Below are 576716 nucleotides of genomic sequence, written 5' to 3' on the forward strand. Positions count from 1 at the left end.
AACAACTTCATAATCACAACAGATCCGTGTTAAGTAGGCCTATATAAATTGGGGATAAATGACCACAATTTATTACTGTTTAGAATACAATACACAAAATTCCAATAAAATCCTCCAGTTATTGTGTATTGCGGCCCCAGTACAGACAGACATTTCTAAATGTCATGTGGAGTTTTTAGTGCATTGTGAAATCAAGTGACACTCGTTGAAAGTAACTTTAAAGAGTAAAGAATAAATCATTATCAATCTTAAGGTTTTCAATTCAATATATCAAATGTGCAAGCAATTAGCAGAAAATGAGGCAGGTCAGAACACAAGCCGTGTTCCGAAGGCCGTTTTCGTTTGCCTGTACTGTGCTCCATCCTTAGTGCCTCGTGTTTCCCTTAATGGGAGCCCTGAATACCAGTCGCCATATGCCCACGTTCGATGTGGCCTGCATTACCATACGGATGCAGGCCTCTTCGCTGTCTTCTTGACTATAAAGCGGTCCCCGAGAGGTGAGATTAAATTTAAATTACCACACCAATAATAATTTTATGCGCTCGCTTCCCCAAACAAAAGAGATTTGCCAATATGGCCCCCAATCCCCAGCCCCCCCCCCTCCCCCGACCCCCACAGAGGCTGGCCTCAGCTATACAAAACTCATTAATCCTGACCTATTTTAAATGAAGGTATGGGGTTCTGGCTTGTAGCCGCTGTTGAAACACTGTCAATTGTTCGACAGGGAAGGGAAATTTTGGACCCTAGGTGCCGTGGGGGTGATAACGGCAGGACTTTGTGGTTAAATGAGCAGCACACATTTTCTTAATTAACCTTGATGGATGGTCCCATGTTAAATATGTAAATCTGAAAGCTCAGTTTTACACTGTGTTGTAACACCTACCTTCTTGTCCTGCTTACCCCTCAGCAGTGTCCTGTGTCTGATCTGAAAGCCTCATAGCAGTAGGCTTTAATGTTCATTAAAGCCTCGTTCATCAAAACAGCGCAGAAAATAGCCTCAAAGTACATCACCTTAAAATGGCACTTGAAAGAATTGGTTTTGTGTTTCATAAAATGCCTAAAGTCTGAAGGACTGATCCCATAAAAGCGACACACTACCCATGAATACAATTTCAATTATTACTTCTCATAAACCTGCATGCAAATACAAGGTTTTTGATTTAAATGAATTACGCTGAAGACCTTTGGTCTGTACTGCAGTTCAGCACTAACTGCCTGTCAGTCCCTATCATTCCGTGGACTTGGTGCATTACTGTGAATAACATGCCGTTTATTCTGATGCACAGAGCAGGATTTCCTGGGCAAACGGAACTGAAATCTCTGATGCTTTAGTCACAACATTACAGAATATCCTCTGCATGCAGACCTTCAAGATGCGAATGTGCATGTCCAACAAATTAAAAACTGTTTAAATAATTGCAAAATTAAAAATTGTGCCAGGATTTCAAATTTTGCAGCAGTACATAGGTTAGTTCCTATCTTCAATCTGACTTTTAGCCAATTTACAAAAAAATGACAAAAAATGTGCATAAAAGGTGAGGTAACATAGCATAGCATAAAATGTTCATTATTTGGAGGGTCCTTTGTGGTTTGTCTAGGGTCCAGGCCCATTCCAGCCCCCCCACTGCAAAATGAACATGGGCACAATCTGGCAGTGTAACTAAAGTAGTGGGATCTATTACAAATATATCAGTGTATCATAGAGGTTAATATACTGTAATCATCATCTTATACATACTGTGCACAGTCTCAATAGACTAAAGTACATGATTTATTAATACGCAAGTTTGAAAATGTGTGAAAGTCAGACCAAACAGTGTGGAAGGCTACTGACCTGGACATTTTAAAGATTAATGAATATGAAATGGATACTTATTTTTACTGCAGAAAATGTAACAAAAGCTCTTGCCTGAGAATTACAGGGCAAAAAAGTACAATGTCAGTGATTTGTTTCATACAATTCTGTGTGTTTCATATTTCATAACATAGTCACATACTGTATAATAGGAACCATTGTTTTAAAGGGTTATTGGTGCTATGGAACAGAAAAGGTATCCAAAGCAGGCCTCAAAAGAACGGGAAATGAGTCAGGCAGTGATAACAGAAAGAACAGACTTAGGGGAGCAGTTTTCTCAATCTGTGCTCTATCCATCTTACTGTCACTTATCCTGAGCAACGTCCCAGACAGCATGGAGCACAAGGCAGGGGCCTACAGCCTGTGACAGGGCACACACACGCACACACACACACACACACGCACACACACACACACACACGCACACAGACACACACACACCCGCTCGCACACACACACACACGCACACACACACACACCCGCTCGCACACACACACACACGCACACAGACACACACACACCCGCTCGCACACACACGCGCACACAGACACAGACACACACAGACATGCACACACACATAGACACACACAGACAGAGACACACACACACAGGATTTTAATTATATCTTTGTGGGGACTCTCCATTCATTTCTATGGGGTAAACTCTAATCCCAACACGACCTTAACCCCTACCCAGCCCTAACCTTAACTATAAGTAACCAAGCAAAATAGAAAACGTGAACTTAGAAAATAATGATAAACGAGGTCAAATAATAATAATAATAATAATAATAATAATAATAATAATAATAATGATAATGGATGCATGAATAAATGAAGTGACCCAAGCCTAAACTGCGATCTGGTCGGAAGAACCAGAGATCAGGATAGCATGAAAAGAAAGAAAGTATTTTGTATAATGTAATAGGACAGCACGGTATTGGAAAATTTCTAAGTATTGCAATGTGATTTAAACAGGAGTGATTTCAACAGCAAGGATGAAAATGATCCTATTACTGGAAAATGATACTATTTTATGTGAAACACTGTTAACTTTTAGTTACAACAAGTAATGCTTTTCACGGCTACGGGAAACTCGCAGACGAAAGGGCAAATTACAGAACTTAATTCTGGAAGCCAAATCGCTAATCCGGTCTCAGACTCGAAAGCCAGGCAAAGAATGGCCAGAGTCATAAAGAGGGAAAACATGCGAAGGGTCGTATGCGAGAGGATCGGGGATCGAAATTAACACCCACGCTACCTTACGAAGGCGAGGTGAAACTTTGCCTTCAGGAGATTCAGCATGGGTGAAACTGAGGTCTGTGAGGGCATGAAAGAACCCGCCCTGCCTTCCCACCCCTACCAGAGGATGCTGCTGACAGTGAGGAAAGGACCAATGAGCCGGGGGCACGGCTTAGACGGAAGCCAGAGACGTATGTCGCAGTGAAGAGCCAAAGCTCTGTGACTGCGGAGCGCCCCATTAGCGTCGCCCCCCGGGACGCTTTTGCTGATGGATGGCATGCATAGGTGTCACCTCACTCACCTGGCACACGTACTAACCTTTCACTAGACCAATACAACTGGGTCTGCTAGCATGCAGTGCCTTGGCTGGCACACTTACTAACCTTTCACTAGACCAATACAACTGGGTCTGCTAGCATGCACTGCGTTGGAGGGGGGAATGCTTAGCTGATTCACTGGTAAGGGAATTTCGCACATACTCAGCTCACAAAAGAATCCTACACCAATCATACTGAAGTGTGATGGAACAGTTTTTTGTTCGAGATGCTCCATAGCCTTTGGGCTAAGAGTAAGAAGCAGGTGACAAGCTGAATTACACTGGAAAGTTCTTGAAAAAGGCAGATCCCACCCAAGAAAGTAAAATGAGGGCCCGGTAGCCCATAATTCCGAAAAACATGGTGTAGTTAACTTTACGTAGCTTCTAGCGTAGAAGGAAGCCCCTTTAGTGACACCAGCTGTCAGGCTTTAGAAAATCTACCCACAGTGACCAAAATGGCAGCCAAGCTCTGCGAGTTGGGGAGATAAGAAACAAAATCAATTGTGATATTTACCAAGGCCAGTCAGGCAGGGATTCCAGGAGACCCATGGGTAGCTGGCAAGGTAATTCTGCGTAAATGTAATCAGAACAGGTTTTAACAAATTAGGCTATATCTTGGTTCAGGGATGAGCCATAAAACAGTATAATTTATGAGTGCTAGCATAGATTGACTGCCTCCATAGACTACCTTGAATACTGGAGGTATTGATCTCATGCTAAGATGAACTTAACGAGAAGATTTTTAGTTAGTAGCTGCTGCAATATGAGGTGAATGTGCATTGATTATCCAAGGATATTCCATATTTAAACAATGAAAAAACAAGGTACTCATTAGTGAAGGTCTGAAAAAAATGGTGCGTCAATCAAACTGTAGGGAATTAGCCAATATTCAGTGTCCAAGTACGGAATGCCTTCTTACATCATACATCCTTCCATTCCATTCATCTCCTGGGCATAACCTGACCATTATATGAGCTATGCAGGTCCAGCTTAGTAAAGTACTTGGTTTCTCTTAATTGCTCCAGGGCTGCAGAGACCAGAGTAGCAATACTTCAATGTCATTTCATTTAAACTACAGTAATCAATGCATGTTGAAGACCCCCATCACTCTTCTCAATGAAGAGGACCCTATCTGCCATGGGCAAGGCCCGGATACCTGATCCAAGGCTTCCTGGACGTCCTGTTCCATGGCCTTAAGGGGGATGGATAATGGGTAGATACAGCCCCAATGGGGAGTTGCTCTAGGGAGAAGGTTGACTGCACAATCCCAGAGTTGATGAGGTAGTAATCAAGCAGCTTGCTTTTTATCGAATAGCCAAATCTTGATATTCAGGAGGTGCAATGAGGTCCCTAGAAACCATACACAGTTGTTGTTATGCAAGTAGGGTGAGATGCTGTGAAAAAAAAAACAATTCTCTGTAATTACTGTAGCTCCTTCGTTAAGTATCAGACATCAGGGTGCTGATAAATCAAACAAGGAAGGCTTAGCATGACCTGAGATCTAGGAGATGAAAGATGAAATAGGTGAGTACCCCCACCTGTAAGGTAATGGGACTGGGATCTGAGTTTTGCGGCCAGTTCTTAATGGTTGAACATTTATGGCCTTCATTGTCATGGGTGATGGACCAGGGGTGACCAGAATATTTAAACGTTTAACTAAGGCTTCACTAATAAAATTAGCAGCTCAGCCAGAGTCGACTGTGGCTCTAATGGAGACAGAATGATTACTCCATGACGGATGGAGCCCGAATTGCAGCAAACTGATTCCTGGTTTATGGCGATGCCGACAGTGATGCCGACAGCGAGTTGGACGAGAGGGATAGCTGGCGATACAGCGCCCAGGAACCCTCTCTGGAGATTATGTCGCTGAGTAGCAGTGCAAATAAGTTCATACATTATAAATTGTCATCCTGACATGCGAGTTTGGATCGGGGGCTGTAATTAAGCCAGTGGCGGCAACAGATTATTTTCATGAGAGGGGCACAAGAGGGGCATGAGGGGGCACAGGGGGCATGAGAGGGGCACAAGAGGGCATGAGAGGGGCACAGGGAAGCTTGAGGGGGCACAGGGAGGCATGAGGGGGCACAGGGAGGCATGAGGGGCCACAGGGGGTATGAGGGGGCACAGGGAGGCATGAGGGGCCACAGGGGGTATGAGAGGAACACGGAGGGACAATTCAGACACTTTTTAGAACATGTCTGCAGTCTTTCGTTAATATGTATACATCACAATGGTAAAAGCAAACATATTCTGTGGTTTCCAAGTCTGTTACTAGACAGCCTGCATATGGAAGGCATGATGTCCGGCGTCCGTCATCATTACTGTCATTAAGTCGTATTAAGTGATGGTAAGACAGCAATCTCTCTGGATTAAGTCCAGGCCGAAATGCCGTTATCAGGGCCTGATCGTTCCGGCCGCTGGCTTTAAGGCCCATTCAGTCACAGCTCCATTTAGCCTGATGATGAAACACCTTGGAAAAATGCTTAATAAAGATGGACAGAGATCTGGTGATCGGACCTTGTTGAGACCGAAGCTTTACCTTTGAGGAGGGAAACCAGCAGCACTGTTCTGGCTGAGTGGTCATGAGAAGCTGCCGGTTGACTGGCAAAATAACGTGAGCATTGAAGTAGGACACCCATGCATACACTGTATATATCCGACTGGGCCAGCCTGGCTCGTAACAAAGCACGCAGTGCAGTAGGACACCCATGCATACACTGTATATATCCGACTGGGCCAGCCTGCCTCGTAACAAAGCACGCAGTGCAGTAGGACACCCATGCATACACTGTATATATCCGACTGGGCCAGCCTGCCTCGTAACAAAGCACGCAGTGCAGTAGGACACCCATGCATACACTGTATATATCCGACTGGGCCAGCCTGCCTCGTAACAAAGCACGCAGTGCAGTAGGACACCCATGCATACACTGTATATATCCTACTGGGCCAGCCTGGCTCGTAACAAAGCACGCAGTGCAGTAGGACACCCATGCATACACTGAATATATCCTACTGGTCCAGCCTGGCTCGTAACGAAGCACGCAGTGCAATAGGACACCCATGCATACACTGTATATATCCTACTGGGCCAGCCTGGCTCGTAACGAAGCACACAGTGCAGTAGGACACCCATGCATACACTGTATATATCCTACTGGTCCAGCCTGGCTCGTAACGAAGCACGCAGTGCAATAGGACACCCATGCATACACTGTATATATCCTACTGGTCCAGCCTGGCTCGTAACAAAGCACGCAGTGCAATAGGATGCCCAGGGCTGCCGGCTCAGCTGGTGACACTCTCGTCTGGATCTTGCACACAGCAATTTCGATATTTCATCTGAGGCAGGACTGGGCAGTCTTATCCACAAAGGGCCAGTGTGTGTGCAGGTTTTGGGGATGACCTTTAGATCAGCTGTTCAAACCCAGGTGTGAGGACTCTTCAGCCAATCAGTCTTATAATTAGCAATCTAATTAGGCAGTTGCAGCGCAAACCCAGACAAACACAGCGGCCCTTTCTGGGTAAGATTGGACAGCCCTGCTCTAAGGGCCGAGAAATTCTCTGAAGCTGGGTTTGTGCTGTTCCCACAGCCCACTTCTGCAGCCAATGGCTGCCAGCCGAGAAGTCAGTTCCACTGGGACTTTTCCCATGGTGAAGTGTTCTATCATGGGAACGGGGAACTCGCAAGTGAAGACCTGGAGTTTAATTGCAAATTCCAAATGGCTGATCAAATCTCAGAGTGCAAAGCAGGTGCAGAATGATGAAGTGCTGACTGGGTGATGGAGAAAATCCAGTCATAAATCGAGAATATCAGCAAAGGGACTCATACAGGAGAATCCCAAATCAAAACACCTCTGGGACCAGGGTTCGAGTCTCCCCCATGGTTCTGTAGGTGGAGTTGCATGTTCTCCTTGGGGGGCCCTTCCAGGTGCTCTGGTTTCCCCCCACAGTCTAAAAACATGCTGAAGTTAATAGGAGTTACTAAATTGTTAGTAGGTGTGCATGTATATAATATATAATATATATATAATATCTCAATATGAGCCTCTTTCAGTTCCCGCCCTATTTAGTTATGCTGTGGTCGACCAACCCAGAGTAGCCTATTTGCCTAAAGTACATTCCTAATATTAGGTTAATTGTGTATGTCCTTGGGCATTGAGTCATTTTTTCATGTCCTTAGCAAAACAGATAGTTACCTTGTTTTCCTTGGAGTGACTAATGTTGCATTTATTAAAAACAATATAATTGTATTCTGACATATGCCATATGCTAGGCTACATTTTTAACATCGGCCATTCTAAAAGTGTGCATTTAATACTGTACAATTAAATTAAAACAATTAAAACAGGTATGTTTTCTCTGGGACAAGAACAATCTCATCGGTTTCTGTCTTGCTGATGTGACTATTGTTGCCTGCTGTAAGCATTCCGCTTCTTCTGTGTTTTTATAGGAAATGTATCAGGTTAAAAAGCACATTTTAATATCTGCTTTGACAAGCCCCAATACCAACATCTTACTTTGTACAACCTTAGAATATTGTTTCCTGTGCTTAAAAGAGCATCAGTTTTAACACAGTAGGACCTTTGTGTTACTAATAGTATTTTGAGACCATAGCTAACAATTAGCGTCTATCATTGTATCATTGTGATATTCTGTAACAATCTATTATCAGAAAATGAAAGAGCCCTTCTGATTGCCCACCTATTTCATTGCAGTGCTACAGAAAGATTCAGAACTAAACTGAAGCCTTGCAGTCTTGTCACAGGGATTCTATTTCATATTTTATATTTAGAAAGAACAGAATTACAGAGTAATAGGAGATAACAGTGCAGAACTGTTCCATTTTTCCATTCTGTTCATTTAAGTGTAAGGTTAAGGTTCAGGTTTGGTTTAGGGTCGAATTTAAGCACGACCTCGGGAGACAGAGCTCAGGCAGAATAGCCCAGTGGAGGTATTAAGCTCTTTTTAAAAACCGCCAATTAAACGCTGGATGCAAATGCATCCACTGGCATCTTCCCCTAGAGTAATTAACAATAATTTCAAACTTAATATAATTTTGGAGGGAAATTTGCAGCTGGTGCGAGAGGTTCAATTACCCAGTAAGTTCTGTGTCTTTTATTTTTTTTTTTTCTGGGGGGGTGGTGTGTGTGTGAAAGATTTCAAAGGCGGGATGAATCACCACTGGCCAGAAGTGCTTCAATCACATTAGCCGACCTGCGGGGGGGTCTGAGATGCGGGGAATCACTAGGTTTCACTAAGTGCTCTTGGGTTTCCTCCAGCCCGTGAGTGTCAGCCCAATCGTCAGGGCAGCTCCCCCTGCAGGAAGAATGGCTAACGGCGGCAATGCAGCACCGCCCCGCCTTCTGAATAAAACGAGACAATGGGCCAGCCTGTGCTGCCCCAGCTTCCAGATGGCGCCCTAACAGGTGCCGATGGGCAGCTGTTACAGCACAGCAAGAACTCGTCACTGATTGGCCGGCCAAAGCCCGAGCTCCCCTCTTCACCATTGACGGGGCCCTGCACATATACTACAGACTTAGAGGAAGTGATCATTCCAGACCTGCTTCACTAGACACATGAAAGACCAGCAGTGTTTCTCAGTATGCATACTTGACTGTACTTACTGCTTGGCGATTCAGTCACATGTTCTCGCATACCTGATTTACGCCATGTTCCATTGCCAAAGACCAGTTTCAGTACTAAGAACAGAAGTACAGAGGACAGTACAAAATCCCAGGATGTTGGTCTTGCCCCGTCCCAAATATCAAGGATACATCGGTTGCATCCTTGCCAAATGGGACCAATCCCATGATTCATTGCGCCCCAAGTTCGTTCTTGGGAGGCAATCTTTGAGCTCTTGGTACTGAGAACAGCCAGGTTAGCCTTAATCCTGATTTACCTGCTGAGACAGAGGAATGCTTAGACCAACGTTTCCCAACCCAGTCCTCAGGAATCACCAGACAGTCCACATGTTTCATCCCACCAAGATCCCAGCCACCCTGATCACAAACGACTAGCTAAGGCAGAGAGAACCATGTTCCTCGGCATCATGAGAGATCATTTTTGGCTTCTTTGACTGTGATGATTCCACAATCAAATATGCTTAATATGTTTCAAAAGCAGTGAATAATTTCCAAAGTGCTATACGTGCTGTGCTGCTTTACCCTGTGGATACTCGTAAAACTTTTGCACAGAGGATGATCTGTCATCTTTATATGTGTTACTTTGTATATAAGAATGATTATACTTCTCCATTTGTCCATATAGGAGTCCAGGAGGATTTTATCACACATATTACCACAGGAACACTGGAGGTGCAGTGAATTTGAGCAATGAAAAAAATAATTGGTCAAAAGACTTGGAAGTCACAGGAGCGAGGGATTAATAATTAATGAAACTGCCAAATCAATACGTTAGAAAAAAATGACAGTGCAGAAAAGAGGTATTAGTGGGGTCAGAAAATGTTACAGCGGCAAATCTGATGATGTCCTGCAAATAGCCATCTTTCAGCAACCTGTATGACAGAGGGGAATAACTGTCCCGGGGTACTGGAAGCAGATGATGAAATGCTACAGAGTTCTCATCATTCCTTCTTACCCACAGTTCTGTGCTCCTCTGTGTTTCATTGCCAAGGTTAATAATGACCACAGCATCTATGCAGCCAGTTACTGTGACCTCAGTGCAGATAATGTGGCAGCAAGCAGACAGAGCTGCAGCAGCAGTGTAAACACTCACCGTCATCCAGTGCCTTATGTACTAACCCACTTACATTTTATTTATTTAGCAGATACATTTATACAAAGCAACGTAAATATTTTTTGAGCACAGTCAGCCAGTCGCAGGAGCCGCTGAGGGTTAAGGGCTTTGCTCAGGACATCACTGCTGACCACAGGGGTTTAAACCAGCAACCTTCCGAGCACAGACACTTCCAGCACTCACCTAGCCCACTACCTGCTACTTCCATCCATTTTCTGCAACCGCTGATCCTGCTTAGGGTCTATCCCGGAAGCTGTGTACTGAACCTGCACACCCATCTATCCATCTTCTGTAACCACTTGTCCTATTGAGGGTCGCTGGGGGTCCGGAGCTTATCGTGGAGGCTAACCAGCAACCCAGGATGGGGCACCAACCCCATCGCAGGGAACGCTCACATGTCAGTCACTCACATATGCACACCTACGGGCAATTTGGTAACTCCAATCAGCCTCAGCATGTTTTTAGACTGTGGGGGGAAACTGGAGCCCCCAGAGGAAACCCCATGATGACACGGGGAAAAAAAGTAAACTCCACTCACTTGGAAGCCAGGCAGAGACTTGAACTCAGATCCTATAGGAGTGAGGTCACAGTGCTATCCACTGTCTCACTGTGCCACCCCAGGTCCCAGATGTGTGAGGTCACAGTGCTATCCACTGTCTCACTGTGCCACCCCAGGTCCCAGATGTGTGAGGTAACAGTGCTATCCACTGTCTCACTGTGCCACCCCAGGTCCCAGATGTGTGAGGTAACAGTGCTATCCACTGCACCACAGTGCCGCCCCAGGTCCCAGATGTGTGAGGTAACAGTGCTATCCACTGCACCACAGTGCCGCCCCAGGTCCCAGATGTGTGAGGTAACAGTGCTATCCACTGCACCACAGTGCCGCCCCAGGTCCCAGATGTGTGAGGTAACAGTGCTATCCACTGTCTCACTGTGCCACCCCAGGTCCCAGATGTGTGAGGTCACAGTGCTATCCACTGTCTCACTGTGCCACCCCAGGTCCCAGATGTGTGAGGTAACAGTGCTATCCACTGCACCACAGTGCCGCCCCAGGTCCCAGATGTGTGAGGTCACAGTGCTAACCACTGCACCACAGTGCCGCCCCCTACCATCTAGTTGTACTGTTATTTTCATTCTCTAAAGAATAATTCTCGATTCACCTAGTTCCCCTACACGTAAAGCTCACTTTAATGCTACGGTTGATTGGAGCTGCCAAAATCCCTTGTGTGTGTGAATGTGTGAGTGACTGGTGTGAGTGAATGATGTGTGAATAGGACAAGTGGGTATAGAAAATGGATGGATGGATGGATGGATGGATGAAACGATCATTTAACTTTTAGAGATATTGGTACACTATAAGCTAAAACTGATAAACTATACAAATGCATTTACGTGTCTATAGTAAATGCCTTTATGTACCTGGATATATAATTATGTTTTTATATTTTGCGAATACTGAAATTAGTCTAAAAAACTGCATCACAAGTGACAAGTTTTATATTCTAACGATTCTGCGATTATGTAACTCCGAGATGCAGGCAGAGAGCAGACAGGCTTTTACGCTTCGCAACGAGGACCGACAAGCGCCAAACAGCGTCCGAGGGGCGTGGTCTAATCGCACGGCAAGTCCGGGAACAATGCAGAGCAGGACGAGGCGGCAGTCCAGGAACCAAGTCAGATCAGTCACACAGCAAGGCAAAGCTTCAGCGAAGCACAGACTTAATACCTCACATATAACTTTAGGCTCATTATGGGATGTGGCTCATATTCAGGCAAGCAAGGGCTGGGTGTGGGTCCAGGGAGGTGGGTCGGATATTACGTCAGCCATCCATCCATCCTTTTTCTGTAACCCCTTGTCCTGTGCAGGGCCGAGAGGGTCTGGGGCCCTATTGTCTATGTAAAAATGTGCTTTTCTACCTTTTTCCATGCATAGTGAAATACTCTGCAGCCAACGGTAACCATCAAAAGAGATTATCAAGCATTAGCTTAAACACACTAGCTTATTCTGTCCAAACCGCATTATGATTTAGGTTAAATGAACATAATGACGTTAAAACACTCTGTCTGGGATATTAAGGAACCTTCCAGGGATCCACAATCAAGCCTCATCTTGCTAGAGAAAGACGCGAAATGGGGGTAATATGATCTACCTACCAGGTAGGCTCAGTAAGTCTGCTGTGAGGAATTAACGGTCAGCCTGCAGGCAGCCATGCTATCGATGGCCTTATCTACATATCCCCCTAGTGTACATATGTGGTATTGCACGTTATTATGAGCACAAGGTACAAAAATAAATTTAATTAAAGCAGCGTTCAGATAAATCACAATAAAAAATATAACCATTTAATATGCTATTTGTTAGTTTGGATATATTACCATATATTATCGTAATGGCGGCCAGCTCCTTTTTAATTACGTGGTCAGCTGCTTGATAAGAGCACATTTGCCCTGGATGTGTTGGCACCAAACCTGCTTGGAAGGTGGTCGCCTGTCTTATGATTTTGCGATGAACGCCTGCTGGACTTCCAGCTGGAGCCTGGCTCCCCCTGAAAAGGCACCGCGCAGCCGCGCCCGGCATCCGGGATTAAGCCTCGACGCCAAAGCCTCACAATACCGGCTGGGGGCCGATAAGGGATTTTTCATTTCGGCTGGCCATTGTCAAGCGGGGGAGATTGGGCACCTGCAGCAGGACCCGTCTCGCTCTTGTTTGCTGTGTTACTGTGGCGCGGCACCAAGCTTCGCCGCCACACCAAGCTTCACCGGCCGCACCGAGCTCCGCCCGCACCAAGCTTCGCCACTGCACCGAGCTCCGCCCACACCGAGCTTCGCCGCACCGAGCTTCACCGCCGCACCGAGCTCCGCCCGCACCAAGCTTCGCCACTGCACCGAGCTCCGCCCACACCGAGCTTCGCCGCACCGAGCTTCACCGGCCGCACCGAGCTCCGCCCACACCAAGCTTCGCCACTGCACCGTGCTTCGCCCACATCGAGCTCCGCCCACACCGAGCTTCGCCACACCGAGCTTCACCGCTGCACAGCAAACACGCACAGAAATAACAGGCCGGTTTCTAATCGCTGAGAGAGCACACACACGTCATTTTACAGCCGTCACGTCACACCATGCTGATCCTGCCCTGGGAAAGTGGGATGGATGGATAGATGGATGGATGGATTTTGTTTAGTGCTTTTTTTGTGATCCTACAAACTAAATTAAAGTGTCTTTGCACCAGCTATAATAAATAGTCTTAAGGCTGCTGTTACTCCATATTCAGATAAATATTACATTATCCATTGAATTTAATATCGTATTTCTTTTGTTGCTATTAGGCTGCTGGCTCTGACAGGAAGCTGAGATCCTGGTGCCCTTCGGACTCCTCTCACGCAGAGCTGTCAGCTTGGCCCGGGGCTCACGGACCCTCCGGATCCTCATGACCTCTCTCCCGGACTCAGGTAACGCAGAATCCGCCGATGGATGCTTCAGCACACAGTATGTTTATTTCCCATCTGTAATCAGACCTCCCTCAGTCTTATGGTGTTTACCTTACACTGGGTATTTATAAGTCCGACTCTTTGTACTATTTTACAGGCTTAATATAGCTACACTACGCAGTCAGGTGTCCACTAGAAATAGACCGTTGTACTTTGAATTTAATCGACGCCAGCAAATAAATTGCTTTGATTAATCCTTGTTTACTTCGATTCCTGGCCAGGATTAGAACACACTGGCGCACTAACCTCAGAGTGTGGCCATAACGATCTGGTGACTACCTTACTAGCTAATCGCTCGGGTCAGTTAAACTGGAAGTGAGCGGCTATAATGTATTATACAGTATGGTAATAATATCTACTGCATGGGTGTCAGTCCTTGAACTGAACTGATCAAACATACAGACTTTTTTTCAGCTGTCCAGTGGTGCCTGAACTGCGATCGAGGTAACCTAGGCAACTCAGAGACCCTTCTTAGTCTGTCCATGGGAGGGAACCCGCATGGTATGGGGAGAACAGGCGAGGCGAACTCCACCAAAGGTGGACAAAGTACACAACTCCATTAAAAGTATGGATACTCCTGGTGAAGTACTACTCCAGTACAAGTGAAAGCTGTTCAGTCAATTGTTCTACTTTTAGTTAAAGTACTGGAGAACTTGATTCTGAAAATAAAAAACAAACGTCTTGTATTTCATATGATGACTGATGGTTAAGGTTAGGGCTGGGTAGGGGTTGCGGTCGTGTGCATCAGGCAGACAGTGGAATTGCTGTTGATGCAATTTCCTCAGAACAAAAACAAACAAACAAACAAAGCAACCAGCCCAGATACACACCTCTAGCTTAATAACTGCCCAACAGCAGCCTCTCTGACAGCGTACGAGTCGCTTACTGTGGTCGGGTTTCTCCAGTGAGGATCACAGTATGGCCAGAGGTTTGGGGTAGCACTGCACCCCCGCTGTGCATCACCACTTGGATATAGTTCTGATGCATTTTTTTATTCCGGCAGTGCACGGAACATTTTTGGTTCAGGTAGAACTACACAGCAAGCTTTGAACGACAAGGCGCACGCTGAAATAAAACAGCAGAGGAATAAGTTTTGTCCCACCCCACTGTGGACGGGCTGCACCTCAGCGCCAAAGACAGGTTTGACTTTATGTAAAAATCCATGTCAGCTCGACAAACGCATAGAGCTCTCAAACAAAGGATGTGTTCTGCTGTACGGTGGCTCTGCGGGGAGCGAAACTCTCGGATTGCGGATGTAAATCCCTCCCTGTTCAGGTTCTCTCAGGGCTTCGTGGTTTTCCTTCTGTAGTCCAAAGTCATGCCGTTAAATACGTGCATTTAATTACTTTCTCTTGTATAATCTCAGCTGAAGCAGAGAAACAAAGTGAATTGCTGCGAAAGTTAATGTTAGCTAACTGATCACTGAGCAAATCCTTTATTAAAACTGGAGTTACTCTGTGAAACATCCTTTGCTTTGAATCACCTCTATAGAGCAGCATGAATGAAGCAGGTAAGAACTATAAATGAATCAGAAGCAGGAAGAAATGCCAAAAGCGGCCCCAGCTCCAAGCTACATAAGATATTTCGTTTTTCTTCTTCTTCATACTGCAAGTTTTCACTGATACTTTGAAATATTGATGTTGGAGATGATGTTTACACCCGAAACGTCATTCATTCTTACCTAAAGTATACAAAGTTGGAACTTTTTCCTGTAAATTAAGCCACTTCATAATCACAATTTAACTTTTTTGCTTTATTTCATCAAATAAAAATAGGTCTTTGTGCACAGTGATGACATTTAATAACTCAGGTATGTTTTTAAAGCAAATTCAGTCCGTGGTTCAGCAGATGCCCGTTACTGTCTTCAGCACTCAGTACTGATGGTTCTGCCCAGAAGGGCTCAGACAGCTCCATACACCCAGAGAGTCTGCAGCTTCCAATTTCTGCAACAACATGACTGAGGTGTTGGGAGAAATGGTCAAAATCGTGACAAAGCAATAGCGTGGAGCTGTTATCTGGCAGGGGTGAAGTGAGTGTGCACTCTTAGAGAAGAGTGCGAAGGCAGCTGTTATCTGGCGGGGGTGAAGTGAGTGTGAGCTCTCAGACAGGAGTGCAAAGGCAGCTGTTATCTGGCGGGGGTGAAGTGAGTGTGCACTCTCAGGGAAGAGTGCGAAGGCAGCTGTTATCTGGCGGGGGTGAAGTGAGTGTGCGCTCTCAGGGAAGAGTGCGAAGGCAGCTGTTATCTGGCGGGGGTGAAGTGAGTGTGCACTCTCAGGGAAGAGTGCGAAGACAGGCTCAGCACCAGCAGGCGTCTAACGTAGTAAAGGGCTTTACACTGCCATACACACTCGTGTTTAGACTAAAGAATTATAATCTGAGCATGATTCCTGTCCCAAGATGCTGTTGTTCTCTCTAAGGACACAGCTTTTATACACTTAGAAGAAAGGGCTGGTGTTTATGCAGGTTTTTGCTGCTTCTCCCTAATTTGATTACTAATTATATGGCTGACTGGCTGAAAAGTCCTGACATCTGGGTCTGAACAGCTGATCTAAAGGTTATCGCAAAAACCTGCACACACACCGGCCCTCTGCGGGTAAGACTGCATACCCCTGATTTACGTTATCAACCTGTGTAAATTAATAAATAAAAAGTCACTTTTGAAGAATAGTTTAACTCAGAAATAAAAAAAAAACTGTAAATTGACTTGACAAAAATAAGCTAACAACATTTTTCTCTTTGGTCATTCAAGCATGATTAAAAGATTGCGACTCCAAGTCAGCATACAGCATGACGGTGACGCTACTCGCCCAGGAAACTCTCTCCTTTATCCTCGGGGGTGATGACTCTCGTCTTTAGAGCAGAATGATGACTTTAACCTCAGGTATTTCAGATGAATGAGGTGGCATGTGGGCAAAGTGAAGGGGGAAGCAGTATTTCTTTATGCCAAACTCCACATCCTCCATCGTGCGGCAGATGTCCAGCCGACGGAAAGGAAGCAGAACATCCGGCGTGACAGAACATTGGTTTTACAAATGCGATTTCCTTAACATGCGGCTGTGATAGTCAGACCTCCCCGAGGCAGTAAAGGAGGGCGTCCTCAGCTGCAGGAAGAGCAGGAGGTCAGGTGAGGAGAGCTCCATCCCGGAGTGACGTCTCCTAATTAACGTCCAGAGGCTCTTTATATGAAGCCTCATTTTGTGTCGGGGCGCAGACGGGCATCTTCTGTGCAAAATGAATCGTTTAACCTTCAAAATATCCCGCATGCTCACATAGATTGCGACTCTTACTGACTTTTTTTTTTTGGCAAATGTCATGATATTCAAGTGAGAGTATTTAAAATAAAAAAAATGGCTTTTTGAACCCTTTTATTTTTGGCCTGTGCTGCCTCAGATGTCCTCCAGGAGTTTCCAAAACACTGTCCCATAAATTAGACGCCACCAAATCAAATTGCCACTGAATTATTATTTGAGATATAGAGAGGTGTGTTTTAATTAAAGTAATTATCATAATATATTAAGATTAATAAGAGCACACATAGGACATAGTCAGCAGTCTTAGCTCTCCTGCTAATTAAAACTGTCCTGGGTTTGCTCCTCTTAAAGCATGTCTGGCTCGGGATGGAGTGAGCTGAGAAAAAAGTGTGTCAACACACACGGCACAAAAGTTAATTATATAATCCATTTATTAAGCTTATATTTGCATATTGAAATGGAAAGTGGAATATCTTCATAATGGTGACGTGTGTGGAGGACGCTCTATCCCCTACTGCTCCAAACTCAGCACCATTACCGTGGCAGATAAATGTAATCCTCTCACTGTGCAGCACAGCCCGGGACACTGCAGTCACGGGAGGGCACTGGCCAGTTCTGAAGCATTTCCAGCCATCCATTCCCCATTTTCCAGTACAGTGTACTGGGAGTCTGAAGCCTGTTCCAGGAAGCATAAGGAACAAGGGTGGGGACACCTTATATCTCTCCCAGCTCCTTACTAGGAGGAGCAAAAATGTGGACTGTCTGGCAGGAAGCTCAGAGGGAGCGAAAATGTGGACTGTCTGGCAGGAAGCTCGGAGGGAGCGAAAATGTGGACTGTCTGGCAGGAAGCTCGGAGGGAGCGAAAATGTGGACTGTCTGGCAGGAAGCTCGGAGGGAGCGAAAATGTGCCTAAGAACTGGGTTGGGAAGCACTGATGTATGCAACCTAACCTAACTGCATGCCTGTGTACTGCGGGAGGAGAACAGAAATACATGAACAACTGGGTGGAGACACAACGGCCACACACAGAGGGGAAGGGCTTTGAAGGTTTGAGGTGATGGGGCTGTTTCTGGAAATGATAACACAAACTCTCCTTTCTTCCAGTTACACAAGTGAGAAGGTAACTGTGGGTGTTTGTATCAAAATGTTGGACAAATTGGAAGATCTCTATGAAGTATGTCATCTATGGAAACATATGGGTGCATTATGCATTGTTTCACTGCTGGACTCTTTTTGCCCATTCAGATAGAATAGAATCAGCTCTCTTGCACTAAAAGAACTATGTGTTACCATTGCAGTGACATATCGGATTGCTTTGTTAATCTGAATGCACCAAAGTGTTTTCACAGTTGTTGTGGCAAAACCTTCTGGGTGCAGTGCTCTTTGAAGTTCCAATTTTAAATGTTCCTCTGATCATATGACTATTATTTTATATACCAAAAATGAGTGGAGGTAATATACTTTTACATGTGTTTGTTTAGAATATACTTTTCTCCAAAGAAATGTATAGCTGAGACAGATAATAGATCACAAAAATATACATGTCAAGAAACCAACTTGTATGCAAGTGCTGACTATGCTAAGGTCCAGTAACAAGTGCATAACGGATTTGGGAATAAGAGCTACAGAGAAACACTGTTGGAACTTAATATAAAAAAAGCAATAGAAGAGAACAAAGCAGGAACTAAATCTAAGTGTGCAGTACAAGAAACGCGGTGGTCTTCAATACTAAGAAGGCAAAGACCATACTTGTGGTCTTGGGGAAAGCAGTCTTGCTGATTTGCCTCCCAAGAATGAACTTGGAGCGCAGTGCAATGAATCATGGGATTGGTCTTGTTTGGCGAGGATGCAACTGTGTCCTTGACATTTGGGGCGGGGCAAGAATGACACCAGGGGATTATTACTGTCCTCCGTACTTCTGTTCTTAGTATTGGATCTAGTCCTCAGCGGTGGGTACACAAGAACACAAGTACGGTCAAGTACGCACAGTGAGAAACACACCAGATCATCCAGTAGTGCCCAGTGAAATTAACAACGGAGCTGGGGAGGGTCAGTGGTAGGATGAGGTTAGCTGAGGCATTCTTGGAAGAGATCGTTCGATGTTTCTTTAGGGTTATGAGGGACTCTGCTAGTAATAGCCAAAGCAACACTTCACGGACCATTCGCTGTATTTTCCGACCCCAATCTCTTGGTTTGCTTTGAGCCGTTTTTTTGGACAGAGAGCGCCATCTTGTGGAGCCAGAAAATACAGCAAATGGCTCATGAAGCCTCATTTCGGCTATCACTAAACACTGGCTACTGAATTCAGCTAGGTAGCTCATTCCTCCACCAAGGAATCCTACGTGGACAGATGCCTAGCATGAGACCTGTTTCCACGCAGTGGCGGAATCTTCAGCTGAGAGGGAATATGGGTCCCAGTGAGTGACTCGTTGTAGGTAGGTGCTGTTCCTTTAACAGCACTGGAAGTAAGCACTGGAACATGGTAAGAGCACACCAAGGCTGGTGACAGATATACAGGCACATGCAAAACTATGGATATTTATGTCCTATTGTAATAATTAATGTTCTGTTGTAAAAAGGATGTTAGGGGGTTGCACAATGAAATAAGTCTGGAAATGTCGGGGAAAAGGATGCATTCGAATTGATTATTGAAAGTCAAAGCACTGCTGTAGTCTTGTTTCCTCAGAATAAGTCAGTGAACATGGTATTTCCTTAGGCTGTCTTTTTAGATCCCCCCGAAACCTTCTGTGCAAAAACACTCGCCGTGATTAACGGCCCAGGAACTGGGACTTACGCGCATGTATCCACACAAGATCATTTTAAAATATGTTCTTAACAGTCACAAGATATAAATAGACATGTGGGCAACATGGTATATTGCAAGCATATTAAAATTCAGATACACTGGCATTTCATCTCGCACCAGCCAGGGCACACAGTGGCAGGTTATGAGCGGTGGACAGGGTGCTGGAAATAACTCCCCCTCATCTCTGCTGTGACTCATTTCACGAGGAAAAAGAAACCCTGTTTCTAAGAATAACTTTCTTTGTTTACAAAAGGACTTTAGCCAGAGTTTACAAGGACGCGGGCAGTCTGCGGCTGCTTCATCTTTTCCGAATGTGTCCCGGCAGGTAGCGGTATCCTTCATTTGCATAAATGATTTCTCTGCATATTTTAAAGTAGCGTGTAAAACTGTTTTTATGTCTCATTTTACTGTTAGTAAAGGCATCAAAATGATTTTTGATCAATCACTTTGACCTCCTTCCCTAGCTGCACACTATTGCTGAGCTGCTTATTGGTTAATGGTTCCATATTTAATGTGACAATCCCCCACACCGGGCTATAGAAATTAATCTACGAAATAAAGAGAATGCACCAAGCAGCCTTATGCATTGCTGAGCTTTATTATTGAACTAGAAGTGTTTGGGCAGCTCTCACACGCACGGCATGTCTTCCCAAGGAAAGTCACGAACTGTTCAGGAAGAGAAAGTAGCAAATTTAGTAGCAAACTGCTTGTCAAGGTGGACAGGCACATGTTTTGCTGAATGCATTCTCTATAAAATGTGGACAGACTGAATGGAGAGGTGATTAAGTCAAGGTAGGATCCAGCTGGAGCTGACTCATCTACTGACAAGCCAGCTGTTAAAGAGCAAGACATTATTTTCATCTGTCAATCATAATGCACCAACTACTAAATTAGTCTCCCTGGCTGGTAATGCTGTCCTCCAAATCAGTGACCCTCACTCTGACGGCGCTGAGGTTTTATTAGAGGACTCGCCAGATACAGGCCGACCTCTGCTTTTGGATTTGGTTAATGATGCTGCAGGGATCCTGGTGTTAAAGCAGGTATGATGAGGGATTACTGCGGAGTCACAGAGATCGTAATGTGGGATTGGGAACCAAACACTCCACGGTGCCAGAGATATACTGACAGGTAGAAGGCAGGGATTGTATGATGAAACATGGAGAAGTATGATGACATCTTCAGGTTCCGCTTTGGGCTCAGGGGAACCGTGCGAGAGTGTTAATCCAGAACTGACACAGTATGGGAACATATTGTCAGTTAGGCGGGATTCGTGGGATCACATTTAATACATCTTGTTATCACACTTAATATTAATTTTCGCAAAACTTTGCATTAGTATTTAAACGAGAGTATAGACAGTAAAAAGTAACTGATAAAGTCTGTTAGGGGAACATGTGGATGATAAACATCATCATCACTTCTGAAAAAATATTAACTTCAAAACAGTGACAAACGCACACTAAGATTCCTTGTGACAGGCTATGGTGAAGGAGTGGTTCACTGTTTTCACTTTTAAAGTTAGCATTAAACTACGGCATTTGTCAGAACATTCTAAATAACAAGAATATAAGAAGAATTCTTACAATATTCTCACAAACCCTTAATCTCAAACAAACAACTAAAAGGGATTTGTTTCAATGTTGGGCAAAAAAATTTTTCACGCTAAATTTAATTTTGTCATGCACAATTGCATAAGTGTTTATTTTGCCATTTACAGGCCAAAACAAATCCAGACAGATTTTACTATGACAGAGGTCTCATCAGATAAAAACCACACTGTCTAGACAGAAAGTGTTTTTGTGACTTTGCGTGGATGAAATGCCAAAATTGCAGAAACAATAAGACGGTAAGATTAGCGCCTTCTGCTGCGTAAATTTTTTAGATGTCAAATCGTAAAAGACATGAAACTCCAGTTGGAGGATCTCAAGATTAACAGACTCCTATTGTCTGATCCTGAAAAGGAAATCCAAACCCAAAGTCTGACTTTTCCTCAGAAGACATCCAGAAGGTTTATGTTTTGATCATGTTGTTCAGGAATCTGCCTAAAGTATCAAGCATCTTCTCCTAATAAACAGAAACCAAAACATTAACAAAGTTTGAGTGTAAAATACATCTTAATAACAAAAACAGTCAGTTACTGTCACACAATATCAGTCTCCCTGCTCAGGCATAAACAAGTAATTTGCAGCAATCAGCTTTATCTAGCTGTTTAAACAACTAGCCCTTTCAATTATTTGCTCATAATTTCAGCACAGGTGAAGATATCACGCGCTTGTCTTGGTTCATTCGGCCGCCCTGTTTTTATCTCGTGTTCCTACTCCAGCAAGTGGTTTCACCTTACGCTTCGTAATTGAATTTGTTATGAACATTATATTCTACTCTGAGACTTCTCTGTTATTTCTAGGTCTGGAAAATAAACTCTGCTGTTCTCCGTACTTGGATCCTGTGTGACAGACTACTAAGCCAATTATGGGTCCGCCAAAGTAGGAACAACAGAACAATGCCATCAGAAAACAATAACTGATAGAGCATCCAGTGGAAGCCGTGGCAGATTGGTCTCTCTCCAGGTGCAGCCCCTTACCGAATACAGGAAGGTGATGAGTGGAAGTCAGTCTTCAGCTCATATCTGGGCACGGAAAGTACCTAGTTATGCCTTTTGGATCAGCTCATGCACCTACTGTTTTCCAGGCATTTGTGAATGGCAAGCTGTAATATGCTCAGCAGTGTGCTGCTTCGGTGTCCTCAGGCACCTTTCTACAAAGCTAGAGACATGTGGGTTTCATGTTTGTACAGTAACCTTCCTTAGATACATTCCACCCCTGAAGGAATTCAAGTAGATCCCTGGAAAATTGAAGCTGTCACCTCTTACTCTAGCCTGACGACGATGAAGCGGGTACGGTGGCTTCTGGGGGCTGCGGACTTCTCCTGTCTCTTCATCTGTAATTTCAGCAAGGTAGCTGTTACCATCACTGTGGTTATGCATGAGACAGACTGCAAGGTAACTCTCCCACTGCCCTTATGCATGAGACAGACTGCAAGGTAACTCTCCCACTGCCCTTATGCATGAGACAGACTGCAAGGTAACTCTCCCACTGCCCTTATGCATGAGGCAGACTGCAAGGTAACTCTCCCACTGCCCTTATGCATGAGACAGACTGCAAGGTAACTCTCCCACTGCCCTTATGCATGAGACAGACTGCAAGGTAACTCTCCCATTGCCATGCTAACAAACCTGGACCCACAAGCTACTTTTCATTCAGGTTGATGCCTCAGATCATTGTGCTCCTGTCCCAACTCCACACATGAGTCATTTATTCAGACACCTGCAGAAGCATATTATAATACCGGAAATCAAAAGCTACTTGCTAAAAGGTAAATGGGATCAAGGGATTGGTCGAGGCTCACTGACACCAACCTCAGACTTTCAGATGGAAATGTAATGTGTCTGCATGGGAATGATGCCACTCCACCCCTTTTTTGGGACAATCAGGAGAGAAACGAATCCAAGATTTGCTAAAACCCAGGTTTTCTGGCCCCATCGGTGATGAGACACCAGGTGTTTCTCAATATGAAGAATGCAAAGATCATACTTGTAGTTTTGGCAAGACCGGCCTTACTAACCTGTATCCCAAGAACGAACTTGGGGCTATTTATGTGATTTAAAAAATGGTTTTTAAAAATGGGAAGTACCATACAAGTTTCGCTATTGTCAACAAAAAGATTTTTCCAGATGCTCGTTTGAAAGCTCGCCGTTGTTCAGGGCCGTGCACCAGAGTAATGCCTGTAAACTCGTAATACGTCATGGTCTCTACGCTGGCGAGGTCAGTGGCAAACGCCGTGCGGTTAAATGCCCGTACATCACTGGAGGCCGGGGCAGCCTCCCCCTGCTTATGGCTCCTCTGGGCAGTGTCTGCTGTTATGAAGCACTGCTCACCCTTGCACAGTACCTGAGCTCACTGGTTTTCAATCATTTTTAACCTTTTCCCTGGAATTGCTCTTTAGAGAAGCCTCACTCTGGGGAGGACAAAAGATACGGGGATTGAACAGCTCCCTGTCTCAGCTAAATGGTAACGCGTAGCTGCTGAGGACAGTGTGTGGTCCAGTTGGTTAGCAGGTTACCGATGCTCGGAAGGTCACTGGTTTGAATCCCCGGAGTCAGCTGAGTGATTTTACTTAACCGCTCCAGGGACAGGCTGACCCTGCTTTCTCTTGATCGTCGCTTTGGATAAGAGTGTCTTCTAATTAAATTAATTGTGAGCTTGCACACTTTGATGCAGATTCAAACCCATTTTTTGGCATGACAATGTCAGGCCGCTTTAGGACTGAGCAGCGGGGTGTTTGACTCACACCTCTCAGCCTCAGCAATTTGCATGATGGACCAATCAGATCGTGACAAATGTCTTGGTCCTGGCTGAATCAGGCCCTCGTCCACTGAGATCAGGTTCAGAGCAGGGCAGTGATGGCCCCTTAATTAGGCTGAGAAAATAAAACATGCATTTGCAGAGCCATGCTTTTCAAAGGGCAACTATGTAGACCAAACAAGATCAGGCGGATGATGACACTTAAGCTACAATGATGCTCCAAATTTGCCTTGTTACTGTACTCAGAAGTGGATTACATTTCATTATACAAATCACTGCATTTCCCACCGACAGTCCAAAGACATGCAGTTAGATGAAATGGTATAAGGAAATTGTCTATAGTGTGTGACTCTCTGTAGGAGTGTGTGCCCTGCGATGGACGGGCGTCCCGTCCGGGGTGTCCCCTGCCCTACGTCCTGCGATGGACGGGCATCCCGTCCGGTGTGTCCCCTGCCCTACGTCCTGCGATGGACGGGCGTCCCGTCCGGGGTGTCCCCTGCCCTACGCCCTGCGATGGATGGGCGTCCCGTCCGGGGTGTCCCCTGCCCTACACCCTGCGATGGATGGGCGTCCCGTCCGGGGTGTCCCATGCCCTACGTCCTGCGATAGACGGGCATCCTGTCCAGGGTCTTCTCAACATTATGTCCTGTTGTCCTTTGACAGACTCCAGGGTCAATGTTCATTAGATAATTGGTTATGGAAAATGAAAATTTCTAACAAAAATGGGGCTTATTTTATGGAGTGCTATATTACGGACCGCATTCATACCTTATTCATATAAGGGGCAGCGTGTGGCTCAGTAGGCTAAGCTGTGTGCCTGTAATCACAAGGTCGCTGGTTCAAGCCCAGCCTCAGCACGTCTGCAGGTCCTTGAGCAAGACCCTCAATCCCCAGCTCCCTGGGCACCGCTACAGGTGGACAACTACAATCTACAAGAGCAAGTTGAGGGAGGCATAAAAAGAATTTCCCCACAGGGATTAAAAAAAAGTGTCAATTATTATTATTTATTAATAGCATGTGATGCTGACAATCACTAAGGCAACTCATCCATAGGCAGAACGTGTGACAGTCCAGCCGTATGTCATATGAAGAAGCCATGTTTTGCATTTAGATTACTGATGATGCATAGAAGTCTTCCTCGTCACCAAGCCCGAAACATCGACGGTACTGATTCAGAAGAAGACTTAGTCCAAAGATGGTATAAGATTTCTGCCAAAAAGTGATTCTGAGACATTCTGTCGCATCATTATTGCTTTGAACACATTGCTTAATATCATTTGTGTGTTCAGTTTAAGTGTGTGGATTCTGTCTTCTGTGAGTTCTATGTCTTCATTTTCATTTAAATTAACATTCTTGACAACCTTAATTATATTGCCTTATAAATTAATTTTTATATATTTCAATTGTGTCTAGTTTTTTTATTTCTTATTCTCTCCAGTTATAAGTAATTTCCTGAGGATGATTAGCACTGTATAATGCCAGTTCATGTCAGCTGGAGCAGCTGAGGTAGCATAGCTACAGTAAACCATTTGAAAAGTCCTGTACCTGCCCTGGAGATTTCTCCAAGACATAGCAAAGACCTATTAGAAAACTGGAGATCTTACTACAGTTTTTCATTTTTATTCATGCTAGTGTAGACTGACAAGCATGAGTTTCTTATTGAATGAAAAACTGTAAATCGACGGCACAGTGACATATGGGGGTAGATGTTTTGGAAAGTCTTCATAATTCCGGAAAAGCCTGAGACAGCCTTCAGCCTGGAAGCTTGCCAAAATTCGCAGCATGCTAAATGAAAGACAGCACCAATTCAAAGACTGTAGCACAGCTCAAGAGCCAACAGGTTTTATCCAACGTGTGAGAGAGCTCCTAGGCTCGCAGTTTGATGTGATGATTTGCAGCTTAGGGATGTTGTGACATTGGTGACTATGAGAAATGTACGACACCTGAGGGAAGATCTACAGGAGGCGTTAATCACATCTTGCACCAGTGCCATCACCGGCCAAAGAACACTGTCTGAATTTAGTGGTCGGTAACGCAGTCCTTGCTGGGAAAACTGGTCTGTCTTGTACTGTAAACAAACTCTTTTTATGTGATCTATTTGAGCAGGGATTCTCAAATTCCGGACTGCGGTCCGGACGTGGACTGAACCGCAAGTTCATCTGAAATGCTGTTTTGTTATTGAAAATTGAACTTCGAACAAAAATCTGCTGCGGACTTTTGATCAAAAAGTTTGTGAACCCTTCTATCTGAGTCTCTGTTTGCGTTGTTCCGATTGCAGCACAACGAATAGGACATAGGACGAATAGTCTTGCTCACCTCACTCGTGCAACCTGTTCACCCCTGACCAAGACCTGAAGATTGTAACAATGTAATAGGGTTCTTATTAATTATAAATTATGCGATAACCCTGTGACATACATTTTGCAAAATATGAACTTCCATATGATGAATTTTGAATTGGCATTAAATATGGATGATTTTACTCAGAAACAGAAATGCATTTTGGATGTTGTTAGGCCAGGAGAGAGACATCGAGTGTGTATGTGATGATTGGAGACTGGATCTAAGACCGCAGCAGCCTCTCTTTAATGATGCAGTTCACACCTGTAGCCCAGAATCCTCAAGGTGGGGAACAAGACCTGTCCGGCCAACAGAGTCTGAGTCAAAGTCCAAGCTCAGATTTGATACCAGCAAACAGGACAGGTGAGACAATTTATTAAATGGAATCCAAACTCGGAATCACCGGAATAGAACCAGGTCAGAGAACAGGCCACCGAGCGAACCAGTGAAAGCTCAGTGACAACAACAAACGACAAAAGGCTGAAGTATGTGTCACTTAATTAGGAACAGGCGATCTCAGTGTTCAGGTGAGGCAGGGAGTGTGCGGCTTAATTAGGAACAGGCGATCTCAGTGTTCAGGTGAGGCAGGGAGTGTGTGCGGCTTAATTAGGAACAGGCGATCTCAGTGTTCAGGTGAGGCAGGGAGTGTGTGCGGCTTAATTAGGAACAGGCGATCTCAGTGTTCAGGTGAGGCAGGGAGTGTGTGCGGCTTAATTAGGAACAGGCGATCTCAGTGTTCAGGTGAGGCAGGGAGTGTGTGCGGCTTAATTAGGAACAGGCGATCTCAGTGTTCAGGTGAGGCAGGGAGTGTGTGCGGCTTAATTAGGAACAGGCGATCTCAGTGTTCAGGTGAGGCAGGGAGTGTGTGCGTCTTAATTAGGAACAGGCGATCTCAGTGTTCAGGTGAGGCAGGGAGTGTGTGCGTCTTAATTAGGAACAGGCGATCTCAGTGTTCAGGTGAGGCAGGGAGTGTGTGCGTCTTAATTAGGAACAGGCGATCTCAGTGTTCAGGTGAGGCAGGGAGTGTGTGCGGCTTAATTAGGAACAGGCGATCTCAGTGTTCAGGTGAGGCAGGGAGTGTGTGCGGCTTAATTAGGAACAGGCGATCTCAGTGTTCAGGTGAGGCAGGGAGGGTTTGTGTCTTTTTTCGAAACGACCGTGTTTGCCTGATCTTCTCCGGGGCGACTTTCCACCTCAGGCAGCCACCTGGTGCGCCGATAGCCATCTGCTACATTAGCATCCTGCTCTGCGCCTCACATGAAGGTCAAAATCCATACTAGACCTCGCACGATCCCAGTCACTATTCAATCAATGGCGAATCAGAGCCTCGAATCATTCTCGACCGCACAATTGCGCCCCCTACCTTGGCTAACAATAATAACGTGGATTTGTAAGACACACGTCGCATCAGATACCACATGCTGCTCTGCACACGAGCAGAATGGCAGATTTTCATTCGTGACTTTCTTCCTTTCTTTCTTCTCTCGATTTAATAATTCATAAGGGAGTTGGACCACAGACTGTGAGAGCAAATTGTTCCGGCGTGGGGAGGCTGGCAAGCGTGAGGTTACCGCTATTGATTATTCCATCGATTAGCATTGTTGGTGATTAAATTGTTCATTCTGAGCCACATTATTTGTGCTTGGAAAATTTACCAAAGTTTGATATATAAGTCTTTATCCAAAATGTTGCCCGTATGCTATAAATATTGATGTTTTAACCCCTCATCTCAGTAGGAAAATTCCCATTCCTCACCGAGGTGCTCGATTCTCCGCGTGCACACCTCTGTTTATTCGCCGTTCGATCTCGCTTACAGACGTGTGTGGACACTCACCTCCCTGGCGGCTGCTGTGTGATTTATGATGGTCAGGAGCGAGCGTCACGAAGACCTGCTAAAAGGAAAAGAAAGGAAAAGAGACACCAAGCAGAGGAGGGTCGTCAGAGGGCCACGTGACCCTTTTTGGAGAGGCGTGCAAAAGCAGGTAAGCACTGCATCCCGCAAGCAGGAGGAGAGAGGCTCAATGGGGCCCCAGGTTCGACGGGGCCCCAAGGGGCCCGGGGCCCTCTGCCCCTATCAGAGCCCAGCAATCCTCCCAGCGAGGGCTTAAGAGGAGACAGAGAGCCATACCAGTGTTTTATCACATTCAGGGGAAGGGAAATGCAGACTCAGGTCGAACACACACGCGCATCACCCATTTAAGGCATTATCTCTGCCTACAGCGCAGGGCTGTTGGGTGCTGAGGGGGCACAGGGAAAATTGAATGGGGGCAGTTAAGATTACATCAGCTTACACAAAGCCTGATGTAATCGCAGGCAGCCAGGGAGGTATTTCCTGTAGTGGACTCAACAAGGACTTTAGCCGGTGCTCCAGCTTACTGCGGACAAACTGTGTTTATCATACGACTGCGTCCTCAGTTTTAACCAAAACACCAACTTGAAAAATGGGCAGATTAGCAGAACTGTGATGCACTGACATGCCAGCCAAAGTGACCACTCTGTTTGCTGGGATGGGCTCTGGGCGCAGCACAGTCCTGTAGCAGATAAGTGCCTATGGAAGATGGCTGTATCTAAGACTAATAGATGGATGAACATACAAGTGATTCCCTGAATCCCTTAAGTGATACTTTTGTGCCAATCAGCCTCCATTTTCCTAGGGTGTATCGTTTATGAAGCAATTCAGGACAGTAACTTGCTGATGGATGCTGCAGTAATAAAAGTCTTTAGTGTAAAAGCAACACCTTTCACAGCGCATGTCCCCGTCCTTAATGCTTAATGCTGGCCAGGAGAAAGAAGATTATGATGGGTTGGTATGCAAGTGTGAGATGTTCACTCTCGCGGAGGTTCTGTAAGCAGAGAGACCCACGACGTCACAGCGTTATCAAGGAGATGTTTTACTACTGAAGTGTAAGTGGAGCCAGAAGGAGGTGAATGAAAGCAGCCATCACCATTTAGCGCACGGGAAGGTGGTGACACCTCCGTAGAGGATTCCATTCCTGACCAAGAAAACCGGCCAGCTATCAGGACACCTGCCCATCCAGGACCAATCAAGCTTTACACCAGCATCTGAACGTGATTTTTTTTTCTCCCTGTTCTCCACATGCTCTCATGGTCTCCTGCCCACCAAGCTTCTGACAGCTGGGAGGTGGCTGGATTTGCAATAACTGAGCATGACTGCGAGGGCAGTACCCTGACTTCACCAGCAGGGGGATGCGGTGGAGTCCGTGTCACAGAGGTGCACCTTTGCATATACAGTATGTATAAGGAACCCCTGACTGCCCCCAGCTCTTTGTCTGGCTGGCTGCTGGGCAGGTCCTCCGGTTTCTTCTAAGGCAAATGGCTGTCAGGTGCGGCAAGAGAAAATGGAAGCACTTTGAAGACAGTTAAGACTCTTCAGTCAAAGATAGATAGATAGATAGATAGATAGATAGATGATAGATAGATAGATAGATAGATAGATAGATAGATAGATAGATAGATAGATAGATAGATAGATATACTGACAACGGGAAACTCAAACACAAAAATATCAGCAAATATAGTTTTTCCCATTCTATGGCAAAAATGTCTGGCAGCTACAGTTATTTTCTGTCAATTTTTGAAAAACCAGAAGTGCCTAATATTTGGTGCCAAGGTGGAACATTACCTTTTGGTCCAATAAAGGCTTTGGCTGATGTCTAATTATAAAAATCAAAATCTTTATGTAAAATGAGACCATTGGGTCACAAACCGGAGTTATAGCCAGCTGTGCCAAAGCACAAGATGGCTGTGAAGGGGCTGTGTCGAAAAAACAATATGAAGCGTCCCAAGACCAAGTGGGCAGGTGGTAACCAAGCGGGAACGGAGAGCGGAGTGGAGGGGAGGTCCTTCCCTCCCACTCAACGAGTGTGGAAGGTTCCACTTCACCGAGGATGAACAAAGAGGAGGGAGAGAGGGAACGAGAGAAGAAGGCTGAGATGGGCGAGGAGATGGAGCAGGAAAGAGGGGAGGGCTTGAGGTACAGGGAGGAGGAGCAGGTGACAGGGAAGGAGAAGGAGGCGGTTAGTAGACAGGAAGAGGGAAAGGCCAATGACCCGGGGAACAGGGGGCTCAGAGGACAGGGGCTGGTGGAGAAGAAAATCACTGTCATTAGAGTCTCAGGGCTGTAAACAAACAGAAATGTTCAAAGTAGGGGCATGTCCTGCTCCGGAAGAAAAGTTTTCATGCAACTGCTTGAGTAATTTTGTGTTTGCGTGTGCACTTTCAGTTGTTTCTGTGAAAAACATCCCCTTTATCTGAAATCAGAAGCAGGGGTTCCCTGAAATACAGGAGTGAGGTAAAAAAAAAGGTTTCAGGTCAGTAAATTGCTAAGGACTATCGACTTTAAATTGTGGTGTAGGGCCATGCGTGAGATCACGCACCCTTACACAATGGGGCGAGAAGGAGACACGCTGGACAGCAGAGCAGGGCGGTTCTGATAACTGCTATCAGAGAACGGAGCGATCAGCAGAATCTCAAAACAATGAACAGCGTATCGCTACACAGATCCCCCCCTCCCCCCCCAAAAATTTTTTTTTTAATGGTGTAACCCTTTGTCCTTCAGCTAGAATAGAGAAAGAACCGTGTAAATGAAATTAGAGAAACCCAGCAAATTACCCCCAATGTCTTTAAATGAATATTTTGTTTCTGTTTCACACATACACAAGCAAAGAACATTTGCTAAAGAGGGGGCTTTAATCAGGTATCAGGTGTATTGTGTGTGTGTGTGTGTGGATTATGTTTATATTACATAGTGGGGACCACATGTAACCTGTTTTTTTTCAGGTCCCCACAATCAATACAATCAAAAAAGTCTAATATTTTGTTTGGTTACTTGTGGTTACGGTTAGGGCTGGGTAGGGGTTAAGGCTGTCGTGTTCGGATTAGAGTTTTCTCCATAGAAATGAATGTAGAGTCCCCACAAAGATATAGTTACAAACCCGTAGTGTTTCTGCACACGGTGTGCAGTAATGTAAATGTAAATTAGCCTTAACACTACAGTTATTAAATGAGGCATTACGCCTGCTTGTGCCTCCGACGAACACAGGGGGCGCTGTGTGGACGCCGGCAGCGCACGTACGGGACGCACACGTCGTGAGCGTCATCGCAGCGCTCACAGCGTCGGCCCAGGAAGCGGCGGAGCGGCGGGTGAGTACCGGCGACTGGCCGCGTGATTTCGGGCATGCGCGCGGCGGAAACACCGTGCCCGGTGCTAAGTGGTTGCGGTCTATCGCTCGGGTTTGTGATCGCTGGTGTTCCCGGTTGTTAGTGCATCGTGGCGCCGGTCTCGTTAATTTAACTGGCATAACAGTGCCGTCTTTTACCTGTCGCTCTCTTTAAGGCGAGAGGTTACCGTGAATGTTTTGTTTGTTGCTGTTCTTCTGCTTTTCGTACACATATCTGCACCTTGTAAACGGTCCCGCGTACCGAATTTATTTTAAGCGGCGATGCGCTTCATCTCCTCCTCCAATAATGTTTGCAGTAATCACCGGGTACAGACCAGTGCGTAAGGCGTCGACCTTATTCAGAAATGGTAATACCTGCAACCTGGCCAAAAGGCTCAAAAATGGAAAGTAAATAATACACTTCTGATGTTTAAATGGAATGACGTTTGTACGGATTAACAAATGGCCGAAACATTTCTAGTTAATATTACAGCCACTGTAGTGTAACGGTACTGATGTTTGATCACTTATTCTGGGCACGGTGTGGGCGAACTGCTAACTAAACTAAGTTTTATTATATGATTTAATCCAATAACCGCATGCTTATCCAGGAATTAAGAAAGTTTCTCAGTAAACTTTTCCGCGTTGTTTTATGAAGAGTCTACGTACTGTATTATATGATTGACTGGAGAAGGTGAAATTTACCGACCTTTGAACGAAGCACAGCCGAGATCTGGCTGCTTAGCGGCGGGGCTTCAAATGAAGATGGGAAGCTGCAAAGAGTGAAGGCTGATGTGAATAAATAACTATGCTGGCAACATGAATAAAGCGATTTCCCATAGCAACTGAAATGACCTGAGAAAGATATATCCACACTCACTCACATATATTTTATGTCTTTCTGTGTGGTACATAAGGGGTTTATTTACAGTCAGAGAAAAGCAGAATGTCCTGCCCTAGGTCTCTGTTTGGGGTGTGGATGCTCTCACACACCCACCTTGTTCGCTTCCCCACCCTGCATCTACTCTAGGTGCATTTGTCCAGGTCGGGTCCGCGGTTAAAAGCGTGTCCAGCTAAACGTGCACCCCCACGCTGGACACAGAATGTAGCCCCCCTGACCGTGTGTCCGTTGGCGGGGGGGGATACGGGCGTTCATCATCTCCATCTTCCTGTCTGTTATGTGTCGTATTTCGGGGCTGCTCTTTCCCATATTGATCTACCTCCTCCTCCTTAAAAACTTGTATTTTTTTAACTTTGCGAACAGAAGTGTGTATGTTGGGACGGGGCTTCGTAACTATTTTGCCCATTTTTTATTCTTAAAATCTGTTGTGGCTTGTGAGGCTCTTTTCTGAAGTAAAAGCCGGCATCCCGGAACTCTAACTGACAGCCTCTTTGGGTATAAATTCTCCTTCTTACATAGTGAACATCCTGACTGCCATCAACATTAAGCAGCCCTTATCGATCCAGGACATTTCTGCTGTATTCTGAGTGTTTCTGGCTTGCTTTAAAGGCTTTGTTGTCAGCTTAGAGATGGTGGAGAGAGAGAGACACGGACGGGATGACTGGCTGGGATGGATCTGGTCGATTTTCCCGAGAACCGGGGTGAATGTTAGTGCTGGGAGAGCTGGACTTGTTCAGAGCTGTTTCCCAGCACTCAGCGGGGGGGGGGGGGGGTGTCTGCCACCTGATTGGCGGGTTTCAGTGCAGGCCAGCACTGTGAGAACCTGTCCTGATGTTTCTGCAGCTGGAGCCCTGCTCTCCCGCTGCTTCATGGGAGCGTGTTTCCCGGAGACAACGCCATGACCAGCCTTAGTTTTGGCAGGTGCAGTGCATGTATGTGGGACCAGACCACACACGGGTATATATGCTTTCTTTGGCTCCCCGTGGCATGTTCCAGCCGTGTTACAGCCCTACGCACTGTGCCAGCTTGACGTGTTACGGCCTCCCCGTGGCATGTTCCCGGCGTGTTACAGCCCTACGCACTGTGCCAGCTTGACGTGTTACGGCCTCCCCATGTCATGTTCCTGCCGTGTTACAGCCCTACGCACTGTGCCAGCTTGACGTGTTACGGCCTCCCCGTGGCATGTTCCTGCCGTGTTACAGCCCTACGCACTGTGCCAGCTTGACGTGTTACGGCCTCCCCGTGGCATGTCTCTTGCGTGTTACGGCTACCGGCGCTGCATGTGCCAGGCATTTATGGAGGTCACGCAGGATCTCTTGACCGTTGTCTTCCTGATGGGGCGGCCGGCTGGCTTCATCCCGCCGATCAGTCAGCATATCCAGCCGTGCAGATTGCCTGCCTGTCCCCTCCCTGCTCTCTTCCCATGATGCATGACAGTAGAGTAGATGGATAATGGCACCGTCTGTTACCACCTGAAACCTGCAGTCTTTGTATAACCTCCAGGCCCCTGTGATGCTGGTCTGCTGTTTCAGCTAGGAGCCTAGAACCTGTATTTTGGTGTGAATTTGGGTTTATATGCGCCCAGTTTTTTGGGAAGTGCCCATTCGCTCATCCTTGGGAAGCTGTCTGCAGGTTATTTCGGGACACTAGTTCTGGAGTTGAGCTCTCCAGACGGCCTGGCAGCGCGCATCCGGCAGCGCAGACGGTGTGGTGGGGCGAGGGGCCACTTTCTGCCCTGGGAAGAGTGTTCCTGTTGCCGTAGATGCAGAAAGAGGTGGACCTGGTGTGTTATGGAATCTTTCTGCATCCAGATGTTCCAGATGCAGCGCAGCAGCTTGTGGTTGCTGATGGTGTAGCTGTACTCGGCACCATCGCGACCTGGTGGTAGGGAACTGGAGGGGCCACCCAGAGCCTTCCTGAAGGCACTGGGAGCAGAGGGAGATCTCGGGGGTGCAGCTGGGGGGTGTTATGCAGGAATCTGTCTCTTGTGCTGACATGGCTTAAATTCTGCCTCCATTGATGGATGCCTGGCAGTGATGTATCTCTGCAGGATGCGTTCAGCTGCTGTACTGAATGCATGGAATTATTTTATATTCAAAGTTTGTTTCTGATTTATTCTCTCCAGAAGTTATCTGGAAAGAATGGAGGACACCTTCACTCCTCTGGACTGCTTGCTGCCAGCAGGTAACTTTCCTGATTTATTTTCAGCCTAAAAATGAATTCTCTATATTTTGTCAGAGTAAATTTTTCCTGCGGTTGACTTTGGGTTTTTGGAGACGTGTCACATTTGACAGAAAAGGTTGTCAGATTTTTTTTTTTTGTCCTCCTGGAATATAAAATCTCTGGTTGTACCTGGTCTGAATATGACCTTTGAAGTGTCACTTTGTAATGTAGATGATAATTAGGGGCCGGATCCCGGGGACTGTCGCCGTGTGGTGGCCCCAGACCCGACTGGACCGGGGCTATAGGTGACGGACGGGACATTGGCCCGGATGCCAGCTTTTCGGTACCATAAGGGTGTTTACTTGCGCCCACAGTTTGGTAAGCAGATTAGTAGTACAGTATGCCTAAAATATCAATGAGAGCTGCATCGTGACGCCCAAAAGTTAGTAACTTGTATAAATTCCGCGGATTTTTCTGCGTAATTAACCACCAACATCTTTTTACCTTGTTCATCCGCAGTATCTCCTCCTTTAGAAGATGTTGTTGCTGATCTCTCCCTTTCTTCGCCGCCGCTTCAGTGTTTATCGCTTCCATGGTAACCAGAACTGTAGCATGTGGCGCTCCGCTAATCATGATAAACATAAGGATACAACGAAATTATACAGACTACTGACTTTTGGGCGCTACAGTACGCTTCTCGTTAATATTTAATGCGTACTATTACTCTGCTTACTAAATTGTGGGCCTAAGTAAACGCCTGTTTAGTACTGAAAAGCCGGCGTCCAGATAAATGTCATCTAAAGCCCTGGTGATTATTTTGCATGCACCATACAATCGCGATTGTATCACGATGTGGTATCTTGCAGCCCTAATTGTAATTTTTAAAAATAAAATGTGCTATTTAACTTAGGTGTAGGTCGCTTTGGACAAATGTGTCTGTTAAATGTAAAAAAAATGTACATTTTCAGTTGTCTTTATGTAAGAACTTTGCAGTATAATGATCGCCTCCCCATGCAGAGGTCAAATGCCCTCCGTGGTGTGTTACGCTTTAATGTTTCCCCCCTCATTACGCGAGCACTGGAAGCTCTGTGAGAAGATACCTGTGAATGTCAAGGTCAGGGCTCCTGTGCAGCAGCGCATGCTTTGTGCGCAGTAATGAACGCGCTGTGAGGCTGGGGAACTGCATCAGGCAGCCACGCACTTATAATATTATCAGGGCTCCTGTGCAGCAGCGCATGCTTTGTGCGCAGTAATGAACGCGCTGTGAGGCTGGGGAACTGCATCAGGCAGCCACGCACTTATAATATTATCAGGGCTCCTGTGCAGCAGCGCATGCTTTGTGCGCAGTAATGAACGCGCTGTGAGGCTGGGGAACTGCATCAGGCAGCCACGCACTTATAATATTATCAGGGCTGGACTGGGATTAAATTTCGCCCCGGATTTTGGGGTCTCGGTATCGGGCTTCATTTAAACCGCAGGTATTGGTCCCGCAATATTTCTTAATCATGCACTTTAATTGGCATCAGATGAGTGATATTTGAACGTGACTTTCACACGTTTGTTTAAAGAAGAAATGTTTCACTAGCAGTTTCTGGTACATTGATGGAGTGGAGGGAAGTGTCACTTGGAAGAGAGAAGGAAGGAGGGATTGAGAAAGAAAGGAGGGAGGGAAGTGTCGCTTAGGTGGAGGAGAGGGGGAAGGAGGGAGGGATGGAGAAAGAAGTGAGGCAGGGAAGTGTCGCTTAGATGGAGGAGAGGGGGAAGGAGGGAGAGATGGAGAAAGAAGGGATGGAATTGTCATCTAGATGGAGAAGAGAGGAATGGAGGGAGAGATGGAGAAAGAAGGGAGGGAGGGAAGTGTCGCTTGGGTTGGGGGGGGGGGTGTTGCCTGCTCTCCTTTCTTATCCCTTGATTTTTTTTTTTAAATCCTTTGATTTTCCTCATTATGTTTCATCAAAGCAAACAAACCCTGTCAAGTCACGATTACTCTGACCTTCCGGCTAATTAGCCCCAATTCCCAAACTGCTATTGTGTTTATTTAGTTTTGTTAGTTAATCTTCATTTTATTATTACAGGTGGCAGCAATTATCAGCAAATTTTAATCAGACAGCCCTCGTGTGAGTTTGCATGATGCAAACAGCCGTGAAAGTTACCACTGGAGCCAGACTGACTGTTTGAACATCGCAGTGGGGTTGATTTATTATTTTATGTCTCGATTAAGATAAATTATAAGGCAGTCAGTCTGGATCGGCATCTCTCGGGAATGCCGGCTACGTGCGGACGCATTGCAGCAGGTTTTTGGCGGGAATTTTATTGGCCCCCTGGTGATGCGACCTGCGACCCCATTCAGAGCCTGTCAGCGGCTGGGAGGGGGGGGGGGGGTTCCTGGTGCTTGTCTGATTTCAAACAGCAATGTGGATTATTCCTTTGAAATTGTTATATAAGATGGGTTTTTTTTGTCTCTGGCAATAACCTAGATGTGTGTTTGCGGTAAAAGCATTAAATTGCCCTGTCAGGAGAGGTACTGTGATTCCTGTCAGGGCTGCAGCGTCTCCAGGCCCTTCATTGTGCAATTGATTTAGTGTCAGTTCAGGGAAAACTCATCCGTTTTGGGGCATTGCATGCCTCTTAAAAAAAACATAATTCCCTTAATTTGTGCAGAAATATCTCTGCAGAATTAACTCTGGTGAATTAAGACAGCACATTCTCAGAGGAGCCTCTGTGAGGGATAGTAATACTGGTGTTTAAATGTTTAATGATGGACAATTTATAACAGTCGTGTGCTTAATTTCCTGTATTTGTATGTTGTTTGAAACCGAATGCAGTTATAAAATCTCTACCATCCGCTTTCCTCCCATCAGGAAAACAGAAGATCTGCTTATTGATCCTTAACCAGCCACTGGATGCAGACTATCTACACGTACTTTGGAGGAAAGGTATAACACGGACCCTTTACAGCATTAATAATGAGGTCTTCGATGGCTAAAGATCACCAGTCAACCAAGCCTAAATTCTCTCAGCAAAGGACAGCAGATTGGCGATTTACGGCGATTAGTGTGGTTAAGTTCGCAGTCAAACGTCCAGAGCCATGAGGCAGAAATAACAGCATCACCGTTTTAGAGATCAAGACTGGGAATGACGGCATGGAGCCTTAAGCCATAAATTGCCCTGTGACACAATTTTGCTTAGGTTGCAGTGCACAAAGGAGCCCGAATTTAATTATCACGGATGGGATGTTGGGAACGCAATTCAGGCAGATCGCGATATTAAGCCATATTAATCCTCTGGTTCTCTCTACACTTGGTAGGAGTAGATAATGCAGCAGCACGTGGAGTTTTTTTTAAGGAGAGTAGCTGGAATGGTTATCTGCGTGGCCAGATGATTCGAACTGGGGGACACTGGGCGTTTGTCAGAAATCCCAGTTTGCGGATTCAATTATGGCGTCTGTGTCGATTTTGTGGTGTTTATCAGTTTCGACTGCAGCGGAAAACTTGCAGGTCTTGCAAAGTTCTGTATGGAGACTGGATTCCTGCTCAGCCCCCATAAGGGGCTGGAGTTTCAGGACTGACCAGGAGACGTCTGATGTGGGCTGGGTGACGGGCAGCCTGGGCTGGGCGCAGCGTGGCTACAGGGGAAGGCGCGGCCTGGCCGGCTTTGATGTCCTCGTCTTGGGCCGCGATCTGTGCCGGTGACCTTGCAGAATGGAGACCTGCTGCCGTGACCCCCCCCCCCCCCCCAACGGCACTTCTGAAGCTCCTGGGTCCCTTTCAGTGCTGGTCAGACGCACGCTACCATCCTGCCCCCCAATCACTGACTGGTAAACCAGGGTTACTTTCCAGCTTCAGCGTCCTTGACGAGCTGTGGCTGAATCGCAGGCCACGTGCTGATGTCACCGCGGGGCCCCCAATATGGGTTTATGAAATGGGCCCCCAGACCTTTACCCATTAAGGACCCTCTTGTGGGAGAGCGGGGCCCGTCTCTGGCCGGCGTGTCCCTCTCAGTGCTCGAGGACCCGGGAGAGTGTAGCATGTGTGATACCGATCACGCTGAACGCTGCCGGAACACGAGCATGCGGTGCTCAGCGGGGCCCGTGCAGCGTTCAGCGGGGCCCCTGCGGTGCTCAGAGGGGCCCCTGCAGCGCTCAGAGGGGCCCCTGAAGCTTCGACAGGACCTGAGCCAAATGTTTAAAGCGTGGAGGGTGGTGTCCAGATCAAGGCTGAATCAAGAAGTCATAATAGTATCATGATCTGCCTGAAATCTGCTCGAAACATCCCAGCTGTGAAGCTTAATTCCAGGACATTCTGTCCATTGCAACCGAAGCGAAATTGCCTTACTGGGCAGTTTATTGCTTAAGGCTCAATCTTGATCTCCAGCAGGCTGCAAGTTAGACACATTGTCTGATTTTAAAGGAATCATTCAGACTGTTTAAGCTATAAACGTATACTCTCCTCAAGAGAGAGAGTCTCGTCATGATGTCACCCCCTTCAGGTCTGCACTAAGGGCCGTAATGCTGTCATTGCAAACCGCCTTTCCCTGACGCCCTTCCCTCGAACCCTCTGTGCGCCCTTTGCCCCCTTTCAGCCGTGATAAGGGCGTGTGCAGACGGCGCGGCCAACCACCTGTACCACGCCACCGACGGCCACAGGGACAGGTGAGTGACACTCCGTTATCTCCGCCCCCTGCTCCTGTGCGCAGGGGAGTGTCCTGTAGTCACTGCAAGTGTAATCATCCAGGGTTTGTAATCGTCTTAGGGTCCTGTCTCTCGCTGCAGGTTCAAGTGAGAATAGGGATTAGATTTAACGCCAGCCTTTTCATTTGCATTGAGCGTAATTAGAATTTTTAATTTCTTTCTATTTTCCCGGATTAAATAGTAAGATCAGCCAGTGGCAGCATCCCATCCGGGAACCTTAAGCTGTAATGTCCTTTTACCTAGAATAAGCTCTGACAGGTCTGCCTGGCGCCCCAAGCGAATGGACATGTGCCTCTTGGGGGGGGCGGGGGTCCCCTCCATAGATTTCGCTGGCCAAGGTGCGGAAGCCGATTTTGAGGAGAGCTATGTCCCCTATCAGTAAAAAAAAAATAAAAATTCAGGGGGGGGTTCAAATCATTTTTAACTGCGCGGCGACGTCCCTGTCCTCTCGTGGTGTTACCGCCAAAATAAGCAGTTATTGAGCGAGTTTAAAGTTAGCAAGCACTTAGGAGGACGAAAATATCCTTTGGAAACACTCATTCAACGAATCATTAAATTTACCCTATGATTTTGCGCTATTAATTTCTGAAGTGATTGACTGAGGGAACAGAGGAAAGTTTAAATTTGGCTACTTTATTTAGATGATTATATGGTCGCTAAATTGTCTTATGTAAGTAACTTACGTAAGTAAGATTGCCTACCCTAAGTGAAAGCCTACGCACAGTTCCAGGCAGGTCAAAAGCGTGTAATTACTACCAAAGCCGTTCTGAGGTATACGGTGTTTAATTTTTCAAGGTTCGAATAGTCAGTTTATCATATTATGGGCCATAATTGATTTCAATCAAATGCAAATGTTGATTTCTGGCTTGTTCTCTCAATAATGTACTAAAATGTGTGTACATGTTTAGCACATTCTGCACTTTGTAGCTGTGTGTCTTTAAATGCACACAATGTTTGACTTGGTTTTGACTTGCCTCCTTTTTAAGTTTTGCAGAATATAGTGTAGAATCATAAACTTGATATTCTAACCGCCTGTCCTGCCTGTTTGGTTTGCGCGTGCGTGTCCAATCTGCTGGAGAGCCAAGCCCTGTGACCACTGGGTTTCTCCCTGGCTATTCAGGCCCTGTGGACACTGGGTTTCTCCCCGAATTTATCCCTGTGACCACGGGGTTTCTCCTGGGGTAACTGGGCCCTGTGACCACTTGGTTTCTCACTGGGTATTTAGGCCCTGTGGCGCTGAGTTTCTCCCCGAATTTATCCCTGTGACCACTGGGTTTCTCCCAGGGTAACCATGCCCTGTGGACCAGGGTTGGGGCCATTCCAGAATACATTGATCAATTCCAGTCCAAATCAGGAAATGGAACTGGAGTTGGAACTTAAATCTCCCTATAATTCAAATTCAACTCCAATTCTGTTCCCAGTAGTTTTTTTTTCCAATGCCAGCTCCAGTTCCATTTCCTGATTTGGACTGGAATTGATCACTGCATTCCGGAATAGCCCCAACCCTGCTGTGGACACTGGGTCTCTCCCAGGGTAACCAGGCCCTGTGGCTGCCGGGTTTCTCCTGGGGTAAAGCCGGGTGATCAGGCTGCTGGACCTTACGATGTCATCGGAAAGGTGCCGCTGTCTTTCATTACTTTGCCTTCCAACTATGTAATGAGTGTCAAGCAAGTGACCATCAAGTTAGTCTCTGCTGGACGTTTGGCATTTCTGAAATGAGGGACGGACTCAAGGTTACTCACAAGCTACTCACAGGCTACTAACGGGTATACCTGTTGTATTTATCTATTAATTTTTTTTATTTTAGCTTTCTCTCCCCCCTCCCCCCGTAAATTTTATAAAGGAGACCATGGAAGCAGTGCTTAATAAATATAATTAAAAATTGCATAATTAAAAATACATAACAATGAGCTTATTCAGCCTTCATCTGATAAACCCTCCCCCCGATAATAAACCCCCCCCCTCTCCCATAGTGTCTCCGGTGGGGGGGCCTCACTGAGTGGACAGTGCTGCCCGCTGCAGGTATAATCAGCTGCGTGATAAATGACAGAGGATTGTAGCGCAGCCTGGAAGCCTGTGTTTACTGCTCACCCCGTTATGGAGGCCCCGGGCATGGATGAGTTGTTGGCGCTGCCCGTGGTCTCCGAGACGCTCCAGGCGACGGGCTGGCCAGGTTGGCGCAGGCCTTGAAGCCCCTGAAAACGTCAGACGTGGCTCTTATTTAGACCTTTCGGAGCTGGTGCCTTGCTAATGCTCTTTAGCGCAGAGGAGGTAGGGGACCCTCTGAAGGAATCGCTTGTGCTTTTCTTTTCTTTTCTTTTTCTTGTTCCTTCCCTCTTTTCAAGGCTGAATTGTGAACTTGGCTGTTTTTCTTGAGCAGTGAGAAGTCTTGCATTACATAGTGACTTTGAAATGCTTGGTTAAGGGATAAGCATTCTTCCCTTAGTCTCCTTTTATTTCCCGTTCCCCAGTGAATAGTCGCACTTATATTTCTCAGGATTGATGGTATCAGTGTATTTTCCTTACTCCTACCATGCGGTATTGGGTAGTGTATGTTACGGATCTTCTTTCTTATATGTTGAACGGTGATGTAGTCTGTGGAGAAGCTTACAGAAAAACCGAGGGGGAGGGTTTGCATTCAAAAGGAAGAATCTGTGAACTGTTTGCCTCAAAAGCAAATGGTCAACATGTAACATGTTTCAGTGAAATCCTGCAGCTCAGGAAGAAACACTGTGCAGGCCAGCTCAAAAGCAGGCCTCATCTGTGCAGCTCAGGGAGAAACACTGTGCAGGCCAGCTCCACAGCAGGCCTCATCTGTGCAGCTCAGGGAGAAACACTGCAGGCCAGCTCCACAGCAGGCCTCATCTGTGCAGCTCAGGGAGAAACACTGTGCAGGCCAGCTTGTTACTAACATTTTTTAATTAAAATAGGTTTTTTTACCCTTGATGATATAAGGTGATACTTTATTAACCTCTGACTGTTGATTGTTGGAAGGTGATATGACTCGTGAGTGACTCAGAAGGTTTGACTACCATTGCTTCCTGTGTAAACGCTCAAGCTAACATTGAAATAAACATACTCCTAATAAGAATATAAATATATTCGGTTAATATTTGGACTGTGTGCCCTCTTCTTCATTGTGTCACCGTTATGGTCCTTTGATCAAAACAGGGACATTGGATTATCTCTAAAGAAGTAAAAGCCTTATAAAATATTGTATCAGCCGCATAAAGGCACTGTTAAATTTGCTCTGTTGGATGAATGCTGCAGAAGATTGATGGATTACATGAGTAAAACTTCAGTACAGAATAGAATAGAATGTCTTTATTGTCATAGTCCAGGTAGTAAGTACAATGGAATTCATTATGCAACTCCCTGTTCAATATGCTTAAAGGAGCAAAGAGCAGCCAGAAAAATATAAAATATGCATGTCTAAGTATGTAATTAAATATATTTATAATATTTCATAATTTATGTATATTTATTAATTATACATAAATAATCCATACTTTTTCCATCCTTCTATCCTAGCCAGGGTCACAGGTAATACAAGAAATCGTATTTAAAGAAATACATTGTAGGTGGTACGAGGGTGCAGTGGTTAGCACCTCTGGGACTGGGATGCACTGTCAATACACTGTCAATGAGAGGTCCTCTGATCATCCCGAGATGTACTATGTCAGTACACTGTCAATGAGAGGTCCTCTGATCATCCCGAGATGTACTATGTCAGTACACTGTCAATGAGAGGTCCTCTGATCATCCCGAGATGTACTATGTCAGTACACTGTCAATGAGAGGTCCTCTGATCATCCCGAGATGTACTATGTCAGTACACTGTCAATGAGAGGTCCTCTGATCATCCCGAGATGTACTATGTCAGTACACTGTCAATGAGAGGTCCTCTGATCATCCCGAGATGTACTATGTCAGTACACTGTCAATGAGAGGTCCTCTGATCATCCCGAGATGTACTATGTCAGTACACTGTCAATGAGAGGTCCTCTGATCATCCCGAGATGTACTATGTCAGTACACTGTCAATGAGAGGTCCTCTGATCATCCCGAGATGTACTATGTCAGTACACTGTCGATGAGAGGTCCTCTGATCATCCCGAGATGTACTATGTCAGTACACTGTCGATGAGAGGTCCTCTGATCATCCCGAGATGTACTATGTCAGTACACTGTCAATGAGAGGTCCTCTGATCATCCCGAGATGTACTATGTCAGTACACTGTCAATGAGAGGTCCTCTGATCATCCCGAGATGTACTATGTCAGTACACTGTCAATGAGAGGTCCTCTGATCATCCCGAGATGTACTATGTCAGTACACTGTCAATGAGAGGTCCTCTGATCATCCCGAGATGTACTATGTCAGTACACTGTCAATGAGAGGTCCTCTGATCATCCCGAGATGTACTATGTCAGTACACTGTCAATGAGAGGTCCTCTGACAAGTGAATGCCCATAATATTTTCTTTGTAAATGTAGAATGGAAGTAGTTACCTGAAGTCAGTGATGAGCTCTTTTGTCTTAATGGTGTTCAGTGCCAGATTTTTCACCAAGCACCTCAGTAGGTTCTGGAAATTCTTGCAGAAAACTGTTGTTCCTAATCCCATCTTTATTTAGAGGGAAAAAAACAGCACAGTTTATATAACTCCATTTTTACATTCCATTTTTTACATTTCCATTTTACATTCAAAGTTTCATTAACACAATTCAAACAATCAAGATTTGACTGTGCAAAAAATGCAGAACATTTTATGCAATTATCTTTTGCATTATTGAATTATACTAGATCTTACATGAATGAAACAATACAAAAACAACAAAATAAAAAATAGTTGAAATTGGCCTGGTTAAATCGGATTTAATAGGCTACACTTTTTGAGCACGTAAGTGCATTCAGTCGCATACGCAAAAAGTGTAAGTACTGAATTACTCGATTTGAGACTGACGCCAGACTATACAGAGGAGAGAGCGGGCAAGTAGGTGGGCTGTGAATTGGCTTAAATGTGCAAAAAACAGAAATAGTAATAAATTATTAGTAAAGTATTTAATGAATTTATGAATAATAATTTAAAAATATGTAGCAGCAAACAATGTAATAAGTACTCCTTCTCTTTTCCTTCCAGCTTCCTGCCTGACTACATCAGCGGGGATTTCGATTCCATTACGCCTGAAGTCAGATCTTTCTATGAGGGAAAGGTATCGTACAGCCCGGCCTCCCCCAACCTCACTACCACCGAGGCCTTTTTCAGATTTACTGCTATTGTTTTTTTTGCCAACTGTGCCAATACAAGCAAATGCTTTTAGGGAAATACTGTTTTGATGCATCAGTATAAGTACCATGACATTGAAGGTTCCAGGGGTTGACAGCCACAGGCTGCGTGTAATTCACTTGTTGAAAGATTGTGGAGGTGGAGGACACTTGGGAAATGCCCCTGGGTATGATGCAGACGACTCGGGACGTTTCCAGCAGGTCACAGTCCGAGTCGTGTGATGTTCTGCGTTAACAGCTGTCTGCCTGCGACTGGTGGGGGAGAGCAGGTGTAAACATTTATAGTTTCATTATTTTTGAACAAGCAGGTATCAGAAATAAGCCAAGATGATAGGTTGTTACTCTTGTACATGCAGTGCAATGTTCACTGTGCGTTGTAATGCGATAAGGTGATAGCTGCCCGCAATATAAAACAATGGAATTGAATTATATTTATTCTAATCAAGGAATTTATATATAACGAGCTTCCTAGCTTCCTCTTGACAGCCACAAAAGTGCATTACACTATACCTGTGTAAGACCGTGTAGCGGAAATGAACTCTGGTGTGTGTCACGGGAATGTCTGCGGGTTCCCCCCTGATGTGGGTCATCCTTCTGTTCCGAAACAGAAGTGCAGACTGATCGAAACGGCAGATCAGGACCTGACCGACTTCACTAAGTGCCTGGCCATCCTCCTGGAGGAGATTAAACAGCGCAGTTTGCAGGTTTGCCCTGGGGGGGGGGGTCGTCCGCCTCACTTCACTGCCCCCGAGATGCCCGTCCGCAGGGAAATCAATCCTTTGTCAGGGTAGGCCTGGCCCCCCACCCCCCGCCGCCGTCCTTGGACAATGTCCCACTCTGAAAACATTAGCATGTCAAAACACCCAGGGATGGTGCAGCTGGCGTTCCATCGCGGTTTGTGGTGGATACCGCACCCGGGAATGATGGGGCCTACATGGGATGGGCGGGGGGTGCAGGAGATGAGTTTTGAGGAAAGAGGGCTGTTTATCCTGGAGCCGCTGTTTATCTTCCCCCTGCAAAACTTCTCTCATGAAAACACGGGATTTCGAGCTGTCATCAGCCACAACGAATTTCATTTACAAGATGATAAAGTTATTGAACTTGAACCAGGCTTTTCTTCAAATGTAACCATTGTGAACGTAGCCACTGCATTCTAACGCCACGGCAACACGCAAACACGGCCGCTGCACGCTAAGGAATACCTGCATGTCGAAATTACATCGCTTTATCGTTGGTAACAGTACTGACTGATTTGGGGTATCGATTTCTGAATATTCTTTCCCTGCCAAGAGAGCGAGCTTGTGAGGTTTCGGTGAGTGGCTGAGGGACACGCGCATTCTGAAGTGGCTTCTCTGATGTCGGGTTTCAGAGCAAACAAGGAGCTTCTGGGCTCTGCTTTAAAGTCACACACGCCAGAGTGGCGTCTGCCCTCGACACTCTAAATGTGTGACACCAAGGTCCTTTGCTCTGTGTCTCCCCACACATCTGCAAATGGGGAGCCTCATTAAAGCTTCTGTATCTGCAAAAGGTGGCATTTTGCCAAGTTACAAGGTTTTGATCTGCTCAAAGGTTGTTTGAAAGGGTTCTGTTCCAGACTCAGTTGTCACTCTGACCCCCTTAAGATATTTCCTACATTTTTATTGTATGAATTAATGGTAACACACAGGGGACAGACTGTGACCGTTTGTCATATATTACCATCTGCTTAGTTACTAAAAGTGAGGAATGCCAAATCTGACATCGCCAGGTCTGCATCTGCTCATTCATTAACCTGAATGCTGACTTTGTCCCTGTTAATGTCACTCTCAGGTTGTCTCGGTAAATAGCAAATGCCCTCTTGTGTCCTTCTGAAGCACTTTTGAAGCTTTCATTAGTACTTTAATTGAAAGCTAGTGCATATCGCTCCTGCGTGCTTTAATAATGGCTCTGTTCTGAACACGGCAGCTAGTAATTTAATTCACAGTTAACCAGCAAAAATACAAAAAGAAAATACATGTATATAGTTCTCACTGAAAGTCCTGTGGTTCTTGCTTAATTTTGTAAAAATGTTGCACATTTATTGGTCTCATAGCAAAACACTGCTGAACATATCTGTCCATGTACTAACACAAAGACATTTTCTTTTTAAGTGTCATACTTTTTTGACTGACTCATTCAGTTAGTTTGAGTCCCAGATTGTGGTAAATGGGGAGGAATGAGAAAATGACCCCAATTCCAGCCCCGAGGACTGACCTGTGGCGTGGTTCAGAGCTGACAGTGTGGGCCAGTATGATGTCATCATGTCAGCCCAGGGATGCTAAGGGGGCAGGAAGGACGCTGGGGGGTGGGCTTCGCAGGGGGGGTTGTGTTTGGCTGAGACAGAGAAGAGAGTCCCCTGAAGTACGGTAGCCAATGTTACATTAGTGAGATTCTAACAATATTTAATAGTAGGACATGCTGATACACTACACTGTACGTTAAAATGTGATGATATTTACATACCATTAATGCAGAAGGAAGTGTAGAAATACAGCAAGTTAAAGATGATAATTCTTTCAAAGGGAAATTACTCACCTTCTTCCCCTAGAACCTCCCCCCCCTCTCGCCCCGGCACTTTTAAGCAGGCTGATCCTTCCCTGGTTGGGGGAGCACTTCTCTGCTCCTAAAGGGTGGGGGGTGTTTGCATTAAGCTTTGCAGTGCAGTGCAGACAGACCTGTACCAAATTCTACTAACAGACTACATATAAACATAGACTAATGAGTCAAAACACTATGACCGCTTCCATTTGAAGAGCATAATGGTGCAAGTCAAGGTCTGGGATACATTAAGCGGTAAACCAAGACTGCACATATTTTACATGCTGAATGCATGACTTCTCCTAGTCACACAGCCTCTGCCATGTTTACAGAATGCTGTCATGTTGCTATAGCTGAGTTAATGGTCTGTGTGATGTGACCCTCTGCAGGTGGACACAGTGGTGACCCTTGGCGGCCTGGCTGGACGCCTGGACCAGACCATGGCCTCCATCGAGACCCTCTTCCACGCCCAGAACATGACGGAGCTGCCTGTCATTATCCTCCAGGGGTGTTCCCTGGCTTACCTCCTCCGGGCAGTAAGGGGGCGCCGCTTATCTCCCATTCATCCCTTCATTATGGGTGCTCCTGCAAAGTGATTCAAAGCGATGAGTCCAGATATATATTTTCATATATGCATCCATGACTTGTTTACATTAGCAAACAGGAAAACATGAAATTTAAGCGATTTTCAAAGTGTTGTGCGATATAAATGAGCATTGAATTGGCTGGTTTCTTTAGCAGTGTGCTAATGAGCATTGAATTGGCTGGGTTTTGTTAGCAGTGTGCTAATGAGCGTTGAATTAGCTGGTTTCTTTAGCAGTGTGCTAATGAGCGTTGAATTAGCTGGTTTCTTTAGCAGTGTGCTAATGAGCGTTGAATTAGCTGGTTTCTTTAGCAGTGTGCTAATGAGCATTGAATTAGCTGGTTTCTTTAGCAGTGTGCTAATGAGCATTGAATTGGCTGGTTTCTTTAGCAGTGTGCTAATGAGCATTGAATTGGCTGGTTTTTTTAGCAGTGTGCTAATGAGCGTTGAATTAGCTGGTTTCTTTAGCAGTGTGCTAATGAGCATTGAATTGGCTAAATCTGTTGGCACCGCCATGTGACCGTGGACGTCACTAATCGTATTGCGTTTATCATAGGTCTGAAGCATAATAAGCTAAAGGAGGCCACCATCGATTTCATAATAAGAATCCTTTTATTCGCCAAGTGCAAAAAGTACAAAGTGTTTGTTTTGGTGCAGGTGGCGTCATGGAGACAAACATACAAAAGTACAAAAAACAATGAATAGAATTAAAATAAAATATAGACAGAAGTAGAAATAAAAACATGCAATTCATAAATAAGCATGTAAAGGAAGGTTAGACTGCCAGATGTAGGGTACAGACCAATTTGTGGTCTGTCCAAATAACCTTGAAAAGTCAATAAGAGTATGCAATTCATGCAGTATATACAATTAAAAAAAAGTAATACTAAATATTTTCATTTACTTTTTATCCCTTAAAAATGGAGAGTAGAGGAATGGATTCCCCTGCTGATAATGCAATATACACCTCAGACAGAGAATTGAGTAATTCTGCGGGGTACGATGACTTACTTTAAGCGAATTCAGGGGGAATCCAGCAAGACCCAGACCTGCAAATGATGTGTTTGTGCTGTTTCTGTTCAATTAACAGTGAATTATAAATATGATGGAAAATACCCATCGCCTGTACACTGCGTTAAAGGCAAATTACCAAGGCAAAGCTTCTAATGCAGTGCTTCCGTGTTGGGATTAAACCGTGTTTATACAATCAAAATAATTAGCCAGCCACCAGTGGTGTGAGGGTTAGCGCAAGACACCTATGGGTACGGAATGAATACGCGTTTGTTCACTGTTACAGCAAGGCAGCAGGATTCGCACACAGTCGGTCACCCTAATTGGCATCACCTCGTTCATCGTGCCACCCCGTGCTTTGAAGACAGATTGCACCATCCCTTCCTTTGAAGTATGTGGGGCCCGAATCAACCGAGCCGGGCGTCAGGGGTTCTGAAATTATCACCCCCGCTGCCGTGAATCGGCTGTTCTGTGCTCCAAGGCGTCCTCCTACCAGCAGGCCTGTTACCCAGCTTGTGCTGTGGGCCTCTTGACAGACCCGGCGAAAGGCCCTGCCGCTTTTAATGTCACCCCCCCCTGCCGCTTTTAATGTCACCTCGTGCATGAAAATGTTACTTCTCCAGCTTATCTAGCACCCAGGGAAGGAAAGAGGACTTCCACTGTATACATAATATCCTCAGACCAAATTAATCTTCATGCATTCATAAATATGTACGTTAATGTGGTCTTTTACTTAGGACAACAATCCAGTCCCTTAGTAATTGTTTTGGGCAATAGTTTCTTTATAAGTGTATGTTTTGTTTTACCGTCTTGGGGAAAGGCTAGTTAATTTTAGCCACGGTCACTATTTCTTCAGAGGGAGCTGTTATTAAAGGGCGTCTTCATTGTTAAAGCAAACAAACCCTATAACACAGTGTGTTTTGCTCCCCAGTTTCCTCTAGCATGGATGAGGGGGGGGGGTCTGGCTCCCCCGGCCCCCTCCCGGCCTGACGCCGTCTTCGTCTTCGCAGGGCGTGCGGCACCGGCTGGACGTCAACACGGGCCTGGAGGGGGATTGGTGCAGCCTGATTCCTGTGGGGGGGCCCTGTGTGACCAGAACCACGGGACTCAAGTGGAACCTCGGTGAGCAAGTGGCCGGTTAACGGAACCGTCGCTCCGCATGACGACTCTCATGATAAGGAACCTGCCGTGGGGAGCGGTGACGGTTTATTATGGACCAGATGGGATTCATATACTTAACAGGGATGATTATAATGCATCCATAAGAAATTCAAGCCAAAGGGGGGGAAATAAGTGGCCGTTTGCCAGAACTCCACGGAAACAAGGCAGCAGCGAAGCTAAAGGCTGTGTGGTGTGAGAGAGGATGCCGCCGAATGACATGCCTCTGGAACTCGGGCTGTAGTCAGATGGTGTTACAAACAGACACATTTAAAAGCTGTAGGTGCTGCTTATGAATGGGTCTGAACATGTACATTGTATGTCCCGTCCCCCCCCCCAGTATTTTACTGCCCTAATCTGACCAGATGTCTCAGAACATTGTTGGTTCACTCTGTATTGGAAGGTTTCCCCCATTAACACTCGGAGGAAGAAGCGGAGATTTAAAAAGCATTAGTTTCCTTTGATTCTGTAGCACATGACAGCCAATGCATGATCTCCAGCCAATCACAGAAGTCCCCTCATGACTTGGAGCATCATGGTTGGTCAGTCTCTGTCCTCCGTTATCCAAAGAGTGCCTTATTGCCTCGAGTTTGCACACATAACCTCTTCTACAGCTGGAGCCCCTGGGCGGTGATTGTGTGATGGCGGTGATTGTGTGATGCCGGTGATTGTCCGATTGTCCATGTTTCTGTTGTAGCAGACCGACATTGAAGCAAGATTTGTTTTCACCTGCCTTGACAAGCATTACTCTATGAGCGTGTGCAGGGAGGGAAATAACTTTAATGGGAGACTTATGTTGATTTTTGTCTGTGGTAATAATGTGACTGAAAGCTAAGATGAACTTTATTGATCTCAGAGGGAGAGAGACATTCTGTGAGGCGGTTTAAAAGTATTTAAAAGGTACCTAGAGATGATTTCTTTAAATTAAAAAAAAAAACAGTAGTATTGTGATTGATCAGACACAGTGGGGTGGTGGGGGGGGGGCAGGTGTGACTGGAGAAGCTTCCCCTTGGTGACATGGCTTTTCCAGTCTGACACGCTGTGATATCGCGTCTGTCCTACCTGAGTCCAGCTGAAAGGCCGTCACGGGAATAACGGGCCGGCGCTGCTGCGGACTGCCAATCTCCCGTCAGCGTGGGCAGCATGAAATCCCTCAGACATGGGGGAGGCGTCCCCAGTGCGTCAGTAAACGGGGGCTTAGCCTCAAAGGAAAGCTGGGACGATCTCTGCAGGGATTCCAAGCTATGCAGTAACTATTAAAACTGCATGCATTTAATAATCACTTTTGATTGTACTTTGCATATTTTAGTTGTTAATGCACTTAACCAGTGCTCACCTACAGACACTGACACATGATGAACTTTAACAACGTCTTACTAATTGAGGCAAAAATATAAATAATACATAAGCAACTTCATATTTTCCTGAATTAAAAAACTCCAGAATCTTAAAATAATTTCTCAAATAAGAAAATAAGTCCAGTCTAATAAATAATATTACACTGATGACTAGTTAATGGGTTGGTTAAGATGGAAGTAAAATACATTCAGGGTCCTTCTAGGATTCAGACTCTCAGAGGCGCACATTTCAGGATTCATACCCAAACATCACGTCCCTCTGCTCCTGTTTTTAGACTAAGAGCTGCTTTCTGGGCTCCAGTGATTCGAGGTTCTGCAGTCAAAATGAGAACCAGCAGCTGCATAATCTGCGGGTTCGGGAAGCCCTCTGACTGCCAGTGGCCGGGCGGAGCGGAGACTGAGGCGGAGATGTAACGTCTCGATTAGCCGCTCGGCCGAGGAGCCGCGTCAGGTGGGGGCGTGGCTGGCAGCCCCGGTCAGGGTGCGATGCTTCCAGGTGTTTCCATCTTCTCTTCGCAAGCAGTTCACCGGAATCTAAGGAATCCTGGAATGCTGCATTTTAGCCTGCAAGCCCAAAAAGGAAAAGCTTTTTAAGTTGTAAATTTGTTTGCAATGTGGGTGTTTTTCGAATTGCTATTGAAGTCTGCAGCCCCCAGCGATCCCGCTGTTTAGCATAACGTGCAAGATGTTTATTTCGGCTCAGTGCTCAGCTCCCCTCCCGAGACACCGGCTCTTCCCTGCGAAACTCTCCCCCGCCGTCGGAACGGGGCAGGAGACGGGCCTGGGAGCACGGTGGCGCGCCAGCGGAGAGCGGGGGGCGGGGGCGGGGACACGCCTCTGCACGGCGCCCCATTGCATATTCATACATCATCAGCACCGGCACCCGCGAGCATCCAGTGCGCGGAAGCCTCAGGCCTGCGTGACAATGTCTGCGTGAGACACGCATGTAGGTCCCGCGTTACACAGGAGAAACGAGGAAGGCAGGCGGGTGATGACTGTGCTAAGAAAATACATTAACACTTTTTTGTAAATTAGGAAATTATTTAAAATTTATTTTCATGGCAGTCTATACGCTGAAACTATATGTGAGGTGGTTATTTTTTAAAATGCGATGTCGTGGGACAGACATTCTCCTCAGCCTCATGCCCTGTGGTTCCTGGGACCTTGTGATGGATGGATGGATGGATGGATGGAGGAGTTAAACAAGCAAACTGTCAGATGCAATTGTAAGATTCCTGTGGGTATCGCTTGGGGCAGCTGCCATTTGTTGGGAATATGTACGAAGTTGCCGGCGTCGTGTGTTATAATGATGACATTCTGTCAGCCTTATTATCACAGGTGTGAGCGAAAAGTGAAGCTGCACAGAGCAAAAATAAACGGCAAATTAAAAGTCAGTCTGAACTGGTCCAAAGGAAGAAATTCAGCATTTGATTGTTTCATGAGCAGCTGCCTTTTCATTGACCTACAGTTACCAGCCTAGATCAGCTATGAAACGGTGAACAATAGGACGTCATTTTCTTAAAGGTGCAGACAGACTTTTATCGTGAAAGCTGTGCTGGATTGACGCAGAGTACACGTGATATCGGATGCAGATCGTCCTTTTGCTATCTGGACGGTTTAGCTGCTTTTATCTGGCTGCTGGTATTTTGGCATAGCGCTTAAAAGCCCATTGTGCACAATCGATTTGATGGGTATATACTTTATGGGCTGTAGTGAGTTTGTTCCTTTGAGACTGTGAAGGGGACGATACCAGAGCACGCTGCTGTCAGACGGTGTTTGGGAGGATGTATACCCACATCTGACATGGAAGATTAAAGCCTCGCAGGGTATTTGAAGGGTACAAAACTAGGTTAAGGAACTTTTTCCATCTGCACAGTGACAGGGGACTTTGGCGTAACTTGTAACATGTGAAGAGGCACAAACACTCACACGTTTCCCTGAAAACAGAGAACAGGAAAAATGCCCCAGTGAGGTAAAGTGGGAAGGCAGTGTTACAGCATCACGTAAAATGCCCCAGTGAGGTAAAGCGGGAAGGCAGTGCTACAAGATCACGGAAAAAATGCCCCAGTGAGGTAAAGCAGGAAGGCAGTGCTACAAGAAAACGTAAAATGCCCCAGTGAGGTAAAGCGGGAAGGCAGTGCTACAAGATCACGTAAAATGCCCCAGTGAGGTAAAGCGGGAAGGCAGTGCTACAGGATCACGTAAAATGCCCCAGTGAAGTAAAGCGGGAAGGCAGTGCTACAAGATCACGGAAAAAATGCCCCAGTGAGGTAAAGCGGGAAGGCAGTGCTACAAGATCACGTAAAATGCCCCAGTGAGGTAAAGCGGGAAGGCAGTGCTACAAGATCACATAAAATGCCCCAGTGAGGTAAAGCGGGAAGGCAGTGCTACAAGATCACGTAAAATGCTCAGTGGATGTTACAATTACTGTTAGCTGTCGTCGAGCCGGTGCCAACACCAGGCAGCCATACAGGGGGCGTGTTTCTAGAATTTTCTGTCTTCAGGTATCCCAGTGTCAGGCTTGTTGATTTGTTTTTATACCAATCGAGATGTAACCTTGATTTGAGTTGCTGAAGTTCCACATAAAATGTTCTCAGTTGCATATATGGTTGTCCTACAGAAAGCTTCATTCCAGAGGACCTTCTGTGGCTTTATGTGCAGGTTAGAGGTTGTGCTGATAGAGCAGGGGTGCAGTGAGGGGGTGTCATCTTTCACCTATAAACTATTAAGAATATTACACATCATTTTTGTAAGAGAGGTGCGGATTTCAGCTTCAACTTCTCTACATATGAGTGCCAGAAATTGCTGAAATACGTGCAGCTCTTGCCTTGAGCAAAATTTACCCACATAGGTCGTCTAAAATACATTGGTGAGGTTCAGGGGGGTTTGAAATTCTCTTTTGATTAAAGTTTCAAATGTACAAATAAAAAGACATTGTCCTAAATCACAACTCTCTCCTCGCTGATCACTCCTTTTTTGCAAATATTTCAGCAGCTAGACCTGCCTATAAAATATTTACGCTGCCCTGGCCGCTGTTGACGACTCTTCCCAGTATCGCAGCTGGAAAGGCTGAGCCCAGATTTCCCTTCTAGAGCAGCATTTCCCAGTCTGGTCCTGAGAGATCCATACACCACCTTTTTGCTCCCTCCCAGTTCTCCACCAGACAGTCCACATTTTTGCTCCCTCCCAGTTCTCCACCAGACAGTCCACATTTTTGCTCCCTCCCGAAACGTGGGCTGTCAGCGTCATCCTGCCTTATAGAAACACTACATGCTTAAGCTTCTTAATCTGATGCTCGTATCACTAGAGTGATGGAGTCACCAAGCACCATGATCCCTGTGTGTGATTCTCTTTATGCTGACGTCCTTCTGACCCGAAATGTCTAACGTGTAGATCGAAAATGTAACTGATTTCTCCTTTTAAAATGTATCTTTATATAAATATCTTCATCTTATAATCCTGATGTTGCGGTTAAGAGTGCAGAGTCCTAATCTGCTGAGCCACACGCCATCCTCCCGATAGCCAGCCCTATATCCGGGGGGGGGGGGGGGGAGCTGGAACCTATCCCAGGCTGCGTCAGCCTGGGGTACGACCTGGACGGGACGCCAGTCCATCGCCGCAGAGTCCTGCATGCAGCCAGTTTATTCATAATCATTAATGGCTAGAGACCCTATGGGATATGCAGGGGGATTAAAATGTCTGTCCTGCTTTGTTCTGTGAGGGATCCTGTGTTGGACCTTTGGTCCTCGGTCTTCTCAGAAGAAGGTCTGTCTGCCTTCCCGTGGTTTGTTAGTTTGGGGTTTTTTCATATACCCATTTTGGGAAGTTAACATGAGAAAGCCGTCAGTCTTACACTGCAGGTTAAATGTTTACATGACACAGAGTTAAGTTACCCCAGTACTGGATATAATACCATGGCTGTCTAGGCAGATCATCAAGATCAGTGATCACTAAGGTGTGATTTCTGCGTTACTGCGCTGTCCGGCTCCCTGTATACTCATACAGTATACTCATACAGTATACTCATACAGTATACTCATTATACTCAGTATACTCTACATATTCATTTTATTTTCTGCATGGATGTCAGCCCATGCCGTTTTTGTTTCTTTTGTGACTTTTGCATGCATGTGGAATCCATTTTAATTTGGGTTTCGGAGCAGCATGCCCTGCTGTCAAACTGAGATGGTCTCTTTCCTCTCATACTGTTTACTCTGATACTGACCCTCAAAGATCAAAGATTTGCTGTTATTTGGTTCATTTTAATCCAAAACAGACACTCATCTCCATCTATCCTTAATGATGGGATGCCGGGCTTCCACATCTCACCATCTCAGGGCTTCCTGGCAGATGGAAACAAGATATGAGTTGGAGGCAGAAGTGAGGGAGGCTGGAGATCTCGTAAAGAGATGCAGCTCTTTGGCTGATGAATAATTTAACAGGGCATGGTTTTATCGCGGAACTTCCCAGACATAAAGTATCTCACACGACCTAGAGAGACACGGGGATCGGCGAGTCGCAGCTGGTATCTGTACAGAGACAAGGCCGCTAAATCCGGCTCTGCTGGCCCAGTAATACTCAGTCTGCCATGAGTCCCGTGAAGGTGGAGGAACATCTCATTTGCCTGTTGATGAGGAGCATGGATGCTCCAGACTCAGCTTGGACCTGAACTTCTGAGAGAGGCCCTCAGTCCTCAGAGGGGCAGCATAGAGAAGGGTCCCTGTAAGCCACTGAGCCTCGGGCCTCAGGGAGGCAGCATAGAGCAGGGTCCCCGTAAGCCACTGAGCCTCGGGTCTCAGGGAGGCAGCATAGAGCAGGGTCCCCGTAAGCCACTGAGCCTCGGGCCTCGGAGGGGCAGCATAGAGCAGGGTTCCCGTAAGCCACTGAGCCTCGGGCCTCAGGGAGGCAGCATAGAGCAGGGTCCCCGTAAGCCACTGAGCCTCGGGCCTCGGAGGGGCAGCGTAGAGCAGGGTTCCCGTAAGCCACTGAGCCTCGGGCCTCGGAGGGGCAGCATAGAGCAGGGTTCCCGTAAGCCACTGAGCCTCAGGCCTCAGGGAGGCAGCATAGAGCAGGGTCCCCGTAAGCCACTGAGCCTCGGGCCTCGGAGGGGCAGCGTAGAGCAGGGTTCCCGTAAGTCACTGAGCCTCAGGCCTCAGGGAGGTAGCATAGAGCAGGGTCCCCATAAGCCTCTGAGCCTCGGGCCTCGGAGGGGCAGCATAGAGCAGGGTCCCCGTAAGCCACTGAGCCTCGGGCCTCGGAGGGGCAGCATAGAGCAGGGTCCCCGTAAGCCACTGAGCCTCGGACCTCGGAGGGGCAGCATAGAGCAGGGTCCCCGTAAGCCACTGAGCCTCGGGCCTCGGAGGGGCAGCGTAGAGCAGGTTCCCCGTAAGCCACTGAGCCTGGGGCCTCGGAGGGGCAGCATAGAGCAGGGTCCCCGTAAGCCACTGAGCCTCGGGCCTCACAGGGGCAGCATACAGCAGGGTCCCCGTAAGCCACTGAGCCTCAGGCCTCGGAGGGGCAGCATAGAGCAGGGTCCCTGTAAGCCACTGAGCCTCAGGCCTTGGCAGACAGGCTTAGGTGACTGTGGGGCAGACGGTGATCAGGAGCACCATGTGGCTTCCTGTCCTCTTCGGCCTCCAGCCAGCAGCAGAGGAGCCGCATCTAGCGGTGCTGTCACAAGCTGCGACTGCCGCATATCTCCCAGCATGCCTCAGGGGTAGCATTGAGGATCTCCATAGAGACCCAGAGCCGGCTAGCAGCCATCAATCCGTCGCATCCACCAGCCACGAGCCCTAAAGTAAGCAAAATACATAGATATAATGGCAGGTAGACAGAGAGTATATGAAGAATACAGTATGATGTATATATAATGTGTATATATCTGTGTGTATGTTTCCAGATCTTTTGGTGTAATGTTAGCTAATGTAGTGGATGTGGATACTTGATACCACTAGAGGGCGCACAGCAATCCAGGCCTCCACAGTGTTTACCACGGCGTGGAGCTAATGGGAGTCGCAGGCGGCCGTGCTCTCGCTTTAACCGGCCGCTGCCGGTCGGCCCTGTCATCACCCGCTCAAGTCCGGCTCTCAGCTTCAGTCCGAGAGTGAGAGGAAATAGCATGAAAACCTGTGTTACCTTTTCAATGTACTTGCATCTGGCTGCTGATTCAGTCTCTCAGCTGCTCCTTTGAAGTGGCAGGATTCTACAAGTGTCTCAACATTAAACAAATTACTGTTAACGGAAAGTACAGACGATGTGTTTTAGAAAAAGCGTCCATGTGAGGACATGGCTTCTCGCTCTGACCTGGGGCTCATCACAGGCACAGTGACATCCAGACGTACGCTTTCAGGAAAGCTGCACGGTCACCGTGGCAATGGGAAGATCAATGGCTCCCTCTCAGCCGTACTTCATTTGTCTCCCAGCTCTCGTGAATTAAATGGCCACGCACCCATAGCAAAGGGTTGACACTGTATACAGCATGAACAAAATCCCAGTGTATCAAGGGTAAGAGGACAGCAGGCCGTGATGTTCCAGTTGCCACTTTTTTCCGGTACTTTCAGCTAAACGCCTCACACATCCGTACCTTAGTAGCTGAAGCTGCTGTTGGCTGTTCAGACCACCGACTGTCTACTCCTGCGAAACAGGATATTTTGAAATGTGGGGGGGATTTTTGTGGCCACCTGAATGGGGGTGAATGGAGGAGCCTCTTTGACTATAAGCGGTACACAGTACGGCTGCGGGTGTAACGCTCAGAAAAGAAGGGATCTTCTGTCGTCCTCAGACATGGACGCGGCGGCCGTCACGTGCTCCCGGAACAAGCCGCTCAGTGACACAGAAGGTCAAACAGCACGACCCTCAGAAGGTCAAAGAGCACGACCCTCACAAGGAGGAGTGTCCTCATCATAGAGAAATCCGTGTGCATGCAGCCAGTCACTGGGGCAGATCACAGTGATCAGTGGAGGTAGTTTTTGTTCTGATCATAGACCCCACATTTATAGAACTTCACCTGTGGTGGAATTTATCACTTTGCACTTTCATCCTCTCAATCGTTATTATTTAAAAATGTTTCCCCCCATCATTCCTCTTTTATTCTTTACTTTGAGTGCAGCAGGCAATGATTGGGGTGGGTAGGGCATCCTCATGGGGGTCCCTGACACGCTGGCATTTTCGGCACTTGGTGGAGGAATCCTGCTTTTTCCCCCATTTTTAATCGTCACACTGGCCGCCCCGGGTTTCCTCAGCTTGTCTTTTCCCGGCTCTTCCCGCATTGTGAGCTCAGCGCCGAGCACCTTGCTGTATCTCTGTATCGCTGTTACGTATTATCTTCTGTTCAATGTCTCTGACGGTGCTTCACTGTCTCTTCTGGACGAAGGATGCGCCTGGAATATCGTGAGCACTGGAACATTACAGGAAAGGGAAGTCCGTCCCGATTGTGGGCACAAAACGGGATCTAGGGATCCTCTGTTTGATTTTTGACATTTTTGACATTTGGTTCTGCGTGGAATTAATTTAAGTTTCTGTTTTTCAGTAAACTCCCACTGCAGGTGGTAATCAGTAGCTTAATGAAATTTCCCTAAAACTCGAGGCTTCTTCATAAAATTGGCCCAGCTAAACCAAAACAGTCATTAGTAGCGGCAGCCGCATGTAACTGGTTTGGTTTGTGACTCTTTTGGGTGCCTTTGACTTACCTGTATTTTGTTCTTTTGCGGATTCCACTTTCTTTTCTTTGAATTACACTTTCTTGAGAGGAAATCCCTTGATCCCTTGAGCCAGAAGGTCAGTGATGTAGCACCATCTAATGGTGTGTTATGGTATCACAGACTTTGTGAAATTCCTCTGACATAAGCTTGTCTTATTCCTACCTATGACGCCTGACTGTAATATCCAGAGCTACGTCTCATACATTAATGATGAGGAAGGTCATGCATTTCAGCGCTTGTGCTCCTGCCTTCAGTCTGCATGCCTGCATACGGAGCGTCACACTGAGCGTCAGGCTAACCTGGCCGTCGTGAGGCGCCTGCACACGCTGTCACTCACGGCTGAAGTCGTACTGTGATGTCAGTCATCAGAATCACGCCTCTGGGTGCCCACAAGCCTCCATGTCCTCTGCATGTGTTTGGGGTATCGGGTGACCCGGAAATGACCCGAGTGCCCTGTGGTGCATCTCACCCACGGTTTGTCCCGCCGTACGGCCACCATACCGCGGTTTGATTAAAATATTAATGCCTTCCTTCATTAAGCCGTGAGCCCTAAAGTGCTGGTCTGATGTCTTTGTTTATAAATTGCTAACTGAACATTAAAGTCCAGGATTTTTGTCTGTAATCCCACTGCTGTGTGAGTGTAACCCACAGAATAGCTTCCACAAAGAACAGTAATTAGTGTGTTAATGGAGCATCGGGGTGGTAATATTTACTAGAGTGGCCTCAGCTCGCGCCTGACGTGAGACCTGACAGAACGTGCACCTGCTTATGCTGCCATTCATTGGCTGAATCCAGGCGTCTGCAGTCGTGTTGTAAAACACAGGGGTTCCCAGCAGATGGCGCTATAAACAACATAGCCCTCTATTGATTTGGATTTTATCAGGACTGTCATTACTATTCCTTGCTCCTGGTGCTGCATCCGTCTCTCTGGCTGCCTACAGACTCTTCAGGCACGGAAGATATTGCAGGGAAATTGTGCCATTTGACCGCAGGAATCTTAAAGCCATAATAATAACAGTAATGAACCAGCCGCGATGGTGCCTCCTCTCTGTGACAGCAGCACAGTTTTAGTGCACATTCCACCAGGGCCTGTAAGCCGTATTTATATGAGTACATAACCCCACAAGAGACAAGTCTGACAATAAATTAGAGTCTTATGAAGTTACATGGTTGGTTTTATATTTAAATTCAAAGCACATTAACTTTAGTCCTGATAGAAAGGATCTTGAAAGCATCCATCCATTTTCTGTAACTGCAGCTTACTCGTCCTCATAATGTCGGCGTTGGTAATTGTGAAAATACTGTTGAGGTCTGTTTAAGAATAGAACTTCGATATAGCAGATCATTTGACTAAATGATAGCGTTGTTTGTCCAGTAGAGGCCGCTATACCTCCATGGTATATGGATGTTGAACGATTCAGGAGTGGATAGATTATGCCTGTATTACTAGCAGGAGTGAAGTTAAGATGGTGCCTGTTGCTGCACGGAATAAACGTTTGTTCACGCCGCCATCCGTGTGATCCTTGACTCACAAATCTATGCAACCCGACAAAATGTACAGATAAGATGAGGCTAACCGTATTAGCTCGTCTATGGGATTTCTATGTTATGTTAGCATTTACGCTAATCGTTTATTTCTAAGTCTGTATGTGTGGTTTCTGATTGTATTTATCGTGTTGTTTCAGTTTCACGAGTATCACCAAACATTGATAAACGTCTTAAGAACAACGAAGTTGTCTGTTTGGAATCTATTTAGCGATCTGCCAAATTAGTCAGCTCAATTATCTAGTGAGGGCAGAATGATCTGTAATTAAGTGCATTTTCAATACATAATTTGTCCATTATGCTTTAAACGGTTGTTTTTAGATTTTACATAGCGATATAAACAGTTTCATTAGAAAATGTTTGCCATTTTCTCTGATTAGGATTAAGATCTGGGCTCATGGAGGGCCATTTAAGAACAGTCCAATGTATTTTCTCAGCCATTCTTGGGAGCTTTTAGTTGTGTGTTTTGGGTCATTATCCTGTTGGAGGACCCATGACCTGCGATTGAGACAGAGCTTTGTGACACTGGGCAGTATGTTTCACTCCAGAATGTCTTGATAGTCTTGAGACTTCATTGTGCCCTGCAGAGACTGAAGGCTCCCTGTGCCAGACGCAGCAAATCAGCCCCAAACCATAACTGAGCCCCCTCCCTGTTTCACACTAGATATGGTGTTTTTCCTTGTAAAGCTTGATTTTTTCATCTGTAGACATAGAGCTGATGTGACTGGCCAAAACGCTCCAGTTTTGTCTCATCTCTCCAAAGGACATTCTCCCAAAAGTGTTGTGGTTTGTCAGTATGCATTTTAGCAAATTCCACTCTGGTTTTTCTTTCACTGGTGGAGTCCTACTGGATCTTCTTCCATTCTCACTCCAGCGGTGACAGATGGTGCCATCAGACAATGATGGACTTTGACCTGGGAGTTCAGCTTGTGTCTCTTTAGAAGGTCTCCTTGGCTTTTTGTCTACCTTTCTCACTCTCCATCTGCCCAGTCTGGGGTCAGTTTTCCTCTTGTGGCTGCATCCAGGGAGGTTGGCTACAGTCCCATGAACCGTCATCGTCTGCTTGGAGATGGTCTTACAGCAGTGATCGCCAAAACGACGCCTCATGGGCCATTTGTGGTATTTTTTGACGCCACTAGATGGTGCTCTTGGTTTGCGTTTTTGCATACTTTGCTTTACTCGATGACATATCAAAGGGATGGATTTATACATAAGGGTGCCAACAAATTTCCCAGCGTCTGCAAGATTGCACAGTAAGTGAGCATGTGATTGGTTGGAAACTAAACCTGGGACTGAACATATACACCTACAGAGAAGGAATAACCTTCACTCTTTCGTTCACTTGACCTTCAGTCTTTCGTTCACTCATCACCAGTTTTGTCACTCCTTTGGCTCTCTTGTTCTCATTCTGAATGAGAGACCCGAAGGAGTCTGGGATGAGAGAGTCGTACCTCGTTTGTGACTGAAATACAGCATCTACTAGTGTAATATATGGCCTACATGTGCTGCATCTTCCTGTGTGCTGCAATTGGATTTTCGAGATGCAACATTTTCATGATTGAAAATAATTTTAACCAAGGTTTGTCAGCGCTTATGAGTCTCACACAGCACAGTTCTTTTTTAAATCACACAAAAGTGATGTTTATAGAATTCAAGGTTACATTTTAATTATGTTATATCTGTGCATAACCTCCTAAAATCATATTTGAGAATCTGAAATTAACTATACATTCCATGTTCACAGCTGCAACCTGATTACAGTGGCTTGTTAAAAACTCTTGCTGCCAGTCTAACCATGGGCTGGAGATAGACACATATGCAGGCTTCGTGGGCCGGGGACAGACACGTACGAACGCTTCGTAGGCCGGGGACAGACACGTACGCACGTTTCATGGGCCGGGGACAGACACACACGCAGGCTTCATGGGCCGGAGATAGACACGTACGCAGGCTTAGTGGGCCGGGGACAGACACGTACGAACGCTTCGTAGGCCGGGGACAGACACACACGCAGGCTTCATGGGCCGGAGATAGACACGTACGCAGGCTTAGTGGGCCGGGGACAGACACGTACGAACGCTTCGTAGGCCGGGGACAGACACGTACGAACGCTTCGTAGGCCGGGGACAGACACATGTGCAGGCTCTATGGGCCGGGGACAGACACAAACCTTAGTTTTCTTAGTCTTAATTGTATGACATGATCACATTGGTCCAATTTTTTTTCTTATTTTCAAACTTCCAGACATCAAGCCAGGGCAAGTGTGTGGCTCAGCAGCCCGAGCCTTTGAGTCTGTGATCAGAAGGTCACTGGTTTGTGCCTCATTATTATTACTATGAAATAAAGCCATGTCCTTACATTGCACTGTATGGCCTTTGCAGGTAAACATGTTCCTATGTTTGTATCTATGACGTGTCCCTTAAAACAGCAGTGTGCCATTAGAACTGACCAGGTGTGCCATGTGATGTCTGTATGTATTTACATAGATACATAAATACATACATACATACCCATCCAGTACTGTGCAACATGTGAATCACTTATGTCACCGTTTTTTCATAAAAAATTTCTGATTAGGATGGCATGTCCAATGTTATTTTCCCCAAGGTTATATTCATTTTTATGTCTATTTTTGAGTTTTATTGCAAAATAGATTTTTTTGCCCAGATGATTATTTTGCCTCACGTAAATTCATCTACTGTTTTTTCCTTTGTGCATAACCTCCTAAAATCATATTTGAGAATCTGAAATAAGAATAATATACATTCTATGTTTGCAGCTGCAGCTTGATTAAAGAAAATAGCGGCTCATTAAAAACTCTCTCTGCCAATCTAACATGGACGGCTCTCCATCCGGCAGATGGTCAGGTGCTGCAGTTTGGAAAGCTGGTCAGCACATCCAACACTTATGAGGCCCATGACACAGAGGAGGACAGGAAGCCTGTGCTGGTGCAGAGCGACCGGCCGCTGCTGTGGAGCATGGGAATTCACAGGAAGTAGCCTGCGGAGCGTGGGAATTCACAGGAAGTAGGCTGCGGAGCGTGGGAATTCACAGGAAGTAGGCTGCGGAGCATGGGAATTCACAGGAAGTAGCCTGCGGAGTGTGGGAATTCACAGGAAGTAGCCTGCGGAGCGTGGGAATTCACAGGAAGTAGGCTGTAAAGTGGATGCAGGGAGCAAGAACGAGTTCAGTACCATGTGCCTTCAGTCATAATTCACACGTGCGTGTTTTATTAACATGACTATATATAAATGCAAATTTTATATTTAAAAATTGCAAAAGATATATTTAAAAAAATTGTCCTCCATATAGCCAGTCATCCAGGCACCAAACCACCTCTGAAAGACAAAACCAAGATGAGTTAACATCCAGGGCAAAGTGATTCAATGAGACATGCACACTACATTAACTACAGCTGGTTCCTCCATAATTTTAAATACACTTTTTCCCCACGTGTAATTTTAACTGGATCAAAGATTCTGGTTATCACTCTTATGCAGGAGATATCAGCAGTAATGCAGTGGATAAGCATCCAAGTCAGAAAGTGCACTGCACTGTTCACTGCATCACTGCAGCATGTGTGTGATTAAAGAAAAAAAGCAAATTCTCTGTTAAAACCATGCAAGGTTTTAAGGCCACAGCACCAAACCTGAAATGTAAAACTTCAACTCTACCAGTGAGAAAGTAAGAGTGAAAAGAAGGTGTAACACTGCAGCCACACTGTTTAATAAAAAATTACATTTGTTAAACTAAACGTGTCCTTGTAATGTTACTTACACAACGATGATGTTGATAGGGATGTGGATGAGTTTGACGAAGAAGCAAATCTCATAACTGCAAAAACGATCTTTTTTTAATTCTACAGGGGAAAAGGCAAATTAAGCTCAAAAGAGGGAATAAAAGCTTAGTACATAGAGACATGGAAGCAGGCTTTTTACAGTAGTCACTTTGTAATGAATTACAAAAAAACGCCCCTGTATTTTAAGAAATGGATTTTAAAAATCCAATATGTACGAAACTGGATGATAAACTTTTTTTTACGTAACAGAGCATAACATTATAAATTAAAATTACACGGTGTATTTTCCTATTGACGAACTTATAATAATCATAATAATAATCAATCCTTTATTGTCCCTCATGGGGAAATTCTTTTTACGCCTCCCTCAACTTGCTCTTTGTGGAGCATGCTGTCCGCGAACAGCACAACTAGACAAGCAGCTGTAATTTCATTGTCAGATCACGTTTTGATTTCGTCTGACACTCAAAAAGCAAGTCTCACCTTTTCAGTCTGGCTTTGTACAGCTTTTTACGAGACTTAGGTCCAATCCCAATACGCTTCGGTAAACTCACCCCTGATCATTTCCTGTCTGTAAACGAAAGTGGAAGTGGCGCCATTTTAAAGGCAGAGTCGCCATTTTATCAAGAAGATGAGACGTGAACACGATTCTCGAATAACATAAAGATATTCTGCGTTTCAAGGTAAGATTATGCCCGATAGATAAAACTAATAATAAAATAAGCATGTTTAACACAGCCTACTTATATAGTGGGATTTATTATTTTAAACATAATTAGAGGTTAAATATACGTCCGTACAGTACAGTAAGTTACTGCGTCACAGAAGAGTTTTCGAATTAACATCAATAATATTTAATTTCTTACGCTCAGCCATGAGTTCGCCTGATATACGGAGCTGCGTAAACGTGGACCGGGGGGCTAGGCTATAATATTTTGAAGCTATATTAAATCTTTCTTTTTTTTAAGTATTGGGGATAACTGCTATCGTGCCGTAACATCCGGGTTAAACTCAAGGCTTAACATTTTATTAAATTTACCACGGATCTGTTCAGTGTTCTCCAATCTGAAATGTATTGATTTATTGTAGCCATATCTTGCAGTCTTATTTAAACTGTTTATAGCAAATAGTACGCAAGTCTGATTTTAATAATCGGTAAACAAATAACTCAAATTCTGCCCACAGCGCAGCTGAATAACAGGAAACACATACATATATATACGAAAAACATCCATGTAAAGGGCCTAGGGACGACTCTGTTGTGAATGGCGCTATATAAAAAAAAATTGAATATATATATATATATATATATATATATATATATATATATATATATATGTGTGTGTGTGTGTGTGTGTATAGGCGTTCCAGCGTTGAGTTAAGCGAAAGCTCTTCAGTATCAGTCCTGAAAAGGGCGCAACAGAGCCAGCGAGTAGGAATGAATCTCACCTCGCGGACACCGACCGGGGCAAATGGTGGGGGTGGGGGTGGGGGGGCAGTCACACGTCTTATTGGAATATAAACACACGGTGAGATTTTTACAGACACAAACGTCGCTTTTACACAGACGGGGGATTTGAGTCGCGCATGTGCTGCCGATCTCAGTCAACCGTGTCAAACTTAAAGCATTAAACTGTTAAAGCAGAGGTCACTAACAGGCGGTCGGGGTCCAAACGGAAAGTTATGATCTAAAACTTTAGCGACTTTTTCTGGTGTTATTGGAGACTCTGACGTTAAAGCCCGCATCGCTCTTACTCTTCTCACCGAGCAGCGGGCGCTGCCGTGGGCTCCTCTCCCGTCCCAAAGCGCTTACAGGCGGACAGTCCTCGCGCAGCAGCCCCGCCCAGCTGCAGTCAGAGCCGGAGATGTTCGCCCCTCCGCGTCCAAACTGCAAATGAACCGCGCATGTGCGAAGCCGCTGCTGGCTGATCCTGCCCTAGTCAGAAATGTAACTCCGCCAGTGTGTCTCTTTGGGGTCACACTTGCCGGTCCCAAGTCCGGATAAAGGAGAGTTGAAATTGTGAGATATATATAAATAAAAAAAAAACAAGAGTCGACAGTAGAAAGTTCATTTGTAGTTCTAAACGTATTTAGGTCTCCAACAGCGTCCTTTACATGCACCATTGCACATTATGCAAATGAGGCGATGGCGTCATTTAGCGACTTTTGGGACAGTCAATAGCTATTTTCCTGGCTGAGGAGTTGGCAACAGTGCACTAAACTGCCATTAGTGTTAATAACAGCAGCGAAGCTAACACCCACATCCAAAAAGCCGTAATGTTCCTAACAGAGTGGCTGATCTGTCCTGAAATCCTGCAGCTGAAGTTTTCAAACACTGTATATAACATGTTGGATAAATAGACGTAGTTTATTGGTGATTTCGTGTTCGTTGAAGTTTCCTATTTTTAACAACTGTATAAAATAATGTTATTTGTTATATAAATGAAGTCAGGTGAAACAAAAAATATACGTTTTCAGGGTTGCCAGATCTCAAGCATCTGGTATGATACGCTGTCAGACTCAAGCAGAAAATCTTATGGCAAATCTATATTATTCCATTATAAATCTAAAATTAGCTACGTCAAAAGTGTATTTACACGCTTAAATACAAAAGCAGAGTATTTGCAAGGTAAGAACTGTTACATATGTGTGCAGACATCTCGAATTTTAAATCTCACTCCAGCCAGCTGGCCGAAGTTGGCAAACCCCGCGTTTTATTTAAAATGAAAAGTAAAAATGCGCTGTTTTCGCCTGAAACGGCTCGTCATTCCGTTTGCATTGTTACTCCGACAAATATAAAACGAATATGAGAAAAGGGGAAATTCAAGCTTTCCTCCCTTTATTTTATTTTTCTGAAATTAAGCACTTTATTTAAACATGCACAATTTTCACATTTTATTTTATTTTGAAATGCATCCCTACTTTTATTGAATAAATGAGAGAATATTATACATATCGGCAGTCATACATATGTTCAGTTCTATGTCACGTGACAATAAATATTGTCAAGTTTTTGAATTGTACTAAATTAGATTTGACGGTCAGGTATTAATTACATGCAGTGTGTCATGGTTCTGGGTGGCTCGAACACGAGAGCGAGGCATGGTGCACAGAAAGGGTGGACGACCCACTGGCGGCTCCAAGAGCAAAAAGGGGTTTATTAAATAAAACAGAAAACACTACAAACACAGCAAAAATCAAAGGACCACGAGGGGTCAAAAACTAAAGGGGATTAACTAAGACTAAATCACAAAAACCAAATACACATCTAACACTGAAAATAACAAAACCATCTAACATCGCAACCATCGAAGAACAACAACTACAATGAACCACTAGTGAACTGAACAGAAGCAGGAACTAAAATACTAAGGGGTAACGAGACTAACACAGGACAGGTGAGACTAATTAACAAAGACCAGGTAAACAGGGCACAGGTGAAACTAATAAACTCAAAGGAACTAAAAACAGGGAAACTAAGAACTAACCAAGGACACAGGGAAATAGAAACCAACACTAGGGAATTAAACAGGTAAAGACACAAGCAGGGGCACAAGGAACAAAACCAAAAACCATATACAAAATCACCAAATACAATAACTAGACAAACTCAACTGAAACACTAGGGAGCAAAATACAAAAACAGAGGGGGCAGGATTCAATCACAGGACAGATGGGTACATAGACAACCACATGCTCAACACATTGAGCCACATGACCAGACAGGCAACAGGGGAGAACAAAGACTAACACAAAGAATGGGATGACCAGCAATGCCTGCTGGTCAAACGGGGAAGGGACACGGAAGGACCACAGGGGCTGACCCTGACACAATGTTGATACAACTAATAGGCTACTTATATATCACACTAAATATTTAGATATTAAGATCTTATGGAACTTTGCTTCAAGAATTTTTCTCTAACTGGACCTCTTTAAATTTTAGTTGAATACCCCTGTATTAAACAATCACACTATTCAAGTAATTATGGGCTGTTAGGATGTCTTCTGAAGCCAGAAAGTGCCCTAGAAATAGGGTTTTGTTCCATCAACTTGGACACTGCTTTTTTCTTGATTAATAAGATCATTAGTATGTAAAGTTTTTAGGGAAAAAAGTTCTCTGTGCACAAACCTGCAGTTTTAAAGAAAACGGGGGCTAAAGTTGATTTTAAAAAATTTGTGGTCTACGGCATCTGTCTGTGGATCCGCAGAGTGTTAGCTGTCTGGATGGCTAGACATGAATTAAGGTTATTTCGAAATTATACCTTTGTCAAATGGAGTGTGACAATAAGTGATTAGTCAAATCTTTTGTTTCCATTAAAATGTTATGCAGTCCGTACAGCGGGGGTCTCCAACTCCGGTCCTCTAGAGATGCTGTCCAGTAGGTTTCTGTCCTGCCTGCCTTGTGATGAGTCACACCTGTTCCTGGTATTTACCTGAGAATAGGTGTGACTGGACAGTATCTCTCAGGACCGGAGATGGAGACCCCTGGTGTACAGTGTTTGATATGGATTTCAAATTAAATTAAATTACAATCAAATTTTTATAAAAATACTTTGTGACGTTATGAACATACACAACCTACTAGAAATAGAGTATTAAATTCGATCCCTGAACATGTCACTACTTTTAGGTCCTTTGTTTAATGATAACATATAACTAATGTGTTTGTTGGCTAACTGCTTATAGATAAACGGCTAATTTTTGGTGTGTTTAATAGTTCAGTGTTGCTGGAACGTGAGCTTTACTGACCTCGCGAAATTTCTCAAAGACCAGGATGTCGGTCTTTAAGATGCTTTGCAAAGTTTGACGTGCTACTTGACTTCGTCACCACAACTTTGTAGCACTGTTTGCATAGAGGCTTATCGACATCCTTAGCCTTTCCATGCTCATCTGCAAAATACGGCACTTTTGCGTGTGTCTCTGCATGCGTGCACACGCACCTGCGCTGTAGTGGTGCCGAGTGAAGTTTGGCGAATGAGACGAAAACCGCACTGTTGGCATCGATGATGGTGAAAATGAATATCTAATCAGATACTAATTTTTAATATCGATTAGTATCTGAGAATCGATTTTTTGACAACCCAAGTGTCTCATTATTTTCAACTCCAGCGTCAGCTATATCTTCCGTTTCTGATCTTTCGCGGTACATTTTTTGCGGTGCAGCAGTGAAGAAGGTCCCCCCCTAAACAGTTTCCTGCTGCCACTTTCCAAAAGTTGTGTGGGCTATTTAAACCGGTATTGCGGTATAAGAAAAAAATCATATCATAACAATAATAAAAAACAGTTTTCGGTATGAACCGGTATACCGCCCAGCACTACCTTGGAGCTCAGCTTGAATGGCTTTGGATGGTCTCCTTGACTCTTTTTCTACCATCCACACCATCCTTCTCACCAACCTGGGGTTGCATTTCCTCTTGTGTCTACGTCCTGGGAGGTTGGCTGCAGTCCCATGAACCTTATACTTTTTACTAATTTTGGTAACTGGACACAGGAACATGAAGCTGCTTGGAGATGGTCTTATAGCCTTTACCTTTGATCTATAATCTTCTCTCAGCTCCTCAGACAGATCTCTCCTTTGCTTTCTCTGGTCCATGTTCATTGTGATAAACACAGTGATACCAACCAACACAGCAACATGTTCTTCCCCTTTAAATAGACTGAATGGCTGATGAAAAGTTTGAAGGCACCTGTGATACTAATTAAGGTTAAACACTGAGTTTGAAACATGACTATAATGCAGGGATAAATAGCCTCAACAAATTTGTCCATTTAATTTTAGCATATCTTGGTAAAATAAACAACAAATCATATCTTTTCACAATTTTATTAGTTTACTTTATCACATACTAAAGGCATGCAGGTATACATTAGACAATTGCTTTTAATTGAATTACTTTTCAGGAGAAATGAAGCATTGCTTCAATGAGCTGTAAGGGTACCAACACATTTCTCCACGTTTGTATCTGTTTACTATGTGTAATACTACATATAGAACATAACAGAATGGAGACCCAGTGTGTCAGTTTGATGTAAAAGTGCTGAGTACTTGGTATTCTGTATTTATCTATGTATCTACTTACCCTTCATGTTCACAGAGGCCACAGCAGGAATCATCTGGTCTGGATCTGCACTAAAATGGGAAAGAAGAGAGGAAAAAGAAGAGCTGCTTCTGAAATGCGCCCCCTTGTGGAGTGTAACAGAAAGAGCACTGAGAGGTAACAGTGTTACAGCCACTAGCATGCATGTCTCTCTGGGTCTATAGTCAGGCCATAACATAAAGTAAACTGGGCTCCTAGCTAGGGCTGGCTGAGTGGGCCGCACTGTAATATGTGTAGCTTAATAAAAAGACCTCGACATCTTCGTTCTTCTCTTTTTTCTTACACAATCAGGCAGTTATTTTATACTAGAGGCAAGTAACAAATCATCCCTCCTATACAAAATGGCCACATAGCAAGACTAAACAAACAAACAAATAATTAAATATATAAATGGATAAAAAGTATTGTCAGTCAAGTCTAGTTATGGAAGTTTTTAACAATGTTACTAAACCTTTCTTACGATAATGTAAATTATAGGTGAGACAGTTTAGTGTGAAATAAATTAACTGTAAATAAGTCTGTTTACATCAAGAGCTTCCCAGCATATCAAAGTACATGAAGGCAGAGCAGAAGCTAAACAGCAGTGTGATGCCGTCCCCATTGTATGAATTATATTTATACCATGAGGGTTTGTTTCCTCTCGCTGCCCACAGTGTCCTGATGAAGAGAGCAGACTCCCCTGTACCCAGCCGTGTTTCCCTGAAGAGTGACAGGTCATGGCCACATCCAGTCACCTTCAGAGTGGGACCTTTTCCTACAGATCAAAGGTAAATGTGCATTTAAACAAACACTGTTTAAAACACTCAGACTCTCAGTCAAATGGCACAGACAAGCTATGAAGAAAAAACATGTTTATAATGAATGCACCAATTTTTACTTATAACGAATTCCACCACCTTTGAGAATTTAAACAAAGGTTTTGCCTGTATTCTATATAAATAACATCTGAGGTAAATGGATGAGGATTACTGTAAAACCTGACTTCCTGTGAGCTGGAATTAGAAGTTATTTAATTGCAAAGTGGATTTAAAATTTCAGTCATCAGTCATTCAGTCAAAGGCCTGCCAGTTCCCTCCTGCATATCCATTGAAGAATGACTCGACAATAGATTGTCAACTTGCGAGACGGATGCTTCTGTTTTGATAAATAATTGCACTCTCATGAATTCATTAGATTATGCTGAGACTGTTGCTTTAGTTTAACAAGTTTAATTGAACTATGTGGCTTAATAATGAACTAGAATCATCAGACAAAAAAAAAGAGGAAGACTATTAGTATTAGTAAAATAAGTAAACATTTTTAGAAGTAAACAAAATTTCTATAGGTAAACAAGTTTAAGAAGTACCCAATATACAAAGAAAAAAATCCTGAAAATACAATATTGTTCAATAAATAAATTTGAATAAAAATGTAAAAATCCTTACAAATGGGACGTTGCGGCTGGCTGTGGGGGCTGCACATGGACAGCAGGCATTGTGGTGTCTAACGGCAGCAGGCAGGAAAGATCCCCAGTAGAGCTTCTTAGCTCACGGTGGGGGAATGAGCCGGTGGCTGAAGGTGCTCCAAGACAGCACCCCCTAGAGCCTTGGCTGGGTTATGGACCGGGGCAGTGGGGCCAGTGCCTGGGGGCCTCAGGACATTAGTGGCTGTGAGTCCCAATATTTATAGTGACCGCTATGAAATGCGCCCCCTTGTGGTGTGTAAGAGGAAGAGCAGTGAGAGGTAACAGTGTTACAGCCACTAGCATGCATGTCTCTCTGGGTCTATAGTCAGGCCATAACATAAAGTAAACTGGGCTCCTAGCTGGGGCTGGCTGAGTGGGCAGCACTGTAATATGTGTAGCTTAATAAAAAGACCTCGACATCTTCTTTCTGCGCCTTTATCTTACACAATCAGCCAGTTATTTTATATTACTTTATACTCTTGTCCAATATGGCCACAAAAAATCAATGATACGAAACCTTTCCTACAATAATGTAAATTATAGGTGAGACAATTTATTTCACATTGAAGTTAACTGTAAACTACCCTGTTTACATCAAGAGCTTCACGTGAAGGCAGAGCAGAAGCTAAACAGCAGTGTGATGCCGTCCCCATTGTATGAATTATATTTATACCATGAGGGTTTGTTTCCTCTCGCTGCCCACAGTGTCCTGATGAAGAGAGCAGACTCCCCTGTACCCAGCTGTGCTTCCCTGAAGAGTGACGCGTCAATGGGACAACCACTCACCTTCAGAGAGGGACCTTTTCCTACAGGTCAAAGGTAAATGTGCATTTAAACAAACACTGGTTAAAACACTCAGACTCTCAGTCAAATGGCACAGAGACACAGACAAGATATGAGGAAAAAAACACTTATAATAAATACATCAATTTTTACCTTTAACAAATTACATCACTTTTGAGAATTTAAACAAAAGTTTTGTCTGAATTCTATATAAATAACATCTGAGGTAAATGGATGAGGATTACTGTAAAACCTGAATTCCTGTGAGGTCGAATTGAAAGTTATTTAATTGCAAGTGGATTTAAAGTTTCAATCATCAGTCATTCAGTCAAAGGCCTGCCAGTTCCTTCCTGCATATCCATTGAAGAATGACTCAACAATAGATTGTCATCTTCTGACACGGACGCTTCTATTTTGATGATAAACAAATGCATTCTCATGGACTCATTACATCATGCTCAGACTGAGGCTTCAGTTTTATCATGTTTAATGGACCCGTTCTGCTTAATAATGAACTAGAATCATCAGACAATAAAAGAGGAAGACTATTAGTATTAGTAAAATAAGTAAACATTTTTAGAAGTAAACAAAATTTCTATAGGTAAACAAGTTTAAGAAGTACCCAATACACAAAGAAAAAAAATCCTGAAAATACAATATTGTTCAATAAATAAATTTGAATAAAAATGTAAAAATCCTTACAAATGGGACGTTGTGGCTGGCTGTGGGGGCTGCACATGGACAGCAGCCATTGTGGTGTCTAACGGCAGCAGGCATTGTGGTGTCTAACGGCAGCAGGCATTGTGGTGTCTAACGGCAGCAGGCAGGAAAGATCCCCAGTAGAGTTTCTTAGCTCACGGTGGGGGAATGAGCCGGTGGCTGAAGGTGCTCCAAGACAGCGCCCCCTAGAGCCTTGGCTGGGTTATGGACCGGGGCAGTGGGGCCAGTGCCTGGGGGCCTCAGGACATTAGTGGCTGTGAGTCCCAATATTTATAGTGACCGCTATGAAATGCGCCCCCTTGTGGTGTGTAAGAGGAAGAGCACTGAGAGGTAACAGTGTTACAGCCACTAGCATGCATGTCTCTCTGGGTCTATAGTCAGGCCATAACATAAAGTAAACTGGGCTCCTAGCTAGGGCTGGCTGAGTGGGCAGCACTGTAATATGTGTAGCTTAATAAAAAGACCTCGACATCTTCTTTCTGCGCCTTTATCTTACACAATCAGCCAGTTATTTTATATTACTTTATACTCTTGTCCAATATGGCCACAAAAAATCAATGATACGAAACCTTTCCTACAATAATGTAAATTATAGGTGAGACAATTTATTTCACATTGAAGTTAACTGTAAACTACCCTGTTTACATCAAGAGCTTCACGTGAAGGCAGAGCAGAAGCTAAACAGCAGTGTGATGCCGTCCCCATTGTATGAATTATATTTATACCATGAGGGTTTGTTTCCTCTCGCTGCCCACAGGGTCCTGATGGAGAGAGCAGACTCCCCTGTACCCAGCTGTGCTTCCCTGAAGAGTGACGCGTCAATGGGACAACCACTCACCTTCAGAGAGGGACCTTTTCCTACAGATCAAAGGTAAATGTGCATTTAAACAAACACTGTTTAAAACACTCAGACTCTCAGTCAAATGGCACAGAGACACAGACAAGATATGAGGAAAAAAACACTTATAATAAATACATCAATTTTTACCTTTAACAAATTACATCACTTTTGAGAATTTAAACAAAAGTTTTGTCTGAATTCTATATAAATAACATCTGAGGTAAATGGATGAGGATTACTGTAAAACCTGAATTCCTGTGAGGTCGAATTGAAAGTTATTTAATTGCAAGTGGATTTAAAGTTTCAATCATCAGTCATTCAGTCAAAGGCCTGCCAGTTCCTTCCTGCATATCCATTGAAGAATGACTCAACAATAGATTGTCATCTTCTGACACGGACGCTTCTATTTTGATGATAAACAAATGCATTCTCATGGACTCATTACATCATGCTCAGACTGAGGCTTCAGTTTTATCATGTTTAATGGACCCGTTCTGCTTAATAATGAACTAGAATCATCAGACAATAAAAGAGGAAGACTATTAGTATTAGTAAAATAAGTAAACATTTTTAGAAGTAAACAAAATTTCTATAGGTAAACAAGTTTAAGAAGTACCCAATACACAAAGAAAAAAAATCCTGAAAATACAATATTGTTCAATAAATAAATTTGAATAAAAATGTAAAAATCCTTACAAATGGGACGTTGTGGCTGGCTGTGGGGGCTGCACATGGACAGCAGCCATTGTGGTGTCTAACGGCAGCAGCCATTGTGGTGTCTAACGGCAGCAGGCATTGTGGTGTCTAACGGCAGCAGGCAGGAAAGATCCCCAGTAGAGCTTCTTAGCTCACGGTGGGGGAATGAGCCGGTGGCTGAAGGTGCTCCAAGACAGCGCCCCCTAGAGCCTTGGCTGGGTTATGGACCGGGGCAGTGGGGCCAGTGCCTGGGGGCCTCAGGACATTAGTGGCTGTGAGTCCCAATATTTATAGTGACCGCTATGAAATGCGCCCCCTTGTGGTGTGTAAGAGGAAGAGCACTGAGAGGTAACAGTGTTACAGCCACTAGCATGCATGTCTCTCTGGGTCTATAGTCAGGCCATAACATAAAGTAAACTGGGCTCCTAGCTAGGGCTGGCTGAGTGGGCAGCACTGTAATATGTGTAGCTTAATAAAAAGACCTCGACATCTTCTTTCTGCGCCTTTATCTTACACAATCAGCCAGTTATTTTATATTACTTTATACTCTTGTCCAATATGGCCACAAAAAATCAATGATACGAAACCTTTCCTACAATAATGTAAATTATAGGTGAGACAATTTATTTCACATTGAAGTTAACTGTAAACTACCCTGTTTACATCAAGAGCTTCACGTGAAGGCAGAGCAGAAGCTAAACAGCAGTGTGATGCCGTCCCCATTGTATGAATTATATTTATACCATGAGGGTTTGTTTCCTCTCGCTGCCCACAGTGTCCTGATGAAGAGAGCAGACTCCCCTGTACCCAGCTGTGCTTCCCTGAAGAGTGACGCGTCAATGGGACAACCACTCACCTTCAGAGAGGGACCTTTTCCTACAGGTCAAAGGTAAATGTGCATTTAAACAAACACTGGTTAAAACACTCAGACTCTCAGTCAAATGGCACAGAGACACAGACAAGATATGAGGAAAAAAACACTTATAATAAATACATCAATTTTTACCTTTAACAAATTACATCACTTTTGAGAATTTAAACAAAAGTTTTGTCTGAATTCTATATAAATAACATCTGAGGTAAATGGATGAGGATTACTGTAAAACCTGAATTCCTGTGAGGTCGAATTGAAAGTTATTTAATTGCAAGTGGATTTAAAGTTTCAATCATCAGTCATTCAGTCAAAGGCCTGCCAGTTCCTTCCTGCATATCCATTGAAGAATGACTCAACAATAGATTGTCATCTTCTGACACGGACGCTTCTATTTTGATGATAAACAAATGCATTCTCATGGACTCATTACATCATGCTCAGACTGAGGCTTCAGTTTTATCATGTTTAATGGACCCGTTCTGCTTAATAATGAACTAGAATCATCAGACAATAAAAGAGGAAGACTATTAGTATTAGTAAAATAAGTAAACATTTTTAGAAGTAAACAAAATTTCTATAGGTAAACAAGTTTAAGAAGTACCCAATACACAAAGAAAAAAAATCCTGAAAATACAATATTGTTCAATAAATAAATTTGAATAAAAATGTAAAAATCCTTACAAATGGGACGTTGTGGCTGGCTGTGGGGGCTGCACATGGACAGCAGCCATTGTGGTGTCTAACGGCAGCAGGCATTGTGGTGTCTAACGGCAGCAGGCAGGAAAGATCCCCAGTAGAGTTTCTTAGCTCACGGTGGGGGAATGAGCCGGTGGCTGAAGGTGCTCCAAGACAGCGCCCCCTAGAGCCTTGGCTGGGTTATGGACCGGGGCAGTGGGGCCAGTGCCTGGGGGCCTCAGGACATTAGTGGCTGTGAGTCCCAATATTTATAGTGACCGCTATGAAATGCGCCCCCTTGTGGTGTGTAAGAGGAAGAGCACTGAGAGGTAACAGTGTTACAGCCACTAGCATGCATGTCTCTCTGGGTCTATAGTCAGGCCATAACATAAAGTAAACTGGGCTCCTAGCTAGGGCTGGCTGAGTGGGCAGCACTGTAATATGTGTAGCTTAATAAAAAGACCTCGACATCTTCTTTCTGCGCCTTTATCTTACCCAGCCAGTTATTTTATATTACTTTATACTCTTGTCCAATATGGCCACAAAAAATCAATGATACGAAACATTTCCTACAATAATGTAAATTATAGGTGAGACAATTTATTTCACATTGAAGTTAACTGTAAACTACCCTGTTTACATCAAGAGCTTCACATGAAGGCAGAGCAGAAGCTAAACAGCAGTGTGATGCCGTCCCCATTGTATGAATTATATTTATACCATGAGGGTTTGTTTCCTCTCACTGCCCACAGTGTCCTGATGGAGAGAGCAGACTCCCCTGTACCCAGCTGTGTTTCCCTGAAGAGTGACGCGTCAATGGGACAACCACTCACCTTCAGAGAGGGACCTTTTCTTACAGGTCAAAGGTAAATGTGCATTTAAACAAACACTGTTTAAAACACTCAGACTCTCAGTCAAATGGCACAGAGACACAGACAAGATATGAGGAAAAAAACACTTATAATAAATACATCAATTTTTACCTTTAACAAATTACATCACTTTTGAGAATTTAAACAAAAGTTTTGTCTGAATTCTATATAAATAACATCTGAGGTAAATGGATGAGGATTACTGTAAAACCTGAATTCCTGTGAGGTCGAATTGAAAGTTATTTAATTGCAAGTGGATTTAAAGTTTCAATCATCAGTCATTCAGTCAAAGGCCTGCCAGTTCCTTCCTGCATATCCATTGAAGAATGACTCAACAATAGATTGTCATCTTCTGACACGGACGCTTCTATTTTGATGATAAACAAATGCATTCTCATGGACTCATTACATCATGCTCAGACTGAGGCTTCAGTTTTATCATGTTTAATGGACCCGTTCTGCTTAATAATGAACTAGAATCATCAGACAATAAAAGAGGAAGACTATTAGTGTTAGTAAAATAAGTAAACATTTTTAGAAGTAAACAAAATTTCTATAGGTAAACAAGTTTAAGAAGTACCCAATACACAAAGAAAAAAAATCCTGAAAATACAATATTGTTCAATAAATAAATTTGAATAAAAATGTAAAAATCCTTACAAATGGGACGTTGTGGCTGGCTGTGGGGGCTGCACATGGACAGCAGCCATTGTGGTGTCTAACGGCAGCAGGCAGGAAAGATCCCCAGTAGAGCTTCTTAGCTCACGGTGGGGGAATGAGCCGGTGGCTGAAGGTGCTCCAAGACAGTGCCCCCTAGAGCCTCGGCTGGGTTATGGACCGGGGCAGTGGGGCCAGTGCCTGGGGGCCTCAGGACATTAGTGGCTGTGAGTCCCAATATTTATAGTGACCGCTATGAAATGCGCCCCCTTGTGGTGTGTAAGAGGAAGAGCACTGAGAGGTAACAGTGTTACAGCCACTAGCATGCATGTCTCTCTGGGTCTATAGTCAGGCCATAACATAAAGTAAACTGGGCTCCTAGCTAGGGCTGGCTGAGTGGGCAGCACTGTAATATGTGTAGCTTAATAAAAAGACCTCGCCATCTTCTTTCTGCGCCTTTTTCTTACACAATCAGCCAGTTATTTTATATTACTTTATACTCTTGTCCAATATGGCCACAAAAAATCAATGATACGAAACCTTTCCTACAATAATGTAAATTATAGGTGAGACAATTTATTTCACATTGAAGTTAACTGTAAACTACCCTGTTTACATCAAGAGCTTCACGTGAAGGCAGAGCAGAAGCTAAACAGCAGTGTGATGCCGTCCCCATTGTATGAATTATATTTATACCATGAGGGTTTGTTTCCTCTCGCTGCCCACAGAGTCCTGATGGAGAGAGCAGACTCCCCTGTACCCAGCTGTGTTTCCCTGAAGAGTGACGCGTCAATGGGACAACCACTCACCTTCAGAGTGGGACCTTTCCCTACAGGTCAAAGGTAAATGTGCATTTAAACAAACACTGTTTAAAACACTCAGACTCTCAGTCAAATGGCACAGAGACACAGACAAGATATGAAGAAAGAACATATTTATAATGAATCCACCAATTTTTACCTTTAACAAATTACATCACTTTTGAGAATTTAACCCTCTGGAGTCGACGACATCATCGGCGATGCCGCAGCTCCCTGGGCGCCCCAACAGGTGGCTGCCCTTTGTGGACAACTTACTCTTCAAAGAGCAAGTTGAGGGAGGCGTAAAAACAATTTCCCCATGGGGGATCAATAAAGTATCAATTATATCTTTCTCATGTATTTCAGTTCATAACTCGCTGAAAACTTAATATAGAAACATGAAAAAAACACTGACTGAATCCATAATCTGTCTTTTTTTTAAAACTTTCCTTTTCGGAAGTATTAAAGTTTTAAAAATTAGGTTAAATCGGCAAAAAAGTAAACCATGTCACCTTACTTTGTTTTACCTGCATCGGGGGCGTGTAGTACCGCTCTCACCCGAAGATCACTATTCACATTCTAAATAGCCGCATTAGCGCGTATTTAAATGGCATTCACAATGTAATTTTATTAACAGCGCAACGGTGAAACGCGATCCAGATACATCCCCATCAGCGCCATAAAAGGGGGGGGGGGGATGTGGCCAGGTGACAATGGCTCATTCATACACATGAAAGTTGCTACATATTCAATGAAAGGAGCCAGAAATAGTTACATGAGTTAGGTTTTTCTTATTTATTTATCCAAATTAATGTTGCATCTACACCATTTAGTCATCTTCATGTAGCCAAGACTTTGGTGATCAGATATCTGGGATCAAAACAAACTGCCAGCATTGCTTACTATGTACTTTTATAATGTTTCTGCAAGTGTTCCAAACTGCATTTTGCCATGTCTATACTTTGATGTCAAATTACAAGTTTCACATATATCTGACATATTTACAAAGTACACTAAGATTAAGATGAGTTTTATGCCAAAACAAATATATAAGAAATAATTTATTTGCCATGAATTAATTTTATGATATTGAATGAAATATGTGACCATGCCCCAGTCAGTGAAAGTGTGTTTCCTACCCCCTAGACTCCAGAGGGTTAAACAAAAGTTTTGTCTATTCTATATAAACAACATTTGATGTTATTTACATAAAATACAGACAAAACTAAGGATAGCGCCCCCTGAAACCTTGGCTGGGTTATGGACCGGGCTAATGGGGCAAAATAACCATGAGGGCCGCTGCATATACAGCTCATGCTGACCACCTGGGCCCCTGGGGCCCTTTTCACATACAGCGAGCATTAACACTCTGGGCCCTCAGGCCCCCCGGCATATAGAGTGCAAGCCGGCCGCCTGGGGCACTTGGTAAATGCCGGCTGCCTGGGGCACTTGGTACACGCCGGCCGCCTGGGGCACTTGGTGTCTGCTGGCTGACAGATAAAAGTGGGGCCCTGGAGACCGGCGGGTACAGAAGCGGGGGGGCAGGGATGCAGGCATCAAGCTGATAGACGCCACCCTGTCTGACGCCCCCTGCTCATCCGCGAGTCCCAGGCAGGCGTGGCCGTGGGCCTGTCGCTCGCAGAGCAGGCTGCTCCATTGATAAGCAAAGCGGAGCCTTATCGGGGGGGGGGGGGGGGGTGGTTCACTGTTGGCCAGCTGCATGGGAAGCTGTGTGCTCGCTCTGAGACAGCATGCTGGAAGTGGGATTTTTATTATTGTACCAGGTTTTTTTTAAAAAAAAAAACTCTTTTTATCCATTAATAGTCAGGCAGATTTTGGCACGAAAAGTGAGAACAGGAGGTCAAGTTGCATTTTTGCCCCCTTTTCTGAGAGTGTGCCCACGCCTGCCCTCTTCCTGTCCCCGCACTGGGCTTGGCACTGCCCCCAGAACTCCACACGATATGGGGTGCCGAAGGACAGATTCGGCCCATTAGCCTGTAGGTGCCGAAGGACAGATTCGGCCCGTTAGCCTGTAGGTGCCGAAGGACAGATTCGGCCCATTAGCCTGTATGTGACCACAAGCCATCATTTGACCACAGACAGAAAATCCACACTATTTTACATCTCGCTTACGTCTGTTATCACTTCTCTTATACCCAAGGCTGGATACCTCAATGTCAAATATGTTTGTCAAAATACTAATATTCAGCTTCCTATAAAAGACCATCATGAATTCACAAGCTATTTAACCAGTTTATTGACTGAATCAAATGCTGGTATTTAGCTCTGCTACTCAAGTTAATCACTGTAAATGTCACTGGGTACAAAGGGCTGCATAGAAAACTGTCCTTCCTGCCTGCTGTGTCTCTCTGTGCTGGAGCCTGATGTCACTGGTTCTCTTCTGCTGTCATGAGAAAATTACGAAGCCGCCCCAGTGAATAAAGCTTAACATGACAGTTATATCTCTCCAAACTAATATACCACAAGGTTATTCTGTATCTGCAGAAACAACAATTTTAGTGGGCAGCTTTTCAGTCTTTGTTACATTTGTATGGATCAGGGGTCACCAACATGGGCACCAGGACGCCCCCAAGGACCACGAGTCGCCCGCGGACCTGTTCTAAAAATAGCACAACTCACCAGTGAGCAGCGTCTAAAATTTAATTTTATCCTGTTGCTATTCTTCTTTAATTACATTTGCATTTATAAAGATTTGAAAATGACAACATCTAAAAAAAGCACAAAAACATGTTTATTATGCATGAAGTTTAGATAAGTGTAGGTAAAGTCTGTTCTGTTAGACCTTCATATGACTCAGTACCTGTGAAGTAGCTCAGTTTCCAAAAGGTTGGTGACCCCTGGTGTAGATGAATTGAGGTTTTTATGTTTCTGCCTTATTCACAGAGACCAGATGGAAGAATGCAGTTCAGCTCTACATGATAAATCGGGTTTATCATCCATATTGAAGGTTTGTATTTATTGCTGAAATGTTTTCTTAGCTGTTATGTGAATTAGCTTATATTTTATACAGCTGTATAATAAGAAATTCATCCTGTTAAAGGAAATATATTTAAAACTATGATTCATAACTGAAACTTTGAAAAGCTTTGGTGCAAGTAGCAATAATTAACTGTGACTGTTTATTTTAGTCACTAGAGGAAAAAGCCGGAAAGTTCCTAAAGGATGAGCTGAAGAAGTTTGTGAGGTGCCTAGATCAGAATTACCCAGAATGCTCTGAGCCTCAGCTGGAGGAGGACAATGACCAGGACAGTGAAGGTCAGATGCAGAAGACCTGTGGTAGAGAGGGAGCTCTGAAGATCACACTGTACATCCTGAGGACCATGAAGCAAAATGATCTCGCTGACATGCTGGAGAAGAGTAAGAGCCTCATGACATTCTGTACATGTACAGTACTGTGCTAAAGTCTTAGGCAGCCAGAGAGAAGGATCTTCATGTTGGTGTGTGAGCCAATCCAAAAACTTTACTAAAGTCACCCCAGGATTTGCAGAAATCGTGCAGTACACCCATGTATGATTTGACTTGACCACTATCACACCTCATGTGGCTAATCAATATCTCATTAGTTTTTAAATTAATTTTAATTAATTAATGAAGTGAGCTGGTGGTGAAATTTAAAACACATGGACTGGCTGTGGTGCCCAGAGGGGGTTTGGGGGCTGAAATGGGGTTTTGTGTTTTTTTTTTTTTTTAATCTGAGCAAATATACACTTACTGCCCAGATAAATGTCTTTAAACATTTCCTTTGGCTGCCTCAGGCTTATGCATGGTCCTGTATGTGGTGTTCCAGTAAAATATGTATGATAAAACTTTACATTTCACATTTGTCACGGTGAAATATCTGGATTTGTATGTGTAAAAAAACGTGTGTTTTTGGAAAATATTCTTCCTCTCATACCAGTCAGGATCAGAGTGAGAATTAGTGCATTTTCCTCTCATTTCTTTTCAGGACAGCTCATCCTGCAGTATCTGCACAGAATCAAAAGTGACCTGAAGCAGAAATGTGAGCGTGTATTTGAAGGGAAAGCTAAGGAAGGACAGCCAACACTTCTCAGTGAGATTTACACAGAACTCTACATAACTGAAGGTGGGACTGGAGGAGTCAATGATGAACATGAAGTGAGACAGATTGAAACAGCATCCAAGAAAAGGCGAACAGAAGATACTACAGTCATGTGCAATTATATATTTAACCCCTTATGGGGGCGTAAGACACCTATCAGAACTGTACTCACTAAAGGGGTGGCAGGTGTCGGGAAAACAGTCTCTGTGCAGAAATTTATTCTCGACTGGGCAGAAGGAAAAGCAAACCAGGATGTTCACTTCATATTTGCTCTTCCTTTCCGGGACCTGAATTTGATTAAGGATGAACACAGTCTGATTGAACTGCTTCACCGCTTTGTCCCAGAACTGAAATCACATGAATCCTCTGAGCTGTTTAGGCACAAAGTCTTGTTCATCCTTGATGGTCTGGATGAGTGTCGCCTTCCTCTAGATTTTCAGAACAATGAGAGCTGGTTTGATGTAACAAAGAAAACGTCACTGGATGTGCTGTTGACTAACCTCATTAAGGGGAATCTGCTCCCATCCGCTCTCCTCTGGATAACCTCCCGACCAGCAGCAGCCAATCAGATACCTGCTGAGTGTGTCCACCAGGTGACCGAGATACGAGGGTTCAGTGATGCCCAGAAGGAGGAGTATTTCAGGAGGAGATTCAGTGATCAGAGTCTGGCCAGCAGGATTATCACACATGTGAAATCATCAAGGAGCCTCTTCATCATGTGCCACATACCTGTGTTCTGCTGGATTTCAGCCACTGTGCTTGAGAGGCTTTTTAGTGAAACTGACAGGAGAGAAATTCCAAGGACTCTGACTGAAATGTACACACACTTCCTGATCTTTCAGACAGGTTTAAAAAATGACAAGTATATGAAAAACTATGAAACCAAACTTAATGAATACAGCAAGGAATTCCTTTTGAAACTTGGTAAACTGGCTTTTGACAACCTTGAGAAAGGGAATCTCATATTTTATGAGCAAGATCTGACAGAGAATGACATTGATGTCGCTGAAGCTTCAGTTCACTCTGGAGTGTGTACAGAAGTCTTTAAAGAGGAATATGGGTTGTATCAGGAGAAGGTGTACTGCTTTGTGCATCTGAGCATCCAGGAGTATCTCGCTGCTTTATATGTGTTTCTGACAAACTCATCAGCTGACCTGCTGAAGACTGCAGTGGATCAGGCATTAAAGAGCAAGAATGGACACTTGGACCTCTGCCTCCGCTTCCTCCTGGGCCTCTCAACAGACTCCAGTAAGACTCTGTTACAAAGGCTACTGGGAGAGACCAGAACCAGCTCACATAACATTAAGGAAACAGCCCAATACATCAGGGAGAAAATACGGGAGAATTTATCTCCAGAAAGGACCATCAACCTGTTCCACTGTCTGACTGAACTGGGTGACAATTCTCTAGTTGAGGAAGTACAAAGATACCTGAATTCAGGACGTCTTTCAGCAGAAGACCTCTCACCTGCACAGTACTCAGCTCTGGCCTTTGTGATGCTGATGTCAGATGAGGAGCTGGATGTGTTTGATCTGAAGAAATTCATCAGATCAGATAAAGAGCACTGGAGGCTGCTGCCTGTGGTCAAGAACTCCAGGACGGCTCTGTAAGTGACGTGGGGATGGAAATCGTGTCTGGTCTGGCAGTAATACATGAATATTGTTTGAAATGTCTGATGAATATTATTATTTTGATAATCTCGACTACAGCTGTTTCTATAGCAGTAGCTAATCTGGACCACAGACTTTATAATGACTGAAAGTAGTGATGTAGTAACAGACAAAAAAGTGATGTTTCCGTTCCCATCCAGTCTGCCTTCTGATCACAGGCACAGCATCCTAACCTGCTATAGAAACAGTGAGGGCTCTTTATCCACAGGGTGTATAAGTGGTATGTGAGTGTTATTGTCAGCAGTCGTGTTCATGTGATGGAGCCCAGAGCTGGGAGCGTCTGTATGGCTGCTGTCTCTGGCTGCTCACTGGCGCCCTCTGCTGGCCGCAGCTGCTCCTGGCTGAGGAGAGAACAGAACAGCATATCTTTCTTGTCACAGTACATGTACAAAGAAACTCTATGTGCTTTCCCACCAATACCAAGACCTCCCGTCTGGCAGTTATATACACTGCTCAAAAAAATTAAAGGAACGCTTATTAATCAGAGTATAGCATCAAGTAAACTAAACTTCTTGGATATTCATCTGGTCAGTTAAGTAGCAGAGGGGGTTGTTAATCAGTTTCAGCTGCTTTGGTGTTAATGAAATTAACAACGGGTGCACTAGAGTGGCAACAATGAGACGACCCCCAAAACAGGAATGGTTTAACAGGTGGGGGCCACTGACATTTTTCCGTCCTAATCTCTTCTGACTGTTTTTTCACTAGTATTGCATTTGGCTACGGTCAGTGTCACTACTGGTAGCATGAGGTGATACCTGGACCCTACAGAGGTTGCACAGGTAGTCCGACTCCTCCAGGATGGTGCATATTGATGTGTCATTGGCAGAAGTTTTGCTGTGTCTGCCAGCACAGTCTCAAGGGCATGGAGGAGATTCCCTGAGACAGGCAGTTACTCTAGGAGAGATGGACAGGGCCATAGAAGGTTCTTAACCCATCAGCAGGACTGGTATCTGCTCCTTTGAGCAAGGAGAAACAGGATGAGCACTGCCAGAGCCCTACAGAATGACCTCCAGCAGGCCGCTGGTGTGCATGTCTCTGACAAAACAATCAGAAACAGACTTCATGAGGGTGGCCTGAGGGCCCGACATCCTCTAGTGGGCCCTGTGTTCACTGCCCGGCACCGTGGAGCTCGATTGGCCATTGCCATAGAATACCAAAATTGGCAGGTCCACCACTGATGCCCTGTGCTTTTCACAGATGAGAGCAGGTTCACCCTGAGCACATGTGACAGAAGTGAAAGGGTCTGGAGAAGCTGTGGAGAACATTATGCTGCCTGTAACATTGTTCAGCATGACCGGTTTGGTGGGGGGTCAGTGGTGGTCTGGGGAGGCATATCCATGGAGGGACACACAGACCCCTACAGGCTAGACAGCAGCACCTTGACTGCCATTGGGTATCGGGATGAAATCCTTGGACCCATTGTCAGACCCTACTCTGGAGCACTGGGTCCTGGGTTCCTCCTGGTGCACGACAATGCCCGGCCTCATGTGGCGAGAGTATGCAGGCAGTTCCTGGAGGATGAAGTAATTGATACCATTGACTGGCCTCCACGTTTGCATGACCTAAATCCAACATAACACCTCTGGGACATTATGTTTCGGTCCATCCCACGGCACCAGGTTGCACCTCAGACTGTCCAGGAGCTCAGTGATGCCCTGGTCCAGATCTGGGAGGAGATCCCCCAGGACACCATCCGGCGTCTCATTAGGAGCAGCCCCGACGTTGTCAGACATGCATACAAGCATGTGGGGGCCATACAAACTACTGAGTATGATTTTGAGTTGCTGCAATGAATTTTCAGCAAAAAGGACTAGCCTGCCGCGTCATTTTTTCACTTAGATTTTTGGGGTGTCTTTGAACTCAGCTCTTTGTAGGTTGATAATTTTCATTTCCATCAAACGATGTGGCATCTCTGTTCCTAACACATTACCCAGTCCATATCAGTATAGATATCTAGCATGACTTTTTTTCCCCATTGAGATCTGATGTGTTTCCAAAGTGTTCCTTTAATTTTTTTGAGCAGTGTATTAACATTATTTACAGTATTTAATGATAATATATCATTTATTTCCCCTGTGGATTAATATCTAGCCTGGATTTTTTTCTCCATGACAATCTGGAAGCCAGATTCTATATTTAAAAAGTATATAGTAAAAAAGTGACAGGTTTTCATCACTGTCATCACTGGGTCCTTGAGCAACAGTTTAAATAAAACTATAGAATTTTAACCTATGATAGACTTGCCCACTGTTAATGATCATAGACAAAATACACAGTAACCTCACAGGAGATCCTGTATTTTACCAACAGCTGCTCATTTTAGTAGATTGATCCAGTTCCTGAATATTCTGCACACAACACATTTCAGGATATTTGTTTTGAAATGAAAATGCTCACTGTATTCATCATGACAGGGAACATGATGACCATCAGAGGATTGGCCAACATTAAAAATGTACCATTTTTAATCATTTTTCTAACTGTAGTGGTTTAAAGTGCTGATGTGTTTAGTCTCCAGTTCCATTTGAACTGTAGTCTGTCCCTCTTATTATTTTGAAATAAGTCTGGATATTTTGTACCACTATGATCACTGATGTGTAGGATATATACTGGTCTGTGTGTATAATAACACGGCTCCGTTTGCAGGCTGAAGAGCTGTAATCTCACAGAGAAATGCTGTGAGGCGCTGGCTTCAGCTCTCAGATCAAACTCCTCACCCCTGAGAGAGCTGGACCTGAGTGACAATGACCTGCAGGATTCAGGAGTGAAGCTGCTCTCTGTTGGACTGGGGGATTCACACTGTAAACTGGAGATACTGAGGTTAGTATTACTACGAGTAGGTATTCCACACTGTAAACTGGAGAAACTGAGGTCAGTGTTACTGGGTACTCCACACTGTAAACTGGGGATTCTGATGTCAGCATTACTGGGTATTCCACACTGTAAACTGGGGATTGTGAGGTCAGTATTACTGGGAATTCCACACTGTAAACCCAGGTGTGAGGACAATTCAGTCAATCGGTTCTCTAATCAATAATCTAATTAGAGAGTTGCAGCCTAAACCCGCATACACTGTGGCCCTTTCTGGATAGGACTGGCCACCCCTGCCCTAGATGGTTGGCTGTAGCGCTGATCATTGAGCCACAGCGCTGCTCAGAGCTTTATAGAAATACTTATGCAGATATGAAAGAGTCTCAGGGTAACTGGCTCTTTAAGGAATCGAACCCGAAACCCTAGATGGTCGGCTGTAGTGCTGATCACTGAGCCACAGCGCTGCTCAGAGCTTTATGGAAATTCTTATGCAGATATTAAAAAGTCTCAGGGTAACTGGCCCTTTAAGGTCATTAAAAAGCAGTGCATTAAAAAGTGGTTTTGCACTTGGCTACAGAATTTCAACGACAATGAAACAACAAAATAACTGATATATTTAAATTAACTTGTGGATGAATGGATTTTAGAGCATATTCACCCTCATGTCCTCTTCTGGAAGATTATGAAATAGAATAGATACAGATCATTATTGGTAATATGGTCTGTATGACTTATGCAAATGTACAGTATGAATCAGACTATTGGCTTTTAACCTATGATAGACTTGCCCACTGTTAATGATCATGGACAAAATACACAGTAACCTCACAGGAGATCCTGTATTGCGCCAACAGCTGCTCATTTGAGTAGATTGATCCAGTTCCTGAATATTCTGCACACAACACATTTCAGGATATTTGTGCTTTGAAATGAAAATGCTCACTGTATTCATCATGACAGGGAACATGGTGACCATCTGAGGATTGGCCAACATTAATAATGTACCATGTTTAATAATTTTTCTAACTGTAGTGGTTTAAAGTGCTGATGTCTTTAGTCTCCAGCTCCATTTGAACTGTAGTCTGTCCCTCTTATTATGCTGAAATAAGTCTGGATATTTTGTACTACTACGATCACTGATGTGTAGGATATATACCGGTCTGTGTGTATAATAACACGGCTCCTTTTGCAGGCTGAACAGCTGTAATCTCACAGAGAAATGCTGTGAGGCGCTGGCTTCAGCTCTCAGATCAAACTCCTCACACCTGAGAGAGCTGGACCTGAGTGACAATGACCTGCAGGATTCAGGAGTGAAGCTGCTCTCTGCTGGACTGGGGTATTCACACTGTAAACTGGAGATACTGAGGTCAGTATTACTGGGAATCCTACACTGTAAACTGGGATACTGAGGTCAGTATTACTACGAGTAGGTATTCCACACTGTAAACTGGGGATCCTGAGGTCAGTATTACTGGGTATTCCACACTGTAAACTGGGGATTCTGATGTCAGTATTACTGGGAATTCCACACTGTAAACCCAGGTGTGAGGATTCTTCAGCCAATCAGTTCTCTAATCAATAATCTAATTAGGGAGTTGCAGCAAAAACCCGCATACACTGTGGCCCTTTCTGGATAGGATTGGCCACCCCTGCCCTAGATGGTTGGCTGTAGCGCTGATCACTGAGCCACAGCACTGCTCAGAGCTTTATGGAAATACTTATGCAGATATTAAAGAGTCTCAGGGTAACTGGCCCTTTAAGGAATCGAACCCGAAACCCTAGATGGTCGGCTGTAGTGCTGATCACTGAGCCACAGCGCTGCTCAGAGCTTTATGGAAATTCTTATGCAGATATTAAAAAGTCTCAGGGTAACTGGCCCTTTAAGGTCATTAAAAAGCAGTGCATTAAAAAGTGGTTTTGCACTTGGCTACAGAATTTCAACGACAATGAAACAACAAAATAACTGATATATTTAAATTAACTTGTGGATGAATGGATTTTAGAGCATATTCACCCTCATGTCCTCTTCTGGAAGATTATGAAATAGAATAGATACAGATCATTATTGGTAATATGGTCTGTATGACTTATGCAAATGTACAGTATGAATCAGACTATTGGCTTTTAACCTATGATAGACTTGCCCTCTGTTAATGATCATGGACAAAATACACCGTAACCTCACAGGAGATCCTGTATTTTGCCAAAAGCAGCTCATTTGAGTAGATTGATCCAGTTCCTGAATATTCTGCACACAACACATTTCAGGATATTTGTGCTTTGAAATGAAAATGCTCACTGTATTCATCATGACAGGGAACATGGTGACCATCTGAGGATTGGCCAACATTAATAATGTACCATGTTTAATAATTTTTCTAACTGTAGTGGTTTAAAGTGCTGATGTCTTTAGTCTCCAGTTCCATTTGAACTGTAGTCTGTCCCTCTAATTATGCTGAAATAAGTCTGGATATTTTGTACCACTATGATCACTAATGCGTAGTATATATACCGGTCTGTGTGAATAATAACACGGCTCCGTTTGCAGGCTGAACAGCTGTAATCTCACAGAGAAACTGGGGATACGGAGGTCAGTATTACTGGGTATTCCACATTGTAAACTGGGGATACTTAAGTCAGTATTACTGGGTATTCCATACTGATGACTGTAATTATTGAAAGTAATCACATTTACTTAAAAGTAATACTTGTAATGGTGAGGTGATCTTATTTATTGGAGAGTTTTGTCTGTCTCTCTGCAGGCTGTCAGGCTGTAGAGTCACAGAAGGAGGCTGTTCTTCCCTGGCTTCAGCTCTCAGATCAAACTCCTCACACCTGAGAGAGCTGGACCTGAGTGACAATGACCTGCAGGATTCAGGAGTGAAGCTGCTCTCTGCTGGACTGGGGTATTCACACTGTAAACTGGAGATACTGAGGTCAGTATTACTGGGAATCCTACACTGTAAACTGGGATACTGAGGTCAGTGTTACTGGGTACTCCACACTGTAAACTGGGGGTTCTGTCGTCAGTATTACTGGGAATTCCACACTGTAAACCCAGGTGTGAGGACTCTTCAGCCAATCAGTTCTCTAATCAATAATCTTATTAGGGAGTTGCAGCAAAAACCCGCATACACTGTGGCCCTTTCTGGATAAGATTGGCCACCCCTGCCCTAGATGGTCGGCTGTAGTGCTGATCACTGAGCCACAGCGCTGCTCAGAGCTTTATGGAAATACTTATGCAGATATTAAAGAGCCTCAGGGTAACTGGCCCTTTAAGGAATCGAACCCGAAACCCTAGATGGTCGGCTGTAGCGCTGATCACTGAGCCACAGCGCTGTTCAGAGCTTTATGGAAATTCTTATGCAGATATTAAAGAGTCTCAGGGTAACTGGCCCTTTAAGGTCATTAAACAGCAGTGCATTAAAAACTGGTTTTGCACTTGGCTACAGAATTTCAACGACAATGAAACAACAAAATAACTGATATATTTAAATTAACTTGTGGATGAATGGATTTTAGAGCATATTCACCCTCATGTCCTCTTCTGGAAGATTACGAAATATAACACATACAGAACATTATTGGTAATATGGTCTGTATGACTTATGCAAATGTTCAGTATGAATCAGACTATTGGCTTTTAACCCATGATAGACTTGCCCACTGTCAAAGATCATATGACTGCAAAAAATGGCCAAAATACACAGTAAATATACAAGAAATTCTGTGTTGGGGGCAGCATGTGGCTCAGTGGGCAAAGCCTGTGTGTTTGTGATCAGAAGGTTGTTAGTTCAAGCCCCTTCTCAGCACATCTGTGGGTCCTTAAGCAAAGCCCTTAACCCCCAGCTCCCTGGGGGCTGCTATGGGGGGCTGCCCTTCACAGCCAGCTTACTCTCACCTACACAGAGCAAGTAGGGGGAGGCCTAAAGGGAAATGCCCCCCCAGGGATAAAGTGTCTGTTAGTGTATCATGCCAACAGCTGCCCATTTCAGGGTGTTTGTGTGTTGATCACTTCTGGGGAAGATGGTGGCACAGGAGGTAGTGCTATCGTTCGGCAACTGGAAGGTTGCAGGTTCGAGTCCTGGTTCTTCCTGACCCCATCAAAGTGTCCTTGAGCAAGACACTGAACCCCAAATTGCTCCCAGTGTGCAGGTTGGCACCTTGCATGGCAGCCTCCGCCACCAGTGTGTGAATGTGAGTGTGGATGGTGAATGTGAGGCATGTATTGTAAAGCGCTTTGAGTACTCGTAGGAGTAGAAAAGCACTATATAAATGCAGTCCATTTGAAATGAAAATGCTCCTTGTATTCATGACATGGAACATGATGACCATCAGAGGAAGGTCCAAATTTTACCATGTTTAATCAGTTTTCTAACTGTAGTGATTTAATGTGCTGCTGTGCTGAGCCTCTAATTCCCTTTGAACCTATAGTCTGTGCCTCTTATTATACGGAAAAAGTTTGTTTGGATATTCTTAATAGTCTTAATGATGTTGTAATGTTTCACAACACATCTATATAAAGCACTGTTTGGTGACTTTGTTGTGAAAGGCGCTATATAAAAATGAATTGAATTTTTGGATATTTTGTACCACTATGATCAATGATGTGTAGGAGATATACCGGTCTGTGTGTATAATAACACGGCTCCTTTTGCAGGCTGTCAGGCTGTAGAGTCACAGAAGAAGGCTGTTCTTCCCTGGCTTCAGCTCTGAGCTCAAACCCCTCACACCTGAGAGAGCTGGATCTGAGCTACAATCACCCAGGAGACTCAGGAGTGAAGCTGCTCTCTGCTGTACTGGAGGATCCCAGCTGTAAGCTGGAGAAGCCGAAGTGAGTACAGAGTGTGAGTCTGACTCGCTACAGATACTTATGCATGTATGTGAAGAAGAGGCACCAATAAATAAATGGTTACAGCAGCACTATGTCATTCTGCTTCTCCTATAGTGTGGACCACAGTGGAGAGTGCAGGACCAGACCAGACTTACAGAAATGTAAGTGTGTTTGCAGGTTTTTATTAATAATACCATTAATACTATGTTATGGTTGTATTCACACGATTGTTGTGATGAGTGTGGCTTTCTGCACTGTGTGTAGATGGATTTCCATGTTTGTGTTTAGGTGAGTTTCTGTTTGTGTCATTTTAGACAACATCCAAATGAGAAAAACAAAACATCAAAATCATCACCTAAAACACTATCAATTCATTTAATCGTTTTTAAAAATATTTTTTACAAATACTTTATAGCTGCTCATATTGTCTTTGTGTTTGTGTGGGAGTGTAAGATGGTTAAAATATATTCTGATATAGTTGTACATGTTTAATTTCACAAAAACAGAATCCTTTGCATTTGTTCTTTTTGCACATGCCGTGAGTGTATGTGTTTTCTGTGTGAGATTCGTTAGTATTGTCCTAAGACGGCACCCGTAGGCAGTGACACCGGACTCTCTCCTCCAGTGTGAGATTCGTTAGTATTGTCCTAAGACGGCACCCGTAGGCAGTGACACCGGACTCTCTCCTCCAGTGTGAGATTCGTTAGTATTGTCCTAAGACGGCACCCGTAGGCAGTGACACCGGACTCTCTCCTCCAGTGTGAGATTCGTTAGTATTGTCCTAAGACGGCACCCGTAGGCAGTGACACCGGACTCTCTCCTCCAGTGTGAGATTCGTTAGTATTGTCCTAAAGACGGCACCCGTAGGCAGTGACACCGGACTCTCTCCTCCAGTGTGAGATTCGTTAGTATTGTCCTAAAGACGGCACCCGTAGGCAGTGACACCGGACTCTCTCTTCCAGTGTGAGATTCGTTAGTATTGTCCTAAGACGGCACCCGTAGGCAGTGACACCGGACTCTCTCCTCCAGTGCGAAATGTGAATTTGCATTTTTACAGGATTAAATAATCATGAGAATATTCCTGATTGGCCACTGAATGCCTTAGACCAGTGGTGCCCAAATCCAGTCCTGGAGGGCCAGAGCCCTGCACATTTTTGTGTTTCCCCTCATTTAACACACCTGATTCAACTCCAAGTACTAATTACCACAGAGTTCTTGAGCTGAATCCTTTATGGTGGAACAGGGAAAGAACTAAGCTACACTGGGCTTCGGCCCCCCAGGACTGGATTTGGGCAGCCCTGCCTTAGGCAGACAAAACAGGCAGCGCGTGTCAATGGTCACTGGCCAATCAAGTAGCGCTCCACATAAAGGAAAGACACTGACTTTTGTCATTACTCTCTGGTGTCGTTTTGTGGTGAATATGCTTGTGGTGAATATGTCTGATGAATGTCGCTGCTTTGTAATTTTATTTACCCATAATTAAGCTGATAGTTTAGCTCGTGCAGCATTTTGGCGGTTCTTCCCATCCGTGTTGCGCGGCGTCCGATATGGAGGTATTATTGGTGCAAAACACCTGAACATCTGTAACAGTGCAATCTGTAGCTGTAGAAAAGAGTCACACATGTATCAGTAAATTTAAAGTCACTGGATTTCCACAAACACAACACAGCGGTTACGCCTTCACAAATTCTTCATTACAAGTGCACAAATCCTATTCTATGCATCACAAACTAAGAAACTCAAACGCTCACAGTTTTGCTACACTTGCTGCAGTAAATATGGTGCAAAACACATTTGCACACCCGTAATACAAAAATGTGAACTTATGGACAAAAGTGACACATTGGCATATTAGTTCGTGAATTCGTACAGTGAGAGCTGCATACACGTAGAACATTTTCTTGCAACTATATTTCTTTCTTGGACATTTTTCTAGCAGAAACACAAGTCAGTAATCGCAACTGCTTGGATCTGCCGCTACGAGTCTCAAGGACTGTTCTCTCGCATGCTCTCACTTCTGCACCACATTTCGCTGAGAGATTTGGTGCAAAAGTAATTCGTACCTGTAGGGCAAGGGGCGGGCGCTGTTGAGAGGGGCGTGCATTATCATAGGGGCGGGCAATACTCGGAGATCAGATCGAGTACCCTTTTGCCAATCAAAGGAACTCATTTGGACACCTGTTTGGGCACCGTGTCACGAGATCTCGCAATATTACAACATGAGACTTCTCATTCGGAGTGAAAAGCGGTTTCGCGAATGCGCTGCAAATCAGCTGCTGTAAGCATGTCGGAATCTGATTAAATTACCATAGTAGATGCCCCAGACACTTTAAAATCTTTTGTGTGGCAGCATTTTGGGAACCCGGCGGAAAATATAAACGGCGAAAGGGTGACAGACAAAACACGAACCATCTGTAAGCATTGTAGGAAAATAATGTCGTACACAGCGGCTAACACTACTGCTACGCAAAGGCATTTGCAGCACGTACCATCAAAGCTCTTTACTTAAATCCACTACACCATTGAAGAAAACATAAAAAAATAAAGTCTTATGTTTGCTATTGGGTGCATTCGACTTCATGCAGCCGCTTACAGCGCTGGCTTAAAGCAATGCATTCTGGTCCTGATGCATTGCATCATGGTTAGATTTTTATTGTCCGCTGCAAAACGTCACCACGCGTCACCATGTCACATGGTACAAAAACCTCACGAGAGCAAGACGACTTAAGACAGATCGTGCAGCGCCTCTCAACCAGCTGCACAAACTGGAACCGCCTCCATGACGACACACCTTTGCCCTTATTGGCTGAAAAGTATAGTCACACGCATGACGTTTGTATCCCAGGCAGTTCAGATGCCTAATCTGCTATTTCTCCCGAAAAGCACATAAAGCAGTGAGAACTGGTTTTCAGTTAATTTACCTGGTAAAATAAAGTTTAAATAAATGACATAAATGCTCTAATAGTACATGTAAGTTAGTGGTTTATTTATTGTTAGTTACTGTAATGTTGCGCTGCTTTATCTGTTTAATCGTTATCCTTCTGGTAGTGCTGCCATTGCAGTCAGTATGAGGAGTAGAAGTTGTCCGACTTGGCTGCAGTCACTTTATACTCCACCCCTGCAGCCGCCGGCAGATCTTGCCCCACATCACATCAGCTGCAGACTAAGTCAAACGCACCCATTTATATTATTTTATTTATATTTTATTTTATGTTCAATTGTGTAGTTAAATTTGAGAGAAGCCTGTCATTTGAGTATGTGGTGAATTATTTTATGGTGCTAGATATTTTTGTTCTTTAATGCATATGATGATGGTGATTATTTAAAACATTTCACCACACATCTGCATTATTTAGCAGGTTTTGTCTTTCAGATTAATCAAATAAAAGGCTTCCAGTAATATATTTCCTCTGAAGTTTTCCTTAAAATATTGTTAAAATATCATCCTCGTGAACCCAATATCGTGTCTCGGCTCGTCTCGTGTGCTGAGTATATCATTACACCCCTAGTAATTATCTGATCATTTATGTACCAATGTGTTCAAACTAAATCATCACTAATCAATAGTATAATGGTGGATGATACCAAAAAGCACACCTAATATATCAGGTGTCAGCTCCTCTACTGAGTCAGTTCTTCTTCCCTTTTTTACCCTGGTTTGCGTGCCAAGGAACAGGTGTATAAATGAGTTCCTTTGATTGGCCAAAAAGGTACTTGATCATCTGATCTCCGAATAGTGCCCGCCCCTCTGAACAGTGCCCGCCCCTCTGAACAGTGCCCGCCCCTTGCCCTACAGGTTTGAATTGCTTTTGCACCACATTTCGCTGAGATATTTGGTGCGAACGTGAGAGCATGCGAGAGAACAGTCCTTGAGACTCGTAGCGGCAGATTCAAGCAGTTGCAATTACTGACTTGTGTTTCTGCTAGAAAAATGTCCAAGAAAGAAATATAGTTGCGAGAAAATGTTCTACCTGTATGCAGCTCTCACTGTACGAATTCACAAACTAATATGCCAATGTGTCACTTTTGTCCATAAGTTCACATTTTTGTATTACGGGTGTGCAAATGTGTTATGCACCATATTTACTGCAGCAAGTGTAGCAAAACTGTGAGCGTTTGAGTTTCTTAGTTTGTGATGCGTGGAATAGGATGTGTACACTTGTAATGAAGAATTTGTGAAGGCGTAACCGCTGTGTTGTGTTTGTGGAAATCCAGTGACTGTAAATTTACTGATACATGTGTGACTCTTTTCTACAGCTACAGATTGCACTGTTACAGATGTTCAGGTGTGTTGCACCAATAATACCTCCATAGTCCAACATTTCCTGAGCTATTTCACATACTTCAGATCCTGTTTCGTTAGGGCAGTGGTTCTCAACCTTTTTCAGTGACGACCCCCAAGATAACATTGGTTGGTGTTCGCGACCCCCACCACACTCCCCCCCCTTCCATATCTAGGTATAGATGGACACAGTGCTGTCCATGGTGGAAAAAAAAACAACTAAATCTACTTAAAAATCTATTTAATCAAAATCCAAATTTTATTTAGTAAGTGTTTTTCACAATGATCTGGCGACCCCCAGAAATTATCTTGTGACCCCCAGGTTGAGAAAGGCTGCGTTAGGGGAAGCTGTGCTGTTTTTATATATTCAGTAAGTGATAAAATTGCGGAGATGCTGGTCTGCCTGATGGTAATAATTCTCCCTCCTGCCTACAGACTCCTGCCAGCTGACGCTGGACCCCAACACAGCAAACAGACTCCTGTCTCTGTCAGGGGGGAACAGGAAGGCGACACGGGGGGCAGAGCAGCCATATCCTGATCATCCAGAGAGATTTACCAACTGCCCCCAAGTTCTGTGCAGAGAGAGTCTGACTGATCACTGTTACTGGGAGGCTGAGTGGGATGGATATGATGCCCGGATAGGAGTGACTTATAAAGGGATCGAGAGGAAAGGATGGTATGACTGGCTGCTTGGAAACAATGACAAGTCATGGAGTCTGTGGTGTCGTCCTGACAGTTACTCTGTCTGCCACAATAGTAGACAGACTCTCATACCCATAGAGCCCTCAGGCTCCCGCAGAGTAGGAGTGTATCTGGACTGGGGGGCTGGTGCTCTGTCCTTCTACAGAGTCTCCTCTGATGGACTGACCCTCCTGCACAGACTCACCTCCTCATTCACTGAGCCCCTCTGTCCGGGGTTTGGGGTTTATGGAGACTCAGGAGTGAAGCTGCTCTCTGCTGTACTGGAGGATCCCAGCTGTAAACTGGAGAAGCTGAAGTGAGTACAGAGTGTGTGTCTGACTCGCTACAGATACTTACAGATACTTAAGAGGCACCAATAAATAAATGGATACAGCAGCACTAAGTCATTCTGCTTCTCCTATAGTGTGGACCACAGTGGAGAGTGCAGGACCAGACCAGGCTTACAGAAATGTAAGTGTGTTTGCAGGTTTTTAATTAATAATACCATTAATACTATGTTATGGTTGTATTCACACAGTTGTTGTGTTGAGTGTGTTTTCTGCACTGTGTGTAGATGGATTTCCATGTTTGTGTTTAGGTGAGTTTCTTTGTGTCATTTTAGACAACATCCAAATGAGAAAAATAAAACATCAAAATCATCACCAAAAACACTATCAATTCATTTATTTATTTTTTAAAATATTATTTACAAATACTTTATAGCTGCTCATATTCTGTTTGTGTGGGAGTGTAAGATGGTTAAAATATATTCTGATATAGTTGTACATGTTTAATTTCACAAAAAAAATAATCCTTTGCATTTGTTCTTTTTGCACATGTCGTGAGTGTATGTGTTTTCTGTGTGAGATTCGTTAGTATTGTCCTAAGACGGCACCCGTAGGCAGTGATACCGGACTCTCTCCTCCAGTGCGAAATGTAAATTTGCATTTTTACAGGGTTAAATAATCATGAGAGAATATTCCTGATTGGCCACTGAATGCCTTAGACCAGTGGTGCCCAAATCCAGTCCTGTAGGGCCAAAGCTCTGCACATTTTGGGTTCACCCTCATTTAACACCTGATTCAACTCTTGTGCTAATTACCACACAGCTCTTGAGCTGAACAATGTTTTTCGAAATTAACGTAATAACCATCCTGTTTTTCTGAACTAATGAGATAACCTTTCTGTTTTTCATGATGCACGGTCTGTGTAGTTTAATCCGCTTTTATTGATGGTTTGTAGACGGTATTATCATTAGTTTGCCGACTTTGCGCGGCACCTATTCCGCCCCGCTTGACACCGCAGTGTTTCTCCCGGATCAGTAGCTACAGTATGACACGCTTCACGGAAATAAGCCGATGCATGTGAAATGCATTCAGAGCGGCTTTGCTGTGACTAAAGACCATGTCAGACAATCGCTGCAAATACTGGATCCTCATGGAGCGCAAGTCCGGCGCCGGAATCGTCTTCGGAGGCGTTTGTATCAGGATCCAGCTCCAAACCTTTATTAAATATCACTTTAAATATGTAATAATTAGAGATGGGCGATCCACGTTTTTTCAGTTCCGATCCGATTTCGATACACAACTGCCGATACCGATACAGATTCCGATACAAGAGCTCTTTTTACTTTGTTATACTTTACATATTATTTTTTTTAAGCTAGTAAATACAGATGGAAAAAATGTATGACAAAAAATATTTAATTAGGCTACTACAAACATACATAACGTACTGTTCCACTTCATTTGTTTTAAGCGTTTTTGAGGCATTTGCAGTTCAATATGAATATCTTCAAAGCAAATATACACAAGTGGCGAATGCTTAAAATTTTAACAGTTTTTCTCCCATTGGCATCAGCGCAGTTACACTTTTGTTGCGATGGCAGCCCCTCTTGTATCTCAAGCAACGAGTTCGCAAAACAGTCCAATTAAGTTAGCGACTCCCAAATCATCCATTGCTTTGTTTTGTCTCGCAGTTGCGTGCGCTTTGTTAAATGGGATTTTCCATTAAACGCTATTCCCACCTCAAAACCTTATTTTACATAGATTGCAAAACGCTGTGCGTCCGGTTTCTGTTAAAAGCCTAAAATACTCCCAGATCGTCACGTCTTATCTTACGCTCCTCGTACTGCGAAGGGTATGCGCATGACCTCACAGCAGGCGGAAGTCACTGTACTCACACCCACTGAGTAGCAAAAAAGACTTAGGGGCAGTGATAGCGTTCGATTCGAATTCCGCAAAAACACACATGTAAAATGGGAAAGAGCTGTTGTGCGATTGATTGCCAAAAACTAAATAAGTAAGTATAGGACGTGGATCGGTCACGCATGGCCGATTCCCGATCCGTCAAATAGGTCTGGATCGGCGCCGATACCGATCCGAATATCGGTATCGGTGCATCTCTAGTAATAATATAATTTAAATATTCTGTTATTGATGGTCATTTTCAAAGGTAAACTCCGTGTGGAAAGACGGAGAGCAGCAAGGCGCCGGATTTAGCGGTTAGAAGGAAAGACACTGACTTTTAGTATTAATATCCGGTGCCGTTTTCTGGTAAATATGCTTGTGGTGAATGTGTCTGATGAATGTCGCTGCTGTGTAATTTTATTTACCCGTAATTAAGCTGTTAGTTTAGCTCGCGCCGCATTTTGGCGGCTCTTCCTGCTCGCGTCGCGCGCCATCCGACATTTCTTGAGCTATTTCGTAAACTTCAGTTCCCGCTTCGTTCGGGGAAGCTGTGCTGTTTTTATATCGTACAGAAACATAAAGTACAGGCTGCCTGATGGTATTAATAATTCTCCCTCCTGCCTACAGACTCCTGCCAGCTGACGCTGGACCCCAACACAGCAAACAGACTCCTGTCTCTGTCAGGGGGGAACAGGAAGGCGACACGGGGGGCAGAGCAGCCATATCCTGATCATCCAGAGAGATTTACCAACTGCCCCCAAGTTCTGTGCAGAGAGAGTCTGACTGATCACTGTTACTGGGAGGCTGAGTGGGATGGATATGATGCCCGGATAGGAGTGACTTATAAAGGGATCGAGAGGAAAGGATGGTATGACTGGCTGCTTGGAAACAATGACAAGTCATGGAGTCTGTGGTGTCGTCCTGACAGTTACTCTGTCTGCCACAATAGTAGACAGACTCTCATACCCATAGAGCCCTCAGGCTCCCGCAGAGTAGGAGTGTATCTGGACTGGGGGGCTGGTGCTCTGTCCTTCTACAGAGTCTCCTCTGATGGACTGACCCTCCTGCACAGACTCACCTCCTCATTCACTGAGCCCCTCTGTCCGGGGTTTGGGGTTTATGGAGACTCAGGAGTGAAGCTGCTCTCTGCTGTACTGGAGGATCCCAGCTGTAAACTGGAGAAGCTGAAGTGAGTACAGAGTGTGTGTCTGACTCGCTACAGATACTTACAGATACTTAAGAGGCACCAATAAATAAATGGATACAGCAGCACTAAGTCATTCTGCTTCTCCTATAGTGTGGACCACAGTGGAGAGTGCAGGACCAGACCAGGCTTACAGAAATGTAAGTATATTTGCATGTTTTTATTAATAATACCATCAATACTATGTTATGGTTGTATTCACACGATTGTTGTGATGAGTGTGTTTTCTGCACTGTGTGTAGATGGATTTCCATGTTTGTGTTTAGGTGAGTTTCTGTGTGTCATTTTAGACAACATCCAAATGAGAAAAACAAAACATCAAAATCATCACCTAAAACACTATCAATTCATTTAATCGTTTTTAAAAATATTTTTTACAAATACTTTATAGCTGCTCATATTGTCTTTGTGTTTGTGTGGGAGTGTAAGATGGTTAAAATATATTCTGATGTAGTTGTACATGTTTAATTTCACAAAAACAGAATCCTTTGCATTTTTTCATTTTGCACATGTGGTGAGTGTATGTGTTTTCTGTGTGAGATTCGTTAGTATTGTCCTAAGACGGCACCCGTAGGCAGTGACACCGGACTCTCTCCTCCAGTGTGAGATGTAAATTTGTATTTTTACAGGGTTAAATAATCATGAGAGAATATTCCTGATTGGCCACTGAATGCCTTAGACCATTGGTGCCCAAATCCAGTCCTGTAGGGCCAAAGCTCTGCACACTTTGGGTTCACCCTCATTTAACACCTGATTCAACTCCTTGTGCTAATTACCACACAGCTCTTGAGCTGAACAATGTTTTTCGAAATTAACGTAATAACCATCCTGTTTTTCTGAACTAATTAGATAACCTTTCTGTTTTTCAAGATGCACGATCTGTGTAGTTTAATCCGCTTTTATTGATGGTTTGTTGACGGTATTATCATTAGTTTGCCGACTTTGCGCGGCACCTATTCCGCCCCGCTTGACACCGCAGTGTTTCTCCCGGATCAGTAGCTACAGTATGACACGCTTCACGGAAATAAGCCGATGCATGTGAAATGCATTCAGAGCGGCTTTGCTGTAACTAAAGACCATATCAGACAATCGCTGCAAATACTGGATCCTGATGGAGCGCAACTCCGGCGCCAGAATCGTCTTCGGAGGCGTTTGTATCAGAATCCAGCTCAAAACCTTTATTAAATATCACTTTAAATATGTAATAATATTACTTAAATATTCTGTTATTGATGGTCATTTTCAAAGGTAAACTCCGTGTGGAAAGACGGAGAGCAGCAAGGCGCCGGATTTAGCGGTTAGAAGGAAAGACACTGACTTTTAGTATTAATATCCGGTGCCGTTTTGTGGTAAATATGCTTGTGGTGAATGTGTCTGATGAATGTCGCTGCTGTGTAATTTTATTTACCCGTAATTAAGCTGTTAGTTTAGCTCGCGCCGCATTTTGGCGGCTCTTCCCGCCGCGTCGCGCGCCGTCCGACATTTCCTGAGCTATTTCATAAACTTCAGTTCCCGCTTCGTTCGGGGAAGCTGTGCTGTTTTTATATTGTACAGAAACATAAAGTACAGGCTGCCTGATGGTATTAATAATTCTCCCTCCTGCCTACAGACTCCTGCCAGCTGACGCTGGACCCCAACACAGCACACAGACTCCTGTCTCTGTCAGGGGGGAACAGGAAGGCGACACGGGGGGCAGAGCAGCCATATCCTGATCATCCAGAGAGATTTGACAACTGCCCCCAAGTTCTGTGCAGAGAGAGTCTGACTGGCCGCTGTTACTGGGAGGCTGAGTGGGATGGATATGATGCCCGGATAGGGGTGACTTATAAAGGGATCGAGAGGAAAGGATGGTATGACTGGCTGCTTGGAAACAATGACAAGTCATGGAGTCTGTGGTGTCGTCCTGACAGTTACTCTGTCTGCCACAATAGTAGACAGACTCTCATACCCATAGAGCCCTCAGGCTCCCGCAGAGTAGGAGTGTATCTGGACTGGGGGGCTGGTGCTCTGTCCTTCTACAGAGTCTCCTCTGATGGACTGACCCTCCTGCACAGACTCACCTCCTCATTCACTGAGCCCCTCTGTCCGGGGTTTGGGGTTTATGGAGACTCAGGAGTGAAGCTGCTCTCTGCTGTACTGGAGGATCCCAGCTGTAAACTGGAGAAGCTGAAGTGAGTACAGAATGTGTGTCTGACACGCTACAGATACTTATGCATGTATGTGAAGAAGAGGCACCAATAAATAAATGGATACAGCAGCACTATGTCATTCTGCTTCTCCTATAGTGTGGACCACAGTGGAGAGTGCAGGACCAGACCAGGCTTACAGAAATGTAAGTGTGTTTGCAGGTTTTTAATTAATAATACCATTAATACTATGTTATGGTTGTATTCACACAGTTGTTGTGTTGAGTGTGTTTTCTGCACTGTGTGTAGATGGATTTCCATGTTTGTGTTTAGGTGAGTTTCTGTGTGTCATTTTAGACAACATCCAAATGAGAAAAATAAAACATCAAAATCATCACCAAAAACACTATCAATTCATTTAATCGTTTTTAAAAATATTATTTACAAATACTTTATAGCTGCTCATATTCTGTTTGTGTGGGAGTGTAAGATGGTTAAAATATATTCTGATATAGTTGTACATGTTTAATTTCACAAAAACAGAATCCTTTGCATTTGTTCTTTTTGCACATGTCGTTAGTGTATGTGTTTTCTGTGTGAGATTCGTTAGTATTGTCCTAAGACGGCACCCGTAGGCAGTGATACCGGACTCTCTCCTCCAGTGCGAAATGTAAATTTGCATTTTTACAGGGTTAAATAATCATGAGAGAATATTCCTGATTGGCCACTGAATGCCTTAGACCAGTGGTGCCCAAATCCAGTCCTGTAGGGCCAAAGCTCTGCACACTTTGGGTTCACCCTCATTTAACACCTGATTCAACTCTTGTGCTAATTACCACACAGCTCTTGAGCTGAACAATGTTTTTCCAAATTAACGTAATAACCATCCTGTTTTTCTGAACTAATGAGATAACCTTTCTGTTTTTCATGATGCACGGTCTGTGTAGTTTAATCCGCTTTTATTGATGGTTTGTTGATGGTATTATCATTAGTTTGCCGACTTTGCGCGGCACCTATTCCGCCCCGATTGACACCGCAGTGTTTCTCCCGGATCAGTAGATACAGTCTGACACGCTTCACGGAAATAAGCCGATGCATGTGAAATGCATTCAGAGCGGCTTTGCTGTAACTAAAGACCATATCAGACAATCGCTGCAAATACTGGATCCTCATGGAGCGCAACTCCGGCGCCAGAATCGTCTTCGGAGGCGTTTGTATCAGGATCCAGGTCCAAACTTTTATTAAATATCACTTTAAATATGTAATAATATTATTTAAATATTCTGTTATTGATGGTCATTTTCAAAGGTAAACTCCGTGTGGAAAGACGGAGAGCAGCAAGGCGCCGGATTTAGCGGTTAGAAGGAAAGACACTGACTTTTAGTATTAATATCCGGTGCCGTTTTGTGGTAAATATGCTTGTGGTGAATGTGTCTGATGAATGTCGCTGCTTGTAATTTTATTTACCCGTAATTAAGCTGTTAGTTTAGCTCGCGCCGCATTTTGGCGGCTCTTCCCGCCCGCGTCGCGCGCCGTCCGACATTTCCTGAGCTATTTCATAAACTTCAGTTCCCGCTTCGTTCGGGGAAGCTGTGCTGTTTTTATATTGTACAGAAACATAAAGTACAGGCTGCCTGATGGTATTAATAATTCTCCCTCCTGCCTACAGACTCCTGCCAGCTGACGCTGGACCCCAACACAGCACACAGACGCCTGTCTCTGTCAGGGGGGAACAGGAAGGCGACACAGGGGGCAAATCAGCCATATCCTGATCATCCAGAGAGATTTACCAATTGCCCCCAAGTTCTGTGCAGAGAGAGTCTGACTGATCACTGTTACTGGGAGGCTGAGTGGGATGGATATGATGCCCGGATAGGAGTGACTTATAAAGGGATCGGGAGGAAAGGAAGGGATGACTGTCTGCTTGGAAACAATGACAAGTCATGGAGTCTGTGGTGTCGTCCTGACAGTTACTCTGTCTGCCACAATTGGAAGCAGTCTCCCATACCCATACGGCCCTCAGGCTCCCGCAGAGTAGGAGTGTATCTGGACTGGGGGGCTGGTGCTCTGTCCTTCTACAGAGTCTCCTCTGATGGACTGACCCTCCTGCACAGATTCACCTCCTCATTCACTGAGCCCCTCTATCCAGGGTTTGGGGTTTATGGAGACTCAGGAGTGAAGCTGCTCTCTGCTGTACTGGAGGATCCCAGCTGTAAACTGGAGAAGCTGAAGTGAGTACAGAGTGTGTGTCTGACACGCTACAGATACTTATGCATGTATGTGAAGAAGAGGCACCAATAAATAAATGGATAAAGCAGCACTATGTCATTCTGCTTCTCCTATAGTGTGGACCACTGTGGAGAGTGCAGGACCAGACCAGGCTTACAGAAATGTAAGTGTGTTTGCAGGTTTTTATTAATAATACCATTAATACTATGTTATGGTTGTATTCAAATGATTGTTGTGATGAGTGTGGCTTTTTGCACTGTGTGTAGATGGATTTCCATGTTTGTATTTAGGTGAGTTTCTGTTTGTGTCATTTTAGACAACATGCAAATGAGAGAAATAAAACATCAAAATCATCACCAAAAACACTATCGATTAATTTAATCGTTTTTAAAAATATTTTTTACCAATACTTTATAGCTGCTTATATTGTCTTTGTGTGGGAGTGTAAGATGGTTAAAATATATTCTGATATAGTTGTACATGTTTAATTTCACAAAAAAAGAATCCTTTGCATTTGTTCTTTTTGCACATGTCGTGAGTGTATGTGTTTCCTGTGTGAGATTCGTTAGTATTGTCCTAAGACGGCACCCGTAGGCAGTGATACCGGACTCTCTCCTCCAGTGTGAGATTCGTTAGTATTGTCCTAAGACGGCACCCGTAGGCAGTGATACCGGACTCTCTCCTCAACTGCGAAATGTGAATTTGCATTTTTACAGGGTTAAATAATCATGAGAGAATATTCCTGATTGGCCACTGAATGCCTTAGACCAGGGGTGCCCAAATCAAGGCCTGTAGGGCCGGAGCCCTGCACATTTTGGGTTCACCCTCATTTAACACCTGATTCAACTCCTTGTGCTAATTACCACACAGCTCTTGAGCTGAACAATGTTTTTCCAAATTAACGTAATAATCATCCTATTTTTCTGAACTAATGAGATAACCTTTCTGTTTTTCAAGATGCACGATCTGTGTAGTTTAATCCGCTTTTATTGATGGTTTGTTGATGGTATTATAATCAGTTTGCCGACTTTGCGCGGCACCTATTCCGCCCCGCTTGACACCGCAGTGTTTCTCCCGGATCAGTAGATACAGTCTGACACGCTTCACGGAAATAAGCCGATGCATGTGAAATGCATTCAGAGCGGCTTTGCTGTGACTAAAGACCATGTCAGACAATCGCTGCAAATACTGGATCCTCATGGAGCGTAACTCCGGCGCCAGAATCGTCTTCGGAGGCGTTTGTATCAGAATCCGGGTCCAAACCTTTATTAAATATCACTTTAAATTAGGACTGGACGATATGGCAAAAATTTATATCACGATATATTTCTTGATTTTGGTCGAAACTATATAATTCCGATATCGATATGGACAATATTAAAAAGCCTCAGGAAAAAACTGCAGAGGACACACACAATGGATGTCTGCAAACTGAATTTGCAAAGTCTATAATACCTCCAGGCTCCTCCTATTAAAATTATATATATATTTTTTTTTAAATAAAAACAGTACAAAAAAAAAATAAGGTTCACTTTTTATTTGTATTTAGCCTTTACAAACAAGAAATGTGAAATAAACTATCAAATAAATAAAACTCAGCTTTTGGTACTTCCAGCTTATTAACAATAATATATTTCCATTTAAACTAGAACAGGCTGATTATTCATATACAGTCGAACCCGGTTATGTCGCCGGCCTAGGGGGTTGCCAAAAAGCGTCGAGATAACCGATGATCGAGATAACCGAAAACCAATATGGCAGCAATATATTAACATGTGCTTGAAATTTATTTATGTGCGTTAATAACTGAGAATGTACATGCACGGGTTTTTAGTGTTTTTGGCATTGCCGTGATTTGTTTGACGCGATCGGCATGCTATAAATATGTACATACATCAGGGCCGGTTCTAGACATGCATATATGAGGGGGCAGACAGAAATGTGAAGGGGGCACATGGTGGCGACAAAGGCGGGAAAGGGGTGGGGTGGTGCTCTGGATAACTGTTTTTGTCATGTAATTGGATTGCACTTTGTCAGGCCTCTGCCCTAAGACCTGTCCAACTTGGGTGTCCCACCTGAAGGCTAAGCTTCTGCTGGTGTAGCTCTTAGGGTCACTGATGCACACAAAGCCCCTGACCACAGTAAGGTGGCAATCCCTCAGGGGGAAAACTGAAAAGTAAAACAACAAAAAATAAAATAAAATATTCCTCATCAGATTAAAACAAGTAAAAACATGACATTTACCTTAATTGGATGGCCTATATCAAACAAGCTTGAACCCAACAAAACACTTTTCACTATTGCCGATATTACCAAAACTAAAAAGGGTAGGCTAAGTTATGAAAAAGAAAAAATGAATTCACCGAGTCTTGAAATATAAAACTGAAAAATAGGATTGGTCAGGGTTCATTTCACTACATGTTGTGCTTGTTATAACTAGAGTTGAGCCGGATACTCGGCTGAAACGAGTATCCGGTACGGATAAAGCACTTTTGACGAGTACGAGTATCATACGAGTAATACAAGTCAATATCTGTGCTCGGATTGAATAAAAATTCTCATTGGGTAGCTGACTGTGTCTGCGTTCTGTGATCAACTAGTCACAGCGCCCCTCCCCTACACACATACAGATTTATTGTGTTGCTGTGTCCCGCTCTGCTCACTCACACACAGAACACTGAGAAGAGAAGAGAACAGCGCTCTCTCTCTCTCTGTCTCTCCCTCAGTCACTCAGGATCGCGGGTTTTTTCCGTTAACGTTTAGGGTTTCTTCAGCTTCAGGTTTGTTTGTAGAATGCGACTCGCGTCTCTGCCTGTCGGAGTTTTTTTTTTCTTTTTTAAACTGTCAGCTGGCTCTAACCAGTTTTTTTTACTTCACGCACTGAGTGTCTGACACTTTCTTGCTGTATTTTATAAAAAAAAATAAAGGTAGTTGTGGTATAATTAATATTACAAATTAAGCTACACACACAAACTCCCCCCCCTCTCTTTCTCTCTCTCTCTGTCTCTCTCTTACTCACTCACTCACTCACACACACTCACACATACCTGGTGTAGAAATAAAAAAAATAAAAAAGAACCAAAAAAAAAGAAATCACACTGATCATAAAAAAATTAAAAGTTAAAAAAAGAAAGTTATGTTGAGATGAAAACTCTTGTTCATTACATTTTACTTCATAATTGCAACCGCATGTGTTGTATTCATTGTTGCAAAACTTCTGTATATAGTTCGTTTGTTATCGTGATCAAAACCACTGATCTGAAGCTCAATGCTGATGCTGTCATGTAAATAGTTTTCTAAGCAGTAATAAATATAACAACTTCTGATCAACCCATATCAATTGCATGCTTAAAATAACATACCGGTTAAAGCCCCGCCCATTTAAAGACAACCCGACCCACTTCCAGGTCAAACCCCGCCCACTTCCGGGTTAGGCCCCGCCCATTCCGAGTACAGATACAGATAATTCATATGGTTAACAGATACGGATACAGATAATGCTGTACTCGCTCATCCCTAGTTATAACTATGTATGTGACGAATAAAGAATCTTGAAATCTTGAAATCACAACGAACAAGTCGCTCAATGAGAATGAATGACGTAACCGACTGGCTAACCTGCTTCTAGCGCTGAGGTGGTTAAAATGGTACAGTCCACACTAGGGGTGTCTGAAATCGTTTTATATGACACAAACAGAAACTCACCTAAACCTTGTAGGAAGATTTTATCTTCAGGGATGCACCGAATATTCGGCCACCGAAAATTTTCGGCCGAAAATGGCCCAAAAGTGCATTTTCGGTTTCCGGCCGAAAGATTTTTATCACCGAAAAACACGGCCGAAACAGTATGTTGTGATGACGCAAACAGAAACCGGGGCCTGCACGTGCTTGTCTGAAGCAGCATGTCTGCGGTGTGGACGTATTTCAATATATCTGAGAAAGACCCACGGATAGCGATTTGCAAAACATGTAATGCCGAAATTTCAAGAGGGGGTGCGTCTGCAAAGACTTTCTCCACGTCGGGTTTAATTTATCACCTGAAATCCAAACATCCCGATCGCCATGCTGGATATGAGAGTGCGGTTAAGTTAAACATTTAAGTTTGAATTTTATTTTATTTTATACTGTGCATTGTTGCAATGTGCTAAATAAATATTTTCATAATTTGTAACTGATTTATTCTTTGAAACTTTAATATTAATTTATGCAATCGCAATGCCTTGATTTTACACAGTCATAGCCATAAATGCAATGGTACTAATTACTGGCATAATTTCTTTCGGTGTTTCGGTTTTTGGCCTTCGTTTCCTCTTTTTTGGTTTTCGGTTTCGGCCAAGAATTTTAATTTCGGTGCATCCCTAGTTATCTTTCTTTAAAAAAAAAAAGAAAAGAAAAATGTTAAGACCCCCCAACTGCTATTTTTGTCTATTTGGGGGGGTCTTGATCGGGGGGTACTGGGGGGTACAGTACCCCCCGATCAAGACCCCCCCCAAATATACAAAAATAATTCGAACCATGATCTCACGAGTCTCTATGATTTTGACGAGAGAGAGTGCTGCTTCCTCTAAACCTCCCGCAATCGCGCAGCTCATTTCGCTCTGCCCTGCCTACTGAGAAACTGGCTCATTTGCATGCTAACAGTGATTGGATGTTTAGCTGGGGGGAGGGTGAGTGGGGGATCTCTGCCGAGTGCCGTGTGAGCCCGCGCACAAACAGAACGCGGAGGGAAAGAGCGAACAAGAAGTGAAACTTATCATCTCGTTTGTGCCTTTTTCAGTGGATTTTTCAGCTCTTATAGTAAATCTTGTCCATATTCAGTTTGTGGTTAATTATTATTTTCTTCCTCAACTTCTAAAAGTTTGATTTAAGGGGGCAGGACGTTTGCTTAAGGGGGCGTTGCCCCCTCTTGCCCCAGCGTAGAGCCGGCCCCGACATACATATTGGCTAACAAAAGGCATATGTGCACCAACTAACAGCAGAGATTTACCAGTATACAATAAAAACCACCGTCGTTTCTCGATACAAACCTTTAATTATGTTCTCCAACATTGAAAACACAGATCGCTCACAAAATCACAAAAAACCTGCGGGGTGTACTGTAGTTCGTTTTTACAAAAAGCTAACCAGTGTCAAAATTAAATTCACGAGTCATTTCGCTCTGACACAGCTCTGAAAAGTATCATACACGCGGTTACTATGGTTTCTTTACAAAGTCTAAAATGCTTTGTTGCTTTTGCCTTTAACAGTCTGCATGAAAACAAATGCTTCAATATTATTTATGCTGTCTAAAAAAGTTTTACCTGGATCGCGTTTCACAGCTGCGTTGTTCAGCAAATTACCATGCGAATGCGATTTGAATACACCCTGTTTAGCGAATACACCTTGTGATACATTTTTAAAAGCCGGCGAATCGTCACGGGGATCGAGATAACCGATGTTAAGTGGTGATTTTGGCCCTCTTTTGTGCTCGAGATATTAGGGTTCGGCGACATAAAAGAATCGACATAACCGATGAGAAAATGCTAAGACAAAGAGGGAATTTGGCGGTTCCACTTCAAAAACGTCGACTTAATAGGGTTGGCGAGTTAACCGAAGACGAGATAAGTGGGTTCAAATGTATATCGAAATATCGGAAATGTGTTTGAAAATCGTATCACCGTTATTGAAAAAATTCTATCGCGATATATATTGATATCGAATTATTGTCCAGCCCTACTTTAAATATGTAATAATATTATTTAAATATTCTGTTATTGATGGTCATTTTCAAAGGTAAACTCCCTGTAGAAAGACGGAGAGCAGCAAGGCGCCGCACGCGCCGGATTTAGCGGTTAGAAGGAAAGACACTGACTTTTAGTATTAATATCTGGTGCCGTCTTGTGGTAAATATGCTTGTGGTGAATGTGTCTGATGAATGTCGCTGCTTGTAATTTTATTTACCCGTAATTAAGCTGTTAGTTTAGCTCGCGCAGCATTTTGGCGGCTCTTCCCGCCGGCGTTGCGCAGCATCCGATATGGAGGTATTATTGGTGCAAAACACCTGAGCATCTGTAACAGTGCAATCTGTAGCTGTAGAAAAGAGTCACGTGTATCAGTAAATTTGAAGTCGCGCGCCGTCCGACGTTTCCTGAGCTATTTCATAAACTTCAGTTCCCGCTTCGTTCGGGGAAGCTGTGCTGTTTTTATATTGTACAGAAACATAAAGTACAGGCTGCCTGATGGTATTAATAATTCTCCCTCCTGCCTACAGACTCCTGCCAGCTGACGCTGGACCCCAACACAGCACACAGACGCCTGTCTCTGTCAGGGGGGAACAGGAAGGTGACACGGGGGGCAGAGAAGCAGCCATATCCTGATCATCCAGAGAGATTTGACTTCCGCCCCCAAGTTCTGTGCAGAGAGAGTCTGACTGGCCGCTGTTACTGGGAGGCTGAGTGGGATGGAGATGCAGCCCTGATAGGAGTGACTTATAAAGGGATCGGGAGGAAAGGAGGGAGTGACTGTGAGCTTGGATTCAATGACAAGTCATGGAGTCTGTGCTGTAATCCTGACAGTTACTCTGTCTGGCACAATAATAAAGAGACTCTCATACCCATAAAGCCCTCAGGCTCCCGCAGAGTAGGAGTGTATCTGGACTGGGGGGCTGGTGCTCTGTCCTTCTACAGAGTCTCCTCTGATGGACTGACCCCCCTGTACAGACTCACCTCCTCATTCACTGAGCCCCTCTATCCAGGGTTTGGGGTTTATACTATAAACTCCTCAGTGTCACTGTGACGTGTTGCTGGTTCTCCTGGCAAAAAGGTAAAATCTCTGCTTTTTAACCTTTATAATCCTTTTTACTCTGAAATGTATGTTTGAGGGGGTTCCGGTGACGTCACCACCTAGAATGGCAGCCTAGAGGAATAGCTCCTCCGGTAATAATATATTTTTCGCCTCATAATATAGTCAAATATAAAATTACTCGATAACAGTTGATTTGATAAGTGAGGCCAGAATGGGGAAAAGGGATGCAAATAAAAAAGACACAACTGATGAGTCGTTAGGTGCAGAAAATACGGCGAGCGGTGATGGGGCTAATGCTAACTCCCCTCAGGACATAGCAAGCTTAGCGAAAGTGTTGGAAGGGATATGGGACTTTCGGAAGGACACAAAACAACAACTAAATGATATTAAAACTGAGCTCGCTACTGTTAATCATAAGATAGGGGAGGTGGAGACGCGAATAGAAAAAGTGGAAGACCGTGTTGAAAATATAATAATAATAGATACTTTATTGATCCCCGTGGGGAAATTGTTTTTACGCCTCCCTCAACTTGCTCTTTGTAGAGTAAGCTGTCTGTGAAGGGCAGCCATCTGTTGGGGCGCCCAGGGAGCTGGGGGTTAAGGGTCTTGCTCAAGGACCCACAGACGTGCTGAGGCTGGGCTTGAACCAATGACCTTGTGATTACAGGCACACAGGCTTAGCCCACTGAGCCACACGCTGCAAGTGGAGCAAGTGCTAAGCAAGATGATAAAAGTGATGAAACAGCAAGAAAGCAAACTACTTGATCAGGAAGGGAGATCTCGACGGAAGAATATGAGGGTATACAATATTCCAGAAGGAACGGAGGGGTCGTCTACGGAAGAATTTGTGAAAAAGCTATTACGGGACACGCTGGAAATTCCCCCAACCACTGATCTCGGCATTGAGAGTGCGCACCGGGTGCTCGGCCCGAGGACTTCCGAGGACAGAAACGATAAGCCGCGGTCCATTGTGATTAGATTTCTCCGCTACAAAATCAAAGACGAGATTTTACGCAAAGCTTGGGGAAAGAAGAGGGTGTTGATGAATGAGAGACTAATATATTTTGATCACGACTATCAAGTCTTACGAAAACGTAGGGACTACTTTGAAGCAAAGCGCCTGTTAAAGGAGAGGAATATTCGATTCCAAACTCCGTTCCCTGCTAAACTACGAGTCTTCTACAAAGAAGGGATAAAGCTGTACCACACAGCGGATGAGGCGACAACAGATATGAAAGATAGAGGTCTGCCCGTCAGCGTAATTGCACCGAGAGAGAGTCTGGCTGAACAGTTGTCCCGCACAGCCTGGAACATAGTGGACAGAGCAGGTAAACGGGGAAGGAGAGAGGAGCGAGAGCGAGGCATCAGAGAGAGACTGCGAGGTTTCAGAAGACATACCTCACCTCACCCAGAGGAGTCATGATTTACTAATCTCGAAGAGCTGGTGGGCTAAATAGAACTTTACATACAACGAGCAATTTTCGTCCGAATATATAATTGAAATGTGTTTAAACTAGCTTCTTTTTTTTTTTCTCTTTGCGTTTGTCCTCTTTTTCCCAACTGAAACAAGAAAATATATAAAGGAGGAATAGGGACTTTTTTCATGTTCGCTTCAAATTGTTTTAGTTACTATTTCATGGGCTGTAGTGGGGGCCCCTTGCCGAAAGGTGGGATAGATTTCCCCCCACTGCTAGACTTTATTTCTAGCTTTGTTCAGGGTTAGTTGTTTGATAATGTCACTGAGGCAGGTACACATCTAGTGGAATTGTTTAAAAAAGCTTATAAATCAGGTATGAGCAAGGGTATAATTTCAGGCTTTTATACAGGGCTGTGGAGTCGGTAGATAAATGCTCCGACTCCGACTCCTCAGTTTCTAAATCTTCCGACTCCGACTCCCCGACTCCTCTGTATGTATATACTATGCTAATGTATTTTCTACATCCATTGAAGGAAAGGAAGGCAACATACATGTCATTTCACCACAGAACTACTGGCTAGGAAGCCAACACTCTACTATAATGCCAGATTAAAGACAAACACAATGAAAACAAGGATTTTGCCACCGACCGATGTGCGTGTACAATCGCGGCAATTGATTGGCGGCCGCAGATTGCGGGTGTCCACATGGACGGGCAGATCCAGCTTGCCGAAAATCTCGACCACCGCCCCCATCCAAAGTAATGTGATGCCTCTGTCTGCTGCAGTGGCTGTCTCCTCTGTCAGCCAGCCGGAAGTTTAGTGCATTGTGTCACTCACCGGCCAGCTGAACAGCAGAACGAGCCTCTGCTGGAGACAGGTAGGGAGATCTGTGTTCTCGGCTCCTTCGGCCCCCTTCACTAGCGCATAGCGAAGGGGAGCTGACGGAGCTGAGAACACACCAGATGATTTTTCAGGCGTTTGACGCGTGATGACTCGTTGAACGGCCGAAAAATCGGCAGTGCATCTGTAAATGTATGGGGGGCTTTAGGCTAGGTTCACAGTTCCCTGTAACAGTGGAACACGACACAATGGAAAGCGGTGCCGCACCTTACCTGTGCATTACATCCCATATAGTGACGCATACAGTCAATGAAAAGCATGCTTCATGGTTACTTGACATGTTCGTTTTGTGGTAACATTATGCACTGCATGCATTGGGCTTTATTCTTACAGCAGAGAAGTAGTTCATTATGATTGTTTGTGAATTGGGACATTTCAACTTACTTTTTTAATTCCCATTTAAATTTAGTAGGAGTCGGAGTCGGTTAACTTTTTGCCGACTCCGACTCCGACTCCAGGTACCCAAAATTGTCTCCGACTCCGACTCCTCGACTCCGACTCCACAGCCCTGCTTTTATAAGGGGTTATTAACTCTTAAAACACACTCAACTTCATATATTAAAGAAAAATGGGAAAAAGAAGGAAGGATTACTATATCTGAGGAAGAATGGACAACAGTATGGAAATCTCAGTGGAAATGCACTAGGTCACAAAATTGGAAAGAGTTTGGATGGAAGACTATTATAAGATATTTTATTTCACCAATTCAGACGTCTCACTATAGTATACTTCATTCTGTTGGAGAAATTGTGGGTATCAAAAAGCTCACCATTACCATATTTTTTTGGGACTGCCCTCTCATAAAAGAATATTGGAAAGTAATCCACAGTACTCTACAAAACATTTTTATGTGTGATATACTGCTAGAAAGCAAAACAATATATTTTGGATGTATTGATCGAGTGGTTGAAACGAGATAAATATTTAATGAATATATTGTTGGCAGCTCCTAAGAAATCTATTACCAAGAAATGGTTATCACAGGAAAGCCCAACATTAAACATGTGGACGGACATTATAATAGACATTTATAAAATGGAAAAGATAACAGCATTGGTTAATCAGACATTGGAACAATTTACCTTAAATTGGGATAAATGGGTTAAATATGTAAAATCTAACAGGCCTGACCTTATTTTTATTTTTTATTAGGTTGTATCCAGAGCATGTGAGCGGAGCGGAATTTCTAATTAAGGCTGGAGCGGTCGCTTTGTCTCGCTCCAATTTCGCTCCGATACCGCTCACACTACAATTCTGAGGCGTGCCCGAATCTACCCAGAATTCATCTGTACAATTATCAAGACTGTTACACAAATTGGCCGAGATGGAATTCGCAAAGTATTTCACAAAGGAAACGGATAAATCATACAAGTGTACTATTCTTATCAAACGTATAGATGACAAGAATGTACAGCAAGAACAACAATGTGGTGAAACTGTTTCAGTGAGTAAAGATTCACTTTGGAATCACTTTTCTCAGAAACATGAGTGTGCTACGCGAACAAGCGGAAGCCAGAGCAAAACGCGTGCAAGTTTTATATGGTTGTAGCATATCAAGTCTATAAAGTAAATTAAAGTATAAAAGCCTATAAAGTAAATATTGGTAATCAAATAAATTCGTTTTGTCATTCAAAGTAGGTCTAATAAGATTTTTTTTAATTTCACGTAACGTAAAATTTTATTTTAGAGACGTGCTGCATCAACAGAAAAAAATTGAGGAATTTAAAACGTGTCTATATTCTTTAGGCTATTAAACCCACTGATTCCTTTATTTTTAAGCCTATTTTTGTGTGGAATGCCATTTCCAAACCTGTCCGTTGTTGCCGATAGGTTGCTTAAAAATAAATATTTTCTGTTATGACTGGCAATGTTGCCGTTGCTCATATTTCTTTATGACATAAGGCTTCGGTTTAAGGTGACATTTGTTAGGCATGCAGATTATTTGTTCCTCTTTTAAATTGGAGCGAGCGTGGAGCGATTTGACTGGAGCGGGAGGACATTTTAGTGGAGCGAGGAGCGGTGTTGAGCGGAGCAGCTTAGTGCGAATTAGAGCGGAGGAGCGGGCGTGGCCAACAGCCTCGTGAGCGAGGAGCGGAAATTCTCACCGCTCCGCTCACATGCTCTGGTTGTATCTTATTGATCACTCCCTTTTTGTATATAGTTTTATGTATGTATTTTTTTTTCTTATGTTATGTGTCTTATATTGATATGCATAATTTGAAGTGTATTTGGGTATATATCAATAAAAAGTGAATAATAAAAAAAAAAGAAATGTATGTTTGACAAAAATAACAGTTTTTCTCTCTGACTAAAATGTAACTAAATGTAATCCTGATGAGTGGGGGGGGGGGGCTTTCCCCCTCCCCTGTATATGTACATTTTATATATTTATGCCTATTTACTGTATTTCCTCCCTGTATAATGACAATAAAGGCTTTCTGTTCTGTCCTATTAATGTCCTGCTTCAGCGTCACCCAAAGCATGACTGAGTAACATAATGAAACCACAGTCTGGTGGATTAAATTAAATAAATTCACTTCACTACTAACACAATTAGAGTAAATCAGTGTAAATAGTAACCATTTAACTGAAGACATAACAGAAACAAAAATCACTGGAAAATATAATTATATCCTGTTGCTGCCCTGGTTCAGTGGAATGAAGTAAATAAAATTATTTATTTGATTAAATAATGAAATTTGTTTTATCAAATAATAACCCCACCCCCACCCCACTGCAAATTCTTGTTACGCCCCCGTCGGACAGAAGGGGCAGGTGCCCACCCACTCTCGCCACCCGCACTGGTCGATCGCAGAGGTAGTCTGGGTAGATCGTATGGCATAAAAAATAGCGGATGGACGACGCGTTCAACCGCACCAGCTGCTGCCAAACTCCAGCAAGCGGCCGAGTCGCCTAGTTAGCCTCCAATTTATTTCTATTAAACTTAAGAAAGGGTATAAAAATGAATGGGGGAGCTGGACCAAGTAAGAAGCCAAAAACCTGCCACTTCCATACGGAATGCGGGGGGGGACTGTTTTTTTCCCCACCATGTCATATTCGAAGTGCATTTGCCTCATCTGTCAGGCCCAATCCCAAACCGGTCCCTACACACTCCGCCTCACCACTCCGCCTTCGTTTGCGCGTTCCCGAGACCCGTCGCCATGTTGAAGTGTGCCTCAAAGCCCCAAGAGTGTCCAGCTGCAGTCAAGAGTGCCCAGCTGCAGACGCCTGCCCCTCCTTTAGCGAGTCAGCAACGATGGTGGCTCGCGCGATTTCACTACCACTTCCATATCCCATAATTCCTAGCGCACAGGAAACAGAACAGCGCGATAATTTAATAATTGGATTCTAACAGCACTGTGAAATACACATAGAAAGTCTATGTTATATGTTATAATTCATTGCTGCCGAAAAAAAATTAGGAAAGCAGTTATTTATAGCTGGTCAGTACAGATCGATTTTATCGTGATCCGATTACGAGAGATTTTGTGTACTTTTCAAACTAGAAACCACGCGAAGAAACATTCGTACGCAAACTCTATCAACATCACACCAGCAATAATAACAGCATATTTGCCTGTTTTTTCCTCTACATATCTGGATCTGGTATTTGGTACAGAAGTAATGCGTAATGTTTTATGCGTGTAAACTAAGTTAGCTATGGTAGAAATTGTACAATCGTCAATATGACACATGTACATACTTAAAACCGACGTAGCCGTCGTCTTCTCGCATTAGATAAACTTTGTGCTTTTTAAAAATAACTGATATGTCATTAAAGAAAATACAATACAGCTTCTTGATGGATCCATTTCGTCAAATCACTACGTAATGCATTTCCTCTTTCCGGTAAAGAAGACTGTAAAAAGGCGCTACGAGGGCAAGTCTGTCTCAAATCTTTCTTGTGACAATTTCCTTCAGTTTAAGTGTATAGGGCGTGTTGTGAGGGTGACTCGGCGGGAGTGTGACTCGAAATGAAGGCAGAGTGTCGAGGGTATAGTTTGGGATTGGGCCTCAGTCTGCCGTTGCTATTCCGAAGAAGGGAAATGTGGAGCGGCATTTTCGGACTGTTCATAAAAACTACGACATTAACTTCCCTCCGAAAAGCGAGCTTAGAAAGAGAAAGGTGAAGGAACTAAAATCCCAGTTCAATTAAAAAATACTTTATTTGTCCCAAAGGGAAATTATTATTATTAATAATAATAATAATAATAATAACAACAGATAATAATAATATTAAAGAATACTCAATATTTGTATACATATGTTTTGCATTGTTATAGTAGGTAGATCATTTTCATTTGGTCATTTATAAATAGCTCGCAAGCTGAAAAAGTGTGGGCACCCCTGCTGTAGTCAGTTATAATGTCTGTATATCAAGCTGCTGCCATATTTCTTATATCCACTGGACACGTCAATTCACAGAACAAGCGACCCTTCCAGAAACAATGTGTACTTTTCAGGGAGGCCACTAGGTGGAGACAAAACATAGATTACTAAATATAAGAGGTTCGGAATTAAATTATAAGAAAGCGGATCTATGCGCGATGACTCCATTTTAACGGGACACTTCTTTTTATGCCACTGTCCTGCACCTTTATCCTGCTGCCCTGGGGTTGTGCTGCACCCAACCATGTCTTTATGGACCTTGCTTTGTGCACTGGGGCACAGTAATGCTGTAACAGAAAGGACCTTCCCCAAACTGTTCCCACAAAGTTGGAAGCATAGAATTGTCCAAAATGTCTTGGTATGCTGAAGCACTAAGAATTCCCTTCAACAGAACTAAGGGGTCAATCCATGAAAACCAACCCCATACCATTACCCCTCCTCCACCGAACTTTACAGCTGGCACAATGCAGTCAGGCAGGTAACGTTCTCCTGGCATCTGCGAAACCCAGACTCATCCATCAAACTGCCAGACAGAGAAGTGATTCATCACTCCACAGAACACATTTCCACTGCTCCAGAGTCCAGTGGCAGTGTGCTTTACACCACTGCATCCGACACTTTGCATTATGCTTGGTGATGTGAGGATTGCATGCAGCTGCTCAGCCATGGAAGCCCATTCCACGAAGCTCCTGCTGCACAGTCTTTGTGCTGCATGGGGTTAATGCCAGAGGAAGTACATTTGTAACACTGCAGTTGAGTCAACACAGTGTTGGTGACTTTTATGCACTATGCACCTCAGCCCTCAGTGACTTTATGAGGTCTGCCACTTTGTGGCTGAGTTTCTTTTGTTCCTAAACACTTCCACTTTGCAATAATGCCACTTACAGTTAACTGTGGAATATCTAGCAGGGAAGATATTTCACAAACTGATTTATAACAAAGGTGGCATGCTATGACAGCACCACGGCTAAATTCAGTGAGCTGAGCTCTTCAGAAGGACCCATTCTTTCACACTCTTCTGTAAACCTGACTGCCTATCTAAGTACTTGATTTTATATGTTGCGTTGCTTCCGTAGTAAGGAAGACGAAAGTAATTATGGAATGTGCGCATGCGCTGTTGTGGTGTGCTACCAGACTGCAATTTAAAGTCTCCGCAAATCTCCCATTGAAAGTTGTGTAGCGTTCGGTCGTAGTCGGAGCTGTACTCGCTATCCAACATGGCCACGGATATAACATTATACACCTGTGGCAATGGGTCTGAATGAAACAGCTGGATTCAGTGATTCAGAGGAGTGTCCCAAGATTTTTGTCCATATAGTGTAGGTTGCAGAAAGATCCGAGTTAAACACAGTGTTTCTGGTTCTTGTTTAGCCATTTGCTTCGATAAGTGTAATTCAACGTGTTTTTTTCATCAACGACTTTTGTCATTAATTGAGAAGGGTCCAGCTGCAGACGCCTGTAGAGTGGAGCTCCACCGGAAATATGTCACCTCCACAGGAAATACGTGATTTTAAGGGGCGTAAAGTGGAGCTCCACAGGAAACACGTGACCAAACTGTGTGTTACAGCGGAATTTCAGTTGTAAAATGTAAACAAAGTATGTTTTTGTTCATTTATACGCTAGAGAAATTATTATATATATATATATATATATATACACATATATATATATATATCTGGTCTGATCTAGTTTGTGGAATATATATATTGGTCATAAGATGAGCAGTTATAAACATGCCATACATACGCAATTGCTATTATGTTACTTTCCATACACATTACTAATATATATATTGGTCTTGCCTTAACTGTTATAAACATATACTATATACGATTGCTGGAACAGCGCAAATGCGTACGTATTTTATGTGCATTTGCGCTGATATGACAAGAAATTATTGTGCATTTTAACCTGTATATGCTAATTCGTACTTCATTTGCGGTATATAGGTTGAAATGCACGGTATTTTCTTGTCATATCAGCGCAAATGCACATAAAATACGTACGCATTTACACTGTCACAGCAATCGATTGCCGCACGTATCGCTTTTAAAGGTGAATGCGTACTTGCGTACCAGTTATATGCAGCACTGTATGTGTTGTATAAATGATGATCAACATGTAACAATTATATTCAATCAACTGCTAAATTCATTTAGACAGCAACAACAAACAGAATTAAATTTAAAAAAAAAATCAATCAACACACTCATGTGCCAGTAATTTAATCTTTCTCATAACAGACAGCATTAACCCGGAGGCCCCGCTGGTCAACACAGGCATGTAAAAAACAATTCCATGTCACGTGTTTCCTGTGGAGCTCCACTTTACGCCCCTTAAAATCACGTATTTCCTGTGGAGGTGACGTATTTCCGGTGGAGCTCCACTCGACAGGCGTCTGCAGCTGGACACTCTTGCATTAATTTACTTCCATACACCCCTCTTGGTCGTCTACTGCGAGTGACGTCACTCCCCATACAATCACGCCCCACAGTACAGACCCACGGTCCGGCGGCAAGATGGCGGACGAATTGGTCGCACTGTTTTGTTAAGGAAAGTTAAAAAGTGTGTCACAGTCAGCGATGTTGAATAATATAGTTGCATAATTCTGTTATCAGGTGTATATAGTTATTTATACGATATTTTACAATTCTTTTGGTTATACTGACAATTATATCTCGGAACCTGTGAGAATTTAATATGGATGGAAACGCGACGGTTGAATCGTGTGTGGCGGAAAAAATGGAGATAGTTACCATCAAAGATAAGAGAGTGATTCAAGACACACACTCTTATTCCTGCGGGGCTTACAAGGAAAGTAATGGAGCCTGTGACTCAAGTCCCAATACACCGGATAAAAAACTCTCTAAGAAAGCGCGCAAAGAACAGATGCAAGTACGTTCTGAACCATCTTTGGCCGACTTACAAGACAATATCATTCGCGTCATCACTGCCAAAATCAACGAAAGAGCGGACCAAACTGATGAAGCTGTTAAACACAACACACTGCAAATTGAGGGTCTTAAAAAATCCTTGGACTTTTGTCATCAAGAAGTGGTAGACCTAAAAAAAGAAAATGCTACGATGAAACTGAGAGTTGAACAAATGCAAAAGAAACTTTTTGAAGTGGAGCAAAAGGCGAATGATACTGATCGATATAGTCGGCGGTACAATCTTCGTCTATATGGAGTAGTTGAAGAACGCGATGAAAACATCAAGTCTAAGGTTAAAGAGTTTTGCAGCGCAGCAGTTCCTGGAAGTGAGGGTGAAGCAATCGTGGCAGCAGTGGATGTGGTTCATCGCATCGGCAGAATAGACGGCAGTGGGAAAAAGCAGTTTCCAAGGCAAGTGATCGTCAGATTTGCGTCTAGATCGGCTAGAGATGCTTTTTGGAAAGGCTCCAAGAACAACGAGTTACTCAAAAACAAAGGTGTTCAAGTGAAAGAAGACCTAACAGCTGATGACAGGGCAGCGCGCGCTCGTCTGTGGCCGTTTGTAGAAAAGGCTAGGAAAAATGGAGAAAGAGCTTACCTGGTAGGGAACAAAGCATTTGTGAATGGAAAAGAAATTAAAGGATGAACACCCTTTACGAATATTTAAAGACTCCAGCCAGTAACTGGTAAAGCTGTTGGTCACTGTTTCTATATTTACGGCTGAAGTCAAAAAAAAAAAAAAAAAAAAGAGTTCAACGTTATAGTTGATAATTGCAACGAGTATAATATGTGACATACTATGTTTGTACTAAGTGCACTTGGAATACGTTAAACTTTTACTTTGTTATTGTTCATGTCAATTTCAATTTTTTCTATTAATGCCAGAGGTATAAGAAACCAACTGAAAAGGAAATCTTTATTTTTGTATTGTCAAAGCAAAGGTGCAGACTTTTATTTTATTCAAGAGGCTCATGCTTGTGAAGCAGATGTAACGTTCTGGAGAAGTCAGTGGGGAAGTGAAGTTTGGTTCTCATTTGGTTCTAACAAATCCGCAGGGGTGGTTATATTAAAAGGTAAATTCAAAGGACACATTCACAGTAAGCAATCAGATACTGAAGGAAGATGGATAATTCTACATGTTAGTATTGATTTCTCACAATTCATTATAGTAAATGTTTATGCCACAAATAATAAGCAGAAAAATAATAATCTATTCTTAACAATTGAGGGTAAAATTGAGCAACTGTGTTCTAAATTTCCCTGTGCAGTGATTATTTGGGGTGGAGACTTTAATACAGTTATGGATGAAGAAATAGACCGATGGCCCCCAAAAAGAAAGGAAAAAACGTGTGTACTAAAAAATATATGTACAAGATTAGATCTTTTAGATATCTGGAGATATATTTACCCACAGCAAAGAATGTATACCTGGGCTAATAATGATTTGACTAAACAATCTCGTATTGATTTTTGGTTAATCTCTGCAAATAGTGCTAATGATGTTAAACTAGTGGGAATTGAAGTTTCAGTGTTAACAGATCATAAAGCTATAGTGATTAATATCAATAAAGATGCTGCAAGTCTGACTGGTCCCAAAACGAATTATTGGAAATTAAACAAATCCCTATTAAAGAATGAATTATTTAAAAATAATATTGCTAAAATTATAGAGAAATATTGGAAAAGGGCATGTGCACTTAATGAATTTGGTCACAACTGGGAACTAATGAAATTTGAAATAAGAAGCACAGCTATAGTTATAGGTAAAACAATTGCTAAGGTTAATAAAGAGAAAGAATACAAATTAATTGAAGAAATAATGAAATTATGTAGTAAACAAAATATAATGAATGAAGAGCTTAAGCAGTTGGCTTACTTGCAGTCACAATTAGACAACATTTATGAAAAAAAGGCTAGAGGTGCCTTTATAAGGAGTAGACAGAAGTGGCTTGAACACGGTGAGAAAAATACGAAATATTTTTTTAATTTAGAAAAACGTAATAATGAATTATCATCTGTGCGTAAACTTATGATTAATAGTAAAATATGTGAAAATAATAAAGAAATTGCTAAATATGTCACCCAGTTTTATAGGAATTTATACACTCCAGAACCCTATGATGACAGAAAAACAGATTTGTTTTTGAATAAAATTACTGATACAACAACAAAAAAGATAAATGATGATTTTAAACTATTTTGTGACAAGGATATTAGTTGTGAAGAGATTAGAAATTGTATAGTAGGCTTGAAGGATAATAAGTCTCCAGGGAATGACGGGCTTACATGCGAATTCTATAAGATGTTCAATGTTCAATTAACTCCTTTTTTAGCAGCTATGTTTAAAGAATCAGTTGCATGTGGGGAATTACCTGTAACTCTAAGACAAGGTCTTATCACATTGATCCCGAAGCCTAATAAGGATAAACTTTACATCGATAACTGGAGACCAATTACCCTTCTGAATAATGATGCTAAACTTCTTGCTTTAGTTTTTGCTAGAAGATTAAAAAACGGTCTGAATGAGATTATTGACGAAGAACAATCGGGGTTCATGACTGGGAGGCATATAAGCAATAACATTAGGTTAATTTTAGATATGATTGATTACAATTGTTATATACCAACTGATTCATATATCTTATTCATAGATTTTTACAAAGCATTTGATACTGTTGGTCATGAGTTTATGTTCAGATGTGTTAAATATTTTGGTTTTGGGGAATATTTTCAGAAAGCTGTTAGAACTATTTACAATGGATGTAATAGTTCAGTCAAATTATCAGTAGGTACTAGTGGTAGATTTGAGATCAATCGAGGTATACAGCAGGGTAGCCCTTTGTCTCCATTTTTGTTTTTATTAGTTACACAAATTATGGCCCTACATATAAAAAAAGCTGAATTTGAAGGTATAAACATATTTGGAAGAATATTCAAATTATCCCAATTAGCTGATGACACTACTATTTTTCTGAAAAATGATTTAGAAATATCAAAAGCAATTAATTGTATCACAGAATTTTCCTCAGTGTCAGGGCTTAAAATGAATGTAAACAAATCGGTGCTGTTTCCAATTAAAACATGTAGTTTAACAGAATTACATGGTATTCCTGTTAAACAAATAGTTACATACTTGGGTGTTATCATAAATAAAGATGAAAATGAACGCAGTGGGCTCAATTTCCAGCCCATAATAAACAAAACTAAGACAAGATTTAATATCTGGCTTCAAAGAGATTTATCTTTGAATGGGAGGGTTTTACTATCCAAAGCAGAAGGGATATCAAGATCTGTCTATGTGTCTTTAGCTTTGGATATGCCATCTAAGGTGTACAAAGAATTAGACAAATTGTTGTTTAATTTTTTATGGAGGAATAAGCATCATTATTTGAGAAAAGAAATAATATGTAAACAAAAGAGCCAAGGTGGATTATCTGTGCTTAGATTTGAAACTTTAAATAATACATTCAAGGTTAATTGGTTAATTAAATTTATGAAAGAAAAGGATAGCATGTGGTATACATTTCCAAAACATGTGTTCGACATGATGGGTGGCATAGATCTATTATTGAGATGTGATTTTAAAATTGATAAACTACCTGTAAAGTTAGCCAACTTTCACAAGCAGGCTTTATTGGCCTGGATGCTGGTATATAAACACAATTTCTCCCCGAATAAATATATTATTTGGAATAATAGATGTATTAAATATAAAAATGAATCTCTTTTCTATAAAAATTGGTATGAAAATGATATTGTGTTTGTTAAACAACTTTTGAATTCAAATGGTAATTTATTAGCATATAACGAATTTTTGGAAAAATTTGGTTTTCCTGTTACTCCAAAAGAGTATGCAATTGTGTTTGATGCCATACCTCACCCAGTTATACAGTTTGTAAGATCTTGTGGAAGTAATTCTTTTGAGGTAATGTATGTTAAAGAAAGTTTTTTTTTAGGAGGCATAGATATTCTTAAACAAAGTTATACGAATAAATTTCTAAGAAATATTATAGCAGGAGATACAATTACTCATAAGTGTGTAAAGTGGACCAGTGTCTTTGGAGAGATAGATTGGAATAAAGCCTGGCGTGTCTGTGATATGTTCTGGCTAAACAATAAAGTAAAAGAGGTTACATTTAAAATTTTACATGGTATATATCCAGCTAAAAGTGTATTAGAGAGATTTAATTTGGAAATTGATTACTCTTGTGATTTTTGTTCGGGGGAAAAAGAATCTATTATCCATCTGTTCTGTAATTGTGCATTCACGAGGATTTTCTGGGTGGATATGGAAAATTTTATTAGAAGGAAAACAAATATTATTTTCATGTTAAATAATTTTGATATATGCATGTATTATTCTAATGAAATTAATGATAATAACTTCATTTTACTTGTACAACTCCTTATTATTCTGGGAAAAGTTCACATTCATAAGAAGAAATGGTCAGGATCCAAGCCTAACTTTAGTCACTTCCTTCAAGAAATTAAGGACTACTGCACCAGTTTGGAAAACATTATCAACAAGAAAGCAATAAAGACCTATGGACTTTTTCAGAAATTCACAATTTTTTGATTAAGAAGAAATTATTTTTCTGGCATATGTTATGTAATTGGTTGTATAATGTTGTTTATAATGGTTTGTACAAATAAAAAAAAAAAAAAAAAAAAAAAGTACAGACCCACCCCTGACGCTGATTGACAGGTTTCCGTGTAAGGCGTCGGAAATTCAAATGCAAAAGGAATTGCGATTGCGTTTGAGTTTTGGCAGGCTACGTACGCGACGCAGAGAAAGTGAAAAAGCAGACGTGGTAATTGATTTTGCTATTTAAATATGACAGGCTCATGACTTGTAAGACATGGGAAATGCAACTGCAAATGGACTTTGAAATTTGGCAGTCAGTGTTCGTTCGCGAAAGCGAAAAAGCAAACGGTAATGCAAAATTTGCAATTGCATTTGAATTATGTCGCACTTTATGCGTCTACATATGGAAAACGCAATTGCAAATGCAATTTGCAATTCCTTTTGAAAAATATCCGGGATTTCCCTCCATACATTTGGCTGAACAGCATCCAGACCTGTTAATTAGTATCTTATATACCTGGATCATGTCCCCCCCTTAATCTCCTTTGCGCGAGGCTGAACAGATTCAGCTCAGCTAACGTACCTCTCTTCATAAGACATTCCTCTAAGACCAGGAATCATTCTTGTAGCCCTACGTTGCTCCCTATTATTTAAGCCTAGTAATTCCGAAGTTGCGGTTGATTTCTGTATTTGCGGCGCGTTTGTAAAATGTAGTTCGCCTGTGTTGTCATTTTGATTGTAGCCTGTGGGGCTGTGTAAGGGTTTAGTTGATTATGCTAATGAGGGGAGGCGTGCAGGTATAAAAGGGCCAGGAACCAATTGTTTGGGGCAAGTTTCGGGGGGGGAACAGTGACGGCCGACTGGTTCCTGTTTGTGAGAGCACGCCTCAGCCTTGGTAAGCAGTAGTTTATATATATATATATATATATATATATATATATATATATATATATAAAAAAAAAAAATAAGGGAATATTTTTAATAGTCTATTTTATTAAAGTGGTCTTTTTTGTGTGTTAGTATGAACTGCCATGTGTGCCTGTTGGATGAAATAAAGGTTTATGGTAAAAGGTATGTGGTCAGTTAATTGAAATGTTTGTAATGCATCCATCTGCATATGCTAAGTGTGGTTTTTGTTTGGTTATAGTTTGCCGCTGCTCTTTATGATTTAGTTTGTATGGTTTCCTTAGTCCGCCGCGTGAGTAGTCGAAGGTCCGGGCGGACTAACTTTTATTTCTTTTTCTGTTGTCTTTTGGTTTAGTGTGTTCGCACTGCTAACGGGCCAGCTGGGTTTTTGCAAGGTCATACTGGCATACGTTTGAAGTGTGCACGGTTTATTGGTGCATTTGCAGTGTCACAGTGTATGAATTAATGTGCATGTCACTCTGAGTGGAACATGTGTATTTGTGAGAGACATGTTAAGTGTGTTATGTGTGACCGCGCGGAAGTTAACCCGATGACTTATGGCTAGTATTAAATGTGGAGCAGTGCTGTTTGTTTTCCATGTGGTGCAAATATTACTCTTTTTGTAATAAAGAATCAATCTGTGTTTGTATTTGTGATTTGGATATTGTCAATGCCCATTAGTTCACATAATGAAAGTATTTTCTGAATTTGTGTAGCGTCTATGAATTTGCAGTGTGTTTGCAAATGCGTTATGAACTTGAATAATATGCTTTTTTACTTTGCAATGTGTTTTTCTATTAGACGTGTTTCTTATGTTGAATTTCACTGGGCTCTCGGCCACCGTACAAACCTGACTGCAAAGCTGACATTTATTCATAAGAAGAAATCAGATAGGCTGTAAATACACAAGGGTTCATCAGTTTTATTACTTGGACATGTTTAAAATGGTCTTGTAATTCGGTAAATTGTACAGTTATTTACTTGTGTAATATCAAAAAACATATAGATAAATGAAAACATACACACAACACAAAGATAAGACTGGAAATCACGGAATTCACAGAAAATGTGTACAATACAGTTACATAATGCATATAACGATAAAAACCCAAAATGAAGAGGAATTAGACACAGTGCAAATATCTTTGGAGCTTCAGATGACAATGTGGTAATAAAAGGACACAGAGAAAAGGCAGAGTATCGGGTTCAAGTAGGAGGGGCCGGGCAGCTTGGGATCGGCGACGGCACATTCCGGTCACTTCTTCCTCTGGAACACGTTGGCCAGCATGGCGCCCGAAGTGGTCAGCTGTCCCACCTTGCTGAGGAACTTGGTCTTCGCGTCTTCGCTCACGAGGCTGGCAGCTATAGACATGGACCTGGATACAGCAGCCAAGGGGGACGGTTTGGTGGGGGCAGAGCGAGTGCTGACCAAAGTGACCAGATAATAATCAAGCGGGGGGCCGCCCAGGCCGCAGCGTGAGGGGATCTACAGTGGTAAGTGGGGGGCTGGTTGGCGCCGCCCACGCCGGTTTGGTGGGGGCAGAGCAAGTGCTGACCAAAGTGAGCAGATAATAATGAAGCGGGGGGCCGGTCGGCACCACCCACGCCGTGGCGTGAGGGGAGCTACAGCGGTAAGCGGGGGGCCGGTCGGCTCTTACCCCTGGGGCTCCTGAGAGTTCCTGTTCTCCACTTTCTGCTCACATTCCTTAATCATGGAGCTCAGGATATCCTGCGGAAAAACGACACAGAAAAGCGAGATCCCGCCTGCTCTGTTTGTGTTGGGTATTGTGAGGTTTCCCAGTCTGAGAGCTGACACAAGTGCGCTGGTTTTTCAGCAAAGACAGAAAACAAACCTCATATTCAGGAGAGAACTGCTCCATGTCGACCCTTAAGCACCTCAGCCCCGGGAGGAAGTGATTCACCAGCACGTCTTCGGAGATGACTGTGCGTCTGCAGTTATGGTGTCCTCCAGCCAGACCTGCTGCCCACCCACTGCTGTCTGTCAGCCCCCCCCCGCCGGCATTTCCCAGTCACAGGGGGGCCTCTGACAAAGGGTGGCGGGCTGCCTTTTTAAACACCCATCAAAGTAGCTATTAGAAAAGCTTCAGGCACTAACCTGGCCCAGCTGCATGAAGCTCGGAGCTGGCGGGTGTATAGGGATTGGGGGGTCTGGGGGGGGTCTCGTCACAGCTTTGCTGTGCAGTCAGCCCTCCCCAGCCCCAGCGGTCAGGCTCTGACTTCTCTCCGTTTTCAGGGCACGTTCACACGCTTCAAAGCTGTACGCGACGAGAGGAAATACAGGCCTGTTTCCTGCCGTTCGGTTATGGCGACTTGGACGGAGTTAAAGCCTGCAGCTTTCGTCTCCTCGGTAACAGGCAGCTTAGCATAATGGGCAACGGCAGCTAGAATATCCCACATTAGCATTAAACAGATGGAGAGGCGCTGTAACAGCTGAGCTATTCTGTACTGGGCCGAGCGACCTTTGACCTCCGGGGTTCTGAAGGATACAGCAGCAGGAGAGGGCGCTGTAGGCCTCGAACAGCTGCGTGGCGATGCCCACCCGCTTGGCCTCGGCCGTCTGCCTGTTGTTGCCCAGTGCCAGCTTGTGCAGGTGAGGGAGCACGACTGAAACACAGAGCTGGGTTTCACTGAGGCCCAGTGACCACAGACTCACAAGACGCTCGAGGAACACAAGGCCTCCAGTTTGGTACCACAAAACAGCAAAGCCATAATCCCCGATAAACCATGACACACTGAACGGCTCCCTGAAGAGAAGCTGTTGTGTCACATCTCTGCCATAACAGACGCACGGCAGAGACTCACACTCGTCTCTGAAGCGCGGCTCGGCGTTGGGCCCGACCCTCCCGAACGTCCGGATGATCTCCATGTGCAGGGAATGCTGGTCCTGGTACTGCGGGTCCTCCAGGAAGGACGCCAGCTGCATCTTCACTCTCTCCAGAAGCTTAAACCGCAAGCACACGCTGGCCTTAGCTTCTCCAGAGTGCGTTACACACACTGGGAGATATCCACTGGTGTGCACTGGTCTTCATGCAGTTTGATATGCAATTAAATCTCCAAATTAAAGGTCCGGACGACTGAAGTGACACGGTACCTCTTTCTGGGTCACGGTCTCCATTATGGTACCAAATGCCGGTATCGTTGATATCCTAACCGAGCTGGAACACAAGCAGAAACGGGCCCACTGACCATCTGAGGCTGAGAGTCTTTACTAATTCAACATGTAGACAGACAGAGAAGGTCGATGGTGACTCTGTGTGCGGCGGTAAGTAGTGGCAGGCATGAGTGGGACACACATCCGCGCGGATGGCGGCAGAGGGACGGCACAGACATGGAGGACACGGACACGGACATGGACACGGACACGGACAGAGCTGAAGTCTCACGTCTGCATCGACTCACAATTCCGGGTCACTGCACAAGGTAATTAGCGCTGGAGCTACCCGCTTGTCAATTAAGGCCTCGCTCATGCCCCTGAGAATCACCTGCAACCAGTCAGAATGCAAAAGAGAGACGATTGGGTGAGCACGGGTGGGACGGGACGGGGATCCGGGGGGGGGGGGGTGGTGGAGGGGGGAGGGTGCCAGAGGGTGAGCCTGGAGCCTAATCATGCGATGAATCGAGCACGTGGGGGCAGCGAGGATCTCAGCCTGAGCTCGATGTTAGCATGTCTTCGCTTAGCATAGCCTCCTCCCTGCCTCGGCTTCCCAGGAATAGCGCCACCTGCAGGCGGCGGCGGATCCTTCGTCCACCAGTACTCTGTCTGTCGGAGTGCCCCGATAGAGCAATGTGGCGATGTGATACGAGGGGGCAAATACTCTCGCATTTCCAGGTAAACATGACCACCCTGAATAGATGTGAAAATTACCCAAAAGCAGCCTCTGAATATGGGGCCGTGTTTCCCTTTTGCTCAGCAAGTGTCCATCCCGGATTAAGTTACAGCTGTCATGTTAGCACGTTAGCATTAGCCGCTTCTCACTGCCACGAGCTCCTTGCACGGACAGTGAGGTACTTCCTGGAAAGTCATGGACCAAGGTGGGGAGGGCAGGCTGGGAGGAACGAGGCAGCAGTGGACTTACATTTCAGGGTCATCGGAGAGCGCGATAAGGGCTGGGACAACCCTCTGAGCTATTAGACTCTCACTGACCCCCTTCACCAACAGCTGATTGGTCAGATCAGGATGATGTCACACGGTGTGCATGGAAAGAACAAGCACGGCACCATGGCGATGCGGAGAGAGAGGGACAAAAAATAATAACGATAAAATAAACAACCATCCAAACAGGAAACAATAGAGGAATAAACAAATTATATCAATAATGAGGTGAAAATGGACACGTTTCACAGGCAAAAGTAAGGAACAAAGCAAAATCTGAGAGATCAAGCAAGAACAAATGACCACCGATGTGGGGGTGCAGATTCCATATGTGGCACTTTTGGACATCGATTTGATGATATGTTTTGGGGGGGGAGGGGTGCTTTCAGATTCAATAAGGTAGGCAGGCAGGCAAGCAAATCCAATACAGTAACATAGTATTACAGTGTTATCACGAAGTACAGTAACAGTAAAGGTTATGCTTTTCTCTGCAGTTCCTCCTGAAGAAAGGACAGCTCTCCTTTGGCCTTAATCTCTGCTACCTCTCATAATTCTGACCACTGGTACTGCCACACCTGACACCTCATCTGGTAGCATCCGCCCACTTACCTCGAACATGCGGGCTGCAGTGCAGCGCACGAGGGCGGAGGTGTGCACCACGCCGTACCAAAGCACCGTCAGCAACAGCTCGTGATACGCTGGGTTGGCGCTTTGGGGGGGACAGGCATATTCTGTTATACGTTAGGGTCCGAGCGGCACTGGAATCGGCCCCGGCCCCGCCACACCCCCAGCCCTGCCCCCCGCTTCACCAAATGCCCTGACACACCCACTACCTCGGCCCCGCCCGCTCACCCCAGCTCCATGAAGGCGGCTTTCAGGCTGTCCAGAGGAGCATGGGACAGAGACAGGCTCATCATGACGTCCTCCAGGAAGGCCACCAGCAGCTTGCGGTCCTCCTCCTGGGGGGGGAGGTGATTCGGGTGAGGGGCCACACGCACTCTCAGCCGCCACTGCCCCACTAGCCGCTCCTTACCTGGTTGTAGCACGTCAGCACCCCGGTGGCGTAGATGGGCACGGTGCCCTTCGTCAGAACATCATTCCCATCCGAGGCGTCTGCCGTTACCACGGAGACATGACAAAAAGTAAGATGAGAGCATACATCATCGCACACCATCCACACACATGCCTATTTACCCAAACATGGTTTGGATGACCTGAAGGAGACCAGCGCACACATGGGAAGCAATAGAGTGGGGGGCCAATGAGACTAAAGGGTTTATGAGCCCCCAGGAAGGAGGGCCGCACACTGCGGTGCAGCGAAGGCCCCGTGACGGCTCCCCAGACGCTCTGACGGCGTGACTAGCCCAGGTGTCGGGGACACGACTAAGCGCTTAATGCCTGACAGCAGCCACGTCCTGCCAGCTCTTCCTGATAAAAGCAGGCAGGAGCATCTGCAGCACATAAGCGGTCATGCAGATTCACGCACCCACGCTCTCCTCAGACAGCCGCAGGATTTCCTGGAACTGCGGCTTCACCTGGAAGAAAAATAAAACAGGACTTAACAAGGTGATCATACCCAGAGAGCAGACTGCAGCAGAGGTCAAACAGCTGGGGCCAAATCCCCAAACGGACACTGGCCTTAACACCTTGAACCGGACACTTGATACCACTCACCTTCGTGTTTGTGAAGATCTTTCCAAACGTCCGGCACAGCCTCCAGAAAAGCCTGGAGAACTCGTGCACGCAGGCTGCGGAGTTGACGTTGATCTGGCCCACAATTCCGATGAGATGGGGTAACCTGGGGGAGCAGTAGCACCATCTCACTGAGGGTAACGCTCTGCATGTGGAGGCTGGATTTACTCACCTGTAAACCTACAAAGGCTAACCTTTAACGTCCTTCTGGATCTTAAAAGGACTCTATTTGAAATCGAGTACTGGACAAATACTTGGGGATTTATAAAGAAATGCATTTAAGGACCACTACAAAATACAATTGAAAGTTACAATTACAAATTACAATTACAAATTGCTAAATTCCATAAAAACCCATACAACCAACAGGCTTAGATGAATTCAGAAGCCCAGTGTAGATGCTTCTTCACGGCTAATTTTGGGGGGGGGGGACACTTACAGCTGGTTGACCACCCAGAGCAGGCTGCCCCAGCCCATGGTCCCCTCATGCTCCAGCTGCCGGTCATACAGCTGCAGCAGCACCGCCAGGCGCTCGCGGCTACCAACGATCGTGGCCACGTCCTGGAGCATGGACGCCGGACGCGGGAACCGTGTCACTGGAGGCGAGGGAGGTGGGTGGGGACAGAGTGTGACAGTGTGTGTGTGTTAGGGTCCGGCGTCGTCCCCGGAGACGACACAATGACCCTGAACTGTCTCCAGCCCTTTGTAATCTGACCATCCTTGTAAAAACAGGGTCCTCACCCTCGATGGGCGGGGTGCTGTCCTGCAGCTCCACCTGGCCGCTGAAGGGGGCGCTCTGGAGCACCAAGGCAAACATTGGGGAGATAAGGGACTGCAGGCCCGACAGGAGCAGGTGGAGCTTGTGTTCGTCAGGGCCACGGTCGCTCTCCTGTATGGTGGGGGGGGGGGGTGCGATGAGTTACCATGGCGACAGTGACCACGGTGACCGTGCCCACCACACGGCTTACCTTCAGCAGGCCCTCGACGCGCAGCAGCAGGCTGGACAGGAGCTGGCTCTGCAGGACACCCAGTTCTGTGGTCCAGGCTGCAAAGGCCGGAATGAAGACCTGGTGGGTGGCGCTGACCACCCGCTCGGATGGGTCGCCCAGCGACAGCAGCATCAGCTCGAAGCCCTGCAGTGACATCATCAACAGGAGCCTCAGGATCAGAGCAAAAGGGGGCAAAGAGGGTGGGGGGGCGGTTGCCATATACCTGTGAGTACTTGTCGGCATCGTCGATGTAGCCCATAATGACGCCCAGGCTCTTGACCACGGCTTCCCGCACCAGGTGGGCCTTGTCCTCTGTCAGCATCTGCTTCAGCATGGAGAGCACCAGCGAACTACGGATTTCCTTCTGCGAGGGAGGGAGGCGCGGGGGGAGAGTTACAGAGGTGACGGCATTGACTGTGAGGTCACAAACACAGAGAGGTAACAGGGTCTTCTGAGGCACCACTGACCAGGACAGGAAGGGCTTCCAAAGGCCACACAACTACCAGAGCGATTAAGGCAAACCTAACGTCTCCCCTTCTGGGGTTACAGCAAGGTGGCGCCAGAGAGCAGGCGGGGGCATGTCTTACGGGCAGATAGGGGGCCAGGGCTCCGCAGGACTCGGCGACCAGCAGGCGGCGCTCCAGATACTTGTGGTTGATCTGGGGGGGTGAAGGGGCAGCGGGAGGTCAATTCCGGGATGGACTGACGCAGTCAGCAGTTTGGCAATCGAGCACGGCATAACCAAACACATAGTAACTGAACACAGCACAACACGGCATAACCAAACACATAGTAACTGAACACAGCACAACACGGCATAACCAAACACATAGTAACTGAACACAGCACAACACGGCATAACCAAACACATAGTAAAAGAACACAGAACACGGCATAAACAAATATGGCGTTACGGTATGATCAGGTTTTCACTGACCGGGGTAGGGGACACGCTTTCACTGACTGGGGTAGGGTAATGTGGCTATTTAGAATGTGAATAGTGATCTTCGGGTGAGAGCGGTACTACACGCCCCCGATGCAGGTAAAACAAAGTAAGGTGACATGGTTAAATTTTTTCCCGATTTAACCTAATTTAAAAAACTTTAATACTTCCGACAATGGACATTTTGAAAAGAAGACAGATTACAGATTTAGTCGGCATTTTTTTCATGATTCTACAAAAAGATTTCAGCGAGATATAAACTGAAATTGACGCGAAAGATACGCTGCATCGCCGACGTTGCACTCGACCCCAGAGGGCTAAAGAGGCTGAAGGTTAATATCAAGGAAGGATGCTTAACGTGCTGCATACATCAAACATCACATCAGACACATGGAGGGGGGGGGGGGGTGTACCTGTTCCCAGCACTGTGGCAGCAGCTCCGCCTCCACCCGCGTGGGGCCCACGTGCCGGGCAAAGGCCACACAGCCCGTCAGGATCATCTGCCTGGGGGGAGGTCAGGATTGGTGCACCGTCAGCTTACCGTCAGCAGGGGGCAGTGCAGGCTAGGCTGCCAAACCCGAGGAGGGTCAGGGTTTGCACGGCTAACTTACCATCACCAGGGGGCAATATAGGCTAAGCTACCAAACCCAGGGGGGGAGGTCAGGGTTAGCGCATTGTTAGCTTACTGTCACTAGGGGGCAGTGCAGGCTAAGCCGTCAAATCAGGGGTCTTTCCACTACCATGCGAGGGTAGCTCCCTTTAACTGTCTTATAAGAATAAGCACACAGCCAAAATTAGGAGGACGGACTGTGGATGTACGAGTTCAGTGGTGACTGACATTTCAGCAAATATTGGCAGACAGATTCTGAGAGAGAAAAGCTAATGTGTATAATTTACTTTCTTTAATTTGGAGAGTCACATATACGTTTGTATACATAGTATACATACACAGCACTGTAGAAAGGCCTCAGGCAGTCAAAGAGAATGACGTTTAAATGATGTTCATGCTGAACCAAGGTCTTCTACCCAACTCATAAAATACCAGCAATGTTTTCGGAGAACAGAAGAAATTCTTGTTAGTTTTCATTGTGCCGCTGTTCATTCGGACATCTTCTCGAGCCTATTCTCAAACGCCTACCTTTTAAAAAACATTCTAAAAAATAGGACCTTCTTGAAATAAAACGCTTATTACTTGTGAACCACTTGTACTGCATTTAAAACCGAGGGCTGGCTTTATTCCTGACGGTCACAAAATATTAAAAACTGATTTCTAAAGGTATTACTTACATGGATAAATATACTTTTACTGTAAGGTTTTTGCACTGCCATAAATGATTTTATGGTTCGTTTCTTTACTAAAAAGAGATTTTGTTTAGCTTGGTAACCCTCTTGATGACATTTTAAGTTACTGACCTACATTACATTTGTTTTTTAACTATTTTTTTATTTTGTGAGCAAATATATACTTAATACCCTGATAAAATGCTGTAAACATTTGCTTTCACTGCACAGTACTATGTGTGCCTATCCACAGTGAATGCAGCGTGTGCTCAATGTCGCCCCCTGTGGGTGAGACTCACCTCTGCTCGTCGTCAGGTCTCTTGATGAGGTTGAAGAGGATGTGCAGCAGCTGGTCACGTTCCTTAGGCTCGGGGTGAAGGCAGGCGGTGCAGAGAATGAGGGGGATCAGCTCCTAGGGCAGGGAGAGCGCTGTCAAGCACAACAGCCAATCAGAGCGCTGTCAAGCACAGCAGCCAATCAGAGCACTGTCAAGCACAGCAGCCAATCAGAGTACTAGATCAAACGGGGTCTAACACTACTTAGAGGTAATGCTGACAGAGCGCCTCCTGTCTGCAGCTTCTTGTACTGCCCCTTCCAACGTCTGCTCGGGTGGGGTAAGAAAATGTGGCAGAAATTATGAAGAGTGGAAAAAAAACCATGAGAAACGATGAGACTGCGATACGGCCATTTTGCGTTTGCATATTTGGAGGGACCACAACGACGGAGATGTCCCAGCTTCCCCCGGAACCTGAGGCTCACACCAAAATCGCCGGAGAGCCTGACGGGGAACGGGTGTCAGCCATGGTAGACGGCGCCGAGGCCACACGCGGCCTTTCAGACAGATCCCCAGCCTACCGAACTAACCGAGAACACGGCGGCCTTTCAGACAGATCCCCAGCCTACCGAACTAACCGAGAACACGGCGGCCTTTCAGACAGATCCCCGGCCTACCGAACTAACCGAGAACACGGCGGCCTTTCAGACAGATCCTCAGCCTACCGAACTAACCGAGAACACGGCGGCCTTATCCTGACAACCTCGACTTCCAGAGGCGGCGAAAAGCATCGCGAGCAAAGCAGCCTTCTGGAGGCAAGTTTTAAAGGAAGCCTTTGATCAAACACTTCACACTCCATTCAATCACTTTCCTTTTGCATAACTTTTCTAGTCGCAAAACAATTTCTGCACTGCCGTCTATAAATGGACAAAAAATTAACAGTTGTGCTTTTACAATACCTATGCAGCATCAGTGTCTTTGGACAACTCTTTGAGAGCTTAGTTAAGTTACATTTAATCTCAAAACTTTTGTAAATGAAATATAAGTAGGATTTGTGTAGCCTAACCATCCTGGATTCACCAACATTTCATGAATGGATCCACAGGCAGTTGTTCATCACTGGTTTGGCCTCCAGACCCTCATTTTTATAGGATCACAATCCAAATTTTTTAAGCTGCGTACCACATATGTATATATAGAATGCAAGGGGGCAGAGGGCGGGCACAGCGGATAAATTTTACCAACGGGGGTGAGGAGGTGGAGACAGTTAAAAACAAAAAAAAAAGTCAGACATTTTTGAGCACACACTCCACAACCCCCCAGCAGAGATTGTGCTCATCCTATCAGCAAGGTTACCCAGGGTCAGCACATGCACAGACGGTACGGCGCTGGTCAAACCACGCAAATAAAATTACGCTTTTGCTGTACGTATCTAATTTCACTATATAGAAGAAAAACACCAAACACACCCTTAATTTGTGCCATCTGAGAGCACTGTTTCTATAAGGCTCTCATCACATCTCAAAACAAACCCTAGCTATGAAAATAACCAGAGCTGGGGAGGGGGGGGGGAGAGGGGCTATGAACCATGTGACTCCAAGCACTAACACATTCATTTCTGTGTCTGCCTTCAGCGTGATGTACGTGTCACGGAGAGCCGACTTGTGACTCGCCGACGACTGAAAATAAAATAGCATGGGCCATTAATCTACACACTGCAAGGCAGCAAAATTGACAGCAGAATGTAAACACCAGCCCGGAAGGGAGTGGGACCTCTGCTGATTCACCGCACGACAGGCACGAAGGGGACACCCAGGGCAGGATTCACACGCGCCTGAGAAATGGCTCACTCTCACCATCGGATTCCGCAAGCCGAGTCTAACTGCCGCAGCCAGATTAGCCCCTGAATAAAGACCAGTTATGCTCCACACACAGTCAGCCTCTCCTGCAGCCCAGGGAGAGACGACCATTTGTTACAGAAAACTAGTGATGGGGAAAATAATGCTTCATGAAAGATTTGCTATATTTTGTGACCCCACTAGATGGTGCTGTTGGCTTGCTTTGGGACATGCTTTGTGCCCTTTTCTGAAGAGAGAGCGCCATCTAGTGGGGTCAGATTATACAGCTAATGTTTCATAAAGCATCATTTTGCCCATCACTAGAGAAAACCAATCTTTGGCTATTAATAGCAGGTTTAGTCTGGTATTTAGTTCAAAGCTGGGGGGGGATTTACATTTTTCATGTTAGATCTAGATATTTTCAGCACATTGAACAAAATCTGGCAAAAGCCGACATGTAGGCTAGCGGCGGTACGGAAGACGAGCCGGACTTGGCAGCTAGGGGGCAGTAAAGCAGCCAGCTGAGAGGAGCGGAGGGGGAGGGGCGGTGGTGTTTGCGGACGTTTTCGCACTCACCTGGCACAGGTGCACAACCATTCTCTAGGAGCAGAGACGCATGCACAAAAGTGGGAAAATGGCGGAAAGTAAAAGACACAAAATGGAGTCAAAATGAGTACAGGCGAGAATCAGCGTCAAACGCAATGCAGATTCCAAATGGCAGACAGTAATGCAATGACATACGAGGGCACGCCCCCCCACGTACCCCCGAGCACACTCCGTACCTCTCTCTTGGCGAGCAGCACGTTGGGCACGATGTGGGGCAGGCAACGACCCAACATGAGCAAGAGACTCTCCTCGCTGTCTGCGATGCGGGACACCTGTCAGAGGCATCATTGGCGCAGAATTCGATTAACAGCCAGATCAAGTCAAGGAACATCATCACAATCAGAATCTTTGGTGAGCTTCAGGGGGCATAAATAGTGTATTAGTTTGCACTTAATTAATCATGAACTAACTCTTAGTTAATGTATTAATTACCCACAAACTAAGTCTTAGAAGCAAATTACCTATTATTTATTTAACAGCAAGTCATCAAGCTCAGTGTTGACATAAAATGTAGTTAACCATCATTTTATAGCGTACATAATCATTATCTACCCACTAGACACTGGTAATTATGATAACCAATACGCAGGTTCACTCATCTAAAAAAGACACATCGGAACTCACCACTAATTATATATTAATTCTGTCAATTAATGTACTTATATATTGATCTTATGTTAGTTCATCATTAACGAATCACAGTCGAAGCTATCTATTCTGAAGAAGCATCATCGTAACTCAAATGGTCTAAGTGAAACGGTCCAAGTCAAATGGTCTAAGTGAAACGGTCCGAGCCAAACGGTCTAAGGAAAATGGCCTGACCCCTGGACCATTTGAGCCGTGGTCTTTTGTGTTGTACCATGGATGACAAAGATCTGCCAGTAAGAGGACCTGAAAATTCATTATTTGCTGTCATTTTTGACCATCCTCAGCTGTGCTTTGGCAGGCTTACAAGAAACGAGGAAGAAGATTTCAAGGGAATACACCAGAACACTCTATTTTGTCGTTTTGCGTTAGAGAAACAGCATTAAAGGTCAAGGGGTGAAGCACTTCTTCCGTGGCGATACACTTTGTGGGGCTTTTAACATTCAGCACCATCTTCAGGACCGTGACTCTCACCTCAGAACCAAGGCGGCTATCGGCAGACAGTTGACAGAAAGACAAAAGTGCTTGAAGAAATGCAGGAGACAGATTCCTAAACACAAAAAACACAAACACCCAATAAGCAGTAGCTTGCAAAAGTACTTTGTTACAGACAGACATCATTGACTGGGGATGTAAAATTAATTTTGTTATTGGAGTATTTTCCATTTTCATACTTGTGGCTCCCTCTAGTGGCAAAGTAGTGAATGGTAAATAACGAATGCTCATGCTGCATGGCCATGGGACAGACAGAAAAGGTTTAGGTGTACCCTGAACAGGATAATAGGCCACTGTAGGGCACACTTACTTGGGGACAATTTAGAGGAAACCCACATGACACACGATCCACACGCACACTGCGAAGACTGGAACCCCAGAGGAAACCCACATGACACACGATCCACACGCACACTGCGAAGACTGGAACCCCAGAGGAAACCCACATGACACACGATCCACACGCACACTGCGAAGACTGGAACCCCAGAGGAAACCCACATGACACACGATCCACACGCACACTGCGAAGACTGGAACCCCAGAGGAAACCCACATGACACACGATCCACACGCACACTGCGAAGACTGGAACCCCAGAGGAAACCCACATGACACACGATCCACACGCACACTGCGAAGACTGGAACCCCAGAGGAAACCCACATGACACACGATCCACACGCACACTGCGAAGACTGGAACCCCAGAGGAAACCCACATGACACACGATCCACACGCACACTGGGAAGACTGGAACCCCAGAGGAAACCCACATGACACACGATCCACACGCACACTGCGAAGACTGGAACCCCAGAGGAAACCCACATGACACACGATCCACACGCACACTGTGAAGACTGGAACCCCAGAGGAAACCCACATGACACACAATCCACACGCACACTGTGAAGACTGGAACCCCAGAGGAAACCCACATGACACACGATCCACACGCACACTGTGAGGACTGGAACCCCAGAGGAAACCCACATGACACAGGATCCACACGCACACTGTGAAGACTGGAACCCCAGAGGAAACCCACATGACACACGATCCACACGCACACTGTGAAGACTGGAACCCCAGAGGAAACCCACATGACACACGATCCACACGCACACTGTGAAGACTGGAACCCCAGCACTGGAGGTGTGAGCTGCCATGCCCTACCCACACTGAGTTACTCTTCCAGCAGTGACATGTATAATGTTGTTCATGCTTGTGCTCACCTTTTAGGCTGCTCAAACTGTGCAGACCCTTGACTTGGTGCTTTCTGGGTTTTTAACTTGCTGTGGGGCTGTATGGGCTGGCAGAGCGAGGGGGCGGGTGCCGTGGTAAGCGGGTCCCTGTCCAGCCTGCCCTTTGTCCTGAAGGGGGCACCCGCGGGCATCAGCTCCTCCGGGGGCCCTCTGCTGTCAGCGCAGCACCAGTTCTCTAGGGGGGCCACCATGGAACTCTGATCCGATCTGAGATTGCCCCCCTCCACCTCCTCCATGGAGATGCTCTTCTTCAGGCTCTGGATATCACTGGAGATTTCGGGAGATTTCAGTCAGAGCCCGTTCTTCGATGTTCTCCAAGTTCCCTCAACACAACGGGAGGTTGAACCACTGCACACGTCACCCCCCACCCCCCGCGTCTTCCCTACCTCTGGAGAAGTTTAATCTGCTCCACCAGACTGTGCTTCTCGCCGATCAGCAGGCCTATCTGATACTCCAGCTCCTGAACAATCTCTTCTTGCTGGAAGATGAGAAATACCAAAGCTTCAGCTTCCACAGAAGATTTGAAAGAGTTAAAATAGCATTTCAAGGTCGCCGTCACAGTCAGGAATGAACTAATCAACATCCTACTGCTGCAGCCATGGTTGCTCCATGCGAAGCATGGTTGCTCAATGAGCTGAGTCACATGACCAGGGTCACATGCCTGCGTGCGCTCCATCTTGTGCAGGGACTCTTGGGTAATGGAGTTCAGCGGCAGCTCACTGGCCTCCACCCCGACGGCCACATCGGCGGTGTCCCTCGGGGAGGGGGGGCAGCTTCCCCCAGTCCGGTACTGGTGCAGAAGGCTGGGGGGCTTTGGCGTATTCAGCCCCACATCGTCCCACAACTCAAAATCCTACGACGAGGACAGGTTACAGTTTCTATGACAACACGTGACCATTAACCCTTTGCTGCCCATTATAAGGCATAATGTGTCAGTGGGACAAACCCATTCTGATGAAAACTATTTGAAACTATATGTACTATATTTAAAATGCTGTAAGGTTAACTGTGTACAGGTCTTATTCCTTAAAGAATAAATATTTCATACATTAACTACAGATACTGTAAAAACACATAAACTATTTGAAATTCTGCTGAACTACCTGGTCATCGTTTTCATCGGAGAATGTGATCGAGGTCAGTTTGTAATTATTCCTCAGCAAATACTCATTAACGAGAAAATTCAAGGCTCTTTTTTCAAGTGGACGGACGGGCTCCTGCAAAGAGGAATGAAACGCTGATTAGACGCTTTTCCATACAGTACAAGTCAGCATTTATGCCTTTGGTTGAACTACAATGCAAACAGACCCATATGCAAGGTCAGGGCATTGATAAGCTGGAGTCAGAGAACCAGAGAGACAGACAGAGAGACAGAGAGAAACAGAGACAGACATAGAGCGACAGACACACAGAGACAAAGAAACAGACAGAGACAGAGGCAGACAGACAGCTTCGTCCTCTCTGCTCTCCCACCTCCATTTCCGGGCTGAACCGGAAGCTCCGCCTCTCCCGCGACGGCCCTTCGCTCTCTGCAAGGCAAAGGTAGACCTGTTGGATGGTCTCCCCGGCAACCGCCGCAGCCGCAGGACCCCCAGCAGCTCTCAAAGCAGAAAGTACATAGGAAAAATAGAAAGTACGCCACCTGCTGCCTGAGTCAAGTTGGCGCGCAGTGCCTGAATGGTCTCCTTGGCTTTCCGAAGTTCAAACTCCAGGACTGGACAGGGAGTGGATTAAACACACAGGCATCAAACCAAGAAAAGGGGGCAACGAAACGAAACTGGAAATGGATGGTGTGAAAGAACAGAAGTGGTGAGGAGAGCATGCCAACGGTGGGGGCCGTCAAGGCGTGTGGCCGGCGAGCGGCGCCCAGGACGGGTCTCATTCTGGCAGCCGGGGGCCCCGGGGGCCCCGGCGCCGACCCAGGGCAGCCACATCCTTTGGCTTGTGCTTCATACAAACCAAACGATCCCTACAGATTTTCTTCACGCATCAGTTTGAAAATCTCGTGTTTGTAGGGTGTTGTATGCTTTTGATATACAAGCGAATTGCATGCATTCATGGAGATCGGCAGCACGGCATGGTCTCGAGGGCCGGGCAATCGGCTAAGAGCCCAGTTTCGGCTCTCTGGGGCACAAGGACCAGCTGACTTTCGATCCAGCTCTCCTGCTTATCCTCGCTGATTTCTGGAGGGAAGATCTGCTCATCTTGTGTATTATTAACAATCTGCCGTTCAACAGCAGGACTAAACACGACTGTGGACCCCCAGGCCGGCGGTCGTGCTCCCCCTGCTGGCTATCCACAGGTATAATCACTGTCAGAAAAAAGTAGACTTCTTAAAGGTACAAGAGCGCCATCCATGGCCTAAAGGGGCAGATCGACCGACATGAGAGTGCAAGAGAGTGCCGGCTGAGACACCAATGGACACATCCACTGGCCCAGTCGAACTATTATAGCTCATGGCACCGTTGGCGGGTTCTGTCCATTTATGGGGCTCTTGTTGTTGCAGGAATGGTAACGCTGCACATGGATGGTGATGCCCCTCGCATGGAGACTCTGACAGTCAGGAGAATGGGCTGAACATGGCAGAAAAGCCACCAAGAGCTTCATCGTTGCAGATCTAGCACCAGCTGAAGACCAGCTTGCTGTGAAAATGCATCTAACTTCCACTCCAAGATTTCCCAGTAAGACTGTGATCCCTTTCTTTTTATTTATTATATGGTTCTAAAGTTACGCTGAGCTCCCCTCCAGCCAGAACTCACGGGAAAGCCGCTGGAGCACCGGGGATGTAGCTGAAAGCCGAGCGAGGAGGTGAGGTCCACGTGAGTGGGCGTGGTCAGAGCAGGGTTGGGGGCGTGGCCATGACAGGGTTGGGGGAGTGGTCAGGGTAGGGTTGGGGGCATGGCTGGGGTATGGTTGGGGGTGTGGTCATGGCAGGGTTGGGGGCGTGGTCATGACAGGGTTGGGGGAGTGGTCAGGGCAGGGTTGGGGGCATGGCTGGGGTATGGTTGGGGGTGTGGTCATGGCAGGGTTGGGGGCGTGGCTGGGGTATGGTTGGGGGCGTGGTTATGACAGGGTTGGGGGTGTGGCCATGACAGGGTTGGGGGAGTGGCTGGGGTGGGGGTGGGGTGGAGTTAGGGGTCTGAAGTGGGGATGGCGGGGACCAGGGAAGACTGCTGGAGGAGGCAGAGCCGACCCATGCAGCATGTGGCCAACTTTTAACAAGCTGTTTTTGGACACTGCATGGTGGTATCAGAAAGCCATTTAAGAAGGAGTGAGACCCTGAGTCAGACAGCTGTGGCCGCGGGTTCGAGAGCTGCTGAAGCTCCTAACCTGCTGCAGTCACATGGCCCCACAGAAAGAGGAACACCCCACAGCACTGCAGTCACACCCCCAGCCTCCCACCAACCAATCACATCTCCGCTCTTCAGGCCACTCCCACTGACCTATTCATACCCTCGTCCAATCACATTACGGCTCAGCATCTTATTCTCCATGTATAAACATCTTGGGTGCGTAAAAATGCAGAGACACAAAATGGATGTAAAACGTACAGTTATTCACGAGGGGGGGGGAGGGGGGACATACTGGAATTTCAAGATGAACAACAAACACAAACTGGAGTCAGAAGGCCAGACCCTACAGCGCTCAACCAGAGAGGGAGCTGGTGTTACTGAACGTGGTGCATTAATAACAATGTGGAAGTGGGGATTAAAATAACGTTTTATTGAGTGAAATTTAAACACGAAGGAAAAAGCAGAAGTCAGCTTTCGACTAAGCGGAGGAGGATATCTTCAGCGTACTGTGCTGGGAAACACACAGAACAATAATAAACTATTGGGACTGTTTATTATTCATGACCTTTGGGTGTGCAAAACCATCACTTACATGGAGCCCAGGTCCGTGTTTTACTGTAATTAAATGACAAATCACACAAATTAAAAACAACAAAAAATAATCCCCTCTTTGCTCCACTACTTCAGTGTAGATGTTCCTAAAAACACGAATCTAAAATGTCACACGTCAAAAGCGTATAGCGCCCTGCCACTCTTCCTGCTACATACATTGCTAAACTGGCTCAAAGGCCAGGATCTAAATCCTACAACAGACACATCCAACTACTGAGCCACAAGGTCAGTGTGACTGCGTGACTGGCCTGGAGCGTTTGCCAAACCACAATCGAGGCTTTGTACCCAGTGACTGCCATCAGCTGAAATGCGCTGATGAGGGCTCGGTGTGCCCAGTGCCAGGGGGATCCCGGTGCCAGGGGGATCCCGGTGCCAGGGGGATCCCGGTGCCAGGGGGATCCCGGTGCCTGGGGGATCCCGGTGCCTGGGGGATCCCGGTGCCTGGGGGATCCCGGCCACTGACTGCCAGAGATCTGGAATCACGGGATTATGGCCAAACCAAACACTCACAGCGCAAAATGTTCTTAGAGATCACAATCACACCACTAACTCCCCTAACCCTGCCCTTACGATGATCATGATGCCGACGACTGGGACGTCACCGTCACTCCAGACGTGCACCCAGAACCTCGTGCGCAGTGCCATCTGGTTGGATGGTACAGACTACGAATTTGACTCAGTTTGGCTCCGCAAAGGAACCGATCCGTCACTTAACATGTTTCTAATGGCTGTCAGGTCAATGTACATAATAGCACGCGTGCACGCTCACACGTGCACACACACACGCACACACACACACACACACACACACACACTCACACGCGCACACACACACACACGCTCACACGCACGCACACACACAGGTTTATAATTATATCTTTGTGGGGATTCTAATCCCAACAAGGCGACCATAACCCCTACCCAGCCTTAATCATAACCATAAGTAACTTATAAAGACTTTTAAAGGCATTTTTACTGTTTTGATTTCATTCACAGATCTTTCTGGGGACCCAAAAATGGTTCCCACAATTTCAAAATGCAGGTTTTTATTACATTGTGGGGGACATTTGGTCCCCACAAAGTAATATAAACCTAATCCACTCACACACACACACACACACAGATACAGTTAGACCCTGTAACTGAATTAGGCTGTACTAAAATAGAGCATGTTAGTCTCACCTTTGCCTACTAAAGACACGTTTCCTGTCTTGCATCAGTATGTAAAATCTTTACGGTTCACATGGATCCCATACATTGCTTACCTAATACTTACCTAATACATATACATAAATTAGGAAACTATATAATCTGCTTATATAAATATAAACGTGTCTATGTGAGACAGCCTCCGCTTACCTGCCACCCGCTCATCCGCCTCCCGGTGGCCATCATCAGAATAGCGGGCAAAGTCCAGTGAATCCAGAGTGCTGATGCTTCCGGCCCTGTCTGGAACACAGAGAGACACATCGGCGCCGGTCATTAAGGCCGGGTTTGAAGTGCCTTCTTTATGATCGCTTACCGTCTGCTGGCAAACTTCTCAGCTCTGTGACCAGCACAAGAGCCATACAGCAAAACTGTAGCATTCGTTTGGGTGGGACTAAGAAATGCACATCCAGTTAGTTTGAGGCTGATAACCTTGACACTGCCTGTCTTATCATTCTAGAAGGACCTCATCCTTACCACTAACTTTCTCCAGCAGCTCAAGAAGGACCTCATCCTTACCGCTACCCTTCTCCAGCAGCTCGAGAAGAACCTCATCCTTACCGCTAACCTTCTCCAGCAGCTCGACAAGGACCTCATCCTTACCGCTAACCTTCTCCAGCAGCAGCTCGAGAAGGACCTCATCCTTACCGCTAACCTTCTCCAGCGGCTCGAGAAGGACCTCATCCTTACCGCTAACCTTCTCCAGCGGCTCGAGAAGGACCTCATCCTTACCGCTACCCTTCTCCAGCAGCTCGAGAAGAACCTCATCCTTACCGCTAACCTTCTCCAGCAGCTCGAGAAGGACCTCATCCTTACCGCTAACCTTCTCCAGCGGCTCGAGAAGGACCTCATCCTTACCGCTAACTTTCTCCAGCGGCTCGAGAAGGACCTCATCCTTACCGCTAACCTTCTCCAGCGGCTAGAGAAGCTTCATACACGGGACAGCAGAGCGTAAAAGTCACAAGCTCAAACTGCAAAACTCCCAAAGCCTTGGAGACCATGAGGACCACCTGCATTCCCCAATACTTCCAGAAGGAGTGATCCCCACCCAACAACATGAATCACATCCCACTCCTGATGCAGTTACCATAGCAACCCCATCCGGCTCCTTGGAGGGCTTATGATCTCAACCTGAGACAGGGGAGGAGTCTCCATGAAGACATTGCCAAAAGTTGTAGGAAAACATCAGTGGTGTCCTGCTCTGTTTCTGTATGCTAGGAAATCGACTGGGATGGCAGCAGAACCAGGCGAACGGGAGATTATAATCAGATCAGAGATCAGACCACAATTCTGTCCTCCCCTACTAATGGACCAGCATCCATTGTTTTCTCTTCGATGATGTAGGAAAAAGGAGAATGAGAGATGCATGCTGGGAAGCAGGCCTATGAAGGACGCTGACGTTGTTTAGCGATGGAACAGGCTGCAAAGGGCCAAAGCATTAACGATCCGATATTGGCAAAAAAGGCCGACATGTTGCTGCTTGATATTTTGTCTTCATGTTTTTATGAAGGGCATTGAACAGGGTTTCAAATCAGTAGAAGGCCATAAGAATGTGAGACATTTCCCTCCCCAGCAGCCAATGATGTTCCTCGATTTCAAAACGGCAAATATCGTCCTCGTGGTCTTACATCGCCCTCGTGGTCTTGGCAAGACCAGTGTTGCCATCTTGCCTCCCAACTTGGGACACAATGAATCATGGGTTGGTCTCGTTTGGTGAGGATGTAATGAAAGATGATGTGAAAGTATGGTCACACAGGCATCTCACGGAACACCCCAGGTGTTTAAAGGGCCTTTATAAGGACCCGGGTAAGGAGATGCCTAAGTTCAGTCAGACATTATCACCGGTGTATGAAGACAACAGGAAGCTGGACAGATAAGGCACTCTACATATCACATGACACCCAGCAATTCCATCGATTCAGCTTGACGCCTGCCAAGCGGCAGCTCTGTGCTGAGATGTTCTGAGATGTTCTTACGCCACACTGAGCTGGAAATCTGGAACACAAAGGGTGAGTATATCTGTGTAGAAGCTCAAAGGGAAAGGCGTTCTGCTTGAGGCGTTATACGACTCTGGGGGTTAGGATTCTGTGTCTGTGATTGGAAGGTCGTTGGGTCTAATCCCTTAGCTGTCAGAGTTGTTACATCTCTACTGGGCCATTGAGCAAGACCCCTAACCATGAGAAATGCCCCAGAGGTGTCAGACAAAGGACTCGACCTTGTGCTCAAACCTCTCACTTCTACGTGTGTGTGTGTCTCCGACAAGAGCGAGATGGAACATGCCAAACCTAAAAAATGCCTATGAATCCGCTATTTAAAGCCACGCCGATTGTTTGTTGAGTCAGCTTCTTTGGTCTCACCACCACGCTAGTTGAAGCGGACGCCTCTTCACGTGCTTTAACGGCTTTGTTGTACTCCAACAAGTGCTTCTGCTTTAAATGATGAAATAAGTTTGTGGTGTTTTCTCCCTTCGCCACGACGACCCGCTTGCATGTTCTACAAAAAATTGTGCTTTGTTGGGTATCTGACGGGCGAAAACCAAACCAGTTCCACACCACTGAAGTTGCACCATTTTTACAAACCAATTCTGGTTCATCTGTTTCATTCAACGATCCGCTTTCGCCCTTCTCATTCTCCGCCGCCGCCATGCTTTTTCCGCCATGTGCGTATGAGCGTATGAAACCAAAGGCACTGCGCATGCGCGTTTTACCAATATTCTATCGCGATTTTCTTATCATTGCCTAACATTGTACCGGTATTACCGTGAAAGGTATAATATGGCCCAGCCCTATATCTGTCCATGTCTTACACAAAGACATTTTCTTTTTAAGTGTCATACTTTTTTGACTGACTCATTCGGTTAGTTTGAGTCCCAGATTATGGTAAATGGGGAGGAATGAGAATATGACCCCATTTCCAGCCCCGAGGACTGACCTGTGGCGTGGTTCAGAGCTGACAGTGTGGGCCAGTATGATGTCATCATGTCAGCCCAGGGATGCTAAGGGGGCAGGAAGGACGCTGGGGGGTGGGCTTCGCAGGGGGGGTTGTGTTTGGCTGAGACAGAGAAGAGAGTCCCCTGAAGTACGGTAGCTAATGTTACATTAGTGAGATTCTAACAATATTTAACAGTAGGACATGCTGATACACTACACTGTACGTTAAAATGTGATGATATTTACATACCATTAATGCAGAAGGAAGTGTAGAAATACAGCAAGTTAAAGATGATAATTCTTTCAAAGGGAAATTACTCACCTTCTTCCCCTAGAACCCCCCCCCCCCTCTCGCCCCGGCACTTTTAAGCAGGCTGATCCTTCCCTGGTTGGGGGAGCACTTCTCTGCTCCTAAAGGGTGGGGGGTGTTTGCATTAAGCTTTGCAGTGCAGTGCAGACAGACCTGTACCAAATTCTACTAACAGACTACATATAAACATAGACTAATGAGTCAAAACACTATGACCGCTTCCATTTGAAGAGCATAATGGTGCAAGTCAAGGTCTGGGATACATTAAGCGGTAAACCAAGACTGCACATATTTTACATGCTGAATGCATGACTTCTCCTAGTCACACAGCCTCTGCCATGTTTACAGAATGCTGTCATGTTAATGGTCTGTGTGATGTGACCTCCTGCAGGTGGATACAGTGGTGACCCTTGGTGGCCTGGCTGGACGCCTGGACCAGACCATGGCCTCCATCGAGACCCTCTTCCATGCCCAGAACATGACGGAGCTGCCTATCATTATCATCCAGGGGTGTTCCCTGGCTTACCTCCTCCGGGCAGTAAGGGGGCGCCGCTTATCTCCCATTCATCCCTTCATTATGGGTGCTCCTGCAAAGTGATTCAAAGCGATGAGTCCAGATATATATTTTCATATATGCATCCATGACTTTTTTACATTAGCAAACAGGAAAACATGAAATTTAAGCGATTTTCAAAGTGTTGTGCGATATAAATGAGCATTGAATTGGCTGGTTTCTTTAGCAGTGTGCTAATGAGCATTGAATTGGCTGGTTTCTTTAGCAATGTGCTAATGAGCATTGAATTGGCTAAATCTGTTGGCACCACCATGTGACCGTGGACGTCACTAATCGTATTGCGTTTATCATAGGTCTGAAGCATAATAAGCTAAAGGAGGCCACCATTGATTTCATAATAAGAATCCTTTTATTCACCAAGTTCAAAAAGTACAAAGTGTTTGTTTTGGTGCAGGTGGCGTCATGGAGACAAACATACAAAAGTACAAAAAACAATGAATAGAATTAAAATAAAATATAGACAGAAGTAGAAATAAAAACATGCAATTCATAAATAAGCATGTAAAGGAAGGTTAGACTGCCAGATGTAGGGTACAGACCAATTTGTGGTCTGTGCAAATAACCTTGAAAAGTCAATAAGAGTATGCAATTCATGCAGTATATACAATAAAAAAAAGTAATACTAAATATTTTCATTTACTTTTTATCCATTAAAAATGGAGTGTAGAGGAATGGATTCCCCTGCTGATAATCCAATATACACCTCAGACAGAGAATTGAGTAATTCTGCGGGGTACGATGACTTACTTTAAGCGAATTCAGGGGGAATCCAGCAAGACCCAGACCTGCAAATGATGTGTTTGTGCTGTTTCTGTTCAATTAACAGTGAATTATAAATATGATGGAAAATACCCGTCGCCTGTACACTGCGTTAAAGGCAAATTACCAAGGCAAAGCTTCTAATGCAGTGCTTCCGTGTTGGGATTAAACCGTGTTTATACAATCAAAATAATTAGCCAGCCACCAGTGGTGTGAGGGTTAGCGCAAGACACCTATGGGTACGGAATGAGTACGCGTTTGTTCACTGTTACAGCAAGGCAGCAGGATTCGCACGCAGTCGGTCACCCTAATTGGCATCACCTCGTTCATCGTGCCACCCTGTGCTTTGAAGACAGATTGCACCATCCCTTCCTTTGAAGTATGTGGGGCCCGAATCAACCGAGCCGGGCGTCAGGGGTTCTGAAATTATCACCCCCGCTGCTGTGAATCGGCTGTTCTGTGCTCCAAGGCGTCCTCCTACCAGCAGGCCTGTTACCCAGCTTGTGCTGTGGGCCTCCTGACAGACCCGGTGAAAGGGCCTGCCACTTTTAATGTCACCCCCTCCCTGCCGCTTTTAATGTCACCTCGTGCAAGAAAATGTTACTTCTCCAGCTTTTCTAGCACCCAGGGAAGGAAAGAGGACTTCCACTGTATACATAATATCCTCAGACCAAATTAATCTTCATGCATTCATAAATATGTACGTTAATGTGGTCTTTTACTTAGGACAACAATCCAGTCCCTTAGTAATTATTTTGGGCAGTAGTTTCTTTATAAGTGTATGTTTTGTTTTACCGTCTTGGGGAAAGGCTAGTTAATTTTAGCCACGGTCACTATTTCTTCAGAGGGAGCTGTTATTAAAGGGCGTCTTCATTGTTAAAGCAAACAAACCCTATAACACAGTGTGTTTTGCTCCCCAGTTTCCTGTAGCATGGATGGGGGGGGGTTCTGGATCCCCCGGCCCCCTACCGGCCTGACGCCGTCTTCGTCTTCGCAGGGCGTGCGGCACCGGCTGGACGTCAACACGGGCCTGGAGGGGGATTGGTGCAGCCTGATTCCTGTGGGGGGGCCCTGTGCGACCAGAACCACGGGACTCAAGTGGAACCTCGGTGAGCCAGTGGCCGGTTAACGGAACCGTCGCTCCGCATGACGACTCTCATGATAAGGAACCGTCGCTCCGCATGACGACTCTCATGATAAGGAGCCTGCTGTGGGGGGCGGTGACGGTTTATTATGGACCAGATGGGATTCATATACTTAACGGGGATGATTATAATGCATCCATAAGAAATTCAAGCCAAAGGGGGGGGGGAAATAAGTGGCCGTTTGTCAGAACTCCACAGAAACAAGGCAGCAGCGAAGCTAAAGGCTGTGTGGTGAGAGAGGATGCCGCCGAATGACACGCCTCTGGAACTCGGGCTGTAGTCAGATGGTGTTACAAACAGACACATTTAAAAGCTGTAGGTGCTGCTTATGAATGGGTCTGAACATGTACATTGTATGTCCCTCCCCCCCCCCCCAGTATTTTACTGCCCTAATCTGACCAGATGTCTCAGAACATTGTTGGTTCACTCTGTATTGGAAGGTTTCCCCCATTAACACTCGGAGGAAGAAGCGGAGATTTAAAAAGCATTAGTTTCATTTGATTCTGTAGCACATGACAGCCAATGCATGATCTCTAGCCAATCACAGAAGTCCCCTCATGACTTGGAGCATCATGGTTGGTCAGTCTCTGTCCCCCGTTATCCAAAGAGTGCCTTATTGCCTCGAGTTTGCACATATCACCTCCTCTACAGCTGGAGCCCCTGGGCGGTGATTGTCTGATGCCGGTGATTGTCCGATTGTCCATGTTTCTGTTGTAGCAGACCGACATTGAAGCAAGATTTGTTTTCACCTGCCTTGACAAGCATTAGTCTATGAGCGTGTGCAGGGAGGGAAATAACTTTAATGGGAGACTTATGTTGATTTTTGTCTGTGGTAATAATGTGACTGAAAGCTAAGATGAACTTTATTGATCTCAGAGGGAGAGAGACGTTCTGAGAGGCGGTTTAAAAGTATTTAAAAGGTACCTAGAGATTCTTTCTTTAAATTAAAATAAAAAACAGTAGTATTGTGATTGATCAGACACAGTGGGGTGGTGGGGGGGGGCAGGTGTGACTGGAGAAGCTTCCCCTTGGTGACACGGCTTTTCCAGTCTGACACGCTGTGATATCGCCTCTGTCCTACCTGAGTCCAGCTGAAAGGCCGTCACGGGAATAACGGGCCGGCGCTGCTGCGGACTGCCAATCTCCCGTCAGCGTGGGCAGCGTGAAATCCCTCAGACATGGGGGAGGCGTCCCCAGTGCGTCAGTAAACGGGGGCTTAGCCTCAAAGGAAAGCTGGGACCATCTCTGCAGGGATTCCAAGCTATGCAGTAACTATTAAAACTGCATGCATTTAATAATCACTTTTGATTGTACTTTGCATATTTTAGTTGTTAATGCACTTAACCAGTGCTCACCTACAGACACGGACACATGATGAACTTTAACAACGTCTTACTGGCAAAAATATAAATAATACATAAGCAACTTCATATTTTCCTGAATTAAAAAGCTCCAGAATCTCAAAATAATTTCTCAAATAGGAAAATAAGTCCAATCTAATAAATAATATTACACTGATGACTAGTAATATTACACTGATGACTAGTAATATTACACTGATGACTAGTTAATGGGTTGGTTAAGATGGAAGTAAAATACATTCAGGGTCCTTCTAGGACTCAGACTCTCAGAGGCGCACATTTCAGGATTCATACCCAAACATCACGTCCCTCTGCTCCTGTTTTTAGACTAAGAGCTGCTTTCTGGGCTCCAGTGATTCGAGGTTCTGCAGTCAAAATGAGAACCAGCAGCTGCATAATCTGCGGGTTCGGGAAGCCCCCTGACTGCCAGTGGCCGGGCGGAGCGGAGACTGAGGCGGAGATGTAACGTCTCGATTAGCCGCTCGGCCGAGGAGCCGCGTCAGGTGGGGGCGTGGCTGGCAGCCCCGGTCAGGGTGCGATGCTTCCAGGTGTTTCCATCTTCTCTTCGCAAGCAGTTCACCGGAATCTAAGGAATCCTGGAATGCTGCATTTTAGCCTGCAAGCCCAAAAAGGAAAAGCTTTTTAAGTTGTAAATTTGTTTGCAGTGTGGGTGTTTTTCGAATTGCTATTGAAGTCTGCAGCCCCCAGCCATCCCGCTGTTTAGCATAACGTGCAAGATGTTTATTTCAGCTCAGTGCTCAGCTCCCCTCCCGAGACACCGGCTCTTCCCTGAGAAACTCTCCCCCGCCGTCGGAACGGGGCAGGAGACGGGACTGGGTGCGCGGTGGCGCGCCAGCGGAGAGCGGGGGGCCGGGGCGGGGGCGGGGACACGCCTCTGCACGGCGCCCCATTGCATATTCATACATCATCAGCACCGGCACCCGCGAGCATCCAGCGCGCGGAAGCCGCAGGCCTGCGTGACAATGTCTGCGTGAGACACACATGTAGGTCCCGCGTTACACAGGAGAAACAAGGAAGGCAGGCGGGTGATGACTGTGCTAAGAAAATACATTAACACTTTTTGGTAAATTAGGAAATTATTTAAAATTTATTTTCATGGCAGTCTATACGCTGAAACTATATGTGAGGTGGTTATTTTTTAAAATGCGATGTCGTGGGACAGACATTCTCCTCAGCCTCATGCCCTGTGGTTCCTGGGACCTTGTGATGGATGGATGGATGGATGGATGGATGGAGGAGTTAAAAAAGCAAACTGTCAGATGCAATTGTAAGATTCCTGTGGGTTTCGCTTGGGGCAGCTGCCATTTGTTGGGAACATGTACGAAGTTGCCGGCGTCGTGTGTTATAATGATGACATTCTGTCAGCCTTATTATCACAGGTTTGAGCGAATAGTGAAGCTGCACAGAGCAAAAATAAGCGGCAAATTAAAAGTCAGTCTGAACTGGTCCAAAGGAAGAAATTCACCATTTGATTGTTTCATGAGCAGCTGCCTTTTCATTGACCTACTGTTACCAGCCTAGATCAGCCATGAAACGGTGAACAATAGGACGTCATTTTCTTAAAGGTGCAGACAGACTTTTATCGTGAAAGCTGTGCTGGATTGACGCGGAGTACACGTGATATCGGATGCAGATCGTCCTTTTGCTATCTGGACGGTTTAGCTGCTTTTATCTGGCTGCCGGTATTTTGGCATAGCGCTTAAAAGCCCATTGTGCACAATCGATTTGATGGGTATATACTTTATGGGCTGTAGTGAGTTTGTTCCTTTGAGACTGTGAAGGGGACGATACCAGTGCACGCTGCTGTCAGACGGAGTTTGGGAGGATGTGTACCCACATCTGACATGGAAGATTAAAGCCTCGCAGGGTATTTGAAGGGTACAAAACTAGGTTAAGGAACTTTTTCCATCTGCACAGTGACAGGGGATTTTGGCGTAACTTGTAACATGTGAAGAGGCACAAACACTCACACGTTTCCCTGAAAACAGAGAACAGGAAAAATGCCCCAGTGAGGTAAAGCGGGAAGGCAGTGCTACAGGATCACGTAAAATGCCCCAGTGAGGTAAAGCGGGAAGGCAGTGCTACAGGATCACGTAAAATGCCCCAGTGAGGTAAAGCGGGAAGGCAGTGCTACAAGATCACGTAAAATGCCCCAGTGAGGTAAAGCGGGAAGGCAGTGCTACAGGATCACGTAAAATGCCCCAGTGAGGTAAAGCAGGAAGGCAGTGCTACAGGATCACGTAAAATGCCCCAGTGAGGTAAAGCGGGAAGGCAGTGCTACAGGATCACGTAAAATGCCCCAGTGAGGTAAAGCGGGAAGGCAGTGCTACAGGATCACGTAAAATGCCCCAGTGAGGTAAAGCGGGAAGGCAGTGCTACAGGATCACGTAAAATGCCCCAGTGAGGTAAAGCGGGAAGGCAGTGCTACAGGATCACGTAAAATGCCCCAGTGAGGTAAAGCGGGAAGGCAGTGCTACAGGATCACGTAAAATGCCCCAGTGAGGTAAAGCGGGAAGGCAGTGCTACAAGATCACGTAAAATGCCCCAGTGAGGTAAAGCGGGAAGGCAGTGCTACAAGATCACGTAAAATGCTCCGTGGATGTTACAATTACTGTTAGCTGTCGTCGAGCCGGTGCCAACACCAGGCAGCCATACAGGGGGCGTGTTTCTAGAATTTTCTGTCTTCAGGTTTCCCAGTGTCAGGCTTGTTGATTTGTTTTTATACCAATCGAGATGTAACCTCGATTTGAGTTGCTGAAGTTCCACATAAAATGTTCTCAGTTGCATATATGGTTGTCCTACAGAAAGATTCATTCCAGAGGACCTTCTGTGGCTTGATGTGCAGGTTAGAGGTTGTGCTGATAGAGCAGGGGGGCAGTGAGGGGGCGTCGGCTTTCACCTATAAACTATTAAGAATATTACACATCATTTTTATAAGAGAGGTGCGGATTTCAGCTTCAACTTCTCTACATATGAGTGCCAGAAATTGCTGAAATACGTGCAGCTCTTGCCTTGAGCAAAATTTACCCACATAGGTCGTCTAAAATACATTGGTGAGGTTCAGGGGGGTTTGAAATTCTCTTTTGATTAAAGTTTCAAATGTACAAATAAAAAGACATTGTCCTAAATCACAACTCTCTCCTCGCTGATCACTCCTTTTTTGCAAATATTTCAGCAGCTAGACCTGCCTATAAAATATTTACGCTGCCCTGGACGCTGTTGACAACTCTTCCCAGTATCGCAGCTGGAAAGGCTGAGCCCAGATTTCCCTTCTAGAGCAGCCTTTCCCAGTCCGGTCCTGAGAGATCCATACACCACCTTTTTGCTCCCTCCCAGTTCTCCACCAGACAGTCCACATTTTTGCTCCCTCCCAGTTCTCCACCAGACAGTCCACATTTTTGCTCCCTCCCGAAACGTGGGCTGTCAGCGTCATCCTGCCTTATAGAAACACTACATGCTTAAGCTTCTTAATCTGATGCTCGTATCACTAGAGTGATGGAGTCACCAAGCACCATGATCCCTGTGTGTGATTCTCTTTATGCTGACGTCCTTCTGACCCGAAATGTCTAACGTGTAGATCGAAAATGTAACTGATTTCTCCTTTTAAAATGTATCTGTATATAAATATTATCTTCATCTTATAATCCTGATGTTGCGGTTAAGAGTGCAGAGTCCTAATCTGCTGAGCCACATGCCATCCTCCCGATAGCCAGCCCTAAATCTGGGGGGGGGGGGGGGGGGGCTGGAGCCTATCCCAGGCGGCGTCAGCCTGGGGTACGACCTGGATGGGATGCCAGTCCATCGCCACAAAGTCCTGCATGCAGCCAGTTTATTCATAATCATTAATGGCTGGAGACCCTATGGGATATGCAGGGGGATTAAAATGTCTGTCCTGCTTTGTTCTGTGAGGGATCCTGTGTTGGACCTTTGGTCCTCGGTCTTCTCAGAGGAAGGCCTGTCTGCCTTCCCGTGGTTTGTTAGTTTGGGGTTTTTTCATATACCCATTTTGGGAAGTTAACATGAAAAAGCCGTCAGTCTTACACTGCAAGTTAAATGTTTACATAACACAGAATTAAGTTACCCCAGTACTGGATATAATACCATGGCTGTCTAGGCAGATCATCAAGATCAGTGATCACTAAGGTGTGATTTCTGCATTACTGTGCTGTCCGGCTCCCTGTATACTCATACAGTATACTCATACAGTATACTCATACAGTATACTCATACAGTATACTCATTATACTCAGTATACTCTACATATTCATTTTATTTTCTGCATGGATGTCAGCCCATGCTGTTTTTGTTTCTTTTGTGACTTTTGCATGCATGTGGAATCCATTTTAATTTGGGTTTCGGAGCAGCATGCCCTGCTGTCAAACTGAGATGGTCTCTTTCCTCTGATACTGTTTACTCTGATACTGACCCTCTTACATCAAAGATTTGCTGTTATTTGGTTCATTTTAATCCAAAACAGACACTCATCTCCATCTATCCTTAATGATGGGATGCCGGGCTTCCACATCCCACCGTCTCAGGGCTTCCTGGCAGATGGAAACAAGATATGAGTTGGAGGCAGAAGTGAGGGAAGCTGGAGATCTCGTAAAGAGATGCAGCTCTTTGGCTGATGAATAATTTAACAGGGCATGGTTTTATCGCGGAACTTCCCAGACATAAAGTATCTCACACGCCCTAGAGAGACACGGGGATCGGCGAGTCGCAGCTGGTATCTGTACAGAGACAAGGCCGCTAAATCCGGCTCTGCTGGCCCAGTAATACTCAGTCTGCCATGAGTCCCGTGAAGGTGGAGGAACATCTCATTTGCCTGTTGATGAGGAGCATGGCTGCTCCAGACTCAGCTTGGACCTGAACTTCTGAGAGAGGCCCTCAGTCCTCAGAGGGGCAGCATAGAGCAGGGTCCCCGTAAGCCACTGAGCCTCGGGCCTCGGAGAGGCAGCATAGAGCAGGGTCCCCGTAAGCCACTGAGCCTCGGGCCTCGGAGGGGCAGCATACAGCAGGGTCCCCGTAAGCCACTGAGCCTCAGGCCTCAGGGAGGCAGCATAGAGCAGGGTCCCCGTAAGCCACTGAGCCTCAGGCCTCGGAGGGGCAGCATAGAGCAGGGTCCCCGTAAGCCACTGAGCCTCAGGCCTCGGAGGGGCAGCATAGAGCAGGGTCCCCGTAAGCCACTGAGCCTCGGGCCTCGGAGGGGCAGCATAGAGCAGGGTCCCCGTAAGCCACTGTGCCTCAGGCCTTGGCAGACAGGCTTAGGTGACTGCGGTGCAGACGGTGATCAGGAGCACCATGTGGCTTCCTGTCCTCCTCGGCCTCCAGCCAGCAGCAGAGGAGCCGCATCTAGCGGTGCTGTCACAAGCTGCGACTGCCGCATATCTCCCAGCATGCCTCAGGGGTAGCATTGAGGATCTCCATAGAGACCCAGAGCCGGCTAGCAGCCATCAATCCGTCGCATCCACCAGCCACGAGCCCTAAAGTAAGCAAAATACATAGATATAATGGCAGGTAGACAGAGAGTATATGAAGAATACAGTATGATGTATATATAATGTGTATATATCTGTGTGTATGTTTCCAGATCTTTTGGTGTAATGTTAGCTAATGTAGTGGATGTGGATACTTGATACCACTAGAGGGCGCACAGCAATCCAGGCCTCCACAGTGTTTACCACGGCGTGGAGCTAATGGGGGTCGCAGGCGGCCGTGCTCTCGCTTTAACCGGCTGCTGCCGGTCGCCCTGTCATCACCCGCTCAAGTCCGGCTCTCAGCTTCAGTCCGAGAGTGAGAGGAAATAGCATGAATACCTGCGTTACCTTTTCAATGTACCTGCATCTGGCTGCTGATTCAGTCTCTCAGCCGCTCCTTTGAAGTGGCAGGATTCTACAAGTGTCTCAACATTAAACAAATTACTGTTAACGGAAAGTACAGACGGTGTGTTTTAGAAAAAGCGTCCATGTGAGGACATGGCTTCTCGCTCTGACCTGGGGCTCATCGCAGGCACAGTGACATCCAGCCGCATGCTTTCAGGAAAGCTGCACGGTCACCGTGGCAATGGGAAGATCAATGGCTCCCTCTCAGCCGTACTTCATTTGTCTCCCAGCTCTCGTGAATTAACATGCCGTTAAATGGCCACGCACCCATAGCAAAGGGTCGACACTGTACAGTATACAGCATGAACAAAATCCCAGTGTTTCAAAGGTAAGAGGACAGCAGGCCGTGATGTTCCAGTTGCCACTATTTTCCGGTACTTTCAGCTAAACGCCTCACACATCCGTACCTTAGTAGCTGAAACTGCTGTTGGCTGTTCAGACCACAGACTGTCTACTCCTGCGTAACAGGATATTTTGAAATGTGGGGGGGATTTTTGTGGCCACCTGAATGGGGGTGAATGGGGGTGAATGGAGGAGCCTCTTTGACTATAAGCGGTACACAGAGACGGCTGCGGGTGTAACGCTCAGAAAAGAAGGGATCTTCTGTCGTCCTCAGACACGGACGCGGCGGCCGTCACGTGCTCCCGGAACAAGCCGCTCAGTGACACAGAAGGTCAAACAGCACGACCCTCACAAGGAGGAGTGGCCTCATCATAGAGAAATCCGGGTGCATGCAGCCAGTCGCTGGGGCAGATCACAGTGATCAGTGGAGGTAGTTTTTGTTCTGATCATATGCCCCACATTTATAGAACTTCACCTGTGGTGGAATTTATCACCTTGCACTTTCGTCCTCTCAATCGTTATTATTTAAAAATGTTTCCCCCCATCATCCCTCTTTTATTCTTTACTCGGAGTGCAGCAGGCAGTGATTGGGGTGGGTAGGGCATCCTCGTGGGGGTCCCTGACACGCTGGCATTTTCGGCACTTGGTGGAGGAATCCTGCTTTTTCCCCCATTTTTAATCGTCACACTGGCCGCCCCGGGTTTCCTCAGCTTGTCTTTTCCCGGCTTTTCCCGCATTGTGAGCTCAGCGCCGAGCGCCTTGCTGTATCTCTGTATCGCTGTTACGTATTATCTTCTGTTCAATGTCTCTGACGGTGCTTCACTGTCTCTTCTGGACGAAGGATGAGCACTGGAACATTACAGGAAAGGGAAGTCCGTCCCGATTGTGGGCACAAAACAGGATCTAGGGATCCTCTGTTTGATTTTTGACATTTTTGACATTTGGTTCTGCGTGGAATTAATTTGAGTTTCTGTTTTTCAGTAAACTCCCACTGCAGGTGGTAATCAGTAGCTTAATGAAATTTCCCTAAAACTCGAGGCTCTGTTGCTCTTCTTCATAAAATTGGCCCAGTTAAACCAAAACAGTCATTAGTAGCGGCAGCCGCATCTTACTGGCTTGGTTTGTGACTCTTTTGGGTGCCTCTGACTTACCTGTATTTTGTTCTTTTGCGGATTCTTTTCTTTGAATTACACTTTCTTGAGAGGAGATCCCTTGATCCCTTGAGCCAGAAAGTCAGTGACGTAGCACCATCTAATGGTGTGTTATGGTATCACAGACTTTGAGAAATTCCTCTGACATAAACTTGTCTTATTCTGACCTATGACGCCTGACTGTAATATCCAGAGCTACGTCTCATACATTAATGATGAGGAAGGTCATGCATTTCAGCGCTTGGGCTCCTGCCTTCAGTCTGCATGCCTGCATACGGAGGGTCACACTGAGCGTCAGGCTAACCTGGCCGTCGTGAGGCGCCTGCACACGCTGTCACTCACGGCTGAAGTCGTACTGTGATATCAGTCATCAGAATCACGCCTCTGGGTGCCCACAAGCCTCCATGTCCTCTGCATGTGTTTGGGGTATCGGGTGACCCGGAAATGACCCGAGTGCCCTGTGGTGCATAACCGTCTCACGGTGCGTCCCGCCGTACGGCCACCATACCGCGGTTTGATTAAAATATTAATGCCTTCCTTCATTAAGCCGTGAGCCCGAAAGTGCTGGTCTGATGTCTTTGTTTATAAATTGCTAACTGAACATTAAAGTCCAGGATTTTTGTCTGTAATCCCACTGCTGTGTGAGTGTAACCTGCAGAATAGTTTCCACAAAGAACAGTAATTAGTGTGTTAATGGAGCATCGGGGTGGTAATATTTACTAGAGTGGCCTCAGCTCGCGCCTGAAGTGAGACCTGACAGAACGTGCACCTGCTTATGCTGCCATTCATTGGCTGAATCCAGGCGTCTGCAGTCGTGTTGTAAAACACAGGGGTTCCCAGCAGATGGCGCTATAAACAACATAGCCCTCTATTGATTTGGATTTTATCAGGACTGTCATTACTATTCCTTGCTCCTGGTGCTGCTTCCGTCTCTCTGGCTGCCTGCAGACTCTTCAGGCACGGAAGATACTGCAGGGAAATTGTGCCATTTGACCGCAGGAATCTTAAAGCCATAATAATAACAGTAATGAACCAGCCGTGATCGTGCCTCCTCTCCGTGACAGCAGCACCGTTTCAGTTCACATTCCACCAGGGCCTGTAAGCCGTATTTATATGAGTACATAACCCCACAAGAGACAAGTCTGACAATAAATTAGAGTCTTATGAAGTTACATGGTTGGTTTTATATTTAAATTCAAAGCACATTAACTTTAGTCCTGATAGAAAGGATCTTGAAAGCATCCATCCATTTTCTGTAACTGCAGCTTACTCGTCCTCATAATGTCGGCGTTGGTAATTGTGAAAATACTGTTGAGGTCTGTTTAAGAATAGAACTTCGATATAGCAGATCATTTGACTAAATGATAGCGTTGTTTGTCCAGTAGAGGCCGCTATACCTCCATGGTATATGGATGTTGAACGATTCAGGAGTGGATAGATTATGCCTGTAAGTAGTGAAGTTAAGATGGTGCGTGTTGCTGCACGGAATAAACGTTTGTTCACGCCCCCATCCGTGTGATCCTTGACTCACAAATCTATGCAACCCGACAAAATGTACAGATATGATGAGGCTAACCGTATTAGCTCGTCTATGGGATTTCTTTGTTATGTTAGCATTTACGCTAATCGTTTATTTCTAAGTCTGTATGTGTGGTTTCTGATTGTATTTATCGTGTTGTTTCAGTTTCACAAGTATCACCAAACATTGATAAACGTCTTAAGAACAACGAAGTTGTCTGTTTGGAATCTATTTAGCGATCTGCCAAATTAGTCAGCTCAATTATCTAATGAGGGCAGAATGATCTGTAATTAAGTGCATTTTCAATACATAATTTGTCCATTATGCTTTAAACGGTTGTTTTTAGATTTTACATAGCGATATAAACAGTTTAATTAGAAAATGTTTGCCATTTTCTCTGATTAGGATTAAGATCTGGGCTCATGGAGGGCCATTTAAGAACAGTCCAATGTCTTTTTCTCAACCATTCTTGGGAGCTTTTAGTTGTGTGTTTTGGGTCATTATCCTGTTGGAGGACCCATGACCTGCGATTGAGACAGAGCTTTGTGACACTAGGCAGTATGTTTCGCTCCAGAATGCCTTGATAGTCTTGAGACTTCATTGTGCCCTGCAGAAACTGAAGGCTCCCTGTGCCAGACGCAGCAAATCAGCCCCAAACCATAACGGAGCCCCCTCCCTGTTTCACACTAGATATGGTGTTTTTCCTTGTAAAGCTTCATTTTTTCATCTGTAGACATAGAGCTGATGTGACTGGCCAAAAAGCTCCAGTTTTGTCTCATCTCTCCAAAGGACATTCTCCCAAAAGTGTTGTGGTTTGTCAGTATGCATTTTAGCAAATTCCACTCTGGTGGAGTCCTACTGGATCTTCTTCCATTCTCACTCCAGCGGTGACAGATGGTGCCATCAGACAATGATGGACTTTGACCTGGGAGTTCAGCTTGTGTCTCTTTAGAAGGTCTCCTTGGCTTTTTGTCTACCTTTCTCACTCTCCATCTGCCCAGTCTGGGGTCAGTTTTCCTCTTGTGGCTGCGTCCAGGGAGGTTGGCTACAGTCCCATGACCCGTCATCTTCTGCTTGGAGATGGTCTTACAGCAGTGATCGCCAAAACGACGCCTCATGGGCCATTTGTGGTATTTTTTGTTGCCACTAGATGGTGCTCTTGGTTTGCGTTTTAGCATATTTTGCTTTACTCGATGACATATCAAAGGGATGGATTTATACATAAGGGTGCCAACAAATTTCCCAGCGTCTGCAAGATTGCACAGTAAGTGAGCATATGATTGGTTGGAAACTAAACCTGGGACTGAACATATACACCTACAGTGAAGGAATAACCTTCACTCTTTCGTTCACTTGACCTTCACTCTTTCGTTCACTCAACACCAGTTTTGTCACTCCTTTGGCTCTCTTGTTCTCATTCTGAATGAGAGACCCAAAGGAGTCTGGGATGAGAGAGTCGTACCTCGTTTGTGACTGAAATACAGCATCTACTAGTGTAATATATGGCCTACATGTGCTGCATCTTCCTGTGTGCTGCAATTGGATTTTCGAGATGCAACATTTTCATGATTGAAAATAATTTTAACCAAGGTTTGTCAGCGCTTATGAGTCTCACACAGCACAGTTCTTTTTTAAATCACACAAAAGTGATGTTTATAGAATACAAGGTTACATTTTAATTATATCTGTGCATAACCTCCTAAAATCATATTTGAGAATCTGAAATTAACTATACATTCCATGTTCACAGTTGCAACCTGATTACAGTGGCTTGTTAAAAACTCTTGCTGCCAATCTAACCATGGGCTGGAGATAGACACATATGCAGGCTTCGTGGGCCGGGGACAGACACGTACGCACGCTTCATGGGCCGGGGACAGACACGTACGCACGCTTCTTCATGGGCCGGGGACATACACGTACGCACGCTTCATGGGCCGGGGACAGACACGTACGCACGCTTCTTCATGGGCCGGGGACATACACGTACGCACGCTTCATGGGCCGGGGACAGACACGTACGCACGCTTCTTCATGGGCCGGGGACAGACACGTACGCACGCTTCGTGGGCCGGGGACATTATTATTTTCAAACTTCCAGACATCAAGCCAGGGCAAGTGTGTGGCTCAGCAGCCCGAGCCTTTGAGTCTGTGATCAGAAGGTCACTGGTTTGTGCCTCATTATTATTACTATGAAATAAAGCCATGTCCTTACATTGCACTGTATGGCCTTTGCAGGTAAACATGTTCCTATGTTTGTATCTATGACGTGTCCCTTAAAACAGCAGTGTGCCATTAGAACTGACCAGGTGTGTCGTGTGATGTCTGTATGTATTTACATAGATAGATAAATACATACATACATACCCATCCAGTACTGTGCAACATGTGAATCACTTATGTCACCGTTTTTTCATAAAATATTTCTGATTAGGATGGCATGACCAATGTTATTTTCCCCAAGGTTATATTCATTTTTATGTCTATTTTTGAGTTTTATTGCAAAATAGATTTTTTTTGCCCAGATGATTATTTTGCCTCATGTAAAACATTCATCTGCTGTTTTTTCCTTTGTGCATAACCTCCTAAAATCATATTTGAGAATCTGAAATAAGAATAATATACATTCTATGTTTGCAGCTGCAGCTTGATTAAAGAAAATAGCGGCTCATTAAAAACTCTCTCTGCCAATCTAACATGGACGGCTCTCCATCCGGCAGATGGTCAGGTGCTGCAGTTCGGAAAGCTGGTCAGCACATCCAACACTTATGAGGCCCACGACGCAGAGGAGGACAGGAAGCCTGTGCTGGTGCAGAGCGACCGGCCGCTGCTGTGGAGCATGGGAATTCACAGGAAGTAGGCTGCGGAGCGTGGGAATTCACAGGAAGTAGCCTGCGGAGCGTGGGAATTCACAGGAAGTAGGCTGTAAAGTGGATGCAGGGAGCAGGAACGAGTTCAGTGCCATGTGCCTTCAGTCATAATTCACACGTGCGTGTTTTACTAACATGACTATATTATATTTATATATAATATATATATATATATATATATATATATATATATATATATATATATATATATATATATATATATATATATATATATATATATATATATATATATATATATATATATATATATATATATATATATATATATATATAAATATAAATAAATGCAAATTTTATATTTAAAAATTGCAAAAGTTATATAAAAAAAATCCTCCATGTAGCCAGAAATCCAGGCACCAAACCACCTCTGAAAGACAAAACCAAGAGGAGTTAACATCCAGGCCAAAGTGATTCAATGAGACATGCACACTACATTAACTACAGCTGGTTCCTCCATAATTTAAATAAAATTACATCTGGGGAAAAAGTGTAACTGGACCAAAGATTCTGGTTATCACTCTTATGCAGGAGATATCAGCAGTAATGCAGTGGATAAGCATCCAAGTCAGAAAGTGCACTGCACTGTTCACTGCATCACTGCAGCATGTGTGATTAAAGAAAAAAGCAAAATTCTCTGTTAAAACCATGCAAGGTTTTAAGGCCACAACACTAAACCTGAAATGTAAAATTTCAACTCTTCCAGCGAGAACGGGAGAGTGAAAACAACGTGCAACACTGTAGCCACACTTTAATAAAAAATTACATTTGTTAAACTAAACATGCCTTTGTAATGCTACTTACACAATGATGATGATGTTGATGTGGACGAACTTGACAAAGAAGCAAATCCCATAACTGCAAAACCAATTGGTGTAGCCATGACGATCTTTTGGAATTATACAGGGGGAAAAGCAAATTAAGCTCAAAAGAACATGAAGGCTACTTCAAAAGAGGAAATAAAAGCTTAGTACATGGAAGCAGTCTTTTTACAGTAGTCACTTTGTAATGCATTACAAAAACACGACCCCTGTATTTTAGAAATGGATTTAATTAAAAATCCAATATGTACGAAACTGGATGATACTTATTTTTAAGTAACAGAGCAGAACATTGTAAATTAAAAGTACACTTTGTACGTTGTAGACTATTTCCTATTTGCAAACTTATATAACAGCACAACTAGGCAAGCAGCTTTCATTTCACTGTCGGATCACGTTTTGATTTCGTCTTACACTCAACAAGCAAGTCTCACCTTTTCAGTCTGGCTTTGTGCAGCTTTTTTGCAGCTTACTGCGGCCTTCATTACCTGGTCCATTTCGACTCACGCTATTAAGCTGCATGAAAAACTCACAGCACTCATTTGTTAAAATGCCCCCCCCCAAACCAAGCAGTTTTATAATAAAATAATGTTAAAATAAATAGCTTTGTAAAAAAAAAAATTAAAAACGAAAACGCTGCTTTTTTTTTTTTTTTAAACACGAAAACGCTGCTAGTTTCTCACCTTTGCAAACCGACGCTGACGTCATCTTAAAAGTGCGCATGCCTGAAGCATTCTTTGCATTCTTTAGTCTTATTTAATGTCCTTAGTTTGATACGTATACTTTTAACTATATAAATTCGTTGATTTTATTTTTTTTTTTTTTATCTTTCCTGCATATTATTTACAATTAAATGCATTAATCGCGTATGAAAATCGAACTTTTATTTCGACACAATAAGCGGAAAAAAACTCCTTATTCTTGCCAGGTTTGTGTTAACCGTAGCCTCGGTTTTCATTATTAATGTATTTTTCACTCAAACCATTTAAATCGCATAATGACAAGTGAGTAAACGCTGCTTTGTTATTAAAAAGGCGTTTACCCTCCACCACATCCAAAAAAAATCCTACGGCGCGCCATTGAATCCACGTCCATTTCCGCTTTGACAGCTTCCACGTTTGATACGAATCTGATATACACTCACCTAAAGGATTATTAGGAACACCTGTTCAATTTCTCATTAATGCAATTATCTAATCAACCAATCACATGGCAGTTGCTTCAATGCATTTAGGGGTGTGGTCCTGGTCAAGACAATCTCCTGAACTCCAAACTGAATGTCAGAATGGGAAAGAAAGGTGATTTAAGCAATTTTGAGCGTGGCATGGTTTTTGGTGCCAGACGGGCCGGTCTGAGGATTTCACAATCTGCTTAGTTACTGGGATTTTCATGCACAACCATTTCAAGGGTTTACAAAGAATGGTGTGAAAAGGGAAAAACATCCAGTATGCGGCAGTCCTGTGGGCAAAAATGCCTTGTTGATGCTAGAGGTCAGAGGAGAATGGGCCGACTGATTCAAGCTGATAGAAGAGCAACTTTGACTGAAATAACCACTCGTTACAACCGAGGTATGCAGCAAAGCATTTGTGAAGCCACAACACGCACAACCTTGAGGCGGATGGATTACAACAGCAGAAGACCCCACCGGGTACCACTCATCTCCACTACAAATAGGAAAAAGAGGCTACAATTTGCACGAGCTCACCAAAATTGGACAGTTGAAGACTGGAAAAATGTTGCCTGGTCTGATGAGTCTTGATTTCTGTTGAGACATTCAAATGGTAGAGTCAGAATTTGGCGTAAACAGAATGAGAACATGGATCCATCATGCCTTGTTACCACTGTGCAGTCTGGTGGTGGTGGTGTAATGGTGTGGGGGATGTTTTCTTGGCACACCTTAGGCCCCTTAGTGCCAATTGGGCATCATTTAAATGCCACGGCCTACCTGAGCATTGTTTCTGACCATGTCCATCCCTTTATGACCACCATGTACCCATCCTCTGATGGCTACTTCCAGCAGGATAATGCACCATGTCACAAAGCTCGAATCATTTCAAATTGGTTTCTTGAACATGACAATGAGTTCACTGTACTAAAATGGCCCCCACAGTCACCAGATCTCAACCCAATAGAGCATCTTTGGGATGTGGTGGAACGGGAGCTTCGTGCCCTGGATGTGCATCCCACAAATCTCCATCAACTGCAAGATGCTATCCTATCCATATGGGCCAACATTTCTAAAGAATGCTTTCAGCACCTTGTTGAATCAATGCCACGTAGAATTAATGCAGTTCTGAAGGCGAAAGGGGGTCAAACACCGTATTAGTATGGTGTTCCTAATAATCCTTTAGGTGAGTGTAAGTTTCCTCCTGTCTGTAAATTAGATTAGATTAGATTAGATTAGATTAGACTTTATTAATCCCACAATGGGGAAATTCTTTGAGAAAACAGCAGCAATAATGAAAAAGACAGTACAAAAAAAGGACAGGATCCATAGGATCAGTGAAGGCGATTTAAGACTGGACTCGCTATTTTGTCAATAAACACGAATATGATTCTGGAAAAATAAAGATATTTTATTGCCGGGTAAGATTATACTCAACTGATTAAACCAATAATAAAACACATGTTTAACTTAAATATTGGGATTTAATAGTTCTCAACGTAATTAGTCGTTAAATATACTGCAGTGCATTACAGTAACTACGTAATATTTTGAGCTTTCGATTGTAAAGCGAATTGGCAATAATAATATTTAATTACTTAGGCGTAATCATGGTCGAGTTCGTTTAATGTACAGTGTTGTTTAAACATGGACCGGGGGCTTTGTTGTAATGCTTTGAAAGTATATTAAGCTTGTTTTACGATGTTGGGCAGTAAGACTTTACAGTCCTGTTTAATTCTGGTTTTAATAATCCGCAAACACTATATTCGGGTTTGACTGTGCAGGGCAGATAGGCAAACAAAGCTAAATGAAGCTGAAACGTGTATATATACATATACAAATATAGACTATATATATTTTTTCTTTGCTTTTTTTTCTTAGTTCATAAGCAGTTTGATTATTTTACGTAAAGACAGGCTTAGCGCCGGACGGATTAGGACGATGCGTCGTTTTAGATAATGCAGTCTGCTAAATAAATTATTAAAAATCATGTGAAATTATGTAGATAAATGTATTTACAGGGTGTCTACGCAATACGGGAAAGTATGGAATTTGATTTTGGTGTTTTCCAGGTGTTGATAAGTATGTTTTATATGTTTTTAATTGGAACATATTGGCCTACAATATGAATATGAATCTGAATTTCCTTAGTGTTTTTGTTTAAATCACCGACGTGACGCCAAGGGCCCCCCAAGTATGGAATTTTAAAATGTAAAGGGATTATATATAATCCAGTTCCTCTGACATTTATTGGTCACTTACGGTTAGCAGGGCTCTCAGGTCTCACGCATTGATCATGAGACACACGCATTTCAACCGGCTCACACGCCACATCTTGTGTTTCTCAGACTGAGAATTCAGGAATAACCCCTACCAAGGTGTCCCGTTATATACGATTAATGGGCGAGGCGCAGGCATACGGAGCGGAGTTTTCCGCCGGGTTTATATCAGTTCCAAGTTATAGACTTAATAGCCACCTACCAGCCAATCAGAAAATAGCATTTGTTGTTTCCGGGTAAATTCCATAATAAGTTAAACATTATTACATGGATGCGCAGACGGTGTGCAGACACGGTGGGAGTGGCAGAGCAGGATCCGATGAACGCGGTAGGCGGGGCCCTCAGGTCTCAGGCTCCGCCGTTAACGGATGTGTTGTTGCTGCGCGTTCGTGTGTTTGCAGCGCGTTTCCGTATTTGCAGCGCCTGTGTTGTCAAACTGATGGAGACGTTTTCTTAATTTGTTGTGGGTTTTTTTATGTTTGCATGTGTTTTCTGAAGTTGCGGCATGGTTTTTTTCTGTTTGCATGTGTTTTCTGAAGTTGCAGCGCGTTGAGCTCTCTCGGCCACCGTACTATTCAGAGTTTATATGTCAGTGTAAAGGCCGCGTGTCGGGCAAGCGAGCAGGAAATCCAAGAAACGGGGTTTATGGCAGAAACACATGCAAATGGTAAACTACGTCAATGACAGAACTGGGGAAACATACTTGAACGCAGAGTAACGAGGGGGGCGTGGCACAAGGAAGGATCGTACGAGCAGGTCATGGTAGTTAGTTTTTGAAATCCCAGTAAGCGCTAAGGAATTTTCCATTGTTTTTGATGGAATCCCTGATGGAGTAGCTATGTTGTTGAAGAATTTTTACTCTAATAATCCGGCTATTCCATCTGTGGATCCTGTTGAATCTGCTGTTGGTAAGGTGTGTTTTTCTATATGCTTCTCAAGAAATAATTAAAAAATTCGGACACTCTACCCAAAACTATACCTCCGTTCATTATGTTGTTTCATACTGGAATGGGATAGTGGATAATATACCTTGGAAAAAGGTGTGGACTTTACCTTCTAAGTTTTTATTAACAAATAAAGTTAAATAAGTCCCCTTTAAATTGACACATAAAGTTTATCTGTCCAAATATTTTCTATCTAAAAGGATCGGGGATATTGACACCAGCTGATCTTTCTGTGAATGTGACTGTAAGACTAATGTTCATTTATTTTGGTCTTGCTCTTCTGCTGAAAAATTCTGGTCTAATATGCGTAACATGATCCAAACTAATGTATGTCATAATTTTCAGTTTTCTTGTAAAGATGTTTTTGGGGTTTTGTGACTGGAAGAATACAGATAAATTTAATACTATTAATTTGATGTTTCTCTTAGCAAAATTTTATATTCATAAATATAAATACAATAAATATAAGCAATTTTCCCTGTTTACAAATTAGACCTAATAAACTATATAAATCTAATCATAAAGTCTAAAAATAAAAAAAATCAATCGGAACCGTATCCTCATTTGATGCGTTTTTGTATATATACATTTAATGTATAGACCGTGCTGAAATGTTCTCTCATTGAGATGGTAATCTTTGACTTTGTAATAACTCTCTGGCTGTATGTTGTGTTTTTTGTTCTTGTTTTGTTTAATGTTCTGTCTGTGAAATATTACCTGTACTTGTTGAGCACTGGAAATAAAAAAAGTATGATTCAAGTATTTAGTCTGACTTTAACTTTGCTTCACCAATTAATAAATTTTGAAAAAAATTACATAGTTTTGTCTTTGATTCCTCCCCCCCCCCAATAGCTTTGGCCCCCGCCATTTATAAATTTCTCAAGTCGTCGCTGTTCATGATTTACATATCCCCACCCCCCAAAAAAAACCCTACACTGCCGCTGTAAATGAAAGTGAAAGTGAATGGCGCCATTTTAAGGGTAGAGTCGCCATTTTATCAGGAAGAAGAGACGTGAATACGATTCTGGAATAATATAAAGATATTCTGCGTTTCAAGGTAAGATTACATTCAACAGACAAATAATAATAAAATAAGCATGTTTAACACAGCCTACTTGTTTAGTGGGATTTAATATTTTTAACAGTTAGAAGTTAAATATACGTCCGTACAGTACAATAAGTTACTGCGTCACAGAAGTGTTTTCGAATTAACATCAATAGTATTTAATTACTAACACTCAGCCATGAGTTCGCCTAATATACGGTGCCGCGTAAACATGGACCGGGGGGCTAGGCTGTAATACTTTGAATCTATATTGAGTTTTTTTAAGTGTTGGGGAGCGTGCCGTAATATCCGGGTTAAACTCAAGGCTTAACATTTTATGAAATTAAAGGTTTTAACACAGATCTGTTCTGTGTTCTCCAATCTGAAAGGTGTTGATTAATTGTAGTCATACTTTGGAGTCGTATTTAAACTGTTTATAGCAAATAGTACGCAAGTCTGATTTTAATAATCTTTAAACAAGTCAAATTCTGCCCACAGCGCAGCTGAATAATAGGAAACACACACACATATATATGAAAAGGGCGCAGCAGAGCCAGCGAGCAGGAATTAATCTCACCTCGCGGACACCGACCGTGGAAAATGGGGGGTGGGGTGGGTCACATGTTTTACTGGAATATAAACACACGGTGGGATTTTACAGACACAAACTTCGTTTTTACAAAGACGGGGGGGGGTCGCCCGTGGATTTGAGTCGCGCATGCGCTGCCAATCTCAGTCAACCGTGTCAAACTGTTAAAGCATTAAACTATTAAAGCAGAGGTCACTAAAAGGCGGACCGCGGTCCGGGTCCGTATGGGACAGCTTCTGGGTTCGGACCCGGACCGATAGCCAAAACGGAAAGTTATGATCTAAAACCTGAAGGGGCGCTTGTATTTAACCGGCGCAGCGTTTGTAGTCTTTTCGGTAGTGATTTAGCGCTAGAACCGCCGTCTCCCACGCCAATTAACGTCAAACGCCTTTAACTGCCAAGCAAGACGTAGTAGTAGCGGGGCCGGTTTTAGACATGCATATATGAGGGGGCAGACAGAGATGTGAAGGGGGCACATGGTGGCGACGGAGGCGGGAAAGGGGTGGGGTGGTGGTGGTGGTGCTCTGGATAACTGTTTTTGTCATGTAATTGGATTGCACTTTGTCAGGCCTCTACCCTAAGACCTGTCAAACTTGGGGGTACAACCTGAAGGCTAAGCTTCTGCTGGTGTAGCTCTTAGGGTCACTGAGGCACGCAAAGCCCCTGACCACAGTAAGGTGGCAATCCCTCAGGGGGAAAACTGAAAAGTAAAACAAAAAATAAAATAAAATATTCCTCATCAGATTAAAAACAAGACATTTACCTTAATTGGATGGCCTATATCAAACATATTTGAACCCAACAAAACACTTTTCACTATTGCCGATATTAATAAAACTAAAAAGGGTAGGCTAAGTTATGAAAAAGAAAAAATCAATTCACCAAGTCTTGAAATATAAAACTGATAAATAGGATCGGTCAGGGTTCATTTCACTACATGTTGTACTTGTTATAACTATGTATGTGACGAATAAAGAATCTTGAAATCACAACGAACAAATCGATCAATGAGAATGAATGACGCAACCGAATGGCTAAGCTGCTTCTAGCGCCGAGGTGGTTAAAATGGTACGGTCCACACTACGGGTATCTGAAATCGTTTTACATAAAAATTTCCCAAAAGGTGAGGTTATCTTTCTTTAAAAAAAAAAAAAAAAGAAAAGAAACATGTTAAGACACCCCCCCCCCCCCCAAACTGCTAGTTTTGGTACTGTACCCCCCGTAATTCGAACCATGATCTCACGAGTCGCTATGATTTTGACGAGAGAGATTGCTGCTTTCTCTAAACCTTCCGCAATCACGCAGCTCATTTCGCTCTGCCCTGCCTACTGAGAAACTGGCTCATTTGCATACTAACAGTCATTGGTTGTTTAGCTGGGGGGAGGGTGAGTGGGGGATCTCTGCCGAGTGCTGCGTGAGCCCGTGCACAAACAGAACGCGGAGGGAAAGAGCGAACAAGAAGTGAAACTTATCATCTCGTTTGTGCCTTTTTCAGTGGATTTTTCAGCTACTGTAGTAAATCTTGTCTATATTCAGTTTGTGGGTAATCTATTATTTTCTTCCTCAACTTCTAAAAGTTTGATTTAAGGGGGCAGGACGTTTGTTTAAGGGGACGTTGCCCCCTCTTGCCCCAGCGTAGAGCCGGCCCCGAGTAGCAGTGTTGCCAACTTTAGCGACTTTTTCTGGTGTTATTGGAGACTCTGACGTTAAAGCCCGCATCGTTCTCTCCTCACCGACTTGCGGGCGCTGCCGTGGGCTCCTCTCCTGTCCCAAAGCGCTCACAGGCAGACAGTCCTCGCGCAGCAGCCCCGCCCAGCTGCAGTCAGAGCAGGAGATGTTCACCCCTCCGCGTCCAGACTGCAAATGAACCGCACATGTGCGAAGCCGCTGCTGGCTGATCCTGCCCTAGTCAGAAATGTAACTCCGCCAGTGTGTCTCTTTGGGGTCACTTTTGCCAGTCCCAAGCCTGGATAAAGGAGAGTTGAAATTGTGATGTGAGATATATATATATATATATATATATATATATATATATATATATATATATATATATATATATATATTAAAAAAACAAGAATCGACAGAAGAAAGTTCATTTGTAGTTCTAAACGCATTTAGGGTGTTTCCCCCAGATCTGTCATTGTGGTGTTATGTTCCTTGCCGTGTGCCTTTCTCTCCCTACCAATAAACCCCGTTTGTCCATATTTACAGCTCCGTTCGCCTGCTTCTCCGTTCGCCCGCTTGCCTACGTAACAATTATATATCACACTAAATATTTCGACATTAAGATCTTCTGGACCTTTGCTTCAAGAATTTTTCTCTAACTGGACCTCTTTAAATTTTAGTTGGAATACCCCTGTATTAAAGAATCACACTATTCAAGTAATTAAGGACTGTTAGGACGTCTTCTGAAGCCAAAAAGTGCCCTAGAAATAGGGTTTTGTTCCATCAGATTGGACACTGCTTTTTTCTTGATTAAGAAAAAAAGTTCTCTGCACAAACCTGCAGTTTTGGAGAAAACAGGTGCTAAAGTTGATTTTTTAAAAATGCAAATTTGATTTGTCAAACTCCTTTCTATTAGAACGGGGCACAAGACAGGGTTGCCCTACCTCTCCTCTCCTTTTTGCTTTATTTATTGAGCCACTAAGCCAATGCATTAGACAAAACAGTAAGATTAAGGGGATAGACATAGCGGATGATGAGCATAAACTCGCTTTATTTGCTGATGATATACTGATATTTCTAAAACAGCCCACTCATACATTTTCAGAACTGATGGATACTTTAGAAAATTATGGGACTCTATCAGGTTAAATATTCAAAAAACTCAAGTAATCACATTTAATTACAACCCATCCAATCATATTATTGGCAAATATAACTTAAAATGGGATGCTGAATCAATTAAATATCTTGGGGTTTACTTGCCTAAAGACGTCTCAAAATTATTCGATCTTAACTATGGTCCGCTGCATGCAAAAATTAATTCAGACATACAACGATGGAATCTAATACCTTTCCTTAGCTTAAGTTCCAGATCAGAATTGGTTAAAATGAACATCTTACCAAGACTACTGTATCTTTTCCAGACTCTTCCCATAGAGATACCTTCTGAACAGTTGAGGGAATGGGACAAACTAATATCCCGTATTAGATATAAAACGCTGCAATTACAAAATAAATGTGGAGGTTTGGGCCTTCCTTGCCTGCATGATTACTATTCTGCAGCCCAACTGAGGCCTTTAGTATGCTGGTGTATACCAACATACTCGGCAAGATGGAAGGACATAAAGTGCAGGAATTAATGGGGCTCCTTTAGTGGCTATTTTGGCAGATAATAAATTGGTGGGTGAATTGAAAGATAAAAACAATCCCTGTATTAATATATCTCTGAAGGTCTTACAAGAGATTGTGAAAAAATATACCCTAGAAGACTCACTAAAATTGTTAAGATGTTGTGCTTATGATTCTGACTTCCCCCCCAACAAAACCGATGATAGATTTAGGAAGTGGACTGAAAGTGGCCTTACAAATTATTTCACGTTCCTGCACAATGGGGCATTTAAGAGCTTTGAATCTCTTCAGAAAAAACATGGCTTACAACAAAATGACTTTTATAGGTATCTCCAGGTTCGCCACTATTATAACCAACACCTTAGAGGAGCATTGGAAGAGAAAACAAAAGAAATTACAGAAGTGTTTCGGCTTGCCTGTAACTCCTGCATACAGAATAAGATTATTTCTAGATTGTATAATGGTTTCCATCAGGCCAGATCAGACAATACCATGTATATAAAAGAAAAGTGGGAGAAGGAAGGGAACATGGTTATTTCTGAGGAGGTTTGGGGAAGGTTGTGTGAACTACAATGGGTCTCAACCTGTTCAGCTTCATGGCGAGAATTTCGTTGGAAAAATCTTATAAGGTTTTTTATTACGCCCCAACAAAAATGGCACCAGGAGAAGCGGGTGGGGTGTTGGAGACTATGTGGGATAGATGAAGCCAATCATTTCCACATTTTTTGGGACTGCCCGGTCTTAACGGCATATTGGAGGGAGATTCACAGAAACTTAGAGAATATGTTTAAAATTAACATTCCGTTTAAATGCGACATCCTGTATTTGGGAACTATTTTTTTTGAGAAGTGGAGTGATCACGACAGGTCGTTGATTTTGATTCTTTTATTAGCAAGCAAAAAGGCTATAACAAGAAAGTGGTTGAGACAAGACCCACCAACAGTGGAGGACTGGATAGAAATAACCCAAGAAATATATGCTATGGAAAAACTTTCTTTCTCTCTTAAATTTCAGAAAGGGAAATTCCTTAAGATATGGAAGAAATGGACTGATTATGTTTCGTCTATGTAGTCTAATTTGTCTGCCTGAGATTGTGATAAAATTCCCCTTTTACACATATAGATATATTGTAATTTTATCTTATTTTTTTTTTTGGTTCATTCTTAAAAAGGAAAAACTGGTCTTGGTAAAGTTTAATTAAGGTCATTAGCGATTCTAATAGTTACAGTGTGTGGGTAAAAACATGTGCCTGCAATGTTTCTAAGATTGAACCTCTGTAAAACCAAATGACCAAAATAAAAATGTAAATGACCAAAAAAAATAAAAAATGCAAATTTGGGGTCTACAGGATCTATCTGTGGATCCCCAAAGTTAGGTTATTTTGAAAATGATACCTTTGTCAAATGGATTGTGACAATAAGTGATTCTTCAAATATTTTGTTTCCATTAATATGTCATGCACTGTGTATAAAAATACTTTGTGACGTTATGAACATACACGACCTACTGGAAATAAAGTATTAAATTCTATCCCTGAACATGTCACTACTTTTAGGTCCCTTGGAAATCAGCCTTTGTTTAATGATAAAATATGACTAATGTTTGTTGGCTAACTGCTTATAGATAAATGGCTCATTTTTGATGTGTTTAATAGTTCAGTGTTGCTTGAACGTGAGCTTTATGGACCTCGTGAAATTTCTCATGAAGACCAGGACGTCGGTTTGTAAGATGCTTCAACAAGTTTGACGTGCTACTTGACTTTGTCGCCACATCTTTGTAGCACTGTTTGCATAGAGGCTTATCGACATCCTTAGCCTTTCCATGCTCGTCTGCAAAATACTTCCAAATGGCACTTTTGCGTGTGTGTGTGTGTGCATGCGGGCACGTGCACCTGCACTGTAGTTGTGCTGTGTGAAGTGTGGCGAATGAGGGGAAAACCGCACTGTTAGTATCAATAATGATGAAAATGAATATCTAATCAGATACTAATTTATAATAACCATTAGTATCTGAGAATCGATTTTTTTGATGACCCCAGTGTGTCATTATTTTCAACTCCAGCATCAGTTTCTGATCTTTCGGTACATTTTTAGCGGTGCAGCAGTGAAAAAGGTCCCCCCTCAAACAGTTTCCTGCTGCGCCACTTTCCGAACGTTGTGTAGGCTATTTAAACCGGTATTGCGATATAAGAAAAATTCATATCATAACAATAATAAAAAACGGTTTTCGGTATGAACCGGTATACCGCCCAGCACTACCTTGGAGCTCAGCTTGAATGGCTTTGGATGGTCTCCTTGGCTCTTTTTCTACCATCCACACTGTCCTTCTCACCAACCTGGGCTTGCATTTCCTCTTACGTCCAAGTCCTGGCTACAGTCCCATGAACCTTATACTTTTTAATAATATTGGTAACTGTGGTCGCAGGAACACGAAGCTGCTTGGAGATGGTCTTATAGCTTTTACCTTTGACCTAGTTATCTATAATCTTCTTTCTGAGCTCCTCAGACAGATCTCTCCTATGCTTTCTCAGTTCCATGTTCAGTGTAATAAACACAGTGATACCAAACAACACGGTAGCATGTTCTTCCCCTTTAAATAGGCTGAATAGCTGATGAAAAGCTTGAAGGCACCTGTGATACTAATTAAGGTTAAACACTTAGTTTGAAACATGACTATAATGCAAGGATAAATAGCCTCAACAAATTTGTCCATATTATTTTAGCATACCTTGGTAAAATAAACAACAAAACATATATTTTCACAATTTTATTAGTTTACTTTATCACATACTAAAGGCATGCAGGTACATTAGACAATTGCTTTTAATTGAATTACTTTAAGCATTGTTTCAATGAGCTGTAAGGGTACCAACAAATTTCTCCACGTTTGTATCTGTTTACTATGTGTAATACTACATATAGAACATAACAGAATAGAGACCCAGTGTGTCAGTTTGATGTAAAAGTGCTGAGTACTCAATATTGTGTATTTATCTATGTATCTATTTACCCTTCATGTTCACAGAGACCCCAGCAGGAATCATTTGGTCTCGATCGGCACTAAAATGGAAAAGGAGAGAAGAAAAAGAAGAGCTGCTTCTGAAATGCGCCCCCCTGTGGAGTGTAAGAGAAAGAGCACTGAGAGGTAACAGTGTTACAGCCACTAGCATGCATGTCTCTCTGGGTCTATAGTCAGGCCACAACATAAAGTAAACTGGGCTCCTAGCTAGGGCTGGCTGAGTGGGCAGCACTGTAATATGTGTAACTTAATAAAAAGACCTCGCCATCTCAGGGCTAGACATAAGGATTTAGGAGGGCACAGCCACTTTGGCCTTGGCTATTCATATTTTTTCTAGGGCACAAGGCCATTAAGCCTGGGCACAAGGCCAAAATCTGGAGTAAATTAGCTAGTGTGCAGTGGTATTGTTTTTTGAGAAGTCATTGACAAATTAAAAATTTGAAAAAATGTTTTTTTCATTTATTTAAATTTCATAGGACACCTCGGGCCTTGTGGAGGAATTTTATTTCCATAAAGGATGCATTTTTTTATTTTCAAAAAAGCAGAAACTTTCCAAAAAGGCATTGGGCCAATACTGAGTCACTAATTACCAATTACTGTAATTACCAAGTTTAGACAACCTACGCAATACGACCTTCGATTTGAGACAGAATGAATATATATATATATATATTTATAGATATATTTATAGATATATATATAGCTTTATTTCAAAAAACAAAATCCAACAATAAAGGAGCCGTCAATATTTTTGTATTTGTTTGCTCAGAACACCCGTATTCTTTTAGTGTACATGACAATTGACTTGACGTTCGTTTTTTGCACACTGCATGCTACCAGTCCTATATCCTCCCAGCAGAGCTTGGTACTTCTCTGAGTCAAATCTGCTCTGCCTCGGCAAATGTTTTTTTACAACACCATCTGACACTTACCTGAACAAAGTAGATAATTTGCGGCAGTAGCCGCGAGTTCAGCTTGCTTTCTTTTACGTTCTCGATCTTTGCGAGGCATGGTGACAGCATAAGCAGCAGACGACAACTACACGATGATTACCGAAGAGGACACCTATCTGTTATTCGGAAACCGTCGGATGGCTTTTCCAATCAAAAACGTAACCCCCGATGATGCACCATTGTCATTGCTGTGGCTCCATAGTAAGCTGGACGATACATACCGTACCAGCCAATCATGCGACGAACACATGATCGTATTAGTCCAGAATTCATTGCGGTTCATTCAGTAGTTGGGAATTACGAGATGTGCGGGTCGACCTCGTTTCTCGTATCTTAGGTTGGGTTCGGGTTCAGTACAGATGCATCGATTGTTGACGAGGTAAAGTGGACCGTGTCGTGCGCAAGTCTTTTGTGTAATGAACGTTACTTTCGGTAAAAAGGGGGCATACGGCCAGACAAACATTAAAGGCAGGCCAATCTTGGCCGTAAGGTACTTCAATTTTGAGGAGGCGTGCGGCCAATTTTGAAAGGCACGACGGCCATTGGCCGCGGTGCCGCGGCTTATGTCTAGCCCTGCCATCTTCTTCCTGCGCCTTTTTCTTACACAATCAGCCAGTTATTTTATACTAGAGGCGAGCAAGAGATCATCCCTCCTATCCAAAATGGCCACATAACAAAAATAAACAAACAAATAAATATATAAACAGGTAAAAAGTAACATCAATCAATCAAGTTTATTATAACGGACTCTAAATAAGTCTGTTTACATCAAGAGCTTCCTAGCATATCAAAGTACATAAAGGCAGAGCAGAAGCTAAACAGCAGTGTGATGCCGTCCCCATTGTATGAATTATATTTATACCATGAGGGTTTGTTTCCTCTCGCTGCCCACAGTGTCCTGATGGAGAGAGCAGACTCCCCTGTACCCAGCTGTGTTTCCCTGAAGAGTGACAAGTCAATCCCACTTCCACTCAACTTCAGAGAGGGACCTTTTCCTACAGATCAAAGGTAAATGTGCATTTGAATAAACACTGTTTAAGACACTCAGACTCTAAGTCAAATGGCACAGACAAGCTATGAAGAAAAAACATGTTTGTAATGAATGCACCAATTTTTACTTTTAACGAATTCCACCACTTTTGAGAATTTAAACAAAAGTTTTGTCTGTATTCTATATAAATAACATCTGCGGTACATGGATGAGGATTACTGTAAAAACTGAATTCTTGTGAACTGGAATTGAAAGTTATTTAATTGCAAAGTGGATTTAAAATTTCAGTCATCAGTCATTCAGTCAAAGACCTGCCAGTTCCCTCCTGCATATCCATTAAAGAATGACTCGACAATAGATTGTCAACTTGCGAGACGGATGCTTCTGTTTTGATAAATAATTGCGCTCTCATGAATTCATTAGATTATGCTCAGACTGTTGCTTTAGTTTATCAAGTTTAATTGAACTATGTGGCTTAATAATAAACTAGAATCATCAGACAAAAAAAGAGGAAAACTATTAGTATTAGTAAAATAAGTAAACATTTTTAGAAGTAAACAAAATTTCTATAGGTAATCAAGTTTAAGAAGTACCCAATACACAAAGAAAAAAATCCTGAAAATACAATATTGTTCAATAAATACATTTGAATAAAAATGTAAAAATCCTTACAAATGGGACGTTGCGGCTGGCTGTGGGGGCTGCACATGGACAGCAGGCATTGTGGTGTCTAACGGCAGCAGGCAGGAAAGATCCCCAGTAGAGCTTCTTAGCTCACGGTGGGGGAATGAGCCGGTGGCTGAAGGTGCTCCAAGACAGCGCCCCCTAGAGCCTCGGCTGGGTTAGGGACCGGGGCAGAGGGGCCAGTGCCTGTGGGTCTTGGGCTGCAGGGGGCCTCACTGCACAAGTGACTGTGAGTCCCAATATTTATACTGCAAGCTATGAAATGCGCCCCCCTGTGGAGTGTAAGAGGAAGAGCACTGAGAGGTAACAGTGTTACAGCCACTAGCATGCATGTCTCTCTGGGTCTATAGTCAGGCCATAACATAAAGTAAACTGGGCTCCTAGCTAGGGCTGGCTGAGTGGGCAGCACTGTAATATGTGTAGCTTAATAAAAAGACCTCGACATCTTCTTTCTGCGCCTTTATCTTACACAATCAGCCAGTTATTTTATACTAGAGGCGAGCAAGAGATCATCCCTCCTATACAAAATGGCCACATAACAAAAATAAACAAACAAATAAATATATAAACAGGTAAAAAGTAACATCAATCAAGTTCATTTCACATTATAACTGACTGTAAACTAGCCTGTTTACATCAAGAGCTTCACAGCATATCAAAGTACATGAAGGCAGAGCAGAAGCTAAACAGCAGTGTGATGCCGTCCCCATTGTATGAATTATATTTATACCATGAGGGTTTGTTTCCTCTCGCTGCCCACAGTGTCCTGAGGGAGAGAGCAGACTCCCCTGTACCCAGCTGTGTTTCCCTGAAGAGTGACAAGTCAATCCCACTTCCACTCAACTTCAGAGAGGGACCTTTTCCTACAGATCAAAGGTAAATGTGCATTTGAATAAACACTGTTTAAGACACTCAGACTCTAAGTCAAATGGCACAGACAAGCTATGAAGAAAAAACATGTTTGTAATGAATGCACCAATTTTTACTTTTAACGAATTCCACCACTTTTGAGAATTTAAACAAAAGTTTTGTCTGTATTCTATATAAATAACATCTGCGGTACATGGATGAGGATTACTGTAAAAACTGAATTCTTGTGAACTGGAATTGAAAGTTATTTAATTGCAAAGTGGATTTAAAATTTCAGTCATCAGTCATTCAGTCAAAGACCTGCCAGTTCCCTCCTGCATATCCATTAAAGAATGACTCGACAATAGATTGTCAACTTGCGAGACGGATGCTTCTGTTTTGATAAATAATTGCGCTCTCATGAATTCATTAGATTATGCTCAGACTGTTGCTTTAGTTTATCAAGTTTAATTGAACTATGTGGCTTAATAATAAACTAGAATCATCAGACAAAAAAAGAGGAAAACTATTAGTATTAGTAAAATAAGTAAACATTTTTAGAAGTAAACAAAATTTCTATAGGTAATCAAGTTTAAGAAGTACCCAATACACAAAGAAAAAAATCCTGAAAATACAATATTGTTCAATAAATACATTTGAATAAAAATGTAAAAATCCTTACAAATGGGACGTTGCGGCTGGCTGTGGGGGCTGCACATGGACAGCAGGCATTGTGGTGTCTAACGGCAGCAGGCAGGAAAGATCCCCAGTAGAGCTTCTTAGCTCACGGTGGGGGAATGAGCCGGTGGCTGAAGGTGCTCCAAGACAGCGCCCCCTAGAGCCTCGGCTGGGTTAGGGACCGGGGCAGAGGGGCCAGTGCCTGTGGGTCTTGGGCTGCAGGGGGCCTCACTGCACAAGTGACTGTGAGTCCCAATATTTATACTGCAAGCCATGAAATGCGCCCCCCTGTGGAGTGTAAGAGGAAGAGCACTGAGAGGTAACAGTGTTACAGCCACTAGCATGCATGTCTCTCTGGGTCTATAGTCAGGCCATAACATAAAGTAAACTGGGCTCCTAGCTAGGGCTGGCTGAGTGGGCAGCACTGTAATATGTGTAGCTTAATAAAAAGACCTCGACATCTTCTTTCTGCGCCTTTTTCTTACACAATCAGCCAGTTATTTTATACTAGAGGTGAGTAACAGATCATCCCTCCTGTACAAAATGGCCACATAACAAAAATAAACAAACAAATAAATATATAAACAGGTAAAAAGTAACATCAATCAAGTTCATTTCACATTATAACTGACTGTAAACTAGCCTGTTTACATCAAGAGCTTCCCAGCATATCAAAGTACATGAAGGCAGAGCAGAAGCTAAACAGCAGTGTGATGCCGTCCCCATTGTATGAATTATATTTATACCATGAGGGTTTGTTTCCTCTCGCTGCCCACAGTGTCCTGAGGGAGAGAGCAGACTCCCCTGTACCCAGCTGTGTTTCCCTGAAGAGTGACAAGTCAATCCCACTTCCACTCAACTTCAGAGAGGGACCTTTTCCTACAGATCAAAGGTAAATGTGCATTTGAATAAACACTGTTTAAGACACTCAGACTCTAAGTCAAATGGCACAGACAAGCTATGAAGAAAAAACATGTTTGTAATGAATGCACCAATTTTTACTTTTAACGAATTCCACCACTTTTGAGAATTTAAACAAAAGTTTTGTCTGTATTCTATATAAATAACATCTGCGGTACATGGATGAGGATAAATGTAAAAACTGAATTCCTGTGAACTGGAATTGAAAGTTATTTAATTGCAAGTGGATTTAAAGTTTCAATCATCAGTCATTCAGTCAAAGGCCTGCCAGTTCCCTCCTGCATATCCATTGAAGAATGACTCGACAATAGATTGTCATCTTCTGACACGGACGCTTCTATTTTGATGATAAACAAATGCATTCTCATGGACTCATTACATCATGCTCAGACTGAGGCTTCAGTTTTATCATGTTTAATGGACCCGTGCTGCTTAATAATGAACTAGAATCATCAGACAAAAAAAGAGGAAAACTATTAGTATAAGTAAAATAAGTAAACATTTTTAGAAGTAAACAAAATTTCTATAGGTAATCAAGTTTAAGAAGTACCCAATACACAAAGAAAAAAATCCTGAAAATACAATATTGTTCAATAAATACATTTGAATAAAAATGTAAAAATCCTTACAAATGGGACGTTGCGGCTGGCTGTGGGGGCTGCACATGGACAGCAGGCATTGTGGTGTCTAACGGCAGCAGGCAGGAAAGATCCCCAGTAGAGCTTCTTAGCTCACGGTGGGGGAATGAGCCGGTGGCTGAAGGTGCTCCAAGACAGCGCCCCCTAGAGCCTCGGCTGGGTTAGGGACCGGGGCAGAGGGGCCAGTGCCTGTGGGTCTTGGGCTGCAGGGGGCCTCACTGCACAAGTGACTGTGAGTCCCAATATTTATACTGCAAGCTATGAAATGCGCCCCCCTGTGGAGTGTAAGAGGAAGAGCACTGAGAGGTAACAGTGTTACAGCCACTAGCATGCATGTCTCTCTGGGTCTATAGTCAGGCCATAACATAAAGTAAACTGGGCTCCTAGCTAGGGCTGGCTGAGTGGGCAGCACTGTAATATGTGTAGCTTAATAAAAAGACCTCGACATCTTCTTTCTGCGCCTTTTTCTTACACAATCAGCCAGTTATTTTATACTAGAGGCGAGCAAGAGATCATCCCTCCTATACAAAATGGCCACATAACAAAAATAAACAAACAAATAAATATATAAACAGGTAAAAAGTAACATCAATCAAGTTCATTTCACATTATAACTGACTGTAAACTAGCCTGTTTACATCAAGAGCTTCACAGCATATCAAAGTACATGAAGGCAGAGCAGAAGCTAAACAGCAGTGTGATGCCGTCCCCATTGTATGAATTATATTTATACCATGAGGGTTTGTTTCCTCTCGCTGCCCACAGTGTCCTGAGGGAGAGAGCAGACTCCCCTGTACCCAGCTGTGTTTCCCTGAAGAGTGACAAGTCAATCCCACTTCCACTCAACTTCAGAGAGGGACCTTTTCCTACAGATCAAAGGTAAATGTGCATTTGAATAAACACTGTTTAAGACACTCAGACTCTAAGTCAAATGGCACAGACAAGCTATGAAGAAAAAACATGTTTGTAATGAATGCACCAATTTTTACTTTTAACGAATTCCACCACTTTTGAGAATTTAAACAAAAGTTTTGTCTGTATACTATATAAATAACATCTGCGGTACATGGATGAGGATTACTGTAAAAACTGAATTCTTGTGAACTGGAATTGAAAGTTATTTAATTGCAAAGTGGATTTAAAATTTCAGTCATCAGTCATTCAGTCAAAGACCTGCCAGTTCCCTCCTGCATATCCATTAAAGAATGACTCGACAATAGATTGTCAACTTGCGAGACGGATGCTTCTGTTTTGATAAATAATTGCGCTCTCATGAATTCATTAGATTATGCTCAGACTGTTGCTTTAGTTTATCAAGTTTAATTGAACTATGTGGCTTAATAATAAACTAGAATCATCAGACAAAAAAAGAGGAAAACTATTAGTATTAGTAAAATAAGTAAACATTTTTAGAAGTAAACAAAATTTCTATAGGTAATCAAGTTTAAGAAGTACCCAATACACAAAGAAAAAAATCCTGAAAATACAATATTGTTCAATAAATACATTTGAATAAAAATGTAAAAATCCTTACAAATGGGACGTTGCGGCTGGCTGTGGGGGCTGCACATGGACAGCAGGCATTGTGGTGTCTAACGGCAGCAGGCAGGAAAGATCCCCAGTAGAGCTTCTTAGCTCACGGTGGGGGAATGAGCCGGTGGCTGAAGGTGCTCCAAGACAGCGCCCCCTAGAGCCTCGGCTGGGTTAGGGACCGGGGCAGAGGGGCCAGTGCCTGTGGGTCTTGGGCTGCAGGGGGCCTCACTGCACAAGTGACTGTGAGTCCCAATATTTATACTGCAAGCCATGAAATGCGCCCCCCTGTGGAGTGTAAGAGGAAGAGCACTGAGAGGTAACAGTGTTACAGCCACTAGCATGCATGTCTCTCTGGGTCTATAGTCAGGCCATAACATAAAGTAAACTGGGCTCCTAGCTAGGGCTGGCTGAGTGGGCAGCACTGTAATATGTGTAGCTTAATAAAAAAGACCTCGACATCTTCTTTCTGCGCCTTTTTCTTACACAATCAGCCAGTTATTTTATACTAGAGGTGAGTAACAGATCATCCCTCCTGTACAAAATGGCCACATAACAAAAATAAACAAACAAATAAATATATAAACAGGTAAAAAGTAACATCAATCAAGTTCATTTCACATTATAACTGACTGTAAACTAGCCTGTTTACATCAAGAGCTTCCCAGCATATCAAAGTACATGAAGGCAGAGCAGAAGCTAAACAGCAGTGTGATGCCGTCCCCATTGTATGAATTATATTTATACCATGAGGGTTTGTTTCCTCTCGCTGCCCACAGTGTCCTGAGGGAGAGAGCAGACTCCCCTGTACCCAGCTGTGTTTCCCTGAAGAGTGACAAGTCAATCCCACTTCCACTCAACTTCAGAGAGGGACCTTTTCCTACAGATCAAAGGTAAATGTGCATTTGAATAAACACTGTTTAAGACACTCAGACTCTAAGTCAAATGGCACAGACAAGCTATGAAGAAAAAACATGTTTGTAATGAATGCACCAATTTTTACTTTTAACGAATTCCACCACTTTTGAGAATTTAAACAAAAGTTTTGTCTGTATTCTATATAAATAACATCTGCGGTACATGGATGAGGATAAATGTAAAAACTGAATTCCTGTGAACTGGAATTGAAAGTTATTTAATTGCAAGTGGATTTAAAGTTTCAATCATCAGTCATTCAGTCAAAGGCCTGCCAGTTCCCTCCTGCATATCCATTGAAGAATGACTCAACAATAGATTGTCATCTTCTGACACGGACGCTTCTATTTTGATGATAAACAAATGCATTCTCATGGACTCATTACATCATGCTCAGACTGAGGCTTCAGTTTTATCATGTTTAATGGACCCGTGCTGCTTAATAATGAACTAGAATCATCAGACAAAAAAAGAGGAAAACTATTAGTATAAGTAAAATAAGTAAACATTTTTAGAAGTAAACAAAATTTCTATAGGTAATCAAGTTTAAGAAGTACCCAATACACAAAGAAAAAAATCCTGAAAATACAATATTGTTCAATAAATACATTTGAATAAAAATGTAAAAATCCTTACAAATGGGACGTTGCGGCTGGCTGTGGGGGCTGCACATGGACAGCAGGCATTGTGGTGTCTAACGGCAGCAGGCAGGAAAGATCCCCAGTAGAGCTTCTTAGCTCACGGTGGGGGAATGAGCCGGTGGCTGAAGGTGCTCCAAGACAGCGCCCCCTAGAGCCTCGGCTGGGTTAGGGACCGGGGCAGAGGGGCCAGTGCCTGTGGGTCTTGGGCTGCAGGGGGCCTCACTGCACAAGTGACTGTGAGTCCCAATATTTATACTGCAAGCTATGAAATGCGCCCCCCTGTGGAGTGTAAGAGGAAGAGCACTGAGAGGTAACAGTGTTACAGCCACTAGCATTCATGTCTCTCTGGGTCTATAGTCAGGCCATAACATAAAGTAAACTGGGCTCCTAGCTAGGGCTGGCTGAGTGGGCAGCACTGTAATATGTGTAGCTTAATAAAAAGACCTCGACATCTTCTTTCTGCGCCTTTATCTTACACAATCAGCCAGTTATTTTATACTAGAGGCGAGCAAGAGATCATCCCTCCTATACAAAATGGCCACATAACAAAAATAAACAAACAAATAAATATATAAACAGGTAAAAAGTAACATCAATCAAGTTCATTTCACATTATAACTGACTGTAAACTAGCCTGTTTACATCAAGAGCTTCACAGCATATCAAAGTACATGAAGGCAGAGCAGAAGCTAAACAGCAGTGTGATGCCGTCCCCATTGTATGAATTATATTTATACCATGAGGGTTTGTTTCCTCTCGCTGCCCACAGTGTCCTGAGGGAGAGAGCAGACTCCCCTGTACCCAGCTGTGTTTCCCTGAAGAGTGACAAGTCAATCCCACTTCCACTCAACTTCAGAGAGGGACCTTTTCCTACAGATCAAAGGTAAATGTGCATTTGAATAAACACTGTTTAAGACACTCAGACTCTAAGTCAAATGGCACAGACAAGCTATGAAGAAAAAACATGTTTGTAATGAATGCACCAATTTTTACTTTTAACGAATTCCACCACTTTTGAGAATTTAAACAAAAGTTTTGTCTGTATTCTATATAAATAACATCTGCGGTACATGGATGAGGATTACTGTAAAAACTGAATTCTTGTGAACTGGAATTGAAAGTTATTTAATTGCAAAGTGGATTTAAAATTTCAGTCATCAGTCATTCAGTCAAAGACCTGCCAGTTCCCTCCTGCATATCCATTAAAGAATGACTCGACAATAGATTGTCAACTTGCGAGACGGATGCTTCTGTTTTGATAAATAATTGCGCTCTCATGAATTCATTAGATTATGCTCAGACTGTTGCTTTAGTTTATCAAGTTTAATTGAACTATGTGGCTTAATAATAAACTAGAATCATCAGACAAAAAAAGAGGAAAACTATTAGTATTAGTAAAATAAGTAAACATTTTTAGAAGTAAACAAAATTTCTATAGGTAATCAAGTTTAAGAAGTACCCAATACACAAAGAAAAAAATCCTGAAAATACAATATTGTTCAATAAATACATTTGAATAAAAATGTAAAAATCCTTACAAATGGGACGTTGCGGCTGGCTGTGGGGGCTGCACATGGACAGCAGGCATTGTGGTGTCTAACGGCAGCAGGCAGGAAAGATCCCCAGTAGAGCTTCTTAGCTCACGGTGGGGGAATGAGCTTTTTTTTATAAAGGGACCATTTTCATCGGGTACAGAAATCTGGGGAGCACATTCATCTTTATAAGACTCATCCTTCCCATCCACTAAAGTGAGAGCTTATGCCATCTTTCCAGATTCTGATGTTAACTTTTTCTTTCTGTAGAAAAGAGAGTACTGACACTCCAACAACTTAACATTACTCATGATAATAATGGGGGGACATAACCTGGGGTATGTATGCACTGAGTATGATAGAGTACGACATACTCTATGGGAATTGTGCTCAGCAAGCTAGAATACAGAAGATGGCCAGAAAGCAGTGTTACCAGTGAAACGAAAAACAAAAAATAAGTACCCAAGCAAAAATAATCTACTTCTAATTAACAATCCGGAACTCTCTCTCGCAGGGTGAGTGATAGGAAGAAGGGAACTCCTGAAAAAGGAGAGAACAAACCAAGCGAACAATCTGATCATCTTCAGTTGAGCTCAACCAACCCCCTTAAAGATACATCCCATACATGAAAAATATAAAAAAGATAGCAGTGAAAAGCTGGTGGGGATTTTAAAGTGACCAAACCTCATCAAGCTCACAATTACAGGCTAAATCAAATTATTATTAGTCTGACCTTGAACGTTGCACATCATTACACTACAGTTTGCGATCCAGGAAGTTGCACCAAGCCATGTGTTATATATGGGCAGTCGTGGACAGCGGGTCTCAATCAAGACAACAAACCCGGTTCAGGCCCTTGTTTGGTCTGAAAGGCTTTCAGTGAAGGCCGTCCAAAAAGACCTGCGCCTCTGGCGGAGTCTGAAAGATGTGCTTCACTTTGTTGCGAGTCACGCAGAGAGTAGCGGGAAAACACATGGTGATGGAGACATCGTGTTGAATCAGCTAGTGGCAGACCTGGTAAAACTGCGACGTCGCTCTGTCACACTTCCAGAAAAATCCTGTTCAATAACCACTTTCTGGTTTCCATACTTCAGCTAGCATTTAGCCCTCACAGCTGCCATTATCCGCGGTTTGTCCTTAGAATTGTCCAGCTTAATGAGGACTACTGAAGAGCGACCCGATACCGGCTGGCCCGGGGTTCTGTGCACTCGATCAGTTTTAATTCGTCCCTTTTCTGTGTCCAGCCCGAGAATCTCGGGAAGCCGTGTTTTGAAAAAGCGGATAGGTTGCTGCCCTTCACTTCCTTTCTTCAGCCCCACGATTTTGATATTATCCCGTCTAGATCTGTTTTCAGTATCGTCCACTTTTTCTAAGAGCATTTGTATTTTTTTCTCTGCCGCTTCCAACTTCTTTTCCATTGTGACCAGCAGGTTCTCCTCTGCCGACACCAGGTGCTCCGTTTCCTCGATGTGTTTTTGATGATCCTCCCTGCGGGATGTAAAAGCTTCCAACGTATTCCATAACTTAGTTTTTCATCCACAATTTTACCAACACATTTGGTAATTTCACGTGTTAGTTGCACAGAGCACCGGCATTCACCTGGGCCGCCATCTTGAGTCTCGCTAGCTCCATGCCGCCCCTTCCTGCTTCTCTGTGTGTCCCTGAAGCAGCCCAATCTTTAGCAGACATAGTCACTGCATGCTACTATACACTTTTAAACAAACGTACTGAGGTATGGTCAGATAAATAAGTAGGAAAGTCGGTAAGGTGGGAAGCTCGGAGTAATGAACCTTCCCGGTCGGCTGACATCATCACCCCCATAGTTTTGTTGTTAATCTAAAACATGCCTTTAGTAAAACTACTTCCTTGTTTCACTAAGAAATAATGACCGGTAATGCTAGCTTGAGCGTGATCCCCAGGTGGAGAGAGTAGGCGCTCATAAAAGAACATGATCCTGACTGTGGTGCCGGCTTTGTCTGGGTAGGAGTGAGCTCTGTGGGGCATGTGGATCAGAACGTTATCCACACCTTTGTCTGCCTGGTAGGCAAACTGCAGGGGACCCAGCTGGTCTGTTACCGGGTCGACGCTGTTTCAGTGGGGAGCTGCAGCTCCCTTTCTTTGGAACACGGACCATTCAGGGTGTCTTCCAGAGCTGGGGCACCGTCTGCGGACTCAGGGAGCGGGAGGACTGGTACTGTGGGACCCACTGAGCTGGCTGGGCTTCAGCACCCTGGGTCTGATTCCATAAGTCGCAGTCCTGGATGGTTTTACTAAACGGGAAAGCGGGCGTGTCGTGATGCGGACGCCGCAGTGCCAGGCCATCCGCAGTCCTGGATGGTTTTACTAAACGGGAAAGCGGGCGTGCCGTGATGCGTACGCCACAGTGCCGGGCCGTCCACGGTCCCTGGATGGTTTTACTTCTAAGCACCGATGCGCCTGGCAGCCTCGTGCTTTGACATCAGGCCTCGGGTGGCACTGGAGAGGAAAGCCGCTCTTAAAAGTTACATTTATGATGTGTGGAATGAGTAAATGAGAATTTTAATAGAATTAACTTTGTACAGTACGTGAGACAGGGATTTTATTGTTAATAAATACTTTTCTATAAATTGAAATGAAATAAGATACGAAAATAAGAACTTAGTTTTACAACTTTCCATCTATCCCTAGAAATAGAATTACTGGAACCTAAAGTGAAATATACAACTAAATTGATTTGCGTTTCATAAAAACTAATGAAACCACAACGCAAACTAAAACTAAATTAGATTTCAATTGAAAATAAACAATAATATTAAAACTAACTTTAAAAATAAAAATAATGATACCACTAGTGCAAAAACATACACAGGGCATTGCAGCACAAACATATTTTAGTTCGTAGCCATCTGGGAATCTTTATAATCCTTTAGCATGAAATCATATAAATGCTGGTATTTCTCAGCCAGCCAGTATTCAAATCCTCTGGCCATTTTCTATTCATAATGGTGTTTATATACAATCTTTGATCCGACTGCTTTCTGACTTCCTGGTACTTTTCCTCTGGCTAATGAATGATGGAGGTTCAGCTGCATCACTGAGCAGAGCCTCCGCGCTGTAATAATTTCCGGATGTTGCGCTGCCTGCGTGCGGCTCGCTTACCCAGCGCCCAAGGCCGGCCCCTACAGTGGATATCAAAAATGTTCACACCCCTGTTAAAATGCCAGGTTTCTGTGATGTAAACAATAAGACCGTTATAAATGCTATGTGTTAAAGCTAAAGGCCAGCCGGCGGATGTACGGCCACCATTAAAGATGTTACGGGGGCAGATAGCGCCGCTTAACGACCGCCGTAGCCAAGGCCGACCCCTACTCACCCTGGGCATGAGTCCAAGCTGACCCCGCATGGACTCCCCTGCCCGCTCCCACGCGGGGTGGCCATTCCTCAGATATAGTGCTGATAGAGGCGAGTGGCTTTAATGGGGAGATGGATGGGGGGGATGTGCCCAAGTGGGGACAAGAAATCTCTCTGCTGAAGGACAGATTCGGCCCATTAGCCTGTAGGTGCCGAAGGACGGATTCGGCCCATTAGCCTGTCGGTGCCGAAGGACGGATTCGGCCCATTAGCCTGTCGGTGCCGAAGGACGGATTCGGCCCATTAGCCTGTCGGTGCCGAAGTACAGATTCGGCCCATTAGCCCTGTACCGGCTCCCTTCCACTGCAGTGTTTTCAGGCTGCTTGTACCCGGTGATGCTCCTCATCTCACTGCACAGTCCCCATTCCAGCAAAGCTCTTAATTAGATTTTACACACCCATCAGTAATGTACCCAACAGAGAATCCACACTATTTTATCTGTTTTACGTCTGTTATCACTTCTCTTATACCCATGGCTGGATACCTCAATGTCAAATATGTTTGTCACAATACTAATATTCAGCTTCCTATAAAAGACCATCATGAATTCACAAGCTATTTAACCCCCTGGGGCCTGAGGCCTCTTTTCCACTTTCGGGGTAGTCTGACTTGCCTTGACATTTTAAAATATTTCACCTATCTAAAAAACATTTATCCCAAAGTGTTACATGTGCTTTTATTCTCGTGTATTTCAGTTTAAATCTCGCTGAAATCATTATGTGGAATCATGAAAAAAAACACTGACTAAATCCGTTATCTGTCTTCTTTTCAAAACTTCCATTGTCGGAAGGATTAAAGTTTTTAAAATTAGGTTAAATAGGCAAAAAAGCAAACCGTGTCACCTTTCTTTGTTTTACTTGCATCGGGAGCATGTAGGACCGCTCTCAGCTGAAGATCGCTATTCACGTTCTAAATAGACTGGGTTTGAAACGGCGATCGTGTGATTACAGGCACACAGGCTTAACACACTGAGCCAGGTATGAGCTTCGCTGCTGAAAGTGGCAACACTGGCGCAAAGCTTCAGCAGCAGAGACGTATCCATGTGCTATATTGTAGCCGATCAGTGTAAACACTACCCAGACATGTGTTCTTGTTTATTTCGGTCACAATGGGCGTATTCACATATTTCTTTACCCAATACTAACTGTCGGATTATCATATTATTATCATGCGAATAGCGCGATTTGCAAGTGGGAAGGCGATCAGAGCTGCTTCGAGACGCAGACACTTAAGTCAGTCACTCTTGTTCTTTCTATTCGTATCACGAAGCTGTAAAAATATATTTAGTGTCTACCTATATATATTTGAAAAGTAGACCGTCCAAGGTTTCTGAGGGTGTTTTTTAAATATGTATATGACAAAAACTCGCAGAGTTATTTAAACGGTTTGGCGAAATTTCTGTCAGATCCCGCCGGCAGGACCGCCGACCCCAGGGGGTTAACCAGTTTATTGACTGAATCAAATGCTGGTATTTAGCTCTGCTAATTAAGTTAATCACTGTAAATGTCACTGGGTACAAAGGGCTGCATAGAAAACTGTCTGTCCTGCCTGCTGTGTCTCTCTGTGCTGGAGCCTGATGTCACTGGCTCTCTTCTGCTGTTATGAGAAAATTACGAAGCCGCCCTAGTGAATAAAGCTTAACATGGCAGTTATATCTTTCCAAACTAACATACCACAAGGTTATTCTGTATCTGCAGCAACAGCAATTTTAATGGGGAGCTTTTCAGTCTGTGTTACATTTGTGTAGATGTATTGAGGTCTTTATGTTTCTGTCTTATTCACAGAGACCAAGTGGAAAAATGCAGTTCAGATCTACATGATAAATCGGGTTTATCATCCATATTGAAGGTCTGTATTTATTACTGATATATGTTTTCTTAGCTGTTATGTGAATTAGCTTATAATTTATACAGCATTATAATAAGAAATGTTAAAGGAAATATATTTAAAACTATGATTCACAAGTGAAACTTTGAAGGTTTGGTGCAGGTAGCAATAATTAACTGTGACTTTATTTTAGTTCCCCAAGGATGAGCTGAAGAATTGTGTGAGTTACCTAGATCAGAATTACCCAGAATGCTCTGAGCCTCAGCTGGAGGAGGACAATGACCTGGACATCCTGAGGACCGTGAGACAAAATTATCTCACTGATGTGCTGGAGAAGAGTAAGAGCCTTATAACATTCTGTACATGTACAGTACTGTGCTAAAGTCCTGGGCAGAGAAAAGGATGTTTAAATAGTTTTACACCATCATGAAGACCATTATAATATGTATGTCAAAGTGTGTTAGCCATTTGAAAACTTTCCTAAAGTCACCCCTGTATTTGCAGAAATCGTGCAGTACACCCATGTATGATTTGACTTGACCACTAACACACCTCATGTGGCTAATCAATATCTCATTAGTTTTTAAACTAATTTAATTAATTAATGAAGTGAGCTGGTGGTGAAATGTAAGGATCACATGGACTGGCTGTGGTGCCCTGAGGAGGTTTGGGAGCTGAAAAGGGCTTTTGTGTTTTTTTTTTCGTTCTGAGCAAATATACACTTACTGCCCAGATAAATGGCTTTAAACATTTCCTTTGGCTGCCTCAGGCTTATGCACGGTCCTGTATGTGGGGTTCCAGTAAAATATTTATGATAAAACTTTACATTTCACATTTGTCACAGTGAAATATCTGGATTTGTATGTGTAAAAAAAGTGTTTTTTTGGAAAATATTCTTCCTCTCATACTGGTCAGGATCAGAGTGAGAATTAGTGCATTTTCCTCTCATTTCTTTTCAGGACAGCTCATGCTGCAATTTCAGCGGAAAATCAAACATAAACTTAAGAAGCAATTTGAGCGTGTATTTGAAGGGAAAGCTAAGGAAGGACAGCCAACACTTCTCAGTGAGATTTACACAGAACTCTACATAACTGAAGGTGGGACTGGAGGAGTCAATGATGAACATGAAGTGAGACAGATTGAAACAGCATCCAAGAAAAGGCGAACAGAAGATACTACAGTCAAGTGCAATGATATATTTAAACCCTTATGTGAGCGTGAGACACCTATCAGAACTGTACTCACTAAAGGGGTGGCAGGTATCGGGAAAACAGTCTCTGTGCAGAAATTTATTCTCGACTGGGCAGAAGGAAAAGCAAACCAGGACGTTCACTTCATATTTGCTCTTCCTTTCCGGAACCTGAATTTGATTAAGGATGAATACAGTCTGATTGAACTGCTTCACCACTTTGTCCCAGAACTGAAATCACTTGAATCCACTGAGCTGTTTAGGTACAAAGTCTTGTTCATCTTTGATGGTCTGGATGAGTGTCGCCTTCCTCTAGATTTTCAGAATAATAGGGGCTGGTCTGATGTAACAAAGAAAACGTCACTGGATGTGCTGTTGACTAACCTCATTAAGGGGAATCTGCTCCCATCCGCTCTCCTCTGGATAACCTCCCGGCCAGCAGCAGCCAATCAGATACCTCCCGAGTGTGTCCACCAGGTGACAGAGATACGAGGGTTCAGTGATGCCCAGAAGGAGGAGTATTTCAGGAGGAGATTCAGTGATCAGAGCCTGGCCAGCAGGATTATCACACATGTGAAATCATCAAGGAGCCTCTTCATCATGTGCCACATACCTGTGTTCTGCTGGATTTCAGCCACTGTCCTTGTGAGGCTTTTTAGTCAGACTGACAGTGGAGAAATTCCAAGGACTCTGACAGAAATGTACACACACTTCCTGATCTTTCAGACAAGTTTAAAAAATGACAAGTATATGAAAAACTATGAAACCAAGCTTAATGAATACAGCAAGGAATTCCTTTTGAAACTTGGTAAACTGGCTTTTGACAACCTTGAGAAATGCAATCTCATATTTTATGAGCAAGATCTCACAGGGAATGACATTGATGTCACTGAAGCTTCAGTTTACTCTGGAGTGTGTACAGAAGTCTTTAAGGAGGAATATGGGCTGTATCAGGAGAAGGTGTACTGCTTTGTGCATCTGAGCATCCAGGAGTATCTCGCTGCTTTATATGTGTTTCTATCAAACTCATCAGCTGACTTGCTGAAGACTGCAGTGGATCAGGCATTAAAGAGCAAGAATGGACACTTGGACCTCTACCTCCGCTTCCTCCTGGGCCTCTCAACAGACTCCAGTAAGACTCTGTTACAAAGGCTACTGGGAGAGACAAGAACCAGCTCACATACCATTAAGGAAATGGACCAATACATCCATCCATCCAGTATTTGTACCCCTGTGTCCAATTTAGGGCTGCTGGGGTCTGTAGCTTATCCCCAAAGCTACGTGCGCATGGCAAGGAATAACCCTGGATGGGGTTCTGGCTCAGAATCGGGTTCCGACCCAGAATGGGGTGCCAGTCTATCGCTGGCCAAATACATCAAGAAGAAAATACGGAGGAAATTATCTCCAGAAAGGACCATCAACCTATTCCACTGTCTGATTGAGCTGGGTGACAATTCTCTAGTAGAGGAAGTACAAAGATACCTGAATTCAGGAAGACGTTCAGCAGAAGACCTCTCACCTGCACAGTACTCAGCTCTGGCCTTTGTGATGCTGATGTCAGATGAGGAGCTGGATGTGTTTGATCTGAAGAAATTTACCAGATCAAATGAAGAGCACTGGAGGCTGCTGCCTGTGGTCAAGAACTCCAGGACGGCTCTGTAAGTGACGTGGGGATGGAGATCATGTCTGGTCTGGCAGTAATACATGGATATTGTTTGAAATGTCTGATGAATATTATTATTTTGATAATCTCGACTACAGCTGTTTCTATAGCAGTAGTTAATCTGGACCACAGACTTTATAATGACTGAAGGTAGTGATGTAGTAACAGACAAAAAAGTGACGTTTCCGTTCCCATCCAGTCTGCCTTCTGATCCCAGCACAGCATCCTAACCTGCTATAGAAACAGTGAGGGCTCTTTATCCACAGGGAGTATAAGTGGTATGTGAGTGTTATTGTCAGCAGTCGTGTTCATGTGATGGAGCCCAGAGCTGGGAGCGTCTGTATGGCTGCTGTCTCTGGCTGCTCACTGGCGGCCTCTGCTGGCCACAGCTGCTCCTAGCTGAGGCCGGAAGGGCGTCACAGGCAGAAGGGCGAGCAGCCCGGAAGGACGTCACAGGCAGAGGGGCGAGCAGGCAGGAAGGGCATCACAGGCAGAGGGGCGAGCAGAGAGGAAGGGCGTCACAGGCAGAGGGGCGAGCAGAGAGGAAGGACGTCACAGGCAGAGGGGCGAGCAGACAGGAAGGACGTCACAGGCAGAGGGGCGAGCAGACAGGAAGGACGTCACAGGCAGAGGGGCGAGCAGAGAGGAAGGACGTCACAGGCAGACGGGCGAGCAGAGAGGAAGGACGTCACAGGCAGAGGGGCGAGCAGGCCGGAAGGGCGTCACAGGCAGAGGGGCGAGCAGCCCGGAAGGATGTCACAGGCAGAGGGGCGAGCAGGCCGGAAGGGCGAGCAGGCCGGAAGGGCGTCACAGGCAGAAGGGCGAGCAGGCCGGAAGGACGTCACAGGTAGTGGAGATGTCGAAGGTAGCAGGGTAGGCAGGATATCTTGAAAATTTGGGGTCTCCAGGCAGCAGAGCCCAGTATGGAAAATAAAATGTGCAATTAGCCAAAGTAGGGGAGACTAGAGACAGTGAAAACTGTTAGGTGAGTGCAGTATGTAAGGCTATGGCAGCATAAGTAGGAGGGAGAGGCAGGTGGGAACGCAGGCATGGGGAGTCCCTGAACGTCAGCAATCCAATTCCACAAGGGGGTGTGAAGCTAGAGTGACAGACTGACAGTTCAGTTTATCCAAAGCTAATGGCACCGATCCCCACCCAGCTCTACACCTCACACTATATGCATGGTACCCGCAGTCATGGAAAACCTGGAAAAGTTTTGGAATTTTGAAATTTTTTCAGACCCTGGATAAGTTTTGGAAACTAGCCTTGCTAATATTTTTTCCCGCTTCGTGTCGCAACGCGCTAACAGAAATGTACAAGTGGAAGTCAATTGTTAACTACCTTGGTAAACATCAGTTTTAAGCGCAGATTTCGCGTATTTGCTTTTTTGTTCGCTATTCCAGTTTTTATAGTTATTTTTTGCACATATTTGAATTTTATTGATCACAGTTTCCTGTTTTTGACTCTGTTTGCCTCTACCAATCATAGGATACGTATAATTCTAATTTTGGGATTAATTTTCTTAACAATTGAACGCTATTTGCACATTGGCGAAAGTTGTCCACCATCTGTGTTTATTAGGTAAGCAGATTGGTAGTGATGTTAAGCTTGACACCGAAGCTCTGAGGCATGTGTAAAAAAAAAAAAAAATGATACAGTGCATTCTGAAGCAGAACTTCGATGCTTCTTCCGTTCTACCCTAAACACGTGACCATGGTGATCTGAAGCTTCGTTCTGCGCTCAACCACTTGACTGCTTCAAGAACTTTGGCTGCTGCATTTTGTACCAGCTGAAGTTTATGTAAGGATCCAGACAGGCACCCAGAAAGGAGGGCATTACAGTAGCCCAGTCTGGAAAATATAAAGGCATGTATTAGTGTCTCCGCATCATGAAAGGAGAGAATATTCCGAAGCTTGGCTATGTTCCATAGATGATAGAACGCAGCTCTAGTAATACTTTTTATGTGAGGATTGAAACATAAATCTGAATCAACCAGAACACCAAGATCTCTGACCACTGTGTTAGGTTGGCTAGGAAGACCACTGAGGTTCGAGGTTGTCAAACTTATTTTGAGCAGCCTTGGGACCAATTAACAGTACTTTTGTTTTTTCTGTGTTTAACATAAGGAAATTACACTGCACAACAAAGTTTTTGCTTCTTGAACAGTGTTGGGTGCTCCTTATAGATATTTGGCTGTTGATCACGAAAATCACATCCAAATTTGCCCATCACTTACCATTTCATTGAAATCTTCAGTTTTGTCTTGTTTTTTTCTTATATTTGTGTCCAAAAATTTTTGTTTCTTGAAGAGACCTATTAACAATGTTTTGTACAGTCTGGGAATGTCCAGGCATGGAATCAGGCCAGGCTGGAAACTGTTCTGTGTTAGTCTACAAGGCCCTGCAAGGAGGTCCTCTAACTTGCAGGGAATAACTTAGGGGTTGGTGGCAGGATTGACACTCCAGCCACTGGAAAAAACCTCACACTGGTCCATTTGGACTAGTGTGGTGCTGAGGTATCACCTGCCACATGGCTGCACTCAGGCTCTCATTCCTGAGGTGGTTTGTCATGTGGTGGGTATGACAACGCACTGTAATCAGTGCATGCTCCTTACACACTGTATTCAGTGCATGCTCCTTACACACTGTAATCAGTGCATCCTCCTTACACACTGTAATCAGTGCATGCTCCTTACACACTGTAATCAGTGCATCCTCCTTACACACTGTAATCAGTGCATGCTCCTTACACAGTGTAATCAGTGCATCCTCCTTACACACTGTAATCAGTGCATGCTCCTTACACAGTGTAATCAGTGCATCCTCCTTACACACTGTAATCAGTGCATCCTCCTTACACACTGTAATCAGTGCATGCTCCTTATACACTGTAATCAGTGCATCCTCCTTACACACTGTAATCAGTGCATCCTCCTTACACACTGTAATCAGTGCATCCTCCTTACACACTGTAATCAGTGCATCCTCCTTACACACTGTAATCAGAATCAGAATCGGGTTTATTGCCAAGTACGTTCACACATACAAGGAATTTGCTTTGGTGGTTGGTGCCAGAGATGAGGAGGTTGATATATAAGCATATAAATATATAAATATAAATAAAAATGTACATGGGGTATGTTCAGGGTGGAATATATACATATGTAACATACTTGTGTTAGGATGGGGAAATGGGATTTGAGTGAGTGTTCCTGGCCTTATTGATGAGGCGGGCCGCGGTGGGGAAGAAACTGTTCTTATGCCGTGATGTTTTGGTCCCAATGGACCGCAACCTTCTGCCAGTTGGGAGAGTCCGAAGGAGTTTGTGACCAGGGTGGGAGGAATCGGCCATAATCCTTCCTGCTCTTTTCAGAGCCCTGGACTCGTACAGGTCCTGTAGAGGTGAAAGGTTGCAGCCGATTGTCTTCTCAGCGGAGTGGATGATGGGCTGTAGTCTGCTCTTGTCCTTAGCAGTGGCAGCAGGGTACCAGACAGTGATGGAGGTGGTGAGAATGGACTCAATGATGGCAGTGTAGAAGTGCACCATCATAGACTTAGGCAGACTGAACTTCTTCAGCTGCCTCAGGAAGAACATTCTCTGTTGGGCTTTTTTAGTGAGAGAACAGGTGTTCATCTCCCACTTAAGGTCCTTGCTGATCGTGGTGCCCAGAAAGCGGAAGTACTCCACAGCGGTAACTGGTGAGCCGAGCAGGGAAATGGGTAGAGGTGGGGCAGAGCTTCTCCTGAAGTCCACAGTCATCTCAACTGTCTTCAGGGCGTTGAGCTCAAGGTTATTCCCATTGCACCAGGACACCAGGTGATCAATCTCCTGTCTATAGGCAGACTCGTCCCCATCAGAGATGAGTCCGATGAGGGTGGTGTCATCTGCAAATTTCAGGAGCTTGACAGACGGGTGGGTGGAGGTGCAGCTGTTTGTGTAGAGGGAGAATAGGAGGGGAGAAAGGACGCAGCCTTGCGGCGATCCGGTGCTGATGGTCTGGGAGATAGAAATATGCTTTCCCATCTTCACGTGTTGCTTCCTGTTGGTCAGGAAGTCTGTGATCCATCTGCAGGTGGAGTCGGGTACATGGAGGTCGGAGAGCTTGTCGTGCAGGAGGTTTGGGATGATGGTGTTGAAGGCGGAGCTAAAATCCACGAAAAGGATTCTAACGTATGTTCCTGGGGAGTCAAGGTGCTGGAGCATGAAGTGTAGGGCCATGTTGACAGCATCGTCTACAGATCTGTTGGCTCTGTAGGCAAACTGCATGGGGTCCAGCAGGTGGTCAGTGGTGGCTTTGAGGTGGCGGAGTACGAGGCGTTCAAAGGACTTCATAACTACAGGTGTCAAAGCAATGGGTCTGTAGTCATTTAGTCCTGTTATCTTAGGTTTTTTTGGTACTGGGATGATGGTAGGTGTCTTGAAGCATGCTGGCACATGGCATGACTCCAGTGAGGTGTTGAAGATTTCTGTGAACACAGGAGTCAGCTGGTCAGCACAGTGTTTTAAGGTGAACGGGGAGATTGAGTCTGGACCTGCAGCTTTGCGGGGGTTCAGCTTCTTGAAGACCTTGTTAACGTCCTCCTCATGAATATGAAGAGGACGGGTGTGGGGCTTCAAAGATGCCACACCAGCAGTAGGTGTGGGGGAGGTGGTCAGTGGTGGATGTGAGGAGCCGCGGGGGATGGTGAAGTGTGAATTGTCCAGTTGTCTTTCAAAGCGGCAGTAGAAGACATTTAACTGATTATCAAGGTGCAGGTCATTGACAGAGTGGGGGGCTGTGGGTTTGTAGTTAGTAATCTGTCTGAGCCCCTTCCAGACAGACGCGGGGTCGTTGGCTGAGAACTGGTGTTGGAGTTTCTCAGAGTACAGTCGTTTAGCATTCCTCACCGCCTTGCTAAACCTGTTCCTCAGTTTCCTGTACCTGTCCTTGTTCCCACTTGTGAATGCTTCTTCCTTCTGTAACCTTAGCTGTCTGAGCTTAGCTGTGAACCAGGGCTTGTCATTGTTGTAACTCACCCTGGTGCGTGTTGGTACACAGCAGTCCTCACAGAAGCTGATGTAGGATGTTACAGCCTCTGTGTACTCATCCAGGCTGTTGGTAGCAGTCCTGAACACAACCCAGTCGGTACAGTCCAAGCACGCTTGAAGGCTCTCTGCAGTCGAGTTGTTCCAGACCTTTGTAGTCCTTGCTGCAGGTTTCTTCAACTTAAGTTTCTGCCGGTATGAGGGGATGAGGTGCACCATGACATGGTCGGAGTGGCCCAAAGCAGCACGTGGTACGGCGTGATAAGCATTGGGGACTGTGGTGTAGCAGTGATCCAAGGTGTTTTCCTCTCTGGTTGGGCATTTGATAAACTGTTTGAATTTTGGGAGTTCGTTGCTGAGGTTTCCTTTGTTAAAGTTGCCGAGGACAATAACTAGAGAATCCGGGTTTGTCCGCTCCACACTCTGTATCTGATCATAATATATAATCATATGATCATCATATGATCATCATGATATAATCAGTGCATGCTCCTTACACACTGTAATCAGTGCATGCTCCTCACCTCCTCATCAGGAGATCCACATCTCATAACACAGTCAGAATTAAACGAACCCATCAGAGATTTGGGTCTGTCGAGAACGAAAGCTCAATTGCTGGGTTTGAGACTGCAGGAATGGTGTTTGCTGTCACCAGGTATGAAAATTACTGTTGGACACTGCAACGTGATGCACCTGATATTGAATATAAGCGAAGAACAAGACACTTCTAATTATGTTGAACTTAATAGCGTGTGAGAATCATAAACGTGATTAAATACGTTATTGCCAGTAAACAGTTAACTGTCTATTTCTCAGAGTTCCTACGTGATGCAGCAGAACCAAAACTATATTTTTGCATACCCACCAGGTACCTGTCACAATCAGCAAAAACTTTTCAGGAAGCAAAACACAAAAAAAATTATTGTGCAGTGTTATTTGCCATCCAGCATTGGATATCTAGTAGACAGTCTTCTAACACAGAGAGCTGTGATGCATCATCCTGCTTGACAGATAAGCTCAAAAGTTCTGATTGAAAAAAAAGAAAAGAAGAAGAAAAGATTCAAAGGTCACATTATCAGCATGCATTGGACTAGCTACAGATGTGCACTAGATGGTCTGTCTAATCTATTAACCTATTATCTAATAATGGATTTGGTTTAATTATTATTTAGTCATTATGACATACATTACGGTGGAATAGACCTCCATGATTAAAAGTGCGGGGAACAGACACAGTCCCAATAACATGAACCCCAGGTGACGACTCTAAGCGACTAGCAGGTGGTCGGTTATGCCGGTTTGTCTGCCACCTGGACTTGGCTCTGGCTAGTCAGCGCTTTGCCTGGAGACTATGAGCTATGCTTTTGGACAGGAGATCAGCACCAGCCCGCGAGGGGTGAATACCGTCCCTCTTCAAAAGCCCAGGCCTACCCCCAAACGTTCCCCAATTGTCTATATAACCCACAGCATTTATCGGGCACCATTCCGACAGCCAGCGATGCAGCGGCGATAATCTGCTGTATATTTCATCACCACGTCTAGCAGGGATGGGGCCAGAGTGCGTTACTGACACAGACATCTTCTTCACAAGGCTGCACACCTCTGTGAAATGCGTCTATCTAACTGTTGACTCTGAATTGCAGAAGCATGCCCGGTCAATAGTTACAGCTCTACTAATTTTATAGTTTGTTCTTTTTAAAGATGTGAACAGAAACACAACCATGAAACTTGCCAAGGGGGGGGGGGGGTGCCCCATGATTAATTTTGTAGAGTAGGAAATGTGTGTGAAAATACGGGATAAATTCCGTGTTATCATGGATCAGTCTGGGACACAGTATTGTATTTTTCAGTGTAGGACGATTTTGCCCAGAGGAATATTATACAGAAAATATTATGCTTAATAAAAAAATGGCGGTTACACACCACAATGGACAAACTTTTAAAACTATTTAATAGTCCAGCCGAATTCATTTAAAAACTGTTAATGGTTCTTTATTTTTTATCTGAAGTCTTTCAATGAAAGGATCTGCAGAGATGGGATTCGTAGCTGGGTTATCAAGGCTGTCTGCAATTTTCTTATTTTGGACAGAAATTTACATTTATAAGTGCTTCTCTTGTTCGTCCCTCCACATAAGTTATGGGGTCTGCTGTCATATGCTGGCTGTGGTGAAATAATACCTGCTTCTGTTTCTAGTAGAATAGATTACTGTAATGCCCTCTTGTCTGGTCGGCCTAAGAAATCTATTTCACATCTACAACGGGCCCAGAATGCTGCTTGTGGAGTGTTAACACGCACCAGGCACAGGGATCACATCTACAACGGGCCCAGAATGGCGCCGGCGGAGTGTTAACACGCACCAGGCACAGGGATCACATCTACAACGGGCCCAGAATGCCGCCGGCGGAGTGTTAACACGCGCCAGGCACAGGGATCACATCTACAACGGGCCCTAATGCCGCCGGCGGAGTGTTAACACGCACCAGGCACAGGGATCACATCTACAACGGGCCCTAATGCCGCTGGTGGAGTGTTAACACGCACCAGGCACAGGGATCACATCTACAACGGGCCCTAATGCCGCTGGTGGAGTGTTAACACGCACCAGGCACAGGGATCACATCTACAACGGGCCCTAATGCCGCTGGTGGAGTGTTAACACGCACCAGGCACAGGGATCACATCTACAACGGGCCCAGAATGCCGCTGGCGGAGTGTTAACACGCACCAGGCACAGGGATCACATCTACAACGGGCCCAAAATGCCGCTGGCGGAGTGTTAACACGCACCAGGCACAGGGATCACATCTACAACGGGCCCAGAATGCCGCTGGCGGAGTGTTAACACGCACCAGACACAGGGATCACATCTACAACGGGCCCAGAATGCCGCTGGCGGAGTGTTAACACGCACCAGACACAGGGATCACATCTACAACGGGCCCAGAATGCCGCTGGCGGAGTGTTAACACGCACCAGGCACAGGGATCACATCTACAACGGGCCCAGAATGCCGCTGGCGGAGTGTTAACACGCACCAGGCACAGGGATCACATCTACAACGGGCCCAGAATGCCGCTGGCGGAGTGTTAACACGCACCAGGCACAGGGATCACATCTACAACGGGCCCAGAATGCCGCTGGCGGAGTGTTAACACGCACCAGGCACAGGGATGACATCACACCTGCTCTCACATCCCTACACTGGCTTCCTCTGGCTTCTAGGATTGATTTAAAGTTCATTTGCTGATTTGTAGATATTTACATGGATTTGCTCTGTTCTACCTCAGTAACATGACTGTAAGGTATGTCCCAGGCAGGTCGCTCAGATCATCCGGCAGTGATTTACTGATTACTCCTAAAACCCGGCTGGGGAGGGAGGGGGCAGCTTTTAGTCACAATGGTCCCAAACTCTGGAACTCTCTCCCAGAAATCCTGAGAGCTACTGAATGTCTTAGTGCTTTCAAAACTAGGCTGATAATAGGCATCTTTTCTCCACTGCATATTATAATATATGATAATCAGTTGTTTTATTATTTTGTGCATTTATTATTATCAGTTATTGAGGGGGGTCTCTCCTCCCAGAGGACATAGGGGCTAGAGGCCCCTGTGAGGGAGGGGCCCCTACAGAGAACATGGGTGGTTAAAGTCCTTTATGATGCTATTTCATTATTTTTTATATTTTTATTTTATTTTTAAAAACATTTTGAGTCTATTTTTATTTCTTTTGTCCTTATTGTTATTTATTCTGTGCTTATTTGAATTTCTTTCTTTTTCTTCTTTTTAAATGTTTGCAAAGCACTTTGTAAACCCTGTGGTTAAAACAAGCTATATAAATAATGATTCATTAATTGATTCAGGGGGGTGGCATGGTGGTGCAGTGGTTAGCACTGTTGCCTCACACCTTTGGGTCTCCGCCTGGGTCACATGTGTGTGGAGTTTGCATGTTCTCCCCATGTTGTGATGGGTTTTCCTCCAGGTACTCTAGTTTCCCCCCACAGTCCAAAGACATGCTGAGCCTAACTGGAGTTACTAAATTGCACATAGGTGTGAGTGTGCCCTGCAATGGGCTGGCCCCCCTGTCCTGAGTTGCTCCCTACCTCATGCCCGTAGCTTCCGATAATCGCCGGTTAGTCACTGTCAGATATCGACACTGGGATACTTGTCTGATTACGATGATTACCGATAATATCGTCATATCACTCAGACCTAATTGGTGATTTGACATGTTCCCAGGTATAAGAATACAGGGAAAAAGGATTTTACTCATGGGATCAGGAATCTAAGTGCCAGTTTCTGCTGCATTAGCTGCTGGGGACGTTCACATCTCCTCCTTTCAGTGATACGTGTCCAGTGTAGGGACACCTGGCAGAAAGATGGCTAAAGACTGCACTGGAAGCACTGGTCTGACTGTTATGGGAGGTTCACATCTCCTCCTTTCAGTGATACGTGTCCAGTGTAGGGACACCTGGCAGAAAGATGGCTAAAGACTGCACTGGAAGCACTGGTCTGACTGTTATGGGAGGTTCATGTCCATCTTGCCGTTGATGTGTTCCTATATATTCCTATATATTCTGTGATTTTTGGCTGTAGCTTGTACTTAATGTTTTTACCTCTAGTTTTCAGCTAAGATGCACTGACTCACTATTAGTGGTAATATGACTGTAGTAAATTGCCAGGATGCACAGTACACTCTGCAGACTATAATTCATTCTGAAGTGTAAGCTGTGCTGCTAATTATATTGGGGGAAAAAATGCTTATTGTAATGTTTTGTATTTATCTAAAGTGTTGGATGTGCATATGTCTGTGTCTTAAAGTGTTTTCTTTTCCAGGCTGAACAACTGTGATCTCAGAGATGAAAACTGTGAAGTGTTGACTTCAGCTTTAAGATCAAACTCTTCCCCCCTGAGAGAGCTGGACCTGAGTGACAATAACATGAAGGATAAAGGAATGAAGCTGCTCTCTGCTGCATTGGGGGATTCACACTGTAAACTGGGGATACTGAGGTCAGTATCACTGGGTATTCCACACTGTAAACTGGGGATACTGAGGTCAGTCTTACTGGGTATTCCACACTATAAAGAGGAGATACTGAGCAATTAGCTAAGGGAAAGGAAGGAGGGGGCCTACCTTCTCTTAGACACTGAACTGTAATTCTTGAAATATTTATTAGAGAGTCACATTTATTTAATACTAGTAATGGTGAGGTGATATTACTGTATTTATTGGAGAGTTTCTGTCTCTCTCTGCAGGCTGTCAGGCTGTAGCGTCACAGAAGAAGGCTGTTCTTCCCTGGCTTCAGCTCTGAGGTCAAACCCCTCACACCTGAGAGAGCTGGATCTGAGCTACAATCACCCAGGAGACTCAGGAGTGAAGCTGCTGTCTGCTGTACTGGAGGATCCCAGCTGTAAACTGGAGAAGCTGAAGTGAGTACAAAATATGCATTTTTACAAAAAAGAAACTGGACACCAAGAAAACCCACAATGCATTTCAGCAGTTACATAATAAACAAACACAAACAGCTTCTGTTTTCTTCTCCTACTTCCTTATATCCCACAATCTTATCAGCCCTCGATCCATGTTAGAACTAAGCAGTGAAGCAGGAAACATCCATTCAACCATATAATCGATACAAAACATTTGTGTAGCTTAGCAAAGTTAACGATACTGTTACAGTTAAACAAGTTGATTTTAACATGTTATGGACAAAAATATAATGGACACCAGTCAGTTGGGATAAGTGTTAAAATGATTTTTAGTAAATAAATTGTTTTCTAAAAATCCTTTATGTCACGGCCCCTATTATCCTTATTTAAATACAGTGTTCCAGTGTACAAAGTGGATTTAAAAGTGTTTATTTTTTTTTTTTTAAGGGTGAACAGGTGTGAACTCACAGAAAAATTCTGTGAGGCGTTGGCTTCAGCTTTAAGATCGAACTTCTCACCCCTGAGAGAGCTGGACCTGAGTGACAATGACCTGCAGGATTCTGGAGTGACGCTGCTCTCTGCTGGGTTGGGGCATTCACACTGTAAACTGGGGATACTGAGGTCAGTATTACTGGGTATTCCACACTGTAAACTGGAGATACTGAGGTCAGTCTTACTGGGTATTCCACACTGTAAACTAGGGCTGGACGATTTATCGATTTCAAATCAAAATCGCGATTTGAAACAACGCGATTAGCAAGTCGCAAAAATTGCGATTTAGGATATACATTATACAGTAGGGGTGCGACGGTACAGGGATCCCACGGTACGGTACGTATCTCGGTATTTGGGCCACAGTTTCGGTTCGGTTTAAACACAACACTACAGATAACAACAAAACAAATAATAAACTGCTCTTATTTATGTATAAAATATGTATACATGTATAAAATTCAAACTTACAAAATGTAAACAAAAACACTTTAAATAATGTTAAAGTGCCTCTTAAAGTGCTCTAAACACTCTATATTCCACTCAAGGCTCTGTGCTTGAGCCAAATCGAGTTTTCGATGACTTTGCGCGATTTGTCATAGAGGTCGGGAATTATAACGTCGCTGAAATGTGTACGGCAGGGCACAACATAACGTGGGTCGAGCGTTTTAATTAAGTGGCGAAACCCCGCATGTTCGACAACAGAAAAGGGTTGCAAATATTTAGCAATGAACGTTCCTACTGCACGGGTTATTTTCTTATGTTTATTGGATGTGGCAGGGTATGTCTGTTGAAAAGCTTTTTCGATAGACACTTTACCTGCAGTTACCTTTTCGTCTGTCCTCCCTTCAGGAACTGTTATATCAGCATGACTACGCTTGAGATGCTTAGCCATATTGTTCATGTTTCCATTAGCGTATGGGACACGTGTTAGGCAATGTTTACAAACAGTGACATGTCTATTAACAGGGTTCCCCCAGTTCTGGCAGAATAAATGACTTTTCCAGTACCACGAGAAAATTTTCAAAAACCCACAAGTTTGCTTTGATTTGATTATCATGCAGTTTCAGATAGTAATTGTCCTGCCCCAATTGTCCGCTCCTTCCGTGTGCCACGCCCCCTCGTTAACCCCGTGTGGAATCCCCATGTGATCAGCTGTTTCTGGTTGTTGTCATTAGTCCTCTGTATTTAGTCCGCGGTTCAGTTTGTTTCCCCAGTCCGGTCATTGTAATATCACTGTGTGTTTTCTTGCCTGCCCTTTTTATTAAACCCCGTGTTCCCCGATTTCCTGACTGCCGCTCCTCTGTCTCAGCTCCGTGTCCCGCATAAAAAATTGTAATACTACAATTTTCGGTAAGATAATAGCCAATCTGCTTACCTAATAAACACAGACGGTGGACAACTTTTGCCAAAGTGCAAATATCGTTCAATTGTTAAGAAAATTAATCCCAATATTAGAATTATACGTACCCTATGATTGGTAGAGGCAAACAGAGTCATAAACGGGAAACTGTGATCAATAAAATTCAAATACGTGCAAAAAAATAAATAAAACCATAAAAACTGGAATAGCGATCTCAAATACGCGAAATCTGCGCGGAAACGGATGTTTACCAAGGTTGTTAACTACTGACTTCCACTCGTACATGTCTGTTGGCGCGTTGCGGAACGAAGCATGGACAAGGCTAGTTTCCAAAACTTTTCCATAACTTTTCCTCTCTATCCATGAATTCCAAAACTTATCCAGGGCCTGGAAAAATTATATCAAAATTCCAAAACTTTTCCAGGTTTTCCATGACCACGGGTACCCTGTATTAGCTGTTTTGACTTCCTGGTTGTTGTATTCTACAGTGAACCCAAAAAAATTCCATACTGGAGATTTGTACGAAGCCGGTGCTTCTTCAAACTTCTGCCTCTCAACTGTTCCGCTAGTGCTGGCCATGCTTGTTTGTTGTTCTTTTTTTCCGCGTCTGTGTACCGAGCTGCGAGCTCAGCTCCAGTTACGTCAGTTTGAGAGAGGGGCGAGTGGGTGGAGCCACAACAGTGATTGGACATTAACTCATGGTAGAGGGCTTTGATCGCTCGTTGGTGCTTACTGCTTAACAGTAGCCTGATAAGCATTAAGCGCCATTTTCAAAAGCAAGTAAAATACCGAACGGTCCGGTATTTTACCGAGTACCGCTGCATCCCTATTATACAGCACGTCGGACCCAGGGTTTAAAACTGCTGTGAGAATAGTTTTACAAATTCATGCCATGCTCCCTGTGTGACAGTCATTCTCACCAATCACAAGCACCGTGCTTCCGCGTGCCAGTCATGCTCACCAGTCAGAAGTGGCCCAAGAAGGGCCACGTATAGACCCACATCAGCAAACACGTGAAAACCAAGGAAAATGTTACATTCACGATGCGGAAAAATACTGATTCCCACTACTGAGCTATAAGTGAATTGCTTTCCTATTTCATGGTCCGAGATTGTTTCAGAAAGGTCCTATCATCAATAGAACCGGCAAGCTCCTTTTAAACACCAGCTGCAATATACTTCAACGTATCATACCTTTGGTTTTTGTTAATAGGCAATAGCATTAGTATACCGCTAACCCATCAAAACAATGAGACAGTCAGTATAATTCTCACAGCAGCAGAGTCGGTGACCTCCAAAAAAGTCGTAAAACCCACAAAACTGTCGTGCTTTAAGTATTTCCAACACAACAGTAATAAAATAAAAGTCTTGCTTTAACATAAATACTAAAAGAATAGATCGCTTTAATCGCTATTACAGTTGGGTATGGGCACGCGGTCTTATTTAGAAAACATACAAAAAGAGACGCATATAATGTTTAATCATTCGTTTTGTCCGAGTAACAAAGCAAAGGAATGATAAGCTGCTTCAGTCGAAAACTGAATTTTAAAATGCAGGGTTGGCAACTTTGGTCAGCTGCATGGAGTGAGATTTTCTGTTCTCTGTTCTGCACACACATTTACATGTATGTAAGTTTTATTACCTTTTAAATAGTCTGTAGGGTTTGCAAACTGCCGTAACGTTTTTGATGCAGCTAATTTTAAGTTCAGAATGGAATATAGATTTGCCGTAAGATTTCTTGCGTGAGAGTCTGAAAGAGTTTGCAACCATGAACACGTACATTTTTTGTTTCACCTGAATTGATTTGTATAGAAAATAACCGTATACAGTTGTCAAAAAGCGGAAACTTCGACCAACATGAAATCACGAATAACCGACTTCTATTTATTCAACATTTTATAAAATGCATACTACGATTAAAAATTTCCAGCTTTACGGTTTCAGGACAGAACAGCCACTCTGTTATGAACATTACGGTTTTTTCAGTGCTATTAGTGTTAACAGCAGCTAACAGCACAATAGCGCAAACAAAAGGGCTGCATACACCGAAGTAGTTCTTGCTTGTTCATTGGCGTGGGGAAAAGGCGGTTCTAGTGTTATTAGGAGGGTAATAAGCGTTACCTGCAAGATCGCTATTTTTATTATAATAATAATTATAATATAATTATTATAATATATTGATATTATAATTATAATTGTTTTCATTATTACTTTATTTAACTTGACACATCACATCTTTAAATTCTCATCCTTGCATTAGAACGTAGACCAGTTAATACTGATCGATGTTCTCATGCTGCGTCATGTTTTAAAATTACTACACACTGAATATTGAACTGAAGCTTGACATAAAAAAATTAAATCGCAAATCAAATCGTAATCACAATTTCTGTCAGAAAAATCGCGATTCGATATTTTCCCCAAATCGTGCAGCCCTACTGTAAACTGGGGGTAGTGAGGTGAGTATTACTGGGTATTTTACACTGCACGCTGGAGATACGACGGTGGAAAATAACTAATGATTTCAAAATAAAGCAGGAGTATTTAAGTCTACAGGTTCAGTTAAAGAATTGCATTACACTCGCTAAGAGGAATGTCAAAAGGAAGATTGCATTGGAGGCTAAGAATGGCATTAAAAATATTTTAACTCCAAAAGTGTCCTAAAACCTGAAATCACTAATCTGCAGGATAGTAAGGGCCTTATAATTGAAAATGAAATTGATATAGTAAATGAGTTTAATGATTATTTTACACGGGTGTTCACAGTAGAGAACATGAGTAACTTACCACCATTTAGTACAAACACAGCATCGTCTATAACCAATATACAGCTCCCTCCACAATTATTGGCACCCCTTATAAAGATTTGTAAAAAGGGTTAGAAAAACATCCACCTTTTGGTGAAGTAGCTTCATCTCACACTGAAAAAAATAGAAAATTACAACCTTTCATTGAAATAAATTTATTTGAAGAAAAACAAATCATCCATCAGGAAATACTTATTTTCAAAAAAACATATGAGCCACAACTATTGGCACCCCAGCATTTAATACTTTGCACAGCCTCCCTTTGTAACAGCACTGAGTCTCCTATAACATTTTATAAGGTTGGAGAATACAGAGGTGTGTTAAATCGGGGCTGTACCTAAGCTCTGCAGGGTGGGAGATCTCCAGGAGCAGGACTGGACACCCCTGATCTTGGGCAGTTCTTTGGATAGTACACTGGCTTCTGCTGAATGACCACAAGACAAAAATAGATTTTATAAAGACATTTATTTGCACAAAATGACACTGAACTACAACAAACAATGGACAGATTTAATGAGGCTGTGAAGCAGGTAGGAAAATGGTGGTTGTGATATGAGTGTGACATATGCGATGTGTGTTTGAGCGGCGGGGTCCGCGTGTAGGAGAGCGTCCGCGGCTGCGGGATTGAAGAGTGAAGATAATACGTCCTAAAAATGTTTATAGGTTTCTGCAGGGAAACCATCCAGTCTGGGCACTTTGTTGTTAGGCATTTGGTTGAGGACCTTATGGAGTTCTTCTGATGTTAATGGTGCATCAAGGGTATCTGCTATTTCATTGGTTAATATGGGTAAGTCCATATTATTTAAAAATGATTCTATATCAACTGCATCTGGTTCTTGCTCTGAGGAGTATAGGTTCTTATAAAATGTTCGGAAGGTGTTGTTAATTTCCCATGATTATTGAAATATTTATTATTTATTAAAGTAATACTTGTAATGGTGAGGCGATGTTATTTATTGGGGGGTCTTTGTCTCTCTCTCTGCAGGCTGTCAGGCTGTAGAGTCACAGAAGAAGGCTGTTCTTCCCTGGCTATAGCTCTGAAGTCAAACCCCTCACACCTGAGAGAGCTGGATCTGAGCTACAATCACCCAGGAGACTCAGGAGTGAAGCTGCTCTCTGCTGTACTGGAGGATCCCAGCTGTAAACTGGAGAAGTTGAAGTGAGTACAGAGTGTGTGTCTGACACGCTACAGATACTTATGCATGTATGTTAAGAAGAGGCACCAATAAATAAATGGATTCAGCAGCACTATGTCATTCTGCTTCTCCTATAGTGTGGACCACAGTGGAGAGTGCAGGACCAGACCAGGCTTACAGAAATGTAAGTGTGTTTGCAGGTTTTTATTAATAATACCATTAATACTATGTTATGGTTGTATTCACACAGTCGTTGTGATGAGAGTGTTTTCTGCACTGTGTAGATGGATTTCCATCTTTGTGTTTAGGTGAGTTTCTGTGTGTCATTTTAGACAAATGAGAGAAATAAAACATCAAAATCATCACCAACAACACTATCAATTCATTTATACATTTTAAAAAATATTTTTTACAAATACTTTTATAGCTGCTCATATCGTCTTTGTGTTTGTGTGGGAGTGTAAGATGGTTAAAATATATTCTGATATAGTTGTACATCTTTAATTTCACAAAAACAGAATCCTTTGCATTTCTTCTTTTTGCACATGTCGTGAGTGTATGTGTTTTCTGTGTGAGATTCGTTAGTATTGTCCTAAGACGGCACCCATACGCAGTGATACCAGACTCTCTCCTCCGGTGTGAGATGTGAATTTGCATTTTTACAGGGTGGTTCTGGAAAACTCCTTAATATTCATGAGAGAATATTCCTGATTGGCCAGTGAATGCCTTAGACCAGGGCTGCCCCAATCCAGTCCTGGAGGGCCAGAGTCCTGCACATTTTTGGGTTTCCCCTCATTTAACACACCTAATTCAGCTCCTTGTGCTAATTACCACACAGCTCTTGACCTGAATCCTTTATGGTGGAACAGGGAAAGAACTAAGCTACACAGGGCTCCGCCCCCCCGGACTGGATTTGGGCAGCCCTGCCTTAGGTAGAAAAAACAGGCAGCGCATGTCGATGTTCACTGGCCAATCAGGTAGTGCCTGATAAATATTAATGAGCCAACCAATCATGTAGGGCTTCGCTCATGAATATTAATAAGATTTCCCAAACCACGGTGCTAAAAGAGATTTGCACCCGGAACACACTGGATGTACGGCGGAAAATACCGAACTTCATTTCGGCGCTCATGTTAACAGAGTAGAGCGGCCACGTGCCTGCGCGAGGTGTGGGACTCACGCCTAGCGGCAGCGGCGCCACATCTAGAATCATGCGCGCGGTAAACGGTTCACTATAGAAGCGTATTGCATTCATCTGAAAAACTATCAATTGTTTTTCCGAATTAATGAGATAACCTTTCTGTTTTTCATGATGCACGATCTGTGTAGTTTAATCCGCTTTTATTGATGGTTTGTTGACGGTATTATCATTAGTTTGCCGACTATGCGCGGCACCTATTCCGCCCCGCTTGAGACCGCAGTGTTTCTCCTGGATCAGTAGATACAGTATGACACGCTTCACGGAAATAAGCCGATGCGTGTGAAATGCATTCAGAGCGGCTTTGCTGTAACTAAAGACCATGTCAGACAATCGCTGCAAATACTGGATCCTCATGGAGCGCAACTACGGCACCGGAATCGTCTTCGGAGGCGTTTGTATCGGAATCCAGGTCCAAACTTTTATTAAATATCACTTTAAATATGTAATAATATTATTTAAATATTCTGTTATTGATGGTCATTTTCAAAGGTAAACTCCCTGTAGAAAGACAGAGAGCAGCAAGGCGCCGGATTTAGCGGTTAGAAGGAAAGACACTGACTTTTAGTATTAATATCTGGTGCCGTTTTGTGGTAAATATGCTTGTCGCTGCTTTGTAATTTTATTTACCCGTAATTAAGCTGTTAGTTTAGCTCGAGCAGCATTTTGGCGGCTCTTCCCGCCGGCGTCGCACGCCGTCCAACGTTTCCTGAGCTATTTCATAAACTTCAGTTCCCGTTTCGTTTGGGGAAGCTGTGCTGTTTTTATATCGTACAGAAACATAAAGTACAGGCTGCCTGATGGTACAGTCGAACTTCGTTACAACGTACCTCGGGGGACATTAAGAATTTGTACGTTATAACCATAGTACGTTGTATCCAAGTCCCTCAAAATGAATGATAGAACACAAAATGTATATAAAAAAACTTTTATAAAACACCCCTCAAGTTGACACTATGACATACAGCTTGTGTAGTTTGAAGAATATAGTTCCTATTCTGAATAGGAACTATATTCTTCAAACTAGGTTAATATCAGTTACTCATAGACAGCCGACATAACGCAAAATCCACTGCCGGCTTATCGTTCAAATCGCCTTACTGTAACCTAATGTCAAACCGAAATTATGCACCTGTATATGATTCAATTGGCTGAAATAAATTTCGATACATGTGTTAGACATCTGTCTTTTGTTAATTTCTTTCACTATATGTCACACAATTACCCCAATAACCACACAGTTTCAGAACTTAGGTCGTGTTGGCAGTATAAGGCTGCCATGTATAATTCTGAATTATTTCCACCTTGTCGGTCAGCGAAATCTGTTTCCTTTTAGCAGGCATCTTGCTTGATATGCGGCAGCATGACCGGCGTGGAATGCTTTGTGAGGATAGGTTCATACAGTTAGGCGTTGCTAAGTGATGTAGATGGCCGGCAACAGCCGATTCTGAATTGTGCGCGCGCTCGGAAGATGAGGCTGTACGTTGTAACGAAGGTCAGTTTGCCTATTTTCCTCTGAAAATCATACGTTATATCGAAGTTTATGCTGTAAAGGTGTACGTTCTAAGCAATACCGGCAAATGGAATAATACATTACGCGAATTCGGGACATCGAAATTTGAACGTTGTATTGGTGTAAACGTTATAAACGGGGTACGTTGTACCGAGGTTCAACTGTATTAATCATTCTCCCTCCTGCCTACAGACTCCTGCCAGCTGACGCTGGACCCCAACACAGCAAACAGATACCTGTCTCTGTCAGGGGGGGACAGGAAGGTGACATGGGGGGCAGAGCAGCCATATCCTGATCGTCCAGAGAGATTTGACGACTGGTGCCCCCAAGTTCTGTGCAGAGAGAGTCTGACTGGCCGCTGTTACTGGGAGGCTGAGTGGGATGGAGATGATGCCCGGATAGGAGTGACTTATAAAGGGATCGGGAGGAAAGAAGGGAGTGACTGTCTGTTTGGAGAAAATGACAAGTCATGGTGTCTGCGCTGTAATCCTGACAGATACTCTGTCCTGCACAATAAGAAACTGACTCTCATATCCATAAAGCCCTCAGGCTCACGCAGAGTAGGAGTGTATCTGGACTGGGGGGCTGGTGCTCTGTCCTTCTACAGAGTCTCCTCTGATGGACTGACCCCCCTGTACAGATTCACCTCCTTATTCACTGAGCTCCTCTATCCAGGGTTTGGGGTTTATACTGTAAACTCCTCAGTGTCACTGTGACGTGTTGCTGGTTCTCCTGGCAAAAAGGTAAAATCTGCTTTTTAACCTTTATAATCCTATTTACTCTGAAATGTATGTTTGACAAAAAATAAGTTTTTCTCTCTGACTAAAATGTAACTAAATGTAATCCTGATGACTGGAGGGGCTTTCCCCCTCCCCTGTATATGTACATTCTATATATCCTCCTGAGACCCCACCCATTCATTTATGTCCATTGTAGTGGACATTTTGTTTTTGCATCTATCTTTTCACTGATGTAAGGAAACATATTTATTCCTGTTGTACACTAAAGAGGACATGCTGTGAAATTAAAAATAAATTTGAAAAAAGATGTCATTTCTTTCAACGACATAGAAAATCACAATTAACCTAAAACTGAAGGACACTTTTTTCCTTGGGTCTCAGGAGGATATTTATGCCTATTTCTTGTATTTCCTCCCTGTACAATGACAATAAAGGCTTTCTGTTCTGTCCTATTAATGTCCTGGTTCAGGACACAGGCAGAACGGCAAGCTGGTTGCACGGACGTCATTGGTAGAGGCGACGTCACATGTAGCAGGGTGTGCTGGACATCTTGATAGATTGAGGTCTCCAGGCAGCACCCCCCAGGAGAAGTAGGGGAAATAAATGCAATTAGTCTAAGTAGGGGAGACTATAGGCAGTGCTAACAGTTAGGTGAGTGCAATATGAAGTACAATGTGCAAGCTCCGGCAGATATGGCTATGGCAGCATAAGTAGGAGGGAGAGGCAAGTGGGAATGCAGGCATGGGGAGTCCCTGAAATGACAGCACTCCAATTCCACAAGCTATTGTGAAGCTAGAGTGACAGCACTGTCAATTCAGTTTATCCAAAGCCAATGGCACCGATCCCCACCCAGCTCTACACCTCACACTATAGGTTTAACTAGGAGTGAGAAGCTAGCTAGAGCTAGAACTAGTGTCCCTATAAGCTAAACTAAACAGGTGTGTTTTAAGTCTAGACTTGAATATTGAGAGTGAGCCTGAAATCCGCACATCCGGTGGAAGACCATTCCACAGCTGAGGAGCTCTATAGGAGAAAGCAGAACTTCGATGCTTCTTCCGTTCTACCCTAAACACGTGACCATGGTGATCCGAAGCTTCGTTCTGCGCTCAACCACTTGACTGCTTCAAGAACTTTGGCTGCTGCATTTTGTACCAGCTGAAGTTTATGTAAGGATCCAGACGGGCAACCAGAAAGGAGGGCATTACAGTAGTCCAGTCTGGAAGTTACAAAGGCATGTATTAATTTTTCTGCATCACGAAGTGAGAGCATCTTACGAAGCTTGGCTATGTTCTGTAGATGATAAAACGCAGTTCTAGTAATACTTCTTATGTGAGCATCAAAACATAGATCTGAATCAACTAGAAGACCAAGATTTCTAACCACCGTGTTAGGTTGTGTAGGAAGGCCACTAATGCTGAAGTGGTGCAACGTATTTCTTGCAGCCTTGGGACCAATCACCAGTACTTCTGTTTTTTCTGTGTTTAACATTAGGAAATGTATAGGGTAAACAGTAGTGGGCCCAGTACTGATCCCTGTGGGACACCGTATGTGACTTTGGTGGCCTTGGATGATTCGTTGTTCACATGGGCATACTGATAGCGATCAGTTAAATATGAGCGGAACTAAGAGAGTGCTGTCCTCGTAATGCCAACTACACCTTCTAAACGGTCCAAGAGGATATTATGGTCCACAGTATCAAATGCTGCAGTTAAATCTAGTAATACCAACAGCGATATACAGCCACGGTCAGAAGCCATAAGCAAATCATTCATTGCTTTGACTAGAGCAGTTTCTGTGCTATGGTTTGGTCTAAAGCCAGACTGATATAATTCATTAGTATTATTTTTTTGTAGGAAAGAAGACAACTGACGAACTACAACCTTTTCCATGATCTTTGAAATGAAAGGAAGATTTGAGATAGGTCTATAGTTTCCTAAAACACTAGGTTCAAGATTTGGTTTCTTTAGAACAGGTCTAATAACAGCCAATTTAAAAGGTTTTGGAACATATCCAAGCTTAAGAGATGAGTTTAGCACATTTAACAGGGTATTGCTAATCTGCGGTGCAATTTCCTTGAAGAATTTTGTAGGAATTGGGTCTATGAGGCTTGTAGAGGATTTACAAGAGGAAATTAAGCTCAAGAGTTCTGAGTGTTTTATAGGAATGAAAGATTCAAAAGTCTCATTATTGATAGGCATAAGACTAGCAGGAGTCTGGCAGTCATAGGTAGCTAAGGATGTGCACTGGATGGTCTGTCTAATCTTAGTTATTTTACCATTAAAAAATTTAATAAAGTCATCACTCTTTTTTTTTTTTTAACTTTTATTTTTTTTTATTTCTTTCAATGTAACTTTGAAATACAAAAACACAAACGAAGAGTGAAAAAAAAAAAAGAAAAGAAAAAAAAACAAACTGACAGGTCACCAGAGACATCACAATCTTGTATCCTTCCTACAGAATATAGTCATCTTTATAGTGGTGGGTTACGCTCCCAATAGCCCCCCTCCCTACACGTACAAAAGGAAAGAGGTATGCAGTCAGTCTAAGTCCATAGCATATTCACATCAAAGCTTTTCTATGTACTATGTATATTCATGTGTATTAACCATTTTGACCAGTTCTTATAAAATTTTCCCATCTTTAGTCTTAGTGAGAAGGTCATTTTCTCCATCTCAAACATATCCTTTACAATCGCTATCCACTCCTCTTTTGTTGGTGGGTTCTCGTTCAGCCATTTCTTAGTTATAGCTTTCTTACTAGCGACCAATAACAATCTGAGGAGGTACTTGTCTTGAGAATCAAACTCAGTTGGTACTTTTCCTAAATATATGGCACCAAAGCTATGATCAATCTTAAAACCCAGTATTAATTCAATTTCAGTGACCACCATTAACCAGTAGGATTGAATTGCCGGGCAATCCCAAAATATATGAAAATAATCAGCCATTGTGTTGTTACATTGTCTCCAGCAAAAAGCAGTTTCTGGGTTACCATTCTGTAAATATTTTCTTTTTGGAGTAATAAAAAATCTAGTCATGTTTTTCAATGAGAACTCTCTCCACTGACCAGAGCTAGAGGTAGCATGTTGTGATTTACATACAGTATGTTTAGCCAGTCTTCCTCCGTTAGAATTATGTCCGCTTCCTTCTCCCATTTTTCTTTAACATATAAGGTAGAGTGAGACTTAGAGGATTGTATATTTGAATATATTCTTGATACCAATTTCTTGTGAGTACCACATTTATATGCCTCAGCAAAAACTTTAATAAGACTCAATTCCCTCCTTACTTTTAATATTTTTATTAAAGTGATTCCTAAGCTGTAAATATCTATAGAAATCTTGTTTCACTAAATTATAAGTATCCGAGAGATGTTGGAAGCTTTCTAAACCAACTTCAGAAGAGACTGTACAGTATGCCTTAATACCATTCCCTATCCATTGTTTAAACCGCACATCCATCTGTGCAGGTTTAAAGTCTCTATCGTATGCCACCCATCTCAGAAGACATGCTTGCCTTTCCATCTTAAGAGTTTTACATTCTTTAAACCAAATGTTAAGAGGGACCATTGTCCAGTTACTTAGTTTATTGGAATACATAATCTTAGCATTTTTGTCTCCCAATAAGTCAGGGAGAGGAATGTCTAGCTGATGAAATTCTAATTCTTTCCATTTTGCATCATAATCGCTAATACACCAACAAACTAGGTATTTTAATTGTGCTGCTTTATAATAATCTTCGAAACAGGGAAGAGACAATCCTCCCTTTTCCTTTGGCAATTGTAGCGTTTTAAATCGTACTCTAGGTTTCTGATTTTTCCATATAAATCTTCAGATCATTTGATTCCAGTCATTAAATTGTTTTTTTGGTATTTCTACAGGTAATGACTGAAAGAGAAACAATACTCGCGGTAAAACATTCATCTTCATAATGTCTATTCGGTCATACAAACTAAAGGTTAGGGGTGTCCATCTGTCTAGGTCTGCCTTCAGTTCCTTTGTAATAGAACCATAATTAGCAATATAAGTTGTAGTCAAATTCTTTGGTATAATAACCCCCAGATATTTGATATTATTTGTTTTCCATTTAAAGTTATATTTCTTACGTATATTTTCCTGTGGTGAATAATTAAATGAGAGGGTTTGAGTTTTTTGTAAGTTTAATTTATATCCTGAATACCAACCGAATTGCTCAAGACAGGACATAAGTTTGGGTAAACAAGAATCTGGCTCGGAAATGGTCATAAGAATGTCGTCCGCATACAGACATATTTTGTGTTCAGTTTCATTTATTGGAATTCCTAGAATTTCTGTATCCTCTCTGATTGCTTGAGCTAACGGTTCTATGAATAGTGCGAAAAGTGTGGGACTCAAGGGGCATCCCTGATGACATCCCCGCTCCAGTGTAATTGAGTGGGAGACATTGCCATTTATTTTGATTCTGGTTGTTGGTAAATGGTATAGCGGTCTAATGGTTCCTATAGCCTCTTCATTAAAGCCAAAACGGTGCAATACTAAATACAAATACTCCCATCGCACCGAATCGAAGGCCTTTTCTGTATTAAGGCTGATTGCCAGAGATTTTAAATTATTTTTGCTCATACTCTCGACCAAAAAAAATACACGTCTCACATTATCATGCGTCTGCCTGTTTTTAATAAATCCAGTTTGGTCAGTATCAATTAAATCAGGGATTATATTTCCTAGTCTTTTAGCCATTATAGAAGCATATATTCTATAATCTATATTTAAAACTGAAATAGGCCTGTATGATCCACATTCTGTCTTATCCTTTCCAGCTTTAGGTATTACAGATATAACAGCTTGTTTCCAGGATACTGGGGTTTCACCCCCCTTTAGAACATAGTTAAAACATTTTAGGAGCATAGGTTTCAATAATTCCCTAAATATTTTGTACCACTCCGCTGGATAACCATCCCCTCCTGGTACTTTGTTTGTTTTTAGATTTGATATTGCACCATCAATCTCTTTTTCTGTGATTTCTTGTATTATCAATTCGTTTTGTTCCATTCCTATTGACGGTAAATCTAAAGACTCCAAAAAACTTTTTATAGTTGAGGGGTCAGCTGCTTCTGGTTGGGAATATAATTTCTTATAATATTTCTCAAAAGACTGTAATATTTCTTCTGGTTTATAACGCATTACATCCGCTTCAGGATCTCTGATCTTAAAAATTGACCTCTCTGTTTGTTGTTTACGGAGTTTCCAAGCTAATAATTTTTAAGCTTTATGACCGGCCTCATAGTGAGATTGCTTAATGTATTTGAGTTTAATCTCCACTTGTTTGTCAAGTATCTTGTTAATTTGCTGTTTTACCACTTTTATTTCATCTAGCAATTTAGGGTCATTTAATTCACTATGCTTTTGTTCCAGTGTCTTTAGAGTATTTGTTAAATTGGTCATTAGCATCTGGCTTTCTTTCTTTTTTCTTGAGGACAACTTAATGAGCTGTCCTCTCAATACCGCCTTAGCCGCATCCCATATTACACAGGGTGACAAATCCTCATTATTATTAAATTTAATATAGTCTAATTTCTTTTCTAATATATTCTTCACATTGGTGATCATTTAGAAGACTAGTATTTAATCTCCAAATAGTGTTTTTAGATTGAACATCAAGATGAAGTCTCAAATACACCCCTGCGTGATCTGAAACATCTTTAATTCCCATTTCACACCCTATAATTCTATGTCTCTCTGAGTGAAACATAAAAAAATAGTCAGCTCTAGAGTAGACCATGTGAGGGTGGGAAAAAAAAGGTGAATTGCGGAGCAGACGGATGGAGCTCCCTCCATATATCAAACATGCCTGTTGTCTTAAGCATTTTCCTAACATACAGTGTCTCAGAATTCACCTTTTTTGATGGGTTTGAAGAGTCTAGGGTAGGGTGCAACTGTACGTTCCAATCCCCTCCACAAATTAGAATACCTGATATTTCTGAAGCTATTAAATCAAATACTTTATTAATGAATATTTTATCCTGTCCCGGTGGTCTATAAACATTAAGTAACGTTACTTCCCTAGAGTCAAGGATCCCTTTAACCAAAATGTAACCTCCCTCTTTATCAACAATTTGGCTAGAAGCTTGAAAAGTCACCTTATTTGAAATTAATATTGCAACTCCTCTAGCATGTCCCTTGGTATAGGATGAATAAAATGTGTTCCTAAATCCTAACCTCTTCAATTTCTCATGTTCAGACTGCACCAGGTGAGTTTCCTGCCAGAAAATAATATGGTGATTCTCTCTTTTCATCTTTGCTATTAAATTACCTCGTTTGATAGGACTTTGTAACCCATTAACATTAAGTGATATTATTCTATATTCCTGCTGCAACATATAGCCTCATGTGTATTTTCACATTGTAAGCTCTGGTTGACCTTAACATTACAACACAATTAACACAGAACTGATAAGTATAAAATGTACAGAAAAAGGAGTAAATAGTAACTTCCATAATCAACGTTTTTCTAAAAAAAAAAAAAACTTCTGATTGGGAAAGGAAAGTCTTCGGTTAACTATAGATCAGTGCACTTGCGTCTTCTTAATAAAGTTCCCAGAAAAAGCGTCCACCATTTATATGCCTGTTAGGCTAGAAACTTAAATTAACCCGTAATGAAATAATGTAATTCAAACTCAGGATTCCTTATACAGGTTTGCCCTAAAAGGGATGTTGGAATTAATGCTGTAGAGGCTGCTGGGATTGCTGTACTGTTCGGGAGTGGTGTAGTCGCTGTGTGCACTTGTGTTGTGTTGTGTGCCTGTTGAAGCGGTTGATTTGATTTGAATTATCTGTAAAGTATATTTGAGCGTTTGTGTGCCAGCACGGTTACGTGGGTGGTTGTTGTTGTTTTCATTTTTTACTCTTATTTTTACGTGTGTACTTGTCTGTCCTTGTGAGTGTTACCGACAGCTGCGGGCGCGAGTGGCGTTTCTGTTTGCGTCCTTCGCATCAAACACCCGCGGGTAATATTATCGAACATCGGTAACATTAACTCTAAAAGGTCAGTTGCTCCGGAGCTTTGCTCGGTCGCCGGTCGGGGCCGGGAGGACATTTTCCACTTTTTTTCCTGCTCCGGCAGTAGCCTGCTTTGAGAGGGTTTTTGTGGTTTTTTGGCCTCCCTAGAGCAACTTCGCTTTAGTTTAGCTAAACGTGGTTCAGCAGGAAGTTAATCTCGGGTAAGTAATTGTAAATTTGGTTATTTTAAAAGTTAAATTTAAAGGTTGTTATCGCTGACGCTGCCGGATAATTTATAATAAAGTACCGATTTAACGCAAGTGTTAATTTAGTGTTTTAGTGTACTCGGCACTTTGTTTTAACTATACGTTAATTAGATCAACTAAAAGTTTAAATATTCTCTATTAATATACTGGGCTGGGAGTAAAGGACGGGGACATAGTGAGTTAGGTAATTATGGGGCCAGCTCAGTGTTGTGTTTGCAAGATGTTTGCCCTTCTGGATGCTTGCGTCCAGTCGGACTTCGTCTGCGAGCGATGTGGGTTAGTTGACTCACTCATGGTCCAGGTTCGTGACCTAGAGGAGCGACTGGCTCTCATCCAGCATAGCAATGAGTTAAAGGAGAGAGTTAATACGCCTTCTAGGGAGACTATGTGTACGTCACAAGCGGGGAGGGGGGAGAATGATGAACAGGTAGGTCGAGAGAGCTGGGTGAACGTAGGTCGTAGACGTAGAAAAGGGCGTACACAGTTCACAGAGGCGGCATCACCTGAAGTAACGGTTTCTAACCGCTTTCAGGTGCTTCCAGCTTTAGAGCCGGAAGAGACTGGGGAGGCAGGTGGGCCCTTGGGCACCAAGGAGCCACCTAACCCCAGTAGGAGGGAGGTTGTGGTAGTAGGGGATTCAATTATAAGAGGTGTAGATAGTTATGTGTGCACCCGTGATAGAGGGTCCCGTACGGTGTCTTGCCTGCCTGGTGCCCAGGTAGGGGACCTTCCTGATCGAGTGGACAGGCTTTTGGCCCCAGCCGGGGTGGATCCAGTGGTCGTGGTGCATGTTGGCACCAATGACATAGGAAAGGGCAGAAGGGCTGTTCTGCAAGATAAATTTATAGAAGTCGCGGATAAGCTTAGAAGCAGAACATCCACGGTGGTATTCTCTGGAATACTTCCCGTGCCACGTGCAAGTCAGGCAAAATTAGCTGAGATAAGGGGATTAAATGCGTGGCTAAAATGGTGGTGTAGGAAAGAGGGGTTCAGGTTTATGGGGCACTGGAAGACCTTCTGGAACAGGTGGGACCTGTTCAAGCCGGACGGGTTGCATCTGAACCATAGGGGAACCAGTGTATTGGGGAGGCGTATGTGCAGAATAGTTGAGGAATGTTTAAACTAGGGACTGGGGGGGCAGGGAGGTCAGTTAAGAATTTATGTGGGGAGAGACGGAAAGCCCAATTAAATATTAAAAGTAGACACTGTAAAAGGCCTACCATTAGTGGTCTGTATTTGAATGCTAGGAGTATTAGAAACAAAATTAATGACTTAGAGGCTTTAATTTCTTCAGACAATTACGACATTATAGGAATAACTGAAACATGGATGAGTGACAATGATGGTGATGAATATAATATGGATGGTTATACGTTGTTCCGTAGAGACCGGATAGGCAAGAAGGGAGGTGGTGTTGCAGTATACGTAAAAGAAAACTTGCAGGCAAGGGATCTCACTGATAAAAATAAAAATTCAGAAGCTGTATGGATCAAACTTGATGCTAAAGATTCAAATGGCCTAATTGTCGGGGTTTGTTATAGGGCACCTAATGTAGCTGTAGAGGAAAGCAGAATATTATATGATGATATCAGGATTATGAGTAATAAAAATGATGTGGTGGTTATGGGTGATTTTAATTTACCTGGGATACAGTGGGACACAGTCTCTGGCTCTTCTGAAAATGAACTTGAGATGGTGGAATTAGTACAGGATTGTTTTTTTACTCAGTTTGTTAATACTCCTACCAGGGGAGAAGCCCTTCTTGATCTCGTTTTTTGTAATAACCAGGATAGGATTGGAAAATTAGAGGTTTTAGACCCATTGTACGGCAGTGATCATAACATGGTTAAATTCGAGGTTAATTTTAGTGTCCGAAGAGCAAAGTCTAAATTAAAAGTATACAATGTTAGGAAGGCTAACTTTAATGGTATGAGACGGAAATTAGAAACTGTAAACTGGACAGAGTTAAATAGCAAAACAGTTGAAGAGGCATGGGAATTTTTCAAAAGCACATTGTTGCAAGTGCAGGAGGACTTCATACCTGTTTCCAGCAAAACTAAATCTAGGAAACGACAACCAAGGTGGTTTACTAAGGAAATTAAGAATAAAGTCAGGAGGAAAAGGGCTCTGTTCCACAACTGGAAAATAACTAATGATTTCAAAATCAAGCAGGAGTATCTAAGTCTACAGGCAGAGTTAAAAAATGACATTAGGCTATCAAAGAGGGATGTGGAAAGAAAAATTGCATTGGAGGCTAAGCATGACAGTAAAGGTTTCTTCCAATATTTTAACTCCAAGAGAGCACTAAAAGCTGAAATCACTAATTTGCAGGATAGTAAGGGCCTTATAATTGATAACGAAATTGATATGGTAAACGAGTTTAATGATTATTTTTCAAGGGTGTTCACAATAGAGAACACAAGTAACTTACCACCAATTAATACGAATACAGCATCGTCTATGACCAATATATGTATAACTGAGGTTGATGTGATACTAAGCCTAGCTAAACTCAAAATAAATAAATCGCAGGGGCCTGATGGCATCTTACCTTTAGTCTTGAAAGAGATGAGGGATATTATTAGCCAACCTTTGACTTTAATATTCCAGAAATCGTTATCTGCGGGTGTGGTACCATCAGATTGGAAGCATGCTAATATAACACCCATATTCAAAAAAGGGGATAGAAGTAATCCAGCAAACTATAGGCCAATCAGTTTAACTAGCATTACTGGAAAAATAATGGAAGCTATAATTCAAGTGAAAATGGTAGATTACCTAGATGCAAATAACATTATAAAGGATAGCCAACATGGATTTAGGAGAGGTAGATCCTGCTTAACGAATCTGCTTGAGTTCTTTGAGGAAGCTACAAGTGAAATTGATCACAAAAAGGCCTATGATGTGATTTACTTAGATTTCCAGAAAGCCTTTGATGTTGTCCCCCACAAACGGCTCTTGTTAAAGCTTAAAGCTGCAGGAATTTTAGGAACTGTGGCAGCTTGGATCAAAAACTGGCTAACTGATAGGAAGCAGCGAGTAGTTATTAGAGGCACTATGTCACAGTGGGCCTCCGTTTATAGTGGGGTACCGCAGGGTTCAATTTTAGGACCACTATTGTTCCTAATTTACATGAATGATATTGACACGAATACATACAGTAAACTGGTTAAATTTGCAGACGACACTAAGGTGGGCGGGGTAGCAGATACTAATCTAGCAGCAGAGAGGCTTCAACGGGATCTGGATTTAATTAGTGAATGGGCCGATACTTGGCAGATGAAATTTAACACAGATAAATGTAAGGTAATCCATGCAGGGAGCAGAAATATACAGTACAGATATTTTATGGGTTCCACTGAAATAAAGGTAGCTGATTACGAGAAAGATCTCGGTATGTATGTTGATGCTTCCATGTCCCACTCTCGCCAGTGTGGGGAAGCAATAAAAAAGGCGAACAGAATGTTGGGTTATATCTCTAGATGTGTGGAGTTTAAGTCAAGGGAGGTGATGTTACACTTATATAATTCCTTGGTAAGACCCCACCTAGAATACTGTGTGCAGGTTTGGTCACCATACCTCAAGAAGGACATTGCTGCCTTAGAAAAGGTGCAACGAAGAGCTACGAGAATGATTCCTGGTCTTAGAGGAATGTCTTACGAGGAGAGGTTAGCGGAACTGAATCTGTTCAGCCTTGAGCAAAGGAGACTAAGGGGGGATATGATTCAGGTCTATAAGATTCTAACGGGTCTGGATGCTGTTCAGCCAAATGACTATTTCAATATTAGTCTAAATACTAGAACTCGTGGCCATAAGTGGAAATTAGTGGGAGAACATTTTAAAACAAATTTGAGGAAGCACTTCTTTACACAGCGTGTAGTCAGAGTATGGAATAGTCTTCCTGCTATTGTAGTGGAAGCTAAAACCATGGGTTCCTTTAAATCAGAGCTAGATAAGATTTTAACAACTCTGAGCTATTAGCTAAGTTCTCCCCAAACGAGCTTGATGGGCCGAATGGCCTCCTCTCGTTTGTAAATTTCTTATGTTCTTATGTTCTTATGACCATATTATGTTAATCTATCATCCTGGCAATCTAAATCTCGGGTGTAACGGTTACTATTAACTAATTTTACCCTGAGGAAGAAAACCATCAAAGTCAGCCAGTATCTCCAATGTCTCGGCGGAAATCCAGGAGTCTTTTCCGTGCTCTCTCTCGATGCGTCTCTCGGTTATGTTTCGGCCGTGCACCCGCCGTTTCCCAAGAGATTTTGCTCAGTCTTTTCATGGGTGCCGATACGGTGGTACGATCGTCTCTAAGACTGGCCGTTGTCAGACCTTTCTTCTTTAAATCATCCATCGCCTCCGCTGCGTCATTGTAAACTACTGGACCATCTTCGAAAAACACGCGAAGTTTAGCAGGAGGCGGTGTCTGAAAGCGAAGACCCTTTTCTTTGAGTAGTTTCCGTATCGGAGCGAATGCCTTCCTCTTCTTTTGGGTTTCAACGGGATAATCCTGGTCAAAGTACACTCGTTTCCCCTTCAGGTGAACTTCCCTTTTCCTCCATGCCGAACGAAGCACCAGATCTTTGATTTTATATTCTAGGAAGTAAATCACAACTGATCTGGGATTAGCATTCGGCGGTGGTTTTGGACAGAGCGCTCTGTGACAACGCTGAATTCCAAGTTCAGTGTCGGGGAGTGCTAATTCCGCCTTAATGAAACTTTCGATTAACTCCTGTATGTTATCCCCTTCAGACTCCTCAGCAATTCCGTATAGTCGTATATTGTTTCGACGGGATCTTGCTTCGAGATCTGTCAGTTTTGTCTGCATTCTTTGTTGAATGTCAAGGGTTTGACATAGCACCTCTTTAGCTTCGGTGTTCCATTCTTCTAAATCCGTCACTCTCCGTTCGGCCTCCTCCAGTCTACCCATTGTATCTTTCAAATCTGCGGCAATTTCATTCAGTTTCGTATTGAAATCTGTTCTGAAGTTCGCCAAATCAGCTTTCATATCTCTAGAAAGAATCTGGTGAAAATTGTTCAACTCCGTTTTCACGTCCGATCGGATAGCCTTAATTTCAGCGTATATAGCGCTGATACTAGTTTGTAAGGTATCCTCCTCCTCGTGCTCGATGGCGTTATCTTCATCTTCCACCGTTTGTTTCTCATTTTTCTCGGGTTTCTGAAATACTTTGCTTCTAGTCTTTCGTTGAGTCTCCCCCTCCATGTTTAGTTATCAGTTTTAAAGATTATAATGAGTTAAAATTTGGGGGAGTATAACACGGTTTGTCTGGGAGCTCTCACTCTACGCTGCCGCTCGTCTTGCCGCCATACCGGAAGTCAAGTCATCACTCTTAAGAGCTTGCGGGACTTGCAAGTTTAATAGTGTTAACCTAGCCACGGATTCAAATAGGAATTTTGGATTGGTTTTGTTCCCGTCTATTAATCTGGAGAGATACACAGACCTAGCAGTCACTAGTGCTTGTCTGTATTTAGACAGACTCTCTTTCCATGCAGATTTGAAAACTTCTAGTTTAGTTGAGTGCCATTTGCGCTCTAGCTTGCGTGATGCCTGTTTGAGTTCACGTGTATGATCAGAGTACCAGGGGGTAGGTTTCTTATCTCTATGCTTTATCTTCTTAAGTGGAGCTACAAGATCTAGTGTGCTACGAAGGGATTTATCCATGTTTGCAGTCGCCTGTTCAAGTTCATTTATACACGGTGCCTCAGATGTAAGGCTGAAGGACTGTGGAAGTTGTTTCATAAATGTTGTTGTAGTTAGTGAGGCAATGGAACGTCTGATTCTGTACTTTGGAGCCGTGGTCAACGGGAGGCTATATTGGATTTCAAACGTTAAGTAATGATCTGACAGCAGAGGACTCTGAGGCATAATAGATACATGTTCCACCAGGATGCCATGACTAATAATCAAATCAAGGGTATGGTTACAGGCATGAGTAGGCCCGACTACATTCTGACATAAACCTACAGAGTCAAGAATAGCTGTAAACGCTATTTTTAAAGGATCACTATCTTTCTCCATATGAATGTTAAAATCACCCACAATAACAGCCTTGTCAGTACTGACCACCAGGTTAGTTAAAAAATCAGCAAACTCCTTTAGAAAATTACTGTATGGCCCAGGTGGTCTATACACAATAACAATGGTGATTTGGGGTGAAGAGCAAGAAAGAGATGAGCCAGCAAAACTAAGAACAAGATTTTCAAATGTGCTGAAACTAAGACCACATTTCTCAGACACTCCTAGGCTGGACTGAAAAATTGCAGCAACACCACCACCTTTGCGATTTGGTCGAGGGTTATGCTTGTAACTGTATTCAGCTGGAGTAGATTCATTCAGTGCCATGAATTCATTTGGTTTAAGCCAGGTCTCCGTGAGGCTTATGGCACCAAGACTAAAATCAGTAATTATTTCATTTATTAATAGTGCCTTAGGAGCCAGTGATCTTACATTCAGAAGTCCAAGTTTAAGTTTAAGCCCTGCATCACAGCTGTTTTCTAGTAACGGATTCATTGTAATTTTTATTAAGTTATTATGGCACACACGATGGGGGAATAGGCTTCCATGATTAAAAATGTGGGGAACAGACACAGTCTCAATAAAATGAACCCTAGGTGACGACTCTAAGCGACTAGCAGGCGGTCGGTTATGCCGGTTTGCCTGCCGCCTGGACTTGGCTCTGGCTAGTCAGCGATTTGTCTGGAGACTATGAGCTATGCTTTTAGACAAGAGGTCAGCACCAGCCAGCTAGGGGTGAATGCCGTCCCTCTTCAAAAGCCCAGGCCTACCCCAAAACATCCGCCAGTTGTCTATATAACCCACACCATTTATCGGGCACCATTCCGACAGCCAGCGATGTAGCGATGATAATCTGCTGTACATTTCATCGCCACGTACGTCTAGCAGGGATGGGGCCAGAGCACGTTACTGACACACACATCTTCTTCGCAAGTTTGCACACCTCTATAAAATTTGACTTCGTGATCTCCGATTGCCTCAATCGGACATCATTAGTACCGACGTGGATAATAATCTTGGAATATTTACGTTTACTTTTAGCCAGCACTTTTAAGTTTGCTGAGATGTCGGTCGCTCTGGCACCCGGAAGACAATTAACTATGGTCGCTGGAGTCGCTACTCTCACGTTTCTTAGAATAGAGTCGCCTATTACTAGAGCACTTTCAACAGGTGTCTCAGCGGGAGTTTCACTGAGTGGGAAGAACCTGTTGGAAACGCGAATGGGCGAATGGAGCCGGTGTGAATTATGGTTGGATTTACGAGTATGCCGCCGGGTCGTCACCCACTCGCCTTGCTGCGAAGGCTCTGCTGCCGGAGCGGGGGGAGACTGAATACCTATGGCGGACATATCCGGAGCCGCTAACACTGAATCAATAAAACTCTCTGTTTCCTGAATGTCCCGTAACGTCCGGATACGTCCCTCTAAAACTACAATCTTCTCCGTCAGCCCAGCGACTAACTGACACTTCTCACAGGTAAACGTACTGCTAATGACCGGAGAAGAATAAGTAAGGAATAATTGACGACGGGCCGTTGAATTATTAGAAAAATAATGCACACCCGAGGTGGTAATGCGGCCACGACGCGAAGCGGAGTACACCTCGCTTGTGCATTATTTTTCTAATAATTCAACGGTCCGGAGTCAATTATTCCGCTTATACTACGGTTGCCACACCTCAAGACATCGATCAGATGATATATTTCAAGGGATTCGTCCGGTTTTTCTACTTAAATCGCTATTGTGAGTAGGATTATTTCTTCCGCATCTCATCCAACGACTCTTTTGCTAGTTCCAAAACGTCATTAGCTGTTGTTTTTTTGGTGTTTTCTTCGTGTTTTTCTCCCTCGAGTATGTCTAGCTGTTCTTCGCTGATCGTTTTATGTCTTTTGTTGTTGCTGGCTGCCTTTGATGTCCGCTTCCGTTTATGTTGTTTTTCATCTGGACTGTCTAATACTGCTGCAGCCCAGTTGTTGAAAGTTTCATATTCACCGTAAATATTAAAATTTACTTTCGGAAAATCGTCTGTCATGTTGTTGTTTTTGTTAGTCCTGTGTGCTGTATAGGTACTGTATGCTAATTTCCGTTATTAAAGTTAACTATGCGAAGTGATATGGAACTGTAATACGGTCAAGAGAGCTGCCTGGAACTACGTTCGCCGTGCGTTTCCCTGAAAATAATTGCACACCTCAGAACGTTCGTCAGCCAATCAGATTCAAGCATTCAACGGTCCCGTAGTATAACTAAACATATTGCACTCAGAACACGGAGCAGGAGACATGGCGTTGTACTTACGTGAAAAGGGAAGACTTAAGTTCTAAAGCTGGAAGCACCTTTTTGATTGAATGGAGATCGTGGGTTGGTGCTTGCGAAGGTGATTAATCCGTAGGGGTGTGGAAAATTATCAGAAGACTATTAGGCTTGTGAAGATTTTTTCCAATGACTTAATATCTCAGAGTTGTTAAAATCTTATCTAGCTCTGATTTAAGAGAACCCAGGGTTTTATCTTGCACTACACTAGCAGGAAGACTATTTCCACTTATGGCCATAAGTTCTAGTATTTAAATTAATATTAAAGTAGCCATTTGGCTGAACAGCATCCAGACCTGTTAGAATCTTATATACCTGGATCATGTCCCCCCTTAATCTCCTTTGCGCGAGGCTGAACAGATTCAGCTCAGCTAACCTCTCTTCATAAGACATTCCTCTAAGACCAGGAATCATTCTTGTAGCCCTACGTTGCTCCCTATTATTTAAGCCTAGTAATTCCGAAGTTGCGGTTGATTTCTGTATTTGCGGCGCGTCTGTGAATGTGCAGCGCGTTTGTAAAATGTGGTTCACCTGTGTTGTCATTTTGATGAAAGTGTTTTCTGAATTTGTGTAGCATCTATGAATTTGCAGTGTGTTTGCAAATGCGTTGTGAACTTGAATAATATGCTTTGTTTCTTTGCAAAGTGTTTTTCTATTAGACGTGTTTCTTATGTTGAATTTCATTGGGCTCTCGGCCACCTTACAAACCTGTCTGTAAAGCTGACATTTATTCATAAGAAGAAATCAGATAGGCTGTAAATACACAAGTGTTCATCAGTTTTATTACTTGGACATGTTTAAAATGGTCTTGTAATTCAGTAAATTGTACAGTTATTTACTTGAGTAATATCAAAAAACATATAGATAAATCAAAACATACACACAACACAAAGATAAGACTGGAAATCACGGAATTCACGAAATTGTGTACAATACAGTTACATAATGCACATAACGATAAAAACCCAAAATGAAGAGGAATTAAACACAGTGCAAATATCTTTGGAGTTTAAGATGACTTTGTGGTAATAAAAGGACACAGAGAAAAGGCAGAGTATCGGGTTCAAGTAGGAGGGGCCGGGCAGCGTGGGATCGGCGACGGCACATTCCGGTCACTTCTTCCTCTGGAACACGTTGGCCAGCATGGCGCCTGAAGTGGTCAGCTGACCCACCTTGCTGAGGAACTTGGTCTTTGCGTCTTCGCTCACGAGGCTGGCAGCTATCGACATGGACCTGGGTACAGCAGCCAAGGGGCACGGTTTGGTGGGGGCAGAGCGAGTGCTGACCAAAGTGAGCAGATAATGAAGCGGGGGGCCGGTCAGTACCGCCCACGCCGCGGCGTGAGGGGAACTACAGTGGTAAGCGGGGGGCCGGTCGGCACCGCCCACGCCGCGGCATGAGGGGAGCTACAGCGGTAAGCGGGGGGCCAGTCGGCTCTTACCCCTGGGGCTCCTGAGAATTCCTGTTCTCCACTTTCTGCTCACATTCCTTAATCATGGAGCTCAGGATATCCTGCGGAAAAACGGCACAGAAAAGCGAGATCCCGCCTGCTCTGTTTGTGTTGGGTATTGTGAGGTCTCCCAGTCTGAGAGCTGACACAAGTGCGCTGGTTTTTCAGCAAAGACGGAAAACAAACCTCATATTCAGGAGAGAACTGCTCCATGTCGACCCTTAAGCACCTCAGCCCCGGGAGGAAGTGATTCACCAGCACGTCTTCGGAGATGACTGTGCGTCTGCAGTTATGGTGTCCTCCAGCCAGACCTGCTGCCCACCCACTGCTGTCTGTCAGCCCCCCCCCCCCGCCGGCACTTCCCTGTCACAGGGGGGCCTCTGACAAAGGGTGGGGGGCTGCCTTTTTAGACGCCCATCAAAGTAGCTATGAGAAAAGCTTCAGGCACTAACCTGGCCCAGCTGCATGGAGCTCGGAGCTGGCGGGTGTATAGGGATTCGGGGGTCTGGGGGGTGTATAGGGATTGGGGGGTCTGGGGGGTGTATAGGGACTGGGGGTCTGGCGGGTGTATAGGGATTGGGGGGTCTGGGGGGTGTATAGGGATTGGGGGTCTGGCGGGTGTATAGGGATTGGGGGGTCTGGGGGGTGTATAGGGATTGGGGGGTCTGGGGGGTGTATAGGGATTGGGGGGTCTGGGGGGTGTATAGGGATTGGGGGGTCTAGGGGGTTGTATAGGGATTGGGGGGTCTGGGGGGGGTCTCGTCACAGCTTTGCTGTGCAGTCAGCCCTCCCCAGCCCCAGCGGTCAGGCTCTGACTTCTCTCCGTTTTCAGGGCACGTTCACACGCTTCAAAGCTGTACGCGACGAGAGGAAATACAGGCCTGTTTTCTGCCGTTCGATTATGGCGACGGATGGAGTTAAAGCCTGCAGCTTTCGTCTCCTCGGTAACAGGCAGCTTAGCATAATGGGGAACGGCAGCTAGAATATCCCACATTAACAATAAACAGATGGAGAGGCGCTGTAACAGCTGAGCTATTCTGTACTGGGCCGAGCGACCTTTGACCCCCGGGGTTCTGAAGGATACAGCAGCAGGAGAGGGCGCTGTAGGCCTCGAACAGCTGCGTGGCGATGCCCACCCGCTTGGCCTCGGCCGTCTGCCCGTTGTTGCCCAGTGCCAGCTTGTGCAGGTGAGGGAGCACGACTGAAACACAGAGCTGGGTTTCACTGAGGCCCAGTGACCACAGACTCACAAGACACTCAAGGAACACAAGGCCTCCAGTTTGGTACCACAAAACAGCAAAGCCATAATCCCCGATAAACCATGACACACTGAACGGCTCCCTGAAGAGAAGCTGTTGTGTCACATCTCTGCCATAACAGACGCACGGCAGAGACTCACACTCGTCTCTGAAGCGGGGCTCGGCGTTGGGGCCGACCCTCCCGAACGTCCGGATGATCTCCATGTGCAGGGAATGCTGGTCCTGGTACTGCGGGTCCTCCAGGAAGGACGCCAGCTGCATCTTCACTCTCTCCAGAAGCTTAAACCGCAAGCACACGCTGGCCTTAGCTTCTCCGGAGCGCGTTACACACACTGGGAGATATCCACTGGTCTGCACTGGTCTTCATGCAGTTTGATATGCAATTAAATCTCCAAATTAAAGGTCCGGACGACTGAAGTGACACGGTACCTCTTTCTGGGTCACGGTCTCCATTATGGTACCAAACGCTGGTATCGTTGATATCCTAACCGAGCTGGAACACAAGCAGAAACGGACCCAAGGACCATCTGAGGCTGAGAGACTTTACTAATTCAACATGTAGACAGACAGAGAAGGTCGATGGTGACTCTGTGTGCGGCGGTAAGTAGTGGCAGGCATGAGTGGGACACACATCTGCGCGGATGGCGGCAGAGGGACGGCACAGACATGGACACGGACACGGACAGAGCGGAAGTCTCACGTCTGCATCGACTCACAATTCCGGGTCACTGCACAAGGTAATTAGCGCTGGAGCTACCCGCTTGTCAATTAAGGCCTCGCTCATGCCCCTGAGAATCACCTGCAACCAGTCAGAATGCAAAAGAGAGACGATTGGGTGAGCACGGGTGGGACGGGACGGGGATCCGGGGGGGGTGGTGGAGGGGGGGGGTGCCAGAGGGTGAGCCTGGAGCCTAATCATGCGATGAATCGAGCACGTGGGGGCAGCGAGGATCTCAGCCTGAGCTCAATGTTAGCATGTCTTAGCTTAGCATAGCCTCCTCCCTGCCTCGGCTTCCCAGGAATAGCGCCACCTGCAGGCGGCGGTGGATCCTTCGTCCACCAGTACTCTGTCTGTCGAAGTGCCCCGATAGAGCAATGTGGCGATGTGATACGAGGGGGCAAATGCTCTCGCATTTCCGGGTAAACATAACCACCCTGAACAGACGTGAAAATTACCCAAAAGCAGCCTCTGAATATGGGGCCGTGTTTCCCGTTTGCTCAGCAAGTGTCCATCCCGGATTAAGTTACAGCTGTCATGTTAGCACGTTAGCATTAGCCGCTTCTCACTGCCACGAGTTCCTTGCACGGACAGCGAGGTACTTCCTGGAAAGTCATGGACCAAGGTGGGGAGGGCAGGCTGGGAGGAACGAGGCAGGAGTGGACTTACATTTCAGGGTCATCGGAGAGCGCGATAAGGGCTGGGACAACCCTCTGAGCTATTAGACTCTCACTGACCCCCTTCACCAACAGCTGATTGGTCAGATCAGGATGATGTCACACGGTGTGCATGGAAAGAACAAGCACGGCACCATGGCGATGCGGAGAGAGAGGGACAAAAAATAATAACGATAAAATAAACAACCATCCAAACAGGAAACAATAGAGGAATAAACAAATGATATCAATAATGAGGTGAAAATGGACACGTTTCACAGGCAAAAGTAAGGAACAAAGCAAAATCTGAGAGATCAAGCAAGAACAAATGACCACCGATGTGGGGGTGCTGATTCCATATGTGGCACTTTTGGACATCGATTTGATGATATGTTTTGGGGGGGGGGAGGGGGGGTGCTTTCAGATTCAATAAGGCAGGCAGGCAAGCAAATCCAATACAGTAACATAGTATTACAGTGTTATCACGAAGTACAGTAACAGTAAAGGTTACGCTTTTCTCTGCAGTTCCTCCTGAAGAAAGGACAACTCTCCTTTGGCCTTAATCTCTGCTTTATATACTCCCACTCTCGTAATTCTGACCACTGGTACTGCCACACCTGACACCTCGTCTGGTAGCATCCGCCCACTTACCTCGAACATGCGGGCTGCAGTGCAGCGCACGAGGGCGGAGGTGTGCACCACGCCGTACCAAAGCACCGTCAGCAACAGCTCGTGGTACGCTGGGTTGGCGCTTTGGGGGGGACAGGCATATTCTGTTATACGTTAGGGTCCGAGCGGCACTGGAATCGGCCCCGCCCCCGCCACACCCCCAGCCCTGCCCCCCGCTTCACCAAATGCCCTGACACACCCACTACCTCGGCCCCGCCCCCGCCTGCTCACCCCAGCTCCATGAAGGCGGCTTTCAGGCTGTCCAGAGGAGCATGGGACAGAGACAGGCTCATCATGACGTCCTCCAGGAAGGCCACCAGCAGCTTGCGGTCCTCCTCCTGGGAGGGGAGGTGATTCGGGTGAGGGGCCACACGCACTCTCAGCCGCCACTGCCCCACTAGCCGCTCCTTACCTGGTTGTAGCATGTCAGCACCCCGGTGGCGTAGATGGGCACGGTGCCCTTCGTCAGAACATCATTCCCATCCGTGGCGTCTGCCGTTACCACGGAGACATGACAAAAAGTAAGACGAGAGCACACATCATCGCACACCATCCACACACACGCCTATTTACCCAAACATGGTTTGGATGACCTGAAGGAGACCAGCGCACACATGGGAAGCAAAAGAGTGGGGGGCCAATGAGACGAAAGGGTTTATGGCCCCCCAGGAAGGAGGGCCGCACACTGCGGTGCAGTGAAGGCCCCGTGACGGCTCCCCAGACACTCTGACGGCGTGACTAGCCCAGGTGTCGGGGACACGACTAAGCGCTTAATGCCTGACAGCAGCCACGTCCTGCCAGCTCTTCCTGATAAAAGCAGGCAGGAGCATCTGCAGCACATAAGCGGTCATGCAGCTTCACGCACCCACGCTCTCCTCAGACAGCCGCAGGATTTCCTGGAACTGCGGCTTCACCTGGAAGAAAAATAAAACAGGACTTAACAAGGTGATCATACCCTGAGAGCAGACTGCAGCAGAGGTCAAACAGCTGGGGCCAAATCCCCAAACGGACACTGGCCTTAACACCTTGAACCGGACACTTGATACCACTCACCTTCGTGTTTGTGAAGATCTTTCCAAACGTCCGGCACAGCCTCCAGAAAAGCCTGGAGAACTCGTGCACGCAGGCTGCGGAGTTGACGTTGATCTGGCCCACAATTCCGATGAGATGGGGTAACCTGGGGGAGCAGAAGCACCATCTCACCGAGGGTAACGCTCTGCATGTGGAGGCTGGATTTACTCAGCTGTAAACCTACCAAGGCTAACCTTTAACGTCCTTCTGGATCTTAAAAGGACTCTATTTGAAATGGGGCACTGGAGAAATATTTGGGGATTTATAAAGAAATGCATTTAAGGACCACTACAAAATACAATTGAAAGTTACAATTACAAATTACAACAATTACAAATTACAATTACAAATTGCTAAATTCCATAAAAACCCATACAACCAACAGGCTTAGATGAATTCAGAAGCCCAGTGTAGATGCTTCTTCACGGCTAATTGTGGGGGGGGGGGGGGGACACTTACAGCTGGTTGACCACCCAGAGCAGGCTGCCCCAGCCCATGGTCCCCTCATGCTCCAGCTGCCGGTCATACAGCTGCAGCAGCACCGCCAGGCGCTCGCGGCTACCAACGATCGTGGCCACGTCCTGGAGCATGGACGCCGGGCGCGGGAACCGCGTCACTGGAGGCGAGGGAGGTGGGTGGGGACAGAGTGTGACAGTGTGTGTGTGTTAGGGTCCGGCGTCGTCCCCGGAGACGACACAATGACCCTGAACTGTCTCCACTGACTAAAAGGCTTTGGTACAGCCCTTTGTAATCTGACCATCCTTATAAAAACAGGGTCCTCACCCTCGATGGGCGGGGTGCTGTCCTGCAGCTCCACCTGGCCGCTGAAGGGGGCGCTCTGGAGCACCAAGGCAAACAGTGGGGAGATAAGGGACTGCAGGCCCGACAGGAGCAGGTGGAGCTTGTGTTCGTCAGGGCCACGGTCGCTCTCCTGCATGGTGGGGGGGGGGGTGCGATGAGTTACCATGGCGACAGTGACCACGGTGACCGTGCCCACCACACGGCTTACCTTCAGCAGGCCCTCGACGCGCAGCAGCAGGCTGGACAGCAGCTGGCTCTGCAGGACACCCAGTTCTGTGGTCCAGGCTGCAAAGGCCGGAATGAAGACCTGGTGGGTGGCGCTGACCACCCGCTCGGATGGGTCGCCCAGCGACAGCAGCATCAGCTCGAAGCCCTGCAGTGACATCATCAACAGGAGCCTCAGGATCAGAGCAAAAGGGGGCAAAGAGGGTGGGGGGGGGCGGTTGCCATATACCTGTGAGTACTTGTCGGCGTCGTCGATGTAGCCCATAATGACGCCCAGGCTCTTGACCACGGCTTCCCGCACCAGGTGGGCCTTGTCCTCTGTCAGCATCTGCTTCAGCATGGAGAGCACCAGCGAACTACGGATTTCCTTCTGCGAGGGAGGGAGGCGCGGGGGGAGAGTTACAGAGGTGACGGCATTGACTGTGAGGTCACAAACACAGAGAGGTAACAGGGTCTTCTGAGGCACCACTGACCAGGACAGGAAGGGCTTCCAAAGGCCACACAACTACCAGAGCGATTAAGGCAAACCTAACGTCACCCCTTCTGGGGTTACAGCAAGGTGGCGCCAGAGAGCAGGCGGGGGCATGTCTTACGGGCAGATAGGGGGCCAGGGCTCCGCAGGACTCGGCGACCAGCAGGCGGCGCTCCAGATACTTGTGGTTGATCTGGGGGGGTGAAGGGGCAGCGGGAGGTCAATTCCGGGATGGACTGACGCAGTCAGCAGTTTGGCAATCGAGCACGGCATAACCAAACACATAGTAACTGAACACAGCACAACACGGCATAACCAAACACATAGTAACTGAACACAGCACAACACGGCATAACCAAACACATAGTAAAAGAACACAGAACACGGCATAAACAAATATGGCGTTACGGTATGATCACGTTTTCACTGACCGGGGTAGGGTAATGTGGCTATTTAGAATGTGAATAGTGATCTTCGGGTGAGAGCGGTACTACACGCCCCCGATACAGGTAAAACAAAGTAAGGTGACATGGTTAAATTTTTTCCCGATTTAACCTAATTTAAAAAACTTTAATACTTCCGACAATGGACATTTTGAAAAGAAGACAGATTACAGATTTAGTCGGCATTTTTTTCATGATTCTACAAAAAGATTTCAGCGAGATATAAACTGAAATTGACGCGAAAGATACGCTGCATCGCCGACGATGCACTCGACCCCAGAGGGCTAAAGAGGCTGAAGGTTAATATCAGGGAAAGATGCTTAACGTGCTGCATACATCAAACATCACATCAGACACATGGAGAGGTGGGGGGGAGGGGGGGTACCTGTTCCCAGCACTGTGGCAGCAGCTCCGCCTCCACCCGCGTGGGGCCCACGTGCCGGGCAAAGGCCACACAGCCCGTCAGGATCATCTGCCTGGGGGGAGGTCAGGATTGGCGCACCGTCAGCTTACCGTCAGCAGGGGGCAGTGCAGGCTAGGCTGCCAAACCCGAGGAGGGTCAGGGTTTGCACGGCTAACTTACCATCACCAGGGGGCAATATAGGCTAAGCTGCCAAACCCAGGGGGGGAGGTCAGGGTTAGCGCATTGTTAGCTTACAGTCACTAGGGGGCAGTGCAGGCTAAGCCGTCAAATCAGGGGTCTTTCCACTACCATGTGAGGGTAGCTCCCTTTAACTGTCTTATAAGAATAAGCACACAGCCAAAATTAGGAGGACGGACTGTGGATGTACGAGTTCAGTGGTGACTGACATTTCAGCAAATATTGGCAGACAGATTCTGAGAGAGAAAAGCTAATGTGTATAATTTACTTTCTTTAATTTGGAGAGTCACATATATGTTTGTATACATAGTATACATACACAGCACTGTAGAAAGGCCTTAGGCAGTCAAAGAGAATGACGTTTAAATGATGTTCATGTTGAACCAAGGTCTTCTACCCAACTCACAAAATACCAGCAATGTTTTCGGAGAGCAGAAGAAATCCTTGTTAGTTTTCATTGTGCCGCTGTTCATTCGGACATCTTCTCGAGCCTATTCTCAAACGCCTACCTTTTAAAAAGCATATTCTAAAAAAATAGGACCTTCTTGAAATAAAACGCTTATTACTTGTGAACCACTTGTACTGCATTTAAAAACAAGGGCTGGCTTTATTCCTGACAGTCACAAAATGTTAAAAACTGATTTCTAAAGGTATTACTTACATGGATAAAAATACTTTTACTGTAAGGTTTTTGCACTGCCATTAATGATTTTATGGTTCGTTTCTTTACTAAAAAGAGATTTTGTTTAGCTTGGTAACCCTCTTGATGACATTTTAAGTTACTGACCTACATTACATTTGTTTTTTAACTATTTTTTTATTTTGTGAGCAAATATATACTTAATACCCTGATAAAATGCTGTAAACATTTGCTTTCACTGCACAGTACTATGTGTGCCTATCCACAGTGAATGCAGCGTGTGCTCAACGTCGCCCCCTGTGGGTGGCACTCACCTCTGCTCGTCGTCAGGCCTCTTGATGAGGTTGAAGAGGATGTGCAGCAGCTGGTCACGTTCCTTAGGCTCGGGGTGAAGGCAGGCGGTGCAGAGAATGAGGGGGATCAGCTCCTAGGGCAGGGAGAGCGCTGTCAAGCACAGCAGCCAATCAGAGCGCTGTCAAGCACAGCAGCCAATCAGAGCACTGTCAAGCACAGCAGCCAATCAGAGTACTAGATCAAACGGGGTCTAACACTACTTATAGGTAATGCTGACAGAGCGCCTCCTGTCTGCAGTTTCTTGTACTGCCCCTTCCAACGTCTGCTCGGGTGGGGTAAGAAAATGTGGCAGAAATTATGAAGAGTGGGAAAAAAAACCATGACAAACGATGAGACTGCGATACGGCCATTTTGCGTTTGCATATTTGGAGGGACCACAACAACGGAGATGCCTCAGCTTCCCCCGGAACCTGAGGCTCACACCAAAATCGCCGGAGAGCCTGACGGGGAACGGGTGTCAGCCATGGTAGACGGCGCCGAGGCCACACGCGGTTAACGGCAGGCATCTGTCTCCACGCCACCTCCGGGATCAGACAGATCCCCAGCCTACCGAACTAACCGAGAACACGGCGGCCTTTCAGACAGATCCCCAGCCTACCGAACTAACCGAGAACACGGCGGCCTTTCAGACAGATCCCCAGCCTACCGAACTAACCGAGAACACGGCGGCCTTTCAGACAGATCCCCAGCCTACCGAACTAACCGAGAACACGGCGGCCTTTCAGACAGATCCCCAGCCTACCGAACTAACCGAGAACACGGCGGCCTTTCAGACAGATCCCCAGCCTACCGAACTAACCGAGAACACGGCGGCCTTTCAGACAGATCCCCAGCCTACCGAACTAACCGAGAACACGCCGGCCTTTCAGACAGATCCCCAGCCTACCGAACTAACCGAGAACACGGCGGCCTTTCAGACAGATCCCCAGCCTACCGAACTAACCGAGAACACGGCGGCCTTTCAGACAGATCCCCGGCCTACCGAACCAACCGAGAACACGGCGGCCTTTCAGACAGATCCTCAGCCTACCGAACTAACCGAGAACACGGCGGCCTTTCAGACAGATCCCCGGCCTACCGAACTAACCGAGAACACGGCGGCCTTTCAGACAGATCCCCAGCCTACCGAACTAACCGAGAACACGGCGGCCTTTCAGACAGATCCCCGGCCTACCGAACTAACCGAGAACACGGCGGCCTTTCAGACAGATCCTCAGCCTACCGAACTAACCGAGAACACGGCGGCCTTTCAGACAGATCCCCAGCCTACCGAACTAACCGAGAACACGGCGGCCTTTCAGACAGATCCCCAGCCTACCGAACTAACCGAGAACACGGCGGCCTTTCAGACAGATCCCCAGCCTACCGAACTAACCGAGAACACGGCGGCCTTTCAGACAGATCCCCAGCCTACCGAACTAACCGAGAACACGGCGGCCTTTCAGACAGATCCCCAGCCTACCGAACTAACCGAGAACACGGCGGCCTTTCAGACAGATCCTCAGCCTACCGAACTAACCGAGAACACGGCGGCCTTTTCCTGACAACCTCGACTTCCAGAGGCGGCGAAAAGCATCGCGAGCAAAGCAGCCTTCTGGAGGCAAGTTTTAAAGGAAGCCTTTGATCAAACACTTCACACTCCATTCAATCACTTTCCTTTTGCATAACTTTTCTAGTCGCAAAACAATTTCTGCACTGCCGTCTATAAATGGACAAAAAATGAACAGTTGTGCTTTTACAATATCTATGCAGCATCAGTGTCTTTGGACAACTCTTTGAGAGCTTAGTTAAGTTACATTTAATCTCAAAACTTTTGTAAATGAAATATAAGTAGGATTTGTGTAGCCTAACCATCCTGGATTCACCAACATTTCATGAATGGATCCACAGGCAGTTGTTCATCACTGGTTTGGCCTCCAGACCCTCATTTTTTTATAGGATCACAATCCAAATTTTTTAAACTGCGTACCACATATGTACGTATAAAATGCAAGGGGGCAGAGGGCGGGCACAGCGGATAAATTTTACCAACGGGGGTGAGGAGGTGGAGACAGTTAAAAACAAAAAAAAGTCAGACATTTTTGAGCACACACTCCACAACCCCCCAGTAGAGATTGTGCTCATCCTATCAGCAAGGTTAACCAGGGTCAGCACATGCACAGACGGTACGGCGCTGGTCAAACCACGCAAATAAAATTACGCTTTTGCTGTACGTATCTAATTTCACTATATAGAAGAAAAACACCAAACACACCCTTAATCTGTGCCATCTGAGAGCACTGTTTCTATAAGGCTCTCATCACATCTCAAAACAAACCCTAGCTATGAAAATAACCAGAGCTGGGGGGGGGGGAGGAGAGGGGCTATTAACCATGTGACTCCAAGCACTAACACATTCATTTCTGTGTCTGTCTTCAGCGTGATGTACGTGTCACGGAGAGCCGACTTGTGACTCGCCGACGACTGAAAATAAAATAGCATGGGCCATAAATCTACACACTGCAAGGCAGCAAAATTGACGACAGAATGTAAACACCAGCCCGGAAGGGAGTGGGACCTCTGCTGATTCACCGCACGACAGGCACGAAGGGGACGCCCAGGGCAGGATTCACACGCGCCTGAGAAATGGCCGCACTCTCACCATCGGATTCCGCAAGCCGAGTCTAACTGCCGCAGCCAGATTAGCCCCTGAATAAAGACCAGTTATGCTCCACACACAGTCAGCCTCTCCTGCAGCCCAGGGAGAGACGACCATTTGTTACAGAAAACTAGTGATGGGGAAAATAATGCTTCATGAAAGATTTGCTATATTTTGTGACCCCACTAGATGGTGCTGTTGGCTTGCTTTGGGACATGCTTTGTGCCCTTTTCTGAAGAGAGAGCGCCATCTAGTGGGGTCAGATTATACAGCTAATGTTTCATAAAGCATCATTTTGCCCATCACTAGAGAAAACCAATCTTTGGCTATTAATAGCAGGTTTAGTCTGGTATTTAGTTCAAAGCTGGGGGGGGATTTACATTTTTCATGTTAGATCTAGATATTTTCAGCACATTGAACAAAATCTGGCAAAAGCCGACATGTAGGCTAGCGGCGGTACGGAAGACGAGCCGGACTTGGCAGCTAGGGGGCAGTAAAGCAGCCAGCTGAGAGGAGCGGAGGGGGAGGGGCGGTGGTGTTTGCGGACGTTTTCGCACTCACCTGGCACAGGTGCACAACCATTCTCTAGGAGCAGAGACGCATGCACAAAAGTGGGAAAATGGCGGAAAGTAAAAGACACAAAATGGAGTCAAAATGAGTACAGGCGAGAATCAGCGTCGAACGCAATGCAGATTCCAAATGGCAGACATTAATGCAATGACATACGAGGGCACGCCCCCCCACGTACCCCCGAGCACACTCCGTACCTCTCTCTTGGCGAGCAGCACGTTGGGCACGATGTGGGGCAGGCAACGACCCAACATGAGCAAGAGACTCTCCTCGCTGTCTGCGATGTGGGACACCTGTCAGAGGCATCATTGGCGCAGAATTCGATTAACAGCCAGATCAAGTCAAGGAACATCATCACAATCAGAATCTTTGGTGAGCTTCAGGGGGCATAAATAGTGTATTAGTTTGCACTTAATTAATCATGAACTAACTCTTAGTTAATGTATTAATTACCCACAAACTAAGTCTTAGAAGCAAATTACCTATTATTTATTTAACAGCAAGTCATCAAGCTCAGTGTTGACATAAAATGTAGTTAACCATCATTTTATAGCGTACATAATCATTATCTACCTACTAGACACTGGTAATTATGATAACCAATACGCAGGTTCACTCATCTAAAAAAGACACATCGGAACTCACCACTAATTATATATTAATTCTGTCAATTAATGTACTTGTATATTGATCTTATGTTAGTTCATCATTAACGAATCACAGTCGAAGCTATCTATTCTGAAGAAGCATCATCGTAACTCAAATGGTCTAAGTGAAACGGTCCAAGTCAAATGGTCTAAGTGAAACGGTCCGAGCCAAACGGTCTAAGGAAAATGGCCTGACCCCTGGACCATTTGAGCTGTGGCCTTTTGTGTTGTACCATGGATGACAAAGATCTGCCAGTAAAAGGACCTGAAAATTCATTATTTGCTGTCATTTTTGACCATCCTCAGCTGTGCTTTGGCAGGCTTACAAGAAACGAGGAAGAAGATTTCAAGGGAATACACCAGAACACTCTATTTTGTCGTTTTGCGTTAGAGAAACAGCATTAAAGGTCAAGGGGTGAAGCACTTCTTCCGTGGCGATACACTTTGTGGGGCTTTTAACGTTCAGCACCATCTTCAGGACCGTGACTCTCACCTCAGAACCAAGGCGGCTATCGGCAGACAGTTGACAGAAAGACAAAAGTGCTTGAAGAAATGCAGGAGACAGATTCCTAAACACAAAAAACACAAACACCCAATAAGCAGTAGCTTGCAAAAGTACTTTGTTACAGACAGACATCATTGACTGGGGATGTAAAATTAATTTTGTTATTGGAGTATTTTCCATTTTCATACTTGTGGCTCCCTCTAGTGGCAAAGTAGTGAATGGTAAATAACGAATGCTCATGCTGCATGGCCATGGGACAGACAGAAAAGGTTTAGGTGTACCCTGAACAGGATAATAGGCCACTGTAGGGCACACCTACTTGGGGACAATTTAGAGATGCCAGTGGGATGAATCAGGGGGACCCAGAGGAAACCCACATGACACACGATCCACACGCACACTGCGAAGACTGGAACCCCAGAGGAAACCCACATGACACACGATCCACACGCACACTGCGAAGACTGGAACCCCAGAGGAAACCCACATGACACACGATCCACACGCACACTGTGAAGACTGGAACCCCAGAGGAAACCCGCATGACACACGATCCACACGCACACTGTGAAGACTGGAACCCCAGAGGAAACCCGCATGACACACGATCCACACGCACACTGTGAAGACTGGAACCCCAGAGGAAACCCGCATGACACACGATCCACACGCACACTGTGAAGACTGGAACCCCAGAGGAAACCCGCATGACACACGATCCACACGCACACTGTGAAGACTGGAACCCCAGAGGAAACCCGCATGACACACGATCCACACGCACACTGTGAAGACTGGAACCCCAGAGGAAACCCGCATGACACAGGATCCACACGCACACTGTGAAGACTGGAACCCCAGAGGAAACCCGCATGACACACGATCCACACGCACACTGTGAAGACTGGAACCCCAGAGGAAACCCGCATGACACACGATCCACACGCACACTGTGAAGACTGGAACCCCAGAGGAAACCCGCATGACACACGATCCACACGCACACTGTGAAGACTGGAACCCCAGCACTGGAGGTGTGAGCTGCCATGCCCTCCCCACACTGAGTTACTCTTCCAGCAGTGACATGTATAATGTCCTATAATTTCATGCTTGTGCTCACCTTTTAGGCTGCTCAAACTGTGCAGACCCTTGACTTGGTGCTTTCTGGGTTTTTAACTTGCCGTGGGGCTGTATGGGCTGGCAGAGCGAGGGGGCGGGTGCCGTGGTAAGCGGGTCCCTGTCCAGCCTGCCCTTTGTCCTGAAGGGGGCACCCGCGGGCATCAGCTCCTCTGGGGGCCCTCTGCTGTCAGCGCAGCACCAGTTCTCTAGGGGGGCCACCATGGAACTCTGATCCGATCTGAGATTGCTCCCCTCCACCTCCTCCATAGAGATGCTCTTCTTCAGGCTCTGGATATCACTGGAGATTTCGGGAGATTTCAGTCAGAGCCCGTTCTTCGATGTTCTCCAAGTTCCCTCAACACAACGGGAGGTTGAACCACTGCACACGTCACCCCCCACCCCCCGAGTCTTCCCTACCTCTGGAGAAGTTTAATCTGCTCCACCAGACTGTGCTTCTCGCCGATCAGCAGGCCTATCTGATACTCCAGCTCCTGAACAATCTCTACTTGCTGGAAGATGAGAAATACCAAAGCTTCAGCTTCCACAGAAGATTTGAAAGAGTTAAAATAGCATTTCAAGGTCGCCGTGACAGTCAGGAATGAACTAATCAACATCCTACTGCTGCAGCCATGGTTGCTCCATGCGAAGCATGGTTGCTCAATGGGCTGAGTCACATGACCAGGGTCACATGCCTGCGTGCGCTCCATCTTGTGCAGGGACTCTTGGGTAATGGAGTTCAGCGGCAGCTCACTGGCCTCCACCCCCACGGCCACATCGGCGGTGTCCCTCGGGGAGGGGGGGCAGCTTCCCCCAGTCCGGTACTGGTGCAGAAGGCTGGGGGGCTTCGGCGTATTCAGCCCCACATCGTCCCACAACTCAAAATCCTACGAAGAGGACAGGTTACAGTTTCTATGACAACAGGTGACCATTAACCCTTTGCTGCCCATTAAAAGGCATAATGTGTCAGTGGGACAAACCCATTCTGATGAAAACTATTTGAAACTATATGTACTATATTTAAAATGCTGTAAGGTTAACTGTGTACAGGTCTTATTCCTTAAAGAATAAATATTTCATACATTAACTACAGATACTGTAAAAACACATAAACTACTTGAAATTCTGCTGAACTACCTGGTCATCGTTTTCATCAGAGAATGTGATTGAGGTCAGTTTGTAATTATTCCTCAGCAAATACTCATTAACGAGAAAATTCAAGGCTCTTTTTTCAAGTGGACGGACGGGCTCCTGCAAAGAGGAATGAAACGCTGATTAGACGCTTTTCCATACAGTACAAGTCAGCATTTATGCCTTTGGTTGAACTACAATGCAAACAGACCCATATGCAAGGTCAGGGCATTGATAAGCTGGAGTCAGAGAACCAGAGAGACAGACAGAGAGACAGAGAGAAACAGAGACAGACATAGAGCGACAGACACACAGAGACAAAGAAACAGACAGAGACAGAGGCAGACAGACAGCTTCGTCCTCTCTGCTCTCCCACCTCCATTTCCGGGCTGAACCGGAAGCTCCGCCTCTCCCGCGACGGCCCTTCGCTCTCTGCAAGGCAAAGGTAGACCTGTTGGATGGTCTCCCCGGCAACCGCCGCAGCCGCAGGACCCCCAGCAGCTCTCAAAGCAGAAAGTACATAGGAAAAATAGAAAGTACGCCACCTGCTGCCTGAGTCAAGTTGGCGCGCAGTGCCTGAATGGTCTCCTTGGCTTTCCGAAGTTCAAACTCCAGGACTGGACAGGGAGTGGATTAAACACACAGGCATCAAACCAAGAAAAGGGGGCAACGAAACGAAACTGGAAATGGATGGTGTGAAAGAACAGAAGTGGTGAGGAGAGCATGCAAACGGTGGGGGCCGTCAAGGCGTGTGGCCAGCGAGCGGCACCCAGGACGGGTCTCATTCTGGCAGCCGGGGGCCCGGGGGCCCCAGCGCCGACCCAGGGCAGCCACATCCTTTGGCTTGCGCTTCATACAAACCAAACGATCCCTACAGATTTTCTTCACGCATCAGATTGAAAATCTCGTGTTTGTAGGGTGTTGTATGCTTTTGATATACAAGCGAATTGCATGCATTCATGGAGATCGGCAGCACGGCATGGTCTCGAGGGACGGGCAATCGGCTAAGAGCCCAGTTTCGGCTCTCTGGGGCACAAGGACCAGCTGACTTTCGATCCAGCTCTCCTGCTTATCCTCGCTGATTTCTGGAGAGAAGATCTGCTCATCTTGTGTATTATTAACAATCTGCCGTTCAACAGCAGGACTAAACACGACTGTGGACCCCCAGGCCAGCGGTCGTGCTCCCCCTGCTGGCTATCCACAGGTATAATCACTGTCAGAAAAAAGTAGACTTCTTAAAGGTACAAGAGCGACATCCATGGCCTAAAGGGGCAGATCGACCGACATGAGAGTGCAAGAGAGTGCCGGCTGAGACACCAATGGACACGTCCACTGGCCCAGTCGAACCATTATAGCTCATGGCACCATTGGCGGGTTCTGTCCATTTATAGGGCTCTTGTTGTTGCAGGAATGGTAACGCTGCACATGGATGGTGATGCCCCTCGCATGGAGACTCTGACAGTCAGGAGAATGGGCTGAACATGGCAGAAAAGCCACCAAGAGCTTCTTCCTTGCAGATCTAGCACCAGCTGAAGACCAGCTTGCTGTGAAAATGCATCTAACTTCCACTCCAAGATTTCCCAGTAAGACTGTGATCCCTTTCTTTTTATTTATTATACGCTGAGCTCCCCTCCAGCCAGAACTCACGGGAAAGCCGCTGGAGCACCGGGGATGTAGCTGAAAGCCGAGCGAGGAGGTGAGGTCCACGTGAGTGGGCGTGGTCAGAGCAGGGTTGGGGGCGTGGCCATGACAGGGATGGGGGAGTGGTCAGGGCAGGGTTGGGGGCATGGCTGGGGTATGGTTGGGGGTGTGGTCATGTCAGGGTTGGGGGCGTGGTCATGACAGGGTTGGGGGAGTGGTCAGGGCAGGGTTGGGGGCATGGCTGGGGTATGGTTGGGGGTGTGGTCATGGCAGGGTTGGGGGCGTGGCTGGGGTATGGTTGGGGGCGTGGTTATGACAGGGTTGGGGGTGTGGCCATGACAGGGTTGGGGGAGTGGCTGGGGCAGGGGTGGGGGTGGGGTGGAGTTAGGGGTCTGAAGTGGGGATGGCGGGGACCAGGGAAGACTGCTGGAGGAGGCAGAGCCGACCCATGCAGCATGTGGCCAACTTTTAACAAGCTGTTTTTGGACACTGCATGGTGGTATCAGAAAGCCATTTAAGAAGGAGTGAGACCCTGAGTCAGACAGCTGTGGCCGCGGGTTCGAGAGCTGCTGAAGCTCCTAACCTGCTGCAGTCACATGGCCCCACAGAAAGAGGAACACCCCACAGCACTGCAGTCACACCCCCAGCCTCCCACCAACCAATCACATTGCCGCTCTTCAGGCCACTCCCACTGACCTACTCATACCCTCGTCCAATCACATTACGGCTCAGCATCTTATTCTCCTTGTATAAACATCTTGGGTGCGTAAAAATGCAGAGACACAAAATGGATGTAAAACGTACAGTTATTCACGAGGGGGGGGAGGGGGGACATACTGGAATTTCAAGATGAACAACAAACACAAACTGGAGTCAGAGAAGGCCAGACCCTACAGCGCTCAACCGGAGAGGGAGCTGGTGTTACTGAACGTGGTGCATTAATAACAATGTGGAAGTGGGGATTAAAATAACGTTTTATTGAGTGAAATTTAAACACGAGGGAAAAAGCAGAAGTCAGCTTTCGACTAAGCGGAGGATGATATCTTCAGCGTACTGTGCTGGGAAACACACAGAACAATAATAAACTATCGGGACTGTTTATTATTCATGACCTTTGGGTGTGCAAAACCATCACTTACATGGAGCCCAGGTCCGTGTTTTACTGTAATTAAATGACAAATCACACAAATTAAAAACAACAAAAAATAATCCCCTCTTTGCTCCACTACTTCAGTGTAGATGTTCCTAAAAACACGAATCTAAAATGTCACACGTCAAAAGCGTATAGCGCCCTGCCACTCTTCCTGCTACATACATTGCTAAACTGGCTCAAAGGCCAGGATCTAAATCCTACAACAGACACATCCAACTACTGAGCCACAAAGTCAGTGTGACTGCGTGACTGGCCTGGAGCGTTTGCAAAACCACAATCGAGGCCTTGTACCCAGTGACTGCCATCAGCTGAAATGCGCTGATGAGGGCTCGGTGTGCCCGGTGCCAGGGGGATCCCGGTGCCAGGGGGATCCCGGTGCCAGGGGGATCCCGGTGCCAGGGGGATCCCGGCCACTGACTGCCAGAGATCTGGAATCACGGGATTATGGCCAAACCAAACACTCACAGCGCAAAATGTTCTTAGAGATCACAATCACACCACTAACTCCCCTCACCCTGCCCTTACGATGATCATGATGCCGACGACTGGGACGTCACCGTCACTCCAGACGTGCACCCAGAACCTCGTGCGCAGTGCCATCTGGTTGGATGGTACAGACTACGAATTTGACTCAGTTTGGCTCCGCAAAGGAACCGATCCGTCACTTAACATGTTTCTAATGGCTGTCAGGTCAATGTACATAATAGCACACACGCACACACACACACGCACACACACACACACACACACACGCGCGCACACACACACACACGCTCACACGCACACACACGCTCACACGCACACACACACACACACACACACACAGGTTTATAATTATATCTTTGTGGGGATTCTAATCCCAACAGGGCGACCTTAACCCCTACCCAGCCTTAATCATAACCATAAGTAACTTATAAAGACTTTTAAAGGCATTTTTACTGTTTTGATTTCATTCACAGATCTTTCTGGGGACCCAAAAATGGTTCCCACAATTTCAAAATGCAGGTTTTTATTACATTGTGGGGGACATTTGGTCCCCACAAAGTAATATAAACCTAATCCACACACACACACACACACACACAGATACAGTTAGACCCTGTAACTGAATTAGGCTGTACTAAAATAGAGCATGTTAGTCTCACCTCAGGCCTACTAAAGACACGTTTCCTGTCTTGCATCAGTATGTAAAATCTTTACGGTTCACATGGATCCCATACATTGCTTACCTAATACTTACCTAATACATATACATAAATTAGGAAACTATATAATCTGCTTATATAAACATAAACGTGTCTCTGTGTCTCTGTGAGACAGCCTCCGCTTACCTGCCACCCGCTCATCCGCCTCCCGGTGGCCATCATCAGAATAGCGGGCAAAGTCCAGTGAATCCAGAGTGCTGATGCTTCCGGCCCTGTCTGGAACACAGAGAGACACATCGTCGCCGGTCATTAAGGCCGGGTTTGAAGTGCCTTCTTTATGATCGCTTACCGTCTGCTGGCAAACTTCTCAGCTCTGTGACCAGCACAAGAGCCATACAGCAAAACTGTAGCATTCGTTTGGGTGGGACTAAGAAATGCACATCCAGTTAGTTTGAGGCTGATAACCTTGACACTGCCTGTCTTATCACTCTAGAAGGACCTCATCCTTACCGCTAACCTTCTCCAGCAGCTCGAGAAGGACCTCATCCTTACCGCTAACCTTCTCCAGCGGCTCGAGAAGGACCTCATCCTTAACCCTAACCTTCTCCAGCGGCTCGAGAAGGACCTCATCCTTACCGCTAACCTTCTCCAGCAGCTCGAGAAGGACCTCATCCTTACTGCTAACCTTCTCCAGCAGCTAGAGAAGCTTCATATACGGGACAGCAGAGCGTAAAAGTCACAAGCTCAAACTGCAAAACCCCGAAAGCCTTGGAGACCATGAGGACCACCTGCATTCCCCAATACTTCCAGAAGGACTGATCCCCACCCAACAACATGAATCACATCCCGCTCCTGATGCAGTTACCATAGCAACCCCATTCGGCTCCTTGGAGGACTTATTTATGATCTCAACCTGAGACAGGGGAGGAGTCTCCATGAAGACATTGCCAAAAGTTGTAGGAAAACATCAGTGGTGTCCTGCTCTGTTTCTGTATGCTAGGAAATCGACTGGGGTGGCAGCAGAACCAGGCGAACAGGAGATTATAATCAGATCAGAGATCAGACCACAATTAAAAGATATGCGTAATCGTCCCCTGAAGAGAATAAAAGACACTATTCATTACTAATGGACCAGCATCCATTGTTTTCTCTTTGACGGATGATGTAGGAAAAAGGAGAATGAGAGATGCATGCTGGGAAGCAGGCCTATGAAGGACGCTGACGTTGTTTAGCGATGGAACAGGCTGCAAAGGGCCAAAGCATTAACGATCCGATATTGGCAAAAAAGGCCGACATGTTGCTGCTTGATATTTTGTCTTCATGTTTTTATGAAGGGCATTGAACAGGGTTTCAAATCAGTAGAAGGCCATAAGAATGTGAGACATTTTCCTCCCCAGCAGCCAATGATGTTCCTCGATTTCAAAACGGCAAATATCGTCCTCGTGGTCTTACATCGCCCTCGTGGTCTTGGCAAGACCAGTGTTGCCATCTTGCCTCCCAACTTGGGACACAATGAATCATGGGTTGGTCTCGTTTGGTGAGGATGTAATGAAAGATGATGTGAAAGTATGGTCACACAGGCATCTCAAGGAACACCCCAGGTGTTTAAAGGGCCTTTATAAGGACCCGGGTAAGGAGATGCCTAAGTTCAGTCAGACATTATCACCGGTGTATGAAGACAACAGGAAGCTGGACAGATAAGGCACTCTACACATCACATGACACCCAGCAATTCCATCGATTCAGCTTGACGCCTGCCAAGCGGCAGCTCTGTGCTGAGATGTTCTGAGATGTTCTTACGCCACACTGAGCTGGAAATCTGGAACACAAAGGGTGAGTATATCTGTGTAGAAGCTCAAAGGGAAAGGCGTTCTGCTTGAGGCGTTATACGACTCTGGGGGTTAGGATTCTATGTCTGTGATTGGAAGGTCGTTGGGTCTAATCCCTTAGCTGTCAGAGTTGTTACATCTCTACTGGGCCATTGAGCAAGACCCCTAACCATGAGAAATGCCACAGAGGTGTCAGACAAAGGACTCGACCTTGTGCTCAAACCTCTCACTTCTACGTGTGTGTGTGTCTCCGACAGGAGCGAGATGGAACATGCCAAACCTAAAAAATGCCTACGAACCCGTACAAATAAAACACAAGTAAAGCACCATCAGGCTTTGAGCGCAGCCTTCAGGATTTCAGGCATCCTGAGGGGAAGACAGTAAGAAATAATCTGAGGCACCGTGAGAGGAAACCTCAAGGTTCCCATCATTCTGAGGCCGGCATGCGAGTCCCAGTGCAACTGGAAGTGACACATTCATATGAAATGGTGATTATACCGCAGCGTCCCAGTAAAGGCTACAGGAATAAAACCCACGAGCGACTGTTAGGCAGAGAGCTGGGGGGAAGAAAAAGCCGTTTGTTCAAGATTTCTGTCAAAAGCTCCGCATACGCCGGGCCTGAATTAGGGGCGGCCCCATTTCTGCAAGAACGCGACAACCACTGAGCTCCTGTGCATGGGGGTCAGTGAGGCTGAGGCAGGCCAGAGCTGGAAACACGCAGAGCAGCTTGGCAATAAGAAATAAGGTGAAGGGAGCCATTCCGGGTATCACCTGCCGATTACATGCCGATTACATGGCGATTACATGGCGATTACATGGCGATTACATGCCGATTACATGGCGATTACATGGCGATTACATGGCACACGGGCAATAATCACCGGGCTACAGAGGACGGGCGTAAACATCTGTCTGGATGCCGGCTTTGATACTATACAGATGTTTACTTACGTCTACAGTTTGATAAGCAGATTAGCAGGAGGCCCAAAACATTAACGAGAGGCGTATTATGACACACAAACGTTAGTAATCTGCATGAATTCAGTGTGTTCTTATGTTTAATAAACGTGTCGGACTTCGGACAGCAAAAAGTACCTCCACAGCACCACCATCTCTCTACCTCGCTTATCCACGATGTCGCCTCGTTTACAAGATGTTGTGGATGCTGAGCTCTCCGGAGCGGCGCCACTTCAGCGCTCATCGCTTCCACGATTTACCGAAACAATAGCGTGTGTCGTGCTCCGCTAACCGAATTTAATAAATATAAGGATGCATGTTTCAGCCCCTCATCTAACGCCCTGGTGATTACTGTGCATGCGTCACATAAGTGCGATGTGACATCGTGCAGCCCTAAAGCATGCGATGGTCACTTCTAATAGTGACCAGGTCTAGAGACCCAAACTAGTGTACAGACCGTGGCTGCACCGGTGCAGACTGCACTGTCAATCTCCTGCCACAAAATGTTTTTAAAGAAGCATATCAGCATCTTATTGCAACAGCTACAGTATTGAGAAACACAGCGAACACGGCTGAATCTGACAGGACCTCAAAGAGCAGCATCACCGGGAAGCATTTCAGCTACGTTTTGTGTCTCCTGCTATCTGCAGTATAAGACACCATATCTCATGCATGCTATATTACAAGCAAATTAAAACTGATGACAAGTTTTAAAATCTGGATTCTATTTACATTACGGAAAACTTTTTGTTGGTTTGCAAGTCTCACATGCAGTTGCATGCAATTTGCGATCTGCCCGCTCTTGATTGGCTGTTATGCAGGTGAGACCCCCACCCCCAGAGAAACGGCTTTTCAGCTCCCGCTGTAACACGGATCCACGGGCTGAGAGGTCCGGGAAAGTCACAGACTGGAAATCGCACATGGGCGTGTATTTCTGAGACAGGACTGTCCATATCCACATGAGTCTTAGACGGCTGCATGTGTTCATGCCAGGAGTGTAGGAGAGAGTTTGATATGGGGGGGCAAATGAAGTCTATCAAAATATTAAGGGGTACCACCCCCATGTTTCTACGCTCCCCCCCCCATAGCAATTCAGAATCAGAAAATGTCTTTCATGTCCTTTATTCTGGAATAACACAAAGTCACTGTATTGCTTATTTGGATCTCTTCTGTTCCCAGTCTGAATAAGATCATAAGACCATATTGCTCCGCCCACCATCTGCCCGACCCGAGAAACACACACACACACACACACACACACACACCACTTTGCCCTGGAAACCCTGCCCCACTCTCACAGGTCACATGTCACGGCTATAATTGCGCTTTCACAGCAGGCAAATGAGGAAGCAGCTTTACCCGGAGATTATATCAAGACTGGCATAAAGCCAGGCATGAGCAGGGAAAACATCACTACGATAAGGACGCACTGGGCAGCGGGGGTGGTGTTCCGGAAAAATACCGTGATCTAGGAACAACTTCCAGGGAGGTAGACCCGTGTGTGTGTGTGTGTGTGTGTGTATGTGTGTGTGTGTGTGTGTGTGTGTGTGTGTGTGTGTGAACATAAGAAATTTACAAACGAGAGGAGGCCATTCGGCCCATCAAGCTCGTTTGGGGAGAACTTAACTAATAGCTCAGAGTTGTTAAAATCTTATCTAGCTCTGATTTAAAGGAACCCAGGGTTTTAGCTTCCGCTACACTAGCAGGAAGACTATTCCATACTCTAACTACACGCTGTGTAAAGAAGTGCTTCCTCAAATTTGTTTTAAAATGTTCTCCCGCTAATTTCCACTTATGGCCACGAAATCTAGTATTTAGACTAATATTGAAATAGTCATTTGGCTGAACAGCTTCCCCACACTGGCGAGAGTGGGACATGGAAGCATCAACATACATACCGAGATCTTTCTCGTAATGTGTGTGTGTGTGTGTGTGTGTGTGTGTGTGTGTGTGTGAAGTGACACTGTTGGCTTTGTTGTGACTGTATCTGATTTAAAAGGATCATATCTAAGCTTTTATATTATAACACAGACATACTACTGTCATGCGGGCAATCATGGAGTTTAGAGACTGGATGGATGGACGGACACTTCAGATCCCTAACGGTTTATGCCAGCGCGAGCTCCCACTTGTCAATAGCCGGGCCTTGCATCCTAATGGACGATTTCATACCGTCACCACAAGATTTTAATAAACAACATCAATAATACTAACGCCGGGGGTGGAGGTTTAGACAAAGGGTAAGATAAGGCGAACCGCTGCACGGCAGCCACGCATATATACTCACTGAGCTGCCCAGCGGCTCCCCCCTGCTCCTTGGCAGCGGGAGGTGTCCAGCTCTGCCTCTCGAAATTTCCGGGGTTGGAGAAGTAATCCCGCAGCCGGGGCAGCTCCCTGCCGCTCTCCAGCAGCTCGGTGTGCAGCTCCAGCGCCGTCAGGATGTACTGATCCCGCAGCAGCTGGGCGGCGATCGCATCCACGGACAGCCGCGCTTCCGCGCCGCCCCCCGCCGCTGCAGGCGAGACAGGAGCCGCTTCTACGCCGGGGCTGATGCCGCCGCCGCCGGGCAGCACCAGCGTCGCCGACTCCGGCTCCACCCGCAGCTGCAGAGGAGCGATGCCGGGACCCGGCGTCCCGTTCTCGGTCCCGATCGGTCTCAGTTCCAACTCCTCATCCGAGTCGCTGAGATTGAATGGATTGACGCTGCCAGCCGCCATTTTTGTCCTAAAATAAATGAATAATATTACCTCCCTCCCTCTTCTTCCTGGATACGGCCAATTGACAAGCGGGGGAAGACGGCGGTTCCGTGGGGCTGACAGAATGACAAGCCAGAACCCGCCCCCGGTTCGGGATTGGATGCGGGAGCGGCTCGGGTGACCGGGCCGGGTGGCGGACGGGCGGCCGGCGGGTCGGTCTGCGACGGAAGGACACATCATCATCATCATCATCACCACCATTATTATTATTATTATTATCATCAAATATAGGACCAAATGTAGACGCCTGTAGTGTAATGCCCCCCCCCCCTTCAATGTCTGGTTTGGGTCAATTGCTCAGAGTAGTATGTAGAAATAGGCAAGTTCCTATTTAAAGTGGTCGGTCTAGATCTTATAGGTTAAATTATTACTATTATTATTATTGATATATTGATACGTGATTTTAGTAGCTGGCTCTGAAAATGCCTTGAAGCTTTTGTTTATTGTCATGCAGTCAACACGAAATATTTACAGCATTAATATAAATAAATAAATCGGGGAGGTGCACGAGAGGGTTCACCTTAAAGGTGCAGGGACTGGGGGGACGAAGCCTCGCGAAGCTTCCGTGGCTTAATCCGGACTGTGCCGGAAAAAAGACTCAAAGCCTTAAAGCCATAATTAAGCCCAGATTAAAATGTGCCGAGAACTGCAGACCTGTATGCAGGGATACAGATCTCACGCATGTGGCGTAACATGCACGCTTCCTCACGCTCACGCAAGAAACCCTACGGCAAATCTTTATTATTCCATTATAAACCTAATTTTTTCATATCAAAAGCGTTGGGTAGTTTGCAAACCCCACAGACTATTTACAAGGTAATAAAACCCTTGCATACATGTAAATGCGTGTGCAGACTTTGTCTCGACTTGAAAATCACACGAAGCTTGTAAAGCAAAGTTAGCAGCCCTGACAGAGGTCGATCTAAACCACACATCTTTAGCCTGAGCTGGAGGGGGCAACACTGGTATTTATCACAGAGCAGACCGTCCAACATCGTTTGGGTTTCTCAGTGGCGTGCGCCGTCATGCTCGGTCCTCAAATGCGATCTCTGCACCACACCACATGGGTTGGAACCAGGGTGCTTGACACAAACAACAGACCTCAATTTTGAAACACCATTAGCCACTACAGAAGTGACTAATGTGGCATATATCATAATAAAGGCTGTGCCAAGTCACGCAGATACGTTGCTAGAATTATGTGTCCTACTTCTTGGTTGGGTCTGGGTGAAACTTTTCACATTGGTTTGTTTTCAAAGACTGGTAGGGACCAAATCAGCCCCCCTAAACACACACACATTGCCCCCACAGTATTGATAAGGACATTTCCCTACCGCCTAATACTGAAATCTACAACCTGGAAACACTGCTTATTTTAACGGCATTAGGTTTTCATGCTTTTCTAATATGGTTCAACCAAAGTTGTTCAGCTAATCCCATTCATCTAAAGCACTTTACATACCCAAGATCGCCCCAGTAAATTAGCCACCCTCAGGGATGCCAGTAGGGCCAGCTGGTCACGGGTGTCAAAGACGTCTTTCTAATGGTCAAATCGGGAGCCTTCGGGTCATTTTGGGCAGGTGCTTAACTTCCACGCTACCTGATGACGGCGTAGCTCGACAAGCTGGTAGCACAAGCTATTACCCGTATTTTCTGCATTTATATCGTCCACCTGTTTCTGTAAACATGCTGATCTCAGAGAGCTCAGTAGTGAAGCTGTTGTAATAGCTGTGTGAGATTAGGTGTCCGGGGCTGATCTGGGGTCAGATCTGGTTGAAGAGGCTGCTGGGAAGCGGGCAAGGTCAGGTCAGCCAGACAGCTGTTTCGGTGTCTCGTATGAGCGACGCGCGTTTTCTGCTCCCAGGACACCCTGTTTGCTCTGTGACGTGTCCTGACCGTCCGCCCTGCTCACATCAAAGGGCACATTTCTTAAGTGTAAACAACACACAATTTTCCATGTAATATTTCACCAGAGCAATTAATTTCACACATCCCAATCAAGGGTGCAAAAGCAGCTCTGGTGAGATGTACTGGCAACAATTAGCTTCATGTCCTTGAAATGTATTTGTATTTTATTTATCCAGCGAATACCTTTTCCCAAAGTGAGGTACAATCCAGAATGCAGGGAGAGCCAGCTCATGGTTGGGGGGGTTATTCTGTGGGGAACGATGATGACATCACCCTGCCAACCCTGGGACTTGAACCAGTGATCTGATCATGGGAATCAAGCATTAACCTGCAGTCACACAGCACCCCCCCCATTGCTACCCCTAAGATTAACTGGTAATTCTGTGACTGAAATGGTACCTGGACTTTGTGTAACATTTTTGAGAACAGCTTTACTTTGCAGAAGAGACAAGAGAGGTATTGCGGCACCAGCTGATTCCAGCCCTGGCACTGATTTGCATATCCATAATTAGCCATTTTGTGTCCCTCCCCTGATTTACCTACAGACGTGGCACACGACCGTGACGTCATCCAAAGTGAAGTACAGTTTTGAGAAAGCAGGAGCAGAAAATTCCTTAAGCATCTGAGGGTCCAGACCTCAGCAGTCAAATCACAACAGACCCTGGGACTTGAACCAGCAACCTTCTGGTCACATGCATTGCAGCCTATACCACTCTGAGCCACACACTTCCCGCGCCCAGCGCCCGATCTAGCTCATGTACCGTTTCATGTGAGCATCATGGCGCTTCGATTTTCCCTTTATGTCGGTGTAAATGCTCTGTCCTGTGCGTACACCCATGAATGTGCCATTCATCCCAGCCCTGGTAATAGATACACACACACAGATTTATTCAGCAAAACCTGTGTCTATGGTCAGCTTCCAGAACTTTGTGTGCGTGAGTATTTTTGATCAGCAGCACTCATGCGCATTTTTAGTTTTTATCGTTAATATACGAGAGGGGAAAGGGGCTTGGCTGCTCCGAAATGAAACATTGCTTCGTGTCAATTTTTTTTCTCTATTTCCTTGAATTGGTGAGGTTATCCTCCTGGCCAGTGTGGAGGGGGGGGGGGGGGGGGCGTTTTCAAGTTGTGAGCAGCCCGACCACATCCTGATCATCATTTCTGGTCACAGGTCGCGGTACTACATTCATCCAGCACTGTTCCTTGTTTCAAACTACGGCCACAAATGACCTAAAAAAAAAAAAAGCACAAGTCAAGCCACGCAGCTCATTAGCACAGAGAGATGTTGTGAAACTGAAAATCTATTTAGGAGAGATGAGAGGGAAGGTGTAAGAAGCACAAGGAAGTGAATCGCCGGTTATCAGAAACGATCTCGGCTCAGTCGTGCCTGTCATGTTTTCGTTTGGGCAGAATCTTCAGTGATGAACGGACAGTAACAACTCTGAACTACTTCTGATCAAAGGTAAATTAATCTTCTTTATCCAGATGAGCACAGGAGTTTGTCTTCATATAAATGAAAATTTTATGCTTAATATCAATTCTTGATTCCAGGCTGGTTTGTCTCCGGAAGCTTATAAAGTTTGGTAGATTCAGATCTTCCATGTTAACATGCACACTTCATAAGGACGACGTGATTTTGCACTTTTGTGTTTAAATAGATGCACCCATACTGTAATATAAAGCAGCTAAACAGATTCATCCCCAGTCTCTACACTGATGAGTTCTTCAGCCATGAGAGCGTTTCTGTACTAACAGAGATATGGGAGAGTCCACCTCTGTGCAGATGAATGCCTATGAAATTAAGTTGTAGGAAAAGGAACATGTGAATTTTGCAAGACCGGTGTACAGTGAAATAACGTATACAGTGAAATAACGTATACAGTGAAATAACGTATACAGTGAGACTTCCGTTTACAATATGTAGGTTTTGAATGTTACTGTTTAACTTTCTAAAATCATTTAGCATCTATGAGGTATTTTTTAAATAGCTATTAAACTACAATAACGTGTTAATAGAGATATCCTCGGAAATGCCTTCTCTTCTAGTTAACTACAGACGCACAGAGATCCACTTTAATGGCTCAGTGATACACATATTTTTAATAAGACGATTTAGCTAATGTTCTCACTCAGCAGTGCAGTTACAAAGCCGTGCTGCCAGTTTATCATAAGTTATTGTACGTCATCCCTGATGAATTAGGAGCTGATTATAATTCTGGTTTATCAAACACAATCTATAAGACCACACAATAACTGTTATTAACATACATTTTTTTAAAAATTGAATGTCTCCTTGTTCAGGATAGAGAACAGGACAAACCACACCGACATGCCTCATGATATCAGAGTAACCCTACTGGTGATCTACAGCCTCATCCTGGTTTTTGGCGGACTGGTCAGCACTGTGACGTTGGTGAGCATCCTGAAGTCCAGCGGTCTCTCGGTGACCACCACGGCGGTCATCAACCTGATCCTGGTGCACTACCTCTTCCTCCTGACCGTGCCCTTCCGCATCCACTACTACGCGTACAACGAATGGCGCCTGAGTCCCGCGTTCTGCCGCTTGGTCAGCGCCACCCTGCACGGCCACATGTTCCTCTCCTTCATCTTCTACGTCATCATCCTCGTCATCCGTGACATCGGCTTCTTCAAGCGGACCAGCAGGCTGGCCTTCTACCGCCGTCTGCACGCCGTTGCTTTCAGCGCCTCCATCTGGCTCGTCATCTTCGGCATCCTCCTCCCGGTCACCTTCTCCAACTACGGCACCAAGGGCACCAACGGCACCAAGGTCACCAACGCCACCAACGGCACCAAGGTCACCAACGCCACCAACGGCACCAAGGTCACCAACGCCACCAACGGCACCAACGTCACCAACGGCACCAACGTCACCGAGTGCTTCCGATTCGGCTCGGCGTTTAATGAACAGTCCGTGCGCAACCTGAACTACGTGATCAGCTGTGCCGTCCTCCTGACCGTGCTGGCATTTACGGGATGCCAGCTGTACATTCTGATCCGACTCCTCCAGCTGTACAAGATGGCCGCCTTCCAACACCAGGAATTCTGGGCCCAAGTGAAAAGCTTCCTCTTCGTTTTAATCATGATTGTGTGCTTTTTCCCATACCACATATTTAGGATACACTATGTGATGAATTTCAATAAAGTCGTAGGATTGGAAGGGCAGAATGAGGTGTTCCTGGCCGTGACCGCCCTCAGCTGCTTCGACATGCTGATTTTCCTGGGAAAGTGCAGGTGGGCCACAAAGATGGCCTTCAGCTGTGTGGACTGCTGTAAATAGTGCCCGTCTCCTCGGTGCTTGTGTCTTTGTTTCAAAGGCTTTGGATTGTGCGTACGGGGTAGGGAGGGGTTTTTCAGCTAGGAAATGGGTTACTGTGGGTTTCCATAAGGCTGGCTGAAATCCTACCCCCCCCCCCTCCCGCACCCCTGTGGCCCCTAGCTGTCCTCAACAGGGCCTCCAGGTCACCAAGGTTACCCTCCTCACTCAAGGCTCGTGTATCAATTTTGTATCAATGATCTCAGAATAAACAATTATGATCTGAAAATTAATATATGCTGTGATTGGCTGCCACCCCACCCTGGGTTATTCCTTGCCCTGTGATTGGCTGCCACCCCACCCTGGGTTATTCCTTGCCCTGTGACTGGGTGTTCCTGTCACTGGGATTGGGTGAAAGTATAATATCACAAGGGGGACAGGACACATCAAGGGGGGGGGACCGTGTCCACCCTGCATTGATGGTGTGAATCATGTAGCCAAAAGAATAAAAATCGTACAACAGTCAGTGAGCCAGGGAACCGAAAGGAAAGCAGTTACAGTGACCAATTAACCAACCCATTTAGTGTTCAGTTTGGTAATGACCATAAGCAATTTACACATTTATTATTAATAAGCACAACAAAGCTATGAACTTTAACCCGCTACCATAACATAAAATCCAGGCCTTATCCCAGAATACCCGGCACACAGGCATGTACGGTCGCATCGTCTTCTGCAGGAAATGTCACTGCTGTTCATGAACTGTCTGATCCAGTTTATGTATCTGGATTTCTTAAAAAAACAAAAAAAAACAAAAATGAATGTGTCGGCGATAGCATGTAAATATTGTAATGCACTGTTACAAATTCAACAGCTTATGGCACATATATTAGTTACAATTAGCTGGACCTAAACACCAAAACCGGGCATGGTATCAAACAAACAAACGACGAAACAAACAAAATTTAGCATTATTTCCAGGCATACATGTCTGTCATACGTGACTTCAGGACCCTCATTTGCCACAGACACTACTGCAGAAACCTCCCCAGACTTTCTTCACAATGTTACTTCCTTTAATCTGACATTTTACGTAATTTCTTGCACAGGATACTGACACTAACATTTCAGTGATATAACCCTTAAAAAAAACAGCCGCATTTAAGTCAGTTTACCAGCAAGGGTACTTGACTTCCTCACAATTAAAGGAACCATGTTTTGAGCTAAACATCGTCAATAGACAGAAACAGGCAGGTGTGTGGCATTTAATCCATTCAGGAAAATGCCGGAAACAACTTTCCAGTCTATTTGCTCTTAACGGTACTTTTCACTCTTACGCAAATATGTCTGTTAAAGAAGAGCTGTTCTGATGAATATTTATTCATGGTTTTCTCACTTTTTTAACTGTTAAAGTTACTTTTTGTGTTCTCGCTGCATGACCATCAGTCACATCTCTTCCCTGAACCAGTAACGCCTCTGGCCACAAGCCGGGCTCTTTGGGGGGCACATTCTACCACAATCAAACTACGCATTAACACCAAGTTTCCAAGGTGACTCACAATAAATTACACATTTGAATAATGGAGACTGGTGTATTGGTTCTTTCAACTGAGTGCAATACGACATATGACCAGCATTTAGATATGAAGTGGCTTCTCTTGTGCTTTTTTCTTCTTATCTGAAACAGCAAATCCATCACTATATAAGCCTTCGAGTTCAAACTTCAAGAAAACATACAGTCCGGACCGGGCCTTTCCTGAGTGTTTGTAACTAATGGCACTTTTCAGTGTTACTGTGTTCGTGAACTACAATAAGGATACTTATACTCTTACATTTTGCCATTCTGTATCTATGTACGGCTTAACGGAGATGGGATGTGCAAAAACTACAGCTTAAAGGAGATGGGATGTACAAAAAAATACATCTTAAAGGGGATGGGATGTGCAAATTCACATCTTAAATGAAGTGGGATGTGCAAAAACTACAGAATACCAATGTACTTACGCAAATGGCAAATTAAGCATTATTCATTTACAGTTGAAAAACAATTTTAGAAGTTTATTTTTAATATGTACCTATTGCCTATGAAAAATGTTATTTATACATGAACACTCAAAAAGTAAACATCCCTGAAAAAAAAGAAAAAACAAAAATCCTGGTTCTAAGGTGACCTAATAAAATAATCTGGGGGCCCTAAGCAAACACTTTGCTTTGGCCCAAACATTCCCTGCACAACTATACAATATAAAACACAATAGAGATGTTGTAAAACACATACACATTGTTATTCACATACACGATAGAACACTTCAAATAAGTGCATTTCGGATTTTATGGTTTGCCAGATCTCGGCTCCCGGGTTCACGACGTACATTGTTTAACTATACGGACACTGCAGGAAGGAGGGAGAGCGAACGAACGCAAATGGCCACCTGACTCAATAGCCCCGCCCCCCGTTCACGAACATATTCCCTTTTTATGTTTTTTATTACTATTCTATATTACTGCATCGGATTTATCAGGCTGACATCCGGAACTGCAAAACAATCAGACGCAAACTCTGTTACAGGCACCGTTTAATGGCGTTCTGGGAACGGCCCTTCACGCAGCGCTACTGCCATCTGCTGGGCACATGCCGCACTCAGGGTCCGCAGATACGCGCTTTGCAGGTTATGGTGTCTGTGTGCAGCGCCATGTTCGTAACTGCGATGTCAGTGACCTTGTACAGCGCCTGTACGACGTTACACAATTAGTTATTTTTATTTTAATAGCCTTTCGCTAATGGATCGCATTTTTTCATTGATTCAAATATTCCAAAATGATTCGTATAGATGCATTCGTTTATTATAATTTACATATAACAATCAACGTAGAGTAAAATGCAAGCAAAATAAAAATAAATGTTCATCAAACAATTAAACGAAGTGGAAAGAAATAAAAACAGATTTAAGAAACTGGTTTACGCACCACGTTAAACTGAAAGGGGGGTCAGATTTCAATAGTTCTGGTCGCACGTTTTCTTCGTTTTTTCATTTTATTGAAGTTGGTTACTGTTTAACATCCACACCCAAGTTTCAGTTTGTTTAGTAAATCGATGTAATGACAGGCTCCCCTGACGCCATTTAATGGTTTTATCATTGAATTACAACCCACCTCGTGTAGTCATGAGCTCTCTAAACGTCTCAGAATCCGAAATGAAATAAGAAATCGACTGTCGCCGTAATTTTAAAGAAATCCTGAGACTTTTTGGAAAGCGGACTAAAGAGAGTCAAGGTAAGACCTGCATTTTCTCAAAGTCGTTCCTGCAGAAATTAATGGTTGCTCGGCGTTAAGAAGACACCGCTAATCTGTCGGATACATATACTATTACACTACTATAAACATCAGTTGAATGTTTGAAAGTAATAATGAGCAGGTTTGCGCCCGTGCGCGCTATAAAGAGGGGCGCGTCACGTGGCTGGGTGATCGGCAAGGCTGGGCCGTGTGACCCAGGAGCGCCGGGATCCGGACGCGCTTCCAGCCGTGTTCCCTTTCGCTACACTGACGGTGCTTTCACCGCTCCTTGTGATTCATTGGCTCCGTGGTTTTGTTTTCTTTTGATCAAACGTGATATACTCCATTAATATCTGTGCTACAAACTACAGAAATAGTACATGCAATTTACCGACAAAATAATTATAGGTTAACTGCAATTTATTACAAAACTTTTCTGTTGTCTAAAACGTTCATTTTACAGATTTGTGAATCGTTTCATTTTCAATTCAGAGTTTTGATAGAAGTATATCCGTCGTTCATGTATTTGAATGGTACAAACAAACAATAAAACAAATGTAAGATCGGTCTGTAATGTATTATTATTCCAACGGTGCAGAGATGCTTAAAATGAGATGATGGTTCTTTTTTAGCTGTAAATGCACAACCGTAAACTGAGTGCCACTTCTTTGCTAAGTATAGGGTTAGGTTAGGTTAGGTTAACCGTCTAGGAAGCCAGGTTACACCACAAACAACATTAAACTTTTTGCTAGCTATATTTATTAAATATCAATTATATTTCCAAAATATTCCATTCAGCTTTAAATGTTTATTAAATTACGGAACATCAAATCCATAACATACCATTAGTTTAATTAAACATATCTCTAGGATTTAAAGTACTCCCCATGGCAAATTATTTATTTAATGCAGAAGTGCAGTGTTGAGTTGTGCTTTGTTAACAAATGACTGAATATGGGTACTAAATACAGAGTAACAACAGCTCTTAAATCTCACAGTATATTATGTTATATTACACGTAATTATTAATTATTCATTATACAACGTATAAATAGAGTGTTTAGCTTCTTTAGCTGTCCTTTGGCCTTAAAAAGCTCGAATAACTAATGTGCAAACACTCATTCGCGGATGTAAAAACACGCGTAAGCCTACTGTACGTGTGAGATTGGCTTGAGAAAAGAGGCCTTTGTTTGTGGCCTGAAAGCGCTGGGGATGGGAAATGAAACGTTTGCCAATAAACAAAAGCAGGCGCGCGCATCGCGCTGCGGAGCCCTTGCACGCTCCCGGATCCTTCGAACCCGCTTCCCATAGGCGGCGTATGAGCGCAGTAACAGAGCAATTAGCGACAGAAAGGCAGGCTGGAGAGCCCTCTCGTCATGCCTCAGCGGGTACCGAGGTCCGCGGCCCGGCCATTAAGCGAGGCGCTGGAATATGCCGCTTTGTATGTGTCGTTTTATTGTTGCATTAGGTTCTGCTTTTATTGCGCCGGGGATCCTTAGCTTGCGACTCAAGGCTGCCGTGCAGCGAAGAGGCTTCCTGCGAAGGAGCGCCACAGCGGCGGGGCCGAACTGCGGGATTCACCTGGCGCACAATCTGAAGGGGAAGTGACACAGCTGAGTGAGAGAACATAATTATCCAAGCACAAATGTTAAAAATAGACGAGTTAAAATAGCCTTATAAAAGGGATATTTCATAAGCTTATATTCGTAATATAACCAATTACTGCATTCATTATTAAAGTGAAAACATTGTACATTTAATAAGTGTTATAAGTAATTTATTCATTTGTTTCAACAAAAACGTTTTATTTTATTCCCTTTTTCTAAAGACGTTCAGTTAGCGTTACGAGATACTGCAGCGATGGGGGAAAATATAGGATGCCAAAATGGTATTAATGTGGCCTTTTATCATATCTCCGCTTTAATCCCTCTGAATGGGTCCCTCCTATGGGGAAATAAATCATGTTGTTATGGCCTGTCTGATGTGAATGAGAATTTAAAAGAATAAACCAAGGAAATGCATTCGGAAGGATATTCCACTCGTACGTCTCCATGGTGCATTAGGAAATGAGTACATTAGTACAAACATCCGTGGTAAACATGTCCGCAACAAGCAGGTACATTACAGCGTAATGGTTTAAAATGAGGAGGACAGGTAAGGCAATGAGAGGTAGAGATGGATGAAGAGGTATAAAAAGAGGTCAGCCTGAGAGACAGACACTGGAGGACCGTGGTGGAAAATAGGATGTTCTTCTGCAGAGGAAGGCTCCTAAAATCCTAGAATTTGCTAAGTCACATAGCCCAGGCTGGTCTGTCCAGGCTTCCTGAGATATCAAGGCCTAGACGCCTAGGTGGTTAGTTAGCCAGAAGTACGGTGCTGAGGTCAGGTCTGGGAATGTGCAGGTGGGGCTGTGGAATTATGCACCATTGTTAGCTGAGGCACACTTGACATCTGAACGTGATGCAGTCAATAATTTTTCATGTCTTCCATTTGTAAGAAAAACAAACTCACTGGCTTGTCAGATCATCAAATAAGTGATGAGAGAAGAAGGCAGATTATTAAATGATAATTTATCGGGGTTCTTCTCGGCGCTGTCCTTGGTCCTGATGCGAAGGCCGCTTTTTTTTGCTCAGAAGCCAAACTTTTTGTTGCATCGTAGACATTCAGTGTCAGCTGCCTTACAACTTAACATCTGCCCATGTTTATGGAATTTATCACTCAGTCGCTCAATGAGTTGGTTTCACGCTTCATGAGGTGATAATGATTGATATGTGAATGTAAACACAGCGTGCCAAATAAGCTGGTGCGGCGGAGACATTCGGACATGCTGAGGAAGTAGAAGTAGGTGGAGGCTCTCCCATACGTCGTAAATTACCCTGAAGATAAAATAGCATGGAGTACGATAACCCGTTCAGGATCTCGCATCGTTATTGGACAATGCATGTGATACGGCGACGTCTTGTTGCTAACCTGCCTGGGGGCTGTCAGCCGTTCATAGTTCATGGTTAAACCGGAACGCTTTTGTCTGAGTGGATACAGCCCAAGCGTTCGCCTGAGACGGCCCCAGATTAACCGCTGAATACGCGAGGAATGAAAGCAGAGGCCGTGAGTCGCCGATGCTTACGGGAGACTCTTGAGGAGCTGGCAGCCGCGTAGCTACGGGCGTGGTCGCGGCGGAGGGACCCCCTAGCTCAGGGCTGAGCCAGAGATGGACGCGATCGATTATTGCGAGGGCCTGGAGCCCGCCTACAGTGCCCTGGGGTTCGAGAGCATCACCGTGCTGTATGGACCCGGTGAGTCACGGGGAAGAGCGCCACCTAGGCTGGGCCAGACCATCTGAAAAACGTAATAATTAAAAACATATTCAGCCACGTTATTGTTTTTTATCATTTTAAAATAATTTTATAATTTTTTTGTTTCTTTCTTCACCTGATTTAGGATTTTCTTTAGTAATATATCGCCGATTGAATCATGCCATAAGCAGAAGGGTCAGCTGGCTTATGTTTTCAGGACGATCATCTTTACAGGTTACTTTCATTTGGCTGCATATGTAGCTATACAGTATCAATGGGTAAACATGGATAAAAATGGTATTTTTGTGTGCGCACCCAATTAAGCACAAGGACCGGGCTCTGTGTGGATCCTATTGACAGCTAACAGATTCTCCTCTCCACGTCTGAGGTCCGTCACATTCTGTTCTCTCCACTCTGTCGTTTACCATCACCACTGGGCTAATCTTTAGCAGCTTAAGCAGGCCACTTCAGGGTTAAACATAAAAATTAATCAGAAACGTCCCAAATCAATCTGGTTTGTTTATTAATTTATTTACACTTTTTGCATATTATGTCAGAATGTAACATGTGTAAAGAAGCTGCAAAAGATATTTAAAAACTCGCCAGGGAGGGACTCCATGGGAGCCATTGTGCATTAACGCAACACTGTGTCGCATTAAATGACAGATAACGCCTCAGTGAATTAGAGCTGCATGTTTGCGTGAATTTGTGTGCGACTTCAAACTCAGGGTGACGAGTCGATGTGGAGAGTCGAAAAAAATGCAGACGCTGCAGTCCACTTATCTTTAGTGTAACTGGTGGATCACCTGCCTTTTAAGGCTCATCGGTTGCTACCATTGGCTGAGTTCCGGCACATTCCATGTGGAGCATGTGGAAATACGAAAAAAAGAGAATCAGTCCCGAGCTAATTAATATGTATGAAATGCCCCATCTATCTGTTATGTTTCCGATGACAACTGATTAAGGCCCCAGTTGGAGATTTTAATGTCCTTTTAAGCATTAGTTTCCTTCCATATAGTCACACTGCTTAAGTAGTTATTACGCTCTTGAAGCAATTATCTTTGTTCTTTCTAAATATTCAAAGTCCCATTTAATTTTAATCATGGGATTAAAATCAGATCCAGGAGAACTGTACACTTGTTTGGCTAATTACAGTACAAACATTATAAATTGCTTTTGCTATGCTGACAAATACAAAAAAAAGTCTACAAACATTGTACAAACACAGTGTGCAAATAGTTGTAGCCTGATATTAACTCCTGTAGGGTCCCTGAATCCAGACGCCGCTGTCGTGAGCGGCTGCCGGCACGGCTCCCGGAGCGGTTCCCGGCACGGTTCCCGGCACGGCTCCCGGAGCGGTTCCCGGCGCGGCTCCCGGAGCGGCTCCCAGCGCGGCTCCAGGTGTTTGGTTGACCGAGCCCTTCGCTCCCACAGAACCGGGCAGTGCGATGCTCACCGAGTCCAACGCCGCGGGCGCGGAGGAGACCACGCTCAGCTCCTACTGCTCCATCTGCGGGGACAAGGCCACGGGCAAGCACTACGGGGCCTCCAGCTGCGACGGCTGCAAGGGCTTCTTCAGAAGGAGCATCAGGAAGAGCCACGTTTACTCCTGCAGGTAGCTTTAATAACCACTAGGTGGTGTGGTGGTTAACTGATTTTTTTTTTTACAGAATCTTGATGGGGATGCTACAGGTGATACTGAGCTGTATAAACAATTTTTAAAAAGCAGTGTAAAGTCTGACAAATCAGGTGACATGTGCTACAGAAATTTTTAATTTAAATATAAATATGTACAATTCTGGTATGATATGATCTGAACAGGTCAGTATTGGGCAATCATAGAATGATCTGAAATTGCTTAGTATTTTATTGTTTTTTAATTTGGAAGGCACAATAGTTTCTTAAATTATTGCGCTTGTGTGTATGTAAAAGGATGGTGCGTAAAATCATTGACAAAAATCCAAGAGTAAAACTAGCATAAACCTTTCTCTCTGACCAGGTTTAACCGGCAGTGTGTCGTTGACAAAGATAAAAGGAATCAGTGCAGATTTTGCAGGCTGCACAAATGTTTCCGCGCGGGGATGAAGAAAGAAGGTAATGTTTCCTTCCCAAACTGTTCGTCGCTGACGGAAACCCCCCGCATAAAATCAAAGGGGGGGGGGGGGGGGAGGTAATGCCGCGATAGGCGGGCACTGCAGTGTGGGAAAGGGGATATTCTGTTAAAATTAACATTTAAAAAGTTACTGCTTCCTTTGTACTGAAAAAAAACAGTACTTCGAAATTTCTCAAAATAATTTACAATCGGTATATGTCAGTATATGACATAAAAAGAAAAGCGTAATGATTTTAAATGGTATAATTATTGAATTTGGTTTTAAAAACGCCGTTTTACACATTCCTCCGGATGCTGTTTACTGCGGTCATGTGGCACCTGTTCCACCTTCACTGTGATCGCTTGTTATTTAGCGGATTCATGAGTTACATTTTTACTGCTCGGCGTTACTGATTTTCCAGGCCGAGAACGACATTTACCCGCTCAGCTGGACTCTACCCAGCTTAGTACCGATTGCTCCATTTTATTGCTTTCAGGACGGCTTGCAAAGAGCCACCCCAGCAAATTAAAGGAGGCTGGGAGATTGTTATAAACACTCTTGCGCTGAATTTACGCCGACACCCCGCTCCTCTGCCTAAGGTCTTCAGTTAACACTAGTGGTTAATATTAATAACGTCGTCCATTTTAAAATAGACACCCCCAGTGGTTTTAAACTGAACATGACAGCGGAGATTATTGCCTTGAATTATCATTTTTATATATTGCTTTGAATTAAATTTGAAAATGTAATTAAATTATCTAGAAACCCGCTATATGAAGTTGGATGTTTTGAGATGATTTAATTTACTCCGTGTTAATTTATATCTCAGATCAGGGGGGAATAAGGCGCTAAGAAGGACGCGAATTGTGATTATATCTGCATTAGCACGCCGATAACGGAGGATCACCCGCCGGGACGGCGTTACTCAGGCAGGAATTAAAGAGCCCCGGCAGCCACCGGGGGGCGCTAACAAGCCGGCCGGTGTGCCTGTTTTGCAGCGGTGCAAAACGAAAGGGATCGGATCAGCTCCCGGAGGAACGCGTGTGACGCCAGCGAGCTGCCGCCCATCACAGTGCTGGCCAAGGCAGAGGAGCTGTCCCAGCAGGTGAGAGTGTCGAAGCCCATTCTGCTATCTGCTGCTCCCCCGATAGGTTGGGCTGATCTTGATTGTCACTATTAAATTACTTTGATGCCATCTATATAATATGAATGCATGAGAGCTTCACTCAGCAATGGCAGAAGGCCATGTGAAATGCAACGCCGGCATGCTGTCAGAAGATGGCGCTCCAGGTGGCTGCCTGTATGACATGCAGACGCAGTGAGAGTCAGGGCAGCACCCAGAGCGTAGCCGGGCGGACATGCAGACGCAGTGAGAGTCAGGGCAGCACCCAGAGCGTAGCCGGGCGGACATGCAGACGCAGTGAGAGTCAGGGCAGCACCCAGAGCGTAGCCGGGCGGACATGCAGACACCCTGAGAGTCAGGGCAGCACCCAGAGCGTAGCCGGGCGGACATGCAGACACCCTGAGAGTCAGGGCAGCACCCAGAGCGTAGCCGGGCGGACATGCAGACGCCCTGAGAGTCAGGGCAGCACCCAGAGCGTAGCCGGGCGGACATGCAGACGCGTGAGAGTCAGGGCAGCACCCAGAGCGTAGCCGGGCGGACATGCAGACGCCCTGAGAGTCAGGGCAGCACCCAGAGCGTAGCCGGGCGGACATGCAGACGCAGTGAGAGTCAGGGCAGCACCCAGAGCGTAGCCGGGCGGACATGCAGACGCGTGAGAGTCAGGGCAGCACCCAGAGCGTAGCCGGGCGGACATGCAGACGCCCTGAGAGTCAGGGCAGCACCCAGAGCGTAGCCGGGCGGACATGCAGACGCAGTGAGAGTCAGGGCAGCACCCAGAGCGTAGCCGGGCGGACATGCAGACGCGTGAGAGTCAGGGCAGCACCCAGAGCGTAGCCGGGCGGACATGCAGACGCGTGAGAGTCAGGGCAGCACCCAGAGCGTAGCCGGGCGGACATGCAGACGCGTGAGAGTCAGGGCAGCACCCAGAGCGTAGCCGGGCGGACATGCAGACGCGTGAGAGTCAGGGCAGCACCCAGAGCGTAGCCGGGCGGACATGCAGATGCAGTGAGAGTCAGGGCAGCACCCAGAGCGTAGCCGGGCGGACATGCAGACGCAGTGAGAGTCAGGGCAGCACCCAGAGCGTAGCCGGGCGGACATGCAGACGCAGTGAGAGTCAGGGCAGCACCCAGAGCGTAGCCGGGCGGACATGCAGACGCGTGAGAGTCAGGGCAGCACCCAGAGCGTAGCCGGGCGGACATGCAGACGCCCTGAGAGTCAGGGCAGCACCCAGAGCGTAGCCGGGCGGACATGCAGACGCAGTGAGAGTCAGGGCAGCACCCAGAGCGTAGCCGGGCGGACATGCAGACGCCCTGAGAGTCAGGGCAGCACCCAGAGCGTAGCCGGGCGGACATGCAGACGCGTGAGAGTCAGGGCAGCACCCAGAGCGTAGCCGGGCGGACATGCAGACGCCCTGACAGTCAGGGCAGCACCCAGAGCGTAGCCGGGCGGACATGCAGATGCAGTGAGAGTCAGGGCAGCACCCAGAGCGTAGCCGGGCGGACATGCAGACGCAGTGAGAGTCAGGGCAGCACCCAGAGCGTAGCCGGGCGGACATGCAGACGCAGTGAGAGTCAGGGCAGCACCCAGAGCGTAGCCGGGCGGACATGCAGACGCAGTGAGAGTCAGGGCAGCACCCAGAGCGTAGCCGGGCGGACATGCAGACGCAGTGAGAGTCAGGGCAGCACCCAGAGCGTAGCCGGGCGGACATGCAGACGCAGTGAGAGTCAGGGCAGCACCCAGAGCGTAGCCGGGCAGACTGATTTGGGGAGACAACAGTCATGTTATGCTCTGCGCCACTGTCACCCCCCCAGATGAACGCTCCCAGTGCTGCTGTCTCCTCGGACGTCTCAGAGAAAACGACGGCAGGCGTGGCCGACGTCTGCGAGTCCATGAAGCAGCAGTTGTTGGTGCTGGTAGAGTGGGCGAAGTACATCCCGGCCTTCAGCGAGCTGCCGCTGGACGACCAGGTGATGGACATGTGGGGGTGTGTCAGGCTGTATCGGGGCATGTCGAGGTGCATGTGGGCGCATCAGGGTGTGTTGGGCCGCATCGGGCGCATCGGAACATGTCAGGTCGTGTCGGGCGTGTTAGGGGCATGTCGAGCCATGTCAGGCTGTATCGAGGTGATTCGTAGCATGTCAGGGCACATTAGGGCTTGTCAGGCCATATTGGGGCACGTTGGGGCGTGTTAGGGTGTGTCAGGCTGTATCGGGGCTCACCGGAGCATGTCAGGCTGTGTTGGGGTCGCATTGCGGCATCAAGCCACATGGGGCACATCAGGCTGTGTCGGGGTGCATCGGGGCACGTTGGGGCATCTTGGGACATGTCGGGGCGTGTTGGGGCACGTCAGGCCGTGTCGGGGTGCATCGGGGCACGTTGGGGCATCTTGGGACATGTCGGGGCGTGTTGGGGCATGTCAGGCCGTGTCGGGGTGCATCAGGGCACGTTGGGGCATCTTGGGACATGTCGGGGCGTGTTGGGGCCCGGCTTGCCTGCCATTCGCAATTCCTCGCCATCTGGTAGCTGCAACAGGACAGTGCTTCCTAGACTCACCTCAGGAAGACGAGGCTGATATCACGAGCACGATATCACTAGCACGATATCACTAGCACAGTTCCAGTCGCAAATATACCAGAAGTACTTTCTGCTGATTAATTGCACACAATATATTGCCAAAAGTATTGGGACACCTGAATTCAATTATTGTATTTATACATACACACCCAACCACGCACACACATACACATACACACACATACACATACACACACATACACATTTATATTCATATCTTTATGGGGACTCTCCATTCATTTCTATGGAAAAAACCCTAATCCAGCAATGACGATCTTAACCCCTACCCAGCCCTAACCTTGATCATAAGTAACCAAACAAAATACAAGATTTTTAGTTTTTTGATTGCATTGACAGATTTTAATAAAATTGAGGTTAATCATGTGAGGACCAAAAAAATGTCCCCACAAGGTAAAATGTTACAGGTCTTTATCATATTGTGGGACACTAGGTCCCCACAATATAATAATTACAAATTCAGAAATGCAAACACACACACACACACACACACATACATACGTGCTATATATGTGCAGTATGTTCACAAAGCACATTTATGAGTATTATAAGTATATCAGTCACTTCCTTATCGACTAATGCATTATCATCATTTGATAGTATAATTACAGAGGAGCATCTAAATGTGCCGCCATGCTTATTGACTGTTAAACACCTGAACTGACTGTCGTGTCTGTCGTGGCCTTTTAATGTCTGTTGTTTTCCCCATGCTGACGGGCCTCCTGTTGTTCTGAAAACCCCTACGTAGGTCTGCCTTTTGCGAGCCCACGCAGGGGAGCAGCTGCTCCTGGGGGTGGCGAAGAGGTCCATGCCCTACAAAGACGTCCTGCTGCTGGGTAATCGCCCCCGGCGGCAGTTAATCGGGGTTCCGAGGCGATGCCCGCTGACCAGAGATCGATGCTCTGAGTTACGGCCGTGTGCTCGCCCCATGGTAATTTTTGGCACACTGCACCCCCAGGTACCGACCACGTCATCCGGCGTGACTGCCATGAGCCCGAAATCAGCCGGGTGGCCAATCGCGTGCTGGACGAGCTGGTCACACCGTTCCAGGACATCCAGGTGGACGACAATGAGTACGCCGCCCTCAAGGCTATCGTTTTCTTTGACCCGGGTAAGGCTTGGTCGCGTCAAACAAAGGGCGCCAATAAAAGGTGTGTGAGGAGGAACCTTTACGGGGTTTAATCATTAACGCCAGGGAGTGATAACAGCACTGCAAAAAGCTACAAAAAGAAACAAATGTTTTATCAACAAGGTACAGTGTCTTCTATCTGCTTTATGAAACGATACACACACGTATTTGGTTAGATATAGAACGCAGATTCCTTTGGCTGTTTTAGTTTTATATATTATCTTACAGATGTACAGGTTTCGTGTGATGTATGACCTTACAAATGCACTTGTTCATGCTTATAATGTTTATTTGTATATTGGTCCGGGCGAGGAGGAGGGGGTGGCGGTGGTGCAGTGGTTAGCACTGTTGCCTCACACCTCTGGGACCAAGGTTTGAGTCTCTGCCATGGCTCTATGTTTGTGGAATTTGTAGGTTCTCCCTGTGTTGTTGTGGGGTTTCCTCTGGGGACTCCGGTTTCCCCCCCCCACAGTCCAAACACATGCTGAGGCTGATTGGAGTTACCAAATTGCCCGTAGGTGTGCATGTGTGAGTGACTGGCGAGTAAGTGGTGTGTGAGTTAATGGTGTGTGAGTGTGCCCTGCACTGGATTGGCACCCCATCCTGGGTTGTTCCCCACATTGCACCCGTAGCCTCCGAGATAGTCTCCGGACCCCCACTACCCTGAATAGGACAAGCGGGCACTGGAGATGGATAGATGACACGTGACTTACCCCGCGATGTGTGACGTCTCTGCTTTGTCCCCGTCCCAGACGCTAAGAGCCTGAGCAACTTGTCGAAGATCAAGACCCTGCGCTGCCAGGTGCAGATGAGCCTGGAGGATTACATCAACGACCGGCAGTACGACTCGCGCGGCCGCTTCGGCGAGCTGCTCCTGCTGCTGCCCACCCTGCAGAGCATCACCTGGCAGATGATCGAGCAGCTGCAGTTCGTCAAGCTCTTCGGCTTGGCCAAGATAGACAACCTGCTGCAGGAGATGCTGCTGGGAGGTAGGGCAAACTCAGTATTTTTTTTTTATTGGCCAACCAATTGAAAGTTTTAATTGGCCAACAGAAAATCTTTATGTCAGCTTTCATTCACTGTACCTTTGCAGATTACCTTTTCCGAATTATTAAACTAGCGAAAAGTATAGCTAACCTGGAATGCCACGTCTTTGGGAGTATAAACATCTTGTGGCTGTTTGTAATTGGTGCAGCCGACAGAAGCGTAGGATGTGCGGGGAAGGCGATCTTTAAGTGTCTTTTTTTTCATGGCGGTCGTCGAGGGGTACGAATGGGTCTGACAACACTCGCCAGGCAAAAATAAAATGCATTATTCATATCCGCCATGGGGAATGAGGAACAGGTGGAATTAGAGCAGGAAGAAAGCAGCCGCACTGGGGGGAGGCTCAGTGAGAGGGCGTCCGGCCTTCCCTGGGTGCGTGCTTGTCCTCTCTGTTTATCATTGACTCTGCGTGACTCAGCCACAGAGCGCTTGCTGCGTCAGCTTTTATGGCTTCCTTATTACCAGGAGCCACAAGTTGTTGTTTGATGGAGTCGGAGCGCCGCGTGACTGAGTGCCTGTCCTCCCCCAGGCCTGGCCACGGAGCCCCCCCACCTGCCTCACTCCGGTCACCCGCAGCTGGCTCCGGACCCCCTGACGGGCCACACTGTCCTTATCAGCTCGCTGCCAGCCCCCGTGCATGTCGAGCAGATCTGTAAGAAGCTGGGTTTGGGTACTGGGGAGATGTTACCGTAGCGACTGGTTCCCTCTCTCCGAAAACACTAAGCTGAGCGTCTCCCTTTGCCCCAGCCGCCCCGGAGACACCCGTGCCGTCGCCGCCGCAGGGACCGGCTGCTGAGATGTACAAGGTCACTGCCAGTCCCTCCCCCATGCTGCCTCTACAGGCCGTGCCAGATCGAGGCTCCCCCAACAGCACACTCTAGTGGCCATTGTTGGGATTGCAGCAAACTCAGCATAACGGCGTAACAAGGATTTTGGGCTGCACATCACTGCATTAGTCTTAAAAATACATGAGGTATAGAGAGCTGGAAAGTTCAGGTCCCAAAAGTACAAATCCAGACCAAGAGTTTGTTTCAGCCAACCAGTTGAGTACACTATGACTTATGTTCAGCTGGTTGGTTGAAGCAAAATCTTGGTCTTCTTTTGTACTTTCTGGACCTGAACTTTCCACCTCTGGAGGTGTATTCAGCATAAAGCTCTTTTATTCTGTATATGTAAGTAGACTGTGAAATATATAAAGAATGTGTATTAATTAATACTTAATAGTGTGTATCAATTATGATTAATATCACTGGTGCACAAATGCTTCATTCAGTTTTTATAATTGTAGGAAAACCCTGTGATTAATATATAGGTAGTTTGTATTAATTTGGTTTTCCTTTTTGAAAAGTAAAAAAATATTAATAATAAAATGGATTTCCACAATGTATTTAGTTATTTACATATTTACTTGAAAGTAATCAGTTTGAGTATATAATTCTAATAAATTGTATGTCATTCTCTGTAAGTTATAACAATGAAGTTTGACCTTAAAAAGGCTTTTAACAAGAAAGTGCTTGGCGTTTTAAATTAGTCGAAACCAGTATTTAAATGTAACTGGTCTAATAGCATGTTGAAGTATTTTATATGTTTGTATCTTTGTTTTCAAAGAAAAGCTGGCATCCTGATGAGACAGACTAAGGGGGACTTCTTGTCTCTGTTGCTTGTATGTTACATTTCTAACTGGACATCTCATCTGTCACATTTCAGTTGCTTTGTGGTGACACATTAGCTGATAATACATTGAGGCCTTTATGCATTGAGGCCTGTATGCATTGGGGCCTGCATGTATCGGGGCTTGAATGCATTGGGGCCTGCGTGTATCGGGGCCTGCATGCATTGGGGCCCGCGTGTATCGGGGCCTGTATGCATTGGGACCTGCGTGTATCGGGGCCTGTATGCATTGGGGCCCGCGTGTATCGGGGCCTGTATGCATTGGGGCCTGCGTGTATCGGGGCCTGTATGCATTGGGACCCGCGTGTATCGGGGCCTGTATGCATTGGGACCTGCGTGTATCGGGGCCTGCATGCATTGGGACCCGCGTGTATCGGGGCCTGTATGCATTGGGGCCTGCGTGTATCGGGGCCTGCATGCATTGGGACCCGCGTGTATCGGGGCCTGTATGCATTGGGACCCGCGTGTATCGGGACCTGTATGCATTGGGACCCGCGTGTATCGGGGCCTGTATGCATTGGGACCTGCGTGTATCGGGGCCTGTATGCATTAGGCCTGCATGCATTGGGGCCTGCATGCATTGGGGCCTGCATGCATTGAGGCCTTCATGCATTGAGGCCTGTATGCATTGGGGGCTGCATGCATTGAGGCCTGTATGCATTGGGTGCTGTATGCATTGAGACCTGTAAGCATTGAAGCTTATATGCATTGGGAGCTGCATGTCTCTGGGCCTGTATGTATTAGGTCCTGTATGCATTGAGACCTGTATGCATTGGGTCCTGTGTGCATTGGGGCCTGCATGCATTGAGGCCTGTATGCATTGGGTGCTGCATGTCTCTGGGCCTGTATGCATTAGGTCCTGTATGCATTGAGGCCTGTTTGCATTGGGTGCTTAATGCATTGAGGCCCGTAAGCATTGAAACTTGTATGCATTGGGAGCTGCATGGCCCGGGGCCTGTATGCATCAGGTCCTGTATGCATTGAGTCCTGTGTACATTGGGTCCTGTATGCATTGTGGCCTGTAGGCATTGGGGGCTGCATGCATCAGGGCCTGTCTGTGGCTCGCCACTCTGTGCTACATGGGCTTCCTGACTGCGCTGTCAGACCACAGTTTGACATCCGCAGCTTCTGCATGGACACAGACAGCAGAGGCAACATGCCAGACATTCCTAGAACTCTGGATTTTAAGGAAACCAGATGCGGGCTCTCGAAGCCGCCGGCTGGCTTGAACAGAGCATTACTGACAGGGGCATTTGCTGTTTTACTGCTCTGTGTCTGTGTCTGTCATTGCTATTCCATTATACCATCCAGCGGCCCTGTGTCCCCAACCTGAATGTTTGATATGCACATTCATTTGAAGAAAGGAATTGATGGACAAAGGGGGTCAAACTGAAGGCCCTGGGGCGCCTGGATGAGGCTGTGTGGCGTTTTCAAGCAGATGGATGCACAGCCTCCTTTAACAGTGCAGGGGGAAAATACCTGTGATTTAGGGGGAGAATATCTTTGTTTTTGGCACAATGAAACTGTTAGGCTTTAATTTTCATTATGAGTGATCTTCAGGTCTTGGCGCTATAAGCCAAGAACATGTCAAATATATAAACATTATTATAATTATTATTATTATTTTATTTTAAAACATAAAATATCTGGTCATCATTCGTTTGCAGTAGAATTAAATGTCCTGGTGCAGTACCAGCGCCAGCCACCGGATGTCACTCAATCATTCGAATAAAGCTGCCAATACCGGTATCATATTTTGCCGTTAAAAGAATACTACATGCGGTGCCTACTTCATAGATGCTCTCGATTATACATATATAGAGAGTAATGTTCTCCTTAAATAAAAAATGCATCTAGCATCACAACAATTGGGCATTCCGTGCTTGTGTAGATATTTGAATTCATAACATTAAGCCAGCCCTTTGTTTGGAATTTCCTTCAGATAAAGAAGAGCCAGTCCCTCTCTCTGCTTAATGATGTCTTTGAGGCTGCGCGCATTTGGCAGCAGGTGACAGGCAAAGATCGCGCCCTCTCTCCCGCACCTCTCCCCTGCTTTTACCCAGAATGCCTCATTGTCTTCACGAGATCAATTGAATCGCTTGAAAAGGTGTTGGGGTCCGCTGGCCTTCCGGCAAATACCCCGAGTCCCGAAGCGAATGGAGCTGCACTCTTTTGATCAGGTGACTTTCCTTAAAGTATAAATGCTAAGGGGGAGAAATTCATCCCGGCTCATTAATACCAGTATTCCTGTGTATTCCTGCTTAAAAGGGGAATGTCAGCTCCGCGATATTCCGTGAGAGCTCGCGATGCGTTACTGGCGTCCGGCACAGATACTGCTCAGAATAAGCCACCTCTTGGAATGCCACACTTTTTAAAATTATCCGCTATGTACTGCAAAGCCCAATTGTTTCTTTTTTATCTTTTATCTGCCTTCTTGGGGGGCCTACTGAATGTATATTTTAATTTTTAAAATCTTTTTGATTAGTTGAGATTAACTATATTTCTTTTAGCATGCTGTAATTATATTTTATATATGATCAAAAAATACAAAAGAAATGTATGTGACTATGTAACAACAATGGCAGACATTTCTTATTTCAGATTATTATTAATAATAATTATAACAATAATGATAGTTCTAAAAATAATAGTAATATTAATAATAGTGATAGTAATACTAGTATTGCTACGACTATAATAGCAACAACAAAACTAAAAGATATTTGAACCTGTTTTTCAAAGGTTTTAATTTAGGGTTTGTTCTTTAAACACAATATGTTTGCATTTGGTACATAAAGATACCTTTAATGTGTATAAGCACAAGTGTCTGTCACCGTACTGAGTTTGCGATGTACCACGGCCTGATGGAGCGAGTGGTCGGCTCAGGGGTGGGGGGCAGTGATGTCATCATCCCGCATCAGTGGTGAAGCCCTCACTTCACACGTCGCTCCTCTAAATGAACCTAAATGTGCCATAACGCCCCGGATTACGACTCCCAGCTACCTAGTATAGCTAACGCTTCTGCTATTACTATTACCAGCAGTCGCTATTATATGTCACCGACAAAGCGAAACTTTCGTGCCTTTGATATCCTTATTTTTCTCTGTACTCCATTTAATGTAGTCTTGCAGCGAGCAGGGGGATGTGATTTTATCAAGCACGAGTCTATAATTTTCATGGATAGTTTTCAGTACAAACTGTCGTTGTTACCAGACAGGAGGGAGGCGCATTGATCCCAGGCTTGGTGGCACATATTTCTGCACTTGCTGTTTTACGTGGGCTGCAGCACCCAGGATGCCTCCCGGCCTGAATTTGCGGACTGCAAGCTGTCCTCCCCCCTAACCCCCCACTACTTCAGAGATGGGTCCCAAGGTGCCCTCTCACCAGGCCGCGATGTTTAATATGGATACGTCTCCCGAATCATCAGCCAACATTTGCGATCTTCATTTGGTCTTGTGGCGACGCGACACACTCCCTTGACCTTTACGGGAAGGCCCTCTGTGTGTCTTGGGCTAACACGGGCTTCGGCCAGCTCGACAGCTCCTTGATGTGCGATCAAAGGGCCCCACGGCAGTGGGAGGGGCCCGGCTTCCAGCCGAAGATCTTGAACCAGAACCACCAGTGTAAGGCAGAGCTGGGGGCCCTGGGTACCGACTTATCCTCATGTTTTTTTTCCACAAAGGAATGCAATAATCTGTTTGTTGCTTTTTTAGATTCCGCTTCTTATTACTACGTTACCAGTAAAATAAAAATTCACTGAATAATAAAAAAAAATTAAAAACTATAACTTTAGCATCTAGTTCATAATGAAAACGATGCTGGTGGTTTAGCCAAGATGATGCTACTAAAACAAAGGTGAAGGGTGGGGTGCACAGCCTCCAACGGCCAGCGGTGGCACACCGGCACATGCCCGTTTCGGCGCGGAATTCCCGACGAGCTCCGAGAGCCGCGAGCTTCCATCCATTACCGCCGGCGTGGGGAATGGAGGCCGTCCGGCGGGATTACTATAAACCCTGATGGCAGTCGGCCGCTCGCTGATCAGAAATTCATATCCCGGGATGAGAGATTGCATTCTGCCCCCGTGACAGGCGAGATTGCTGTCAGTGGGGATGGGGTAGGTAGGCAGCAGCGGGGGGGGGGAGGTTGAAATTAGCATTCTGCGGCGGGGAGCCGCGCCGTCCGGCATGCCGTCGGAAATGAAAGCGGGCCGTCAGGATCTCGGCGAAGAGAATGGAAATTGCGAGGCCACGCCGATAAAGAGGAGGAAGGACACGGCTCTGCAAGAAAGAATGCGGGAAAAGGGAGACGAAGAAGCCGACTGCGTCAAATTCTGCACCCAGCGTGTAAACCGAGCGCCAGCTTTCCGAAGCCCCCCTGCGTGTGCAGATGTCGCCTCTTCCCAGGTTTGCCTGCATGGCAGTAATGACTCCCAGATGTCCCGGTGCAGTCCCAGGCGTCATCTGAAAGCCAGAAATGAAGGAAGATCGCCGGGGTATCTGGTAGGCAGGTGGGTGTCAGTGCAGACTGGATTATTGTAGGGGTGCAGCATGGAGCTCGGTGGCGGTCTGCAATGTCCAGGGACCACAGTGCTGCGTCTCCGCACTGTGTGGAATATCGCCTCTCCCTGTCTGCTGCTGAGACGAAGGAACCCAAGCCCCAATGAGCACACATATACACACAGGTACACACAGACCTGCAGTCATACCTTTGTGGGGAAAATCCATTCATTTCTATAGGAAAAACCCTAATCCCATCATGACGACCTTAACCACTACACAACCCTGACCTTAACTATAAGTAACCAAACAAAATACGAGACTTTTAGTATGTTTAATTTTTTGATTGCAGTCACAGATTTTTATTAAATTGAATTTCCTCTTGTGGGAACTGAAAAATGGTCCTCACAATGTCAAAATAACAGGTTTTGACATTTTGGGGACATTTGGTATCCACGATGAAATATATATCTGATCCATGCATACACACACATTCACATATACACACTGGTACACACATATGCACAGAGGTACACTCATACCCAAACAAGTAGACACATACATGCACACTGGCACACACACGCTCAGAGGTACACACATACATCACACAGGTACATACGTGCACAGGTACACAAATATATGCACACATACACCAATACACACATAAACGCACACTAATGCACATACACACACAGATACACACACATACACAGGCAAACAGACCCTCGGAGAGACTCAAGGGCAACAGAGACACACTGTGCAGCACAGACAGACGCGCACAAATGCAGATGTACATACACAAATATCGCTGTGCGCATTTGCCAGGACGGTAGTCAGGCAACATCCTCACTTCCTGTTTAAGGAATTATTGCAACATATGCAATAAATAAATAAATACATTTAAAATGTTTTAAAGTTCACTACGCTGACTGTCAAATCACTGACGTCTTTTGAAAAAGCCCTGCTTTTTCTTCACATTTTTCAGGTCTGATTGAGGACCAGATTGTGCCCTGCTAATTGGCTGGATTTTCTGATATCACAGGAGCCGAGCACCCTTAAGATACACATCTGTTATTCGTTCACTGCCCGTATTTTGATGCTCATTCCCTGTGTCAGCAGCGCACAGGAGGTGTTATGCTGTTTGGTATCTGCATTGTAAGTTTCCCGAAGCTCACATGTCATTCTCCGTCCTGAAAAGAAACGCAAGATTACCTCACCGCAGCGCCTGACAGCATGCAAACTGATTTATATCAGAACGGACAAAGGATATAACGATCATAAAAGATGCCGCGTGAAGACAGGGGTATTAGCTTGCTAATGCTCTCTCGGAACTGTTCTGCGCTTCACAGCATTGGAGGGGGGGGGGGGGGAGATCATTTTATACATTGGGACGCACTTCCTTCGCTTGGTTGCTGACGTCCTTTTTCATTCTACTTGTCACGTCGTGAACCTGATTTTACTGCTGAATTTTAGATTCGCATTTCTGCTCTATCTGCCCCTGCCACCCACACACAAATAGTAAACTTACAATTGTTTCGTTTTTGGTTAGCAGTGGCAAATATAATCTCATCGATGTCTAACGAGATATTGAAAATAGCTGTAAATATTGCAGGGCAGAGTAAGACCGCAGCCTAAACGCGTGAGAGTTGTGTTCAGCGGAAACGCGTCTCGACGGCCAGGTTCTTTACATTATATTTCTCCTTGGGTTATGAGTGTATCACCATATTAGCGTTTAACAATGTATTTAGGATCCCTACAATAGTGATTTCATAAAAGTTTGTGAACGAATAAAAAAAAAATCACATTATATGATGCAGACCTTTATACAGACCCATTGTTTCAACAAAAATTAAAAAATATATTATGATCTTTCTTTTTTCCATTTTTACGGCTAAATCTTTTCATTAGACCAATTTGATTTGATATATTTCTTATCGCTCTTTAACGATTTTTTTCAAATCCGTAAATTTATAAGGTCTGAGTACCATTTAAAGACAAAGATGCATAAAGAGAATGACATTTCTACCTGCTACCGCCAGTTGTCACTGTTTCCTCATCCATGATGTCATGTCAGCGTCTTAATTTTCTTCAATCAGAAAAAAAAATCAATACCGACCAAAAATGTATCCTCTATGGTGTCCTCAAAATTAATTTGTGACAGCACTGTACAGTGGAACAAAAGTCACTTTATAAGCCGCTTACTCTGCGGTCTTTTGAAATATCTCACTCTTGAGAAAATCTGCTTATTGATTTATAAATGCACAAAATATTAAGTCACAAAGTACTTAAAATTTTCCAGAATGAAGCGAAACACTTATAAGGCTTGTGGTTAGGACCGGGAAATCAGCTCAAGAGATGCTTACAGTCACTTTTCAGTTTCGTGCTGAATCACTGGTCCCATTTGTTTGGTTTTTTTTGTTTGTTTTTTGTGGTCTCATCCATTATTTTTTAATTTTGCAGATTTCATACTGACTTGCCAAACACCTACTTCAGCATGCAACATTCTTAATATCCAGAATAATTTCCCTTTAATCTGATCCGAAACATGTAATATTATTTCAGCGATAGCCCACAATGACCTTGCACTTACATGACATCTCAGTTTCTGAGACATAAAACCTCACAATATGTTTCATTCTTGCTACAGACAATAATCTGCAAGGAAAGGAGTCTGTGTTGGTGTCTGCTGGTGAATAATTAAACAGATCAATCTATTTTAGTGAATTTCCCAGAACCAATTTTTTTTTTTTTACATGTTTTAATAAATGTTTATCTGTTCACTGGTTATGTAATCTTGCATTGAGTTAAAAAAGACAAAATTTGAGATTCCGCCTACAAGGTGAATCCTTGACGTGTAACAAAGATAGTGACCATTACAGAATCAAACTTAAAACCTTCTGGAGAGCTGCAGCCTGCATCTGAGACACTGAAAATGACCCAGTGATGTTGCAAATAAGGTAAAATGCGACGGGACGTTTTAGCTGCAGGATATGCGCTGCCTGAGTGCGCAGAGACAATTGGAGCTGAGGGCTGCTTTGCCACAGACTTAATCTTAAATTAGTAAAACATGCGGCACGCAGCCGAGCTGCAGGTATTGATTTTGTGATTTCAGCAAATTAAGAACAAGACAGAAAAGCTATTAAACCTTTCAGTGATTGTCACTGGTACTTTTCTGTGATTCTAGCAGTGACTTTTAAATAGACCGTGGCCTTGTTAAGATTGCCCGTTGCCTTTAGAACAACATTGTCCCTAATTATGAAGATAAACCAACAGCAGGCGCGCTCCTGCTCCCGCACGTGGATGCGCACTGCGCTATTCCTCACTGCGTGGGCCCAGTGCAGCGTCCTACCAAAAAAACAAAGAAAAACACTGGCAGTCGTTGGATCCCCAAGAACACAGGATGCTTCAAAAATGGCCTCTTGAAGAACTTTTTTTATTTATCGTGGGATGCTGGTGGACCCCACAGACCGCGCGTCTCATTTTCCTGCCCGTTTTGGCGGACCGGTTATCACCGGGGGTGTCAGAAATTGGCAGTGCGGCCCCAAATCAGCGGGATCGCAGTAGGCTAATGCATCGATCGCCCCTTGGAAGTTCCGGCTGCTAATTGCAGGGTAATTAACACGGTGCGGCAATTAGGCGGGCCCCGGGGGGCTGTCGAGGCCTTAACGCGCTACATTAGCGCCGGCTGAGCTGGAAGGGCCCCCTCTCGCTGGCGGGATGGCGAGACAGATGGCTGCTCTGCGGCTGCAGAAACTGTTTTGCCTGGCTGAAGTTTGAAGGGTGCCGGGGGACCTGTCCTTCTGAATTAGCGTCATTGATTAAGTGCTAATTCACTGTAATCACCCGCGACACTACACACAGAGGGGGGGCGGCGGGGGCGTCGGGGGCGTCCGGGCCTCCCCTTTCGATAGCGCTTCTACGCCGTGCCTTGTGTTACCGAACGACAGCTGGCTGAAACGTACCCAAGCAGCAAGCGCTGATGCTTTAAATAACGTGACAATCTGTCTCCAGGACCAAGCTGACTGTACCTGCATCAAAAACAAATAAATAATTTGTATCTTAAGGTCCATGTGATTATTTTTTTATATTTGTGTCCATATAGAGCTCTTTTAGAGGCCGGTTATAACTGAACGCATTAAGGAGCGAATGTCTGCTTGCGGTTCTTATTTCCGATTTCCCCAGCGAGGGCTCTTGTCGATAGATTTACTGACTACGGCGGCCCGCGTGGCGGCGTGACATCGATCAGATAGCTGGTGGACTAGCTTACGCCGTATCCCGAGCATCAACACCTCCGGCTAATCGACACGACGGCGCTCGGACCTGACCTAGAAAACCCAATAGCTTCCCCGAGAGGACCTGATCGACTTAGCCGCTGGCTCCTGCCGGGGCGGGGGGGTCCCATCCCGATCGCCAAGGCTGCCTGCCGCTTCTGATGCTGCCATTTTAGCGACTGGCTCCAAAGAAGGATCCCAAAAATACCAGGATGTTTTTTTAAAAAAAAATAAACAAGAAGGAATTAAACATGGAAGCTAATAAAAACGGCTTAAAGGAAACTCCATGCAAACCAAGTAGAGAAGCCTGTAGCTGTGAGGAGGAAACTGAGCACTAAGATGATGAATAAACAAACGTATGTGCACTCTGTGCCGGCCTCACCATTCCGAACACTGTACACTGCACATGGACATTCAGACATCTTACAGACTGAACGCTTTATCACCTACAGACAAGGTGACTGTCAGCCTGCTGCAGTGTAACTGAATAAGCCACTGGAGAGCTTTTGTGAAGCTTTGCTAATAGACAGTGTTTATCTCACAATTACCTGACTGTAGGTATGCTGATATAATTGGATGGATGGATAGATACTTTATTGATCTGATAGGAAATTTAGGCATCCAGTAGCTTTCACATATAAAAGACCACTATGCAAAAGCACTACAGGAAGAATAGAGAATAATAAGACTGACCAAATTGTCAATAGTAACAATAATTATGGATTTTGAACCACTCGTAAAGCCTTTATATTGTAGCCTTATTGTAAAGCGGTGTCCCTTTAACTGAAGCCCTTGCAGAATCCCGCAGGCCTACTGCGTAGCTGTCGTGGGCAGAGAAAGCGGTCATGTGACCAGAGCGCCGGCGACTTCACCTTGAAGCAGAGAGGAGGCCTGGGAGATGTGCGCAGACGGCGGCATGCGGGTCCGGCCCGCGCTCTTCACCGCCGCACATAGGTGCCGAGCACATTTGTCTGCGTTTACATTCTCCTGAAAATCCGCGCAGATGCTTAACGCTCGGAAGACAAAGGAATGGGGGTTCCGGCACATGTCTGGGATGATCCGGGGAAAACCACCCCCCACCCCCCAGTCTGGCTGCTTTATCCACCCGCCCCGCCCCCCGTATTTCAGTCGTGGCGTGACCTGCCTCTGCCGGCAGCACGCTGAGGTCATTATGTCTGGAGAGATATGCATTGTGGCGGCGATTCGGCCATAGCGCCTCAAAACGTGGATTCAGCACCCCGCCTTTCGGGGGGGGGGGGGGGGGCAGGTGGGCTGGGGAGGGTTGGGCTGGCGGGGGAGGGGGTCCTCGCACAGGGACAGCCAGGAATTTCAGGAATTACCACCATTATTATTTGACTGGTTAGCTTTAGAAAATCCACCCAGAAGCTTTTCCCCAAAGCCTCGCACTCTGTAATCAATAACCTTAAGTTACCTTAGTGCATGTCCTTAAAAAAGAATGACAGTCTCTTTTTTGGAATTTGATGACATGGACAGAGATTCAGCTAAAGAAATGAAAAGCTGTGTTCCAACTTCCTACCTATATTGAAGGGCGCATGTAGGGTTATGAGGTTTGTAAAGTAATGAATATCTATATGTATTCGGCCAGCGTTAACGTGACCAGCGGCTGCGTATGTAAAACGTCAGGAAGAAGCCGTTACTGTTCCGGCTTCCTTTGCTACATCGGTGGGCAAATTTAAAGGAATTTCACACAGGCGCCCAGAAAAGGCGAAGCTGACTCACGGCCCAGTGAAAATCAAAGACGGCAAAGCGCGCACGTTCCTCATCCACACACTCGCTTGCTCCTCTCGCCAGAGTTCCAGAGTTCACTCTGCTCTGTATTTCTGTATAATTTACAGTTTGCTCTCTTGCCACCAAGTGAAGGACGATAATTCTCAGGTGGGCGTGGGGCAGTATATAACGCTTCCAACACCATCTTATAAACCACAGTTTAAATACGACTGGCCGTGGCCTATGTCTGTCCCACCCTGCCCCCCAAGGCTGTTCCTACACCCCCCCTTAAAGAAAAAGCTCACAGATGAAAAGTTTTTTTGAACTGCCTTTAAATAAGTTTTTACATGTGTTTTCTGTTTACTTTTTCCATGGTAATCAAGGGTTTGAGTCCAAACAAGACGTGTCTTTTGTCCTTTCCTGTGTGCCTGCTAGGGTCGGCACCTCAGTCCCGTAAAATATTCCGCACCCAGTCATTGACCAAAAATATTGCACATAGCGACACCATTGCAAAGGTTTGTTTCGGTCTGTTCGATAGGGAAATTAATAGTGATATTCCATGTCCCGGAATGAAGTTTTTTTTCCAGGATAGACTACCAAAATCCAGGGTGGTTCCAGAAAATTCTGCCCTAGTCTCTGCACACCTGAGCTTCTTCTAAACGTATGATGTATACAGGCAGTATACATCATCTAGTGATGGCCAAATGAAGCTTCATGAACCATTTGCTGTATTTTCTGTCACCACTAGATGGTGCTCTCCATTCAAAAGCATACATTTATAAAGCACTTTTTCAAAGTGCTTTCCAGACTCAATGGGAAGCCTCTTCAACCTCTACCCCTGTGTAGCGCCCTCTAACTTCTGCAGATTGCTCTGGCATGCTGGATATCAGCTTCTGGGCCAAATCCTGACTGATCGTGATTAATTTTAAAGTTGTTAATGCTCAGAGTTGATCACAATTTGTGGATTTATGCCAGTCCACCCACTTTTTGAGGATTGACCACAGTTTCTCAATGGGATTAAGATCTGAGCTTTCTCACCACGGATCCAAAATTTCAGAGTAATGATGGCACGGTGCTCCAGCATGTTCATCACCAAACTATTCTTGGATGGTTGGGAGAAGTTGCTCTTGGGGGATGTTTTGGTGCCATTCTTTATTCATGGCAGTGTTTTTGGGCAGAACTGTGAGTGGGCCCAGTCCCTTGGCTGAGAACCAGGAATGGTCTCAGGATGCTTCACTGTTGGCATGACACAGGGCTCATGGTAGCAACTAGTTGGAAGGGGCTTCATCAGAGAAAATAACTTTTCCCCAGTCTTCTGCTGTCCAGTCCTTGTACTTCAGAAGACTGGTGCAAAGTCATTTTCTCTGATGAAGCCCCCTTCCAACATCTGGAAAATCGACAATCATAGCTTGAAATCATAGCTGTTTGTGAAGAAAACCTCCACAGAACGATCTATACTATTAATGGCATCCCAAGTTACTTGTTTAAAGAAAATTTAAAAGAGGGGAGGGGGGAATGATAAAAAAAAGATTCTGATGCACTGAACCAGGACGTACATCATAAAGAAGCACTGCTTACATAGAGGGGTCTGGCGATGGGGTGAGCATTCCTGCATTCCAACTTACATCCTGGTCGGGGTCACAGAGGGCGAAGGGGTGGGGCTTGGAGTCTGTCCCAGGGAGCAGGGACAAGGAAGGGAATACCCACAAGGCAGGGGACACCCTGGATGGGAGGTCAGTCCATCAGAGGGCAAAGGGCAGGGGACACCCTGGATGGGAGGTCAGTCCGTCACAGGGCAAAGGGCAGGGGACACCCTGGATGGGATACCAGTCCATCACAAGGCAGATATACACTCATGTACTTAAAAGACACATATTAGCGTAACTGCATGTCTTTGGACTGTGGGAGGAAACATGAGTACCAGGAGGAAAGCTACACAGCTCAGGTAGGACATGCAAATCACACGGTGGGATGAAAACTCTGTAAGGTAACAGTGTTCCCCGCTGAGCGACTGCGCTGCCCGTCCTTTACGCTTAACTACATATATAAAACATAATAAGAATGATTGTTTTCATTGTTCAGTCCCCATAAATATAAAAAATACATAGGTAAAAAGTTACCATTATAAAAATATTCTTTTGAAAATGTGAAAGCTTCTTGTTCTTGTGCTTTACGAGCTATTTCTCTGTATCTCTTTCTGAGGATGGGGCATCTTCAGCAGAGCTTAAAATGCCCGTTTCCTGTGAGCTGGTCTTCTGAGCTGGTCTTCTGAGCTGGTCTTCACGCCAGTCCTGGCAGAGACGCCGCTTCTCGTCATTATCTGCCCGTTCGGAGGCGTCTGCGCCGGATCGATGCATTTGAGGGCTAAGCGGAGTCGGCTTGGCTCACGGGTCGGGTTCACGTGCGAAGGCACGCCTTGCTGTCTCTCACGCGACCCGGCAAACTCAGCCGACACGCTGGTGTAACCGCACCCCTGCCAGCCTGCCCTGCAGATTTTGCACTGTGTCGTTAAATATTGTGACAGAGACAAAAAAAAACTCATAATCTTACTGAATCTCCTATGGGCTAGGAGCAAGCCAAGGTCTTCCACACACAAATCCCAGACATTAATTTCCTCCTAAGACTGTGCAAAACACAAATACACACACACACACACACACACATCTGTATTCATATCTTTGTGGGGACTCTCCATTCACTTCTATGGGAACAACCCTAATCCCAGCATGATGACCTTAAGCCCTACCCAGCCCTAAGCAACCAAACAAAATACAAGTCTTATGGCATCTTGAGTTTTTTGATCGCAGTCACAGATTTTTTATAAAACTGAGTTTCCCTTGTGGGGACCGAAAAAAACGGTCCCCATATCGTCAAACTAAGTTTTTTTTTATCACATTGTGGGGACATTTGATCCCCACAATACAATACAATACATACATAACCCACACACACATAGTCACACACACAGACACATCACCGCATCTGGGTGGGTTACTCTGAGACAGGGAATATATTAAAACCTCTTTACCACTGCAGGCCAGTCAGATACCCGGCACAAGGAATTACTGAGATTATGAGACTTAAATAAAGCGATGTCCTGATTACTTCACGTTAGATTATGCCAAAAACATTATTTTAAATGAAACGTTTCTACTTATTCTTTAATACACGTGGCATCCAAACAGAAAGACCGCGCTTAGGCGATCGTGTACGTTAGACCTCCGAGACGGCACTGCGATCCATTGCAGCGTGAGGTTTAATGGGCAGATCCCTACGGTTCCTCAGTGGTTGCACTCATGCCATCCATCACTTCATCAATCCTCATTAAAAACTGTGGCGTGCCTTTGAAAGAGCCAGCCATTAATCAATCGCGCACAAATATTACACCAGACCCATAAATCCAGAAACCTGAGAAACGCTTTAATGCATAAACATTCTAGCGTTTCTTGTTTTCTTTTTACTGATGACCATAACCACCGAGTGGAGAGTTTAGGTCGGAGTCTGGGCGCAAAGTCATGTAGGGTGAAGTCAGTATGCCGGTTAAGTGTCGGGTATCGATCGGTTACCGCGGCGATGTCCCAGAAGTCGTGTCGCTCAAGTGAAAGACCACTCCAAATCGGCTGATAATGAAGTGTCCGGAGGTGGGGCAACTGAGCTCGGCCTGTTTTATCGCCTCCCAAAGTCATATTTTTTAGGAATGTCTTGTAAGGAAACAATAAAAATGACAAACTGTACATTTACACTTATTAATCTGGCAGAGGCTTTTGTTTAAATTCACTAAGTATATAGTTAAAAAGTGCATCAAAAGACACAATGACTCCAACAAGCAGATAATCCCGAATAACATTTTATTTTATGCTGCATTGCTGTATTTTTAAGACTATAAATATTTGTCCATAATATAAAAATAGAAATATGTGCATTATAATATTTTTTAACACATTTTAGCTGTTTATAAACTGATAGAAAATATGTAAATTATATGTACGAAACAGCTGTGCTTAGTAACAAAATTAAAAGATTAAAACATCACCGCCATGATGTCGAGCTGTTAGGTGCTAAGTCACTGGACACACTGTGGGTTCAAAGCGGGAAAAGGTCAGCTATACCGTAAGCGTCTATGTTCGGGTGAAACGGGCGTTTGCAGGATCCTCTAAGACGACCTTATTCACTGACAGCTGTTACCCGCGTAAAAAAAAACAGCTGCATTGAACATTTCAGAAAGTAAAGTGACAAACTTTTTTTTTTTTGTAAATCTACACTTATAATTTACGTGTGTGAAGACTAACATGGCTTTTTATAACGTGATTTTCACGTGGCCTTGGGGGAATAGCCGATCTGGGTGGAAGCTGTTTGTGATTTTAGCTGTGTGTTACTCTATGTAATGGAAGGAAAACGGGCTTTGAGCAGCGATGCAAGCGAAATTGATACAGGATTCTTGTATAAGGATTATCCCTGGGATATCGTACCGATGTCTGGGTTTTTTTTTTATTATTATTTGGCGTCTCTGTCTCCGATCTGTGCTTTGATGGCTACACCAGTTTCATTTCTGGCTGCAAAACTGCATCAGACACTTTGAGTGAAGCCGCCTGCGTGAACCAGCGGCTCATCTGCATAACTTTGAAGTGTTTCTGCTGTCGCAATTACAATAATTAATGTCACCCCTGTGTCACGTACACAAAGCCACCAGGCACATCAATTATTTCTGCGCTAATTAGACTTTGATTAAGCTTTTACAGAACAATTACATTATTAGGCTGATCGCCGGGGCTTGCAGGCACAATCTGGGGAGATGCGCGTCTTTCACGGCTTGCGGCGTGTTGATTTTTCGCTTTATTTCCAGGATTCATCCGTGTGGCTGGAAGACATTATCATCAGATCAGAATGAAACTTTTTTGCATTAATGTGGTGTAATTAAGACGCCCAAATCAGGCCACTTTAATGCGAAATGTAAGTCAACAACCACCTGCCTTGCATATTATTCCAAACCCTGTTGCTTCACAAATAGTAATTTAACGGAAAAAATAAAGTAAAAAAAAAAACAAAACAATTTCTTTTGATGCATAATCCGTGGTAATCGCCGACCATAAATTTTTAATCTTTAGGCGCACGTTAAATCCAAAGTGTAACATAACTCATTCACAAAGTCAAATATCTTGGCAAATAAACCCTTAGCTTTGTTTCATATGAAAGAATTACACAATTTATTCCAAGGAATTAATCAGTACTATTCAGAGCAATTAGAATGGGTTTGAGAAGGGGATTATTTTAGTAGACCCTGGCCTACTTTTGGCATGGTATAAATTAAACAAGAAAATAAATTAAAGACATTCTTAATGCTCTCAGATTATTGGTGCCGAGTTCATACTGAATATAAGCAAACAGAGCACTGTGGGATCAATGTTTTTTGTATTAAAATGTCAAGGCACATCAGACTACCTTAAAAGTGACTGACAGGCCTCTGAGTCCGGGTGGTTAATAGCATAGCATGCTGATGCTGGTAAAAGGTGCTCTCATTGTCTGTCTTACCTGCAGCTGAAATTCCCTTATATGGAATCAGGTGTAAATGTAATTAAACGTAAAGTATGGAGCTTTATTATATAATATTTACTAGATCCTCCAGTGGTGCGTGAAGGCAAAGTCAGGTGATGCAGATGTTTATTCATGTCCTTGTGCCTTAGTACCGATCACACGCGCCGTGCTGGTCAGCCAAGGCGACACTGGTGGCCATCTATGGGCGAGGCACCAACTGCCAACCAGTTTCACTTTGTGTCAGACGGGGGTGACAGTGGTGAAGCTAGCCTAGAGCGCCACCTAGGCTTTGGCCGGTACTGCAGCGTCTTTTCGACCTCAGATCACATCCCATAATTTTTCCCCAGTACTGACACCCGAATAACCGTCTCCTTTTGATTTCATTCCTCGGTGCCGAAAGTATTCGTTCATGGATCTCGTCTGTAGTCTCATCCTTCACTGGGTCTTTAAGATTTTTATTTCACTTTCTTTTCCATTAAAATCAGAGCCCTCCCCCCCCCATCTCTCCATCTGGCCACTGATTTACAGGGAACTGAAAACCGATAGCCGTTGTCTTTATTTTCATAGCTGGACCCCCCCCTGCACACTTGGGTACATGCAGCTTCTGGATGGTGTGTTTGGTTATTGTGTAATTTATACATTTCATTCAGTAAAAAATTTACGATATAATAGCCTATTTGAGGAAGATATAATTTTGCTTTTTAACAGTTGGGATTTCTTAGCTATTGATATTTGTATGCTTTTATGTTTAAAGAGTATAATTATTTGTTATATGTATAAAGAATATAGAATGGGACTTTACTTTGCTTGATAGCGGAGTATAACATTGCAAGGTGCCCTTAAGCGTAAAGCGTAGCTCTGACATTTCACCATTAGAAAGGATCCCCCCCGTAACATCAGCACCCTGCTCACAGCCATCACAGAGGTACGGAAGTGAATCCCACAGAAAGGCAGTTAATTTAAAGGTGTAAGCTCGGAGAGAAAAGCCAGTTTTACACACTTGATTAAGCATTTTTCTGCCTGAACATTCACTCCCTGGTGCCACGTTTCCCCAAGAGTTCAAACAGATGAGAAATTGGTTTATATTACATGACTAATCAGTTGGTTCCACGCCAAATGCCCATTCCAGCTCTGTCCGGTATCAAAGTGCATCCCTAAACCTGAAAAAGGGATGAAGTTTACGTTCACAAATCCACCGTTTGTTTATTCGTTTACCTTTTAGAGTGTATTTGATTTTTAGGTGGTCTTTCCGTCTGTCCGTTCCCCCCATGGTGTGCAGGTTTTCACAGTTGCCCATAACCTGGAAAACATTCACAGTTCCTTTCAAATCAATCTTTTTGACGTCTGTTGGTGCTTCTGAGGGTCGATGATGTGCCCCCGTCCCTCTCCACCCCCCGTGATGCTAGAGGAGGCAGGTGAGGCGTCCTCGTGTGTGATGTCCTTCCGATGGCCATCCTCCGACTGTCCGGCTCTTAAAGGCGGCCTGACTCTGGCCGGCCATCCTCCGACTGCCCGGCTCTTAAAGGCGGCCTGACTCTGGCCGGTCATCCTCCGACTGCCCGGCTCTTAAAGGCGGCCTGACACTGGCCGGTCATCCTCCGCCTGCCCGGCTCTTAAAGGCGGCCTGACTCTGGCCGATTATCCTCCGATTGCCTGGCTCGTAAAGGCGGCCTGACTCTGGCTGGTCCATACAAGCTGTGCATGACAGAGGCCGTTGATGAGAATCACAGCATCTGCCAGACAGCGAGCTGTACTGGCTTCCCCTTCATGACTGGAAGTTGTTCTCCATGGGGGGCCAACCACAGATCCAGGCGCTGTTATATCAGGCTGCAGAACGGAAACACATTGCCGTCACAGAATGGCGCAATTTCCCAAATACATAGGCCTAATGAAGTCTAAATATGTCATTTATAGCGAAAGAACTATATTTAACCCAACGAGCAGCTTTGATTTCCATTTGACGTAGTCGATCTGGATATTTCGTGTTTCAAAGGATTAAAATTAAAATCACCATGCATTGCCCCTTGATTTACAATACAGAGAATTCTTGACAACCTGCGCACAGTGGAATTATTTGCTGTTATAATATTCACTGAGATTTTTACAGGCAAATAAATGTCATAAGTGAGATTTGTGTTATTGCACCCCTGTGCCTGTGGTGACAGAGGTGTGCAGTGAGCGCGCTCTAAATGACTGCTGCCTTGTTTTATCTCACCGTCGCTGATCGATAGTTCATTAGATCGGATTGTTTAGTGACTGCGTGTCCCGGGGGCTGCGGCCTTAATTACCTCCAGCGCTACGCAGGCGCTGACAGCACAGTACTGTGCTGTATCAGATCCCCAAAGTTAGTGTTAGGGAGGAGGGCAGAGGAAAGATTCCGCCCAGCAGAGCTCTTCCTATTTTCACTGTGGCTTTTATAATCTAGCCCCCCCCCCCCCCCCCCACACACACACACACACACACACACACACACACGCACACGCACACGCACACGCACACACACACACGCACACACACACACACAATACTAACATGTTTGTAATTCCGGTTCTCCTGCAGATGCCAGTTGAAACAGAAATCAATAGATAAGACATTTCAATGAATGTTCTTTCTGTTGAGACAAGTTTTAAGGGTTATTTGGGAATGAACAATAAATGTTTAGAGACCAGCCTGTCGCGAAGGATTCTGGGAAAGTGCAGTCAAATGGCAATCATCACAAGTGACATCTCTTGTCTAAGAATGGCTGATTTGTCAGTCCATTGTGAAATCACAGCGACAGCCTGATATTACCCGGATCTGCATATACAACAGCAGACTCCACTTATGCTCACTGTACACTTGGGGGTCTTACCTGCGATTCTCTAATAGACAGTTCAGCTTATCAAGTCACAGTACTATGACTGAATCTGTTTAATGGAGGGTCTCAATACATATATAGTGGCTTTTGAGGGTGTAAACACTAACTAGGCCTTAAAAGCATGCAGCTGAGTACAGATAATGGTAAAAATGAATTATTCCACACCATTTGGGGGCATTCTGCATTTTCTACACGGCGTTTAATGAAACAGCCGTGACTCGTGGTCGGCTGCGAGCGACCCTGAAAATAACAAGGTCCCCGAAAACCTTGGAAAGTCGCTCCTCATTTTCCGCCGAGATAAAACGTCGGCAGCGGCGAGCGGCCGGAGACTCTTTGCAAATCCGCGAGCGGCGCGTGTCATCGGGGTGACAGGCGTTCAGCCACTGGGCCCGGGCTGAATGCGGGGGGAGATTACTGATAAACAAAGTGGGTCCGTGATGACGGCGCGCGTGTGTGTGAGAGGGGAGACGTCAGTGAGCCCATTGTTCCGGGTTGATATCGCCCCCGGGGGGGTGACAGTTAGGCAGATGGTCTCTGCTTCTCCAAGACACCATTCTGCCGCAACCAGATTGGATTTTAAGAGCTGTAATTACACGGCCTCTGAGATGACGTAACGGCAGGCACAATTATCGGGGGGGGCAGCCTTGAGGAATAGCTACAGCACTGAAATCTCACTTGACATAAATCGTTAGCTATTCGAGGAAGATACTCAGTTGCATTTTTGCGCCATCCTACCAAACTTTTCGAGCTGGAAAGGTGACGGTCTCGCGCTGGGCATCATGTGAGCCAGAATCCTCCAATAGATGGACCCATGGAATCAGCATTACTGAATCTGGCGCACCGTGGCCGTGCAGTTCCCCATCACTGCCAGAAGGGGTGCTGTGGCATGTCTGGATCTCATCGCTCTAACCGAGAAGGCGAGGTGGACGGAGCAGGAGAGACCTCTGGCCTCCCTGCGTCACCGTAATTAACGAGAATCGCTGGCTATTAAGGGAGAGGCGACATTCGGATCCCCTTTATTTTTGGGGTTTTGTTTCCGTCGTTTGTCAGCGCAGAAGCGCCGTCGCCGTGCGGGACGCTGATAACCGGGCAGTTACCTTATACACCTTTATTCGTATGTCGGCCTTCTCTCATGTGGCCTTTCCTAGTGCTGCTTGGGGGATGTTGGGGGGGGGGCTGCTGAGGAAGGGTGGGGGGCAGATTGCTTTTGTAAGCACCATCGGTCAGGCACGGCAATCCACACTATAATTCAATAGATGGGGGGGGGTGGGGGGCCACAGCAGTTGAATGTTATGAATATTTGAAATTAGTGACGAGGCCCAGGCACCGACTGTTAGTATCTTTCAGAGAGAAAATGAGTTTTCTAGGTGGTTTTTTTTTTTTTTTTTTTTTTTCCGTTAAAAAGATTCTTGGTCAAACATGCCAGGATTGTCCGTGCATTTTTACTTGCACTGAGAGAACCTGAAATGTAACACTTAGAGGCCCTGTATTCATTCACCCAACTGTTTCAGCAACATGCACAGAGACACACCCATTCAAATACAGAGAAGACATAAAGAAATTAATTGCTGTAAGGCAATCAACAGTAGAAAACAGGGGGGGAAAATAACTGAATGTAATGTTTATTTATATATATATATATATATTTATAGGGGGGGACATGATCCAGGTATATAAGATTCTAACAGGTCTGGATGCTTTTCAGCCAAATGGCTACTTCAATATTAGTTTAAATGCTAGACCTTGTGGCCATAGGTGGAAATTACCTTTAAATTAGAACTAGATAAGATCTTAACAACTCTGAGCTATTAGTTAAGTTCTCCCCAAACGAGCTTGATCTGTCGAATGGCCTCCTCTCGTTTGTCAATTTCTTATGTTCTTATGCAATAATCAATAAGGAAATTACTAAAGAGACTGTAATATCCCTCCATTGTCAAATAATATGTACTTGGAAAACACTAGAATAATCAATTGATATAATTCATGTTACAGTATTTTGCATCTGCTCAGTTAGCTGGGGCTGAGAATGAGGGGCCTCTTTCAGAGGGACTGACTGCAGCACAGAAAGGGCTGAGAATGAGGGGCCTCCTTCAGAGAGACTGACTGCAGCACAGAAAGGGCTGAGAATGAGGGGCCTCTTTCAGAGGGACTGGCTGCAGCACAGAAAGGGCTGAGAATGAGGGGCCTCTTTCAGAGGGACTGACTGCAGCACAGAAAGGGATGAGAATGAGGGGCCTCCTTCAGAGAGACTGACTGCAGCACAGAAAGGGCTGAGAATGAGGGGCCTCTTTCAGAGGGACTGATTGCAGCACAGAAAGGGCTGAGAATGAGGGGCCTCTTTCAGAGAGACTGACTTCAGCACAGAAAGGGCTGAGAATGAGGGGGCTCTTTCAGAGAGACTGACTGCAGCACAGAAAGGGCTGAGAATGAGGGGCCTCTTTCAGAGAGACTGACTGCAGCACAGAAAGGGCTGAGAATGAGGGGCCTCTTTCAGAGAGACTGACTGCAGCACAGAAAGGGCTGAGAATGAGGGGCCTCTTTCAGAGAGACTGACTGCAGCACAGAAAGGGCTGAGAATGAGGGGCCTCTTTCAGAGGGACTGACTGCAGCATAGAAAGGGCTGAGAATGAGGGGCCTCTTTCAGAGGGACTGACTGCAGCGCAGAAAGGGCTGAGAATGAGGGGCCTCTTTCAGAGAGACTGACTGCAGCGCAGAAAGGGCTGAGAATGAGGGGCCTCCTTCAGAGAGACTGACTGCAGCACAGAAAGGGCTGAGAATGAGGAGAAGCGCAGATTGCTGCTTCCTCAGAAGACCTGCGGCTCTTTATGAGAGTGAAAGCAAAGTGAGAGCCGTCGGGAGAGCGACACAAATGAAGAGGATTTATGTGCTTCACACTGGCAGAGGAGTAACAAATTATTACGTTACAAACGAGAGCTTGCAAATAGGTCCCTGGGAGACTAAACATATTAGAAATTAATTGTTGAAATCTCTACATAATAAGCATGCTGTGAGAGATGGTCTTACAGCTGCACTTCCAAATTACGCTTTGTTGATGCTCAGTGTAGGGGGCTCATAATGTATGACAATATTATTAATATAATTAACAATACAATTATATTAATAATTATAATATTATGGATAATAATATTTTTAATACATGTATGTGTATATATATATATGATGCAAAACATGCACAGACACATACACACACACACATGTAAGATGGGAATAAAAATATCTTACATTTTTGTTAATGAAATATGAACGGATTATTTTTCAGTCATAACATTCTACGGTGACTTTTCACTGCCGCTGTAAATGACATATTTAAAAAGAAAATTGTGAATGAATTTCAAAATATGTTTAAAGAAAGAATTTACATTGCAAACAAAATGCAAGGTACACGGAGTATATGCAAAATGCCTTTTCTCGGCTTTAATATGGAACAATAGAACAATGCGATAAAAAGGGCGCTCGAAGTGTGCAACTGTGAGCTGTAATCAGTGTATCTTTGGACAGCAGCATAATGTCTAATAGCCTCTTTTCCATAACCCGGCTACAGCCGCCTTTGTTCCTTGCATTACATTTAATTGCTTATTACCGCCGGCCGCTTTGCCTTACATGCACATTACATTCAGTAGCTACAGACATTTAAAGCAACAAAGCCGCGGAGCACAAACGCTTCCCCTCGGCATCGAATCGTCTCCGCCCACCAATCGGAGAGTGGTTGCCATGGCGTCCAGGTCAGGAGTCTCTCCCCGTTACCTTTTGTTGTCCTTCACTTACTCGCGCCACTTCGGGGAATGTGCATTTTGTGTACAATGTGCGACCCGTATGGCGCAAGGCAGCACGCGCCGGGCTCCGCGGCCGCGCGCGCACGCACGCGCCTGCAGCGGCCTTGCCAGTCTTACGTGATCTTCCGTTGGCCCTTTCATTACCTTGGAACAAATTTTAAAAACCCATTTATTTAGGTACTTTTAATCTATTTTTTTTTTAATTACATGTATTAAAAATAAAATAAAACATCCCTTATACCTAGTTAATATTTTCAAGTAAGATGTTCAATTTATATTAAATAAAATATAAATAAACAATAAAACAACATGAAAGATTATTATAATATATGCATGTGTGTGTGTGTGTGTCTGTGTGTGTATATATATATATATACACACACACACAGATGGAATGCATTATATGTGGGGTGTAAATTATTTCCATATTTTGTTGAAATATATATAAAATACATATACTGTATGTCATATATGTTTCATTGAAATAATTAGCAGGTAAACACATGGGTATCATCAGGTCCGATGGAGTGTTTTAGCCGTCAAACGGAAACAAAAGTCAAGCTGCAGGTCAAGCTCACTTAAGCCCCTGATCTGCTCCATAGCTAGAACTCTCCTGCTTAGATATACAACATAAGCATATCATTTTGCTGTTTTATTAGTGTATTTGTATTTTATAAGAGAATGCATTTTATTTTCATTTTATTTGGGATAATTTCGACTTAGTAAAATAAAGCTGTAGTCTAGAAAATTCATTTATTTTCAATAACCAAGGAAACAATTTATTTTAAAATGCATGTCATTGATAACATCAGTTCACATTTGAAATAAAAGTAATAATCTAGAAGTGATGATAATCAGATTAAAATCTACTGCTGGTTTTGCAGAAATCTGAGTTTCAGAAAGAGTAGTGTTTCAGGGGTATTAAAATGATTTATCAAATTGATTCTTGATCTAAGATTGCAACATTTTTTCACCTCTGTGACAGCTAAATATCCTGTTTGATTTTATTACAATATATAAGATCTTAAATTAAACGTGTCACATGTCTAGTCCTCATTAATTATAGTTCATACTTTGGGAAATGCATGTTATTATTCTCTGTTCAGATTTATTTTGCTCTTCAGATTTTTCTGTTTATAAGGTTGCATGTGTTGGCTTTCAGGAATTCACATTTATTCTCCCATTTTTGCACGCATGAGCTTTTGCATGCATGAATGCAATTGGTTCAAACACAGTTCTGCATGTTTGTTGCAGCCTGGTCAATGATAGAAACTAACAGTGGATAGCATCAGCCTTGCTAAGCCAATTCTGGTCTCTGTTTTTCTTCTGTCATTGCCAGAATGGACGGCAGACTCCACCCCAACTCTTGGTCCCATGTTTCATGTGTATGACCTTCAGAGGCAGCTCAATGCATCCAGGCCAATGCAGAGTTAAAGGTGCAGAGTTAAAGGCGCAGAGTTACAGGTGCAGAGTTACAGGTTCAGTTATAGGCGCAGAGTTAAAGGTGCAGAGTTAAAGGTGCAGAGTTATAGGTGCAGAGTTAAAGGAGCAGAGTTAAAGGAGCAGAGTTAAAGGAGCCAGCCAGAGGAACAGGACGGCATCCTCACGGCCTGCTCCGCGTTGGACAGATGGGGGAGCTTTGATCCTCGCATTGGAGATGAAACCTGTGACATGGGCGGGATGAAGGTGAGGTTGTGACGGCCCGCCTTGTACTCCTTGTTCTTCTCTCCATCCGTTTACAGTCAACCTCCATCGGCTCAACTATTCAAAACGCTCTGCTAAGTGCCAGTGCTAAAGTCGCTCACCAGAGGAATGTTACTTCTACATTTTTCACTCACTTTTCTGCTAGATTCGATTATGCCTGTTATCTAGCGGGAATGTTTGGCCAGGTAACAGATAGCAATGCGGCCTGGCAGCAGGAGAATGGCAGTCAGGCCCCACGATCCCCACAGACAGACATTAACCGCCTTGGATGCCCATGTGTGTAGCTTTTATCAGGTGGGGGGGATACCCCCCCAACTCCAACCCCCACATCCATGTATAACAGCTTCTGAACCCCAAGCTGCCCACCCACACTAAGTAAGATAAATGTGCAGATAGAACAACAGGAGACACTGACAGACCATCAGGAGGTACAGACAGACCGAAAGAGGCAGACCAACAGGATGCACTGACAGACCGAAAGAGGCAGACCAATAGGACGCACTGACAGACCGAAAGAGGCAGACCAATAGGACGCACTGACAGACCGAAAGAGGCAGACCAATAGGAGGCACTGACAGATTGTCAGAGACAGACCAATAGGAGGCACTGACAGATTGTCAGAGACAGACCAATAGGAGGCACTGACAGATGGACAGAGAATGACCAATAGGAGGCACTGACAGATGGACAGAGAATGACCAACACGACAATTTCAGAGGACCCTGACTGACCATTGGTGGCTGGACATTTGGAGGCTCATTAAAAGCTTGATCTACCCTTTAAAAACACAAGCATATCACCCAGTAACATGCATTTAAGTGAATGAACCAAATGTTCTATACTTATTAAAAAGGGGTCCAATGACATAGCCGGCATGAAAGTGCACTGGTGAGTGCAAATTGAGGATTGGAGACGTTTCTGCAGGTCCGCTGAAGAGTCTGGCAGCTTTTGGAAATCTGCAGATGGAGGGAGCCAATCTCCTCTCCCCGGGAGGCAGGGAGATGTGTGAGGCGGGGCGCTAGAGCAGTGGAGGAGAGTGGGCGAGCCATGGGGCAGGGCGCCGCCCTAGAGGTGCTGAGGGGTGCAGCAGAGCAGGGGCCAGAACGTTTGGAGCAGGAGAGCGTGGGGGATGAGGGGGGGGGGGGTTGGTACAGGGGCAAGTCAGGTGACACAAATGGAGGAAAACACAAAAGCCCAGCCCATTTGGGGGGGTGCAGCAGTGCAGGGAGGAGGGACAGTTGTAAAAATGTGAGGGAGTAAAGGCCAGAGGCAGCCATTGGGGGGGCGCCTGAGGAAGCAACTGCAGAGCCGACGTGGCTGTGGGGGGCGGGGGGGGGGCTATAGCTGGCGAGCATTAATGAAGAACAGCTTCCAATTAGGCCGAGTTAATTATATCATCCACCGGTGCGTTTGTTGTTGCAGTTTAATTGATGGCAGTTATTTGAGGGCGGTAACCATCCGGGAGGAATCAAATGTGAGCTGAGGTGAGAGGAGTAAAGCTGGGAGTCACTGGAGGAGTCAATAAGCTTTAAAATGATGGAGTGGGACGATAAACACAGCGCACAGCCTCCTCTCTGCGGGGACGGGGGCTCCTTCCAAAGTGATTTCATTCTTATAATTATTGCTGCCTCACAATACCAAACATAAAAGGAATGTAAGTTCATTTGCAATTAAAATACGGCCTGAAATGAAACTGATCACAGGTGTACATCTTTCATCATTATTTCAACAATGTAATAACAAAACTGGATTAACGATGCTGTCCTGTGGAAGGCTGCTTTTGTTAGGCTGGACCCTAGTTACAGAGGTACGGGCAGCCCGGGAAGATGGCGACGCCACGCAGGCAAGACCCCTGGCAGATACTGATGCCCACTTTCTCTTATATTCTAGGCTCATGGTCAGTTAGTTGTCTGTCTTGGAAACAAGAAGCAGAAACAAAAAGAATTCGGATGCAATCTGCAATTATTTTGACAAAGGGCTTCGATGTATTTATATGCTGAATTGCTAACAGATGATTAGTCTGATTAGTTACCTGATCAGCACCTAGTGAATCTCTTAAGAACTATGGGCTCAAAATACTGACAAAGGGGTTACTTTAAGCTGAATAAAACCAAACTGAATATTTGTGCCTTATTTAGAAACTGTACATTTATCTAGATAGTGCTTTGTATGGGAGATCATTGTACTATTTTCACACAATATTTTTTTTTAGCAAATTGGTTGTCAATAAGATCATTCTAAGGCTTTAAACAGCCCTTTGAAGACAGATGTGAAGCAGATACCATGTTAAAGGTTACACTCCATTGTCACAGTATGCTATTGTTATTATTTTTACACTGTAAATATAAATATTTCTGTTTTTGGGGGGTTTTGGGGGAAATGAGTTCCGTTGGGGCCCTCTTCTTACTCTGTGTTCGTGTCACACCGGCTTTTTGATTTTACGTTTAAACTTTTCCAGCGCCGGTTCTCGGGGTCCGCCCAGCCCCGGCGTGCGAGGAGGCGTGATAGGGGGCTTCCTGTCTCGCGCCCGGATAGCCTTTCATGTCGGCAGTAATGACTGACAGAGCCCGACCAAAGATGTGATATTGGCACATGAAGGCCATTTTTCCTTTCTCCGTGTTTTGCCAAGTCGAGGCGCATGAATGTCCGGGATTCCGACTCGGATTTTGCTTTCACATGTGGAATGAATTAGGCCGAGCGGAATTCAGAGTCGCTGCAAAGCGATGCGTATTGTTATTTTATATGTGTTGCTGCTTTAAAACCCAAAGTAATCCATCTAATTGTTAAAGAAATATAATTAACAAATAATTTGTTGCTGTTCTTTTGCACGGCGCTCTGTAACAAGCGTGAGGTCAAGGTTATTCTTTTATTCTTTTATTTTTTTTACGCAGGCAGCGGTAAGTATGCAGCGTAAGGCCCCTTCACTGGTCCCCTCGCAGGCTTCAAATGTAAATCATCAGTGTTTATGCCAATTGCTCATTACAGCTTTGGGACTAATTAACAAAGCAAAGAAACTGCCACTCACCCCCCCTCCTCACCTCCCCCCCCCCCCCTCCCTGCTGTCAGCGTCAACAAATGTGACGCTGTTAAAATCTACCCCCAGAAGGTCCCCAGCCGCTGTGCGGAGGCCTGCTCTGGGAATTCCTCCTGCTTTGCCATAGGCAAATAAAGCTCCAATCAACTGCTAATGGAGCTAATTGCTTGTTAAAACACTCCATTGTCTGATAAAGAAACTCAGCAGCATTATAATGCCGTTTACAGCCCTTGTAGCTACCTGCCTGTGCTCCGTCCTGCCTGTGCTCCGTGCCATACACCCTCCTTATTGAAATCTCAGCTATAGTTCATGCAAAGGCTAAAATAAGCACCAAAAAACCTATATTTACGTTTAATCAGATATCATACCCAACACTGTAAGTGAAAAAAGGACCATTTTTTACAGAAATTGAACAAAAAAACAACCCAATTTCCAATTCCTTGGCTGCGTGAGTTTAATGGGAGTTTTAACTGTGTCTTGATTTTGGCCTTTGCATCAACAAAAGATGAGATTTTAATAAACATCCATGGACATTTCATATCCTCTGTATTTGTTTTAACAATTCCACTGACTGTACTGTACAGTGCTTAATACCCTAGATTATCATCAGTACCTCTAATAAAGGTTTTAGGGCCATAAGATTCTTTAATGTTTTTGTTGATTGCCTTTTTGTTATTGACATGATTATCTATGCAGCAGTAGCTGGGTTTTACCTTCATTTAAGGAGCAGACAGAAAAGGCTTGGGACGCTCGTTTAATTCTGTATCAATGTTGCAAACTTATTAGTTTTATGATAAAAGTCCATTGACTAGCAGTGTTTAATATATTTGCATGTATCACCTGCATGGATATTTTCATTTTATTAATTTTTTGCAATTGTAGTCATTGGCTCCCAAAGGGACACCAGACACAAATGTTTGGTGTTATATGTTATTCCAATTGTTTCTAATGTGTTAAATATTTTGTAAACAAAAGAATAAAGTAATGATTTTGTTATGAAACCAATACATTTACTGAATTAAGCAAGCATCCCAAGACTTTCTGTGAGCGCTGTATGTCTGAAATGTGTCTGGACCGACGGAGAGCCTGTGATCGTCTCCATCTCCGAGCCGCCACGGTCGAGTGTGCTGTTAATGCCTCATCTCTGAGCTCAGCGCTTCTCGCTTGTAAGCAGCGGCGCGTTCACATTTTCACATTTTGCTGGGTGTTTTCCAGGAGCCACAACCTCTAGCTCAGCTGATACTTCACCAGACTGGCTTCATATTAGCTAAACTCTGACCTTGGTGCTGTGGCGACTCGCCACATTACAGCTGCCTGCTGATTGGCTCAGCGGAAGCCTGCAAAGGTCACGAGACTGAAGCCGCATGGTGATTGGCTCAGAGGAAGCCTGCAAAGGTCACGAGACTGAAGCCGCATAATCCTTCGATTTTACAGCTTTCAGACATGATAAATATCTCTCACTGTAGACATTTCGAGACTCCATCCCTCTTATTGTCCTCATGGTGGGATATTTTCCAAGGAGCTGTTAAAAAATTAAACACCAAAACGCTTACCACTGCAATTATTATTATAAATTGTAATGTCTGGTTTTTATGCTGCTGTCAACTGATAAAAAGCCACAGTCTTTGGTTTATTTATTTTTTTATTTGTATCTTATTTTGAATTCCGTCTATTTCTTTATACCTGCTCTTCCTACGCAGGGTCGTGTCGGGTCCATCACCTATCCTGCAGCAGGGCGCCATCACAGGGCACCCACACGCACACACACGGCATTCACACACACACACACACGCCATTCACACGCACACACACGGCATTCACACACACACACACACGCCATTCACACGCACACACACGGCATTCACACACACGCCATTCACATGCACACACACAGCATTCACACACACACACACGCCATTCACACGCACACACACGCCATTCACACACACGCCATTCACACGCACACACACGGCATTCACACACACGCCATTCACATGCACACACACAGCATTCACACACACACACACGCCATTCACACGCACACACACGCCATTCACACACACGCCATTCACACGCACACACACGGCATTCACACACACACACACGCCATTCACACGCACACACACGGCATTCACACACACGCCATTCACACGCACACACACAGCATTCACACGCACACACACACGGCATTCACATGCACACACACAGCATTCACACGCACACACACACGGCATTCACACACACACACACGGCATTCACACACACACACACGCACACACACGGCATTCACACACACACACACGCACACACACGGCATTCACACACACACACACACGGCATTCACACACACACACACGGCATTCACACACACACACGGCATTCACACACACACACACCATTCACACGCACACACACGGCATTCACACACACACACACGCCATTCACACGCACACACACACGGCATTCACACGCACACACACGCCATTCCCACACACACGCCATTCTCACGCACACACACACCATTCACACACCCACACACACACCATTCACACACACACACACGCCATTCACACGCACACACACATGCACACACACGCCATACACACAAACACACACACACACATGCGCACACACATGCCATTCACACAGACACACACACGCCGCACGCCATTCACACACACATGCCATTCACACACATACATACACGTACATACATGTTATTCACACACACGTGCCATTCACACACACACACACACACGCCATTCACACACACATTCACACTTACAGACATTCTGGTATCTCCAAATTCCTTGATGTTTAAATTGAACCAGAATAATCTTCTACTGCATTTTAACACCTATCGAATAAGAATCACAGTGATTAGTAACATCCTGCATTATCCTAGAGATGATTGTTCAGGAATATATACCAACAGGTCAAATACCAAAGCCAACCATGGTCGATAATGACACAGATGGTGGAAAGGCGTCATTGATCAACATTGTGTTGACTTTGCTCTTAATTTGGATCTTTCACAGCTCTACTGACTTCTTGTCTAAATGGTGCATCTCACATGAGAGTTTCTTTGTGTAAAATGTGGTGGTTTATTGAGAAATTGCTCAATAAAAGTGTAATTCTTCACCCACTAGTGTTGCTGAAAATGCATATTATTCTGTTTACTGCTTATTTACGGGTCGTGCTCCTCTAGCGATTCGTGCATTGAGAGCCTTTGATGTATTTATAGAATGCCTCATTGTTATTATACAGATGCGGAATATAATTAATTATGCAATGAGTATAAGAAAATGCAATTTTACCGAGTGTTTTACATGTCACAGTCTCCGATTCTTCTAATTTATAGAAAAAACGTTAATCTGAAAAACTAAATTATGTTGGTTTATGAACTAAAGAAACACACAGAATAATATTACAAAACCATTTCTGCATATTAATGCATATTAATTCTATTGATAATCCTGACACTTCGGAGTATGGCCACAAGGCGGCCGAAACTCATGCACCATAATTAGTCAAATAATCATTGACATATAATCATTCATTGATAAGCAGAAAAGCTGCTTTTTGGGTGCGTGCATATTTACAGACATTAGGCAACAGTAACGGAGGGAGCAAACACCTGTCAGCTGGAAAAAGCCGCTCGGAATTGCAGGCTCACTGCACGGGAGAGCACTGCACTCGCCGCAGGTCCGGCTCATGCGCAAGTCTGCCTCCATCCGTACTCTAAGTGGTGTGATATTATTGTTAATATGGTCAAACTGTGACTATTAAAGGCACGGTGCACTGAACAGAGGTGCAAATTAACTCTCGTCCGAGTCGTTTGGACCTTCGACACCTCCAAAATTATCTGTCAGGTTTCTGTCACTGCACTAGAAGGGAATCGGACTGAAGGAGGGTGTAAGATCTGACCAGGGCATTGAGATGATACCAAACTGCACTTTAAGTTTTTAGGTTCCCAGTGTTCTTGGGCTGGCTGAGACTTATCAAACAGACAGCTTGCGGCGTTCTCTGATTTGTCAATATTTATGTGGCCTCATAAGTGGCAGATATGTTACACTAGGAAGGTCTGTAGTCCTCATCTAGGCTGGGATACTGCAAAGCCACTGGTTAAGTCCTCCAGTGAGCAGCCATTCACTGCGTTTTCATCTTCACATCCTTTATTCTCAATAGCAGCATTTCAGTCATTTGCCTCAATGCAGTCAGAAGCTTCAGGCATCCCTACATCATGAAGAAGTACTTCGTTTTCCAGGAGAACCTCTATAATGCTGCATGCATCTCAAAGCTCGAACAGCTAATTAAATCAATAAATTACAGCTTTAAAAAAAATCTCTTTTCAGCTTAAATGCTTTTCAATATAAAAGTGGAGGCCATTTCATAACTTCACTATAGTACTGAGGAATTCAGTTATTTTCCTCTTACCATTTAGCTTTATATATATGCACAATTCACTTCTGAATCATTTATTTAACTTTATGAATGGCTCTTTCAGTGCAGGAAGGAATAGATTTCAATAGGGTTTCATTGCGTGAACTCATTTTCTTTATTGAACCCATTAAGTGCATAATTGAATCTGGATTAAGTTTGCAAACAGAGACAGTGATTCAATTTACATCAAATGCATTGAGTGGCAAGGTAATAAGGGCATACGAGATATGCTGCAGCATTCTGGGCATTATCTTCTGATGGCATCATCAGATGCGGGGACAAAAGAGGTACTGAAGCAGGGGGGAATATGATAATTAATATGGCGTGCTGGAAATTCCTTGCAGCTAATAGCATAAAATACAGGTGTTGTTAATTTATTGGTTCCATAATACCTACTTAGTCACCTACTTAGTGCCAAATATAACAAGACAATTTTGCATTAGCAGTTAATCTCAAAAAAATAATAATTTCCACCATTACTGGCAAATTTAATGGTTATCGGTAAATTTAGCAAACACCCACTGGGAGCCTCTAGTCAATAAGCCAGTCAGAGTTGAACTTGTCCTGTTGTCTCTACCTTAGTCGATAACTACCTCGGTCCCCCTCGCCTGCCAAAGTTATGCGAATCACCCGTGGCAATGTGATGACTCTGCCCATCCATAGAACAACAATCAGTGGAACATGAAGATCCTTTCATAGAGGCAGCCCTTCTGTGCCAGTCTCTCCACACCATTCAGAGTTCATGTTGCCTCTGCCGGACTGGAAGGCTTGATGCCACTCCACATCGGAGCTCGGACCTCTGTAATTCTGAGCTCTGCTGTCCTTCAGCTCTCCAAACTACAAGTATGGACAGAGTAACCCTTCTCAGATCCTTCAAAAGGCCCCTAACCTCCCACTGTTGAGTGTTTGTTGAGTGTTTGTTGAGTGTTTGTTGAGTGTTTGTTGGGTGTTTGTGTATGTGCTTCAACATAAGTCACCAGCATGGCCACCCGGACCGAGAAGGTACAGTCCCTAAAATCAAATACAATGAAATAATCTTCCAACTGCTTCTTTGGTACCGGTTCACCGATTATAAATAGAAAGTGCTGGATACAATGAAACTGGGCCATTAACGTGGGCTTCTGTGAGCTCATTATATGAAATCATATCTTGGTCATAGGTTACTATTCAGAATGGGACTGTGAATTTGATGTCTTCCATGCCACTGGCTGCACATAATCAAAGACACGCGTTACAAAGGATAACAGCAGTAACAATTGCCCTCAGAGGAGATCAGTTTACCATTTAGCATCTGTATGACGTATACAAGCATTTATCTTTATTAGGGTCCAAGCACAGAAACAAAGCGATATATATAAAATATGAACAATCATACTCAAAATCAATAGAACCTTTTCTATGAACTTTGGACACTGTGCCATTTTTAAATGTTACCATATTGATTCTTCTGATGTGGCTTAAAACCTGTCAGTCCCTTGGGTAGATCAGGCTCCAGTTCTGGTGAAAAGTAATTAATGGGTTCTGGATGTTTTGCATAATGGCGGAACCCAATGCCAGTGGTATGTTTCCGCATGCCGTTTCACGTGTGGAATCGACGCCAAATGGCAAAGTTTTACGCCAGTGGGCTGAGGTCGCAGCCTGGGGTGCCCTCGGTGTTAGAGGGGGGGGGGGCAGAGCCAGGCAGCATGTGTGAGTCTGTTCCCGCTATCGCGAGTATGTGAGTGTGATACGGAGTCTGAAACCAGCTCGTACAAGCCTCCACTCGAGTACTGAGGACTATATCTGTGTCTGAATTCAGAGGCTGCATCCTTCGAAGGACGCGGTCTACGAAGATATCAACTTCGTAGGCCGTATTCTTTGAAGGTCGAACAGAAATCCTTGTCAAATGGGACGGATAACGTCCTACTTGCATCACCAGTTTTTCCCGCCCTTTCCCTTGAGTCACAAAGCGCCGCTTCTATCGCCCAGCCGGGACACGCCCACTTTACCTCGGCGCAATGAATCTTGGGATATGTTGGGCCACAAAGGATCCATCGGTGGATCCTTCACAATTTGGCAAAAGAAGGATGCATTTAAAGGCTGGATTTGGAGGAGCCTTCGAAACAGGGTGGTCTTGTCGAGTCGCCGTGATGCGTTCGGTCTTCAAATGCAGCCTTAGAAGGACGCAGCCCCTGAATTCGGACTCCGTCTATATCATTTATGTGCCTTTGAACTCTCCCTTCTACTGCTACACTGCTGTGGGTGTTTTGCCTGCCTGCGCCATTCCCATCTCCCCATCTCCCCATCTCCCCATCTCCCCATCTCCCCATCTCAGCTTCTGCCCTCCGTTTGGTCTCCAACGCCTGTCCCTTAAAGGTGCCACTGCGAATTCTGGCCCTCTGGAGTCAAACGAAACAGCAGGGCTTGATGAGCAGAGATCCCTGTTCATAATGGTCCTGGGTCCAGCTTGAGGAACATCATGACCTGAGGAACAGAATCAATAAGATTTAATGAGATCACCAGATATAGTGCATCAATCAAGCCAGTAATAGCAAGGGGATTTGATATGAACTAAATTAAAATGAACTACGTGGGAGAAATAGTTAGACACAGGCCGATTACCTTATTAGCATTTTATCAGATATGCAGCCTGCGAGCTGCAAAGGGAAATTTGTTAATATGTTTGCTTAACCTCGTCAGACTCTGCGATGGGGGAGCCGAAGATATGATATGCAGGGATTTATCAGTTTAAAAGTAATCAGTTTAATAATCTCTGGCATGTCGCTGGTTAACATCTCACGGGCGCTACACCTCACAGTATAATTATTTTATTATTAAAGACGGAGCGCTGAAAAGGAGGGATTACGCATTATATTGGGGTGACTAAAGCAATTAGACATGCAAATAATAGCAGGCGGAAACACTGATTAGCGAAGTCTGAATTACGTGTATTGAATGATTAAAGTTGCCGCGAATTGCACTGCTGGACATGAGCCTATCTTTAGACATGCAGCAAATTATAGAAGGAGAGGACGGTTCTTAGGGAGGCTGAAGGGGGGGCTGGCGCCGGGGCGGCGGAGGACGGCAGGCTGCCCCGCGTCTGCTCGGGGCTCCTTTGTCCTCCGTGGCGCGGTTCGGGCTCCCCTGCGCGCCGGCGCTTTGCGAACTCCCACACAGAGAATACCTGAGCGCCCATACCGCTCAGAATGACAGCCTGTTCCGTGGTCTTTCATCCAAATTTCTCGGCTTGCTGAATTTGTCATGAGTACATATGAAACGATGGGCAGACAGCCGGCAGCGTCGCCGTCTGCTGCACACGCTCGGGTGCGTGGAGGATGGAGCAGCCGCGTTTGCAGAGAGTGCAAACAAGCAACCTTTCGCATCTTAATTGCACCATTTCAAAGACGATCGTTACTGAAATGTGAAAGCATCGTAAAAAGACTGTTTAAAATGATTTTTCAAAATGTATGTATATATATATATGTGTGTGTGTGTGTGTGTGTGTGTGTGTGCGTGCATATATATATATCTCAAAAATGTGTGTGTGTGTGTGTAGATTATGTTTATATTACATTGCGGGGACCAAATGTTATGGGGAAATGCAATCAAATTAGTAGAAATGCCAAAAATGAATGGAGAGTCCCCACAAAGATATAATTACAAAACTGTGTGTGTGTATGTGTGTCAACCACTGGTCAGATGTCTAGTTTAGACCTTATTTTAGGGCTGATCAGGAGACATTTCATGGATTTAACATATAGTACTTTTAACAATAACCAATTTTAGTGTTTTAGAAATGAAGTAAATGAGGGATGACTCCAGTCAATATAAAAAGTCGGAAAGCCATTTAGCAATGCCAACTGTTAGCGTTTGTTAGCAATGTCAATCGATAACAGCTCATTACGTGGTATTTTGCACATACAAACACCATCACAACATGGCTACAGATGGTTGGACAGTTCTTTGTGTACAACCGATTTAATGAGCCACAATTAAGACATAAGTGTTAATAAACAGTATATAACTACAGCCTTCACTTCTGTTGACGAAGGGTGCAGCCATCTTGAATTCTGAGGTTGGAATTGCAGAGGTTCCTGAGACTTTCCAAGTCGGAATTTTGATTTCAGGGGGCGTTCCAATTGAAACTTGCGACTAGGAAGTTGGAAATTCCGACTTCCAAGTTAAAATGTAACTCAGAATTATGCTCGTTGCAGCAGTTGCTAGTCTGTGTGCCAAGTGATTCCTGACATTAGCTGAACAAGCTGCTCGGGCTTTGGCCTCCTGGCTACCCACCATCACCCCGGTCTGATTGGTCGGTCGGAAACCCGTCTTTCTGATTGGTCGGTCGGAAACCCGTCTTTCTGATTGGTCGGTCGGAAACCCGTCTTTCTCAGCATCCTGTCAGCCATCCAGAGGCCAGAGATGGCATGTTCTACTTTCACCATATCGCTGCTTGAAAACCATTATGACTACAAAGCAGGAGCTCCGGCTGTAAGCTACTAGAAATAATTGCACCTCTTACATCTCGCAGACAAACAGACCACCACTTTCTTTCTTAATGAGGAATTTAAAAACCAGGGAAATATCCAGTAAAACAATTTTCTAAAAATAATTAGTAGTTGCCTTATTCTCCCAGGGCTAGTACCCCCACCCAAGCATCCTGCTGCATTGGTGCTTCATGCATGCGCATGCTCTGCGATGGGTTGGTATCTCCACCTGGGAGTCCTCCTGTGTTGATGCCCCATGCATGATACTGCACTGTGATGGGCTGGTACCCACACAGGCGTCCTGCTGCATTGGTGTCGCATGTATGCGCATGCGCTGCAATGGGCTGATATCCCCATCCAGGCATCTTGCTGCCTTGGTGACCCATGCATGCATGCTGGGAAAGGCCACAGGCTCTCTGAAAACCTGTACTGGATTATGGCTGGAAAAGCAAACTTTCTGGTGAAATCTATGCCAGACTGCGTGAGGCGTAGATCGTCGGAGAAAACGGGGGCATAGGTGGAGGCAAATAAAACAAATGGGGGTTTGACTTGCAGAGATGTTAAAAACTCAGCATGGTCAAACACAAGAAGGATACAGTCAGGGCCTGAGGCTCAGTGACAAGTGGGAGATAAAAAATGAATTAAAAGTAGTGAAAGAAGAGGACATGTGCTCACAGCAAAGAAACCTGAACAGCAGTGGGTCTCACGCTGTGCTTTGAAGGTGTCCTCTCCACTTTTCAGAAACCTGAAAGATACAGCCTCTGATATTTAACTTTGGTTACCAAGAATGCATTTCTGGATAAAAGACTCAAAACAGGTTCACGTTTAAATACCACACTGAGCATTACAAAAGGCCAGGCTAGTTAGAGCTATCAGTATCATTTTAGGCCTGGTTAATAAAGACCTACCATCATTCGGCAGCATTTAATCATCCTGTGACTTGTGGAGCAGATGCAGACTGAACATGGTTCAGTTCAGCTCGGACACACAATGTATTAGAGTGAAAAAACACAGTATTTCTACATTCAATTACTTCTGAGCTGACTCAGGCTACTGTGATTCTACCACAGAAATGAGGTACTTATTAATGATGAATACACATCTTTTTTTAAACACAGCCTATGTACGTTTTTATTTGCTCACGTCCGGCATGTTTGTTTGTTTGAGTCCTGTACATTCTGCATTTACATATACCAGAACCCTGTGCTGAATTACTGGCTTGGAAGACGGACAGAGGGATGAAGGAATGGATGGATGGATATTATATGTTTTTATATATGTGACCTTAATTTTGCAACATATTAAAATGTGTGTGTGCAAAAGTGAAAAAATACTTTAGGCTAATAACAAAATGAAATTATACTTTGTCTTTGTCAAGTAAAATACCTCCCTTTTATACCTCCCTTTTAGCAAGCATGTCCACTCTTTTCTGTTTTCAGTAATGTTAGTGCCTGGGGGGGGGGTTGGGGGGGGTATGTGGGCGGCCAGGTGACCTTGGACCCCCAAAGGTTTTTTTTCTCCCTACTTGGGAGTTTTTGGTTCCTCTCCTCCGTTGTCTTCTGGCTTTCTTTATTCAATTTCTTTCCTTCCTTTTTCCCATTCTGTATCTCTCTGTAATTATGTTTTATGTATCACAACACAACCCTGTAAAGCACTTTGTTGTGAAAGGCGCTATATGAAAAACAAATGCATTGTATGTATTGTATTGTATTGTAAAATACACAGACTGTAGCTTAACACAAATACATAATGGAGTAAATGAATTCCTTTTATTAAGTGTAAAACTCCAGGTGGGCCTGATCTGACCGGCTACAGTTAACGAAATGTGACTTCAGCTATTTTCAGACCTGAATTCATAATGCTGTTTACCCAACAGTCCATAGATTTATAGAAGCCTATCATTAACTGCAAATTATTTCACCTAATGACCTAGATCACTGGATTTTTATCTCACAGTCCATTTGAGTGGTGCAGTAGGTCGCGTTCATTAGCCTGTGGCGTGCTCAGTGCAGTGGAGGCTTTCCCATCGCCTTCAAACGCAAAGCAATTACAAAAAACAGTGCAGCTTTTAGCGTCTCATTCATCCGGCCCGAACAAATGTGAGCTGCTTTATGACACCAAGCCAGCCACTTAAATAGCAAAGGCTTGACACAGGAAGATGATGGATGGCTAATTGAGTGGGCCCAGCCTACCATATGCGGAGCCGTGACCCAGAAGCCCCTGCTCAGCTACAAGTCCCCGCCCCCAGCATTCAGGGGAACAGCCACTAACCGTGGGAGGGCAGCCTTGGTCATTAAGACCACACAAAGCCGTACAGAAGCAGCTCGCTAACGTTAAACGGTTACCGTAAGGACGCTAAATACGCCTTTAAGGTTCGCAAGTTATACACAGAATCTGACATCGAGTGACACAATCGTAAAACTTCCATTCTGTGGTATCTGCTGCAGCCCTCAGCATGTAACGTCTCGCCGCTTAACATGTGAGTGTTTCATTGTGCAAAATGTTCCTCTTCCACCAGCACAATGAGAAGTGGAATATTTCAATTATAAATCATTCGATTCAAAAATATTTATATATATACTCAAGCACCAGGAAGAATGCACGCTAAAAATTGATGGAAACGTAAGATGTTTTTATAACCTTTGTTTTTAAGTGGACACATAGAAATAATAGTACAATGTCAGCATGCATTAAGGATCCATCTCTCAAATGTGAAAAATTGTTTGCTGACATTAATAGCAGTTTGCCTGCGGGAAGTTAGGCCCATGCAAAGATTGCTTAATGTATTTTAAAAGGGAAAGATAAAGGATAACTTTAGTTTGGCCTTTAATTGATTGAAACCATGTAGTGTGTGGTATATACTTATCAAAATACTAATGGATTGAAGTACAGGACTATTTTTCAGCGAATGCAGACAGTACATGCCACTGCAATTCTTCAACAGTTTTTACGTTTGTAATATATGACTTCTGCAGTCTGTAATTTCCACTATAGATGCATGGTGGTGTGTTTATTTCTATATTTTTAGCACGATATAAAAGACACAAACATTTGTAATTGCCTCTTCACAAAGCAGCAGATAATATGTGGGACAGCAGCGTTTGCTGCCCTGGATTGATTTATGGATTCCTCGTGAATTTATGACAAAGAATTATCAGCATTAGTTTGTTCCACCAGGAAGTTAACACCTCTCTCCCTCATCTTTTGGCAAATCCCGGTGTCTCTTGCACGAATTTCTACATGCGCTTCTGACTAGACGTTTGGCAGGGACAGTCACAGGAAGACATCGGCATGTATTAAGCGGGCGGAAAAACTCTTGGGGGGGGGCGTCCCAGTGATGTCGCTTTGAATCGCAACCAGAGAGGAGCGAGAAACGCCTGAAGGCAGCGGCTCATCAATGAAAATGACCAAGCAATCGAGGACCTGTTCTTATGAATAATGCTGCTTTAAAGATTTGTGAATTATTGATTGAGTCATCTGGTTTAAAAAAAAATAAAAAATCTGTTGACTACGTTGTATAATTAGCGGTGTTGTTATAAACCCCAGAGGACCAGCCTCGCCTTCATTTGTGCCGTCACGCTGCCAGCATCGCACCTTTCCCTCCCAGCGGCGTGTGGATGCGTCTATTCAAAGCCCCACCCGCTGCAGAGGATGCAGACGCAGCCACCTGGTATCAGAAAAGAAACCTCAGTCTCTACGATTGCGACGACTGACGGTCAAAAGATCAGGTGGCCTCGCGAATCACTTCCTCAAATTCCCGGAAGCGGCATCCGCTGTCGGCACTCAGTCTCTCTCTATTAATTAGCTACGCAGACAAAATGCCGAAACAATCGTCATGTCTTACCGATCATGAAATATGGGCTTTGTCAAGGAATGTGGAAGTCTAGGTGGCGTAGGTACGTGTTTTTTTACGTCCGGTTGCTTTATACAGCAAAACCGTGCTGCGTCGGTAAAGCTGAAATATGACGTTTTAGCTTATGAGATGCACAAAGTAAAGGGAGATAAGAAGTAAATAGTGTGTTTGCAGTGCAAAAAAAGCACTAAGGATGAGAGACACTGTCATCCATCAGAAAAGCGTTACCTACTGCTTCGCACTGCAATGTCTAATATGATTATCCGGGGTTAGTTCACAGAGGGCCTTAATTGAATTGGCGAATCGAACTGGATAGGTTCTGCGTCGGCTGCATGCGCGTGGCAGTGCTATACGTCGCGTGGCGTGGTGCCGCCAGTTGGCTGTCGGGTTTGAGAGGGGAGGTTAGCGCAACGTTTAACTTGTGACCCCGACAACAGGGACGACAGTCACTTAATGAACCCTCCAGAGATACCTTCCGTTTTGGAGGTGCCCCCATCTGCTCTTCCTGATATCTGAATTAGGTCTTTTTTAGAGTAACCTCTGATGAAAGCTTGCTTCCAACCACCTTGCTTGTCATTGGTTACTGAAAGACAATAAGCCAATTAGATGGAACTGAACCAAAGGCAATTTCTCACAGCGCAGGAACGATTCAGGGGAGTTGAAGGGATTCTTTCGAGTCCGCCATGGCTTTCTTCTGCCTGTTTAATATTCCTGCCTTTGAATGCCGGAGCTGTCACAGACGTTCCTCGGAACAGCGACGGGGACTCAGATACAACACATGGCGCATTTGCTCTGTGGCGCTGGGCTTAATTTGCAGGCCGCATCCGTGACACGTCGCCCCATTCCGTAGCGCGACTGCAGGATATCCGGCAACAATGCCTTTATTTCTCCTGCACCGCGTGGTTCCCTGCCCCCCCTTCATTTCAGAAACTGATGCCCCCCCCCCAAGCCAGGCGTGTCCCCCCCCCCCCCCCCCAAAGCCAGGCGTCCCCCCCCCCCCCCTCATCACTGGCCTGGTTGATGTGAGACTCACAATCAAGCAAATGTATTCCCTTTGATTCACCCCTGGGACCCCCACACCAAAAGCGGGGGCAGAGTCTCGCCCTTAAAATGTATAACCTGACCCCAATCTGTAAGGGGTCCGGAAAACCAGGCCATCCTCCAGAGTAACTGTAATAATTACAAAGGGGCAGTTTGCATATTAATGAGCTCAGGTGGATTTTAGCTTAGATGAAGCCTTTAGTAGATTTTAATCTAATCTGTACTGGAATTTTTACTGCTTCAAGGGCAAACAATCATGATGAACCAGATCTAATTGTTTTACGTCTTATTTATGAGGTGTTTGTATTTACTTAACCTTCTCTGAATGTATGCAGCTAACTTTGTTATGTGAGAGCAGTATCTGCTTAGATCTTCATGCCTCGCGTCTCCCCAGCTACACTGCTGATCTTCCCCAGGCGTTATGAGCATTAAAAGCTCCCTTCGTCGCTGGAAAGGACCCGGCCTTTTCCGTAAGGACCCCTAATCACAGTATTCTGTGTGCCCCCAGTCCAAACCGTGACATAAGCAGAATTACACATTATTTATACACGTACTGAACTAATTTAGCTCATGTTCACTGTTATTCAATAGTTTTTCTATAATTAAAATGTGCATAATGTTTTTTACTGTAAGCATGTAACCTAATTGTAAAGTAAACACAATTTAGCTCTAGCCTGGACAATCAAGTTACGTTATGCATATGACGAACATATATATCTATGCATATATAGTCTTTCTCATAATCCATTTTACTGCCTGTAGCAGTAGAATGTGCTTGTAAGTATATAAACAAAAAAAAAAAGTTCTGTGCATTCAATCATCCATGCAGGGAACGCCCCCATAAATCTGACTGAGATATTATCCCCCCACAGCAATGGAAAATATATCACATATCCACTTTGTCTGCTGGTAAATTTACAATTTACAGTCATTGTATTTGCTGGCTAAGGTCCCCCACCCACTTGCTGTTTCATCATATTTAAGCCAATTCTTATCATCAAATTAGATTCAAAGGATAGATTCCGGACAGGGTCCGCAATAATTGTATTCATCCTTTCATAAATGCAAACAGCTGAGAGAAACGCACACTTTATATATCACAGAACTAGTTGTGTTTGCCAGAAGGCAAGTTGATTTAAATTCAATTTATAATTTAATTGCTCTCATTATATTCAGAAAAAAATTAACAGAACTTGTGTGACAAAATAGCTGCATATTTAAGATGTACTGGCTCTTGGTTTTACGCTTTAATATCTGAAAGGGGCTTGATGTGTCTGTGTATTGGCAGAGTTAGTGCTGCTGAGGGTGTAATTCTAGAGTAATAATTTATTTGTGTTAATACAATGCATAGTCCAATTGCAATTAAATAGAATAGCTTTACTGTTATATTAAGACACCAATTTCAGTGGCAATAAACTCTCCTTGATATGTGTTTATCATTAGCTCCAAATGAAGATACTCTGGCAGTCACATGATTACGGCTTTAAGGTATCTTGTTGCTTCCTTAATAGCTGCTAGGAAGTTGTATCATTTTATTGGTTTAATAAATTGCAAAAGACCGCAAGCTGCAGCTTTCCGGTAACTAATTAGCAGATACAATCATGTTTTATTTATTTGTTGAATTTCCAAATTACTGGTTTAGATTAAGTTGTTCAGCAAAAAAAAAAAAAAGATTCACAAAAACATTTGAGAAAAGATGCACTTTACACTACTTCTACATCAGCAATTGTTACACTATATACAATTTTGGTGAATAATAACTGTTCACAAACAATCCACGTGACAATGGTTTAAAAATAATAACAATAAATGTCATAGGTTCATGGGAAATACACCGAAAGCTGAATAAGAGAAGATAAAGATCTTTCTAGTCGTTTGTTATATACTTTATAGGATGTTAGAAATGTAAGATACTTCAAATCAGACATTTGCACTGCAACTCTCATGTGCATCGTTCAGTGGAACATATGTGTGGGTCCTGCTTCTTTGTCTTAATATTACTTTGGAAAAATAAAATTCATTATGCAAACAATAGGTCCAGAAGACCTTTATATATCAGAAAATGAAGCACTGAATGGGATTTAATTGTGTCTGCAGCTGATGTGCTCCCCAAAGAATGTAAATAGGCTTTACTAATTGGCTTTGAGGCCCTCATTGTCCCAGGCAGGGCTGGACACAATGAGACCCCAGACCGCTGACTGCAGGCCAGCCGGAGATCCGCCTGCTTTCATCCTTTCCAATGGCGAGTGGTAACAAAATCCCTTTTGGGTTCAACCCCCAGATCATTTAATACAGTGCTTCCCAATCCGGTTCTTGGGGACCCACCGTCGGTCCGTGTTTTTGCTTCCTCCAAGGGTCCTACCAGACAGTCCACATTTTTGCTCCCTCCCTGGAGGGAGCTGGGAGGCAGCAAAAACATGGACTGTCTGCAGGTCCCCGAGGACCGGATTTGGGAAACACTGGTTTAATAATATCACAGATATTCTCCAACTCTGCAGCCCGTTCCCTGAGAAACAGAGTAAATGGATTCCAACAAGCCCTGATTGGAGAGCAGCAAAGTGGCAGGTCTGAAATGACAGAACTTACTCAAGTGATCCCAGCTTCAGAGGGAATGGCCCGGCCTTCTTCCTGATTGGATAACACAAGACAGCGTCCTCAGTGGTCACATACTGTTCTTCCATTATGTGGATGTTAGTTCTGAAGCCATTAGAGGAACTTGATCCTGAAGTCTCCCTCGTACCTCAACAATACACGTGGTGTAGGGTGTACCAGCATAAGCAGACAACGGCACACTGCACGCTGAAACATGATTTACACAGTTAATAACAAAACTGTTCATTTCGCAGTGGCCGGTAGCTTGCATAACTATCAGATGAGGCGTTTTTTATTTAATGTATTTATCTTGCCACACCACTGAGTTTCTGCTTGTGTGTTTGCGGATGCTAGTTTCAGCGAGCTGTCGGCGTTTCCACTGGGGCTGCTTCCTGAAGGCGGGGTGTCCCACGTGCCGCACTGCATCCCCGTCACCAGCTCATTCCTGGGTCGGCTTCAGCAGGGAAATGAAAGTGACCCCCGCAGCAGAAATCACCTCAATCCTCCTTTCAAGGTGCGGGCCGGCAAGAAAGCCGAATACAGCTAAGATAAAGCCATTATTTTCAGACATCTGAATCCCGTAGACAGACTGCGGCTCGTCCCAGTTGCAGACACGTCTATTGTGGTTTCTGAGAGGCTTATTAGATATGAATGTGCAGGGCAGAGGGAATCCTGGACATAATCCAACTGCCCCCATTTTCGAAGCGTGGGGGGGCCTTGAAGGGTTAGGGACTTCCCTTTATATTAATTTTGTAATTAAACCAGTTAGTAGCTTGAGTACATGAGAGCTCGCGATCCCTGTTCCTTCAAGACCTGTTTGGAATTATCTGGGCGGCTCATTCGTCATATTGAATTACAGCCCAGGGACAGTGAAGCAGGAGAGAAGCCCCTCGGAAAGAAGCGGCAAAGGGTTCGAGCTGGAGGAGGATTGGTAAACAGACCTGCTGGCTCCGGTCCCTGCATAACGAAGGTGATTAGTCATGAATAGGGGGAACCCCAAAGTTAGGGTGTGACCTCGATGGGGGACACCGCCACGTTGCTGTCACAGCGAGCTTCAGGGAAGGCCTGCAGGGAGGTATTTCGATATCCTGTAGCCTGCCGGAAACACAGCAGAGGAGAGACCTCCTCTTTTAACACCTTTGGAGGACGGAGACATCAATCCTTCCTGGTCAAAAATACCCCCTTCATAATGTGGGATTGAGTCCTACATTACAGGAGCATCCGGCTTGGGGAAGATGGCGTGTAGGAAGGATCGCCAAGAGAAATGCCAAATAAAATTGGAATGCGCTATTTTGATAACCCGCTGGTATTCACATTGTCCTCTTTAAGCCTGATGGATGTTCCCCTATCTCCATCAGCCGGATGTTTCCAGAACCATCTTGTTTGTGCACGATAGGCATATTATGCACATGAATCATATCTATTTTCAGGTAGCATAACAAATCTAATAATGGCGTGTCTGTATCTTTTTATTGCACTGAGACAAATTTATTGTTGGTAAGTGTTGGAACATTGGGCCAATTGGGCTATTATTGCATTACTCTGCTGCAAAGTGTTACTTCCTGTTATGGGCATAATGTATCTTAAAGATGTATAATCTAATAAAAAATATTGTTTTTTCTAAGTTTTCCCCAGAATGCATTATGGGAGGGAAAATAACATTTTTTGCATATTGTTCAAATTATTTCTTTGAATAATTTTTATACAGATTCTCCGAACTTACAAACTTTCAACTTATGAACTTTCAGACATACGAACGAAGAGGACTGTAAGTCCAAATTATGTTCCTTGGGCTCCCGTTTCCTGTCCGCAACATAATTTTTTTTTCTGCGCGCCAATTCCGCCTAGTACGACTTCTGGCCGCTACTCCCGCCGCGCAGCAGCGTAGCGTGCGAACTCCCAGCATCCTAGTTCTTTGTACTTGCGTAAACCCTTAAAATGATGCTGAATAACAACTTACGAAAAGCTTTGACACCGTTACTCCTGCTAGAAATGAACCACTGTAGGTAAATAAAGGAATAAATAAAGGAATTGGTTAAAATAAAGGGTTTGGTTAGTGTTAAAATAATTACTTCAGAGGGGGGTAATAATCTTGGAATCTGACTATTCAGGCAACGTGAACATGAACACAGTGTGTGCTCTCCATTTTATTTCCTTTTGCAGCAATTATATATTGTTTATCATGTACAAGTGCTTGTATTAAGAGGAGTGATGCATGAAGCTTCCATGCCAGTGGGGGCGGGGGGTGGGGGGGTGGTCGATGGCACAGGACAGCAGGATCCAAATAATCATTCACATTCTGGACTGTTGCAAAACAATATAATTCGCTCTCATAACATTGTTTCTTGTAAGTAATGTTTGAACCTAGGGATTGTAAAAAGTATATATATTTCTGCTTTGAAGTTCTGGCTTGGCATGTGTTAACACGAATGCACCTTTATCGCTTTGGCTCGCTGTGGTCGCACTACAGTGATCACAAATGGAATCACGGTTCGGTTCAGTGTGGTGTAGTCGGTTAAATCAGCATGCGTATCTGAAGTACTTCGGTGCGAATGATGAGTGTGCCCTGTGATGGATTGGCACCCCTTCCTGGGTTATTCCCTGCCTTGTGCCCTGTGATGGATTGGCACCCCTTCCTGGGTTATTCCCTGCCTTGTGCCCTGTGATGGATTGGCACCCCTTCCTGGGTTATTCCCTGCCTTGTGCCCGTAGCTTCCAGAATAGGATCCTGACCCCTGTGACCCTATATAGGACAAACAGGTACAGAACACAGACGGATGGAAATTCTGTATGTACAATGAAAAACTGACTCTAAAGTGACTCTGAAGTGACTGTGGTGTCACTCTGCAGAGTCTGTGATGGTGTTCACTCTGCATCCCTCTGGGCCCTCGCCCCAAAGGCTGCTGGGAAAATGCCAGAGCTTGTGCCATTTTCACGGATGGGATCTGTGAAAACCAGAGGATTCCCACCTATCTGTTTTTACAAGGGGTAGATTAAGCCGCTGGGTTTTACTCAGTATTGGCATTTAAAGGAGGCCGTCTGTTAACTAAAGTGGTTGTAATATGTACGCAAAATGATACAGTTGGCCGTGAAATAATGTCTAAAATATCCCCCTTCTCTGTGTTTTTAATGGAGAGATGCAAGAGAGCAAGCAAAATGCCGGAAAATGACAGAATTTTGTATTTCTTACTACACTCTCTGTGGTTTGCTAACCAAAGCAGACAGGTCACTGAAAATCGAGGGAAAATTCATAATTTCTCCACATCCAAATAACTGTACAGTATATGCACTTCAGCCACCAGCACCAGCACGAAAAGTCGATAGCCTATCAAAATTGCCAATTTAATCGGTAATTTTTCAAGAGACTCAGTTGCATTTTTGCAACTGAGTTTTAATGAATTTTATGGACGCATCGTTGGCCTTGTTTGTTTTTAACGTATCGATTTTCAGAAACACTAAGTCTGAGGGTCACTAATCCCTTTTTCATTAAAGGAAAGCCCCACATTCACTATATTTAACAGGCTTTAACCTGGCAAATCTTCAGTCTGAATAAATGACAAGAATATAAGCTTCCCAAGATGCCATGGTTTAAACGTATTAGCTGTACTAAGAGACCTACTCCTGGTATAATTATGTTAGGAACCAATAAGACAGCTCAGAAATCAATATGCTAAGACAGATAGCGCACTGGAGCATAGCCAGTGAACTGGCGATAGATTAAGCTGACAGTTCCTGCGATAGGTTGGGGCTATGCTGCTTACCCTCCAGCTGTGCGCTCTGATACTTTTTCTAATAGAAAATGGACAGGTGCAATCTCCCCAGGACGGGCCGGAGGTCATTTTATAAGGCTAATGATATGAATTTGGGACAGTTGGGGCTACCTAGAATTCAACTAATTCCGGACGCCCGTCCTGTTTCTGTGGACAGGTGTCACACGGCTGTATAATGGTTTGGTTGTGTTATTTGTTTGGCTGTCATTTGGTTGTTATTAGTTTGCCTGTCATTTGGATGTTATTCGTTTGGCTGTCATTTGGTTGTTATTAGTTTGCCTGTCATTTGGATGTTATTCGTTTGGCTGTCATTTGGTTGTTATTCGTTTGGCTGTCATTTGGTTGTTATTCGTTTGGCTGTCATTTAGTCGTTATTTGTTTGGCTGTCATTTGGATGTTGTTCATTTGACTGTCATTTGGTTGTTATTCGTTTGGCTGTCATTTAGTCATTTGTTTGGCTGTCATTTGGTTATTTGTTTGGCTGTCATTTGGTTGTTATTAGTTTGCCTGTCATTTGGATGTTATTTGTTTGGCTGTCATTTAGTCGTTATTTGTTTGGCTGTCATTTGGATGTTATTCATTTGGCTGTCATTTGGTTGTTATTCGTTTGGCTGTCATTTGGTGGTCATTTAGTTGTTATTCGTTTGGCTGTACTGTTTGTTGCCAAGATGCTCATAACCTTTTTTGGTAAGTAATATGACATGTTAAAGATGAGATAAAATAAAAAGTATGCCGTAAACATATTAAAAAATATTTTTAAAAAACATGCAGAATTTTTACTTTATGCCATGTTTTATATCAAATTTAATTAAAGGTTAACCGATAAAGAAATAACAGAGTTAGTGGCAGGGTTAAGAAAATGGATTCTTCTAATACTTGGTTTGGTTGAGCTTCTGACCTTGACCTAGGTAATCGAGCTCAAATTAGCTAACTGATCAGCTTGCATGTAAGCCCTAAATACGGGAGATCATCAATTGCCAAACAAGTCGTACCCAGTGCAAGGGTGAAATCTGTGTTAGAATTGCACAGAATCACCTCACGGTCCTATAAATTTGTATTCTCTAAAGTTACACGTAGCTCTAAAGTTGCATTAAACTTCAGCGAGCGTAAACCACAGTATTCCCATGTTTAATAAATGTAACTAATTTCTGCTGAGCCTTGAATGATCCAGACGATCGGGAATCACTGTCTTTGGTCCACAACCTGTCACAGCCCCAGTGTGACAGACCATAAGCTGCCTGCTTTAAAGACAGTACGAGATAAAGACAGACAAACATACATGGTAATGAATTAGTCAATATATATTATGGCTTTATTGGTTGACTAAAGAGCTAACAGAGTCTGGTAAGCGAAGAGCATGGAAAAGTCGATGCGTCTGATCCAGACAGATTCGGGCTCGCCCATGGGAGTCTCCCGTTCAGGAATCCAATTTACCACGCTTGATTGACACGGATTGGATCCCGGGGAACTGTAGAACGCTTTTAGAGGCTAATCACATTTCAATAGATTTATACTCGTTTTCATCAAATTTAAACGCACCCTAAACTGTGGAGATGGCCCACAATTAGTGTCTATTCACCCGCCGATAGGACAGCAAAGGGGGGGGGGGAGTGGTTGTGCAGGGCAAAAGGGGCTGAATGCATTGGTGGATGCATGTTCTGCAGTCTCCGGTCGCTGGAGGTGTCTCCGGTCGCTGGAGGTGTCTCCAGCGCGGCTCGGCCTGTGGGAGGGGAGATTCAAATCAAAACAAACCCAAACAGAAGCAGATCAAGGCTCACATTTCCTGTAGCTAAACAGGGGGGCTCGTGGGCACCTCGGGGAGCTCCCAAGGACTTGCTCACCAGGCGGTCAGCCCCAGCCCCAGACGCGCTGGAGTGGGGTTTAATTCCCCCCAATTAGCTTCTCACATCTTCTGTAGCAAGCAAAACGATAAAAAGATGCTCCGATAGGAGATTAAACGTGGCCTGTGCCACGACAGCCTGCCGTCGCTCAAGATAAGAGTCGTGATTAGAATCGTAGTGACAGGGGCCCACACATTTCAATTGGCCGATTTAAAAAACACAAGCCGTCATCCTATTGGCCCATTGTGGGGGAGTTCATATTCCTTTATGTCTGTGTATAATCAAAGGATAATCTATGAGGAGAATCATATTTTCTATGGCTATTTGATTTTTATAAGTATTTCCATACCCATTATGTTTTTATAGCCGAATGTAAGTGCCTGACTGACAATAAACTTCACTGAGGACACATTAATTCCTGCTTAATACAATCAGTCACAATAATCGATAAAGGGGGGCGCGTGAAGCAGGATGGGCCTTGCAGCTCACTGAAGTGACAACTATGGCTTATTTGCATCTAATTGCTTTCCCCGCAGTCGAAATTGATTACACTCAGGCTGGAGATGAAAACATTGAAATTCAGCCCATTACAGTCGACGGCGGAGTGAAAGAGAGGGAACCGAAAAGGCCGGCCTCTCTCGCGACTTCGCCGTGCACACGCACGTGCACACGCCCGGGAGACCACGAACGCCGCAGTGAGAAAATGCACAGGGCTCAAACTCCGTCCCCCTGACGCCGTCAAGTGATAAATTCAGGCCGATTCATTAGAGGGAACCTTTTACCCATTTAGACATCTGAAGTTATTGGGTCTCTATTCGGCCCACGACCATTTCGGTTTTATGGTACCGCCGACCGAAATATAAATCTTTGCCAAGCAACCTGCAACACGGCCGGCCAGCAGGGGCCATGCTGTAGTTTATTAATTTTACATACACATCCAATCTGCCATTTAAATCACAGCCATGGGCGCTATGATTCCGGTTGGCAATGTAATCTGGTTATGAAACCTGCTCATAAACAGCGATCATTTTTGATGGACTGGTCTAGGTGGACGTTCACACAGTGCCCGATGCTATTGGAACGACCAGCCGAGAGTTTCCTGTTGAGACTGAGGGCTCCTGTTTGCTCAAAGAGGCTAAAGCAGTGAAGAAGATGGGGACAGGAGCGCCAGGCCGGGCCGGGCCGGGCGGCCTGTTACAGCCACGCGGCCGCGGAACGAGCAGCTCGGAGGCGGAGATGGGAGCGCAGGGCCGGGCCGGGCGGCCTGTTACAGCCACGCGGCCACGGAACGAGCAGCTCGGAGGCGGGGATGGGAGCGCAGGGCCGGGCGGCCTGTTACAGCCACGCGGCCGCGGAACGAGCAGCTCGGAGGCGGGGATGGGAGCGCAGGGCCGGGCCGGGCGGCCTGTTACAGCTATGTGGTGGTAATCCCGTATCTGGCCGCAAACAGCAAGGGTGACGACTCAACCAATAGGAGCCAAGAAAAGGAAACCCAAAGATTAGGAAGTCAGATCTGGGTCCTTAGACTCTGTACTGCTGTTATACTTACTGTGTTGAACAAGAAAAGAATTGAGTTTGAGAAGTCACAAGAATATTATATATATTATATGCATGTAAAATGCTATTGTGATACATATACAGTACTGTGCAAGACTTAGGCAGTCTAAGAAAATGATCTTCAAATGATCTTCAAATTGCTGTAAAACGATGATGTCTGACAGAAGTGTGGCAGTGGAGCCATTTCAGATCCTCTCCTAAAGTCACCACAGTATTTGCAGCAACCATCCAATATACCCAAGTATCTTTTGACTCATCCACTGCCCCATCTCATATGGCTAATCAACACCATAATCCATCAATCAATCAAGCTGGATGTGAAATGTAGCAAATACACGGAATGGCTGAGGTGCCTCTGAGGAGAGGTTTGGGAACTGAAGCGATGTTCTTCTAACCGTCCAGCCAGTTATCAGTCATTTTTTGGGGAACGGAAGGCACACTTATAAATCTTGGTTGTGTTACTCTTAATTTTCATATTTGATTATTAAATTGTTGATATTGCTCCTAGCACACATACTCTTACTACTCGGATAAGTGTGTGCATGACAGTGGGGGGCTCTAACTTTAAACTGCGTTGGTTCCAGCACTGTAATATTATGAGGAAATTCCATACATTTTGGAAGCTTGGGAGTAATTCTGCGAAGTACAATTACTGCTCTGTCTGTTTATTCAAAGGAAGGTGGACGTCCAATCGGAACAAACAGGCAGAGAGGCCGGCTATCAATGCCTCCTGTAGAGTTTTTGATATAATGAAGGACGCCGGGGTTGGCTTTCAGTCTGCCAACACAAAACACCATTCACAGCCTACAGCTACCTCCCTTGGAATCGGCCCGGCGGCACGGGAGCGCAGAGACAACAAGATTACCTAGGAAACGTGATCTTAAGAGCACCAAAGGTAATTGTGTTTCTCTCTGTAAGCCCCCTGATTGAAAGTTGTAAGGAAATGGAGGGGTTCAGCAGTAGACACAGGCCTGACGAGGAGGAAGCGGCCAAATCTCCATTTCTGTCAGCGCGACTTGAGTCAGGATGCGTGGCGGGAGGGGTGGTGCCCAGCAGCCCCCGTAAGGGCGGAGCGGCTCGACAGCCACAGCGCCGGCCCGCCCTAGGGAAACGCCACCGGTGCCAGAAGTGTCCGTGCGCCGTCCGTAGAGAGCAGGGATGGGCGGGGGGTCGCTTACGTCCAACACCCCCACAGGCACTGAGCCCAGGAGAGACACCTTCCTGTTTTTTTCTGTTCTCCACATAACTAGCATCATTTCTTATTCTGAATCCATCTTGTGTTGACAAGCCATGGTGACATGAGAATGTGAAATTTCAGCAATGCCCACAAGGGAGAATTCTGGCTAAATAGGATTTGTGGAAAACTCACATATTTGGGAATTCCTGAATAATCCTGAACACAAGTCAGTTCCAGATCGATTATGGAACCTTCCTGGGGATAGGAAAAAGCCGGCAGACTGTTATTATTCTAACAAAAGCTTTTACACATAAAATTTCATTTTCTTATAAATATTCTGTGTAGTTGTATTTATAAATTCCACACTGAGAGAACCTCTAAAATATGAATATAAACCATATTTAAAGTTCCCAGTTTCAGCATATCAGCTGTTCTTAACCAGCTGAGCTCATAAGTAATGAAAGAATTTACAGGCTGAACCCTCAACCTGTAAATAAATTGCTTTGTTTTCTGTGCTCTGATTGTTTCTCTGATTCTTTACTCATTGGGAGAACATGATTAAGGATATTATTATTGGAAAACAGAGTTATGCATGAGTGTAAAGTAGAGGTCGCTGATGGAATATTGAATCTTCAAAGCAACAGTAGATTCAATAACTATTTTTTTTGTTCTGAAAACAAACAGAAATTAAGTTTCACAGTCACTAGTGCAAGCAATACAATTTTCCTCATTAAATTGCTTTAATGGGTTTAACTTTATAATATTATAAGCCATTACTGTGTTCAGTGAAAAAAGACATGATCCATTTTCTGCATAAACTCATTTTCAGCTCTAATTTCAAGAAACACAGATGTAGCAGACTTTTTATTCCCTGTATAAGGTAAGCCATTAAATTTAAAAGTTTTTACATTATAGATGTTAGTATATAGTTAAAATCTACAATAAAATTTCCTGAATTATGCCCAGGACATAATTATTTTCCAAGACATATAAATTATACATGATGAGGTGCTTTGCTCTTAAATCACGTCTATGGTCTAGACCACAGGGCAAGGGAGGGGTTGACGGAGCGGTCTTTCTCAGGACAGATTCTGTTCCCCTGTCTCCTGGACATGCGACTCAGTGCATGTCACATGACAACCCCCAAAGCGGCTGAAGCAGAACCCAGTTTGCAGCCCTGAAATTACTGCTCTGTCAATGGCAAATTATTATTATTATTCTTATTGTTTGCCAGTGTAATGCAACCTGTAATGCAGATCGACTGCGCCTGCATCTGAGCAGGACAGGAGAGTCATGGTGAATCTGCAAGACCGGTTCAGCTGCGGAGCAAATGTGTATCGGCTGGATAACATTTAGCAGGTTTCATAACAATGGACACACCACCAGTCAAAAGGTTTTACACACCACAGGTTTTTACCATTTTCCATTTATTCCATAAACTGCAGATTTTTTATTCTTGTTAAGCATTGGAAAGTTCAGTGAACAGTTATAAAATAAAACAAGTTCCCTTTATAACATGGAAAGAGTATGTAACAGTGCGTGTCTGACATCCTATTAACTGGTTGTGTGGTGATGGCAGAGTCAGATTCTAGGCTGTCCTTTAACTTTAAATGCACTAGTTATCTGTTTCATCCCATGAAACAGAGCAGTATGTAATGTCCCGTGTAGAAAGGATGCCTCACATTTTCTCTGCTGTTATAACTGCTAGAGGTTACTTTGTTGAATCAATGACATTTTCTTGCTGTTAAAGGTTCTCAGATGGTGAACATACTGTAAGTTTATTTGTTAGCAAAGAAAATTGAGTGTATTTTTAGTAAATATTAAGTGAGTGACATGCAAATGTCTCAGTGTGTGCAAAAACTTTACTGGTAGAGTAAATATATATGTAGTGTGTATATACTGTTTATGGTGTGTGTACATATATATATATATATATATATGTATGCGTCTGTCCATCTGGGTCTGCCTGTGTCCATCTGCGTCTGGGTCTGCCTTTGTCTGTCTGCGTCTGAGTCTGCCTGTGTCCATCTGCATCTGAGTCTGCCTTTGTCTGTCTGCGTCTGAGTCTGGCTGTCTGTCTGAGTCTGCCTGTGTCCATCTGCATCTGAGTCTGCCTTTGTCTGTCTGCGTCTGAGTCTGGCTGTCTGTCTGAGTCTGCCTGTGTCCATCTGCATCTGAGTCTGCCTTTGTTTGTCGGCGTCTGAGTCTGCCTGTGTCCGTCTGCATCTGAGTTTGCCTTTGTCTGTCTGCGTCTGAGTCTGGCTGTGTCTGTCTGAGTCTGCCTGTGTCCATCTGCATCTGAATCTTCCTTTGTCTGTCTGCGTCTGAGTCTGGCTGTGTCTATCTGAGTCTGCCTGTGTCCATCTGCGTCTGAGTCTGCCTTTGTTTGTCTGCGTCTGCCTGTGTCTGTCTGAGTCTGCCCGTGTCCATCTGTGTCTGAGTCTGCCTGTGTCCGTCTGCGTCTGAGCTTGCCCCAGACTGTCTGTATCTGAGTCTGACTATGTCTGTGTCTGTTTGCATCTCGGTCTGTCTGGGTCTGTCTGCATCTGGGTCTACCTGTGTCTGTTTGTGTCTGACTATGTCTGTGTCTGTCTGCGTCTGAGTCTGCATTTGTGTCTGCTTGTGTCTGTCTGTGACAGTTTGTCTTTGCCTATATGTGTCTGATTACGCCTGCGTCTGTCTGTGTCTGAGCTTACCTGTGTCTGTCTGCATCTGAGTCAGTCTGTGTCTGAGTCTGGCTGTGTCTGTCTGAGTCTGCCTGTGTCCGTCTGCGTCTGAGTTTGCCCCAGACTGTCTGTATCTGAGTCTGGCTGTGTCTGTGTCTGCTTTTGTGTCTGTCTGCATCTGGGTCTACCTGTGTCTGTTTGTATCTGACTATGTCTGTGTCTGTTTGCACCTCAGTCTGCCTGTGTCTGTCTGCGTCTGAGTCTGCCCGTGTTTTGCCAGCAGAATAGAACAGCTTCCTTTCGGAGTTCATGGAAGATCGCCTGACAGCCGTAAAGAATGACTTGCCTTCATGAGCAATCCAGCAGAGATGAATCCACAGCTGCTGTTTGGGATTGTATGGGGGAAGTGTGAGCATAGCACTGGGTGAGTCATCAGAAGCAGCCTCTATCGCCCTTATCCTGCATCTCCAAGCCTGATAATGCGACATTTTCACCTGACTGCTCTGCGCTGTTTAACACGTAACAATCCAAATGAGCATAAGCTGCCATCAACCCTGCTGAAGCTACTTGAATATCAAAGACATGATTTAATTGTCTGGGAGCATCAGTGTCCCTAAGTTGCCCATAATGTGTGACTGCATGTGCCCCATGAAAGCATCCAGAATGTTCCGCTGCTCTGTGCCCTATGGTTCCGGCCCGCAGCCACCAGATAACCATTTAGAATATTGATGGATGGATGAATGTGAATTTTGCAGACATAAATGTATACTAAGCATACACAAGCATTTGTCAAACATTTACAATATTTAATTACAATCATGGGCATAAATCTTATGAGGGCGATGGGGGAGTTGTAAGCCCCCCCCCCCCCCCCCCCCAGTAATCAAAACCAGCCAATACAACCCCTCCTGGACCACCTTAAATGGGTCGAGACCTCAACCCCCCCCAATGCTCCACCCAAAGTTATGCCCCTACTTATAATATGTTAGAAGTGTTTCCTAAATTACAGCAGATTATGTCATATAAATTATAGTGAATATTCTAGTAAATCTCCCATTCTGTGAGCACATTTCTGTGAGCACATACACATTCTGTGAGGACCTGACCGGTGTATCGCTGTCATGCGTGACCCGCGCCGCCTGCATGAGCACTACAGCCTTGTCTTACCTTGAGGTCTCTGGCTTGATGACATGTTACTCATTTTTGTTTTTGCATAAAAAAAATGACGTGGCCGTGTTTTCTGTCAATGATTTAGGGATTGTACGGACTTGAGGGTTGCTCGTATTTCCATAATGAAATAATGCTCATGGTTTGACATCCGTTCAGTTGACGTATCCTGTCTTTATGTCCACCGCAAACCTGCTTTTATGTGTTCTGGGATCTCACAGCTTTCCCTTCTTTACCCCATTACCATGAAGCGTTTTGAAGTGACATATTAAACTTTACAGATTGTATTGTTCCACAATTCTAAGCTGCCTTTTGTACTTCCGAATCTTGTTTTAGGTCAAGCAATAGCTCTATTATATTTTTTCCCCTCGGATAGACCAAAGTAATAATTATATTATCCTGTTGTTCAAGTCCTTGAACAGATCTTTTTTCAGTATTTGTGTTGAATTTTCAAAAGGAACTTTTCACAGAGCCTCATCTTACTTGAATTTGTTTATTGTATGTAAAGAACAGAGAAGAGAGAAGTCAAACAAGTTCATGCGCCAAAATGCCTGAAGAGCATCGAAATAGATGCTTAAAAGGACATTGTTTCAGACACTGAGGGTAAAGGAGGGTCGCTTTTCTTTTTGTAGGCTTGTTTGATCTGAAATGTGTCCTTTTCCAGTAAAAGGCCATTTATGGAGGCTCTGCTTCTCTCTTGATTAAATCATTCATTATTTAACACGCATACAAGTGATATAAGTACCTTAGCATTTCACCAGAAAACAAACTAAATTAGGAAAATGATAGCTAGCACAGATTTTAGCGATATTTAAAAGGTATATTTTTCACACCGGAAAAACAACGTACTCCCTTCTAATATCAGACAGATGTCAATTTTGGGTGGTCCTACCTTTTGTTTTCACGACCGGGACTGGCTGCGTGTACTAACTCCATTCTCCACAGTTTTAGGAAGGCGTGTCACCGGGACACATGTGACACGTCACCCATGGCAACAGGCGGCCGACCTCCAGGGGGCAGAGCACCTGACATTCCCCCAGGGGGAGCCCTCCGAAGGGCTCCACATCCGGGGATGCTTGGGGAAGGACACCAGCTCGGGAATGCAATCCGGAAACATCGGTGCATGGAGAGGCATTTCTCGACCTGGAGCCCCCACCCCTCTTAATTTCTGGCCCTGGGCAGCAGGGGAAGACGACACTGGTCCTTTTGTTCTTGTCTATGCTCTAGTTTCGCTTGGGAACAAGACACTGTGACTGTGTGTGTGTGTGTGTGTGTTATATATTATATTTGACAGCTTTGTTGTGAAATCAATAAACAATCAGGTTTCATTATAATTTTGAGAATATAAAATTGTTATATTTAACCCAAATATGAAGTATTACAGCTTAAGGATAAAGCCATGATATTTATTAGGCTCATTGCATTTATTAAGCATTTTGTTAGCATTGCTAATATTTTATTTTAGCATATTCTACGCTACAAAGCTAAATTGTACTGTTAGGATGGCATGTGTGTGATCTCAAAACTGCACAAAATTGTAAACATATATGCCTTCAGCTGGCGACTACCATCTTGAACCATTTATCAAATGCTTCAGATGTCTTCTGATGTTTGTAGATGCATTTCCAACATCCAAAAGGAATTTTCAGATAAGAATTATTAAAACCCTTTGTATGTGTGTGTGTCATTGCCCTAGTACCATGCAAATTTGTACAATTCAAATGATCCAACATCATTTGACTGCTCAGATGAAATGTGCGCTTTCCAGGGAGGTAAATGGGACATTGGTAATTTAGTGATTCCTCACCTGTACACGCTGTTTACCAACAAGGTTGTTTCGGCATGCATAATTTTATTGTACTTCTCAAATATTTTATGAAACAGGAAAAATATGTCACATCTGTGTTGAAAAATGGCTGTTGCTAATAAAGCTTTAGAAATTTGAAGGTTGTGCCAGTCAATAGGCTCCATAAAATCCTCCCCAGGGGACACTGAGTGACATCTCTTTTAAATTCTCAGTGACACCTCGTATCGAACAGTCAGGAAACCTAAAAAATTACACACTCCGGGAAACACCTGATACACTCATCCATAATGGTTACACAAGTATTAGTAATTATATGTGACAATTATATTTGTATTGGGAATACACACATTTCTTTTGTCTCAAAATGATAAGATTTTATATGCTAGCTTTGTGTTTATGCTTCAGAGTGTATGTGTTACAAATGAATGTGTACAGGAAAAAAAAAAGATTTAATTGAAAAAAACCGGAGCCATGCAGCTGTTATGGTTAAATTTGTTGTAAGATGTGCAATTCGCTTCTCAGAATCACAGGGACCAGTAAAGGCTGTAGCAGACATTTATTAATCTGACCACATCTCTTGGTTTGTTGATGATGTTGGCGGTCTCAGCCAGCGGGAGGTCTGTTGCCATGGCGCTGGATAAAAAGGACTTCATTCCGGATGGCTGGGACATTCAGATTGCCCTGACAGTGCAGGGAGGCTGTCACGGTCGATGTTCGGGGCTACGTAAATATTTCATCCTTGCCCACAAGTTGATAGAACACTCAGTGCTGCAGCCCGGTTATTCAGCCATGTTTCCGACATGGTATCTTTCCAGCATCTGAAAAGATTCTTCTGTTTGTGTAACGTGATTTTCTATTATGAGCAAAATCTGCAGAACACCGATTCCACAGACGATTCTCAGACCCTTAGCGACGCACACATAAGCTGTTGTCACCGTCATTCCTATTGTGGGTGTTATTGCAGAAGACGCACATTCTTTGCACAGCTAAACGCAGTCTGCTGACCTTCATTATAAATGCCTCACTGAAGCACCAGCACATTTGTCTTCAATCCCATTTCCCTGGCTGTGCGTGCCAGCCTGCTGTTTATAACCTCCTTATTGTCATTAAACCTTGCCGCATCTGACAGTGTTATTGCCTTTCCGTTATTGCTGTTTTGTTTTCCTGCAGTTCCCAGCCACCTTGCTCCCCTGCCAACATTAACCCCCCCCCCCCCTCCCTGCATCTTCCCCTTGTGTAACATCCTGGACGCATCTCCCCGACGGCTTCCACACGCCCCCCTCCCACCGCGAATAGGGTGTCACATACCCTTGCCTCATTTACAGCCAACCTAATGAGGGCGCTGAGAACATCCGTGTCTCTCCCATCTCTGCTGGTGCTTACAGGAAGTCAAGTAACCCCTGGGTTTTAATTCCGCAGTATGGAGACCTGACTTTATTCAAAATGAATGGAATGGTTTTAAATCTTCTTTCCCTTTTTTTTTGGAAAGGCACTGATAAACACCCAAATGCATTGAGGTTGGAAGCCATTAACAGAAGCATGGAATATTTGAATCTTGGTGTCTATTCCTCTCGCTGTCTCTCTCTCTCTCCTGCTTAACCGTGCAGCGTGCACGCATGCCGGCATGATAGTGCGCGTGAAACAGACGCTGCACCGCATGGAAACATTTCCGAGACGCAGTTCTGCTCTCTTCAACTGAGACCTTGATCCCAGTATGTAAACGTGCACTAGCTGACAGTTTCAATTCATAACAAAAACACGATAAGAGATGGGAGGATATTCTGTGTTGTTTATTCAGTCTTCGAATTACATTAAAAAGACAAGGAAAGGAAACCTTTCAGACAGAGAGTGTGTACTTCCTTGACAGGTGTGTAAGTCCCTCATGCAGCGCGTTTTCTCTTAGTGAATACTGCACTTGGCTAGGTGTGGCTTGTGTAATTTATTACATCGGTAAGCTGCATCCTGCTTTATAGAGGAGAGAGGGGCTTCGGGCGGGATGCTCTTCATGAGTAGCATGCCTGCGAATTTTAAGCATGACGTCTCCAAACGCATCCCACATGTTACCGGCCTTTATCTCAAGTACGAGGCAAACAAGGTCATTTAGGAAGGTTGGGAGGTTTAGGCAGCTGGTATGAATCCTGAAATTGCCATGCACAGCCTAAGCTCACTTAACATAAAAATACATATCTTCAACTAAACAACACAGATCTCATTTTTACCCTATAGACAAGAATTAAAAATCATTTGTACCTCGCAACACCTTTAAACAAATATTTGCAAAGATTGTATGCTTGTTGCATGTTATAATTCTCATTAGTTACCAGTACATTTTTTTAAAATTAATAGGCACGACAATAATGTATATGAATATTACATTATATATGGTGTCCATGGATGGTTTCCCATTATCCGTGGTTTCGGTCATCCGCGGTAGGTCTTGGAACATACCTGTCGCTGATACGGGGAACTACTCTGTGTGTGTTGCATAAAATGAACTCAAAATGTGTATAAACTTCAGATTGTTCGATGGGTGTTATAAAATCACATAAACCTCATTTTCTAGCTGTGGATAAACAACTTGGTTTTCTTTATACAGTTTAACAGGCTTATAGTGAGCACGGTTATCAACCACTTATAAAAAGCTTGGGACAGAATCATTCCTTTACAAATACTGTTTAAATAATTCGCATATAGTAATCAAGCAGTCCGCTTACGGTGTTCATTTCGGTTTTTTTTTTTGTACATGACAACATATGGAAATTTTTTAAACTATGGAAGGCTTAATTATTATTATTTTTTACTTTAAGTGCAAAAAAAAACATATCTTACCTTGCAGTAACCCATCTGCTTCTGGCTAGCTACCTGAGGCTAATGCTGCGTGCACAGCAAACATGACGGGAAACGGAAAGTAATTTTCTCTCAATGACAAATACAAATGGAAGCTTCTGATAAACCGCCATAAACGAGCCAACAACATGCAGCAGCGAAACTATCATAAGCTATATTTTATGTACAGTATCGTACTGTATTATAGTGTATTTGAATTATACACCGTTCAGTAATTTGTGCAGTACTGTAATTTGAAAAAGCTGTACTTCATTTTGAAAGAGTTAATAAAATTAAGTAAATAGCGACGCTATTTATAAATATATAAATGTCATTTAAATGATTAATCTGCCTGAGACATAAAGAAAAAAATGTTCATAATGATCATCCCTTTATATAGTGACCAATTTCACTCACACAGACGTGATCACTAAAAGCGATTTCCACTCTAACTATTATTATTATTATATTAAAGAAACGACAATACAGTTTTTGAGGGAGCCATCTCGTCACATCGCAACATAGCGCATTTCCTTTTTCCTGTAAAGACGACTGAAAAAGGCGGGGCGAGGGGTCTCAAATCTTTCTTACTAAAATTTCCTTCAATCCAAGTTCATAGGGCCTGTTATGAGGTCGACTAAGTATGAGTGTGACTCGTAATGATAGTTCGGAATTGGGTCTTTGCTTGAGATTTGGGATTTTATTTCATATTTTCAGCTTCTTTTGGCTACGTCAACAGCGATTGGACGGTTAATTTTCCGTAGCCAATCATATGAAAGCGCGCTTAGAACCAGCGCGTTCATGTAGCAGGTTGATTAACCGGAGTTCCGTTAACTAGTTAACTAGTTCCGAAGCTTGTGGCGGGAGCTTCCGATACCGCGGAACCAGTACCGCCATGGCCGCAGCTGCGAGGTCTTTTCCGGTTAAAAGCCAAGATGGGAAACAGCGTTACCACGACCTTCCTAAGGCTCTTGACATATCATTTAAGAATTGTCTGTCTAATTTGATGAAACATATAGAGAAGAGGTAAGTTTGTCTTTTATCTTACGACTTAATCATGTAATTTCGGCCTGGTTAGTTAGGCTCGGCATCCGTGAACATTATACACCCTGAAAAGCTCTCAGTCTCTGGTGATTTTTTTTTTTTTAGCTATTAACACTTAAATAAGTTAAAGAGTCTGTTTTATTTGCAGTCAAATTTTAGCCGGCTTGGCTAGCTAGCTAAGTAATAACTTATCGAATGCTATCGCTGTTACTTGTGCTCTGCTATAATAGTTCTATTGTGTGCGTGATACCGGCTGGCTTCACTTGTGGCGCTGCAGTGTAACGTTAGCTTTAGTTTGCGAATTCAAAGGCTGAATGTTTTTGGCCCATGGTGTGAAGTTGCTGGAAGCCTGCTGTAAGTTTGGGAACGGACCAGATTTTTGTGGCTGAGGGTGAAAGTCATTTTCAGTTTATTTACATGTTGGTGCATATTTCCTATAATTTTCTATGTGCTTGAACATTTTCAAGTACTGTAATGCTGTATGAGTTTCTGCCCGATACTATGATCTTTTTTCTTTCTTCAGTTTGTTTATTTTGCACGTAAAACTGCAGTGAAACATGTTGAGTTTATTGTTTAGTGCTCGTTTTACATCACATGATGCATTTTTCTTTCCGTTTATGAAAAGCAAAGGTAGTTTAATTACTATGTGTGAACTATATAAAAATATTATGGGGTGAACATAATTAAAAGTAATTTTAAACAAACTACTGATTTACTCTAACTTCTGTATTTTCTAGAAGAAGAACTTTTACTCTATTCAGAGTTAATATTTTTTGGAAGTAAAGTAGAATGCTTGAGTAGGATTTTACAGTACTCATTCCTCCCTCAGGTGTCTCCCTGTCCGTCTTTCCTGATATAGGCTCCAAGCTCACCACTATTATGCGCTGGATAAGAGTTTGGAAGATGGGTTGATGTTTTTCAGTGATAGATGTATAAAGAGTATTGCCAGCAATAAACAGCACTCCATCCCAAATAAATCTGAAAGCTAGGTAAAACATTTCTCCCATAAATTTTACATTAGCTGTAGACATACTACATATCATGTGATTAGAAAGACGTGCTATGGTGGCATCATCAGCTAATCATGTGTTGATAGTTCTTTAAGTAATCATAAAAGTCCTCACATTTCCAGTGTCACGAATCCGCAGAACTTTCCGGTTCCCTCAGCGGAGCAGGGATCGTCCTCACTTGGTCACCATCTCTGGAAACTCAGAAATAGCACTGAAAGCAAACACATTCACAACGCTGGGTAGCGGCTACGGGACATGGACACTGCTTCTTTGAAAGACGATTCGGTTTTTAAAGTGGACCGGCAGATCCATGCGGCCTACATTTGCTGAGCCTCGTTACCAAAAGCACTAGTATTATCCATTTGAACTCTGAAACCTTTTGCGTCACCCTGGGAACGCCTTGGCACTTGATGAAAATTTCACGTTGTTTTTTAAATCAGTTCAGGCTGACATGTTCAGTCTGGTGTGCCTATTGTCAAAGGGTAGGGCACTATTTTGCTTTCTTCTTCGGCCTTGCTTGTTTGTATGAGTTTCCTCCAAGTTCTCTGGTATCCTCCTGCAGTCCAAAAACATGCATCTAATTGGCTTCTTGCAATCGCTCATTGTATGTGAACGTGTGTGTTTATGCCCTGCCATAGACTGGCATTCCATCCATGGTGTTCCCCTGCCCTGTACCTTGTGCCACCTAGGAAATGTTCCAGACTTAACGTAATCTGGTATGGGATACTTGGTCCTGAATAAATGGAAGAATTAGTGAACGTTTGCTTTTTAATTCTACAGTGAATCAAACAAGGGCGTGTACTCTAAGGCCCCCGAAGCGTAAAGGAACAGGAAAGAAATCCATTCAAGGGTTTTTAAAATGTAAATAAGCAGGTGTTACTATGCAATGATGAGTTTCTTTCACTGAGATTTAACTCCTGCTATATACCATTCTCACTGCTCAGTACCCTTAGGTAACCTTTTCACTATTGATGGACACACAGATCCGTTACCAAGTTCTGATGAATGACTTACGTGGACAGATTAATTAATCTACTAAAACAAATTTTACAACCTTTTACCTAAAGGGCACACTTTGAATTATAGATATGTTCATAAATCAGACGATTTAATGATTGCCGGCACTTGCTAATGCAATTTCCCAGAACGGATGATGATAATAATAATAATGATATGTATGCTATATGGAGCTCATAAATAGTGTTTTCCATTCTGGAAGTGATCTGCATACTGAGATGCATTTAAAAAGGTATGTCAGCGCACTCTGTGTGTGAAGTGCATGTGACACGGTGGCTGTGGGGGCCGCCTTTTCACGGGTACAATAACAGAAGGCAGAATTAATATCCTCCCTAATGACCTCTGAAAAAACAAAAAGCCATTAGACTAATGATGGTCGGCTAGGAGGCGCTTCCCGCACGACACCTGACGAGTACATATACGTGAGATAATTACGCATAATATGGACACGTGTCGTGTTGCGCATTCCTATGAGATATGCACATATGTTAAGCTGTGTGTGTGTGTGTACACATACAGACTGTCATTTCTGTGTAGGTCAGGTAGAAACCTCTTTGACAGCTTCCCAATATACGATGAATACATTATGTGCAGTGTCTTATCTGTGTGTGATATACGCATAAACATACATACCTAAACATATACATATACAGTATACTCACAATTAAATAATTTCTGAATTCTTTACATATATCCATCCATCTTCTGTATAGGGTCACAGTTTAAATGCATTTATTATTGTTGTTGTTGCTATTGTTTTGTTGTTGTTGTTCTTATAATATTAGTGATTTTTGTGTTTATATAAATATACATTTGCATTGATATAATGAGTCACGATGATAGTATTTATCATAGCAGTGCAGGTGCATGTATGTAAAAGAATTATTCTGTATATATAAGATTTATTCTGTATACTTTGCAGTGTCCCCCTTTGGTGGCAGCTGTCAGCCGTTTATTGTGCCGTTATTAATGGCTAATTGACATTCATTATACTATTACATGATATTTACATTACAATGTTTCCATCACAAAGAATAATAAAGTACATGAAATATTAATCATAAAGAAATCATTCAGTCGTTCTTTACCAAAAACGCTAAGAAACACATTGGCCCATGTTTTTTTTTTAATTTTCATTTAAATTGTGAGCAGACCTACAGACATACCATGCAATGGACACTGTTTTTTTTTTTTGCTGTTAAAAACCTACCTTTTATGGGCTGTGTTTTACCATCCGCTTTTTTTAAATGAGGAGAAATCCACAGAGCCGGTCACTTGCAACGTTATTTCACGGCACTAATTGCATTTTAATGTCCAGGTTATACTAAGAGAGATGAATTACAGGGCAGCCTCACAACCGCACTGCGACTCGCGAAACAATCTGTTATGAAATTAGAGCTCGCCCTGTGCTTCCCCTAACGAGGTGTCCAAACGAAGGCAATATCAGTCGATAATTTAAATATTGGATGTGCCGTTTCCTAAGCGCGAAAACCTTTGCTTTCTGAAAAGCTAGCTCTGGCACAAAGTCTGCACTTGATTAGCAGGGTAGTCTCTCGGCAAAGCCAAGACTTCACGTCCATCAGCATCAGCCTACAGACCTAAGACTGCCCCGGCTGTAATTAATATGCAAATTCGCTTCGCCTCATTGGCAATTCAGATTACCTTCTTCTGTAATGTAACTCAAATTGTTCTACTTCAAACACTGAATTTGATTTCCGAGACCCCCCTCCCCGTTCCCCCAGGGCATCCCATAATGGCTCCCTTTATCCAGAGTGTGAGCCATGCATTGAACGTTCTGCTCGGACTTTGAATGCCTATTAAAAAAAAAAAATATGGAAAAAGCAGGAGCGACGGCCAGGGTAAGTTTCCTTCACGTCTGAGCGCGGCGTCTCTGTGTCCTTCGGCATGTCCGACCCCCCCCCAACATGTCATTTCCGCAGTGCCAGGGCACGTCCTGCCTTCCCTCTTTCACAATGCCGTCTCTCCCGAAGACTTCATTTCAGAAACCTGCGGACAAGAAGGGGGGGGAGTCGCCTACTCTGCATATATTAGTATGCAGAGCATAACTGCCGTCCTGAGTGGCGGCCCCCCCCCCTACTTGTCTTTACCCAAACGGGAGCCATGGGCCCACGTATAGCAACACGCCCCACCTCCCTGTGAACCAGCCATCAGCACGCAAGCATGGCGACAGCCGCGGGCCCATATCACACTGCCACGCGACTTCGGGAAGAGTCGTCGCGTGAGGACCACCCCCAAGCTGTGCCCCGGGCGTTCTGACAGGGACCCCCCCCCCCATCACTACCACTACCACCACCACCATGTGACAACAAGTGGCAGGATCAATGGGGGCGCAGTCGCCGGGTGCTGTAATTCATTCCGCCCGGCCTTGGCGCGTGGCCAGCCCTGCCATCTGTCTCTCTACCCCTCCCCCATCATCACCCCGCCCCCGCCCCATTCCCGCTCGCCGCTCCGTTCTGTCCTACATTTCGTAGCACGCGGCACGTGCCTGGCATCTGCGCTCGGCGCCACACGTCCGCCGCCTGCGTGCGCCTCGCTCCCTCTCCGGCTCGTGCTGGCACTGCGGGCACTGCTTCCTGCTCACCGTCGCCTTGGAGGCCAAGCTCAAGACGGGACGGGTCCTGCAGTCGGCCGGCGCGTGGGTATTTCCGTCCCTCCTCATGCCATCGGCTTTCCTCTTTTATGGCTCTCTCACTTTATCGACTCTCGTCATCTCGGCCATTACCTGATGGATCCCGGATGCATGGGGAACTCCAGCTTGCGTGCCACGGCCCAGGTGGCTCTCTCGAGCGCCAGTTCGACGGGATGGCGTACACTGTGGGACGTACCACCTCCATGCTGCCTGCTCTGCTGGAAATGAGAGGGGGACTGCGAGCCGGTACGCAGCGGGGAAGGCAGTCTGAAGCTGCGGAAAAGTGAATAATCAATTAAGTATTGATTCCTTGTAAGATTTAGCAAATTTCAAAGGGAAGACAAAGAGGGCGGCTCACAGAGAGCGCGGCGGGACCCGGCGGCGAATCGGGCAGCAGACTGAGCCATGGAATAAGCTTCCTCCTGGTTTTTCCCAAAATAATTAACGGTAACAGTCGGAATACAATGACTCCTTTTAACAAAAACGGCAAACATTCGAGAATTTCACCAAGGACCGCTGACAGGATCTAATTATGTGAGCTCGTACAAAGGAACTCATTCATATGCGGAGATGCAAATGTGGTTTCGCTGGGAGGAGGGAGGAAAAAGCCGCGGTATCGAGAATTAACAGTTATTTCAGACATTAAGTGCCTCACTTTCGCTCTGGCGTTTCCGCCTGAACTGCTTTCGGCTGAGCGGATATATCTCTGCGTTACCTGGAAAACCAAACTGCGTTTGCATTCATCAACTGGTTTTAATTGAATAACCAGGAACGGAAGTAAAATTTACCTTTGTGTGCACAATAACGAAGCTCTGCAGATTGCAGTGTCCGTGGGGGGGGAAGAGCAAACATCTTGGTACTTATGAGACAGAAACGAGGAGAGAGATGGCTGATGGTGGCTGTATGTAATTCAGGTCCTGTTACATACATTCCAGCGATGTGTAATTAGAAAGAACTATATTTTCTGCCTGAATGAATGAGCGCGTCATGAAAATTCAAAGAAAACTCAGAGAAAATTGCCTTTCCCTTGCTAAAAGCCTTACCTTTTCATTTTGGCCTGCAATTTCGATGTTTTGAAATACTGGTATTGGAGGAAAAACCCTTTATGTCACTTTTTTCTTAGTCTTTTCTTATGAACTAAAGAATGGCTTGTCTTCTCACTTCTGGGAAATAACAGAAGCGTAATAGCCTGCAGATAATAAACACCTACATCTGCTTTTTGGTTTCTTTTTTTAGTATATGGTGCCTTGACTGGCATCAGCAGTTTGACAGTTGCCTGTAAAATGGATATTTTTCCTGGAAACAGATGCCAGTCACAAGAAGTTTGGTGGAACAATGTGGAAAGCTATTAGGCGAACTAGATGTTGGTCTATCTGTACAGAGGACCTTGTGAAGTACGTGCTACTTCCTGTGGAATACAAAGGGGGCGTGTTCACTTGTCATGTGACTCAGCCGTATCACTGCAGCACGCAGCTCATGAAGCACCAGATCCTGGCTGATATCCAGTAATACTCTGACTCTGATTAAGCCATTGATTTACAATTTGCTGTTTAAATATTTCTGTTGTCAGATTCAGACTTGTATTTCGCGATTATGCTTTCATTTTTCAGAAGAAAAATTACACTTCATGTTTGTACCCTGTTCATTAATATTTAAGTATTATACTGCATTATTAATGAGTTTATGCCTTCTTTGTGGGAAAATTGAACTGTTGAAATAACTAATTTAATCATAAGCATAGGCATATGCTTATAAAAGCACATAAAAGCAGTAATTGCATCCAGAGTTATTTTGTTTCATTTTTAGGGAATACTGGGTAATGGGGCACTTCCTTTTTGTTATTGCAAGGTGAAACCTGGTTGTATAGTTAAACAGAAGTTATCAGGCTATGTGAGAGATGCCAGAAAGTGGGAAGCTGTAACGGGAAGGCAAGCACGATTTGCCAAGACTCTGATTTGACTTTGTACAGGCACTGTCGGAATTCACTAAACATGTTCCTGACTGACTGCAGGAGTCTGACGGAATTGGGCATTTAAGGTAAATGTTAGACAGAAATGGTTCAACTGTGACTAAAATGAAGAAATTAATCAATACTTTCTTGCTGCAGGTTTCTTTAAAAGCATATATTGCGCAATTATTTCCACCGCACTCGCTACCACCCTGATTGCTCTAAAGCATGATTTACAATATATATCGAGCTGTATGTCACATGACATTATTTAGAAAAGGTCAATTCTGATAAAAGTGCAAATAATTTAGGGCGACAGTCAGAGAAATCATTAGACATGGGGCTGCGGATCACGTGACCAGCCTGGGATGGCAAAGCGGCACGTCAGCAAGAGCTCTCGCTAAATCATGCAGTATTACATCTGACAGTGATTGGACATCCTTTTTTTAATGACCTCAGCTGTGGCATGGTAGGATGTGAAAAGGTGCTGCCTTCCCGCTGACGGTTTCTGGGTTGGTATAGCCTGGGGTAACCCTGGCCCACAATAAACTGTAATTTGATTGATGGGAAATCGAAGCAGTTCATCTAACCAACCACTCGGTCTTTGCCCATGGTCCCCACAGCCGTGCAGATGATGATGCATTGTGTTCCTCGAAATAATTGTCATTCACGCTTCCAGGGTGACTTCACTTCCAAAGGGACGATCTCACAGCACTACTCTGACCAGTTTTAGGGCAGGGATTTCTACAGGGGAGGGGAGATGCCCTTTTTGGGGGCTTTGGGTGGGATGAAACCACTGGCGCAGTGCTGTGCTTTGGAGTGCGATGAATATGTAAAAGTGAAGTGAAATGTCAGCACGGCTCTGGCCAGCATTACACTACATCAGGGAAAGATGGGACAATACATGCAGAGCTTTTTCTACTTCTACTTAAGGTAGTGTTATGCCTCTCAGGAAGCACTCTGAAGGTCACCGTTTCATGGGGATTCCCCGGCAACTTCAAAATCTCTGTACGAAACTCAGAATTGTAACTTTGTAACATTGTAACTTTGTAATATGCTTCAGGTGATACGCATGAGGCACGTTTTATGTGCCTCCTTTTGTTCTGGCCACTGAACTGAAGGCATGTTTATTGGATCAGTCAGTCATTTAAAAAAATTAAGAGCTTTTGCTGACATGGAAACATACCACTACAATGCACATTATGTATGCCTTTAAAGACAGGTTTAGGCAAATACTTTAGGAGATTTAGAACAGCAAAATTTAATCCCGATGGACAGTTTACAAATGCGGAAATAATAGATTTCATGAATAGAAACATTGTTTATTTACATGCTAACATAGAAAGATATGTCAATATCCTGGGTAAATGTATAAATGTGTGCTGTCAATATGTTTCCCACTTTGGTTCAGTGGGCAAGTTTTTATTGAGTTTGTACGTGTTTGCATGAGCATGTCTATAGATGTGTGTTATTTATTGCTCAGGGAAAACTGTAGTGTGGGCTGATTTCTATCACTTCACTCTGCAGTAGATAAGCTGGGAGCAGAGCTGGAAATTAAACAACTGCCTGAGATGCTGAATTACCAGGTAAGTGACAAGGTGATACGGTGACATGTGTGTTCGCGAGGTTCTGAGTAAAGATAGCTCATGATAAAAGTGCCAGGAATGATTGCTTGGACTGGGGATGGGATGGATTCCAGTGTGGATTGTCAGTAATAAACTCAGGTGAAGTCTTTCACATGTAAAAGGTTCCTAGTCCTGTGAGTCCATTTGAAACGACCTTTAGGGTCAGATCATTTGCAATGCTAAACTTTTAGCGGGAAATACTGTACAGTCTTGTCACTGCTCGTTGTTTTTAAGTGGCAAGCTACAAGTGCAGAGAGAGCTGGTTTGGTTTGCAGCTGCATACGGGTATTTAGGAGTCCTCTTTAAAAGTCAGCCGGACTCGAAAAAGCAGTATTTCTCTTACGGGATTTTGGATTTTAGCCTAGTCAGGTTGGACAGCAGGAAGCAGAGTGGCTGCAAAACTAGACTTCAAGTCCCCCTAACCCTGCTGTTGTACTCTAGAGAATGCAGAATTGCTTTGGGGAAATATCCAGCCTTCTAAGTATACAGCTGTCAGCTATGTATAGAATGCATTTTGTATAAAAGCAGTAAATGAATAATAATAGTAGCGTTACTATTAATTGCTTGTTCATATTCATGCACATTATTCCACCTGATATTCAGGTTCTCAAGCATGACATATGCGTTACAGTTCCCCCACAAGGACCATTACAATAATTATGATTATGAATTATGCACCATATCAGTCTTGTGTAAGGCTTTATGTTTGTATGAACCACTTTATCACATATAAGAAGAGACATTAGGAAGTCCTAGTTACTCTATTTATATCGACTCACATTTATTAAAGTGTGAATTATAATAACGATTGGGTTAAGTCATTTATATAGAGGATTGCAATTTACATATATCATGAGTTTTAAGGGGGGGATTATTGTCCATTTTCCATGAATTTTGGTTACATTCATATTCTTTCTGCATTGGAAACATAGCCTTAACCAACAATATATAGAAACGATCTTTGAACACACTAATAGATTAGTCGATGGGCAACGTGTCCTGTAATTGGTCATTGAGTGATAAAATAAAGGAGCTTCCTTTAGGTCAGTCACAGTGAGTACAGTGATTTAATCTATACTTCACACAGGAAAATGAAGCCTGACCTTGAAGTAGTCATTTGCTCGATACCTCTGCCAGAAGGAAAGGGGATAAAGAAGCAAACAGAGTACTAACATGCTCTATGAAACAAACAGATCTCTGGGAATACTTGATAGAACAATCAGAACTCTGGTCGCATTCAGTGAAACAAACAACAGTCACATACTCTGTGAAAAAAACAGACCTCTCTGCATACTCGGTGAAACAGACAGAGCACTAACATACTCTGTGAAATCAACAGAACTCTGGGCATACTCAGTGTAACAAACAGCACTGCACATACTGAGTAGACATGGTGAGGATTTCCCCCTGGGATCAATAAAGTCAATCCTAATCCTAAAACGGACCGCTACAAATACTGTGACAAACAAACAGAGCTTTGGCCATTCTCTGTAAAAGAAAAAGATTACTGCACATACTCTGAAGAAAACAGCACTGCACACATTCCGAGAAGAAAATGGAGCACTGTGAATACTCTGTGAATACTCTGTGAAATATACATAGCTTTGGGCATGCTCAGCAAAACAAATGGAGCATTGTACATACTCTTAATGCAGAGTACACCACGCTGGAGATTCAAATGGCAGTGCTTTCCCTTTCTCAGCATTTTTTCCCATCCTCAATTCTCGTGCTCACTGTGACACCCACCAAATAATGAAGGGCACATATTGACTTGGAGATTCACTGTTTATTTTTTTAAGATAGGTTGCAGATTGAGCCCGTGTGGTACATCTGTCCAAACATTTTCATCCCCATTTCATTTTCTGCTCCACCGTTCTTTTCTGAGAGAGAATTTGAAAGTATGACTATAGTTCAACAAAAAAAAAATGTCAGGCACCACCTGCAGTTGTGGGACACGTTTTATTACCGTCATCGTACTACTGTACCTCCCGGCGAGTGTGGAGCAGCTGACTGTCGGCACAGCACATTACGGATACCTGCCCCGCTAGGAAAGAGCCTACAATTGTTTGATCACTGAATGACAGAGCAGGGCCTGGGTTTATATATCCCCCAGGGTACCAAGAAAGCCGGCACGTCCCTGGAAAAAAATCGGGGGGTTGGGGCAATGAATAATACTCGGAGAGACACTTCCATCACGCACACGTGAGCGGTCCCACAGCAGACCGAGAGGAGCAGTGAAAGCAATCAAGGTCAAATCCATTATCTGACTTTATCTTCTTAGCAATGTAAAGCTTGTGGAAGCTAAGTTACCTCTTAATGCTACTTGTATCTGTTTGATACATAATATTACCCAGGACCTTACTTGTACATATGTGTCCCTTAGACCTGGGATAATGGGTGGGCAGCCATAATATGTAGTCATCTATCTAAGTTTTAATTAAACTCGTTAATTGATTTACTTCATCAGCTAATACAGGATAGGATGGTGATTAGCATCAAGCCTCCACAGTTGTGGATTTTATTTCTCTGCATCTTATACTTACTCTCGTGTTGTTTAAGTGAGTTGGTGTCTCTAAATTGTGTGTATGTGTGTGTGCGTGCGTGTGTGTGTTTGTGGTCATCGGACCAAATGTCCCCTTAATGTGATAAAAACCCATTGTTTTGTTTTTTGTGGGGACATTTTCCAGTTCCCACAAGGGGAAACTCAGTTTTATTAAAACCATTTAATGCGACCAAATAACTAAAATAACCACAAGTGTTGTATTTTGGTTGGTTACTTAAGGTTGAAGTTAGGTTTAGGGTTATCACAGTTAGGATTAAGGTCATGTCCATAGAAATGAATGGAAGGTCCCCACAGAGATATGGGTATGTATTCTGTGTCTGTATCTGGGTGCATGCGTGGGTGGGTGGCTGGCTTTGTTTTTACCACATTGTGGGGACCAAATACTTTTCAGTTTGTAGGGACATTTTTCAGGTCCCCAAAATATAAATCTCAGTCTGTGAATGTAATCAAAATACTAAAATAACTTAAAGCATTTTATTATTTGGTTACTTTGGTTAAGGTTAGAACTGGGTAGGGGTTAGGGTTTTCCTATTTGGAATTAGGGTCATGCCCATAGAAATGAATGGACAGTCCCTACAAAGGTATTTGGATACCTGATGTGTGTGTGTGCCCTGCAGTGGCCTGGCATCCCATCCCCGGTCCCCCTGCTGTGTATCCTGTCATTCCTGGGACAGGCCTCAGGCAGACACAGTACTGCGTAAGCGGTTATGGAAAATGGAAGAATGTATGATTCAACACATGAAACTGAGTCACTTTCTTGGCAGTGCAATTTTAAAATCATACTTTTGTAGCGCACTGGCAAATGGATTTAATACAATCATAATAGTTTCAGAACTAAGTAAAACACCCTATGTCAAACAAGCAGGGGGAGACATTTAACAGAAAACAACAGAAGACCCTACAGCAAAACCAACTTCAATGTTTGTACCTCCCAAAAATTCCTTGAGTGTAATATAATTAGTGTTTGCTGTAGTGTGTTAACTTGTACTCGATCAAATGCAGTATTTTATGACAAGAAACAAGTGGATTTTAGCCAACAGAGAAATTCAGCATTACAAGTACAGACATGAGGTTTTGAAAAGACTGATAATAATATGCAGGCCTGGATTTGGCCTTACTTAATTTGGGTAAGGTCATTTTGGATAATTATATTGGTAAAAGTAACTCTAAGTAATTCTTTTCTTATGCAATATGGAAAATTGAACTTAACGTTTTTCAAATCTGTTCCTTCAGCAACTTTGAAATGTGAGAGGAGTTTATCAGCAACTGCTTAACCCTGATTTCAGAAAAAAAAACAATCTACAAATAATGCATTGCTTTGAATGTGAAATATGTTGAGTGAAATAACATTTACTCACATAAAACTTGGTTTCCCATCAGAAGTCTTTGCTTTCAAAGCAATCGGTTTCCTCTGTTTATTGACACTGCTTTTAATGTGACAAGTGAGATGTAATAATTCCGCCGCTGTTTTCTGATGAAATGGTTTTAGCTAGGCATGCATTTCCCGTTCCCCTCTGATGTTGAAGAGAAAGTCTCCTCCAGATGTCCTGCTTGACATATGGCCAGACTTTCCCCTTTAAAACATCTAACAGAGCCACAAATGACTTTACGTCCAACCAAAATACACTCACTACAGGTGCATAAGCCTACGGTCAGTAAATCATCCTTCCGTGAAGCTTTTCTACAAAACAGGATTAGCAGACAATGGTAATCAGAATACATGGTACTTTTTATATCTCTGTCATATTTGACAGGATGAGAAACTCCCGGTTGTTGTAGTCAGTAAGACATAATGTGTAAAGAAGCACTTTCAAGGTTTCAAATCAAACAGTATCAAATTTATTAAAATATTAAAATAATTATTTGGTGAAACTGGTTGGTGTAATATTTCTGAATTAGCCATGCACATGTGCGTTGACAGTGGCGTCCTGTCCAGGGGGTCCCCTGCCTTATGTCCTGTGGGTAGATAGACTTCAGGCCCCCAGCATAAGCAATATTTCACCCACGGCTCCGTCTGTGTGGAGAATCAGACTTCTACTCATCTTAGGTTAAGTAACCTTTCCAGGATTTCCAGCTTGTGGTAAATAAAGTATCTATCTGTTTGTCTGTCTATTTGGAAGTTGAACTGGAAGATGATGGATGGATGGTGTAATGATTAAAAAAGAATGCATTATGCTAATGAATTTTTAGAACAAAATACACATCATCAAAATGTCAGTAAATGCACCCTTCCTTAAAAAAGAAGCAAATGCTTGTTAATATGAATAAATAAATCATGGAATTATATAGCAGAGCTGAACACAATGCCGGTTTGTTTCAAAAGGAAATTACTCAAAAATCCTTTGCAGGTTTATGCTTGGCCAGCATGTTTTTGAAGTGCAGCCCTGCATATTTTAACAGTGAGACGCGCTTATGAAGAGAAGTACTGTCAGAAGTTCTATTATGTTTTTTGAATGGCCTGTTTGTAAGAAGTCATTAACTGAGTTAGTGGATAAGGGTTTGCTTAGCCACGAGTTTGCGGCGTACGTGGCATGATTTGAGGAGAGTCGAGAGTTCATTTTCTATGTGCAAGCTTCCCAGAAAATATCTGAACGGAGAAATATATAACAAAAAAGCCATCTTGATTAGTTTGCCACATAATTCTTAATTTGCTTCATAAAGATACCACATCATAATATTTGTGCAATAGAAAGAATCATGAGGTAAACATCTTCCTTTAAAGCATAATGTATTCATTAAAATTTATGAGGTACATTTAATTAAATAGCTCCGTGAAATCTTGTATGTAGATTTAAAGACTCCACTTGTGCCTAAAGTTCTGAATACTGATATGCAATATATCTTTATATTCATAAAGAGAGTGTAGTCGATGTTAATGGCAACACAGCAGCTCTGATGGTTTGACGGAGCAAGTGGTAACTCGTGACTGGTTGTCGTCCGTAGCGAGTCGGTCAGTGGAAAGGTCGGCTTTGCTCCCCCCGCCGTTGCGGCCGTCTCTCTGCCCCCTCGTCCGCGGCCGTTTGGAGACCACAGCCCTTCGAAACCGCCGCTAACCTTAAGGTTTGCCTTTGTTGCGGCACACAAATGAGCCTGACCTTTAGCCATAAAACAGACACCTACGGAGGAGGATGAAACGGCAGCCGAAATTAAGAGCCGCTCGCGGTTATTTCAAACACATCCAAGAGAATCTGAAAAAGAATCAGATCGCCTGGACTGCAACTTATTTACGTTAGCGCCCTGGCATCTTCAATAATGAAACAGAGATATCTGAAAAGACTGACAAATGGCACGGAAATAAAAGGACCGGCCTCCCATTAATGATAGATGATGCTGATGAAAATGTACCTGACAAGAGACGAAATCACTCCAAATAAATGGCTTGTTGATTTATTTTTTCAGGCAAAAGACAAAAGCCTCAAATCGTTTATGAATATCGTAGAAGGGCAGACGGAAGAGGGCACACCGAAGCTTTGATTTTCACTAATAGCCACTTCAAACGGTCTGCAGTCTAAAATGCGGGGCAATTATGGGATGTAAGCCTGTCATCAGTGTTTTGTCGTGTTTCAAAGTGGCGTCTGAGCCTCTCTAGATGCTGCAGTAGGAAGGTGGCGGGGCAGAGCGGCCTTTTCAGAGTCAGGGTCCACGACTAGTGAAGACTCAGCACAAACTGGGATACCCGTCTCTTTGAGTGTGTGTGTGCGCGTTTAGTGTGAGCAATCATGCAATTTCATTTTGCACGCACTGGAGCCTGGAAAATGAACTGCCTTGATGCATTTAGGCATTTTGTATTTTTTCTGGTGTGCAAAGATGAAAGAATAATTTAATTTAATGTTGCAAAACAACATCCTGACCGCTGTTGACCACGGGTCGGATTCCCCAGAGTACTGTGTTCCTGCAGCAGCGTTGAGGTCCAACAAACTGCATTGAACTCCTTCGAACTGCGCTGAACTCCATCGACTGCCACAGTGCTGTGTCGCATTTGGGAATTGCACCCTTTATGCCTGTGCAATAAAGGCATGCTTGCACGGTTTGGTAATTACATTATATGTTACGGTTGTGTAATAATGATGTGAGTGTAGTTTTTATACTGCAGACCTCTATGCATAACATGTGATGTGAGATATATGAGGCAGATGGAAATATTGGGACATTTTATATAAAGAGGCTTTGGGCTGGAGTTCACTGAATGGATTTCAGCCTCTGCAGGTCAAAGATGATGCAAATGATTGTACAAGATTACCTCATGTTCTGGGTAGCCCAGATGCTGTAGCTAGCCTTGTGCGTGGTGAGGGGGAGAACAGGGATGTTCCAGAGGAGCGGTGAGGTCAGTTGACAGAACCCTCCAATCCATAATCAATTAATTGTTGAGGATAAAAAGCAGCCCTTTTTATGGAAGACCAGCAAGAGAGACTGGAGTTATGTGCTGGCTCTTGTAGTGTCCTGGCCCTTCTGTCTTTTGTTAGAGCTGAAACGGCTTATTTGCATGTCCGCTGTGCTGTCCCATCCCAAATTACCCCGAGGAAGCTAATGAAATCCCCTTTCCATCCCCGTTTTCCCATCACAGGGAAATGTCCCTCCTAATATACACCAATCTCTCATTTGCTGACCCATCGCAGAGAGTTCATATGTGTAATGTTTTTGACTTTCTCTCTGTATTAACAATGAACTGTGCATTCAAATTATCATCATGGTAAAGGGCCAAGTGCTGTTTCTTTTTGCTGCAAGCTGTCTAAATTAGGATGTGCAATTAGGAATTTTGAGTCAACCGTCAACATGTTATATGACTAGTGGCATCCGGACGAAGTATCTGAACAGTTTCTTTCCACAGGCCGTCGCTCTGATGAATACTTATAGCAGTCAGACAGTGTCAAAGACAATGTGCAATAATCCTGTTGTCACCAGCATCCACTGTACCTCATGTATATATGGTAACCAACATATACAACATGCACTATGGCCCATTGGCTTAAGTCTCTACTGTACATCCTGCACTTCATTGCTTTTCGTAAACTTGTGTTTGTAGTATGTCCGTTCTGTTTAAGTACATTGAGAGTGACTAAAAGCCGTGTATGTGTAAACAGAATGTGTGTTGAGTCCCCGTTTGGCCAGCAGGTGTTGCTGACCCTCCCGTTCCCTCTGTCTCCCTACTAGCCCCTGGTGTGTTGTCCTTGCTTCCTGGACTGCTGCCACATAGCTCAGTGGATTGAGCGTTTGGCACCAAGGCTGAAACCCTGCATGCATGGGTTCGAGGCCTGCGTCACCTGTTTTGCTAATGTTTTACTTTTGTTCCGTTGTAGTTTATCCTGTTTATGTCCGTCTTAATTCTGTTCTGCTTCCTAGCGTTAGCCCTCTGTTGTGTGTCATTATTCTTAGAGTTTATTTCCCAGCATGTAGTTTATGTTTCCTAGTTTTGCTATTTAAAGTTCCCCAGCTTCTCTGCATGTTAATTGTTAGTTAAGTTTCTCTACCTATGGCCTGTTCCCCTGCACTGTGCTCGTTGGTTAATTGTCTTGATGACTCACACCTGCCTTTTGTTAGTTCTCATTATTCGTGTATTTAATTGCCTGCCTTTGTCCTGCTCCTCAGTCTACCATTATGAATGTAGCTGTATGTCTGTGTATTAGAGGCCAGTGCAGAATGTTGTTCTGCTTGGTTTCCCTAGTCCTGCTCTCCAGTTGTGTTAAGTTATGGTTTCTTTAATTGTTAATCAGTGTTTGTTCCCTTGTTTCATTCTGACCCATCGTGGTACTTTTGTTTTATAGTTAACCCCAGTGTGTTCCGTTTTCCCCAATAAACCCCCATTGTCTTGAAGCCGCTAGTGGATAATCACCTCTTCCTGCCTTCGCCATGCCGCTATATTACACATACCCTAACCCTAACCCTACCTTAAACATACTTAGAACACTTGCATTAGCCTACAGTTGGGCCAAATCATTAACACAAACCCTATTTTATAATTAAGTGTCGAGTATCTCATGTTATTTATTGAATAATCATAGACATCGTGGAGTCGAAATAACACGTAACATGGACCATCGTAACCCGGGGAGCGTCTTTATGCAAAGGGCAGCTACGAGTCACTAAATAGTATTTTTACAAATAGCTGCATTCACTCGATGATGGTAGCACGTTTCAGCTTTATAAAATGCATATATTTCCTTTAGTTATGAATGCAATGGTTCCAGTAATGGGCTACCAAGAGGGTAACGTTCATGCAAAACACACTGGTCCCATGACTGGTTGGTAGGCTGAGGGTTGCCTTTGCAATGCTTGTTTGTAGGGTCTGCTCTGAAGAATCCTCCACATCCAAGCATTCTGCTGGTATAAAAACAAAGAATATCGCGTCAAGGCACAGTGAACAAGCAGTGATATAGCCTAGGGTCGGCTTACGGGGAAAAGCTCAAATCACTATTGAAACACTATTGAAAGGGTGACTCTTGTGGCTGGAGAGGGCAGGACAATGAGAACACTGACAGGTCAGCTAATTGTAGTGGCTCTGGCTCTGTCAGGACCCCTCCACAAATGAAAGTCAAGCCAGTCACATCGCCTGGCACCACATGGCACCCATAGAAAAACACCTCACACAAGAAGAGGCGGCAGGGTTCTGGGGAGGCACACAATAAAACCAGGAAAACCTTAACAAAACTGTAAATGTCAGTGCAGGGGGAATGTCAGTCTCCTCAGGCCAGCTGCAGGCTAATCAGAAGGAATATTCAGCGACGGCTGGGAGGAAGGCCGCTCGTCGCCTGCTGCTACGCAATCGATTATTAAGCTCCTTCGCGGACAGGAGTATAGCGGAGCTGGTGAGCGACGCGGATCTTTCCGGGGTTCTCTGTGGCGCTGGGACGCATTTTTCATTCAGTTGTGAAACCTTTGTCAGCAGTAGCTAGATAAGACACGTAACGCCCAATGGGGGGGATGGGGACAGGGGGGAGGCGGTGGCGCGTCAGCTGAATACGGGAAAATTAATTTAGGCGATTTCTCATGTCACATTATAAATCTCACTCTGGGTTAGCCCCACCCCCTTTTTATCGAAGCTCTGCCACATTTGCCGATTCAGTAAAGCTACCCACACATGCGTAATTTAAATCTCTAATCCCCTATGCGCGGCAATTATGGGGAATCCGTATTAATCGGGCACCTGGCCGACAGGTCGCTTGCATCGCCCTTTTCCAAATATGACCGCGATAGCCATGATGGATTTTGTCACTCACTCGAACATATTTCTTCATGTAGCTTGATCTCGCTCCCGAACAGCTAATGAATTTCAGACGTGCAATCTGTTTGCAAATTTCATCATTCACTTGTGTAATTAAAACTTGATTACATGTGATTAATGTGCTCAAGAGATAAATACTAAATATGGAACCTGCATAACAGAAACAGATTGATTGGTCTCATAAAAGCAATGTGTTTCTTAATTGTACTGGGATTTTCTGACCCACGCTTGTGCTAATCTGTGTAGTGGTAAGGCTACTCACCGAAGGTACCATATATGCTTTAGATTCAATTGTCATATCGCACCTTATATAAAATGTACAATATACAGATATTTCCAAATGATCTTAATTCATGGAACTGATACGTTGAATTAAAAGTCTTAAATGAGGTTATGGTCACCCACGTTGTGAAATGACTCTCTATGATTGTTCTTTCTTCAGTAATAGATGACCCATCAGGAAGTAAATTTCACCCATAAATCTGCCCTTTGATTTTGCAGAGTTCATCTTCCTTCCATACAGCTTTCTCCAGGACCTGATGTGACATATAATGTTTTTTTTTCCCCCCAATTCATCTATTGCACTGGACCCTAAAGATATTTAGAGCCATATATGATATACCTGCCATACTGGAGTTTTAAATGAAGGTCAAGCACGGCAAAACCAACCCGTCTCTGTCAGCATTTTCCTTCCCCGATAAAGACAGAACCCCCTGCCCCCCACAGTATTGTAAAGACGTATGGTTTGGGTCAGCTCCAGCTAGCTGGGGTTCTGCATGTATATTCATTGTGGTGAGTAATTGTGTTCCCCCGCAGAACACTCTCACCTTGAGGAGTGACACGTCCCTTAAGAGCAGCGGCACTCTGGGGCCTTCCTCACCATCCGTGATGAGAACCTCCAGAACTGCTCGGAGCTTCTCACTCTAATGGAGGCCGATGATCTGGTTTTAACGAGTCCTCCTCTCAACATGGCTGTCGATCCCTTCAGGAGCCACATTTATGTGGAATACGTACCTCTCACATTCACACTCTTTTTCAGACTATTATCCTTCGTCTTTCGGAAGCCGACTAGGCTTCACATTAGTAAATGGGATATTTCCTATCTAATAATGGTCAGATGTTAAATGTACCTGAAAGGATGTAGGCCGCCTGTTTTACGGAGCTGCCGCGCATACCAAATGGTCATGCTTATTATCGGAAAGCCAGCATGAGCTCTGCCTCTCTTCTGATGTGATATTCTTCCCCTGGAGCCAGTGCCGCGGACCCAAACGCATATACGATATCCCATGTGTCATTACGCACTTTGTTATGTGTGTGCGCATGTGTGTGTTAGAATGCACTACTACTTTATTTATTTATTTTTTTTCCTAGTGTGAGATAGCAGGGAGGAGGGGATGAAGGATGAGAGCAGGACATGGCAGTGAAGAATATTTGCTAGTTTATCATTCACGGTACAGCGAGGCTGGAGACAATGCAGTGTGCGACAGTGGCAATCCAGCACTGCGAGTGATACATTAAATGATTGCCTCGGATGGAGGCTCATGACTCTCACCCACTGCAGATCCCGGCTCTGGCCGCGCCGCCGGCCTGCCTCCTCCAAGTCTCCGTTACCCAAGGTCATATGTATGCAACATAAACCCCGCAGTCGTTCGCCACGCAGGGGGGCCTTGCGGTCCCACCGATAAAAACCAGTGCCCGCAAAATGGGCTCCGGCGACGGGTGCGCGTGGGGAAGCTGAAGCAGAGGGTCGTCGCGAGAGCGCCGCTTAAATCAGACCGCATCGCTGAGGGAGAGAGCCCGGGATTCCCGTGATTAATGGCTTGGATTTGCATATGCTTTCTGCACTGCCTGGCCTGGGGTTTGGGTGTCTCCCTGGCAGACACCACGTGGTGGGGAGGTCTCTGCTCTACAGCGTGGCCGCAACTGATCAATTCAATGTTTACTAATTTCATTACATCTATGACATACGTTCCCTACAGTAAATGCCTGGAGGTTAGAGCACGGTGCACGAGCATCCGCGTCTGTCTATCGTCATCTGAACAGCTTCCCTGTCCGCTCGCAGCTCACCGCTTGCTCTATCTGTGGCTGTTTATGAAAACACAGTTTCAGCAGCATAGTCGACACCAGAGGAGGATGTTTCACTGCTTCATACCAGGACTGAGGTCCACACTAAATGATGCAGGAAAACACCGGGAGAGAATGTGTTGTTTGGTATGTTCTACAACAAACTGAAAGCCCTTTGTTAATTATTAAAGATGTCTAAAGGAGTTATATTCTGGCGTGTTTATTCTGACGTCGTCGCTGTTGGTTTCCCTGCAGTGTCAGTGGTCATAAAAGATGCACTCGGTCATATCACAGAAGGGCCGGGCTGTAATGAATGGTCGTAATTATAAGGCCTTCAATGATCTGAGCGCAGAGCTCACTTTTGTGTGCCATCAGGGCCTGATGGTTTGATATATACAAATATATGACCACATATAAACAAAAAGTTACATCAGAACACTCAAGGTGTGGAACCCCGCATATGTAGAGCTCATTATCAGTTTTATATTCACGTTCTTTTTATATTGGGCGAAGGTGTAGAAATATCAATTTCATAACACATATTTTCTGTTTAATATGTTTGAACAAGAAAGGCTACATCTTTTGGGAAAAGTTACTAAGTAAATGCAAAATACAATCCATAATATGTGTTGTTTATTTGTTACTGGAATAAGGAAGAATTCTTTTATGGGTATGAAATATGAAAGACATTTCATTGGGTCTTTTTCCTTTGCCTTATTTTGTTTATTTGCCCACATCCAATATACATCAGGGATATTATGGTGGAGTTCAGTAATGTTTTTGTTGTTGTTTTGTTGTTGCCCCCCACCCTGCACTCCCCTCCCCCCATACTTATGGAAATCCACCCCCCCCCCCCTCCCCAGCCCATCAAACAGAGAAGAATGGCTTTGCCAGACTGATGACTTTCAATATGCCGCAGTCGAGCCTGTCACTGTGAGAGGCCAGGGAGGTCAACAGTAATTCATAACTGCTTTAAAATTGCGAGCACCCCCAGCAGCAGCCTGCATTCTAATGCTCCCCACTGACCCCCCACCCCCCGTGCCGGTTCACGTGTGCAAACGAAAGGCCGATTTCACTCGCTTTCACTTCCACTCTATATAGCAGACATCACGGCTCCAGAGGCACCATGGGAAGTTTCATCCCGCTTCTGGAGCAGAGCACTCTGGGAAGGCGAGGGCGTCTCTCTCAGCTGCATGAACATCCCCCCCCCCCCCCCCCCGACGGGCCCCAGAGCCTTCATAAATCTTCCCATAAATACCGCTTTTTAATCCTCTCCTTGCACCTGTTTGCTACAAATAAGGCCAGTGCCTTCGAAAAGGCATCCCACATTTTCGATATTGCGTCCCAACCCTAACCAGTACATGTAAAGGGCCCTCGAGTGCCCGCACAAATGCCGGAGGCCAATTTTTCTGTTTACTATTCAGATCCTAATTGGATGAAATGGATTTAATTTTCTGCCCGGTAGCGAAAGGGACGAGACGAGGTTCGCGGAAATGCAGTTCAATTCAAACCTCGCTTTGTAGCGTCAAAAGGCTCGCCAGGAGTAATCTCCACATGAAGTAAGAGCGATAGACTATCCTTTTATTCACATATCTACTTTAAATAGGATGCGGTTTAAAAACAGTGAAAGAGAAATGGAGTTCCAGGCCGGGGAGCCTATGATTTGAAGGGGCAGACAGAAGGAAGTAGCTGTATGTACAGGCTTTTTTGCCCCAGTGTTAACAATACCTGTCACTGGAATGTCATCCTCCCGGGCTTCTACACTGCTCCTGTTTCCATAATATAATATCCTCCCAGGCAATCGCAGAAAGCCATGTAGATATATTATTACATGTGCACATTGGCCGCAATAAGGGAATTATTCTTTAAAGTAATATATAAATAATAATCACAAGGCACAGAATATTTTTTTCACTTAAAAAGCAGGCACGACATTTTCATTAGGTACCATATACAAAGTGTGTGTGTGTGTGTGTGTGTGTGTGTTATTGACCTTGGCTGCAGTGTCATTATTGTCAGAGAAACTCTCATTCCACACCCTGGACTGTGGTGCAAAATTTGCATGTAAATCGTTATCGGTGGGTCGGGAGGTCAGACTAACGAGCATTTTATTTTTTGGTCACTTCAACCACCCCCCCTGTCCGATGGCCTTGCCCACTCCAGAGATCCTCCATGCACTGAAGGAGGTCGTGACGTTGCAGTGCTGAAAGCAGCCAGGGGAAGGAAGCCTGTGACGGGAAGAAGCAGGAATTCCCCCGCTCTGCTTTCGGAAAAAAGATTCCGCAGGCCGACCGGGCCATTGCAGAATTTGGCATGTGAAGATCAGAAAGTGGCCTGTTTGACGTCCAGGATCCAGGCCCTGTCCCAGCTCGTCTGTGAGTGTGTGCATGTGTGCATATGTATGTCCTAGCCAGCAGTTATATTGGCAGGCATTCAGAACTTCAGACAATGATTCCTGCCCAACACACATGTAATTTCCACCCATTTGTCATGCTGAAGAGGGCTGGACAGAAAATAAAAACAGATTGCTGTTTTTAAAATCATCAAATATTGTTCCAAGATTTAATTGAATTAAATTATAAATGATGACTACACATGTCCTGTTTGCAGTTTACTAAGCTAGAAAAAACAATGATCTTGATTTATGCAAAAAATATTAAACAGCTCTAAATGTTGTAAAGAACACCTCACAGCTGAATATTGTAAAATATGTTGCGCATATACTGTATGTTACATATATTATCCATGACATATTTCTGAAAGCAATCACCCTTTTTGTTGAGGTCTTTTATATGAAGTTTCAAATTTCCAAAACATGATCAAAAATGTCCTGAGAATTATGAACGCAGGGTCATTTTGGGGTATAACCTCTAAAATGTACTGTAAACATGCTGTTTCGTCTTTTCTCACATATGGATAAGATTACAGGCCTCTTCAGTACAGCAGTGTGAGTCTTCAGCTGAGACGCATTCTCTGCTCCGCTCCATGATAACCATTAAGAGGACTTAGCTGTTCGCCATTTTCAGATGAGAGGCTGCATCTCCTGTATAATTTGCTTTCCTCTCTTAGGACGTCTCTTTGAGAGTGTCTAATGGGTGTCTTATTTTACCAGGACCCATAATTCCTTTGCGTAATCAGTAGGGTTTCGTCTGCACAAAATAATCGACATGTAAACATCAGATGGGCTTAAGAAAATTATCTAACATGCTGTATTGAAAAGTGCCCTAGACTCTTAAACGATGGTCTTAAACAAAGTGGTTCTTTGTGGCCCGTAAGATACATCCTTTCATTTGATCATATATACACATTATTATTTAGAAATGTTTTGAACAGAAAACAAAACATTCTGATTTACAGGAGTATTTCATTAATGGGCTATACTTATTAATATCAGTCAAATATTAAGAGAAGAGTCCTGCCTCTATGGTTTATTTCTGGTAGAAGGTATATAGTTGTTATTCTTATAAAAATAAAATTTCCTTTCCTTTTTCTTGTTTGGCCCATTTGTTTAATTGTGTCTGTCAGTTGGCAATTAAGACGGTGCTGCAGTCTCACTGGAATGCACTCATGGGTAATATGCCAGTGAAACAGTTTTATGGAGTAATTAAGACAGTAGAAGGAGTCATTCATACATCTCGGTAAACGGAGCAGGAATGCAACGCCATGCACAAATGAGATTAAATAGAAGCCGTGGCCATAAATAAATGCTGATTGCACTAGGACGAGGCAGGGTTTCTTGGGCCTCGGTCTGTGGGCGGGCTTTTACCGATGATAACAAAACAATGTTGTTTTTGTTTTCTGTGGAAGTAAAAGCGGCAGTTTGTCAAAACAAATGCCATTTCAGTTGCCTTGCAAAACGAACGAGTGATTGTTTCAGCTATAAACAACCCAAATAATTGAGGCAAAAACCAGAAGGAGGTATGCTCGTCAATAGATATGCTCATTAAGACATCACGCCCCCCCCCCCCCCCCCCTATTTTTAGAGATAGTAGAACATGCATTCTTGGTCTAATGGACACAGAAGTGCCTACAGAGACATACTTTGAATTAATTACTCAATTTATATTCCCTGAGAAAGCGCAGCGATGTCGTGGAGCCGCGAACACGTTCCGAAGCAGAGATGCTACCGGTTAACGCTAATGAAGGCAGTGAGTCCAGTTCCAGTGTTGCGCGACATTTTCGTGGGTAAGGGACAGCAGAGAATTTTTTCGTTAGCTAATAAGCTAAGAGCAGAAGGCAGAGCCGATTGCCCAACTTTTCATTTTGGTGGGGTGGGGGTGCAGAACAGCGGAAATAAAAGAAGCACAATGATACTCATAGCTAGGTGTTTCGTCGTGAGGGTCTCCAACCCTGTCTAGTGTCACTCAACACCTAAGCCTGGAGTATTTGGGAGGAAGTAAAACTCATGCCCGTATAGGTAAGGTCTATAAAGTTTGTTAGTGTGAGGATGCCTTTGTTTACAAATACATACGCTGAAGCTCTCTCTCCCTGGCCCTGAAATGAGATTGATTATGATTGTTATCTTTTTATTAGGCACTGTAACGTCACTGCTGACTCCCGCCAGCCAGAATCTGCTGCCTCCAGTCCATCGTTTCAGGCTTCCCAGGCCCATGTTCTTTGTTAGAACATAAGAACTATACAAACGAGAGGAGGCCATTCGGCCCATTGAGCTCGCTTGGGGAGAACTTAACTAATAGCTCAGAGTTGTTAATATCTTATCTAGCTCTGATTTAAAGGAACCCAAAGATTCAGCTTGCACTACGTTATCAGGAAGACTATTCCATACTCTGACTACACGCTGTGTAAAGAAGTGCTTCCTTAAATCCAGTTTGAAATGTTCTCCCGCTAATTTCCACCTTGTTGGCATAAACGAGTCCATCCATTTCTGTGCTGGTTGACCTCATGCTCTTTTTTTCCTTCAAAATGTTATAGTCCCAACCAGTGCACTGGGCTCTTCTCATAATATGCACAGGGTAAGGCAATTACCATTACTATGTATTTATTGTTTGGATTACTCTGTTTAAAAATCAAAGCGGTGATGATACTCTTCACCGTTCACTATGTGTGGATATAACATTGTGTGGGTGGGTGGGTGTGTGTATGAGTGTGTGTGTGTGTGTGTGTGTGTTTGCGTGTAGGTGGGTGTGTGTGTGGGTTGGTGGGTGTGTGTAGGTGGGTGGGACAGTCGTTTCATGTTCCTTGGGTGCTTGTAATTAGAAGACGTCTAGTTTTGGTAAATTGTTAGGTGCTGCATAGAATTATCCAGTAAACATGCTTAGTGGGTCTTGGCCGGTATGACCCTGTTACAAGCTGCTTAGCATTACTTACCAGTAACTCACAGCAGACCAACTGGTCTAGGCACTTATGCGGTAATAGTATTGTTAGACAAAACCAACATAGCAGTTCAGCTGACCTTTTACATTTAAAATTCTGGAAAAAACAAAATTTCACCGGAATTGCTCTGGAAATCTCTACTGGAATTTCCACTTGGGCAGATGTGGATCTTTCTCACAGGCTGAAATGTCACCTTAATAACGAAAAAAATAATTCATGCTTGGCTTATTGAGCAGACGTGCTGCTACATTCCGCTTAACGTGGCCGGGTTGGCCCTCGCTAACGTTTGGGGCTACATTCCGCTTAACGTGGCCGGGTTGGCCCTCGCTAACGTTTGGGGCTACATTCCGCTTAACGTGGCCGGGTTGGCCCTCGCTTACGTTTGGGCTACATTCCGCTTAACATGGCCGGGTTGGCCCTCGCTAACGTTTGGGGCTACATTCCGCTTAACATAGCCGGGTTGGCCCTCGCTAACGTTTGGGGCTACATTCCGCTTAACATGGCCGGGTTGGCCCTCACTAACGTTTGGGGCTACATTCCGCTTAACATGGCCGGGTTGGCCCTCGCTTACGTTTGGGCTACATTCCGCTTAACGTGGACGGGTTGGCCCTCGCTAACGTTTGGGGCTACATTCCGCTTAACGTGGCCGGGTTGGCCCTCACTAACGTTTGGGGCTACATTCCGCTTAACATGGCCGGGTTGGCCCTCGCTTACGTTTGGGCTACATTCCGCTTAACGTGGACGGGTTGGCCCTCGCTAACGTTTGGGGCTACATTCCGCTTAACGTGGCCGGGTTGGCCCTCGCTTACGTTTGGGCTACATTCCGCTTAACGTGGCCGGGTTGGCCCTCGCTTACGTTTGGGGCTACATTCCGCTTAACATGGCCGGGTTGGCCCTCGCTAACGTTTGGGGCTACATTCCGCTTAACATGGCCGGGTTGGCCCTCGCTAACGTTTGGGCTACATTCCGCTTAACATGGCCGGGTTGGCCCTCGCTTACGTTTGGGGCTACATTCCGCTTAACATGGCCGGGTTGGCCCTCGCTAACGTTTGGGCTACATTCCGCTTAACATGGCCGGGTTGGCCCTCGCTAACGTTTGGGGCTACATTCCGCTTAACATGGCCGGGTTGGCCCTCGCTAACGTTTGGGGCTACATTCCGCTTAACATGGCCGGGTTGGCCCTCGCTAACGTTTGGGTGAGGTTGTGACACTGTCCTCTGCATCTTTCCACTTACACTCATCACCCTTTACCAGTGCAAAAAACAATTAAGTAACACAAATGTGAAATGAAATGAGATTATCCATTTCGCTCCGAGCTATACAAATCTATGCAGATGTTAATCCTCGGCATGTGATAGCAGTAACCGCTTCCTTTGTACATACCCAGACGCTGCAATGCGCTTTAAATACTGGTTTATTGCATTTTCATCCCCCGAGTTTGCACTGCAGGACAAAGCAGATCTCCTGTTGCGCCGTCATGCCCCCGGCGGTTCCTCATGCCTCCCATCCCGCTGCCAGAAAATGCCCCACCTCCAGGTGAAATATCAACATGCCGGTGTCTCTATCTTTTTTGTTGTCATCTTCTGCAATTTCTGTTGTGGATGCCGCTTTGATGCCTACACTTCAACGTGAGAAAGATTATGTTTTTGTAGAAGTACTTCTGTGATACCGGGGCACAAATACTGCATGTCAATTGATGTAACATGGAAGCAACTTACTTGCAGAGGAGGAAGACTGATAGTAGCAGTGATCGGAGGATTTTCTCCTTATGAATCATGCACTCATCTTCGGGTCCATTGTTGGGCAAAAACAGACGGACATTTGCATTTACTTTATTTGCGGCACACTTTTGTCCAAAACTATGAAGTGAGACAAATCGTATGTTCAGAAGAGAGCGAGGACAGGTGTGAGTTTGCTGCTCGCTTACCTTGACGCTCCTGGGCAGCTAAACTGGAATTTTGGGCATTTCCATTCACTTCCATTTAGACCAGATGAGTCAACTTTCAATGCATATTTTCTGTGCATGCTGACATTAAGCTCACTAACCCTAATAATCATGCTGGTGTAAGCAATCTGTGTGTTTCTTATGACTGAGGTATACTGCTTGCCCTGCCTGTCTTCTGTCATTGGGTCTCTTCCTTTCTTCTTCCTTGTCTCTCTCTCTCTCTTTCTCGCTCTTCTTCAGCGAGCATGTCCCTGGAATTCTGTGTGCCCTGTAGAGGCTTTATGGAGAAGGAGCCCAGTTCATCTTTAAACCTCCCTGCCCCGAGGTCAAAGGCCCCAAGGTCAAAGGCTCCCTTCTGTGGGTGGATGCAGACAGTTGAGCTACGTGGGGATTACAATTATTCCAGGATGTGGGAACCGTCGCTTAGCCTCTGACTTGTTTATTTCCGTCATGTCAAAGACCAGGAGCTAAATATACGGAGGTTTCGGCATAAGTAGCTGTAAATTCTAGCATATGTTGCCAGCATCCAGCAGTTTTGTCTAAAGTAAACAAAGTATGTAAAAAGTCTTTTCTAAAGATGAAGCTGCAGCCATGCTAACAAACAGCCTTGCGGTTGACAGGATAGGCCTCGGTGCGCATGGCAGCCTGGTGGACACCCGGCCTGCTGCCTCTCTAATATTTAGAGCCTATTCTGGGACCAGCTGGCAGAAAATGAGAAGGTTTCCCGTCCCCCGTCCACTCCTTCTCCTCGTCTTCCTCCTCGCCTTCCTCCTCCTCCAAGCTCATCACAAATAGCACAACAGCAGACTGTTGTTTCTGGCTTTGGTGCTGTCTGTCATTGGCGATGGGCGGCTGTGATTTACGGCCCATGCAGATGTATGAGGTCTGTGAGCAGCCTCCAGCAGACTGCGGCTCGAGGTCTCCGTCATAGAGTCGGGGGGGGGGTACAGGCCCCTATAACGACATAAAGGCTTGAGCCTAAACTTCGCCTCATCAAGGAAGCCACATCCACATCACGCCCCACATTCCTAATTTGCGTTTACCGCTTGTTTGCCGAGGCAAGCAGTTTCTGCAGTTTCAAATGATTTATATTTTCAGGAAAAGCCTTTAAAAGAATACGGTGATGGTATTGCTCTGAATACATTAAAGCACATAAATATACATTTAAATTTTGGAATATAATTGTAAAATATGATCCAAATCCATATTTTGACATGGACTTTTACCCTAAATTTTGCATTATTTTATAATGCTATCCAATTATAGTGTAATACCTTAAAATTGATCTAAGATTAATTGACAGTGTAGCCTTTAGCCAGTTACGTCGTATAAACTATGAATCATAACCAGGCCTGACTAAATCCTACATCAGCTATACAATTTTATTTTTTATCTTTTTAACCTTCATATTTCAGGAAATGTCAGTGAAAAAAATTGCTTGCTGAAAAAGTGAGAATTTTACACTCTTACCGTTTTTGTTCATTGCATTTTATCTTAATATGTTATTTAAATATAAGTAAATTGATCCTTTAAGTATGCTAATAGGTTGTTTCCATATTTTACATATATATCATAGGAAATTATGCCCTATATACTGTGTGTGTATGTATATATAGAATATATATATGCCTGTTTTCTGTCAGACCATCTGAAAGTGATCATTAGAACCACTAATGACCTTTTGTTATTTAATGTTTTTCGTCCTCTGAAATTAGCACATTAGCTTTGATCTGTATCAGAATGGGCTATGAAAAAGCATCTGCCTTTCTATATGAATGTGGTTAAACTTGTGACAGAGGTATATGTTTCGTGGAAACACATGGCGTTCACTGATAAGGAGGTGTACATTACGGTCACACGGAACAATCTGGAATTTTATCAACCAGTAGGACTTGGCTAATTCAGGATAAATTTTCTGTTACTTCTCTGGTTCACAGAAGAGTAAACAGCAGACCTTTCTGTGTGAAAGTCTATTACAGAATGATCTTATCAAAGCACCACCAAGGCAAATTCCTTGTATGGAAAATACTTGGCTAATAAAGAAGATTCTGATTCTGATTCTGATTCTGAAACACAGCTGGTTAAAAAGGTTTGCCGTGCTGCAAAGAAAGTGATTACCAGACCTAACATTTGTATGGTGACAGCAAAAAGAGTGGTTGTGATACAGAGAGAGATGCAGCTAAAGCTAAAATCCTGGAAGGTTAACTGCTGTTGTACCATCAAACAAGAAATCCTTCAGTAAACATCAAGCTGCACAGTCAAAAATGAATCGCGCAGTCGATCTGAGGAATAACTGAAAGTTGGTGCAGTTTGAATAAAATTAGCTATTATATTTTAAGCATTTTGATTGTGTCATACAACACACGTCATGGTTTACTTCAGGACTGTGGTCACTGCATCGTGGCCAAACTGTTCAGCGCTGACCCTAAGCAGCTCTGTTAAGGAGACAGCAGGCTAGACCAGTCTGTCTACACTTTTAAATAGCTAAACACTTTGCTGTTTTCTCTCAAATACAATGCACTTCACTATCTGACAGATATTTGTGGCATCTTGCGGTTGTTGCTCTCTGCTCTTTTCCAAGGCATGAATTTCAAATGCTTAAATATTACTCAGGATAAAAAATTAAATTAAAAAAATAATAATTGCATTATAATAAAGAAAATAAATAAGATCTGAAGCTCTGAAGAAGACAAGTCTTGCACTCAGCACAAGGTGCTATAAGGTTTTGTACTAGTTTAAAGAATTTTTTAAAAATTGAGTCACTAATTTTTCCCAAGCGTTCAAAATTGCAGGCATATGTTTTGGGTTCATTTATGCTATGAATTTCAGGATTTTTCTGCACTTTACAGACTAAGGGCCTATCTGAATAACATACAAAATAATGATTAAAATAGTCTTTGTGTATGTTTATTGTTTCAAGCATCAATGTTTAAAAATTGTTTTCTTTGCATACAAATCTTATTTGGAATACTACTAACTGAGGAGTGCATGGATCTACGTATAAAATTATAAATTACATTTGTATAGCGTCTTTCACAAGCCTAAGGTTGCTTTACAGGGAGGAAAAAAAATATCTAATAAAATGACAATAATGGTAAAATAATTAAAAATTGTTAAACTGTAAATGTTACTTTTTAAAAGTCAGTAATTAGGTGTAACACTAAGTATTAGTCCTAAGTTTTTTTACATTTGTAAAAAAAAAAAAAAAACACGATATAACCACATTGCTTTGCGCATGTAATTTGAATAATAATCACCCCTGTTCCTTCTTTTAAAATGAAAGCAATAAATAATGCAGTGCAATAATAAAATAGCCGGACAGTAAACACGCAGTGGAACATCCATGACGAGGCAGGCTGGAGGCAGCAGATACGGCAAAACTGATCCTTGGATTTGGAGGGGGGGGCGGGTTCTGTTCATTTCGGCCCATCCAGGGCTTATGTTAATGAAATACAGAATTAAAAATTATGCAGGTGAAATTCTCCCTTGAAATAGCGACTGTCACCGGACCCCTATCTCATTAAGATAAATATAGCGGAGGGGGGGGGGGGGGCGTTCACCGGCAGCTGGAGAATCGGGTGGATACATTTATCTTCACTGTGTTGTTGTTTTGTGCGGGTGCAAAAATGGGTCTAAGCACATTTTAGGCCCGGAAATGTATGGAAATGTATGTGCATTTTAAAGGGAGGGTCGCATCCATTTCCACCGTCCTGATCCTCCCCCCCCCCTTCCTTTCCAGGCTAGCCACACACGGGGCTTTTTTTTAATTTGGTTTTGGGTGAATGAAATGATTATTTCAGTTTTACACAGTCAGCAAGTTTTGATTTAATTTGTATGGCAAAAGATGTCTGTAGACCTGACAAAGGACTTTCAGACTTCATATGTTAATTTTATATGTCGTATTTATATGTTTTGGGTGTGTGTGTGTGTGTGTGTATATATATATATATATATATAAAATAGATATTATAAAGCTGAGTACAAGTGTCCATTGTTCCATAGCTTGCAAAGAATGGTTGGTGTTTTGACTTGATAAAAAAAATGTAAAAATCGGATAAACGTGTATTTCCGTGAGGCAGGGACCAGCCCATGGCTTCTCCAACATCACTGGAGTCAAATTTAGAGGTTCTGAGGGACTTTCCGGTGAGCAGGAGTGTCTCATGCTGGGAAAGGCTGCCAGACCGGCGGGACGTCAGACTCCTTCGTGGTCTGGACCCGGGAGGGCGCAGAACCAGCAAGGCAGAAAAGGGTGCATGTCTTAGTCATATGGGCGACTCGAATGCCCGCAGAGGTCTGGGCAGGCTGCTGGTTATCAGACTGCAAAATCAAATCTTATTGGCTACTGGGCAGACTAGTAAAATTAAGGCTGATTGGCCGTCGCAGAGCCCATGCTGGCAAGATGCCATCTACCCCGGTTTGTTAATTAAATTATTTCTCAGTCACACTTGTGTCCTTTAATTAACTACTTAACGAGACAAAGACACAAGACATCACAGATTTTTCACTATTAAAGGAAAATAATAAGCACAGTAAGATACAGGCACAGCTGATGTATAATTCCGTTTTTATTGTTTGGAGCTGTATTCAGATGAATGTAAAATGCTTAATGGCTGCCAGTTAGAAACAGGCTTTATCCCAGCCTCAGGCCAAAGGACTAATTATTGTGTCGCCTACTGTTTTGATTGGCGCTACGGAGCAGGCTGGGGCAATAAGTCAGACTGCAAAACAACAGTTTGCTTTTTAATGGTTTATGTTGAATAAATAAGAGCCATATTTGGGAATTAAGTTAAAGACTAAATTGCTTGTAGAAATGTTATTTTGCGATAGTTTATAAGGGTAAAAGGATACTGCCGTCAGAGAAAGTTGAAGTTAACGCTCCCAGTGTAGCATGATTAACCCAGTACTGAAGCAGAAACGTCAATATGTGCTCCTAATTTTTCCCAGTGTACTGTGTGTATGTTTTTCACATCATATAGACTGTTTCACATTAATGCATTTGAAGTGGAATGACCCACTAGGGAATGTTTAAATTAACACGATGAGTCACATTTTAATAACCTAAAAACAACTTTTCTTTTCTTATTCACATAACACTGATATAGGACTTAGGTCTTATATTATGTTTCTAGAGGTAATTTTGTATCATTAAGTTTTAATTTGATTAATTTATACAATGTATGCCATGACACCCAAATATTGGAATGAAAATATACAAAAAGACAAACATCTTCTAATTTTAAAATCTGATATTGGTCTTTCAATTTATATATGTGTCCTATATTTTCAGGTATGTCTTGTTGTGGCCATTATGACATCACATCCTGTGATCTGCTCCTGTCTGACATGATTGCTGTAGTTTTCTGAGATTACCTTAAAATGCTCAGAACTTCATTCCAGGCAGAATAATTAAATCACTGCACAGATACTAACAGAACTATGATGAATATATTGAAGAATTTATCCTTAAGTCCTGTAAATGTCTGAGGTCAAATAATATGTTTGTATTCAACTGTACAAAGTAAAACTGTTGAGTTTTACAAAAGTGTGATCCTGAAGGAAATGGTGACAAAAGAAACAGCATAGAAACAGAATTATATTGCCTCAGTCATTGGAAAATGTAAATAAATTCCTGGTTCTGATCTGGATCAGTTTGGGGTTTCATGTCTAATTGAACAATTTATTACTGCTGAGAGGGGCAGTTGGGGGGGGGGTGAATGCATGTGGATATGCGGGACTCAGCCGTGGGTGTTCGGCAAAATTACTAAACACACGCTAAACTTGTGGTCTTGGAAGTTAGTGCAGGAAATGCTGCAGCAGAATAAATATCTGGCAGATGAATCCTACATGCCCTCTGGCCAATTTCAAAGTATAACCTGAGATTTTGCAAGGTGAGTTTTACATTGTAAAGTGAACGAAGGAGCCTGAATTTAAAGTGGCTCCGTTTTCATGTAATACTTTATTACGCCTCCAGGGGAAAAATGAAAACCATATTGAGAAAATTATATTTTACATTTGCTAATCTTTTATTGTGCCTCAAGCTGATGCAAATCACAGGTGCTTGTTCAGACAAAGGCCCTGTGCTTATTGTGGTAACCTACACGTCATAGTATAGATGCCACGCTATTGTAAGTCAGCCTCTTCCATAAATCTAAGCTCAGTGCCTTGCCGGTAATTCAGAGGTGCTTCCCATACGTTCTGTCATGCCATCATATATCATGAGTTACACGCCAGTCTGTGTTTTTGTTGAATTATTTAAAGCCTAGACATTAGCCTAGGCTAACATTTGAGGTACACCTTTCAGATAGTGGATATACACATGACATAAAGGCACATTGTACGCAACGCAGCAACAGATAGTGAGGCTTTTTTTTTCTTTCCTGTTTTCCCGAAATTCGGCGTCGACGTTTCAAAACAAACGGAAACACTGCCGGCGGTTCACAAGCCCGAGCGCCGCGACGTGTCACGGCCAGACGGCGACGCGTGAAGCTGCGTGCGCCCCGCTCCATGCGTGCCCGTCAGCTTGAAAGGGAGAGCTGCGGATTGCAGGAGAGCGTGCAAAGCCCTGGGGACAGGGGCTGTATGGTAATGACGCGCGAGAGGATAGCGCTCACCCTCTACATCCTTATTCCCTTCTGTCATTATGGTACTTCCAAATGATCCCGTGTGCACTTTCAGGGAAACTGATCACAGCTGTAACATTCACAGTCATAAAGTTTACTGGTAAAACAAAGCCACTCAGATATTTCACTGCCTTTTTCTCTGTGCCATTTGTCTAAGTGCATCAACATTTTTCCATCCCGGTGATCTAGAATCTAGAAGTTACAGACCCCTGCATGTATACCAGAGGTACTCAGCAAAGGGGCAGTTTCTGTCCTTATCCCATCACCCTGATTAATAGGTGACTAGTAACATCTGCTGGGCCACTGCTGTTCTTGGCTGTACGTCCTGCCTTCCATCTACAAATACTCTATTGTATCTCATTCTCATACATAATGATCATTACTGCTGTTGGCACTTAATGTATATCACGGGTCTTGTATTTGTCTGTATATGGCTTGTATGTTGTGTATTGTCTATAAATTATAGATAGATTCAGAGGAATCAAAGGTAAATGTAAATGTTCATTGTCTGTGTTTTGTCTGTCTCACTTGACAGATACCATCGGCCGGAACCAAATTCCTTGTGAAATCCTTCCGGGCCTGCAGAGCCCGCCATCGCCACGCTGCCACATCCCGCCGGCGTGCACTTCCGGGCCTGCAGAGCCCGCCATCGCCACGCTGTCACATCCCACCGGCGTGCACTTCCGGGCCTGCAGAGCCCGCCATCGCCACCCTGTCACATCCCGCCGGCGTGCACTTCCGGGCCTGCAGAGCCCGCCATCGCCACGCTGCCACATCCCGCCGGCGTGCACTTCCGGGCCTGCAGAGCCCGCCATCGCCACGCTGCCACATCCCGCCGGCGTGCACTTCCGGGCCTGCAGAGCCCGCCATCGCCACGCTGCCACATCCCGCCGGCGTGCACTTCCGGGCCTGCAGAGCCCGCCATCGCCACGCTGCCACATCCCGCCGGCGTGCACTTCCGGGCCTGCAGAGCCCGCCATCGCCACGCTGTCACATCCCGCCGGCGTGCACTTCCGGGCCTGCAGAGCCCGCCATCGCCACGCTGCCACATCCCGCCGGCGTGCACTTCCGGGCCTGCAGAGCCCGCCATCGCCACGCTGCCACATCCCGCCGGCGTGCACTTCCGGGCCTGCAGAGCCCGCCATCGCCACGCTGTCACATCCCGCCGGCGTGCACTTCCGGGCCTGCAGAGCCCGCCATCGCCACGCTGTCACATCCCGCCGGCGTGCACTTCCGGGCCTGCAGAGCCCGCCATCGCCACGCTGTCACATCCCGCCGGCGTGCACTTCCGGGCCTGCAGAGCCCGCCATCGCCACGCTGTCACATCCCGCCGGCGTGCACTTCCGGGCCTGCAGAGCCCGCCATCGCCACGCTGCCACATCCCGCCGGCGTGCTCTAGGACCCTTCGCTGTCCTCCTCACTCTGCTCACTCAGGTACCTACAGGCACCGTTTTAATTTTTTTTCCTCCACAGATGAATTCTTCGCAGTATCTTGCACCGAAGGGCCTTCTAGAATGTTCTCTAGTAAGGGGGTAAGAACTCCCTGCTAGTGTGTGTCAGGCATTGTGCTGCAGTGGTGAAGGTTAGGCTCTCCGTGTGTGTAAATGAACAGGGTGCACGTTCTCCTGTATGCCGTCTAACTTGGCAAGCACGGCTCGCTATTGTGCCCTCCGGAGGACATCAACAAACATCAGCTTGTTCCTTATTGTGAGCTGGGATCAATTAGGTTGTCCTGCGCTAATTAACCCTCTAATCAATCTTATTTGTTCTCCCAGTGGAGCCCACAAAGGCTTGAGGCACGGGCTTCCAGTAAAGATCGCAGTGAAGGACGTGCTTGGGGGCCGTCACTGGCCACTTACACTGGGATGTCTCCCAGCAGTCACTCTCTCCCGGCTTCTTTCACGTGAGTCTGATGTATCGTACGCATTACGGTCATAAGCGTGTGCGGGTGACGCCATTAATATGCTAAATAAAGAAAACGCTTTTATTATCAAATTACCGCAGGTCTTTTGTCATGTCTGATAAACCACAGATTGCTAGCACACAGATACAAATTGTAAGAAACCGTCGACTGTGCTGCTACTATTGTGCTACTGTATTGAGGGGACGACGGTGTTAATTGGGGTGTAGGGAGACATAAGGTGACGTGAATGTGCTTTTAACTGGTGGGGGGGTTTGACGTTTGTGCATCAGAGCTGCCTTGGTTTGGAGCACACGCACACGTGACGCGCATTCCACGTCTTCCTGTCCGCGCTCGCGCGTTACTCCTGGGTATTGGGCTACTGGGTCCCTCGTACACTGATACCCGTCCAGCCGGGGGAGGGCCGCAGTCCACACAGGTGCCACACGCCAACGTCACTCTGTCACAACACACATATTAAACTGATCTGCAGACATACACATTTTTATTGTCAGTTGTCTGGGTGACAGATACAAATGTTGTTAAATAATAGTGACATGAACAGAAGAAAAGGCAACTTAATATCAAACAGACTTTCTATCCATTCCTCCGCTTATTCAGATCAGGTTCACTAGGACACACTATATAATTATCTATAATTACACATTTACATGTATGTCTGGGAACATATTTTTAAAAAATTCTTACATTTCATGATTTTAAAACTGAATAATTTTCTAAATAAATAAACTAACCAGAAATTAAACTAAAAGCATATTTTTTGAGTTTTGAATTTACTGTTATAGGAAATGTAAAAGTATATTTGTGTATGTCCGTCTGTTTGTGTGTATGTGTGTGTCCATCTGTGTGTGTGTCCGTCTGTGTGTGTATGTGTATGTGTGTGTCCGTCTGTGTGTGTGTGCGGTTTTCTATTTTTTGGGGGGAATAGAAACTTCTTTTGTGAGAAGGGAGCACTGACAGGATGTGTCAGGACCTCTTTGTGTGACGAGATGGGGTTCAAGAATTAAATCATTTCAAAACAGACCTTATGCATTTTGCATGAAGTGTTTTTCCGACTCCCCCATTTCTGTTCGGCGGGCGTGGAGACCGCGGACACCCACCCAAAGCCAGAGCGTCTGGCCGGCCTCGCGCTGCCACACTCCTGCCAATCTGAGGGTCCCCGAATGCTGCCGTCAGTGATTTTTATAGGAAAGAAACCCAGCGAGAAGCTGCTACTGGAATGACAGGAATAGCGATTCAGGGAGACGGCGTGGGGGCCGCAGAGCTGAGGGGGCACCGTGCCCCCGCACTCCACAAGCTTGGTGTCCGCGGAAGCGAACCCGGGCCGAGTCGTCTGTCCCTCCCTCCCTTATTTCCGAGCCTGTAATCTCTGGCCGGTGGCAGGAGTCATCGAGGTGTCTGCCTTTCCTCCGACGTTTCTCTCCTGTAAACGTGGAGACGATCCAGTCACCTTAGGAAATGCAGTCTCTACGTTATTTCACCTAGTTTGCCGAGATGAGCCCTTAAACGCGGCCCTCGCTTTCCGCTTCCCTTCTGCATTTTCTGCCTCTATCCCTATCACAGTATCTCCTAACCGTCAAATGCAACGACATGCAATCAGTCTCAGACATTATATTTTATTTAAAATATAAACAAACTGAAACCCCCGAAAAAGGCTTGACCTTTTCAGTGAATCAGCTCATCAGACGCCATAATCTAGGTTCCATTCACATATGAACCATGCAAATGTTTTGGCCATTAAAATTATCCCCTCAGCAGAAGATGCTTAACATTTTTAAGCTGTCAATAATGCACTCACGTCATAAATACACGTGTTTTATATACATTATGTACCGCAAATATTTGTTATATAAGGCAAATATTTGATATATTACACAAATTGCATTTCGGAATTCCCATTCCTTTTTCCTTAAAATATCCATCCACCCAAAATGAACAATTAAATGCATTGTTTTCAATTAATACATCCATGCATTTTCAGTGCGGTAATATCCAGGACAGGGCTGATGCTGCATTGCTCATGTCAGATCTTACGTTTGACGGCGTGTGGTTCGGCTTTAACACAGACGGGGCTGGGTGTGGCTCCCAAAGACAGCCACAACATCATCTGCTTTTCGCAGGGATCAGGAAACACCTGCTGGGCCAAGCTATCCAGCAGATGATCCAAACGTTTCTGTCTCTGCAATAACACGTTAACTTCTCAATCTGAGTATCAGTGTTTCTGCAGGTGGCCCCTTAATATGTTGTGGAAGATGTTCTCCAGGTCATTGTGGAGAACAATATTTCCTTGATGCATGTGAAAACACATTTTGTATGAGAAAACCAAATATGACCTGTACATAGATATCTTTTTTCTTAGATTCATCTAAATTTTATCATACTGGAAGCTATTAGATACTATAAAGCACATCAGCCCTTCTTATTCTGTGTGGAAGAGCTGTCATCCTCTGGATCATATGGTTGCTTTCAGGATTTCATTTGAGACTGTCCTTGGCATTATACTTAATACTGAATGAAAATGGAGAAGCTTTAATCAAAAATTTTCTAAAACTGGGCCTAGTTTCTTCTGTATCTATGGATTATTTTTGCATCTTTGAGCGCTGCACATGACGCAGGCCTGTGCCTTAGAAACACGCCGCCGTCTACCTGCCTGTCATGCGTCTCGCCGCGGAGAATGGCGGTTTGTGTGGGGAGCAGGCAGGTAGCCGCGTATCTGGGGGGGCCCCAGGCGGCGGCGAGGAAGCGGGATCTCACAGCCCTGCGGTTCCGTGTGGCCGCGTGTCAGCGAGGCGTCCGCCCTGATCTGCCCGAACTGCAACACTTTGGACCGATCTCCGTGCGAAGATCAGGCCGATTGTCTTCAGCCTTCCTCATACAGCTGCTCACATGTGTGTCCACTAATGTCCAAATTAATTGCGGTATTAATACTGGGATCTGCTGTTTTTAGTTGCCTCTTTTTCTGTTTTTCTTAGTGTTAGTCACATATAACACACTCATAAAGCATACATTTAATGACTCATCAGTATACATGACAAGGATGGACACACACAGAAATGTACAAGCTACAAATGTACACATTGCTTATTAACTTTAGGAATGTATTTCAACTATGGCCTATATAAGAAATATTACAGGACAGTATAACTATAGAATGCAAGCTTTGAATCCATTCTACCTTTCATTGGAATAGACTGATTAAAAATCATACATGTCACATGATCATTTTTACCAAAACATTAACATTATAAAAACTGATATTTTAAATATGTGTGTAATAGAACACTTCACATCTCAGGGAATTTTCAAAGATAACTTGTATTGACAAAACAACTAACCCCTGCCAGAAGCGAACAAATTAACGCACCGGAAAGCGGTAGGCTATACTTGTTAAAAGTAATTTAACTTTCATTTGGCTAACAAAGCTGAAGGTGTGTTCGGAGCCCTTTGCTGAAGCGCTGAAGGTATGTTCTCAGTTACAGTATTTCCCGGTATTAAAAGATACAAAAGAAGCTTTACGTGACGCCCCAGTAAGATTTATCTGATATTTCGCACCAGTAATGGAGTCTGTTTTTTTATCTTTTTTTTCTGATATGATAATGAACGTGAGTTTGGTCACACCGGAGTCCGTGCACATCACCATAACGAAATGAAACAGAAAGTCTTGGGAAGGGATTAACCCATGCAGGACCTGCGTCAGAAATCAGAGCATGTAAAATTTCATTCAAGGAAGAGATACGCATTTTAATCGCCGCGAAGCCTGTTTCCGTTTTTCCCCTCTGAATAAGTCCGAGGAATACAGCCGGTGTGAAATACGTCCGTCCTGCCGTATGTGCTGAGTGAGAGACTAGGCGCTGCAGTGTGAGCCGTCAGTACAGACATGCCTTACATTAAACCTCGTATTGCGATGGCAGTATCATCAGGCGCCTTTTCTGTTTCATTTTATCATGAGTACGCCTGTATCATTAGATCAGTATGAAGCCAGACGCTCGTCGCGTTTATGTAGAATATTCACATGCAGAATATGTAAATGTACATGTTACAGCAATACGTCCAATAACGTAAAAAAGTTATTTTTCATAAATCAGTAATGAAGCTAAATTAGTATGATGCTAACGTGTTTTTTCATACCTATTTTTTTTTTCAAAAGGATTATATAATGTTTCATAACCGCATATATTTTCACTGCTAAATCACAATTATATTAACAGCCAAACATTAGTACACTTTGCATCAGTTGTAAACTCTTGACATGCTTAAATGTATGTTTTCCATTACCAAAATGATTTTCCCATAATCTTGTCCTGAATACTGGCCTCGGTGTGAACGTGTGTCCTTGGAGTTCACGTGCTGCCTTTACAGTGCTGCCAAGCAGCGGAAAATTAATGTACTATATAGGGTGAGGCTCCGGTGCCATGTGTAAGTCACCAGATAGACTGCGAACAGAAAATCGGCGGGAAATACGTGCTTATTAAGTGGGATCTACTGACTCGGCACTTTATTTCCTGCGATCCATATAGTAATCAACCAAAATTATTATTTTTAATATTATCATTTAAAGACTTCCTGGTAGCGATTAAGCATCCCCCCTTCAACACAAAAAAATAAATTTCGGATAAACACGAAGAAATCACATAACACTTAAAAATACGAATATCACTAGAACCAAAATATTTTTTGACAAAAAAAATTGCCGTGAAATCATGGCGCAAACCAACTAAACTGCCCGTATGCTATGAACTACAATTTACCAAATTGCTTAACGAGTAGATTTATATGTACGGACACTTTAAAGCGCTTAACTCGGAATTAATTACAACCTACAAAATTTACTGGGGGGGAAAAACTACAAAACACAGATTAGCTGAAAAGGCATCTTTACTGTAAACCATAAATGCCAAACGGAGGTAGAGAAAACTACAGGAGCGGAGCGAAGGGACAGGTGTCAGGTGAGTGTGGCGTTTAAGTCTGTGCTACCTGGCGTGATCGAGGCCTCTGCCCATAAAACCAGCTCCGAAATAGAGCAGAGGCTCACTTTCATTTGGTTTCTTTATCAAACAAACAGATGCCCCCCGGGCAGCAAACGCGCCCAGCTTACTCGCCCTGGGGGAGCCGAGGCCTCTTTGATTCCATGTAAATTTGTACAACGCCCACTTCGGCATGTCTCCGCTTATCACCGATCCCTTTCTGTGGCTCTTCTGAAAACTCGACAATGCAACCCAAGCCGTATTAAAAACAAAACTTTGTTTAAAAACCTGACATGTAATAACCTAACTGTATTACTGTCATGCTGGATGTGTTATGGTCGCGCGTTGCGCTAAGAATACTAACTCATTGCCTTAAAAAAGCACCGGTAACGTTCTAAAGCAGGTTTGCCATGTGTGAACTGTTCTACAATTTGATCGGTAACCGAGTTTACCCATATGAATAAGTTTTATATAGATTTTCGTTTTCCTAATCGATTGGTGGGATCCAATACATCGATTAATGTTTAGTGTTTTACAAGTCCCCACTTACTCTCATATTGGATTTCAAAACGGATATTTCAGCATTAAAGGAAACATTACCGCCGCTGATGCATATTAAAAATTGTGTTCAATCAAAATAACAATAGATGCAGAGAAATACATCCGAAAAAATACGGATTTAAGCTAACGATTGTCTGTGTTTTGGTACGTTAGAAATACTAAGAGTTTTCACGATACACAGCTCTCCCAGAATTTTGATGAATACAAATGATTTTGAAATGTTAGATTTAAGTTGGTGAAATCCTCTTTAAGAGAGACAGGACCTAGACTCAAACTTATTTGCTGTTTTCTATGACCGCATCACTGCGCTGTTTTCAATGACAATGTGACAAATCAAGGCATTTTGAAAATCCTCACGTGCTTCAGGAAGGCAGAAGACGAAAGCTGTTCTCTTATATATAAAAGGTACATTTTATTTTATTTTTTTCGTTGGCGATGTTTTATGTAAAGTAAAAGGAAACTAAAAAGAATATTTGTCATTGTTACTAAATGGATATAGTACGGATGATTGCTTTACAATATATTGTTGACTTATGGAAGATGGACATTACAGCTGTTGTATTGAAATTAGTTTTTAATTAATATTTCTAGTTATTGTAGATAGCAGTTATTATTACGGGATGTCAGGATTAGAATTTCTTGTATTCCTGTTTTAAAAACGTTGTAAAAGAAGGAAGTGCTCTACAGACGGGAACAGAAACGTACGTGAAGGAAAATTCGCAATTCGTGTAAGTTGCCTCTATTATTTGATTTATTTTCAAAGCTTTGGGTTTTATGACAGCAACAGTCATAAACTCTAGGTTTCTTACACCAAAGGTAAACTTCTCAAATTAGTGGGTTGCTTTTTACAACGTAATTTTAGCGCTGTAATTATTATCGTTTTATTTTGCAAATATAACTATGTTAGGAAAAATTGTTTCATTCGGGTGTTTTGCTTCTTGTCCCGAGGTATAAGTCTATATCGCGTTTGTCGATGTCGTTGTCATCATTATTCGTTTGCCATTCCTTTATTGAGCATCTCTATAAATGCGATTTGACGCTGGCTGTTTACCTCGGCGAGGCGAGGCGAGGCGCCATGCCTATAGCACTGACCTGCTCCGACCCAGGGGGCGCTAGGCCGTTGCACTGAGCGTCGGCTGTATTCGGAAAAAAAGAATCGCGTTTAGTGTTTAGTAGTTAATTTTTTTAGACTGCTTCCTAATTCTGTTAAATAGCATTTGTTTATCAGGCACATAATTTTATTTGATTATCGTTTTACTTTACTGCAAATTTCTACAACAAATAACTTGTGCACTTGCATGCATTTAATGTGCTTTTCAGTAAAAAAAAAATATAGTTCTAAACTATGCAGTTTATATAGTAGACTACGCAAAAGGTAGCACACATCTGTATTACATTTTACGTTGTCATTTAAACACGATTTAATTTTTTAAGTATATTTTAAATGCCTTCGAAAGAACACATGCACTTGAAATAGGCTGGGGAAAATATGCAAAGCGTTTTATTTCATCGGGTACAAAACAACAACAGTCAGGTGGATATGTCTTACTGATATCCTGTGACTTGGGGTTACAAAATATAAACAGTTCAAATTTCACGCTCGGAGAGATATTTTTATCACTTGATTTTCACTGAAAAAGTAATATACTAACTGAATCTAACATCTAACATCTAACTGAAAAAGTAATATACAAATTACATCAAGCGTAATATATCGATATATATTTTTAACAATAAATATCTAAATGTAATATTTTTATTCAGAAACATCGTTCGCACAGTCCAAAGCCTACTTCATGATCCAATATTTTCATGCAACATCCGGAGTGAGTCGCCTCTCTGATGATCTTATTCCATCACAATAAAAAATAGTTTCTTATCTGTGCTCGTAGCTTTCGCGCCGTCGCTGATTCCACCGGAGCGGCGACAATATCGCGAGTAAAACTGTACGGACTGCTGACCGCTTTCGGCACAGCCTGAAATGATCGACTGCATGTAGAGTCCAGAGAAAGGCTAAGGGCGGGTCCATAGCCGCTTCTGCTGTGCCTTATCATAAGGTCCCTGAAAGAACAACTCACTCAACTCACCTTTTTTCGCAATGGAAAGACGAACCCCCCCCCCATTCATGGAAAAAAAACTCACTCACTAACACTGATAATCGCATCCTCAATTGAGACTTGCAGGGATTTTTGTTAATTTAAAAAGTTTGCTTGCACCCATAAAAAGACACGAATGAGTCTCCGTTGTTTTACCTCGGACCAGACAGTCTTAGAAAATTTTAAAGACTTTCATATGAATATTTCACACGACGTAAGTGGTTTACATTTTAGCAATGTGCTCAGTTGCAGTTTTCATACAGCACACCTGCAATTCATTTCTGAACATTTTATCTGAAAAAGGAATTGAGGCCATATTAAACACAAGAACAACAATAGATTGTATAGTTACCTGATACTGAAAATGTTAGGCCTAATAGATTAAAGTGGAATGGAAATGTCGAGTATATACGACATTTTATATTTCAGTTTTAAAAATTATCATGTTACGCAGTGTCACTGAAATCATCCTGTGGGTTTAATAGTACCCTACTTTGCAGTTCAGACCACTGCATGAACTGCCTGGTTTTACTGTAGCCAACAGTGAAATGTGTAACACGTTAATGGGAATCCCATCATTTCTAATACCTCTGGTGCATTGACGTAAACGTTTTAAAATAAAGTCGGTCCGACAACGAGATTTATTGTTAGGCTGTTTTAAAGCCTCGGACTGAACAGGTCAGAGGTGATTGCTCTTCACGTTTAGTCGTATGGTATTAAACGCAGGGGTTTGGTGAACCTCATCCTTCGCTATGATCCGGACAGGGTCAGTCGTTTTCCGGTTACTTTTATTTTAGGTCCCCGATGCTGCTGGTATCTTTTCGTTGTGCACTGTACGCATTCGTGTTTATAGAGGCAGGATTCTCAAGTGAGGATTTTTCACCGCGCATCTTTACATTTGCTAATATTTTTATGCATGTATAAACATTTCCCGGCGTCGCTTACTACTCCTATTTAAAAAGACCATAATATGTAATGAGATGCTGTTGATCATCTCGCTAATTACAACTCCTACTCTCTCTCTCTCTCTCTCTCTCCCACCCCCTCTCTCCCTCTCTCTCTCATTCCCAGAGTGCATATCGGGAATAGACACACAAAGACATGCGCACTCAACTTAATCAGCCATTTTTTTAAACAGGGCTAAAACGATAATAATTAGCAGAATAAAGACATATCGGATTTTCATTTCCTTTCCTCCCTTTTCCCAACCTCGCACAACCTAAACTGCGAGGCGGCGGTCGACACATGCTTTAATAGCCGGACCCAAAGGAACGCTTCATATTCTCATCGTTTCTGTTTAATTTTTTTCCTATAAAGTTCAAGGATTATTATTTTTTTTTGCCATTTTCCCCCCGTTTTTGTTAACTTTCGCGGTCACTGGATTTGACTTACTATAACTAAAGAAAAAAGCAGAACACGCCAGCGAGGAGACATCGAGGGGAGAGAAAGTAAGTTTTTTTTCCTCTTAACTTTATTGAGTACTTCTTGTTAAAGATAGGTCGGTATCGATCATCTTTCTGCGTTGATCCAGTTCAACCCTTGATATTCCGCTCTCTAGATCACAGCTGTTGAGTGTGATTTAGACTGCCGATAACATTATATCGGTTTAAGGTCTTTGAACTATTAAATACGAGTTTTATTTATTCTAAAGGAATAAGGAATCATTGGCAAAGGTACTTTACATAGTCTAAGTAAGCGAATTATGCAAGTTTATTCGAGTTTCAGGGTTCTATTTGTATATTATGCCCACGAAAGAATTGCATCCCAAAAGAAGCGGTGTGTCAGTATTTTATTACTGGAATAATAAAGACCGATTATATATGAAATTAAACGAAATTAGTAAGGCAGCGTTGGGCACTTGACCCGATGCAGAGTCATAAACATCAAGTGGCACGCAGTAAAGCTAACAGGGTGAATTCATGGGAGCTTAGGATGACAGCCTGTCTCCTGCCGTGTATTAAGCGGTATGCTGTACTTTAAAATTAACGTTTAACGCTACTGCGCTTAATCTGTAAAGGAGCGGCAGCGACAAGAAGGAAAATAATGATAATAATAAGGGCATCCTGTGAGAAAATCCTCGGAAAAGAAATATTAGATACTGTGTTGAAATGGTGATCTCGTGCTGCTGGATGTCGGGGCTTCGGTTGTTACCTGGTCGTCTTTACGGTTCTTTGGGTGACAGTATATCCGACAGTAGTGTCTGGTCGCTGGGTTAGAGACCAGCTCCGGGAGGATTACGAAGAGGCTAAATGGATGTTTTTGTAGGCACGGCAGTGCGAAACTTTACGCTGGAAATCCTCCGGTTATTCGACCGGCTCTATCTGCTGTAATCTCCATTTTCCAAACGCTTCGTTCTTGTCTTTAGTTGCTGAAACGCAGCCCGACCTCTATCTCCCAACGGTGCGATGCCATTATCATTTATTTTTTATTTTTTTGTTTTGTTTTGATTCACTTGATGGAAAGAGAGCCTGGAAATTGCGGCGGCTGTGCTGCCTTTTAGGCTGCTGGCCGTTTGTATGAAGCCGGGCTCCGGCGTGAGAGCCGCAGTGACAGCGGCATCGATCGCCCGCATTAGGGGCCAGTAGCGGAGCGTAGCCGCGCTCCGGGTGTGTAGCGTGCTGTGTAGCTGGGAGTATAGCGGAGTGTAGTGGGGTGTGTAGCCAGGAGTATGGCGGTGTGTAGCCGGGAGTATAGCGGAGTGTATTGGGTTGTGTGGCCCTGAGTATAGCGGAGTGTAGTGGGGTGTGTAGCCGGGAGTATAGCGGAGTGTAGTGGGGTGTGTAGCCCGGAGTGTAGTGGGGTGTGTAGCCCGGAGTATAGTGGGGTGTCTAGCGGTCTGGGTCTCACTGTTTTCTCGCGCCCCTTTCAAGTAATTTTCTAATGCATTGTACATTAATAATACAATATGTATACATTTATTTTTTTCTAATTTAGACAAAGTTCTTGGAGAATGATTTGTAGTTGTACAGTACAAAATTGTACTAATTGTACTAAAAAGCACAATTTAAAGTACGTTTTTCACAAACGTTTGAAGAACATTTTCTCGTTAGGCCTACAACAATTCATATTTTTACCATTATGCGCCGTAGTATTTTATGTCATCGTTTTTATTGTACTTTAAAGTTATTATTTTGAGTAAAAATTAATTCGGGTTGATTTCTACATTTGCAAGTGAAGGCAAAGAAACATTAACTTTCTGTGGAATAAAATGATTAGTTCTGTGGCACTGCGTTGTTTAAGCTGTGTTACCGGCCATTTTCATGGTAATTCACGTTGTATTTATGAATATGTATTAATACGGTTTTGGATGGTCTGTGTTCACAGTTAACCAGATAATTCGGTTAATTCAGTTAGGCCTATTAAATTATTCAAATGCGGTTAGCTCTATTTTCCTGTTTTGCGACAATATATTTAACTGCAAAGGCAAGCAGTGAAGAATAATGTATCTCATAAATATAAGGAGGAAAACCCTTAATAACTCCAGAGATTCAGACGTACTCTACTCTGCTGGCTGAGGGATCTCCAGAGGTCCACCGTATGTCATTTCCATGAAGCTAAATTGCTCTCTGCCAGTATGATATTAATGTGGAAATCAATATTTCAGAGCTTAAATTCCCCTCCTTAATTTTCTTATGGTTTATACCTCGGGTCTCAAATCGGATAGAGAGAAGCCGTTACTCTGCAGTGGGATTTGTGTTCCCCCCCCAGTGTTAATTCCTAAGGGGTCCCAGTCAGGCTGTTATGTTTGAATGCTAAGGAAACGTCTTTGTGCAGATACTCTATCCTGTGTATCCATGTGAACATTTTAAAAACATGTCCCCTTACTACAAATAATTAATAAATAAATAAAAATTACAATTCATGCTCTCCCTCCTCCTGTCACGTTTTGTCTGTCACCCAGCTGTGTAGGTTACCCATGTGTGTGTGTGTGTGTATGTATTTTATATATATATATATATATATATACATACATATATATATATATATACATATATATATATATATATATATATATATATATATATATATATATATATATATAATGAATTGTGTGACAAATACTCTAGCACAGTATCAGTAATAACTACAGATCTGTTTTTAAGGAGCCGGGACATTGTAGCATGAGCCAGCTTTACACAGTATTAATCATTAACAGCTTTCTCCTGTGTAGACATGTAGACATTGTATTGCGAGTGTAAATTAGGCCGGCTATCTGCCGTAACCTGGTCTCGTCAGAACGTCCTTACGGAGGCAGCCTTACGCAGAATGCATGTTCTCTGCTTAAAGATTCTGCTCCGACTCAGTGTATTAATACTGAACGATTCCAACTGGCCGGCGAGTTCAGCCGCTGCACTCTTTGTTATGAACTCGCGTTGATATTTTTGGTGTCGTTGCTGTTTATAGTTCTGTGTTTTTGGCCTAAAAACCCTGGCATTCTTAGTAGTAATAAGTAGAAGAATATATTTGGTATTTTTATGGGTTCTATTTGTGCGTGTATTTGTTTTTTTGTTAAAAAACGAATTGCGGACAGGATTTATTTATTTTTTTCTCCCTTTTTGTCTTGATAAACTCAGCTGGACACGGCAAGAGTGAGTTTGCATCAGTGTGAGATGTCAGTCAGATCTGCCTAAGCCACAGGATTAGGGCTCAGGGTTTGATGAAGAAAGTCGCTTCTTTAAACGAAGGTTTTATACACAGGCCCTTACAAATGGTGTCAGGCCTTAAACGGAGCCCGCCAGCTGCTAGGACTTGAACCTGTCTGGCAATCAAAGTATTGAACCGAAACCGAGTTTGAGGATTGATTATCATTTACGGCTCGCCATGCTCAGAGCTGGGGGCATTTGATCCCCTGTAAATTAAACTTGACCGCGCCGGAGGTTCCAGAGCGTGTCCGTGAGCTGCGGACTAGTGGCTGAAAGATGAGGAGTCGAGCGGGGGCTTAATGCCTCGCTTCGGGATGGCCGGGGAGGGGGGGGTGGGATGTCACTTCGGTGCGCGGTCGGTTCCTCCTTTTGCTGGCAAGGGTTAAAGATTTGGACGGGGCTCAAAGCGCCCAGACAGAGTGTATTCGAACATGCACGAGCTTCACACAATTAGTACTTAATTATATTAACATATGCAAATGGGCCGCCTGCGGGAGATTTCGGTTGGGTGGGATCAGCTGGGCCGCGGGAAGCCCATTGTTTCGGCGCAAAACGACGGTCTCGAGTCGGACTGTGGAAAACTCATAACAAGACATCTCATTTAGCCATCCACACCATAGCAACATTTCATTAGTTTCCATGGCGACCCCTTTTAATTGTGCTGACTAATGTCCCCCGGCCGTCGCGCGGCCCGAAAAATGCTAGCGCGGCGCAGCTAATCCCCCTCGCGGTGACACATGCTTGTACATATCTCCCATTGTGTCGCTGTCTCGTTTGCTGTGACTCCTCGTTACGCTCTCGGCCAATCCCGTCTCCCTCTGAGGCTCTGTGGTATCATCTCCTTCAAAGGAATTCTTTTATCGTTTGTTTCTGATTAATAGGCCCGATTGGCCCCATTCTGTTCAGCCTCTTGTAAAGGGAAGGTCAGCTCTGTTGTCTAAAAAAAAAAAAAAAAGTGTTTCCACAGCAACTCGGGCATTTTTTCCCTCCTCCGCCTGTTGGCCTATTAAGTCTCGGCCTAAGCAGACCTGGCAGGCCTCGGCCACATACTCCTTCCGATAATCTCTGGTTTCCTTCGGGCAGAATCAGTGAACCCCAAAGAAATGCTAATATGTCTGTGACAGCCGTGTTTTTTTATTTATTTATTTATTTTTTGACAAAACGTCAACGGATACCGCTGCCTTTCATCGGCGGGAACGGCAGTTTATGCGAGTGTGAAAGCGTCAGAAACGGATTAGCATTTTTTTGCATAATCAAACGGCGCTGAATGGAGATGGCCGCGGCCTGCTGAATGGGCGAGATTAAAGAGCAGAGCGGCATGCTGCCTTTCCCTTTATTTTATGCGATGCCTTTCCCATATGTGTCGAACTTCAGGGAACTAACATTTCCCCATAACCTCGCTGTCCGAAGTGACCCAGCATTTCAGTGTCGCGTGAGGGAATGTGTTTTAAATTGTCCGTGCATGAGACCAGATTAAAGCGGGGTCAGACGGGTTCGGCGATGATATCAAGCCGACGGGGAACGTTTTCGTCTAAAGAGCAAATCGTGAAATTGACAGGTTTAAACATTGAGAATTGAACACATTGTTTTTTTTATTTAAAACTTTGCGGCGTATTGGGATGAGACTTAAAGCTATCAGTCCGGGGAACTTTAGCAGAAATGCAGGAGCAGCCCATGGGAGAGATGTCACTGGCTGGTCGTATGGGAGGCTAACCAAGGTCCACAGAGTGTTTTCATTAGATGGGGTATCATGTCGCCGGCCTTCTGCGGGCTGGAGCCCAGCTTCTCATCCCAGGAGGCACTGTTTCAGGAGAGTGACGGTGCCTTTTGTTTTAATCTTATGCCCATCTGGGCCTCTGCCAGCGTGGGACAGGAAGTGAGGGTGAGGTTGTAGCGACGGTCCAGAGCGAGTGTCTGTTGGCAGCTTCTGCCTCGCCACTCCGGCCTCCTCAACCGTCCGCGCTGGTGTTCGCAGCTTCTGCCTTGCCACTCCGGCCTCTTCAACCGTCCGCGCTGGTGTTCGCAGCTTCTGCCTCGCCACTCCGGCCTCTGCATCCGTCCGCGCTGGTGTTTGCAGCTTCTGCCTCGCCACTCCGGCCTCTGCATCCGTCCGCGCTGGTGTTTGCAGCTTCTGCCTCGCCACTCCGGCCTCTGCATCCGTCCGCGCTGGTGTTGGCAGCTTCTGCCTCACCTCGCCACCTCCAACCTCTGCCCTCGAGTCATGAGCTCCCGAAGCTCGAGCTCCCATTCATCCATCCATCTTCGGACTGACTGGAGCCGGTCTCCAGGTCATTCTGTTTTTACCTTCAAATTCTGTATTATTCTAGTGCCCTGTAGTTTACTGTTTTAAATGGGGGAAATTGGGAATATTTGCAAAAACCTGAGTGTGTTGGTGGTAATATACTGCGCAGTAATGCTAGTTCATGTCATGGCCGATGGAGAGCTTCAGACCTCTGTAGTGCTTTGTGAAAACAGCCAGGCCCTGAGAGTCTCTCTGTGTGAGTCTGCCCGACTTAATCTGGCTTCGTGGCCTCGTCCCCTCGCTGTTATGCTGGGGGGTGGCGGAGGGTCGCTCCAGGGTCTCCCGCAGTAGTATTTGGGCCTGCTTTGGCCCGTGGGAAGCTCAGGGAGACCCAGCCCGAACCTCTGAGGGCAGTTCATCCCCGTAGGGGGGGGGACAGGATTCGTCACCATTGGCAGAGACGGAAACGGTGCGTGTGATTCTGACCTTTCTCCTAAAAAAAGCTGCAGCTTTAATTTCGGTTAATATTGTCTTTGTATCTTTAAAATAGCTGCAATGTCATAGTTTTATTTGTTGTAATATTCATTACAAATAAAACATGTCATAGATTTATTTTGATCTTCAGATGCGCAGAGTGGATTTGAAAACTGAAAGGCAACATGTTTTATCAGCAGTATAATAATATAAGCTGAACCCTCTGTGTTGTGGTGCTGTTCATTATTTATATTTAATTTTATTTTGAAGAGCCCCTGATTTGAAGCCTTGGCACTTGACATCTGATTTGGATCTGTGAGCCGGCGGGGGGGTCGACTGAAAATAGGGGTGTGATGAAGTAGCTCTTGAAGTTACGGCCGTGTCACAGAAAACATGCCACCCCACGGTTACTGTGGCCCCGTAACAGCGGCGCCTGACATGGCGACACAGAGAGAGGGCACACTCTCCGCCAGCAGGATGGCACAGCGGGCGCTGGAGCCATGCTGTCAGTATCGCTAAGGTCGACAGGGGACCCTCGAATAAAGGCCACTTTTATTGGGTGGGCAGCTTTGATTGGTGTCTGCGATTGGCTGTTGTGAACATGCCCGGAAATCGTCAATGAAACTGGCAAAATGGTTCGGCACCCAGCCCGCAGGTGTGTGTGCGTAACTACATGTCTGACCCGTCGCTTGAAGTTGGGATCGCGACGAGGGCACGTAAACACAGGGAGACGATTAAATATTCATGGCCGTCGCTTTTTAAACAAACTGCCGAACCGGGAGCGCGGCGCGTTGGAATGAGGAAGCGCCATTAAGGGCCACGCGTGAGGGACTGGGAGATTAATGCGACGGAGACGGCGGCTGGCGGCCAGCAGGCCGGGCTGCTCCATAGGCGCTCTGGCTTAGTCCCCTGAGAAGTGTTTAGGTTACGCCAGCTTTCTCACGTCCTGCCCGTTCGGGCCCCCACCCGACGCGCGATATCTTCTAGCTGTGCCCGGGACGGGCAAATGAGACCCACCCCCCCCGTTTCCTGTAAATTCAGATTTGCTGAGAGTGATATTACGACGCATGCTGTCTTGGTTGTGTGTGCGTGGGTAATTTTTCCTTGGGTGAAACAAGTCATGACAGGGTTACGGGGGCCAGAAACTCCGACAGCTGGGAGAGCGAAGGCGAAAGAGGAAATTTGTTTTGTCTGTCGTTTGCTTTTAGAATTTCCCAGTAGCTTTTCCGTTCAGGAATGCGCTTCACACTAATTAGTATTCCAGTCGCTTTGTAAGTGGTTATTAGTAAGGATTCAGGTTGGAAGCAACACTTCAGGGAGATATTCATATATATAACATATATATATATATATATATATATATTTTTATGGGCTTATAACAGATTGGTTCCCTGAGATTCAGTTTGACGTGCTTTGGAAATCGTCCTCTGCACCTCCTCCTTGGGTTTGAACATTACTAACATTATCGGAATGTCTCGGAGAGTGTCTGTCCTGTGATTATGTTTATAGTGATAATGGAAGGATAGCTGGCTGTAAAACTTGCCTGTTATTTTCCTTTCTTTCTCTTCTGTTACGTTCTTCTCTGGAATGTGGACACAGGGAAGGCTGGAATTACAGGCTGAGGCCTGAAGTGTCCCCGAAACGCAAAGCGAGGACCTCTTCCTGCCTCCGCTGGAAGTGTATGTCAGAAATGGCACTACAGGCATCGCTTGGATGTTACGTAATAGTGCCTTTTGTAGTTAATGTCTAATATTCAATATATTTCAGAAATTAATATTAATATGCTGTGGTGCCACTTTGGCAGTATTTTATCACGCCACTGTCATTTGTAGAGGAGGTTTGTGTGTTTTGTTGTTTCTGTAGGTGTTGAACACACGTCATGACCTAGGACTGCCCTCAAAACACATCTCATTTCGTTTTTTCAAAACGAAAGCTGATGTCTGTGGCACTTCTAGCTAAAACGTCCGGCCTTTTTGTTCGAGTTCGTGTCGCTAATCATCTCCTTCAGGTATATGGAAGGAGCGTCTGTTATCTGCCGCGTGGGAGACGTTGGCACCGGAAACTTGTCACAGCGGGGGAGAGAAACTCACGTGCACACATGCACACAAAATGGAAGTTTTGTTTCGCAAAAGATACGGCCAATCCCATCTGGGTGGTACGCCTTCCTGACTGCAGGCTCCGGATTAATTTAGTACAGGGAAATCAAAAGGAATTGACTGTGATCATTTTCACTAATCCTACTTTCCAAAGGCTCCACAAAGGATGATTAGGAAACATGAGACACGGGCTGTTTGCACCTCTGCTTTTTAACACACTGTTGAGAGGCTGCAGTTACATGCTTCTGCAGATGTAAGACGCACAGCCGGGAAAGAGGAGACGGCCTGACGCAGTCAGCAGCAACGTGCTCTTTAAAGCAGCTGAAGACGGGGCCGGAGTTTGTCGGTCCGCCTGTCGGAAACGTGCATGAAATCTGCGAACGGTTCTCAAATCGTATTGTTGATTGGTCTGTTGGTGGTGGTGGGGAGGGGGGGGGGGTTGAGGCCTGCGGGCACAGCTCCGGCCTTGTTAGTTGGGCGGCCCTGTTCCTAAGGAAATGGACAGAGTCGGACAGGAAGTGGGCGCCAGGGGAGCGGGCGGCGGGTGTCGAGGAGCGGGTGTGCGTGATGGCTGGTATGACACAGTAGCCGGCGCGGCTGCCAGGCCCTCTGGCTCAGGAAGGCGAGGGCGCGATTTTCACCAAAAGCTGCTCCCTGCCCCTCATGCCGGGTCTTGCCGTAATTAACACATTAATTTATACCTTTAACGTTCCAGCAATCTTTGGTGCCAGAGCCGGAACTTAAGAAGCAGCGATTTGAGAAGAGTAGCGAATCCTCTGTCCCTGACACAAAACAAACAGGCTCTTGTTCGGTATCTTGTCAGTGTCTCTTTGTCACTTCTTTCCCCCCCCCTGCGTCCTCGGCCACTGTCCTGTCTCACACTCATAACGCTGCCCTTTCCTGTCGTCCCTAAAACACACACCTTTTATTTTCTGCTGGCGGGTCTCAGTTTCAGACTTAATTACACTCTGCCCCCACGGCCGGTCTGACGGTCCCGCGAGAGGCGGTCATGCCTTCTTTCGGGGTGCTTCTCCTTAATCCCCCCGTCCCGTCCCGGCCCGTGGAGGAGCTGTAACAGAAGAATCCTGAATCAGCCGCAGGAAGCTCCGCGCTGCTTAATGCAGCATAATTGTCTGGGCATAGACGGCCTTTGTTTGTGTGGCTCCCCTTTGAATCGCAGCGTAATTAACTTCAGAGTGTTTCCAGATTGTCCACGGAGGGAGAAACTCTGGCGTTTCGGTCTTAAATTGAAAGAGGCGTGTAATATTACATACCTGACGAGGGGACTCTGGTCGGGGGGCATTACTGCCGCAGATGCTGCTGATTGGGGGGTGGGGGGGGGGGGGGGGGGGGAATTATGGGCTAGCTTTAATTAGCCTCTTTTTACATGACCGTGTATCCATGCCCTCCGGCGAGGTTCAAGGGTATGATACTTTGTGGGCAACGTGTGAGCTCCCAGCGTCAGTCTGTTCCCCTGTTTTCGTTAAAAAAAAAGAAGAAAAAAATCTTAGTAGGCAGTTAAAGGAAAACAGCCCATTTTGTGGAAAAGGCAATTTGTACGACAGAATTCCTGAACCAAATGAACCTCTTCCTTGAATAGGGCCACCACACCCAATTGTAATGATATGGTGTCTGCAGAAAATTAGGGCCCAGAAACTCGTTTGTGGCACCAGAGAGATTTTCATCTTCTGCATCTACTGTTACACCTCTGGGCACAAAGGGGTCAGTGAGAATCCCAGAAAAAAAAAAGAGAAAAAAAATCCAGCATTACCCCCCCACCCCCAATCTCTTTTCTCCCTGCCTTTTGACAATAAAGAATTAAACCCGGGTGAGTCCTGGAAAGCGCTTCATGTCTGGATAATACCTTTTTCATCAGGCTGCTCTGCATGGCAACAAATAAACAAGTATAATTACACCTGGGAGGGTCCATTGAGCGCTGTGCCGGGATTAGGTGCTGGTGGCTCCTGCATGGGGCCCTTGCCTTTGTCTTTGCCTAACTCGCTGTGACGTGCCGGCAGTGCGCTTTGTGCCCAGGCGGGCGACGGCCTTTCAGGAGCATGACAGAGTTCAAGGGGAGCCGTTTTATCTCCCCTCCCCCGCCACTCACAGCACGGGCCACCTTAAAAACTCACGGCCCACTCCAGGCCTGTGTGTGTGTAACTCTTAACCTGAATGGGGCAGAGAGAGAGTGCGGGCCGGGGGGAGGGGGGAGGAGGATGTCAGAGGGGGGACAGCCCCTTTCGGAGAAAATAAATAAAACTGCCTCTTCTTTTTTTTTTTCCCCGAAAGCACTCAGAAAAGGCAGTGCTTTCTGCTGTCCTGTCCAGAAGCCACATAGCAGCCAGTATCTGAGGAATGTGGAGGACGGGCTAGATAAGCTTAATTAAAAAAGAAACAGATATGTCTGTGTCTGTGAGGGTGAGAGACAGACGTGGTTACCTTGGAATTAGTGCCATTAAATTTAAATGCTACAGTGACGCAGTCGGGGCGGGGGGGGCAGTGATGAGTCTGCCTTCCTAGTGAAGCACACCAGCTGGCCTGTTGTTCAGCTGGTGGGCGGGAACTCAATGACCCCTACCTTCCTAGTGAAGCACACAAGCAGGCCTGCTGTTCAGCTGTGGGAGGATGATGAGCCTCCCTTCCTAGTGAAGCACACAAGCAGGCCTGCTGTTCAGCTGTGGGAGGGTGATGAGCCTCCCTTCCTAGTGAAGCACACGAGCAGGTCTGTTGCTCAGCTGTGGGAGGAGGACCACGATGAGCTTCCCTCCCTTCCTAGTGAAGCACACGAGCAGGTCTGTTGCTCAGCTGTGGGAGGGGGACCACGATGAGCTTCCCTCCCTTCCTAGTGAAGCACACGAGCAGGTCTGTTGCTCAGCTGTGGGAGGGGGACCACGATGAGCTTCCCTCCCTTCCTAGTGAAGCACACGAGCAGGTCTGTTGCTCAGCTGTGGGAGGGGGACCACGATGAGCTTCCCTCCCTTCCTAGTGAAGCACACGAGCAGGTCTGTTGCTCAGCTGTGGGAGGGGGACCACGATGAGCTTCCCTCCCTTCCTAGTGAAGCACACGAGCAGGTCTGTTGCTCAGCTGTGGGAGGGGGACCACGATGAGCTTCCCTTCCTTGTAGCATTATGGCAGGTATTTATCTGGTCCCACTTCACACTCTTAAGTTTTATATATGTATTTCACAGTTATATGTATTTTTTTAAAACTGAAGGACAGCATCAAATCACATAAAGTCCAGTCAAACAACTAAAAATGCCAAAAAGTCTTGTATTTTGTTTGGTTACTTATGGTTAAGGTTAGGGCTGGGTAGGGGTTAAGGTTGCCATGTTGGGATTAGAGTCTTCCCCATAGAAATGAAGGGAGAGTCCCCACAAAAGGTATGCATATATATTCATGTGTGCTTGCAAAATCCCAAGATGTCATCACTTAGGTTTTTGCCCATTCATCGGCTGGCCAGGGAGAGTGAGGGTCAGTGAGACACAGAGCTGCTCTGTAGGAATCCCACGCCAGTCGAGAGCGTGTGTAGGGTGTTCCAGGGCATCCGTCAGACACCATGGTTTAACCAGAGTTTCGGGGCATCTGTCTCCTCCTTCCAAAAGTTGATGTGTTAATGTTTTGACTTGAAGAGTGTGGTTTCTGTCGCAGGTAATGCAGTTGTGGAGCAAGTGTGTCTTGAATTTTGTATTGAGATCCCACAGCCACGTTTGAGTCTCTATCTGAGGGCTAATGGACATGCCTCCATGTGACCATACCCCCCTTCTCTGCATAAGTAGCCACGCCCCTTCCCCCTCCCACTCATGGGTAGCCACACCCCTTTCCCCTCCATTAGTGGCCGTGGCCCTCTCCTTTAGCCAGCTATGGTTTTATTCAATTAGAGAAGGAAAAAATTGTAGCTATTCCTCAAATTAATGAAAAACAACTTTTCGATTGTGCTGTTTAACCAAGGATTGCTTCTGGTTAATGATCATCAGAAGGCCGAACCGGTAAATACCATGGTGTCGATAAGAATGCATTTACCTTTCATATTTACAACTTTAGCTGATGCTTTTGTCCAAAGTAAACGACACAATACAAACATGTGCTATCAAGGAGTCGACTTGGCAGAAGCGCAGCTAGACTGAGCTTCCAGTGACTGTCCAGGTCCTGCTGTGAGCAGTACAGGAGCAGGAGCTACACAGCACCTTCTAATACCCTTTGTAGGTTGCGTTCTTCAAAGATCAAATAGAAAGCATCGTCAAGTGGTCTGGCCTCTGGATAATGTCCTATTTACATTACCAGCTGCTCCTGTCGCAGGAGTGGCCAATCTTATCCGCAAAGGGCCGGTGTGTGTGCGGGTTTTCACTGCAACTCCCTAATTAGATTACTAATTAGAGGACTGATTGGCTGAGGAGTCCTCACACCTGGGTTTGAACAGCTGACCTAAATGTTATCCTAAAAACCTGCACACACACTGGACCTTTGTGCATAAGATTGCCCACCCCTGTCCTATCGCCTAGCCGGGACACGCCCACTTTACCTCTGTGCAAAGAATCCTGGGATGTGTTGGGCTGCGACGGATCCATCCTCGCAGCTCTGCTGAAGGAGAACACATTTCTAGTCTGCATTTGAGAAAGCCTTCGAAATGGGACGGCCCTGTCGCCCCGCTGTGACGGATTCGGGCTTTGAATGCAGCCTCAGGAAGGTGCAGCCCCTCAAACTCAGATGGTGCCTTTCCAAGCGCTGCCTGCAGCTTGTGTTTATTATATCAATCCAGCTTAATTTCTGGTGTTGGTTTCAGTCCTCCGATGCCTGTTAGAGGTCCTGAAGGCTTGGGCTCCTGCTGTTGGCCGGTGTTGTCCCTCTGCAGATGGGGGGGGCCCGTCCCCGTTTGCCCTTGCTGGAAGCGCCTTAACCGGAAGGCCGAGATCCTCTGTCACCTCTGACACAGCGCAGCTGCCCCCCCACCCCCCGCATCGCTTTGGGATAAATGCTCTGCAGCTGGCTGAAAATGTGTAGGATCTCCATGGCCACTGGGCCGCCATCCCGTGGTGGTCAGCGTCAGGCCTCCTGTGCTGGTGGTACCGCCGCTGCATTCGGGACGCCGCGGACCTTTTTTTTTTTCTTCTTTCTGGGTGACGCTCTGCCCTTTGTCTTCCTCCTCTGGGGTGTAAGTGAGTGCGGTAATTAAGCCGGACTGCTCTCCGTGCCGTGCGGGGTCCGAGCGTGGGACAGAATCGTAATTAGAGGCACTTAATAAAGACCCACTGGGAACCTCAGAGACATGTCCGGGGGACGATGTGAGGTAAGCTGATTTACTTGGTGCCACGGCAACCGTCGGTCGCCCCCCCCCCCCCCTTCAAAGAAGAGTAGTGATCGTTTTAATTTTTTTCTTCTGCCTTTGTCTTCGCGGATCAGTTTCTTATCATGCTGAGGTAATGAATAGTGGCGGCGGGGGGGGGGCTCTTTTTGTGTTGGAGGTGTGAAATGGGCAGCAATAAACACAGTGTTGTCTCATCCATGCTGGATCCTTATTTGAAAGGCAGGGCAGCTACAAGAAGCGCACAGTTATTTAATATGTGTCGCAACATCAAAAAGCTTCAGAAATCTGGTTTCATTAACGGTGAAGTGCTCCTGCTGACTGTCATGGGCCCCGGCTGAGCGTGTCTGGGAGGGGCATGTATTTATTACACAGTGTGATTAAAAACCTGTTATTTTGACGTTGTGGGGGCCACCTTTTCGGTCCCCGCGAGGGGAACATCAGTTTTACAAAAATCTGTGACTGCAGTCAAAAAACTAAAAACGGCAAAAGTCTCACACTCTCTTTGGTTACTTATGGTTAAGGTTAGGGCTGGGTAGGGGTTACGGTTGTTATTGTGGGGATTAGGGTTTTTCCCCATAGAAATAAATGGAGAGTCTCCACACAAATATGAATATGTGTGTGTGTGTGTGTGTGTGTGTGTGTGTGTGTGTGTGTGTGTGTGTGGGAGACTGAGAGCCTGTAACATGTATCCTGTAAGAGTAGGAGTGAAGCTGTGTAAAGTGCCTGCCTCCTCATTCAGGGACGCCAGCAATCACAACAGTAACCAAAGCTGAATGATCACGGCGGCACACGCGGGCCTGGGACGTGAACCCCCCCCTCTCGCGGCTCCTTGCCATGACCCGCCCCCGCGGGGGCCCCAAGCTGCGACTTTCTAATCTCGCCGAGTGATGTAATTTAGGGCCCGTTAAGCGACTGGCCGTCATATCATTTATAGGCAACGCGACGACATCTGTTGGAGCCAGCAACCTAATGACTTATTGATTTAACCTTATATTTCAGTGTTTCAGAATTCAGCATACGCATCACTTCCTAAATCACGCTGTCATAAAGCTGTCGCACGGACGTGTGCAGTTCGGTAATGAGCCACTGGACGTCCGCGTGATATTTCTGTAGCATTTTTTAAACACACACACATATAACCTTGTTTTCTGTTTCTTTTTGTGTTCAGGTCCCTGACAGGTGGGATGAAATGAGATCCCCATGTCGTGATTGCCATGGAAACCGGTGATTCCCCTTCTATGTCAAGGCAGCAAAATGGGCGGAGCCTCTCAGAGCCATGCCAGGCCACTTGTCACGATAATGACCTCGCGGAAAAAGGCGGTGGGATGGAGCTGGGCGCGGAGGGTGGCCCCACGGATGTCAGTCTGAGAGCGGCCGGGAGGCGGGCGGTCGGCGCATGCGGGCCAGACGGCGACGAAGCCGCCGGGGCCCAGCCCGCCTCGCCGACAGAGATCTCATGCGGCGAATGCTTGAGTGCTTTCCCAAGCTTACGGTGCTATATGGAGCACCACTGCCTGGCATCACGGCGCGTCCAACCCGAGGATGGTGATGGAAGCGGGACCAGCGAGCCGGAGGACGGCGATGTGGAGAACCTGCCGGGGGAGATCGTCTACCAGGCCGACGGCTCCGCCTTCATCCTCGAGGACTCCGGAACTGCTGCCCCACGCATGGGCCTCTTTTCTCTGGCTGCTTTCCCAACTCCAGCACCTTCTGCCGGGGCCCTGGCGTCCGTGTCGGTATTCCCGCAGATCATCGACACGTTTCACATCGCCACGGCGCCCGCACCTCCCCCACCTGACCGCTCTTTCCCAGATACCTCAGCGCTTACGGCCGCCGGCCCCGTGTTGCACAGCTTCCGCGTCTACGACCTCCGGCACAAGAGTAATAAGGACTATCTGTCCGCCGTCGCCACCCCCTGTGTGTCAGATGTCCCCGGCGACGTGGACCTGTCCCGATTCGATGGCCGTGTCAGCGATGGCAAGAGAAAGCCCATCCTGATGTGTTTCCTGTGCCGGCTGTCTTTCGGCTACGTGCGGTCGTTCGTGAGCCATGCTGCACACGACCACCGCATGGTGCTCACTGAGGAGGAGTTAAAGCTCCTCTCCAATAGGAATGTCTCTGCCATCATTCAGGGCATTGGCAAAGACAAGGAGCCCCTCTTAAGCTTTCTAGAACCAAAAAAACCAAACGCTGGCCTGCCCCGTTTCCCCACTGCCAACCTGCTTAGTCCTGATTCCCGAGTTAATGGCCTGTGGAGCACAGTTCGTTTGGAAAATGGCGAGTCCCTGTCGGCCAGCTTAGCTGTCCTGAAGGGAAGCGCGAGTCCCACCAGACGTACGGAGACGGGCCCCACCGACCTGTCCGGTTCTGTGGCTCGCTCTCCCGTCAGGCTGGAGGGTGGCTGCGAACGGCCAGTGGAGGGCGCCACACCATTTTCTGATGGCTCGTTCAGCGTCAAAAGCGAGCCCCGAGATGAGAACGAGGACGACGACGGCGGGATCGGCGACCCGGAAGGTGGCAGCGGCGACTTCTCTGTCTTAAACCAAAGCATTTCCCCCTTAGCGAGCCACGTGCCAAAAAGTGGCAGGAGAGAGTCTGCGTCTCCCGCGGTTGGTGCTGACGATGCGGAGAGGAGCGGAGTGCCGCCTGCCTTGGCCGACAGCAGCGACAGCCAAAGCGGTAGCGACAGGGATTACGGCGACCCTGGGAGTCGGCAAGAGGGCGCCACGCCATCTCATTCCAGCCACCCCCCGCGGACAGAAGACAGGAGCCCCACCCCTCCACTTCACGGCCCCTGTGCAGGGGGCCATTCCCCCGGCGGCGGCGTCGAATGCCCCAAATGCGACACCGTGCTGGGCTCGTCTCGCTCCCTGGGCGGTCACATGACCATGATGCACTCGCGCAACTCCTGCAAGACGCTCAAGTGCCCCAAGTGCAACTGGCACTACAAGTACCAGCAAACGCTGGAGACCCACATGAAGGAGAAGCACCCAGAGTCTGGCGACTCCTGTGCCTACTGCGGCAGTGGGCAGCCGCATCCCCGGCTGGCGCGTGGCGAGAGCTACACCTGCGGCTACAAGCCCTTCCGCTGCGACGTCTGCAACTACTCTACAACCACCAAGGGCAACCTGAGCATCCACATGCAATCCGACAAGCACCTGAACAACGTTCAGACGCTACAGGGGGGTGGCACCATCGACACCACCGCCACATGCGCCCGGCCCACCTCCCCTTCCCCCACCCCTGCACCTGCCCCCTCACCGCCTGCCCGGCTGAAACAGAAGCCAGCGTGGCGCTGTGAGCTGTGCGACTACGAGACGGGTGTGGCCCGCAACCTGCGCATCCACATGACCAGCGAGAAGCACATGCACAACGTGCTGTTGCTGCAGCAGAACATCAAGCAGATGCAGCATGGGCTGCACGTGGGCCTGGCACCCGCTGAGGTCGAGCTCTACCAGTACTACCTGGCCCAGAACCTGGGCCTCGCCGCTGTTAAGCTGGAGAACCTGGCTGAGCAGCACGCGCTGGTGGGCCCCTTGCAGGCAGAGTCGAGCCTGGCCCTGGGGCTGTCCTCTGGCCTTGGTAAGCCCCCCCCCCCTTCTGTGCCGGACACTGGTCTCCTGGTCGCAGTACGTGCTGGTGAAGGAGATTGATGAAGTTCTTCATTTTTTGTGCTAAAGTTGGGTCTAAAAGGAGTGCAGGTAGCAGTCAGTGATTTATTGGTCCTGAAATTAGCTCAATCACACTCAGAACTAGGATACAATGTTACAGTGTTCTGGAAGTGTGATTAAGTCCGAAACTGCAGGAATAATAATAATGCATATAATTAGCTGTCATTATTATTCTTTTTGTCTTGTTTTTGTTATTGTTGTCTTGTTATTGTTTTATTATATTTATGATTCCATTCATGGTGGAGGAATTTCTCAGGTAGAAACATCATGGTAGAGCAGTGCATCTCTAATGCCTATTATTACAGTTTTAATGGATATTATTAGATACGTTCTGCTTTCTCTGCGATACTGACATGTAACATTATTTTTTTTAATTGTTCGTTTTGATGTTCTCACAGAAAAAGTAAATCTCACTTGCAGTGAGCTTATTTCCCATGGGAATAGGCTAATGACAGATTATTGCTTTCTGGCTCCAGTACAGAGTCTGCGTGCCGTAATTTGGCGAGTGTTTTTTTTCCCTCTCTGGTTCATGTTCTAAATCACTGCCATTTTTACAGTATTTCCCATGATGCACTGCTTTGCTGCTGCTAAATATGGAAATGCTCGGAATGGTCACGTAACGACTCCTGCTAGGTTCTGTCTACAGGCGGATATTTTGTGCCCTTTTTTTGATTGATTAGATTTTTCTCTGGCTCTGAAGCAAACTGATGATGACCCACCTCTGGGTGTTCTGGCTTCTTACAGCAGACATAAAACTGGCCTTTTTTTACATGGATTCAATCAATCGAAATTTAAGTAATTATTCTACGCATTGACTCTGAATGAGAATAAACATCATGAGAATTTAAAATATGAACTAAGAGGAGTAAGTATTGTATTATGATAATACACTATAATAGTGGCCGTGATGTAGTGCACATGAGACTCTTCGCATATTTTTCTACTGTCCCTTTACGCCCTTTATAATCTGCCTTTCTTTCTTCGTTCCTTTTTCTCCATGTCCTGCTGGCTTCCCTCCCGCAGCGAGCAGCGAGCCGTCGCAGGAAGAGCGCGCCTGTGCCCGTCCGCTGGGGGCGGAGCCCTCCGTCACCACGGACCCACGGCTGAAACTCTTCCACTGCGTTGTGTGCGGCTGTTTCACCTCGGACAGCCTGGAGGCTCTGGGGGCGCATGCCGCCGCTGAGCGCGCCCTGCCCGAGGCCGAGTGGCACGTCAGCGTGGGCGAGCTGCACCAGTGCACGCTCTGCGGCTATGGCACGCAGCTGCGCGCCAACTTCCAGCTGCACTGCAAGACAGAGCGCCACGTGCAGCGGCACCGGCTGGCAGCACACATGCGTGAGGGCGGCGAGCCGGGCTGCTGGAGGACCAAGGCCCTCGACGCCGCTGCCCCTATGCATCTCAGGTGCAACGCATGCGACCACCAAGCCAGCAGCGTGGAGAAGATGCGACAGCATGCAGTGGGGGCACAGCACGAGGCCGGCTTCAGGCTCTACAAGGTGGGTGGGGCATTGGGATGGCTTCCTGGAGGGGGGGACTAGTTTCTGGAACCGTCTGCACAGAAAAACCACTGTGCAGCCATGGTTTGCGCAGACTCCATGCGCCCGGAGCACACAGAGAAGCACTGTTGTGTCTCGAATAATGAAGGATAATCCAAAAGGCGGGACCGGGTCCCTGCATTCTTGGAGGTAATAAGCCTTCAAATGCCTTGACAGCCTGACTTGGAGCAGAGAGAAGATGCAGCTCCGAATAAGCGAGGGTACTGTGCTCTCACGAACCCGCAGCGAGCATGTCTCTCCGTCCGCAGGGATAAAAATCATCCCAACCGGGAATCAAGATCCGGCGCGGCATATCCATTCGTGTCGGGGGCAGGGGGGTCGGAGTGCCGTGTTTGACTGCCCCCTGCTGGCCGAGCCTGGGACCTTGGGCACAGGCTCGCCGTTTGATGCAAGATGGTCGGTATCGGCAGGTTTATTACTCTGATGGCTGCCATTAGGTTCTTCGGGGGCAGTGCAGTTTGGGCACAAGGAAGTTCCAATGTGCTCTTATAAGTATAGTCCCTATAAGGATAGAACATCTGGTCTGGTTACTCATTGGAAGTGGGGAGTCCGTTAAGTTACCATAGAAACCGTCAAGAGACGGGTTTGGGTTTTAAAACACACGTTTAATAAAACGTTAAAACGTTAAAGTGCATTAATACAGAAATGTTACGCGGCCATGTGACATTTCTGCACCAATAAGAAGACGTTATTTAACAAAGCTGTGGTTTTGATATCTATAATATCTTACACTGCATGTACATTGTCTGGGAACAATCGAAGTGTCCTGTTCATTTTTGAGATTTATGTGTGAAAGTCCAGGAATATAATGTATTAATTTATTATTAGTAGTAATAATACTAATAGCACGGGGCTATAGACCGTCCTGAACGGCGTCCCCGTTATTCCACGCGCCCTGGCCTGCCGGGGGCTTGAGTCCCGGGGGGAGTGTAAATACGGGGGGCAAGAGGCTGCCCCCGCAAGTTGCCGTTAACCCCCTCCCACCCTTAAAATGTGCTGTGCAGATGGGCCCCCTGATGCCTTTCACAGGGGACTGAAAGCAGCTCATATTATATACATAGTAGTAAAGAATTGGGGAGGGGGGGGGGCTTTTAACGATTTATGGTGATTTAAGTGCCAAAATCACCCTACAAACATGGCCTGGGCTGTTTAGTGAGATTCGTATGTGGCTCCTTTGTTCGCTGCTTAAGGATGGGGAGAAAAACGGAGCGGTTTTACTCAAATTAAACGGATACCGGAAGATTCTGCCCCTGTGCTGAGGGGTTAAGTGCTGTAGTCTCTTCTTAAGCCGTGGGAATGAGGCGGGCCTCTGCTCTGGCGGTGAAATCGAAAATCGGTCACCTGCTTGACACCGGACGAGTGTCAGTAACCTGGTTATGGACCGGTGTTGCCGACCGTGAGTCAGGTCTGTTTTGGAAGCAGCTGTTGGTGCTGGGTAATGGCGACCGGCACGGAGATCAGCAGCCGCGACCTTTGACCTGACAGTTGCTGTGCTTTCATACCTGTTAGGAAGGAGCTTAAAATACCGCAAAAGAAATGCAGTAACAAATCCAGCTCTGAAAATATATTACTTCTTTTGAATAAACCTGTTGTGTAAGCCAGGTGGTAATTGTAATAGCCTATTCATAATTGTATTGAACAATAAATTAACACCAGATCATTGTTCTTTATTTGCTCATGGTAAGCGATGTGCAGTGCATTGTGGGATATAACGTCTGTGAGAGTCAGTTATGGTGCAATCTATGGTCTCCACTCTGCTGCCTACAGTTGGGAGAATGAAAGTAATTTTTTTTAAATAATAATAAACACTGTCACTGCATGTAGAGTCATGTAAATCTGTCAAGACTATTCAAAGTTTCTGCAGCGCTCAGTAAACACAGGAAATATTTGTTTCTTTAACAGGAGGATTAGTGCAGGTGCTCGGGTCATTTAAAACCAGGAATGTTCAGGCTTGGCGCGTTGGTCTCTGCGCCGAGGAGCTCGAATGGCTCGCCACACCTGTTCTTCAGCTGGCTGCCCCCCAGGGGGGCATGGTAACTGCCGCACACCCATCCCATACCATTGGCCGCCCCCTCCCCCCCTTTTTGCAGGCCCCCTCCCCTTTCCTAGTGACCTACCAGCAGGCGGTCTGCATCTCGTTGCTTGTTTGCATATTTGACTTTTATTCTCCCTTCCTCCGGGGGGGGGGGGGGTCTTAGCACACACAAAGTGTACATGTGTCGTAAAGGCCAGGGTGGGGGGGGATTTTAGTCCTATTCTGGCCAGGCAGAGGGGCAAATAGACAGTCTTATTGTCCATGTGGGGGAGGGCTGATCCGTCTGTGTGCATGGACTGGGGGGGGCAGAAGGCGTAGACAGGCGGTGGGGGTCAGGGGGCAGGAGCGAGTATGCAGGTAAGGGGGGATAAGCAGGGGAGGGCTGATCCGTCTGTGTGCATGGACTGGGGGGGGCGGAAGGCGTAGACAGGCGGTGGGGGTCAGGGGGCAGGAGCGGGTATGCAGGTAAGGGGGGATAAGCAGGGGAGGGCTGATCCGTCTGTGTGCATGGACTGGGGGGGGCGGAAGGCGTAGACAGGCGGTGGGGGTCAGGGGGCAGGAGCGAGTATGCAGGTAAGGGGGGATAAGCAGGGGAGGGCTGAGGACGTCTTCAGCCTGGATACCGACCAGATCCTTGGCCCTAACTTCTGTCTAATTTTAACATCTCACTTTATCAACTTGTCACCTTATTTGTGCTGAGCCTGGTGTCCTGAATCACCCTCCCCCATCTTTACCCACTTAATGACCACCCCCCCCCCCCAAAGAATTAGTACAGAAATAATTCAGCAGCTCAGAGCTGCCTCGTCGCATGTTTAATGAAGGAGTTTATAGGACAGTGGCAGAAACCTTAAGCAGCCACAGCCCGGGACGGCCAAGCTGTGAAACCTTAAGCGAACATGGCTGGGGAAACTGAAATCCAGAACCTTAAGCTTGTATGGCCTGGGATGGCCAAGCTCTGGAACCCTTTGCGGGTATGGCCCGGGATGACCGAACTCCAAAACCTTAAGCGGGTATGGCCCGGGACGGCCAAGCTCTGGAACCCTTTGCGGGTATGGCCCGGGATGACCGAACTCCGAAACCTTAAGCGGGTATGGCCCGGGACGGCCAAGCTCTGGAACCCTTTGCGGGTATGGCCCGGGATGACCGAACTCCGAAACCTTAAGCGGGTATGGCCCGGGACGGCCAAGCTCTGGAACCCTTTGCGGGTATGGCCCGGGATGACCGAACTCCGAAACCTTAAGCGGGTATGGCCCGGGACGGCCAAGCTCTGGAACCCTTTGCGGGTATGGCCCGGGATGACCGAACTCCGAAACCTTAAGCGGGTATGGCCCGGGACGGCCAAGCTCTGGAACCCTTTGCGGGTATGGCCCGGGATGACCGAACTTCGAAACCTTAAGCGGGTATGGCCCGGGACGGCCAAGCTCTGGAACCCTTTGCGGGTATGGCCCGGGATGACCGAACTCCGAAACCTTAAGCGGGTATGGCCCGGGACGGCCAAGCTCTGGAACCCTTTGCGGGTATGGCCCGGGATGACCGAACTCCGAAACCTTAAGCGGGTATGGCCCGGGACGGCCAAGCTCTGGAACCCTTTGCGGGTATGGCCCGGGATGACCGAACAACCGAAACCTTAAGTGGGTATGGCCCGGGACGGTCGAGCTCTGAAACCTTAAGCGGGTATGGCCCGGGACGGCTAAGCTCTGAAACCCTGATTGGTGTTTTGTGGTGATGTTGGCTCGTCCTGCCTCATCCTCCTCTCCGTCATTGCCCCCCGTCACTCTTGTCATGTGACTCTGTTTGGTTAGGCCTGGGGGCTTTTTCTGGCTTCCTAATCTCAAGGGGTCACATAGGGATCCCGTCTAGTCTGTGAGGCAGGCTGACGGTCGGGTATGAAGTGAAACTGGATTTTGCATGGTCCCCAGTAGCCCCTCCCTCCGGGAAAGAGATGACATTGCTACGTTTCCCCCCCCTTCCGTACATTCGGCCCAGTTTATCAACCCTAAAATTTCTGCATATACATAGGTGGTGTGTCGAAGCCTCAGTGACGTTCATGTGCTTCAAGTTTCGACGCTTGCTGACCTCTCATGCTCCTACCTTCCCACATACCCACTGCTCCTGCCTGCTGGGCGGCCGCATACCCACTGCTCCTGCCTTCCCGCATACCCACTGCTCCTGCCTGCTGGGCGGCCGCATACCCACTGCTCCTGCCTTCCCGCATACCCACTGCTCCTGCCTGCTGGGCGGCCGCATACCCACTGCTCCTACCTTCCCGCATACCCACTGCTCCTGCCTGCTGGGCGGCCGCATACCCACTGCTCCTGCCTTCCCACATATCCACTGCTCCTGCCTGCTGGGCGGCCGCATACCCACTGCTCCTGCCTGCTGGGCGGCCGCATACCCACTGCTCCTGCCTTCCCACATATCCACTGCTCCTGCCTGCTGGGCGGCCGCATACCCACTGCTCCTGCCTTCCCACATATCCACTGCTCCTGCCTGCTGGGCGGCCGCATATCCAATAATTGACATGCGACCTTGACAAGCTGATCTTTTTTTTTTTTTTTTTTTTTTAACTGATCTGTTAACGTGGGATGTATGAAGTATTACCGCCGTAATTGATTTGGAACATTAGGTACTCAGGCTAGGATTTGAAGCGGAACAGGATTTTCTATACTCAGCCTCTGTAGGATTACACTTCAGCAGGAGCATAATCCTTAATACCATGAAATAGACCCAATAGAAACCACTCTTACTTCTTTAGGATTATACTTATGAATTTCAACGCACTTGTTTAGCTTGTTACGTTTAATACCGTACGTTTGAGTAATAAAAGCCATGTTAAAACCTTCCGGTGAGTCAACCCACCCTTTCTTACATGGATCCGGTATGTAGTGTCAGTGTTTAAATGACTCTTGGTTAGAGTAAACCTGTCTTTTTCTTGTGCTGTATGAGTGCATATCGTTTTATTGGGAAGGACCCCCCCCAACACACACACACAGACGCACACAGAACCACACGGACAAGAAAAGAAAGAAAACATTCCAGTAATCTTCAAAGTGGCCACTGGAATGTGGACTGGGTGAACCTCACCTATGCTGGAGAGTGACTTCATCAGTAGTGCCTGTATCCGTTTAAATAAGTTCATTTATCTTTTTTCTTGTCTGGATGAATTTTTTTTATATATTTTATATTTATATAAAATTTACTATTTGGGTCACTGTCAGGCTGGAAATGGCTTTGGTGTGCACTGCCAGTGACTGTGGAATTACAGTGAAAGGGTTCATGGCTGAAACACCAAAGTACACCCTTTAAAAAGGAGAATAAGTTAAAATAAGTTTATTGTTGATTAGTTGTTCAGCCCATTTTGATACTTGAGGGAAAAGACAGTAGTTGCACTAGTTGATCTTGTGCTGGTAACTGCAAGGTTCACCGCTGGGCAAACGTGGCTTGCTTGATGTTTCAGGTAAAGCCAGTGAGCATTTCCCAAGTCAAATGGACACTGGCTGCAGGGCTGGCAGTGGAAGGAGCTGCTTTGCTGTCTGCAAAGCTGGGACCAAGCGAGAAAAGAGCCCAAAAACGCGATATATTAGCCTTGCCGGTGAAAAGCAAGTCAGGCATGGTGTCCATTTTTAATCACCCTAACTACTCCTGATTTTGATCTGTTAGTTTGATATGGATGGATTGTTCTTGTCTCTTATTTAAAGTGCCAAAAATGGGCTTTAACTTGTGCGCAGCTGGCGTGAAAAGGCAGGGAGAAGGGGGCCGATGTGATGTTCATGGTTCCCAGTATCCCGGACCCAGGCGGGTGTTCCCTGACCTTCCCTGGGGTCGTCATGGAGACGAGCTGCGACCATGGCAATGCGACCGACGGCGTCTCCAGCCACGTGACCGCGCCACCCTGCAGCGCTCATGCTGCCCACAGGGAGGTGCTGTGTGCGACTTTGGCGGGCCCGTCCCAGCGACCTGCACTGATCTGCACGGCTGTAATTATAATTCGTAATTAAACTTACATGAGATGGTCTCTGCCTTACGTGCCATTAAATTTTCTTCATGTCACAAATGTAGAGTGCGCTTAGGAATGTCGGGTTGGCGATGCAGCAGTTTGCTGTCACGCTCATTTACTGCAGAACTTTTAGTCACAATCGACAAATTAGTTTTTTTTTTATTTATTAATCATTAATCACTTTTTGAATGGGTCAGCTGCTTCACACACGGTTTGCATTTCGAGACGATTAGATACAAGTATAGGGAAAAAGAAACTTGAAAGAATTGCCTCTGTGATGCCAGTTGTCTTGACTGACTTTGCAGTTTGTGCAGCTCCCAGATAATGGCAAGCGGGTTTGAAGTATGCAAAGTATTTTAAGGGGCAACATGACTGTTGTGTCAGTTTTCAGTTGTGTTTGGGGCATGCTGGGTGCTGCGTGCTGTGCTGTGGGGGGCTACGGGGGTGATTTGGGATTCAGGGGGTGCTGCAGGAAGTGCTATGTGGGGTGATTCGGGAGGTGATGCGGTGGTGATTCGGGAGGTGATGCAGGGGGTGATTCGGGAGGTGATGCGGGGGTGATTCGGGAGGTGATGCGGGGGTGATTCGGGAGGTGATGCGGTGGTGATTCGGGTGGTGATGCGGTGGTGATTCGGGTAGTGATGCGGTAGGTGATGCGGTGGTGATTCGGGGTGATTCGGGTGGTGATTCGGGTGGTGATGCGGTGGTGATTCGGGTGGTGATGCGGTGGTGATTCGGGAGGTGATGTGGTGGTGATTCGGGTGGTGATGTGGTGGTGATTCGGGTGGTGATGCGGTGGTGATTCGGGTGGTGATGCGGTGGTGATTCGGGAGGTGATGCGGTGGTGATTCGGGAGGTGATGCGGTGGTGATTCGGTTGGTGATGCGTGGGCTGAACCAGGGTGCTGTGGGGGAGGCACAGAAATGGCAGAGTCCCGCCACACGTCCATGGGGATAAGCTGCTTCCTGTAACTTCAGCGGGCTGCTTTTCATTCCTCTGTTAATGAGCGGAGCTGCCGTCCGCACAGGGCCTTCATCTGTCTTCAGTCAGTTCCTGTCAGGACAAAGACGGCGCACATGTGCCCCCCCCAGCTGGCCCAGAAACTCTTCCAAAGGAATTTTCTTAAATTGTTTTTCTAAGGCAGTCGCACAACTTCTGTGTGCGTGTTGAAAAGCTAGGAAGCATATCCCAGTGTGAAAGAACCCCCCCCCCCCCGTGAGGATCTGAATGGTTCTGCCCCTTTCCTGTGCTCCACCCTGCCGTCCCTAAATCCCCGCTCGATGGTGAGGCCTTCACAGACTCACCCTGTGTGTGTGTGTGTGTGTGTGTGTGTGTGTGTCGGGGGGGATTAAGTTTATGTTACTTTGCGGGGACCAAATGTCCCCGACATTGTAATAAAACCTGATTTTTTTTTGACATTGTGGGGCCATTTTTGGGTCCCCACAAAGATCTGTGACTGCAATCAAAAACTAAAAATGCCAGTAACCTGTGGTTACGTATGGTTAAGGTTAGGGCTGGGTAGGGGTTAAGGTCGTCATGTTGGGATTAGAGTTTTCCTATCGATATGAACGGTGAGTCCCCGCAATGTTAGAATTACAAATCTGTGTGTGTTTGTGGGGAGGGGGGGTGTCTCTGTCATGGGGGTGGGAGTATCCTGGCATGCAGAGAGACATCCTGGAACAAACCATCATATTAGATGATTAGTCCCGGGGGGGGGGGGGGGAGATTGGGGTTGCTATACTTTTGGCTGCCCTCCAAACAGTAATTGAGGATAATTTTCTTTGTGCCGCTGTAATACTGAGCGTAGAAATTGTCTCAGTATCTGAACCCCCTCCTGGACACATGATGTTCTGGTTCTGGACTTCAAGCGTCCGTTCGGGTATGGCTGCGTCTCTGGCGCGGGGGGAGGGGGGGGCGGCTCTGGGAGGAATGCTGGGTTTACCTACACTTATTAACATACCACCCAGCTACCCATCTTCCAGCTGCTGAACCGGGACTGGGTGTCCCTGGGGCCTGTCCCCAGCATGCAGGGCTGCACACTGGCTGGGGTCTCTGTCCATCACGGGGCACAGACAAACTCGCACGCTTAGGGGGGTGCTCATCCCATTTACCTCACTTAAGTGCAAGTGCACCAAGATACTACGCGCGGAGGTGAGGTATGTTGACGTAAGACGCAAAGTGCGTAAGTGTATGTACAGAGCTCAAGGAGACAATGGGACACACTTGATATCTGAAGAGGTGAACAGGAAACACGCTACAGCTATGTTGTCATGTGTGTTAATTGTGCTTGGGGTTGTCCTTCACTGTAGCCTACGCTGCGTGAACATTCGTTATACACACTGAAACTGAAACTTCTTAGGAGGCAAGTTGCGCTCAGTTAGGCCAGCAGACTTCTTCGTGTTAAATGGGAACATTAGTCGTCATCGATGCAGACCACAGTATTTGGCAAAGTGTGGATGAGGTAGACGTTAAGTGCGCTGCACTTGGCTTACTTGAGGAATGGGACACCCTTGGATACTTGGAGCGTCAGAATGCACCCCCCAAGTATGGTAGTGTGTAAGTGTGTGCTTGGTGGAGCAAATGGGACGAAGTGTGGGTGTCTTTGGACTGCGGGAGGACCCAGAGGAAACCTAGTGAATGCTGGGAGAAAGGGGGAGGAGCCAAAGCCCCCACCATAGGCAGTGTGGTGACGGGGTATCCAGTGGGACAAGCAGTGTCACGTCACATCACCCTGGAGTCAGCTGCAGTGATGTGACCGGCCTGTAAATCTGGCACCTCGGCATCCTTCACTGTCGGATTTAGCTGTTCTCCTGTTATCTTGTGCCGGATGTCGTTTCTCCGGACAACCCGCTGGAGCATTCTGGGGCGTTCCCGCCCCGAGCTTTTCACCGACGCGGTGAGGTTTCTGTGAGCGCCGCTCTGCCGGTCCGGCCTGCGGACCCCCCCTGGACTTCCGGCTGTTCCTCAGAGACCCCACCCCCCCACCCCGCCAGCCCAGCTTGTCTGCGGAAGCCTTCCTTGGCCTCGCAAAGAAACAAAGATAGCAGTAATTAATTACCCTGGAGAAGTGCCAGGAAGCCGTCTCCCCTCCCTCTCCCACTGACAACTCCGACTTAATTAAAACTTGGGCTCTTTCAGTGGCCCCCGGACGCCCCTAACGGAGAGGGGGTTGGTGGTGGGGGGTGTGCTAGTGCCATGACGCTGCTAATCCCTGACACTCTAACAGGCCGTGGCCTTTTCTGGGAGTGGGGCCACACCTGCCGGCCTTCTCGCGCCCCCTCAGCACCCCCCCACCAAGAAAGCATCATTGTGTTCCCGTTGAAAGCCCCATAATGGGGGCACCGTTTCTGCCTTTGTCTTTGCTGCATTGTTCATTATCCGTCCAGCACTGGGGGCACTCTCTCTCTCCCTCTCTCTCGATGTGTTCTGCTTGGCTGGCGGGGGGGTGGGTCACAGTGACACTGCGGAGGGTCCCCGCCTGGACGCTGGCCCCTGCTGTGCCACACGATTGGCTGCGGACACCCGCTGTTCCAACACATTTGACGGGGGGGTCATGAGGGGGAGCGTGTGTGGTGTAGACAGACTGAGACCCACGAGGAGGCGTGGCCTGGACCTCACGAGGAGGCGTGGCCTGGACCTCACGAGGAGGCGTGGCCTGGACCTCACGAGGAGGCGGGGCCTGGACCTCACGAGGAGGCGTGGCCTGGACCTCACGAGGAGGCGGGGCCTGAACAAAAACTGTATTGTTCTTTTATTTGCTGTTAATTAGTGTGTCCTGTGGGTGGGACTATATATATTCATTTAATAAAATATTGTTTTAATAAATAAATCAAATATCTCATTCTTTATAAACTGCACTCCATAAATATTTGTCCTACATGGTCCAGCCTCTTTCTGTCTTAAGAATGGTACTATAGCTTCCTGCAGTCCAGAAACCCCTCAGGCTGATCAGTGTCTAATTGGGCTGTGTGTATATTTCACGATAGGCTGGCATCCTGTCCCAGATGTGCCCCTGCATTGTGCCCTGCCCCCTGCCCCGTGCCCCCAGCCCCCAGCGACCCCGCCCAGCATTAGTGGGTTGATGAATGGCTTGAGTTGATTCATCTCGAGCTTCAGAAGTGTTTCTCTAGCTTAAGTGCACCTTATTCCTAGCAGCTGACCCACTCGGGGCAGTGAGCGTGGATAAAACCAGGCATTCAAACCAGGCTAATTGAGGTAAATTAGTTTGAGCGCGCGGGGCTTTAATTTCCCGTAGCCGGTGTCTTTGTGTGTGGCTCACTGAGGCCTCGGGACAATTCTGGGTGCCGCGTATTTCTGGAGGTGGGCCTCGCCCCAAAGGTGGGCCTCGCCCCGGAGGTGGGCCTCGCCCTGACCAGTGGAGGGCTTGGTGCCGTTTGGGTTTTGTGGATTATTGGGAGGGCTTGAGGGAACCTCGCTCCCCACCAGGGAGTGCACGCTTTCGGGTGAGCATGAGATGCCTCTACGTTTGTTGTCTGCATGGAGAGAAAGTGCTCTGTCCCTAGCGAGCTCGATGGGCCGAATGGCCTCCTCTCGTTTGTATAGTTCTTATGTTCTTAGTCCGTATTTCTCCCAAATGAGGAAGATCCTCGCTTTGCAGTCCGGCAGCTCTGCCCTGAGAAGCGGCCATTTTATCAGACTGTCCTCTCCTAGTGCTGCAGATAATGTCACACAGACAGAGAAACACAGGCACACAGACTGTCCTCTCCTAGTGCTGCAGATAATGTCACACAGACAGAGAAACACAGGAACACAGACTGTCCTCTCCTAGTGCTGCAGATAATGTCACACAGACAGAGAAACACAGGAACACAGACTGTCCTCTCCTAGTGCTGCAGATAATGTCACACAGACAGAGAAACACAGGAACACAGACTGTCCTCTCCTAGTGCTGCAGATAATGTCACACAGACAGAGAAACACAGGAACACAGACTGCCCTCTCCTAGTGCTGCAGATAATGTCACACAGACAGAGAAACACAGGAACACAGACTGCCCTCTCCTAGTGCTGCAGATAATGTCACACAGACAGACAAACACAGGCACACAGACTGTCCTCTCCTAGTGCTGCAGATAATGTCACACAGACAGAGAAACACAGGAACACAGACTGCCCTCTCCTAGTGCTGCAGATAATGTCACACAGACAGACAAACACAGGCACACAGACTGTCCTCTCCTAGTGCTGGGGATGGTCTCCTAATGGGACCCGAGTTTGATAATGGTTGATGGCACACGATGAAGAGACACACACACACACAGACACGCACACGATCAGACACACAGTCGCACACACACACACACACACTCACATTGATGCCTCCTGATCCCTCATATCCGCCGTCTGACAGGCATGTATGTTCCCCTGACTTCCTCCACAGCACCTGCAGAAGCAGGAGAGCGCCCTGGACCCGGACTCCTGCACCTACTCCTGCACTCTCTGCGATTTCTCCACCCGCGCCAAGCTGGGCCTGCTGCAGCACCTCCGCTCCCCGCGGCACCAGCAGGCCGACGGGCTGCGGCGGCTGCGGCTGCGCAGGCGGGGCGCCGGCCTGGAGAGCGAGGACCTCGCAGAGCTCTTCGTCGTCAGCGACCGCCTGCCCCGCCAGTCCGGTGAGTGCGAGCTGCACCTCCTCCACCTCCTTCCTCACGGGCCTCCTGATCTCCCAAAAAGGAGATACACGCGAGTACCCGGTAAACACGCGGGGTCTTCATGAGCCGTCCCAGAGGCTGCAGGAAAGCACTGGGAAGATCCCACAGTGAAATCCATCTTCTTCCAGTGAACTCTGACGTGGCTTTTCTTTACCAGACAGGTTTGGCTTCCATTTCAGTGCTCAGGGGCGAATATGTGTAACCGGTCTGTATAACTTTCAGAAACAAAAGATATTAATAGTTATGATTTGGCCGGTGATGTAAAACATGAGGTCCAGTCGGCCCGGTTGTATAGCACTCTAGCGTCTGTGGTGCCGGCCTAAGCAGGGGCTCGAATCGGCCCGGCCCGGCTCGCTGAGCTCGCCAGCACGTCGTGAATGACATTCCAGTGCCGAAACCTTCGCTGTCCCTCGAAGTGTCCTGTTTATACGGGGGACCCAGAAGAGGAGGACAGTCTGCTTGAGAGCACATGCTGCTCTCCGGGGTGCCACCCGTACGCTCCGCGCCCAGGCGATCCGACCTCGCGTCTGCGTTTACATCCAAACCCCTCTAAGAGGGAGGCCCGGGGGGATGAATCACCACTGGACATTTGAGAAGAGACACCCTTATCAAATCTCCAAATGATACGTTTTCAGAGGTGGAAATTTCAGGTCCAGAAAGTAAAAATCCAAACCAGGATCTTGTTTCAACCAACCAGTTGAATATAAAGAGTCACAGTCGCAGGTTGGTTGAAACAAAATCCTGGTTTGGATTTTTACATTCTGGACCTGAAATGTCCGCCTCTGCACATTTTCCTTCTCCATTCATAAGAAGTTTTAGGTGTGTATTTCCGTCATTTCCTGCTCTCAGTGACTTTTTTGCATTCCCACACTCATTCTTATCAAAATACGTCCTGTTGAAGATTAACCTTTTTTCAGCTCCCTGATTAATTGGTCTTACTGGGGTGAAGGCAGCACCATCGGAAACGCACATGGAGGCATGTTGATAAACTGAGAGGCTATTTCTGATGCCATGGATTGTTTTTATGTTTCCTGCGGTGGTGATGCGCTTTGCTCGCTCCCCTCTTGTGAAAATAATTGTGTGTGTGTGTGTGTGTCATTCAAAACCTGTAACTTTTTACCTTGTGGGGACATTTTTTTTTTTTGGTCCCCACAACAATAACCTCAGTTTTATAAAAATCTGTGAATGCAATCAAAAAACTAAAATTCTTCTATTTTGTTTGGGTACTTATGGTTAAGGTTAGGGCAGGGTGGGGGTTAAGGTCGTCATGTTGGGATTAGAGTCTTTGCAAGATATAACTACAAACCTGTGTGTATGTGTGCACGTGTGAATTTCCATGAAAGGATCTGAAGCAGCTTGTATTTTGGTTGTGCTCCAGTAGGTCATTTAGAGCAACCAGATTTGACCATTTTATCATCATTCTTCTTATTATTCTTCATCGTATGTGCAGTGTATGTGCAGTGCATCGTATGTGCAGTGTATGTGCAGTGTATGTGCAGTGCATCGTATGTGCAGTGTATGTGCAGTGCATCGTATGTGCAGTGTATGTGCAGTGCATCGTATGTGCAGTATATGTGCAGTGCATCGTATGTGCAGTGTATGTGCAGTGCATCGTATGTGCAGTGTTAGGGACGGCAGAGGTGGTAATGGCAATAATATAATTACCAACAGGTGTCCCAGTTTACAACATGAAATAACTGGAGAATAAGGAGCAAAATAAAAAAAACTAAACTTTTTTTTTTTCTTCTAATTATGGAAATTCACTTGTTTTCCCAAGTGAATACAGACCTAAAAACTATCTTGCATGGTGCAGATAATCTCGAGTGGCAGCCTATCTGGTTTTTGTGCGGTCGGTGTGGAACCCCGCCTTCCAGGAGCTCTGCGAAAGTCGCTTCTGAATATTCAGGACACTCTGAGGAGCACAGTGGGGGCCCCTGACTGCATAAATTAATGTTGCGCCTCTATATGTGTTGACATATGTCTTGAGCAGTACAGGCGAGAAACTACTCAAATTTCTCTTGAACTCATATTTTTTTTAAATTTAGCTACCTGAAATATGTGAATGTAAGTGAACTCATGACACTTTGATAGACCCTCAGAATGATTAAAAATATCTATTTGTCAGCTATAAGATTGTGAATGTTGAATAGTGTCACGTGAACATGGTTTGCTGTTTATACGTGTACATCGTGAGAGCCTGGGCTGATTTCTGGGAAATCTTCATTTTTTCCTGCGATACTGAGAATTAGCAGAGGCTAAGGCTGCGTGGTCGGTAGAGTCAAAGGCTACTTTTCTTTTTTCATTCATGAATCATTTTTCCCCTGATAATGAATAGGTCCTGTTCTTTTTAGTGGTTGTGAACTTCAGTGTTTAACAAAAAAAAAGAAAAACTAAATTCCACACGTTATTTGAATGTGATGTTTGTCTCTACATTAGGAGTTATTTGGCCTTAAAATTAATTTACTATTTAGTAAATTGAGTTTACAGAGAAATGCCAGCGCATATTACGTTAAGTGCAAGTTAATGTCTTGAAATTTAGGGGGTTTTAGGCCATTTGTTTTGCATTTTTTCACGTTCAAAGACGTATGACTTGTGAGAGCCACCTGGACATAAGTGATTTTCCTTCGCAGAAGGATGGCAGTGAATTCTTGTCTTGTGTGGAGACGTGTGTGTAGGTATGTTTCTCAACTCATCCGGCTCTTAGGGAGGTGATGGCTGTGCCTTGTCACCTGCCCCAAGAATGGCCCCGCCCCCAACTGGGCCCCACCACAGCCTGGGCCCCTGCCCCTAGAATGGCCCCGCCCCCAACTGGGCCCCACCACAGCCTGGGCCCCTGCCCCTAGAATGGCCCCGCCCCCAACTGGGCCCCACCACAGCCTGGCCCCTGCCCCTAGAATGGCCCCACCCCCAACTGGGCCCCACCACAGCCTGGGCCCCTGCCCCTAGAATGGCCCCGCCCCCAACTGGGCCCCACCACAGCCTGGGCCCCTGCCCCTAGAATGGCCCCGCCCCCAACTGGGCCCCACCACAGCCTGGGCCCCTGCCCCTAGAATGGCCCCGCCCCCAACTGGGCCCCACCACAGCCTGGGCCCCTGCCCCTAGAATGGCCCCGCCCCCAACTGGGCCCCACCACAGCCTGGTCCCCTGCCCCAAGAATGGCCCCGGCCCCAGCCTGGCCCCGCCCCCAACTGGGCCCCACCACAGCCTGGTCCCCTGCCCCTAGAATGGCCCCGCCCCCAACTGGGCCCCACCACAGCCTGGTCCCCTGCCCCTAGAATGGCCCCGCCCCCAACTGGGCGCCACCACAGCCTGGTCCCCTGCCCCTAGAATGGCCCCGCCCCCAACTGGGCGCCACCACAGCCTGGTCCCCTGCCCCTAGAATGGCCCCGCCCCCAACTGGGCCCCACCACAGCCTGGGCCCCTGCCCCTAGAATGGCCCCTCCCCCATGGCCCATCCCCAGCAGCCAGCCCTGTGTGCCCGGGTGCTTTTCTTCAGTAAGTCGTCATTAGGGCCACTGTGCAGTGGGCACTGCCTCTCCCTGGCCTCCGGCTTCGCTGTAAATCATCCGATGGGCTCGCTCATGCATGAAGGGGCTCTCTGCCGCATCCGCTTTCCATCCTTCCTCCATTTTTTAGTACCACGTGAAAAGAAAAAAAAGAAATGGAGATGGGAACCTATGGAGGCAATTATTTCTGAGAACACAGCAGACGTGCCCCCCCAGCAACCCCGCATGTATTACAGGGGGGCGGGGGGGCAGCCCCCGTGACAGAGGGGGCTTTAAAAAAAGCCCCAGACTTTATAGCTCGAGCTGCCGTGGGACTGGCCAGCACTGGAGCAGGAGGAGGAGGAGCCAGAAGGAGGAGCAGGGGGAGCTGGAAAGAGGAGGAGGAGCCGGGATGAGACCCCAGGTCCAGCCGCACCTCCTGGTATCTCCTGAGTAACAGAGCTCCGGGACGGTGGCCGCCTGGGTTCGAGGGGGCAGAGAATAGCAGCCATATGCCGTGTGCGTGTGAGAGACGAGGCACTAGTGCACAGCATACCTCACATGTATTACCCATAACATGTACTCATCCTTCTTTTTCATGTGGCAGTCTGTCTGACAGGCAGTCCTCGTGGTCTGTCTGACAGGCAGTCCTCGTGGTCTGCCTGACAGGCAGTCCTCGTGGTCTGTCTGTGTCACTGCACTGGCCATTTCTCCTGGTACTGCCATTTATGAATGATTACTACCGGCCGTAATAATCATGATAATTATCATTAGTATCACATGAAATCTAAGTTTAAACACGGCAGGATTGCCTGGCACTTTACCGTTCCCTATCTTATTACGCCGTTCTACTCCGAGCTCACATTTTGCTGCAGTTTTTGGTGTAAAATCTGCTGCTTCCATAACAAGAATAACTCTTGGTCATAACTCCGCCTGGGAGAGAAATTTTGGTAGAAAATGCTATACACAGCTCTGGAAAAAATTTAGCCCACTCTGTATTTTTAATGAAATCTAAATGTTTAAATCCTGGTTTAATCGTGGTTCTGCTGACAGAAGCTACGCTGAGCAGCAGGCCGCTTCCAGGCTCAAAATTTCTAAGACAGCAGCACAAGAATAAGGTGAAGCAGGAGACACTGGGAACGACCAGAAACCAGCCAGATAGAGGGCAGAAGCGACTTTCTAATGCCAGTGATGCCCGTTAACTTATCTGACAGTTTCTCATGAGTTGACCTTCAGAAGGAATGGGAAACTTTAAGTGCGGAGGTAAAGTGCACTGCTAGGACAGTCCGTATCAGGCTCTTAGAAGCAGGACTAAAGTCTTGGTAAATAATAATACAGTACAAAATAATAATTATTTTACAGTAATAATACAAGTAACGACATGTGGTACTGTTCTGTACCTCGAGCCGACAAACAGCTAAAGCTGCAAATGTATTCATGAGCGTCCCAAAGTAGTGCCTGGATTCGTTATTACAAACTATTGTATTTAACCCGAATTTTTAATATAATAGACTTCATGGCAGTCCGTTTGTGAGTACGAGTTGTCCGTAAGTCAGACACTCATGCCGGGAACTACCTGTATACAATTTCAGTTTCCATGTCCTTTAAAACCATAATTAAAGATATTTTTATTTCAGCTCGTTAGTAGTGCTTCTAAATTATAACCTCTTGCCATTTTTCCTCATTAAAAAATTAAAAACGGATAATATTTGCATGATTATGAAGCCAAACTCGCCTGAGAGTACAATATTTGTAATTTCGTCCACGCTTCCTGAGACCATCGATGTCCTTCGATACGGGAAGGCAGCTAAAGTATCTGATACTCTATCATTTGTGCCATTTTCCCAGCTTTTATGAATTTGTGGCCCCGTTGCAATAAACAGTGGACAACAGTAATTACAAGCCGGGCTTCATTATGTAGGTGCACCACTAATGGGTTCGATTTTTGGGTTTTAGTCTGTGTGTCACTGTCTTCCGACGCATCTCGATAGTTATGGAGGCCTTTAATACTCTGTGCGTCCAGGAGGATTCTGTCAAATAAAATTCTCTAACTGCACTGAATTCATTATTATTATTTTAAGGATGCAAGATCCCACTTATTGCTGTAATTGCATTAGTATTAGCTGACATCTTTATACAAAGCAGATTATAATTTCTAAATGATTTTATGCAGATGGATGTTGTGTTCCAGCAGACCAGGTTAAGTACCCGGCTAAAAGGTGTCTCAGCAGGGTGCATTCTGGGACATCGCAAACTCCTTTACCGCTACAGCGCCTGATGCACGCAGATGAGCAATGAAAGAGGGTCTGACAAATGTTTACGGTAATGAAGACGACGGCAGCCTAATTACATTTGATATGAGGACTGAGGTGACAAACTCATTTTCCAGGGAGCCCAACAAATCATATGAAACGCAATAGGGCTGTAGTAAAAGGTGTCGCACATATTTACAAGAGCAGGCGCTGTAAACCAGTCGATCATGTGACTGGCGGTTGGAAAGGATCATATGACACATTAGGCAAAACGCTGTTCGATCTCTTGCAAACCTCCCATCAAAGTAAAACTGACTTTGCCAGGCTTACATCTCGCAGGGGCAGAATATGCCAGAACCTCACACCCCGACCCATATTAATACGCAATCGCCTCTTGTTGTGCCTGTTCATGTGCATATTTTTAACGTTGCATTCCTTATTTAGAGACATTTAGTCTTATTGCGTTTAAATATAAACAATATAAGCCAAAAAGGTCATAAAATAAAAGACCCCCACATTCCTTAAACCGACCAATTTACATTTTACTTTCTTTTTGGGGGGGGGGGTGTTATTTTGTAGGTAACGTATACAATATCCTGGACTGGATCCTGTTCAATGAGAGATCCATTTGGAAAAGAATATTACAAAAGCCAAATTGTTCCCTTATGTTTTCATAGGCTGTTTCTACCCACTGGCAGTTATAATTACAGCTGCATAACTGAAAATACTTTGCTTTGCCGAAATTGCGACGATTATCCGCATTAACATACCGAGTCCAGCCATCATTCTTATTTACAATACAAAGGCTGGCCGTGGCACTCCGAGCCGCTTCTTTTGAACGTCGGCCCGTATCGGCTTTCACCGCTCCTTTCGCTCCCAGCCTGTGTATAGCTCGCTCGCCCGCTCTCTCTCCTGGCCCGATGTATTTTTACCCCGCTGAAGTCGCGTCGCTCCGGGAGTTCGGCACCGCTGAAACTGGATACGGCTTTACCACGCTGAGGTTGCTCCAGAGTGTCGGCTTGGGTTTGCTTTTGATGAATAGACGGGGGACAAAAGAGCTTTATAAGGATCAAAATTCAGATGCGTTGGGCCGTCTAGCTAGCTCGATTTTATTGAAAATTGAATCATTAATCTGTTTTATTTGAATCGCAGTGCCTGTTGCTGCTTTGCCGATTAATTACGGACGATGGGAACTGGTCCACCTCCTTAATAGCTGGTAGATGTATCGATACCTGCTAAGTGAATATTATGATAAATATTAGCGGTACCAGATAATCAGCATAAGACGTGCATTTAAAAAAACCGAAACCTACAGCTACATGTTTGCTGCAGCTGCGTGTGTGTATAGATTTACAGGTATTTACGTGGCATTGCGGAGGTACCGTGTGGAGATGCCTTGTGGCATTCTGTCGCAGGGTCACGTCACATGGGTCCCCAAGCAGTGCAATGAGTGCCCCTCCTGCCCAGTTGCCTTTGAAAGGTGGGCGCCTGGCGATCCTCACCCGTCAAAGCAGGACAGCTCGCCACTCAGGCGGGGTGTGACAGACAGGCAGGTGGGGTGTGACAGACAGACAGGCGGGGTGTGACAGACAGGCAGGCGGGGTGTGACAGACAGACAGGCGGGGTGTGACAGGCAGGGTGTGACAGGCAGGCGGGGTGTGACAGACAGGCGGGCAGGGTGTGACAGACAGGCGGGCAGGGTGTGACAGACAGGCGGGCAGGGTGTGACAGACAGGCGGGGTGTGACAGACAGACATACGGGCGGGGTGTGACAGGCAGGCGGGGTGTGGCAGACAGACAGGCGGGGTGTGACAGACAGGCAGACAGACAGGCGGGGTGTGACAGACAGGCAGACAGACAGGCGGGGTGTGACAGGCAGACAGACAGGCGGGGTGTGACAGAGACAGGCAGACAGACAGGCGGGGTGTGACAGAGACAGGCAGACAGACAGGCGGGGTGTGACAGAGACAGGCAGACAGACAGGCGGGGTGTGACAGGCGGGGTGTGACAGGCGGGGTGTGACAGACAGGCAGGGTGTGACAGACAGGCAGGGTGTGACAGACAGGCGGGGTGTGACAGACATACGGGCGGGGTGTGACAGGCAGGCGGGGTGTGACAGACAGGCGGGGTGTGACAGAGACAGGCAGACAGGCGGGGTGTGACAGACAGGCAGACAGACAGGCGGGGTGTGACAGACAGGCAGACAGGCGGGGTGTGACAGACAGGCGGGGTGTGACAGGCAGGCAGGCGGGTTGGACTTAAACGGCCAGTTGGCTGTTGGAGCCAGCGGCTGCTCTGTGGGTTCGGTTCTGCTCTTTACGGGCTGATGAATTCCAGATACAACAGGAAAACTCCCTCCCCTTCATCATCCTTTTCAACCTCCTCTTCCTCTCTGACTCAATCAGTCAGGGTTACAAAGTACAACATGAGCCGTTAATCGCCGTCTCATCCCCACGCTTATGAAATGCGCGTCAAAGGCAGCGTCAGCTTTGAAGTTCATTACAGGTGTCTTACATTCTGCCGGTTTATGATCTCTTAAAACAATATTTTTATTGCTTTGTCCCTTCCCAACCCCCCCTCATTTCAAAGGCTCGCTTTGTATTTTCATTTTGACTATAATGAGAAAATGCTTTTAACAACAGGCTGTTACAGGCAGAGGTCGTTAAGCTTATCAGAAAATTAACTGGTAGCTATGGCAATGTCCGTTAAACTATGTGGATTGAAAAAAAGAGAATTTTTTTGGCATTGTTACTGTTATGTATAAACAGAACCAGGAGAGGTCAGTCTGAAGGCAAGTATTATAACAACACTGGAAATCTGTCTTTAATCACGTTTCATCAAGCATAACTGCATTAAACATGATTCATCGCAAACATTTTTACAAGGTTAGTTCATTTTTCTGAAGGTGTGTGTGTGTGTGTGTATTATGTTTATATTGCATTGTGGGGAGCAAATGTCCCCCACAATGTGATGATAACCTGTTATTTTGACAAAGATCTGTGAATGCAGAATAAAAATGCTGAAAGTCCCATATTTTGTTTGGTTACTTATGGTTAAGGTTAGGGTTGGGTGGGGCTTAAGGTCGTCATGTTGGGATTAGAGTTTTCCCCATAGAAATGAATGGAGAGTCCCCACAAAGATATAATTACAAGCCTGTGTGTGTGTATCTGTCTGTGCGAGTAGGGTTAAGATTAACTGCTTCCCATTTAACTGAAGTTTTCTGCACAGTATGAAAACATTAGACTGGACCGCTTTGCAAAGACCACTTCTTATTCTCCCTTCATGTGAGATGTTTTGTACGCAAACGTGTCACATGGTCACATGGTCATTAGCTCCACGCAGAATAAAACGCGCCGATAAAAGTGGACGTTTCCCCTTCACTTCAAACAAACAATGGCTGTGATATCATAATGGCGAAAATTACTGCTGTCATCTTTTGATTTAGTTATAGCCGGGGGACAAGCTATCCCCCTCCCCCCCCCGTAATTTTGTAACCATTGTCTTCTGCTGTTGCTGATCTTCTGCTCGCATCATTTTCCGTGACCAAAAGCTGGGTTGCCGAGCCCCACTGCCCCCCCACCCTCCAACCAACCTTTCAGGGGCTGACCTTTGACCTGGAGCATGATACAATGGGGGGGGGGGGAGAGATTTAGGGGCCTGTAGTATCTGATTAACGGGCTGAGCATGTTACCATGGACGGCTAAATAAGGTAACTCAGGTCGCCTCGCCTGTCTTTTCTGTGATGGTCAGGTTTCATATCAGGTCTGTGTCTGTGGCTTGTGGGTCACAGTCATTCCTGCGCTTTCCTCCTGCGGGGCTGTCCGTGTTATTCTGATATTGCCATAAGCGCTCTCATCTCCATTGCTAATTTTTCTGTTCTCAGCTGGCTTTACTTCTACGGCCTGATGGGGGCGCCGTCTTTACTCCCCTTATGAGTTTTGGGTCTTAAAGCGCCAAGAAAATTGGGTGGGGGGGGGGGGGGGTATGTATTTTGCAGCTTGTTTATCCCACAAGAGGCTTGTAAGGTGCCCATCTTTAATTAGTGAAATTGCCACATTTTGCAGGGTGCAAGTAGGGACTGATGCTGAAGGTTTGTGGTGAATTGGACCATTACAGGGAAGATGGCCTGGTGCTGCGTCGATCCGCCCCTTTCGTACGAGTCACGGCCGATTTAGTGACAGACATATTCACGAATCGCTTTGCCAGCTTAGCCCTGACTGACAGCGGATAGGGAATGTTTGCTTTGGGTCGAGTTACTCATCTGCATTTTGATGTGATGTCACTGAGTGATTATGAGTGCATCACCTGAGGATTGGACAGAATGGTTCGCTGCAGAGCTGCTGTCTCTGAATGAGAACCATACTTTCAGGTTGATGGTGCTCTTCTTCTTGTTTGCTTTGGGCTTTTTAGCTGCTAAGACGTAAGGCTGGTAATGGCATGTAAGTAGTAAATGTCAAGCCTGTACACCTTCAGCAATGAAATTGTTCTTGTACTCTTCAATAAACCAGTCATAATTTATTTTGTTTATAGACTTCGATTAAGTCTACGATTAAGGCTGAATAAAATGTACCTTGTTGTAAAATTGAAACCTTAGTTCATCGAATGTATATAAAATACCCTTTTCGGTGGTGGGATTGACTTGTGTTGTGAGCACAACATCACCAACTTTCTGCACAGTCTGCCACAAATGACAAAGGAAGTCTACGGATTTCTGTTCATAACCGCAGCCGTGTCACTCACCTGTGGGGTTTGGGCTGGTCACGTTCTCGTCCGGAGCCTTAGTCTTCACCTGTGGGGTTTGGGCTGGTCACGTTCTCGTCCGGAGCCTTAGTCTTCACCTGTGGGGTTTGGGCTGGTCACGTTCTCGTCCGGAGCCTTAGTCTTCACCTGTGGGGTTTGGGCTGGTCACGTTCTCGTCCGGAGCCTTAGTCTTCACCTGTGGGGTTTGGGCTGGTCACGTTCTCGTCCCGAGCCTTAGTCTTCACCTGTGGGGTTTGGACAGGTCACGTTCTCGTCCGGAGCCTTAGTCTTCACCTGTGGGGTTTGGGCTGGTCACGTTCTCGTCCGGAGCCTTAGTCTTCACCTGTGGGGTTTGGACTGGTCACGTTCTCGTCCCGAGCCTTAGTCTTCACCTGTGGGGTTTGGGCTGGTCACGTTCTCGTCCGGAGCCTTAGTCTTCACCTGTGGGGTTTGGGCTGGTCACGTTCTCGTCCCAAGCCATGGAAAATTTTGACAGTGCTGTGAGATTAAAGCTAGCAGCCCATGGCATGTGGGTGATCATCATCGCAGGGAAACTTTCATCCCATTTCGGCTTATTTATTGATATTTCTTTATAGCAATAGTGACTGGGATCTCTCACTACTGCCTTGGTGCTTTTATCATGCACGGAAATAAAAGGGCATGACTGTACGGATTCTCTCTTTTTGTTATCAATGTGAATTTGTTTCTCTTATCTCTGGAATGCGGGATTCATTCTTTTTTCTGTTTTATTGTCTTTTTTTTGTGAATCCATTAAAGGATGCAGATTTTGAAAGCAGTCTGCAGGCTGTCCTCTCTCTCCAGACGCTGATCTCTGGACAAAGCGTTCCGTGACCTCGGTCGTCCGCGTCGTATGAAAGGATTAGGACAGAAATTCTTGGGGAATGGACTCATTACTTTATTAATCATTAATTGTGAGTTTCTCATAGCCATAAATGTTTCCATTAACCTTTGCTGGGGGAATGCACGTCCTCCATCCTAGTTGAAGTCAAGGCCTTTCAGAGGAGGGCCCTGGGCTGGACGTTAGGCTGGCGGTGAGGTGCGGGCTCTGCTCACCGCTTCCAAGGTTCTCCGGGAGATCTCGCCGGAAAGGAGCAGAGACGGATACCCACGCGATTCTTGTCTGCGGTGCCGCCATTGCTCCGTCTGCGCTCTGTACTCCTCAACCAAAGATCACGTTGGCCAATGAGGAGGAGGAGGCACACGTGCTGTCATGAACAGGCCCCCGGGTTGGACAGCCGTAACATCTAAGGGGGAGGACTGGCGTGTTCATGAAGGAGTAATGGGTGTTTTGAAAGCAGGGGCTTTAGAAGTGCTCGAGGGGGGTCAGAGTTTTAGGCTTTCATGAAAGTGGGAATGTGATGATCAGCACTGTGAAATGTAGGCCTATCTGAAGTTGCCCTTGGCCGTGCTCTCTCCTGCTGCCGGATCAGGGTCCGAACCGGCCCGGCTTGGCCGTGTTCTCCCCTATTCCCTGCTCTCCGGACAGGGTCCGACCCAGTCTGGCTTGGCTGTTCTCTCCCCTGCTCCCCATACTGCTTATCTGCCTTAAAGTATATCTCTGGGGATGATTATCTGTCACTAGACATCACTGAAGCACTTCGTTATCACCGCAGAAACAGCTGAGGAGGTTTATGGCTGGTTGACCAGCCGTGGGGGAGGGGAGGCGGTGATGGACGAGGGCAGCAAACCCGTGACAGGATGGTTGAGTATGGTGAAGCAGTGCTTCTCAACTCATCCTTGGTAGGTGGGCTGGGGTGGGGGGGGGGGGGGCTGCAATGGTGGGAAACCAATCACTGTATGGTGGAGAGTAGTGAGGTAGCGCCTAGTACCTATGTGGTTTTGGGGGGGGGGGGGAAGTGGGCGGTGACAGACGATGGCAGCAAACCCGTCACAGGATGGTTGAGTTCGGTGAAGCAGTGTTTCTCGACCCACTTCTGGGGGGGGGTGAAAAACATATCAAAATGCTGACAGGTTGAAACAAATTAATATTTGCTTAATTGCTACACACATCACAGCAGAATTAATTATGGCCAGAAATGAGATGTCCAAATTAGACTCGTTACATGTGGATCTCACCTCCCCCGGTTACACGCATGCCAGCTGAAACACAGCAGTGTTTCTCCTGTGCTATTTTTAGTCTTGCCTTACTGTCAGCATTAAAAAAAAAAAAATTCTGCCCCAATAATAAAGGAAATGTCGAGTTTAATGGTTTGTTATGCGTTAGTCACATAAAAAGGCGAGTATGGGGCAGCGTCTAAGACGACATGTGCCCTGGTTTCAGGCTGCGTCACCTGGGCTCGGTGCGGTCGCTGGCTCTTAATAAATCAGCAGGCTGTTGGCCCCTTGATCTCGCACACGCACACGCATGTTGACGCACTTGCAGGCCGGTGAGTCAGCGGCTTGCGGCATCATTCACACACTCTGGCTGATCGAAGCGCAGCTCAATAGTCCTAAACCGGTTACCGCCCTAAAGATTTGTCTTACAAAACCTTGAAAACGGCCCTGGGCATCCATACATTGATTTTTCTTTTTTTTTTTCCTTTTACGCCCAGCGTGGGGGATCACCCCTGGCTTTGATGTAACAGCAGCCTCCACGTGGTGGTGTGTGCGTGGGGGGGGGGGGGGGTCAGAGGGAATTCCCAGTCGATAGCTGGGGCTGCCCTGCCAAAGGCCTGCGTGTCTGCCCCTCTATCCCACCCCCCACCCACAGTCGCACTCTGCTCAGCTACACATGCCGTGCTGGTGACTCTGGTGCTCTACAGTCACAGTGAAACTATACTTACATTGTTACTTGTGTTGCTCTAAAGAATATTGCTCAAGTTGCTGCTGCTGAATGTATAGTATGTTTTTAAAATACAAATTGCAAATATTGATGATGATGATGATGATAATTATTATGTTATTGTAGTATTGTGTAATTAAGTTCTGCAATAAAACATTCTAAATGAATGTTTACAGCTGTCTTCTAAAATACGGATTATGTGTTGGAGTTGATGATTTGAATTGCGCTGAAATTTCCGCAGCGGAATGAGTATCGGAGAGTAACGGCACTGTAAGAATTACTTTGGAGCAAAATTGTGGAAGTGCCAAATTGGTGCTGCAGGGCCATGCTTGCTAATCATTAAATGACAATTAGCTTAATTAAATTCATGATTATCAACTAACTATATAAAAACGTCCCCTGTGGAACAGAGCAGATGACAGCTGTGGCATCTCGCGTTGGCGGTTTGCTGGTGACTGGACGGAAACTCCGGTGTCCACTTCTCATTGTAAAGTTCCTTTAAGGGTGCAAGTAAATAAAGTAGCGGCTGCATGGATTCTTCTCTCCAACCAATCAGAGCCTCCCAGACCCCCCTGTCCATCATAGTCCCCTAGGCTCTCCAGCCAATCAGAGCCCCCCCTTCTACCAATCAGAACCACCCAGTCCCTCTCTTGGCCTCCATTTCCTTGATGTGATAGGTTGGCCTTGAATGAAAGTGAGGCCTAAAGACTCGTCATGGGGACTCTGCTCTGGAGTCATGGTTTCCGTGGTTATGGGCCTGCTGGACCAGATTGCGTCGTTAGCCTAATGGCTTTCCCGATGCTGTGATGATGCTTGTCACGATAAGGGCCAGATCGTTTTCTGCTGTCAGCTGTTAGCATTTCTACCGCTCCATACTTTTGATGCTTGAAACGGCCAGATGTTTAAAACGTCAGCCATCTTGGCCACCACTAAGAGCTGTGATAATCCTAATGCAATCCTCTAATTAGGACACAAATTAAAATCGACCGGCTGGCTGAATCAAACTTAGCTGGGTCTGCTTAGTGTCAGTTCCCCCCCCCCCTGTTTAATGTACCCTTCTAACATGTAAGAAATGGATTTAAATAATGTTGTGGGGAGGGGCCATTATGCCTGCTCTCTATCCGCTGCTGATCTTCAGCTGTGAAAAATTAAACGTTTAATAAGCACGTTCATTTTCGCAGTCAGACACCGTTAAAACGTCCTCGACGTGGAAGCCATCTGTTCAGGAATGAATCAAACGCAGCATGCGGGGGGACCTTAGATGACTGGCCGAACCGAGAAGCTGGGGAGGGGGGCCATACCAGGTGGAAAATAACAGAATGTATATGATATATATCAGGGATTTACCCTCCTACAAGTGTTTTAACACACAGATCTGCGAGACCCCCACAACGTGTCAGGAATTGAAACGGTCCACAGATCTGACCAATAGGAATATAGAAGCTGGTGCCCCTCCCCCTGCCAGTGGAAGCTTGCGCAGCCTTTAGAGGGGTGTAAATTGTAGACTTTAATCTTGTATGGTAACACTGTACCTTTCAGATGTCTCCATGCATAATTAAATTTTACAGCCAGTGTGCTGTTCCAGCATCATCTCCCCTGACCTGGTCTGCACAGACAATGTTCTAATCACTGCGAGCAGCAGGAAAACGTTTTTTTTTTTTTAAGGAATCTAAGTCTTAAACTGCCATTGATTAAATGTTAGGTGATATACTTGGGCTGGCAGTGTTGTTAGAGACCCCCCCCAGCTAGGGCAGACACTTTACAGGTCCGGGGGATCAATACCGCAGATGAAGATTTCATCCATCAATGAGCTCCTGAAGCAGACGGTGCCCGTTACCTTATTAGGGCGAACAGGGGGCCGGCCCACCAAACAGGGCAGCTGATTGGCTATGACAGCAGTGCGTGTAATTATCGGGCGGGACATTTCCGCCGATAAAGTGCTTTTGACTTACCTCGAGGGGAAGGTCGATCTCCCCGTATCCGAAGGTTTTGGTGGGCTGAAATGGTGGGGCGTGTTTTTTTTTTTTTTCTTCTTTCTTTTTTTTTTTTTTAACATTTACACCATGTCTGTCCTGCTCTGGACCGGTGATGTGTTTCATTAAATACCCGGGGTGACTTAAAAGACATGAAATTGCAAATCGATGACGAGTCATTTAAATATCGACGTTTTTTTTCCCCCCTGAAACGGATAAAATACCAGGCTGCGGCCTCTTTACTTGCAAGCACTTCTCTAAACTGGTTAATCGGTTAACGTCTCCTTTCAAGTAAATGCAGGTTGTACTTTTATCCTGCAGTCTGAATGCTGTAATATGCATGTACCTTGTGGGACAGTCTGCGTTTGCGGGTCATTCTCCTGTTTGGACTTCACACGCAATGTAAATTTTATCACTCGATTATTTGCATTTTGTAATAATGAGTGTGATTCCTTGAAATCCACGCCGAAAGCCTCATTGTTAATATTCAAATGCCGAGGACTTTGTAAAATTCATCACACCCTGTATGTTCTTCTTTGACTGAAAGAAATGGGGTCGCTGCAGGTGAAATCGCCCCCCCCAGGCATGTGACTCCCTCGGAGCGCTGTGGCTGTCGCGGCCTGTCGCTTTATTAATCCCCTCCCATTCACGCTCACCGGCTCCTCTGATTGGTCACTGCTGGAGTGATGCTGCGAGGCCTCCCTGATAACCTCTGAACAAGCCATGGAGATTTCTCTGGTAGAGGCCCGGGGGGGGGGGTTGGGGGTCGAGGGGGTGGGGGGGAGCGTTTACCTGCTCCATTCAGCCCCCCTTTTTCTTTTTTCCCTTTTTTATTCCGATCTACAAGCAGCAAAATGCTGGCCAGGGGCTCGGGTCACGTTGGCGGACGCGTGTGAGATTCCCCGCCCCGTCTGGCGTGTGCCGCCGCGGTGGCTGCCCAGGCAGCTGTTTACGATTGGCCGAGGATAAATATTGGACCGAGAATAATGGAACCAAAGAGAAAAGGGAGGGGGGGCGGGCGGGGGGTAACCGACAAGAGTCTCTTTAAATTGTTTTCGAGCAAAGCCCAAGCCATTATGTGTAACACAAATGCTTTAAGGGGGGGGGTGAGATGCAGGTGTTGCGGTTTAGTCTAAGGGAACCGTTGAAAAGCTATTTTTGATGTTTTGTTTAATTTTTTTGAAGCATATGTAAAACCTATAATCCTCGTATGTCAGGTGTCGCTCTCAGCATGGCAGTGACGCGGGGAAGGGGTTTCAACGTCGGACGCAGTTGTACTTGCGATCAGTTTGGCTTTTTTTTTTTTTCTTTCGTTAAAAGGCATCTGGGCCAGCTTGCGCGTGTCTGTGGGACCATGGGCCCATGAGTGAATTAATGAGGGGCTTTGGCACCCCCAGGGGGTTGGGGGTGAATCCCTTCTGGAGGATCCGTCCCATTGCGGAACCTCGAAATGATCAGCCTTTGTCTCGCCTTAACCCAAAGTGACTCTTCGGGATTGTGAATATTCAGATTTTGGGGGACAAAAAAAAGGCTAGAAAAGAAAAACAGAAAATAGAACGTTGCCCATTAAATATGCGAACCAAAGCGAAGAGAATGAAAAGGAAAAGACTTACGGTGCAGGATATGGGAGCTGACATCCGGAAGCAGCCGTGCAGTGCTCTTTGTGTGGCTGCAGCAGGACGGTCCCTGCCCAGTGCCCTAATGTGTACAATATGGCCGCCGGGCCCCCCGCGTCCCCCCCGCCACTGCCGAGGGCCCATGTTTAGTATTTTAGACACGCTACATTAAAGGCATCTGGTTAAGATCTAAATGCTTGTTAAATACGCTGACATTTGGGGAAAAATAGGCATGGGGGTGGGAGCCGTGTGAGGGCCGGGGGGGGTGTTGAGGCTCAGCCAGCCAGCAAAGGTCACTTTCCTGAAGGTATTACTGCCCCCCCCTTAAGGAGGAGCAGCACGGGGTTGCCTTCCCCGACTCCTTTAAGGCCGGTAAAGCGACCGCCGGAATGGCAGGATTCGCAAACGAGAGCCACGTCACGTCACATCACGCCACAGCCAGTCACGCCACGGCACGGCACGGCACGTCACGCCACGCCACGGCACGTCACGCCACGGCACGTCACGCCACGGCACGTCACGCCACGCCACGCCACGGCACAGCACGTCACGCCACAGCACGCCACGCCACAGCACGTCACGTCAGGTCACGATGACTCCGGTGACTGATCATTGCCAGAATTACAGAAATGGAATAAAAAAAAAAAATTCCAACATATATCAGAATAAATATATTTATGTCAGAACAAATTGGCTTTTTTTTTTAACATTCTTATTTAGGAGTCGCCCGCCAAATCTGCCCGTCCTGGCGTTAATTAACCAGCCTCATGTAAAAGACGCAGCCGGCCGCCGCGGTGAATATATTAGCAGTGTAATATTCAGTGGGTCAGTCTTTTACTGGGTTTTTAATGGCGAGCTCTCGCAGTTACTGTGCCCGGGGGAGTCGGCGCGGGACCCTGAGCCCTCAGCTCATCCATAACCTGTCCCTGAAGGACACCGCTTAATGAAACAGGAGACCTACGCTCACCTACGCCAGATTATTGGAAGCTGCTTCCAGATCTTCCCATACTGTCCTCTTGGCCTCATGAATAGGAGAACAAACAAGTCAGTCCCATCCCCTGACTGGAGAGACCTTCTCCGTTTGGCTGCTCTCTGTAAGACCCTGCCTTTTTTTCGTCGTACATTTTTGAGATTTTGTCGCATGATCTGACGGTAGCCTGATGAGTCTCTGGTTTTCACATCTTGCCTGTTTAAAGCACACTTTCCTGCTGTGACTGCCTTAAGGAGCACAGTCTGACCTTCAGAGGGTGCTAGTGTTATAGCTAGTTTTCTATAGCGATAATGTTTTTGTATTCTTGTAGAGGCCCGTGGGGTCCCGTCTGCAGAGGCCCCACTCTCGCCCGGCGAGCCTGGGGTCACGCAGAGGGCGGGCACGGTGATGATGTATAGCTAGACATGTCTGGGAATTTCTTTAGCACTTGAAACGCATACCAGATCCGCGGAAAACCCTGCCGAGTCTAGAGAAGAAGAGGGGAAAAAAAAGACCGGGTCTGATAAGACCCAGATGATTATCGTCCGTTTTTACCATCTTCATAATTTTCCTTTTTCCGTTGCCGTGACGAGCGGCAGAGTATTAACGCATTCCGCGGCGGCTTTTAAAGCGGTACGCTGCCCTGAGCGGGGGCCGTGTCCCGAGGCCTTTGATGGATCTGCTTCCCAGTCGAGCGGAATGGGTCAGTAAATCCAGCCAGAGTAACAATACCGAGGTAGTGGGGAGGGGGGGGGAGATGAGTGAATGGGGAGGGTTATGCTTCGGGAAGGAGGGGTGCGGTTTGACACGTGTGAATCCGAGGACTTCAGGCCCGATGCCTAACCCTAAAACGCGGCGCATGTGGGGTTAGCAGCGGCCGATTCCAGTGTGCGGCGTGGGGGGGGGGAATCAGAGGCCCCCAGCTGTACGGCCCCTTCGCATCGACCCTCTGTGAAGAGGAGACTGGCAATCAGGAGTGACAGGGCCTGGAAAGAAAATAATGCACCCTCAGCCTCCCCCCGTCCAGCACCCCCCTGCCTTCCCCCCGCCTCCGTCTTCAGCAGGCATTTCTTTTTTTTTCTTTCCTTTTTTCTTTTCTGATTTCTATTTGCGATAGGCTCAGGGTGGGGGATGGTGAGCGAGGGGGGGGGGGGGGGGGGCAGGCACTGCCCATTCTAGCATGAAAATGGAGGCTCTCTCACTGATCTCCTGCATTTTTACAGCCAGTAGAGTAAAGCGATGGAGGGTCATGCCACACAGCGCTGCCTGCTGTAAACCGCACATTTCTGCCCGTAAGGACCAGCCACACGTGCGGAGCAGCCACACGTGAGGAGCAGCACCGTGCCCCTGCTGCTGATCGCCGGTTTATTTTTTTTGCCCCACACAGCTGTTTGAAGTGACAGAATTATTAATAGTGTCAGGAGTGGCTTCCCTGCATCCTGCTTCAGGTGTAATTTGGTTTGGGCCCTGAGCTCGCCTGTCCCCTTCAGGGTGTGCCGGGTTAATCATGTCACCTCCCAAAACGGCGAAGGCCAGCTGCTTACCGACTGCTGACTTTGAGTGATTGTATGCAAATGAGCCACTGACCTTTCATCCACCTCCCGGCCAATCTCTATGCTTATTAAGACTCTTGCCGCTGATGACTCCAATGCTTTCAGCCATATTTCCTCCCCTCCTTTCAATCCTCACCTTTATTGAATTCTTACGCCGGTCTCGCCGCGTCTCCCTGCTGTTTTTTTTTTTTTTTGTGACGGCAGCCCTGTGCGGCGCCATTTAGGGGGAGGATGAGCCTCGCTATCTGCTCTCGCTCAGACTGCTAAAAATTCATTAAAATGTGACATCGGCACGGTGAGAGATGAATGATCCTGGGATGAGAGGGAGCAGCAGGCCTTCCGAGGATTAGCACGGCCCCGACCTCGCGGCTAACAGCGTAAACAGATTAATCCGACGGTGGTGCAGGCCCCGGACCAGCCGCTGGCGGGCGTTAAGCTGGGTCCGGGGCCACGCTGGCGGGCGTTAAGCTGGGTCCGGGGCCGCACTGGCGGGCGTTAAGCTGGGTCCGGGGCCGCACTGGCGGGCGTTAAGCTGGGTCCGGGGCCGCGCTGGTGGCCGTTAGGCCGGGGCCGCCGCTGGATACTGCAATACAGCGTTTCTTTTTTTTTAGTATAGTGTAGTATAGCATAGTATAACAGGGCAAAGTACGGCATAGTATAGAGCAGGGGTCTCCAACTCCGGTCCTGGAGAGCTGCTGTCCAGTTGGTTTTCTATCCCACTTGGCTTCTGATGAGTCACACCTGTTCATGGTATTTACCTGAGAACAGGTGTGGCTCATCAGAAGCCGGGTAGGATAGAAACCGACTGGATAGTAGCTCTCCAGGACCGGTGTTGGAGACCCCTGGTATAGAGCATGGCCCCAGAGACACTGACTACTCTGTGCATGAGATGGTTTGCTTATCCATGTATTTCTGTCTTTGTTTAGTTGCAGAGGAGCTGGACGGAGGCACAGACAGACCCCCTAAAACTGCAAACCTGACAGCGGCTGATGTCAAAGATTTCAGGGAGAAAAACGGCAAAGATGGCAAAAAAGCTAGTAAAGAATTCCGTAAGACAAGACCTCCTCACATGTCCCTGTCTGGTGTCCTGCTGCGTGTCCATGTCTGGTGTCCCTGTCTGGTGTCCTGCTGCGTGTCCCTGTCTGGTGTCCCTGTCTGGTGTCCTGCTGCGTGTCCCTGTCTGGTGTCCCTGTCTGGTGTCCCTGTCTGGTGTCCTGCTGCGTGTCCCTGTCTGGTGTCCTGCTGCGTGTCCCTGTCTCGTGTCCCTGTCTCGTGTCCTGCTGCGTGTCCCTGTCTGGTGTCCTGCTGCGTGTCCCTGTCTGGTGTCCCTGTCTGGTGTCCCTGTCTCGTGTCCTGCTGCGTGTCCCTGTCTGGTGTCCCTGTCTGGTGTCCCTGTCTGGTGTCCTGCTGCGTGTCCCTGTCTTGTGTCCAGCTGCGTGTCCCTGTCTGGTGTCCCTGTCTGGTGTCCTGCTGCGTGTCCCTGTCTGGTGTCCAGCTGCGTGTCCCTGTCTGGTGTCCCTGTCTGGTGTCCCTGTCTCGTGTCCTGCTGCGTGTCCCTGTCTCGTGTCCCTGTCTGGTGTCCCTGTCTCATGTCTTAATGCTGCTCATGCTAGCAACTTCACACTGACCTACTTTTAATCATATCCCTCAGACGGCATAGATTCAGATAAGCTGAAGTTTATTAAAGAATGACCTGTGAGATTATCCTTTTCATCAGATCCATTTGAATGCTTGTCTGCTCATTTCCTGTTATTAATCTACGCTGCGCATGTTCTTCGCCTGATGGGTTGCCGGCTTCATTAAGGTGGTCTCAGAGCTGTGCATGCCATACTTTCAGAGACCCTGGTATCTGTATTGGTCTTCTGAATAAGCCTCATCCTTCTAGCTAGCAGGCCCAACATGGTCATCTCATTAGAGCCTCTTCCTCTGAGCACAGGCGAGCAAAAAACCTTGACCTAGCCTTTGAAAGCCACCTCGGGCTATGTGCATGTGATTTTGTAAATTGGACACCCTGCCCCCGGTCATTCATCAGATGAAGGACTAAGGTCAAAATCGTACATTTTACATGAATGTTACAGTGGATGCATCTACGGCAAAGACATAACGGTACTGAAGCAGACTTATCAGCTGTAGATAGTCATTGATCTTTGGTTTGTGTCCCTGTGACGGTCCTGTCCCTGGAGGACCTGTCTGAAGCCGCCCGGACCTCAGCATCATGTGCAGCCTCAGTTAACACCTTCTGGTCCTCGTTCCTGTGGTGTCTGCTGGAGGGCAGTGCCATGGGGGGGGGGGGGGGCATATGCTATAGTCTGAAATATCTGTATTCCCTAATAAACCTCACTTTCTGATTTTGTTCTCAGGAGGTACAGTAAGAAGGGAGACTTGTTTTTCAAAGTATACAAGGTTATAAGCTATCATCAGCTTATCGATCCTGAATATTGCCTGTAACAAGGCAGTAGTTTAAAACTGCAGTTAGTTTTTAGGTATTTGTGTTGTCATACAGATTTTTTTTGTACAGATTTTTCCATCGTGGCTGGTTTGATGCCATCCACATTACAAGTTCATTATTCTGAAGCTGTACCTTTAGACCAGTTAATAGTGATACTGCCCTCACAGCAATGAACCAAATGGAAATGTTTAATATCCCTAATAAAAGCATTAAGCACGTTGCCATACTTGATTTATAACTTAATCGGAAAATGGTGGAGGGTGTTCTGTATCTCGCAAGCTGGATTTCACACTTAAGAGCGACCGGCGGATTTCATCTCGTCCCTTCTGACACTTTGGGAACGTCATCGTTTGAGCCGACTGGCGGGGACGGGAAGCTGTGTTGTTTCGGAGTCAGATCCAAGGCTACGCTTGGAATGTCTGTAATTCCCGTTTTTAATAACATAGCTTGTGCGCTGCACCCCCAAGAGCAGGCATGCCAAGCCGGGGTCTGTGTGTAGGGAGATTGGCTTTTATGTAGGTGAAATACACAGCTTGTGTAGCTCCCGAGTAAAGGTCTGAGAAGGTATGTGTTGGCAGCACGCTCTGCTTATGACGCCCCAGTGAAGTGAGGCCCCACCCCCACGCCCGTGGGCATGATTGAACACAGCGCTAAAAAATTTACCATCGTGTGAAAGACTAATAGAGCGATGTGTGCTTTTCCCTTCGCGTCCCCTTAAGGTCACTGACGGTTGTAAATGAAGACAGGTCGCGAGACCATCTGTCTCATTCCCGCAATGCAAACACGGCGAATGCCGCAGAACAGCTCCTGATTTATTTAATGGGGCGAGGCCACGTCCCGTCCCCTGCCGTCTATCGGTCCGGACGTGTCGGGCCTTGTACCGCGACGCAGGGGAGCGGGCCATTTTCACGAGGTGTGGGGTGACAGGAAGGAGAGGCCAGCAGACATTGAAGATGTCAGCCCAGGCCGATTCCTTTCTGGGTGCCTTTTCAGCACAGAGAGAGCAATGAAATAATGTTTGGCTAAAGAGGTATTAGGCGATACTTCTGTTTGTGCTTCAGGAATCGTAATACGGTCAAGCTTGTTAAAGAGAAAATATGTTACCATTTTTGTCTTCGATCTTTAAAATTTGATTATGGATGGATAGATAGATGGAGGGATGCGGTGAATGTTTCAATCGGTGAATGCAGGGCTCTGTAACACATACTGTAGCATGACAATGTATAATATAATATTTATTTTTAAAGATTTCAGGGAGAAAAAGTGTAGTTTAAAGTGTGTGTGCGTAGGTTATGTACTGTGTATATTACATTGTAGGGACCACAATATGATTAAAAACATGTTATTCTGACGCCATGGAGACAGTTTTTTTGGTAGATGGGCGAGCAGGCCGGAAGGGCGACACAGGTAGATGGGCGAGCAGGCTGGAAGGGCGTCACAGGCAGAGGGGCGAGCAGGCCGGAAGGGCTACACAGGTAGATGGGCGAGCAGGCCGGAAGGGCGACACAGGTAGATGGGCGAGCAGGCCGGAAGGGCGACACAGGTAGATGGGCGAGCAGGCCGGAAGGGCGACACAGGTAGATGGGCGAACAGGCCGGAAGGACATCACAGGTAGATGGGCGAGCAGGCCGGAAGGGCGTCACAGGCAGAGGGGCGAGCAGGCCGGAAGGACATCACAGGTAGATGGGCGAGCAGGCCGGAAGGGCGTCACAGGCAGAGGGGCGAGCAGGCCGGAAGGGCGTCACAGGCAGAGGGGCGAGCAGGCCGGAAGGGCGACACAGGTAGATGGGCGAGCAGGCCGGAAGGGCGACACAGGTAGATGGGCGAGCAGGCCGGAAGGGCGACACAGGCAGGAGGGCGAGCAGGCCGGAAGGGCGTCACAGGCAGAGGGGCGAGCAGGCCGGAAGGGCTACACAGGTAGATAGGCGAGCAGGCTGGAAGGGCGACACAGGCAGGAGGGCGAGCAGGCCGGAAGGGCGATACAGGTAGTGGAGTCGTCGCAGGCAGCAGGGTAGGCAGGATATCTTGATAATTTGGGGTCTCCAGGCAGCACAGCCCAGTAGGGAAAATAAAATGTGCAATTAGCCAAAGTAGGAGAGACTAGAGGCAGTGCAAACAGTTAGGTGAGTGCAGTATGTAAGGCTATGGCAGATAAGGCTATGGCAGCATAAGCAGGAGGGAGAGGCAGGTGGGAACGCAGGCATGGGGAGTCCCTGAATGTCAGCACTCCAATTCCACAAGGGGGGGTGAAGCTAGAGTGACAGACTGACAGTTCAGTTCATCCAAAGCCAATGGCACCGATCCCCACCCAGCTCTACACCTCACACTGTAGGGCTCACATGCAAACTCCACACAGAACCCTGGCAGACACCTTATTCGCAGGAAAGTGTGGCAACAGTGCTGACCACTGCACCACTGCGCTGCCTCATCATCAACTGTATAATTTACAATTCAGTGGAGAAAAAAAAAAAACTTTAACATTACTGTATTAATATTAGTATTGTGTATTGTGTGGGTCCTCCTTGGAGTAAAACATTGTTTTATTTTCCCTTCTGATCTTGGACACTGAACAAATTAAATTGTCTGCTCTGGACTGAACCGGTCTGGTCTCAACCGTGACAGTAATGAAGGATTTATCATGCTCTGCAGTGTCCAACCAATTACAGCTGGAGGCAGATCTCCATCACAAGGCTCAGCTGCGACCAGCATGACCCTGACAGGGTGCACACACACACACACACACACACACCACGTACACCCACACATACACATAACACACACACATATTTACACACACACACACCACATATACATGTTTACCCACACACATCACACACACATACGTGTATACCCACACGCACATGTATATCCACATCCACACACACCACGGACGGACACACACACACACTCCTGTACTCAGTTGGACACATACACACACTCAGAGGTTATCTAAAGGATATTTGGCAAAACTGGGCCACTGTCTTGTGAGGCGATTCCATTTCTTTGGTAGAGCTCTATTAAAGTGTGCAGTGATGTGGGTATGTTTCTGTGGGAGGGGACTGTTCTGCTGGGGACAGGCAGGCATATTGCAGTGAAACTGCACTGTGCTTCTGATGACTGTATAGCTTTGAAACAGTCTATCATCTGTAAATGTTAATAAGCCCAGAAAAAGTAAATAATCACCAAAGCCACAATCTTACTGCTCCAGAGTGTTTCTTCTGCATGCGTATGTGTATATATGTGCAAATGTGCATATTTATACGAGTCCATGTATAATATCTTTCGCTGCCGATCCCGGCGCTTTTTCACCTGCAGAGTGGATGTTACTGCGGCATTAAGTCTGCAAAGACGTTCACTTTCGTGTGCCGTGCTGATGCCCACCCATGTGTCTTCTGCAGGACCAAGCCCGCTGGACAGAGACCGCCGGGCGGAGGAGACCGGAAAGCGCTCGCCGCGGGACGGGGAGATCGACGGCAAGGGCAAGAGGCGGAGGCTGGCGGAGGACAAGGCCGTCGCCGGCGATCAGGTGGGGCTCCGCAGACGGACGGTCCGGCCGAAGCGGCTCAGCGCGTATTCTTTGTGAACCGAGGCGCAGGTCCGCGTTACGGAGAGCGGCGTTTCCGAATTCCACAGGATTAGCACAATCCCCATTGCTAGCTATTGTCTCCAGATGGGATCTCAGTCTTACGTGTTCTTTTAATCAGATGCTTTGTTTCAAATTAAGACAAAAAAGGATTCATGTGTGCAGTAACATTTCACTTGATGGGGCACAAATACTAAGTTGCTACTGAAGTACAAATCATGAATAAATATAGCCTGCTTGAGATAAAACATGCTTCATGATTTATTAAAGATGAACTAATATTAGATCATTGTTGTTATTCATTAACTTCATTAATTCCTTAGTAGTTCACAAAAGTTTACAGAATTAACAGATACAGTCACAAATATAGTAACTGCTTGAGATAAAACGTCACGATTCATTAGATGATTTAACATGAGCTCAGTATGTAACTAAGACTTAGTTTGTAGTTAATTCATAATTAATGATAACATTGTATTATATTATTTGTGTCCCAGAGTAAAGTGTTACTGTTTGCTCAGCTGAATCAGTGGAGGACCTAGTGATTTCTTAAATGAATGATGTCAAACGGGGGGGGGGGGGTATGTTGCCCACCCGCCTTGCGTAGGAGGGGGCGCTGGCACTTCTGGTCTCTGTCTGATAGGAAGTTGCTCCGATGTTGCTCCTTTAATTAATCTAATTGTCCAGTAGATCCAATTCATTAGACCCGTTACTTTTCATAAAGTCAGTTGTCGTGTTTATATGGGGGATCATATATGTTCAGATGTGTGTATGACTTTGGGCCCCCTTGACCTGTGCCCCTGCCAGTGCCCCTACTGCACCTTCAGCAGCACGGACCGCGCCCGCCTACAGGCCCACATGGCATCGCAGCATTCCCTGCAGCCGCTGCTGCGCTGCCCTCTGTGCCAGGAGATGCTGGGCAGCAAGCTGCACCTCCAGCTGCACCTGACGCACCTCCACAGCGTGCTGCCCGACTGCGTGGAGAAGCTGCTCCTCACTGTACGTCTGCATTGCTGCTTTTTTTCCTTTTTTATGTATATATTTTTTTTGTCCTGGTCGGCGGTGCGGCCCAGCATGCCTTGCGGCACATAATAAATGGCCTTTATGGGCGCTAGGCCACCTTGCTGTCCAACCGCCTTTTATGATGAAACGGCTCTGTTAAACTGGGGGACTGTGCCATAAACACAAAGCTTTTCTGTTATTAGGAAAGTTAATACCGCTTTTGAAAATAAACCCTGCGTCGGGGGCCAGACGTTACCTAAAATGGCAGTCTAAATGTCACGCCCGGTAAAGTTTAATGCTATAAACTGAAATGAACGTTTGTGCGAAAAGTGAATTCAGAACATTCTTTGATATTTGTTTTATTTTTTCCGCAAGTCCTATATATTCATAGTCATATATATTTTTTTTAAATATAAGAAAGTATTTAATTTGTTTATGTTTATCTCTATATATAGCATATGTAATTTTATGGACACATACAACTATGGGGAAGCAGACTTCTGAGTTTGCATGCTCACTCTCTGTCATGCCAGTTTCCCTTTGACTACTCTAGTTAGGGGAAGTTGTAAATTTCCCACTGTAAGTCAGTGCAAGCCCTGGCATCCTGACCTGGTCATCCCCCTGCCCTGTGACAGAGTGGCGTCCCGCCCAGGGTGTCCCCCTGCCCAGTGACAGAGTGGTGTCCCATCTAGGACATCCCTCTGCCCAGTGACAGAGTGGCAGCCCGCCCAGGGTGTCCCCCTGCCCGGTGACAAAGTGACTTCCTATCAAGGGTGCCCCCCTGCCCCATGCTATGAGAGAGTGGCGCCCCCCTGCCTTGAGCCTTATTCATCCTGGAAGGGCTCCTGGATTGCAGTGTCTCTGCACTGGAGACGTGGTTTAAAAATGGACGGATATACATATTTTAACAGGTGTCGGGACCAGATGTTGCCATGACCAATAACATGCCGCTCCCTGGAAAAGACAAATTAAAGGAAACCAAGACTGCTACTCCAGAGGAACCTGGAAACGTTCTTGGTAAGATTCTTTTTTTTTTGTATTTCTTTTTTTTCCTAAAGGGAGTGATTTTGGTGTGTCAGGTGTCTCACTTATCAAGCTTCAACAGCAGTGGAGAATCTTCACCTGTTCATTCCCAAAAGTAGTACAACTAATAAAAATGGACATTTAATATGAGTGGAGATTAAAAATGTAAAAGGGAAAAGCAAAAAAAAAATTTGTTTTCGTTCCTTCAGGAGAAAACGAAAGCTTAATAAATCATTTTAATTCCGCACAGGTATTAAGAACTTATCAATGTTATTTCAACATATTAAAAACAAAAAGGCTTAAGAAGCGGTGCTTTCAAGAGCTTACCCATCCACCCCCCCTTTACACTTTCCTAGGTGACGCTTCTAACAAAAGAAGCCCTAGACGAGATAAGTGGCTTCAGAATGAGGAGCTGAAGCTTCAGGTGGACCTCCGGGAAGCTGGAGACCAGGACACCAGCAGCGCCAAGGGACACGGAGACCCCACTCCTTCAGCAGAGGAGCGGGGTGACATGCCGAAGCAGCAGCCAGCACCTGATGCTGACCTCCCAGGCCCAAGCTTCCCCTGCGGCCAATGCGGGCAGTCCCTCGACACTCTGCAGAAGCTCCGAGTCCACTCCCAGTCCCACGCAGTTGTCCTGTGCAGCCTGTGCCAGGGAAGCTTTCCCTCCTTCCTGTCTCTCAGGAAGCACTTGGAGACAGGTCATCCGGAGCTGAGCAAGGCCAGGGTGAGGCAGCTGTGTGGGAGCCCTTCGCCCAATGGGGACCTGTGTGCCGAGCTTGAGGCTAGGCCATGCGAGGACATGCCAGCTCTGGAGCATCAGATGGACAAGGAAGAAGAGATGGACCAGGAGGGGAAGGCAAGCCCCGTAGGAAGCGACAGCAGCTCCTTGATGGACGAGATGGGATCAGAACCGAAGCGGAGCCTACCTCTCAGGAAAGGTCCAAACTTTTACATGGAAAAGTTCCTAGACCCTTCTCGTCCATACAAGTGCACGGTATGCAAGGAGTCCTTCACCCAGAAGAACATCCTTCTGGTTCACTATAACTCAGTGTCGCACTTGCACAAGCTAAAGAAGGTCCTGCATGAGGCATCAAGCCCCATGCCGCTGGAGGCCAGCAGTGGTGTTGACAACAAGCCCTACAAGTGCAACGTCTGCAATGTCGCCTACAGCCAGAGCTCCACCTTGGAGATTCACATGAGGTCTGTGCTCCACCAGACAAAAACAAGAACCGTCAAGGTGGAGAATGGCAGTGGCGCGGTCAATGGAAACGGGCCAACACTCAGTCCCATCCCTGTCCAGCATGGGGTGCCAGACTCCAGCTTACCGGTGCACCCTTATAGCGAGAAGATGGAGGCTAAGGAGGCAGCCAGGAAGAAGGCGGAGCACACTTCTGTCCAGCCCTCGCAGTCTCCGGCGCAGTTGATGATGCAGCATGACTTGCAGTCGCATGCTGCTTTCTTTCAGCCCCAGCTGCTGAACCCAGCTTTCTGGCCGCACTTCCCAGTGACTCCCGAGGCCCTGCTGCAGTTCCAGCAGCCCCAGTTTCTTTTCCCCTTCTACATCCCTGGTACTGAGTTCAGCCTTGGGCCCGAGCTTGCTCTACATTCCGGCGCCCTGGGCCTGCCGGGTTTGCCGGCCTCGCTGCTGGAGGACCTGAAGCTGCAGATGCAGCAGCAGCTTCAGATGTCGCAACAGCAGGCCGCCTCCCAGTCACAGTCCCAGCAACCGAAGGTACAGCAGCAGCAGGCAAGCAAGCCAAAGCCTGAGGAGGTGAAGGCCTCTGCTGATGGTCTGATGCCAAAGGAAGTCGAGGAACCACCAGAGAAGGAGATGAACAGAGAGAAGCAGGATGGTATGAGCAGCAACGACGCTACAGCAGATGGCAGGGATGCCAAAAAGCCAAAGCTGCCAGAGTCCCTCAACCCTCCACCGCGCATCGTTTCTGTGGCAAGAGGCACTGTTGCCAAGGCGCTGCTAGAGAACTTCGGTTTCGAGCTGGTGATCCAGTACAATGAGAACCGGCAAAAGAACCAGAAGAAGAGCCAAACTGGAGAGGAGACCTCTAACGATAAACTCGAATGTGGAATATGTGGAAAGTTGTTCTCCAACCTTCTCATCCTGAAGAGCCACCAGGAGCACGTGCACGGACAGCTGTTTCCAAATGGAAAGCTGGAGAAGTTTGCTCAGCAGTATAGAGAGGCTTATGATAAACTATATCCAATAAATCCACCTTCACCAGAAATATCCACACCCCCGACCCCCCCACCTCCTCAGCCTCTCCAGCCCCCGCCTCCACCAGCACCACCAACACCTTCCTCTGTTAGGAAGGTTCAGACTCCTCCATCACCTCTCCAAGTTCCACAATCATTGCCACCACCCGCGCCACCACCTCCCCCACCCCCACCCCCACCTCCTGTACCTTCCCAGCTGCCCTCTTTGGACCTCCCTTTCTTTCCTCCGCTGATGATGCAACACCCTGGCCTGCCCCCGCAGCTGGCCCTCCACATCCCCTCCCTGGATTCATTATCTCAGGCAGAGTTAGCACAGCTCTACCAGCAGCAACTGGGACTGGATCCTGAGTTCCTGCGGCAGTCGCAGTTCAAGCGGCCTCGCACACGGATCACCGACGACCAGCTAAAAATCCTTCGCAATTACTTTGACATCAACAACTCCCCAAATGATGAGCAGATCCAGGAAATGGCAGAGAAGTCTGGCCTTCAACAGAAAGTGATCAAGCACTGGTTTCGCAATACGCTCTTCAAAGAGAGGCAGCGGAGCAAAGATTGTCCGTACAATTTCAACATTCCACCCATCACCACACTAGAGGACTTCCGGCTGGACCCTCAGGTCAGCTCAATGGAGTATTACAAAACGGATGGCACAGCAAATAAGAGGTCCTCCAGAACTCGCTTCACAGACTACCAGTTAAGGGTTCTCCAGGATTTTTTTGATGCCAATGCTTACCCTAAGGATGACGAGATCGAGCAGCTTTCCGTTGTTCTCAATCTGCAAAGTCGGGTGATTGTTGTCTGGTTTCAAAATGCTCGTCAGAAGGCTCGCAAGACTTACGAGAATCAGGCAGATGGTAAGGACAATGAGAAGGAGAGGACAAACGAGCGTTACGTCAGGACCAGTAACATGCAGTATCAGTGTAAGAAGTGCTTGGTGGTTTTCCCACGCATCTTTGACCTGATCACCCACCAGAAAAAGCTGTGTTACAAAGACGAAGACGATGAAGAAAAGGATGACAGCCAATCTGAAGAACTGATGGATACCAGTGACCTGAACTTGCCAAAGTTTTTGGGGCTCACAGATGCATCTAAAACCCCTGTAATAACAGCCACCAGCTCTGGGTCCAGCTCTCCCATAACTCCTGCAGCACAGTCTTGTATGGAAAAGGCTTCACCAAAACCTGACCTAAGCACTGAAAAACCAAAGCAAGCTGAGACTGTTCCTTCCCAAATGGCAAAGTTGCTGTCAGAGTCCCAGCCATCCCAGACTCCTCAGCACCTTCAGAAAACAGCCTCCCACCAAAATGTCGCCAGGCCTCACTCACAACCTCAATCAACAGTCATCACCTCTAGTCCTTTATCCATGGCCATCTCCTCGATAACCAACAGTTTACCTCCTCCCATGTTACAGTATCAATGTGAACAATGCAAAATTGCATTGCCTTCTGCAGAGCTGTGGCAGGAGCATCAGCACATGCATTTTCTGGCAGCCCAAAACCAGTTTCTCCACACCCAGTTCCTGGAAAGGCCCACAGACATGCCGTATATGATATTTGACCCAAATAATGCCCTCATGACTGGGCAGCTACTCTCAGGAGCTCTCTCCCAGATGGCAACGCAGAACAGCATGGCCCTCTCCACATGTCCTGGTTCTGGTTCCAACTCACTGAAACGCAAGATTGAAGAAAAAGACGACAGCTGTTCCAATGAAAAAGACAGCGGAAACAGTCTAGAGGACCAGCACAGGGATAAACGACTTCGGACCACCATTACACCAGAGCAGCTGGAGGTCCTGTATGAGAAGTACCTCATTGATTCCAACCCAACTCGAAAAATGCTGGACCACATCGCTCACGAAGTGGGCCTGAAGAAAAGGGTAGTGCAAGTCTGGTTTCAGAACACCCGCGCGAGGGAGAGGAAGGGACAATTCCGATCCGTTGGACCTCCACAGTCTCACAAGAAGTGCCCTTTCTGTAGAGCACTCTTCAAAGCCAAGTCGGCCCTCGAAAGCCACATCCGCTCCCGGCACTGGCATGAAGCGAAGCAGGCCGGCTTCAGCTTGCCCCCAAGTCCCCTGGTGATGCAAGATGAAGCAGAGAGCCCGAGTAGGTGTGGTTACTTTGACTATTCGCAGGTGTCCATGAAATCAGAGACTAATGAATATGAGATTCCTGCTGCATCCTCAACTCCAGTCAAACTGTCTGAAGCACAAAGAAAGAACATCTTGAGCCTTTCACTGAAAATGGAAAACCATAATGATTACGATGTTCTCAACATTAATTCCACAGATGTTTCCCTAGATCAGAACAAAACTGATTTTGATGAAACATCTTCGGTGAACACCGCTGTGAGTGATGCAACAACAGCAGATGAGGGACACAATGAAAACGAGAGTGTCAATGGCATTGGAGCTGAAAAGCAGATAGAAGCCAAAACACATCCATCCCATAATCCCAATGGCTATGATGAACGTTTTTTTTATAACCTGGCGAGCCCCTCCTTCAGCTTCTCTGGTAGGGAAGGTGAGCAGGGTTACATTATTCTGGATGACCAAGATGACAATGCGGATAAGAGCGAAACATCAAGCTTAGCGGATCCAAGCTCCCCGAGTCCTTTCGGTAACGGCAACCCCATGAAGCCAGGAAAGTCAGGTGGAGAGAAGCTTAGCCACAAGCGCTTCAGGACTCAAATGAGCAACCAGCAAGTCAAGGTTCTCAAGGCTTGCTTTAGTGACTATCGAACACCCACCATGCAGGAATGCGAGATGCTGGGAAACGAAATCGGCCTCCCCAAGAGGGTCGTGCAGGTCTGGTTCCAGAATGCCCGTGCTAAAGAGAAGAAGTTCAAGATTAACATTGGCAAGCCATTCATGATCAGTCAGAACTCCCCGGAAGGCCCAAGGCCCGAGTGTACTTTGTGTGGCACCAAGTATTCCGCTCGCTTTTCCATCCGAGATCATATATTCTCAAAGCAGCATATTGCCAAAGTGCAAGAAACCCTGGGACACCAGATTGACAGAGAGAAGGATTACCTTACTCCTACGACTGTCCGGCAGCTGATGGCACAACAAGAGCTGGACCGCTTAAAGAAGGCCACGGATGTTCTCGGCATGACAGGGCAACAGCAGGCAGTGACTGAAAAGAATGCACTTCAGGGCCATAACGGGCCTGCAGGCTACACTGGAATCTCCACCATAGCACCCGTGCAGCTGCCTGGGGTAAATGGCCCCCTACCCCTCCCCCTCTTTTCGCCAAACATACCTGGTGAGTTCGCCGTGCGATGAAAGGCCACCTCACACATCACATGTCTCTTCTATGCTTATGACAATGCTTTAGGCACTTGAAATGAGGGAGGATGCTTAGTGCATATAGTGAGGGGACGCACTATATTTTCTGTTCAGATATTTCTAGAGCAACCATGTCTTTTTTATTATAATTTTGTAGTTGTATAGATATTGTTTTGTATTTTGTGAAGTTTGGTCTATAACAAAAAAAAAAAAAACTTTCCAAGACCTCCCCATGTTCAGATATAAATAGATTTCAAGGTTAGTGTATTTCATCAATGTCTGCAATGTCTTTATCACTATATTTCAGCTTTAGCAGCCCCCGGTGCTGGTATTCTTGGGTTTCCCACTACAACCACCTCTACCGCCAGGCCTCTGAGCAGTACCCCAACCAAGGCCATGTTGAGTCCTCCACCTCCACCTCCCCCTATAACTCCTGCCAGCAATCCCAATGAGCAGAAGAGTACGGAGCCTGAGGTGGAAAAGAAGGCCGAGAATCAGAAGAAAGCTGAGGAGAAGGAAGCAGACATCAAGAGCCCAGACATAAAAAAGAGAATGAGGTCCTCGACCATGCATTCAACTAAAGTCAAAGGTGGTGAGGTGCCAGTGGATCCAGCTCAGCTGCAGGCACTGCAAAGCGCCGTCGCTGGTGACCCTGGGTCCTTCTTAGGGGGGCATTTACTGCCCTACTTCCTTCCCGGACTCGCATCGTGTTTCTCGCCCCAGCTTCCGGCCGGAGTGCAGGCCGGATACTTCCCACCCTTTTGCGGGATGGAGAGCCTTTTCCCATATGGCCCGGCTGTGCCGCAAGCCGTCACTGGCCTCTCCCCTACTGCTATTCTGCAGTATCAGCGCTCCCTGCAAGACTCCCTGCAAAAGCAGCAGCAGTCGCAGCAAAGACAGCAGAGACAGCAATCGCAGCAACTGCAGGATCACGCTGCGCAGGAGCATCAGCAGCAGAAACCCCGTCTGGCCCGGCAAAAGAGCACGCAGAGCGAAGCCCTCAGACCAAAAGAGGAGGGGAAAGCCGCCACAGGTGAAAGCACAAAAGACGAGCCCCGCACCGATACCAAAACCTTAGACTTCCTGGACACTTTCATCCTTCCCTCCGTGAAGCCCGAGTTCATCTGCCGGAAGTGCGAGACGCCATTCGCCGATGAGGAGTCGGCACGGCGCCACCAGACATCCTTCTGCTACTTTGGCCAGCCGACGGCCGCACTGCAGGAGACCGTGTTGTGCAGGGCGGCGAGCAGATATGACTGCCAAGCCTGCAACGTGTCCATTGGCGGGAACGAAGCGCTCAGCCAACACCTTCAGTCGAGCTCGCACAAGGAGAAAACAATCAAACAAGCAATGAGAAATGCCAAAGAGCATGCTAGATTATTACCTCACTCCGTCTGCTCCCCTAACCCTAACCCTAACACCACATCTACCTCGCAGTCTGCAGCTTCTTCTAATAACACCTATCCGCACCTTTCCCACCTGACCACAGCGGCCTGGCCTAGCGCCCTCTTCCCAGCGTCCGCCAGGGCGGCCGCTTCTTCTCCGTCACCTTCTCCGCCCATCTCATTGCCTTCAATGGTTACCTCAACTCTGTGCAGCTCCTCAGGCGCCCAGACCTCGCTACCCGGCAGAAGCTGCTCGGAAGAATCCGACAGCAAGCTAAGCCAGAAGCTGGAGGAGCTAGAAAATTTGCTGGAAGTCAAGTCAAAGCCGTCAGCCGGCATGGATGGTAGTTTCAACAGTATACGGATGGATATGTTCAGTGTATAGGAGTGAAAATGGGATCCATTGCTTTAAAAATAAGAAATAAGACTTAAACTGCAGTTCCAAAGTTTCTCTATCCCAAAAATATTCACAGTACCAAATGATTGACTCAGGATTGTTGTTCCCATATTGATAAAGCTGGTAAGCTATGGATTAATGGACAAAGTTGCATATGCTTGACTGAGTTTTTACTGTATGAATATACAGAGGAGGGGAGAGGGAGAAAATAAAATCCCACAAGTTCTTGCCGAACTTGTTTCAAACCAAAACACTCATGATAGCAAGTTGCACATAAGCTGGACTGGTTTCCAAATGCTTACGTGGGCTGTATGGGACTGATGATCCGGAACTTTTTTTTGGAGAGAAGTTTCTCGTGCTTTAGTTAGGTGGTGATTCAGTAGCTTTAAATTCTCAGGTCGGAACAACATTTTCTCATTTGTAAAGAGCAGCAAGAAGCCAGGGCTTGGCTTTACCAAAACACGTCCGGCATTATCAGAAGCATTAAATATGTGGGTAATGTAATTGTTACTGAACAACATATCTTTTTACATCCCCCTCCAAAGCAGTAAGTTGTACAACTGAGGAAGAATCTGGAATGGCGTTGAAATATATGCCCCCGTGTCACTTTTCAGTCCCACAAGCGTGTTTCTTGTATATCTGTAAAGCACCCCCCCCCCCCCATAGACTGTACTAACACCTGTGGCAACACTTGTTTTTTTTCTCTCTCTTTACCTCTGATAACACCCTTTTCCAAAGAGGTAATAATCCTAGTTTTGATAGACTTTGATAGAATGACGTGGACATTTTTATTCCTTGGTGACCTGCTATCCCGTCAAGGTGCGTGCTTGTGTCTGGACTACAGTGCACTTAATTTATCATCTTTAATTTCACCTAGATTTTAATTTATTTCGATAGATTGTTCATAATTTAATAGTGTTTTTTTGTGTGTGTGTGTGTGTGTGTTTATACTTATTTGTAAGTGTAGCAAAGCAACATTTTGGTCTTTTCTTTGTCATTATGACTCATAGCATTTCAAAGACATATTTAAAAATTTAACAAAGTAGAACCACATACTTGAAACTACATAAGTACAAGTTGAACAAAGAATATTTATAATGCTATAAATATTTACTTCTTGAGAGCAAAGAAGCTGCTTTGAGAAAGGGGACTAAAACAGTTCTTTTGTCAGTGATTTTTATTTTTTATTTTCCTCCTGCTGTTTGTCAGCCAAACACACTTCCAAACACACAGCGTCATTTAGCGGATAGCTAATTGTACTTTCCTCAATACTCTGGGCCCCGTTGATTTTCCTGTCTCATTTCATCATGTATAAAGTATTATTCTCCTTTACCGACATTTTGCTGCTACTCTGCAACATAGTTTCTGCTTGCCTTGGACTTTCGACTTTCTATTTGACATACGACTGACTCATGAAATGCTTTGGTTGGCTTTTTTTCCCCCTTTTCCTTTCTTTTTTTTTTTTTGCCGTGGATCTTAAACAACGTGAAAGCTGTCGGGGCTGTTCAGTTTTACGAACAACCTTCTGGTTCTGCGAGGCTGGTCAACGCGATTCATTCCAAAGTGATGGATGGCCGTTTATACGAAAGTAAAAGGCTTTTGGACAAAGAGGAGTAAGCAGTTGTACATATTTCTGGTCGGCCGTGCATGGTACAAATGTATTAATTATGAAGAAACGCAAACCTGTATCGCTTTTGATATTCCTATTCTGAGATGAACAAGTAGCATGTAATGCAACTGTTTGACAGGATACATCAAATTTTGCTTATTATAAAAATCAAATAACATTTTCACTTTTTTTTTTAATATTGTACAGGTTGTTTTGTTGAAGTTTTGAGTGCTATTGTCACAGCGATTTTTATTCTCCGCATTTTTATGTGAACTTTTTAATGTTCTTATTTGTATTTTTAGTATTTTTACATTAATTTTAATCCTGACGACACTTTTTGATTGTTTCAAAAGAGATGTCTTGGGTGCAATTTTGCCTCTCTAAAAGTAGGGGGCACTGTCCTGATTCCAAAGGGTCTCTGCATAGGTTTTGCCTTTCTCTTGAATGTGGGTCAGCAGTCAGAGACTGAGCTGTCCGTTAACACAGCAAATAGACGTGTTGGCATGGAACAGATTGCTTCCCACGTAAAGGACTGGTAAACGAACCGAAACTTGTATAACGGTCCAATAAATAAATGTATACACATTGCAACTGAACCAAAAACTTTCTAGGGATGGATAGTGTCAACCTAAAGAGGACAGCATTCAAGGGGTGATGTGAGGCTGCTCTCCTGGATATCAAAGGGATTAACACAGCGCAATTATCCAAAAAGAAAAAGTAAAAAAAAATCCTTTCCATGCCTGAGTAACGTAAGAAAATGCATCCTGAGGTTTTATTAAAGAGCTGTCCATCTGGCGAGAACTTTAAATAAACGAAACCAAAAATGTTATTGATGTTTATAAATATATAAATATATATATAGAGTAGTTACACTAGTTTTTGTTACTGTAATGTTGAAAGTCTCAACTGTACTGTATTACAGTTAAACATGGTTTTGAAAATTCTTTTCATTTTGTCACAGACCTGTTGTCATAGTTGAAATGATGTTTATCGTAGATGGTATTCGAACCCGCTTCCGTTGGAAGGCGACGGTTCCTTCGGTATGTCTGTTATTCAGTGTGATACATTAAAGTCTATCTGCAAACCAGGTCTCTGCGTGTGTGTGTGTGCGTGCTTGTGTGTGCACGCTCGTGCGTGTGCCAGCCTTCCATCTCACTATCTTTCCCTTCTTTTTTCGAATACCCCCGCGAACGGTAATCGGCAGCTTAAACGCGAGGAGGCGCTTTTAAATCATGGTCACCGCTGGATGGAGACATCTGCTTTTAATTTGTATATGATTTACTGAAGTCCTGTATAAGCGAATGTGGCTGGCCTCTGGTTTGTAGAAGGCAGGACGTAGTCTGATGCTTAACATATGAACTGTTAATTCCATTTGCTTGTGAAAGAGCCAAAGCAGGAGGCTGATATGGGGGTTAAAACCGAGGCCCTAACTCCAGTTAGGTGGCTTAGGGAAGGTTCTGGCATCCTGTGAGCTTTGTGCTTGTGTGTCTGACATTCATTAGCTTTTGTGATGAAAAATGTCATTTTTTTCAGTTGAGGTATATTGTGAAAATCTTAAATATTTGCTTGATAAATGGCTCGTATATGTAATATTCTGCAAGAGTATAAATCAAATTTTGCCTACAAGGTATATTGTCTTTCTGTAAATCTGACAGCAATTTTTTTTTTTACTTTTGCAGCAAATAAGTCACTGATCTTTACATAATTACATGATTAAAGTCACATAGAGAAGTGTGTAATTTTGAAATAATTTCAGATGCGTATGCTTTTTTTGTGGGGGGGGGCAGCTACTTGACCTTGGCGGAAATATCCCATAATATGAGCCCATCTCTGTTTAATCTCGTTCCTGATATTGCTCCAAAGAACCTCCCCGTACATTTCCTCAGACGCATCAAAAGGTGGCCATGTTGGGGTAATTCGATTGTGTCTGACCTTTGCCGAGAACAGTTCTGAAAGAAGCTCCATTATAATTTTTCCCTTCTGTACTTTTTTATTCCTGTCATCTGGCTGTTTCGCGATGCCTGCTGCTGATCCTCGCTGACATTTCAATCACAGAGCTCATTTGATTTGACCCAGATGTGTGCTGTGTTTGAACTGCAGCACTGTGTCATCTCTCTGCACTATAACCCAAGTCACATGGTGTTTGACTCCAGACCACATCTGCCATGCTGTTCTGTACAAATAAATCACCTTTCCTGCACCTCACAATTTCTCCATTTTTCAGAACATATGCTTTCGACCTTTACAGTAAAAAAAAAAGGGGGGGGGGGAGAGAGAGAGCAAAGTTCTCTATATACATAATAGTTTTTATTCTTTACTGTTCACCTTAACATTAGTGCTACACTATTTTGTTTTTGTTGACATTTTAGTTAATTCTCTTCAGTTTCCAGTGTTTTTTTTTATTATTTAGCATGAAACTATACAGTACTAGGCTTATTGTAGTTTGGTTGCGACTGTCTTTGACGCGTTGCGCGATTCCCTGAAAACTCACAGTCGACAATTATTTTGCTTATATGTTAAATAATTTGCCCCAGTCGCTTGCAGAGCCCATGTAAATGACAGGGTCTTTCTGGAGGTGCTGTCTGCTCAGCAGACTGTGAAATTAGCTATGCAAGTCAAACTGTGAGCTTATTTTATACAGACAGATCACAGGAAGATAGACCTCTGCCGCCTCAAAGAATGTAAAACAAACCCGAAAGGCCACACTAATGCAGGATGTATTTAAAATGTCTGTATAATACATAATAATATATGTATGAGTGGGTATCCAAGGATAAGGCACACAGCTGGTCATTCCACACATATGCAGGCACAGACAGTAATTTTTTTAAATAGTAATTGAAGACCCCATCTGCTCTCTGAGTACTGTGGTTGACTAGGGCAGATTAGATGTTTTGAAAATACAGATGGTCCTATATTTACACACCATGTAACCTCGGTACTGCACAGTCGACACATTTTTAAGGTTTACGTAACCTAAGGTTCCTGTGTATGCGGTTTATAAGTAACTTTACTTGTGTCGGACTTGTTCGCTTGTTTTAGTTTCTGTGTTAGGAGGAAGACTGTTCTGGAAAATGGCACCTCTTGTCTGCGTATTCTGTTCATCATTGTGGATGAAGAAGCATGCACCGGACTCTGTCCTACAGTTTGCTGAAACTTTGCAGAGAGAGAGAGAGAGAGAGAACTATTTACCCATAAAGATGCGGATTCTGTCACCAGGCAGAGACAGAGAGAGCCCTGCTCTTTCGCTATTCTGCCAGAAGGGAACAGCCTTTAATGGTTTATACCCTGGCTCTGAGCTTCCTGAGATGTGACAATAGAGGGGGCAGTACCAGGGGGTGACCCAGAGGCACCCTCAGTGTACTGGGTAAAGGAGGTCTGTAACCACTGAATGTAACATCTGAAAATGTGTTAATTAATGAGTCTTTTTTTTGGTGGTCCCTACCATATCGAAGTGGACTTGCATATTCCCAGTGGAAAACCTGCAATATTCTCCTACGCTGCCTATTATCATTTGTTTACTGTGTGTGTGTACTCTTAACAGGTGTGCCTTACTCTTCATAATTCTCCCGCCAAATAAAATTGTTACATTTCAGTAAATTCCCATAAGGCTGCTATGTAGAATGCACAGGAATTGGAAATGGTAGATTCAGTGCAAAACTTGAAACTAATTGTGATACTACAACATGGGAGACGAGTAATTACCAGGCAATATCTTACTGAATTTAAAGATACAGCTTTAGAATACTTTTCCTACTGTCTTTTAAGGACCATACATTTTGTTCTGAAAGTTAAAATATTTGTCAGAAGTTCTGCAGCTCATATTGGTGCAATGACTACAGGGGGGAAAAAAACATAACCACGGGGCATAACCGTTCTGCACGAACAGCCCTCCTGGATAATGCATGTGTGAAGTGCGCCATGTTTGCTACACAAACGGATACAGCTTTAGAAACAGTGTTTGCCAGAGAAGGAGAAATGGCTCGACTTTGAAAGGAAAGTAGTTAAGCACAAGATGGCCAATCATGATGTGAACTCGCTGTTATTACTTTTTAAATTTATGACCTTTAATGCATTTTTTATTATTTGCAGCCCCCCTTCGCCGGTATTTTACCGTACCTGTTTAACAGTCCCCGCCGCAGCGATGCCTTACCTGTCCTGCGCGCGCTCGGCCCGGCCCTTCAACAAAGGGCATTTTATAGCTAATTTGTTTCTCGCGCTGGAGACAGCGCCATGGTAACTGCAATAAATATGTCACCTTCTCATAACATGGCTTCGGCTTTTAAGAGCGTTCAACAGCTTTCCCGCTCTTTACAAGCGCCTCCCCGTCTCTGCCGCTCCTGCGTGCGCGGCTTCACGGGCCATCGGGGCGCCGGCTGGGGGGCTCGGGTGCGACTCGGGGTGGGGGGGGCTGCGCTTCAGCGTGCATCATGAAAAGTTAATGCGGGGGGAGCCTATCGTCCCATAGCAGCGACTCTATTTTTATATTTTATTTGTCGTCTCTGAATTACACGTCTGAGTACGTGATTCGGTCGCTTCGCCAAGGCTTGCGACGTAGCATGTCGGCGCTGCCGGCGATGGCGGAAAAGCGGCGGTCCTTTGTTTTCCCTCGCCTGACTACATGTACGAGGGCCGTCTGGTCTGACAGCGCCGGCCTTTGATCGCCATTATTTCTCCATCCATCCCGTCTCCGCCCCCACTTATAGGGGACACAGAGCAATCGACGGGCTGTTCTGCCTCCATGTCCGTCCCCCCCCGCCCGCTTTCCCTTTTTATTGCTTTCCATTTTGGACTTTCTGTTATCAACATCATAAATGCAGCCATTCTGCCCGAATCCCTGCTGTTAATTTTGGATGCTATCAGTTGTTTTATTTAGGATATTTATCATTGTTCTGCTTGTAAGCAGAGAATTTAATTTTCTCCACTTTTTATATTTGCAGATTTAAAAAAATGTACTTTTCAACAATGACACGTGCCGCCCAAACGGTCTCTCTATCTCGATTTCAATATTGTTGCTCAACTTAATTTTAGTTCACTGGAAAATACGCTGAATTGCGCGTATGGTTATTATGCGAGCCTCTAATTCGATATGGCAGGTAAGTAAAGCATGCGATCTGTTTCATATTGATTCACTTTAATCTTAAATGTCGAGATGTTGATGTACTTCAGAGCCAGACAGTGCTGTGTCTTTGCAAGCAGGGGGTACCAGCATCTCAGCTTGTGTCCCTGATGGCCATAACGGCCTCTTTCATAATGGCTGCGCTCTCGGCCGCGCAAATGCACCTGTGTCACCTTTATTTTTTGGGGGGGGGGACCCGCCAGGCCTTGCCGGGAAACGGCGCTCTCCGCTTAATCACATCATAAAATAAGCCGGCTCAGTTTTGCTTTCATTATTACTATACAGTATCTCCCTGCTCTCCGGTGAGCGTTTTATATTTTATATGCACATTGCTTCACGTCAGGCTCACAAGGGGCATTTGTTTAAAAGGATTGAGAAATAAAAAGTAAAAAAAAAAAAAAATCTTGCATGTCTAGACTTTTCAAATAAAAGGGAATTGGCAGGCATCGTCAGGCCGGGAGCGCCTGCACCATCGTGCCGTTATTGAAGCGAACAGATGAGACCGCGAATACGGTCCTAATTTAAATAACCGCCGTGGCTTTCAGCGCACTCGCTTTATTATTTTTTAAATACGTCCTGCACCACCGATATAAGCCTGACTTCTTAAATGGGTAGAAATAACCGACGTTTTGCGGCGAAAATGGTGTTTTCGGGGGGGGTGGTGATCGATCAATTATTTCTGGCCTATGGATGAGAAAACGCTTGTTTGTGGCATTATGTAATGGCATGCGAGTCGTCCTTGAGTTTACATACATTTATTTATTTTAACATGGAAAATAAACTGATTCCAGGTCCACTGGGGCAATCTGCGTGTTTACTTTCCAAATAATTAATTGTATGAACTGACTATGGAAACACCCACTGGGCAAAAAACGAGCTTAATGAGTATGAAATTTTTAGAAGCTTTATTCAAAAAAACCCGATGGCGTGTTATGAGCACAGCATACAACGTATGAAATAATTGTGGGTTTGTTTTTTTTGTTATTTTCACGTATGCCTCGTGTGTTTTGCGCATGAAGCCGAGTGAGATGTTGAGGCACGCTGGGGGGTTGTGACGGCGAGGAATGCTTGACCCAACATGCTAATGCGGAACAAATTGCCTCAGCCGTGGCCCCTTCCTGTGCACACCTGGAATATTTACAGCCATGGATCATAAACAAGATGGTGGATACACTCCATCCAGTTATTCCCCCCCCCCCCCCTCCTCCAGCTTTAGTCCTAGTCTGTGTTTGCCTGGCTGTAATTATGACAACAGAAGGGAAAGGCCAGGCACATACTGTATATACCTCTGCCACGCTTCCATTACGCGGGAATTGCTGAGAGATTTAATCTCATATACGGCTCTGCAGAAGTGCCACAGAACCCGTCTGAACATTGGTGGTTCCTGGGGATTTGGATTCCCTCGCCATTGCTTACCCCCTTGAAGGGGGGGGGCCCTGTTTTACCAGCCGTGTCCCACGGACAAGCTCTGGGCCTCTCCTCCCCGCTGTAATCCACTACGCCCGCATTGCTCTCACTCTCACCATGCATTTAAAGTTTGTCTCACGCTAATCGCAGATCTCCTAATTGTTCCAGTTCGTTTTGCTCATGAGGGAATATCTCTTGTGGATTCACCAGAATAGCACCGGGCGGGTGGAGGTCCACTGGGATTCAAAATAGATGGTAAGAGCGGGCCGCCCCGCGGTGAGCTTCTCGGCTGATGGAGCCGGGACCATCCAGCTCAGGTTCTCTGTAGGCTCCACGCTGTAGCTCCGGGTGGGACGGCGAGCCACGTTACAAATCACCGGCGCTTAAGGGCCTTTTAATGCACCCCAGCCAGCTTGGAGGCCGCATCTATTACCCCCGGCCATGACCCAAGCACAGAGTGGCCTGTGAGGTCTAAGCAGCAGTTAAAAGGCTTGGGTGGTGGACGGGGCCGTCAAACACGACGACCGATCAATGGATCGATCAGGACCAGGCCAGGAGCGGGAGGCCGGTCTGATCCAATGAATGGAGGAATCGATTGATGTGTTTCTTTTATTGTAAAAAAAAAAAGGAAAGAAAAACAGTATCACAAAAGGGACCAGCTTAGCTGTTTCAAGTAGCGGAATGTTACCCTAATTAGCAGAGTCCAAACTGATAATTACCTTCCTTAATTAAGTTTGAGATGGCGTGGTCTACAATCTGCAATCCGGAAGTCTCCGTCAGAAATGGCTGACCCGGTGGGGCACCGTATTTGCCCGATTTCCGAGGCTGAGGATGCAGGAACAGGAGGCAGGTGTCACAGTGCTTGTCGCTGGTGACGTCCCTACGTGCAGCTCTCAGGAAGTCAGGCCCCTTCGGAGTTTTCAGACAGTTGGTGATGCTTATGTCTGATATTTGCACATGCGTGTTCCCTGCACTTTGTGTGGATGGTTTTTAAACAGGATTATTATCCGTAAACTACTATCAGACGTGTTTATATGGAGATATGATTTTAATATTAATGTACAGTATTCCTGAAACGGTAGGAATAAAAAATACACTCGACATTTTGAAGCAGTTTGCATTCCAGTGGCCTGGTCTGAATTCCACGGCCGTGCATTCTTTGTAAAATCCGCACCATGTTGTCTCAATCAAATTCAAAACAGTTATTAAAATTTTTAAAGGCATTTCAAATGAGTGCAAGCCGCAGGGATGTTTGAAGATTATTTGGAATTTTATATGTATTAGGTACAAATGAGCGGGTGGCACTAGTCAGGGCTGAAACCCATTTCACCTCAGACTCATTAACGAGCAGACGGTGAGGTAATCCCCGTAATTCCCTTTCTGCCGGTTCATCAAAGTGCTCACTTCCTATGCCAACGTGTCCTGGTGCTACCATGTCCTCACTGACGTGCTCTTTCTGCCATGTTTTTAATAGAAAAAGGATCATTGCACTCAAAGCCAAATGTCTGAGTCTATTTAACACAAATCGTCTGGCCATCGTTCATATTTGGAATGTGCCTCTCAGTGCGTGGATCAATATTCATACGAATACTTCATAAAAGTGCTCTAGAACAAATGCTTACGAGATTCCCTGCACTCAATACAGAGAATTAGCTATTTGAATTTGCAGATAAATTCATCTTGATTGTAATTGTGTACAAATGGAATACTTATAAAATCCACGTATGATGCATGACTGAAGTGATTTGACTATTGGCAATGAAGAACGCCATTTCCTCCTACCATCTTGACAAAATTATACATTTTTGGAATTGTACATGTTCTTTGGAAATATCATCACTGGCCTGCATTATATGCATGTCCCAATTTTTTTAAATTCATTCCATTAGCCTCCAGAGTCAAATTAGCGGACACATTTCATACGTGTAATCACATAATAATATTCATCAACAAAATGGGAAAACCTCAATTTCAGTTCAGATTAAAATATGCCTGCACATATCCAGTGGGTTCAATGCATGCCTGGATTCTAATGGAGCTCTTTATCTGTAAAACTATTTAATCAGATAAATTAGCATTGAGCATTAAGGCTGTGAGTTTGAGCGCTAAAGAAATGCTGATGAAATGGCAAATCCAGGTAGGATTGCGCCTCTAAGGTACAGATTGCATATTTGGTTATGGAAATCTGTAACAAAAATATACCATAATGATGGTTCTGAAGGTGTTCAAATTGGTGTGTTTGATGTTTGTTACGTAACACGGGATGGATAGAGAGCATTGTCTGCAGAATTTAAGACAAGCACAGGCGTACAGCATTTGCGAATGTGTCGTTAATGGTGAAACGGTAACAGCGGTTTGCGTGCCGTCACACGTGGGTTGCGACAGATATGTTAGCTAGGGCCACAGGCTATTATCGATATCGTCGGGGCCTCTGGAATGTTCTTCCAACGCCAATGTGATCCTCATCCCATGCAAGTCTTGTCTGTGGAAGCAAAGCATCCAAAATCACATGATTCCTCTAAGCTTGAACGCCATTGTTTACAGGAGACATCGCCCCACGGTGCAAGTATGACATCACCATTATTGGTCAAGTAACTGAGGACATTGTCCAGTAATGATGCAGATGAGGAATGGGACGGGAAGCTGGCCATGGCTTTTTAGAGGCCGCGCGCCTGCAAGGAGCGATATAACCCAGATGTGTACCCAGGAAGGTTGTCGGATGAAGAAAGGGGTGCGCTGCTGCTCCCAGGAGGAAGGGGATACACCTGAGAGTCATCATTAATGCACAACCACGAACGGGGAAAAGGCTAAATCTATAAACCATAAGTCACTTTGGGTAAAAGCGTCTGCCAAAGCACCAAGATTTAGGGAACAAATGGATTGTGATTTAATTAACCTTTTTTTGCATTACAACTATCACTTGGAAAAGTGAGGCAGGTTCCAAATGAGCTTCTATACATAGAGCGACCGGTTTGCTTAATAATCCGTCGCCCTGCGGTTCCGCTTCTGCACATTCCGCGGGGCGCAGACCTGGAGCGGATACGGCGAGCCGCTCCGATCCGCGTGCCGCATGGCGACGCGCCAGCTGGCCATTTGCTCCTCCCGCCGTGTGTGTCCCTCCCCCCCCCCCGCTCCAGGTTAATTACACCAGAAGCAGCTGGTTAATTGACATCGACGCTGAGTGACATTATTATCCAAGTGCATCCCGCTTTACGTTAAATAAAACTGCAGAATGTAAATGTCAACTGGGGGGAAAAAATATCAGAGGTGGAGAGATTCAAGCAGGCCTGCCTTTCCCTGTCTAGGGCCTGACCTTGTTCTTGAATTTGCATGTTCCCTGAAGTTTTAAGGCCTTGCGCAAAGAGCGAACCAATTAGCAAACCTGGGGGCTTGATGATGCTGGATTACCGAAGTCATTAAGTGCTTGTTTAGATTTGTAAATGTTGTGTCACCCCCTGATGATCATCGCAGCTGGTTTGGAAGGAGGCCAACGAGGTCGCCTGATGGGGAAAGCGGAGGGGCGCTGCAGGCCGCCTCAGGCCACAGTATCGAGCATCAAGTGCAGGAGCAACAAGCAGGTAAGCGCCTACGAATACTTCCCGCAAAGACGGTCTGCTCTAAATGAGCCCATTAAGTCTCCCTTTCTCAACTTCCACAAACTTCATTAATATGTTCGAGTTATTGCGCATTAACTGGTCACGCCACATTATCTTTGATGGGGCCGAGTGTGGATATGGGGAACGGGAGCCGCAGATGTAGTGCCTGCATTCCGTGGCCGAGCACCGGCACATAAATTAAAGAGATTAAGCTACGTACAGGAAACATAAACTTAAAGATCTAAGTGCAAGTGCGGCACAGAAATCTCCAAAGGAAAACCCAAAATAGCCTGGTGAAATCTCAAGAAAGGGGGCCGATTTCTCTTAATAAATAAACTGTATGTTTTTTTTATGCTGATGTCATTTCCTTTTTTAGAATGGAATTTGTGTTCTAACATCTTCTCGCTTCTACAAAATAAAAAAGGAATTCCAGCAAATGAGCCATTTTTATTCAGTTTCTTAGTCCCTCTGCAGTACACTTTCTACCAGCTGCATACATACATGCATATTGGCAAATATACAATAAAAACAACCATTAGTGTTAACAATGTGAAAAGATATCAATTTAAACACTAGTGAGTAAGATTATGAATATGGTTTTTGTCTCTGATAGGTTGACAGTCTCTGGATTTCTCGAAATGTTACATCCCATGTGTGATTGTAGCAGTTAATCGTTTTTGTGCCACAACACCAAATATTAAAAACTGACATTTTGTCTTCATCCATTATTAGTGGGATTTGGACTTAATTAAGCACTAAATTACTCGATCAAATGTCTCTGATGAGACTGCAAAAATCCTGCAAGTGTTAAACATTGTGTTGCATATGAAGTTATACACGAAAGGAGAATGTTCACCCTATTGATATTAAATTCTGAAAACAACCATATGGTGAGGTAAATATTGCTATTTTTGTAATCTGCTGGATTCACTTTTTATTTTTTGAATGCATACGTGGCTATCGCTGATGATATGCCACATAATCAGTGACATAAACAGTCTGTCCGTGGTGCCCTTTGCATTGGCACAGATCGCGGGTTCCTCAGGCTCTGCATTGGATATGTGGTTATGGGAAGACGGGAATCAATATACATCCATCAAGCAATCACGCATTATTATGGCTGACAAGAGCCGTTTTAATACCTGTGTCTGCATAAGATGATATAAAACCTAAAGTGGTTATATCTAAAGTGAGTAGAGTAACTGCATTTTATTATCATTACACTGAGATGCACGGAGTAACACTGCAGAATTGCAGTGTAATAGCGTAAACAATGCACAGCTATTATGGGATGTATCCCAGCTAATAGCTCAATATGTGCCTGTTTTCACTGTATTTCTTGCTAATGGCTGGCAGTTCCATTATCACGGCCGTCAGAAAAGGTGTTAACATGACACGTGAAAGGCACATTAACCTTAACAGGATGCTGGGTTTTTTTTTTCTAGCTGGTCACATGGGACCAGCAACAGACAAAGTCTTGGTCCTGATGGCTGGTCGTCGCGTTGAAATCTGACCACATAACTTGGCGTCAGGTTTCTGCCTGTGGTGCTTAGTCAGACATTAAATTTACGTTGCAGCACACAATTAGCAGCTGTGACGCTCAGCCCGGGGACTTTCCCATCCCTGCCCCTGTTTCTGCAGTTTTTATCGGCAGTTCAGGGCTGCTTGCGTCAGGACAACGTGGTGAGGGGGGGGGGGGGGGGGGGCGGACCGGCGATGAAGGTGAGTCATATTTGTTTGAAAGCCGATTAGCGGCTTGTGTCGGCTATGAAGGAGGTCTGAGAGTCAGCACTTTGGCAGGTCAGTTTTCCAGATAATATGAGTGAACTGACAGAGTTAGCAACAGTAGTAAGCAAAAGAACACTTAACGGGATTGTCACACAACAACATCAAGTTACGGCTTCAAAATCTGCGAACTAATTCAGAACTAATTCAGCATCTCTCTCATTAAGCCCCAACAAAAACTGTACTTTGTGAGGTTCACAAAGCCGGAATTGCTGGCTGGGCTGCCATTTGGAAACCACGTGGACTGGCCAGAGCATGACGACACGTAACTCCATGTAGGGAGCAGGAGACGTCAGGCCCAGAGCGACGGGGGAAGCGTTGCAGCCTGGTCAGCCACCGTCCACCCTCTCTCCTACACCCAGATGCCTTGATGTTTGCAGAACGTCAGAGGATTGTGGGACATGGTCCATGATGGTGTGGTTAGCCGTCTCTTGGCAGTCATTAGGCTGATGGTTGCTTGTGTGGCCATTTGCTAGCCGCTGACGAGGTAACAGGGACACACTGGTATTATCTCCTTGGTTTCTTCATGATGACCTCACACACACTGTTAAACAGATCAAAGTCAAACTCCTCCCTCAGCTTCATGTCACCTGATCTAAACACCATTACGTTTTTATTACCAGTTAGTTCTGGAGGACAGTATGAAGTAGATTGTTCTGAATTCGAAGTGCGACCCTATCTCATGAAGTGTTCATGCCATATCCTCTGCCAGACTTCACACAGACACAGAAATACCTGCTTTAACTTTTTTGTTTCTGGTAGGTTTTACATTCCATTTATAAAAATGTTTTTGTTTTTCTTCTTAACCATCACAGAGAACAAAATGATATCAATATGTAATATAAAGGTTTAAAAAGCATCTGATTGACGAAACATGATTATCAAAATAAGCAGAAAATAATAACAATAATCTGATTCTTTTCATGATGTTTAGATGTGTAATTATCTGCTGCCTGGGCAATATAATTGCGTTGAGCAGCAGGTCCAGGTGAAGACCAGATGCAGTGTAATTCACAATAATTTTGTGAAATTTTCAGCAGTATCTCTGGCCCTATAATCAACAAATTGCCAAGTTATTTATCTTATACGCTTTTTTTTTTTTGCTCGATTGAAGAAATTCTCATTTCAAACGACAGCATATTTCTCCTGTGCCTTCTCTGTACACAATAACTAATGTGCGATTCCCAGCATTCCCGGCGGTCGTGGGCATCTCACTGGAAGTTGGGCATTCAAATTTTGTTGTATCTACAATGACAATAGAGATATATTCTATTCTATTCTAAAATGTAACCACTTAAAAGAAAGAATAGTAATGGGAAATGCAAACAAGCAAGCAAAAGGAGATATTGTTCATGTTGTGTGCTTTATGCATTAATATTATTTGCTACTACTAATTGTACATAATAGAATAATAATAATAATAATACATTTAATTTATGAAGTACTTTGCACTAGAACAAAATCTCAAAGTACTGATATAGTTAAAATAAGATAATCAAATGTTTATGTTTGGACAGTTACAGGTAAGTAAAAATCCCTAAAAACTGTTAAAAAAAACTTGCCAAGTTACCACATACTACCGGCGGAAGAAAAAGATTAAGTTAGAATTGACTCCATGATGGTGGTCTTGCTACGCGAAGGCCTGACTTGCTGGCGGGGACCACAACAAGGCGGGGCCACATTTTCCCTTTATTGACTTTTGCAGGTGTTTGTCTTCAATGGACCCTGTTCTTACATAGTGTGGCAAACAAATCAATACCCTGCAGCGGGTCCAAAGAGTGGATGTGACAGGCCTGATCCTCGTCACGCCGCGGCCCGCCAGATCACCGGACGGTGATTTATACTCCTGCTTCGCTGTTCTACATGCCCCCGCTTGGGAAAGTCTAGGTTCATCCGTCTGACCCGCTGAGCGGGTATTGATCAGCACTTATTTAATGAGTTAGTGAGATAATCTGCCAAATAAATATTAGGCACCACTGTAGTCGTAAATGGGGGGGATTTTTTGTCGGAAAAAGGTGTCCCTTTATTTGGCGTGTGAGCATAGCCTTTAAATGTCTCTGAAATAAGGAGTTGGCAGCCCCACAGCTGGGCCCAGCAGTTGTACATGTTGGCCCCTGCAGGGGCTAAGCTGTCGTACCCTAGAGTGGCAAGCCTAATTCCATGCGCCCCTAAACATGATGGGGCTCTGCGGATGTGTGCAGCGTACGGTTGTAGGCCGCGTGAGTTAGGGGGCACCTGTGAATAAAAACATCTGCTTAGCAACAGAATAATGCCACGCATCCCCCCCCCCCCCCGGCCACCACAGGCTCAGTAAGAGTCAGATTCTGTTGCAGCTGCGTGTTTGTGTTCTGATTGCAGGCACACGGATCCCGTTGGTATAAGAAGCGCTGCCACCGCAAGGCAGCCGTCACCACGACCCCCCCCCCCCCCCGCAGGGTCTGCCCGTCTCCGAACGCCTCCCCGGCGGGGGGGCTTCGACATCTGCTGGTCCAGGACGCGGCTGCTGTCAGCCACCAGAGTGGGGGCTCGCCGGAGCAGTTGGCAGCATGGCCGCCAGCCAGCTTGTTACCATCTGTGTGCCTGACATTTCCCCACTAATTAACAGCGGGGTTAATTGTTCCGGCGGGTTGAAATGGAGTGTCTAACATCACCCAGGGGAGATGCGGCGGAACGGCGGGGCGGCGGGGGGGGGGGAGGCGCTCGCTCCTCTGCTGCCGCTGCGAGCCGCGGACGGCTTCTCAGCAGGCGAGAGACGGGCGCTCCCTCCTCTCCGCGAATTACGCCACGCCGCGCACGGCACCCCGGGCTCAGAAAGGCAGGCAGGCCTCCGGCCCGGGGCGAAGACAGGCCGGCGGGCCGCAGATTGGCCTTGGTGAAGGGGGCGTCTGACGGCCGTTACGTGGCCAGCGAGCAGCTTTTGCGTACACAATGCGCCGTCTCATTCTGCTGTGCCCATGTGGGGACCAGCTAGCTAGCTAAGGTACGGTAAACACTGACGTAACATACTAGGGGCATCATTAATAAATACACTCTGTTTACAGATAGTTACAGGTAAGTAAACTAAAAAACTGTAAAGAAAACTCAAGTTATCATACTACTTCTGGAAGAAAAAGATTAACCTAGCGGTTGAGGGTCTCTCTTTAGGTAATTAATTTTATAACAAACATATATACATTTTAAATGTAATTTGTTTCTCAGGGCAGTTTGAGAGTAATACGATCCTTTGTCTGTGCGCTTTTACTGCTTCAGAAAGCCGAGACGAGGGAATCGAAGTCAGACAAAATGAAGCAGCCCCTTCTTACTACTACTATAATAATGTTGCTTGTTTGCAGCTGCTAGGATCTGCGTTGCTGGGCTGTGCGCCGCGCATTAAGCCCTGCACTCTGTGCGTTAAGCCCTGCGCTCTGTGTGAGCCGCTGCATTCTGCCCCAGAGGCTGTGTGGTTTAGCTCATCGCCCGTCGCATTTCTTATTGCAGGTTGTTTTCCTTTGACAAATTCGAAAGGGTTTGTAAAGTGCAGGGTTGGTACAAAGGTGAGATGCAGGCCACACCGTTTCAGTATGATATATATTTATCTTGAAACAATGTGTAACCCAAGGGCAAAAAGCACACTTTGCATGGAGTGAAAAACATATAAACAATGTATTTATGCAGTCAAAGAAAAACTGTGCAAAAACAGCTGATTACTGCACTTGCATATTTAAGTAAAAATGCAGTATTGATTAATCAATAACAGGATATGAAAAATCCCTAACCTCTAAATGTTTAAAAGCAGCGAGAAAGAAATTCATATAACTCTTAATTTTGAAAAAGGAAACTTTTTTTTCTCTGAAAATATATGTATATATTTCAGTTAAAATAGTGAAACAGTACTTCTGTTTTCCACAATGGCCCAAGAAAAATAACTGCAATTACAGGGTGCATTTATCACACTAAAATGCGTTTCTGACTACAGCCGTCATCACAAGTTACTAACAGTTTGATTGATGCTGTAGTTATCTTCTGTGTGTGTGTGTGTGTGTGTGTGTGGAGAGAGTACAGGGGTGTGACACAGGTACATATCTGAGTACAGAATGTCTCTGGCTTTTCGCACTCAGAGGTTTGTTGAAGACATTTTCTGTAGAAAAGCACCAGCACTTTAGCAAGAGCGAAAACGCCTGTTGATCAGAGTCTGTGCATAAGCAGAGCAGCAAAGCGGCATGTGAAGGCACAAAGGCTTCTGTCCAGCGTGAATCCAACAGCAAGAGCCGTGTCTGTGAAGCGAGCGTGCGAGTGAGCGCACCAGGGGCCGGACATGAGCGTGCGAGTGAGCGCACCAGGGGCCGTACGCCGGGCATGAGCGTGCGAGTGAGCGCACCAGGGGCCGGATGCGGGCATGAGCGTGCGAGTGAGCGCACCAGGGGCCGGATGCCGGGCATGAGCGTGCGAGTGAGCGCACCAGGGGCCGGACGCCCGGGCATGAGCGTGCGAGTGAGCGCACCAGGGGCCGGACGCCGGGCATGAGCGTGGTCGATTCACTTAAATAAGACTCGTCTCCTCTGTGGTTGCATAAATTCAGCAACAGGTTTTATGCATTAGGCAGAAAAGTGATTAAATGAATATGAAAGATGGGGGGGGGGGGTCCTGCTAGAGTAGATGAGATGGCCTGCGGTACCCTTGAAGATGGCATTCAAGCGGAGTGATTCATCTCGCTGAAGAAGGACTATCTCAGCTGCTTCATTAGAATCCGCCAGGTGAGCCCGAAACAGGAGCCATTGTCTGCATCTTCCGATTCTGAGGCTCCAAAGAACCTTGATGTTTCCATTGCAGTTTTCCTTTGGTGCCAATGGTCTGGATCGCCATGGTCTTCCCTGGACTCCCTGGTCTGCCCTGGACTCCCTGGTCTGCCCTGGACTCCCTGGTCTGCCCTGGACTCCCTGGTCTGCCCTGGACCTCCCAGGTCTGCCCTGATCTGATGCTAACATGTTTAGCATTTAGAATGCTGAGTTTATCCCCTCTCTGTCCTTCAATAGCATCTCATTTTAAAACCCATTTCAATGAATTATTTTGCCACAGGGCTTTAAAATTTCTGTCATTTCGCCGTGTGGAATGATGTTTTTGTGCCGTTTTGATTTCAATAAAAATACCACACGCTCTCCATCATGCAAGTACGCATTTCCTCAATTTCCTGAATCCCTGCAATGTATCTGATGACAGCAAATGATTCCCACAGAATTAATATTATATCATTGAAAAAATGCATTTGTCAGGTTTTTGTTATGTGTTTATTGTTATATGCTGTTGTTTTCATAGCTGTAAGGCAATTAAGTGTGATGTTGCGGCTGATATCCCTGATTTTCCTGCTCTAACCTAGAGCAAATTATGATTAATCATGAAATGCATCGCTGACATAAACCAGCCACAAAAAATAACAATAACAACTTCGTATTTGGTCTAGTCGTTTTGGAAAAAAAATCTCATTTGCTTTTTTTTTATATATATATATATAACAATGTTTTAATTTCTTGACTGCAGGTTGTTTTGATATTAGGTACTACGTTAGTGTCCCATATCACGAAGGAGGAAGCGGGATGTTTGCTGTCCTTTAGTAGCTCCTTTGAATTGAAATGGGGAACATTGACATTCTTCATTTTTGCTCACAGTATGACAAGTGTTTTTTTCCACGTTTGCTTATTCTCTCCTCTGCGACTAGGCCCCGATGGCCTCTGACTTAGCGGAAAACGCTCCTGCGGGCGTTAAGATCGAAAGCTCTGGGTAGAGAGTCCGAGAAAGTGCCGCAGACGGGCGGCTGTTACGGATGCCAGGATCCGGTGGACTTTTGGTGAGACGGGCTTTCGGTGAGACGGGCTTTCGGTGACACGGCTGTTAGCATGGGGTTTAGCGCGGTGATGAATGTTTCCCTCGCCCGGCCTCCCGCACACACTCCCATTCTGGATCAGTGAATTTTAATTGAAAACATGCCAGCAACACAATGGATTAAATTGAATAAATAGTACTTATCCATAACAAGGAGCATAATTAAAAATGCAAATTGTCAAATAATACTATTAACCTCCACGGAACATTTGGGGCTCTTGACAGCTTTTGTGCTTGAATTTAATCTGCACATGTGTTGTGATCAAAGGGAGGAAATTTGCATGTAGTTGTTGACATTTTGCCAAGGATGTGAAGTGGTTAGCGCATAAATTAGCCTCCCGTATTAGCGCTTCTGAAGGCTTCCTTATATTGGCACTGCACGTTAAAGTGTGATGTTCTCAGGGATCCGGCTCCTGATATACGTATTTATGTGTGTGTGTGTGTGTGTGTGTGTGTATACACAGTAGATGCATGTATATTTATATATAGGTATATATGAATATGTGTATATACATGTATACAATCAAATAAGGATTTTGATTTCACAAAGAGTATTGTGTGGTGATTATACCCTATCATTAGTAAGTGGGGAATCCTGGATGTGAAATATAGCCCCTGCTGTTAGGTAGTAGAAAATGAAAAATGTGCGATTCTTCCGTGTTATAACGAAAACACCGGGATGATCAGCTGTGCCAGTCCTGTCAGGTGTGTCTGGCATATGCCTTCGACTGAAACTGCCTGAAACTGTGCCTCCGCCCACTGGTCTTGGTGTCTGGGCCCTCAGCAGTCCTAAGAGACGGGGGACCTGGATGTTCCGACGCTGTGCGGTAAGTATGTTCAGCTAAATTCCACTTGAAGCCAAATGAAGTTCGCTTGACATCAAAAGGAATATCATTATCACAAGGAATATATATATTGCGTATGTAATTATTTAGGTTTATTTAATTTATTTTTTTAATTATTCGTATCGTTCAGGGACTTGTTTGTTACATTTCATTGTACCTTCAATAAAACTTCATCCTGAGGGAAATTATTACCTTATGTTCAAAGACAATAAAAGCATCTATTCTATTCTATTCTATTCATGCTTCCATCTTCCATAACCAGGGTGAATCTGTAGCTTTCTTCTCAGGAGCAATTGGACATAAGCCAGGGGACACCCCGGAAGGGACGCCGGCCCGTCATGGGGCGGGGGACACCCCGGAAGGGATGCCAGTCCGTTGCTGGGTGGGGGACACCCTGGAAAGGGACGCCGGCCCGTCGCTGGGTACATCATGAGGAATAAACATCCCCTCTGTAATTTCCCAGTGACTATCTCTGAATGCATAGAATGTAAGCAAATTCCAGTGCAAATTTACCGCAGGCACATTGTTTTTAAAATGTCTTTAAGCACTGCTTTCGGGATGCAGCTCGCTGATGGTATGATGATGCAGATTAAATGTTTACAGCGTAATGTGCTAATTTGCAGGCTAAGGCACTGCTGTTAAAGCAGGCTGTTGTGCTAACTGGTTAATGTGCAACAGCGTCTTATAAGATTAAATCAAAGTCAATGGAGAACATTCAGGAAAGCAGATTTTCCTGTGGGGAATTTTTAAAAAATGTAAGCATTGATTAAATCATTGTAATCTACCTCTGCAGCTCCCGTTATGCTAGAAGGCGTCTCTGTTACCCCCTTGTAATGCGAGCGCAGTTCACTCCCACATGCTAGCATGCTAGCACGCTTTGATCCTGTTGTGGAAATGCTACCCCGACCCTGCCGAATCTACTTTGCATAAGTGTCCATTATCTATAATGGGCACTCTCTTCTGATATTTGCGTTATTTACTAGGCTTTAAAAGGGAGGAAAACTGTCCAGCCAGCGAAATGGTGGTCAGGTTCAGGAGCTTGTATGGGACAGTAACAACTTTATGGAATAATAATGAATTGGATTTGCTGGGTCAGTATTCTCTAATCCCCACTGCACCCTCAAAACGCAGCGCTCCTCCCAGTGAGAGGTGACTTTGCTGGGCGGCCGTGCCCGGCCTACCGCTGGGGCCCGTGGGCCGTCAGTGTGTGTGGGGGGGTTATTAACAGATGCCATTGGATGCCCTGTGTACAAAAGCGTGACAAACGAGGCATCCCTGGACGTTTCAAAGGAGCCATTTCTTCAGACCTTGGTTATTCTCTCCTGCTCAAATTCACTGTAGGAAACATTTTTCAAGGTAGATTGGAGGCAATTATCTCTCCAAATGGATAGAACTGTGGCCTCTTTTTCCATAATCCTTACATGAGAATCTATAGAGTATCTATAGGCTAGACCAGTCGCAGTAATGTAACCTTTTTTGCGTGTCTTTGAAGTCCTTTCAGAAACAAAGTGTTGATATGTAGGGTCACTAAATACAAATTGCTCATCTTACTTGACTTCGTCTACATGGTCACCATAGTAACCTTGGCTTCTTGGATTGTTGAATTAATAAATCATCTTAGCGATTCCCATGAAGGACAACTAAGCTCTGCTGCTGAAGGTCTTCTTATAGCTACTTCTCATTGCTTCTGAGATTCTAGCACATCAAAGAAAAAAAAAACAAAGACACAATAAATTCAACGGATTTTATGTTTTCTGGGGAATTCTGCTTGTTTTCTTGTGTGAAAATATCTGCTTTTTTCACATAATGTATTTGATTGTCTGGCTGTCGTAGTGTATCTGATGTGAGCTTAGGATTAATACTGATGAACAATCAGATGTGCTGATTGGACACCAAACAGCCAATGACAATGAAATAAACTTTCTGTCACCGTCTCCCAGTGGACCTTCAGGGGGGGGCCTTTGTGTTCTCTAAAATACAATAAACCCTCCCACATCACTACAAATGTCAGCCCATGCAATATTCATACATTCTGTGTATTTCTGACGATCATTTTCATATCAGAACTTGTAGATCTGCCATTATTAACATATTTTATGTCTCGTCAGTATAGGATTATACAAATTTTTCAGTTCGTCCTAATAAATTGTTTAGCATGTTACATTAAATAGTAAATCAGTGAAATGTAATGAAATCTTATGGCTCGTGCTATTTTATACTTTAGTGCAAACAAGGATGTTCTCTGAAAATTTTATTTAATCCCACATAAAGTTGTAAAAACAACAAATTGAAATAAATTGCAAAACAAAAGACATTCAATCACAAGATGTTAACAAAGAACATGCATATTTGTATGTATATATATATATTTTACGTGTGTGTGTGGGAGAGAGAGAGGGAAAGAGAGAGAGAATGTTGTTTATTTCATGCATCCTTCATACTGTATATGGTTCTGCGATTATATGTGTATTCTTTATAATTATTCTTTTCATGGAAAACATTAATAGGATCAAATCTATTTAATACGTCCTTTTGCTCTGTAAAGTTTGGCTAAATGTCAGATATTAGCATGTGAACTTTAGAATGCGTTTGTTTACTCAGTGACAGAGACATACACACGTGGATATTGAATCTATAAGTTGCATGGGGGGGGGGGGGTGTCAACGATTTTCTAGTGACACACCTTCTGTTGGCAGGTGTCTCCTGGCTGGCCGATTTGAATGACGGGCTCTTTAAAATCCATCGCCGACTGAGAGTCCAGCGAACAGCAGCAGATATGTAAACAGCACTCTCTGTGAGCATGACTGGCAGAGATTGTTCCGGAACAGTAAAGCCCCTGTTTGAGTCATTCTTACGCCTCACTCGCTCCTCTGAAATGCGCTCTGAAATGCACCTGTTTCATGACGAGCTGAAATGATTTCACTTGCTGTACAACATTAGTGCAAAGCACCCTTTTTTTTTTTTTTTTAATAAATATGCTTTTTGAAACTTGGCTTCACACCCCCAGGGCTGCAGGTTCGATTCCAGTCCCTGCTGACACTGTGTCTATGCGGGTTTCATCTGAATACTCCAGTTTACTAACGAAATCAAAATATATTTTATTTAGGTGTCTTTAAATTGCCGGTCCCAGCTGTCACCCCTATCCTGTGCTCCCTGGGAGAGGTTGTGGGAGAGGCTGCAGGAGAGGCTGTGACAGAGGCTGCAGGAGAGGCTGTGGGAGAGGCTGTGACAGAGGCTGCAGGGGAGGCTGTGGGAGAGGATGTGGGAGAGGCTGTGACAGAGGCTGCAGGGGAGGCTGTGACAGAGGCTGTGACAGAGGCTACGGGAGAGGATGTGGAAGAGGCTGTGGGAGAGGATGTGGAAGAGGCTACAGGGGAGGATATGGAAGAGGCTACGGGAGAGGCTGCGGGAGAGGATGTGGCACAGGCTACAGGGGAGGCTGCAGGAGAGGCTGTGGCACAGGCTGCAGGGGAGGCTGTGGGAGAGGCTGCGGCAGAGACTGCGGGAGAGGCTGCGGGAGAGGATGTGGGAGAGGCTGGATAAGCATTTATTAAATGGACACATAATAGCTACAGGTGTTTCCTATGATTACTGGTTAAGCCTTGTGTTTCTCTTTGCTACCAGAAAACACTCGTTAAAAGATGAGAATGCTGTCACCTTGGAGATGAAGAACGTCAACCAAGTTGTCAGATGTGCCATGACACGCCACACAGATCCGGCACATTCTGCTGGGTTGGTTCCATCCATGCAAGCCAGGTCTTATTCACCTGTAACAAAAAGACACATTCTTTAATAACAAACAAACAAACAAATAATAATAATAACAACAACAATAATGAAGAAGAAGAAGAATTCACATATAATTTAAGCGATATAAATTATGGGGATGAATTCCAAACCACTATGTAAAGTTACACCTTGACCTAATCAACCTTATATAGCTAATTATTATTTTTTTATTTCATTACGATAAAAATCAAATACGTCTTTAAAAGATTCATATTAGAAAATGCATGTGAGCAGGTTTAATAAATGGTAACTATTCTCTGTTTTCCTTATTGATATGGTATTTTATTTTTACATTTGTGTCGAAACTGCTGGTGTTTAATTAGATTTGTGTGTTTTCACTGTGTTTCCAATACCTTTTATTGGCTGTGAACTGAAGGTTCAGGCCAAGCACTTGTTTGTTTAGCTGCATTATAAAACCGCTGTAATTACCACACTCCTTATGGCCTTCAGTTTTAATTGATCCGGGATTTAATCAGCCCTAGCGTTGTTGCGGGCCGGCGCTCTGTGCTCGGTGGCGACAGGGGCCACGTCCGAGGCGACCGGGAGGCGCGGGAAGTCCGAAACGTGTGCGAGTTTGAGAAGGGGCACCACGACGTGTCACTGGGCCTCCTATCGCAAAGCTGCTGATTAATGGCCCTAATTAAGGAGTGAAATCAAGCATGTGAAGACAGGGGGACTGTTTCAGGTACCCCCCCCCCCCCATCCATCTTAATCGCAGTTTTTTTCTTTCCTGTGCATCCTAGCTGGAGGACAACCCAGATGGGCCCCAGGTGTGTGGGGGGTGCAGTGTCAGAGTCACGCCAACGGCGCCCAAGTCCCAGCTGAGACGGGCCTCGGCGGTCAGGTCACGTGATCTGACCGCCGCAGCTGCGAGGGCATTGGGCCGTCCCGGCGCCGGCTTCCCCGCGGCCCTCGCCGCTTGCTGTCTCGTGTACCGCCGCTGCCTCTGGCAGAGTCACACAATTAGAGCAGACAGGTGCGCCGGGGCTGACAACGTGCGTTACCGTTACCGGGGAGAGGGGAAACAGAAGAAACAGCGGGGGGAGGGAGAGAGAGAGACAGGAGATGAGGGCTACGTGTGTTTCTCGTGGGTGGACTGGGTGTGATGTTCGATGTCAGTCCCTGCGATTTGCTGTCATAATATCACATGTGAGATTACAGTGTGGCAAACAGTCATGGTCACACAGGCGGCATGCAAAGCCAGCCCAGGCTACTTGATGGAACGAACTGTGTGGAAGTGGCCCGCTTTTTAAAAGTAATTATTATCTTTGTGGTAGTAGGTTACACAACTTCTGGGCCTGAATTTTAGTCATTTATACAGCTGGATAGTTACTGAGCCAATTCCAGGTTAAGTACCTTGCACGGGGGCGGAAGGATGCCCCCCCCCGGGACTTTAACAGACATCCATCTAGTCATATGCTCACTGTTTTCTGCTGTGACACCTGAACAGACTGTTTTGCATGTGAGCAATAATCTCTCAGGATGAAAATCACCGCCCTTTAACAGAAGTGAGGAGTTACAGGCAGAAAGCAGGACAGCCGATGGGCCCGACTGATAAATAATAAAACAGTCATTTGAATTCTGTAACTTGTACAAGCTTGTCATGACGGCCGTATTTTAATTTCCCGTCCCCTGCAATCGCATATATGGGGGGGGCTTCAGGCTCAGGGCCGCGCGACTTCGCGCATCGTACCCCGTCAACATTTTAATAACTTTCGTTTGTACGATTATTTCAGCGTCCGGATCCGCCGATTGATTTTTTCCACGAGTCCGTAAGTGGCGGCGCGTTGTATTGGGCGAGCTGTTTGCATCCAAAAGAAATCAAAGTTAAATGGGTCATCTATCATCAGAATTTGCGTCCGGGTGGCTTGTCTGAGCTTCGCCGTGATTTATGATGGGAGCCGAGGGAGTCACCCACGCGCCTTTCCCACCTTTATCGCGCCTCGCCGGGTCAATTAGACACGTATAAATACTGCGACGGCTTCGCCACATGGTTGTATCGCCGAAGACCATCGGGTTTTATGCTCCGTCCAGCCCCATATCAACAGCATCTAGTGAAATCACTCTGCATATTTTTAATTATTAATTATTAAGAGTGCATTTTCCCCAGAATATTGTTTTCAGTTTTTTCTGCTATTTATTAAACATTTTTTTCTAAATAGCTTACATCTGCGTTTTTATGGCTTTTAGCATGGCGGTAACGTTGACTTTGCTGGTTTCACTGCATATTAAGTACAATAGTAAAATAATGCGAGCGGAAAAATGATTCAAAATCTTTTAAGTGCATCAATTTTAAGTGGGTATGAATATTAAGCAGTTGAATGCCTTCATTTGCTTTGAGGACATTGAATAATTATATCTGTGTTCATAAATGTATTGGATTTATTGTGCCTGTATGTAGGAACTAAATTTCAGTCACCTTGACTGTCCTACACGTACCACAATAATCAGTTGACTACGATTGTTATGCTGGGAACTGGATAATCAGTCTGGATGCCCCCCCCCTTTTTTTTAACAAGGACATATATGTCAAGTCAGAAAACATGCCGCACAATTGATTGGGCTATAAAAATGAAAAGAAACAAAAGTTGCGGCGGCTCATGTGGCCGCCTTCTCCCCGCTCCGGAGACGTCTGCTCTCGGCGGCTATCATGCAGAGAAGCACCGGGAGCCGGAAATAACGCGGAGGCGCGCTGCCGCGGGGTCCGGCCGTCCCCGTCAAAGCCGCGCATCGCAGGCATCGCGCGTGGAAATAAATCGCAGGAAGGCAGACAGCTCAGGTAAACCACGCCAGCTGTAATGTTCTCGGTGTTTCCCAGCTCCTACCTGCGGGCAATCACTAGTTTTCAAGAGTTTCGGGTGTAATTTTAAAGCAAATGCAACTAGGTTATTCTACAATCCACAAAGTAGCCAGTCTAACTTTTGGGTTTTTGAAAAAGTTATAATAATCCATCCATCCTCCGACAGATTATCCTGTATGGAGTCGTGGGGAATAACAGTATGATTATAACAAGTTTATGAAATGAATCATCAGCTTCGTTTTGGAAAAATTTATCAGACTTATAAAAAATCATTTAAATGCAATATATTCGTTAGTATCTGTCAATCTATAACAGAACTGATATTTCACATTTTGACGTGTGAAATATGAATATCTGGATTTAGTATTAAAATATATATTTATATGTAATTTGCTCTTCTGTTTCATACAGGCCTGCTGATGATCGTTTTTTTTCCTTTGGGCAGGTAACGCGCCTGCCTGTTAGACCGGGAATTTGCCGCCATTCCTGGCATTTTGCAGGTAAACGTAGCGTCTGCCTGCATGAAAGTGGGCCAGTCGGTACATAATGACCACAAATGTCGCACACTTACTGCCATTTTGCCATGTCTTTGCTGTCGAGCAGAGTTTACACAAGAACTGGATTAATCAATTCTCTAACCGCTTATCCTGGTGGGGGTTGGTGCCTTTCCCAGGCAGTATGGGGCACAGGTACATCCTGGGCGGGACGTCAGCCGATAGCAGGGCACAGACACACTGCGGGCAATTCAGAAATGTCAGCCTCATTTGCACTATGGGATGGAATCTGTGTAGCATGGGGTGAACGTGCAAACTCCACATGCACAGTGGAACTGGGTTCAAAGCCCCTGGCCTGCTATGATGCAATGGTGCCACCCAAGCTGTGTTCAAAGCCCCAGGCCTGCTATTAAACGATGGTGCCACCCAAACTGGGTTCTATTGCTCTGTACTGCTGTCAGTTTCGGGTACGCCTGGCACCTCCTCTGCGGCCTTTAATGCCATGTCTCTGCTAGAACCCTGTGCTGTGCTTCCTCTTCGCTGTAGAGAGGCACCGCAAGCGTTCATGCACATTTCCTAAAACTCTGTTCAGACATTGCATCCATTTAATGGGCTTATTTATGGGCCTGGCTTTCATAAGGTGAATGCTCTCCCTCTGACTGGAATGAAACACAGCCTTCCAACAATGCGAGCAAATTTTCTGCCTGATTTAGAACTGCAGACAGCCCCGGTCCCTGTCTGAGGCCGTCCCTAACCAGCTCTGTTACCCTATGCACAGTCACATTTCTGTACTCTCTTTCAGTCCCGCCGGTGGATATTCCAGCGATTTATATCGTCCTTCGGCTCCAAAAATGACTTAACTGCTGCCCAAATTCAGGAACCTTCGTTAGACATGAAATTCGGGTGTTCCGGCAAGAGCGCTACTGAAATGCTGCTAAAATTCAAAGTCCGCATTTTATTTCTGAAATCTTTGTAATGAAACTTACTGAGAATTGATAATAGTCGTATGAATGAACTAAAACAGTTTCTTGTTCTTAAAATGTCACGCTGCAGCCGTTCGGATCCCTAAGACAGGCCTATTCCTGCTCATTTTCGCAGAATCGGCTGCTCTATACAGTAACCAGTGTCGGATCCACCCACCAATCCCCAAGAGTGAATCTCCAGATGGCTTTGGGTTCATCACTCATGTTTTCAGATTAACGACAGTAATGAACTTTGCATTTCCGTGAAACCGAGTATCATGTCCCTGTGCTGTAGGGTATCTGAATAGGGTTTGCGAGTTCAGTCCCCACCTGTAAAAAGAATATAATTCCCTGCTTCCCTGGTACTGGCTATTAAAGACACTGTCTAGAGTGACGGCCTTTTCTCCAGCCTGAATTCCCCGCTTGGCCATCCGTAATCCCAGCCGCCACACTCCTCTCCTATCAGGGACTCCTGCAGTGAGAGCCGTTGGCAGCTGTGAAATTATCATCTTCCATAATTAGTTCACATATCCAGCAAAAAGATCAATCGAATCATTAACCTAATTACTTAATGGGTTTACTTCAGCAGTATCCCATTCTGGCTGCATTATCTAATTAAGTGCCTTGTGTTGGCGCCGGTCTTGCATGTTTAATTATCCTGCTCGCAGCTAATCATTTATACCTGTAAAAATGAAGGACAATAACTTATTATATTTCAATATGAAGAAAAAAATTAAATATAGAAGAATTGTTACATAATCTGAGTTATTCACTTACTTAGCTTTTTATGTTTTACATTTATGTTTTAGGTACTAAAAAAGGCATTGGCAATTTTATAAAATGCACCGGCGTTTTGGAATATTTGTTAAATTTGCGTAGTTTTCATGCGTACGAAATACAAGAAGAATGTAGTTACATGTGTATCGAGATGCTGGAATAGAACGACTGTATATTTAAGCAGAAGGGCAGATCTGTAAAAAGCAAAGGTCTATACAAGCTGTGTATAGCGCCTGAATATCCCGCACTGGCAGAAAGAGCCACAAATAAAGCCGTACTGGACGATGTTTAGCTGCTGCACCTGTGCCTCCATTCCTTCTGTCATGATCATCACAAATTTATAATTCACTTAAAAATTTAATTGGCGTAAATTTATTAAGACATTTTGTTTATTAAAGACAAATAGAAACAAGGCAGGGTTTTGTTTAAGAGAAATAAGAGAGCAATAGAAACAAAGCAGGGTTTTTGTCTGAATTTTTCCGCAGTTTATCGTGGTATTTTGTTTTTTTGCCAGAGAGCCAGTAGCTGTATTGATTCCCGGTTCTTCGTCAGCCGAGGACTTAGCATCGCTAAACACAATGTGTACATGGGGATGTGCACACCACATCCCGTGCGCTAACAAAATATATCCGGGAGCTGTGTTTGTCTTCAGTGCCACGACATTCGCTTTTATCGTTTTAAAATATTTATCATATAAATTAATGCCATTTGTCATGAGTGCCGAGTCGTACTTACAAACTTGGGAATTTTTAATTTGGTGTTTTAAATAAATAATGTGACTAACTCTCAAAATGAAAAAAGAGAATGTAAAATCCACATAGGTCTGTCTGGCTTTACAAATGGCTAGAACATGTGTTATATTCATAAAGTGTATGTAATATATTAATTAGTGTTGCACAAGAAATGTAGTGTTATTAGTGATTACTTGAGAGTGACTTATGAATGAATTCAATGAATGAAGCCTTTCATAATTTTTAGGTAAACTTCAATGATTTTGTGAACAACATAAAATTAATTCTTAATAGGCATTATAAATAGGAAATTGCATTGAGTACACTGCCATTTGGAATGCACTGCATGCTCAACTGCAGTTTAATTATGATGCTTATCTTTTCATGTTTTAAAATATTATTTGCTTGCTTTTTAATAGGCAGAAATAAATACCGCTTAGTAAAGGAATAGTTTATAAAATGAAGGATGCATTTTCTGTTCAGCATATTCAGCTGCACGTCTTCACAATTAGATCATGTCAATTTGAAAAAAATGTCGAATAATTATATTATTTGAACTTTAAAATTAACCAGGCACTAAATTTCATTAAGAAAAAATATGTCTCTTATGCAGTGACTTAAGACAAAAAGTGGATATGGTTTCTTAAAGTTATGACCTGATTATTGCAACTATGAAAGTAAATATTTGAAAATGTCTCCATCGAGAATGAATACTTCGGAATTTCAGAGCATTTGAATAGCATCTGATGCACATGATTACGCGCTAAAGGCCCTTCTGTAGTGTCAGTTTGGCCCAAACACGTGATGCACAGCCTAACCCCGAACAGCCTCGTAGGTAGCAGTGTCCTTTTTAGCCACGCGGTAAGTTTTCAAACCTTGAGAGGTACCGGTATTTGCACAGCATCTCGGGCTGAGCCCTGCAGTGCAGACGCAGGCTGTACGTATTTTTGCCGTGTTTCGGCTCGTCACACGGGGCCGGTGCCCCACCTGAACTCTATCGATCCGCCAGACAGTTACAAACGACCATTCAACTCCCATAATGCCGTCACCGTTACGCATCTGACGGATACGGCGATTTGTGCTGAGAAAAGCTGTAAGGGGAGCAGCACGTGCTTCGCGGAGACACCCTCCTGGTCTCTCGAATGGTCTGCCCCCCCCCCACACACACACACACCACCTGGCAGCTGAAATTCAGATGAGGGGGACAATGTCAAATGACCAGTTTGCTCACATTGTACAAGCTGACAGGAAGCGTAACAGTCATGCGCTTTGTCACAGATCTGTAAATAAAATCATAGGGGGGGAGGGGAATCAGATCATGTTTCTTCCTTTAATTTGGCACTTATTTTTGTGTTTTGGGTGTATATTTGCAGTTTTATGTCAGGGTTAGGGTGTCTGCAGTGTATTTAATGCGGTAAAGGTAGGGACGTTTCTGTAGAGGATATATCAAATCCCCCCCCCTACAGATTACCATAGCCCGTTGAGTACGATGGAACGACCACCCTCCAGGACTGAAGGGACTCGACTTTGTGTAAGGTATTTGTTTACTGGACCATGAAAAATGTATGAGCAGAGCGGGGAGCCTGGAATATGCACCATTATGCTGGCGGGATGTGAATACAGATGGTTTTCTAGCTTGGCAGTGTGTGTGTGTGTGTGTGTGTGTGTGTCAGTGTTAGAGACAATGCATGAGCCCTAGGCCTGAACGGCGGGGGAGCATGTCCAATAAGGAGGTAGGGGGCCTGACACGGTCTATGTGCCCCCCCCCCCCCAGCATCCAGCACGACACAGAGATACTAAGGCTAGCTCATCACTCAGGCATCTAGAAACGGAGGCCCCGCCCACTCCTGTGCTTTTCCTCCAATCTCTGTGCCTGCTTTCTTGTGTCATCACCCAGAATATTCTGGAAATGTCAGGTAGAAAGTCCAGTAATCGTATATCCTTCTCCAATTAGAATAAAATGTGAATTGAGTTGTTGCTCTTGATAAATCTACTGGCTGCCCTTACTATACTAAAGACTGTATCGCGTTACTATAAGAGAATACACTATTTCTTAATAGCGGTGTTATAAAACGTTCAGCATGACTACAATATACAATTTAAAACAAACACGATAATAATTGCACCAAGACCATGTAATGGGTAAGCACTTATGGAACACGGATGGGTATTATAAATAGAATTTGCTAGTTAACTTTTTTCAAAGTATGATAAGAATCATCAGAATGCAAGTTTGACCTCACGACAAATCATAATGAACATTAATGGGCAGTAGCTCTAGACGGTAACGTCAGACATGCTTCAAGCGCCCATTCTCCTCATCGCCTACACCTCGCTGTAAAATCCAGCTCTCATCCTAACCTAATTACGAATGGCACTTGTTTGTCTTACAATGACTCAGAGTTTTAGCAGAGACGCTCACGGTCTAGCCGTGTAGGTAGCGTAGAGGCGACTGACAGTGAAGCACGGTCTGCAGTAGCTGAAGCCGTGTTTTTCTCTGTCGCCATGTTGTGGGGCCTGGTGTGCATTACTCGCATGCTTTGACGGGGAGGGTAGGGATGCTAGCCCCCCCCCCCCAATGTGAACCAAACGCGCGCCTTGCTTATAGCCGACAATGGCGACGGAACGTATGATGGCTCCAAATATGCGCTGCGTCATCCCCTCCTCTGCGGCTTTATCTCGACGCGCAGCCGCGCATATCCTGCGACGAGCGGTTTACTTTGGGGAGGCGGGGGACCGTTTTAGTCATTTCGCATGCAGCTTTTTGTTCTGCTTCAAATCAATGTCATCGTGTTCTGAAATGATTCAGTGTATTTTAAAGAAGTTTGTTTTAAACCAAAAAGTTTTTTTTTTTTTTTCGTGATTAGCTATGTGACAAGAGATAAGAAAAAGAATCTCGTGCAAATGCCGTCCCGTTCTTTGGAAAAGTTTTTGGCAGATATCCTGCAGCATTCCTGATTGGGGTGTCCTTGGCCTCGTGTGTCCTGGGAAAAGCTACGTCGCAGCTAGACAGGCGGTGTGGAGGGGGGGTGGGGGGGGTTTGCACTGCAGCCCGTCAGCCGCCATGTATGTTTTCCTGAATGAATCTAATTCGCCTGCAAGGACATGAGGCTCAGTGGTGATTCCGTTGACGAAAACTGTGACAAAAAGTATTCGTTAACAAAGACTTTTCGTTGAGGAATCTGTGACGAAAATTATTAATCAACGAAGACTTTTCGTTGTTGAAAAAGAGAGAATAATAAAATAAAACTTACACTACTGGGAAATCGACTGACGCTTTCGCCAAAGGAATAGAGCAGCCTGACAGAAAGTGGCTGATGCCTTTCATCGGGACAATCCAGCTCCCTGCTTGGCAAATTTTATCTGAAAAATTATACCCTGCCCAAGTTTAGTCTGTGCCAGAGTAGGAAAAAAACGTACCGAAATATGGGTAAATTTCACATCTGATGCAAAAGAAAGTGCGACTGAAACTGTGTGGAGCGACACTAACTGGTGAAAACACCAAAAACTCGAAGCGCCATGAAATGAATAAAAAGAAACAGCTGATTTTTCTTTTAATGTCCTTGAAAAGTTCAGGGCCTGAGCCTGGTGTTGAAATAAGCTCTGCCCAGTTAGCCTGATGCTGGTTTATGTTTTTTGAGAGAACACGTCTGTTTTCTTTGGTCAGGTTCTCTGCTTTGGTGTTTTTTTATTCTCGTTGGCCTAAATGCCTCATATGCAAGTGTTTTGTTTGAGACTAAATTTTGGCTTAATTTATAGTTCATTTAATGATAAATTAAGTTCATATAAAGCCATTTCAGAATTAGTACAATCTTTCATATTAGCACATCAGCAGTTAAATGTGTTCTTAAAGATCACATGTTCAAATTTAATGCCATCCCATAATAACAGCCTTTCAGATGTTGCCTTCAGTAGTCTGTAGAGAGGTCAGAGGTAGATTAGAGACCAGTCTGTATGTGTCTCAAGATAGCGAAGTGAAATTTTCAAAGAAATTTGAAAATTATATATTAGACTATGACTAAACCTGCTCCACAGATTAACTTGACTAAAAATCATGTCATTTTTGTCAACTAAAACAAAAACGTCAGATGATTAAAATATGACTAAAACTAGATTGCATTTTCAGCAAATGACCAAGACTAAAACGAAATCAAAATCCATCCATCCATTTTCTGTAATTGCTTGTCCTATTCAAGGTCACAGGGGTCTGGAGTCCATCCCTGAAGCTACGGGTGCGAGGCAGGGAGCAGCCCAGGCTGGTGTGCTAACCCATCTCAGGGCACACGTTAAATCAAAATAAGCTGTCAAAATTAACACTGCTTCAGTGAGGTGTGGCCCATCACTCTGAGCCCGGCCTGCCAGCCCCCCCAGCAGAACATTCCGGAACCTATGATCCTTCCAATCACGTATGTGTGGATGTATAATTTAATGTCAGCGTACGACTGATTACTGACACAAACACAAAGAGGTCTATCTGTGCGCACACCTACCAATCTGATTTACCCACACTTGTTCTTATTTTACTATTATTATTATTATTATTATGTTTTTTTGTAGCTATGAAATGAAGGTTTATCCTTGAGGGGAAAAAACAAAAAAAATTCTTTTAACAATCATGGATTCTGCAAATCCTTTAATCATTTAATGAGACGTGTCAGTACAGATGATGGCAGGATATTGATTAAGCTTCAGGCACTATAATGTACAGATTTTAAATTAATCACTGCTATATATTATTTTTCTTTCAGGAAAACCTTCTGTTTATTGATGTTTTATACTTTTAATCCTAAACGCAAACATTATTACACCTAAGGATATTTAGAACGTGGACGTGCATCGGGAATAAACAGACAGATATGATTGATCTCGTTTGACAATGGTTGTTAATTATTAACCACTCAGTAAACATATTGTGTTTATCATAACATTTATTTTTCGCTAAATATTGATATGGACATTTCACTCGTCAGCTTGGGCTGATGTGGCTGGTTTATTCGCGCTTATATCGCCACGATGATCTTCACTGTTGCTCTCCGATGGACTGCGGCATCCCAGCGGAATCCATAGCGCCGGATGTCTACCGTAACGGCCGGGCCCACACACGCGCTGATTTAACTTCAAAACGCGGTATTTAAGGAATTCAAATGCAGATCCATTAAAGCATTAATTGATATCCCCACGGCTTTGATAGCTTGGCCAAAACAACTGACTGGCACTAATTTAGGGAACGGTGCCAGGGCAGTGCAATTTACAGCAATTAAGACATGAAAGGACGCTGCATATTTAAATTAGGCCACAGATGAGTGAGCATGATAAATAGGGGGGGGTATGAAGCGCTGCCAGGGTGGGAGGGGCGTCTCCCTTACGGTCACATGACGGGACGGAGCGCCGTAGGATCGCTGTCAGCGCAGACCCCCCCCCCCCCCCAAAATCCCGTTCTTAATTATTTAGTAGCACGACGTGTATTAACTTGTAAATGTGGGTAGATTAACAGCCCGCTGTACAACAAGCCTGTGGGTTTATTTATGAATAAAGAAGTCACACAAGTGCTGTATGAAGCTGCTTTGCTCAGCCTTCCATTTACCTATCCATCCATCCAGTAATATTAATACCTAGTTCAGGTCTTTGATGTTTATATTTTATCCTTCCCATATCTACTCATATCTATATTTTTTTCTGTGAAAGATCAGTGCTCTGGGGTGCTGTCGTGTTCACAAAGGAACCTGTGGAAGATACTGTTTTTTTTCTTCTTCTTTTGTTTAATGAGACTGTTGTCTGTACCTTGTCTTTTGTCCCCCCCCCCCCCCCCAGGTTCTGCAGTGAGCTGCTCCGTTTGCCCCCTATTCTAAGAGCACGGACCGTGCCTCTCCTCTTGGCGGGGGAGTGATGGCCAGTGAGTCCCCTTGCATTGAGACGGCAGGTACGCCCCGGCAGCCTTTGTCGCTGTGTAATGATGGTGTATGTAGACTCATAATTACTCTCCCTGGAGTTTCCTGGTGGATGGGTGCACACCAGCCGCCATAATTACTGACCCCCACACACACACACACACACACACACTGAGGACTGTCAGTGTCCTCCTGTGCTTCCTTTCTGATTCTTTACTCTCTTACAGTGTTGCACACTCCAGTGCTTGCATTATAATTATCATAATGTGATAAGGATACTGTATGCTTTACAGCGTTTTACTTTTCATTAAATGTAACACGTAGGCCTAAGTCTTTTTTCTTTAATACTAGCACCTTCTCTTGGACAATAATCAAAATATCAAACAGATCAAAAATGTAAAAGGAAGTTCTGTCTGATGTGTTCGGTTAGATTTCCACTCATGCGTTAATTCTCTTTGAAATGTGGGTCATCCCTGCACTCAGTCTACCTGCTTATCCTGCATCTCACTTTGACTTCAAAGAACTTTCAGATTCCACTTTCAGGAAGGTAGTAATGTGTTTCCGTTATAAAGCTTTTCGCTTAAAAGTTTAATCATCTAGCATGTGCTCCTAAAGTGCTATATGTCAGCTGTATAATATTTGTGTGTTAATTGGTGGGTTTTTTTTTTTGTGGACAAAATTTTTTCCACCAATTCCATGGTGCTTTTTAGATTTTGTGATATAATACAGGATGCTAAATTTGTTAATGGAGAAGCCTGGCTGTGATGTGGAAAGAATGCTGACCTTAAAGCTTATTACTGAAGGACCCTTGCTCACGACAGAGAGAGAGCGAGTGACCATGTCAAAATAACCGGGCTGAATCAGAACCAAACCCACGGTACATTTTTATTCTGCACTTGGCTCTAGGTGACAATTTGTGAGTCACTGGATCACTCCGGACGGACGAATCCTTCGCTCTGAATTTTCGCTGACTCCCAGCATCCCTAGCTGAAGCAAATTTTGACTTCCCCCGCTGGATTTTGCTTCAGAGAAGGGCTCGCCCCCTACAGGTCTGCTCGTCATATTGCAGATTTCATTTCATGTTAGTGCTAGAACTAAATTGCCTAATTTACAAACGCCACTTTAAATTTGTTTACGAGCCTCCTTTCCAATCGCCAGTCATCAAGGATCCCATCATTTCCTGGGTGTCCTCCGCTCATTTTTTTTAGCACGCAGTTTAGCGCGGCAGTGGAATATGCAAGCAAATTAGGGCATTATCTTCAGGGATACAGCTCTACGCATTGCACGGGCCCGCTGCTGTCCGATTGGCCGGCCGTGACAGGGTGATTTATGGGCTTTTGGCACATTAGTTCATCTGGCCTTACGGAGGGTTAGACTTGCCAGGGATGATGCATCACGTTTTAATTGGAGAGTCCAAAATGCATAATGTTTACTGTAAAACATTTAAATGCAACGGGTGCCAATGCCAAAATAAACATGATAAATGAACGGCTGATGCCAGTGGGTGATGAATAAAAACCATTAGAAGCTCATGTAAGCTGCAGCTCAACATGCAACGAATGAGAGGGACAGTGAGAGGAGGGTTTACACTGATCCAATAACACCAACTCTGAGAAGAACAGAAGTACCATTTTTATGTTGGTTTGTGTGTATGAATGATACAATGTTACCAGGCTAATCAAATGCAAACCTTGCAGTCAATGCATAAATGTATTTAAGAAAAGTTGTATGATTTTTAGTTAAATATTATAGATCAAATGTAGGATCATGAGTGTGCAAAATTGTGACATTATATAATAATTCTGCAATGTTAACAAAAGACTGGAACTGATGGGTATTAATTTTGCTGCCAAATTTCCCAGTGATTCAACACAAACTCTAGCTGCTGTGTTTTGTGTTAGTGTGTTGATCCAGAAACGTTTGGTGTTGGAAACGTCTAAAGACATCTTTTTGTACATTTGTTTAGAGCATTTTTTTGGGTCACCCCGAAATGAAATAAGCCTATGTAATGTTGCTGAAGTAAACGCAGAAACATCAGAAACGGTTTGCTTCTCCAGAAAGTATTGATTGCATTATATCAAAGGAACATGTCTGACATGAGATTAGTTTACAGTTTGAACACTAGATAGTGTTACTGCCGGCGGCGGTGTGGAATCTATCAAAGCGCTTGTAAATAAAGCAGCAGCTACTGGCTGAGCACGGCTTCCAGGTCCCCGGCAATTTTGGGTCAAAATTAAACTGCGATGACCGGTTTTTGGCATTTGATTGCTTGCATTTTTCAACCAATCTGGGTCTAGCTGAATCTGCCTGATGACAGAATACAGACCATCTCCGAGGGACCACATTTTGTGGTCTGGTACTTGGGTGAAATGAGTAAAAAGCTGTTAAAGGTGCAGAATTTTTTGCTTTCTTTGTGAGAGATTCCGTGGGGTTCGGGAAGTGGGGGGGTTATTCCAAACCCTGTCTCTTTGGTTCAATATTACTGATGTTTTTTATTGATTCTTCTTCTTAATATCATTATTATTTTAATCAGCATTGACATTTGTAGTAGCAGTGATAGTTGTATTGTATCTGTGATCAAGCCAGTGGTTTTAAACATAATGTGAAATGAATCTTTTAATATTGCAGATTGATTATTTGAATTGTTCAGCAGCATTGTGCTTGCCTATAGAATACTCTGTAGGATATTGTGTGCGTGTGTGTGCTCTATTGAATATTCAGGCTGGATGGACTTACCATTTCCTAAAGCCCTAATTTAAACAGCTGGGCTACTGCTGTGCTATAAATTAATCATGTCCTACCCTGTTAATATTCCTTTGTACACTCCTGCCCCCCCCTCCCCCGCCCATTACACATACACACACAAAAATAAAAAAAAAAGACACTTGCTTCTTGTTGTGCTAAAACCTACCATTTTATTGTCATGTGACAAGTTGTTAAATCTATAACCATAACGGCTGGGGAATTTTTCTATTTCAGCTCGGATTTTAATATGTGACGCCGTCCTGTGAATGATGGTTGTTGTGGAAATTAAAGTGCGCCATCTATTGGTAGAAAAAATGCACGCGGAAAAATAAATACCCAGGCAAGCAGTGTTCCACAGCAGACTTCCTGCTAAATTGTCTAAGTATCCCTGCCGTTTAGAGAGGGGGGAAAAAAGTGTTTTTTTTCCTATTGTGCATTGCAACATGCTCCATTCCCTTCAGGGGGGGCTTATCCCACCTCAGCGCAGAGGTGATCGGGTAACACAACCTCTCACCTGCGGCCATGGGGCTGGTAGCTGACCACTATCCACGCAGGTGAGAGGCATGTAAGTGAACCCCCCCCCTCCCCTCCACCGAGCCCCCACATACCGTTGTCCAGATGTTCCAGCTTCTCACATCTGGAGGCTGTGGACCTGTATTGATTGACCACATGTGTGCCTGGTGTCCCTATGGCAGAGCTGACAGAAACCCTATTGATTGGCTTTTAGCTGAACTTCCTGTAGGCTGTCATTGGCGCCCCCATGTGGTTGGCCCTTCCTGAGCGGCTCGGGATGGCGGGGCCGCGGCTTGGCTACCAGCAGACCTGAAACGATTACCTGCTCATTACAGCATCCAGTCCCTGAGTCAACAGAAATTAACTCAGTGCTGTACTAATTTTTATGGCTGGCATGTATACATACAGCATTTTGAAAAGTGTCTATATTTTTTAAATAATGGATAATAGATGACACTAATCGACATTTATTTTTGTAATTTCCAGTTCCCCTATACAGTATATCAATAACAATTGATCCCAGCTTTAGTAGCAGTGATAGAAGCCAAATTCTCTGTAGTTATCGGTCAGTCGAGCTCATGAGGTTTACTTACACAAAAATGTTCTGAGGGCAGAAGGAAAAATTATTGTTTAAGAGAGATAACCAATCAGATTGTAGAGGAGATGGGTCCAAGCAACTAGAGGAGGTGGGGCCAACCAATCAGATGTCTTGGTTCCTGCCTCCTCTAGTTGCGAGACATGACCTCTAAAATCTGATTGGTTATCTCTCTGAACCAACCATTTTTCCTTCTGCCCTCAGAACATTTTTGTGTAAGTAAACCTCTGACAAGCTCTCTCCGAGCCCCACAGAGCTATTTCAGCCCAGTTCACCTTTGGCATTCGTGCAGAAGCTGTCCATTGCCGGACGTTGACTGAACCATCCCTTAACTTTAACACCTTTTCTGGGTTCTTTTGCCAGTTGAGTGTAGATCACTGTGTTTTGGGTCTTCCTGGATGACTGTTGCAGTATAAGGACAGATGGTCTGGAATTCTCATATTACAGAATATAATTTGTGGTTCCTCCCATCGCATTGCCATCCAAGTCCTGCCATGCGACAGAACATCCGAAAAGCATCGCATCACCATCATCCGCCATGCGTGGCTGCTAGCGCGAGGTTCTTGCACCGTTTTGGATTTTGCCACTATGACTCATCTTTCCATCGAAGATTGGATCCCATCCCACGAGGACCATGCTTAGTGGTCGCTGGTTTCTGCCATATCTACTGCAGGTGCTCTGGATGTTGCTGTAATGGTTTTTGCAACGCCCCGTATGATTTATTTTCTTGAGGGATTTTAGCAAGATGGCTGCTTCTAGGAGGGCCTGCCCTCACTTTTGTCTGTGTTATTTGTGGTTTGGTGGACCGTGGACCCTATGAATGATTCTGTAACCCTTTGCCTATACATAGGCATGTTTTGGATTAGTTTGATCGGGTCATAGTGTGCCCCTAAACTTGGGCACTTATGGCGTATTTGGAGAGTAAGGGGCAAAGCCACTCCGATTTGTACTTAAGGTGTGTGGCCCAAATCAAGGCAGATCGTTACTTTTAAAATGGGTCACCCTACTTGCTGTTTTGTAATTAGGACAGCATTTTTGATTATCTTGTACTCAAAGCAAGTATAAAGAAGCGTGAAATTAATTTATTCCTCTCAGAATTTCGCCTCTACCTATAGCAATCCACAGACATATCTGATTAAATTTAACGTGAGAAATGTGAAAAATTCTGAAAATTGCAGATGTGTAGGGAGATGAATAAATGGTTTGAGAATAGGCCCACACTCGCAGTCCTCGCTGAGATCGGGCCTCTTACTGGGCAGGTTTTACTGCGATGGCTCCTCTTCTGTTTTGATTGTTCTGCTGCGATTCCTCTGATTTGATTGCGAATTCCACGGCCTGTGATTAGGGATGGTACATTTTTTTTACTGTTTTTTTTCTGCTGTAGTAAATTGGCATTTGATAAAGGTCAAATAAGGATAAACATAATACGGTTTTACCTCATAATTACTCTTCAAATGACCACAGGGAATGCCAGTTTAGCTGGATACACTCAATCTGCACTGGCATTTAGTATTTGTGCGATTTAAAGTACAAAGTAGATGCAGCATTCTTCTTTAATTTGCTCCTGCTTCATCCATATTAAATACTGAATGATGTGGTTCTGCGATAAAACATCACAATAATAATCGGCTAGTTGCTCACGCTAATTCTGCTGGAATACGCAGCCGATGCAGTTAACGCTACGCTGCACGGTCGAGCGTCTTCCTCTCCTCTGCGGTTTGGCTCTATAGTTGTCTTCCTCGGAAGATGCTGGTGCACTAACAGCAGCTCAGGTGCCTCATCTTGCGGGGGGGGGTCACCCATATTTCCTTTCCCTCCAACGAGATTCCCAGTGCCTGCTCTCTGAAAGTCCCCTGACGTGACACTGTTGGTAAACTGTATTCCGACATCATGGCCAGAGCTGGCTTTGTGCCTCAAACAGCGTCTTGAATTCTGTCTGGGGAGCTCCACCTCGGTCCCATCGCAGCAACATCCTTCTTCCCACGTCTTGCTGGGTCGCTGGTGCAGGTTTTGTTGTGGTTCTTTCTCTGTAATGGGGTCTTGACTGATGCATCATTACTCTGCTCCCGGCCGCTGAGCCCCAGCACTTGGGGCACGAGGATATAATTTTTTTTTCTTCTGAAATATTGGTAACACTTTACTTAAAGCAGTCATCATAATACATTATAGATATCTTCATAATGCATAATGAATGATTTAAAAATGTTAGCTAATGAAATCTTGATATATAATTCAATGTTGATCATTGAAAACTTGTACCTTAATGAAGCTGCATACTCAAAATGGATGGTGTGGCACTTTCAGGTTGTGAAATAAATCCGTAATACAAATGTCTTTAGTGAAAGCTGGATGAGCAGCGAGCACATTTACTGAGTTTCTCTGCAATTCAGAGACCCACACTGGGAAGATACTTGTACCTGAAAATCAATACTCTGAAGATGAGGCAAAAGATCCTCTCTGTGCAGCTCTATAAAAGTCACTAAATTTGAGGGTCTTTTGTGGTAAACGGTCTTGCTGTTCTGTACTGTGATGCAATTTCCATGCACTCCGCAATATAATGACATACATACAATTTCTCCCAACCTCTGGTTATACGTTGGTGTTCACTAACTTTTGAGTACTTGGCGCTTGTATTCTCTTCACGTAAATGTGATTTCACAGGTCGTTCAGTTAATTTATTTTGATTATATTAGTCTTGTAAATGGGACATTTTACTGTAAACAATGTGAGGATCGGTATCGGCTAACCAGAGAAAATTCTGCTCGTAGGAGTTTTGCTTACACAAAAATGTTCTGAGGGCAGAAGGAAAAATGATTGGTTCAGAGAGATTGTAGAGGTGGTGGGTCCAAGCAATCAGATATCTTGGTCCTGACTCCTCTAGTTGTTTGGAACTACCTCCTCTACAATCTGATTGGTTATCTCACTGAACCAATCTTTTTTCCTTCTGCCCTCAGAACATTTTTGTGTAAGTAATATTCCCACAAGTGAAAATTCTACCTTTAAACACAACAAAAGTCTGCAGTTGCTCTAAGGTATTCTAGAAATTTCTTTGCTGTACTCTGATGTAGGCAGTTTTACTGTAAATGGCTAGATTCTGTCTCAAGGTTCTGGGAATGTTATTCAGGGGAACGTGACCTTACTCACCATTATAAGGTGGAATAAGGAGCGATGGAATCACAGGAATCTGCGAGTTTGACTAATCAGGAAAAATAAACGCCATCCACAGGTCAAGGTCATTACCGTCTGCATCATGTGAGCAGTTTGCTGACAAGCTGGATCATTTCTGAATAACTTTCCTTCGTGGGTATTTTATGAAACTTGGCTTTGAAAGTGAGGAAATCACATTATTGCTTTAAGAATGTATTTTAAAATTCGCTGAGTTTATATTATAAGACATTCTTTAAGACTCCATTAACACAAACCGTTTTAAAACGGTATAAGGGAAAATAAATACTGCCTGTGCAGAAGCATAATTTTTAATAGTTTTGAAAGTTTTTGTCTTTGTGGACTAGTGAACAATGGAACCGACGCTATGTCTGTGTTTGAGTGGATATTTCATTAGTAAATCATTTTATTCATTTCGGTCATGCGTATTTCTGTTTGCTATTTTTAATCAGACCTATAAATAGGTGTCATTCCGTCCTGCAGTGACACCAGCTTAATAACTGTCATTCCCAGTAGAATATAAACCTGCTAGCTACAGTAAGTATGAATTATGAATTTAAGTGTCATTATGAACACAGAGTTTAATAATGACTGACCTCTACAAAATTAGATATTTAAGCCCATAATTTTATCATTTATATACATACTTAAATGAGCCCATTGGGGTGTTTTAATTGGTTACATTGTTCAATATAGATAGATGTTCAATCGTATAAATAGACCTTACAGTGTAATTTATTTTCTTAAGGCATCTATTGTTGAGGAATTACTATTGAAAACATATAGATACTTTAATTCTTGTATTTGATATTCAGCATCATACCACCTCTGGCCATTTTAGCGTTATGTAATAAATAAATAAAACCAGCCCATGTCTGATACAGCCCCTGTGTGCCGCAGTGCTGCACTCTCTCCGGCAGCTTCCAGCATTTTCTCCCCGTGCGCTGGAGGCCAGGATAGTGTTAAATGCGCACGGCAGTGTGTCCTTTGTACCGCGGGGCTGCGTTCCGCTATCGCTAACGGTGCATCGCGTAAATCCGGCAAACCTCCATGCGTCCGCCATAAGGATGTCATACCTAAGGCCCCATCCAATGATCTTTTTTGGTGGTTTTAGCTATTAGCAAGATATACAGTAGTTGGTTCCAAGTGACCTATGTCATGTTTGATTATTAATATATCAAATTGTTACATTCATAGCATTTGCCCTGTCTCCTATGTCTGGGAAATACATTTTGGATTGGAATGGCCTAGATGTATGTGTGTGTGTGTGTGTGTGTGTGGTTTATCGTTTTCCTTTTGCACATCAATTTTTTAATTTTACACCAGTGACAATTAGAGCGGCATTTTCATTCTCCTAATGCAAAGGCCGCTGGAAGCGCTTCCGGTGAAAATCATTACAGGGGTAACCTGCTGTAGATTCATTTTTTTAAGGCTTGTAATTATGGGTATTAAAATCTGCAGGGAAACCAGGAACGAAATGTTGTTTAACATGTCCTGTCATTAATATATTTGTAATGTGTTGCAGAAAGAGCTCCATAATTCCCCCAATGGATCATTAGCCTGATTTCTGTCTTTGCAGTTTAATGTTGATAATCTTTCACTTCATCAACGCACCTCAGTCCTCTTGGGTCATTTTTGTTGTAGTAATTAGGTCTGTACTGTACGGGAGGCTTCCGGAAGCTCACTCTTATTATACGATCCCTCCTCTACAGACAAAGGCAGACAAAACCCCATAAGGATCCTGTTTATATATCATCACTCTTTATATATAATCAGTCTTGTAATTAATCTCAATTTTATCTTACATTCTGCTGTTCAAATCGTAGACATCTAATATGGGAAATCATCTCTGCAGCTATAGAAGCACATGCTGTGCGTAAGAGTGGCTGGTACCTTCACACAGATCCAATCCCAGCTCTGGCAGAGGTACAGATGTGTAGCTCTGCTTAAACGGTACGGATATTATGTCATTTAGAGACAGCGAATTGTGATGTTATCGCTTACGGAGTAGACGCGGGGACGCGTCTGCACGTTCCTCTGATCCCCGTTAAGAAACCGGCACGTTTTCACACCTGACGGGGAAAATATCGCCTGTGAGCTGCGGAGAAAATGTTCATTAAGTGAGCGGAGGAAGGGATGGTTACGGCTGTCGCGACGATCAGGACGAGCGCTTTGTGTGTGTTTAGGGATAATGATGCTGACTAGCGCCGTCTAGACGCTAGAGATAAGCCTTCCTGCTCTGAACGGCACACATAAATATTAAGCGGGACCCGCCGAAATAATAAATCACAGTCGCATCAAGAGATCTTTGATCTGTGTAATATAGATGGCAGATGGCCCTTGAGAGTTAACACGTAGACTTTCTGTAGGGTAAACTTGTGATTGGATTTTAATTAAATAAACCATACGGTCCCTTGAAGAGGATGCTGGATTGTGTGTGTGTGTGTGTTATGGGGGGGGGGGGGGGTTCTTGTATATATTACATTGGGGGGACCAAATGCAATCAAAAAATGTGTGGTTACTTATGGTCAAAATTAGGGCTGGGTAGGGGTTAAGGCTGTCATTGTTGGGATTAGGGTTTTGCTTATAGAAATTAATGAGTCCCCACGAAGATTTGAATACAAACGTGTGTGTGTGTGTGTACTGAGGTCCACTTCATTTATTTTTTATTTCGATTGCATGTAGCTTTTGACATATCCTTTCATGGCTACGGTCTTAAGTATGTTCAGCATGTAATTGCATTTTTGGTGACACAGGACCACGGTTACAATAGCCGCTGCACGTGTGTGTGTGTGTGTGCACGTGTGTGTCTGCGATGCTGGTGAGCGCAGGGTAGCTGGACCACACGTGCACATGCGCTTCATCAGTGCGACGCCCCCGTGTCTCTGGATGTGGGAGGAAACTGGGCCTCTTTCAGAGTCATAATCTGTCTGTGACTCCCAGCTTCTCTGCACTGTGCTGGTTTTCAATGAGGAGAATCCAGGCTTATCCATTCATCTCTGATAACATTATTTTTATTTTCATATGACTCCTCCGGGAGCATGTAGGAGAATATCCAGCGTGTGAGGGGGGCTGTGATGTGCATCCTGCATGCTCTCCTCCTAGGTGGAACCATGAATTTAAATCCATCCAACCGAAACACATCGACAGCTGAAGAGCCACAAAAGCGCCGTACATGAATGTTGAATTCATACGAAGAGGATTCATCAAAGAGCTATGCAGGTTCTGTTAGCTCACGCAGGAAAAAGCACAGGGCTTTGCAGGTTCTGTTAGCTCACGCAGGAAAAAGCACAGGGCTTTGCAGGTTCTGTTAGCTCACGCAGGAAAAAGCACAGGGCTTTGCAGGTTCTGCTAGCTCACGCAGGAAAAAGCACAGGGCTTTGCAGGTTCTGTTAGCTCACGCAGGAAAAAGCACAGGGCTTTGCAGGTTCTGTTAGCTCACGCAGGAAAAAGCACAGGGCTATGCAGGTTCTGTTAGCTCATGCAGGAAAAAGCACAGGGCTATGCAGGTTCTGCTAGCTCACACAGGAAAAAGCACAGGGTGAAGTTTAACTGACAGTGAAATCGCTCAGTTTCGTTTGGGTTCAGACATATTGCTTTCTAAAAATCCATCCATCCATCCATCTATCCATCCATCTCTCACTTGGCTATCCTGGAGTCTGACCCAGGCAGCGCAGGGAACGAGGCAAGAATTTCCCTGTGCAGGGATTTTAATACATTCCTGGGAAATCTGGTGGAACCAGATCTGCTTGTTTATATAGTTGTTTGTTTGCTTCCAATTCTGTAAACTTGACAGTAAAGCAAAGTATTCAGTTTTTACGCTTCTTGGATTCCCATGCCAGAAAAACAAAGATTTTTAATTGACCACAGTAGGTTCAATTACAGAACCCACTCCATTATTAAGTCCTTTATGTTTTATTAATCTTAACAGTTAGGAGAAAACAATGCACCAATTATAAATTAAAAATAACCCTGAATTGACATTCTGCTGTTCAGCAACTTAGATGTATCCCAGTATAAACAGAAGGACCGCATGCTTTGCGTTCAGTGTCCCTGTGCCACATGGCCGGAACCTTCCGGGTGAGGGACAGAACGTGTGCAGGGGAATGAAGAGGAGCAGAGAGAGGGGCATCATTTGGGATGACCAGAGGCCAGAGATTCGAGGAGTCCCAGTGCAGTCTGCAGTGTTGTGTGTGTGTGTGTGTGTGTTTGTGTGTGTGTATGTGCATGTGTATGTGCATGAGCAGGTATACTTATCCTTATGGGGACACAGTGTCCCCATAATGTGATAAATATCCATTTTTTTCCTCTTATGGGGACCGGTTTCCTCTATTTTATAAAAATCGGTGACTGCTATGAAAAAACTAAAAATGCAAAAACTCTTGTATTTTACTTGGTTACTTATGGTTATGGTTAGGGCAGGGTGGGGGTTAAGGTTGTCATAGTTACTTATGGTTATGGTTAGGGCAGGGTGGGGGTTAAGGTTGTCATAGTTACTTATGGTTATGGTTAGGGCAGGGTGGGGGTTAAGGTTGTCATAGTTACTTATGGTTATGGTTAGGGCAGGGTGGGGGTTAAGGTTGTCGTAGTTAGCATTAGCATTTTTCCCATAGAAGTGAATGAGCGGGCCCATAAGGATAGGTATACCCGACATGTGCTTGCGCGCGTGTGGTGGAGGGGGGGTGGTGGAGGGGCTCCGTTGAGTTTGTTGAGGGCTTTGCCTCTGGTTAGCATAATAAACCACTTCACCTAATGCAAGGAGAAGCTAGTGCCATTTTTTTAATAACATGTGGAGTCCATTAATTCAGCCAGAAAGCCCTGGTTACTTAAAGCAGGGGAGCAAAAACGGCTTGATTTTTGTCGGAGCTGAAAAGGCCTTTCTTCGTGTCGGCAGCACTTTGCGTTGCCTTTGATCTGATCGCGATCCCATCTGAAGTAGCTGCAGCTTAATGTAGCGACTGAGCGGACGTAGCGTCCAAATGCACCTACTGACGGAAGGAGTTTGTGGGGAAGGCCAATTCGGAGAAGCTCCGCCCTGCTCAGGACTGCCGACACGTGGGGCTCGATTCCCGGTGCATGATTACAATAAACCAGATCTATTCTGCCTCATGGATAACAACAGTGTCTCAGGTCGCACTGTACAGTACAGACTGAAGACCACCCAGACCATTGTAGCAGAGCCAAAATTGAAACTCATTTTCAATTCGTTAATTAAAGAAGAAAATCATCCGGAAGGTTGGGTTAAGTCTCCATCTGCTGCACTAGATGACCTATTCGCTGTTGAACCCTTTTTCTCCCATATCTACCGAACTTGACTCATTCAGTTCTGTTCCTGCCATTTTGCTATTAGCTGCAGTTGTAGGCAGTGGAGCCCACAGGGACAGTAAACAAATATTTGCTGTTTCATGTTATTGCAAAGGTGTTGCTAATTAAAAAGCACCCAATGAGACTGCTTGGCAATGAACTTCTAAACTCAGAACAGCTCATTCAGAACTATAAGCTGTTTCAATTTATTACTACTTGAAATGAATGTTTTACTTTAAAACTTCCGGGTGTTTCTCATGTGGTATATATTTTTTGAAAAACAGATGAAGTAATGATTTTTGTTATAAAACCAATAAATCTGCAATATTTTTTACTGAATTAAGCCAGTGCCCCAACACTGTCTGTGACCACTGTATCTGCCCTGCTGAGGGATGTTGACCTTTGCGTTACCTGCAGTGTTTAGCCTAAAGATCATAGAGCACTGGCCCTTTGCCTTGTTCACTTTGAAAATCTCCAGCTGGAGGTACAGCAAAAAAACAAGGTCAATTTGACTTGAGAGGGTACGATTTTCACCACGATAGTGATGATTTTCACCATGATAGTGATGATTTTCACCATGATACTGATAGCCCAAGGCATGCATGTAGCTAATGAGGGTTAATGTAGGGTTAATACTCCACTGAATTCCCTGGTTTTCTATTTTCCCCTAAAACTGAAGGTAATGGATTTAGTTGACATTTTAAATCCTTGTGATGTGCGATGTTGTTTATTATATTGTCGCTTGGACCATGAAGTGTGTTTGGTGTGTTTTAAATTTCAGTAGGAGTAATTTTTATTTATTGTCAAACTCCTGAATTGGTTCAATTAAACGTAATATATTGCAGTTAAATTCAATAACAGAAAGCATTAATTGGCACTGTGTCACATCATGTGCCGGGATTGTTTTTTCAGTTCCCCCCCCCCCCCCATTTTATGTTGAAAATGTTTCTTCATTAATTCACTTGCATGGATGAAAAATGTGCATGAATTTCAGGGCTTTCATGCTAAAGGACGCGTTTCTAAAAAAAAAATACCAGATGTTTAACTTACTTGTCTTTTTTCTTTGGCTGCACTGGGGTTTTTCTTGACTGCATCACTTTAAAATTAATTCATAGTTTTGGAGGGCTGTCTGCCACAAAGCCAGGATATGCTAAGCGTGAGACGGGCAGGGGCCGTGATGAACGGCCGCTTGGGAATAACCGGGGACTCCATTTTGTCCGGCACGGGTCTGCTTTGAAGAAGCGTGCTGAATTTCAATCAGCGCAGGTTCGTGCGTCCCATTCGGCTACTCGCTATGCAGGAACGGCGGGACTCCGAGCAGTCGTCGGCTCTCTGCTATGCTCGCAGTTTCCTGTTCCGTTCACTGTGTTTACGTTATGTCTCTGAAATTTAAGCTTTTTGTGTTTTTTTTTTTTTTTTTTTCTGGTTTGGGTTTTTTTTTTTTTTTTTTTAAATGTTTGCGCATGTCACAGTACTATTACTCTGATTAACCTGAGTATTGTTTTAAGCAGGTAGTTAATATTTTATTTTTAGCCTAAAGCAGCTTAATCATCTTTGTCATCGGTAGCCAATAGGAGGCGCCGCAGAGGGACAGATGCGTTCTCAGCTTCGTCTTCTTGCTTTTATGGTTCATTCAGCATCATTCCCCATGAGAAGGAAAGTCCCACACAACAGAAATGCTAACATCTGCATCTTGGGCTGACTTCAACCTTCCCATGTTCCTTAAAAAAAAAAAAGACTGGAAAACGAGCGGTCACAGGGATCCAGCAGAAAATGACACGCCTCAGAAGAAAATTGTGCAGACACCATGAAAGTGGCCTTTTTCTTGCATTTTTATATTCATACAAAAAAAAAGTTCTAGTTGAAAAAATTACACATTACACTCGAACAGGAAAGGGGTGCATTTTCAATGCTTCCAATTGGCCAAAACTTCTTTGTGAAAAGTCGAAAGATGAATTACAAAGTCTATTTGTACAGAAAAGAGAAAAAAAAGGTAAAAGTAACATATAACAATTTCCTGAACAATTTCCTAGGATAACCTTCTGAAGCTAAGATACAATGGAAACGTGTTCCAGTTTGGTTACCATTTGCCACACATCTCTGTGATGTAAGGAAGTTTCAAGACATTGGACATCTTCCCTACTTCTTAGTAAGCAGAAGTCGTCCCAACAGCACTGTGCTTCAGCCGGGTGTAAGTCTACTGAGATCACAAGCATTGGGTTGGTGATGGGCGTCTGGTGACCAGAGCCAAAGTGCCTCTGGAGCTCACATGGGGTGTTTCACAAGACCACAAACGCAAAGATCATACTTGTGGTCTTGGCAAGAGCCGTCTTGCTAAATTGGGGTGCAATGAATCATGGGATTGGTCTCGTTCACTGGGGATTCTACCATTCGGGGATTTTTACGTTCTTCCACGCTTCTGTTCTTAAGTATTGGAACTGGTCTTCGGCAATGGAAGATGACATCGAAGGGGCTCGCGAGAACACAAGTACGGTCAAGTAGGCATATTGATAAAACACCCATGGTCTCCCGTGACAGCAGAAGGGGAAGGGAGTGAATTGTAGAGGGATGAGAGGGTCGCCACAAAGCTGGGAGCAGAGGGGATTAGGGGAGTAGAGCTTATCAGCAAAGAGAGACTGGAAAGCAGAACATGTCAAATTGGGCAGGAATCTGGCGATCTCACATCTCTGTTATGCTGGTCTGCCTCAGAGGGCACATAGCGTCTTTGGAGAAGCCAGGATCAGAGTATAAAGTCAAGGAAGCCAAGTAAGTATGGCTATTAACCTGCTGCAGAACTGAGGGGACTCGAACCCTGAACCCTGGGGGTGTGAGGTGACAGTGCTACCCAGTGAGTCACTGTGCCATTCCAGTTCTTGCTGCTCTCGTCTTAGTTTCCTAGTGAGCGTCTGCGGGACACAGACAGAGACAAACAAACAGTCTGCTGACCATATTTTAGCCATTAAATGTGTCACCATGTGATCGTAAAGTTCAGGCGGAATCAGCTGCTCCTAATTAGCACAATCCACGCGATTACGAGTACGAACGCCAGTTGCGGTTCCCGGGTTGCTCTGGAATGATGAAACACTACATCGGGAGTGAGGATCTAACCAAAGACGTGTTTTAAAACAAACGAGAGCAGGATTTTAACACCATAATAGCAGTGCAAACTGGACCTTACTAACAGCAGAAGATGTATAACTTCTGCTGAGGCTTTTGGCTAAGCGGAAGCGTCTGTGGCCATCAGCGTTTGGCGTAGACACTGGGAAGGCTGGCTGCCATCTGTCTGTGACTTTTTCATTAGTGTAAAGTGGATGACAGTGAAAAAGTTCAAATCCATCTCAATTAGTTCTACTTTCTTCATCTTCTTATGCCTCTAAATGCGCTTAGTTATGCTCCGTTTTCTTTTCAACAGGCCCAAATCATTTACTGGTACTCGTATGTTCGTGATTTTATTTTCCCAATTTATAAATGTTTTAAAACATTTGTATATGTGATTCTGCTAAATTTGGCATCATTGCAAATAAGTTTGAGTTTCAGACTTGTGGCTGAAGTATAATTTATATTGTTAAATGGGCCGATTCAGCAGAATGGCTTGACTGCAGTCACGTTGACATCAAGCCGGATTTCTACCCGAAAGCCAACTTCGCCGGCGACGTTCCAGGCCGTGTCACCAAGGCGCCTTTGAAGCGAATGATCGGCACGTGGAATAATATTGACCAGACTGTGAATGAAATGCGCGGCGCACCAAGGCCCCGATAAGGGGCGGCTGTGTGAGGTCGCTGTCGGGTGACGGGGAACGCTGGGCTGTGGCGGTATTACCGTTACCACTAATCTCGCTAACTACGTGACACTCGCCGGCGCCGCAACTTTTCAATCAAATATAATGAGGCTTAGCCCTGCGATGAGGACGGCTCTGAGGAGGAGAGCGGCGAGTTCAGCATCCTTCGCGGGGACGTGATTCATGGTAGTAGCACTTAAATGACAAATGAAATTTGCATATGTGCCTGATTTAGAAAGTAGTCTTTTGAGACTCTGTGTTTAACGTAGTTAGTAATCAGTACAACGAGGCTCTAATGAAGCAGTAATAACGAACTGTAGTATTTAGTCAAATTGCCTATTTTCTAAGCAACTAACTGATTTCAGATGTAGTATATAGCGGGTACATTCAACGAGAAACAAATGATATGAATCAGTGTAATTATTCTGAAAGTAAATATATGAAATGCATAAAGGGTACTAATATACTAAAAGCCATATATCCTTAGAGGGTTACAGGTGTCGTCTGTCCGATTGCTGTAACGTAAAGTATACGCATCTTTTTATAGCTGTGTCTGTCTGCAGTGGCACGGCCATTATCTGGTTTCCTGAAGCTGGTTTGGAACCCACTGCTCTGGGCCCAGTTCGGAATGACGCTGGGTTGGGGTATTATGGGATGTATTGCTGTGTGGTAGATGTGGCATTAGCTCCAGCGGAAGATCCTGAGAACGTCACCATCCCTCGCCCCGTCTTTATTTGGATTGTTTTCGCGCCTTTCATTAAAATACGTGAAACATTTCAATTTGACCTCCTCATCCTGGCGTCTGGAGAAGCCTCATGAATCTGAAGACAGCGGGTGCTGTGATTGGACAGAGGGGTGTGACCGAGGGCCCCCTCCTCTGTCTGGGACAGCTTATATCCTGTACAGTTGAGGTGGGGAGGGTGATTTCCGTGCCCCCGCATCACGGGGGTTCTTGAGCCGTCCTATTTTTTTATCTCAGGCCCCCTGAATTTCTTATTTTTTTTTTAGCAGTTTGTCCCATATTGTCGCCTACATTTCATACAAACTTTATGGTTGGGATCTCTTCTTAAATTGAAAGTGCCATCCTTACTGGGAACCCCCCTTAGGGTCAGATCCTGGAGTCGCCCCTGTCCCGCACAGACCGGAACCCTAAATGGAGCCTCCCCCACACAGTGACACAGCTGATGATTTCCCTGCTGAGCCGCAGTGTCTGTGAGCCTGACGACTGTGCGCCAATATGGCCGCCCCGCCACTGTAATTCCGCCAGCTTTAGCCTCTCTAACACGCTCCCCTCCTTTTACAGGAGTCACTACTCTTAAGTCCTCGCTAAACAGTTTTATTCTCTTCTGCTTTCACATAATTTATGTGATGCACATTCTCACTTTTAGTATCTTTTTAAATCTTTTATGTTCCTTTTGATTTATAATTTTTAATTTTAATGTTACGTGCGTTTTATTTCTTGTTTCATTTTCTGTGAAGCACTTTGAATGACCTTTGTGTTTGAAAATGTCCTATACAAATAAATGTGACTTTACGGTAAGGATAGAGAAGAGAGATATATGCAGTATATTTATACACACACGCATGCGCGCACACACACACACGCACACAGTGTGCGCCTTGTTAAAAAGCAGCCCCTGTTTACGACGTGCGCAGATGCCGTTTCTGCTCTCCCGATGCGCAGGCCCCGCAGACATCCTCTGTCGCCTCTTTAACCTCAGACCATCTTCACGCGCTCCGCGTTCACACCGCCGCCCGGCCACCGTGGAGTGTGGATTTCCCGGCTGCCTCTTTAAAGCCGACTCGTATTTGCTTTTTCTACATATGCCGCTGAAAGCACAAACGCCCGAAAAGAAAGTTTGGCAGCTAATTTGCTTGAGCACAGAAGCACTATAGAGTTACATCTAAATATACATTTTTTTCTTCCTGTATAAACTCGGCCTTTGCAGAGGTTGGCATATAAAACGCTTCTATGTGCCTTTTTTTTTGACAGTTTTAAACCCACAAGCTGGTTCCATTTTTAAAGTAAAATTACAGTAGGTTTGCACTTTTACCCTGAATATTATCCATTTTGAATGGATGTCGGTCTGTGGTGAAGCTGAGCCGTAGAGAAGCGGCCAATCACTTCTCGTTAAAGGCCAACCGGATGGATGGGTGGTCCGCTGTTACAAACCGAACAACGAAAATTGCCTTTTTTTATTTACCTTACATCTGCATTATGCAGTGCAGAACTAATGTGTCGTTTTTGCAACCATTTTTCTTCGTTTTGCTTTTTGACACAAAGGAACAAAAAAAAGCGTTTAAGTGGCAAATAAAGACGTGGAGGACTGACAGTACCGAAAAGAGAACTTTTCCCAAACACGTTCAGAACGTTAACTATACATGGTGGGAGGGTATTAAGGAATAAATAAGTTTTGAGTTTATAACCGATCTATTATATCGTAACCAAGTGCAACAGCTGCAGTTTTGCATATCTAAAAATCTGGCAAACTGTGCTGGGATTTCAGGACTGCACTGCTTTCAGCACTCATTTCATTTAATAGACATGTGGAGAAGTCTGTGTGGTCCTGGAAAGTGGTGAAACACTGAAAGCTTTAGTTTCAGGATGACTTCCATCCACGAAGGAAGGTTTATTTTTGTGCGCGAGGTATTTGGAACGACTGAGCCTCCCGTTGCAGTTTGCGGAATTTGTCACGGATCGTTTTTGCGTTTTCGCTAAAACGTGACTGAGGTTTACCTCGTAGTGTGGTCCTGGCTGCAAACGTTGACGTCACAAGTCATTAATCTACGTGACGGTTATTGTGAGCTGCCTATATGGCTTGAATTTTGTACTGTTTTATTCGTCTTCGAAACTATTTGGAGATCGAAGTCAACGACACTATCAAAATATATGGATTCAAAATTTTTTTCGCCACACATTTGCAGTGCACCTCAAGCAAAATTTTGACTTGCGCGCCTTTTAATTAGAACTCAGAATTCCTCTTTTTGTCATTAGTTACAAAGATTATGCCGAGGCCCCCGTCAAAATGCCATCTTTTCTATAATTTGGCTCATTTTGAAGTGGAAGGTGGGCGGAGCTTAAGCTACAGGAATAGGAGGCTGTATTTTCATTCCTGTCCCGCATTCATCCCTCTCACATCTGGCTCTCCAGCGTTTACTCCTGGCCTGATACCATCATCTAACTCAACCTACAGTTTTATAACCAGTTGTTTTACTGAAGTCATTCTGGTTACGGTCACTTCTTGACAGTAGAGCAGATGAAACAGCTCTTGGATATGAACCAGTAACCTTTGGGTTAAGAATCCAAAGCCTTAATCAATGCAGTGCTGACTGCCCTGACTTAGTGGGTCGATTGGCTAAGCCAGTCAGACGCAGGCATTGCCACATTGCAAAATATAGTGAACTGTGTCTCTGGTAACTTGTTTTATTTTATTTTTATAATTAATAATTAATATAATCATTGATGTGTACAGTGCCTGGAAATTCATACAGTCTATTAATTATGCATAATTTAAATACTCTTCCAAGCAAAATGACTTAATTAAGATAATGACACAATGGTCTCTGTTTTGTAAGAAATGTCTTGTATTCTTGTTTACATAAATCAGTTTATTACATTAAACTTCTGTTAGTTTTATGAAGGAGAGCTAGATGAATTGTAGGTTAAGATCTGAACTGGCTCCCCTGAATACTGTGAGACTTGAGTCCTGCAGAGGACATTGGGTTTGGGTCCCAGTGTGGCAGGGGTTTGAGTTTCCTTGCACGAGGACCAGAGATAGTGGTGTACAGTCTCCTACAGAGACCAGAGAGGGTGGTCTACAGTCCCCTACAGGGACAAGAGAGGGTGGTCTGCAGTCCCCCAGAGGGACCAGAGAGGGTGGTCTACAGTCCCCTACAGGGAAAAGAGATGGTGGTGTACAGTCTCCTACAGAGACCAGAGAGGGTGGTCTACAGTCCCCCAGAGGGACCAGAGAGGGTGGTCTACAGTCCCCTACAGAGACCAGAGAGTATGGTCAAAAGTCCCATTACTAAGAACTTGGGTGGTTAAAGTCCCACATTTTGGTGGCATTTTATTATTATTATTATTATTATTATTATTATTAATTATTTTATTTAGTTGTTTATTATTTTAAAAACTGATTATTTTTTTGGTGTATGTGTTTTTTTTAATTCCTTTCTTTTAGATGTCTGTAAAGTACTTTGTAAACCCCCGTGGTTAAAACAGTGCTGTATAAATGAAGATTGATTGATCATTGATGTGATTATTATGGCATTACTTGATGTTACTTAGCTCGGTGTAACAGCCACTACGGCAGATTTATAATGTCTGAGTCTGCAGTTCGGCTTTAACTGGCACCCAAAACGCCCTGGTTTGGGCTCAGCAGTGATCACTTGAACTTGACCTCTGACGGACGGGTGCCCGCTCCTGAAGGACAGGGGGACTGTGATCCGGCGCTGTCAGAGAATTAGCACATTCCGCAAACGCTCTGTTAGAGATGAAACCCCCCCCCCCCCCACTGAGTCTCCAGTTATGTGTTTTTTTTCCCCTCCTACTTCTTTTAAATGTTGTCAAAAGTGAGCAATATTGACCAAGATAAACTGCAGGAGTGCCACTTCAAAGCAACACAGAAACATTTGTTTTTTTCATGAGTGGCCCCAAACCCACCACCCCCGCCCGGCCCGCCCCCACGGAAACCCCAAACCGTGACAGGCTTTCAGGCGGCTAGGAGGCGGCCTGGCCCTTACAGAAAGGTGACCTTTATCCTTCTTTGCTCTGCATTTATTTATTTTTATATGCTGCCTCTCCGCAGGGAGCCATCATAGGTGTGACTCTGTGAAGGGGAAAAATGAGAGCTTTGTCCTTATCGCCTCCCTGCAGAAAGTACCAGAGAAATGGGACTTGGTGGGGTGGGATGGGGCCTGAGCCGATAGCTCCTGATTAAAAACTGGCACATCAAAGAGAGAAGCTGAAGATGGAGTCCGTGATCACTCCCCCCTCCCAGGAACCTGACAACACCCCCCCCCCCCCCACCCCATTCAACCTTGAACGCTTCCCTCATGCTGCAAAATATCCCACGCTGGTGGCTCAACTTGGGAGGGGGGATGACCTGGGAAAATGTAGATAAGTATGCCCACGCACCCAGCAAAACGAGCCAAAAAGATAACGCTTTTGTTAATGGCGCGATAAAGTCGCTTTCCAGCTATCGGTATTCGTTAATGACTTCTGGGTCATTAATGCAGGGCGGCCTAGCGGGTGGCGCTGTGATGTCACGGCCCCCGGGCCGCGGGTGCGAGAAGAGCCCCAGATTGTCCCATGAGGAACCTCTTTGTTTCCCCCCCTCCCCCTCCCCCTCCCCCGCACCGCTGCAGCATCCTGCTAAAAATGTGCTTTTAAATCACTCCTGTTGTGTGGACGTGTCGGTGCCCTTCGGCAAACGCGTCTGACACCCGGCCTCTCTCATGCCTGCGATATTCGTACCCGGGTTTGGTTCAGCATTATCCTGACCATTTCCAGGACAAGAAGTAATTGATGAATAGTCCTGGGCCAATAAATACGGCATTATAAATGACACAAAGCAAATGAGGTCGTGCAGATTTGTCGGTCGGTGATTGTAAACGCCGCTTTCTGTCCTGTGCACTGTTTTTCACAAGGCTTTTTGGAACACTTTCTACAGCGCAGTGCATCAGTGATAATCCAGCAGCTGTTAGCGGCCCGGTTTCCATCCGCCTTAAAGAACACGCTCATATTACCATGACAACTGAAACTCAGTGGGAAATAAGCCAAAAGTGCATTTTGTTGTCTGCCAAAAGAGCTATTCTCTGGGGCAGAATAAGATCAGTGCTGGCTAAAGTGTTGGCAAGACATAACAGTGCAGTGTGTTTTTATGCCTGCCAGTGTATTAAAAATGAAATTCGTGTGACTCATTGCCATGTTCTGTCACAAATATTCCCAAGTTTTGTGTGTGTTCGTTCACGAGCGTACAGTCATTTTAGTACAACACTGACCGATAGTGTGTGCGTATTGTAAGTTGTATTTAGTGTTACTGTTAGATTATGGTAGGTCTTCTATGTTCATAACACCTTTAGTATAACAATATTATTACAATATTATTATAGAAAAATCTGCTGTTATAGTAGAGTTTACAGAAACAGTTTTACGATGTTTATTTTAACCTTATCTTGCATGTTTTAGCTATCTTAATTAAAAAATAGTCCTCTGCAGATATAATATCATAGATATAAAACAAACTTCCATGTGGGATTCAGGAACATTTCCTTTGGATAAATTCCAAAGCATTCCTGCGCGTGGAAAAAAAAGCCCTTTTCTGAGGACTCCACCTCCCAGAAGGCCATTACACGGTCTGAGTCACCTGACCACAAGGCGAGAGTCAGGAGCCAAAGGCTCTTTGAAAGCGCGGGGGCGGCCCGGGGTGGGGGGGGGGCGGCCCGGGGTGGGGGGGGGGCTCTGACCCTCACATGCTTAGGTCTGTTACTTAACGATCCTGGCCGCAGTACACAGACGAATAGCGGGCTAATGGGGAATTCTGCCTGCTCGGTAGTTAAGCAATCCCTGGAAAAATAAAGACGTGCAATTAGGGCGAATTCCCCAAGGACTCATAGCAGACTATTCCAATGCAGCATTTCCACGCAAGTCATTAACGGTGAGAAACTGAAGACGAACCTTAGATTTGGACGTGGTGCTTCAGAGTAGATCGTAATCAAGGGTATACATTTCTAATGTAAAATGCGCATTTATTATGTATTAAACTATAGGTTTGCGGCAGATATCTTTTAAGTGTCGGCAATTAAGCATTTCCATCTGACAGCAATTCATAAGTAAGATGCGTTTTTCTTACAGGTCTGTTTATGCTTTTAAATACATTACGCGAAAAATCCTGCAACTTTTTTTTTTTTTTAGAGTTACTGGACTTTGCCCACCCCCCTGCGGTTCGCCCGGATGCGTATCAAAAGGGCATTTGATTCTGGCACGGCTGAAAAATTAGGCTCGGCAGGGATAGATGGGCGGATGGCGGCTCTGAGGAAAGAGGGATCGGGCGGTGGGGGGGTTGGTGGATGGGGTGCAACAATTTTTTTGACAGGATGAGAACCTGACCACAGGCATCTTTTACTGTCTCCAGCCTTTAACGAGCATTTCAGTCACTCGTGCCAAATGTGCAAGTAAGCATATAACAGGGGCTCGATCATTACATACAATCAAACGCACCTTACAAATAGCAGCGCACTTAGGGACGGCTGCCAAAATCGCAGCCCGAAGCGTTTCCCCCACCCTGCTGGCACAGCTTCGCTCCCTTGTATATCAGCCTGACAAACCTCCTAATTTGGCTGAAATAAACGAGCGTCGCCGCAGCTTTTAATTGGCTCTCTGATGAATTTTTAATATGCTTCTTAACGTCAGCTGGGCGTGCGCGCGGCTCCCGGCTTCCGCTTCTCATTCCGTCCGCAAAGCGCCGCGTCACTGTGCGCGGGACATCGGCATCTCCCTCGATCCAAGTTTAAGAACTACTTTTATGCCACCGTAATTACTGTAATGCCAACCCACGCACGTAATATTAAAAACGCAGTTAATAAGTCAGGTTTCCAAAAGCAATTCTTTGATTATGTGTTTGCTTAGTGCATAGATTTGGGATCTCCCAACTGGCGATCGGCGGCAGAATAATTTATTAAAACAAATGCAACATGTCAGCTTTTAGAATTATGTACGATCACTAGTAAAATATGTAAAACAGAAGTATAAAATATGTATGTGATTATGTAAATGTGGCGGGATCGCACGGCGAGCCAAACTCGTCTTCTGGTGTCATGGCCGGTTGCCAGGTGTCAGAGAAAAGTATCTCCCGGCCCAATGTTTAGACATCTGGTCATTTTCCCTTCAAAAATAAAAATGTTCCCGAGATTGTGTATCTACCTCCGCTTTTGAATTTCCACCGCAGTAACTCTCTGATTTCATGCTTATAATGTTTTTTTCCCCTCTTTCTTCGGAAAACAAGCGATTAAAGAAAAATTGAAAGTATTAATATTCCAGCTGATAAACATTCCTTGGCTACAGTTGTGATTTTACTCTGAGGTTTTATTTTTTAGTTTAACATTTCCGTTGGTTTCCTTTGCACAAACAACTCGAGAGAACACAACGACACGAAGGCCGGTATTTACATTAAGGCACGCATGTATTTTGACTTAAAGGCTTAAATTTGCCACTATTCATAAACCGTCCCTAGGAGATAAGATAGCGATAAAATAAATTGCTAAATGTCTGTCTTGGCCACCGTTGCTCTGGTTGGGGTGGGGAGGTGCAGAGTTACAATAACAATAAGACAGGAATGGTGTATGTATCTGGAAAAGCGGGTGACACTGATTACTGTTCGAGCACAAGGATTCACGTCGGAATGTTAAATTGTTTAATCTTAGCTCTTTTTTATCTGTTCATTTTTCTTCTGTGTATAACAAAGCCTTGATCTTGTCAAAGTCTCTCTCTCCATCCCCTTTCTGGCTCTCATTTGCTGCCCTCTGTTGGCCAACAAAAAAATGACGGGTAACATACGCTCGACCCGTCTTTGAAATCAGTGTGTACCGGTACCGACGGGCTGGTGAGATGGTTCTGTGCTATTCGGCCAAGCACTGTAGATGATTCTCGGTACCGCAGAGGGACTCGATCGCCACAGCACCAAGAATCCGAGGCTGTAACACCTTTCTGTCGTGACCAGGGTGCAAGTAGATGGCGGCGTGATTGCAGCTACACAACACAATAGCGGTCAGATTCAAACTAAATGCAATTGCCTGGACGATAGTTTGAAAGGAAATCAAACTGGTCCAAGGCCAGGCCTGCTTTTGCTTTTCTGCAGTGTGATCCGCTTATTTTGCACATGCCCTCTTTCTGGATTTTTATATTTCGTTAGTTCTGTGAAGTACATTTGGTTCCTTTTAAAAAGACAGAATCGAGCATGTAGTAAGCATGTTTTTGTATCTGTCTTGACCTTTTATTCTGTCAGATGATATGTCTTTTCTCCACTGAGGAAAAAAATCATTATTAATTATTAGAAAGAAACCCCTGAACCAATATAATAGCTTTTTCAATTCGGCATGGTCATTTACTTGGTGTGTGTATATATATAAAATGTTAGATATATGTAATGTTCCAGTTTAAATCTGCACGTCCTGGAACACGAGAGCAACCGAATCGGTTTCCCGAATGCGATCACAGGACGCGTCCGTCAGCGAGGCCCGCCGCCGTCTCCTGTATGCCTTCATTTTGTCGAGCTGTCCCCCTCCCTAATGATATTTTTAAATGTGTAGATTTCAGACAGCAGGGTTTTTAAAAAGCATTTGGGAGTTGCACACAAACGCAGGCCATATGGAATTCACATCAGAGCTATTTATGCCATTATTTTTCAGAACACTTCAGAGTATCTATTTCAGGACCTCCTGCGTGGAGAAGGTCGGGCCATTTCGTATCGGCAGGAGCGACACTTAATTCTGTCCGCCAGGTTAGGAAACATTTTTTTGTACGTGTGTGGGCGGGAGGTCACGTATATATTACATTGTGGGGACAAATGTCTGTTTTGACGTTGTGGGGACCATTTCTTGAGGGACACAAGATGGAAACTCAATTTTAGAAAAATCTGTGACTGCAATAAAAAAAAACTCAGAATGCCAAAGTCTCGTATTTGTTTGGTTACCTATGGTTAAGGTTAGGGCTAGGTAGGAGTTAAGGTCGTCACGTTGGGATTATGGTTTTTAGTATAGAAATTAATCTAATTAGTAATTAGTCCCCACGAAGATTTGAATACAAACGTGTGTGTGTGTGTGTGTACTGAGGTCCACTTCATTTATTTTTTATTTCGATTGCATGTAGCTTTTGACATATCCTTTCATGGCTACGATCTTAAGTATGTTCAGCATGTAATTGTATTTTTGGTGACACAGGACCACGGTTACAATAGCCGCTGCACATTTAATAAAAAGAGAGAGAGAGGGAGAAGAGGATTCCATTGAAATCCCCGCTCCAGCGGCCTCGCTGTCACAGGACCTTGGCGGCTCGCTGTCTTCTCGCATCTCATGGCAGGTGTCAAGAAAGCAGGACTCGATATTCAGAAGTGAGCGTCCCGTTGTTTCGGGCCCGTGGCGAAAGGGGACGGGTGGAGGGGGGTGGGGATGGTATTTCATCAGCGGCACCGGACAGGCAGCCAGTGTCAGTGACGGCAGAGAGCGAGGCAGGACCCTCTCCCCATTACATCAGCCCGGGAAATGAAAGCTTAATGGCTTTCTGATGCATTCCAGTTTGCCTTTCCATTAGCACAATGACCGCCGCGTGTGCAGCGTTCGTCAGGATGGGTGGCAACGCTGTCAATTTCATTATGACCGTGTTAGAAAACATTGCAGATTCCGCACTCTGTCCCTTTATAGGTTAAATTCTACGACAGTCATTTTCTTACACATTTGATACATATATCTGTACAGCGCAAGTTCATAAAATTACGGCATACTTCGATTCTTTTTTAAAAATATGTGCGACAAATCATTCTGCATTACATTTGCTAATATCTGGTGATTTTCAGTCGACTTTACTACAGGAAACTCAAATTTGACAAAATCGGACATTCAAAATACATTTACAATAAATGTGATATATGCTGTATTCTAAAAGTAAAAAGAATCAAAACAATTTGACGATTCCCAGGACTGACAACTGTGAAGAGGAATAATGAACAATTTAATCTATTTGGTTTTTTACTCTAAAGGCAGCTAAGATTTCAGTCCTTAAATGCATTTTTGTTTCACATGTTTCCGTTATGGAATAAAAGGCTTTCATGATCCTCCAAATCATTTACAAAACTAGCCAGTATATATACAGTATTTTTTTTTTTTTTTACTTTTCACATCGCATAACAATAATGAATCATGTTGCTTTTAATTAACAGTCAATATGTTGTCAACTAATTTTCAGCTTGTTTAGCCCAATTGCACTGTAGTATTGCACTGTAGTACTGTTTTAGATATACTGTAGTATATTTCAGCTGTGGGCTATGAATCTTTGCCTTACATACAAACAGTGCGTCCCGCAGTGAGCGCGCACTCTTTCCCGGGCGCGCGCGCACTCTGCAGATTCAGGCAAAGCTATCCCCCAGTATTGGAAAATACAAAGCCTTTCTCCAGCACAATAAAATGTTTAGATCCGCGACTTAATTAGATCGGTATAAGATTAAACGAGTGAAAGTACAGAAACTGGATGTACGGACAGGTGCTGTTGCCTCTTTCGGGCATTTTACGCTGCTCTGTGTAAATGAATAACAGACACTGCAGCCTGGCCTGCCCTCCACTGGCTCTTCATGCAGGCCTTTTCTCCTGGATGAATAATGCATGGCAGAGACCCTCATTGCATTTCATCCTCTGTCCTGTTATAGCGACACCCATAGCAGGGGAACAGGGGAAGTGGCACGGAGTAACAGCAAGTCATGTGTCCCCCCCTCACTGCAAGTACCAGTCCACCACTGGGATGTCGCCTTGTTTTGACTATTCGCCTCGCTGCTGCCTGGAGTCGCTTGCTCTGGTCCAAATCAGGCTGCAGAGATTGAACACTGTTGTATTTTTCCATGTTTCGAAGTGTTGGTGACCAAAAAAATAAAATACCTCAGGACACTGTAAGAGACTCTGTGCCACTGTACAGGCCACTGTATGCTGGGAAGCATTTCTTCAATATGTGTGTGTGATTAAAAAAAAAAACAACACTAACTCATTTTTGGAAGGATTTTCTAAAAAGTCATTTTTAAAAACTGTTCGGTGATTGAACGCAAGGAAAATTTGAGGCCAGAATGTTTGCCTGCATGCCTGAAATTCGCCACGGCGGAGCGTAAAGAAAGGATTGGCATCTTTTCAGGAAGGGAATCTTCTAGAAAATGCTTCACAAATCAGCGTGTTGCTCCTGCAGGTCCTGGCCCGTACCTACCATGTGACTCCCAGTTTGGGGAAACGGGGGGGGAGAGACTGTCCCGGCTTATTTTCGACACGCTAGGTGTCCCCGTCCGCACGTGATCTCAGCGGCTTCATTTCTTCACACCTCTCTGGCAATTTCTGGAATCGGCGGAGGGCGAGTCCTGACCTGCGCCCCTTCAGCTTTCGGAACGGGACTCATTCCTCTCCCTCGGCTCATTCTCCCAGGTGACAGCTGTAGCCAGTAACCGAGGGAATCCTGCAATTCCATTACTCCGGATCTAGTGATTTTCTTTAGCATACAAACCAAAGCATGCTAATGGTATCTCGCTGCGGCTCCTGACCTCCCTCCTCACTTTAGTGTCTCCTCCTCCCTCAGGGACGCAGACCGCAGCTTCACCACAGTCTCAGTCCATGAATCTGATTTGACTTCTCGCATCCCCTTAGACGTCGCGACGACAAACAGCCTCTGCATATCGCTTCCAGCGATGCTAACGTTAGCCTGTCGCCGAACGGCCGCACGCTGATAGCTAGCCAGACTGGCCTGCTGTTGGAATGACCTTCTGCTTGTTCTATAATCTGTGCAATCACTGACGGACATGAATTACATTATCATGCCGGCATATATTCCTGCAGGGAGAAGCTGTGCTCTGTGGATGCAGGCTGGACTCGCAACACATCCGCTACTAGGACCTGAGTCTTCTGCATCTGTGTTTTGAAAATATCTTGCAAGTATGACATTACCTAGTCAGGTATAAATGATCGATTGTCTTTTTAGACTAAAAATTAGGTGGTATGGGAAATTCGGGGACTCTTCATTAACTGTTATGGGAAAAATAAATCCATCCATCCATTTTCGGTACCTGCTTGTCCTGTTCAGGGTCACCGGGGGGGGGGTCTGGAGCCTGTCCTGGAGGCTATGGAAGCAAGGCAGGGAGTAACCCAGGGGGGGCGCCAAAGGCAGGGAGTAACCCGGGGGGGGGCGCCAAAGGCAGGGAGTAACCCAGGGGGGGGGCGCCAAAGGCAGGGAGTAACCCAGGGCGGGGCGCCGGCCTAGCACAGGGGGGGCGCCGGCCTAGCACAGGGGGGGCACCGGCCTAGCACAGGGGGAAAAGCAAACCGAACAGGAGAAAATGTGGCCTTTTCCAGCTGAAACAGTGTGCTCAGGCTGAGCTTCACAGGCAAACGCTAAGCAAGACGTTCATGTCTGTCTCGGTCTTTATCTCTGCGTCTTGCAGGTGGGGGAGACACACAGATTAGGACATAGCTCATGGTGCCACGATTTCTGCTCAGTAATTTCTGTGCTAGTTCAGTTCCGGGGAGGAGTGCCTCTATTGCTTCTAAATTATACTTTTGTACTGAGGAGCAAAGTTTCACATAACAATATATCATTTGTAGACCCATTACCTGCGTAGACACCACTTTCTGTACAAGAATGTAGATATTAAATAACAGATCTGCTAATTCCTGTCTCTCGTGTGAGTGATGAAGGCAGGAGGCCCAGATACCTTCTGAAGGGGCTGTCCATCGGAGGGGGGCTGGGGGCGAGGCGCGTGAGAGCGAGTGCCCTCCGTCGGGGTCTGAGACGGGCTGCAAGGCTGCGTCATGCTGAAAAACCCAGTAATTACTGCCACAATGCTGTATCCCCCAGTGCTGTATCCCCCAGTGCTGTATCCCCCAGTGCTGTATCCCCCAGTGCTGTATCCCCCCAGTGCTGTATCTCCCAGTGCTGTATCCCCCAGTGCTGTATCCCCCAGTGCTGTATCCCCCAGTGCTGTATCCCCCAGTGCTGTATCCCCCAATGCTGTATCCCCCAGTGCTGTATCCCCCAATGCTGTATCCCCCAGTGCTGTATCCCCCAATGCTGTATCCCCCAGTGCTGTATCCCCCAATGCTGTATCCCCCAGTGCCTCCCTCTGTGTACCTGGGATACTCCGTTTCCTTGTATCAAAATCTTATCTGTATAATATTTTTTTAAAAGCTATGACATTATTTTTGCGTTCTGGTCCCTTTAGTAGTAGGATTTAGACTGAGTCTGTCTGGTCCTGCATCACTCCCTGCAGGCTCTGGCACGGCTCAATTCCGGAACATTCTCATATAGGAGCCGGGAGGGGTATTGACTTCCATGGGGTCCCCCCCCCAGGAGTGACCCCAGCAGGCAGGCCTGCCCATCGCACTCTTCCCGGGGAAGGTGAAAATGAATGTGACAAAGGTGGTGGCCTTCCTCTCGTAGGAGACTGTCACACTGTCCCCTCCAGTGAAGGGAAGTTCATTCTCCCCACAGAGCTGTAAAGACAGAAAGAAAGAAAGACAGAAAGAATGAAAGAAAGTTAGTTTGCCAATACAGCTGACAATATCCACGAGACTCTTAGTGACATCGCTGTGGCCTCAGTCACCTTCATAAATAGCCCCTTTCCTGTTTCTCTTTGCACTCTGCATATTCAGTCTGACATAACCTACTACCTGCCACTAAAATCCTTATTTTTCATTTTGTAAATGTATTTGTAAGATTACCTTTAAGGTTATGTAAGCATTCTGTGTGGCCTTTAGCTGTATATTTCTTCATTATAATCATGGCATTAGATGCTGACATACACAGACATACTAATCTGTATACAGACAGATTAGTGTCCCTAAAAAGTGCATTGTGTGCATTTGTGTGAATTGTGTGAATTCGGTTGGGACTGTCAGGAAAGGAGTTTGTGGTTAACGTTCACGTCATGTCGCTTTGGTGGATCATTTTGATCAGTTGAATTTATGTAGCAGTTTCATTCATGGTCTTCTTCAGAACAACAAAATAAATTATATAAAATACTTTATACAAATATTGTCTGGTGGAAGGGCAAACAGAAATGACCCCGGACTCCAAAGCTTTTCTTTGAATCAAAAACGGAGATACAGCAGCTGTTGCTGTTTTTGTTTTTTAGGAATCTGTTTGCAAAATGCCACCGGCAGCAGCCGAGTCTTTGCCATCAGGATTTGCGCTCACACCTGGCGCTCCTTGGGCAGTCCTGCAGCTTCTGCACGTATGTATCACTTAGGCCATGGTTGAAACTCATAATTTGACCGTGATGAATGACGGTAAGTGCTTCAACAGTTTGTAAGAAGGAACCGACAAATTGATGCACGATTTCCTTAGCCTTCATCTCTTAAATAGGCCGAGTACGTAGGGGAAAACCATCACCGTCGGCAGCCGAAATGAAACAATCTGTCAGCCTTTGGACCTGGTTTTGCATTCCCTTTATTTTTTAAACAGTCGTCCTTTAAAGCTACAACAACGCTTTTGGTTAGTATCTCGCATTTGACCCAAATGACGTCGGTGATCAGCATTACGAATATACGATATAAGTAACACACGATCAGTTACTGAGAAGAGACATTGCACATCTTCAAACGGCACCGTGTTCTAGAAGCAGGCGCCTAAATATCTGTTTGCGTAAACCCAGGGAGGCCTAATGCGATTTGTATCGACGGTGGTGTGGCGTGTCAGTCAGCTGTTACTGTGACCTCATTAAACCGCTACACCAATGAGATCAGGCCAGGCCAGGGGAAGCGCTCGGCGGTCCGATGAATAATGCATACAGCGTTCCGTAGCGATCCACCTCAAGGTTAATTAAAAGATGCTAGTTTATGTTACCCAAGCAGATTAGATAAAAAGAGGGCAAGATCAGTAGATGGAGATGACATCACGAGTGATATTTAACTCCACCACTTTATACACTGTACATGATACTTATAGTAACATCATACGCCTTGTACGTCTTTTCACTACCATATTTTTAAGGCGAGCAATTTCATTTGGTGCAAAGAACTGAACTACAGTGTAACTCATTTAAATCATGCAACTAATTTTCTAATTGTTTGTAAGTTTATGGGTAGATGAATGTGTATGACTGTTAGCTGTTGTAATCGGGTTTAGATAAAGGTGTCAATGAGAAGATGAACTGTAACCGGCGAGTGTCGTTCCTTGTTGTTTTTTGCTCGGAGACAAATGGCCTGACCATGAAGGAGACGATTCTTCACTTGAAGTCCAATCTGGAATCTGGATCATGCAGACTCACAACATCCTTCACAATGACCTTCCATCTCACTTCCAACGCCTCGTTCATTCTTTGATGAAAAGCGATACATTGGAAAGAGAAATGAATTTTAATGCTTGCAAAGTCTATATAAAAGCCGTGACAAATTTAGATGCAGTTAGTGGATTTAATGCGGTTTGTCCCGTTTAATTTATGATTGATTTATTCTGATATGCTGCCAGAAGAATTGAAGTTCTGGCTTTATTTTTCTCCCAGAGTTTGTTGCCGGCTTTAAATTTTCCTCTGAAATTTGCTCGCTGAAGAAAACACTGCAGTGAATCTGTGTCCTATGCATCCATTCTCCACAAACGCTTATCCAGGACAGTCGCGGTGAGCCTGGAACCTGTCCCAGAATGCACCGGGCACAAGGCAGGGGACATCCCTGGATGGGATGCCAGTTGAATCAGTCTATAAAAGAAAATTTACACCCACCAAAGACGACTCGCAGCACAGATGAGTTTGCAAGTTTCGCTTTGTACACTTGAGCGGGCTGTTTGGGGAGGCGGCCAGCTTAATCAAACGCACAGAGCTGGATACAAGGCGAGCCTATTGTGCCAATGCTGTGAGCACAGACCGCCAGGACGTCTGAAGGTTGAGGTGAATGATTTGAGTGTAAAAGAACAACTTGGAAGTCAAATTGCATTTCTCTGGAAAGCAGTACGGCGGTGTGGCCGACTGGCTAAAGCCATTATGGTGCTAATGGCTTCTCCCAGCGGCCGGCCGGGTCGCGGGTCCACAAGCGAATGCTCTTACCGCGTCCTCGCGCTCTTCCGGATCACTGAGTCGGCGGCCGGCCAAGGCGCGGTCTCCACACCGGTGTTTATGAGTGTCTGTCACGAGAGGGGAAGGCGTGCAGCCGCCTTAAAAGCTGGCCGGAGACGATGGGATGCACCGGAGAAAATGGCTTTTTTTTTTTTTTTTTTTTTTTATAGAAGAGCGGCTTTTTCTCATTGAGCAGAGAAATTACCGGATCTTAGTCACTTGGCTGCACTCTGTGCCTTGAACCTTTGTAAATAGTGCAGTTTGATTCATGGGCAGGATAACATAAAATTTTATGAAAAATAAACGCGCATATACATCGATCAGCTGCACTTTGTTGATTTAATCTAACTTTAATGAGATTGAGTTTATTACTTCCTTCTCCTGCCCTGGAATGTATAAGATTAGACTAAATTTTCACCTTGAAACTACCTTCTGCATTCATGATCAAAGAGCTTTCTAAAAGAGCGTTTCACCTTGCATATTTAATATTCTCTTCTTAAAAATAGATTAGAAATGCCTTTTCTTACTCTTCACCTTGTGCTTTGCGAGAGTCCTTGCACTGTCTTTGAAGAGTTTATTATCGGTAGCTGGGCCTAATTGCTTCATCTACCAAATACTACATTCATAGATTGAAATCCTACCGTTCCTTATACCTTAAAGGGTTGATTAACTTTGCTTTGATGTCAGTTAGACGCAACTGAAATTATTATATTATTGTAATATAAATTTTGATTTTGTTTATATGTATAAAAACTCATTGTGGATTAATATGATTCCTCATTTTCCGTTATGTCTAATTTTCTGTTATAAAGTAAAAATGAGGAAGCTCACCGCTCTCAATGCCTGTTTCTCTTTCGCTTCGGACTTTCGCATTAATGTCATCACTCTGCTAGACCAAAGGAAACATCTCGAAGCATATTTTCACACGGGGAGGCGACCTAAACTGCGAGAGGCAAGCGGGAGCCTTAACAGCCGCTCTGGGTGCTCCGCACGGCGGCTTCCTCCCCCCCGTCCGGGTTTTAGATCACCGTCATGTCAGAGGATGAGCTGGATGAGTTGTTAAGCGGCGTGCAGAGATGAAGTGGCCTGACAGGACTGTGGAGACTCTGGAGAAGCATTATGAGCTGCCAGAATGTTCGGATTAAGACAGTGTGTTTCCTCCAGGGGTACGAGCATCTTGGTGTCTGGGGCTACTGGGTATTGTCGCTCATACGGAGTGGTACCCGCCCCGTACCCACGCCGCACCCGAGCTGTACCCGAGCCTTACCCGCGCTGACATGGCCCCGCTCACTAGCAAGGCCAAAAACGTGACCAAAGCAAGCTATCACCATCTGATTGGTCAAAACGCGCAGCGATACTGGTGTTCTGCGCATCAATTATCTGAAGCAGAAAAGGGCGTATTATATATATTATTCATTATTAGACGTATTGCACATCGCAATGCATTCCTGAACATTATCAAACTCCTACTTAAAGGAGTTCTAGAAGAGCGGCTGAATAGAATGGATTCATAATGCAAATATAAACAAGCAAATGCTAATTCCGTTACCGTTTGATGCTACACTGCGTGAACAGAAAATAATCCTCTCTTGGGTTTCACGCCACTGTCGCTCTCCAAACCGGCCTTTACCGAGCCGAACCTTCTGCAGTGGAACACCAAAGTGAGCTGGAACTGCGCTGTAACTAGTCTCTCTTCGTGGTACGGCTTGGGTCCGACTCGGTTCCTGTACGCCAGTGGAAAAGCACCATATGTAAAGGCCTTTTGACATAATGCTTATGAGGTGAATATAGCGAGACACGCTGGTTTATTATCACCCAACACATCAAAGTTGTACTGTGTGATTCTAGCTATCTAATGCCTTTGAATCTAGCCCATTGTAGAGACTGACTGATTCCGGAATCTTCTGTGTTCCCATATCTTCTGGTGCAACCTGCTAGCCAACCATGTCAGAATCAGTTGTGAAGCACTGCCAGAATGTTAGATGTTGATGGCTGTGGAGGCCAAAAATTCCCCAGAAGTTCACAGCACTCACCTGAATGTCTTCATGAACTTCCAGGCCCAATAATGAATCATTATTTAATTCCGAAATGCATGAGGCCACAATTGTCACATTGCCTGAAAGTTGATCTCAGTCAACATAGTCAAATCACAGAAAATTGTACCCGCACAGTAAGTTACTGACCTTCTGGTAAATGGTACAGAAGATGAGAGCTTAGCCCTCAGAAAACCAAAACGACAGCAAAGGGCATCAGTTCAAGTAAGGAAAGATGGCAAAGAGCCATTCACTTTACTTAGGGATTTCCAAAGCATGATTGCAGCTGCCAGTTGATTAATGTGATTGACCCACCAAGATCATTCCCAGGCATCTAACAATTTGGTACTTCTTCATTGTCTAAGTACAAATATATATCATTTTAACTGCAGGGTTACAGACTCTCACGCCTTTGGCATGAGACTCACACTTTAAGGCTCTAACACTCATGCAAGAAATCTTGCAGCAAATCTATATTATTCCATTATAAACCTAAAATTAGCTACATCAAAAGCATTGGGCTAGTTTGCAAAAGGTACAGACTTTTTATAAGTAAGAAAATTGTTACATATATGCACATGTGTGTGCAGACTCGTCTCAAATAGAAAATGTCACTCCAGCCAGCTGACCCTGTAACCATGAAACGCTTCACAAAGTTATTTGCTTTTCTGCCCGTAGTGCATTTTGGGAGGGCCTGCCTGGGGTGTGGAGGACGCCTCTCCCTCCGTCCTGGTCTGCTGAGCCCCCAGCGCCGCGTCCCAGATCTTTAATGTGTCAGTCTGCGGCCCTGGAAACATGTAGCAACAATTAGCGGCTGGTTTGGCGCAGCTCGCCGACGCTGCCTTGGAATTAGATGTTTTAGCGAACGGCAAAAAAGCCCGACTTTGTAATTATGGGCCCTCTGGCGTGGCCTCAGACTACGCTGTTCACCACACACTTAACGGGTCTTGTTGTACCTGGTCCTCGGCCAAAAACACATGTGCAACTGGGGCTTTTTGATAATAATCACTAAGGTTAGTAAATCCTCCAGAATAATTTATATTTTTTTAAATGTTCAGTCATCATTTTATTTCTGTGCAACACACTCCACCATCCTACTATACAGATCACGGTTTGTGTTTTCTGTCCCACTGTCTTGAATGATCTGCTTGCTATTTATCGTTGAGCACCAATGTCAGGAGGCCATCCTCGTGCCCTGGTGTTCAGGTCTTGCGTAAGGAGGCCGTCCTCGTGCCCTGGTGTTCAGGTCTTGCGTAAGGAGGCCGTCCTCGTGTCCTGGTGTTCAGGTCTTGCTTAAGGAGGCCGTCCTCATGCCCTGGTGTTCAGGTCTTGCGTAAGGAGGCCGTCCTCATGCCCTGGTGTTCAGGTCTTGCGTAAGGAGGCCGTCCTCTTGCCCTGGTATTCAGGTCTTGTGTAAGGAGGCCGTCCTCGTGCCCTGGTGGTTCTGGTTTTGCGTAAGGAGGCCGTCCTCGTGCCCTGGTGTTCAGGTCTTGTGTAAGGAGGCCGTCCTCGTGCCCTGGTGGTTCTGGTTTTGTGTAAGGAGGCCGTCCTCGTGCCCTGGTGGTTCTGGTTTTGTGTAAGGAGGCCGTCCTCGTGCCCTAGTGGTTCTAGTTTACCACCGGTTTTGTTCTTCGGTGGAAGTCTACACATGTTTCCCAGGAGCCGGGAAACTCACGTCGGACCACCCTGCCTGCATGCACCCCCACCCCAGCCCCATGCGCTTCGCCAGCCCTTTGGGAACAACTACTTAATTATGAAGGAGTGCATAACTGTGCTTTTCATCCCGCAAGCCGTGCTCGACAAGAGGCCGAGGATGAACAGTGAATCTGCATTGAAGCTGCGTGGTTATCAGACCGAGTTTGACCAGAAGCTCCGGGGATCTCCTGTAAGCGGCTCCCTCTTCCTCAGCTAGGGGATCTCTTGTAAGCGGCTCCCTCTTCCTCAGCTAGGGGATCTCCTGTAAGCGGCTCCCTCTTCCTCAGCTAGGGGATCTCCTGTAAGCAGCTCCCTCTTCCTCAGCTAGGGGATCTCCTGTAAGCGGCTCCCTCTTCCTCAGCTAGGGGATCTCCTGTAAGCGGCTCCCTCTTCCTCAGCCAGGGGATCTCCTGTAAGCGGCTCCCTCTTCCTCAGCTAGGGGATCTCCTGTAAGCGGCTCCCTCTTCCTCAGCCAGGGGATCTCCTGTAAGCGGCTCCCTCTTCCTCAGCCAGGGGATCTCCTGTAAGCGGCTCCCTCTTCCTCAGCCAGGGGATCTCCTGTAAGCGGCTCCCTCTTCCTCAGCCAGGGGATCTCCTGTAAGCGGCTCCCTCTTCCTCAGCTAGGGGATCTCCTGTAAGCGGCTCCCTCTTCCTCAGCTAGCGGATCTCCTGTAAGCGGCTCCCTCTTCCTCAGCTAGGGGATCTCCTGTAAGCGGCTCCCTCTTCCTCAGCTAGGGGATCTCCTGTAAGCGGCTCCCTCTTCCTCAGCTAGGGGATCTCCTGTAAGCGGCTCCCTCTTCCTCAGCTAGGGGATCTCCTGTAAGCGGCTCCCTCTTCCTCAGCTAGCGGCCGCCTTCCTTTTGACGAGGGTGGGGCTCCCTGTGCCATCAGTCATCATCACCATCACCTGTTTTTTTTTTTCTCTATTTTTGTACAATAATAAGCTCGGCCACACCACAAATGCGGGGGGTCTTGCGGGGCCCCCTTGTCCATCCCAGTGGACGGTGGCATCTATTACCCCACCTCCCCCCTCTGCTGGGGCAGCTGACAGATGACACCCCGGCTGCGCTGCTAACTAACTGCCTGTCCTGCCAGAGTAATCGTCTCTCCCCGGGCCGGGCGCGTTATCTCCGAGCGGCCGGCTGACCAATCCCTGGTGCCTGTGCCGCGGTCCTGGCAACCCACCGTACATCACGCGGTCGCGTTTAATTCATGGACTGACAGTGATTACTGCAAGCCTTAAATCCCTCAGAAGGGGCCACAACACAACCGATCCATCCCTCCCCCTTGCAAAACAAAAAAAAAAAAATTTTGACTCGCTAAAAATAATCAGTGCCGTACTTCGGAACATGTTATGGTTTATTATTAAAATGAATTAGATGCCGCTGTACAGCTGCAGCAGCAACGCCCGTTTGTTTGTAGAGTCCTGGTCATTTGGAGGTTTGCTTCACTCACGGGAGAGAACAGAGGACATTAATCATTAATGTGGAATTAATGACGTTTTCCGACAGTAAGCCCCGCTTGGTGGTAAGGCGGAGATGCTGATGGCGAGAAAGGCAGCGTTCACTCGCCACGTCCTGGACACGCCCAGCACGGCCCTCGTTTCAGACGCCACACTCAGACGTCTGTGATTGGGCGGTGCTCCATGGCGTCTTAAATGAGCTTAAATAGAAACAAAGGCGTCAACATTTTAGGAGGAACGTGGGAAAGAAGAGAGAGGAAGACAGAGATATCTAGCTTAAATAAGACGTACACATTTAGTGGAAAATCAGCTTTTTGGTTTCTCTCGTGGCCTTTTAGATTAAAAAAGTGAAGGAAAAGGAAATATGTGTGCATATTAAACCAGAATTTATAGAGTTTTAGAATTCCATTACTCTTCCTTTGAATGATTTTTCTTCTTTATGAAAGAGTACTCTGTCTAGCCTGGCTGTGGCTTCAGGTTATTTGTGACCTGTAGCAGAAAACAGGAAATTAGTTTTGGTGATTGTGGCCTGTAATTAAACCCTCAGCCCCAGAGCTGGAAGGACAATTTAATACGTCTAGCAAAAGTAATAAACGGAGGTTTGATTAATTGCTTGGAACGTCGTCATAATATGTGAGAGCAGAGCTCCTGGGCCCGTGTTCACCTTCCTTTTGGTGAAACTCACAGACGGAGTGAAGGCTGTGGTAGTAGGTCTCAGGACGTCAGGAACCCCCCTGTCCCCACATGGGGAGTGTTGGGGAGTGCTGGGGAGTGCACCATTAAGAGTCGGGTTTGGGAGGTGATGCCCTACAAGGTGGTGATGATGATGATGATTACCGATCCACCCGTCCATCCGTCCATTTTCTTTACCCGCTTGTCCTGTGCAGGGTCGCAGGGGTCTGGAGTCTATCCCAGAAGCTACTGGTTCAAGGCAGGTGATAACATATGACGGGGCACCAACCCATCACTGGGCACTCTCACACACCGGTCACTCTCACACACCGGTCACTCTCACACACCGGTCACTCTCACACACCGGTCACTCTCACGCCAGTCACTCTCACACACCGGTCACTCTCACACACCGGTCACTCTCACGCCAGTCACTCTCTCACGCCAGTCACTCACACACCGGTCACTCTCACGCCAGTCACTCTCACACACCGGTCACTCTCACGCCAGTCACTCTCACACCAGTCACTCTCACACACCGGTCACTCTCACACACCAGTCACTCACGCCAGTCACTCTCACGCCGGTCACTCTCACACACCGGTCACTCTCACACCAGTCACTCTCACACACCGGTCACTCTCACACACCGGTCACTCTCACGCCATTCACTCACACGCCATTCACTCTCACGCCAGTCACTCTCACGCCAGTCACTCACACGCCAGTCACTCGCACAGCGTTCACTCACACACCGGTCACTCACACCTACGGGCAATTTGGTAACTCCAGTCAGCCTCAGCATGTTTTTGGACTGTGGGGGGGAAACCGGAGCACCCAGAAGATGAGATGGATGAACATTCTTATTATTATTTTTATTATTATTATTGAACATTCCATCCATTGTCCCTGCCATATTTTTGTGATTTCTGGGCCCCCCTGCAGCCCACTACTGGATAAGCAGTTGGGCGGATAATTGGATGGATGGATAATAAAGTTTCATATAATACAATTGCTTTTACTAAGGTAGCTAAAGGTTTCGACGTTTGCGTTTGCCTTGGAACTTGTCTGCGTCCGTGGCAGTGGCCCCTGATGATGGCATTAGGAAACCCCGCAGAGGCCCATGTCCAAGCCAGTGCCGTGGTTAATGCAGAGATAGCTAGATATTTAACGCCGTACCCACCGGCCGCTTTGCGGTGTATTAAGCTGTCTCGTTAAATTCCAGCTCGCTAAAAGGTAGCCGGCACCTGCGGACACCCCTGGTGGTTTTAGCCGGCACCTGCGGACCCCCCCGGTGGTTTTAGCGGCATCTGAACGCGGCCCTGGAGGTACCGCTGTCTGGCTTCTCTTCGTGACACGGCCGAGCCGAGCTCAGTGGCACCGCCTGCAACCCCTACACGCTGTTAGGAAATGTGTCACTTACTGTTGGAGGGCCCCCGGGGGCGCCCCTGAGCCTGGGAGTAAGCAGGCCCGGCTTGGGGGCCCCCCCTGGCGGCGGCAGGATGCTGGGGAGCAGCTTGAGTGAGCAGGTTTAATGGCCTACGAGGGGATGATGGTGGTCATTTTCTCTCATTACGATAATCATCGAAATCTATGACATTTATAAATACAAGTTCCAATTGTTTTCCCGCTGGACCTCGGCGATTGCTATTAAAGTTAACTTGTCCTTGCTCAAAGGGCATAATTATGCTGCTTTTCGTTCTTTTTGGCTTTGGGGGGAAAAAAGAAGAAAAATAATGGCCCTCCAATTATCCTGCATATGTCATATCTGCTCTTAAATTACACTACAAAGGGGACACATCTTTTGATGTTGACTTAAGCAAACAAAAAAAAATGGAAATTTGGCCATGTAAACTAAATATAATTTCTTGAATGTTATCCACAGTGAATACTAAGCGTAGCCATGGAGACCTAATGACAGACAGCTTTTTATATATTTTTTTGTCCTGTGAGTCGGTATAAAGTATGGTAAATGTTTATATATCACATTTGCATAATAACAAAAACAGACAACTGCTTGCATTTTTTTCTTAATAACATAAAGTGGAACATGCTAAGAAGTGATGAAAGGCAATATCTTGACACACAAGATCAGATTTACCAAAAATGTATTAAATACTTCACAAAATCAGAACTGACTCTGAGGATTTCATGTGGCCAATATAGATCATAACTTCGATCTGGGGTCTTTGAAAAGCCACTCTGGTGCCCAGCAAACATCTCTTTGTTGTGCTCAGTTGTGACTGAGTCTTCACGCTTCTCATGTCTGCCTTCGCTGTAATATGAACTCATTCATGAACAATAAGCATCACCAGCCTATGGTGGAACCCCAGGATTAGCGATTAGCGCAGCTTCTCACGCCGACCTGTTGGGACATACATTTCCAGACGATGATGTCTCTGTGTTGACCTACACCCCTTGCGGAGAGTGCACTGTCGGTAATGAACTCTCCTGTCCTTACTGCATGTGGGACACTTTAATTCCAGCTACCCCCAAAGCTGACAGACTCCACTACCTTAAAAGATTGCATTGCCAGTTGGGGGCCTGTCACATCGTGGTGATTTGGACAGTGTGAATTAGGACTTTTCCATCTCGCTCATTTGACTTCCTCTGCTGGCCCCTGGAGGATGGGCTCCCCCTTTGGGTCTGGTTAGGGTTAGGGCTTCCTCTGCTGCCCCCTGGAGGACGGGCTCCCCCTCTGGGTCTGGTTAGGGTTTGGGCTTCCTCTGCTGCCCCCTGGAGGACGGGCTCCCCCTTTGGGTCTGGTTAGGGTTAGGGCTTCCTCTGCTGCCCCCTGGAGGACGGGCTCCCCCTCTGGGTCTGGTTAGGGTTAGGGCTTCCTCTGCTGCCCCCTGGAGGACGGGCTCCCCCTATGGGTCTGGTTAGGGTTAGGGCTTCCTCTGCTGCCCCCTGGAGGACGGGCTCCCCCTCTGGGTCTGGTTAGGGTTAGGGCTTCCTCTGCTGCCCCCTGGAGGACGGGCTCCCCCTCTGGGTCTGGTTAGGGTTTGGGCTTCCTCTGCTGCCCCCTGGAGGACGGGCTCCCCCTTTGAGTCTCGTTCCTCCCAAGGTTTCTTCATTCTAGGGTTTTTTCTTTTTTCCAGTCACCTCTGGCTTGCTCACTGGGGGCTTTGGGCTGAGACAATGTAAAGTGCTTTGAGACAATGTAATGCTGTGAAAATGCACTATAGAAATAAAATTGAATTTGAAAAGATTGTATTCCCCAAATTTTGGCTATTTTTTGTTCACTGTGATCATGTGACCACTTTCACACTGATATGATGGGACCGCTTCACTTCCCTTTTTACACGAGATATTAATGCACTTTAATGCTCATGTACCTAAACCACACAGAGGGAAACACTGTCACTAAGAATACACTGGTTCTTCTGGCATGATGTATCTGATGGGCCCCCCAGAGTCCAGCATGAAAACTCTGGCATCAGTCAGCCAATCAGCATTGACCTCTGGGATGACCTGTGGAAAGGGGCGGGGTCAGTGGGGGAGGGGCTGGGGGAGGGGTTTTCTCTGGCCCTTCACCAGACAGCGATCCTCGATCACCACGGTGTGACGGGCTCCAGATTGGAAATGCAAGCTGGGCCGAGTAAGATATATGATTAACAGAAAAAAATGGAGGATCCTATTTTCTCGGGGGCTAAATATGATTGCACCCTAGGAAGAGAGGGGGAGCGGGTCTTGGGCGGAGGATCGATAGTGCGTCTGCCGTGACTCGTCGACACAATTATCATTTTCCCACGTGTCTCCTCCGCGACACACATCTTCACGATAAGCCTTTTTCCCCCAGCACTCAGTAATTTATACGTGGCTCCTTCTATATCCACGGACCGCTAAAAAAAAAAAATAGGGGGGGGGGTTTATAACGTGCGATGAAACCCGCGACTACTGCAGCTGCAGGGAAATGCGCTCACCTGAGTTACAGTCCTTGTTTTCTAACTTCCTCACATGTCACATCCTGCACTTGATACCCCCCACGGGACAACCTGCCACGTTCCTGTCCCCCTTTACATTAACCGCGGAGGCTTACGGCATCAAAGGGGACGCGGATGATGCTCGCGAGCTTGGCGGCGAGCGCCACTGCCTTTGATCTCTGCACTTAATAGTAATGGCGTGACTGCATGGATGCATTCAAAGGCAGATTGGAATTAATAAGGCTAGGCTAGATGGAAGAGGAAGATTCAAACGCTGGAGCGAGCAACTGGACTTTTAGTTTGTAATCTTCCTGGGTGTGCAATTTATATGCAGCATGCTCTCGCTGCCATTTTCTGTGTTTTTTTTATTATTTTGCTTTTATTATACATTGTGCAATAACCCCCATCATTCACCAACCTAGTGCGTTTGAAGGGTAGAGATATGTGTACCACCTGTGTATATGTGAGCCCTTGTTCCTGTGCACAGTTGCGTACGTGTGTGTGTGTATGTGCGCAAGTACATATTACATTGTAGAGACCAAATGTCCCCACAATGTGATAAAAAACCTGTTATTTTGACATTCTGGAAACAATTTTGCCAGTCTCCACATGCGGAATCTAAATTTTATAAATATCTGTGACTGCGATCAAAAAACTAAAAACACCATTAGACTTGTATTTTGCTTTGTTACTTATTGTTATGGTTAGGGCTGGGTAGGGGTTAAGGTTGTCATTGTTGAGATTAGGGTTTTTCCCATAGAAACGAATGGAGAGTACCCGGTCGCCCCAGATGGTGCCGCGTGGCGGTGACGTCACAGTAATACGGTCGCCCCCCAGATGGTGCCGCGTGGCGGTGACGTCACAGTAATACGGTCGCCCCAGATGGTGTCGCGTGGCGGTGACGTCACAGTAATACGGTCGCCCCAGATGGTGCCGCGTGGCGGTGACGTCACAGTAATACGGTCGCCCCAGATGGTGCCGCGTGGCGGTGACGTCACAGTAATACGGTCGCCCCAGATGGTGTCGCGCGGCGGTGACGTCACAGTAATACGGTCGCCCCAGATGGTGTCGCGCGGCGGTGACGTCACAGTAATACGGTCGCCCCAGATGGTGTCGCGCGGCGGTGACGTCACAGTAATACGGTCGCCCCAGATGGTGTCGCGCGGCGGTGACGTCACAGTAATACGGTCGCCCCAGATGGTGTCGCGTGGCGGTGACGTCACAGTAATACGGTCGCCCCAGATGGTGTCGCCTGGCGGTGACATGACAGTAATACTGTTGCTCTGACATTCAGTGGCTTTATGCCAAACTTTTTCACACAGCAGTTACATAACATTCAAGATATGGATATTATTTTATGTCTCAGATTTAACAAAAGTCATACATGTGACCTGGAGCAACTCTTTTCAGCTGGTCTTCATGTACATTTTTATCCTACCTGAGCACTTAAGCACCCAGTTGATCTAATTATCTCCCTCCCATTTAGCCGCTCTGGTTACTGGCGGTTCATAGGGTGCTAAAAGGTTACCGGCGGACCCCCTATGAGCACCACCCAGGGCCACACGTACATCCTTAAGAAGACCCCAGGCGTGCAGAGATGACATCAGCTCGCTAATTCGAGTGCTGGGTAACAGCATCATTGTAGGTGCCGGGCTGTCAGTCCAGACCTCACAGACCAATAAAGCCACTTTCTACGCATGACTGAAACACTGTTCACTGATGGTTATCATATTTTATATATTTCCCGCCCAGCTGTGCTCACCCAGTTTTAGAGTCATTCTCTCTTATTGATCCATGGAAGCAGCTGGCTTTGGGATGGCATCCTGGAGGCTTTGGGGCGGCATCCCGGGGGCTTCGGGGGGGCATCCCGTGGGCTTCGGGGGGGCATCCCGTGGGCTTCGGGGCGGCATCCCGTGGGCCTCGGGGGGGCATCCCGTGGGCCTCGGGGCGGCATCCCGTGGGCTTCGGTGCGGCATCCCGGGGGCTTCGGGGCGGCATCCTGGGGTCTCCGGTTCCGATGCTTGTGCACCCGTTAGCAGGTAATTAGCGAGGCCCAGCATAGACACACTGATGGAACAGTGAACTGGTTCAGCCCATTGTGGGCTTGCTGGGATTTTTACAGCGCTATTAAATTATCACTGAATGTCTGGACTCTAATACATAGATGCACCGTACACAAAAGGCCAGAGTAAAAGGGGTCCCAGGGGTAAGAATATGAAAGCATGTCTCCAAATACATAAGCCGCACTTGAACATAAAGCAAGCTACAGAGTGGTTTGGAAGGTGGACCTTTGTCAGTTTAATTCTGCTGTTGTACCGTTGAAGAATTTACCGGAATTGATTCAGAATAATATCCCGTAGGATAAATGATTATGGTGTCTTTGTTGGATCTCTTAGTCATTTATGATAAAGGCTTTTGTCTAAAAGTCTCCTTTTATTTGCAGGACATTTCATTACCCATAATTCTTTGGGTAAGTATCGCATATGAGCACATTGTAGCACAGTACAGGACCACAGCCAGAATGGATGAGCCACTAATCTTTTGGAGGATGATCGATACAAGGAGAGCAGGCCTTCTGAGATACGTGAAAGCCGGCTAGGAAATCCGGGGGCAGGGGGGTGCATATGAGGAGGGGCCTGTGTGGGATCAGTCCAGATCAATCTGGGACGGTCCCAGTCATCACACACAGTCAATGACTGGGTATACACTGAATGGATTCAGTGACACACCCATGACACTTAACGGCTCCGACTTAAACTACGGCTGATATGAAGCCGAGAGTGTATCCTCTGGCTTATGTAGGATATGGCAGAGTCTTTGATATGCCTGCAATATGAATCACAGCAGCAGCCATGCTAAAATTTATCAGGCGCTAATGGAGAAACCGAGGAGCATGCATCTGAGAAACCGTGTCCGTGATGTTTTCGAGCCCCTGCCGTCTCATTTGGAAGGCAGTGGTGGTGGCCCCGGCTGCCCATTGGCTGGTCCGTCATGGCTTGGTGGCCCTCAGTGGCAAGCTGCTGACGCGGGGCCCCAGGAGCGAGTCACGGACGGCTGTCCATCACACGCCAACGCGTCACTAATTTGACACAGCTGGGCTCCTGGCCTGTGCTCTCAGTTAACCCTCGTGAGGGATGATCTGCGGACCTGCCAGTCCACTTCCTGACGGTCGCTCTCGAGCCCAGCTCTGTTTGTTTTATTTAGTTCGTTTACGTTTCAGTTCCATCCCGGTGTTTTGCTTCAAGTATATATGCTTTTCAAAATGTTAAAATGAAACCACTACCCCCAAATTCCACTTCATTTTAAGATCTCTCGACACTATATACCAATTTTAAAGCAGGCTAATTGTCAGCTATATGTAGCTAGCTTGGTGTTTGTGATTTTTTAAATATTAGGAACTGGTATAATAAATTATTGTTAATGCCTCTTAAATGACCTTTTCATGCTCCCAATACATTCCAGTTTAACCAATGCCATTTTGTGTGGCGTTTAAGCTCTACCATGTCTAAACAGCTATAGAATAATTGCAATTTTCCAGCATAAATGGCCGTATAATCATATTCCTTTTCAGATGAGTCTTCTATGCTTCCTGCAGTAATATTTTAAGATATCATCCGTCTGCTTAATTTCTGAAAAATGATAAATGCCCGTATTATTCAAGGTTTCTAAGAGACAAAATAAAGCTTTTAGACTTTAATGGTCAACGCAGGTCATTCAAAGTGCAAACAGTGTAAATAACATTTGCCCCAGTTATAATACTTGCCCCAGGACAAAGGGTGGGAGTTGTCATTGGCTAGTGTATATTTGCATCCTGCTTTTCTATATTCATGTTTTGAGGGAGATAAATTTATTTGACTCAATTAAACTAATTTTCTGGGGATGCCTGTCAGATGAGGCCCCTATGACGTTATGAAAGTGGTAAATCACAGAAGGTTATCTTCTATAATTGTATAGGTGAATTTAATAGATCTGTACCCATTTGCAGAGGGAGGGCTATCTTGCAGAAATCTGGGTCACTGAGACCAGGGATGAGTACATTCAATAAAGAAAAAAATAATGGAATCAAGGACACTTCCGTGAAATGAGTTAAAAAGGCCCATTGACAAAATAAAGCCCATTATAATGAAACCATATCAGGTTCATGCGATGAGGCGATGCTGCGGAAACTGGGCGTCTTGTGCTCCCTGCCAACAGCTGACATGCCGACAAGTAAATGTCACTCGAGCAGGACGGCGTCTGAAAGCGGCAGCCGGGCAAAAGTGCCTTTCGGCTTTCGAACAGTAAATCAAAATGCCCTTTGTACTCTCAAATTGAATTTATCGTGTGGCGGCTATTGCATAAACATTCTGAGTATTCGCTGAAAAACATGTGGTCGAGTACATTGTCGAGAGGACATTAATAACCAGAATTAATGTCTTTCAGTATGACTTAAAGATATGTACGCAGTACAAAAGAAAACAGTTCAGAATAATTGTATAAAATAATGAGTCTATTGTAGTTGCAAAAAAATAGAAAACAGAAGACTGTCACAGTCGAGTCACCGAGCGAGTTGACCAGCATTCCTCAGAGGTTTGTGAAGAAATCGCAACCAGAGAAATCCCACGTAAGTGCGTGGAGGACAAGCAAATAGTGTATTTAATGTAAAAATGGCTGCGTTGTGTGGAGGTTGCACTTCAGAGCTTTTTTTTTTTGTGGTTGTAGGAGAGACACTTTGCTTCTTTACAGAAGGCATTCAGGGCACATGAAAGGAATCTTGGGAATGCGCCTGGGAGTCACATCTGTTTTTACTGACTGCCCCCTACAGCCACCAAAAAGTATGACATTTCATGACTCGGAAATCATTTTCAGTGTACTAGTTGAAAAGGCATTTTGTTATGGGGTTGAAACAGCACAGGAATCTGTTATGTCTTGATAAAGTGCAGCTTATGCATCAGTTAAGGATTTTTTGTTGTGAATGTGTAGATTGATATTTAGGGTAACGTGTTCACATGAAAGGACATATAATGTAAAGGAGAATCGGAAGCATTGTGTTATCAGCAAGGGTACCTCTAGAGCTTTTGCGCCCCATGAAAGTTTATCATATTGGGCCCCCTCCCAGACCAGTCCAGTTATGTTACAATTTTTTTAGGGCCCAGTCACTCAGGGGCCCTTGGACTGGTCCTAACGTTCCCGCCATACTGCACCACTGCTTATCAGGGTGATCTGATTAACGCGTGATAAGACCCAAGACCTAGCATGACCTTAAGACTTCTCCCCTTCCTGATCGTTTTTCGCGTCCAAGGTATTTTGGCAGAATCGTGAGTAAATTAATAGTATATCCCATTAACAATGTACCAATTTTCTGTGGTTAACAACATTCTTCAAGCTTGTCAGTCACTTCACGGCAGCTTAAAATTACATTTGAGTCTGTACACGCCTAATATTCCTTGCAATTCACTCGTTAGCAGATACGTTTTCAAAACACGTCGATGCCGCTTTTAGCACCTGCTGGAGGTACTTTCCAGGCTGTTCTTTCCCAAGTGTCTCCCAAGTGTTTTATTTCTTGACCTCTGTACGAACATTAGACAAAGCTGGAAAGCACATATATTTAATCTGTAAAGTATTGTATCTAAATGCAGACTACGCGCTATTGCCTGCATGCAAATCTGCATGTGCGCCGTGTTTCGGAGCACTTGGAAATTACCTTGTGTACGTTTCGCATCTTTAATGCACTCGTGGGTCTACCGTGCACCTGTGTACGACTTGATAAAATGCCTCCCACGGTAAAAATCCGCGAGGCGTTCTCATTGCATTAGCGGTACCGAAGAATGGCAAGAGTCTCGCTACGGTGAACAATTAAGGCTACCGCGGTCTGACAGCCCGGAGACGCTCCATTTGGTAATTAACCTAGATTGTTTTTCCTTGTTTTGGACGACCGAGCCTCTTTGATACATTGCAGGCACTCGAGCTACCCGCGGCTCTCCAGCCTAAGTGCTGTTACTTACAAATGGGAGCAGAGACACAATCAAATCAGATGTTGCGACGGGGAGGGGGGCCGGAGGAAAAGGGGGCGGCACAGCCGCGCGACAAACGTGAGAATGTACTCGAGGCGAAAATCCCATTCGCTGAGGCGCAGACGGCTTCCCCGTTTCATGTACAGAAATAAATCAAAAGCCGCGGCCGCTTGCCTGCTCTTATTCTGCTCAGGTGCCGTCATTAAAACCCCATTAAAAGCTGCTGAATGAAACTGTAAGTGCTTCACTAAGAGCCGCCGTGAAGGTAAGTCAACATACATTCTCATCTCAGGAAATTATTCCGGAGCCATTCGCCATCCATCCCCCGCATCCCAGATATGGCGCCGAATACGCATTACCTGTAGCTCCAGACGTATGTTCTGCAACTCGGTCCCTCTCCCCAATTTAAAAACCCTTTGTCTTCGTAGCTCCGCTTCATGTAGCCATTGTAACTCTATTTTAATATAATGACTCACATTCTTATGTCTATTAGTGTCTCACTTCCTTCGTCACCATTGTGGCTTGTCTTGTAACAGGATTTTGCATTGATCATTTTGCTTGTTAAAATGACGGCTTGATTCTGCGGCCTGAATAGAAAGGCATCATTATATGAACTCCAGACATAAACCCGCAGAATACTTATATAATAAAAATATATTCTTTTGTGCAGTTAATAAATCTGGAGTCATTAAATGCTGACCGACTGAGTTGTCTGGCTAATGATCTTTTGCACTAAGACAAGGTCATATAGCGCACAGCTGGGGAGTACATGGCGCGATTTGGCGATGTCCAGGAGGTCTATTAATAGGACTCGTACTCATATTTTATCCTGGTTTATATATTGTATAGTCTATGGTTAAATTGAAGAAAGCAGGAAACTCTTTTCAGATGACCCCAGCAGGTCACCAGAAGTGCCTATGCAGATTATAACGCATCCTCTACATCTGGACCTTTTGTGGATGAGACCAACTTGTTTTGTTGGTTTTTTTTTTTTTTTTTCCAGGTTGTTTAGTATGCAGATTTGTTCTGATCAATCACTGGCTCGGAAATGTATGACTAATTTATTTATATTCCAGTGAAAAGGGGCCAGCGTCGTTCCATGTGTGACGTCAGATTGTGCGCTAAAATACTGGCAAACGATGCAGCCGTGTCCAGCTTAGCGTGCAGCATGCTGAATACACAATAAGCATAAACTCCGACCCTGCAGCATACACTCTCTCATTATCACCATTATGTGTGATTGGAATGTTGCCCTGGTTATTCAATATCTCATGCAGTGCAATTAAACTCTGGAAGGTGAACCCCCATCACTGAAACTGTACTCACTGCTAGCTGATTTTTCTCGTCTCTTTGTTCCAGCTGCAAAGACGCAGCGCGTCTAGACCGCATGAACTTAGAACTTCATTTCAGTACAAACCTCATTATTTCCAAAACCAAAAATCCCTTTTTTGCAAAGAGTATCAAGTAACGATTCAAAAAAAAAAAATCAACCAATTTAGTAAAATATGTGTGGTAACACTCCATTCCTTGAGAAGTAACTAACCTCTGTGTAAAAATAAAACATATTTACATCCAAAGCCGCAAACTTTATTATATCAATCTTTGTTTAATGTATTACAGAGGGGAAAAAAGTGAGTCTGGTTAGGAAAATATGTTAAATATAGTGAAGCCTGTCATTTATTAAAGTTCTATCAAGTTCTTAAAAAATGCTGATGAACTGTTACTTGAGTGGTTAAATGGCACAGAGGTGCGTGCAGGGTAACTTATACTGTGTTTTCCTATTTTTAATGCAAAATTCACCTTTGAGTTTGCAAAACACGAAAAAAGAGCATCAATACTAAGTTTTTATGTTTTTTCTTTTTCTTTTTTTAAACCGTCATCTGAACACTGAGACATTTGGACTGCTATTAGTTTTTGAATTTTCATTTCTTCACATTTATCTTAGACTGGATGGGGTGGTTCCACAGGGTCGCCGTGTTTTCTAACACCGGACTGCTGCCTAGCAAACAAACTAAACACTGAACAAATATGCTGAAAAGGCTGAAAATGTTCAACGTCATGTTGGGAAAGACTGCAGTGGGGGAGTATTTTACTGGTAATGAACCATGTGATGCTTTTGGAGATGGTGACACTGAGTACTCTGGTGCTTCGGATCTTTACGCACACGTGTGCACGAGGCCAGATGTATGCACAGACGCACACGCATGTTCCTGCGCAACACACACAAAAAGGGCAGCAGCAGGAGTGTCACTACTGACCCGCCTCATCGTGGTACGCCAAGTAAGCCCCCCTCTGAGGCGCCGAGAGCCACAGCTCTGGCTGGGGGCCACTCTGGGGCTGAGCCCCCCCAGCCCACAAACACCATGTGTGACCTCTGCACATGTAATCTGAGCCAGTAAGTGTGGGTGGAAATGGCAGGGAGGGGCACGGAGCCTTTTACCCGCCGCATGCATCCAAACCACGATCTGCGTTCGCCTCTCGGTGGGGGAAGTGCAGAGAGGCGGGGGGGGGGACGAACGTAGCTGAAATTAACGCTGCGTAGCTCCGTTCAGACCGCGATCGCTCCCGGAACGCGAACCGGCGGAAATGGCTGCCTCTGATTGGGCGTGAGTGAAAAGCAAGGGCTGAGTGACAGGCTAGCTCTCTCAGGAGAGATACAAACACGAAATGCCGTGGAGGCAGCGTTTCGTATAAATGCTCCGAGCAATGAATTTGAAATGAATAATCAAGTAAATATTCAGGCCCGTGACTGGTTCAGTGACTGTCGTGTATGTCAGAGACTTTTCTGTCTCTGATTCAGTGTTTCAATGGGGGGGGCTCCAAGGGTGTCTGGGACCCCCCTCCCATAAAAGCTTTTACCTCGGCCAGCCATGCTCTGACTGCCCACCCAGGAACCACCCTAGACTTCTGACACAATTGAACACTGGGCTTATGGTAGCCTAAAGTAAAGGTCGTTTTATACTTCTGTGCTGAGTCTACCCAGAATGTATGCAAGAGGCCTGCGCCAATGCCAGCATTTATTCTTGTACGCTGGAATGTCTGTGTCCTCTGCAGCTACACCGCCAAAACATAGGAAACAGAAGTTAGCAAGCTTTGCAATTTTGTTGATTGTTCCTTTTCGAGATCATACATTTAAAAATCTGTTTTTACCACCGTTTCTTTTCATGAGCTCACCAAGCCAATCATAATTATTTTTGTATTTGCTACTGAAATTTAACTCCTTTTTTGCGTTATGAATATTGCCATATTTATCGCAAAAAAAAAAAAAAATCACGTCTGAAATTCTCCAAGTGTGAACTGCTGCTGCAAGCATGTTTTCTTTTTAACAGCATGAACAATTGCGACCGTGACAAAAACAGCAGGCTAGGAGTGAGCTAAACACAACTAAAAATCCACGAAGCTGGTGACAGACAACAGCAAAACAGTTGTGCGGGAGGAAGAGTGATGCTCTCAAGAAGACCAATCATGGTTGTTGCGGTCTGCGTTGCCTCGACGTGTAGGTGCATTTCTAGAGAGGTGCGTGACCGGCATTGACGAGGCTATGCTGTACCTATAAGTATAAATAAGGTTTAAAGGTTGCGGTTAGGGTTGCCATTAGTGTTGGAGCCAGGGCTGGCAAGCCTAAATCTAGCCCTAATACCAACCCTAAGCCCAGCTCTAAACCTAACCCTAAGCCCAGCTCTAAACCTAACCCTAAGCCCAGCTCTAAACCTAACCCTAAGCCTAGCTCTAACCCTATATACCTTTATATACGTTTGTTACCTACTGGTTGGATGAAGTCCCTTTTACTATTTTATCACAGCCTATGTGCTGAAGTTAACTACAGTAAGCAGTGACATTTTAACCATCCATACACTGATGTTTTTTGATGTGTTACTGTAAATAGGCATATGTTCTAATAATGTTAAATTGTGGTTTTTTTTTTTCCTGAGAAAATATATGTGTGATCCTGTACTGGGTAAGTGGTATGGGAAATATAGATAAATAGGAATGTGTTTGTGTGTGTGTGTGTGGGGGGGAGGGGGATTATGTGTATATTACATTGTGGGGACCCATGTGATAAAAACCTGTTATTTTGATGTTGTGGGGGTAGGGGTTAAGGTTGTCAGGTTGGGAATAGAGTTTTCCCCATTGAAATGAATGGAGAGTCCCCACAAATATATAGTTACAAACCTGTGTGGCTATGTGTGCGAGTGTGTGTATAACACACATACACTCATAATATGTGTGTTTCTTAGTGCTCAGTTGTGAAGTGTCTGCATTTTTACATAATTAGTTAAATTATTTTGTGATTGTGTATTAAATACTGTTTTACTGAACGCTTGCTTTATACAACAGCAGCTCCTAGTGGTCATATATGGAAATACACCGTAGTTTATTTAGTACAATATTGCAGATTTTAAGAATCCTGGGGAGCCTAGGCAAAAAAAAAAAAAAAAAAGACATGGGGCCAATCCACCCAACTTAAATTATCATTATCAGCAAAGAATTTAATAAACACAAGTGCTTTTATTTTCACTTTTTTTTTTTTTTGAAAAACAAAATACACAAATAAAGCAGAACTATTGTTGCAGTATATTATGTAATTACCACCTTCAGGAGCCCCTCCCAGCTCCGGGCCCCAAATAATGGCCTGCCCTGCCTGTCCTGTTGCTAGGCCTCTGGTTGCAGACATACACTTCTGTGAAATGGGTCTCTGAACTGCTCCCAGTGTGTGGGCGTGTGGCTCCGTGATGGACTGGCGTTGTGACCATGGTGTATTCCTGTCTGTGGCCCTGGGACGGACTGCACACCACTGATTGCTCTCCATACACGTTTCTTTGATGCAGCGTACTGTGAATTTAAATAAGTACAAACGGAACTGGCACGGTAATATTATATACCATCCTTTTTGTATCATTGCCCTTTGCCAGTTTGGCGTTATGAATTTGTCACTGACAAATTTTAAGCCAGGTTAATGTGGCTTAAGCAGCAACTGCCAGCATTACTGTTTACATCTTTAGCCATGTGCAAATACAACTTACAAAGGTTACAAAGCATAGTTTGTTACTGAAATAATTCTTCAATACGGGTAACGGCGTCCGCCCGCGCGCCGTACGGGTAACGGCGTCCGCCCGCGCGCCGTACGGGTAACGGCGTCCGCCCGCGCGCCGTACGGGTAACGGCGTCCGCCCGCGCGCCGTACGGGTAACGGCGTCCGACCGCGCGCCATACTGGTAACGGTGTCTGCCCAGTATCAAATACAAATACAGTCACGTGCATGACCATAATGGTGGTTATGAAGATCAATTTGAAATATATCCTAAACTTACAGTTTCTAATAAAGGACATGTGGATTATTTCACGATAGACAGAAAGATATACAGATGAATGCAGGCAAACAGGGGCTTGATGGATTTATGGATGGATAGATGAACAGATTGATAGATGGATATCTGTCATGTTCTCTTGCATATAATGTAATTGCCTGTACATTGCCGTCCCAGTGCTTATCATTTGAATGTGTTACAGGGTTTGTGTTGTATATAGGTCTTGTGTTTTATTTTATTTTCTTTAAATCAATCCACAGTCATGTCACCGAGGAAAATGAGTCCAGCTGAGGGTGTAGCCTCCGGGAATAATCTTCTACATCCTTTTTCATATGTATAATATCATTAAGTTTCTTCTGGCCTGGGAAAAATGCCTAATAGCAGTTCAAATTGACACAAATTATACCCATATATGTGGTTTCATTTTATAAAAAAAAGTTTGATTTTCTTTTTTGTGAATTTGGGGTTAAATGAGGAGAAAATTGTTTTTGAAAGGTATGAGTGATGCAATCAGAACGACACTCCTTTCGCCTCATGAAAGCTGCCTGTTTTGGATGTAGATTTTGAGAGAGTAGACATGTTATCCGATTTCTGCCTTTATAAAGATGTGTGTATTGTGTAATGTTATGTTTGAAACGTTAAAAATCACTACCAGAATCTTGGCCTGGCATTAGTCTAGTATGAGGTAAGATGTTTTCAGAGCTATACAAAAGAACTGGGGATTAAGTATTTTTCAGACAGGATTTGATATTTTTTATGGATCGTTATGTATTTGTGTTTATGAACGCTAACAATATTCACTAATTGATCTAACAAACCCCATGCTATAATTAACAGTGAAACAGGAAACAATGATTTATTTTTTTTTTTGCACAGTCATTAAGATTGAAAATCCATCTGGATGTGTGTGTGGGGGGGGGGAGGGTATCTTTATATTCCATTGTGGAGACCAGATGTCCCCACAATAGGACGAAGGCTGTTTTTTTGACTCAATTTTATAATAATATGTGACTTAAATCAAAACAGTAAAAATGCAGTCTCTTGTTTGGTTACTTATGGGTAAGGTTAGGGTTGGGTAGGGCTTAAGGTCGTCATGTTGGGATTAGAGTTTTGCCCATAGAAATGAATGGAGAGTCCCCATAAAGATAGGAATACAAACATATGTGTGTGTGTATGCACCTCCATTGGACTGAGTTACTGCATATGTATATCTGAGAGTTCCACATCACTAACCGGCCCTTCCCACCATCCTTAACGTGATGTGTAACATGCATGAAGCGTGTAACACGCGGGTTATCATCTAGGAAAGGCTGGCCTCTGCTGTTATTCCTGGCCTTTTGAGAACAAAAGAGGCAGGAGAGAGAGACCGCAAGCGAGGACGGATGAAACTGAATATCCATAACACACTCAGCTCGAGATTAATGGGTACTTTATTCAATAAATTAAACAAGCAGCTTCATGTAGATTAGAAAATTCAAAAAGTACATAATCAAAATACATGTAGAAAGCCATTAATCTGGAACCACTGTACAATACAGCAAACGGTTACCAAAAAGACACTCGGAACAAAGGAACAGTCTCACCCAGAAATTAAACAGAAAATCCTATATCTGCATTAAATAATGCACAACGATTTACGCTGTCTTACAAAAAGAGGCAGGTTTATTTTTAGTGATTCAGACCTTAATGAAATTTCACTCTAGCACACACATTATAAAAGAATATTGCATAAGTCTATGTTACTCATATTTAGTCAAGGTTTATTAAATTCTATAGGCAATCACATTCCTATGAAGCAATTTCTATCATGTTAGCTACGAAATATTCAAATATTATTTTGAATGCATTAAAGGGGATGTTTGTCAGATGGGCACCCAATTGGTAGAATTTGCACATAGTAACAAATTAAGTTCTACAACTCAGATACTATCAGTTAAAAAGTAAAATAAGAGCAAAAATATTTTAAAAAGCTTTCTTAGCAAAAGTGTTACAAATTACAGAACACCGCCACACAAAAGGTTATAAAATCACACTAAACAGAGTGTCTATCCATTGTAGAAACATTTTAGGCAAAAAAAAACACTGGCAGTTTATGTAACAGTAAAGTTCACAGATTATAAATCCATGTGTATTTCACTTTATAGCTGTCAGGACAGCTGGCAGAAAACAGGTCCTCACAGTCAATTTGTTGACCCATGTGGTGCCTCTGAGTGTCTGGCGGAAAAAACTGGGAGAAATTCGTGAATGTAGCTTCTCCTTTGTCTGTAGTTCAGACTTTGCAGAAAAAGAAGGAAGGGTCATTACCTGGCTGTTTGCATCTGACAGCTGTGTTACACTGTTTCTGAAATCCCTTTTAATGTTTCATTGTTATGCTACAGCTCAAAGGAACTCCTGCGTCGATAATTCGTAACCCCCCCTTCTGTGTGAGCAGCCACACCTTGGCAGCAGCAATAGGAACTAACCTTCTACTTGCACGGAGTTCTTATTAACTATTGCGATTACACAAAAACACGGAACTACGCGGCCTGCAAACCTCGGCAGGAACCCCTCAGCCGTTGTTAAAGGCACAGATGTGATCGGCCGCTGCGGGCACCCCCATCTGTGTAGTTAGCTGGCGAGCCTTCCTATGCCAGGGTGCGGTGGGGCGACCACTGTGCCAGCAGCTCATGGCACAGTCTGTCCTCAGTCCCCCCCCCCCCCCAGGAGTGTGTCACACTCCCCCTAGTGGTGGGGATGACCAGACTCTGTGGCTCAAAAACAGCGGCTAGCTGCTATCTGGCTTGCACTCCTCTGAGTCCACAGCCTGGTCTCTAGAAGAGTTTTGGGACTCCTCAGCTTCATCTCCCTCACCTGAGGGCAAAAGCACAGCTTGAGACATCTGTCCATTCATCTTCAGTAACCATACATCCACTAAGGTAGTGATGGACGAAATGACACCTCATGAACCACTTGCTGTATTTTTTTACCCCACTAGATGGTGCTCTTGGTTTGCTTTTGAGGCATGATTTGTGTTCTTTTTTGAATAGAGAGCACCATCTAGTGGGGTCAGAAAATACAGCAAATGGTTCATGGAGCAGCATTTTTTTTCCTTCACTAACTATAGGGTGTCGGAACAGGTGGAAAGAAGCTCATGCCAAATATGATGTAAAAAACAAAAATTAATCCAATGCATTAAATGTATGACCATCAAAGACAATTGTAGCAATCCTATTTGGACAGCAATCCTAATTATCAGAAATACATTCATCATTCATAGCACTGCTGCTTATAGGAGCTACAGGATAGTTTGTCCATTGGTGGTGATGTGGTTGCTGATTTGGTATCTGCTGCAAAAGCTTTCAGGCAGATGGTGTGTCATTTTTACTATCTATATGATCAGAACACCATTATATTCAAATGACGACTTTACTCATTTTACAGCTCTATTTGACACAGCTTTGTATTTCACAGGGCACATTCACACCACATTCACCCATGCCACATTCACATCACATTCACCTACACCATATTCACATCACATTCACCTACACCATATTCACATCACATTCACCTACACCACATTCACATCACATTCACCCACACCACATTCACATCACATTCACCCACACCACATTCACATCACATTCACCCACACCACATTCACATCACATTCACCCACACCACATTCACATCACATTCACCCACACCACATTCACATCACATTCACCCACACCACATTCACATCACATTCACCCACACCACATTCACCTACACCACATTCACACCACATTCACCCACACCACATTCACATCACATTCACCCACACCACATTCACATCACATTCACCCACACCACATTCACTCACACATGCACACCTTTGGGCAATTTGGTAACTCCAATCAACCTACCAAAATCACATGACATGATCATTTCTGGCTAGAAAGCTGATTTATCATATCTTAAAATATGACTTTTGATTTACATTTAGGGAATTTACTCTAAAATGAGACAAATGAAAATGGAGGGAAGGTTTGAATGAACTGCCTTTATTGAATTGTGAGCCCCAATGTGACAGAAATGACGAAGGACTCACTTGCTTTATTGATCTCAAGCTCTGTTAACTTCAGGGACAATTCTCTGGAGTCCAGATCGCTGGAGTTCCCCAGGATGTTGTGTAGTGCGTTCCGTCGCCCAGTTCTTCCTGAGGCTATGAAGTCTGCATATGTTGATTCAACATCAGTCATCGCTGCCACATTTCACCATAGCAGGGCCTGCTGCACAGGTTCAGATGGACAGCATGAAATGTTAGTTTTGTGTCAATGGCACCAGAAGATTGTTTATCACAGGGTTATTCAATTACAGTCTTGGAAGGCCAACAGATAGTTTCCCAGTTCTCATTACTGCATTAGGAGCACAGTAATAGAGGTGGATGGATTTGATCACGCCAATTAACATCATTGTCCTACAGAAACTGAAACTTTCCTGGACTCTTGAGATGTAGCTGATTGGTTCTAGTTTCTTATTTTTAAGCACTTGTCTTCAGTAACATTCCTGAAGCATTGACTGTTTTTCATTCTGCTGAATAGTAAAGTTTTGACTTGTTTTAGGTCATACAGTATAAAGTTAGTGCACTCCACTTTAATCCATCCCTCTTCTAAAAGTTATACATTACAGGGTTGTAATGTTTAATTAATTAACTAAATAAACTAACACAACTTGAGGGGTGAAGGACTTGAGGGCAGGTGTTGGGGCGAAACAAAGGGGGTTTATTGATCTTAATGAATATAGTCTGGAAACAAACAGGAGCACGAGGGATTCCAAAATGGGCGGACTGGAAAGGAAAGACACCGGCAACGGGAAGGCTTGACATTAATGACTGGACTTAGGAACAAAGGACTGGGAAGCACATATATATGGGCCTAATGAGGGAGCTAATGAGAGGCAGCTGGGAGTGATTTCCAGGAAGGAGAGGCGAGATGAGCGGGATAGGCGTGGCTTGTAAAGGCCATGACAGGGAGATGGGCAGAGATATGACACAAACAATTAGTTGAGTACAAGATTAATTTTTGATTAATCAATTATAAAATATAGAATTTTTTAAATATTAAACTAATAGTAATAGTTCTTCTTTCAGAGAAAGATACACTGCTTACAAATCTATATCAGGTTTTTAACCTTCATATATCTAGGTTGAGGACTCTGATCGAATGGTACAACAGAAATTTGACTTGAACTACGACTTGAACCATTAATTCATCTTCTTATCACTGCTGCTCTACTCGCAATCAGTAGGCTTCTATTTGCTAAACATAGACTTGAATCTTGTAAGAAAAACTAGAGAATGATATGATAAGCAAGTCCCCTGAAGTGCCCCACAGGTCTCTAAATGAAAAACACTAGGGAAGGAACCATTTTTTTTAAATTTGGGCCACCCTATATCCTCTAGGGCTTAACTGGGAGTGACCAATGAGTGGCTGAGTCAAAATATTAATCCAAGAGCAAGACAGGGACTGAAGTCAAACAGGCTCAGCACTGGAAGTGCATTAAGAGCTTTGTGGTTATACAGGCTGAGCAAGACAGAGCTGTATCCTGGATGCACCAAGCTACAGAAAATGCTGACATCTTGGGTTTAAGAAATGGGCTTAGTAGTATGTTCTTTGATGGCTTTGGTGGCCCGGAAGTACACCAGAACCTGGACATGCTTACTGTGATGTGCATCAGATTTGAGAGGTTCTGCCCTCTAGTGCACAAGTGGGCTCCTTATACCGAGATGAGCGGGAGAGAGACTGGGCTCCTTCACGGAGCTGCTCACAGCTGATACAATGAGCATGGCCACAGCTACGCTGTGAGCATTCACACGGCCACATTAGGCAGCCTGCCCGGACCGCAAGAACAGATGGGCGGTTTTGTTTGCTCAAAATAAACCGACAGTTGACTGTCACTTATTAAATAATTCAACAAGTGAAATATGCACAGAGTGTCACAGCAATCACGGCTCGTCCGAGCACGGGCCGGGAAAGCCCGAGACGTTTATAGACATGTTCGGAGGTTCAACGAAATTCAGCTTGTTACATTCGTGCCAGTTAAATGAAATACATAAGATCGTACAAAATTAATCACTGGGGTGACCGGGCTTATCTGCTAAATCATTCATATGAATATACCGAAATATGAACTTGTACATAACCCACATTAAATGGAGCATTGGTTAAAGTCACTTTCTTACGATTCCATAAAATGATTTACGATACAAATTAATGTACCATAGAGCCCCTGTTTAAGATAAGGGTAATGGCAGTATGTTATTATAATGAAATATAATTAATCGCAATTTTGTGGTTAGACACATGATTTTGTGTATTGCATTTTTGTTGGATTTTTCTGTGCGAATGCTACTTGGAACCAGAAACTGCATTTACTTTAAACAACGACGCTGCTGTGTCACCACTTAAACAGTTCAGCGCATGGATCAATTCCTTACTTTTAATTTAAATATAATTCGGGCGTATTTGTTGTGTATTTGTTGTAAAGGCGACACGCATGTGATACATGATATGCGTTTAGATTTGACCCAGTGCAACATGCTGAGGAAATTTACAAAACAGCAGAAGATGGTAATGTAAAACCCCCCAAGAAATGTTCTCCAAATGGCGTAAACGTTGTGTTCTTGTGGGCCCGGACACAGCGCTTTGTTCCAGATGCGGTGGTACCGTCAATAAAAGGTTTCGGAAACAATAGCGAACCGATGTGATGCACAGCTACGGAGATGGGGCTTATAATACAACTATCATCTACAAAACTGGATTAGTTTGTAACGTGTTTGATGATCGGGTCATTTACCAGTAGCCTAGGAAACAATAGGAAACAATACAGTACAGTACAATGTGCATCCTATCACCATTACCCGACGATACGCTGCGGAACCTACTGTATTTTAAATTGGAATCTTACCTGCTATAATCGTCTATGCATTCATCGGTTCGGAAGCTGTATTTTTAAAACATGGTAATGAGATTTTTGTAGAGAATAAAACCGTCGTCCCATACATGCTTTTTTGTTTGTGCCAAAGACCCTGTCTCATACCACCATTACTCGCTAGAGGCTGCGATCCAATCAAAACGCTTTTGCCGGATTTGGAGTACATTATGCATGACCTACCTTCATGCTATGATGACAGCCTGGTTAATGCATCATATTGAACGTGTTTTCTGGAAGAGGAAACCTACAACAAACGTGCGCTCCTTCCGGCTATACGATGCGCCAGGGCACAGCTTCCAGCATCAGCCATTTCCCTGTCACAATGACGTCATCTCCCTCTACAGTATTTTCCCACGGTAGCTAGGTAGAGGAGACTTTTATTATACATTATTATTTTTGTAATCATGTTTTTTTTTTTTTTTTCCTTTCCGTAAACCCGTACCCCTTCTGCTAGCGCCACATTAGGCTATTTGAACTAATAAAAGACTATTCGTTTCTCCAGTCACTTGAAATAGATGCGCAAATTGAGAAATTTAGTTTCATTACTATTTGACAAACTGGCAAAAGCGAAACAATCGTATTACACGTATTACACGTACCTAAAGTTTTGCAATAACAGCTGAATAACAATAGAAAGCCCGTTTCGTTTCTTCAGTCACACCCACGAAAAATGGATGGATATTATACTAGGAGATTCTAGTTAAGCACCTTGCTGAAGGGTATTTCAATAACACTAGGGGCGTCTCTAGCCATTGAAAAAATCAGAGGCCAAGTCAAGCTTACATGGGACTTGATTTTTTTTCTTTTTTTAAGGATGACTGGCAACGGTGACAAAATACTCGGGGCTATACTGATCGGACCAAACGACGCCCATTAATTAACGAAATGTCTTACTCTTAAAACGGTTTCCTCGCAGTCATTTGGTTCATATCCGTAATGACTACACTGCAGGTTGCCTTTATAGAAGCAGAACGTCACTGAATTATTTTATCTACTTCTTCCTAATAAATATTCATAACATTTTGAAGACCATCCGCTGTTTTCATCGTGTCCACCTTGCATTGGTGTGGAAGTACGATACAAGAGATTTTTAATTTTTTTTTTAGTTTTTGTTTTTTCAAAGTTAACTTTGGTTTCAGTGGTGTGCAGGTAAAAAAAAAAAACTCTTTCTTGGGATTTCACAGTCATAAACGTTGAGAAGGTTTACAATAGTTCCATATTTTTCCTTGAAACACTAAAATATGCATGCATCCTCTAACCGCGTGTGCTGGTTAGGTCATGTTAGATATAGGCTATTTGTTAAAAATGTTCATTCTCTGAAGATGGCATTCAAGCTTGAATTAATGATTTTTTGCTAGAAGAATTTTAAGATAGCTGCGTGCTGTTAGTACAGCTTACCCCCCTTTGAAAAGAGAGAATGACCTTCGCTTCGTCCTGGCTTGACCAGGAAGAGAGCCAATGAAATAGGTTTATACTGGACTGTGAAGCGGCTTTGGAGACGAGCTGTAGCCGCATCTCAGGGTGTATATGAAGGAAAGATGGAGGAGACTGGGGGTGAGAAATTGACTTTTTTTTTAAATTTAGGTATTATATGCTGTAGCTGCAGTCTAGTCTGTCACTGATACCATCTATAGATTGTTGAATAGTGATCGGTTACGTTTACAAAATACTGCACGTATGTTCATTATAGCAAATTGATGCCTCACACTGTATTTTCATTTTCTTATATATATAATTAATACAATAAAATAAGAAAATGGAAATCCAGTGTGAGGCATCTATATGTGACTATTATTACTGTAAGTAATCTATGCATTTTGTATAGATAATGTTTAATCTAACTGTAAAAACTAATGTCCGTCGGGTGACTGACCTGGTGAATGTCACCGGGAAAACCCGGCTTTATAATTTGTGACATTGATTTCGGCAGTTTTAGAAACTCCACCCCCCTGCAAGGAGCTGAAGCCTTGCAAGGTGTGTGGGAGGACGTTTTTCCCCGGAGTCCTGGTTAGTGGGCCGCTTTTTTCTGACCATAGTCACATCTCTCAGTTTCTTAGCGCGACTGAGACTGAAATCAATGCTCAGTTTGAGCGACATTGTATCGTATTCGCTATAAACTGTGGCTTTGCGTTTGCCGCGGTATGTCGTGTTGTAGTGAAGAAGTGTCTTTTGGAATGACGAAAATGAGTTAATGTGTATGCGGGATAACACAGACAAACACTAAATGACAAAAATACTGGCATGCATTATCAAAATATTTGCGTAACGGCGTATTAATATAAGAACGATCCAGTGTTATTTACATCTTAAGGGTAGAACAGCAAAATAACATGATATGACTGTTATGTAAAGTAACTTCTTTTCCAAAAGCTATCGTAGTGGTTATACTAGAACAGTCATGATTACTCGATTAAATTCGATTATTTAATAGGATCGAATAAAGAAAAAAAATCCTAATGATTACTCTGCAATATGACGGAAGGAAGGCTGCACATAAAGGATGAGGATTTAAATAAAGAGCGAAAGCTCATTGCTTGCAAGCATTTCACATTAAAAGTGAATGAAAATTCGATCGTCTGTCATTATTGTAGCGGAACTTCAGTACAGAATGGCTGCAATGCAAACACATGTTTAAAGAAGATATTCCGGTTTGAGTGTAGGTGCGCCCACGTGTAAACTTCAACCACAACCTTAGGGTGTGGTAAGGCATTCACACATCTCAAGACTGAGCTGTAATGGGTGTGGGATTTTTATTGGGTTAAGAAAATACAGGTTATAAAGAAAATGGGGGCTGCATGGAAGACAGCATGGGAAAGCCGGTCGCCACAGAGCATATGGCTGAGTTGGGGCCCCAAAATCGACCTGTCCCCCCTATAGAGGGAGACCCCCTCCTCCTCGGCAAATCCTGTCTACTGTGGCACTCGCACTTCTATGGACTGAAAGTGCCAATCCTAGCAGAGGGCCCAAGCTGTTTGGGGGGGGGGGGACGACAGCATTTCTAGCTATGCCTCTGCTTGCTGAGTTTCCTGACAGTCATTCCTCACTAAGAACAAACTATGTCCCACTTGTAGAAGAAGCATGTCCCCATCTGCCAAAAGAATGCAGCAAAGAAACGGAAGACGTTCAACTCCAGTAGACAGAGGGCGGAAGGGACCGATATTCCCACCATAAAGCCTTTGAAACCAAAGGTGAGTCTCCGTGACCACTTTCTCATGAAAGTATTTACACAGAGGCGATAGGTTTCACACCATGTGTTATATATTATATATTATTATGTATTATTAATGTTCTGTACTCATTAAACACCTTTCTTTCAAACTGTAAAATGCATTCATATTTCCATGTTTTACAAAAAAAAAAAACATGGATAAAACACAGAAATATTTATATCGTTAAGTATTACTTGGAAAAAATATTTTTCACTTTTTTAAAAAGCTCTTATCCAAAGGTTTTAACATTTCTCCACTAAGAGTGAATTTATTCCACTTGTAAAAGTTGCAGTAGAACTCGAGGGGGAAAGTTTATGTTTAAAATTCTGCAGTCTGCTGTTTTTTTGAGATATCCTCACACTACTTGGTGATGCAACATTGATTCTGCTCCCATGAATCTGCGAAAAAAAAAAAAAAAAGCCCGAACCACCCAAAAAGCCGTCAAACTGGCGAAGGAAACACGAGGAGTTCCTCACCACCCTCCGAGCCGCCAAAGGCGTGACCCAAGCCGTGAAAGAAGGGGGCCCCCTCCTGCCCCCGCCCCCGCCCTCCTATGACCCAGGTGAAGACTCCCGACCATCCTGCCCATTTGTCACTAATCAAAAATCATGTAGAAAAGAATATAGATCAGTGTTTCCAGTCCGTACCTCAGGGACCCGTGGTCGATCTTCTGTTTTTGCTCTCTCTCAGCTCCCAAGCAAAATCGCGGACTGACTATAGGTTCCCAAGGATGGGATTGGGAAACGCTGATATAGATAATGGAGTTCGTGACGGAGCAGAGGTTCACGATGCTTCACCTCCCATTCCAGACTACATCCAGTGTCCCTACTGCCGGCGGAGGTTTGGCCAGAGCGCTGCCGATCGGCACATCGCCTTCTGCAAAGAGCAGGCCGCCCGCATCCCCAACAAGGGGAAGATTGCCGGGGAGGGAAAGGCAAAGCTTCCGGCCAGGTCCCTGGTAAATCGCCGCCGCTTTCACATTTTCATTTGATCTCGTTTTGATTATTGTAATTCTCTCTGCACCTGTCTCTCACTTTCCGCACTAAAGAAACCAAAGAAAATGCTGCAGCTAGATTATTGAGCAGAAGCTGGTATAGAACCCACATCCTACCTGTTTGGGCTTCTCTACACTGTCTCCCAGTAAAATACAGGTTAGGTTTTGTTTAGGATTACTAGTTTCCACTAGCTTATACTTTTATAACTTTAACCCCTTTATTCCTTTATATTTTTATATGGTTTATATTTATAATAGTTTCTTTATTTATTTAGCGTTTATTCACTCTCGTTTATTTATATTACTTAGCTTTATTCCGTCTTGCTATTATTTGATTGAGCTGTACATCACCTGTACATTACCTGTACATTACCTGTACATTACCTGTACATCACCTGCTTCTGTCTTTAGTTTTACTGTAATCTCATATCTAAAGCACTTTGAGCTGCATTCCATGAATGCAAAGCACTATATGATGATGATGATGATGATGATGATTATTATTATTGAATGGTGAACAATGTTACACTTGCATGAGTGAATGAATCATTTGCTGTATTTTTGGGTACCACTAGGTGGTGCTCTTTGTTAAAAAATAAAACAAAAAGGCAGCAAGCCTGCCCCCAAAGTAAACTAAGAGCACCATCTAGTGCAGTCAAAAATACAGCAAATGGTTCATAAGGTGTCATTTTGACCATTGCTATTATTATTGACTTTAAAAGGCTCCTAACAGTCACACGCCCATGTATATCCATGACCTTTTGACTCCATATTCAGCAAACCGGACACTCGGGTCTTCTGAGAAGGACCTTCTTGTTACCCCCCCCCCCCCCGGTCTAAGTTGAAAAGAAGGGCTGTGAAGAGTCTTTAATGTTGTTGCCCCAAGGCTCTGAAACAGTCTGGCTATGGGCATTAATGGGCAGGCCCATTATTGATGTTTGAACATCTTTGTTTTCTTTCGGTGAGGCACAGATTCGGTATAAATGAACTCCTTCCTCACCTACTTCCTTCTGCTGTGTTTGCTGGACAGCAGCGCCTCAGCAGTCGCACGTGTCCTTTAGAAGGGTGGTGGTTTTGTTGACAGTACAAGCCTCCGCTGGCGAAGAGGGACGGCCCTGCAGCGGCCTCTGTAACATCTCCATCCTCACGGCTCCCTCAGAGATCTCTGCAAGGACAATATGGCGGAGGTATTGAACTGTTGCTTATGGAAAGTAGTAGAATGAATGCTGGTTTCAGTTCAGCTTAGAGAAAACACTCCTTTTTTGAGCCCCAATTTAGCTGGATCTCATTTTAATCTTGATTGTCTACAGTACAATGATGACCTTATTCTATGGGCTGCCTGAATCACATTTCATCAATTGAAGAACATAAAGTCAGGCTTTGTCATCATATACAGTGGTGGAAACTAAAGCTCACTTGTATTCCAAAGACAAACTTTTCCTAAATTCCCTAAATACACAGAAGTTTTCTTGATGACGTTTCCCGTAGACTAAGTGCCTTTTGGAAATTTGCCTTTCAATTAATGTATTAGTTAAGAACATAAGAACATAAATTACTTGAAGCGAGTAAAAAAAAAAACAAAAAAAACCCCACTTATGCCAGTTATATTTTAACGTGGTGCTGAATGGCCATGTGTGTTCCTGTGCAGGGAAACCCCCCAACAGAGCGCCCTCTGCTGGTCTCATCAGGAATGCCCCCTCAGCTTCCCCGCCATCTCGTTTCGGTCCCTCTGGCGCAGCGGAGTTCCCGCCTGGGTGAGGCTCCTTTCTTACCTGCTCTGCTACCATGGCGACACCTGGCTGCTGGGGCCCCCAGTGTGGCAGGCAGGACGGATGCAGGGGGCATTCTGGGTAAAGGACTGAGAAGCTCGATTGGCAAGAAGGGGCTTTGATATCGTACATTCAACCCCATCAGTTCACCTCCACTGCTTCAGTAAATATCCAGTCATAAAAATACATAAACATGAAATATTAAACAGTATTACTTCTTATGAATGAGGGTTTGTACTAAGAAGTCCAGTAATTATATTATCTGCAATTCTGTCATCATTTACATCATTACTAACTTTTGGGCATCACAATACCCATCTCATTAATATTTTAGGCATACTACTAATCTGCTTAATTGAACTGTGGGTGAAAATAACATTAGTATAGCGGGAAAAAGCTGCCGTCCATAATCTAAACCCCGGCAATGACACAATTTTATTTGACAGCAATAAACTGCAACTTAAATGGTCAATTTGATTTTCTGGAGGAAAAGTAATTGTTTAGATTAATCGACCAATCGGTAAAATAGATTAATCCATTGAAAAATAGTCATTAGTGGCAGCCCAACATAGCACAGGTCTACCTTATTTAGCTGACCATTCCAAGGTGTATTCTTTGCATTAGTGTACAGTTTCCACAAAATCAGGGTGTTGTTCAAGCTCACACTGTGGTTAGGAAGAACAGTGTCATTTTGTTTGCCTTTCTGCAAATTTGTGGTTTAGTTTTGGTTTAAAATCCAGGCCACCGTGTTCTCCCGGCTCGCTGAGGACCACACCTGGGATTGGAACTAACAGCAGGAGAGTGCATTATGCGGACAACAATTCCTTGAGGTACAGTCCTGCAACTCAGCAGCTTGGCTCCTGTTCTGGAAATTCAGTGTCTTATCCTTTGAAAAAATTTGCAGAAAGTCATGAATTACAGTACTGCGCAGAAGCCTTAGGCCATCAAAGAAAATGTTTAATGTTTTTTATCTGGGTAGTAAGTGTATATTTGCTCAAAACAAAAAACACAATTTAACACTTGAACATATGCAAACTAAGAGTAACACAATGAAAATGAACAAGAATTTGTTCTGTTCTCCAAAAAGTTACTGATATCTAGTTGGGTGGCTAGATGAACCCTGCTTCAGTTCCCAAACCTCTCCTCAGGGGCACCTCAGCCTTGCTACTTAATTCATTATTTTAATTAGTTAACAAAAGTCAATGAGGTAATAATTAGCCATAGGAGGTGTGTTAGTGGTCAAGTAAAAAGATACTTGGGTATATTGGGATGGTTGCTGCGAATACTGTGGTGACTTTAGGAGAGGTTTTGTAATGACTAGGCTGGCACACTTTGACGGGCATAATATCATACTTCAATACCAACATGAAGATCCTTTGAACATCATTTTCTTTTGTAGCCCAAGACTTTTGCACAGTGCTTTAAAAAGGTGCAAATTCTACTGATGGACAAAATGACGCTTCATGAATAATTTGCTGTATATTTTGACCCCACTAGATGGTGCTCTTTGTTCAATAAAAAGGGCATAAAGCATACCCTAGCGTAAACCGAGCGCCATCTAGTGGGGTCAAAAAATACAGCAAATGGTTCATGAGGCTTCATTTTGCCCATCACTAGCAAATTCTTTTCTGAACACTATTCTCCTTCATATGTAAATGCCATATGTGACGATTCTGCTGTTCTTCCTCTTAATAATGTCACAGTGAAGGGAAGAAGATGTATCAACATTTACTTGTCTCAGATATACTTGTCTCATTTGTTTATTCCAGAAATGAAGTTCCACCTGACTTAGAGGACCAGGATGGGTCTAAGTGGTCTAAGTTCTGCCACGAGTGTGGGGCAAAATACCCAGTGGAAAGGGCCAAGTTCTGCTGTGAGTGTGGTGTGGCAAGGCTGCGGGTCTGACCCCCATCTTGACACTAGGTGCTGCATGTAGACTTGCTTTTAAGCCCATCCAAGGACACAAGATGCAGAATTAAGATGCCAGCATAATGACATTTCTGCTAAAGCCAGCTGTGATGTCACACGCCCTCAAAGCCTGACTCAGAGGCTTTTGCTGCTTTCCGTTTGCTCAGGTTCCTTTTTGAATCTGTTTTCAAAGTGCAACATGTCATGTCCAGTAATTGGTCAGTGGTAGTACTGAAGTCAGGATTGGATGGTAGAAAGAAAAATGTAGGTCAGGGGTCTTGTTTTCTTTATTTGTGAAGGTTGGGAGGGTTGTGGGTTTGATTCCCACTCCTGGCTCTGTATGCATGGAGTTTGCATGGAGTTCTCCCCTGTTTGTTTGGGTGTCTTCACACTTGTCACAAACATGCTGTTAAACGAGTTGTCATCTCTGAATTGGCCATGGTGTGTGAATGTGTCCTGTGATGGACTAGCACCCCCTGCAAGGTCTCCCCTGCCCTATGCCCTGTGATGGACTGGCACCCCCTGCCCTATGCCCTGTGATGGACTGGCACCCCCTGCCCTATGCCCTGTGATGGACTGGCACCCCCTGCCCTATGCCCTGTGATGGACTGGCACCCCCTGCCCTATGCCCTGTGATGGACTGGCACCCCCTGCCCTATGCCCTGTGATGGACTGGCACCCCCTGCAGGATGTCCCCTGCCTTGTGCCCTGTGCTTCCTGGGACAGCCTCCCACCCTAACAGTAAAGGATATATGACCCTAAGATGGTTCTAATATTGTTTACTGATTGTCCTTAACAGACACTTTACTAACCCAGGTGAGTTATAGGAGAGTGGCAGTGAATGTGTACAAAAAAAAGATAATCATATCACATGTTCACATGCCAACGAAGGCCTTTGCATTTTGCACTTTCCCCGAGCTGGCTGTGTTAAGCGTACATATATACTTGAATTTATGAATGATGGCCTCTTCTGAATAAGTAAATGAAAAATATTTTTAAAGTGCTGAAGCAGCGGCTATTTTCAGACAACTTAAATGTTAAATAAAGTATTCAAACTGAGAACTTGGTGAATATGGCTTCCATTATTTTGTGTTTGCAAATTATTAGTAGGTCCTGAAACAGTTGAGTATTTAATAATCCATCCTTGATGCTAGTCTAAGTGTGATTTTTTTTTTTTTTACATTTTCATTTCATCTCTGTGGTTGAGGAGCAGATGCCCATTTCTCTATCCACAGTTCTGAACCATTAAAGGCGGTAGAATACTGGTGATCAAGCCTTACTGAAATTGGACGTTTCTTGTTCGGCTTGAAGTTAGCGGAGGGCTCCTTCATGAAAAGCGTTCAGTAGAAATGCGTGTAGTGGTAGTTATTATTTCTGTCAACAGGTGGCAGTGTTGCTTCATAGTTCCGCTGGCCTTCGCCCGCGGAGCCGGGGTGCATGTTTACACGGGATTGATCTTGGAACTCTCCCCTTTCCCCTTAACGTGTGGTTGCATATGAGAGAGGGTGCTGTCACCAGCCGAGAGCCAGGCCAGAGGGCTGGATATCAAACCCAACTTGAACTCAAATGTCACCCGGGTATGTTTTCACTTAAAGGCCCCCCCGTAGATAGCTGACGTCCTTATAATAAGCAGTACTGCACCTACGACCACAGAACGCAGTCACATCAAAGGGAAGCCGGGTATTTAACCGAAAGCATCCTGTATTGATGGGGAATGTCCCGGCTAGTGTGACACAGTCTTGTGCTGCTGTTTCCATCCTCCGCTTTGAAGCTCACATGACTATGCATGAGGAATTAGCATTTTCTCCCCGTGTTGGGGTCTGTTTTCTCCGGGTACTCTGGTCTCCTCCCACAGTGCCAAGAACTCCGTATGTTGTCCTTATGAATGTGTGAGTGTGTGTGTTTGTGCTCGTTATTGTGGACTGACGTCCCCTTCAGGATGGACCCATGCCCTGTACACCGTCTTTCCTGGGGTAGCCTCATATGACCCTGTTACTTCCATCTTCCTACCTCTTATCCTGATCCAGAAACCCAGAGCCTGTCCCAAGCAGCATTATTGGGTATGCCCTTAATAAACAGATGGATGGATGATGGATGGATGGATGGATGGAAGGAAGAATGTTTCTTTGTTTTTTAAGTAGATAGCAGCTGGAAAGAGATGTGTACGTCCTTCTTACGTAACTTGTTATCCAGTACAAGGTCGCGGTTGGAAGTGAATTTTTCATCTCCATAATTGATTACGCTTCAGTGCGATGAAGAACCTTGTGCCCCTTTACATGATAACTGGAACTGGAAGATGGATGTACAATCCTAGCATAGTTCATAACATTTTGTTGCCACTAGAGGGCAGCAAAAATTGTCGTCGTTTTCGTTTTTCCATTGTAATCGAACTTTTAAAAATATACATTACGAAGAAAAGATATGACAATTTTAAATGAAAGGAAATCTAGTTGTATCTTTACACTAATTATAAAACTGGAAATTTTTGCTTTTATTTTTTGCACGAGTTTCTTGAGCGTATGATTGGTTACTTTCTAAAAAAAAATACTCTTGCCTGTAGAAGACGATAGGGTATTTATTTTTGCCAGATATATATTTTAACTATAATGATTCCTCACCCCTTGTCTGGCTAATAGGGGACTAGGCTCCGGAATTTGGAGAGTTAATGGCAAATCTAATCGTATGAGTGCTGCGGGAGGAGCTGAGAAGAGCCCTGAAACATGCCCTTGGCCAGTACGAGGGAATAATCTCGTACGTTTTTCTCCACGGCGATTGCAGTATCTTCCTAGCCACAGATCAAAGCATTCCTGCCTATTAAAATGTACAAGGTCTAGGGTGTGTATATATAGCACGCTTTATTCCCTTCACTTCCCAAGCCAGGTTTCTGATTGGTAAACTGTGACAGGTAATATAAAGATGCATGAATGCATTTAATTAAAACGTTTATGCTCATCTGATAAGGAATCCAACTGTTTATTTACATCACATGCGTGTCTCTTCTGCGATTGATCCTGTCTCGATTGTGCGCGGGTGCCTAAACGATGAGCCTTTCATTTTTTAATCCCTCATTCAGGGTCCGAAGCGAAATGCGTTTGCTCCACATCCCGGGAGGTGTCCATTGATCTGCTTGGGGGCCCCGGTTCTAATGAGCTACGGGGATCAGTGCCCCGGGTTCAGAGAGCTGGAGCACGAACTGCTCTCCTTCGTACTGCAGGAATAAGGAGCGCTTCATTTTAATTATGTTCTTCTCTCACAACAACGTTTATTTCATTCGATATCATTGACGTTGCCTTTGCGGTCCATTCCCTTTCCATCCAGAGTGACTTGTTCTGCATTGCCAAAGTGCCAAAATTCAGTGCATAATTCAATGCAGCACAATAACAGCGGAGTAAAAAATCAGCTGAGCCTGTTCCATAACAATTTGCTTTGTGCACATCACACTAAAGATTCAACTGCGTATTTTAATCAGTTTTAAATGCCATTGCATTACCTACACCAAATGAACAAAGAGAAAGAATGAAAATGTATTTGAATCTCATCAACAGCATATAGTTGACTCTTCTGCATTGGCGATTTTCCCCACCACTGTTTCGATATATCGCCTGGTCGGCACAAGAAATTAAAGGGGAATGTTTTGGGGATTTATGAGAAAGCTGCAGAGAGACAAAAGGTTTACTGACTGGTAAATGATAAAATATAAGTACAGTGATGGTTTGGAGGACGCCAAGCATTCCGGGATCCTCTCACGTGATATCTGTCAACGATCTTTCCATTTGGCGTTTCATATGGTTTTTGCGCCATTTTAGTGTACCAGGCCGTACTAAAGTTATGGGTCCAAAGCGCAGTGGTTCTATTGGTCAGCTGCATTTCCTCCCATTGATCCAACCACACACACATCTACCTGTCAGTCACAACCGTTTTATCCTACTGTATGGCCAGGTCTGGATGCTGAATGGGTGGAGGACCTGGACCACCTATGACGACCTGGTGGCATACACAACACAGGACAGTGCAACAAACGTATTAGTCTGCAGGGCTGCTAAAGAGCATATTGTCTGTGGCGGTATGTGATTTTTAAATTATTTTTAAAAAGAAAGAAGCAGAGCATTTTCCTTTTCCTCAAACAAGACCTTCCTGAATCTGCTTGATCCGCATCCATTTGCTAGAATCCCAGCTTCAGTCAGCGATCCATCTCTGTGCGGTGTCCACTGTCCTGTGCTAACTAGTAATGCAGGAAATCATAAAGAAAGCGTATCACTCTTCACCGCTACACCCTATTAACTAAACTCAAACTACATTTTGGCGCATTTCCGCTATTTTGTCAAGAAACGTGTCATTTTCCTCCAGTAAATAGTTTGCAGTTGTGGCGTTCAGGTTCTTTGACCACATGCACATGCATACAGCATCCGCACCATCAGAGGCGAGTCGCTCCCTTACTATTTCACGCTGGAATGCTCCAGACGGTTTATGATGCCTTTATGGCATCTGCTTTTGCTGCTTAATCTCCGGCCATCTCCAGGCAGTGCCACACGCCCGGCTTTCCTCACGGACGCTACCCCTTCCAGCATCCCCGGGTGGATCACCAACGCTGAGTGCTCTTCATAGGTTCAGAGCCATTATGCCCCCCTATTTTCTCCTGAAAAATAGCCCTCTCTCTGCACTAACATGGGCCATTTCCTATCACCTTAAGCATTGCAGACCGCTGTGTTCATATCGCTCTCACTTGAGTCCCGTGACAGGAATACACCCTGCCATTTACCCTATTATCTTTCAGTTGTCGTTTCTTTCCCTGACAGGTATTCGTGTTTTTAAAATGTAGCAAGAACCACGGCTACTCTGACTCATAATAATCCAGCCAATAACAATGATATTGTTAATTAATAACTAGTTAACTATCCTTATTGATCTTGCCCCATGTAGATAATTGTAACGATCATTCAATTTGTAGGCTACTACCTGGCTGTTCCTTCAGGTCTCCTGGGTGGCGTCTGTTGCTATCTTGCCCTTGCTATAAGCCTCTTAGTTTATTCGGCAAACACATTACCTTAAGCAAGTGTACTTTAGGGGATTAGGGACTTGTGCGACTTCTGTTTTGTCATGTTATTAATTTGTTTCCTTATTATTGTGCCTATGGCTGTCACTCCCTTGTTAAATTGTGGCAGCAATTATTATTAGTTTGATGTTTATTCCCTAATATTAAGTTACAACAACTCTGGTTACTCAGTAGCATTGTTGCGTCAGACCACCATGGTTGGGGGTTTGTAGCCCAGCTGTGATCTGTGTGCAGAGGTTTTATTGTCACCCTGGTGTTCTGTAGCTATAGTCTGGTTTTTCCCACAGCCCAAAGACATGCAGTTTTGTGATGTGTTAGTGTGTTTGTGTGTTAGTATGTTCCTCTGCACTGAACTTCACTGGTATTCCATCATTGTGTTGCCCTGCCTCGTACCCTGTGCTACCTGAGACACGTTCCAGCATCCCACAGCAGTGAACCAATGAAGAGGCTGAAAATAAATGGATGTGCAAGTTAATAATAAATGAAACAGACAACTGATTTGCATGAAAACCAACAATAAAAACTCAGCGACCCACAGACTCAGTCCAAGAGTGTCTGTTATGATATATAGTCCACATTTCTCCATGAGAAATAAATCTGTATGGCTCAAATTCAGATTACAGGCAAATTAATAATGTTATATGATATACCCCCAGTCTCCAGTCATCCATTTGACATCAAATTGTTTGGTTCTGTGTTTCGTGAACATATATAAAAACATCAAATGTATCTCAAATTTCCCAAATGTATGCAAAATGGATCTGTTTGACTATCCATTCATAGGCCTACAGATCACAAATGTTTGTATGCCTGTAATGTGGGTTATAAAAAATAATTTTGTTGTAAGACCAGTGACTTACAGCAGTACATAGCATGATAGCCATCTTTCCCTTTAAATCGCTTCTTGAAACGCACGATAAACAATATTTAATGAAAATGTCCGCCCTGACACCTAGTCTAGATAAACCGGAAAACCAAACGTACGGAGATGAAGTATGACTGCCAAATCAGTTACAAAATACCATGAATCGCTGCGCCCATTTATAGAGTCCTTTCGTCAGTTTGTCAGATAAATTGAAGCAAACACGCAAAAAAAAGTCCATCAAAGAATCAAGAGAAGTGACAAACGGAGAGATAATGCCGCTGGATCCCCAGCGGATGAGGAGAGTGAGAGTGAAATCAGGGGCACTCAGACCCAGCTAATCCCCTGGAGGCCGACTGACATTTCCTCCGCCCACAAATAACAGTGATGAAAAGCTTGAAGGAGCCGCCCGAGGGACGCTCCATCGCATCGGGGCGCGGAAAGGGAAATGTGCGCTCCCGCATGCAGCCGGCGGTGCCTCCCCCAGAGAGCCGGCGTCTGCGAGCCGCTGCTGCCCGCTCCGTGGCGCCACTCGTGGCGGGTACCTCTTACTCAGAAAAGGATCTAGTCTGAGTGGTATTATGGAGTGGATTTATAGGAAAGGGATGTTTTCTTACTTCCAGCATCGAAATATGGCAGCGATCGAGCAACTGAAACTGTAATCATGTGTTCACTTGCCTACTTACAACAAATGACATGCATTATTCCAGTCCACCCAGTCACAGTAATATATCACTGCTACTGCAGGGAAAAGCAATAAACATTTTAGCGGAAGTAGGTCACCTTTTAATGCACCGTCTAATGCATTTTCTTTTGCTTTTTATCTGGCCATGTCAGTGCATGTTGTAACATAGACCGGCATTATTATGCATCACCCTGTTTCCGGCTGCGCCGGGGCATTACGGCTTTTCTGCAGCTTCCATCCTAACAGATGAGGCAGAAAAACGGGGCTGGACTTGAGCTGATTGCATTTGCCATGCAGATATGTGAGCTGCGGTGAGGCTTGCTAATCGCTCTGATAGGAAGCCTATCTTGATGTCACGGGGCAGGAAGGTATCAGTCACTAACATGTTTAGCCAGCTGCTCTTATGAGAGAGGAGCTGGACGGGAACTTAATGGAAATGTCGATCGTTGCAGTGGAAGCCTCATCTCAAGACTGGTTTGTGCTGTAATGCACAAACATAAATGTCAATCCAGGGAAACACCGGAGCCAGGTTTATAATGTACTGGGTTATTATTAATTTATCTCGTCATTACGACGTACGCTTTCGCAAACGTATCTCTGATGTTGCTCATAACTTGACACGTTTGTATATATAATATGCAATGGTGTGAGAAAATGCGAAAATACCCCCCCCCCCCCCCACGATAGCAAGGTTAGTCAGACCTTCCAGTTCCAGTTCAGTATCTGCAATTATTTGCTTATATTACTTAAGCTTCAACTTCAACAAATACTATGTTTACATAGGATATATTAAATCGCTACAGCACTGACATGACGGCTCACAGGGTAATATGATGTCACTGGCGGTCACATGTCGTTTGGATATATCCGTGTCTGTGTTGTGTTAGAACGGTGATGTTCAAAACCTCACTGCTGAATCCTTATGTACTTAACTTTTCTAGTGCAAATAACTATCTGAGCACAAGTCAGTATGAACTAAACACCTATAGGCCTAAGTAAAACAATATCACCGATTGCAGGAAGATGCACAATAAGCTGATTGAAGGTAATTGTCATTGACATACATCGTGAGGTTATGAAAGCGGGCGCAGAAATTATGAGAGCAGGCCCACATCAGCTACCCGCACACATTACAGTAAAGCTCTTTTACAAACGTGACATCATTTTTATTACCCAATCCAACACCTGTCCGCTGTCTTAGTACAGGGATAATACATCTAAACAAAGGCTATATTGAGTGTGTATTTAAAGGAAACTGGGTGAGGGTCACTGAGATTCTTATTGTTTCGTTTAAAACCTTTTAAGATCAGACCCAATAACAACGCAGGCTTTCTTTTATGTCCTGCAATTATTCTCTTGTATTACGTGTCTATGTGTGGGCGTTGGTTGAACCTCCTGAGTGAAAATCTTTTTCACAATCTGCCGGTTGGTTTATCAGAGCGCTTAATTAAACCCGCCATACCTATGCTGATAGACCTACATTTTTTGTGTGTCGGTGAGTAGAAGCGGATACGGCGGCTGAAGTCCGGGAGAAGAATAATGGCATCAATACTAAGAAGGAGTGTATAATCAAAAGGTGAGAGGAAGAGTAAGCGAACAGGATGAATAAAACATGCCGTTTCAACATCCCTCGCCAACTCTCCATTATGTGCTGCCTAATAAACCACGTTGTTGTCTGGTTATTTTGAGAGTATTTCTTGAATGTGATGAACCAAGGCGATAAATATTGTCCATTGACAACAAACACTACAAAAGGCACTACAAGCAGCGCGTGTTTTGTATAAAGAAGTCCTATCATACTAATTACTTTTAAATACAATTCCGCTATTACACCTTAAACGATCTAATAATATAACGGCGCGCATCCTCGTTTTTTCCTAGTTCAAAGGTTAAAGGACAAGGATTAAATGGCCTGACAAAAACGATTCGGAGATGCGCATGAGACGCGACTAACGCTCCGCTGCGCACAAAAGCCGGAGTTTTACTGTGCAGGAAAAGGTCGCGCGCTTATAGGTAGCTGGATGAGGATCCGCGACATTAATTTGGATCGGGCGTGTAGACTGGGGGCGGCGAGTGGGCGATGGAGGCGCGCAGATGTGTGGCCGGCACCAGCCAGCAGGTGTCGCTGTTCGCGCTCCGGCGTGCCTGGGGCGCTGCTTGCGAGGAGCGCGTCCGCTCTCTGCCGCTGCTGCTGCTGCCTCCGTGGCTGCGCACCGCAGTGCCCCGCTCTCCCCGCAAGCCGGCGGATGCCGCTCTGCCCCCTCGCAGTCCGCCTCCACTTTAAGGCGAACCTTCGGGGCATGACAGTGCGACCCGTCTCTGTTTGAATATCGGAGAGAAAGAAAAGGGGAGTGTAAAGGAGAGAGAGCGTGCTTAATTCCTGCCTCTGGATATTATTTGGTAAGTGCAATGTCATTCCAGTCGCTTTTATTCTCCCGACCTGCTCTGCACGGTGGACGCATTTATCTTTTGTTTAAAGAGGGCTTTCCCGTTTTTGCATCTTAATTAGAGGCATTATGAGTTTTTTTTGTCTTGCTTCCGTGATGCGCACCGCATTTTAAGTGACAGGAGCCGTCTTTGGCTTTATTGGCGGTGACTGAGTATAAATCCGAACTGTACAGCGAGCAGTTTGATGCTGATCCTCCATACGAGGCGGGTTTCACCACTTTTCCTGCCTAGTGACCTAAATTTCAATCGTTTGCTTTTTTTTCCCCCGTCCAGGTCTTCGCTGGTTTTTACAGTATATCGCGAATTACCTTTGTGTCTGTGTCAAGGAATGATATCTGTTAAAAGGGATATGGTTTTGTAAAGGTGGGATGAAACGTTATATTACGGTTGTATATAATTAATGACTCGGCGAGGAGAAGCATCTCCATTTCCCATCTCTTTTTTTCTCTAGTGTGTTTGAATCGATCGCCTTTGAATTGATCAGACAGGAACTGGTTTATTGTAAAGGCACTGCATATTATATTCTATCAGCGTTTTATTGCACACCAGCGCGATACAGATGTTCCAGCTAGTGTAAGAGCGACGTTAATGCCATTACGTGTTCTGTATCTTATCGTAGATCTAGCTTTGCGATTGGCCAAAAATACGGACTGCGTTGATATGCATAATACTGCATGCACCATGTAGTATATTTAAGTTTAGTATGTGGGTGTTTTATTTCTCGGATTTTTCTGTCGATTTGCAGTTATCAGGCTAATGAATGTAAATACTGAAGCGATGGAATTTCTGTTTAGATATGTCTAGATTATTTTGTTTTTGAGTTGCACGTTGTTTAAATGAAGGTAGCTTGCGTCTGTGTTAAATCCGATATCGTTTTAAATGTATTCATATACGTAATTTTAGTATCGGCATAGAGATATATGAGGCCTATCGGAGAGTGATCTGTAAATGTGGAACAAAAGCGTTTTAAACGGATGCTGTGGTGTTTCTATAAATGACATCCTGCATGATACACATTTGTGGAGTGACTGACGTGTCGTCCGTGATTTTTATGATTCGCCCAGAAATATGCAATGACCAGTTTGCCCAAACATAAATATGTGTGTTTTTTGTGATTCACACATGCGATAAACGCGATATATGCCAGGGACCTGTATGTAAAGGATGGCATGTCATAGTGCCCCAAACACACTGATGACCCACTTCTGAAGCGCCATATGGATCCCTGCGTGGACGTGCAACCTACACGAGTGTAGCTGTTCAGAATAATCAAGATGCTCTCCGTAATATTTTTCTTAACGAATTATAGCGGAGCATAAAACACGCAATATTTACTGGACCATATTTTTCAATCTATCTAGTCAATTCCTTTCTTATAGTCAGTTTCTTTTTTTTTCTTTGTTTGCACAAGTTTTACCTCCAGCTGTCAGAGAACAGCAAAAATTGGATATATACTTTGAGAAAACACAATCGCATTAGTAATTAGACTGATTCTCCTGTCTAATCACTGTCACCTCGGGGCCGAACTGTTCCAGAGTGTCTCAGGAGATGTGTTTAGTGCCCACTCCTGGTACTGACGTTATTCTGCTAGTCACCCAGCCTGCTAATCCGACCAATTATATTGGTTGAGAAAAGGTGTTTTTTCCCCCACTTTGTGATTGCAGTTGGGCTGCTACAATGTTAATTAATGTCATTCCTATTTCCATGGTTCCCCTTTATGTTTGTCATTGTAAGCCCATTTTATTTACAATTCGTAATTACTAAGTTTTTCTTTTTAAAATGTCTTTGCCGTTTGGTTGTTCTTTATGCAGAATATAACTTCTGTTCTCTTGTAGTTATAGCTAGGTATTCAGCTGAGGCACATCAGATCGTGCATCTTCCCCAAGCTTAATGATAGCAAGTATGACATTTAACATTTGACACAATTTCAGACGCCTCTTCCTGTCTTGTTGTGCACATTTGCGTCTCTACAGTCCATTACTGTACTACGTTACTGTAGCGATGTCCCTATTTGGTGCTGGTCATTTCCAAGGTAAGAAAATACTGTGCTATATCTGTATATTGTGAATTAGTAAACCTTACCAGCAATTGGCAGACTGAATGGGCACCACAGCCCAAAGCCGGCAGACTAGTTAAGGAAACCTGTAAGTATGGGGGTCCATGAGGAGATCCGAATTAGCCCATAGACAAAAGGCATCAATAAATCATTGCAGGTGCTTATGAGTGCAGACAAGCTGCCGTCGTTCGAATATGTGATATTTCACGACACGGCTTTCAAAGACACTTTGGAAATTAGGGAGAGGATTATTAAGCCAGTTGCACCTCTAGACTGGGCTGCAAAGCAGAATATGAACCCTCAGGACCAGATAATGTATGTAAAAATGCATTTTTATAATTGCAGTGGCTGTAATGGATGTGTGCTGAGAAGTGTCACTGGCCATGTGACTCAAAGCACTGCGCTTAGGCCTGGTCACATGGTGAGCCGCCCCGTCTGAAGCGGGACAGAGCCACCCGGCTTGGTGTTATTGATGCCTGTGGCGCTCAGTGTCAAAAGAATCAGCAAAAAGGAAAATAAAACCAGTAAACATCGCTGAGATTGACAGGGAAATAAGAAATCAGACTCCTCTGAAGTTCTTTGTCTTAAGCAAATGTCCATGAGAGGTACAAAAATAATTCCATCTGCTCAATTTTTGCTCTGCTAATTATATGTCTTTTCCCCAAACTTCCATGTAACTTCCATGTTAGCACCAGTGCTTGTGGTCAACCAATCAGCAAGCTGTCGTTATAGGCGTCATCCAATCAGCAAGCTATCGCTATAAGTGTCATCCAATCAGCAAGCTGTCACTGTAGGCGCCTCCCCAGTGCTCGAATGAAGAGAACCTAACCTGGAGCAGGTACTAAAGAAGGGTTCTGGAACTGTCTCTGAGGAACTCCAGTCGGGCTGACTTCTGGAGCGTGAACACAAAAAAATCCCTGGTTCTAGAAAAAGGTCCTGGTTCCTGAAAAAGGTTCTTGCAGTGTGAATAGACCGAGTGTGATGTTCGTACCAAGCCCCTGTTAGAGCTTATTTTTATTACTAAACGTGAAACACACAACAAGGTCACAATAGATCATCACTTTATCATTAGTTGTAGTCAAGCTCACTGACATGAGCATAGCGGATGTTATACAATTGCATTTAAATTAACAATATGGGCAAGTGTGCAGATTTAATTTTACTGATGTTAATTACCATGCATGGGCATGTGAAAAGCCTGACTACCCTCGATGAATGAAGCGGAAGAATCGGCAATGATAACAATCAGTGACCACGAGCAAAATAAATAGGGAAAAAAAGTCGGAACAGGATATGAGGAGAGTAAAGGAACAGAAAAGCTATTCAGGGTGTTGCTGTTGGCTTTGGGGAACAAGCAGGACCGTTCACAGTAAGCCATAGGCGAAACGGCTCAGCGTGTTAATGAGTGCAGCAAGGAAGGCGATCGATCCGTAGCAAGACATGTGACAGACTTTTTATTTCAGATGGGGCAGACATTCTAAACCTCAGACGGCAAAAAAGGACGACAAAGATATTACCGCTGACCGTGACACATGCTGTGTGTGCAGTTTCACCAGATCTGATAACCTCAAGATGTGATGAAACAGAATGAAAGGAAAAGCCATTGCTTGGGTGTTGAGCACCAACCTTTGGTTTTGGAAGATTTAAATCTCTACCTCTGTGTACAGATATGGGTCTGCAGAACAAAAAGGATTGAATGTGTTACTTGAATTTAACCTAATTTTCCAGACTGAAACTGTAACAGACTTTATTTCTGCTGCTCACTACTGAATGCATAAATATAGACAAGAAAAATGCACGCAGATTTGACCAGTGTGTACATTTAGTTTTGGGAATACTGGCTCTCTGTCTTGGGGAGGAGGGTGAGGTCAACCAATCCCAGATCTCCCGCTTATAATATTTCAGTCCCGAACTGTTGGCTGTTTCCTCTGCCGTGTTGCAATCTGCTGCAAGTCTGTGACAAAATGTACCGATTCAAATTTAATTTTGAATATCGGTGTCAGACATCGAGTCTGTTTCCCAAAATTGTTGAAATCTATGATTCTAGGAAGCAAAAACACCAGTAGCAAAGGGGATTATGCCCCTCCCTAGTTCTGTGAAACGTGTGTACACGCACACCATTGGAATTAAATTAGATTTTCCAGACTGTCAGCGACACAAATGAGTGTGTACAGTAATAATATTCTGAGTACTGTTCAGCAGTTTGTCTGTCATATGGGGGCCCTTTCCACATATTGATGCTCCAGTCTTGCCAGTCTGATTGGCTGCCTGTCCTGTTGTGTCCAGGCGACAGCCAATGGAGTCGTTCGGTGGCAGATACCAGCTTCCAATCAGCTTAGACCAGACGGGATACATCACAGCCATTCAGGTGTAGAATCGTTGACTGCCAGCATGGAGAACCTGCACGATCTTAATGTTCTCCTTGTCTTCTTGCTTTCGTCCCTCGTCGTCCCGTGTTTGACTTTCCTTAGAATAACAGTGCATTTTGACTCACATGATTGTTAAAACCTGCACCAAAGGCTTGGACCCTTACCCCAGCTCCCACATCTGGCTAGTGGATTAATTAGTGGTTCAGTGACGAGTCCTGTCAGAGACCAGGTACTGTCAGCAGAGAGACCGGCTATTGATCTGGAGTGGAGAGCTGGCAGGGGCTCGTTTGGAGGGTGGGGGGGGGCAGGCGACTTCCGGAGTCCTGTCTGCATGAATGGGCTCCCTTCGAATCACGGGAGGCTGTTTTGGCTGGGGGGGAATTTGTGGTCAAGTGGCTTTCTGCCAGCTCATCAGAAAAGCATTTTGTAGCTCAGCTCATCAGAAACGCATTTTGTAGCTGGCTAATGCACGTGAAATACAGTTATGATGGGGAGTGCCATCAGATTTTTTTTTTTTTTCATGATTTTAATTCTACTTTATGGAGTATGTCCCTAAAATTTACTTTCTTGCATATGGTGTCCTTTATTGATCACATAAAATTCCAGGATTTCTGTATTGCCGTAATAAGTCAGTGCTGAATTATTCACGCGTAATCTTTATGTACTGGGCAGTGAATAACTGTGAATGGCTTCGCTACCGCCCTTGGTGCGAGGGTGCTGCCCTGAGCCCAGTGAAGGTCTGGCATTTCATGTAATTTCATCAACCATGGATGATACAGTGAAGCACAGCCTTCCTGGCGCTTTGCCATGGTGATGTCGTGCTTCACTTGCTAGATGGTTTATGAGCATTTGTACCAGTATACTGTATATTCCAAGTCATACTGTAATATCTTTATTATTGCTATCAATAGGCGATTTGTGCTTTGACATTTTTGTCCCTTCTGTTGAGCCGTACTCTGGTAGCAGTAGTGCTCTGGGTCCAGGCTTTTCTGTTACAGCATAGGATCCCAAAATGTTCATGCCACGACTGACAATGCTGGGGGGCGGTGGGGCGGGGTGTGATGGCTACCCTTTGTAGATTTTTTCACAGTGACCAGTTGCAGTTATGTTTCAAATGTGATATTCTTTCATGTTTTTAAAAAGTCCCACCAACCCGACGCGCCGCTTCAGAATCTCTGAGGCAGATGACGCTCTAATTGAAGGATCTCAAACCTGGATGGCCGCCTGTCCCTCTCAGCACGCTGCCACAGCGCGTTCTGACCCACAGTTTGTGTGGCAGCCAGGGACGTGTGCTGGTGTGCGGCCAAAGCGTGGGGGGTGTGTGCCGAAGACCGTCCCCCAGGGCATCAGCCCGTCCTCACAGTCGGGATGTAGCCACCTGGGCTTTGAACATCATCCCTTGACCTGGCCGTCGCATAGAGAGCCTGTCGTCGTTCCTATCGTATTACTACTGGGTGTGATAAATGCAGACAGTCCCTAGTCCCCGGTCTGGAATTCAGCAGGATTGGAAGCTCAGCTGATATCTCAGTCGTGGTCTGCAGACTGATTGCTGAGGACACTATATGTGATAAGGGTGTGTTCATGTGATAAAGACTCGCGGAAAATGCCCTGTTACATGCCCTGGCTGAAGGTGTTAACGCACCTTTGCCAGCCGTCTGGTTTTCTCTTACCCCTGCTGTATTTAGGATGATAATTTAGGCCTGTATTTTCATCTTGGCCTGTATCTGATTGTGGATAGTAGCTAGGTGTTGTCACCCATCTGCCATGATGAAATTCAGTAGTTTGACCTTTATTATCAGAGCAGGACGTAGTATCGAGAATTAAAATAAATCTCATACGTAAATTGGGCAGTGTTTAAAAAGGGTATGTATTTGTGTGACGCTGTACGTTATGCTCATCTGCAGCAATTTCTCTTCAATTTTTTGTAGTCATTGATAATTTTAATAGGTACCTCCGCCCCCAAGCCTTCAAACGTTTTAAAATAATTGCATAGTAACACACGGAATAATCGCGCATTTGCCTTATTCTCACCGATATTCCGTATGATATCGCTGTCAAAACACCGCAAAATTAGACAGCGAACGCGGCTTAAAATTACATATGCATAAAGGCAAATGTGCAAAACGCCAGAAAACTGTAATCGGTGTGGATATTATCGCTGATGGGCAGTACGTATTCGGGGGTGTTACCGCACTCATCGCCTGATGTGTTGGGATAAGAAGCTTGGCTTGCATCCGTCTATGTACATTGTATTTTTGTGCTGACGCCGGTGAGACTATATTTTTCCGGACACGGTCACTTTGACATTGCGATTTCTACTCGGAAAATGCAGGGAAATCCGATCGCGGCGGCAGCTCCGACGCGCTGGGTCCGCGCCCTTTCTCTCCCCGCTTTCCCCAGTGCCATTATTAAATATCCTCCCTCCGCTTTAGATTTTATCTACCCTGCTAGATGAACATGGACCAGAGCAGGGCCTGGTTATCCCTCTTCCAGTTAGAGCCCAACAGATGGGCGCGATGTCCGTCTCTGAGCCGCGTACTGATGGAGGATAATGGACCTGAAGACGTCTCATCAGCCTGGCAGACTTTTTAAATTCATGGCATAATGCTGCACTGTTATTATCATTAATTATTCAAATGCTGGATCTCACCAAATGGACCGCATTAGCATTGCTAATACGCTTCTGATGATAACTAGTTATTTCCTGTGTTACTTCTGTCTTACCTGCAATGTCTCCGTTTTCCTTCCCTCTTCACATTTTCCAGTGTGGATAATTTGGTTTGGTTGTTGGAAGATCTGAACCGCAACTGCGAATAGGCTGGAGGCTCTTAAAATAGCCAGTTACCATAATTTCCTGAGCAGTGACTAATTAATGCCTCAATCTTGCAGTCATTGGATTGGCATTGACACATTTGGATCTTGTCTCTACACCCATTTAGAAACACCCCAAAAACCTCCCTCCCTTGTGTTCCTCATTGACCTGTATAATTTAGACTTTGGCAAAGAGTTTATACATCACATGCTGGAAGAGATTTGCAAAGTTAATCTCTTTATCTAGTTGTACAAAAACAGTACTCCATACTGGTACTGGCTGATAAAATGCTTGTTTTAGGAGCGGTTCACTATATGTTGGGGATTAAACCGGTTTTCAAAATGACAGCTTTAAAGATTTCATTCAGAACTAAGAAGGAAACTCGAATGACAATGTATTCATAACATCTCAATTCTGGGCTGCCTTCCTTTAAATTAACCGGATGAATCTGACCGTCTTTGAAGGACATGCCTGCACTATTCTCATCTGATTGAGTGTTAATTTAAAGCAGACACACACAGTAGATCGTTTGCTTTCCATCCACGAGAAATCCGATGCGCTAAAAATCAGGGACACTGCGGAACACGTTTCGGAGTACGGAAACCAAAGCGTTCCATTGTTCCCGCATCCTTGCGCCAGTCTGTCATTCTGCGTGATGTACGGGGAGATTTAATTACGTTCTTTTAGATCATTATTGATTCAGGGAGGGGGGTTTTTTCAGCCTGGTATGTATTGCTTGGCTGGTCAGCGCCCGGAATGCTGAAGCCGATTTGGGAGTGATTGCTGGCCTTATGGTCAACCCCAAGAACAAATCAATAAAGTGACATTTTAATTCCGATATTCCTCTCGCCTAAAATGAGCTTTAACCTACAGGTACTCTGAAGTTCTTATTGCAGATTCTGTCTTCGTCCTATAGTCTAACTGCAGTAGTCAGTCTGTCCCGTGCTTCTGTCAGTTTATTGAATTCGGAGTGGGCTTGCTTTGTTGGGATTTATTGCATTTGACGTGCTGTGCCCTGTGTAAGTCATTTGTTAAGGCACCATTACCATGCACCTCTGCAGTTGGGAAGGTATCGCTTCATTGTGCTGTTCTGCATCATTGTGCATGCCGTAGGGAGCACTGAGTTGAGAAGAGTGACATCGGTCTCTCTGCTCCCTTCTGTTTTCATTGCTCACGCCTCGTGCCTCCTCCGATTTGCCGAGCCGGAATGGCTTACGGCGCTTTCTGTCAAGTTCGTGAGTATTAGAGATCAGCGCGTTCATTGTTTGGACAAGAGACCGCCCTGCTCATTTTCCCCTTCCTGAACATTATTGTGAGAGTAATCGCTCCTTCTGCGATTTTATCAAGCGTGCTTGGACATTCACTCGTGAGAATGGCATCAGTCACTGTGGACTCACAAATAGGAAAAATACTGCCTATTTGGATGTGTTAATGTGAGAAGTGAATTCTGCACGTTTATGTAGGCCTCCGCTTTGAAGTCTGAAAACCAAACTCATCGTGGGTCAAGTTAAACACGGCGGACAAGTACATCAGTAGTATTTCTAAAGGTGGCGGCTTGTGTGGCAGCCTTGCTTTGCGTGTGCGCCAGCCTTGCTTTGCGTGTGAGGCAGCCTTGCTTTGCGTGTGCGGTAGCCTTACTTTGCGTGTGCGGTAGCCTTGCTTTGCGTGTGCGGTAGCCTTGCTTTGCGTGTGCGGCAGCCTTGCTTCGCGTGTGCGGCAGCCTTGCTTCGCGTGTGCGGTTATGGAGGGTGGATGTATGGACTCGCCATGTTTTGCGGTGCCTGGCAAGTTTATTTAAATACATTATTTAGTAAACAGAATAGGAGTTGTGTTTATCATGGTGCTTAATGGTGGTTTTTAAGCCTTGTTTGGACATCAGGTGCACATGCTAATCTGACCTGAGAGGTTAGGCTCAGCCTTAGCGGAGGGGGTGCTCCGTTTGCCGGGGGAGGATCAGAGAGCCGTTTCCCGGGCGCCTCCCCCCCCCCCCCCCTCGTGCTGCCCCCTCCCCTTCATCTGAAAGCCACCACCAGATCTGCGGTAATGATCCCCCAGCCGGCCGCCCCCTTGATGCACCGGGTTTGATGATCGGGGTCACGCAGGGCGGACCGGCTTGCTCACGGTCATGAGAAGAGGCAGCGTGAAACAGTACAAGAGGCGTTTACACTCAGACAGCTCGGAACCACGTGTTCTGTGGCCCATTATCAGGCGCTGAGATAGATACATAGAATACCGCACAAATGGCTGCCAAGAACAATTACATTTCAATTATCTTTGTATTGGTGTTAAACTATAATTTTCTGTCTGTCGACGTGTGTTAACGTCGCCATTTGAAAACCTGCCTGAGAGTCACCCCTGGAAGTACAGTAACCACCTACTATACCCATGTCTTTGTTGAGTCTGGCTGATCGATACATTATCAAGTTAACTTGAATATTAATTAATATTAATATCAATTAATAAAGCCAGCATGCAACAGCTGGGGCGTCCCTGACGAGAGGTTTGGGATCTGAAACGATGTTCTTCTGGCCATCCAGCAAGATGTCAGTAACTTTTTGGAGAATAGAAGACATTCTATCTGTATATATGTATATTTCTTTAAATATCGACGCGGCATTTGGTCACATTTCCAGAAGAGCCGCTGTTAATTATGCAGCAGTCGGCCCTGTGTTCTGATGGTGCTGTCATGCTTCCTCTTCTTCCTCGTCTTTGTTCTCTCTCTCCGGCCTTCGTGTGTCCTTGGTGGCGGAGAGTAGGCGTCATTCTTTGAGTCATGGACGGCCCCTCGGAACCGGGGCTCGTGACGTCCGGCGGCTGTGTTCTGAGACGCCTCGGTGCCGTCCCACCGGGCCGCATCTCTGCGTGCCATTCCGGCTGCCTGCTGCCTCACTTCACATCTTTAAGTGAGGATTAGAGGATCTTCTGTGCTCCCTAGGAGTTCCAGTGCAGGGAGAGAGTGGACTGTGTTTTGGGGCCGCGAACCGGCAACTGCTCATTTAAGAAAAGAAAAAAGAAAAAACTCGATGCGCGACGTCTTATCACTCTCCGAAAAAACCCAAGAATCGCGGAGGTGGTCTGTAATTTGCATGAGAATAGGCTATAATTGTATGGGCAATGTTCAGTGGCGGAGTCCATTAAGGGACAGAAAAATTACGCAGACTGACATTGGAAGAAGCTCGTGGGCTTCTTCCAGCGCCATAGAACCAGGATCCAAAGCTTTACAAAAACAAACCCGAAAGCTCTCGTCATTCGGAATAATAATACAACTAAAAATAGGCCTGAGAGTGTTTGCGGATGCTGCTGGTGGCATGTGCTTTGTGGCCGCGTCTCGGTGATGAAGGGGCGCGGGAGGCACTGGAAGCGGGATTGATCTTTACAACCCATGAATAAGAAATGTGGCACTTCTCACTTTTTTAGCAGACTTTCTGCAGTGGGCATGGCTGTTTTTAGAGATTATCACGGATTAGGTGCGAGACGCACAGGAAGGCTGGCAAGGTTTCTGTGTGTCTGTGTGTGACCTCATACCTCGACTGAAGGAACACCTCCAGGTGTGTTACTGCAATTCAGTTTTTTATTTACACATTTTTTTCGCGTTTGCAACTCATTGCCATTGCCGGTGTACCTTGCAGAAGCCCTTCATAACAGCTTACAGTTTTGCGTAGAATTTACCGAGAAGATAAAAGCCGTTAAACTGTGTAAAATCACTAAGAAAATTCTTTTTATCCTCCTACTGGTTAGTGTGTCTCCCTCACCACAGGTAACATAACTAATTGAAATAATGTTTACCTGCCACTTTACTTATGTGCTATATTTAGTGTACATTCTGTGGACCAGCTGGTAGGAACCTCAGGAGCTTCAGGAGAACCTCGCAGCTCCTGGGTGGAGCTTCCCACATTTTTCCTTAATCCTAAAATAAGGGGGATGTGTCAGGCGAAGCATCAGCAGCTGTTCCTGGCGAGCGTCGGGGGTCCCCCACGTGCCGTTAGCGGTGCCGCGCGGTGATACGCCGGGTGACCGCTTCCCCGCGTCCACCTCCGCCTGATTAGTGCGAGATTATAAGCGCCGCACACTGTGAAGGTCAGGTCGTTCATTATTTCCAGATTCCCCGCGAGGCAGCGGTCACAAATGCTCAGAGGAGATGCCCCCAGTGTTTGTCATTTCATGGTAAATGCTCCCCCCCCCCCCCCCCCGAGCCTGAAGGTCCCTTTTCACAGACTCTCCAGCAGGGGTCAGACTTTGCTCCGTGCAGTGATTTATTGCGAAACGGTAGCTTTGAAAGGCTGGTGTCTGGTTCCTGCTGGCAAAGACGCGTCTTTCTCAGATTTTGCTTTTTATCTTTAATAACTCATCTTTTTTTCGCGGGAGAATTATGACCGCAAATGTTGATTAGTAAAATAATAAAAAAATGTCATAGTGGGGCTTCTGCACGGATCATATCTGCCTTAATTAATATGTATTCTACGCAAAATACTTTATACTTTAAAATAGATTAATAATAGATAAAAATATCTACCTATTGTAAGTTAGATATTGCAAAATATATAACATGTCAGCCCTGATGGAGAGTGACCGGCTGACGGCTCTGTTATGGGCTGTAATCTCTAATATTTTTCTCAATAAGTTGCCATTTCCTGCAGCTGAAGCCTTGTAGCATTATGTTAGCTGACTGGTGCATGCGGATGGAGCCCCCGTTCTGCAGGTGCTGGTGTGCGTCCTTTGATGTTGCCCCCCCTAGTGGCCGACTGCCTGTCACTGCCGCCTCGGCATTCTGTTCCACGCAGCGAGATGTAACTAATCCCCGAGGTTCATCTTCTAAACATCAGTTTTGCGGCGCCCGGCTTCTTAGCGTCATGTAAATCGTTAGCGGGGAGCTGGCGCGGCTGTGATTGGCTTCACGAGGCCTCTGTGGAAGTGAAAATGGCCGCAAGGTGGACCAGCACACTGGCCAATTAGCCGTACTGTGGTCTGTCAAAATATGAACTCGTCGTAAGAAGAACAGTGTGTGTAGTTCTGTCCCAGATAGTTGGATCTGTGGGGCATCTTATCATGCAGGTTCCGCAGTGTTAGTGTGTCAGTTGCGTATTATTCAGTGATTGGTGACTAATTGTGATGCCGGACACGTAACAACAGCGCGAGAGCCGCTGTAAGCTAACGGCGCTTAACGAGGGGCCAGGCCGTGCTCAGACGCCTGAAGCTGCCCCACCAAGCTGCCCGCCTGTCCCCACTGGGAGAGTCAGATCCCCAGCAAACACCCAGCTTCTGTGACTCTAGTGACCGATTTAATGGCTCCTCCACATTAGCTGTTAGTCCTGGGCTCCTCCCTGAGCTCTGGCAGGGGCCGAGCTCAACACTGACCTCTGGAACACATGAAGGTCATGCTAGATGTTCCCCGAGCCGCATGTGGTAGCTGGGAAGGCTATGAACAGGGCTGCATGTTAGTGTGGATCGAATGTTTGAAATATCTTCATATTAGGAATTCGGCAGACATTTGGTTGTAGTTATCAGTCTTGAGTAAGGTTTTTTAAGTTCCGTGTGATGATCAATAAGGTGTTATCCAGTTTAAATATGTGATAAATATTAAATATTATCTGTTGCAATTTCTTTTGGGGGTGTTTAAATTTGCCTAGTTCTTCAGTAATGGAATTTCAATCAGAG

General features: G+C 45.0%; 12 protein-coding genes, 9 long non-coding RNA genes and 1 pseudogene across 50 annotated transcripts in view; 13 read left to right on the forward strand and 9 right to left on the reverse strand.

Moving 5' to 3' along the window:
* Window positions 1-21467: 21467 nt before the first annotated feature.
* LOC111835767 (uncharacterized) lies at window positions 21468-32358 on the reverse strand. Its single transcript, XR_002836283.2, has 4 exons — window positions 32307-32358; window positions 28252-28309; window positions 22579-22653; window positions 21468-21780 (listed from the first exon to the last, which is right to left on the reverse strand). It is a non-coding gene; the product is annotated as an uncharacterized lncRNA (long non-coding RNA).
* Window positions 31496-64309, forward strand: tpk1 (thiamin pyrophosphokinase 1). 4 transcript variants are annotated; one of them, XM_072711079.1, is made up of 9 exons: window positions 31496-31580; window positions 34624-34682; window positions 37523-37597; window positions 39243-39312; window positions 44492-44564; window positions 45246-45341; window positions 47583-47729; window positions 49798-49908; window positions 63404-64308. In XM_072711079.1, the coding sequence occupies exons 2-9, from the start codon at window positions 34640-34642 to the stop codon at window positions 63545-63547; spliced, it is 759 nt and encodes a 252-aa protein (XP_072567180.1). In that variant the 5' UTR covers window positions 31496-31580; window positions 34624-34639; the 3' UTR covers window positions 63548-64308. The 4 variants fall into 4 exon arrangements, with proteins under 4 accessions (XP_072567180.1, XP_023652155.2, XP_072567182.1 ...); XM_023796387.2 differs by having other exon boundaries at window positions 31498-31580; window positions 49798-49909; window positions 63408-64307; XM_072711081.1 differs by lacking the exon at window positions 31496-31580 and adding an exon at window positions 31651-31670 and having other exon boundaries at window positions 63404-64309.
* LOC111835766 (uncharacterized) lies at window positions 63751-65603 on the reverse strand. Its single transcript, XR_011990008.1, has 4 exons — window positions 65214-65603; window positions 64831-64918; window positions 64326-64407; window positions 63751-63886 (listed from the first exon to the last, which is right to left on the reverse strand). It is a non-coding gene; the product is annotated as an uncharacterized lncRNA (long non-coding RNA).
* Window positions 64897-232458, forward strand: LOC111841218 (uncharacterized). 2 transcript variants are annotated; one of them, XM_072711070.1, is made up of 19 exons: window positions 64897-65030; window positions 70446-70565; window positions 72598-72711; window positions 74153-74266; window positions 179973-180086; window positions 181516-181629; window positions 183059-183172; window positions 184605-184718; window positions 186149-186262; window positions 187695-187808; window positions 193632-193695; window positions 193868-194012; window positions 194634-196521; window positions 206383-206556; window positions 206803-206976; window positions 207424-207597; window positions 212623-212796; window positions 212911-212957; window positions 215677-232458. In XM_072711070.1, exons 2-19 carry the CDS (start codon window positions 70486-70488, stop codon window positions 216198-216200), a joined length of 4356 nt encoding a protein of 1451 aa, XP_072567171.1. In that variant the 5' UTR covers window positions 64897-65030; window positions 70446-70485; the 3' UTR covers window positions 216201-232458. The 2 variants fall into 2 exon arrangements, with proteins under 2 accessions (XP_072567171.1, XP_072567172.1); XM_072711071.1 differs by lacking the exons at window positions 64897-65030; window positions 70446-70565; window positions 72598-72711; window positions 74153-74266 and adding exons at window positions 171146-171236; window positions 178132-178251.
* On the forward strand, window positions 78734-113216 carry LOC140588811 (uncharacterized). The gene is made up of 12 exons (XM_072711083.1): window positions 78734-78852; window positions 81715-82188; window positions 82778-84497; window positions 87208-87381; window positions 88565-88738; window positions 92033-92206; window positions 97594-97640; window positions 102172-102733; window positions 102848-102894; window positions 104358-104919; window positions 105034-105080; window positions 111168-113216. The coding sequence occupies exons 2-12, from the start codon at window positions 82092-82094 to the stop codon at window positions 111689-111691; spliced, it is 4128 nt and encodes a 1375-aa protein (XP_072567184.1). The 5' UTR covers window positions 78734-78852; window positions 81715-82091; the 3' UTR covers window positions 111692-113216.
* On the reverse strand, window positions 127750-143853 carry LOC140588809 (RAB11-binding protein RELCH homolog). Of its 3 annotated transcripts, XM_072711077.1 has the most exons (27): window positions 142620-143853; window positions 142451-142506; window positions 142081-142194; window positions 141364-141830; window positions 140948-141244; window positions 139689-139764; window positions 138746-138841; window positions 138540-138563; window positions 136151-136263; window positions 134984-135074; window positions 134215-134286; window positions 133851-133991; window positions 133607-133771; window positions 133380-133527; window positions 133078-133234; window positions 132621-132744; window positions 132433-132481; window positions 131980-132059; window positions 131799-131905; window positions 131556-131655; window positions 130930-131012; window positions 129945-130008; window positions 129656-129794; window positions 129341-129457; window positions 128686-128774; window positions 128491-128561; window positions 127750-128208 (listed from the first exon to the last, which is right to left on the reverse strand). In XM_072711077.1, exons 2-27 carry the CDS (start codon window positions 142454-142456, stop codon window positions 128088-128090), a joined length of 3111 nt encoding a protein of 1036 aa, XP_072567178.1. In that variant the 5' UTR covers window positions 142457-142506; window positions 142620-143853; the 3' UTR covers window positions 127750-128087. The 3 variants fall into 3 exon arrangements, with proteins under 3 accessions (XP_072567178.1, XP_072567176.1, XP_072567177.1); XM_072711075.1 differs by lacking the exons at window positions 127750-128208; window positions 130930-131012 and adding an exon at window positions 130253-130335 and having other exon boundaries at window positions 128457-128561; XM_072711076.1 differs by lacking the exons at window positions 127750-128208; window positions 130930-131012; window positions 138540-138563 and adding an exon at window positions 130253-130335 and having other exon boundaries at window positions 128457-128561.
* On the forward strand, window positions 146860-165091 carry LOC140588810 (thiamine pyrophosphokinase 1-like). The gene is made up of 4 exons (XM_072711082.1): window positions 146860-148097; window positions 149720-149866; window positions 151659-151770; window positions 164803-165091. The coding sequence occupies exons 2-4, from the start codon at window positions 149771-149773 to the stop codon at window positions 164940-164942; spliced, it is 348 nt and encodes a 115-aa protein (XP_072567183.1). The 5' UTR covers window positions 146860-148097; window positions 149720-149770; the 3' UTR covers window positions 164943-165091.
* On the reverse strand, window positions 165249-167425 carry LOC140588812 (uncharacterized). The gene is made up of 3 exons (XR_011990009.1): window positions 166226-167425; window positions 165775-165859; window positions 165249-165340 (listed from the first exon to the last, which is right to left on the reverse strand). It is a non-coding gene; the product is annotated as an uncharacterized lncRNA (long non-coding RNA).
* On the reverse strand, window positions 230176-232357 carry LOC140589097 (uncharacterized; annotated as a pseudogene).
* A 107-nt stretch (window positions 232459-232565) lies between the features above and the next one.
* LOC111834204 (RAB11-binding protein RELCH homolog) lies at window positions 232566-257407 on the reverse strand. Of its 6 annotated transcripts, none has more exons than XM_023793239.2 (30): window positions 256793-257405; window positions 251906-251995; window positions 248326-248397; window positions 248157-248212; window positions 247787-247900; window positions 247345-247536; window positions 247070-247161; window positions 246654-246950; window positions 245522-245597; window positions 244579-244674; window positions 244373-244396; window positions 241134-241246; window positions 239964-240054; window positions 239257-239328; window positions 238893-239033; window positions 238647-238811; window positions 238421-238568; window positions 238097-238253; window positions 237620-237743; window positions 237432-237480; window positions 236979-237058; window positions 236798-236904; window positions 236549-236648; window positions 235240-235322; window positions 234953-235016; window positions 234664-234802; window positions 234349-234465; window positions 233451-233539; window positions 233256-233326; window positions 232566-233047 (listed from the first exon to the last, which is right to left on the reverse strand). In XM_023793239.2, exons 1-30 carry the CDS (start codon window positions 257220-257222, stop codon window positions 232927-232929), a joined length of 3570 nt encoding a protein of 1189 aa, XP_023649007.2. In that variant the 5' UTR covers window positions 257223-257405; the 3' UTR covers window positions 232566-232926. The 6 variants fall into 6 exon arrangements, 5 of the variants coding, with proteins under 5 accessions (XP_023649007.2, XP_072567173.1, XP_023649009.2 ...); XM_072711072.1 differs by lacking the exon at window positions 235240-235322 and adding an exon at window positions 235911-235993; XM_023793241.2 differs by lacking the exon at window positions 244373-244396.
* Window positions 251989-264024, forward strand: LOC111834206 (probable G-protein coupled receptor 141). Of its 2 annotated transcripts, XM_072711078.1 has the most exons (3): window positions 251989-253552; window positions 260580-260631; window positions 261471-264024. In XM_072711078.1, the coding sequence occupies exon 3, from the start codon at window positions 261499-261501 to the stop codon at window positions 262465-262467; it is 969 nt and encodes a 322-aa protein (XP_072567179.1). In that variant the 5' UTR covers window positions 251989-253552; window positions 260580-260631; window positions 261471-261498; the 3' UTR covers window positions 262468-264024. The 2 variants fall into 2 exon arrangements, with proteins under 2 accessions (XP_072567179.1, XP_023649012.2); XM_023793244.2 differs by lacking the exon at window positions 251989-253552 and having other exon boundaries at window positions 260319-260631.
* A 1095-nt stretch (window positions 264025-265119) lies between these two features.
* Window positions 265120-278373, forward strand: hnf4g (hepatocyte nuclear factor 4, gamma). 3 transcript variants are annotated; one of them, XM_023793247.2, is made up of 10 exons: window positions 265120-265716; window positions 270444-270624; window positions 271009-271103; window positions 272101-272207; window positions 274037-274192; window positions 275566-275653; window positions 275776-275928; window positions 276699-276935; window positions 277520-277642; window positions 277738-278373. In XM_023793247.2, the coding sequence occupies exons 2-10, from the start codon at window positions 270458-270460 to the stop codon at window positions 277869-277871; spliced, it is 1260 nt and encodes a 419-aa protein (XP_023649015.2). In that variant the 5' UTR covers window positions 265120-265716; window positions 270444-270457; the 3' UTR covers window positions 277872-278373. The 3 variants fall into 3 exon arrangements, with proteins under 3 accessions (XP_023649015.2, XP_023649016.2, XP_023649013.2); XM_023793248.2 differs by lacking the exon at window positions 265120-265716 and adding an exon at window positions 267041-267333; XM_023793245.2 differs by lacking the exon at window positions 265120-265716 and adding an exon at window positions 268704-269009.
* A 40294-nt stretch (window positions 278374-318667) lies between these two features.
* Window positions 318668-324038, forward strand: LOC111834200 (uncharacterized). Of its 2 annotated transcripts, none has more exons than XR_002835940.1 (3): window positions 318668-318882; window positions 322827-322986; window positions 323332-324038. It is a non-coding gene; the product is annotated as an uncharacterized lncRNA (long non-coding RNA). The 2 variants fall into 2 exon arrangements; XR_002835941.2 differs by lacking the exon at window positions 318668-318882 and adding an exon at window positions 320235-320350.
* A 3490-nt stretch (window positions 324039-327528) lies between these two features.
* LOC140588814 (uncharacterized) lies at window positions 327529-335713 on the reverse strand. The gene is made up of 2 exons (XR_011990011.1): window positions 335543-335713; window positions 327529-327962 (listed from the first exon to the last, which is right to left on the reverse strand). It is a non-coding gene; the product is annotated as an uncharacterized lncRNA (long non-coding RNA).
* LOC111834202 (uncharacterized) lies at window positions 330319-336540 on the forward strand. The gene is made up of 3 exons (XR_002835943.2): window positions 330319-330535; window positions 333767-333907; window positions 335596-336540. It is a non-coding gene; the product is annotated as an uncharacterized lncRNA (long non-coding RNA).
* Window positions 336541-340061: 3521 nt separating this feature from the next.
* LOC111834201 (uncharacterized) lies at window positions 340062-363318 on the forward strand. The gene is made up of 3 exons (XR_002835942.2): window positions 340062-340309; window positions 348480-348538; window positions 362587-363318. It is a non-coding gene; the product is annotated as an uncharacterized lncRNA (long non-coding RNA).
* A 13392-nt stretch (window positions 363319-376710) lies between these two features.
* On the reverse strand, window positions 376711-383903 carry LOC140588813 (uncharacterized). The gene is made up of 3 exons (XR_011990010.1): window positions 383562-383903; window positions 382820-382904; window positions 376711-377666 (listed from the first exon to the last, which is right to left on the reverse strand). It is a non-coding gene; the product is annotated as an uncharacterized lncRNA (long non-coding RNA).
* On the forward strand, window positions 381967-452997 carry LOC111834199 (zinc finger homeobox protein 4-like). 3 transcript variants are annotated; one of them, XM_023793235.2, is made up of 11 exons: window positions 381967-382173; window positions 384936-385312; window positions 399791-402204; window positions 403317-403789; window positions 415282-415513; window positions 435871-435993; window positions 440792-440919; window positions 441784-441975; window positions 442890-442995; window positions 443358-448499; window positions 448830-452997. In XM_023793235.2, exons 3-11 carry the CDS (start codon window positions 399837-399839, stop codon window positions 450290-450292), a joined length of 10227 nt encoding a protein of 3408 aa, XP_023649003.2. In that variant the 5' UTR covers window positions 381967-382173; window positions 384936-385312; window positions 399791-399836; the 3' UTR covers window positions 450293-452997. The 3 variants fall into 3 exon arrangements, with proteins under 3 accessions (XP_023649003.2, XP_023649004.2, XP_072567185.1); XM_023793236.2 differs by having other exon boundaries at window positions 435871-435981; XM_072711084.1 differs by lacking the exon at window positions 384936-385312.
* Window positions 452998-466607: 13610 nt separating this feature from the next.
* LOC111834209 (uncharacterized) lies at window positions 466608-474539 on the forward strand. Of its 4 annotated transcripts, none has more exons than XR_002835949.2 (5): window positions 466608-468759; window positions 469513-470503; window positions 470797-471008; window positions 473218-473315; window positions 474146-474539. It is a non-coding gene; the product is annotated as an uncharacterized lncRNA (long non-coding RNA). The 4 variants fall into 4 exon arrangements; XR_002835950.2 differs by lacking the exon at window positions 474146-474539 and having other exon boundaries at window positions 469513-469641; window positions 470364-470503; window positions 473218-473467; XR_002835948.2 differs by lacking the exon at window positions 474146-474539 and having other exon boundaries at window positions 466608-468553; window positions 468630-468759; window positions 473218-473467.
* A 2327-nt stretch (window positions 474540-476866) lies between these two features.
* On the forward strand, window positions 476867-555823 carry LOC111853789 (zinc finger C2HC domain-containing protein 1A-like). 7 transcript variants are annotated; one of them, XM_072711086.1, is made up of 11 exons: window positions 476867-477089; window positions 477556-477610; window positions 485886-485994; window positions 516936-517034; window positions 549968-550084; window positions 550526-550667; window positions 550915-551063; window positions 552184-552286; window positions 552748-552853; window positions 553609-553698; window positions 554638-555823. In XM_072711086.1, exons 4-11 carry the CDS (start codon window positions 516951-516953, stop codon window positions 554771-554773), a joined length of 927 nt encoding a protein of 308 aa, XP_072567187.1. In that variant the 5' UTR covers window positions 476867-477089; window positions 477556-477610; window positions 485886-485994; window positions 516936-516950; the 3' UTR covers window positions 554774-555823. The 7 variants fall into 7 exon arrangements, with proteins under 7 accessions (XP_072567187.1, XP_072567188.1, XP_072567190.1 ...); XM_072711087.1 differs by lacking the exons at window positions 476867-477089; window positions 477556-477610; window positions 485886-485994 and adding exons at window positions 510658-510832; window positions 511474-511565; window positions 512005-512174; XM_072711089.1 differs by lacking the exons at window positions 476867-477089; window positions 477556-477610; window positions 485886-485994 and adding an exon at window positions 537960-538146 and having other exon boundaries at window positions 516951-517034.
* Window positions 541352-547662, reverse strand: LOC111853792 (cAMP-dependent protein kinase inhibitor alpha-like). 4 transcript variants are annotated; one of them, XM_072711093.1, is made up of 3 exons: window positions 547496-547662; window positions 544012-544192; window positions 541352-542789 (listed from the first exon to the last, which is right to left on the reverse strand). In XM_072711093.1, the coding sequence occupies exons 2-3, from the start codon at window positions 544160-544162 to the stop codon at window positions 542704-542706; spliced, it is 237 nt and encodes a 78-aa protein (XP_072567194.1). In that variant the 5' UTR covers window positions 544163-544192; window positions 547496-547662; the 3' UTR covers window positions 541352-542703. The 4 variants fall into 4 exon arrangements, with proteins under 4 accessions (XP_072567194.1, XP_072567193.1, XP_072567191.1 ...); XM_072711092.1 differs by lacking the exon at window positions 547496-547662 and adding an exon at window positions 547077-547301 and having other exon boundaries at window positions 544012-544189; XM_072711090.1 differs by lacking the exon at window positions 547496-547662 and adding an exon at window positions 547077-547283.
* Window positions 555824-563554: 7731 nt separating the features above from the next.
* Window positions 563555-576716, forward strand: part of LOC111835418 (catenin delta-2-like) — a 191406-nt gene continuing 178244 nt past the window's right edge. The window contains exon 1 of the mRNA XM_072711094.1: window positions 563555-563776. The gene's annotated coding sequence lies outside the window, so the exon portion shown is untranslated. The remainder of the gene's footprint in view (window positions 563777-576716) is intronic.

The sequence above is a fragment of the Paramormyrops kingsleyae genome, chromosome 4 (assembly GCF_048594095.1).
Source record: "Paramormyrops kingsleyae isolate MSU_618 chromosome 4, PKINGS_0.4, whole genome shotgun sequence".
NCBI lineage: Eukaryota > Metazoa > Chordata > Actinopteri > Osteoglossiformes > Mormyridae > Paramormyrops > Paramormyrops kingsleyae.

Excerpts from the sequence above, each read along its gene's own strand:
- LOC140588809 (XM_072711077.1), bottom strand. Across the intron at positions 133,992-134,214 it reads CCCTGGCCCCCTATCTGCCC|AAGGAAATCCGTAGTTCGCT; the intron begins GTAAGACATGCC and ends CCTCCCTCGCAG. Across the intron at positions 132,060-132,432 it reads GCTGTCTGAGGAGAGCGTGG|ACGCCTCGGATGGGAATGAT; the intron begins GTGCGTGAATCT and ends TGGTAACGGCAG.
- LOC140588811 (XM_072711083.1), top strand. The coding sequence starts at position 82,092 with ATGCAGAAGACCTGTGGTAGAGAGGGAGCTCTGAAGATCACACTGTAC. Across the intron at positions 87,382-88,564 it reads TGTAAACTGGAGATACTGAG|GCTGAACAGCTGTAATCTCA; the intron begins GTTAGTATTACT and ends CTCCTTTTGCAG. Across the intron at positions 97,641-102,171 it reads CAGACCAGGCTTACAGAAAT|ACTCCTGCCAGCTGACGCTG; the intron begins GTAAGTGTGTTT and ends TCCTGCCTACAG.
- LOC111834199 (XM_023793235.2), top strand. The coding sequence starts at position 399,837 with ATGGAAACCGGTGATTCCCCTTCTATGTCAAGGCAGCAAAATGGGCGG. Across the intron at positions 402,205-403,316 it reads GGGGCTGTCCTCTGGCCTTG|CGAGCAGCGAGCCGTCGCAG; the intron begins GTAAGCCCCCCC and ends TCCCTCCCGCAG. Across the intron at positions 441,976-442,889 it reads TGGAGAAGCTGCTCCTCACT|GTGTCGGGACCAGATGTTGC; the intron begins GTACGTCTGCAT and ends ATATTTTAACAG.
- LOC140588810 (XM_072711082.1), top strand. The coding sequence starts at position 149,771 with ATGGCCTCCATCGAGACCCTCTTCCATGCCCAGAACATGACGGAGCTG. Across the intron at positions 149,867-151,658 it reads TGGCTTACCTCCTCCGGGCA|GGCGTGCGGCACCGGCTGGA; the intron begins GTAAGGGGGCGC and ends TCGTCTTCGCAG. Across the intron at positions 151,771-164,802 it reads GGGACTCAAGTGGAACCTCG|ATGGTCAGGTGCTGCAGTTC; the intron begins GTGAGCCAGTGG and ends TCCATCCGGCAG.
- LOC111853792 (XM_072711093.1), bottom strand. The coding sequence starts at position 544,162 with ATGACTGATGTTGAATCAACATATGCAGACTTCATAGCCTCAGGAAGA. Across the intron at positions 542,790-544,011 it reads GCTTGAGATCAATAAAGCAA|GTGAGGGAGATGAAGCTGAG; the intron begins GTGAGTCCTTCG and ends TTTTGCCCTCAG.
- tpk1 (XM_072711079.1), top strand. The coding sequence starts at position 34,640 with ATGGAGGACACCTTCACTCCTCTGGACTGCTTGCTGCCAGCAG. Across the intron at positions 39,313-44,491 it reads ACCGACGGCCACAGGGACAG|CTTCCTGCCTGACTACATCA; the intron begins GTGAGTGACACT and ends TTTTCCTTCCAG. Across the intron at positions 45,342-47,582 it reads TTAAACAGCGCAGTTTGCAG|GTGGACACAGTGGTGACCCT; the intron begins GTTTGCCCTGGG and ends GACCCTCTGCAG.
- LOC111834204 (XM_023793239.2), bottom strand. The coding sequence starts at position 257,222 with ATGGCGGCTGGCAGCGTCAATCCATTCAATCTCAGCGACTCGGATGAG. Across the intron at positions 246,951-247,069 it reads CAGATTAAACTTCTCCAGAG|TGATATCCAGAGCCTGAAGA; the intron begins GTAGGGAAGACT and ends CGAAATCTCCAG. Across the intron at positions 240,055-241,133 it reads AGGCCTGACGACGAGCAGAG|GCAGATGATCCTGACGGGCT; the intron begins GTGAGTGCCACC and ends ACCTCCCCCCAG.
- LOC111841218 (XM_072711070.1), top strand. The coding sequence starts at position 70,486 with ATGGGAAAGAAGAGAGGAAAAAGAAGAGCTGCTTCTGAAATGCGCCCC. Across the intron at positions 180,087-181,515 it reads CCTTTTCCTACAGATCAAAG|TGTCCTGAGGGAGAGAGCAG; the intron begins GTAAATGTGCAT and ends CGCTGCCCACAG. Across the intron at positions 184,719-186,148 it reads CCTTTTCCTACAGATCAAAG|TGTCCTGAGGGAGAGAGCAG; the intron begins GTAAATGTGCAT and ends CGCTGCCCACAG.
- LOC111834206 (XM_072711078.1), top strand. The coding sequence starts at position 261,499 with ATGCCTCATGATATCAGAGTAACCCTACTGGTGATCTACAGCCTCATC.
- LOC111853789 (XM_023831090.2), top strand. Across the intron at positions 548,904-549,967 it reads CGTTTTTCCCCGGAGTCCTG|AAGAAGCATGTCCCCATCTG; the intron begins GTTAGTGGGCCG and ends TCCCACTTGTAG. Across the intron at positions 551,064-552,183 it reads AGCTTCCGGCCAGGTCCCTG|TACAAGCCTCCGCTGGCGAA; the intron begins GTAAATCGCCGC and ends TTTTGTTGACAG.
- hnf4g (XM_023793245.2), top strand. The coding sequence starts at position 268,925 with ATGGACGCGATCGATTATTGCGAGGGCCTGGAGCCCGCCTACAGTGCC. Across the intron at positions 276,936-277,519 it reads GCAGGAGATGCTGCTGGGAG|GCCTGGCCACGGAGCCCCCC; the intron begins GTAGGGCAAACT and ends GTCCTCCCCCAG. Across the intron at positions 277,643-277,737 it reads CGTGCATGTCGAGCAGATCT|CCGCCCCGGAGACACCCGTG; the intron begins GTAAGAAGCTGG and ends CCTTTGCCCCAG.